We start from the raw sequence: 483,699 nt of genomic DNA, 5'->3' as shown, positions 1-483,699 counted from the left end.
GATTGGAGGATACTGAAAGAGAACAACAAGTAACTGTAGTGTTTGCTCCACATTTGTGGTTTAATAACAAGTATCTCTATTATCCACCTCAGTAGTACATAGGCAATCTGCTTCCGATTGCTGAAAGGCCGAATAACCTTGTCTGTGAATCAAACTTCGCGCCTGTCTATTACCACCAAATCTTTGTGACAGACCACTAGTTATATCATTAATTTTGTTTTTTGCACAGCATGCGGTCTGGAGGCCCGCAGGATGCCCATGACGGTGCCATATGAACTGGAAAAGTTCCAGGGGAAATTGAACAGACAATAAAAGTTCACTCAACAGATATTACGTGTTTGATTGGAGAGGCAGGCTTTAAGTGGTCTATGGAGGCAGTACTGCTTCACAAGGTGCAGCTTCTGGACGCCGAAGTAGAGAGAAAGTGGTCGTGCAGCCAGAGTAGCCGACTTTGAAGCTGGGGAATCAGATTAAAGTCTCTGCGTCGGATTAACATTGTGATTCTGGGCAAATCACTTAACCTCCTTGTGCCTAAAAAAATGAATGTGACGTGTAATGTAACTGGTGATCATGTAAAGCGATCCAATACCTTTGGGTCAAGTATGCGCTATATTTTAAAAAAGTGCTACAAACAAAAGTAGTAAGGTAAAGGGAAGAGAGTTTCAGGGTACTGCACCTCGCCCTTCTTGATAAGCTGGATGTACGGAACAACAAGAAAAATCAAGGTTATAGGAAGAGGGGTATAGTGAAGTTAAATAATGCATGTGGTTGGAGACACTTGTAGTAGGCCTAGTGATTGATGGCTAATTAATTCAAATTAATTATTTTTTAATTTGGAAGCCAGGGAATAGACAGTGGAGACCAATAATATTTGGTGTCCGGATCAGTGCGGGTGAGAAAGCAAGCAGCTGCATTCTGAAATCTGAAATGAGTAACCTGATGGGATGAAAAACCGAGTAGAAGGCTTTACAGGAGTTGAAAAAGGGTTGGTGAGCTTGGCATTGGTGAAGGTAACTTTCTGGGTGGAAGCTAGGAAGAGGAATGAATATCCTCTGAAGTCTTTTTCTATTTAATAGAAACAATTTGGAATAAATGCAATACCTAAAGGGCTATGCGAGGTGTTCGTTCTGTAGGAAACCCAAGTGTAGATCTGCACATGAAAAGAGGGAATTAATTATTAAAGGCCAAGCGGTAATTGCTTTCTTCAGACATTTGTTGACCAGAAGACATAGCTCAAGAAAGTAAAGGAAAGGGTGACACTTTCGCAAGTCCATAGTGTGTGAGTCTTCTATGTACATGTGGAAGGGTAATCCAGATAGTCGGCTGATATGCACCAGGAAGCGGATCTATAGACTTCTTTGAATGTGGGAAAGAACTGTGTCGTCCTTTGAGGGACCATTACTCAAGTTGAAGAGAATGAAACTAGAGATGGTCAGGCTGCTACCAAGCGAAGGAGGGTTTGTGATCAATGCTGCAGGAACTTGCAGAAACGCTTTAGAATCCGCTAACACACTGAACCACCTTCATAACTAGGTACAAGTGCTTGTTGGTGCCATCTAAGGATGGAGAAGCAAGATTAAAATCTGATATTTGCATTCTGCTGTGTTTCAATCAAATTCCCCATTTGTTTGAGGTTAAAGAGGATGCAAAGACTGATCACCCGCCTCAAAGGAACTGGGTGCCTATCTGTGAATAACGGATTTCCTTGATTAAACCTTATGTGCCTGTCACATTCAACAGTCACTTTTTGTCCTGGTAAAGGTCGGCAGTATTCTTCCAAATAAATGAGTACATTGGTCATAATGTTTGTCAAAAAACCAAAGGCATTATCTGGGCTGGGAAGGAAATTACCTCAGTTTAGGTGTCACAAGAATGCTTCCACTAAAGCAGACAATGCTACACTACGAGTTGATGTCCTACAGTGCCACAACTGCTTTTTCTTTTGTGCCCTTTGGAGTCAGACGGTTGCTGCAGCCCGCTGCTGCCCTAGTATTAACTTCCAGATCCTCTACACGTCATTAGTTTCAAGGGAGGTGGAGGAATCAAGTTTTGTTTATTTAGAAGTGGCGGGGTGAGCTTAATGAGGATCAAGAACAAACTACAAGCATAAGTAAAGTCTTTTGAATTTATGCTCAAGGCGACTTCTCGGATTGTGTTACACCTCAAAAAGCAAATGATCTACATATCCTTTTTTATGCTTAAACTCTAGGTGTCTCCAAAGCCTTATTCCAGAACTTGATCTGAGATGTTAACATAACTTGTCCTAACACAACGGTTGTCCCAGAGCTGCCCATGTGGCATACACCAAACTCATACTAAAGCACCCTCACAGGATCTCTGGTCATTCCAGGATCTAACGTGGACATGCAGGCTCTGTTTCTCATCCCATATTTATCCCTTTTCCTGAGCCTTGGGCTGCTTGCCTCCCTAAATACCTAGAAAAGAAGCAACAAGACTAGGAGAGAGTCACGTGACCTCTTATTCACCGATTCCACTACTGTTGGTATGCTCTCTGATTCTTGTTCCTGTGCTTATGCTTTTCACTATAACCTCCTCCTCTGCCTCTTTTCCACCTCAACCCAACCTACCCACTTGCATTCTTCTCTGAGACCTATCTCACAAATTGGAGGCTGTCTACTTTCATGGTAAATGTTTATCCAAGGTCATTCACTCAACACCACATTGAGATCATAGACATGATTACCTTTGTTGATATTCCTTCAATTTCAAACATGGCTGCATGGCTCTTCGCAGAATATAATAGACTTGTCTCTCTCTCCTAATTTTTCCTTTACTTCCTTGATTGTGAAGGTAAAATCTTCAACGCAAACCTATTAAGTATCAACCTTGATGCCACCAAGCTTAACTTCATCTATCTGAAAGAAACACGTAGTGATAGATTCCTTAGCTTAGAATTACCCCCAGGCTTCAGACTGGATCCGGAAAGTTTTTGTCAGCAATACCCCTGCTCGTCGGTAGGCATCGTCGATGCCCAGTTTCAAGAACTGTGGGGACTGTCACCGCATGATGTCTGTGATGGACCCACACCGGGTGTCTCTATTACCGGGGACGCGACCACGACTCTAAGTCGTGCTCCGACTACCGGGCCATGGTGCCGAAAACTTTGTGGGAGCAGTCCCGAAAGTTGCTGGAAGTCCGGCAGTCTGCTCCGCGCCGCTCAAGGTCCCGGTCCCGTGGGAGGTCGAGGGACCGGTCGCAGAGCTATCAACATCGTTCCTCGGGATCTAAGTCTTCGCACTCGGAGTCAGGTAAGTCGAAGCATTCCAAGAAGAAGTTAGAGAAGCGCCATCGCTCTTCGCCTTCCCCTCGCCCGTCGCGACTGAGTGTGTGGGTGGTGCCACCCCCGCGGCTCCGGCAGAGCCTGCGACGTCGCCGCCGGCCTACCCACCTTTTCCGGGTCTGTCGGCGATGCCTGCACAGCTGCAAGAATTTCTTGCTGCCGTGGCCAGACTCTTTGGGCCGTCTGGCCCCCCAGCGTGCCTTCGGGCCCTGTGGGCCACACTGGGAGTCCTGCCCTTCTGATGCCGGTGGTTCCGACCCCGGCGCCCCCATTGGCTCCGGCAGCGGCGCCGCAGGACCTCCCTGGATCCGGGCTTGGATCCCGGGCGACACCGGTTGACCTAACCACACCTCCACTGTTGTCGACCCCACCTCCGACGTCTTCCAGTACCACTGTCTATGTCGTCCGGTACCACCATCTACGTCGTCCCCGGTTTCAGCCCTGAACCGGACGCGGCTCTGGAACGGCGTTGCTCAACGCAGATTCCAACGCCGATGGGGCCATTCTACTATTACGTCCGTCCTCCTTATTTTCAGCCTGTTCCACAGACTTCGGAGGAAGGGGAGGACTGGGAGGGGTCTGAGGACCCTCTTGCACAACAGTGCAGTGATGACCCAGACTGGGCAGGGGGTTTGGGGGATGCCAGTGGTCTAGACACCTCGCCTGACCTTGGCATGTTGTCTCCTCCTTCCGTGGCTACGGAGGAGGGAGCAAGTTACGCAGTAGTGTTGCGTAGGGCGTCCTAGGCTCTCTACCTCGAACTCCCTACAGTGGCCGTCAGGACTAACCTCCTGACAGAAGTGCTTCAACCGGTGGCAACCTCTTTGGAGCCCTTGCTGCCTTTTAATGATGCACTCTCTGAGGTCCAGGCCCAACACGGGCTCCTGTGGACAGGAACGTGGCCTGACGCCATCGCCCAAGTCTCTGCATCCCAGAGCGCATTCCCTTGCGCACCACCGGATAGGGAATCCAAGAAGCTGGAGCAGCTTGGCAAGAAGCTGTTTTCATCAGCCAACTTAGGGCTGCGGTCGGTGAACACCGCATGCCTCTTGGGCCGTTACTCCCACTCTGTGTGGGACACGGTTGCGCAGGTGCTGCCCAACTGTCTAGAGGAGGCCCAGACAGTACTCGCCCAGGCTATTGCAGGTGGGATAGAAGCAGCTAAGTTCACCATCCGTTGTGGGCTTGATACCGCCGACTCGCTGGGCATGGCGATTTCCACGACAGTGGCGCTTCGGCGCCACGCCTGGCTGAGGACAACTGGCTTTTCCGGGGGATGTCCAAAACACCTTGATGGACATGCCCTTTGATGGCATTCGCCTTTTCGGCAACAAAGCAGATAGTGCGTTGGAGCGCTTTAAGGATTCACAGGCCTCTCGGCCTCCTCCGCCTTCTGCTTTTCGCTCCTTTCGTGGCCACGGAAGGGGTGCCCCAACATGTTCATTCCAGAGCCACAGGCCAGGGCAGCAACAACCTCTGCACGGCTGCGGATGTGGGAACCGCCTCTGGGGGCCAGCGGGCGTTTCAGTCCATCTCCGCAGCATCCACTTCAAAGCCTTCCTAGTCCGACCTTTCAGGCCCATCAAACGCCAGTGGGCGGCAGAATACACCATCATCTCCCCCACTGGCGCAACATCACTTCGGACAAGTGGGTGCTGCAGATATTCCGAAGGGGCTACTTCCACCCCTTCGAGACTACTCGTCCAGCCATGCCACCTCGGTACCAGCGCATGTCGGGGGACCATCTCGCGCTTCTTCAACAGGCCAAGAGGGCCATCGAGCGCGTTCCTGGGCCAGAAGTAGGTCTTCGTTGCTATTCCCACTACTTTCTGGTCCCCAAGAAGGACAAGGACCTGCGTCCTATCTTGGACCTCAGGGACGTCAACCGCTTCCTCCGGAAGGAGAAGTTCAAGATGTTGACGCTTGCTCAGGTCTTGTCTGCTCTCGCCCCTGGAGACTGGATGGGAGCATAGGACTTGCAGGACGCTTATTTCCACATCCCCGTCCTGCCGGGCCACTGGCGTTACCTGCGGTTCACGGTAGGCCACGAGCATTTTCATTTTACCGTGCTCCCCTTCGGCCTTACCAGCGCCCCTCGGGTGTTCACGAAAGTGATGGCGGTGGTCACAGCTCATCGCGCAGATCAGGGGTTCCAGTCTTCCCCTATCTCGATGACTAGTTGTTGAAGGTGGTCTCGTCCCAGGCAGTCTTCTCCCACCTCGAGACTACGGCTGACCTCCGGCATTTGCTGGGGTTTTCCATCAACGTGCCGAAGTCGCACCTGATACCCTCTCAGAAGCTCCTTTTCATCAGAGTGGTTCTGGACTCGGCGCATGTGAGAAGTTGGCCTGACATATGATGTTTCCAATTCTAGAACCACCTTGTATCAGTCCAAACAATCCCTTATGGTGTCTGGTTGTAAGTCAACATTATAGACAAGCTATCTTAATGGTAGCATAGACTAAACAGCCTTAAAGGCTAAACTCAAGAGGTCGTGTTAAGCGAGCTGTTTTACCAATCACAGTCCTGTAATATCAAATGAAAGGACACCTCACAAGTATATATTATAAAAATATATGTATTTATTACTTAAAATAATCCCCAGTATTCTTTATGAACAAAGGGGCCCAAGCGTTAAATCAAAAGCACAGTATAACATACAAAGTTGCACAATTTTGGATGAGGGCGAGGGGCCACTCAAACCATATACTAAAAAAATGGTATAAGAGATATCAATCGATCAGTGGTTAGGCCTAGGGCCTAGGGAATCGCTGGGAGCAGTCGGGACAAGCAATGCTGAAGTCGGGAAAAGCCCGCGGGATTCGGGTGCAGTGCTGAAAGCACAAGCATGTACCAATGTTAAGTCAATGGTGCGTAAAAGTTACACAAATAGAGTTTAAGGACACTTCCGCTGAACCTAGAAAGACAAAACTTTAGACACAGACCCTAGAGGTGTGTACCAGTGTGGGAACACCGGCGTTGCAATGTTACCTCACCGACAGGAAGCGGGTGCACAGGGTCGAAGTAGTGTCTGGTTTCGTCACGCAGGCTCTTGGTGCTTGAAGCTGAAGATGCTGCAGGCGAAGGGAAGGAGAAGTGTCCGGTGGGATCCAAGGGTGGACCCAAGTCGAAAAGTACCTGAAAGCAGAGGGGACAGAGTCTGGGTCACTCAGCAGTGACCAGTGTGGAACCAGGACGGAACCGGGCAATGTCGGGCGCAATCAGGTGGTTGTCGAGGAGCTTCTCTCCGCTGTCACGTGGGCTCTGGGGCATCTACGACGTCCAGGAGCGGGTCACGATCTGTCCCACGCAGGCTCTCGCCGTCGGCGCTGTCGGCTTCAAGATTGGAGCAAACAACACTTGGCAAAAGCAATCCACGCGGAACTGGAAGATTGCTTCTCACTCGGTCCAGGAGGGTCAGAGTGGGTGCTCCTTTTCAGGGGAGCGGGTGCAAATCTGGAGCAACCAGATTCACAAGTCGTATTTCGGTTTTCGCCGGCACAGGGGCCACAAGCCAGCTGGCAAGTGACCGGGCCAACGCGTTGAGCCAAAAGAAGCAGAAGGGCCCCACGCAGCACTCGTCGAGTGTGGAGGGCTGAACTTCGGTGCAAGAGTGGCTCAGGGTTGGGGCTTCTCAAACCCCGGTGTACAGCTTCGAGGGTCACTCGTGGGTTGCACGGTCAGCGTCTCGCGGTCTTTTCAAGATGGCGTGCCCCACGCTTCCGGTCGCCTCCACGGGTCTCAGCTCTGCAGGGACTGTGGACCAGGCTGTTGGAAGGCAGGCAAGCTTGATCTCGTCGATCTCTGTTGCTCGAGTTCCGGCGGGAACTGCAACAAAGCAGACGTCGATGGCTGGATGGTGCTTGTTTGCACAGGGTGGTCACTCCTTGACCACAAGGGAGATTCTTCAGTCTTCTACGTCGAGTAGGATGTCGAAGGGTCCAGGGTTTCGTTTCTTAAGTTTCATCAGGATAATCTGAAGTGCATTGGCACTGCTCCCACTCTTATTCGAATCTAGGGGGCTGGATTACCTGCTAGGTCCCCTCCTATGGGTGGGACCCAGGAAGTGGGTGGATACACCCCCTTCCTTTGATCCTGGCCGCGCTGGGACGGGGGCTGGAGTACCCCAGAACCGGTTTTGCCGGATTATGCAAGGGGCAGCCTTGTGCTCCCCATGCAGTGTCTGGTTTCTTTCAAACCTCCCTGCTACAATCCACTATCTCCTGTCTGGGGTGGTGTAACACCTCCCTGCGACAGGAAACCCTTTGTCCAGTCCCCCTTGGCTGACTTTCGGTCAGCTGCAGGGGGTCAGACCTGTGTCTGTGGCAGAAGCATCCATTTTGTGGATCTGAGGCTCTTTTAAAATTAACCGCATTTCAGTAAAGTAACATGTCTTCTCCCTCTAGAGGGGTGGAATGCTATCCCCGTCGCCAGGACTGGCGAGGGGATAGTATTCCAAATCGTATGACACTTTACACGACATGTTTTGATAAAGCCAGACCAAAGTTGCTATATAACCGCGAGGATTATAATGCACTTAATAGTATATGGTATGGCATTATCCTGAAACAGCTTAGGGAGTTGTTCCCGACAGCTGCAGACAGGCTCAGCTCAAGCTAGAGCTCCATCTCACATTAAACCACGCACTCTGCCTCCAGGATTGATAAGGCCTTCCATAGGAGTGGCTCACAGGTTTATATGTGTCCAGATATAGGTTTAGATATAGGTATACTATATCTAAGCAAGGGGTCATTACACCACCTTACCCCAGCTGAGTGATCAGCCAGTTGTGTCAATTTAAGAACCAGCCAGCGGTGTCAAAAGATATGCTGCAGCCCCTGGTAGGCCTTGGTGGCACCTATGCCCTGGGCACCTATAGTGCATGGTACAGGGGCTGACAAGGAGTCCATTTCCAATTGTGGTATGTACCTAGGGTACATGGAATCCATTTTACAGAGAGAGCAGATGGCCTGGGGCCCTGATTGGCAGGGAACCAGGTCAACTAAGTCGAAAACCAGCTAAACACAAGGCAACAAATCTGGGGTAACCATAGTCAGGTAGCCACCTTCCTACAGCGCAGTTTCGCTTTATTCTCCCGAGCAGCGAGTCCGGGATATTCAGGCTAGGATTCCGATTTTTCAGCCTCTATCCTGGGTTTCGGTCAGGATGACTCTTCGGCTACTGGGCCTGATGGCCTCCTGCATCCTGCTGGTGGATCATGCCAGACGGCATATGCTGGCTCAGCAGTGGGACCTGAAGTTCCAGTGGGCACAGCATCAGGGCAACCTGTCCGACCACTTCCAGATCTCGGAGGGCACTGCACAGCAATTGCAGTGGTGGCTCACGGATCGCAATTGGGTCAGTGGCAGATCTCTCTCCCTTCCCCAACCGAAGCACACAGTGGTGACAGATGCATCCCTCCTCGGATGGGGGCGACCACATGGGAGATGCGGAGATCAGAGGCATCTGGTCACTGGCAGAGTCCTTACTCCATATCAACCTTCTGGAGCTTCGGGCGATCTGACTTGCACTGAAGGCATTCCTTCCCTCTGTCATGGGGAGAGTAGTGCAGATGTTCACAGACAAAACCACTGCCATGTGGTACTGCAACAAACAGGACGGGGTGGGGTGTGGACCCTATGTCAGGAGGCCCTGCGCCTCTGGACATGGCTGGAACATCAGGGCATTTCCCTGGTGGTTCAACACCTGGCAGGTTCGCTGAACGCCAGAGCAGACAAACTCAGCCGCCGGTGCATGATGGATCACGAATGGCGTCTGAACTCGGACGTGGCACAAAGTCTCTTTCAGCAGTGGGGAGAGCCTTGGTTAGATCGATTCGCCACCGAAGAGAACGTGCAATGTCATCAGTTCTGGTGGTGGAATTTCCAAGGCGGCACTCGCTAGGCAACGCTTTTCGTCGTGAGTGGAGTTGCGGTCTACTATACGCCTTTCCGCCTATACCACTTCTACCCAGAGTGCTGAAGAAGATCAAGCGCGACCAAGTCATTCTGGTGGCTCTGGATTGGGCTCGAAGAGTATGGTATCCCGAGCTACTCAGTATGGCGATCGATCCCTCGCTCCATCTGCCTCTTCGGGAGGATCTTCTGTCGCAGCAGCAGGGGAGGGTCCTCCACCTGAACCTGTCCAGCCTCCACCTCCTTGCGTGGAGATTGAGCGGCGGCAGTTGAAGTCTTTAGACCTGCCTCCCAAAGTTTGTGATGTCATATTCTCAGCCAGGCGTCTCTCCACTAAAATGGTATACGCCTGCAGGGGGAATACATTTGTGGCAGGCTGCAGAGCAAAGGCTGGGGATCCCCTTTCTGACCCTCTTTCAGAGGTCCTCCTCAATCTACTTTCTTTGGCCCAGCAGGGCTCTGCTCTGGGCCCTATCAAGGGCTATCTCTCGGCCATTTCCGCCTTTTTACGGCTTCCAGATCAGCCTTCCCTTTTCAAGTCCCCGGTTGTAAATAGATTCTTAAAAGGCATTCCTCATCTTTTCCATCCTGTTCCTTTTATAATGCCTCAGTATGACTTGAACCTCATTCTAACTTATCTAATGTGTGCTCCCTTTGAGCCACTTCATAACTGTCCTCTTCATCTTCTCACTTTAAAGACTGCTTTCCTGGTGGCCATCACCTCTGCCAGAAGAGTGAGTGAGCTCCAGGCACTTTCTTCTAAGCCCCCATTTCTCTCAGTCCATCCGGACAAAGTTGTTCTGCGGACTCGTCCATCTTTTCTGCCAAAGGTTGTCACTGCCTTTCACATCGGGCAGACCATCACTTTGCCCACCTTCTTTCCGCCTCCGCATCCCTCAAAAGAGGAAGAGAGACTCCACCGTCTGGACCCAAAACATGCGCTCTCTTTCTATCTGAACCTCACACAACAGTTCCGGGTGGATGACCAGCTCTTTGTTGACTATGTGGGCGCCAAGAAAGGTTGGGCCGTGCACAAGCAGACCATCTCTCGGTGGGTCATTCTGTGCATTAAGGCTGGTTATTCTTTGGCTAAAAAGGAGCCTCCGGTGGGGCTACGCGGCCATTCTACCAGGGCAACGGCAGCCACTACTGCTTTGGGACGGGGAGTTCTCTTGCATGACATCTGTCAGGCAGCTACGTGGGCTTCGCTGCACACGTTTACCAAGCATTACTGCCTGGACACCCAAGTCCGAAGTTGCGGCTTCTTTGGCTGTTCCGTTTTCCAGGACTTTCTGGTGTGATCTTGGCTCGCAGACCCACCACCGGGGTGGGTTTTGCTAGGGTATCTATTCTAAGATAAGGAATCTATCACTTCGTGTTTCTTTCAGATGCTTTAGTTACTTACCTTCGGTAACGATATATCTGTAATAAACATTAGTAGTGATAGATTTCTTACCGCCCCACCCTTCCTGCGAGCTGATTTTTAAAGTTAAGGTCATCCCTTTCAGGGCCCTAGTTTCATGGCACCAGTGGTCAGTTTCTTGAATGGCTCTGCGTTCCTGGCGCGGAGAGTCACGTACAAAACTAACAGCGCGCGTGGGCACATCTAAGTAGCTCCAGCGACGTCATCCCGGCGCCAACAACGCACACGGAGCCGCACGATGACGCCTACCAAAGCGAAGGTGGACTGCTGACAAAAAACGTTCCAGATCTAGTCTGATGCCTGGGGGCAATTCTAAGGTAAGGAATTTATCACTACTAATATTTCTTACAGATATATCGTTACCGAAGGTAAGTAACTAGTGCATCATCCCCATAGAGACAATGTCACCTTTGTTGCACATTATAAATTGACCAATTTAGTTCAACTTGTCCTATCCTCTAACAATATTTTTGCTGGAGCAACAAGTCCCCTTGTGAAGAAAACTCCATGCTCAGTCTCATAATGTTGAAAGAGCGTTTACTACCATTTGCTGACCTCATCCTACTGGATTAGTGGGTGATGCCAAACACTCACCTCACCTACCTATCAGCACATCGTCAATTCTAATCTTTCCAACACCTAATGCCTGCATTAAGTCAGTTTTCTTATCTCATTTTAATTATATATTTTCAGACATCCTCAGGGAAGTTGCTTATTAGAAAGAAAAAAGGATTAAGACATGTCACCCTCTAGCATTCTGGACAACTGAATTCAGAAAATAAATGACTCCTCACTATAATGTGTCAACTCATCTACGTCCACTCTGACTCTTCTTTACCTGTAAACACTATGCGGTAAAACCACACAAGCAACATATTAGGCATTAATCCCATGGGAATGGGGAATAACCATGCAGGCCGGTTTTTTGGGGCGTGTGAATTTATAACTGTGTGGATAAATGTTCCCATTTACCAACTACTCAGAGGTTGGTCAGTGCAGGGTACGGTCATGAGGAAGGTCTCGGGAAGAAAAGCAGGGGGAGGCTGGCAAAATGAAGAAGCATTGAATGCTCCCTAATTCTAGAGTGTCCGCTGGAGGCTGGGTTGTGTGTTTGCCGGGTTTTCCTGGCAGGATTTCTTATTTGTTTAAATGGGCCTGGTGATCTGGGTGCAGGAACTCTGGGCCTTTTGCGGTTGTACAGAACATTTTTCCACCTCTGAATACCGCTCCTCTCGAAACATAATAGTTAAAAAAAAAAAATTAAAAAACATATTTCATTGGTTTTCTTAGTTAACAAACCAATGTGGCAGTGAAACATACATTACCAATAGTATGTAGGTGTATTGTACTGTAATCAAAGGGCGGTCGTTACACCATACGTATATCCTATACCAAGGTGTACACACAGTCGGCGCAATAGTAACAGAATTCTAAAACACAGTAACAGTAAATGCCTTTAGGATATAATACTAAGTTCTATGCCAATAACTTTGCCCTCGCGCCTCCCTAAGAATAATAATTTAGGGTTTCCCAACCCCCTCCCTTCCCCCGACTCACTCCAGGGTTTACATGGGCCAATTAGTGGATGGTTTGGCCTCTGTTTGCGTGTGTATTCTTCAGCAACATACTCGTCTGTAATGTGAGGACTTTGCCCTTTTGTGTTTTTTAAACAGCAAAGTGAAGAAAACAACCTAATTTACATTTCTCTTAATTTATGCTACAGATCAAATTTTTCCTCCACCTCTTGGCAGGGAACATCCAAACAATTTGTCAAATTTCAAAACAGATTTCTCAGAGATATAGTAGTAAGACTAACTCAAAACTAAAATCCTCAAGCCACTTCCCAAGACCCTATCCTGCTGCTGTAGCCCTTGGGCATTAGAACACATCTTGCACCTTACTGGATGAATCTTCACATCTCTCTTGACCAAGGAGAACTCTCTGGCCCTGATTAAGAGTATTTTCAGGAAATAACATGCAGATTGTGGTGCTTAACGAACCAAAATTCACAAAGTAAGGTAAATACCAAACACTTTTCTCGCGTTAAATTTGAAACAAATTGTATTACTACCATATCAAGTTTAAAGAATCTGCCCATCTTTTCTGTAAGCTCTCTCAATGAAAATCTAATCTTGTTTTTCAGTGTTTTTGTTATGGTGTTCTAAGAGTGATTTGCTTTGTGTGTAAGGTTTGATGGGTGGGGTCTTGATAAGGTTGTAATACAAGTTTGTATTTTTTATTAATTCTGTAATAAAATAAAATATTTGGATTTCGTACTTGATCTCTCGTTTTTATATTTTTCATCCTGTTTTCTTTTGGAGCTTTCAACCCTCTAATCCTTTGTTGCAAAAAGGCCCACACAGTACTCTTTTTTTGTGTTGTTGATTTGTAAAACTCTAGCAATCCTGTCAAGCCGGGTTTGACATACAAGAAGGATTTGACACTATTATATCAAAAAGGATGTTCACAGCCCCACCCTGCATATTCAGTGCGATTCAGAGGGATCATCTCTGCACATTCAGGTCAGCCTATTGTTCCCCTCCTAGAAGGCATTTCACTATTTTTCACCTCTTTTCAAATGCTAATTACTGGCAGATAGAAGTTAGAAAGCATATTCTAATGAGCCTCCAGCATCATTAAGCAGTTCAAAGGTAAATTTAACCGCATGCGCGCTAGCGGTTTTCCCGCTGCACGCTGCGTTATTTAAAAAGCCGCGTTACATGACGAGCTGAGCGTGTGAGCGGCACAACCTTAATATTTGTAAAAAATCCAACTTCACCATTGATTTGAATTTTTAATAACTACCTATGTAGTATGTAGTATACTTGTAAAGCGCACAGCTGCCCCAGCAACGGGGCGTCCCGGCGCTGTATAACTCTGGGGAACCCGTCCTGGCTTTCCCTGTGGGATGGTCCCTTGCTGGGAGTCCCCAAGGTGGAGCCAGGCATCCCCGGAATTGGTGGGGCCGTTGTGGAGATTAGGCAAGCTAATGCCCAGAGTTGCCGAGTGGAACCCCTGATTAGAGTAAGCACCGAAGCGAGAATTATCGAGTCCGCTGACCAAGGTCCACGACCCTGCCGCGTCGGGAATTGAACCCTGGTCCCGGGCTGACTTCTGCTCTCGGGCCTGCCGCCTCTAACCAGTGAGCCACACTACTCCACCTATCAATAGTTATTTATTTTTCTAGTGTGTTTTTCAACGAAAATAGCATTATTGAATCAAATGATGTAACCAATTGTTTTCCTATGGAACATCCAGCCTTGCCTCAGTGGAAAAAGCTTTTGGGGCATTTTCATAGTAAGGACAATTTTAACAAATAAATTCTTACATGTCGTACTTTTAAATAGCATGCACTCTGCCTTATGGGCAATAAGGCCTACATAGGGGTGACTTATAAATATTTATATGGAAGGTTTCCACCTGTCAAAAAAATGTTATTTTTACAGGTTGAATTTGCAGTTTAAAACTGCAAAGGCCAGGTTACAAATGGTATGCTTGTAGTCGTGTTTGCACTGTAACGGGTGGCATACTGGGTGTTTCCGTTCACTTATGACATTTAACTTCCAGGTCTTGAGTACACTCTGTGCCATGTAATAGGGACTTACAAATAAGTTAAATATGCTAATTGGGTTTGCCAATTTCACCATTTTGAAAGGGGGAGCACAGGCTCTTTATTACTGGTTAGCATGTGTAAAGTTGCAACTATAGTCAGTAAAATATTTAAACTCCAACAAAAGGCGATAAATCTCAGGTGGCACTGCAGAAAGGGCAAATTTCCTACAACCGGCATATGTGTTTTGTATGACTTTAACTAGGCAATTGAGGTTTAAGTGTTGTGTTGCACGGCACATTGGAGAAAATACTTTTTACTGGTAGGCACTTTTTGTGAGCAACGAGTTTCATTATTCATCTATTTTCAATTAATCATATTTACAGCAGCACTATTTCATTTTGCTTCAGTGGTCTATATTAATTATTCAGTTGGATTTGGTGATTGTTTGGAATCACTACACTGTTCTGCAGATTGTGTGTGTCAGAACTGTAGTAAATGAGAACTGCATCTCATAAGCTAACCTACCAGCAATACAGATTATGCGTGAAAAAACAAAGCCTCTATGTGGCTGGATGAGAAGGGTCTTAGGGAGGGTGCTCCAGTGAAAGAGACCTGCAACACAGAGCAGGAAAAATCTGTTGCTAATGATGTCTTATCAGTGAGGATTCTTCAAAATTCCTTCTGTGTTTTTCTATTTCCTGCATGTTAACTGGGTCCCTCACCAGGTAGTCCTTTGCTCGCCATTGTCTGTGTATTGCTAGGCCCACCTACCAGGAAAGCATCACATGTATGTGGTCAGAAAGTGTTATCTCCACTATTTCTACATCTTCTATCCATCCCAGTATCTTTTTGTCTACTAGCATATAGTCTATCCTTGTATGTGTTCTATGTGTGGCTGAGAAAAATGTATAATCTAGGTCTTCTCTGTGGGGCCCACTGTCTTGAGTCCATCAATCCCATTCCTCCTGTTAAGGTCTTTATTTTCTGTGTTATACACCTAACTATGTGGGTTGAATAGGTCCAGCTCAGTCCCACACAAAGTTAAAATCACCCCCCACAACTACATCACCTTTAATGGGTGATCTGGGTGCAGGAACTCGGTGAGTAGGTAATTGTCTGAATTTACATTTGGGACACATTATAGGAAGCTGGCTCTGTATATACTATACCAAAATGAGGTATAGTGTGCACAGAGACCAGTGGAACCCCAAAGGTAGGTAGAGGTAAAAGTAGATAGCACCTTACTCTCTATATGTGGTAGTATGGGCGAGCAGTAAGGCTTTATCAGAGGGTAGTGTTAAGCATTTGTTGTAACCACTCAATCAGCAAATAATGTCACACACTCAAAGACTGAACTCAGACCAATTTTGTTTGTATAAAAATATTAAGTTATTTTATTTCTAGAACCAAGCCAAGCCTGGCACAGGTAAGTGAAATAAAGGCTTTGCAAAATCTTATGCAATGTTTTACAATTGAATGCAGGTTCAAATGCAATTGATTTAAATACAGGTAAGTTAAAATGTTGAAATTACTTTTCAGATTACTTTTTAAGTTACTATTCCTACTATATTTAATCAGCGGGAGAGTTAGGGTCACGAAGTCACTCTTCTACCCCTATTAATAATAATACAACAACAAAAGAGTGACTATACCTGTGAAACCATACGTGACAATTTATCCCTACCTAGCGATCTACACAGTGTTCAAATTGAGGAAGAAAAAATATCATAAGGAAAAGGAACTGAAAAAGAAACCTTATTTCTTAAAAGAACCCTCACTCACCCTAGTGGTGACATGCTTCATCATGGGGTTTCCACAGGGGAGACCGAATGTCCCCCCTGTGTGCTGCGACGCCTGCAATTGCAGCGGAGCTGGGTTTTTAAAAAAGTTTTTTTTTGTGTGTGTGTGCTCAGTGATGTGAGTGCAGGATTAAAAGATCCCAGCTGCGCCTAAAAAAAGCTTTATTAATGGGCCAGCTGTTCACGTTAAAAACAAGTGCGGACAACGTAGTGGTTTATATTAGAACCACAGTGTCCAGGTCAAAAAGGTCAACATGTTTCTGCTGTTCTATGCAATGTTATGCTCAGCTTTCATCAGGAACAGTGCATGAGATCCCCCGGGGAGTCCGCGCGCGCTAAGGCGCGTCCGCTCCGTGAGGACACAAATGTAAAAAGGTAAAAAACTTATTCCTTTTAACTCACGGTTTTACCCGTAATGTTTACTCCCAGAAATCATCAGGAGACAGAATCTGTAAACAAACAAATTAGACAGGACGAACATAAGTTTTATACACATGTCATTCAGTCACATTGTCAGGTATTGCCGAATCCTTATGACATTTATGTATAACGATATGCTATTTAGTATCGTTAATTCTTACACCCACTAGAAACTTTTGTACACCCCTGCGAGATATCAAAGGGGGGGTTATCTTTCTTCATTGGGCCAGCCTCGGTCCCTCACATGCGCACAAGACAGAACTCAGAAAACAATTTGCCCGAGTGCCTACTATGGCGCCGTGTCTCCAATTGGAGTTATAAAATTTCAATGCGTCACCCCTCGTAAAAAATCAAACGACCCTCAAATGAAGGTCGGTTGACATACAATCTCAGACCAGATGTGATTACGACTAAGATGCGCCGTATAGTCAGACCCGAAAACACTTCACATGTGCCACATGGGCTGTCAGTGGGGCACTATCTTCACGATGCGCTCCATATGAAAAGTTAAAACAAAACAACCGGCATAAATGTAAAAACCTATCGCGAAAACTCTCGTTTCCAAAGCCTCACTGCAAACGAGTCAAGCTAAGTTCACAGACTTACTTTGTGCACACCGACTCGCCGCCGGAGACCTATTCCATAAATCACTGCAGCCCGGATCTTACTCGCCATTGAAACGCCGCGGCGTTATGAAGTGCAAAGCCTTCCGGTCACGTGACAAGCGAGCAGCGACCGTGTCACGTGACTGGGGCTGAGTATCCTGATCCCGTATAGTCACAAGGAACAGCTCCCCAATACGTCAGAGTACTAACAAAACTTTATTGTTCTCCAGTATTTGATTAGCGTTCGGGCATATTGTTTAATGCTACTTCAAGGGATTTAGAGAAGCGCTCTGCCGGTCACGTGTCAGGAGCGCTATGGAAGCATCTGTGTGATGTGTTCAGTATTGTTTTGGCTCAAAATCACCAGACCGCTAACCTCCACTGATGTGAACAGGAAAAACTTTATTGATCAGCAACAACAACAGTGCACATCAAAGGAGGGTTTTAGCAGTCATTTTGCAGCTAAAAGATGTATTCAAAATGATCATAACCCCTTCCACACTAATATTCAGGGGTAATTCAGAAAAGATGCCTGCAATATTGCTTTTCGTGTTTTGTCAATCATTGCATTTCCTCTCACATTCCTACTATGCCTAGATATCACACTGCGACATTTCCTTGAGAAAAGGTAAGTAAAATCCGTTTTGTACAGTTGTAGTTTTTCAGGTTTTCATACAAATCAACTCCACACTTTAAAACATTTTTCAAGGTAAAACAGTCAATGTATTCCTATGGAGAGAAATTAAGTTATTGGTTAACAGGTAAGTACTCGGTCTTTGGGATTGAGTTTCTGGGGTTAGAACAAGGGTTCCCCCAGGATCAAGGATGCACTCTCAAAGCACCCTCGGCGGCACTAGGGCGGCTGGGTGCAGAGTGCTGAGGCCCAATGTTATCCAATGGGGGATAGGGGGCCTCCGGTTGGTGGCTGCTCACGAGCAGGCCACAATGTTGTGGGAGTAAAGCTCCTATTGTTAGGTTCAGTGCAAAGGGGGATCCGGTTTGGCACATACAGTGCACCCGAAGTGGCGCAGGGGCGGCTGGGTACAGGGTACTGTTTTGGCATTGGGTGCCCTGTTGTCTTCAATGGGGATTTTTGGTTTTGGTTTTTAGCAGCAAGCTCGGTCCAGGAAGACTTCTGGGAGGAATCAACAGCTGGGCATGTGATTTGGAGGGCTCAGGGACGTAGGTGCACCTCAGTTTCTTTTATCCAGGCAACTAGATGCAGGGGTGTCTTTTGAGGATGAATTTCATCTTACCGGGCCACTCGCGGTTCGCGGGTCCCCGTGCAAAGGCTGCAGGCGACGCTGGGGAGTCCTGGAGGGGTCAACCCACGATGGACTTGGACTCTGGAGCGCTGGGGGACCTCGCTGGGACACCTCGCTGGGACACCTCGCTGGGACACCTCGCTGGGACCGGTGAGCCACTCGAACTCGGGCCGTAGGTTGGCGAAGAGCGCAGGGGTTTTTCCAGGCGTCTGGTTTCTTTGTCCTCAGCAGGCTCAGAGTCTATCTTCAATCAATCAATTAATTAGAGTACATGTAAAGCGGGCTACTTAACCGTGAGGGTCCCAAGGTGCTGCTGAGGGGAGGGGGGGTGCTGCTACTGCTCAAAGAGCCAGGTCTTGAGGAGTCTTCTGAAGGCGAGTAGGTCTTGGGTCTGCTGTATGCGGGTAGGGAGGGTGTTCCAGGTCTTGGCGGCGAGGTAGGAGAAAGATCTGCCGCCGGAGGTCGTTCGTTGGATGCGGGGGACAGCGGTGAAGGCGAGTGCTGGCGGAGCGGAGCTGGGGCGTGGGGGTGTGGAAGCTGAGTCTGCTGTTCAGGTAGGCTGGTCCGGCGTTGTGGAGTGCTTTGTGTGCGTGGGTGAAGAGCTTGAAGGTGATGCTCTTGTCGACGGGGAGCCAGTGTAGGTCTCTCAGGTGGGGGTTGATGTGGCTGCGGCGGGGGATGTTGACGATCAGTCGGGCGGAGGCGTTTTGGATGCGTTGTAGTCGTTGTAGGTGTTTGGCTGGGATTCCTGCGTATAGTGCGTTGCCGTAGTTTAGTCTGCTGCTGACGAGGGCCTGTGTCACCGTTCTTCTTGTTTCGGTCGGGATCCACTTGTAGATCCTGCAGAACATGCGGAGGGTGTTGTAGCAGGAGGAGGAGAAGGCGTTGACCTGCTTAGACATGGAGAGGGAGGAGTCGAGGATGAATCCTAGATTGCGTGCATTGTCGTTGGGTGTTGGTGCTGTTCCCGGTGTGGTCGGCCACCAGGAGTCGTCCCAGGCTGAGGGGGTGGGTCCGAGGATGAGGACCTCCGTCTTGTCCGAGTTCAGCTTCAGACGGCTGATCTTCATCCAGTCGGCTACGGCCTTCATTCCCTCGTGGAGGTTGGTTTTGGCGGTGTGTGGGGCTTGGTGGGGGAGAGGATGAGCTTGGTGTCGTCGGCGTAGGAGATGATGTTGAGGTCGTGATGGCGGGCCACTTTTACGAGGGCGGCCATGTAGACATTGAATAGCGTCGGGCTGAGGAATGAGCCCAGGGGGATGACGCAGATGTCGGTGGCTTTTGATTGGAAGGGTGGGAGGCGGACACCTTCAGAGTTTCTTTTGAACAGAGCTGCTTTTGGTGCAGGATCTCTGAATACTGCAGACTGGCCGGTAGGGCTGGGGCCAAGTCAGTTGTTCTCTGCAGTCTCCTCTGCTGGGTGTCTTCTTTCATCCTTCTTCATAAGTTGTGGGAATCTGTGTTCTTGGTTCAGGGCTGCCCACTAAATACTGTATTTAGGGGTCTCAAGGTCAGTAGCCAATGGGCTACTGACCGTAGGGTGGCTTCACCCTTGGTGTGCTCAACCCACGTGGGGGAGTGAGCACAATTCCTAATCCTAATCGGGGTGTGTCTGCGATTTGCAAGATGGCGGGCAATGAAGAGTGGGCTTCACCTCGCCTCCCCCACTTGAGAGGGTGGGGTTGGCAGAAGTGGGCACACTTGGGCTGGCTAATTTTTCCCACCTGTTTTTCTGCCGAAAAGGAGGAGAGACAGGAAGGGGGCCTGCTCCTGATAGCAGGAGAGGCTGGGGTCGCATTACAAAGGCTGCAAGGCATTTGAAGCACCCCTGCCACAGATGGCTCTTCCTGGCTTGGGTGTGGTGCAAACACCTACGCCCAGGAAAGGCTCTGTTTCTGGGCTCAGGGAGTGAAGGCTCCCACCCCAGGGGCCCAGAAACATGTCTTGTGGTGCCAGGCTGGTGTGTACCAGTCAGGGAACCCACAAGAGGCTGGTCGTTTTTCAGGAGGCATCTCTAAGATGCCCTTTGAGTGCATCTTTCATTAAATCCCATACTGGCATCAGTGTGGGTTTAATGTGCTGAGAAGGTTGATAACAAACTTCCCAGTTTTCAGTAAAACCATTATAGTGCTGTGGATTTCGTAATGACAAACTCCCAGCACCATATACTCTTAATGGCATTACTGTACTTACAAGGTCTAAGAATTGGCTTATACACTGTAGGGGTACAGGGTTCATGTACCTGTACCCTCACCACTGGTATAGTGCACCCAGCTAGAGGGGTGGCTGACCTATGCCAGGGTAGCGGATTGCAGGCATGGCACACTGGGATGTGTGCCATGTCGACTCTTCACTTTGTTCTGCACCAAAACACGCAGCCTGCAATTGGGTGAGGTGGGGGGTGTATGTGTGTATATATATATATATATATATCTCCTCTAAGGGTGGCACAATAAGTGTTGCAGCCCTCAGAGGCCTTCCCTGGCCACAGTGCCCCTGGTACCCATGGTACCTTTTAAAAGGGACTGACATGTGGACAGAGAGGTGCCAACTGGGGGTAATAGGTACAGTTTTGGGAAATAATACAGGCCCTGGGAACCTGATTGGCAGGGACCCAGGACACATCATGTCAAGGTGCATCAGTAGTCTGGCAAAAAGTGGGGGGCTACTAGAACAGAAACCCAGCTTCCTATACACATACATTGAATATGATGCTCATTGTGGGTTAATATAATCTAATTGGAGCATCAAGGTCCTGCCCTCTCTATTTTTTTTTGGTGAGGACTGGTTGAGCCTCCAATGATTGACTAAGTAGTGTTGCCCCCCCCCCCCCAACACAGATATTTTGGTGGATGCAGATGTTAGTAATTGCATGGGGATATGGTTATGTTTAAATAATTTCTGGTCTACGCCATGGGATGTGTCTTCCGAAGCATTACAATGTCTCATCCAAATTGGTTGCGATCTCAACTGTCTCTGCCTCTTATTGGGGGAACTCAGGACCCTCATATTTAAAGTGAGAAGCGTCACCATTTGCAAAATGTATGGGATATTTCTACCGTCCACCTCACTAAAGGTTCTGCAGATCATACCTGTGTGTGCATACCCCTGTCCACAGTCCCTCCTAAATAACTCGGAATGTTAACCACAGTAAAATGTATTAACCCCCTCCTGCCTCATTCCCTAACTTCGATTCTCCTTAATCATTATCAGTGGGTTGTGGAGTAACTCCTAAATACCATATACTCGCCCTGGTTGCCCCCTGCTTCCAGGAGCTGTGTCTCCGCGTTGCAGGCTGTATGTTTATCTGCTATACTGTATTTTCCCAATGGACCCTTTGCTGACCTCTAAGTCAACAAAGGAGCAGTTCCTAAGTGGTCTCTGGTAGGTTCTCGTTGACTGTTTTCTATTCGCCTCCACCCTGCGCCAGCACAATTGTTAATCTTGTTGCTTTTCCATTTCCCTACATCTCTCAGGCACGTTTTGCTCTCATTGTCTCTGGTTCATCGACCCATGTGGTCATTTCTTGGATTTCAGTGTGTTGAGGTCTCCTCTGTGATCCTGCAGATGATGTTGATATCCTGGTTCCTGCATAGTTTCTTCTTATACAATATGGAGGATCTTCTGTGCTTCTGAAACAGTCTTTGCCACCATTTCCTTATCATTCCACTTGAATATAATTCCCTCCAGAAACAACCATCAGCAGCAGATGCATTTAACATTGAAGAAGACCACTGATTTAAAGGCCATTTATTTCACCAAGGTGATTGGACAAGATCTTGGAACAGGAGTACCTTGCTGTTGCCACATAAGTTACTTTTCTTCTCTTTTCCTGCACTTAATATAATTTCTTTTGCTTTTGTCTGATAGAATACGAACTTTGCCACTATGTCCTTTGGGCGGGCTCTGGGTTCTGCATATCTCTTTCCCACTCTTATGTGCCCTGTCTGTATCTATGGGGATGTTGTGACCCTTGGAAATGAGCTGTCTGAAAAGATCTTGAGGTATTTTTTGTGCTGTCACTTTCTTCTCCTTCTTTCAGATTATGAATCCACAAGTTGTCCCGTTTCGACCTGTTCTTTAGGTCTTCACGTTTATCTGTAAATTGTTTAACTTATTGCTGTAAGGCGGCAATGAATGTTGTGGCCACCTGGCTCATGTCTGACAGGATCTGCAAAGACTGCTCTGTGGATTCAATTCTAGAGTCATTATTCTGAAGATCCTTACATATGTCTGCTCCCAATTCGGCCTGTAGATCAGTCAGTGTTTTACCAAACCCATTTTTTTCCAGTTCTACCAGGCAGCCCTGCAGATCCTCCTTGGACAATGGGGTGCCATTTTATTTTTAATAAGAGGACCCCCTCTTTCCTCACCCTGGGTGCCAGTATCCTTGTTGCCGGGCGGCAGATGAGTGAAATTTGGTTTGTTTGTCTTTTCTTGGTTCAACATGTGTATGGCTCATGCTTTGAAATGACCAGGGCTCCTTTATGTCTGTATCTGCTTCTATAGGACTGTATATATTACATCTTGTAGTCATACCTCTTGTCTCCTCATTGATCAGGTTTGGTGGGGTGCCTCTTTTAGTGTTACTATATCTGTCATCGTACTTGCTGATGCCTGACTGCTGCAGCTCGTTCAGCTATCTCCATGCCCCTTTATTCACCTCCCTGAAGTGACATCCATTCTCTGGTATGGTGTCTAGGGCCAAACCGGCATCCCAGAGAAGCAGTGCTGGCTGTTCCCAGCCCAGCCTTCGATCCGATGCTGCACCATGGCCTCTATATTTGCCGGGGTTTGCCTTCTATTGCCAGGTGATTGTTTTCGCACCAGACCCAGTCTGAGAATCCTTTGGTGGGTCTCACACAATCCCTGGGTGGCTCTACTGCACCTCAGCAAGTTGTGTGATCAAAGGACAGCACACCCTGCAATCTTGTGGCTTGTGGGCGCGGGGTCGCTGTCTTCCACACCCCCGCGGTAAGACTGATTCTGCCTTTTTCCTCGCCTGTGGGTGTCTTAGTGTTCGGTCCTCTGGCTTTTCTCCCTGTTTTAGCCTGTTAAAGATGCAGCACCAGCATGGAGATTTCAGGAGCTCTGTGAATCCCTATTCTTCATAAATAAATAATTTAAGCACAAAAAAGCCCTGAAAAAAACTATAGGACAATGAGAAAAGAAAAGCCATCAGCACACACAGCAATATTTGTGTAAACATTACACAATGTCGTGGCCTTTAAATTGAGTACCAAAATATCTTAAAGGTAAGTCTGTATAGCTAAGTAGAGATTTATTATTCTTAACTCCAATCTACATACCTTGAAGATGTATATATTGTCATGTAGTACTCATTTTGAGAAGGTAGTTGTAGGAGGGGCCCACTAGCACTCTTTTTTTATGGGGGGGGGGGGGGGGGGGGGGAAGACTGTGATTTATTTTTCACCTCTAGCTTTGGCCCCGAACAACAGAGAGAAAATCCGCAATGGGGAAAGGAGGAGGAAGAGAAAGGTGGAAAAACAGTGACAAAGGACGAAGCATTGAAGAAAAAGAACCAACAAAGAATGGGATATAAGTCAGGCAGAGTATGTTAGTGGATGAAAGAGACGTGCTGAAATCAAGACTGGACAGCCTTGGTATTTGGCAACACAGAACAGTGACTCCGACGGGCTTTTAAGAAAAACTTTGGGCACTGGCACTTATTCTTTTACAAATTAAGCACTGTTGGCAGGGTAAATACATGTAAAGCTCCCAGCAAACTTATACTTTAAAATATATATATCTCATCAAGATAGTTAGTTCCTGGATATTTAGGCCTCAATATTTTTCCCCGACGATATTCAATAGACTGTATTCTGGCAGAATACCCTCATCCCTCTGGTGGGGGCTGGTGTCTGGGCCCTCAACGCAGGCTGCTACTCTGACTCCATGGCTATATATGTTGTGGCTGTTATTCTAACAGTTAAACTTACTGCCAGTTGTAGAGGCAAAGACTTGGGATAGCAGAGGGAGAAGAGTAAATAAAATGTTGTATAACTATCATTTTCAGCATCCCCCTCCAAAACTTGGTTCTGATCTTGAGACTTGAAACATCTTTCGCTGTCTTGCCAATGTCATGTGCTCCAAAAACCAAAACAAAAATACTTCTATATAGAGATATATATATATATATATATATACTCACAATTTCGACTGTTTCCGCGTTTGCCTTCTACAGGACAATATATATATATATATATATATATATATATATATATATATAACACACACACTCACAGGGACTCAGTCAGCCCCCTTTAGCTCATCTGTTCAAGTGCCATTCACATTTTGCTTCAGCAACCACAGCATGGAGCAGTAGGTGAACCTACTTCATTAATTGGCTGCCTTGTAGTGTAAGTGGCTTCATTTTGTCTTGTCACGTGTGCTTAGCCAAATGAAAGAGTGAACTTGAGTGCCAGTGCTTGGGTTAGAAAGCTAAGATGGCACCGAATGCTAGCCATTGGCTAACAGACTTGGAAACATGGAGTGTGGCAGAAATTATGGGTCTGAAAACACAGTGACACAGAACAGGTACTACTGCTGATTGGGGCACAGTATTGGTAACCTTAGCAGCAAAATTGGACAATATACCTTGCGGAGTTGAAAGGGAGGAAGAAGTTGCAGTGGTTTGTTGTTTATCCTTTGGAGTGCCTGGTCAATGAACGTTTATCCTTTCATTCAAATTTATGCATGTGTAGATTGTTACTTATGGGTCTGTCAGACGCCGTACTGGTTAAGGTAGGTAGTGTCACCTGTGTGAGGGAGGGGGTTGGCTTGCTGAACTGTTACAGTAAGAGCATGCACTGATTTAAGTTGTGAATCTTCAGTTTCTTTTTGTGTTACACCAAAGCTTGTAATGTTAAATGACTTGTACTGATATTTTCAAAAACGAAATAAAGAGCAACCTTTTAAAAAAAATCTGTGCCAGTGCTGGTGTACTTCAGCTGCTGGGCTGGTCTTTTATTTTTATATTTTTGCATATTTTATAACAAAAAAAATTTCAAATGCATGCTTGAGAGGCCATACATATTGGCTTTGTCAATGCTTGTTAGAAAGTGAGACTGGCCTGAGGGGAGCCATGGCTCCTACAGTACTTACCAATGGGAGGTAAGTGCACACCCTTGCTGTGGTTTTGAAGTTCGACAATTTACTTTGTTTAGCATGCGACCAGGGTATCGCTGTCTGATCAAACAGCGTGACAGTACAATGAATGAGAAGCATTGCCCGGCTGGGTAACGTCCCCCGATGGCACAGCCCGTCTCCAACAAGGAGGTTAATTCACTTCTGTATAATAAATGAACAACAAATCAACATGGAAGTGAAGTTTTATTCCATAGTAATTGGGAATTTGCAATAGGTCCTTCCAAGGAAATACGATTTAACCCAATGGTTAATCAAACCCAATGCATTCCGGGTAAAAACCCTTCATCGAGGGAAATTCATGTCACCATTGCGAGAAAGAGCAGGTCTTCCTGTGAGTGAGGGCCAGTGTTTGACTCATGTTGATTTATCCTACTGAGCTTAAACATCTCCATAAGGTCCCCAACAGAAATCCAAACCGGCAGCTATCTCAAGCTCAGGGTTGGCATTCAACTGCTTAAGAGACTTAGCCTACCCAATACTAAACGTGTCTCGAGGACCTTCTAGCCAATTTTTCCAGAGAAGCTGGGGGAGCTCATGAGCTTTGGGCCCCTGCGTTACCAGTAGGTGTGTGCTCCAAGACCAGCCGAGGGCAAAATCCTCACATGAATTTTAGGAGGAGTAGAACTCAAGCTTCTTGGGTTATAATCCCGATGAGAGGTCTTCGAGGGGGTCAGAGAGCAGTGTTTGGATTGGAGAGGTGAGACACTGCGTGTTTCTCCCTCCTAAAGGTATGAAAAAGGCCTATGGTTTAAACTAGCAACTTAACCTGCTTCTAAAAACTCATCTTAACTGCAGACATGGGACTTTGGATAGTCTTTGAACTCTCGCCAAGCAAACGTTGATAAAGTCTCCTCTTTTTTTAATGCAGGAACCCCATCAATTGGAGAAGACTCCATTGCCCTATCAGAAGTCATATATACTCATAAGAGGTTGTGAGGCCACGTTGTAGCCCTGTGCAAAGTATCTGAAATAAATATATGATGATGACTTTCAGTCTAAGAAATTACCATTTTATGGTCTGACATTTTTAGAATGTTTCGAGGAATTTCATAGATTTGTTTTTCAATGATTCTGAGAAAATTATATGCATGCTCATAGGAAATAGTTTAATTTCAAATGCAGCCTGTTGAACTTTTAATATTTAATTTGGATATATTTCTATCAAAATGGATATGATCGGGCAAAAATGGATTGATTTCCACCAAAAACGATAGAGATTAATTTTTTTGGGATATAATGTTCTTAAATACGTGAATTAAGTGTATCAAAATTAATTTTGCTTTATGGGCCACTGCTGAGGACTATAACTGTCTTTAAAGGTCCTGGTCTACTCTATATGCTGCAGCCTCGGGATGATTAAATAATTGAAATATATAAACATAAATGTTTATTGGTAGCTATATGTGGTCAAAATGAAGAGATGTTACCTTGGACCAACAAAGCTAATCTAGGATGTGATTGGCTAAGAGCTAAGGCTCACTGCTGTTTTTAGCCATTGCCACGTTAGTCTCCAAGAAAAAGTTTCTTCTTTGTAACAGTTAAAACCTGAATCCAAATGCCCCTATATAGATCCACAGTTATGTAGAGCAATTCATTGGCTAGTCATGTCCCTTAACTTTCTCCACAATATTGGACGGTCTGATTTGAGAAATGCTCTGGAATAATTGATAAATCTAATATTTACTGTCTGATTTCTCTTTACCATATAAACTAGTTCAGAAATTCTTAATCTGGGTTCTGCAGATGCATTCTCAAGGGTGCCACGACCATTTAAAACATTAAATAATAATACGAAATTAATAAAGTATATATACATAAACAAGCTTAATTGAAAATTTTAAACCATTCTGAAAATGTAAAGATATTTGAAATTAGAGGCTAAAAATTAAGTTGGTGTCCTTATCTTGATTTGTCGGAGCAGAGCAAGCACAGCAAAAGGAATCTAATATGGGTGGTTGGTGGACTTAGTTGAAGCACTGCTATACGACGAAAAAAGCAGGTATTTGAAGCAAAAAACATAAAATGACATGCGAATGTCTAGCATACTGCTTCTTCTTTTGAAGTAAAAATAAAACTTGAAACACTTTTAATTTTGCATGGATTTCGGTTTGTGAATTAAATAAAATATTCCATAACTATAATTTTCATGTGCACTTTTTTTCTGCATGTTATGCATTGTTTTGAGGTTTAGGTCGTAGAAATTGGTTGGGTGGGGTCCCTGGTTTCCAGTGGTGATTCAGTTGGCTCCTTCACTGGTCACAGAAGACAAAACCTTAATGTTACATTATTGATATGTTTTTCCATGTTACTTTAAATTCCTCTGTTCTTTTAAATTTGCTATGTGAATTTTCAAATGCGCACATGCCATGCTGTTAGTTGTGACTTCACATGGAATCATTCTTAACCTCATTCTGCTTTGGATTCCTTAGCAAGCAGTACTGTGTCCAGTTTATTAAACTGCTTATTTTACTCAGATTTATTGGAGTATTTAAGAAAACTTTACAGTTAAGAACCGCTGTACTAAATTGTTTAAAAAATATAGCTTTGTATAAGTTAAGAAGATGTTGTTGAAATCTTACCTCCTGAAGCAGAATGATTTTATCTGCCACCTAGCTTTGCAAATATAGTAAATCAGCCGTATCTACTGGCAAAAGCACACACTTTGCAGGTTTGCATTTACAGACCTTTTTAAGATGCATTCAATTATACTGCCATTTGTACATGGACGAATCTTAACTCTCAAAATGAAACAGACATACAGGTTGCAACATCTGACCCAATTGGTATAATTTTGATTGATTACTAAAGTAGGAATACCATCCAGGTTGTGGACTTTGGTGTTATTTGTTTTAAGGATAATTTTTTCCATCTTTAAATTTGTTTGCATTCTTAAGACTTCATTAATACTTTTAAGCTTTTGTTCCCAAGGTATCCACTAGCAAGTTCATACACTCAGGGTCCCCATCAGACCCCTGCCCCTATCATCATGCCTTCTCCATGCAAAGCTAACCCTCATTCTGAATGCCTGTACCTGTTGTGCAATCTTCCCAGATACTTGGAAACACCCAACTGTCCTCCCATTGCCAAGGAAACCTGCATCGGACCCTTCAATGCTCACCAACTACATACCAATCTTCCTACTACCATTCCTCATCAAGGTCTTATAGAAAATCAGCCAACACCTCACTGAATACCTCAATGACCACCAACTCCTTGACACTACTCAGTCTGGTTTCAGACTCACCCACAGCACAGAAACTGCCCTCATTGCCCCCATTAATGACAATGCATGACTCTGGACGGAGGAGACACAGCGGCCCTCATTCTTCTGGACCACTGTGTAACATTTGACACTGTTTCCCACCCTATCCTCATCCAATGCCTACACAACATCGGAAACCAAGGACACACGCTGATGGATCTGCTCCTTTCTGACTGGAAGGACCCAGTCATTTAGCCTGGCACTGTACGCCTCAGACGTCCACGATCTTGTCTGCGGAATCCTGCAAGCATCCTTCCGGAGCCCAAACCTCTTTAACACATACATGAGATCGGAAGCCAGCATCATCTGCTCTCACAACCTTAACATCTTCTCCTACGCTGATGACACAGCTCATTCTCTTCCTCACAGACAAGACACCCATACCTGGATCAAGTTCAATGCCTGCATGATTGAAATCTCCCACTGGATGAAGACCAAGTGTCTGAAGCTGAACAGTGACAAGACCAAAATTGTGTACTTCGGGAGCACTTCACAGTGGGATACCACCCAAAAAATATTTACATTCCTCCTGTTTAAAAAACATGATGGAGTTTTAGTTAGTTCCATTTACCGGTAGGATGTTCAAATATGGAGGTCAATAGTGTCAAGGTAGGCAAACATATGGAAGTAGAGATTTACTATTCTTAACTGCGGATCTACTTTAGATCTACTTATTCAGGGCAATTCTAGGTCCTTGCAAGCTGGCTGGTAAAGGCTTCCCCTTAACGCCACCAGTACAAAGTATGACGTTTTACATACTGGCCTGATGAGTCACTCTCGCAGTACTACACATCATCTGTGATAAAAGGTGTATTTATATACTCCTTAGTGGCCGTTTTATGTTGCTTTACTTTCTCTTTCGCCAGGATGCATCATCAATATTTTTACCACTTAAGAAATCTTTGCGTAACACAGAGGATTCAGAGTTCAACTTTGTCCATTGAGTTTCTTTGAGCTTGGAGAGACTAAGAAGGTAATGCTTAGCAACTGAGGTTCATACTTTCTGCCTTTGTATCACCACCAAGCAGTCTTGTCATGCAATGCTTTTTCATCGTTTACCTATTTAGGATCCAGCGTTCCTTTAAAACTTGGCCCCTTCTTGATGAATTCATGAAAGACAATATATCCCATTTAACTGTCTAACGACCAGACATTGGACATTCGATTCACAACTTTAGGTATTTACCCTCATTGTGCTGGACAAATTCTTGCATGATCTTTAGAGCTACATTCTATGTGGTAATTCAGGCACTTTTGACTCCCACAGATACATAACTTTCAATATGTCCAATGAGTTGAACTCTAATATGCATGACCTTAAATATGAATATATATCTATTTTGTAGTTTAGAAAATGCTGCTTTCTTTTTAGCAATCACATATTTGTTTTATCTTTACACATTGAGTGTTATCTTGTCTATTTTGCACTAGATCTTTTTGGTGGCCATAAGAATGTTATCACAAATGGGTCTATTTTGTATCTATTTATTTATAGTTACATATCCGAGGACACATTGGTTTCAACCTACCTACTGTAGTTGGAGAATAATCAGTTAAATTACACTAATTTTCAAAGAATATTTATCAATTGCAGGCAAACATTTCCTGTATCTACATGTTCTTCTCTTTTTTGTGTCCTTTGTAGTGATTAAAGCGACGGCCCCCTGATAAAGGCATTCCCGCTGAAACGCGCGTAGTCTATACACAGACAGTCTTTGTGCCTACATTGATCACATTTTATAGATATTCAAGTCTGTCATATTGTGAACTAAATGGCCATTGTATTAAAACGTAATGAATTGACGTATTGTGCATTGTTAGATGTGCTCAAGATTAGCACGCTAAGCAGAATTAAATGATTGTCAACTGTTTCACAATATAAAAGAACAATTCTTGTATTGACTACTGTTCAGGACATTTAAATTGTGTATTCTGTTTTTAAAGAAGTGAATATTTCTAATAATTGTTATACAAAAGATTAAAAATATATTTGTGATAATATCATAAGCAGTTCTTCAAGTCATTTAAGCTATTGCAATTCAATTATTTGCTGCTTGTATGACTGTACACATTTTTAGGTCTCGCCTGTCGATGCGCATGCGCATCGAGCTTGCGAGACTATTGGGGCTTAACCACTCTTTAACTAACTTGCAAGGAATCGTGGCGATTCCTTGCAGTGCCTGTGACTTTTAAGCTCAATGCGCATGTGCATTGAGCTTAAAAGCGCGTGCACATCAGTTCCCTCAGCCGCACTCCAGGCCCCTGCTGTTTTCACACCCTCTCCCCGCTCCGCCCCCTCCCCTGCCCGCCGTGTCGCATTTCTCCTCCCCCCTCCCCTTATCTGCCTTTCCCTCCGTCTTGTTTTTTTTTTTACCTGCTCCGCCCCCTCCCCTGCCCGCCGTGTCGCATTTCTTTTCTCCTCTTTGCGCCCCCTCCCCCACCAGGCTCTCCCGCCCCCATCCGGCTTCCCTCCGCGCAGCCATCTGCCTGCCACACTTCTCCCCTCGTTCGCATTCCCTCCCCCCCTCCCCCCTCCCCCCCCCTACGGCTTTCCTTGTCCCCTCTGCTTTTTTTTTCTTGCTTTCCCGGTTTTAGCTTGTTTTTGTTGACCCCGTCGATACCCACCCGCACTTCCCGAGGTAGTCGACCCCTACATTGTGTGTGCCTCCCCCCCCCCCCTTTGAGCACATACCTGGGGGCACTCGCGCTCAGACGGCATTACGGAGAACCTCTCGGCAGAGGTCCTGATTGCTGCTATGAGTACGCTCGCTCTATGTGGGAGAGCTTAAAATGACCATACTACTTGTAGTAGGCGCACAGTGCGTCTGCTGCCTACGATTGCTGTATGCATTGTTCTGTCTCTGCCATCACATTCCGGGAGACCCAGGAAGGCTCCGGATGTGCTGAACTTGGAGCACTTGTCCTTAGGTGGCATTGCGCAGTGAGCTCAGGATGGCCCCCCTCCCAGTAGGAACTTGCCGCATTTAACTAAGAGATATTACCATATTCACTGTAGAAGGTGCGCGTGTGTCCTGTAATCCACGCTGGGCGCTCACATAAGTGCCTTTCCATGTTTCCTCCCCAATATCCCCTTCGTTCCTTTATCCCTTACTCTCTCATACCCAAGCCTTCACAACCTTCTTTCTCTCTCTTTCTCCTCCCCTCCCCCACCTCCTCCGTGCCCCTCCTTACCCCCTCTGATTCTCTATGCCTCCCCGGAGCTCAGACCTCCCCGCCTCTGGTTTCACGCTGGCCCCGGGGCCTGCTCCCCAGCCTGTCTCCTGGATGTGTTTTGTTTCCTGCTGTCTGTGTTTGCGGAGTCGGAACGGGACTCCTTTCACAGCAGTTTTTGCCCATGACCATTCAGATGTCACGTCATACAATTTTAGTGCAGTGCAGAGTTCAGGATTTACATTTTGTCAGTGTGCTCGTGAGTGTTGGCTCACAGATTTGTGTCTGGAGGTTGGTAGTTTGCCCTGTGGCAAGAACTGCGCCCCAGTGTGTGATCTTGCACCCTTCCACAATGTACATGAAGGTGCACAGTGCATACTGGAGTGTGAGACAGTAAACGTCCCTTACAAGCGGTGCGCAACTGGGCAAAGCTGAAAAATACCTCCCACTTATCACAGCCTGTCACTTAACGGTTGAGCTTGACCCCAGCAGACAGGCCTCAAGTTGTCCTCCTTGCCTTGCGCCAGTAGCCGAGCCAACGTTTTCCCGCCCTTGGCTCCTGGTCCCTTTAGAAGCTTTTCCTTAAACACCAGGTCCCCGAGGCAGTGCAAAGCAGGATTTAGAAGTCCGAATGCCCTGGAATCAGATGTCCTTACAAGGAATTAAGGAAACGAGAAGAAGTCTATCTGACTGCCAGAAGACACGGCCGTGACTTCAGCAGCACGCCCAAAGATTATCTGCAGATGGGCAAGGGCGAAGGTTCACCTTTCTAAAACAACCTGTTGCAGCATTCATCCTGGGCGCGAGGTCTGGGCCTTGCACACAGCTTGTGACTACAGAGACGATGCCCCAGTCGTGGAAGTCCTGACATTGTCACTCAAACTTTAAGAAAAGTCACTACTTTTTTTCACGACGATAAAAGTGAAATGTGTGACAAGTGAGATAAAATATATATATTAGGTTTAATGTAGGTTTATTGACTTAAAGTGAAACCAAAGAGTACATACTAGTGCATGAAACAGCTCATGTCATCTATATGACGTCAACACTGTTTTATAATTACTGTCCCTCTAGCCATTCATTCATCATTCACCCACGTTTGTATGACAGTCATCCGCAGATATGTTGCTGCAGACCAATCACCCATCCACGTATCCAAACCTTTCCTCCTATTTCTCATGTCTCTGTCCATCCATCCAACCACCTATTGCTTGTCGCATTAAGCCAATAATTCTGCAGACTACATGAAGCCACTTTCTTCGAACCAAAGAGAGACAGAAGGCAGACAGAGAACGCCTATAGGCAGAAACCAGACAACAAGTTAAAAGCTTCTTCAAATAGATATGGATGCTCATATTTTTAGCATTTTTTTAATTAGGTCTGGGTTATTAGTGCAGCCGTGTCAACCTGCTCTTACTCTTTAACAAAATTAACTCAGAGTGCACTTTGGCTCAGTCAGTCTGATGCTATTAGCTGTTTGGTGTATCAGTCCTCCTACGGAGTGCTTCTTGAATGAGGGACTATTTTAAATCTGAAAAAATGCTTTCCATCATCACACTTTTTTTTACAATCAATTCCTTATTACCCATTTTCTATAGAAAATGAAATCCTTTTTTGATGCTTTTTTTGTTTTTCCAGTCTTTGCAAATACATTATGTCTGGCTTATGCATGTGGTGTGAGACCCTGGCTTTGAGTGAAACTCAGTTTCGGTCATGAAAAACAATGCCCTGCAGTGTTGTGGTATGTGTCATATATACAAGACTTCTTTTTAATGCCACTGCACAGAGTACATGAAAAATGCTAAGTTACAATATAGAAATATTTGGTGGGTTGTGAGCACATTTTAGGAGCGTAAAAGTGCAATGATGTCTGTGATGATGTCACGCCCATCACCAATGACAACAAGCATTGGCATAGCCAATAGGCCTCGCCTTTGGGACCTTATACGTGCTTAACCATGCAACAGTTGATGTTGTTGCACCAAGGATATTGTGCTGCATAACTAAATACTTATAAGGTACCAAAAGCGAGACCTATTGGCTATGCCAATAGGTCTCGCAGTAGGAAAGTTGTAGCTATTACAATTGCAAATAACAATGCCTTTTATTTTTGTTTTCATTTTAAAAACATAAAGGGCTTTGTCATTTACAAAACCAATAGCTCCAACTTTCCTACTGCGAGACCTATTGGCAACGCCAGTGCTTGTTGTTTATTGTCTCTTACCCAAGTTTGTTTCCAAACTGTTAGCCTTCTTCCTGCCCTTGGCAAGTCATTTTGCATGTAGAGGCCCCTTCTTTCTAAAGTAATTGTTAAAGGCTTCCCTCCTGTTTTCCCTCCGTCCAGGACTACAACTGCTATTTTTGCTAAATCTTTCTTTATCTTACTGTTAAGACAACCGTCGGAGGCGAGGCGAGAGAGAAGAACTACCAAAAACCGGAACACGCCCGCCCGAACTACGATCCCCAGAAGGCCGTGCAGACAGGCGCGCTGAGAGGAGGCGCCCATTTAAGGAATCAGGACGCCAGCGGTAGGCGTCGAATATTTTGAACCTTTCCCCGCGAGTCAGGAGAAGAGGTCGAGCGGAAGGCGAGCTCCGTGTTCTTCGGCGGCTTGAGATAGGAGTCGGCATTTAACGGTGAGAAGCCTCTGATATCCCGAGTCAGTGACAGCGGGGCTCCGCTTCACGCTCGGTGGAACATTTATTGCATACAGGTCTGCTCCGACGCTTTTGGCAGTCCCCGCTCGAGGGTATCGAGCAACGCCTCTGATTCCCGAGACAGTGACAGCGGGGTTCCGCTTCACGCTCGGTGGAACATATATTGCATACAGTTCTGCTACGACGTTTTGGCTGTCCCCGCTCGAGGGTATCGAGCAAGCACTGCATTTCGTTTCGCTCTAACCCCTGACAGTCCCCGCTCGAGGGTTCTCGAGCTGAAGTTCCTGGAACCTGGAACTTAAACCGTTACCAGTCCCCGCTCGAGGGTATCGAGTGAGGTCTATTGCTGAGACCCTTATCCAGTCCCCGCTCGAGGGTATCGAGTGTGGAACACGCCGCTGGCGTTTGCCCTCCGTTGGAGGCGTGTCAGGATTGACACGCATGCGGAGGACGATTACGTTATATCAAGTACACGGATAGAGACTCGAGTGGCATTTTCGGCCATTATTTAGCACGGGGTCCTCTGTTGGAAGGTGCTAGGACTAGCATCGTTGCAGAGGACGGTAAGACGCTATCCGAACCGTTGAACAATATTGCTTTGCTTATAATTTGGCGTTTAAACAAGTTAGAATAAAGAGATTGTTAACTTCCTCTATCGGACTGGCACCTCATTTGTGGGCTAACAGGTGGGGTGTTTGGGTATTGACTGCGTTACCCGATCCCGAGGGAAAACAGGATTACACTTACATACAAACACTCAAGATTTGGGTTTTAGAATCGCAATTTCTCAGCATAAACTGTGTTATTTTGGCTTCTTGCTACTTAAAACTACCTTCGTTCAAATGCAAGGTAAAGGGGAAACATCCCTCTTTGGTTCCTAAATTTTGCTGTGTATCCATTTAAACAGAACACATAAAAGGTGATGGGATGAATACTTGTCTAACGATTGCCAATTGATTGGGCTGGGGAGCATTCCAACCCATCGTTATTTTGCCGACCATGCGACCTCAGATTAGACCCAACCACATGCAAATCTGCCTTGGTCCTCCTCTATCAAGAACAGTCCAGCCTAAACTGCCAAGTTTGGTCCCCTCTGAACTTTTTAACACAGGTAACCCAAGGCTGGTTTTGGCTCAGTTTGGGCCTCTTCAGCAAGGTGCATATGGGTTCTTGATGCACAGTAAGCAAGGGGGGCATGCCTGGGCATACCCATATTCACATAGGGTGTTATATCAAACAGAAAATGTGATGGGAAGAAAGCTTATAATTTAACCACTGGCAATTGCTTGGGGTATTATTCCAACTCACTGTTCTTTTGCCCACCATGCTGCTTCAGATTACAGCCAGGAAAAGCAATGTGCTGGATAAGTTTGCAACAGCACTTGCTACTACTAGGTACTTACCACGTTGCAGATTTGCTGTACAATAGCAAACATGCCAACATTCCAGAGTGACTGAGGAGATTTTTGGAGCCAAAATATCTCCTGCTTAAAACGTGCTCCTCAACAAGCAAAACAAGGTAATGAAGACATTAACATACCTTGTTTATTGTTTCTAGATCTTCAACCGATACTTTCCAAAATATTGGCATGTTTCCATGGGCACCAGTACCAACCGGAAAACTATATGATAGGACTAAATCCAACCCTCTGGCCTCACCCGCAAAAACCTACCAATGTGTCATCTTCTTTTAAGCCATAATTGCGTAACACAAAAAAGCAAAATATAATAGGTTCACTAAAGTTAAGTTTACATCACTTTGTCAGGGTCATCTCTGTTGGTTTAAATGGGACTTCTCTAAAACATCCGAATTTGCTCTCAATTTAAAGCCGACGGTTTTCAGGAAGCGTTTTATGTTCAAAGTCTATTCCTGCAATATAAAAGGTTGTCTATAAAGCGAGCGGCTGATTCTTGGAGCTAGACTGGCTGTATGTGTAGTCTAAAACTAAAAAAGTGTACAAGAAGCATTTCATTTCATTTCATGAAGCTTTATTCTGTACATGTTTTGACAATGACCATAAAAGCACACAAGCAAAATGCGTAATAAATAACAGATACAATTTAAGAAGAAAGAAACAAATAAATATATTTAAAATATCATGTTATTTCTAAACTGGATTGATTTACATATAAAAGTCGCTGTATAAAAACATTTGTCCGTAGAATTCACATTGTAAATCAATTTCATTGCGTCCTCCACATTTCTGACACCATACTTTACAAAAATTGGCTTCAAGTAGGCCACCCTGACATTCGAGAAGAGAGTACAAATTAGCATAAAGTGCAGGGTGCTTTGCTTCGAACGCCCATCACGTGGGCACGGCCCGACGGGGTGCTTCTTTGGTAGGGGGAAAGCCACCAAAACGTGAGACATACCAAATCTGAGTCTGGTTAAAACAAACCTATGAGCAGGTCTAGTTACCATGTTCAAGTATAACTGGGAACCACCTTATAAAGGTAGACTGTAGTAAGGCGACCGTTAATGACTAGACGTTTCTGGGCTCTATACAACATAAAAGTATTTTCCATATCTGACTTAGAGATGTTTCCTGCAGAACATGGTTCTACCAATAAGTTAAGCCCAAAAATATCCCGGAAGCTGTCTACAACATACTTGAGCCAAGGTATCTTGATATAATTGTCCAGATCTAGACAGTCCTTGATGACGTTTTGATTAAAAGCAGTCTCTTCCTTCCGCCAAATCGCACGCCATATCATCAGAGGTCTCAGCAGGATGAGGTCGCCTAAATAAGCGACACCCAATTCCCTATGGATCAACTCATTTGGGGCTGAGGGTGGTAGGCAAAGAAATCTTTTAAGGAAGATATTTTCTTCCCTTTGCACAGAACCTACATTTGTATAGCCCTGCTCCATATAACGCAATTGAGACACTCCTGGCCTTGTAAATCAACATCATGTCCCTGATCCGCCTATCGCTGATCTTGGAGGCGAATTTAAATATACCATAGGCACTCTTTGCCATCTTAGTCCTGACATTTAAAAGTTCTTGGGACCAGCTACCAGTACTCGTAAATGTAACACCCAAGTAGCAGAATGTTTCCACTTGTTTCACTTTCACCCCTACAATAAAAAAAGGATGTTTTTTATTGTTTTTAGCCCCACAGATCATTATATGTGTTTTACTCTTGTTAATCAACAGCTTTCTTTCTCCGCTGTGTGGAGACAGCGTTTACAGACCTGCCTGACTGCGGGGAGAGTTGCTGGGTCTAGCCGGACATCGGAACACCTGTGGGGGCTTGCTGGCGGTATCGCACGGACTCCGTGGACCAGGAGCCCGTGCATGAGCTCACCTGCGCAGAGCTCCGCCCCTATTAACACCGGCTATTTAAATTGATATTGGGACACGCAGCGCGGGACGAAGCCCGGACAAAGGGCGGACAGTCTGCGACAGTCCGAGACAGAAAGAGACTGGGCTGGGCCAGAAACACTGATATATTTTAGCTGGCACTAAATGCAGTGAGATTTTATTATTTTTCATTTCATTTTAATGAGTGACTATACCAGTTGATGGTTTGTTATAACTGGTTTCATTTCTAAGTTAATCTGAAGAAGCTTATTCTTATTTTTTCGGTTCTTTTAATTGTGAATTGTGTCTAAATTAAAGGCTCCCCAGGTGCCTCATACCCTAGGCAATTACTTAGTGAAGGTTGTGAGCAAGATCAATAATGAGAGGCGCCAGTCGCTGGGCTTAGGCAGTTCCCCCCCGCCATCCATCGCGGAAGCTGTGCTGGTTTCATTGGTATTGGATGAAAGTAGTAGCACTAATAATCTTGATGCCCCTGTTAAAGAAATACCAGGGCAGGACACTTCTAACTTAGTCGACTTAGACGACTCTACTGATACCATAGCACAGCAACCGCGTACTCCAGCCCATAGAGCGGTAAGGGCATGCAGAAAAGCTCAGTCTAAACGTGGAGGGGCGCGCCCTGCAAGGAAAAGAGCAGTTACCCCCCCTAATACTCTGGACAAGGATGTTAACAGTGCGGTCAAAGAAGATGCTGTTACACTGGATGCTGAATTAATTAAGAATTTAGTGGGTATTATTGACTCCAAGATTAAGGGCATTGTTAAACTCCTCATGACTAAAATTGACCAGCTAACTGCTGAAGTTAATAGATTAGGTGGACTACTTAAAAAGTCTGTAGAATTAGCGGGTAGTCAAATGGCATTGCCAATAAGTAAACGTGATTGTCAGGATGTTGCCCCCCAGAGAGATGTAGGTCCTAGTGACAACGGCACATGTAATCCATCAACCGCCACGCCTCCAGTCTGTAATGATAGTCAGGCCGTAATAAAAGCCGACAGCAATAAAGACTGGACTGAGGTAAGACATAGGCGCACTACTAATCTCCCTCCTGATTGTGCCCCGTACGTGGTAGCCCGGGTTCAAGCCCTGTTCGAAGTGCGACCGACTGATGTCGGTCACGGACCCCCATCGCTGGTGCCTGAAGTGCTTAGGCCTCGACCACGATGACCGCACCTGCTCTGACTGCCGGGCCCTGACGTCGAAGGCTAGGCGGGAGCGGTCCCGCAAGCGGCTCGAGCTCCGGCAGTCTGCCCCGCGCCATTCCAGGTCCCGGTCCCACGGGAGGTCGAGGGACCGGTTGCGGGGTCGGAGTCCCCGCAGCTCCGGGAGTGGACATCGGTCGTCGGGATCCAAGTCCTCAGGTAAGAGGCATGAGAGGTCGGAGCGGCATCATCGCTCCTCCGACCCACCCCGACGCTCACACGATGCGGCCGGGGGTTCGGGCGACACCGCCCACGCGGCTCCAAGAGTCACAAGTGTCGCCGCCTGCCCCACACCTTCAGGTCCCTGGGCACGGCGCGACGCCGAAGGAGGTCGAGCGGTACCTCATGGCCATGAGGTCCCTCCCTCCTCAGCCGGGTCCCGCGGCGCCTCTGGGCCCAGCGGTCCCGGCTGGAGGCCCTAGCGGGTCAGGCGCTTCGGCCCCGACGCCGCCGGCGACTTCGGTCCCGGCGCCGCAGGACCTCACCGGATCCGCTTCTGGACCGGGGCGTCGCCGGTCGACCTCATGACCTCACCGGCGCCGGCCCCGAGGGTGTCGCCCCCGGCGCCCATTGTGGACGCCGTGCCCAATCTTCCCTTCATTCCAGCTCTGGCGCCGGAACGGCGCCGTTGGGCGCCGCTTCAGACGGCCTTTGGAGATTTTTATTTCCATGAGGAGGTCCAGTCTGTTGACCCTGAGTTACAGGAGACTGGTGACGGAGGTGATTGGGAGAGGTCTGAGGGCCCTCTGGCACAGGAGTGCCAGTCTCAAGAGGACTGGACATATGAGCTTGGGGAGGCCAGTGGTATTGGCACCTCGCCAGACTCTGGATTTGTCTTCCCTCCCACCGTGGCTACGGAGGAGGGGGCTGCTTATAGCGTAGTGTTGACGAGGGCAGCCAAGGCCTTGGGCCTTGAGCTCCCCGTTGCGGCCGTGAGGACTAACCTCCTCACTGAGGTTCTTAAACCGCAGGCAAGCTCCAGTGAGCCTCTGCTGCCGTTTAATGAAGCCTTATGTGACGTTCTTGTGGGCACTTTGTCCAAGCCCGCCACAGGTCCGCCTGTGGATAGGAACGTGGCCAGACGCTACCGCCCGGCTCCGGGCGACCCTTGCTTTTTGTCCACCCATCCCACCCCCGAGAGCCTGGTTATCCAGGCCTCCACTTCCCAGACCACATTCCCGACGGCCCTGCCCGATTGGGAATCCAAGAGATATGAACAGTTCGGAAAGGTGTTGTCGTCCCTGAGTTTGGGACTGCGGTCTGTCAATACCGCGTGTCTCTTGGGCCGCTACACCCACACCCTGTGGGACACGGTTGCGGACGTGCTGCCACAATGCCCGGAGGAGGTCCGGGCTAAACTCGCCCAAGCCCCTGTGGAGGGTCGAGATGCGGCACGATACTCTATCCAGTGTGGGCTGGATACCACAGACTCACTGGGCAGGGCGATGGCAACGACGGTGGTGGTTAGACGCCACACCTGGTTGAGGTCCGCCAATTTTTCGGCCGATGTCCAGGCCACTCTTCTGGACATGCCGTTCGATGGCCGTCGCCTTTTTGGCGACAAGGCAGACGATGCGCTGGAGCGCTTTAAGGACTCCAGGGCTCCTGCCAAGTCCTTAGGCCTTTCGGCCACGCGCCAGCAATCGGGTGCCTTTCGCTCCTTTCGTGGCCACGGAAGGGGCGTCCCCACACGTCCTGCGAGCCACGCACCGCAGAATGCCCAGCAGCGCGGTGGCGGCCGTAGAAACCGCCGTGGCGGCGGTCGGGGTCAGCGGCGAGGCCAGTCCACACCTCCCTCCAAACCTTCCGAGTTTTCAGGCCCATGTGACTCCTGTGGGAGGCAGGGTTCGCCATCACCACTCCCACTGGCGCACTGTCACGTCGGACAGGTGGGTGCTGCAAATCGTCCGAAGGGGCTACTCCCTCCCCTTCGAGGCGACCCCTCCAGCCATGCCAATTCCACCGCGTGTCGGGGGATCACTTGCAACTTCTGCAAGAGGAAGTTACGGCCCTCTTGGCCAAGGGGGTCATCGAGCGCGTTCCTGGGCCAGACGTAGGGTGTGGATGTTACTCCCACTACTTTCTGGTGCCCAAGAAAGGCAAGGGGGGCCTGCGCCCTATCTTGGACCTACGGAACGTCAACGGCTTCCTCCGACAAGAGAAGTTCAAGATGCTGACTTTGGCTCAGGTCTTAGCTGCCCTGGACCCCGGGGACTGGATGGTAGCGTTGGACTTGCAGGACCCTTATTTTCACATCCCCGTCCTGCCAGCCCACCGGCGTTACCTGCGGTTCACGGTAGGCCACGAGCACTTTCAGTTTACCGTGCTCCCCTTCGGCCTTACCAGCGCCCCACGGGTGTTCACGAAGGTGATGGTGGTGGTCGCAGCTCATCTGCGCAGGTTAGGGGTGTCAGTCTTCCCCTACCTCGACGACTGGTTGTTGAAGGCGGGCTCGCCCCAGACAGTCGTCAGCCACCTCCAGACTACGGCCAACCTCGTGCACTTGCTGGGGTTCTCCATCAATGTGCCGAAGTCGAACCTGTGTCCCTCGCAGAAGCTCCTCTTCATCGGAGCGGTTCTGGACTCAGCGCAGTTTCGGGTTTACCCTCCCGAACAGCGGGTTCGGGATATTCAGGCTCTGGTTCCACTCTTCCAGCCTTTATCCCGAGTCTCGGTCAGGTTGACGCTGCGGCTTCTGGGACTGATGGCCTCCTGCATCCTTCTGGTGCGTCACGCCCGGTGGCGGATGCGGGCTCTGCAGTGGGACCTGAAATTTCAGTGGGCCCAGCATCAGGGCAACTTGTCCGACCATGTCTTGATCTCGGAGGGCACTGCAAGACAGTTGCAGTGCTGGCTCACGAACCGCGATTGGGTCAGTGGCAGATCCCTCTCGCTACCCCACCCGGAGCACGTAGTTGTGACGGACGCGTCCCTCCAGGGCTAGGGTGGCCACATGGGAGAGGCGGAGATCAGGGGACTCTGGTCTCCGGCGGAGGCCCGGTTCCACATCAACCTGTTGGAGTTACGGGCGATTCGTCTAGCACTGAAGGCATTCCTCCCCTCTGACAGGGGGAGTGTAGTGCAGGTGTTCACGGACAACACCACCGCCATGTGGTACTGCAACAAACAGGGCGGGGTGGGGTCGTGGACCCTGTGCCAGGAGGCTCTGCGCCTCTGGCAGTGGCTGGAACGTCAGGGCGTGACCCTGGTGGTTCAACACCTGGCAGGTTCTCTGAATGCCAGGGCGGACGAACTCAGCCGTCGGTGCATGATGGATCACGAATGGTGTCTGAGCTCGGACGTGGTGCAAGGCCTCTTTCAACAATGGGGAGAGCCTTGGTTAGATCTATTCGCCACCGAAGAGAACGCGCAATGTCATCAGTTCTGCGCGTTGGAATTTCCAACGCGGCGCTCGCTCGGAGACACTTTTCGTCGCGAGTGGAGTTGCGGTCTATTGTACGCCTTTCCGCCTATATCACTTCTGCCCAGAGTACTGAAGAAGATCAGGCGCGACCAGGCCCAGGTTATCCTTGTGGCTCCGGACTGGGCACGAAGATACTGGTATCCCGAGCTACTCAGCATGTCAGGCGATCCCCCAATTTGTCTGCCTCTTCGGGAGGACCTTCTGTCGCAGCAGCAGGGGACGGTCCTCCACCCGAACCTGTCCAGCCTCCACTTACAAGCTTGGAGATTGAGCGGCGACAGTTGAGGCCATTTGACTTGCCTCCCGAAGTCTGTAATGTCATTCTGGCAGCCAGGCGTCTCTCCACATAGTTGGTATACGCCTGCACGTGGAACAGATTTGTGGCATGGTGCACAGCAAAGGCTGTGGACCCACTCTCTGCCCCCCTTTCTGAGGTTCTCCTCTTTCTTCTTTCTCTTGCCCAGCAGGGATCTGCTCTGGGCACTATCAAGAGGAGAGGAGTTAGCCTAACGGCTAGGGCGCTCGACCTCGGACCTGGAGGAACTGGGTTCGAGTCTCGGTAACCTCCTGTGATTCTGGGCAAATCACTTAATCTCCCCGTGCCTAAAAAAAAAAATGAAAGTGTGTCCTCATGTAACGTAACTGGAAAATGTGTAAAGCGCTCTGATACCTGATTCGGTTCGGGTCTAGTTCGCGCTATATAAAACTGCGAAAAAAAAAAGGGGTACCTTTCTGCCCTTTCCGCCTTCTTAAGGCTACCTGATCAGCCTTCTCTGTTCAAGTCCCCTATTGTAAATAGATTTCTTAAGGGCATCACACACATGTTCCCTCCTGTTCCCTTCGTGATGCCCCAGTGGGGCTTGAACCTTGTTCTTACTTTCCTGATGTGCGCTCCCTTTGAGCCACTTCACAACTGTCTTCTTCGCCTTCTAACTCTGAAGACTGCTTTCCTGGTTGCCATCATCACCTCTGCCAGGAGAGTGGGTGAGCTCCAGGCACTTTCTTGTACTCCACCTTTCCTTTCTGTCCATCAGGACAAGGTTGTGTTGCGTACCAAGCCATCTTTCCTGCCCAAGGTTGTCTCAGCCTTCCACATCGGGCAGTCCATCACCCTGCCAACCTTCTTTCCGCCTCCGCATCCCTCTAAAGAGGAAGAGCGGCTCCACCGTCTGGACCCAAAACGTGCGCTTTCATTCTACTTGGATTGCACACGCCAGTTCCGGGTGGATGACCAACTCTTTGTTGGTTACGTGGGCGCTAAGAAGGGGAAGGCGGTACACAAGCGGACCATTTCCCGGTGGATCATCTTGTGTATCCAGGCATGTTACTCCATGGCTAAGAAGGAGCCCCCTGTTGGATTGAGGGCTCATTCCACTCGGGTCACGGCGACTACTACTGCCCTGGGCCGGGGGGTGCCCTTGCAGAACATTTGCCAGGCAGCTACGTGGGCCTCGTTGCACACGTTCGCACGACACTACTGCCTGGACAGTCAAGTCCGGAGGGATGGCTTCTTTGGCCGTTCCGTCCTCCAGGACTTTCTGGTGTGATTATTGGTTCGCAGACCCACCACCGGGGTTGGTATTGCTGGGGTATCTATTCTAAGGTAAGGAATCTATCACTAACGTGTCTCTTTCAGATGCACAAGTTACTACTTGTGTAACGATATATCTGTAAGAGACATTAGTTAGTGATAGATTCCTTACCGACCCACCCATCCTCCCCGTTCTGCGAACCGATATCTAGGGTTAAGGTCATCCCCTTTCAGGGCCCTAGTTTCTTGGCACCAGTGTTGGTGCTATCATGGCTTTGCGTATCTGGCGCGGAAAAGCTGTGTATCAGAACTGACGTCAGCGCGCATGGGTGGCGTCTAAGTACTCCGACGTCATTCCGGCGCTAACGACGACGGACGCGGAGCCGCGGACGACGCCTACCGACGCGCAGGGGTATTGCTACGCAAAAATTTCCGGATCCAGTCTGACGCCTGGGGATATTCTAAGGTAAGGAATCTATCACTAACTAATGTCTCTTACAGATATATCGTTACACAAGTAGTAACTTGTGCTTTAAGCACCCACAACATGTTGCCACTGTACTTTTGAGAGCTGCATCCCTGCCGATTACTGATAGTAATGTGTGTGCCCGCTCACTTGGGTTTTTCTATAGTCCTCCTGGTATTTCCCCTTGTGATGGAGAGGAGGTAAACCCTGGCCGGTTATCCAGAGGCCATATTCTGATCTTGAGATGCAAAACCGATACGAGATTTTAAATTCTATAGATGCTAACGATTGACCCGGGCAGATAGGGAAACCCCGACCCCAGGAGTCTATTAGCTCTTTTGTGGCTGTTTGTGAGGGCAATGTTGTGGTTCCTGAGACTACAATTAGTATAGATACTGACCAGGGGATGGGTGAAAGTGCCCTAGCTGAATGTGGGGACCTAAGTAAAATAACCCAGAATGAGAGGGGGGGGAGTAATAACAGCCTGGTGTATGACAGTGATAGTGCCAGGGGTAAAGGCACTACAATCGTATGCTGGAATGTGGCAGGGTTGAAATCAAAGGAGAGGGACCCGGGTTGGACAAGGTTTATCAATGCCCATGATATATTATGCTTTCAGGAAACATGGTGTATGAGTGAAGTTAACTATGATGGTTTTGTTTCCTATAATTTATTGGCGTTGGGTGGGGGACCAGGTAGACCTAAAGGGGGTCTCCTCACACTTGTAACCATTTCACGTCCTATCGTGGTTAATAGGTATATACCCGTAAGTGATCTTGTACAGATCCTTTGGTTAATAGAGGACAAAGGACGCAATATTTTATTGATTAATTATTACAACAATATTTTCGATGGTACTAGGGCTAAATTAGTAATAGATTTGGCTGCCGTTATTGATAACTTGTGCCAGCAAGTGAATGTTGTATTTGATCTCATTTGGGTGGGGGGTTTTAATATTGCATTGTGTGAAATGTCATCACAGAAGGTCTGTGGGGGTCACTAATAATGCGGGGTGGGATATTTTACATTTTGGTCACAGTGGGTATGGCGAAGCATTGCATAAGCTCATGGGTTGTTATGATTTGGAAATAGTGGAGTGCTGTAAAGATGTTGATGGATCGTCCATCCCTACCTTTAAAAATTGGCTTGCCACTTCTGTCATCGACCATGTGATTGTGTCATGAAACATTATTCCTTACTGTGCCCCCCCACGAATTGAAGTTACTACATCAAGTGATCATAATCGAATTATTCTGAATACTAGCCTTTGGGCAGGTAGCTCAATTGATGTAGGTAATATAATTACAAATGTGGAACCGCACAGGACTAATGGGGTAAGGTTAAGATGGGTAGGAGAAAAGGCTAATGAATTATCCAGTTCCATAATTAAGGAGAGCCTGTTGGACATTGTTTATATTTTAGAAAATAGATCTGATTCTGAAAAAGTTTTATTATTTTTTAACGTAATTAATAGTGATTGATGCCAAATGTATGGGACGTAACAGTAGGCAATGCAGGAGTGGACCAGGCTGGTTCAACCACCATTGCACAGCCACATTAACTAAACTCAAGCTGGCATTAGTAGATAAGCCCAGAGACAAAAACGTAATAATTAATCTGAGAATGGAGTATAAACGTGTGCTCAAAAAGAGGAAGTGTGAACTGCAGCAACTGGCCTGGGATTCTCTTAACCAAGCAGCAGAACTTTCAAACTGCACACTATTCTGGGCCACGGTTAATTCCCCCTTCCTAAGAGAAGAAAAAACTCCAGAGTTAACATCTAATGTATCGAGTGAAGGGTGGATTGCCCATTTCCTTATATTTTTGACACAAATAGAATTTTAGAGTCCAGTCCAAACCAGTGGGCTGTTTTGCCGCTTGATATTTCTGTTCAGGAGGTTGAATGTGGAATACATAATAGTAAAGGAGGGAAAGCTCAGGGCCCTGATGGGGTACCTATAGATGTTTATAAGGAAGCACCAGAGGTGTGGGGACCTCTTCTAACAACTGTTTTCAATGCAGCTGTGTGTACTGAGCCCCTTGCAACCTGGGGTGAATCAATTATAGTACCAATTTATAAAAAGGGTAGCAGGTCTGACGCAAAAAATTACAGGCCAATCTCTCTCCTTGACTCATCAGTCAAGGTGATGAGTAGAGTTATGCTTGCGAGATTAGAGGACTGAGCTGAGCAGAATGGTATACTGGCTGATAGTCAGTTTGGTTTTAGAAAAGGCCGGGGTACGCTTGATCAGTGTATTAATCTTGATCTATTGACCTGGTTCAATGTACCTCTGCTTCGCAGACCAGACTAGTGCTTTCGATATGGTAGATCATGCCATTTTGTGACTAACGCTGTTGAAGCTAGGCGCACCCGAAGGTATAATTTTCTTCCTCGCCAGGTTATATGAGAAGTTGAAAACTAGTGTGCGCTTTGGAACTAGAGGAGAATGTACCCCAAAATTCTGTGTCAGAAGAGGAATTAGACAGGGCTGTGTTTTGGCTCCCCTCCTATTTATTTTATTTATTAATGAAATTGATGCCATTTAAAAAAAAAAGTTAACACTGATGCCCATCAGATCAAAGGTGTACCAGTGCCGGTATTATTATATGCCGATGACGTGGTTTTACTTTCTAGGACCCCGGTGGGATTACAGCAACTAATGGATAGTTTTTCCTCCTTTATTAAAGATAGAAAATTGGTAATTAATAAAGGGAAAACTCACACCATGACCTGTGGAGCTAAAGCTAGAGTTTTAAATACTTTTTTTGTAGATAGAGAGAAGGTGCAACAGGTGGATACATTTTGTTATCTAGGTATTACTTTTTCTAATGATAGGAAATGGAAAAATGAATTCATTAATATCCAGAATAAAATGGCAAAAAATGCCCATGCCATTTACAGATTTGCTGCTAAGGTAGGGGATCGTCGTACCAGGGACATGCTCAAGATTTACAAGGCTAGATGTGCTACTATAGCACTGTATGGGGCAGGAGTGTGGGGCCACAGCTGTGTCTCGGAACTTCAGTTGGAGGAAAATGTATTTCTAAAAAGGCTCCTTTATCTGCCCATGTCAGCTTCAATTGAACTAAATCATCGAGCGCTAGCAGTCAATCACTTAGCTGATCTATTATGTCTTAGGCCATTGATGACTTGGCGGTCTATTTGGCTAGAGGATGATAAGCAATTTAATAGATCCATTGTTGAGGATTGTTTATGCTTGGATAAATATCAAGATATTCCCTGGTTAAAATATGTTGTTGTCTGTTTTTCAGTCATTTTTAATCTTAATCTTTTAGATAACCACGGTGCAGCATCTATGATCTCCAAAACTGAAATGAAAAATACTTTTTTGACATATATGGGGAGAAAGCGGGCAATTGCGCCGGATCTTTGTCTACTGTTATTTTTTATAATAGGTATAATATAGTAGAAGGTTTTCCTCCTTATTTAACCATGGTAACTAGGAACTCACACAAATTTGTGTTAATCAGGCTCCGATTCGGAATGGCCCATTATTTGGTAGGAAAATGTAGGAATAACCGCTGCACTCCAAGGTAATACCAAAGCTTGGTGGTAACACAAAGTTAAATATTTCTTAGGTACTCTGAGAGATCACCTTCTGGTTCCATAAGGTGCAAAAGAACTAACAACAAAAGGAAGTCTTACAGGGGTACGAACTATCTCAGAGGACTCTTGGTGCACAAAAAGTGCGTAGAAACAAATTAATTGAAATGGACGTAAACGTGTCTCCAAATCTTTTCAATAAAGTTTAATTGTCAAAGTACTTCAAAAGTATCCCAGAAAACATATTGACTTCATATGTTGTTCATTTCGACTTTACACAGAGGAAAAGACGTAAGGTCCATGTGACATTCTTCTCAAGGTAACTTAACAACCCCAATGCATTTCGTGCTAAAGATAGCACTTCTTCAGGGGGATAGTATATCTAGAGGGAAAACAAAAGTAAATACGATATAGTTCGCCGAAAAACAGGAAGTGATACAAAGTTTCTCACAAAATGCATCCACAAGACGTGTTGTTGAAGTAAAAAAAATGCGTAGCTCGAGGGGTATAGAATGGTGCCGATATATCGAAATGAAATGTGCGAAAACGAAAACAAGAAATTGCCATGCTCAAAAAGAAGAAATATAGAATAAAGATAAAAGGAATGTGATACGGTCACCAGAGTATACTGAGGATAACATGCTGAAAAAATAAGTGCAAGCCAGAAGTATTGCGTGTAAATGAACGTAAAAAGATCGTCCACATAGGTTGAGTGTGGACACAGAAAATGAAAACATGCTCATGCGGAATAAAAAGTCACCACGTTAATCCGTTGTGTAAATAGCTTACCGAGTACAGAGAAGGTAACGGGTGAAGTAGGTAAACCGCATCCAGTGTAGCCGAGCCGTAACCCGGAAGACGCCACGCATACGCAGAGGCGCTCAATAAAAGGAAAAAATCGTAACCAAAGAAATAGGACTATGTACGATGTGAAAATGTAAACAGAAAACGTAATCAAGCTCACCAAGGGGAGAATAATGAAGGGTGGGTAAATAAATACAGGTAAGTAAAAGAATAAAACGTAGAATACAGGAACAGAATAAACCAAAGGTTTGGAAAATGAAAATAGAAACATCTAAACAGTATGTAGAAATTCGTAACCAAAATAGAGTCACACAGTCTGTAATGAATGAGAAAGGGAGAAAGGTGGGTAAAAAAGAACAAGAAGGAAAAGAAAAAGAAAAACAGCGAGAATTAAGTAAATTACAGGCATGAGAGAGAACAAAGTGCTACTGTAAACACATTATTATAGATGACAACTAAGTTCAATTCTGTCATTGAGCCCCTTCGGTTGTAGGGCTTGTAGAAAATAGATCCAATGAAGTTCACGCTGTAGTAGCAATTTGCTGTTTTCTTTGTTGGGTAATTTCTTCACAACTTCCAAAACAAGAAACCGTATTTGACTTGGATTATGGGATTGTGCCACAAAATGCGCCGCAATACATGACTTTAAATTCTTCGTGCAAATATTACTCCGGTGTTCTGTGAGTCGAGTTTTGATCTTTCGTTCAGTTTTACCCACATACGGGAGACCGCACGGGCATTTTAGCATGTATATCAGGTTCGTGGAATCACAAGTTGCATTCACTTGGAGATGAATGGGAGTGCCTTTCGTGGGATGACATAGCGTATTGCCAGGTATGATACTGTTGCAGTGTCCACAGTTCAAACAAGGTATGGTTCCTTTAAAAACAGGCAAAATGAGCGATGTGGGTTGTTTCAGAACAGTTTGTAAATTGTTAGAGCGTTGGTATGCGAAAATAGGAACTTTTTCGAAAATGTTGTTGAAGTCTTTCTCCAATTGAAGCATTGGCCAGTGTTTGCGGATTATTTCTTTGATTTTTTTGGATTATGTCGAGTACTTGGATACAAAGACATGACGATTTTCATCTTCTTGAGTGGTGTTTTTGGGTTTGAGTAGGTCTGTTCTGTTAAGGCTCATGGTTCGTTGTTCTGCAGTTTTTGTAATTCGTGTGGGGTAACCTCGTTGGTGGAATTTAGAAATGATTTTTTCGCTATCTTGGGCGTATAGTTCAGGTGTAGAAGCAATCCGTTCGGCACGTAGCAGTTGTGAGTATGGTAGGTGACGTTTCAGACTGGGTTGGTGAAAGCTTTGATAATGAAGGTGGTAGTTCCGGTCAGTTTCTTTCGTATATAGAGATGTGATGAGTTGGTTGTTGATCAATTTAATTTGAACATCTAGAAAAGAGATTTCGGTTCTGCTGTGAGTGTAGGTGAATTGAATCCGGTCATTGATGCCGTTCAAATTTTCAATGGCATTGTTCAATTGTATTTCATTGCCTTTCCACACCAGGAAAATATCATCAATATATCGATGGTACGCACATAAGAATGGTTCCCAGTTTTTGTGTTTCAAAATGTTTTGTTTTTCGAAGTGGTACATGAACAAATTGGCGTAGGCTGGAGCAGCACAGTTGCCCATGGCTACTCCAGATAATTGCAAATAGTGTTGGTTCTTGGGAGATTGAAAATAACTGTGATGCAGAGTAAACTGCATAAGTTCCAGAATGAAGATTTGTAAGGCCGTGGGTTTGTTGGTTTGTAACAAGGCTGATTCCAAGGCTTCAAGGCCCAAGTCATGTGGAATCGAAGTGTAGAGTGCACTGACATCTATGGTGGTTAGAATGACAGGTTGGTCAGGTGTGATGTGAATTTCATGGAGTTTTCTCAGAAAATCAGTTGTATCTTGAATGTATGTTGACATTGATTTGACACTGGTTTGAAGATGTGTGTCAATATATCGTCCAGTAGGCTCATGGATGGAATCGCAGGTACTGACAATCGGCCTGAATGGAGGTTTAGTTGGTTGTTTGTGGATTTTAGGCAGTAGATAGATATGAGGCGTTTGAGGATGTTCTTTAATGAGGAATCGTTTGTCTCTTTCAGTGATGGTGTTAGCCTGTGTTGCGTTTGTCACTATAATGCTCAAAACTGCTTTGAAATCATTGGTGGGATCCGAGTTCAGTGTCATGTATAGGTCTTGATTGTTCAGATGAGCTTCCAAATTTTCAGAGTAGTAGCTGGAGTCTAGAGCTACTATAGCTCCACCTTTGTCCGCTTTAGTGATTTTCAGGTTCGGGTTGTTGGCAAGTTGTTTTAATGCCTGACGTTCATTCTTTGACAAATTTGTTCTTTGTGGTGTAGACGATGAAAAAATTCCATGTAGTTCTTGTTGAACTACTGTTTCAAAACTGTCCAACACTTTGTGACTTGTAGGCGAAATGAAAGTGCTCTTGGGACGTAGGCCCATAAGTGTACTGTTTGTTTCTTGGTCGGTAGGTTGACATATGTTGGTAAAGAAATGTCTCAGACGTAATGTTCTCATGAACTTGAAGAACGAGATGGTGGTGTTCAATTCGTTGGTATGGTATGTGGGTACAAAATTCATGCCTTTTTGAAGGACTTTCTGTTGAGATGAAGTTAAAGGCGTTTGAGAAATATTAATGATCAAATTCTGTGACTTCTGGTCGACTTGGCAGGTGGTAACAAAGTGGTGTTTCCTTCGGGACCTCCTGGATCTACGGACAACGTAGGGCCGACCCCTAAAAAAGGATCCGCATCTGTGGTGGGTTGACTATCATTTCTTGAGGCGTTGTTGGTTCCAGATGTAGATGGCTGGTCCGATGTTTTTGTTCCTTGTTGAGGACCTTGTTGTCTAGGTTTGCCTCGGAATAAACCTGTTCTTGGTGGTTCTTCAGATGATGTGGAATCTCCTTCTGTTTATCTATTTGTCTGGGTACGAAGTGTTCTCCTTGCTGCATATATCTCTGCCCAGTTGTAAACTTCACCAAGTTTATAGTCAACAGTATCACGCTTAAATTTTCTTAACTTGTGTTCATTAATTTCTTTCACATATTTATCTAACTGAATATTAATTTCATCCAAAGATTTTGTTAATTCTTCAGGTGTTAGTTTTGAACTAAGTTCATGTTTTAATTGTTTCACTTCGTTTTCCAATTCTTCTAGTAATTTAGACAATTCTTCCACAATAAGTAGTATTAAGTCTAAGGAACATTTATTTAGTATTCCATACCACTTCTCTGTAAAACGTGGATTGTTTTTACATAAAGTAGATTTCAAAGGAATTCGCAAACCACGGGGGATGCGTTGGACTCGATGGTTTCTGGGATACTTTTGAAGTACTTTGACAATTAAACTTTATTGAAAAGATTTGGAGACACGATTACGTCCATTTCAATTAATTTGTTTCTACGCACTTTTTGTGCACCAAGAGTCCTCTGAGATAGTTCTTACCCCTGTAAGACTTCCTTTTGTTGTCCATTATTTGGTAGCCCATCCTAACATCAAGAAACACCCGACCGGGCCATGTAGGTGTGATGATGTATCCACTCAGAGCACTGTACACTTTCTGTTATGTAAACTGTACACACACTTTCGAATTGCTTTTCTGAAACCCATGTTTGTTAAATATGGAGTACGTACAGTTACACATGCTATGACTTTAATTTTTAACTTGGAATCGGCAGATATTTGTTTTTATACTGCAACGTTCTTAAATCAGTGCATCAACGCTAGCAAAAGTATGATTTTTAACTGAAATTTGATCAATTGGATAGATAGGTCTATTTTAATGTAAATAACCATATCTGATATGATATGATGTTATGGAATTTTTTATGTGTACATGTTGTATTTTGTTTGTGCTTTTATGGTCATCCATTTGAACCGAATAAAGCTTCATGAAAATGAAAATCAGAGAACCTATCCATCAGGCGCTGTAGACCTATAGGGGTCCTTGATAATAGCACAGCGTCATCTGCATAAAGCAGAACTGGCACGCCTGATCCATTAACCTGTGGGGCATCCGCCTTGACTTTTTTCAAAACGGAGTCCACAGCGTTAACAAAAAGAATGAACAACGGGGGCAAGAACGCAGCCCTGTCTAATTCCCCGCTTTACGTTGAAATTAGGGGTGCACTCTCCATTTACCCCGTCACGCACACAGGCTTGCATCTTTTTGTAGAGTCTAGCTAAGAAAAAGATAATAGCCTCCGGTGCACCCAGTTCTAGCAAGACTGGCCATAGAATAGAATGGTTTACTAGATCGAACGCACTGCTTAAATCGGCAAAACAAAGATACAAGGTACCGGGCTTTGCCTTTGTATACTTGCCAATTAAGAGTTCTAAATTCAGGCACTGATCTAGTGTTCCTCGGCCCTTTCTAAAGCCATACTGGGAGCTCGCAAGGATCCCCTTCTCCTCCGCCCAAACTTCCAATCTAGACAGCAGCACTCTGCTCATGACTTAAACCGAAGAGTCGAGCAGACTTATTGGACGATAGTTACTTGCTGCTGACTTGTCCCCCTTCTTATAGATAGGGACAATAATGGAGTCTCCCCATGTAGGCGGGATAAGGGTCGTCACAGCTGCGTTAAGAACCAGGGTAAGAATAGGTCCCCACAACAGCGGAACTGCCCAATACACGTCAATGGGAACTCCGTCAGGCCCTTGTGCCTTGCCTCCCTTGCTAGCCCGATACTACTTTCAACTTCTCCCCAGGAGATGTCCAACGGGACTATAGGCCAACAATTTTGTTCTCCCTTGTTGGGGCCACCAGCATGAAATATGGCCGAAAAATGAGATACCCACGCCTCACTACTAACATTAGATGCAAGATGTGGGACTTTAAAAAGGGCAAATTGACCATGGACCAAAACAAACAGCTATCAGAGGTTTCTGCTGCCCGAGTTAAACTATCCCATGCTTCTAATTGCAGCTCCCTCTTCCTTTTTGAGAGTGTGTTTTTATAGTCACGTCTCAAAAGTGTAACTTGGTTCTGGTTCCTCGGTCTAAGTGTTAAGGCCTGTTTGAGTTGGGCAAGGATCGCTGTAAAGGCATGGTCAAACCAGCCCTTTTTATGAACAGCATTACCTGACCTACGTCCTGTAAATATGGAGTCAATAATTTTACTGATATTAACAAAATTATTCACAATGGCAGCAGGCGCACGACCTGCTGCCAGAATGCCCTCGATATCTACCAGAGATTTTGATATAATTATAGGCAATACTGTGGTGGATTTTTCCCCTTTCCACCTTCGCCTAGTCCCATTTGGCATGTGTGGCTCGACATTAACTAGAGTTTTTAACACATCCTGACTTCTACAGTGCCAGGACTCCATTCTCAATACAATACAATTGTGGTCACTTAAAGTAGGATCCTCAATTACCAAGGTCCTACAGTGTGGTACAATACTTGATGAAGCCATAACGTGATCTATGTTGGAATTAGTATTCCTTCCAGTGTATGTAGGGATAATTTGACCACTATTATCTTTCACTGGCTCTAATAGATCTAAATCAAATGTTACCATAATATTGTTTATGGCCTCCCCATATGTGTTGTGTGGAAAGTGGGGTGTATTCTCATCACTATTATTTAACATCCCACATGCCCTGGAGGACGAAAGTGGACAAATCGAAGAATTAAAATCACCCAGCCAAATATAGCTAAAAATACATGTTGCTTCTGTTTCAAGCTTCAAGAGGGCATTTCCCAATTCCTCAATAACCTTATACCGTGAGTTATCAAAGATATTGTTATAAAAATTAATTAAAAGCAGCTCTGAGCCTTCCTTCTGATGTACCCATAAAATTTGGGAATGACTTCCTACTGTTATATGTTTAACAACAGTCAACAATAAGTCCACAGATATTAGTATGAGCAAACCACCCTTTGCCCTGCCATGCCGTGACTCAGTAGCTTCTAAACTATAACAAACAAACCCTTCAAAGCTAGGTTTTTCTGGACACCAGGTTTCTGGGAAACATAAAATATCGTATAACCTGATCATGTCCACCCATCCCAGTTTTTCCCCTTTAGATGCCCAACCAGCTATATTCCAGCTAACAATAGATGTGCCCTCCATAGTACAACTTTTATGTTGATCTAAGACATTATCACAGTTAACAACCTCTACACGGGGTACAACCACAACAGGACCACCATTGGTCTCCTCGGTACATGTTAAAATCTGAGTATTCACTCTCTAAAACAGGGGCAGGTTTAAGCCTATTTCCATATTGCAGAGTAGAAATTGCTACCCGAGATTGCTCAGGCTCTATACTAGTCCCATTTAAGTTTCCAACCTGGGCATTTGAGGTTACCCTCAGACAGAGCCTACTAACCTGTGAATGTCAATCATTCAGATCCAGTGTACTCAAGGCTTGGTGTCTATTCTGAGTCGGGATCTCAAGGATTGGGTGCTTGTTGGTATTGGGAAGCCTACTTTGGGTATTAAGATGAGGTACCTTGCTAAGGTGATTATAAAAATACCCCAATGGATGCACACGTACACCATTCTCATCCGGTGTTAGAGAGGCTGCTCTAAGTAGAACAGTTGCAACATGTTGAGGGTGTTTAAAATTAACAATGACGCATTCACCCCTCCAGGTTTTCCTGGCATTACCGATCCAATCTACCCTTCTAGTTGTGAGTATTTGGTCAGAGTAATTTGTTGGGAACCCTCAATGCCTGTTCAGCCAGGAAACAGTTTTATTTTTAAGTGAATCATGTGATTCCTGGAGGGGTTGCGTCAAATTAGAATCCAAAGGCGGGACATTAGAAAGTACAACAACATAGGGTGCACAATCTGGTGGGAGATTAATAAAACGGGTTTTCCTAGTTAATGGGACTGATGTCCCCGCTATACTTGCTTGGACCGCTGTGGCCGGTTCTATCCGGCCCTCCTGTGGACCCAGTTCACCAGGGTTGTTAGTACTAGCTCTTCCCACAGGTAACTTCTGTGCAACGTTGCTGTTTAATACATCCCTAACTTTAGGCCTAGGGTTCTCTTTGTTGACAGTATTGGCACCCAGGAGACTTCCTAGTCTAGACACTTCAGTTGTTAGTAGGTCAATTTTATCCACTAGAGGCTTAACAACAGATTCCAACTTAACCTCTATCAGATTAACTGATAAATAAAATTGCTCAGAGTTCATATTAACTCCATTGTTATTAGTCATAGTCTCCTTGTGTCGAACAGAGTTCTTGGGTATGGTTTCAGTTATTTTCTTGTAAAGTGTTTCCCCCACGCTTAGTCTGAGCTTTTCTACAAGTCCTTACTGCTCTCTTAACTGGAGAGCGCCGTGATGGAGTATCAAGAGGAACATCCGATATGTCCTGGACTGATACATCCTGATCAGAAACTGGTACTACCGGTAGTTCCTCTGGTGAAACATCAATTGTACAAGGAGGATCTATAGACGATACAGAGATACAGAGCTAACAACGGGGGACGTAGACAGTAAGGCTGGAAGAAATTGTCAACTTATGAGTGAGGTAGCTGGGTGATTTCAGGTGTATAGCCTTGTGCGTCATGCAGGCAATTTTCAGCTGTATTCTGGCTTCAAGAGGCAGCCAGTTCAAGGATTTGAAGTCGGGGGAGATATGCGAATGCTTTTTTAATCCAGTGATGAGTCTTGCAGCCGCATTTAGTGACGCTCTGAGGGGTGCAGTTGACGTTAGGGGGAGGCCGCAGAGGGCCACGCTGCCGTAGTCTATGCGAGGGAGGACTAGAGCTTGTACTGCTGTTTGGAAGTCTTTTGCTGGGAGGAAGGGTTTCAGTTTCCTCAAGGTATTTATTTGGAAGTTCGCCCCCTTAGTAGCCTTGCTGATATGCTGCTGCATGTTGAGGTTGGTGTCGAGTGTTATGCCTAGGGATTTTGCTGAGTCCACGATGGTCGGTTGGACATTGAGTGCTGTTAATGCTAGTATTTACCATTAGATGTATTGTTTTGTAATATTTGGCAGCTAAAATAGCTAATAAAAAACGACCGAGATCATAGTATGAGTGCACGTCTATCAGTTAAATACGGAAATGTAGTTTTACAACTTCTTATATATGAAAAACACAAAATAAATATGGATAAATACAGATAAAATGGCCCCAAAAAAAATATGGATAAATACAAACGGAAATGCCCCAAAAATAAATACCATAAAACCGGGAGCCCTAATTATAACTTGAAGACGAATAAAATAATGCCAGCTAAAATATATACTATGGTGATATGGTGTAGAGGGGAACACCAAGAGGGGTCGGGGCGCCATGTTGCTTTATGCACAACGAGCAGCCCTCGGACCCGTCACGGACCTACGGTCTCCGCCTCCCCCGGGGATTCCCAGGCCAGACATTTCACATTGGCTTAATTTCGGTCTCTTAACAGAACCGGCAAAAGGAACAACCCACAGTCTCGCATTCCGGTTGGGTAGCGCGTCTGTCACTCACTTTACCGAGTTCTGCTAGACGTAAACGCCCACTGTCAATCTTCCAATCCATCCTGTACGAAACGAAAACTCCTGCCTTTATTGGTTCACGGAATTATGCCTACACCCGTAATAGTGTCGTGGGAGGTGAGGGCCTACTGACTGAATCGTCCGTTTGACAGGGTACCGCTGCTGTCAGTCATCTAGTGGGCGGTGGTGAGAAAGACCGCTTTCATTACAAATGGATTGACATGACTGTAATCCAATCGATGTGAACAATCGGTTAGAGTAACGTTCTTCGGCACCGCCTGTGATAGTCTGACAATAAGGGTATCAAATCAGGACGTCAGATCAGTCACACAGTCTCTCTTTTGTACCACCCCCTTCAGCCAATGGGGTTCCTGGCCACGGCGCAGGGCGGGACCTGAGACTTTGGCACTTGCCCAATCAGCGTCATTGTTTGTGTGCCGCCGCTGCCGGTGCTGCTGGTTGCCGGCTGCTGTCTGTACCGCAGTGTCTGAGTCCGGTTTCCACACGCCGCTGTTGTGTCCCGTGCAACGCTCCTTCCCACACCCTCCTCCGCGTCCCGGACACGGAGTCAGACCGGGGCCGGTGGATCCTCCCCGGGGACAGCAGCCAGGTGAGGCCGGGGATGAGTTGGGGCCTGGAGAAGGAGGGGCCTGCGGGGGCATTGGGGCGGGCCTGGACCCACCGTCATCACGTCAGTCCTTCATCATCACTACGGCTCACCATCATCTTCCTCGGCTCTTCATCACCACCTCTGCCCATCTTCATCAATGTAGCCTTTCGTCAAAATCACCATGAGCCCTTCATCTCCTTGGCCCTCCTCCCTGACCGCAGTCTAGCCTCTCATTGGCTTTTCATCATCATCATCATCATCATCATCATCATCATCATCATCACTATAACCACAACAACACCCTTACTACAGCTCTTCATCCACTCCTTCACTGCAGCACCAACATCACTGAAGTCTCAATGATCTTTACTGAATCCCCTCACTTCTTATCTTCCTCACGGCAAGCATCATACACACAGGAAGCATCGCCAGCATCATACATACAGCATCAGCATCCGCCTCCACATCACAGCAGCACTTCATCACCCCCCCCCCCCTTCATTACCATCATGCACTTTGAAACTGTAATGAGGGTTGTGCTGTCAAGAGAATCTTGACGCTGCAGTAGGGATTCTTCACTAAAGCATCACCTTCACTAGTGTTACCATTTTACAGGGTCACCCTCATTAAAACATCTTTCCCACCACACTGATATACTCACTGTATTCCTTTGTCGTCGTCCCGTAGCCCCATCATTTTGCTCAACATCATTATTGTCAAAACCATCTAAACGTACAGTCCCCATCACCGTCTCTTTTATCAAGTCTGCTGTATAGAACTATCGTACCCACGCGATCTAATTACATCACCTTTTGATTATCAATTTTTGGCATTTAGTACCATTGTCAAAAGCACTGTTATAGCTTAAATACGTAAACCCTTCAACTCTGCTCAGAGTTCAATTTTGCACCCTTGATGTCCCTCCCAAAACTTTTTTGTACCTGTCTTAGAACTACTATTCAGTTCCCCCAATTAGGTCTCCTGCTCCTTCTCTAGACATTTTAATGCCTTATCTACACTTTCTTGAACCTCATCTGTCTTATCTACAGGTAAACATATCTTTATTCTAGAAGTAACACTTCTATCCATGCTCTCCTTCCTTGTATTTAATTTCTAATACATTTTATCACTATCACATTACTTCATGGACCATGTCTTCAACAAACACTTCCTGTAACTCTCTACCATCCCATGTATTGATATATCACTGTGGGTATCTGCATCATTGCTATATAATTTGAGAAACTTCATATCATCTCCTCGTCCACTTAAATCTAATCTCTCTGGCACCACTACCTTGTTTAAGTGCTCTACTATCCAAAGTTCTGTCATTATTTCATCAGAATGACTTTGAATACTCTGTGCCCCATGATCCTCAGTCTGTCATCCAGTGATGCACCAAACACTTTTCGCTCTCGCAGTTCCCAATTTCATTTTTCTTAGCGCCCATCTTAGTTACACAATTATCAAAAGATGCTTCCATTGTTAGCCTGTTACCTAGGTTATTCATAGGTCCAGTGCAGGCAGCCTCTCTGTTCGTTTTCTCGTTAGCCATCTTCATTAACTTATTGTTTTATCATAACTGTGATCACACATCTCTCATACTGTAACTTCTCGCTGTTGAGTTGTTCCTGTATTTGTTTATCCAACTTGTTTCTCTCTTGAGCACACTTGCACCATCTCTTGACTTCATTGTTCAGGCTCACGAGCCTATGATTTTGTCCCAGTATTGTTTTCATTACGTGCCCCGCTCGACATGCATGTAGCGTCTCATTGCGTGCGTTCTACATACTTTCTTTGCTTTCATCGCTGACCCAAATTCCGACCATTGCCAGCTCATCATCCACCCATGGCTCCATTACGGTGTCTTTCCAACGTCCTCCATGTGCTGCAGATTATCTATCTTGCTCGGCAACCTCTCAGTCTTCATGACATTCTCTCTTGAATGCCAGCTCAAAATGTTCCCATGGCCCCAAAATGCTTATTTGCTATCAGGAGCTCATTGTCACCCTGCACCTAGCTCATTTGGCCATGGCTTCACCTGTTCATCCCAGAATTTCTGCATAATCGTCTCTCTGCCACCAGCCCAACATTTTTGTGTTGTTTTCTCTATCCATCACAGCATTTTCCCACGGCCTATCTCAGCCTAACACAGATTTCCTGTTTTTATTTCCAGACAAGTATGCTAGTCTTCTGTCTACAATATTATTTGGAAACTTATCCTATCTTTATTTTTTACCTTGTTTTTTCCACCATATATTTGTATGAAATGCATTTCTGTGCTACTTTGAAACCTCACATGTAATGGGGTCCACGTGAACCCCTTCTTGGATGGAACGTCACTTCAAAATATTATGCTCACTTGTGTAGTGGCACAAGTCCTACCCCACACTTGCTTCCCTAGGCTCAAAACAATGACCTGTATTTGATGTAGGATGTTGCAAAGTTTACTTCAACAAATGCAGAGTAAAGCCATGTTAAATGTATCATTGTGTGAAGTTTGCAGAGTAAGTGAACACCCATGAACAAGCTTATGCTTCTGTTGCTCCTCAGCCCTGGCACCCCTCTCAACCTCATACCTCACACCACCTCGAAGCCCATTTTGTGTGACTAGGCCCTATGGTTGAAGTGGGCGGTATCTAGTGGGTACAATGTTCCTAATCTTTATTACTTTCACTGAATCAGATCCCTGTTCTTTTTGTTAAAGAAACAACTGTCACTGGATGCTTAATTCTTACCTTCGGGGTGCCTCTGGATGAAAGGGATGAGGGTCTCCTGTACTGTGATGCCATAGGAGAAGCAGACAGTGAAAACAAAAAACAGCCTTGTCATGTTGCCTATTACCTCAAATAAATGTAAATGTGTGCAGTTTGCTCATCAGCAGACTTAAAGGGCGCTTGGGAGCAGTATGTTGCTTTAATTGGTGGGAGGTATTTGAAGCTTTGTGGTGATAAAGCTGTATTTCTAAAGGAAACATATAAAAAGGTTTGCACTGGGTACAGTCTGATTTCAGGCACTTATTTGATCGTAAACGCTAAATCTCTTTACACATTTTTCAGCATCCCATCTTATATTGTAATAGAGTTTTAAAACAACGGTTTGCATAACCACAATGCTTTTTTATGTATCTACCTGAAGTGGAAAGGCCCAAAAAATAGTTGCAGATCACGATGTTCTTTTTTAGCTACTTGCCTGGGACTGCCGCTCCTCAGTCAGTTACCCCAGCACTTTGCACCCAGGATCACATTACCCATACTTTGTTATGCTCTTCAACCGCGGACTTGTCCAAATATCCCCTCATGTCAATCCACACACCTCCTCGCTTCCGGTCTATGTGTAAACCATGTCCTCCTAACATCTGAGACATCCATTGGCTGCAATACCTTCCAGTCACTTGTTTGATGCCCATTAGCTCCTGCACCTCTTCCCTCCTCTCTACTCCTTCTTCGGGACTAGGTCAGACATCCCCTCACTTCAGTCTGCACCACTGGCTCCTCGCACCTCGTTCATCCACTGGCCACAATACCTTCCAGTGACTTTTTTCTATGTCCCTCAGCTCAGGCATCCCTCTCCTCCTGATGTCTGGACCGCTTCTACGTGACTAGGGCAGACTTCCCCTCACTTCAGTCCACACCACTTACACCTGCGCGGCCCTCCCACCTCGCAGTTCAGACACGCAGTTTCTTTCGTCTGGCCACATTACACCCCAGTGCCCTCTTCGTGATGCCCCCTCAGTTCAGGCAACCCTCCCCGACTCACAGCACCTGCAGGCCATCTCCCTCCCAGACTTCAGCTCACACTATCTGGCAATTTCTGGTACCTGCCACCCCCTCCTCCCCCCGTCTATCGCAGACAGACACCCCCTCACTCCTGTCTGGCCCCCGAGCTCAGCCGTCTCCTCTCTCGCCTCCACGCGTGACGCGACCTCACCTTCACACACTGCCCTCCCGTCTGACTGGCATTGCGCCCCCCCTCGCCCTACTGCTTGAATGGGTGACGCCGCCGCTGTCTACCTTAGCGCCTCGCATGCCATGCCCACCCTCGCGGCGCCTCGCATGCCCACCTCACGGCGCCCCGCGAGTGAGAGCCCTGCTGCCCCCATCAACGGCGCAGCCTTTGTTTCCGGCCCAGGGGTGCCTGCCCCTCGGTGCATCCTGTTCGCTTCGGCCCTGATTATTATTGAGCGACGTGTTCGCCTCGCGCTGCCCGGCCCGTGACTCTCGAGCTCTCCGGGGTTCATTCTTGGATTAAACCCCCCCACACCCCCCCCCCCCACAACCCACGAACGTTTAAAATGAGCGCCTCCGCCCGTATGTCATTCGGTCTGAGCACGCACTTTGAAGTTGGGGGGCGGCGGCGTCTGAGTGAGCCGAAGCGCCCCGACTTTGTGGCTGCTCCAGCGGCTGAAGACTGAGCCTCGCTGGCAGTGCCAGGTTGAGTCTGCCTGTTTCGCGTTCGCCTTCGCCTTTCCACATCGTTCTTCGCGGGCTGACCCTCCTGTTCAAGTGTGCAGGGCATTGTGTACTCATCTAGGGAGAGGATGTAGCCTAACGGCTAGAACTACGACTTTGGAGCTGGGGAACCGGGTTCATGTTGGCAGTGATTCTGGGCAAATCACTTAATCTCCCCGTGCCTATCAAACATGATGTTTAGTAGTACAACCAGTATTTGCGAAAGAATGCACTTATAGAACACAGTTTTAATGTTTGGTCATAGCTGAGGGCTATGCCCCCCTAAAAATATATATCTGGCTAAGGGCCTGAGTTGGTCCCTCCAGCTGAATTTTCTCTAGGTTTCAGCGGTGACTAGTGTGGGGCTGTGGGGTAGATGGGCACCCGAGCTTTAGTCGATCTGCCCACGTGCCCAGATTATGGCAGCGCTCTTATTGGATTAACCCTCTGATATCTCTCATTATGCCATAGCTCAAATTATGTCAGAATCATAACTCTGGCATATTGACAGTGGCAGTAAATGCACTGTATGTAGAAGGTGAAATTATTCATAACATGATTCGCTTACGCAAAGCTTGTGAGTATCCCAAGACTTAACATAAATAGAGGTCCGTTATGTTCAGGGGTCTGTTCTACTCAAAAAGGTGGCAGAATCAAAGCCATGCTAAATTGATATTACACCTCAGGGAATTATTCCTTTAGTTGTGCTACACACACACATATATATATATATATATATATATATAATCTCGCATTAGTTTCTGAGGAAGCCTCTTGCAAATGACTCTAATTTCCTTTTAAGCTACGTTATTTGGTGTCCACTGATTAGTTTGCCACCGAGGACCAACATGACCGCTCACAGTTTGATCTACTCCACTTGACCACATTGTGTGTTTTTTGGGCAGAAGGCTTTTTCATCAAACTGACCCTCAGTTCCTTACTTCCCATAAAAGTGAGTGTGTTGCAAGCACTAGATCAATGCATCGTTTATCTTTGACACCTAGATGAACTCTGCAAAGTCATCTAGGAGTGAAAAATGTTATGGACCAGTACTCAACGCTCTTCACATCTGTAAGTTTGCTTTGCAATTGTAAAATTTGGGATTTCACTCGTAAAAGGATTTACTCGCATGAAGATTTTCATGAGAATTTAATCAAATGAGAAAAATGTTTTTACCCACAGGACCTGGAAATAGGTGGGAAGCCGTAGTTATGGGGCTGAAACGCTCCATGAAAATGTGCCCATCCATAAGCTTACATGGTTAACAGTATTTTTTTTCAAGGTCGAAAGAGGCCCCTCCCCCTCCAAATAGAAAGGAGATGGTACAGGGAAAGGAGTTGCTTCATATGAGAATCCCCCCCCCCCCCCCCCCCGGAATAAAAAGTTTGTCATATAAATTTGCAGTTGCCCAGTAAATCCCTCCTCCCCCTTGCACATCTGCACACATATATTTGAGTATGGCTTCCAGACCTACTTCTGTAAACTTTTTTATTATTTACTGAGTCATAAATATGTATCAATGCATTGTTGTAGTGCTGCATGTGCACTTGTGTGATGTTCTTACTATTTGGGCCTCTTATTTTTTATTTACATCTTACCCATGTTGGTTTTACACATTTTCGATTATTTTTTAAATATTGGAATACAACAGACACATTTTATTAAACAATGACTTAGAGAAATAGCATTTAAAGTTGTCATTGAAAGTTGTATTACACTATAGCAAATCTGCGTATATGTTTCAGATTTTTTTTAAATCACTTTATTTTATTTTATTCTGAAAATAATTTAAAGGATATCTTAACAAAACTGTAACCTCCATCTTTTATTTTTTAAGTTCAAGTATTTTTTAGGAGCATTTTATTTTGAAGGCAAACCATGACCAATCTTGCTTTTATTCTTTTAGAAATATTTGCATGTAATCAAGGAGCATTGTGGGAGCATTCTAAATGGCTAAAACTCTTTAAGATTTGCAAACATTTGGATACGTTTTTATATTGTAACCACTGTGAGTAATGCAAACTTAGCTTGCCATTAGGTTTATTTATTTTAGTGCTTATCCTACTAGTATAAAGTTGAAATTGCGTACTTGAATAGGTGATTTTGAACATATTATTGACCTAGATAAAAATCTGGTCATGGATGGAAACAGTCCTTTTCCCCACTGGCAGACAAAGTGTTTCTGCTGAACGGGTCTGGACCTTATCGTCTAGATGACGAAATACACATGAAAACTTGTTCTTGCAGCAGTGTTCGGCTAGCAGTGATGTTGCATGTGTTTACATTCAACTCGAAAGGATCAGATTTCTGTTAATTAGCAATAGCACTAAAGCCGCATACATAATATTGAAAAATATATTTGATTTTCTTCAAATGGAATACTGCTGTGGTGGAAATGTGCAATAGAAAGTTTATGTACGTTTTGTAAATTAGGTAAAAGCTATTAAAATTATTTTTGTGAAATAGTATTATCCATATTATGTCAGTATCAGCATGCATTTATGGCCTGACTTTCTGAAATATGTGCGAGTTACACATTCCACACAGGCATCCAGCAAAATGTCCTTTTGGAAAACAATGCATATTTTCACTTGCTGACTCTATACACTTCAGAGCTGTAGAAATGTCCACGTTTGGTGTGGTGAACAGAATGAGCGGGAAAAGGTTTTACGGCTGTAATCTGTTCAGAGTTTTCCAGGTATTGATAGCAGTTTATCTCACTTTGGAAGATTAGAAGAAAGTGTTGTGCTTTATGTGGAAAACTTTATGGGATGCCTACTGGGGGGAAGATCTTGACCCCGAATTCCACCAAAGTTGATGTGCATGTGGTTGGATGTCCAGTCATAAGGACGGTTCAGTAAAGAAGTATTTGCATTCTGCTATGTTTATCATAGATAAGTACATGAATTGTCCTGGTAACCTGAGGGGTGGTAAGTAAAGGAGATGGAGGGCCTGATGTACTAAACTCTTTTGTGGGTGCAAACCCTGAAATTCACATTTCACAGTTTGGGACCACATAACCCATTCACGATTTGAAAAATCTTTCTGACGCATGTAAGGACTTTTGCAACTCTTTCCACATCACAAATAGATGTGAACGTGGTGTCCCCCTCTTCTGTCGATCAATGGTTTTATGACTGTAGGTTTGGTGGAAAACCGTTTACAATCCCCTGTTGTGGAAGTAACTGATTCACAAAGAGCAAGCACCTTTGTAAATCTTGCCTGCTGCTTTGGGGGGAGCAGTCATTGGAAAATTGTCTGCTCCCCTGATATCTTCACAACCGGTAAGCATTTTAAATCCCTTTAATGAACATGAGCAGCTTAAAAATATATATTTCCCATTTGGGAATGTAAATTCAGGTCAAAGGACAGACGTCACTTGCAAGTCTCAATTCCTACATTCGTAGCCAATCACAGGGGTTGCAAATTGGGGCCTAACTAATTAAAATAGAGTGAGCAGGTCGTTTTGCAACCCAGTGCAAAGTAATTCATAGGTTGCATCACATATTGCATGTGTGTTCACAAAGCAGTCAATGTGCCCATTATGCATCCTGGTTTGTGAATGGACGTTTGCACATCAGGTCCATAATGTGGATAAAATGTGACTCATACTCAGACCTGCATATCCGTTTGTCATTGTGTCGCATTTATGATCAATTGTGGATTGGTTGATGCAAACATAATGTGATTAACTGTATTTCATTTGTGAAAAAATTAGTTCTTTGGTGTTTAGCGTCCAGAATTAGGCTGTTACACTGCAGACGTAAAGAGTTTTGTTCAGTAGTTTTCCTGCTTTGCTTGCACTTACTCCTGCTCCTCTGTTATTCACCTTCATCAATCTAGGTAAAAAACAAAACATTTGGGTCTGAATAGGAGTATTTGATTTTTTTTAGTTGTTGTTGAAAGCTTTTATTCGATATGCAAGATATCTTGAAAGCATACATACACAAGAAACATGTTTGTAAAACAATGCAATGTACGTCAGACATTTAAATGTTAAAACAGATAAAAATAGAAATATTCCATGATAAATTAGCTAAAAAATTAATTCAATTGAAACAAAGTCTCTTGTAACGAATCAGCCATGCATGTTTTAAAAACTTGGAGACACCACAAACTATTAGAGAGGTAGAATCGGTCATTAAGATCCGTAGTGCGACCAGATGCCTACGTGTTCCCAGGCGTTTAAAAAGGGGTTTGAGACAATATCTCCTGGGTTTGATATAATCTGGGCACTCAAAGAGTATATGTGCTACAGATTCTGGCCTAGATGGGCAGAGAGAACAAAAAGATGTTCGGTGTGCTCCCTTCCATTTTGCTACAAAGGTCCCAATCGGAAGGGTACCAACCCTAAATTTATAGTACAGGGACCTGTCAGCTGGCAGGGAGATTAGGTCCAAAAAGGGTTCAAAAACAGCCACATCCTTTAGTTCCAAAAAAGATGTGGTCAGATTGCAATGGTGATGGTTCCTGACAAGATTGCCAGAAACCCACTCCCAATATATCTTTTTGAGGTCAGCCTTTGGTGGAGCAGATTTTGAGATCCAACAGTCCCCCAAGCCCAACTCCCCCAAAAGACTTTTTGTGTCCCTCAGCCACTTGATCTTGGCCCAACCTCCCATGTCCATTATCTCTGCCAGGCCGTCAGCATAAGACTTCAGCTCCGGGACCCTCCAAATGCGGGACCAAAGAAGCAGTGGACGAAGGCGAGCCTGATCTTTAATACTCTTGCAGCCAACGTCCAGGAGCACCGGGACTGTCGGGGTGCTTAAAGGGAGGACTAGGAGATCCTTCAAGAGTTTGTTCTTGGCCTTAGTGAGAGCGTCCATATTGCAATGACCCCATATCTCTGCCCCATACAGTGCTGATGTTACGCCTCTTGCCTTGTAGATCTCGATTGCAGGGCTCACCGCTTGTCTCGGAGATGCTCGGTATTCTCTGAGAAAGGCACCTCCTACCTTTTTATGGTTGAGAACCATCTTATCAATATGGGCGGACCAGTTCATATTGTCAGTAATACGTAGCCCTAGGATTTTTTTAGGTAAGGGTAACTTGGTGGGGTTGTGCCTTTATCTGTGATAGTGGTCTGGGTAGGTTCTCACTTCTTGAGATTTGGACACAGGTGAACTCATTCTGTTTGTGATCAGGAGCTTTGGTGAATCCTTAGCTTCATTGACTTGGCCTTGGATGAGTTATTGTCTTGTGATCATGTTCTCGGTGGATTCTTTCCTGTGATCCATTACTAAATGGTCCTTTACTGTCTCTGATTGATCGGATCCGGGTTTTGTTTGTGTCATTGTCTCTCTTTTTGTATTTTATTGTTATTGGTAATATGTTTTACACCACATAATGAAAGTATTATACCATACTCCTAGAGGTCCGTTCAACTGTCAACATATGTGAAGAAAGTAGTGCTTGCATATCAATCCTCAACACATTCTCCTCAAAGTTTCTCTCTTGTAACCGGTGTTATTTAGTTTGCCAAAGCTTCATCATATTCAGAAAAAGTTCAATTGCGGGTGCAAGGGAGGGGGTGTGATTAAATTAATCTGTGATAGAAAAATAGACCAGAAAGTGTGAGAAGGATCCCTGGGGCTACCAAGGTTGTGTAAGGGAGATCGGGGCCAGGCGGAGAGAGGAATAGGAGGGGAGAGGTTGTTGTATTGTTGGATATATGATGCAAGTAAGGTTCGTTGCGTAGGGGAGAGTGGACAGTGGTGTAGGTTGCAGAATGTCAGGCACAGAAAATAATCTTACACCAAATGCCACCTTGAGCGGCGATCACATTACTAGCCATTCAAATTCTCCAGCCTCATTTATCACAGCTGAACAGGATAACTTCCCTAAGACATAAACCTTCTACTTAACTAACGTTCTTGTTAAAAATGTGGTCCTGTGCTCTGCACATCAACTCCTCCTGGGCCCCTACAGGCCTCCGTCTTTTTAGTAAACGTCATCCTATACGTACTTGTAGTCCTTCCAGTCTTGGTGACTCCTTTGCCAACCAGTCAGCATTTGATAGGGGGCCGTAACACCCCAGTAATCTATAGAGGGTAAAATAAACATCTTCCAGTAAGCTCCATAAGATACTCTGACCAAAGCTGCTCCAACTAGAACTGTAAATGCCTCTATAAGATGCTCCATAGCGTTGCATCAATTGAGAGCTGCCTTAAAATGCTGCTTGCTTCCACAACCTCACAAAGCAGCTGCTCACTTTTATCCGTGGCCACCTTTTACAGCTAAATATTGGTCAGTTCCTTCAAAGGTGTTGGCTGGACCGTCTTTAGACCATTGAACTCTTTCGTTCGTAAACCACTGTCATAACTTGGTAGAACAAAGGAGCAAGCGGGGGTGTTGTCAGCCACCTTTCCCCTTGCCAAATAAACTCATTCATCGTTGTGTCCACCTGGGCAGTAAAACCTCTTGCATCCCTCCAAGTCGTTCCCTTTATTATTTACCTTGGACCTCAAGCTCGTGCCATCGGAGGCCGGGCTGTTTAGTGGGGGGAAATGTCCTCCACATTTTTAGATAACAAGGAAGGTCTTGACTTCTTATGTGTTTCCCATAGCTCCAGTCACTGGTGTGCTTCACAGTTGACATCTGCAGCTCATTTTCTTCAAGCCCATCTTGGGACAAGCAACACCCCTGTCTTCTGTTCAGGCATATGATGTCGAAACGTTAGTCTTTCAATGCAGAGCTCAGAGAGATAGAAATCCTTTGAGCCCATGTGGTTGCATCCCCAGTCGTTTTGCCGTCTTCAGTGATCAAGTACTGTGTGGTTTCTCACTTTTGTTTCTGATCGAGTTAAGATCATGCTTATGTTATCACCCTTCAAGATTTTGACCCTGTCTGAAATCTTGTCCCCTCTAATTTTGAACATTCTCACTTTCGTCTTTAATCAGGCGTTTGTATTTCTAGAATTCCTATTATAATGTGTTCCTGCATGGGTCTCGCCTCTGCTGTCTAAGATTTCCTGTCTTGAAGAACCTTATTGGGTTAATGCTACCTCCTTTTGTAATTTTTTACCTTCTCTTGTGATTGGGATGTTTCTGGATCTATTCACTGCTCATTGATTTGTTCTGGATGGGCCCTCAACCTTCTGTGATCAAGGGCTGGGAGGTAACTAGATCTCAGATTGATTCTATTCTACTCCTGAGACCAGTACTTTATTAGTGAGTTCTTGTTTTACATGATCAGGCTCTTTTGTTGGTTCTGTGATAAAGTCCAGGATGAGGTTTCCCGTCCTCTGATCAGATCGTAGTTTGATCCACTCGGTCTTGGGTGGTTTTTGCATTGTGAAATCAGCAATGTCTTGGAGAAATTAAAGTTTTAAGTTTACAAACATTGCAGTTTGTGAAATGGCAGAGTTTTACAAACACTGTAGCTGTAGGGAAAAAGCAAAAGCCTTCTCATGAGAGAAATCTACCCTGATAAGTCTTTTTTTCACGCGTAAAATGTACTTACCGTTTCATTTTTCAGTTTTTAAAAAAACGTCTTGCAACCTTTGCAAAATGTGTGAAACATGGGCACAATGTCACAACGTTTGCCTGGGAAACCATTGTGCACCGTTTCATTGATCATATCCTGGGTGGATTCTTGGTGCTTCTTCTGACTTAGTCCCCTGGGGATTTTTGCCTTCTGTTTTAGGAACCTTAGATGGCCTTTTGCTTTTTTGACTTAGTTTTAGGCTTTTGCCTATTCTTAATTAGTTTCAAGGATGGTTCTCCCCTCTTAAGATCAGGCGTGCTCTTAATTGCTTCTCAGCGACTGTGATTTATGCTGGAGTCGATTCTTGACTCATTCTGCAAGAGGGCCTAGGCTGGTTCCCAGCGTCCTCCTGTGTAAAGGTAATTTTTGGCTTATCAACACAGTTAATCAAAATTGGGTGGGTGTTCTCCTCCTGTGGCCAGGTCCTGGTTGGCGATTGCCTTCTGTGATTGGGTCTTGGGTGAGTTTTTACCTCCTTCACCTTAGTTTGAATGGGTTCTCCCCTTCTTCTGTGATCGGTCCTTTGAATTGCATCATCCTTCACTGATCCGATACTGGGCATGTTTTTATTTCTTTTTTTCTGATTGTACCTGAATCAGTTCTCATTTCTTTCTGAGATCATATCGGGGATGAGATTCTAACTTCCTCCTTTGATTAGGTCTTGAGAGAGTTGTTTTCTCTAGTGTTTTGGGGTCTTGGATGAGTTATCAACTTCTCCAGTGCTGAGACCATGATGGTGTTTGATTATTGAATGAGGTGATGGGTGGGTTCTCCTCTTCTATGAACCAGCACTGTGAGGGTTAGCATCTCCAGAATCAGTACCCGAGTGTTTTTTATTTTACTATTCTCTTAGGGATACTGTTGTTCACAATTTTACATAGATTTGTAGGCCACTGCCTTAGCACAATATTTATACATTTGACTTGACACAACCACAACATTGCACTACACTAGTGAAACAAGTACAGAGTTAATATATAACAATCTTCTGACAAGTTTAGGAAAAAGGTTTGCGAGGACGCCTTGGAGCACTTTACATGGACACTCAGGCTTGCTGCTTGGACTGGTTTCCCCCCGCCGCCGCCGCTGTTTGTGATCGCGAGCGGCCGCCGAGCGGGGGAAACTACACCTCCCAGACGTCCTGAGGACTACGCCCCCCTACACCACGTGACCAGTGGGCCTCAAAAGAACGCGAGCACTGCCGCGTCGCGGGACGCGCGCGGATCGCCGGGAGAAGCCCGGGACAAGGGCGGGGCCATCTGCGGCCGTCCGAGGCCTGGAGAGGCAGGGCAGGGCCACCCCCCTGACAAGCGTGACTCTGGTTAGTGCACTATTGTGCTATTGACTTTCCATGTTGACTACTGTTATGGCTGTGAACCGTAAAAATGCGCACCCCATGGGGGAAGGAGTGGTAGGCACAATGGATGCTTTTTTGATTAGAGCTGGTTCAGTATTGCAACGCGAGATAAGTCTAGCGGAAAAACGTCTCTCCCAAGGTTTAGCTGAGGCACAGAATAGATCCTCATTGGGAGCTATTAGCAATGCTAAGTCGCCTGCTGTAAACCTCAACCCTGTACCCCTTATCAGGGGGACGGGTCAGGCTTCAGGGTTGGGTAGCACACAAGATAATATAAACATATCCACTGATGACCCAAGTGAAGCCGAGCACGGTGGGCTCCCTCATGCTCCCTTGACACCTTTATCTGATATGGCTATTCTTGCTCCTCCTGGTACTCTACCGGTTACACTAAATTCCTCGCGGTTGTCAAACACACCTAGGACTTCTATGACTACCTCATCTAAAGAAGTTACTCCCAAGTCTACCCCATCTTTGGCAGCAAGACTTCGCTCTCATCGTGGAGTGGTAGAACATAAAGCACAAGGTCAGGGCACAAAGAAAACCTTACCAAATCCTACTATTCAAAACAAACTAAATAGTAAGGAAGTTGGGGGTGCGAGACCAAAAACTACTTATGCTACTGCTAGGGTTAAGCAAGGGATTACACTAAAATCTATGGGTACTCAAACAGACAACTCTATCCCACCACTTGATGTAGGGTTAGAAAGAAGGTTTGCCACCTTAGAAACATCACTGAAGGACTCCCTAGAATTATTGTTTAGGGGGACAATGGCCGAAATTGAAAAGGATCTGGTAGCAAGTCTCTCACAATTTACTGCGAGAATTGAGCACATGTATAAAAATCTGAGGATGGCGGGGAATAGTTCTACACACCAAAAGAGCAACCTCCCACCATTACCCTTGTTAGTAGACAAGGAAGCGGCAAGTTATGGCACAGCAAGGGCTTTGTGATATTTGGAGATTTAAAGCTGCACAGCAGACAGGATTTACCTTTTATAATAAAAAATACAAGCATAGTTCACGGATAGATTTTTTTTTGGTGGACACTAGGTTGAAAGAGCGGGTCACGAACGTAGAACATATAGGGGCACATCTATCAGATCACTCAGCTGTGAGTCTAAACTTAAGATTGGAAATAGATTAAATGAGTTCTGTCTGGAGACTGGATCGAACAATTTTAGCAGATGAAGAATTTCTAGAAGCGTTTAAAGAGGAGATACAAGTCTTTTTAGATGTGAATGTGGGTTCAGCTAAGGAGGATATAGTATGGGAAACTTGCAAAGCGTTTATGAGAGGGAGAATGGGAGCTCAGGGGGCCAAGAAGCGGAGACTGTATCATAGTTTGGTTACTAATCTGGAAAAAGAAATTCGAAATTGTGAATCTAGTCGAACTGCTCAGGGAGGTAACATTTCAGAAGAGGCAGTTAAGAATAAGCATTTAGATTTAAAGATACAACTTACGGCAGTACTTGCTCAAAGAGCTAAAGAAAGATGGGAAGCTAGTCAGTTGGCACACTTTTCATATGGAGAGGGATGTGGCAAGTTATTAGCGTGGAAAGCTAAGAAAGACGTCATACGTAATCAAATTAAAGAGATTAAGAAGTCGGACACAGGGGAAGGCATAACAGAAAGGAAACAAATTGTAGAAGCATTTCATGACCATTTTGTGAATGTGTATACAGAGGATCTTTGTCCAAATAAAGCAGAGATAGAAAGCTGGCTACCCTTAGTGAAACCACTTTCAGTGGATGATATGCGGGAGTTAAATAAGGAAATTACTCAAGAGGAGGTGAGGAAAGTGATTAAGGAGAGTAAAAGAGGGAAAGCCACTGGGCCAGATGGCCTCCCAGGAGAAGTATACAAAGTCTTAGGAGACACAATTGCTCCCACATTATGTCATTTGTACAATAAAATCTTTAGAGGGGAGGTAATAATACCAAGCTCATGGAATGAGGCAACTATTATTCTAATACTTAAACCAGGGAAATCACCAAAGAGTTTGGATGCTTATAGACCTATCTCACTTTTAAATTGTGATTACAAATTCTTCTCTAAAATACTAGCGGATAGACTCGGTAAAATTATGCATAAATTGATCCACGAAGACCAAAGGGGTTTTATCAAGATGAGATACCTAAAAGAGCTTACATACTCATTGATAGGAATGATAGATATAGCTTCCAATTATGAATATCCCTTGGCAGTGATCGCGTTAGACGCTGCCAAGGCTTTTGATCGAGTTAACTTCACATATTTAAAAACACTCCTGCAATTTCTTAACTTAGGAGACAAATTCACGCAATCTATTTTTTCTTTGTATTGCTCACCAACATCGCGTGTATTGGTTAATGGGACTCTCACACACCCTATCAAAGTAATGCGGGGCACCAGACAAGGATGCCCTTTATCACCCTTGCTTTTTAATTTATATATAGAGCCTCTTGCCTGCAAAATTAGAGCTTCAGAAGAGATACCTCCTTTTGTTGTGATGGACTGGTCAAAGAAACTTGGATTATATGCAGATGATATTATTGTTTATTCCTCAAATCTGGTCGGTTCTTTGGAAAATCTAGTTAAAATAACAAAGGATTTTGGAAAGATCTCTGGTTATCAGTTAAACCAAGACAAGACTGAGATAATGACCTGGAATCTTAACACAGGAGGGGTAAAAACGACAGCAGAAATGAGATACCTTGGGGTCAGGATTACACAAAAAATTGAAGATCTGACAAAAACAAATTTTGATAGGGTCAAAAAAGAAGTTGTGGAAACCCTAAATGGATGGAAGAATCTACCTCTTTCAATATATGGACGATCTAATCTTGTAAAAATGGTGATTGTACTGAAAATTACTTTTTTGTTTGAGACTATCCCGTTGGGTTTTAAAAAGGAATGGCTGGTTAAGTTACAGAGCACGATAACATCTTTTATTTGGGCGTCAAAGGCCTCTCGGATTTCATGGAAGAAAATACGGAGGAGAATCAATAAAGGAGGGTTGGCGGCCCCAGATATACAAATTTATGCATGGGCTTTTTGCTTAAAAAATTGCAGGATGTTGTTGGGTACCCTACCGAGTTTTTCGATTGGCGAAATGTTTGGAATTTTGCTGAAAAGGTCTGGATATCATGATTTTGGTTTTCTGTATAAGTTTGCAGACCCTAATTTTTTTAAAAAGGTGAGACTTAAGACTTTGAGAGACTTGGCTGAGATATGGTATAAAATTAGAAGAATATCAAAATTGCCCTACTTTAGCTACATGGCTCCAATATGGGAGTCTCCTGGTGCTCCATCCTGGACAAAAGACGCCCTAGCACTGCATCTGAAAAAGGAACCTGCTCTGCAAAGGTGGAAAGATTTGTTTCAAGATGGCAAACTTATAACATGGGGTTTTTGCCAGCAAATGTGGGGTCCGGTTTTTTCAAAATATAAATATCTACAGATCCAAAGCTGGGCAAATGACTTGGAAACAGAGATCGGAACTGAAAATGAGTTTGAGTTAAAGTTGGAGACAGGGATCTTTAAGAAGGAAGTGGCCTTTTGGTACTGGCAAATACTAGAAATGGAAGATGGATCATTCGTTTTGCCAGAGACCCTGTGGATGGATAGCTTGCCAAGGATCGCGACAGAAAACCAATGGCAAGTAATTATGTTCATGCTCTACAGCATGGGTACTCACAAACTTTCTCTCAGGGGCCAAATTTACAGTTTGGTTTGTGTCCGAGGGCCGCATCGGTGGGGGGCGGGGTCAGTGGGGGAGGGGACGGGGCTAGAGCAACAACATAAAACTGACCATGAGGTTGATCGCCTTCGTCCACTGTGCCGTCCCAGCATACACACATCTCTGTCTTTCTCTCTCAGTCTCCCACCCTCTCTCTAGCTCTCTCCCTCTCTCTAGCTCTCCCTCTCTCCCTCCCTCCTCTGTCTCACTCTGACTGTCTCACTCTGACTGTCTCACTCCTTCTATCTCACTCCCTCTCTCTCACCCCCTCCCTCTCTCTCTCCCTCCCTCTCTGTCTCCCTTCCTTTCCCTCCCTCTCTCTCTCCCTCCCTCTCCGTCTCCCTCCCTTTCCCTCCCTCCCTCACTCCCTCTCCGTCTCCCTCCCTTTCCCTCCATCTCACTCACTCTCCGTCTCACTCCCTTTCACTCCCTTTCCCTCCCTCTCCCTCCATTTCCCTTCCTTTCCCTCCCTTTCCCTCCCTATCAGTCTCCCTCCCTTTCCCTCCCTCTCACTCCCTCTCCGTCTCCTCCCTTTCCCTCCCTCTCAATCCCTCTCACTCCCTCTCTGTCTCCTCCCTTTCCCTCCCTCTCACTCCTTCTCCGTCTCCCTCTCTTTCACTCCCTCTCCGTCTCCCTCCCTCTCACTCCCTCTCCATCTCCCTCCCTTTCCCTCCCTCTCCCTCCCTCTCCCTCCATTTCCCTCCCTTTCCCTCCCTCTCCCTCCATTTCCCTCCCTTACCCTCCATCTCACTCCCCATCAGTCTCCCTCCATTTCCCTCCCTCTCCCTCCATTTCCCTCCCTTTCCCTCCATGTCATTCCCCATCAGCCTCCCTCCCTTTCCCTCCCTTTCCCTCCCTCTCAGTCTCCCTCCCTTTCCCTCCCTCTCCGTCTCCCTCCCTTTCCCTCCCTCTCCGTCTCCCTCCCTTTCCCTCCCTATCAGTCTCCCTCCCTTTCCCTCCCTATCAGTCTCCCTCCATTTCCCTCCCTCTCCTTCCCTCCCTCTCCTTCCCTTTCCCTCCCTCCCTCTCCGTCTCCCTCCCTATCCCTCCCTGTCTCCGTCTCACTCCCTCTCCCTCCCTGTCCGTCTCACTCCCTCTCAGTCTCACTCACTTCCTCCCTCTCCCTCCCTCTCCCACTCACTCCCTCTCCGGCTCACTCACTCCCTCTCACTCACTCCCTCTCACTCTCATGCACTCCCTCTCACTCACTCACTCACTCCCTCTCACTCACTCACTCACTCTCACTCACTCACTCACTCTCACTCACTCATTCCCTCTCACTCACTTACTCCCTCTCACTCACTCCCTCACTCCCTCACTCACTCACTCCCTCTCACTTACTCCCTCTCACTCACTCCCTCACTCCCTCTCACTCACTCACTCACTCACTCCCTCTCACTCACTCACTCCTTCCCCACTCCCACTTACTCACTTACTCACTCCCTCCCTCTCATCCCTCTCCCTCCACTCCTTTCACTCCCTCCTCTCACGCCCTCTCTCTCACTCCCTCCCTCTCTCCCTCTCACTCACTCCCTCTCACTCTCCTCCCTCCTCTCACTCCTCCCACTCACTCACCCTCCCTCTCACTCACTCCCTCTCACTCACTCACTCCCTCTCACTCACTCACTCCCTCTCACCACTCACTCACTCCACTCACTCACTCCTCACTCACTCACTCTCTCTCACTCACTCCCTCACTCCCTCTCACTCACTCACTCCTCTCACTCCCCTCACTCCCTCCTCTCACTCACTCCCTCACTCCCTCTCACTCACTCTCTCACTCCTCTCACTCCCTCACTCCCTCACTCCTCTCACTCACTCACTCCCTCTCTCTCACTCACTCCCTTCTCTCACTCACTCCCTCTCTCACTCACTCCCTCTCTCTCACTCACTCACTCCCTCTCTCTCACTCACTCCCTCTCTCTCACTCACTCCCTCTCTCTCACTCACTCCCTCTCTCTCACTCATTCCCTCTCTCTCACTCATTCCCTCTCTCTCTCTCACTCCCTCTCTCTCACTCCCTTCCTCTCACTCACTCCCTTCCTCTCACTCACTCCCTTCCTCTCACTCACTCCTTCCCTCTCACACTCAATCTCCCTCACTCACACACTCCCTCCCTCCCACTCACTCCCTCCCACTCACTCCCTCCCACTCACTCCCTCCCACTCACTCCCTCCCACTCACTCCCTCCCACTCCCTCCCTCTCACTCACTCCCTCTCACTCACTCCCTCTCACTCACCCCTCCCTCTCACCCCCTCCCCCTCCCTCTCCCTCACTCCCTCTCCCTCACTCACTCCCTCTCACTCACTCCCTCTCACTCACTCCCTCTCACTCACTCCCTCTCTCTCACTCCCTCTCTCTCACTGACTCCCTCTCACTCACTCCCTCCCTCCCACTCCCTCCCTCTCATTCCCGCTCACTCACTCCCTCTCTCTCACTCACTCACTCTCTCTCTCTCACTCATTCCCTCTCTCTCACTCATTCCCTCTCTCTCACTCACTCCCTCTCACTCACTCCCTCTCTCTCACTCCCTCTCTCTCACTGACTCCCTCTCACTCACTCACTCCCTCCCTCCCACTCCCTCCCTCTCATTCCCGCTCACTCACTCCCTCTCTCTCACTCACTCACTCTCTCTCACTCATTCCCTCTCTCTCACTCATTCCCTCTCTCACTCACTCCCTCTCACTCCCTCTCTCTCACTCACTCCCTCTCTCTCACTCATTCCCTCTCTCACTCACTCCCTCTCACTCCCTCTCTCTCACTCACTCCCTCCCTCACACTCACTCCCTCCCTCACACTCACTCCCTCTCACTCTCTCTCACTCCCTCTCACTCCCTTTCCGTCCCCCTCCCCCTCCCTTTCCCTCCCACTCCCTCTGTCACCTCACCCTGCCTGTGTGCCAGCCGGGGCACACACACACTCACAGCCGCACCCGAGCACTTCACACGTCTTCAAAAGACCATTTGCATGTTAATGAGGCCTTTGTATTTCCCCTCTTCTTAGGCCCCTGCAGTTTTACTCTGGCCATTGCCAGGATCGCCCGGCCCGGCAGCCCCCACAGAGCAGCAGAGTCTCTCGCGCTGCTGCAGACACTTAAAAAAAAAAAACGTAAAACACAGGTATAATGTCTCGGAGGTCCGCGGGCCGCCAGGGAAGGCTTGCCGGGCCGCCCCTGGCCCGCGGGCCGTACTATGAGTACCCCTGCTCTACAGTATTGTTAAACCTGCAAACCTAAGGCGAAACCTTTTATTTACCATTCACAGGGCATATTGGTCTCCATATAGACTTTCTAAATTTAAAGATGGAGGAATTGTTGGATGTCCAAAATGTAAAGCTCCAAATGTGGATGATTTGCATATGTTTGTGTCCTGTCCAAAAATCAAGCAATTCTGGATAGATGTAAGTAACTCTCTCTCCAAATCTCTGAACCAACGCATTGAGGTAAGCCCTGAATTAATTATTACGGGGAGATATGATTTAGAAAATAGATTTTTGAATAACAAGGTTAGACTTATTTTTTATGCTATGTTGCTAGCACGTCGAGAGATATGTAAATTATGGGTCTCACCACTTAGTCCTAGTTTAATGGATTGGATTCTAGCTATGAGGTATATGGCTAAGCTTGATATTTTAGACCGTTCTAAGAGAAATAGAGGATTTTGGATACCCTTCCTGTTATGTTTTGGTTGAATTATTCTTATGTTGAAGTCCGATGATTAAGCCCGTGCCTGTCTCGCTGGTATATGGTTTTTTTCAGGACGATAAATAGAGATGGAGGAGGACACACACATTGAGTCAGGTGGCCAAGAGGGATAGTTCAGAGGAAGGCCAGACTCAAGAATATGTGATGTTCATGCCCCATTACTCTAAACCAGCCTATGAGATAAAAAGCCCAGTGGTGGATTAAGATAGAAGTTTTGGGTGGCGAGGTGGCAAATGAGGATAAAAAAAAAAAAGGAAGCGGCAAGTTTGCCGCTACCCACAAAAACCCCAAAAAGGCCTGCAAATTTAATTGGTGGGGACAAAGGCATAAGTAAGGCGGGACAAAACACTGGAAGTATAACTAGCTTACCAACCCAGGGAAGTTCCAGCAAGGTACCAGATAAACCCAAAGTGTATAGCCCGAAAGGTACCGACTTGATGCCAAGTTCCGATGTTTTGCAATTACCACCGGCATCTTCCCCTTATGTAATCATCCTAGCTGGGGTACCCTCATTGAAAAGAAACCAAACTGAATCTTGGTATAGCCAACGAAATAAGGTTGTCGATTGGCTAGTCAGATTTAAAAGATTTCGACCGGAGAACAGAGAAGATATTCTGATGGTTCGCAGAGTGGGGTGTTTGGGTCACTTCTCAAAAAACATCAGCGGAGATTGCGTGGTTATCAACCTTAGACGCCCTCCACAAGTCAGGAGGATTTTGGAAACAATGGAGGAACCCCGGGGTGAAAGTACGCTTATTAGCGTACTTCCCTTGGGATACTTCTATAAACCAAGGCATGCAGGGGCACCAAGACATCAGCTTCCCTTTACCCCTCTAGAAAATAGATTTGAGGGTTTTAACACTCTAGAGGAGGTAGATTGACTAACCACATTATATTCTTCCATCCCTTCCCCCATCAATACTAGTGTGGTGTCTACTCTGGGCAGAATGTCACAATCACTGCTCTCTCCGCAATTGGTGAAAGACAATAGTAGGCCTGTTGAAATCTGTGGGGACTGCACATTGAGATCAAATGCTAGTGACCACAGAAATATGGGGCTAGACCCAACACCGACTAGAACAGGGTTTTCCATTTCCCAAGTTGGCCGACAAGACTTAATTTCCCCTACACTCAGTAACAATCTTAGTAAGAATCTTGTGGTCAAAATGTTGTCTTGGAATATTGCAGGATTATGCAGGAATCTCCGGGACAGTATCTGCTGTAACTACCTGGACGAAAATGATATAATACTCTTACAGGAGACCTGGTCCTTGGATATTCCACATAGGGTGGGATACAAAACTTTTTATTGTGAAGCCACCCCTTCTGTAAGAGGAAGGGCTTCTGGGGGCTTGGTGATCTGGATAAAAATCGACTTGCAAATTGAAGTCACTCCGCTTTCCATCGGATCCCGTGATTTGTTAGGTGTTAAAATAATGACCAGAGAAAAAAAGAATGTCTATTTAATAAATGCATACAATAGGCCCAGCCCTTTAAACAAGGAATCTGGGCTGATTGACCAACTGGACCTCTTTCTTAATACTCTGGGTCCTAATTCACATATAATTATAGGAGGGGACTTTAATTGCAAATACGAGCCAATATTGGGATTAGACGGTCTATTTGATGAACAAGATAAGGCAAACAATATCCCCGCCTTAGATAGCAATGGGGAGGTAAAATGTACTGTTGCGGCAAGCCAAATCCTACAACTAACTGTAGGGCATGATTTAAGGGCTTGTAACAGTCGTTTCCAGTCATATAGACCAGCGGCACCTACATTTTGTAGAGGAAATTCCAAGTCCCATATAGACTTCATAATGGTCTCCATGAGTTCGTGGTACATAATTGCTGATTACAAGGTTGGGTATAGGACCGAGAGTGATCACTTACCATTACAATTAACCCTGGATCCTCAGCCTTTTAAAATTAATATAGCTACAGAAATAGTGCCCAAGGGGTATGATGGTGAACCCCACATAAGTAATAACAGGCGTGCACTAAGATGGCCATATATTTTAGCCAAGGAGACATCTATGACATGTATTTACAATACTTTTGCTGATAAAGTTGCTACATGCCAGGATCTCACCTTAGGCGATCATGGAGTATTAGTTATGCACCTTAATTTGGTTGATGCTTTAACTCCTCTTCTGAGTAAAATCTATGAGAAGGGGGATAGAACTCATAACATCAACTCAGAATATGGTAATCCATGGTACAATAAAGAGTGCCGTGTAGCAAAGTCTCTTCTGATCCAGGCAGTTAAAACTAAGGACTCAAAGGGAATTAGAGATACCAGACAAGCATATAAGAAAATCCTCTCCTATTCAAAGAAAGCTTGGGACGAGGAAATCTGGGCTGATCTACTTATGGCAGCAGAAACGAAGGATCAAGCCACTTTTTGGAGCCTAATATCAAAAGGAAATAAATCGGGCAGATCCTGTAAGGACACCTTCCTTGATGAAAAAACATGGCGAGATCACTTTCTTAAGTTATACTCCCTAAACAAAGAGGGGTCCCCTATAGCTGAACAGGTGGTTGATTTGCCATTACGGACTACTAATCTATACTTCAGCTTAGAGCAAACTGTCCAGGCGATACAGGCCATCAAACCAGGGAAAGCCCCGGAACCTGATAAGATCCCTGGCGATCTACTCAAACACGACATAGAAGTTTGGGGACCGTATATTAATTTTCTATGTAACTCCATAGCAGCAGGTACTCCAATTCCGGAGTCCTGGAAGGGGGCTGAAATCATAACGATTTTTAAAAAAGGAGATCGCTATGATCCAGCAAATTATCGCCCAATCAGTTTGATAGATCTTATTCAAAAAGTGTATGCCAGACACATTTTAAACAGGCTTTTAGAGTGGATGGATGATTTCCAGATACTATCCCAATATCAGGCAGGGTTCAGAGCAAAAGTCAGCACTGTAGACCAGGTCTTTAGGTTTACTTGTATTGTTTGGAAATACAATAAAATCAAGAAGGGCAGTTTGTATGTTGCTTTTATGGACCTAAGGGCTGCATTCGATCTTGTCCCTCGTACACTCTTATGGGAAACATTAGCAAACATAGGGGTACCAGGTGAACTACTCATAGAATTAATTAGACTCCACACAGGGAACTACGCCAAAGTAAGATGGGGGAAGGGAGGGTAGCTAACACAGGCCATACCAGTGAGACAGGGCGTACGCCAAGGCTGCGTGTTGGCACCTACTCTGTTCACACTTTTTGTTAACGATATACCCACGTACTTGGGGAACTGTGTAAATGATTCTCCAAAACTAGGGGGTGAATTGATTCCAGCACTACTTTTTGCTGATGACACCATCCTCATTTCACAGACCCCAAAGGGACTCCAACATTTGGTGAATTGCTTTTATAGTTACTGTGTGGACAAAGGATTGGAAATTAATTCTTCAAAAACAAATTACATGTCTATAAATCCCCAGAAAACCTTTAGGAAAAATTTGGCCCTGAACAACCAAAAACTAGAACATGTGGGGAGTTTTAATTATTTGGGAATCATGTTGGACAGTAAACTATCCTGGAAAGGGCAGCTTGAAAAGAGCAGGATAGCCCTTCGTCAGAACTCAATGCCCGTTCTAAAAATTCACGGAGGAAGCCAATCTAAGGCCATCACCCCAGCGTTGGAAGTATTCAAAGCAAAGGCCCAATCAGCTGGACTTTATGGGGCTGAGATTTGGGGTCCATCCTGCAAAAAGAATTTTGAACGGGATGAAAACATCTTTATACGGAGGTTGTTAAAAATTCCATCTAGAAACCCCCATGTTCATGTGTTTCTGGATGTTGCTATCAAACGTACAGACCACCATGCTACCTTAAGGCCTTTACTGTACTGGATTAAGATATGGACCACCCCTGAGTTGTTCAACTATAGATGTGGCCTGATAGAAATTATGCAATTCGATGGGCATAAAAACATCCCTTGGTTCAAACATATTTCTTTCTGGACAAATAGACTAGGGTTATCCCATTACTGGGATGAGCCCCTGTCATTGACACTCTCTTGTAAAAAGTCTTTAAAGTGTGCATTCTGGTCTTATATCAGTAACCCACTAGTACAGAGCACATCTTTTGGTCCACTCACCCAATAGTTTTTAACTTTTAAAGATACTGGTTCCTTTGAACCCCTCATGGATGAGATTGGACCACCAATAGCAAAAAGTTTATACTTACAGTTTAGATATGGGGTCCTACAGATAAACGCAAATACATCCAGGTGGGGGGGAAATGCGGGTATTTCCCTATGTACCATCTGTACACAGCAGGCGAAGGAAGATGATGTTCATCTATTCTTCTTCTGCCCGTTATACAAGTTGCCCAGGGCTCGCTGGATTAGACCCTTATGCAGGAATATGGGTGTTAGGTCTTGTAAAGATGCTGAACGCATATTGAAGACCAATACCACACAGGTGATTGTGTTTTGCATATCTAGGTTCCTATATAATGTTTTCCTAATCAGGAAGAAGGCTGGGCTCAAACTATAGTGCAATTGAACCGTTTATTTAACTTCTGCTTGTAAATATTAAGTGCTGCTAATATATTTTAAACTGGCTTTTAAACAAATTTTATTATATTTATGAAGTAAAATGTATATTTTTAGGGCATAATTTATACAGCTGATAAATTGTATATCCTCTTTCCCCAAAATTTCTGTAAATGGACTATGGAGTTATTAACTATATGTAATGTTTCTTTTATCTTGTGCTTTTATGGCTAATGTTAGCCGAAATAAAGTTTGAACGAACGATATATAATAATCTGTATAGGTAAGTCTTATAGAAGGGCTATTTAGAGGAAATAACCTTTTCTTGGTCTGCTAAAACCGTTGATCTTATGGAACAACATCAGGATAATTTAGGTATCAACCCAGGACTTAACTCAACAGTTAACTGGCGCTGCTACAGGATAATGAATAATTGGTCAGAGTGAATAAAGGTTGGAGGCAATCTTTTTAGAAATATAACTGAATTTTTGTGTTTATCTGCAAATCTGTGTTGTCAGTACCTTGCATATGAATATGGATGTAGACCCAAGCTGCTGTACATTTTTCTAGTATGAATAACTCCTGCAGAAGGTTATGATGGGTCCACTCTTTGTAGGTATTTTTCTTGGCTGCTACGTAATCTCACAGCTGATTAAATCTTTGCTCCCTAGAACAATGTCTTTTTTTGATTTAAAAAAAATATTATTATTCTGCTTGCTTCTAGTGTGACAGACCACACCTCGGGCCAGATTACTTTAAAGAATTTACATCTATATAACCAGTGGCTTAAAGAAAAATGATTGCACCCCCTGCAGAATGTGATAATGGGTCCCAAGTCTCCAATATCTTGCAAATATTCATAGCCATTGGGCTGAATGGGGTTTCAGATGGGTTGAAGGCCCCCCTGTGCTGCAGGGCCCTGTGTCATATCCCTGTATATAACATGAGAAACATTTGACAGTGTTGAGCCTTACAGTGCCACTAAGACAGCGGATCATATAGTCTCATTTTATGACTAGTCCAATGTGTCTCTTTTAAGATCACAAACCTTGATCGTGCTTTGTTCTCTTTTATCGTGACTTTAAAAGGGAAGCCTCCAGGTACGAGGCTCTTGTGCATCTGTATGGAGTGTACATTTTAGCAGTGAGCGGGCATGTTCCACTCCTCTTTTTCCAGTAGGTTTGATAATCAAGAGTTTATATTTATGTGTATTGTTGAGGCTATATTACCTAATTTGTGTTTTTTTAAGGCAACTTCCTAAATGTCCAGCGAGTTTGTTAACTGCCCTTTTTAGTTACATTGACTTTTAATTAGAAAGGCTATAGAACTTAAGAGTTTTGCAGGCTAACTTTTGCTTGTATTATCACAAAACCAAGATTGCAGGTCATCAAACAGATGTAATACTACATATATTCCTAGCTTTTTCAAACTCCACATGATATGGATTTGCCGACTATTTTAAGAGTTTAATTTCACCATGTTGACCTATATATTGATTCGAAAAATATTATTTGGTAAATATGGTTTTGTTTACATGAAAACTGCCATGCTTTCCATAGTTTGGGAGGTAGGTGTTTGAGGTGCATTTTGTCCAGTCAAATGCCTGAATTCTACTGAGGCCTCTCTGTTGTGAGGCCAGAGTCATGTTGCCATATTTTGCCATCTGGTCCTGGGTGAATCCTTACTGGCAGTGATGGGGACCTGAGTGGTTTCTCTCTGCTTCGTGTAGCTGGTCTGGACAGGTTCTCGTTTCCTGTAATGAGGCTGTGCATGGGTTCTTACCTCTGTGAGTAAACGTGTAGAGACCACGTCCTCCTTTGATCAAGTGTGTTGGTTCTTTCCTCCTTGAGTGATCAGTGCCTTGGTGGATTTTCTTCCATTTTTGATCCGATTTTCAAGAGCCTTCCCTTTAGTTTCTAGTTCAGTTGTGCCGTTATTACCTACTCCACGCCTTCCGACTTTCTCAAATTAGATCATGCCGCCCGGCCGTCATGCTAGCTCTGAACAGCCATCAACTGCAGATAGCCTGCAGGGCTGCCAGATTTTGTCAAAAGGCACTTCAGCTAATAGTGAACATTGAGAACAAGGATTCCATAGGTCTGAATCCGATTGTGTGATAAACCAGTTACATCCGCAAATATACCATGGACACAGACATTATAGAATGTTTTCTTTTTTAATGATCCGTCAGCCTGTACATTTTAGTTTTCAATCATGTGTTTTTTTTTTCTTTTATGCTAATAATGTTGTAAAGGTTTTAATTAACTACATACAATAACAATTTACTTACTTACTAATTCCGTTGTGCCTCCACCTTATTTAATTGTTTTGGTCACTCCCTTCAGTTTGTCAACAGGCACAGACAGGAGGTGTTACTGATATCACTTATGAGGGGGTTGGTATGTTCTTGCCTCCTCCTTTCATTGGTTTCTGAGTGCTCATGTTTTGGAAGCATATTGTTGGTGGGATCTTACCTCCCTTCTTAATCTACTACTGGATAAGTTGTTAGCTCCTTCGTTGATCCCGTCCTGAGGGAGTTCTGCCTCATGTGACCTGGTCTTGGGAAGGTTTATTACTTCCTTTTGTGAGCTTGTACTGCGGGATTCTCTTACAATGCACTTTGGCCTTCTTTTGATAGGATAATTAGCTCAAATGCCAGCATTGCAATTTATTGGAAATCCAAACTCCTGTAGAGAGAGAAACAATGCTGATCTTTTTCCCCGGGTATAGATTGTTCTGCCAGCTCTTAATGGCTGCACTTCACCTGGAATAGCGACTGGAAGCAATTCTGAGTCTTCGCCCCCTAGAAAATGAGGGCTGACTCCTCTCTTACTAGTTTTGATTTTAGACCTCCTTAGTTACCTGGTATGGTTATCGTTGTACTGCCCTCGACCAGTAATGCCTTGAGACCTCCCTTGTTATGGTCCGGCTTGACAACACAGCTGTCGCCACACCATAATATGTCACACAATAATATGAGCATCACGGTAAAGGGGCTTCAGCTTTGCCCACATGTTGGGAGCCAGGAGTACATGTTTTGATTGGGCAGAAGTTTTTTTTCCACAAAAAAGGGGTGCCCTCTCCCAGCAGTGATCATTTTGTTTATCCAGCTGCCTAAGCTTGAATTTTCAGGGGCACACTCATGATAATGGAATGCTAGTAAAGTGTCTTGGATAACTAGATAGTTTGTTGTTTTTCTCTGGCAGCAGCACAGATTGGCAAAGGGCCCTCATTAACCTACATGATTTTTTAGGAATGACTTGACAGTGCAACTGTCACCTGACCTTTTAAGCTGTACCTATATTATTCTACAGTTCTTTGCTTCCAGACAAGTACATATCTATCCCCATGCTATTTACTTGTAATGCTTCAAATTACCAATGCTTGTCCTGAAGTAAACCTTTTATACCAGAAGGCAGTCACTGTGGAGGAGCGGATGAAAGAGCCCTTTTTGGAAGGTACCCCACCTCGCCCCCCCCCCCCACACACACACACATTTTTAGCTCTAGGTGCTGTGGTAATTGATCTGAAAGTGCTCTGGAGTCTGCTAACCAGTCCCAGTGCCTCGTTCCTTCAAAGTAATGTGAATTGGTACACCTAATTGACCTGATGCTTTAACCCCCCCTTATAAGTCCCTAGTATATGGTACCAGTGGTGCCCAGGGCAAGGATGTTAAAGAGGTGACCAGGGCTGCACTATTTGTGCCACCCTGAGTGACCTGAGTAAAAGTAAAGTCAGCAGATCTGCCATAGCAACCTGAACGAGTAGCTTGTGTGCTCGAGATTGACCCTGCATTCACCATGTATGACAGGGTCACCTCGCTGCTTTAATGTAAGTAAGACACCCCTAAGATAGGCCTCCTATAGCCCAGGACACAAGTTGCATTATATTAATAGCGCGGACATGTATGTGCAACCATATATGTCCCAATAGTGAGCCTTCCATTTAAAGATCACTGTAAATGAATGGCTTTCAATAAGTTAATATGGACTGGCTACCGGGCGACCCAGTTAGCCAGCTCCATTATGGAACCACCAAATTTAGCCGTGTTTGGTATGCAACACTATGCTTTTTCATCCCTAACACGATTCTCGTGTCGAGGGTGAGCTTGCATGTACCTGGGTGGCATCCTCAGGGGTTGCCCCGGTGTCACTGTACTTGGCGGGCTTTCTGAGACAGTTTCTGCTGGGAAGTGCTGTCACTCTCAGAGAAAGGAGACAAAAGGCCTGGGCAGGAAGGAGGTCACACCTCCGCCCTCCCAGGTTGTCTAGTGAATGACACATCAGGGCGATGAGCCTCAAAGGCCACAGCGCATCTAATATGCAAGCGACTTATCTCCCAGTGGAAACAAAGACCCCCTCCCATGCTCTCTTGTTTGCAAGCAGGTGGAAAATTAGATATGAGGTGTACAACCCCCAAAGGCTGGCCACACCTGTAGGGTGGGCTATCTGGCCTGTTCAGTCGAGGAGTTCTCCTGCCATCTTGAAAAGTCCCCAAAATAGTGGGTTCTGGTCAGTTTAGTGACCAATAACGTCCCCTTCTCCCCTCTTCCCGGTTGTGGTCACCTCAGGGGTGGATTAGCCATAGGATTAGTAGCCCATTGGCTACTAACCCTCACACGTCTAAACACCCCCTAAATCTAGGATTTAAGGTGTACCTCTGACACCACAACTCCAGATCTGCTCTAAAGAATAAGGATAAAGAAGATACCAATATCTGGAATGCCAGGGCTCCACAAAGATAAGGTGATAAGTTCTGCACCTGTGGTAGCCACCATGCGAGCGCCAGATCATGACTCGTCCATGTCCAGAGACAGGTTCCAAAACGAAGGTGAACCCTTCTGCAATCGAAATACCTCACCAGAACTCCCTGTGGCTAGAGGTACTAGTCCTCTGTAGTTGGAAGGCACAAACTCCCCTTCCAAGATCCAAAGAAGGACTGTCTGCCAGGCTCTGTCAAGGATCCACCTGAAAGTAACTGGACCGGTGCCTTCTGGCAAGCGTAGTCTTGTAACACCTAGTGAGTCTCAGCCCTCTACAGCAATCCCAAGACTTTTGGAAGAAGGTTTGCTTCACTGCTTTATTTGCAGTGGCCAAGGTTTGTTGGTGGTCTTGCTAACTACTTTACTTGACACCCCACAAGGAGGGAAGTATGCTGCAAGTTCTACCTCCCACCTCTGTGGCGCAGTTGTCGAGTATTTTCATCCCCTTTTGGCCTGGGTTGGCATGCCTGGTAAATCAGTCCCTGCAGCTCTCGTTCAGCACCACGGATAGCCAGGAACACCTCTGCACTAGAGACGCCTGAGCTAAGTAAAGCTGTTCTGCCTGGTGATTCCTTGTCCAGGGGCCCCTCCAAGTTTAACCTTCAAGGGGCTGCCCTAAATTTAACCTGCACGTGACCGAGTGTCACAAGTACGGCTTTTACAGCATCTGCGGTTCCCGTTCTTTAGCACCAAGGATAGCCAAGTCACCTCTGCACCTGGACCCCCTGGGCAAGGTAAAATTATCCTGACCATCGAGGCTTGGTATGAGGATCCGAAAGACCTTAACTCCAGATGGTTCTCTCTGCACTCACCCGGAACAGTAGTATCACCTAATTTTTTCTTTATTGGCCGACCGCAATGGAAACGTTTGACAGCTCTGCGAAGTACTGATTTTCTAAACACTCTACAATCGATAACTCCGGTTATCCTGCTTGTACTGATTTCGTTTTGGTGTCTAAACTTATATAAAAATAAGCTCTAATTTTTATAAATTGGTGTCTCATTTAGTTTAATTCATCTCAATTACTTATCGTCCATGTTGGTACTCTGAAATGCTCAACACATGTTCCTTTAAGTATGCCTGACTGCTCTCTGCCACTCTACCAGGATTGAGCGAAGGATTACTAGTGCAAATCTGAGATCCATGTTTGGGTACTGTGTTAATATTACATGGTAAGACCTCCCAGCCACACCACATAATATTTCTACCTTGCTACAAGGAGCCACCAGCTGAAACGGTCCGGCATTTATCCCCAAGGTTACTGTCACCAGGAAAAATCCTCCAGACACCTATCAGCAGGAAACATCGCAGGTGAAGCTTCAGATCCTCAGTTTGCGACTTGATTGTTCTCATTAGAGCATAGATTCAGGAAAAATTGTAACCCACACAATTTCATTCTTAGTCCGTGTTTCCCAAACTGCAGATGTCGCAAGCTGATTTTTGGTGGGTAGCCAAAGTCCAGGCAATAAATAAAGTTGCATTTAAATTCTGAATTTATGGTGAAATATTTCCTGCTCTCCAAAAATAGATGTCAAATGTCTAGCTATATCTTCTGCTGCTTATATATATATATATATATTTTTTTATTTATTTATTTTTTTTGAAAACCTTTATTTCGTATTATTGGCAAACATATACGGGCCCACAACCATCCGGCCGGCCACAACATCTTGCAGGTCAAAGCAGCAATTGAAACGGCGACTCGGAAACAAATGAGAACAAAGCATAATCATTCCATAGTACACCAGGGACATAGGTAAGCCCGAGAAGCAGGATACATAAAGGTTTACATTTTAAATTTATAGTATAGCGTAAAAATTAGGAGTTGAGGAGGATCGAAGTCCATACAAAGTGTCCAAAACAGAAACGGGCGAGCGATACCGACAGAGATCCAGCAAGCCGTAAGATTAATACAAAATGGCGGCCTATCGAAAATACAAAAGGATGTACATTCCCACAGCATGTCACTCGCTAGTCACCACCCACCCCGCAGCGATCCCACCCACCACCCAAAGGGAGGCAGAAAAGAAGAAGAAAGAAAGGAAGAAAAGGCCCATAGAAACCAAAAAGGAATAGGGAAAACGCATACCCCCCACCCTACACGCATGCAGAGGCTACGGCCACCCCCCCCCAGCAGCGTGCCTGTCGCCCCGAAAAGACCCGAAATATAGAAATTAGAAAGAGAAAAGAAAGAGGGAATCGGTGAAGATCGGAGGAGGGCTAAACAGTTGGAAACAAAACCATCGACACATTTAACCCAGCAGCCCCACCCCCCCGGCCCCGGAACCCAAAACAGAACCAACGGCTAACTCCCCAGTCCAGGTAACATTATCCAATCAAAAAACAGGCAGCAGAAGGCAAAAAAGGAGAAAAAACAGCATCAACCTTGTCCCCTTCGGTCGAGCACGACGACGAGGTACCATCGCAGCGTAACCCTCGTGGATGGAAAAAACAGACAAAACGACGGCCACAATAAAGAGCACTGTCCACCAAGGTCTGTCCACTTCAATGTCTCACGGTCGTCGGCTGAACAAAACAGGAACCCTCGAAGAGCGATCAGCCAAGACAAGAGCAATAAAGCCAGGATAAAACAGAGAAATATGTCAGTAGTACACACAGGATTTGTTCGGCATAGCGTCCAAAGATCATCCCCCAGCCAGCGCCCCGGCACAGATAGCGCACTCCATTGTAGCCTAACCATGACAGGCAACATCACAGCTGGGTGCTCCAAGGTAACCACGCAGATCTGGGGAAGCGCAGCCCGGCATTGGAGCACAGGGTGTGGCGAAGCGCACTGCACAGTGAAACCCATTCGGCAAGTCGGGGGCTCCACGGACAGAATGGCGTCAAGGCGGTCCCCCAGGTCCCGAGCAGTGGTAGATAGGGCAGTGCGCAAAGTACTCAAAGCGCTCATAACATCAGCAAACGTTAGAGACGCCACAGATGAGGTAGATGCAGCAGCGTCCCGCACTCGGGGCACAGCCGAACAGGTCTGAGCACAACACCGGTCAGAGACATCCATCGTGCATAGGCAGCCAGCATTCCGCAGAGCCAACAATATCGGGGGCCCGGGGGTCACGCAATCCGGCAGAACACCGCACTCATTTGTGGTGCAGCGCCAGTTGTCACATACACCAGCAAAGCAGCCCCGCGTCGGTAGATGCAAGTATCGAGTGCGCGGTCCAAGATGGCACCCACAGCGTTGCTGGCAAACAAAGAAGCATCAAACGTCGGCTACCGGCTGGGGGAAGGACACATTGCAGCACTGGTCGCAGAAACAGTGTTGCAAGCGTGGAGGGAGCCAGGCGGGATGAAACGTTGCGGCGTGAGGAGCAGTATAGCAGCCGCTCCCCGCCAGTCGACCGTCGGAAGTGAGCACGGGTGTGGCACTCAGGATCAGCCGTCCTCACCGAACAAAGACGGGGACGCCGCCATCACGCCGAGAACGGGACAAGGACGTTTCTCTGCCTCCGCTGCAGTAAACACGCCGGGGAGCGCACCGTTGGCACCAGGACAGTCTCCCGAGTCCGAAACATCTGCGCGGGTACAGGACAACAGGCAGGATCAGCAGCCCTCCGGAGGGAAAGCGAGAGGGTCGGCGGAGCCGAGGGATCAGGCGGCCATCATGGTTGCAGGCTAAGCTCCTCCCCTATATATATTTTTTAAACAGAGGCTGGTGTTTAGGAACTACTCTCGCTTTGCAGTCAGAGAAATTTAAATAAAGTGAATTATGTGACAGTCCTGCTGGTGTACACGAAGTGTAAAAGGAAAGCTGGTGGATGTTATATTTTCCTACACACAAAAAAATGTAAATACCTGTAAATTAACTGTACACATTCAGCAGTTAGGAAAGCAAAATGATGCAGGTTTTTTTGTAATTCTGAAGTGTGATGGAAAACAAGATTTTTTAGGTCTCGCCTACGCAGCGCGCAAGTGCTGCTTTCTTTTGGAATCACTCCGTACTTTCTTGGAAACTCGTGCATGTACTGCACTGTTTCCAATGAGTACTCGTGCATGGACAGCGTTTACCTTGCGGGACCTAGCAGCGGCGTCATCTATTTTCAATTATCGCGTGTGCTTTAGAAACAGATGGCGACCCTGCTCGCTCCCGCAAGGTAAACGCTGTGCGAGTCTTTTGCGGCTGCTTGTTTGTTTCAGGGCAAAACTTGTCCCCGAGCAACAGCACGGGGAACCCGTTCATTGAAATCGATGCCCTCGGAATACCCTTGGACAGCTGCCACTTCCGCACCAAGCCCATCCACCGCAACACGCTGAACCCCATGTGGAACGAGCAGTTCCTCTTTCGGGTATACTTTGAAGACCTTGTTTTCCTCCGGTTTGCTGTTGTGGAGAACAACAGCTCAGCAGTAACTGCTCAGAGAATCATTCCGCGGAGGGCCCTGAAGCGAGGTAAAATCTGTTGTTTTGTGGTCCGCACATTCTTTTTTTTTTTTATTAGTTCAGCAGACCTATCTATTGGCGAACAGCTTTTGAATTGGAGTCATAGAAAGCTTTTTTGTTTGTTGCCCCTTTATCTGCGTTCAATCTAGATCTGATTTACTTGAAAGCGTTTCCTGCGTAACCCAATAACATCTGTGATGCAGTTGTGATTATACGGTCAGTACGATTCACTGCCGGTTTTGTCTGATGTACGCATGATAGGATTTAGTCATGTAGAACACGAGTGGCCTCTTGCTGACCCTGGAAGTGTTTTATGGAGTATATATAGCAATGGTGAGTTCTGTCAGTGCCCTCTCACCTTTCTGCGAGTTGTTGGTGAAGGCTGCTTGGGATGTCTCAGCCTGCAGATTCTGCAGGAGACCCGTGTGCTACCCAGCCCTTGGCACCGTGGATATTTTTTCAGGGGGGGCATAACTAAGCAAAGATTGAAGATTGCGCGATCTTGATTTTTTTAAAGGGCAAGTGAAAAATCATGGGGAGACAAGTGAGATCCCCCTCCCCCGCCTTTTTTAGGGAACACCAGTGAGCCCCACTCCGTTGATTACGACATATCCTACATGCCAGCAGACCCAGTTCACCGAATTTGTAAAGCAAACAATGGCTTAATTTTGGCTGTCTCCCGCCTGGAATTGTCTCTTCATCAATAGTACATTGATGGGTGAAATAATGCTGTTTGGATGCACTCATTTCCTCCTTTCGACAGCCGTTTAACATCACCAGCGTTCAAGGCAAATACATAGTCGTATGTTGTCCTTTATTAACGTGACTGACCTGTTAACTACCTTCCCTTGATCTCCCCCACCACTCCGGTCCTCCCTGGCTCATGCACCCCTGTGCACCTAAAATACGGTGCCTAAAATACATAACCAACTCCTTGCCTTCTGACTTGGGCATACAACCAGGCAGATGTACCTTTTGCCCCAGAATCCCAGGCAAGGGCAGGTAACAGGTCACTATCAAGCAGTGCAGCCTTCATCTCTGAACGAGGTCCATGGGGCTCAGAGCCACTGGCAGGATATAGCTAGGGCTGCAGGGTCATTGTTTGTATCTCCAAAGTGTTCCATCAGCCTTCCGGACACCATGTTGGAGGAGGAAAAGATAGCAAGCATCACCACCTGTTACTCACTTCTCTCTGAGACCCATTTCACCTCACCAAGGGCACAACAGTGGTACAGCGTTGGCCCAAGGCCCATTGAGGTCACAGATGTGCCCCTCTATTCTATGTTGTAAATTTGCGTCAGGGAGGTGCTCTTGTTGCTCTGTGAGCCTATTGAGAGGGTGCTAGGCACAAACTTTCATTGCCCCAAGCTTGCCTTTTCTTCAGGATTGTCATGGGCAGTCCATAGTACCCCTCCAACTAGTCACCGTCGCTATAGGGAGAGGTGTGGCGCCGCGGCCAGGGCGACTGACGCTGGAATCTGGGGACCACGGTTCGATCCCCTGCTCCGGCGGCAGGTTAGCCCAGCACCATGTGACTCTGGGCAATAGCTCGCTTAATCTTCCCGACGGCCCCCAGCGCCTAGAGACCCTTACGGGTGATTGTGCGCTTTACAAATGTGGACTTTACTTTACTATGCTAATAGGGGATAATCTTCTGCATGGCTAAAGGTATAAGGTCCCTAAGGCGAGACCTATTGGCTATGCCAATGCTTGTTTGTAGTAGGATTGTACAATAATATTATTTAAAACCCAATTTGCACACATTTGTGTGAAAAATAGGCTTACCTATAAAACTGTAGGTCTGTGCAAATTTAGAGTTCATTTAAATGGAAAACGTGCTAGGTGCAAATAACAATGTCCTACCACACGCTGCTTTATTACATAAAAGAAATCACCCACCTCATGTCCATTATAGCTAGGTGGGTCACAAAAGTTTGTTATACTATAAACTGGGTTGTGGTTCTAAAACGTTTGGGAAGCACTGCTCTTAGGGTGTCTGCTTCTCCACACAACTCAAAGTATCTGTTATGAATTGCAGGGCATCGCCAAACATGACAAGATAGTTCTGTAGAGGTGCCACCTGATTTTTATGTCGGGCTTTTTCCCATCCACCACTGACATTAGGGCCCAGAGTTTGTCTTGTTTTCAGGGTGATTTCTTTACCTTTATATTTATCTGTGACTTCTGGTAGACTTTTTTTTTTTTTTTTTTGTACAATCTGCCTGATGTTGGTGCCTTAGTCCATCTCCAGACCATACATGAAATGTAGGAACCACATATTGTTGACTAACCACCACAGTAGATGTTTGAATTTTGCACTTTGTTGTGGGTCAGAGCTTGCCTCTATCTGCACTCCATAGCACTGAAGGAAAGGGCATCCAAATTCTGTTGCCATAATCAAAGGTTGTTATGTTACTGGAATTTGTAGGGCACCCATGCACCAAGCGGTTTCTTGGCGCTAAGGTAACACAGTCCAGGTGTTAGCTCAAGAATGAAAAATGTCCTAGCTAACGTAGCGGAAAGTTTCAAATCTTTTAAGGACTTGTAGGTGAGGTTTATGCTATACTTTCGTCACTTTATTTTTCACAGCAGCCGTTTTTTTAAGTATTAACAAACCACTTTCCTCCGACACCACAGGGAAGTTGGTAAAAATGAAGAATGGACAACATCGTCCAGTCAGTCCCATCCACCAGTCAGGATCTTCCATACAGTACGTGTCCTGGAAATAATCTTTAGTCACGCCATTAATCTTTTCCTTCGCACCCTGCTTTTCAGTTGCCAAGCCTGGAACTAAAGAAATTAGATCAATACAAGACGTGGACTCAAAGAAATGAGCAGCAGCCAAATATGCAATGAGACATTCATATGCCAAGAGAAAAAGAACTTGTAACAACTAATATCATATAATTAGGAACGCATTAATGAAACAAAAAAAACATGTTACTTACTAGTTACGGGAAGGATGTCCCGGATCATGTATTCTCTGGTGGGATAATCCTCGCTCCGAGTCCTTAATATAATTAAAACTTTCCGTTACGTTAGCTAGAAACATTTTCATTCTATGTCCAGAACAGAGGTTCAGATTATGCTAGTTTAAAGCTTACTTACCACCAAATGAGCCACATCTATAAAAGGCTTAAAATAGAACCTATTGAAGATAGACTCTAAGGACCAATCAGTGGCATTCATAATATTCGCTAGGCTTGTGCCTAGACTGAAAGCCTTGGAGGCCCTCGCCCCCCTAGCGGAATGGGCCCCAAACTTCTCAAGGTCTATGCCAGCCTCCTCCGTGACCCAGCACACCCAGTGTGCGATAATGGGGGACGAAAGTGCCTTGTGAGGTTTCCGTAGAGCAATAAGGAGCTGTTTCTCTCCTGGAGGCTTAATCTCCGCTGACATTTCCTCATTGACTTTTAAACACTGCACCATACAGAGCATAGGAAACTCAGGAAATGCTGGGTGCTCCGTAACCCTAGTATGGCATTTAGTATGCCTACTAATTTTAAAAGACACCACCTTAGGGTAAAAACTCGTCCCGTGATATCCAGGCCTCTAACATCAGAAACCCTTCTGCCTGATATCAAACAGAGAAGAATTGCCAGGTTTGCTGCAATTCCCTTTATTGACAAAAACCTATTTGGATGGCAAGAATAAGAAAAGGTTAAGCACCTTATTAACATCCCAAAGATCTGCGTACCGTAGCTCTGGAAGAACGGATAACCTGATACCGCAAAGCAATCGGCACACACAAGGGTGTGCCCCATCCCCCCCCACACCCCCACTGGGGAAACATCAATCTGTAAATGTCTTGCCAAAATTGCTGAACGGAAGGTATTGATGGAATGATCGGTCAAACCCTGTTGGGCCAGGCCAGCCAGAAAATTTAGGAAGTAAACTACCTTGGCACCCACGGGATCACAACTCCAATGCACACACCAATGACACTATCTCACCCAAGCAAACCTTTATCGCTTGACCGTACCGTCAAACCAGGCCTTGGACAAGAGTCCTTCAGCGTGCGCCGAAAGTCCTGGGATCGGCCATCTACTTCTGTAAACTCAATGCCATCAGACGCATGGGCCTGTCCAGGACCATCTGATGCAGACTCTGATCCGGCTTGAGAAGAATTACTGGGAGACGTTCTGGAAAATCCCAAGAAAGTTCAAGAAGAACTGTAAACTATACCGTCTACTTCCAAATCGTGATCATGAAAACCACATCCGCTTGCTACCTTCTGATCTGAGCTAAAGCCAACGTGATCATAGCAAATGGCGGGCACGCATATGCCCGCTCCTTCCCCCAATCTTGCAGGAACGCATTTGTAGACGCTGCTAGAGGGTCCAGCCTCCAAATGAAGAAGCGGGGTAACTGGTGATCCAGGCTGGAGGCAAAAAGATCCTGAAAAGGAGGCCCCACTTGGCTTGAAGTGTGGCAAACCTCCGGATGTAGCTTCCATTGGCTGTAATTTCGGAAATGACAAGAGTGCCAATCCGTTACCTGGTTCTCCAGACCAGGCAGATACTCCACCATCACCAATATCTAGAGGTCGAAGCAAAACTGACCAACATTTGTCATCAAATCGGATAGAACCTTGGTCCTAGTCCCGACCAGGTGATTTATGTACCTGACGGCTGACAATATTGTCCGTTTTTGGAAGGACACATGACTGAACCCTGTCCTTGGTCCGAAACAGGACCGCAAACTACCTCGCCAAAAGCTCCGAATAGTTGATGTGCAACGCCTGCTCCTGCGGAGAACATGACCTGAAAAAATCTCCACACCGAGCGCTCCTGCCTGACCTGCTGGCGTCGGATTCTTTAACCAGGTAGAGAACCGATCCAAAAATCGCTCTTCCGTTCCACGACTCCATGTGGGAGACCCACCAACAGATTTCTTCTTCGTTTCGTCGGACAGTAGAACTTACTGAGAATAAGAGAGACCTCTCCTTAAGTGCACAGCCTTCAGTCTTTGCAGCTCATGGTAATTCAGTGGTCCCTGGTAGATGGCCTGGATGGAGGCAGACAACAGTCCTATCAGATGTGCGATCTGCCTTGAAGATTCCATCTGGTTGGATAAAGTTCTGTTCAGCTTATGGCTGATCTTGGATAGCTTCCAAGAAGAAGGGCTCGAGTGGCTTCAGTGGAGTCTATGCCGAAACCCAAGAAAGTGGCCCTTTGAGAAGGCACCAGAAGTGACTTTTTCAGTTAATCACAAACCCGAGACTTTCCAACATGTCGACCGCCTGCTGCAATTGCTGAGTCAATTGCTAGGGATCTTGAGCCAAAAGAAGCATATGGTCTAGGTACACAATAAGGCGCCCCCCCCCCTCTCACAGGTACTCCACAACGGGCCTGAGCACATTCGTGAAGCACCACGGACTGGAGGAAAGGAAGAGTTGTGAAATGGAACATTTGCTGACGCCAGATAAATTGTTGGAACCACCTGTGGGGAGGAAAGATTGGAATGGTTATGCACCTATCCAGTCCGCTGTGCGCAAGACATCTCGATGAGCTTAATCCCCTCCATTTTGAAATGGCGGTAAACCAGCCACTCGTTGAACCCAGGCAGGTTCAACACTGGACGCTGTGGGTGAAGGAAGGGAAGACAAATAGCTCCTTTCTCCAGGAGTGAGGTAACCTCTACGTCCGTCAAGTATGCCTCTTGGCTTGAAAACTGAATAGGCTTGGGACGTGTCTCCTGCGATGGGTGTCAGCAGAACTCTACGTAGAACCCTTGAACAGTTTGTAAGACCCAAGCATCGCTCGTGAGCGTCCCCCAAACATATACAAAATTTGCCAGTCTAACATTCCCCCACTCTTTAGAGGGAAGAGGAGGAGACACTTACCGGAATGTGAGGCAGCGTCGGCTCCTCTGAAAACTCGCCCTCTTGACCACCTGCCTCTGGGTTGAGTAGAAGTTTCCATAGCGGGTTTGATCCTGGAATTCCCTGTGCCTGGAGCCTTCCCCTATAGAATTTTAGAAGGACTGGCTGGTTGAGTGGTCCCTACCTTGACCGGTTCCTCAGAAAACCCGGCAGGAGAACACCCGCTTAATAGACAACTGGGCCTTATTTAATTATGTAAAAGCATTTACAAATTTTCTGAGCTCCTTAATAAGGACTCCCACTTGGGCCACATCCCCATCTACAGAATCTGCCAAATCCTCCAACTTGTGATCAACCTTTATGTGAAATAAGCGTCTCTGCTTGGTGGAGAGCGCGGAGTTGGCATTAACCAGGAAGACCACTGAACGCTGAGCCTAACTAGAAAGAGTCTCCTGGGAAATGAGGGCACCTGAAGCTTTGGCATCTTCTGCTATATCCAGTATCATAGTCATTGGCCCAAGGCACAAACTATTGGATGCGGTGCCACAGGTGAGGGGAAACACTTAAACCCCCAAATTGGGACCAGAAGCTCCGACCAATTACACGTCCTATGCACACGCATATAAGTAAAGAACAGTACAACATAGGTTCTGTTAATCATGAACGAAGACGATGGTGTTCTTATTTGTAATGTTCGGTTTTAATGTTGTATTTCTGAGCAAGGATAGGATTATATGGTGCCCTCTTTAACATCCTTTTCACTGCCCGTTCCCAGTCTGCATGTATGCGTCACCACATACGGGGTCTCGGCCGGCACCCAGCACTCTCCATCAACAACCTGGGGTGCCCCTCAGCAACGGCCTTGTTCACTCACCTAGGTACCAGCTATGGTGGTTCCGGGGAGGGCCCCAGCCTGGAAGCAGAGCGAGGTTTTCTTTTCCAGGTTTGTTAGTCCTCGTACTGTGCAGTTAGGCTCTAAGGATCTACTTGACTAGGTGGAATTATTTTGCCATTGCGGAAATAAACCCTCATCCTCACGTATTTCTCTTGTTTCCGCTTCGTCTTGCCGAAAATATTTCTCGTTCCACTGTAGGCCAAGGCAAGAATTAAAAAAACTAAATTGTAGTGGCGGTCGGGTGCCTCATCCACCCATGGCCGTCGTTCAGATACACTCTCTCCTAAAATGCTGACATGATTGCTGGTGTTGAACTCCAGTGACAACTTTTAGAGTCACCAGGACCAAGCTTCCGTCACTCACCGATAGCAGACAGGTGCTCCAAAGCCGCGGACACAGCCGGGGACTCTGGCAATGAACTCAAGGCAAGCGCTTTCATGATTTCCGCCATCCTCACATCAATTTGTACTAGTATTCTCCCTCACGCACTCCCTCCGCCGACGGTTTGTGTTAGAGAGGGAGATGTTGTCATAGAAACCTGACGCGATCCTCGGCTGCCTGGATATAAAACATGAAAAGGGACAATCCAATTTGACGTAAACAATCATTGTGTCCATTCGAGAAAACACTAATTTCACGAATCTGACTGACTGACTTGAAACGCCGAGGAGCGAGTAATTTAAAATAGAAACACCCGGCGGATAAAGAGATTCGGTATAACGAAATAACTAGTAACTACTGTACGGTTAAAAGTGTTAAAAAAATGTAACTTAATGTGTAATTGGCAGTATGTTTGAAAAAGGACACTTTTGACGGGGAGTGTAAAGTCTGGGAGGCAAGCGCCGCCATTTTCGCATTCGGGGGCGTGTTTTTTGTTGAGTGACGGATGACGTCACAGATAGGAAGAACGCAAAAAACACGCCCCCGAATCCGAAAAAGACGGGGCTTAAAGGGAGTGACGCCCCTCTCCAATGGCTGGCCAGCATTTACGAGGCCAGCCAATGGAGAAGAGGGGCGGGTTCCAAGCCCCCTCTAAGAAACATTAAATCTCGGGCTCCGCCCACACTGCTACGCAGTGCGACGCAGTCCTCGACCTAAAAAAGATCCTAATGAATAGATTCCTGGCATAGTCTTTTGGAGAGACGGGGCACAAGGGACGTCTCCATGCCAGCAACCTCTAGATTGGTAAGAGGCACGTCGCTTACTGGAGAACCCTCGAACTCTTTGATCTTCTGGGTACGTGGTTCTGAATAGTATCAGAGCAGCAGCAAATACCCACAACGAAGTCGCTAGAGCTATGAAGACTAACGGAATTTTAATGGACTGACGGTTTTATAATTATGATTTTGTTGTATCAGCCCAATGTGGCTCTTTACTCTAGAGGTATCTGTGCCTATACCTTCATCTTGTTTTATTAAACCCTATAGATAGCGCTCTGATACCCCTGGGTTATGTGCGCGCTTTATAAAACACTTTAAATTAAATAAAGATAGAAAGAAAGACAAGGTTTTTGAATAGACATTTCAAAGAGAAGATCTGGCTCTATCCCAGGAACTGTTTCAATCATTGCAAAGTTCCGAAATAAAGGTTTTTCTTCTGTCCCCACTGCCAATTCATGTAAAAATATTTTTTGGACCAAGCATCATTTTGTTTTATGATACCTTGAGGATTTAAGTATATCTCTGGTCTCCCTAGAGCTCTGAAATTCTCTTTAAATGTATACCAGCCGGGGGATGTTAAACATATTGTCCAGCTTCATGCAGTCCAATATAACTAATTTGCTAAGCATTAGAGGATCATTTAACCAGACAGCACACATAACAAAAGGCTCACAACTGAATAAAGTCTACAATATAACTCCTACCGAACTCCTCATGTACGATTTCGGATGGGGAAAAGGCCCAAATCCAAAGAGGCCTCCTTAAATATTAGTTCTCTGCCACCACAAGAGTGTCTAGGTTCGCATAACCCCAAATCTCACTACCAAAGGTAGAAATAGGGATGCATTTAACTTTATAAACCTCCAGCATAATTTTGAGTGGCTTCTGACCCAAACAGGTGAAAAAAGTATTTGATTTATTCAGCACATGCTCTCATAACATTTCCAGTGTTCTTTTTTTAAAAGGGGTTTCCAGCGAAGTCTTTAATCTATTAAAATACCTAGATAGATACAATTTTCAACCTTGCTCACAACATGACCCTGTACAGAGAAAGTCGCACTTTTCACCGTTTTCGGTCCCACGACCATCCCAAGTGACTTGTTAAAATTGGTATGCAGGTCCCTAGTAAATATCGTCCGAAAGGGCAGCAGGGCCTCAACATTTAACTACAAAGCTCACATCATATGAATTGGGCACATTAAATCTTAGTTTTTGAAAGGGCTACTGAGGAGTTGGGTGTACTGGCGATATGCCTCTGGAAATAAACTCTACCAGAGTGATGCAGACCTGTTGGGGCCCCCACACCCTGCGGATGCCCTGCGATAATCTTTAAACCGAACACGTCGTTCTTGCTGTTTATCCAGAACTCTCTACGTAAAGAATATTTAATAACTGGTGGATTCAATACTGTTCCCAATATATAACTAGTATTGTCATAGCCATTAGGGCTAGAGTTGGTTGGCAGGCTTTTGGCTTTGTCTGTGCTTGTTTTAGTATGTTTTTTTGCAAAACCTTTTTGTTTCTGGAAGCTGCCGGACCTTCATCAATCTTTAATTAAATGAAAATGAACAACTAAAAGCAAACATGTTTTTAGTCTCTCAAAGCGCTCTTTGCCACTGCAGTCTCTGGCACTGCAGGCAACTACTTTGTGTGTGCTTATATTGTTTGTGAAAGAGCAGAATTCCATCACTCACTGTGAACTTAGCCAATGGCTGAAGTGCGCTGAGCCAATGACCCATGTTGTATGCTATAGTGGGAGGAAGAAAAACGTGAATGTTGCAACAGACCAAAGTATGAAGAAGGCTGGCTGGACGCTCCATAAGTAAGTATACTATACATGTAAATTTACTCAAATCAAAAGATCTTGGCTAATGCAAGGCCTAAAAAGGGTCCTCATCAACTTCCCTCCAACTATTGTTGGATCTCTGTGAGCAGATGGAAAACATGGTAAGATTTTATTGCTGGAATTAGAAAGTTCGGTGAGAAAAATAGGCTATTTACAATCTTTCAGAGTGGGTTCCAACCTCACTGGAACGGAGGACAGTCTTACTGCTCTATCTTGCTTGTATATGGGCTACTCGCACCTTAGAAAACACAGTATTTATAGATTTTTTGACTGTAACTGTGTGGACTGCTGTTTTGTGTTGTCAGAGCTGGCAAATTGAGGGCTCTCTTCTGGGAGCTATTATTGCATTGTAATCAGATGCATGGATCAAGGTAAAGTTAGTGGTGTCCATCATCTTTTCAGATAGCATTTTCACTGACAGAGATCTGAAGCAGGGCTGTTTGTTGGCCGGCTCCCATGCTATTTAATCTGTACATTGCAGACCTTTGCCTTGCCAGTCAAAATTCTTATGTTTATTCTTCTAACCTGAATGACCAAACAATACCTATTTTACGTCCTGCTAGACCTGATCGGGCTACTGAGGGCATCGGGAACTTTGGAGATTTACTGCCATGCACAAAATGTAACCATAAATAGTGAAATGACAAAATGTATCATATTTAGCTTAAGTTATGTAAATCGTGTGATAGGGTATTGAGTGAAACCAAAGTCTAAACCGTATCTGCATATAATTTGCTTTGGAATTCGGTTTTAAGAGAGAGGTGGCCACTATCTACACCTCTGTCCTTTGTCAGAAAGGCTTCTGCACTAAATTTTGAGTTTTAAGAACTAAGTAAACAACTTTCTGGGCCTTCATTAAGTCTATTATTCAGAGTGATAAAGGTAAACGTTTACTAACGCGGACATATGGATGTGTGGCAGTCCCTGATAGGTTGTTTTTTTGGCCAGTTAGAGCACATCACCCATGTATTGTTTGTTTACCGTTCTGATGCTACTGCACAAGATCATATCCGCCTTGAATTTGCTTTGTTGAATGAAGTTTGTTTACTTCGGGACGATTGTTAGCCATTTTGCTGGAATTGGAACACTAAAGAATTTAATGTTAGCAGGTTGTAAACAAAATGGCAACAGAAGCAGTCGTCAGTCAAAGTACTTGAGGAAAGCATTATTGCACTTACAACTTATAGAAATGTGGCTACCAAACTTCCATATATTAGTTTTGAAAAGCCAGAGGGAGCAGGATAAAGTTTAAATTGCACATGGGAGATGGTGCTACGTTTAAACACTGGAAACATTCCTGTCTGGATGAGTATTTTTACGCAAAGGGGGCATTTCATAAATACCTTAAAACATCTGACATTTGCACAAAACTGTACATTGGTTCGTCTACACGTTCATTTGTTCCTTTTGAAATAATTCTGTGGTGAGTGGAGGGAATATGTGAATGCAAGTGTTGGTATTCTGTTACAAAGTACATTTACTTGGTGCACATTGTTCACACCCGGCATCATTTTCAATGGGAAAGCTAGTTTTAGAAGCATGCTTTGTCCTTCCCAGACTCCAGAAGTGCAGAGGTGCCATTAGTGTTTGTCTAGGAGTCTATATGCCTAACTCCCAGCCTAGTTTTTTAGGTCGAGCATTTGAGATCTCTTGTATATACTTTAGTATATACTTATATGTGTATGTACTTTGTGGACTCTGGAGATCAGCCACAGGACTTGCTTGCTTCCGCTTAGGGACTTTTTTCTGTTTACCTGCCTCTATTTAACTGTCTTGATAGAAAACGACCAGTAGAGGTCAGTAAAATACCAGAATTGCTTTCTGATTGTTCAACTGCCTCTATTTAACTGTCTTGATCGAAAACGACCAGGAGAGAAAGGTCAGTAAAATATCAGAATTGCTTTCTGCTGAGGAGCTTTTTTTTTTTTTTTCTTTTTCTGGCAACTGCCTCTATTTAACTGTCTTGATAGAAAACAACCAGCAGAGGTCAGTAAAATACCAGAATCACTTTAGCATTTTCTAGATTCCAGTCCATAGAAATTGTCTTCCACAAGCACCCGTAGACAATATTTTTTTCAAATCTTGTATTTTCAGTGATATGACGACCGAAGGCCCTGATTTTATATTCAAAACAGAGCTTTGGACTATACAATTTCCAGCTGCAAGGCAATATTTCTCTCCATGTGTTCCCATACCTGGCGTGTCACGCAGTTTGGTGCTTACTTTCCCTCCATGTTAAAGAACAGTAGATGTTTCAGCACCCAGACTAATGTGCTGCATAGCTAAGTACATATAAGGTCCCAAAGGCGAGACCGATTGCATTGTAAATGCTTGTTTTAAGTATGCAGAGCTCTTACAGGGTGACCATTAACGTCAGTGCTCCTCTAACTGTTGGATTTTAAACTGAAAGTCCTAATCTGCCAGTGAACATCGACTCACAGTTGAAAAAGTATAGTTCTTGGCCAGGTTGTTTTAAGTGTCAAGCCAACTGGCGAGAAAGCATTTGAATAATAACTCAGACTTTATTGGAATGCCTGATTAATACAATTAAAATTTGTGTATTTAGAAGGCTGTATCCTCTGTCTGAATCTATACTGCAGGATTTATTATTTGGGGATATTTTATACGTTTTTGTAACTGTGCAAGTGGAAATCCATACCATAACATGTTTTCCCATGCATTGTGAAAGAATGGGCACAGAACTTCTGTCGCTTCAGTGACAGCTGGCCTTTCAGTAATGATGGCATGGAAGTGTCCATTCATGCATGGTGCTCATGTTGGACTTTGGGACAATAAGACCAGGTCCAGAGAAGGTGGTGTGTCTGGATGAGATCAGCATTTTTCTTGGGATATACTGACACGCCTTTTGATGGAGTATAACCCTGAAATGGAAGGGCCTCGAGAAGCACAGGTAGATTTTAAGTACTACTGACCAGGCACTTTGCTGTGATTACTACAGCTCAAAAAGTAGGGATTTAATCTGGAGGCGAGATGGCATGGGGGTCTGATGGTTAAGGCATTTATAGGAAAGGAACACCTTGCAGACTACGCATGTGGTCTTCCACTGGTTTTGAGCAAAATGCTCTGCAAGCTGAAAGCGCATATCTTTTTTTCATGTGGCCAGTATTCTCTCTTAATGACCCATTTGTTCTGGCAAAGAGTATTTTAGAAACATATGTCCTTTGCAGTGGTCCAAGTGAGAATTTATCATGACTCAGGCAATAGAGGAGGAATATTTGGAGCGGTTTACTTTTGATCTCTGCTAGGGCACAAGGTTTACCTGTACATCAAAGATAAAACTGAGGTCCTCAACTTTTTCCACTGGTACATTTGCGAGATTGAACATTTGCTTCATTTGCGAGATTGAACATTTGCATCAGGGGTACAACAGAGATAGGGCCGCTCTCACTTGCTGCACAAAAATAATGATCTCAGTTTTCGAGGACTCAGTTACAGATAATTTAGTCGCCATCTAGGACTCACTCTCATGAGTCGTTGAAGTTCTAAGACTATGAGGCCGTCCAAAGAAATGTAATACATACCAGGGTGTCGTCCGCAAGGTATTAAATGGACATTCTGTTTTTGAGCCTGACAACAGTGGCCCTGATCTTTGCCAAAGTCGTGAGAGAAGGGATGCTACATCAGCAAAGGCGTGGGATACTTCCCTGTCCTTACATGAACAATGTGTTTTTTTAAGACCGTGAAATATAGGACCAATTACCTTATACCTTAAAAGAACTGCGCTTTCTTCCTCCCCCAGCGAGGAGGCCATTTAAAATGCTGTCCGTCACTTACAGAACTTTATTCAAACTACAGAACCTAAAGTGGCAAACACTTAAAATGACCAAACATCCCAAAAAGAGTAAAAGTTATACACAGGTCTTGTCTAGGTACAGTACATGACGATGGTATCAACTGCTGACTTCCTTTCTGTCCTGCACCTCATGAAAAAGGTAACTATTTACTGGTCCTTTTACCATTTTACTCGTGAAGTATGACTGCCTGCTTTTCCTACCTTTTACCGCAGGAACTGATATGGCCTATTAATAGATGCAAACATAATTTACTATCCTTGAATGCCAAGCCAAAGGCCCTAAATATGGCCTGCCTTTGCAACTCTGCCACCAGGCAAAAGTATCTGGCGTAGGTCAGGGTTTATTAACCTGCCTCCACATTGTTCGTTACAGCTTGCTCCTCCCTACTGCCTCTTCTTTGCCCATAGAGCCATGGAATTAATCCACTATTAATGAAAAAAAAAAAAAAATTCTGTAATTAGGTATTTGGTAGCCGAACTCTTTAAATTGATAATTGCTGCTATTTCGGCAGTCCTGTAATGTGTGTCTTTTGTTAAACTCTTGGTTGTGTCTTGAAAAAGATCATGTGCTGTAAAATGACATTCGATAAAAAGATAGATTGTGTCTGTGGTGCGCCATGGGATAGCTCCATAGATTTCCTTTTCTGTGATAGCAAGGTTTTTGAAGGTGGCTGGACCGTGAGATTGTGCTGGTGCGACAGTGTGTTATTAATGGGGCTCCCATTTAGAGTTGAGTGACAATATTGCCGCATTTAAATATTTGAAGCGGGGGGGGGGTCCATTTCTGACAATAGTTAATAGCAAAAACCATCGCAAAAGGATGATCAGCACACACTTGTTTCCAAGCAAAAGTAAATTTACTGAAATTACTATTATAATGAAGCAAAGTCCAAGAAATTTCATGGAGATATATTCCAGAATTTATTTGATAATCCTTTATTCTCGTTTTATTTTATTCTTCACAGTGTAGCTACACTTTCTTGGACTTTGCTTCATGATAATAATAATTTCAATAAATTTACTTTTGCTTGGAAACAAGTGTGTGCTTATCATCCTTTTGTGATTGTTTGTGAATTCGTTCACTTTTGGGAAATTAGGAGGTCTTTTTTCTTGTTATTGATGCACCACATATAATAAGTTCCCAATTTTATAACTAGTGCGGTATTGGGTCTAAGGCCTCCTTGTAAATTGTTTAATAGCAAAAGCCACTTTACCTCTGCATATTGGGAAATGGTTTTGGCCAGGTATGATAGGATACATTTTGCACACTTTCAGTAGTAGTGGTTAGATTGTATTCAGTTGTTTGTGTCTCATGTTTTTTTCTCCATATTTTGTATTGGTATTTTGCAGAAGAGATACATGAGAGAGTAAAACATACAAAATATGGTATCACATTTTGACCAATCCAGGCAAAGGACCTACCCTCTAAAGTGTCCTAGCATGTTCGAACAAAGAAGAAAAAAATCATTGCAGTGAACAAACAACAGCCCCACATTCAAAAGCTTCTCTGAGCGCGTAATCCCCCCTACCCAAACTCTCCCACCCAGCTTCCGTACGTATGGTTTAGGAACCAAATCCTGTGGAACCACCACTGTTCAGATCATCAGTTGGTTGTTACTCTAGTCATATGGGATGAGGAGAATTCAATCATAGCGGGTCACGGATCGAGGCTGTGTCCTCAATTAGACCCCTGTCAACCACATGGTCAAGGCCGGGCCTCCTCAGGGGCCTCTAAGCAGTGGTTTGTGTCTCTTGTTACTTCAAGAGTTTTTATGCCTTTTTGAGGATGGAGATTTGATACAGATGAGTTTGTAGATGTGGGTGTTTTTGATTGGGATATAAACAGGAGGGTAACTGTATTACTCATGCTAATGTGTGGAAGGATAGATCTCTTTGAAATAGTCACTGACTGCTCAGCAGCTTAGTGGGGAGTAAGAGGTCTATTCCAGAAGGTAATCGATCACCCTCTTCCTTCCAAATTATAAATATTTATGTACTTTTATCATGCACATTCCCCTGTGGAATGATACTTTATTCTATCCGTGAGGTGGCCTCCATAACAGGATACTGGCATTTACAATCCATCACAGCTATCTTTATTCTCTGGGGTAAACCTGCAAGTGTGAGTACGGTTTGGAATTTAGTTCTGTACCTTTTCAATTTGGAAGTCGAATTTAAAAATAAAAAAACTGTAAGTGGGTATGGTTCTTCCTACCTGCTTATTCTACCATTTGGATTCTTCTGAGAGCGGGTCAGATGACACCACCCAGTCTCCAAGGTCCCTCTCCAGTGCGGTAGCTGCAGTACTCACCTTTACATTGTACTGCTTACTCGAACTACTCTCCCTGAATGCACGGGTGTGACTTGCGATGGCTCTTTGGTAATCATACGTGGAGTGTAGATTAACTGTATTTTGAACTTTGAATCTTTTGCTTTAGAAACATTTTTAGATGCATCACTATGTGTTTGATATGTCAGCTGCCGGATACTCGCCTGGTCTTCATATGTTCATTTTATCCTAAGCCTTTCGCATGGCAATCATTTTCGAATGGCCTGACCGGTGCGATTCGGTAGTCTGGTAGGTTGTGCGATCCATGCGGATGTTAAAGCATGTACATCTATAAATCTAGATTAATTTTCAGTTGCCTAGGTACTGGTGTATAATATGTTTGTAGCAGGAAGCTTTATGCAAATGCAGATGTTCATGAACCTACATTTTTTTGGTTCTTAACATTGAAATACTTCCAATGCCTATTAGGCAGATTGACCAGTACATTACAAGTAGTATAGATATTAAGACTTTTCTATTCTGCTAATTTAGTCTTTCACCAGTTTTTGATTCAATATGTTGTGTACTGTAGCGCGCCAAGAAACTATTTGCTATATGGTATGTTTCAAAAGTAATACCATCATATCATATGTAATCAAATCTGAATCATTCACCTCAACTCATTTTCAGAGGCCTATTTGTGTGTACGATATATACTATTCGCTATAAGCACGTATTGTTAATCCAGATGTTCGTGAAGTTAAGTCTTTCAATTTGAATAACTTTCAGGTGTCTAGACATGTGGGCGTGGTACACTAGTTGGTGGAAGCAGGAGAGCAGCCAGAAAATGAAATTTAAAAGAGAACAAGCGAAAGCCTCAGGCAGTGGATCCATACTCCCTGAATTGAAAATGTGTACAAAAAAGTTGGGATTCATCCCACTTCACCCTGTTCTAGTCCCACATTCTTGACCAAGGAAGATGGTGCTCTACAGAGTACTCGTAGAGCATCTTTGCAACCAACGCTGCTATTTGTCTGGCAGCAAGTCTCCCAGAGGGGAAGGGGCATCACCTTAAGGCCACCCATTTTGTATGAACAGCTGCAGGTTTGCCTAGAAGCTAGTTTGAGTGACTTGTGAGAAAGGGAAAGCGTGTGCCTGGTAATGCAGGAGAAGAGACTGCCCTGGAGAAGAAACATAGCGTGTTCCCAGAATGAGTAGGCCCAGAGAAAGCTGACTTGATCAGAGAGCGGTCCAAGATGTGACCCCTGCTGCAAAGGGATCCAACCAATCTCTTGGTCAGTTTGCGCGCTGTATCAAGATTGTGCCAGTGTGTGTATCCTGGTGAAGTGTGGTAATCCACTGCGGGCCTAAAAGACGCTGGTGCTGCCGACGAGGAGAGAAAAACCACGTTATTGCCGAAGAGGTCAACCCTGATTGGCCAGAAGGCAGCAATGCCCCAAAGAGATCACTGCAAGGTTCTTGAGCGGGAATCCACAACTGCCACTGCAGAATGCACGACTGCAGTCGCCAAGGTGGGCCGCACTGATGGCTTTGAAGTTGCTGTAGACTCACCTATCCAACAAACCTTATTATGAGTGAGACCCACGCTATGGTTTCTCTGCCAAATAAGATTCAAGTTGGAGGGCTGGAGTGCAGCCTGTGTCTTCCGCACAGCCTGGACCGCTGCAAGCAACCAACAGATACAACACCGGGCTTAGGCTGTACTAGGGGAAAATAAACTTGAGGCCCAAGTGGGTCTGACATGCCTGCTTGAGACTGTTTGCAAAAAGAATGATTCAAAACATTGGATTGAGTTGCTCATGGAGCCTGTGAAAACTTTTTGAGCCATCCGCGCTGGAGCCTAATCTTGCCCGGAGTCCCTAGATTTGGAAATTGTAATAGCGGGATCTCCATCATAATGAGAAGGAAAGTACTCATCAGTGAAGCAGGAGGGGGTAGCGCCTCCCTTTTAGAACACAGAATACAACATCCCTGTATAACGTACCCATCACATTATTTAGTATTGCGTACTACGATCATATGAAACTATTCTCTTGTTCCATCTATGAGCACTGCTCTGGACAGTAAGTTATTGTGAGACGCCTGTGACTGCCCGCCCTCACTACCCTGAGAGTTTAGTAGGGTAAGGGAGCTGCTTGGTCCATTTAGCAGCGCCAGAGTGGGACAGACCCACCAACAACCTCAACCATCACAGTTTGGTCCAGAAGACACAGTCTGTGCGTCATTTCCTGCCTGCTTGTCACTTCCTGCCTGGGGTTTGAAGAACCCTAGTCCCGTTTAGTGTGTATGGTACTCGGGTCGCTGGGAGCTTGTATGGGCAGAGCAGATGTGCGTGACCCCCCCGGGCGCTAGGGAAGGCGTTGGGGAGAAATTGAACTTGCCTGGTAGACTCGAGCTGTTCATTTCAGTAATTGACTTTGACACAGAAGCTTACACGCGCTAACGAGTGTCAATAATCTGGTGTAAAAACAGGCGAGGAGCAGCCGTGATTTCCGCATCATGTTCCCCGTTATCACCTCTGCTCGGCTGCCACCCGTTCCTTGATCACAGATGAGAAAGTTGATGCGTGGCCTTTTCTCTGCTGGCCCTGGAAGCCGGCTCGGCTCGCCACCTTTGTGAAGGCGAGAGCCCTTTGTGAGAAGGAGAGCTTCACAAAGAGAACGATCTGCCCCTTTTCATCCTCCCGAAGAAGGAAAATTCGAGCCCTCTGGGACATGGAGGTAAGAATGGCGACTTGTGATTTGCTTACGTGTAGGCCTTCCAGCCAGGAAACGCCCGCCTGAATAAGCAAACGAGGAGTCGCCATGACAACCTCGCATTTTAGCAACCTTCTTAAGCTGTGATTTTTACATGCAAAATGGTGTTTTGTTTGAATTATTTAGCCCCCACCGGAGGGGCGCAAAAGACTTTAGAAAGTGTCAAATCTAACACGGATTCACCGAGGTAACTGCGATGGCAAGTCTAAAACGGGAGTTGGAAGTGCCGCAGGAGGAAGGGGGACAGCAAAGTTTCCGATCCGTCCTCATACTGGATTCGAGGCTGCCCTCAGATAGAGGTAAAACCCTTGGGGGGGGGGGGGTCATCACCTCACAGCTTCACTGGTTGAATGAAAGGGAGGGTCGTGTCACGTGCAGGAGGATGTTCGTGCTTCAGTACCCAGCATCTGTGCCAGCCACTTCCATGGGGCTAGGCCTTTACTTAGGTTAGGGTGACCAGCATTTTAAAGCCAAGAACCGGGACATTTCACAAAAATAGAAGAAGGACTACAATTTTACTTAAAGCGATGAGAGCGTTCCTCAGCAGAAAATTACAGAACAGGCAGTAAGAACATACACAAAATGCAATTTTTAAGCCCAGTAGCTTGCCTGTTAATTAAATAGCTTTCTTGAAACAACTGCTAACTATCCCTGCTTTGTAAAACATAAAAAACACCTCCCATCGTTTTCAGTCGACCCTCTCTAAAAAACGGGGACATGAGCTAAATTTCTTGAAATTTGCTGGGACAGCTGGTTAAAAACAGGGACCGTCCTGGCAAAACGTGGACGCCTGGTCACCCTACCTTTACTCCTTGTGGAAGAAGCAGCCATTTAACAGACAAAAATAGGCTCAACTTTGGGGGAAAAAATGCTGTATTGAGTGATAGTTTCTTACGTCTTTCATGCAACCCTGACCTCATCTAAAAGCATTTAGGTAACCAGCATTGGCTAAGCCTATAAATCTCTCCTACGCAAGAGCTGTTGGCTTTGTGAATATATTTTAGCAATTTTATACAACACCCTGGCCGCTGTTCAGCATGGCTAACATTTAGTGGCACACAGAAGAGTGGCGTGAAGTCGAGTAGAGTGGCGCACAGTGCTGTGCAGTGGCGTAGAGTGAAGAACAATGTCATGGAGTAAAGTGGAGTGGTGTAGAGTGGCACAGATTGGAGAATCATAGAGTGTCGTAGGGTGGAGGATCGTAGAGCGCGTTGGAGTGGAGTAGGGTGGGCTAGAGTGGCGTGGATTGGAGGGTCGGAGAGCGGAGGGTCGGAGAGAAGTGGGTAGGAGAGTTTAGGGCCGTGGAGTGCCATAGAGTAGTTTGAGTGGCATCGAGGGTTGTAGATGGGCGTGGAGTGGAGTAAAGTGTTGTACAGTGGAGGGGCGTAAAGTATACTAGAGTGGAGTGGTGTAGAGTGGAATAACATGGATTAGATTGAAGTGCATAGAGGGTTATGTGGAGTGGTGTAGAGTTTAGTGATGTAAAATGGAATAGAGTGTCAGAGTGGAGCAACGTAGAGTGGAGATGCATAGAATGGCGCAGTGTAAAGTGTCTGAGAGTTGAGTAAAGTGTCTTGGAGTGGAGAGGACTAGAGTGGGATAGAGTAGTAATAATAATAATATCCACATTTGTATAGCGCACAATCACCCGTTAGGGTCTCTAGGCGCTGGGGGCCGTCGGGAAGATTAAGCGAGCTATTGCCCAGAGTCACATGGTGCTGGGATAACCTGCCGCCGGAGCCGGGGATCGAACCCTGATCCCCAGATTCCAGCGTCAGTCGCCCTGGCCGCGGCGCCACACCTCTTGTTGTATAGTGGAGTGGAGTGTCATGGAGTAGAGCGCCGCAGAGTGGAGGGGCATAGAGTGACACAGAGTGGAGTAAAGAGGAGTGGCATAGAGTGGAGTATGCATGGTGTGGTAATATACTGCCATTACAGAAAACACATTTTTAATTGTAATCGTCATTCCATTTGCACAGACATACAGTTTTACTGAATAAACTATGCAGTGCACAAATGATGTGTTGAAAGGGCATCACATAGTGCACTGATTTGTTTTGATCCTATTAAAATATTTGTTTTCAGCATACTTCAGATTTACAACAAATGTGCTTCATTTAGGATTTCCTCATTTTGCTAAATTCCTAAACATTTGCACAGTCCCTTTACAGCCATTTAACTTTTGTTGTGTGCTAAAAAAATATATTTCCCTTTCACACACCTCAGATTGTCAGATAAAGCCTTTCACTTTGAAGTCCGAGAAAGAAAAGTATCACCAAGCTCCGTTGAAAGGCAGAGACTGACATTTGACCTCTGGCTTTAAATGCACAGCAAGTACAAAATGTAAAAGCCTACTTGCAGAAAGTGAGCTCTTATGGAAGCACCAAAATGTATTTAGCAAACCAGACTGCTGCGCCGTCTGGGAGGCTTTGATCTAAAAAGGAGTGTCTGAAAAGGACACCAGCAAGGAGTGGACTAGATGGGAGGAAATGACGAAGAACAATGTCCTCTTTTCACTACTACTCTCACCTACTCCGCTTGAACCCTAAGGCAGTGCATGGCAATGGTCCTGGGTAGCTTTCAAAATCGTTTATTGCATACCTCCCAACCAGATGGCTGATGTTGGCTTCCTAGCCGTCCTCCCCGGAGAAGAGTTTCTAATGGATTCGGAGGCGGTCTTTACACTCTCAATTCTTCCTCTTTTGAACTACCTTCCTTTGCGGCTTCGTCCAAGGCGGGCTTTCTTAACATTTAGAAACACGTGAAGACCCCTCTCTGGCCTCCTTTTAGGCTAAGCTTTTTGTGTAAATTAACTATATTGACTGTAATGTTCTATATTTGCTGTTAAGACTTGTTTGCCAATTTTCTTTTCACCCTGACTCCCAATCATCCAGCATGGTGAACCATCTTCTGGTTGCACTAACTTTACAGATCGTACTGAAGAGCAGTTGGCAATACTACCATCATTTCAACATTTTATGTTTCTTCTACCAGAAATACCTTTTTTTTTCTTTTTTTAAAAGACCTTTATTACACAAATATGTAAATACACATCGTAGAGCCTACAACCCCAAGGGCCGGCCACGTCACGGACAATTTCTGTCAAATAATTTTCAAATTAACACAGCCTTTCAGCCGACAACCTTGAAGCCCGGCGGCGTGGTTTGATAAAATGTACACCGTTCAGTCAGTGAGTGTCTTGGATAAATCCCAGGTCTAAAGTTTTTGTTTTAGTCTTAGAACTTGATAACCGTGTACATCAACTATATTAAATAATATATATATATGGTAGGCATTTCTTTAGGCAGCCACAGCAGCGTGAACTAAGCAACGTTTCAGTTATGTAGGCAGTGTAAATCCAGTAGAAATACCTTTTTTAATCCAAATCTGACACCCGGTGAGAGGGAAGTAAAGTTATTGAATATTTATGAGTGGTCCCACCCGGTTTCCCTAAGAAAGCTAGAAGTATCTGTGCAGATGTAATCCGGACTTGTCTGCCAATAAGAAAGTGGGACAGGGACCCAGTGTTTGGCTAGGCTGTGGTCATGTACCCAGGCCATTAAGACTGCTTACTGCCCATTAAGGTAACCTATGAACTTGACGAGTATGCGTCCTGCCGTACTAGAGAAGGAACGCCACATAGATTTTCCCAAGATTAATTAATCAATGCTCAGGATCGATGAAGAGTGCTCCGAATGGAGAATGTTGCACAAAAATGGTTCTTCTTTTGGCAAGAGCCAGTGGTGAAATCAAAGAGCTCGGTGTAGAAATGGTAGTTATTGATTCAAACAGTGGAGTGCTGTGAAGAAACATTTATCTGTATCTCAAAAAAAGGCAATTGGACATACTGACTGTCAGGGGGAAGGAAGCTTGAGAAATAGTGGAAGATCTGTAGGTGCTTCAGTAGGTTGGGAGGTGTGGTGACTAGGTCGGTGATGTTCCTGGGCAACATTTAACCACCCTTTCTAGCTCAGTGTGTGTCCCACTTATTTCAGAGATTTGTTTGCAGCCTCTAAATTATTGGTTCAGATCCTAGTAAGGCTATTTCAGCCTTTTATGCTTTTAAGATAAATAAATTAACCACCATTCCTTTCAGAGATTAGCATTTACAGTGCTGCAGTATCAGGAAAATATAGCTGCAGGTGCTATATAATATGTTATTAAAATTAAGCTAGAACTCCTTGATGCAGGCCCTCATTTATAAGCCTTTTTGTATCCCTTGACATAAATGCTGTGTGTTCTGAATTCTACACATGTATTTCCTTACATACCAACGTAACCTCCGGTCTTTAGCATAACACTTGGCTAGGTACCTGCTCCAAAAATCCTAAAGTGGAAGGGGTGAATTGTGTCGTGCCACATTTCAGATTATGGATGACTCCACCAACTTTCATCCTCTGAATTCAGGCTTTCATACTGATCTTTAAAAATTCCTAAAAAGCAGCCTATTTGCAGAACAATAACTCCATACTGTAACAATATCTTAGTGCAGTGGTTCTTAACCTTTAAACTTCTGTGTGCCTTCGCATAATCATTACTGAAACACAAGCCCCCCCCCCACCCAAACTATTATTGGAATCCATAGACCTCCCACTGAGTCATTACTGGAAGACTGGAACCCCAGCATATGCCTTTTTGATGATTTGGCCTACAAAACAATACACACAAAAAGTACAGAAACCAGCATTCATCAAACAAATGGATAAATGATTAAATATTTTAATTACAAATATAAAACAATCTGAATTTTAATGGGAAGGTTGGAGTTTTTCTAAATTCAATTGATGCAACTTATCGCCCATACTCTATTTTGTTTAATGCACTTGCACTATGCCCACAAATGAATCTGAAGATACTAAGTTAATTTTAGCCTCCAATTTCAAATCCCTATACATTTACAGGATGTTTTGAAAGTTATGCTTTTTAAATTTTGCGTCTTCATTTATTACGCTTTAATATAGCCTTAGAACCCGACCTAGCGGGCTCTACCAGCCATTAAAGGCCCGCTCTTGCATTATAGGCCCGAGCCGAAGGGCCAATAGTTTTTGCAGTTAGTCGCTTCTTATTTTTCTTCTGGATTAATCGTCAGAAGTTTTTAACCTAGGTTGCAATGGCTGTTACCATCAGAATTGAATATTCGTGATTGTGGAAATGTTGGCTACTGGAACAAATGAACTGTGTTTTGTCCATAAGATTATATTTTAATATATTTCTAAGTGGCGTTGCTTCTGATTGGAATGTTATTTAATTAGAAGCTCGTCTGTTTTATTCCTGGTTTTTTCTTACAGTTCATTTTTATGTGTAATCTAAGAACTCTATTCTTTTGTTTTAGACTAAAATGATGGATTTTTTTGTAAACTTTGATGGTTTAAAGCAAAACGACTGAATAAAGTTATTTTACTATTAATAGAGGCTTGAACAAATTATTAGACTACATTATCTTTAAACAGTTTTCAAACCAGGGTTGTATGACTATTGCAAACAGGCCTCTTCTGTTTTTTTTCCAGATGGGCAAAGTTTACTTGGGCTAAAAGCAGAATAAAGAGCAAAAGAATGGAAAATTAAATAAATGCAGATTTTCAGTAGCTAAGTCTTCGGAAAGTGTATCAGACCCATATATAGGCCATTAAACTTGTGATCTGGCCAATACCCTTGTGGAGCAGTCCTCTAATCTTTGGACTAGTCACTAGACCATTTTCTCTAGCAAATATTTGTAAGTCTTTCGATTTAAAGTACCAAACTCACAAAGACAGGCAAAAAGGAAATAGGAAGGGTCTGACTCAACCTCCATCTTCTATTCCAGCAAGTGACAAAACAATGGGCGTTCCAGGGAAAGAAAGCTTACCAGAAATATTGTCTTTTATGGATTGTCAGAGCCTCAGAGTGCATGTTTTTAACCTGAAAAAATGGTGAAAGTTATTACAGAGTTATAGTCTTTCTACCCCTAGATGTGACTAGGAGTTTTTTTTTATCTTGTCATAAGGAAAGCCGGCTACCTTTAAAACCAGCTACAGTTTATTAAGGATCTGGTGTAGATGACAACTGAGCCATAAATTGAATTGTCTGTGTACATATGTACACCTGGGTGCACAACCCCCCCCCCCACTCATCAGGATATTCTGGTGTAAGTGTTGGATTGGCCTTTTGATAGGGCATCTTTATCTTCCCCTTATGAAGGCCTGGAGAGGCGTACAGCTCTTGTGACGAAGGTCAAGTCTTTGAATGTGATTTGTGTGCCAGCAGACAGGCCTTCTTTTGTTCTTCATAAGCTGTGAAAGCATTCAGGTTAGATATCTATGTGTGCATTTATCTCAAATGAAAGATTATACATCACTCAAGAAGTCTATGTACCAAGCAGAAGCTTTTAGAGTCAAGACTGATGTCATGGTACTGTCAATGGATGGTAATTACTTGGATCTAATGGGTTCTCAGCTTAGGCAAGGATGGGTACACCTTGAACCCATTTTCAGTTGTTCCTTCATGCCTTAAGAATGCAGAAGTGAGCCCCAGAATACTTGAAGATTTAAGACTTTTTGGAAGCAATCTAAGCAGTTTCAGAGAACAAAGAAAATGTGGGGTATTGCTTCACATCCTTTATTGTCCCCAAGAGGACTAGTGAAATGTTACAACCGCACAACCCAAACAGTTTTCTCCAGGTAGACCCCTTTCACGTGGTCACTTTTGCTCAGATCTTGGAGGGCCCTGTGAATGAGTAACTAGATGACATCTCTGGGTCTTTAAGCCTTTGCCTTCCCTCTCATCTCCTTCAAGGTAGAGTACCCACCAATCTACTTCTATCCATTGAACTGTTGAGACCTTCTAAAGTCCCATTCTTCTCTCAACACATACATAATTCTGTTTACATCATTTCTTATCCTCTGAGATTACTCAGCAAATGCTTTCAACCATAAACATAGCACGCCTTAAGAATCCATTGGGTGAGATTGACAATATCAATAGTCCCCTCACATAGACATTCAGTGTAATATTAGAAACATCCTATATTGGGTGGATCAGTGTCAGAAATAACTTTATGAAGAGCTGCAAAACGCTATCAGGAGAACTCTCTCTAACTGCAAAATAGCGCAATATGTGCAGTTGAGTTTGATACAGTCGGAGAACAATGTTAACTTTTTATCTCAAGCAGGCTAAAGCATTATCAATAGAATCTTCTAGCAAAGCAAGACCTAGCAGTATCAGAAAATACTTTACTGCAGTTCCTAAATTGAAAGCGATTCAAAGTAAATTTGTTTTAATTTCTTTAACTATATAAATAGAGGTAAGGCAGTTTTCTTTCATTTTATACGTCCTTTGAGGTGCCTGCCAAGGGGTGCCGTGATGAACTTCTCATCTGCTCTTTGCAATGAGAGAATGCATTCCATTCGGAATGCATGCTCTCATTGTAAAGAATAGGTATGCAACCAAACAGGGTTCGGTCGCATCCTACTTCTTGGGCTGGAACCGACCACAGGAGTTTGTTCGGTTCCAGTTCCAAACCGATGTCTGACGGACTCCGGTCCGCCCGATATCGGAATCAGTCCCCAAGTGTGTGACTTTATCTGAATGCTAATAACACTAAACAGAACAGAATGTTTGTTGATGTAGTGTTGATTTAATAATCTGATAATGAAAGCATGAATGTATGTGGTTTGAAAGTTTTAATCCATCTCTGTGACAGGATCAAGTCCCATGCCTGATTATATAGTTGGCCATCTGTTCTTACCCTGGAGTAGCACAGTAGAGATTAACAGCGCCCTTACGTTTTTGAGTAGGAAAGTATTGTTAATCGCTGCTTTCCTACTCCTCCTCTCTGCAGCCTTCAATACCATTGACCATCAAGCCTTGCTTGGCGCAGCAGATTTTCAAATTTGTCCTGACAGTGATTGCAGACTGAAATAAATGAATGCGTTCCACAAACTTCCAGGGTATCCTGGTTCTAGAAGCTAGAATTCGAACCGAACTGCAGATTTAAAAGGAGTTAAATTAAGTGAACAGCCTGGTCTTCGGGTGTTTAAGGAATTCGAGATTTGATTGGCACCTGAGTAAGGGGAAGTCTGATCTTTAGAGTTTGATAGAAATGATATGATCACTGCACCAGGCATGCGAAATAACCCATACAGTTAAGACGTAAGCAGAGGCTTCTCAAAGATGACGCATGGTCAATAGGTCAATAACCCTAGACCAGAGTTCTCCGAAGTCAGTCTTGGAGGACCGGATCCATGCCTGATTTTTAAGATAACTACATTTATATGTGGATATGCTGAAAATCTGGCATGGATTTGGCTGTCCAGGACCGACTTTGGAGAACCCTGACCTAGACTGTTGAAAGACGCAGCCAGAGCAATTAATAGCTTTGTAGCAGATGCAAGATATTTGGATATTCTATGGGCAACTCGAGAAAGTGGTTGAAAATGTGGTCCCAATCATTTAAACCAAGAATCGGACATGCAGCCGAATTTTGCATTAGCTGGAGTTTAAATATCTTGTGCTTGCAGAGACCCAAGTACCGAGAATTGCTATAATCGAGATGGGATAAGTCCTCATCTGTATCACATTTTTGTGGCAGCTTAAAAGAAAAAGAGGGTGCAGTTTCCTGTATGTTTTGTAATAAAGAAAGCACCTAGAGCCAATAGGTCTCACTGATGCAAGAGCTGTTCACTCACAAGCGAGAAGGGGCCACCATCCCGAAACCCGCAACCACCCTGGAGGTGCCGGGGCGCCACAGGGATTGGCTGCTCTAGGTTTGGAAGAGATGTAGGGCCCTCAGTCTAGGACCACAGACACAAAGTGGCAGACCCTCCAAGAGATACCCCAGGAATGGACTCCAAATATAGTCAAACCCTTTACAGGAATTCGTCGTGATGTCAGACATCCGTTCCAGGGCCAGCACCTGCCACAGCTGCGCATGCCATTGAGTCAAGGAGGGGGCCTCTGGTTTCTTCCAGACAGCAGTCACTGCCATTTTGACTGCCCCCAAACATTGCCACATAATGGAACGATCTCCCATGGTTTGGTGCTTCAAGTTGGGGACCCGTAGCCCACGTAGGACGTGCTACAGAGTCCGAGAATGGATAGCCTAAATTCTGTCTGATTTGGGAGAGGAGCTCCTTCCAAAAAGGCTGGATTGCAGGGCAGTCCTTCCAGATGTGACGGAAGTCCCCCAGCAGCCTACAACCCTGCCAATACTGGTCTGACGTGTTAGAGAAAACGGAATGTAGCTTTTGAGGGTAGAGATACCAGTCATACATGATCTTGTAATGGGATTCCCTTAGAAACTTAGAGCGATTGTATTTAGCGATGTATATGGGGTCTGTAGGATGCCCTCCCAAAAAGCTATATGGGGCGGGGGTTGAGAGGGGCCCGCCGACAGTAGGAGAGAATTGAAAATTGAGATGCATCCTATAGCCGTACCACTTGCCTGTACAAATCTCTCTATAGGACACAGGTTCCTGGTCGCATCCAATCGCATCCTAGGCTGTTTCACCCCGTGGTCCAACTGGAAGTAATGGAATTCCTCTGTGGGAGGGAGACGAAACGCGGAACACCGTTCGCAAAAGAGCGCAGTTGGCCATGAGCAAACATATCTGACCGCATTAGGCAGCCACCCTCCCTCCATTTATCAAAGGGGGCCTCCAGTAACATAGGGGGGACGCAGGATTAAAATGAAGAGGGGTGTAGGGGGATGGGAAGTCATCAAAGGCAAAGATTTGGTGACAATATTCCAGTCTTTAGGAGTAGTAGCTGTAGGTATGCTAAGATCGACATTCCTTGGTCGGTCCTGTTTCGGTTTCCAAGGAAGGTCCCATATGGTTCTCCACGCCACCAGCCTATCCATATGGAGCCAGTGTTTATCTGAGGCCCTGAGGGACCATAGTAAAGGAGGAAGTCTGGAAGAGCCAGCCGTGCTTTTATTTCTTATGGCAGGTGCAGTGAGGGCAACACACTTTATGGTGGGAGGGAACAAGGAACACGGACATCATCAAGGTGTAAAGGAAGAAGCAACATGGTCAACTGGAGGGTTAAAAAAAGTGCTACGATGCAGCCATCGCTGGGTGCCTCGTATTGCTTTTATTTTATTAATGCTAGGGCTCAGTGACGAAACCTTGATGCTCCCTGCAAGAAAAAGGATCCTGAAGGTGGAGCAGACATGTGCATGGAAACGGTTTGACCAGAACCTTGTGGAATGATGCAAACTATGCTTGTCACGCCCACTGTGAAAAGATTCTATGTCAGAACCGGAGGCTCCGATTATGCTTTTCTCTCTTCACTTTATCAAACCAATCTTTTCAGCAGCCAGAAAAGCATCAAACTTCAATCATTTCCCAAAAAAAGGGGAAAGAAACCACAATTTTACAGAAAAACTAGAACGAGACTACAAATCCCATAGTTCCAATAGGTATTGTCCCATAAGTCCATCTACAGTGTTCATGCTATCTACATAGACCCTCCATCTTGACAGTCCTTCCTCTTTCTTTGCTGCTTTGCAGCCAGTTAAGTGCTCTTTTCCTGTTCTTGCATGCTTGTTGCTCTGGGCGCTTGTCTGGAATCGAGAAGCACCAAGGGGCTGTGCTGCACATTTCGTGATATTTTATTGGTGTTTGTTGGCTTTATTTGCTTTGCCAGATTCCCTATCGGCCACGGGAGCTTGAGCGCTCCGTACACGGCCGCTGCCTAGTGACTTGCGGTGCTCGCTTGGACTGCTGGGGTGCTCTTGTGTCTTGTTGCTCCTGCGGCAGGGTCCCCTCAGTTGAGGAGACGCACGGTGATAGTCGGACGCCGGATCCTTGTCCCCTCACTGCCTCACGTTACGCTCCAAGCGGGGTCTGTATTGCCCGCATTTAGCACCATGATCTCACGCCCCGGCGGGGTTCCGTATTGCGGTGATACCACGTCTAATCGCCTGTGGGCAGGTTCGTGTGCACTCTGGTGCGGGCGCGCTAGGAGGCGGTTTCTTCGGCCTGGTCAGGTAACTGAGGGCCTGCACGCGCCTGGGGCCAGTGCAAACCTCAAGGCAGTACTTTGAGCTGCATGTTTAAAAGCTTTGCATTCCTTTGGTTTGCCCACATCACCTCTGGGTTCCCCAGGACCATACATCGAGATTTTGCCTCTGTGACACTTAGGCTCATTTCCAGCTTGGTTGTTTGTTACCCCTGTCAGTTGGTGCAAATGGAGCAAGATGATGTGTATGTGGAGTAGGAGGTCCAAGAGGAGTACCTCCCCTATGATGATGCTTTCTTTAACGCGGTAGACTCCTCTATTTACCACTGTGTGAATGAGGTTGTGGGGCCAATGGAACAGCGCCTCTCTGAGTGGATTGTACAGGAGTGCGCCAAGTTGGCGCAATGCCGTTTACAAGCCCCAGCCCCGGACTCTGCTAGTACTCCCACCCCTGGGGAGGGGCCCCCACCCCCCAGGAAGAGTTGTCTAGAGGGTGGCCCTGTGGAAGCGCAGGGGGTGGACAAGGGTGCGTTTGAGCACTTGAAGAGCGTCTTTTTAGCCAAGGTTCCCCCCACCCCTGCCCCATCTCCTGTCCCATAACCTGTCCTGCCCTCAGGTTTCCCCAAACATGGATGGGGATTCCCCGGGGGATTCGGACGATGATGCAGGGTCCTCCTGGTTTTGGCGCCCGGCTGACTCTTCCGCCTCTCTGCCACAGGATGATTTGGGTATGCTGGACCCGGGTGAAATAATATATCTTCGGTCAGCGCCTGGACCCCTGGGGATAAGGTGGGTAAGTTCGTGGTTGGCCGCAAACAAGAGAAGGAGGGTAGGGGCTGTTTGAGGTCTGAGTGCCCAAGGCCCACTTTAGAAAGGAAGGTCGCCTGCACGCCAGAGCTCGACTCCAAGATGGCCACCATCTTGGCCAAGTATATTAAGGACCCTTGAAAAGGTATTGATCGGTCTTGGCGTTCCTGCCAAGACAAGCTGTTGGACACTATAGGGCCTTTGACCAAGATATTGGACATGGCGAAGGAGGCTAAGGTGTCAGGCTCTGCCTTCTCCCCTGACATCCTTATCAATTGGGCGCAGCGTGCTATAATATTCCTGGGCAACGCTAACTGTGCCCTTTCAACAGAACGCGTAGTTCCTTGTTAATAAAGTTGGACCTATCTTAGGGGACTTGGCCTCTCCAGAGGCCGAAGCAGTGGCGCAAGGGGGTCTCTTTGGAGATCCCTTTGTAAAGGAATTAGGCAAATTTGTGGCCACGTTTACTTCGCTGGACAAGGCCCAGTCCAGTCTGAAGAGATTGTTCCAGCCCCGGGTCTCTCAAGGGGCCGGACTCGGCAGGGGCCGCCCGATCAGCCGTAGTGTGCAACACGCTCCCAATAGGGGACAAGACTTCGGGCGGGGACAATATAGTTCCAACACCAATTACTCTAACTTTCATCCCACAAGAGGGCAACGGTTCCGAGGCCGTGAAAACTTTACGAACAACGCCGGCGGCAGAGGTTCAAATGGTAAGTTCCTTGTCGGCGGCGCACGCCTATTTCGGAGGTGGTTTGGCGCTCTTTCAAGGGGCTTGGGCAAATATCACAACGGATGCTTGGGTCTTGCAGACCATCCGAGGGTTTCATATAGAGTTATACGAAACCCTGAGCCAGCAGTGCCGCCCTCGCCCCATCTCTTTTTCCGTTGTGGATGCACAGCTGGTCGACGAAGAGGTCTCTGCGTTGCTTCGCAAAGGGGCTGTCTGTTTTTCCACTCGGCACCCCAACAGGTTTTTAAGCAACATCTTCTTAGTGGACAAGCCCGATGGGGGGCGCCATCCGGTCATCAACCTCAAAAAGTTCAATGGGTGGTTGGTGTACCGGTATTTCAAGATGAAGGGGATTCACCTTCTCCGGATTGTTCTTCTTCCGCCCGATTGGATGGTGCGGTTGGACCTCAAGGACGCGTACTTGATGGTATCCATTCACCCACCGCATCAGTGGTTTCTGCAATTTTGCTGAACGGATCAGATTTACAAGTTCACCGTCCTTCCGTTCGGTCTTTCTTCGGCACCCTGGTGCTTCACAAAGGCGCTCCCTCCGGTGGAGGATTTCCTCAGGGCTTAGGGTGTCTGTATGATTGTTTACCTGGACGCCATCTGGATTATGGCTTTGTGTCTCAGAAAGTTGCCGGTGCAGCTGCATCAGACTCTGTCACTTTTGCAGGACCTGGGCTTCGTGATCAACATAGACAAGTGCGTCCTAAGTCCGGCTCAGAGCGTGGCTTTTCTCTGGTTCGTCGTGGATTCGGTCAGCGCTTCCATGAGCCTGCCATCCTGGAAGATGGCCAAAATTCGGCACGAGCTCCGGCAGACCATCTGCAGGACTCGCACCTCGCTCAGGCAGATTGCCCGGGTGGTGGGCCTTCTTTCCTCTTCCATCCTGGCAATCTTCCAGGGTCCCTTACACTATCGGGCCATGCAATGCCTAAAGGCGTATCACTTTCGGAGAGGGTTGTCCTACGACCAATCTGTTTGCCTTTCAGCGGAAGTGAAGGACGAGATGTTGTGGTGGCTTACCCACATGGAAGCGTGGAATGGCCGAGCGATTTTAGGGTTGGCTCCGTACCTCGTCATAGAGTTCGACGCCAGCAGTTCAGGGTGGGGCAACCGCTGTGGGGAGTTTTCCACAGGAAAAGCTTGGTCTTTAGAAGAACAGGTGTTACACATCAATTGTCTGGAGCTCCTGACGGGGTCCTTCGACGTTCAGTGCTGGACCAGGGACCGAGTGCAGTATTGTGTCCTGTTAAAAATGGACAATGTCTCCGCGGTCCGGTATGTCAATCACCTGGGGGGTCCTCGATCTCGGGTTTTTGTGAATCTAGCAAAGGATTTTTGGGAATACTACCTAGCTCATCATATCTCCGTGATGGCGGAGTATCTCCCGGGTCAGGCCAATCGGGTGGCGGATTGGCATTCGAGACATCTAGTCTATTCCAGTTAATGGAAATTGGATGTTCCGGTCTTCTGTTGGCTGGTCTTTGGGGACCGTTTACAGTAGACCTTTTTGCGTTCCTCCTGGACCATCAGCTCCGGCGATTCTTCAGCTGGAGGCCGGACTCTCTCGCAGTAGCCACAAATACGTTCCTTCAAGATTGGAGTCCGGAGAAGAGTTAGCGTTTCCCCCCTTCTCGATGATCGTACGATCGGCCGCCCAGATCCGCCGTCGGAGAGCGGAGGTGGTGATGGTGATGCCGTATTGGAGGTCCCAAGTTTGGTTTCCGGTTCTTCAGAAACTTTCTTGGGATTTTCCAATCCTACTCCCCCTGTTTCCTCGGTTCCTTCCTCGGTTAAGCCCATCTTAAATTTTCTGGCAGAGTTGGCAACAGCCGGTTTAGCGTATCGCTCTATTAATACTATTCGTTCCGCAATTTCGGTGGCTTATTGCCCGGTGAAAGGGGCACTGGTAGGGGAGCATCCTTTAGTTTGTAACCTCCTGCGGGGCATCAGTCTTTCGATGCCCCCAGAACCGCGTTACTCCGTCCTGTGGGACGCAATTTGGTTTTGAATCTCTTCCTGTCTTGACAGCACAATAAATATTTTTCTTTGAAGGAACTCTCGGCCAAGTTGTCCATGCTCCTGTGCCTGGTCTCCTGTTGGAGGGTTTCGGATGTCCGCGCATTGGACATTTCAGCGATAGTTTTCTCTCCTGACGGGGTGACGTTTACGGTGGGCCGTCGTACTAAATCGTTGTCGCGGACAATTTCATACCCAGCTTTTTCAGATACACCTAAATTGTGTGTTGTGAATTGTCTCAAGGCATATGAGGATTTAACTCCAGAATTCCGGGCGAGCGGCAATTTCTTATTGCCTTGAGGAAACCGCACAAAGCAGTCTCCTCACCCACTATAGCTCGGTGGGTGCGGTGGGTCATGCAAGAGGCGGTTATCGACACAAAACTGTTCAGTGCTCATTCAGCCAGAGGTGCAATGGCTTCTATGGCATTTTCTCTAGGAGCCCGTTTGGAGGACCTAATGCGTGCCGCGGATTGGTCCACGTATTCCATCATCAAGAGGTTTTATTTCAAGCCAGTCTTGGAGGTCGCTCAGTTGGTGTGGTAAGTAAACTTTGAACTAGCATAATCGGAGTCTCTGGTACTGACATAGAATTGAAATTTGCCTAGCATAGTAACAGTAAGTTTCAATTCTATTAAGGACACAGAGGCGAGGATTATCCCACCTGTAGCACGATCTCGTGTGAGCCCGCCCGTAAGTAAAAAAAAAAATCTGCAATATTCACAGTAGTTCCTGATACTATTGCTAGTGTTGCAGACTTGTGGTTTGGTTGTGCTTTAAGTGCTGGCACGGAAAGGTTGTCCATGGTGAACCTTACGTTGTCTTTGTCTCTTTTAGGAAATGATGGCGCAAAACAGGGCCAATAACGATGTTGCGTGCTTCGCGCGAAGAAAGAGGAAGGACAGCCAAGATGAAGGGTCTTTGTAGATGGCATGAACACTGTTGATAGACTTATGGAACAATACCTCTTGGAACTATGGGATTTGTAGTCCTGTTCGAGTTTTTCTGTTGGTTTTTCTGTAAAATTTGTGTTTCTTTCCCTTTTTTGGGGGGAAATGATGGAAGTTTGATGCTTTTCTGGCTGCTGAAAAAATTGGTTTGATAATAAAGCGAAGAGAGAAAAGCATAATCCTCGCCTCCGTGTCTTCAATAGAATCAAAACTTACCGTTACTATGCTAGGCAAATTTCGATTCTGCTGAGGAATGGGTGTAACATTGTATCACAGAGGTGGAGAGTTAGAATGAGGGCCACTTTGCAGCCATTATTCAGAAACATATGACATTCATCAAGTGAGGCCTCCATAAAGGGTTCACTGCCATATACAGGTCTGAAAACCGCTTAGATTGAGTCTGGAGCATTCTGTTCTCCATGAACACTGAGTGAAAATGTTGGGCGTAGCTTTCTATGAACGGGTGGAAAGGGAAAACACAGGAGTGGGTACTTTGCATGTGTAGTGGAGACAGCAGCTTTGTTTACTGGTTGTAGAACCACTATTGCTTATTTCGAAGTTGTAGGGACAGTCACAAAGCTTAGCAATAGATTGAAAATTTCCTTGAGGTCAGGGTTCTAAGGCATTGAAGGCAGCCAGAACATCTTCGAGGAGGGACGTATGGTAGCACCAAAGTTAATAGACATCATTTTTCTATTGGTGAAGGGCAGAGTGAGTAAGAAGGCATGGCGAGTTGGGTCACAAATTCCTTGATGGTATAATATTAAAGTTGTAAATAAAGTCAAGAAACTTCTTTTGCTCTCCATTTTTACAGTCCTAAATGAGCGCTAGGTTGAGAGAGTTTGAGGACTGGCGGTTTTTGTAAACCGATTTTTATTACATTTTCAAAATGATCTACACAGCCATATACCTATCTTATTACGTTACATTTCCGAGTTCTTATGTTCATGATCATGGTTAGCATACACATATTATTGACATGTGAGCGTACACATCACACATATCTACTAATAAAGAAACAGTCATAATGGACCTGTGATATCATAGGGACAGCGCCGCCCTCAATGGCTGGTGATCGTAAACATCCCCCAACTCAAACGTTTCTTCTCCCCTCCGGTCCCCAAGATATCCCACCCACCTCCCTATGAGGTGCCTCATTTAAGCATGTAATCGTATGTGCTATATCATTCCTGTGCTTGTATCTTAGGAGCTGTCCGTGTGTTATCTCGAGCCTCGAGATGGCTAGTTACCGAATCCCCTCCTCAGGTATCCGAGTGTAGGAGCATGGCCCAGCTGCAGAATTATGCTTGTTCGGGGGGTGCTCGGCATCTTGTCTGGTGACGAAGGGTCGGGGTGCTGTAACTCTTCGACTAAGGACTCCCAGGCTCTGGCTATGTCTAGTGATCCCTGTCCTCTCCTGGCCCCCTGGAGGCGCACCGCTCCTTCATACCCATTGAGAACAGGCGTTTTGAGTGGAGCTATGTCACAAAACCAACAGAATCAAATATTTAGGATGGACAGATTTTGGGAGTAATACTTGAAGCACTGAAGCAGGGTAAATGAAATCTCCCAGGTCAGAACCTATTCTCGTAACAGATATGGCCCCCAATGTTCCATCGTATCTCCAGTGTTTTTTAAATCAGAAACACTACGATTCCTATTAGCTGATAAAGGCCTCAACATCCACCAATATGTACCTACACTTGCCTTTACCACAAAGCCAGGTCAAGTTGTTAAATTGTCTCTGAAGACTTTCCTTGCTACAATCTAAAAGTGGCTATTCAAGTTCATCTCAAAAGTAACTTGACCAAGACTGAGCTTGTTCTCTTCAACACCAGCAAGCCAGACTAGGTGCAGGAAGAGCTTGATGAGTTAAACTTGGACAACTTCACAGCTTCCCAGCAGTGCCAAATCAATGGGGTTTCACATAGACATTAACCTCAGTTTTAAGACTTGCATTGCAAAGTAGACCAAGAATGTCTTGCACCACTGTTGCTGCTTTAATAGACGATATTCCTTCCAAACAATATTCTCAATTGTTGTTGAAGCCCTGGTCAAATTTCATCTCAATGGAGACCGCATACTATTTGCGGGCATATCAGACACCCGTCTGACTCCCTGGAAAACAGGTATTCTCCATTTTGAAGGACCACAGAAGTGTGACCGCATCACTCCAGCATTTGGAGGCCTACGTCATCTGCATCACTCCAGCATTTGGAGACCTAGATCTTCTGCATCACCTACAAATATGTCAGAAATAGCACAGCCCTGAATTCAAGACCAAGACCTTTTGCAAGCTAACTGAGACACCCAGCAGCATCTGCTATACCCCAAGGGTGTGGAACCTCAATCTATTTGGAAGTGTCAAGCATCCTTCATCCTGTACTACTGAAAAAACTTGACCCGTCATTACTGCTTCCTCCCCTCTTCTCAAGCTCCTGCGCCTTGCTCACTCCTGCTCTCCCGCCTCTTGCTCCCAACTACTGATTCCATGCTGTCTCCATGCCCTACTTATTTATATTTATTTATTTATTTCGTGTTTTATATAGCAAACAAGACTCAGAAATGGGTATCAGAGTGCTTCACTTATATATAGCATTGTAGTTTTAAACAGTACAATTGAAACCTATAATTAGTTGTATTGTAGTTATGAAACAACAGATACCATTGCCCTCCTGACAATACTCTATAATTAGTTATTGCAAATTTTACTATATTCATTGCGCCAAAAATTCAAAAATACGAAGTCAAATGTTTTTCCCTGATGTTTGTATTTTTCAGTTAATTCAGATAACAGCTAGTCCGGAAAGTACAGCCGACCAGTGTTTCGTCGCACCAGTGACTTTTTCAAGGCTGTAATATATATATATATATATATATATACACACACACACACAAACATATCAGAGGACACATATTGATTTAATAGATTATTTTCTTCAACAATGATTGCAGTTTAACTGCAGTATCTTCAGTAATGTGCTCCCTGTGAATAGTGAAATCCAGCAAGGAAGGAAAATACTTTCCATTTCAAGTAGTATGCCAGTATAAAAAGCTGATTTTCCGTAGTGCACATCATGCACGAAGTGATATGGTTAGTGAAATAATTAATATCATGCAGCTTATTCTTTGCGCATTTGCTATCACCATCAAAAAATAATATATCAAAAACCATTGAGAGGGTGAACAAAGAATGAAACAGAGGGAGAGAACCCACGTAAAAGATGTGGAACTTCAATGATGGTCATCATGAGGCCCTATAAGGAAATCATGATGTTTGTAAGCAAACTTCCCAACCCTTGTATAGAGGTGATGAGTTAACATGAATCCATAACCTACGTGGTAACTCACCAAGTATAGCAAATGCCGTCAGTAATGTCCTGTAGTGGTTATGTACTGTGAAGAAATATCCAACGTAAAGTGCGTCCTCCTGCAGGTCTGTCCAGGGGACATTGTGCACACTTGAAAGAGCCTTGATATGCCCCCTATACGGTAGAAACAGATTCTATCACTCAATGCCATGTGTATGTCCCGAGAAATAGCCGTATACACGACCACAAACAACGCACGCAGGTAAGGAGTGCCCCACGTAGGCTAAAATACTGGAAAAAGGAGTACTAGTGAGCCTGGTGTAAGAAATGGAGGAAAATGTGAATCCTCCCTCTAGTTACGGCCATACGATTGTAATTAAATGGTAAATACTTGTGTCGTGTGCACAAGTAGTGTGGTGCAGTATCCAACCGAGATGTTATCCAAAAGAATGAACACCCCACATATTGTAGTAGACTGAATAAGGCAAGCGTCTACAAAACTCTGTAGACACGTCTAACCTAGCAAGGAAGTAACTCACCAAAAGAGTATCTATATGGGTTACTTTACGAGGTCAATATAAGTAAAATACCTAAATATTTCGAGGGAGAGTGGTGGTTGAACGCTTTACATTTCAAATTATGGTTAAAAAACAAGTAAGTAAGGGGAGAAGTGCTTGAACACAGCAATGTATGGCATGTGATATCCTCACGTGTCTGTTAATCCGTGACCAACGTAGCTGATTCTTACCTGCGAAGATGCAGTGTATCGTCTCGCAGTATACCACGTATCGAAGAGAAGTGACTTCCTGGTCTATGGTGGACTGCATTAAACGCTGTGCTGTATTTGTGAATGGAGATTGAAAGAGGACTGGTGCGGCTAAGGAAGCCCGTATTCTCAAGTTAAAACGGCAGTCCTCTTGAAAGTAGTAAGATGCGCGTCTAAATTGATGTAGATACACAAGAAGTAAATCTCGGGGAAGCAATTATAATCTGCCCCTTCGTTAGTGCTGTGTAACAATCGCATATTGTGTAGATGTGCATATACCATGTCACGATTTAGACATGTTACAGAGTAAATACATTATCTCACCATTAGTCACAGTGAAGTATTGGTGAATGGAGATCGAAAAAGTTCTGGTGAAGATGAGGAAGCCCGTATTTTAAAAATGGCCGCCATCTTGAAGGTGGTAAGATGTGCCGTCTAAATTGATGTAGATACCCGAGAAGTAAATCTCGGGGAAGCAATTGTAAACTGCCCCTTCGTTAAGGCTTTGTAGATACACCAGAAGTGAATCTCGGGGAAGCAATTCAAATCTGCCACTTCAGTAATGACTTGTAACAATCGCATATTGTGTAGATATGAATACACCATGTCACGATTAGACATGGTGCAGAGTAAATAAATAATAATCTCACCGTTAGTCACAGTGAAGCAGGCAAATAGAATAAACACTAAGTCTTCATATGAGGGACATATCAGTTGATAAGATTTACAAACCAAACCATGACGGATAAAGGAAAATGTATGGTATCCGACATACGGAAATTTCAGCATCATAACAAAGATGGTAATTAAGGTCAGTGTGCGTATTCGGTAATAACAATTCTAGACGGGCTAGGTAGGTGGAAGTGAGAACAGGACACAAGGAATCTGAGCTACATTAGTAGCCCATGGCATTGAGTACCAGACATCTGTCATCTGATAACTATGTCAGAATATGTGTATTAGGATGTAAGGACGCAATGGTATAGAAGAGGGTTAATTATTATAGTCAGCTTCTCGGTGCCAGTAAGCAATAGGCGCCCTCAAAAGTTGGTGATCGAACCACTGGTAGTCTATATAAGATATATTAGATGTGTGTAAACGCCACTATGTAAACAGCATGGTGGATAAAGCCACATTGGTCATTGAACACAAGTGAATATAAAACAAGGAAGATATTAGGTGTGGTGTATGGGCTAGAGGAGATCCAGATAGAAGTGTGGTAAGGGTGTTGGATCCCAGATGATCGTTACAGCTACAGTCCTGAACGATCGTATCTCGGTGTAAGTAGACCTGTTGCTAACATTGAATGTTATAATCTTCCATAAAATTCACCACAAGCAATCCTCCTATATTTGGTAGTTTGTTGACCGGTGTTATACATTCTTATAACATGGGTCCCTGTCACCAATCCTGTATATCCCACATATAGTTCAAATTCAAACAGCAACACAGAAAAGGTGCTTGTTATATACACAATATGCAGCTATGCAACATGGAATCCCAATACATTTGCAGGTGGACAATACAGTATTTGATAGTTAATCCCTCATAAATACATGTAGCTCTTTATCTGTGTTGAGCCCCAATTCTACTGCCCGTAACCTGGTTATCCACTTGGTTTCCTCCCTCCTTAGAGTCGGTGTCCTGTTACCCCCCATTGGGTAATCACCCACATGTGCCAGTCCATGAAATTTGATGTCTATCAGTTCAGATCCAAAATGTGCAGTGTTTTAGTGTGTTGCTAGCGGATAGTTGCAGTTGTTGTTTCTGATTGCCCTGATGTGCTCCTGCATACGTTCTTTCAGAGGTCTTATCGTGCTCCCTGTAAATATCAGTTTGCACTTACAGATTATACAGTATATCTCAAACTTAGTATTGCAGTTCATTACATTTTGTATATGGTAAGGTATTTTTGTGTTGTATTGTAAGCATTTGGTCTTATCTAATGCAAATTGACAAACATTGCGTCTTGTGCAATGGAAAAAGCCCTTGGGTGTTTTCGGAAGCCAAGAGCCCTCAGTAGTACCGGTCAATGGTGTTATGTAGCTAGGGAAAAGGAGGTTTCTTAGTGTCTTGCCCCTGCTGTATGTTATCAACGGTTTGTTTGATGTGTTTGTTTAACGAGCTTCCAGGCCCAAGATATGCCAGTGTTTTTTCATGATGTTGTAAATGTTCTGGCTTTGGTCACAGTATCTGGTTTTAAGTGCTAAACGTTGTTTAGTTTTGTGTTTCTTCGAATGCGTTTCGAGCAGTGTCTCCCTCTTGGTGTTTAAGATCTTTTTACATGCCCTTGTCAATGTATGGTCAGAATAACCCCTGTCTTTAAATCTGTCCTCCACACTGTCCAATTCTGTCAAGAAGACCCTATCATCTCTGCAATTTCTAGGAATGTGTGTCATTTCTCCCATTGGTATGGCATAGTTCTGTGATGATGGGTGCGCACTTTCAGCATGCAAGCCCAAATTACAGGCCGTTGGTTTTCTATAGACTTTGCTTGCTATTTTTTAGCCTTCTGCATACAGAATAACGTCTAGAAACTCTTATCTGTCTTGTGTTCACATTGTTTGTGAAAGAGAGGTTGTATGTATTGTCATTCAGACGGTTGAACAGTGTATCTAGATGTTCCATGTTTCCTATCAAGATGACAAATATGTCATCTATATACCTACCCCAGTAAAAAATGTGATCTGTAATCGATACCGGGCATTTAGACCAAAGAAGTTCCTTTTCGAAGTGTCCCATATACAAATTTGCATAAGGAGGCGAAAATGTAGATCCCATGGCCACTCCCTGTGCTTCTTTGTACCAGTCTTTGCCATGCAGAAAAAAGTTGTTTTCAAGAGCAAGTCTAGTCAAGTCCAGAATCATCATAGTATGTTCGTACAGTGTGGTATCTCTTGTTGCAAGAGTAGACACTAGTGCCATGAGACCCTGCTCTAGTGGAATGCTAGTGTTTAGGGAGTTTACATCAAGTATTACAAAGTGAAAGGTCTCTAGCCATTCAATGTCCTCCAATTTACTCAATAGATCACCTCTGCCACAGATATATGATGGTAGTCTATGTACAAGAGGCTGTAGAAAAAAAGTCTATGAATTCTGAGATCCTTTCTGTAGTAGATCCACTCCCTGAAATTATAGGTCTACCTGGTGGGGTATTTTTGTCTTTATGAATTTTAGGTAGAGTATAGCTACAATGTGAACGAGGGTGTAAGTTATACATATATTTATACTCTAGATCAGTGGTTCCCAAACTTTTGACTCCTGAGGACCCCCACTGAATCACTACTGGAAGCCGGGGACCCCCAAGCAATTTGTACAGTTTCAATTAAAAAAAGTTAAAACAGTAATTTGCAAAAAATACACAAACAAGAACACGCCTAACAAATACTTGCATTACTAAAGCTTTTATTATTTTATATTGAAAAATATGCAAAAATCAAAACATTTTAATGGGAAGGATGGTGCTGCATCTCGGCTACTAACTTTTCAATGTTTGGTTTTATTTCAGTAAGTTGAATCCTTAGGTCAGATTCAACATTTTGCAAGCGATTTCTGCACTTATTTTTAAGGTACATAAGATTTGAGAAAGCCTTCTCACATAAATATGTGGTGGGGAAAGGACGTAAAACCTTAAGCGCCTTGTGCGATAATTCAGGGTAATCTGTTCGTACATGCAGCCAAAAATTTGTCAGACTCAGAGACTTTTCCTTGAATTGAAGTTTAAGTGCACTATCTGTAGAGATTTCAATCAAACCGTTTTCTTCAGATACGGTCAGCCCCATTAAATTGTCAATATCTACATTAAAAGGATCTTTAATCCAGTTTTTGCTTTCATCTGGAAGTGGAAAGTACTGGCAAAAACTACACCGCATATCTTGGATATGCTGGATAAAAAGTTCTAAGACTTTGTTCGATAATTCGTCATCCGCAGATTCAAAGAATGTCTTCAGGTTCTGAAAAGAATCAAAATTTCTTTTTGATAAGCGACGAGCCCATAAGTCTAATTTTTTTTATCATTGCCTCAATCTTGTCTTCAACATTAAACATTGTGATACCTACTACTTGCATACTCAAATTGAGTGCATTTAAATGAGTGAAGATGTCTGCTATATATGCCAGCATAGCTAGCCAAGTATAGTCTTGTAAACGCTTGTGAAGTGGAAATGGAGATTCCAGTTCAGTGAAGAAAACTCTGATTTCATCTCTTAATTCAAAAAGCCGAGACAAAACTCTACCACGAGACAGCCATTGGACATCTGTATGCAGCAAAAGCTGATGATGATCTCCATGGACTGACAAAGCTGTTCAAAAATCCTTGAATTTAGTGACCTAGCTTTAATAAAATTTACAATTTTGACTGACTAATTCAAGACCTTTTTTAATTCCTCTGGTATCTTCTTAGTGGCTAATGATTCTCGATGAATGCAACAATGATGCCATACAACTGAAGGGTTAATTTCCCTTATTCGTGCTACAAGTCCAGTTAGTCTCCCAGACATGGCATGTGCCCCATCTGTGCTGATTCCTATGCATTTGGACCACTGAATTCCATTTGATGTCAGAAAATCAACGAAACAGTTGAAGACCTCTTCAGTCCCACCAATAGTTACATTTCAATTCTATCTTCCTCATGGTTTCCTTTGTTGGATTTGTAGTCCGTTTCAAATAGGCTGTGGTGTCAGAAGGTTGTCTATTGTTCTCTGTACTGTATTCTATGTTGTTTATTATCACCACATTGCCCCCTTTGTCGGCTTCTTTTATCACAATAGTGGATATTTTTCTGAGCACTTCTAGCGCAAAGCATTCTGGTCTGTCCAGATTTCCCTTGTTAGGTCTGAGTTTTTTTATGCATATTGTCCTCTAATTTGTGTAAGTCACAAATGACTGCCTTGTGAAACGTATCTATCAGGTTATCTGAAGATAGTATTGGTAGAAAAGTTTTAGGTTTGAGCCCACCGTCCACATTGAGGTTGGACGATATCTCTAGTTTAGATAGAATGTTTAACATTGTTGTAGGATTTTGTTTATCTAGTGAGACGATCAGATGGGCATCTTATATGTCCTGGATAGTCATGTTACACTCTGGTAAGTTTGGACTCATCGGAGGAACATAGTTAAATTGCTCTTCAAAATATTTTTTTAATTGTAATAGTCTCGCAGATTTGTAAACGTCTACATGTACTTCTGCAAAATCAATCTGTGACGTTGGGCAAAAATTCATACCTTTATATAGGACATCCGCCTGTTCTTGTGACAATTCATAGTCAGACAGCTTAATAACTGATACATTGGTGTAACATGTAATCTGTTGTGACAAATTGGATGGAGCATTTTGTAAAAGTGTCAGTTCTTTTGATTGCAGGACACAGACCTTGTTGTTACCCTTTCTCTTATGTTTGTTGCACCCCTCACCCTCTTGTTTTTTTTTGTACCTGTTTGTTTTGTAAACTTCAGTCTTTTTCCCTCTCTGAAGCTCTCCAGTTCTTCTAAAAAAGAGCAGGTGGATGCCGAGTTTGTGGTAGGCCTGGAGTTTGACATGTCCGATGGTTCGTTTGTCTTGCATTTGGGTAGTAGGATGCATATATACCAAACAGCACCCTCAAATTGAAAGAAGTTTCAGACAATATTTATGTAATTGCACACAACGAAAGAAGGCAATCAAATCCCCATCACTACCCACTTCTATTTTTTGTAAATAGTTGTAGTTGTCTCAATAAAAATGTGAAATGAGGAGAAACATTTATACAATCACTAATACAGTTAGAAAGAGCCTATGTTTGTACTTGTTCTGGGTATTCACAGTTGGGACAGTAGATGCAGCAGTCCTCAAGAAGAAATCTCAATGCGAGTAAGGACATGCGGGATGCGCCTAGTAATAGAGTGAAGGGCTTCATCTAGAATCTGGTAACGGATGAGCTTGCAGAGAGTTACTCAGCAGGCTTGAGTAGGTAGAGTGATTGTTTGAATGGGGCTTCTAGAGCATGGAGTGAACGGGCTGCTGCGGATTAAGGGAGGAATTTGCTCATTAGGAAGGACTTCGCTTCTTTTTTAATATAGAAGTAGGTGAGATATTTCTGATGCTTGGTGGGAGCGTGTCCATATTCTTGGTGCAGCTCCAGAGAAGGCTCTGTCGTATTTTTGTTTTCATACGGAAGAGTGGAGGTTTTAGAAGAAGAGTACCAGCGCTGCGTGAGAGGCTGCTTCCTTCAGAAATCGAAATTTTCTGTGCTAGGTACAGTTGAGTTTTGTGAAAGATCGCTTTATGAGTGATGCAGGTCATCTTTAGTTGGATTCTTGCTTCATAAGGCAGCTAGTTGAGAGCTTTCAGATGTGGGGGAATGTGGTCACGTTTTTTTAATCCGTTTTTTAGAGTCTTGCGGTTGCATTAAGACAGGCTTTAAGCAGGATTGTTGAGACTTTGGGTAGTCCTGATAAAGTAGTATATCCCTATTCAAGCCTTGAGATGACTAATGACTGAACTGCAGTTTTGCGCTCTGGTGGTTCGATGAAAGGTTTCATTTTTCTAAGATAGCTGAGGTGAAAACAGTAATTTTTATCCATCAAGTTGGTGTGCGATTGCATATTAAGGTTCTTGTCTAGAGTGATTCCTAGCAACTTGGTAGTCAACCAGGATTGGAGTGCAGTTTAGTGCAGTGATCAGCTTGGTTCAATCCTTCCACACTGTGGAGTTTTTTTGGGGGGAGATTAGAAGGAATTCAGTTTTTTGAGAGTTTAGTTTAGGGTGATTGTCTGTTAGCCATTGGACAGTCTTTTTTAATGCTTAGTTCATCTCTTCTGGGGAAGTGATCTTAATATATAGCTGAGTGCCGTTCACATACATGTGGAAGGAGATGTTAGCCTGCTGTAATATTTTGGTTAAGGGTTCGATATAGAGATTAATTTCATTTCATTTCAAAAATCTTTATTTCGATCACTGATCATAAAAGATACATATCAATATATACAGTTAAAAACTTATTAAACCAGAGTGATCCAACAGTTAAAAATGATTGAATTAAAATACATATGAGACAGTAGATACAAATCAAGTGATAGGGAGCATTATACCAGTCTTTTCATAGCTCGGCTGCGGATAAACCAGAGTGATGTTAAAAATTTTGAAATTGCAAAAACCACAGCAGCAGAAAGATCTGTTTTTAAAACTCTATAGGCGGTTTGGTGTGATCTAAATCCCATGTTCCTGAGCAATGGTACTAGCCAGTATTTCCTGCTCCGCTCGTAACCCTTACAGAAGAAAACAGCATGCATATCATCCTCCATTGGATGTGCACACATTGGGCAGGATACTACAGTGGAGCACGATTTCCAGGATGCTGTAAATGAAGCTAGTGGGAGGCATCCATAACGCCACTGTAGGAACAGTTTCCTCGTTAATGGAGGAGCTATCTCGTCTAAAGTTTTTTCAAGGGAATATGAGTCTTTCACTTTCAAAAATAAGTTTGTCAAGGACCCTTCTCGAGTGTCATTAATTGTTCTAGTCAACATCAAAGCATAATAAGCATTCGCAATGACCTTTTTTGGAATCCTGGTACATGAGTTTAAGGGGTCTGTCCACAATTCCGGGATATAGAGATTAAATAGTGATGGGGATAGTGCTGAGCCTTGTAGTACTCTTAATAGGTTAGGGGATGGTGAGGATAGATTTTGATTCACCAGAAATCTTTGCGTTCTGTTATCTAAGAAGGATTTAAACTATTTTAGGACCATTCCTGATATACCCATCCTGTTCCCAAGTCTAGAGTATTTTGCCATGGTTAACAGTTTCGAAAGCAGACGAGAGGTCAAGCAGCACAAGCAGGCATGTTTCATTTCGGTCTAATGCGAGCAGGGTGTCATCTAGTATATGTAGAATTGCTGTTTCGGTGCTGTACCCAGGTCTGAAACCTGATTGGCAGATGTCAAGTAGCTTGAATTCCATAATGTGTTGGTTAAGCTGTTGTTGAACATATTTTTCTATTACTTTGGCTAGCATGAGAATCTTGGTTATCCAGTATTATGGGTGTCTTTCATAGATTCACATGCCTGAATCATTCCCCGTCGTCGAGACGGGAGTCTCCGGTACATAGAAAAGTAATGTCCTATAGACATACATAGAGAATAGTAGCCCTAAAGGCCTCACCTTAGTAACATATCCATGTCCTTTTGTAAAAAGGACCAAACTCTAGACAAGAGCCAATCGGCTATCAACTCCCTCTAGAACCTTCCTGGCAGGAGCTTCAGTCCCTCAGATTTTCTACCGCACGTTGTGCTAAGGGAGTCTCCACCTGAGTTCTGCTCAGGTTTGCTTCTAAAGCTTTATTTCTTCAAACATTTGGATTCTTTCTAGATAAAAGCTGTTTATTATGGCTGATACTCATAAGAAGGGTCTTTTTAGAGCCTGTAGCTCTTGTGGTTAAAAAAAAGGCTCCACATAGATGACCAAAGCGATACAAAAGGGGATGATGGACGGAGCGTTTGAGCAAATCAAACACTCACCCCCAGTCAACTGATCTGGGTTTAATCCATCACCATTCTTTAGCCCACTCAGCCACCCCAGTTCAGACATGGCCATATGCAAATCAGTCTGACCCTGTGCCTCATGGGAACAGTCCAGCCCGAACTGCCAAGCCATGTCTTCCCTGGACCAGAAACAAGCATCCTGGGACCGGTTTCGGATTCATAATCCTCATCAGCCAGGCTATCTTGAATCCAGTGGCCAAGTGAGCAAGGGACTCGCGTCTGAGCATACCCTGCCAACTTAGGGCGAACAAAGCGATACAACAGGGGATGATGGACGGAGCGTTTGAGCAAATCAAACACTCACCCCCAGTCAACTGATCTGGGTTTAATCCATCACCATTCTTTAGCCCACTCAGCCACCCCAGTTCAGACATGGCCATATGCAAATCAGTCTGACCCTGTGCCTCATGGGAACAGTCCAGCCCGAACTGCCAAGCCATGTCTTCCCTGGACCGGAAACAAGCATCCTGGGACCGGTGTCTGATTCATAATCCTCATCAGCCAGGCTATCCTGAATCCAGTGGCCAAGTGAGCAAGGGACTCACGTCTCACTCACATAGATGACCAGCACAAGAAATGCTTATATTGCCTGTACCCGGATCATTCATCTAAGGACTGCAAAATATGTAGAACATTTTCCACAAAGACACACAAGGACCGGGAAGGACGCCTTCTACTATGGCTCCAAAGGCTCAAGGACAGAGACAATCTGGAATCCTCTGAAGAAGGTGAGAGCTCTTCAGTCTCCTCTAAACTATCTCTCAAAAGGACATGGGTAGCTTCCCCTAGCCCTCAAGACGCTCCTCCAAAGAAGACAGCTAGAAAGTCTTCAGAGGTCCTGTCATCATCAGCGTCTGACAAGGAGGTTCACACCTTCTGAAAACATGCACCGTCGTCGACGACGACCTCATTGACATCATCGTCGGCGCTCAGGAAGGCTGTGTCTCCCGTCTACGTCTCGACGTTGACGACGACAGTCTCGACGGCATCGTCCATGTTAACTTCTTCAACGACGACTACCCCATCGTCGACGGCAGGTAAGACCTTGTCGGCGACCATTGTTATTAAAAGGTCATCGTCGACGCCCAAAACACCGTCGACGACTGCAACGCCAACGAAAGTATCGACGACGAAGTCAGTTCCGTCGACACCTATACCGTCGATGAAGGCCATGTCGACGAAGACATCATCGTCGACGAAAACATCATCGTCGACGGGCACACCGTCGACGAAGGCGTCGACGACGTTGAAGGCACTGTCGGCAGCGGCACCGTCGACGAAGACGTCGACAACACGACGATGTAGACGCCGTCGACAGCAGCACCGTCGACGAAACCATAGTCGGCGTCCTTGTTGGAGCAGTCGACGACGATAATCCCGTCAACGGCAAATGTCCAGAATGAACAGACTGTCGGCAATACATCGTCGACGATCACTCCGTCGACGAGCCAGGTGTTGATGACTGATTCTGGTTTCCATTCCACTTCTCACGTCAAAATCTCGAAAAGGGCAATCACGCCGGACTTAACATCTCCAAGCCGGGTGCAAAGTCTACCGCCAGCTTGTCTCCTACAAGATGAAGAATCTGATAAGGAGGATATGCTCCAAGCAAACAGCCCCTCCGAGCTCGTGGTGAAATGTCACAGCTCGGACAAGAAAGAAGTCCAGCAACATACAGTAAAGACGCACATTACACCCATGGTGTGTCTGCCAGCATCTCTAGTGACTGATTTAAGCTTTCTTATTGAGGACTATAAACAAAGATTTCCAGAATCACTAGCTCCTCCACCAGCGGCGACAGTCCCATCGCCACGGCCTCGACCGCCGCCCTTAGTTCTCCAGCAGGAGAGGGTGCACGTGTCTTGTCCTCCATCATCTGATGAAGAAGGAGAGGAAGATCAACAAGAGGAGGGCGAGGTGCAGGATGACCAGTCCATTCATGAAGTCTGGGACGAATATGTCATCCCTTCTCCAGCATCTCCTGTGGCGGCTACTTCAGACTCTCCACCTGTGGACATCGGTGGTTTCCACAATTTGGTTGAGAGCAGCAACACGCTTCCACATGTCAATGGAATCTCAGGAACATGACTGTTTCCTATACGACTTTAAAGAACCGCTTAAAAAAGCAGCGAGATCAATTACAATAATTGATTATGTATGGGAACAGGGTCTGCAATTGATGCAAACTCCAGCCTCAGTCTCGCCAGTAGTTCCAAGACTGGATAAGAAATACAAGGCCCCACCATCAGCAGCGGCCTGCCTCACAGGTCACCCTAAACCTGATTCGGTGGTCACACAGGCGGCTCAAAAAAATTCAAGAAATCCCTCATCTCCCTTGACAGCGCCACCAGACAAGGAGGGGAGGAAGTTAGACAATATAGGAAAGCGTTTTTCTTCAATTTCAGCAATGACGGTGAAGGCATCAAATACACTAGCGCTCCTAGGACGCTATAATAGACCGCTATGGGCAGATATTGCACCGTATTTATCTGAGTTACCAGACGCCTCAAAAGAGGAAGTACAATCTATCCTTTTGGAGGGTCAGACGTCAGCATCTGAAATAATAGACTGTGCTATGGATGTAGCGATGACTGGATTCCGACAGCTGGCCGGGGCAGCCGTTTTACGGAGGCAAGGATGGCTCAAGGCAACCTCATTTAGACCTGAGGTACAGTCTAAAGTCCTAGATATGCCATATGATGGCCAACATCTGTTTGGAGCTAAGATTGACGAAGCTCTACAAGCTATTAAAAAAGACACGGACACTGCAAGGGCGCTGGGTACGCTCTAATTTAAGAACCAGTCCTTTCGAGGGAGCAGAGGACGAGGACAACCCTCATACAGAGGTGGTTTTCAGAGCAGATCATCATATTCTTCCAACCAGGGTAGAACCCAATATCAGAATCGCCAACAACAGCAGGGCCGACAATCCTCATACGGGAAGTCAACCGTTAGGGGCAAAATCAAACGAGGAACAATGGCGGACGCCAATGACCTATTCATCCAGCCAATCCAACCCCCATCTCCTTCTTTAAAGATTGGAGGAAAATTAACACATTTTCTCAAGAATTGGAAAAGAATTACCACGGACCGGTTGGTCCTTCAATTGATTCGATTTGGCCATTCCATGGAATTCGAAAGTATCCCTCCGACAACTCCCCCTCGCCCAATGCAACACAAGAACCTACGATTGCTTCTACAAGAACTCTCAATTATGCTCAGGAAAGGTGCGATAGAGAGAGTACCATCGTCTCAGAAGGGGACGGGATTTTACTTCCGCATCTTTCTCATTCCGAAAAAGGAAAAGAAATGGAGGCCCATTCTAGACCTCAGAGCGTTAAACAAGTTCTTGAAGAAACAGTTGTTTCGCATGGTCACCATACAGGAGATCTTGAACCTCCTGGAGGAAGGGGATTTCATGACGTCTCTGGACTTACAGGACGCATACTTTCATGTTCCAGTCCACAAAAATCACAAAAAATACCTGAGGTTTGCAGTTGCGGGCAAGCACTTCCAGTTCTGTGTCCTACCTTTTGGCCTCAAATCTGCGCCCCGCATCTTCACCAAGTGTCTCTCCCCGGTGGCAGCTTTCCTCAGGCAGCACGGTCACCAAGTCTTCCCATATTTGGACGACTGGCTGGTGAAGGCACCATCCTTTGCAGGCGCCTCCAGATCCTCCCAACGCCTGTCTCAATCTCTTCAGTCACTTGGGTCTTACACTCAACCAAGAAAAGTCCACTTTACAACCTTCTCGCATCATCACCTTTCTCAGAGCAACTCTGAACACAGGTTCTGCAAAGGCGTTTCCATCCCAGGAACGAAAACGCAAGCTCCTTTCTCTAGCCTCAACAGTAGCCTCGAAGAAAACGTTGCCAGTTCGCATCTTCAAATCCCTTTTGGGAATGATATCATCATGCATCCTACTGATACCACATTGCCGTCTATGGATGCGTCACCTACAAGAGGCTTTGTCCAGACAATGGACGCAATGCACTGGGTCGTTTGACGACCGCATAACTATTACAGTGCGAATCATCAAGGCATTGCAATGGTGGATGTCATCAAAAAACCTCTTGCAGGGATTAACATTCCTACTTCCCGCAGCTCCTCATGTCATCACGACGGACGCCTCCTTGGAGGGTTGGGGAGCTGTCCTGCAAGAACTACAGATCAGTGGCAAATGGTCAGAGCTGGAAAAACATCTCCACATCAACCTACTCGAACTGAGGGCAGTCTTCCTGGCCCTACAGTCATTCTTGCCAAGGATCAAGAACTCCCTAGTGCTCGTCAGGACCGACAACACTACGACGATACACTATCTAAACAAACAGGGAGGGACGCGTTCGCAGACACTCTCTCACGAATCGCAAAAGATGTGGAATTGGCTCATTCTCCACAATGTAACGCTAAGCGCGGAGTATGTCCCAGGCAAGGACAATGTGATCGCAGACGCATTAAGCAGGCAGAGGACATTGTCGCACGAATGGGAACTGGACCAGGCAATCATCGACCAGATCTTTTCCAAGTGGGGATCGCCGCGAATCGATCTATTTGTGACCAGAAAGAACGCCAAATGCCCAAACTTCGCAAGCTGGCATCCCCAGTCAGGGTCCCTAGGGAATGCATTTTCCATTGCATGGCGCATTTCCGCCATTCCCGATGCTTCCCAGGGTCCTCAGAAAGATGAAAGCGGAGCCTTGCACTCTAATTCTGATAGCCCCATTCTGGCCAAGACAACACTGGTTCACGGAGCTCCATCGACTATCTCTAGAGACACCGATTCATCTACGCCAATATCCATCCCTGCTCACAATGAACAACAAGCAGGTTCAACATCCGGATCTGAAGTCTCTCAGGTTAGCCGCCTGGCTCCTGAGTTCCGAGAATTCAGCAGTCTAAACATACCACAAGACTGTAGGGATATTCTAGCCAAGGCAAGAGCGGATAGCACTAACAAGACATATTCCCTGAAGTGGAAGCGCTTTTGTGTATGGTGTGCGGACCGAGGAATTCGGCCTTTTTTCCTCCTCTCCAGAACAAATCTTGCCTTATCTACTACATCTGGCACAGTCGGGCTTAGCCCACTCCTCCATTAAGGTACATTTGGCAGCAATATCACGTTTTAAAAGGACTCCAAAGGGTCCCTCTCTCTGGTCTAGCAGACTAATTAAACAATTCCTGAAAGGACTATACAGATCTTTCCCACCAGTACGGATGGTTCCACCAACATGGCATCTAAATGTGGTTCTTAACCAACTTATGAAGCATCCGTTCGAACCCATACACAAGGCTGACCTAAAGTACATCTTGTGGAAGACAGCTCTCCTCCTAGCGCTTACATCTGCAAGGAGGGTCAGTGAAATGCAGTTATTTTCCATCCAGGATCCCATTCTACAGTTCAAAGACGACAGGTTGATATTGAGGACCAATCCTAAATGTATCCCTAAAGTCCCATCGGACTTCCACTTGAACGAGCCTGTAATCCTAAGATCATTCTTTCCAAACCCCAGCACTGCAGCTGAGAGGTCGCTGCATTCGTTGGACCTCAAAAGGTGCTTGAAATTTTACATTGATAAGACCAAAGCATTCAGGAAGTCTAATCAACTCTTCATAGCTTTCAGTAGACCTAGGAAGGGTCTACCGCTTACCAAACAGAGTATCTCCAGATGGATCTCTTCAGCGATTACTTTCTGTCATGACCGAGCGGGACAGCCATTACAATCTAAAGTCAGAGCTCACTCTACAAGAGCTATGTCTACATCTATGGCGCTCTTTGCAGGGGTGCCAGTCGTTGACATTTGCAGGGCGGCAACATGGAAGTCGCCGCATACCTTCACTAGGCATTACTGCCTGGACACAGAGCTGATGAGGGATGCGGCACTGGGACAAGCAGTTTTACGCCATCTATTTCAGTAAGGTGAGCCTTCCTCCGTCCCTCCATCCTTCTCTGATATGCACATTTCTATGCTGATGCTTATTGTTGACGTTTATTGGTGGTTGATAGTCGCATGATATGTATTATCTACTGACTTGAATATGCTGTACCATCAGAAATGTGCACTCTGCATTGCTTGCTACTCTGATACAGGCATGTGAATCTATGAAAGACACCCATAATACTGGATAAGAAATGCGTTACTTACCTGTAACTGCAGTTATCCAGTATTGGTGTCTTTCATAGATTCACATGCAACCCCTCCCGCCTTCCCTGGAAGGACTCGCCTAACTCTCTCAGTATCACCCCTTCTTAGCTTAGTGCGTACGAAAATCTGAGGGACTGAGGCTCCTGCCAGGAAGGTTCTAGAGGGAGGTGATAGCTGATTGGCTCTTGTCTAGAGTTTGGTCCTTTTTACAAAAGGACGTGGATATGTTACTAAGGTGAGGCCTTTAGGCCTACTATTCTCTATGTATGTCTATAGGACATTACTTTTCTATGTACCGGAGACTCCCGTCTCGACGACGGGGAATGATTCAGGCATGTGAATCTATAAAAGACACCAATACTGGATAACTGCAGTTACAGGTAAGTAACGCATTTCTTATCGGTCGGAAATTGTTTGGGTCCGAAGGGTTCTCTGTTGGTTTTATTTAGGATGAGGATGACTTGGCCGATTTTAGGTAATCCGGGATGGATCCTTGCAAAAGCGATTTATTGATTATCTTGGTCCAAATGGGTTTAACAGTATGGTTGATAGATGAAAATCAATTCAACAGGAGCGGGGTCGTTGTAGTGGTCTTTAGGTTTAATAGTCAATAAGGTTTTGGTGATGTCTCTGTGGTCATAAAGTTTAAAGGAAGACCACTTGGTTTTATTGCCCGGCTGCATCCCTGTGCTATCCCAGGTACTTGTATCGCACCCCACCCCCCAATTTTCCTGCCCAGTTTGCCCACCGCACTGCAGCCATCTGCAACTATACAGAACACGTTTGCTTTTTTAGCTTTGTTCACACCTTGTAAATCTCGCACTGAATATTCTTTGAATAATTTGATGCTGATTTTTTTTTTACCTTTGTGCAACCTGAGGGGGATCAGCATGTTACAAGCAGAGCTACTGGAAGTATTTTGCACCGGGAGACCAAATTATGCAGCAGGGTTGACTGCATTATGCAGAAGGGAAAGCCAGTTTAATACAGAATTTGTGCTGCAAACTTCCTATTAAATACAACTCAGCGGATAAGTGTGGCATGTGTCCTATTTGTATGTCATGCACTTTAGGACTCAAGATAGGAGACTTTAAAGCTGCAAAATATTTGTGATTCTTCTAAAGTACGAGTGCCTTGTTGAAATAAATACAGCCCTGAGAATGACGTTTATATGATGTCAGCATGACTCTGCCTTGATAGTGAAACAAAAAATCATAATAAAGGGATCATTTTAGCCATCAGTTTTAAATTTATTATAAATACCCAAGACCTTTATTTCCTGCTTCCGACAAAAGCCATTACCTCAGTTCATTAAATGGGGATTGTTACACTATCAGGGCAATATGTTCACCTCTTTAAAAGCCTGATTAAAGCAATCTACAGCTGAGGGTACCCAGTTAACTTCGCAGTAGTGAAAACGGTTTGCTTGTTCTGAGTCAGACATATTTTTGGTAAAAGATATGTAAAGTATGCCTCAGATGAATGATTATGTTGTGAAGGCAGCAATTCCGATTTAATGCAAAAATGTTGTTACTGCACAGGTATATATTTTTTTAGTGGCCCATTCTATAGGTTTCGAAAACCTGTGGTGGAAATCGATGAAGACTGTGTCGTTTTTAGGTCTCGCCTGTCGATGCGCATGCGCATCGAGCAAGCGAGACTATAGGGGCTCATCCAGACTTTATCTAACTTGCAAGGAATCGTGGCGATTCCTTGCAGTGCCCGTGACTTTTAAGCTCAATGCGCATGTGCATTGAGCTTAAAAGCGCGTGCACATGCCCCCAGCCGCCTGCCTTGCCTACTCTCTCTCACAGCCTCCCCCAGCTCCGCCCCCTCACTACTTGATTGCACGGCCGCTAGGCCGTGCCTCCCCTACTCTCCTCCCCCCTCCTCCTCTCCTCCCCTGCCTGCCTGCCGCTAGGCCGTGCCTCCCCTACTCTCCTCCCCCCTCCTCCTCTCCTCCCCTGCCTGCCTGCCGCTAGGCCGTGCCTCCCCTACTCTCCTCCCCCCTCCTCCTCCTACTGCCGTGTCCTGTCTCTCCTCCTCTCCCTCTCTATACCCTCCCCCTCCCCCCCACCACTCCCATCAAGTCCCTCTGGCCCTTCCCTCCTCCCCGGACCCCTCCTCCCCTGCCCCCTCCTCCCCTGCCCCCTCCACCCTTTCTTGTTATACTAAAGTATTTAGCTCAAAGATGCACTGTATACAGAAAACAACCGGTTTATTTACTTGTTTTTTTCACTACAGAAAAGCTTTGTTATGTTTTGGGCAGGAATAAAAATGCAAGCCAGACTTATTAGCTTTGCCCGGAATATTATTCTAAATTGCTAGCTACGCTTTTCCACAGCCGCTTGTTTACTTTTTCGCCCTCCCATCTGCTAAATCCTTGGAGTCTACTTTGCAAACAACGGATGCGGACGTAGCAAAATTTCTCTGGTTGCTGTTACGCGCGCACCGTGTTTTCTAGCTCGGTTTCCTGTTCCCTTACCATCTGAGCCCAGCCCAGGATGTTACGTCCAGCCTCGGTCTCGAGCTGCCTGACTCGGCCCCGCCCACCTCATTTCCTCCTGTGGCAGGCAGGGAGGAAGCATCTCTGCCAGGACCAGGGCGAGGCCACCAGCTTAGAAGAGGCGCCAGCGGTGATCAAGGGGGCAAGCGGAGCATGGACAGCCAGGGAAGGAAAGTGATTGTCTGCGACAATGGCACCGGGGTAAGTGTCCGGAGAGGCCTGTCGGGTCACAACGCCTAGCCTGGTGAAGCTTGGCAACTTTACTTGGAAAAATAAGCAGAAGCTCCCCAGAAGCAGGAAGTGCAGAGGCTGTGCCTGTTTCTGCATTTATAATCAGAGTGCCACCACCCGGTTTCCTCCCTATTACATTTCTCAAATATTCAGAACCTGTTCTCTTCAAAGTATATAGTAGGTGATTTAAAAAAAGCATTGCAATGCACAACTACCGGAAATAAATGTTTTCTTCTCATGTTATCCGTGTTAGCTCCTCCTTTCTCTCAATTTCTTTCGCACCTTTCTTCCTCTCGTCTCCCGCTTTAGCCTCCCTGTATCTTCTTGCTCTCTTCATATACTGTTGATTTCCAGTTTTTTAAGCGCTTTATGTTGCATTTTTGCTTTCCCCAATCTTTACCGATGTAGGCAGATAACGTTATGTAAAGAACCACGGCTGAGCGTAAAATGAGTTACCAAGACCATACATGTAGCAGGGTTATGTGCTCTTTATTGAGAAAGAATGGTATATTGTTACAGTACTTTATGTCGCGTGTAAGCTTTTTTAGATTCGCAAATAAAAGGTGCAACTATGTTCCCACTCACCTTAGTTGCTCCTCGTATTTACCCCACCGTGGACGTTGAAAGGGATACTCTGTTGGGGTTATAACTTGTGATGCACAGGCTGCTAGATATATTGTTGTCACCTTCCCATTGTGCAACATGTTGTTATGCTTTTGTAGTCAGCCTCTTGACTGTGCTGTCGAAAAGGAGAATCTGCTCTTCAAGGTATGGAACCGGTGACTTGCAGACTGCTCACTGAGCTGACATTTTTTACCACCTGTTTATGTGCAAAATACTGTTCGGGTTGCGAAGTGAGTCTTTCGACTGTGGTGTGAAGGTGTGAAAGGGTGAATCAGTACTGCTATCATTCCAACCTATAACACGCAGACTGCTCACGGTCTGAAATTGTGTAGGACTTGTGCATTTAACACTAAAGAGAGAGTCTGTGTGTTAAACTTTGATGACTTAACTTACTCAACTTTAACTCTTACAACCTGAGCCAGCTTGTGGGTTGCCCCTTATTTCGACTCGATGTTTTATTAAAATCATTTCGACTCGGTTTTATTAAAATCATTTCGACTCGATGTTATATTAAAATCTTATTTAGCTTAATTTAAAGACTATATGTGGTTTCACTCGCTGATGCACACAGCAACTCCGCGGCGCTGACGCGCACAGTTGGATTTTAAATTGCGTGCCTACTTTACAGTTTACTCACTGATGCGCACAGCAGCTCCATGCTTTCTTGCAGACTCGCACAGCAGCGCTGATACGCACATCTTGATTTTAAAACTGCGTGTCTAGTTTACAGTTCACTCGCTGATGCGCACAGCAACTCTGCTGACGCGTTTAGCTGGATTTTAAATTGCGTGCCTACAGTACAATCGCACAACACTTTAGTACAAGTATTGCGTGTCTACTCTGCAATCTTTTCGCTGATGCGCACAGCAACTCTGAGTGCAGTCTCTTTCAATCGCTGACACACACAGCACGTTCCCATCTAATTGTGTGTATACAGTACAACATATTATATCCTATGTCTTCATTAACAATATAGTGTATCTGTACTGAATATATATCCAGCATTTCAGACTGCATTTCAGAGCTTTTAGAAATGTTTATGGCTTTTTTTTTTTGAAATTCTTTAGCATTGGCTACAGGAAACAAAAATGCTAAAGATTTACAAAAAAAACCCATAAACAATTCTAAAAGCACTAACTCTAATGCTGCGAGACCTATTGCATTTTCAATGCTTGTTAAACTCTGGTATAGTACGTTTTAGTGGCAGTGGTGAGTCTTGAAGTTGATGCATAGTTTTGATTGTTACCTTTGGTGCTTGCGATGTCATGAGACCCTGACTTTTGATGCTTTTAATGGCTTGGCTTGCCAGGTTTTGAGAAGCACACCAACCCAATTATACGATTGTTTTTGGTCAATTGGGCCATGAATATCTGTGGAGGGGGTTAGGTCATGGTTGACCTGGTTAATTTGTTGATGGGTGCTAAAGGAATGGCGTGAGGTTGGATCATTTTTTCTTTAGGTTATGACAGTGTTGGTAGCCTGAAATGGTCTTCAAGCTTTGAAAGATTTTGTTTGTGACTTGTGTCAAGTTGGGTATGTTTTTGAACTCACGTGATTCATGCGAACATGCCTCATTCCTGGGTTAAATCATGTTAAGATAGTTGAACGTTAAGTGGTAGGTACTGGCGTATTCTTTTAAACTCCCTCCGTCCAGTGTCCAGTTCCCAGCCCTGTGACATTGCAACATTGGATTTGTTTGGCTGCTTTTGTGAAACCATCAGTGGAGTTTACAGTGGTCGAATACCGTACCACCACTGCAGAAAGGTATACTATTTTTATTGAGTCCTCTCTTACTGACACGTCACGGCTAGAGTGAATGAGGAGTACTGAGGGACTTTGTTTCACACTATGTTCTATCGTGGACCTTCGACTTGCACAGGTTTGGTGGTCTTATAGGAGTCGCATGCATGAAAGTTCTCAACTCAAGCAGGAGTGCTTATAGGTGTTCTTAATCATTTCCATTCGGGTAACTGTTAAATATTTTAGGTGGGTCCTCGGCTGTGGTCCATTGGCTAATAATTTCATGATGTCATCATTTTCAGTGCAAATTTAGCTGGTGTATGAGGTGATAGTGGTGTATGAGGTATTAGTTTTGCAGACGAGAACAGGTTGATTGGGCCCACATAAGACCTGATCCTTGTTGAGTCTGTGTTCAGAGGCCCCATCCTCTCAGACACATGGTCTGCTTCGACGTGTGCCTTTACCCTGGCAGTTCAGGAGTTAATAGGTTTTGCGATTACATTAGTCCCTTTTGGTGTAAAATCCAGTGTTTTCATGATTCTTGAGTGACCTATGTCCAAGTGGGGTGATCTCCTGCAAGGGCTGGTCGAGCGAGCAGCGGTAAATTGTCTTTGAAATCACAAATAACTTAAAAGAAAATTAAGAGATAATTCCATGTCCTGAGGTTACAAACCGGCTGCAACTGGTTTCTTATGTGTGTTTTTTTTCTTCTGCCCTTGCTATGCATGCTGGGTAAAAGTAATGATCCCCCCCTCCCTGTTTTCCCTTTTGTTTCATGTAAAGTGTACAGTGATTGGCAGGGAAGTGCCCGTCGTGAGACGGAGTTTGTGCAGGTCCCCGGAGGAGGGGAGGGGGGAGTGGATGGCGGGGCCGCCCAAAGCGTCCTCTATCCGTCACCGTCGTTCTGTCTTCCCTCGCATTCTTCCTGTTTTTGTTGTCCTCTCGCCCTGTCATCCCCTCTTTCATTTTCTTGTCAGCCCGAGCAGACAGGCGCGGATGCCTGTGCCAGTGAGTATTCGACGGAATAGCTCCTCGAAGGGCACAGCGAGCTGCCCCCCCACGGGAATCAGCAAGCACTAGTACGTGAATAAAAGACGGTGCATTTAGGTGCGATTATTGGGAATGGGAGGGAGGTGGGGAGAGATCGTCGCCCTGGTGTCTCCTGGCATGCTGCGACCTCTTTCCCCATCCTCCAGGCTTGCCTCCCAAGCCGGGTCCGTGTAAATGCCCCTTCTTGCTTTTTGCCTCGTTAAAATGGCTTATTTAGGGTAAGCCACTCTTTTGTCTGTGGCGCTGATGGCTTGATGTAAGAGCTCGATCGCCCGCCCCCCGCCTCCTTCCTCACCCCTCCTCTTTCATGTCAGCTCCAAGCATGCTCTGTGAATGGACCGAGCAGCTGACGAGGGTGAGCGCTGGCACGGTGCCAGCAGCGCCGAGTGGCTGTGTGTGTGTGTGGAGGAACGACGCAGGGAGCACAAAGACAAGGCCCAGAGTCTGGGGCCGCGCCGACTCTTACATAAGGGAGCACGCGTCACGGGGAGGGCGGGAAGAGGGCTGCTGCGGCCTGCCTCATGGCGCTTTCAAGCATCTGATCTGAGGCTGCCAACCCCTTTGGGGTGTGGAATGATGAACCACTGAGCCAAATGTGCCAACATGATGGGGTTGACCAGTGTGTGACGAAAACTCACCCCCTCCCCAAGAGGGCATTGTGGCCAGCCATATAAGTTTTCTTTACATACCTGAAATGTTTTTTTTTAATGTTTTGTATTACCTGGCCTCACCTTTATATTTTGCAAAATATGGCCACTGTTGTTATTGAACTGTACATCGTAGCTTGCTGTCAAACATGATTGTTGCCTGTGATGGAGGCTTGGAAAAGAGGCACCCAGACCCACCACACCCACAGGCCGACTCTGGTAGAATACCTGGCTGGAAACATGTTCCGTCCCTTGGCCCGGCGTAGCCTTAGCCCTGCGTCTGCGACGCTGACACACGGGCGCACTCTGTCGAAGGCGAACAACACGTGGCAGCAACATCATACCGCCCTGTGCATTCCCCGTCAGCTGGAGCAGAGCAGCGTGTCTGCCTGGGTGTAGTATTTCATGAGCTGCGAAGTTCAAGACAGCCTACGCTTTGCATCACGGTTGGGGCCATTTTGTTCCAGCGCCATGTCATCCACTTCTTGGAGTTCTAATTGCTATGGGGGTTTCGATGCTAAGTCTGGTCCATTGTGCATGTAAATGTGAACTTGTGACAATGAGGCTGCAGTGTGCCATTTGACTGGTGTATGGCAATGATGCAAGCTTCCCACGTGAGTATCTCTTGCCCCTCTCTTCTCTAGGACTGTGTTCTAGAAGCCTTTTGAATATTTCCACGTATTTAGAGTATGACTAAGTACTGTTGAGAGGGCTCCTTTTTTCTTGCACTGACACGAACAGTGTTGAATTTGGGGTGGGTGAATTATCGCTCACTTTGTATACTGAAGTGCATGAATGTTCTATCTGGAAAATGCTTCATGGCCTCTGGGGTGGGTACCCTTCCAAAGTCAGCGCTAATGCTCACCCTGGGTCCATTGCTCGCGGTAGACTCCATTTTCAGTTGTTTCCTTTTTCTTTGACATCTGAGCAGATTGGGGGTTTGCAGAGGAGCGGAGAGAGATGCGTGTTCAGCACGATAAGACGTGGGTGACTAGCCCGCCTCCACACTTGTTCCCGTTGCACAGGAAACTGTATGCCTCTGGTCTTCTTGATTTGATTTTGGCTGGATATGTTGTTTGCTAGCACCTTTTGGCAGAAAACAAAGCTGTGCCCAGCAAAAGATTTTTTTTGTAATTAGTGGTTGTCATCTTGTGGAGCATGGCATGTAGGCGACCCATTTTGGCACATGTTTAATCATATCATGGCAAGTGAGCCGCAAAATATTAGCTTTTATGTTCAGAAATGATGTGTGAATTGCAGAGTCTTTAGGTCTGCAAGATTGATTCGTGGCATGTAGGACATCATATCTTAGCTTGTAGGCCACAGAAATTTGGTATTTTCTTGTCTGTATCAACGTGATTCTGTACAAGATTTTACGTAACTTACAGTCTTCGTTACGGTTCAGTGTATATATTTTAAATGAGTTAGTCCTTTGCGGCATAGATATTTGGAGGTGGGCAGATCCTGTAGTCACACATTCTTCAAAGTTGTCTTGCCCGCATACTAGGTAGGGTATCCTCCAAGTTCTGCATGCGTAACGAAGACTGTAAGTTACATAAAATCTTGTACAGAATCACAAGTTAGAGTCTGCATGTGTACATCGAAATAGGACAAGCACGTGATACTAAGGATCTTATGGTCCTGAAGAAAGCCATTTCGCCCTGAGTGGCTGTTAGGATGATGGCAGAAACATGTGGACCCTGGGATGCAGGAGACCGTAACAGTCTTATTTCACATCCAATTTTGTTCTTAACCTTACCTAAGGTTCCTATTGTTAAATATGCCTTTGTTGGTGGGAAACCTTGAGGTAATTTCACGTTCTTGAGCCCTGAAAAACCAAAAAAAACACCCTGCTGTAACTTGGGTGTCAAAGAACACCCAGGTGCATTAGGCATCTCTGGAGGGAACCCTATGATGAAACATGCCACTAATTTAGTGGGTGAGAGTTCTTTTAAAAACCTAGTAGGATTCCCCATTCACCTGAGCTAGGGGTATAACAGAATTTAGGTAGCAGGGCCTCTCCGAATGTTTGCCTAATTCTGATGGGGAAGTGGCATACGCCTTCACTATTCTCTCTCTCTTTGATGTTAATGAGAAATAGTGTAGCCTTCACCTCTTTGGTTAGAAAGTGTGCTTTCCATTAGATTGGGTCAGAGCAACTCTGTGTGAAGCACTGGCCAGGTAGCAGTCTTCAGGTTTTAAAAAGGCGTCATCTTAAGAAATCCCTTCCAGTCGCATCTTGATCAGTGATGCTGGTGATACAACTTTGAATATAATACATCAGTATCTTAAACAGACATCTCTCTTCTACAGAATATGGTTACAAAGTGCTAATTCTGCTGCATCAGGTCTTTCGTAGATTGAATGACTGCAATATTCTTGGGCATCATCTAGAGAACCAAAATACATGTGTTTTGTTCATCATAATTAAACCACAAACATTTATTACTGTAGTGTTGTAGTCCATCGCTTCATTCTTCTTTGGTTTGGATTGTTGCCAATGAGTTTGGATGAGATGAAACACTGCTTACCCTTTGGACACAGTACCTCGGGTGTTCTCCTGCACAGTGTGCTAAAGAAATCCTTTATGTGAAGTCTTGTTCTATCTGCATTTTTTTCCAGTTCCGTAGTCCATTTGAAGACTCCCTCATCCAAGACCATCACGTAAAGATAGAGAAGACTGCTTTTTCCCCTCCGAGAAACACCCTTCTATGGAGAGAAATCCCACCAGGAGGGTTGATCCTATTAATGAAAGACCAAAAAATGGAAAAGTGTGAACAGTTCCTCTGGGGATGAAAGGGGGAAAGGTATCCAATTAACCTTGGCCCTTGATGAAATCAGTCCCGCTTGCTCCGCTCAGTGAAGAAAATGGCAACTAAAGTGTTTTGCCACCGAACTCTGGTCCTTATCGATGACTTCCTCAATGATGACAGTCGACATGAAGAGTAAATCTTTTCCCATCGACTCCTGCCACAATCCTTTCCCATCGACTCCTGCCACAATCCTTTCCCATCGACTCCTGCCACTTTGTTATTGACACCCTTTTTCATGGTGGCCTTGGCAACCATATCGCCATAATTCACAAGAGCCTTGTCAGTCTTGTTAGTCCATAAAGTAAACTGTAAACTCCTTGTCAGTGAAAACTCCGTTTAACTTCTCCTGAATGAACAAACTTAATCTAGAACAATAGGAAAGCACTCATCCCCATATGATTTCTTGACATCTAAGTACTTAGACCAGCTAGATGTCCTCTTGTCAAGAATGACGTTGATATCTTTGAGTCATATCCTTGCATTCAATGCCATCAATGTTCCTCTTAGTTTTCATGACTTCCTCAATTAAAAGTGCCTGAACAACTTTTGAACATATGTTGAAGGTTGAATAGAGAAGAAAGGTGAGGGAAATTTTATATGCGAAAGATCAAGAAACCATTCCATTTCTGAGACACTTTCTCACCTCTGCCATCGGTACATGTACTTTAAAGCCTGCTGAGAGGCAAAAGGAGCTTGAAGATCATTACAGTGATCTTACCTTCCCCTTGAACTCTTACCACTATCAAGATCAACACGTATAACCTCATAGGCTAGTGATTCCCAGACAAGTGATCATCCAGCAGAGTTTTTGCTAGCTTGCAAGGGATGTTGGACAACTTTCTGGGCCAGAGTTTCTAGCCAGATCCAGAATTTTCTTTGGCAACCACCACTCCTTATGCCAACAAGCTTGACTCAACTTGTGGTCATTGCAATCTCCAGCTGCCTAGCCCAAAGAAGCTTGCTGAAAGGCATAAGGATTGGCTGCCTCTTGCATCCATTGCTCAGTCTCCCAAAAAAGTAACAAGAACGGACCGTGGACCAAGATGCCAAGGATGAAGAGGATAAGGAACATGGCTATAATAGCAAAGGTTATGAAGAGTAGTTGGAGGCTGATGATCGTGCTGGACATAAATGGAAAGACTATGGTGCGTGAAAAGGAGTGTTCAGAAACATATGTATCTCCTTCAGCCACCTGCTTTCCCTGTCGTTCTTTCATGGAAAGGGCCCCATCAAAATTTGCCATCCCCAAACCTGAAAATGGAAAGAAACTATTCCTGTAGATTTTAATGAAAGTCCTGCGATACGGTCAGAATCGTCCCATATTAGAATGCATATGTGAAGAAAGGACTTAATGCGAAAAAACATCATCATCCTAAACACTAGCACTGAGAATTCAAAAGTAGTATAAAGTACCTCTGGATACGTTATCACCCTGTCGAACCGGAAAGACCAAGCCGGACTCTGTCATATCAGCTGTCCCCAGAAAAGGTCAAAATGTTATTCGCCATCAGTCAATGATTTTATTTTGTATAATCACTCAGGAACGCAATTTTTACTAACTGTGTCCTTTCTACCACCCTTAGGAAAATAATTTGTGTGAAAACATGTCCAGTGATGCATTCAGCAAAAAACAAGCCCACATGTCCACAGTTTTTACAGAAAACGGTGTGCCTCTTTTTTTTTAAATTTATTTTTTACATTTTGTATATATGTTTTAAAGCTTGCCTTTAGTTTCGGGTTTACTCTACGTTTATGCTACTGGGTGTCTAGAAGCACCTCTTTCGATCAATAACTCTCCATTAAAGAATTGTGCATTATATATTTGTCTCCGAAGGCATTATATGATTCAAAGCTTTAGTCCTTAAAATAAGAAGTCTTTTAGTTTCGTCCTAATTCGGAGTGCCCTCTTGAGCTGACTCCTGCTTTTGAAACCCTGACATAAGTATGGAATTACATGAACGGTGAAACATTTTTACAACCAACTGGGAATCATTTGCCACACTTTTTGAATTACATTATGGTATGTAGGGCTTTGGTTTTGTACTGTGGCAAGGGTATTTTCCCCAGTCTCAGCTGGTGGTATTATCAGCTTTTGGGCAACATCCTTATCTATTTACTATCAGAAATGAGCGAGTGGAAGGTGGACTTTGCAGCGTGTTGGGAGCTGTATTTCTCTCCATGCCCCAGTCTTGTAATAACTTTTTATCTGATTGAGCTAGAAACTGACATTTTTTAAATGTACAAATTATCTGGTAGTTGTATGACTTTTTGAAAAGCCAAAATTACACAGAAAATTCTACAACCATGGAATCAAGTGTTTCCATTCGTCCTTTGCTTGCAATGAAGCTTTGAATTCCTCAGCCATTGTTAGCAGATGCAACAGGCAAATGTGGCAAGATATTGAACTTGTACTAGTCACCTCACCAGAAGACAAAAGCTATGCATGAAAGTCATCTTGCATAATGGCCATATAGCTTTGCGTTCATTCTCGAAATAGCCATTGACATCACCTACTATGTTTCCAAGCAGGTATCCAATGCTGCTGAACTGCAGAGACAACGGTGGGTGTCCACTAAAGCTTTCATGTATGAAGTGCTAATCCTGCATCCCGAACATACCTTTTTAGTTGGCATACTTTTTACTGTAATGGACAGCTTCTTTGGGGATTTTGCACACCAGAAGAAATTATTCCATTTGAGAGGCAAAAGTTAGAGCACATGCAGCACCTAGTAGATCATGCCAAGCCAAACTGACCAAACTTCCAGTAAATCATACTTTCCGTAAAGTTTCTCTTGCCAAAGATACTAGCAAAGTGGCCAGATCGACAGATCAATAAGTAGGCGTAGGGGACACAGGCAAGACCAGATGCCAGGGTTCCTCCAAGAGACACTTAATAATTCTGTTAATAATTCTTTTGTTCATCAAGCTTGTAAGTCCGACGTCTAGATGCATGGAGAAAATCAACATTTGGCCATTCACTCTAGCTCAGTCGAATGCCTCTGCCAAATTGACTAAAAGGGTTGACCAACCTACCAAAAAGGACAAGATCCTCAAGTCCCTGGAAGGAGAGATTCTACACCGGCTCCCGAAAATGTAAACAGGAAAGATATCAACCAATCGGGGAAATAAATGTTTTACTCCCGTTACTTTCAGCTGAAGTAAAATCTGAGAACGTGAGGCCATTTAAGATCTGCTGCCCCATAGTAAGTTCCTGAAAAGGCAGTTATTCTGGATGCATCGAAAGTACACATGCGATGAATGAACACACATTTTGAATCCCTCCCTTTGGCCTCAGATTGACGCCAGGACTAGATATGATGTGTGAAGCCCCAATTGCAGCACACCCATGGCACTAAAAGCACTTTGGTTTCCTTTATTTGGATGACTGGCTGCTGAAAGCATTATACATCTTTACAGGGAGCATGAAAAGCAAAAAAGAATGGGCACGATTTCTATCACTATGAGGCTTGCTATCAAAACGAAAAGATGTCCTTCTATGATGTGGTATTTTGAGGAACACGCTACAGCAGAATTGAGGCGAAGGGGTCCGATTCCGACAATCTAAATATGAAATATAAGTTTATACTGGCAATGATTTAAGTGTTAATGGATATGGCTTTACTGATCCGTTGTTGGGGCTTTAGTCGATTAATCCAACAGTGCCACTCACCTACGTAGCTAGTCCGTTTGCCACATTCAATAGTGGCAGGTAGCAGGTAATTAGATTATAAAGTAGAAGGAACTAAGACTGACATCTCCCTTTATTAGTAGCTTTTTGATCCTAATCTTAGCATCAGTCTTTTCTTCTTTTTCTCAGAGCCACGGTTTCTGTTCACAACAGACTCCTCTCTTAAATATGTAGGCATTCACCTTCAGGTTTTATCCATGCTATATAAAACTTTATAAATAAATAAATAAAAAGAATATGAGTCACCTCAAGAGTAGACAATTCACTTAAATTGACTGGATTTGAGATTGAAATGTTTGGCTCTGCTCTACCTCACATTCTCCTCTGTTTACTAAGGCCCCTGTGTTCTGTGCAAAGACAAAAATGGCACAAAAGCATGTTAGTACTGCATGCTAGCACAGAATCTTCGAATTAAATTTCTTAGAACACTTACTTGGCTTATCAAAATTTTTATCGCACTCGCTCAGCAGGGGCGAGAATTTATCCCACAAGTGGAAACCTGAAAGCATTTTTACCAAGCATTAACTGGATGAGATATGCCTTACTTGACCCCCTCTAGTTCCAGTGGGTATTCATATTATTTGAAGGATTCATCTACATAGGCAGAAAGATTACTGAATTTAATAGATCTAATTTCAGTCTCGAACTAGTACTGCATCTCTGTAGAAGATCTGACAAGCTCTGTTTTCATCAGTCAGCAACCAAAGCCAAGCAGTTTTCTATGCAATGCTTTGCTTGTTGGATTGCAACCTGCTGTACACATTGTCACATCAAGGTGGACACATCATTTAACACTAGATGCAGGAAGCAACTACAGTATTCTTTGCTGGGGTGGCGCGTGAGCTAAAGAATGATAATGGGTTCAACCAAGATCTGTGAATGGGGGAGAGTGTCTGAAAAGTTTCAGCGCTCCGTCCATCATCTCTTTGTGTTTGCTTTGTTTGCGCGAAGTTGTCGGGGTATGCCCAGACGTGGGTCCCTTGCTCACTTTGCCACTGGATTCAAGTTAGCCTGGCTGATAAGGGGTGTTACCGTGAAACCAGTCCCTGGATGCTTTTTTCTGGTCCAGGGAAGACCTGGATCAGCAGTTAGCGCTGAACTGCTCCCATGAGGAACAGGGTCAAGACTGATTTGCATATGGCTGGGTCTGAACTGGGGTGGCGAAGTGAGCTAAAGAACGATGACGGATTGAGCCCAGATCTGTGACTGGAGGTGAGTGTCTGAAAAGTTTCAGCGCTTCGGCCATCATCTCTTTGTGTTTGCTGGGTTCCTCGGTTGGACATGTGCTGAGCAGTATGGCAGATGTACCACAAATGTACAAAGTATGACTCTGTGAACATCCAGTACCGAGTGGCGTTTAAAGGTTGACGGGAAGTACCTCTGAAAATTGCATATGCAACAACCCCTCTTTCTCCACAATTGATGTCATGTTGACATTCCTCACATGTGTGGTTCGAAAATCTGAGGTAAGCTGAAAGTAGAGTTCTAAGCTCATTCATATCATTGGCTGGATTGCAGACCAAACGAAGAGAGGGATAGGTTACAACCAACACTATTGCATGCACTGTGTGTTTTATTGCTGCTATGTATAGTGTTTTATTAGGGCCGCCAGTCTTGAGCCGTAATAATATACACGCCAATCTGTGAAAGATCCCATTGCTGGAAACTGTTGTTTGGGGGGCGGGGGGCGGGGGAGTTAAAGATGGGTACTCTCTAATGAGGTAAATGGGACAAAGCAACATCTAGTTTTGTATACATACTTTACTTCCCCTGGTGCAGGTAGCACGACCGGAATAATCTGAATGTGTCCACCGGATCCTTTAGCTTATTGCACCATCTCCCTTTGAAAAAACTGCATAAAAACTGAAAAGGTGAAAGACAAGCACCATAGTACTCATTACAACAATCTGCATAAAGTGTTTCCACTTTTTCTTTACTAATTTGTACATTCAATAATTTGAGGACTGGAGCCAAGCGTTGTTTTTCATAGAAACTTGTATTTTTAATTGTTGGAAAACAGCCTGTCAGGAAAGTACAGCTGACAAGTGTTTCGTCACGCCAGTGACTTTTTCAGGGCTAAAGCAACGGTGCAAAGCCGCTGATCCTATATGGTGATCAGGTTGGGTAATCTAGATGAAGAGATGGCTGAAATGATCAAGATTCCTGAAGTAAAGGGAAGAGACTTATAGGCGTAGTCTCGTGCACTTGCCACGTATGGTCCCTGAAAGTGGAGGACGTCTGTACCGTCCTTCTGTAATTAGTCTCCTCTGAAAGTGGACGTTTCGAACGTTCAAAACTTTCAATAGGGAAGCGGCAATCTCATACTGGGGCTTATCATGGCTCGCTTGTAACCTCACCGTTTTATAAGGACGGGCAACAGGAGGATGTTAAAGGCATCAGGGCTCGTCTCTACTATCAGCGCCCTTCATTCCTCCTATGGTTACCTGCCTGCACCATGAGAAGCAGCAGGAGAGTGCCCTGTACTCTTCCTGTGGCTACTTCCTGCCAGGAGAGCGCCCTGTACTCTTCCTGTGGCTACCTGCCTGCACCGTGAGAAGCAGCAGGAGAAAGCCCTTGTACTCTTCCTGTGGCTACTACCGGCCAAAGGAGCGCCTTGTTCTCTTTCTGTGGTTATCTGCTAGGAGAGAGCCCTGTACTCTTCCTGTGGTTATCTGCAAGGAGAGCGCCCTGTACTCTTTCTGTGGTTATCTGCTAGGAGAGCACCCTGTAGTCTTCCTGTGGCTACTACCGGCCAGAAGAGCGCCTTGTACTCTTTCTGTGGTTATCTACCAGGAGAGGGCCCTGTACTCTTCCTGTGGTTACCTGCTAAGAGAGTGCCCTGTACTACTCCGGTGGTTATCGGCTAGGAGAGCGCCCTGTACTCCTCCTGTAGTTATCTGCTAGGAGAGCACCCTGTACTCTTCCTGTTGATACTACTGGCCAGGAAAGCACTCTACTCCTCCTGTGGCTACCTGCCAGGAGAGGGTCTTTGTACTCCTGTGACTACTACCTGCTAGGAGAGCATCCTGTACTCTTCCTTTGGCTACTACCGGCCAGAAGAGCGCCCTGTACTATTCCTGTGGTTATCTGCTAGGAGAGCGCCCTGTACTCTTCCTGTTGATACTACTGGCCAGGAAAGCCCTCTACTCCTCCTGTGGCTACCTGCCAGGAGAGGGTCTTTGTACTCCTGTGACTACTACCTGCTAGGAGAGCATCCTGTACTCTTCCTTTGGCTACTACCGGCCAGGAGAGCGCCTTGTACTCTTTCTGTGGTTATCTGCTAGGAGAGCGCCCTGTACTCTTCCTGTGATTACTACCTGCTAGGAGAGCGCCCTGTACTCTTCCTGTGATAACTACCTGCTAGGAGAGCGCCCTGTACTCTTACTCTGCCAGAGGAGTACCATGTACCCTTTCTGTGGTTATCTGCTAGGAGAGCGGCCTGTAGTCTTCCTATGACTTCTACCTGCCAGGAGGGCGCCCTGTACTACTCCTGTGTCTACCTGGTAGGAGAGCGCCCTGTATTCTTTCTGTGGCTATCTGCTAGGAGAGCCCCCTGTAGTCTTACTGTGACTACTACCTGCTAGGAGAGCGCCCTGTACTCTTCCTGTGGCTACCTGCCAGGAGAGTGCCCTGTACTCTTTCTTTGGCTACCTGCCAGGAGAGTGCGCTGTACTCTTTCTGTGGCTACCTGCCAGGAGAGCGCCCTGTAGTCTTCCTGTGTCTACCTGCCAGGAGTGCGCCTTGGACTCTTCCTGTGGCTACCTGCCAGGGGAGCGCCCTGTAGTCTTCCTGTGACTATTATATGCTAGGAGAGCACCCTGTACTCTTTCTGTGTCTACCTGCAAGGAGAGCGCCTTGTAATCTTTCTGTGGCTACCTGCCAGGAGAGCGCTCTGTGGTCTTTCTGTGGCTACCTGCCATGAGAGTGCCTTGTAGTCTTCCTGTGACTACTACCTGCCAGGAGAGCACCCTGTAGCCTTCCTGTGACTACTACCTGCTAGGAGAACGCCCTGTACTCTTCCTGTGGCTACCTGCCAGGAGAGCACCCTGTACTCTTCCTGTGGCTACCTGCCAGGAGAGCGCCCCGTAGTCTTCCTTTGGTTATCTGCTAGGAGAGTGCCTTGTTCTCTTCCTGCAGCTACCTGCCAGGAGAGCGCCCTGTACTCTTCCTGTTACTACTACCTGCCTGGAGAGCACCCTGTAGTCTTTCTGTGACTATTACCTGCTGGGACAGTGCCCTGTACTCTTCCTGTTGCTACCTGCCAGGAGAGCGCCCTGTAGTCTTCCTGTGGTTATCTGCTAGGAGAGTGCCCTGTACTCTTGTGGTTATCTGCTAGGAGAACGCCCTGTACTCCTCCTGTGGTTATCTGCTAGGAGAGCGCCCTGTACTCTTCCTGTTGATACTACTGGCCAGGAAAGCCCTCTACTCCTCCTGTGGCTACCTGCCAGGAGAGGGTCTTTGTACTCCTGTGACTACTACCTGCTAGGAGAGCATCCTGTACTCTTCCTTTGGCTACTACCGGCCAGAAGAGCGCCCTGTACTCTTCCTGTGGTTATCTGCTAGGAGAGCGCCCTGTACTCTTCCTGTTGATACTACTGGCCAGGAAAGCACTCTACTCTTCCTTTGGCTACTACCGGCCAGGAAAGCGCCTTGTGCTCTTTCTGTGGTTATCTGCTAGGAGAGCGCCCTGTACTCTTCCTGTGATAACTACCTGCTAGGAGAGCGCCCTGTACTCTTACTCTGCCAGAAGAGTGCCATGTACCCTTTCTGTGGTTATCTGCTAGGAGAGCGCCCTGTACTCTTCCTGTGATTACTACCTGCTAGGAGAGCGCCCTGTACTCTTCCTGTGATTACTACCTGCTAGGAGAGCGCCCTGTACTCTTACTCTGCCAGAAGAGTGCCATGTACCCTTTCTGTGGTTATCTGCTAGGAGAGCGGCCTGTACTCTTCCTGTGATTACTACCTGCTAGGAGAGCGCCCTGTACTCTTACTCTGCCAGAAGAGTGCCATGTACCCTTTCTGTGGTTATCTGCTAGGAGAGCGGCCTGTACTCTTCCTGTGATTACTACCTGCTAGGAGAGCGCCCTGTACTCTTTCTGTGGTTATCTGCTAGGAGAGCGCCCTGTACTCTTCCTGTGATTACTACCTGCTAGGAGAGCGCCCTATACTCTTACTCTGCCAGAAGACCATGTACCCTTTCTGTGGTTATCTGCTAGGAGAGCGGCCTGTAGTCTTCCTATGACTACTACCTGCCAGGAGAGCGCCCTGTACTACTCCTGTGTCTACCTGGTAGGAGAGCGCCCTGTACTCCTCCTGTGTCTACTACCTGCTAGGAGAGCGCCCTGTATTCTTTCTGTGGCTATCTGCTAGGAGAGCCCCCTGTAGTCTTACTGTGACTACTACCTGCCAGGAGAGTGCCCTGTATTCTTTCTGTGGCTACCTGCCAGGAGAGTGCCCTGTACTCTTTCTTTGGCTACCTGCCATGAGGGTGCCCTGTACTCTTTCTGGGGCTACCTGCCAGGAGAGTGCCCTGTACTCTTCCTGTGGCTACCTGCCAGGAGAGCGCCCCGTAGTCTTCCTTTGGTTATCTGCTAGGAGAGTGCCTTGTTCTCTTCCTGCAGCTACCTGCCAGGAGAGCGCCCTGTACTCTTTCTGTTACTACTACCTGCCTGGAGAGCACCCTGTAGTCTTCCTGTGACTATTACCTGCTAGGACAGTGCCCTGTACTCTTCCTGTTGCTACCTGCCAGGAGAGCGCCCTGTAGTCTTCCTGTTGTTATCTGCCAGGAGAGCACCCTGTAGTCTTCCTGTGACTATTATCTGCTAGGAGAGCACCCTGTACTCTCTGTGGCTACCTGCAAGGAGAGCGCCTTGTAATCTTTCTGTGTCTACCTGGTAGGAGAGCGCCCTGGACTCCTCCTTTGTCTACTACCTGCTAGGAGAGCGCCCTGTATTCTTTCTGTGGCTATCTGCCAGGAGAGTGCCCTGTACTCTTTCTTTGGCTACCTGCCATGAGGGTGCCCTGTACTCTTTCTGGGGCTACCTGCCAGGAGAGTGCGCTGTACTCTTCCTGGGGCTACCTGCCAGGAGAGCACCCTGTAGCCTTCCTGTGACTACTACCTGCTAGGAGAACGCCCTGTACTCTTCCTGTGGCTACCTGCCAGGAGAGTGCCTTGTTCTCTTCCTGCAGCTACCTGCCAGGAGAGCGCCCTGTACTCTTCCTGTTACTACTACCTGCCTGGAGAGCAGCCTGTAGTCTTCCTGTGACTATTACCTGCTAGTGCCCTGTACTCTTCCTGTTGCTACCTGCCAGGAGAGCGCCCTGTAGTCTTCCTGTGGTTATCTGCTAGGAGAGTGCCCTGTACTCCTGTGGTTATCTGCTAGGAGAACGCCCTCTACTCCTCCTGTGGTTATCTGCTAGGAGAGCGCCCTGTACTCTTCCTGTCACTTCCTGCCAGGAGAGCGCCCTATACTCTTCCTGTAGTTATCTGCTAGAAGAGCGCCCTGTACTCTTTCTGTGGCCACCTGCCAGGAGACCGCTCTGTACTCTTCCTGTGGTTATCTGCTTGGAGAGCGCCCTGTACTCCTCCTGTGGTTATCTGCTAGGAGAGCAACATGTACCCTTCCTGTGACTACCTGCTAGGAGAGCGTCCTGTACCCTTCCTGTGACTGCCTGCCAGGAGAGTGCCGTGTACTCTTCCTGTGGCTATCGGCTAGGAAAGCACCCTCTACTCTCCCTTTGATGCCTGCCAGGACTCAGAGAGTGCCGTGTACTCTTCCTGTGACTACCTGCCTGCTTAACGGTTTGCAATCAGCCAGGTATGCGGTTTGCTGTCGCTGGTTGTGAAGTTTGCTGATAATAGGATAATTTTTAAATGCATAATTTACGCTCTTGCTAAGTACATACTCGGCGATTCCTAGCCGGAATGTAAACTCTCATTACCACCCCGGCGGCCGCCAGCTCCGTCCTCGCCCATCTTTCTTGTGTCGGGGCTCAGACATCACGTCTGGAGCCTGGTGTCTGTCGCGGCGCACCTGGAGCGGCGTGCAGACTTGGCAGGGGCAGCGTTGGTGCAGGACAGGCCTAGATGTGCATTGAAGATCGCTGTGCACGGAGCTTGCCCAATGGGAAGCGGGGACCTCTTGCTCTTCTTACCTCCATAGTTGCGGAGGTCTGAACTGCACGCAGAGTATTCCCACTGCATGTCTGATGCGGCCTCGAGTATGCCCACCACATCTGCTCTTGCTGGGAAGCGAGACAGCCCAGCCGATGCACCTCCGTCCACAGTCGTAGAGCTTTTATCCTGCCTTTCGGTGCCATCTGCAGGGGCCACTCGCCCTATAAGTACCTGTGCCAGGCTAACCCTAAGAATTCAGTGCATGGTCCCACTTAAACACCTGTGATTGCGTTTCTACCCTGCTTTAAAAAACCTGCCCATACTCTGCAAAGAATGTACCTGGCATTGGAAGCTCTGCCGAGGCACCTCAATTATACCGACTTGCACTGGCGACCAGAACTCCTCCACAGCCACGTGCCACTCTTTTAAGGTAACTCTAGTCTCGTAGGAAGCACCCCGTGCACATCCATTGCAAGGATCACTCCGCACAGATAGCTCTGCTAGGGCACCTCCTGTAAGGGGCCAAGTCCGTGCATCTAGCGCCTTCAGTACCACATCTGACTGAGAGCATCTTCTACCAATCAGTTGCCAAGTCAGCATTGTGGAGGTAGCTCTAGAAATATAAGCTAAATTGCCACATCCCCACCATTTAATTACAGGCCGCTTTAATATTTGCCAGGATTCTCCACCTATAAAGCAGGTCAGAAATTCAAAGGGTGGTCAGCTCTCCGGGTTTCCGACTCATAAAGCAGGTAAAATGCGTCTGTCATTGCTGAACATCTTCACCATTTCTGTTTAGTGACACAGGTGGATATCTTGCCCAGATACCGACTCACTGGAATTTTTTTACGGGTTTCCGTGGTTGCAGTGATGGCCTAACTTATTTTAGTTGATTAGGGGATTTCACAGGACGTTTTGGTGAATGAACTTTCTTGAAAGTGGTTTCCTTGTCCTTAAAATGCACTCCTATTCTGCGTTTCGTTTGGAATTTCCCCAGTCTGATATAAATAATGTCTCTTAGCGGTATCTGTTGTCTGGGGTGTCGTGCAGTTCAAGATCCTGTACTTTTGGGTCGGAATGCGTAGATGCGTTGAAGATAATCCAACAGGTGTGACTTTTCAATCACACAACCATCTTTGCCGGCTCCTACTGTTTTTCAGGTCAGGCGGCAATACTACTTTTAGATGTTCTGCATGCCTGTAGCCCTGCTAGAGAGTAAACCAGATATAAAAGTATTACCACATAGCTTTCATTCGTGTACTGTCCTCATAAGGATAAAATGCTCAGTTGGGCCTAGCGGATGCCTGATCCTGTGAATTAGGTTGCATCAGCGGATGCTTTAACCAATCCACCAGGCCATGTGAATTACTTTAAGATGTGTGTTTCTACGTCTGATTTTTCATGCTGACCTTCGAGTTATGTTTTTGTGCCATGTAATGATTAATGGCGCTGACCTGTCCACTCTGAAAAAAAATAACCATTTCCCCACAAGAAACCGCGCCAGTTAGGGAACTGAAATCTGAATCTTAATACCAGTAACACCCTGGGACCTTTCTGTGAGGCCTCAGCGAGGTTCCTGCTGCGCAGGAGGGCTCTCACTTTCGGTGGGCAGGCCTGGCGCGTGACTTTTATACTATCACCCAGAAGGCCAGGCTGAGTAAAACGTGCACTAATTGTGCGTGGGGTCACGGTCGTACTGGGACAAACAATAGGGCGGTATACCAAACTAAAGTGGCGCACATTAGCGAAGCGTATACCTAGGCAAATTGGCAATATTGGGGAAAACAATAGTTAAAAAAAACAGCCCCCCTGGACCTAAAACCGGCCCAAAACTACTAAAAGAGAAAGTCGGTCCGTCAATGGTCTGTCCGTGGGGCACTGCCCCTATAGAGCCGGCCGCCTGTGCCCGGGGTCCGCTCCTGCCTGACGCCGCAGCTGCGCCTCCCTCGTGGCGGCCGCCGGGGTCGCGCGGGATCCAGTTCTGGTTTCCCCCGTGCCAGCCCGCGTGCATTGTGGCAGCGTTTGTCTGGCTGCCAGGTCACGTGAGGCGACGGATTCCTGTGCACACAGGCAGGCGCTGGGAAGGTTGGGAGCGAGGATCGCCCAAGGTGCCGTCCGTCCGCTCGCTGTCATGGGCCGCCGCCGTCGTAAGATGGTGGCTCGCGCCTTCCAGGGGGCACCGGAGCGGCCGGCCGCGAGCCGCCTCGCGCGGACGCCCTGAGGAGAGCGGCGCGCGCGCAGCCGGCGCCCGGGAAGAGCGGATTAGCGCGCGCCGTGCATTTGTAAGTATGTCTGCGCTCATAATGCTCCTTCTGTTGATCGTCTCCGGCTCTCCTCCCACCTGACTTCTTGCACACTCCATCTTAAAGCACTTCCTCCGCCGGGCGGGGACGCTGGAAGTCGCTCATGGAATCGGGCGCTCGTCTGCGGCCTCCAACCCTTCCACCACCAAAGCAACATTTCTATTCAAAATGCACGCTTTTGTCCAGTTCAGAGCGCGTCCGTTCCCTAGTCGTCATGTTTTTTAAGATCACAACAGGAGGTGGCCCCTCCCCCTCCTTTCACATCTTAGTCATTTTCGATGGTACCTCTTTTTAATCGCACATGCTACACCTTTTCTACTAACAGAGAGTACAGAAGTGCCCAATGGAAACGTTTATAAAGTCATACCATGGATTTATAATTTTAGATTTTGGGCTTTGAAACTGGCAGTTAATATCCATTTTCTCTGAACGACGTAGGTCTACTTCATCCTGTCTTTTGTTCCTCTTTCTTTGGCGTTCCACCCATGGACTTTCTTGTCTGCATAATGCATGTCCCAGCATCCATCTTCTTGTGTACAGTGCGTTGTCACACTTTGGCACAGAGGTGGATCTGCAATTATACTAGCTAGAGCCTTCCAGAGAGGTGGTTTAAACTGAGATGCTAGTGTGCTTTAGGGGCATGCTCAGTTGTGAGGCTCGGATTGCTCCTATTGAAGCAGGACGAATGCCAACTTGCAAATGGCTGGTTCCTGTCTGAGGTGAGGTGGCATGGTGAGCAAACAATGTTAGAATGGGGTGCAGTCAGTTAATTACCAGTGGCTTAGATTCATTTGAGCTTCAACCCATTACTTTTTTGTTTCCTTGATGTACATGAGGGTGACGCCATAGTGGTACAGATCTTTTGCCTTGATCCCTTGCACGCTCCTATAAATACCTTCATGTAGGTTGGGTCATAGTGAAAGACCCAGGCCACCCTCCTCCCTGGCTCTGTTGAAGCTGCTGCACTCGCACAGTGTAACAGGAGATTGCGGTGCAGTGGTACTTTGTAGGGTCTTCTCCCCAGGGGCTTTCAAAGCTATGTTCACCATGCAATGGGTCGCAGTGTAATGGTACAGTCCAGTTGAAGCATGTCTCACAGGGCCTGTTGAAGCTATTTTGCGCACACTCTGCTTAACGTGGTGGTACTCTGCTGTTGCTGGTCTGGGATGTGCAGTGAGATGCTGTTGAAGGTACCAGGCTCACACATCTTCTTTCACAGGAGTGGTACCCACCCAACACTTCTCCAGGGAAGCTCCTTTGACCTCAAAGCTCCAGACTAGGGGGTGCACTTCAATGGTTAAGGTCACGGACCCTTATCCTGGCGGCTGAAAGTGTTGCAGGGGGACTGCATTGGTAAACGTCAGTTCTCTTCTAGGGTCTGTTGGAACTGTTTTGTATGCACCCACATTTGTAATATTTCAGTTCATGTCCCCTGTGATTATAATCATTACACCTCTGCTGCTCATTATTTCCATTGAAGGCATGATGTCCTGTTTTTTGAGGTTACACACAAAATGGATATCTTTCTATAAAGATGTTGTTTCTCCACCCCTAATAGCATTGCCTTGCCCTTGTACGGAAGTAGCACCTCAACATCAGCAGTGAAGCTGCCACCTTTACAGCAGTGTATCACGCCTCTATGGAGGTGGGAATTAGGGCTGTGCAGGGGTGGCCCCGCAGCGTCTGTGGAGGTGAGGCTTTTGGCGGTACAGCAGTGACATCACAGCCTCCGGGGGTGGGATTCAAGCTGTACTGAGATGACACCTAAGACTTTGTAGAGGTGGGGGCTTTTTCTGCAGTGTAGTAACATCTTAGACTCTCCAGGGATAGAGCCTTGACATGCATCTCTGGAGTGTCTCAGCCCATAGAGAGTTGGTATCGAGGCCTCTAAAAAGGTAGCTTTTCAGTTTATGTAAAGGTAGTATGTTGACCTTTCCATGAATGGAGCATTGGCCTGTCATGAAATGTAGGTTCAACCTGTACTGAAGTGGCATCTTAACGTTTGGAAAGGTGACCTGGAATGGTGATAATGTGAAGCATTACAAGTAAATAGCATGCAGGTTGATATGTATTTGTGTGAAAGAAAATATAATAATATTGAGGTAGGTTAAAAGATCAGGCGACAGTTGCAGTGTCAAGCCAGATCTAAATATCCATGTTGGTAAATGACAGTCCTCCTCCCATTTGTGCTGTTGCAAAGAGAAATACTCCAAAATTATTTGACATTTCGCTAGCCTCTTCAGCCATAGGATGACTTTACCGTGAGTGACTGCATTCTGTCCAGGTACGCACAAGGTAGTTCTTGCGGGAATGCACAATTAACAAACCGCCAGGGCTTTTGTGCGCTCTTTACATCCAGGGTAAACCTACAGATCACAGCAGGCTTATCAGGGTCCTGCAAACGAAACCTATCACAGGCCATACCATTGAAACTCTGTTTGTGAGAGAAGGAACAATGGTTGCCCCTGGGGGATATTAACGATATACAAGCATCCCAAAAAAAGGAGTTTGCATCGGGAGGCCCTTTTTTGACTATTACGATTACCGGTTTGACAGTTTTGGGAATTGAAAATCGTGAATTTGACATGGTGTACTGGACTCATGAGCAACTTCAAACTAATATAGCCTTGAAAAAGTCCAGGAGGACGAAACACGTGTCGGCTGCTTCTTGTTGAAAAACAATATACTCTGAATCATCTACGAATTAAAAAGAGAACATCATACCATTCACGCTGAAACTGGATTTTCTTATCAAGGATTGGGGATTTAAAAAAACTACAATGTGTGTGCTTCAGTGCCATTGTTGATGTACCACAGTTGAGTACATGCCTGACGGCAAACAGGAAGCATATTTACATATAAAAGCTAATATAGCAATAACTATTATCACCTTTAATACAGTCCAACCCCAGGTTCCAAATAGTGAATAAATACTAGTCCTGTGGCCAAATTACAGAACTCTTGAGCAGAGGTATCCATCCACTCTACCTCTGTTCTTCCTTTAGCTATACTGTTTGCTTGCAGTTATTCATTAATATGCTCCTTCGAATGGTGTCAAATACGGGTAAGGACTAGGCCCAGGTAACACGATCTTCCTCAACCCTTGGGTAGCCAAGGGTATGTCTTTTGTCTACAGACAAAGTAAATGCACTACCTTGCTGCTACTGATAACAAGGGCCAAGAGGCATTGGGCAGACTGAATAGATGGGTGTAGTTACTCCGTCCCATCTGTCGTGATCCATTTGGTGAAAGGCATACCTGCTGTGTCCTCTTGTTACCCATAAAGTTGGAAGATTGTTAAATAAAAGGGAGGTGTTGTTAATCAAATTAGTCATCCAGAGGATGAATTGTTTATATATTTTACTCATGAAACTATCCTTGAAGTGTCCCTTTATAGTGAGGATTTGCCTCTGACGGAACAATCCTATGGTACCAGTATTTCATCTGCGTATTTGCATCTGACATTGGTACTCTTCGGCCAGAAAACTAGGTGATATTCCTTTAAATAGAATATAACAAGAATCATTGAACGCCAAACTCAAAGGCATCTGATGATGTGTTACAGAAGGATGTTTTTAGACAAATCCAACAATCTGAGACATTTAATTCCTTCTGATAGACGTTCATCATTTGTATGGCAACGTTTTGGTGGTACTCTTTGTAATGGCAGCGTGTAGTGTTTGAACCCAATAATTTTGGGAAGTATAGATCGTACATGTAGATGACCACACCTGTTAGGGTAATAACTGTCAGGGCAATGATCTGCTGCCTATGATAAGCGACCAAGACTTTCTCAGACAGGGGAAATGCCACCCCCTGCCCGGGCTTATTTGGCACCAGGACAGGCAGGGAAATGAGCTAGTCAGGGCGCATGTTCCCCTCTCAGGCTAGTGCCACCCCTAAGGTGGGCTACCTGAAGTGAACATGACTTTTGGAATTGCACCATCTTAGTTTTGGCGGAATTAAGCTCTCTGGGTAAGCGTTATGCCCACTTCCCACAGGAAGTGGTCATATAGAGTGTGTATTCACCCTACAAGTAAGTAGCCCATTGGCAATTACCTATCACTTCCCATAATGCCCCAAAATTGAGTATTTACGTGGTACCCCAGACACCAGGAATTTAGATTCGATGGATCAAGAAGCTAGGGCAAAGAGCTGCGAGAAAACCCAGAACTGAAGACTGCTGTGAATGTTTGGCTCCAAACTCTGCCTGCACCAAGTCTCGACAGTTGTGACCGGTGACTCCCCCAGGAGACTGGCCAGCCCTTCGAAATTTCCAAGCAATCTCTCTTGGAGTGGAGGAGCTACTCCCCCTGCAGCCTGCAGGCACTGAAACACAAAGTCTGGTATACAGAGTTGCCACTCCCCAACCAGCCTGATGCAGCAGCACGCAGTAAGAGTATCCTCTGCTGCTGACAGATCTGTCCCCCACCAAGTGAGAGGACACCAGGTCCAACCAGAGCCGACACAGAACCAATACCCAGGGTACTAGACCTCTTGCAGTAAACAGCTCCTGTGAGAGTCCAATCAGGACTCCTCCTGAGGCCAAGCAGCCATAGAGGGACGTCCGCATTGCAGAGGCTCACTTCCAGAGTGGCCCAGCTGTCCTAATTTTGCACCCTCAACCGGCGAAGAGCGACAACGGCGAGGCCCTATGACGCACAGAGCCCAGCTAACCTGTTCACTGCGCCGAACACCCCAGCCCAGGGACCAACTGACCGGATTTGCTCCCTTGTGTCCAGGACCCTTGTGACCCGAGCCCTCGGGAGCCCCGACTTGTCCTCAAGTCCCCTTTGCAGCCTTTTTTTAGGCAGGCCCCCGTTCCTTCAATCAGCATGGCACGCACAGCTACCAAGCTGACCTGCACCTCTGCACCCAATTGCCCCAGGGCAGGTAACAAGCAACTGCAGTGGTTCTTTGAACTTTAGCCCCTACGACCCTAAGTCCCAAAGTAGACCCTTAGAAACCAATCGCATATAGCTGTATGCAACAAGTGTATTTTCTCCCATAGGGAAGCATTGCTGAGTAAAGACGCATGATATCGAACGCTTTTACTTACCTATAAAAATTCTAAAGTACTTAATTGATAACAAAGTTCTTGGTATCAACATTTCTGTGACAATTACAATTTATTTCTCTAAATAGGTCTCAGATTTATTCTTGAGTGTGTGTCTCATTTATTACATCTGGAAAGAGCAAATGCATAGCACTGCCCTCTTATACACGTAACTGCTCACCCACACTACCTCAAAAGAGAGCATATGGGTGATCAGTTGTGCCTTGTAAACCAGTTGGGGTTTGCCTGGATTTGTTACACAATGTACCTCGCTTTTAGTCCACTATATAAGGAGCCACCTTCGTACAGTCAGTTGTTGGGCCGATGGTATATGTCAGTGGGGCGAGGGCAGGACCGTGCACAGGTAGATTTCGAAATCTCGTTTTCCCGAGAGGTTATAACTTTTTGAGAAATGGAGGAATTAGTGGCCCTGGTGTTCAGGAGGAATTTAACCTTCTGTCCTTGTACTATTGCTTCAATATATGGCCCTATTGGATCCACTGGAATTTCCACCCCTTCCTCTCTCTCGCTGGCAGCACCATTGGACAATATCATAATCAGGCGAGGGGGTAGTTACCATTTGAAATCCATTTGCCTGTCTGTCAAAGTAGCTTTGTTGCTGTCTTCTGTAAGTGGTGTTATTAGCATAATATCCGACATAGGGGCCTTTATTGGACATATCACTATGTTGTTGTGACTCTGTTAAATGAATTTCTGTATCTCCCTCAGGCATATCCTCGTGACATGGAGCTCACGTTGTTAGTTTTCTGTAATAACGGGCACTCTCTAATTCAGTGATTCGGGTGCTTGCGATTGCGGCACCCACAATCTATTTGGGCATTCCTCCATCGTTGTCTATCACAATGCATCAGTCTCCCTTTCCTCTTTCCTTTCTCAAACATAAATTCCCTTAAATAATTCCATTTATTATAATCAAAAGTATCATTCAGTGGCGACTGTACCAAGGGATCCTTTCACTATATTCCTGCAATAAATACAAAAACAGGGCAGTCTCCATCCCTTGTTTAGTCATCATTTCCCATGTTAGAGGACATGGCTGTAGTTCATCTACATAATGTTTATTTACACCATACAATTTACTATACCAACTCCCCATTCTTTCAATACATTTATAAGATAATTATTTTAGTGCGATAATGGTGAATTGTCTTTGTAACAGTACAAATGCTTCCTCTCACAGTACTAGCCACTAAAAATCACCATGTGGGACTTTCACATAACAAAGTACAACACAATGTGCTGTTCCTGTGGCCATATTTATCATTCGCTGTCTCTCTTTTCATTACAAATCTGGTAGAGACATCTAGCCGCAGATTTCTACCTTAGAACTTCCAGGCGTCAGGCTGGATCTGTAAGATTTTTGATAGCAGTACCCCTGTGCACCGATAGGTGGCATTGATTGTTCCATGTGACATCGTATGTGTCTGGTACGTAGTCGTTGTGACGTCCGCAACTTCAATATAGGTGCCTACTCGCTGCGCTGACGTCCGTTTTTTACTTTCCGCACCAGTCAGCGCAGATATGTCAAAGAGGGCTACCCCCTGTCATTTTTATACAGACTTTTTCGATTTTTTCGGTGTGTAGATATGTCCAGTAAGGGGTTCAAACAATGCGGTGCCTGTCACTGCGCCTTGTTGGCTACGGACCCCAGTCTGGTATGTCTGTGGTGCCTAGAGCACAACCACAACTCGTGCTTTGACTGCCAGCCATGGCGCTGAAAGTTTTGAGGGAGTGGTCCCTGAAGCTGCTTGCAGCCCGGCGTCAGGCACCTCGGAGATCGCCTCCCCCCAAAGATCTCGATCCTGTTCACCGTCTCAATCGAAAGGAATGTCCGAGCACAGCTCCGGAAGATCCAAGTCTTCCTCCTCTCACTCTAAGTCGTTGAGGTCAGTTAAGAAGCATCATAAAAACCATAAGAAGTCGAAGCATGCTTTGATTTCAACCTGTCAGTCACCTGACAAGATGGAGGAGTCTTGGCGTTCGAGGGACCGCTCCGCGGAGTGGGTGCCTAGGCTGGCTTCGCTTTTTTCCCTTTCTTCCCAGGGCCGAGAGCAACCCACTCCTAGTTGAAATCTTTTTATGATGCCATGTGTTCCATTTTTGGGCTTCCTGACCCTGAAGGTGTACCTTCGGGCCCGCAGGCTCGGCAGAAGGAGCAGTTCCGTGGGGTTCTGCACTGTCAGCTCAGGCCCCCAGGCTTCCTCTTGGATCTGGTCCTGGATCCGGACTGGCACCGGTCTTATTCACTCGACCTTCCCCAACGCCAAAACCTACACCGGCGGCCCTTCCCCCTTCCTTATTCCAGATGATACGGAGCTGGTTGGGCATCCACCGATGTCAAGAACAGTGCAGATGGAGCCTTTGGGCTCAATGCCTTATCATGTGCTCTATTCTGAAAGGCTAAGGTTCCTTTAGAAATCCCGCTTTTCATGGTGGAAATATACTGGTACGAGGACTTGTGTTATGCCAGTGGCTTGGACACCCCCCCAGAACCTGGCATGCTGTTTCTCCCTAACCTGGCTACCGAGGAGGGGGCTTCATTGCAATAGTGGTATGAAGGGCTACAAAGGTCTTGGACCTGCAGCTTCCTGCTGTGGCAGTCAAGACCAACGTCTTAATGGAGGTCCTGCAGCCTGATGTCTCCACCTTTGAACCCTTGCTGCCATTTAATGAGGCCTTGACAGTTGTTCTACTGGGCACCTGGTCGAAGCTCAGCACAGGGGCTACTGTGAACAGAACTATCAACTGCTACCATCTCCCTGTGCCTGGGCAACTCAAGATTTCTTCTCTAGACACCCAACCCCAAGAGTTTGATGGTCCAAGCCTCTACTTCACGTGGCACGGTCCCCTTCCGCACCCTCTGATAAGAATCCAAAAAGGCTGGACAGTTTTGGTGAGAAGATCTTCTCTTCCACCAGCCTTGCATTGTGGTCAGTAAACACTGCATGCCTCTTGGGCAGTTATTTCCATTTGCTCTGGGAAACGGTTGCGCAGATGCTGTCACAAGACCAGTAGGAGGCTCTGGCTGCCCTGTCCCAAACTGTTGCAAATGGGAGAGATGCAGCAAAGTTTGCCTTGCTCTGTGGCCTAGACATGACAGACTTGCTGAGCATGACAATATACTCGACAGTGGCCATAAGGCGCAACACCTTGCTGAGAACTTCGGGCTTTTCGGGGGATGTCCAAGCCAATCTGATGGACATGCCCTTTGATGGCTCCCTTTTCTTTGGAGACAGGGCGGACATGGCGCTTGAAGGAGTCGCGGGCTACGGCCAAGTCCTTTGTCCTCTCAGTGTCATCCCGGCCTGCGTCCGCCTTTCGCTCCTACGGATGAGGCTTCCAACGGCGCCGGCCCTACCCAAGCCAGAGGACTACGCAAGTTCTTCAAACTCTGCGTGGCCGTGGGTGCGAAGTTACACCTTACTTCCTCTTAGACGCTCCCTTTTATTGGAACCATTTTGGATATGGTGCAGTTTGTGCCTATCCTCCAGAGCGACAAGTCCAGGATATTCAGGCTATGATACTGATGTTTCAGCCTCTATCCTGGATCTCGGTGAGACTGACACTGAGGCGGCTGGGCCTCATGGCCTTCTGCATCCTGCTGGTAGATCATGCCAGGTGGCACATGCAGGCTCTGCAGTGGGACCTGAAGTTCCAATGGGCACAGCATCGGGGAATCTCACGGACCTAGTCCAGATCTCGGAGGGCACTGCGAAAGATCTGCAGTGGTGGATGCCAAACTGCGATTGGGTCAGAGGCAGACCCCTCTCCCTTCCCCAAACAGATCATGCGGTGGTGACAGATGATTCCCTTCTGGGATACTGGAGCTTTGAGCAATTCGTTTGGCACTGAAAGCCTTCTTACCATCTCTCAAGGGAAGCTTCGTTAAGGTGTTCACAGACCACACCAACGTCATGTGGTACTGCGTCAAACAAGGTAGGGTGGGGTTGTGGCCCCACAGTCGGGAGGCTCTACGGCTCTGGATTTGGCTGGAACAGCAGGGCATATACGTGGTCGGGGACCTGAACGCCATAACAGACAAACTCAACTGTTGATGCCTAACGGCTCACGAATGGCATCTCCATCCGGAGGTAGTGCAAGGTCTCTTTCAGCAGTGGCGAGAGACTTGATTAGACGTGTTCGCCTCCGAAGAGATTGCGCAATGCCAGCAGTTTTGCGCATTGGAGTTTCCAAGACGGCTCTCGCTTGGCTACGCTTTTCTTCTTGAGTGGAGCACAGGCCACCGTACATCTTTCCACCTTTGCCACTTCTGCCCAGAGTGTTCAAGAAGATCAAGAGCGACCGGGCCCAAGTCATCCTTGTGGCTCCGTACTGGGCACGGAGCGTTTGGTATCTCAAGCTTCTGCTGATGAGCATCGACCCTTCGATGAGGCTGGCCCTTTCTGGAGGATCTTATGTCACAGCAGCAAGGGGAGGTTTCTCCACCCGAACCTGTCTACCCTCCGCCTTCTTATGTGGGGATTGAGGGGCGACAGTTAACAACAGCTTTTTACCTTTCTCCTGAAGTCTGCAGGGTTATTCTGGCAGCCAGGTGCTCTTCCGCAACTCCTATATGCCTGCCGATGGCAAAACGTTTGTTAACATTGTACAGAACGATCTGTTGACCCCGTGTCTGCCTCCCTCTCTGACATTCTTCTTTTCATTCTTTCTTTGTCCCAGGATGGATCTGATCTGGGCACACTGAAGGGCTACCTTCCGGCTCTCTGCTTATCTACAGTTACCACATCAACGGTCACTTTTTAAATTCCCTGTCGCACATAGATTCTTGAAGGGGCATACACATTCCCCCCCCCCGCCCATTATCGTGCCCCAGTTTAACTTGGTTCTCCCCTATTTGATGTGTGCACCATTGCACAATTGCCCCCTCCGGCTACTTACTATCAAAGCAGCCTTCTTAGTGGCAATCACTTCTGCCAAGAGGATGAGCCAATTGAGGCTCCATCTTCTCAGCCTCCTTATCTGTCCGTCTTTCAGAACAAGGTAGTGCTCCGCACTAGGGCTTCTTTTTTGCCCAAGGTGGCGACACCTTATCATCTAGGGTATTCTGTCAACTTGCCCACCTTCTTTGCGCCACTGCATCCTTCCAAGGAAGAAGATCGTCTCCACCATCTGGACCCAAAAAAGAGCATTACCGTTCTACCTTGATTGCACTAAAGAGTTCCGGGAGGATGACCAACTCTTTGTCGGGTACATTGGAGTGAAGAGGGCTCACGTGTGCAGAAGAGAACCAGCTCTTGTTGGGTTATCCTCTGCACAAAAATCTGTTACGCCTTGTCAAAGAAACAGCCTCCTGAACGCCTTGGAGCTCATTCAGCCCGAGCTAAGGCACCCACCACAGCTCTTCAGCGTGGTGGGTGCAGATACAAGTTTTTTCGCAGGAAACAACAACCTGGCGAAACAATTGATGTGTATGTTTCTGAACTTAAAAAAATGGCAGAAGATTGCAAGTTTGACCATCTTCAAGAACAGTTTATAAGGGATCAAGTGGTCATGCATGCCTCAGACCCATCAATACAACACAGACTTGGGATCAATGGCGATTCAGATCTTAAAGATGTTTTAGCCATTGTCAGAAAGGCTGAACTTTCAGGACGGAGTGCCAAAGCCATTAAAATTGAAGAAAAAAATGTTTCTGAGCAAAAAACAGTATCAGAACAAACCATCTCCAAAGTTCAAAGCAAATCTAATTATAAACAAAAGTATCAATTCAAGACGAAACCTAGTGAAACCAGAAATAGTGATAATCTTTTTCGGTGTGGAAGTAATTCACATTTGGCTAATTATAAATCGTGTCCAGCTATTAAGGAAAAATTTTCTAACTGTGGGTTGATTGGGCATTATTCCAGAGCTTGCCACAGAGTTAAAAGTAAAAAAGTAAAAGTTATTTGTGACTCATCTTCCAGTGATGATGAGAGCGTTGTCAATAAAGTCATGCATTGTTCGGTCGAGGATGATTGTGTTAAAAAGGTAACACATTGTTCAGTTCAAAATGAATGCGTTCAAAGATCTCTTGAGAAAGTTTACATATTTAATATTAATGATTCTTATCGGAAAGACATTCTCAAAAAACCTTTGTGCGACATGCTTATTGGTGGAGTTCCTATAAATATTTATGCTGATTCAGGTTCTCCATACACCATAGTTAATGAGAATGTCTGGAATTCTGATTTTGTACGTTGTCTTGGAAATAATCTCTATACATCAGACATTGCTCCTGAAGGATTTTCAGGTGAAAAGATTGATATGTTAGGTATTAAACCTTTGAAGTTTAGATTCAAGGGAAGGGAATCTTTTGGAAAACTTTATGTTGCCAAACACGGACCCTCTGTCCTCGGATGGAGGGATCAAAGGGATTTGGATATTATATTGAATCCCAATAGTCCCGAACCTGTTTTAGTTGTCAATGATGGTATAGAAATTGGCGATTCCATGCTTAAAAAATTTCCAAAAGTCTTTAGCTGTAAAATTGGTAGTTTTCAAGGGTTTTCTCATCACATTGTTTTGAAGAGTAATGCCAACCCCAAAACTTTTAAGGCTAGAAATATTCCTATTTTGATACGTGGTGATGTTGAAAAAGAGTTGGAAGAATTAGTTAGAGAGGATATAATTGAACCCATAGAATCCTCAGAATGGATTTCACCAGTTGTAATCGCTAGACGTTCCAATGGCAAGATTCGCCTATGTGTTAACCTTCGTCATTTGAATAATAATATAGTAATAGACAAGTTCCCGTTACCAAAAATTACTGGGATGTTGTCCTCAGTTAATGGTGCCTCTATTTTTTCTACATTGGATCTTTCTGCTGCTTACCATCAGATTTCACTTGACAATGATAGTAAACATCTTACGGTGTTCATTACCCCCATGGGTTGTTTCCAATTTAAAAGAATGCCATTTGGATTAGCCTCCGCAGCAGCCATTTTTCAACGCATTATGCACCAGCTTTTTGGTAGACCCCCTAAAGTTAAATTTTTTCAAGATGACATCCTAGTATATGGGAAAGATAAAAGGGAACACAATTCTATTCTTGAGGAAGTTTTAGGTACACTTGAAGAAAAAGGGTTAACCATTGAATTTTCTAAGTGTCATTTTGGAGTTAAATCTGTGACTTATCTGGGACATGTGTTATGTTCCGATGGAGTATCTACCAAGCCTAAATTGGTGGATGCTATAAAAGAGGCTCCTCCTCCTTCTAATAAGGATGATGTTCGATCATTTCTAGGTATTGTGGAGTTTTACTCCAAATTCATTAAGGGTTTTTCTAGCAGTCTTTAATATCAGGCAACTTATGAAAAGTAAAACCAAATTTGAGTGGTCTGCCTTATGTGAGGATGAATTTAATAGTATCAAAATGGACATTATTAATGCTCCTGTATTATCTCATTTTGATTTAGATCTTAATTCTGTGATCACTGTAGATGCCAGCAACAAAGGTTTAGGTGCCACGCTTTCTCAAATTGATGGATTAGGTAAAGAATGCATTGTTGCGTTCTCTTCCAGAGCTCTTTCCGTTCCAGAAAATAAATTTTCTGTGATCGAGAAAGAAACACTGGCAGTAGTTTGGGCTCTAGAACATTTCCGTAGTTTTGTATGGGTTAAGAAATGCGTAGTTAGATCAGACCATAAACCCCTTACCAAATTACTTTCCACTGAGGGTCTCTATAATGCAACGGCCAGGATAGCTAGAATGTCTATGCGTCTGCAGGATTTTATAATTAATAATGAATATTTTCCAGGTAAAAGCAATGTAATTGCTGATTTCCTTTCCCGTATGCCTTCTGATTTACTGGAGTGTGAATTGAATGAATGGGATTCTTTACAGGTTGCTCTCATTTATGATAAGAATCCTTTCTGTGTTGATAAGAAGGTATGAAATGAAGAATCCTTAAAAGACAATTATTCAATGTCAGCAATTTCATTCATTCGCAGAGGTTGGATAGAAAAAAGAAAATTTTCATCTGATCTAAAACCATTTTGGGAAGTAAGAAATGAACTTAATATTTTAGATTATATCATTTTTAGAGGAGAAAAGGCCGTTCCTCCTTCATCTTTAAGGGATTCCATTCTTCAGTTGTGTCACAAAGACCATTGCGGCATAGTTAAAACTAAGCAAAATGTTAAACTATGGTATTGGTGGCCGGGAATTGATATGTTTGCAGAAAGAATTGTCTGTGAATGTGTCATTTGCTCAAATTCGGATAAGGTACTTAATACTCTAAAACCTGACATGTGTGAACCTATTATTCGTGAAGGTCCTTGGCACACTGTTGCCATGGACATTATGGGACCTGTGGGTGATATTCACAAATTTGTAATTTCCATTATTGACATTTTTTCTAGATGGCCTTGTATCACCATTGTAGATAAAGTTGATTCAGCTACAGTTTTGGATTTTATTGACAAAGTGTTTATTGAAGAAGGTCTTCCTACTCAGATCATTAGTGATAATGGGGTACAGTTGATGTCAAAATCAGCTAAAGCTTATTTTGATAGAACTGGAATTATCCATAGGACCACTTCGTTATATAATCCTAGTGGAAACGGATTATGTGAGAGATTTAATAAAGTTTTAAAGAATGCTATTCAAATTGCTAATTTAAAAAAAGAAGACTGGGAGTCTCACATTTACAAAGCTGTTTGGTCATATAGAACCAATATTCATGACGCTTTGAAAATGTCACTTTTTGAAATTATGAGAGGCCGTATTGCTAGAACCAAATGTAATCCTAATTGGTTACATAAAAACTCTTGCTTAGACATATGTATGAATAAAGTTAGAAATGATATTCTTGAAAATCACCTGCAATATAAAAGGAGTTTTGACAATAAATGTGGTGCAGGTACAGTGAATGTTGAAGCTGGTATGTGGGTCAAGGTTAAAAAACCATGGAAGGTTCGTAAAGGTGAATCTTAGTTTTCAGAACCTTTGTTGATCAAAAAAGTTTTAAGGAATGCAGTTCTTTTAAGTGATGGAAAGGTGTGGAATCTTAAAAGGATTGCTATTTACAAAGGAAGAAAAGATTCAAAGATTGATCCCAGTTATCCTTCTCAATCTTCCAATGTCACTTCTGATTTCCATTCTGTTCTGAATGAGGAACATGGTGGTTTGGTTGTATCAGAAAGAATTACCATTCCAGAAAATGTCTTAATTCCCAATTCGGACACCAGTGATGTTGTTGTTGATTCATCTTCCACCACACCCAACAAAAGTGTTGATGAATCTTCCAGTCCATGACATCTGATAGGCGGCCACGTGGGCATCCCTGCACACGTTCGCCAAACATTATTGCCTGGATAATTGGGTCCGTAGGGAAGACCTCTTCAGCCGTTGGGTCCAACAGACTTTCTGGTCTAACACTTCTCAGTCCCTCCTCCTGGGATGGTATTACTTGGGTATCTGTTCTAAGGTAAGGAATCTGCAGCTAGATGTCTCTATCAGATGGACAAGTTACTTACCTTCGGTAATGCCTTATCTGGTAGAGACATGATCTAGCCCCGGATTCTTTATCGCCCCACCCATCCTCTCTGCACTGTAGATCAGTTTTTAGTGTCACGGCTGTTTCCCGTCAGGGCCCTAGTTGTTTTTTTAAACACACAATGGTCAGTCACTTCATGGCTCTGCAGTTGTGGCGTGGAAAGTCATCAAAAGTACTCAAGTCCACGCACCAAGGTGGAGCCTGTATAGATGACACGGACGTCACAACTATGACAAACCAGACATCAATGTCATGCAGAGTCGACCCACGCCACCTATTTGTGCGCAGGGGCACTGCTATCAAAAAATGTCCGATCTAATCTGACGCCTGGAAGTTTCTAAGGTAAGGAATCTGTGGCTAGATCATGTCTCTACCAGATAAGGCGTTACTGAAGATAAGTAACTTAGCCATCAGTACACACATCCATTGTTCACCTTCCAGATCTCCATGACTGTGTCGCCTTTAAGTTCTTTTGATCCAGTCCAGTCAACCTCATGTCTCTGGTATCAGTGATCCCCTCAGACTGCAGCTGCGGGAAACGCAATGCCCTTCGTGGGTACGTAGTTCCAAGTCAGTTGCTTCACCAACCGGCACCTGGACCATGGCTCCTTCTGGTCCATCTGGATTGACCTGATGGATCCGGAACGAACCCCCAGTTTATGAATGCAAAAATTAGTTACACTTGTCTGTTAATTAGCATTAAAACACAGTCGTCGAGGTATATTTATTTAAGCTTAGCCTGAGAGATACAAACCATTCAGCTTCCAAGAATACTCGGCTAAACAAATCTAACGTAATCCTTTTTACCATTAAAACATCATTGACATATATGGAATAGCTGAGTAAGACATGTGTGCACAAACTAGATATGTACGTTAAGCTGAAAAAAACATTAACACAAATCTTATCAAAGTACATTCTTATAGTACTGAGGACAGGTGCGGTTTCGACATCTGCGGTTTGTCATCCTTTCTTATTTACCAAAACAAAAGAGAAGCTACAAGAATAAACAGTTCATGAACTTTTACCCTACTTGTCCTAACTGCAAAAGTCAGGGTTTGTGCAGCTGCGTGGCTCATTAAGTCAAGGTGACAACACAACATGAAAGAACAGTTAGTTGTTCAATATCACATTTATGCTCCTACATTTGGTTTTAGTTCTGTTCCAGGAACTCTAGCATAAAGAGCCATACTTGTGATTAGTTCGACCAGTTAAAGCCTGTCCCGCAGAGTCCCTCCCACATCAAGGGGCCTACATCATTTATGTGACTGGGCTGCATATAGATCTGTAATTTTCCTTACATCAAAGGATTATATCTTTGATCTGTGCTTTTCTCTGATCTGCTTCGTCTCATCAAAATTGGTTTTCAGGATCGGTTGTACACTCCCTCCATCATGCCAAATGTAAAATCTGTCATTGGTAATGTATTTTGATTTGCATCAGTCCTAGCAACCTTCCTTACTCATACCTGCAATTATTTCAGGCTTCCAGTCAAGGATCATTGCTGTAATGATTTGTAGCACTGATTGGTTTAACATTGAGATCCGTTACATCCCCTCTAAAGTGACTCCAGTAGTTTTATATTAATGTGTTGAAGCCCCTCATTCATGAAGCTTGCTACATAAGATTTGTCTTATTTAGATACGCAATAGTTACTCATATATCAAGTCAAATATGTAATTTGTTCTTTATTTAGATACTGGCTTACCCGTCGCGCGTTGCTGCGATCTCCGAAGAAAGGAAATTTAAGGAAACTCGTTATGATAACATTCAATTTACATTGTGTCATTGTTATTGAAACTTATTCATTTTAATATGGAAAACATTTCAAAGTGTCGTTTTAATTCTATTTATTTATTTGAGTGCGTGTGGATACACGATTTTTTGTTTTTCCGTCTGGTGCGTACATCAGTATTCGAAAGATTATGAGGGCCCTTGGGGACCGATATTTAAAAAATGTTTATGCCAGAAACCTTCACGGGAGTGTACTCAACAACTTCCCAAAGTTTCCTGGCGTTCGGATGAATGGTGTTTTAATTCTATTTATTTATTCGAGTGCTTGTGGATACACGATTTGTTGTTTTTCCGTCTTGTGCGTACATCAGTATTCTAAAGATTGTGAGGGCCCTGGGGGGCCGATATTTAAAAAGATTTTATGCCAGAAACCTTCGCGGGAGTGTACTCAACAACTTCCCAAAGTTTCATGGCGATCGGATGAATGGTGTTTTAATTCTATTTATTTATTAGAGTGCTTGTGTATACACAAATATTTTTTTTCCGTCTGGTGCGTACAATTCAAAAGATTATGAGGGCCCTGAGGGGCCGATATTACAAAAAATGTTTAAGCCAGAAACCTTCGCGGGAGTGTACTCCACAACTTCCCAAAGTTTCATGGCGATCGGATGAATGGTGTTTTAATTGTATTTATTTATTCGAGTGCTTGTGGATACACGATTTGTTGTTTTTCCATCTTGTGCGTACATCAGTATTCTAAAGATTATGAGGGCCCTGGGGGGCCGATATTTAAAAAGATTTTATGCCAGAAACCTTCGCGGGAGTGTACTCAACAACTTACCAAAGTTTCATGGCGATCGGATGAATGGTGTAGTAATGCATAAAGGACAAACAGACAGACATACATTCGTTTTTATATATATAGATTATTGCCCCTCTGCTATCCACAATCATGCAAGAGCTTTAAAAAATATTTTTGCTGAATTCTAGGAAGCAGTTTTCTTTATGAAGATTGGATGGTAAATCATTCCAAAGTTTGGGGAGTAAGCATAGTTGATAGAGCGCGCGAGGCCACCCGGCCAATAGTTTCGCCGTTTTCCGGCTTCAGGGCCCATATACTTTCCAAATCACCATATACATCGATCGGGTGACTTCACGAGCTCTACCAGGTTGAGGTGTGTGTGTTCCCTGCTACCAATTTTCGGTGCACCCGACTTACCATCCACCGATGCGGGTGCCTAATGACCACAATGAATCAGGGAGCTAGCTGTAAAGGAAAGGCAGCAAAATACAAACCCAACCAATAACATTCAAATACTGTTTAAATGACCACGGACAACTGGAAGTTTTAAAATGTTTATCTAAAGTTCAATATTTTCTTGCATGAGGTACAGTAAAATAAGGCAATCAATAACCAAGATAACGTAAATCACATAAGCATGAAGAAATAACGACAGAGTAATCATCAAGGTACTAAATAAATGTAGCGAGAAAATACTATGTAAGTCAGTATTATCTAGACAGGGATAGACTAAGTGTGGGTGACTATAGGAGAGCTTATAATGAATAACACGCTTCACTTAAGGTGAAGGGGCCTTTGAACAATCTAGGCAACGAAGTTCTAGACCATATCAGGAAATGACACACTGCTATGCAAAATATAATTTCTAACAAATGAGAAGGCATAGGAATAACTTTGCAAAAATTATAAATGACTTTCAATAGTTGCAGAAAGGCATGGAAAATATCACATATGCAATGTTGAACTTTATTAAAGCAAAAGTTAGAAATTCAGAAGGTGCAAGAATTTCAAGAGGTTCAGAGCAATATTTACCTAGAAAGGTGTGGAAACCAAACCCTGGCCACGGGTCAGTTAAGGACAGGAAACCCTCAAGGAAGGATACCCCTCAAAGGACAGCAGGTGCAGAATGGACACCCAGGACAGGACAGGATACCCTCGGAAAACGAATCAGGACAGGACCCTCAGGACAGGACAGCAAACCCTCAGGACAGGACAGCAAACCCTCAGGACAGGACCGGAACCCACAGTTCGGAAGCAACGCCTGCGCTCCACCCGCTCTGCAGCTATCGATCAAGACCCCGATTGGGTCAGCGAACTCCCAGCTAAGTGCCTTGCCAGCACTTTAAGGTTCAGTAGAACCTTAGTCTATGGTCAAATTTGGACAGAGTGCTCCGCAGCGCTCTGTATCTTCAGTCACCTATTGAGTGCGTTGGGTCAGTGACAGGTCAGCTAAACCAGACAAGTCGGACGGTTCACTAGGTGAACCCAGGGTAGATATACAGTTTGGGGACAGTGTACCACCCCCCAATGTTGCAAAGTGTCAGAATCCCTCAATTTCGATTGGTCCTAAGGTAGGGTTTGGGTAACACACCAATCACAATACACGAATTGAAGCCTTCATTAACATATTTGGGTACCGCCTAGCAGGTTTGGGGTTCCCATGAGAAGTTACACGGCAAACAGTAGCGCAACATTACAATGTATCATATAAGGAGCCACATTCGCTGTTCTTGCAGGGCAGAGGTGACTTTCTCAGGAGCATCTCGCCCATCACTGCCAACTGGCGGTGTTCCATCTGTCAAGGTCCCTCGTGCTGCCGAATGTCGCACAGGCGCAGAAGGGACCTCCAATATGGCTCTCCTCTCACTCAGACCCCCATTTCCCGCGGTACATGAAAAGTAAGCGAAAACAAATTAATACATAATAATGTCATTATGAAAACACATCACAGGGTTTGTACTTTTAAATCATCATCAAGAAATAAACTTATTGCATAAAATGTTAGCTACATTGACACGGACACAAGAGCAGTGGCACGAGCAGTACCACATGATAAGCACAGCTATGAATTACGCATGCGCATAACTTTCCCTCCACTTCTGCAGACGCGTCAGGACACGTGAGTGTGGCTGACGCATGCGCAGTAACTAAAATACAAGCGGCGGCCATTTTTAGGGACATGGATTAATTCATTAGAAATACACATAGGCAAGCTTCGGGAACTTTACTTAAACTAAATATAAACGTTAGTAAAACATACACGGGTTACTTTATTACACATAAACGAGGTTCTTGATTTCGGCAAGCCGCAAAATATGCGAAGCTTTGCTTCATCAATCCCCTCTTTGATGATATCTACTATCATCACAAATTATAATGGAACCAGATGCCAACTTTCTTTCACACTTTATAAAGTTCTATTTCTTCCAGCAACCGTTCTAACTTTTCTCTTTCAGTTTTAGCAGGGTGAGAAGTCTTCACCTTTTTGTATATCTGATCATTCACTTCCTCTAATTCAATCTCATCCACACTTCGTTTCACTCCTCTTGCATTTATCTCGTGCTTTTTGGTGCGCTTGCGGTATTTACAGCATAAGAAAATGGAAAGTATAATAAGACCTATAATACCAATTGGCATCAGAATTTTGAATAATAAGCTTTTACCTATGCTAGCAAGCCAATGACCTACATTTGAGAGACCATCTACCAGTCTCTTCCAGGCACTATCAACCTCGAGTGGTTTGAGTTCCTTTGCCAAATTAGTAATGTTTTTCACATATCTTTTGATCTGCACACTTTTATCCGGAATATAAGTGCAACAATGTTGCGCCTTCAACATCCGGCAGACTCCGCCCTCTTTCGCTAATAAGGTGTCAAGAGCAAGTCGATTTTGTAAAACCATTGATCTGATCGCAACCATTTCAGTATTGACCAGCAGAAATCCATGAGCTGTTTCAGTAGACAGCACATCTACTATAGTAGACAATTTGCAAATTTTGTGAGTATTCAGAACCACTCCCACTCCAGGTATCAGTGCACTGAAAATACTACCCATAATTTCACCTATACTTTCTCTTTTACTACGCACTAAGCCATTAGTATCTTCATTGCTTCCAGCTTTTCCATTCACATGGTATATTTTCGGGAAAACAATGCCAAAGTAGCAGCTTCCATACCAGTGATCCGGCAATTTGAAATAAGCCTTGTCCCCACAAATGTAATAAATTCCAGGAAACACAGGCTCTGACCCATTTTTGAAACCCCAACCTCCAATTACCTTGTAATTATGTTCGCATTCACTGGAACCAATGAAAACATTATTATAATAGCTAGTCTTCTCGCGGTGAAGACATAGCTTGCCTTTCTTTTCAAAATCCAGCAACAGAGCAGGACCCGCTCCACCAGATGAGGTGCCTTCCATGTTTTCTGCCCACTTTGGCTTTTTCTGACTTTCGTCATTAGCCTTCTTCTGAATTTTAATTCTCCTTTTCTCTGCCATGTTCAGGAACATCTTTTCCTGCTCACGCAAAGAACAAGTCAAGTTATCTCTGTGTGCGTCTGCTATGTCAATGTTCCCTATAGTCAGAAAGTAGTCTCCCATATATCTTATGGTGTCAGTTATGGTATGTACAGGATTCAAGTTCCCACGTATAGGAAGTTCAGAAAAAATCACGTCATTGTTAGAGTAATAATACTGTAACGGTCCCCTTTTGTAAAATAAACTAGCTAAAATGCTACAGGAAATTCCATATGTCAATGGCAGATGATGGTATGTCACGCCTTCAGCCACAGAAGTAGGTAGCTTCATGCAGACATAGCAATCTTCAATTTCCATAGTCTCTACATAGTGTATTAACAAGTTTGCGAAAACATTTAAGTGTGTCCTGTTCTTCATTCCATGATAATGTAGTCCTCCCTCATCCGATGCTTCTAAGTTCTGTTTTGTTTGTCTCAAAGCTCTTTCATGTCGTGCTACACTCTGTGTTGTTAGCTCCTCATTGTCAGTATTTACAACTTCAGTAGGGACAATGTTAGTATCTTTACTTACAGCAAAGGGAATGAAAATTGTTAATCCTATCCAGATAACTATCAGTACTACTACACTACATATACACACCTTGCAACACGTCTTAAAACGGCTGCAACTAGGTCTACCATTCACTGTTGAATCAGACATTTTGGCTCAGAAGGAGTCTCTCGAACCCCTCTTTTTGGCTTTACACAATTAGCTTACTTTGTGCAAATTCACGGTGGTTCGTCTTCCTCTTCAGCTGAGTACTCTGGGACGGGTTCTCCGTCGCTCACGTCAGTTATATCAAGATCTTCAAGCTCCTCCAAAACCAATGTCCATTCAGGAGACTTGTACTTTTTGTTTTGTCTTTTTATTCGTTCACTCCTTCTTTTGGAAGAGTCTTCTTCTTGCTCTGCTATCCGAGCACTTCTTCTTGCTTCTGCACGTTTTTCTTCCACTGTCTTTATCCTAAGTCTCAATCTTTTTACAAACCTAGGCTCAAGGTTGTTTCTTTTCTTTAGTCTCTTAGTCGGTACTTGGACTTCACTTTCTTTTCTTATTCTCTTGTTCTCTTTATCTTGTGGTAATTCTTCTCCACTTTCTTCTCCTACTTCCCTTATCTGGCTAGTTCCAGGGCTAGCATCAAATTCTTCTGCCTGGTTGCTAATCTGGCCTTGTTCAGGAATATTTTGTTTTTGGCTTTCGATTGTCTCTGTTTCTGTTTCTGTTTCCTGAACCCGTTCTTTTAACCCTCTCTGATCCTGTTCAAGCACTTCGATCTCTTGATTTTCTTCTGCTCGAACTATCACTCTATTTCTAGTCTCTCCCTTATCTGCATCAGGTGTTAGCGGTGGTGTATCGAATACCTGCTCTGTCCCTGTCTGACCTTCTCCTTCCTCAGTTTTGATGTGAATCTCAAGCGGCTGAGGTTCTTCGCCTGTGCCTTGCTTTTCCTGACTAGTCCATTCTCTACCTTCACTAAGTCGTTCTCTTGTTCTGATAGGATCTTCAGTCAGATCAATCATCGGTATCCATTCTTCTGGCCATATGCTTGGCAGCTCGTCTTCAGCTACTCCTGGCTCAGTTTCCTGGACCTCTTCAGCAGGCTGGATTCTTGGCAGTTCGTAGTCAACTACTCCTGGGCCAACGTCTGCTGTTCCTGCAACCTGACTGGTGCTGGGCTGCTCGTTGTCAGTTGCTTGTGGTCTGGCTCCTTCAGGGTCCTCTGCTGGTTGCCCTTCTTCTTCAAATCCTCTGTCTGGCAATACCTTCTGGGTGTGTCCAGCGTGGATCCACTGAGGAACACCTGCGACCTTCACTGCAGTGGTTGTCACCAGGATTACTTGGCGTTTCTTTCCCCACCTTGGTGCCAGACAGCTTGATCGAGTGTGCTTCTTTATTTTGACCCAGTCTCCTGGAACCAAGCTGTGGAGAGGAGTCGTTGGATTGAGGATGCCGTCGTCTCCAATCTGGCGAGAGATAGAACGCACTTGGTCACCCAATCTTCTGCAGTATTCAAGCACCAAATCATCAGTAATACTCAACAGTTTGCTTCCTGGCACCCATGCTTGTCTCATCACTCTTCCCATAATGATTTCATGGGGACTTAGGCCTGTCTTGCGGTCTGGAACACTTCTCAGTCCCATCAGGACCAGGGGCAGGGCCTTCACCCAGGTCATGCCAGTAGCATCTGTCAGCTTTGCTAGTCTGTTTTTGATAGTTCCATTTACTTGTTCCACTATTCCAGAAGCCTCTGGGTGGTATGCACAATGAAGTTTCTGCCTTATTCCGAAGGCCTTACAGAGTTCAGCCAGTATGTCATTCTGGAAATGTCCACCCTTATCTGATTCAATAATGCATGGTATTCCGAACCTAGGTATCAGTTCTTTTAGTAAACACTTCGCTACTGTCAGTGCGTCACTTTGAGGAGTAGGGTAAGCTTCTACCCATTTTGAAAATACGCAAACAATGACAAGGACATATCGTTTCCCTTCACAACGGGGCATGGTGATGAAATCAACCTGTATCTTTATAAAGGGACCCCCTGATCTCCCAATCTTGCTCAGTTCAACCATTGTCCTCTTGCCTGGGTTCATCTGTTGACATGACAGGCACCTCTGGCAGAGGGACTCTGCTACCTTCCTGAACTTTTTACTGTACCAAGTCTGTTGAAATACCAGAATCATGGCATCCCTACCAATGTGTGATCCTTCATGTATTAATCTAGCCATTGTGCCAAGCAAGTGTCGGGGTAACACAGGCATACCAGTTGGGCCCAAGATGACACCATCCACACGTCTCGGTCTACATCCATCCTCCTTCCATTTCTCTCTTTCTTGCCAAGGAGCCGACTCCTGCCACTCTCTCACCTCATCCCATGTAGGCACTTCCTCAAACACCTGAAGCTGGCAGCTGGTTCCTGGCCCCCCTCGTTTTGGATTTACAATATACCGATCTTTGGCACACCATTGAGCCACTCGATCAGCATAATCGTTTCCCAGTGATACTCTGTCCATGCTCCTTTGATGAGCGGTACATTTTACCACTGCCAGTTCTTTGGGCAGCTGGATGGCCTCTAAAAGGTCATGAACAACTTTTGCATTCCGAATGGGAGTACCTGAGGAAGTCATGAATTCCCTCTGTAGCCATAATTGGCCAAAGTCATGCACAACGCCATAACAGTACTGACTGTCAGTATACACTGTTATGCGTAAGTCCTTCCCAATTTTGCAAGCCATTATCATGGCTATCAATTCGGCTACTTGTGCAGACTTGATGTTATATAGGTAACCTGCTTGTTCAATTTTTGTGAAAGACACTACTGCATAAGCAGCACTCAAGCCTCCTAATTCATGTCTTAGACAGGAACCATCCACAAATAGTTCTTTATCATGCTCAGGCAATGGTACTTCTTTTATGTCTGGGCGTGGCTTAGTACTGAACTCTGTCAGGTCAATACAATCATGTTCATCATCATCCCCACCTTCCATTTCCAAGGGGTCGGGGAGTAAGGTGGCAGGGTTCAGAATACCGCACCTAACAATGCTTACATTTGCTGCACCCACAAGAATCCTCTCGTATTTAGTCAGCCGACTAGGGGTGAGGTACTGTGTTTTAGTTCTGGTCAATAGAATTACCACTCCATGTGAAACATACACGGTCACAGGATGTCCCATGACAATGGACTCACTCTGTTCCAAACTTGCACAGGTAGCAGCTACTGCTTTCAGACAGCCTGGTAACCCAGCAGCTACTGGGTCCAGTGTGGCAGAGAAATAAGCCACAGGCCTTCTGGTCGTGCCATGTTCTTGAGTCAGGACAGACAATGCGCAATTATCGCGAGTGTCACAGAAAAGGGCAAACTCTTTGGAATAATCTGGCATTCCCAACGCAGGGGCTGTACACAGACAGTTTTTCAGTCTTGTGAAAGCCATTAGACTTTCATCGTCCCACTGTACAACATCTGGCATTCCTCTCGTGGTCATTTTTATCAAGGGCCTGGCTAAGGCTGCAAATCCCAGAATCCACTGCCTGCAGTACCCTAATACACCCAGGAACATTCTGACATCTTTTTGAGTACGGGGCAACTGCATCTTTTGAATTATTCTCACTCTTTCTGATGTGACTTTTCTGACACCCTTTTCTATTTGGTGTCCCAGATATTTTACAGATTTCGCACAGAACTGTAGTTTGTCAGGGGCTACTTTATGCCCTTTCTCACACAGATGATTTAGGAGGGCAATGGTGTCAACTACACAGTCCCGGTGACTTTTAGACGCCAGTAGAAGGTCGTCTATGTACTGCACTAACACAGAGTTCCCAGGTAAGATCAAAGTCTCTAGACATTTCTTCAAGATCTGATTAAAGATAGAGGGGCTCTCTGTATACCCCTGAGGGACCCTGTTCCAACAATACACGTGACCCTCGAAAGCAAATGAGAAAAGAAATTTGCTGTCGGGGTGCAAGGGTATCGAAAAGAATGCATGACACAAATCAATCACAGTGAACCATTCAGCATCCCAAGGAATCTGGTACAATATCACTGCAGGGTTTGGGACAATAGGGCAGCAAGGAACCACAATTTTGTTAACCTTTCTTAGGTCCTGCACTACCCTATACTTGCCACTAGGCTTTTTGATGCCCATAATCGGTGAGTTGCATGGGCTGCTCATCACTTCCTGTATGATGTTTCCTTCCAATAATTTTTGTATTTCCAGAGTGACACCTGCTTTCACTTCAGCATTCATTCGGTAGGGCCTAGTGTTAGGATATACTGCATTGTCTTTGATGGCTATTTGTATGGGGTCCACATCTTTCATCAACCCCACATCCTTTCCAGTGAAATCCCACACCTCTGGCTTTACAGCTTCCTGTAGTTCTTGGGGCAAGTCCTGCAGGGTCAATCTTTTAATTTCTGAGTCAGGTCTAAGCAACAATAATTTATAAATGCCGTCTTCATCTGGGGTCTGTATTTCAACACCTTTTGGTGTGCAAAAGATGGTACAGTTCATTTTGCACAGCAAATCACGTCCCAGTAGATTCACTGGACTGGTGTCACAGACGACAAATCTATGCATCTGTTTAAAATTTCCAATTGAAATCTCCATTGGTTCGGTAACAGGAGTACTAATCAATTGATTAGATACACCTACTACTTGGATATTTTCTCCCGAGAGGGGTAGGTTTGGAACGTCCACTGTTCTTACAGTAGAACGGGTAGCGCCAGTGTCCAACAGGAAGGTGACATCATTTCCGTCAACCTTTCCTTCAATATATGGTCCAGACTGGTCTACCGGCAAGGAAGCGCCAAGTACGCACTCCTCGTCCTCCCCTCTCAGGCCCCGTCAGTCCTGATCGTTACAAAGGAAGGTATCATTTAGCAGATACTGCGAAGTTGCTGTATTTCTGTTCTCCCCGCTTTCCCAAACCTCTATCTCTTCATTTTCTGCCTGTCTTCCCCTGTATACCTGCTTGGGTGCTCGAGGCACCTGAACTGTTTTTACCTGGGGTTGAGTCTTTCTTTCTGCGTCTGTGGAGTTAAATCAGGAGTTTTCTCGTTAACATCGACTAATTGGGGACACTCGTTTCGCCAGTGTCCAATTTCGCCGCACTGATGGCAGGGAAATTTTTTCATAGCCTCTTCCCTGCTAAATTTGGGCCGGGGCTTTCCTCCACCCCCTCCCTCAGGACCTTTGTTCTCAGCATTTTTAACCATGTTACTCAATTGTTTTTCCTGTTGTTCTGCGAGCTTCACCTGAGCCCACATAACCTTCTCCTTAAGGGCCTTTTTCTTTTCTGCCATCTCGTCCTCGCAGTACTTAGCGTACCGCAGGACCTCATCCATTTTCTTAGTATGCCAACAGATTTTATTGTCTTTTATCCACTGACAAATTTCAGGTCTTAAACCATTTACAAACCTGTAAATAAAGTGCGTCATGTCCTTCAAATCGATGTTGTCAATACCACTGTATGTTTTAAATACCTGCAATAACCTCTCATAGAAGGAGTGCACTGTCTCGTCCCTTTCCTGTGTTGTTCTATCTATTTTTGTCCAATCAGTTTCCTTTGCGGGCACCTTTTCTTTCAAATGCTGAATTACCTGCTCATATTTTCGCATGACATCCTTTGATGGCTCTCCAGTTTCCTTGTTTCTGGGGTACTCCTCACTTGGCCAGTCTATGTTTATTTTACACTGGGTCCATAAATCTACTGGAACCACAATGTCGAAAAACCCATCCAGGTCTTTCCACAGACATTTCTGTACCTTCACGAACCTCTCCACCTGCCTGTACCAGTCAACTGGTTTCTCTCGTAATTTTGGAAAATCGTTCGTGAAGGACACAATATCCTGCCTAGACCAGGGGACATGCACATATTTACCTCCTGGAACTTCGCGCATGGGGCATAACTGCTCAGGTTTTTCTACCTCTCTTAAAGCAAACTCGGGAGTCACTTGTCGGGAGCGAACCTCTTCCCTCTTTTTCGCCCACCTGCTTCTCCATCTTTCCACATCTCCCCATTTCTGCAGTACCCCCATTAATTCTTTAATCTGCAACTTCTTCCCTGCCACATTCAGGTGTTCTATATCTTTGTCTGAGAAGTCTGCTCTGTACGGTTTCTGTAAGGGCTTGGATTTTGAGATATCTACCCCCATACTAACTGCTGTTTCGGTCAGTTTTTCATGGAGCACTCTGGTGTTCCTAGTAAAGCTTTTACATATGAACGACAATTCTTCCTCAGAGTAGGTATTCAATCGATCCAACCCCACATTTCCTGCCATTAATTCTTCTATTTCGACCCTCAGCTTGTAGAGGTCTAAAGGTTTTGTTTGCGGAGTCTGCTTCTCTAATTCACGACTCCAACTCTCAATTTCATCCGGAGTTACCAGAGAGACATTCCTAGTACCTGTTGCTGTCTCTAACTTAATTTCTTTTGTATTAAAGGGGTTATACCTCTGCTGTATTCCCTTTCCAGTCTGTTTGTTTGGCAATTCCAAAAACGCAACTTCAGACTCGCACTCACTGGACTGATCATCTATGATGATCGGTTCCTGTCTCGGGGTTGCCATGACTGGGGTCATAACTGGAGTAATCGGATTTCCCTGACCATTTCCGTATAACGGGACCACCGGTCCAATAGTTACTGGAATAGTCAATGCCTCAGGACTGGTATTTAACTGAGAAATTTTCTGAATTATTTCTGTTCTTTGTCTAGCTAGAGCCTCTTGCTCCTTTTCCACTAGTACCCTTCTTAAAGTTGTGTCATGTAATATCTGGGGAGTCAATGGAGGAGTAAAACTCGGGGCAGTAGGATGCGTTTCACTTGGTCCTCCCCCATAATTTGGTTTCGGGAATAAAGTTCCAGTATTAAAGGACCTGCGCTCTTCCCCATATGGAGGTTGAACAAAAGGCAGTCCTGAATTCGATGGTTTCTCTTCGCTTTCATACAAGGGTCGGGGAAAAAAGGTTTTCGTACGTGAATATTTTTCTTCCTGGCTTGCGGGCACTTTGGGATATATATCCCTTGTTTCCGTCGGTTCGGGTTTTTCAGGATAGGGCAATACTTGACCACCCCCTCCCAGTCCCAGGGACCTGTCTTCTTCTTTTAGGAAGTGGCGTCGGGGAACATCTCCTACACTGGAAGGTCGTGTTCCCTCATTGTAAGGTGGCGGACTTCTGGTACAGATGTCATCTATTAATTCATCATCTGAATCCCCCAGGGCCCCCCAATGCTTACATTTTTCAGTACTTTTCTCACCCGCTCCAACGTTATGACATGCCGGCATCATGGGAAACAGACCCTCAACAATCATGCTCTGCCTCCACTGTTTCATCCTTTTATCCCTGGATTCCTGTTTCTGCCTGGGGTACCACTTGGTCAAACCCTTGTCCATTCGGGGTCTCTCTCTTTCAAAAGCCTCAATCTCCCATTCCTCTAATGCCTCATACTGCGTTAGTCTTGGTCTGGGATGCAGTTCATTCATTCGGGTTCTTAAATTAAATAAGATCCTACCATTGAAAGTACCATCTAACGGAAAAGCCAATACTCCGTCATCTTTTGTGTATTTCACCCAATTCTCCAACCACACACAGGTATTGTACCCTCGGTCAAACATCATGAATGAGGCGGGAGTATTGGGTGCTGGGACAAGAACACCTTCTCTAGATTTAATCGGTTTGTCCGTTTTAAAATAATTTTTCACCTTACTTACAAGGGACATTTTTCTCTTGGTTCCGTACATAATATCGTATCTGTTAGCCTTCCACTGATCCCTTTCAAACCCTAAATGCCTTGGATCAGGTCGAGTCTCTGTAGTCCGCGAGTGCCACATACGACTTCTGCGCTAACTTTGTTTACAAACTACCTCCAATCAAAACGCGCTTCAGAAAATTCGTGCAACCAATGGGTGCGCGACACAAAATAAGCTCCGCCAATGGGTGCGCGGCCCCTTCGTGAGACAGTTCCCACGCTCCGGCGCTCACCCCTCCTTTACAATTTCAGCTCCGCTACCCGCCCGCTGCTTCTACCAATCCCAGCGCGGCACAGAGTGACGTCAGAGGCGCTTCGCGGCTGACTCCCTCCCTTCACAAGGTAACGGAAACTTTCTTTCTTTTAAAGTGCTCAGTGCTTGGTTATTTTACAACAAATACACATTCGCCACAGTGCTCAAGTGTCTAGACAGAGAAAGAATTCTTTTACTGCAAGTAAACTACTTCCATTTACTTTTCACTCGCTGCGGGCAGATCTCTTCCGCCTACCCTTCACTCTAGCATCGGTGAACCTGTTATTCCCCTAAACTCATCCACTTCTTTCCGGGATATATTCCGAGTTTAAGGTTTCTCAGCGGACCCCTCTGCTTTCACGCTAGCTCCGAGGAACCTGCTACTCTTCCGATGTGACCCTTTACTAGGTTACGCCACTATGGGAATTTTGCCAATGAACCCCGTTACTGTCATTTATTCACACATGTATTCAGAAAACCCTAGTTAGTGCTTCCCGGTTATCCTAACCTGCACCTAACTTTCCTCGAACCTGTGACCTCAGGACAATGGATTCTATTCACCACTTGCCCTTTCAATTCCCCGGGGAGTTCGGACAACACTTAACGAATCGATTTACAAATGCATGGATTAGTACATATAACAATATAAGAACAAGAATAATAGCAATACAGTAATTCATGAATTTCAGCAGCGTATTCACAAGAGAGTGATCAGTTCCCTCAGAACAGCCGCTCTTATAGCAGCATTAATATAATAGCAGCTTCCGACTTAACTAGTCCAACTAATCCTGCCTAACCTTTAGCTAGTCCCTAACCATCCTCTAGCTACCAGAAAACTGATAGAGCGCGCGAGGCCACCCGGCCAATAGTTTCGCCGTTTTCCGGCTTCAGGGCCCATATACTTTCCAAATCACCATATACATCGATCGGGTGACTTCACGAGCTCTACCAGGTTGAGGTGTGTGTGTTCCCTGCTACCAATTTTCGGTGCACCCGACTTACCATCCACCGATGCGGGTGCCTAATGACCACAATGAATCAGGGAGCTAGCTGTAAAGGAAAGGCAGCAAAATACAAACCCAACCAATAACATTCAAATACTGTTTAAATGACCACGGACAACTGGAAGTTTTAAAATGTTTATCTAAAGTTCAATATTTTCTTGCATGAGGTACAGTAAAATAAGGCAATCAATAACCAAGATAACGTAAATCACATAAGCATGAAGAAATAACGACAGAGTAATCATCAAGGTACTAAATAAATGTAGCGAGAAAATACTATGTAAGTCAGTATTATCTAGACAGGGATAGACTAAGTGTGGGTGACTATAGGAGAGCTTATAATGAATAACACGCTTCACTTAAGGTGAAGGGGCCTTTGAACAATCTAGGCAACGAAGTTCTAGACCATATCAGGAAATGACACACTGCTATGCAAAATATAATTTCTAACAAATGAGAAGGCATAGGAATAACTTTGCAAAAATTATAAATGACTTTCAATAGTTGCAGAAAGGCATGGAAAATATCACATATGCAATGTTGAACTTTATTAAAGCAAAAGTTAGAAATTCAGAAGGTGCAAGAATTTCAAGAGGTTCAGAGCAATATTTACCTAGAAAGGTGTGGAAACCAAACCCTGGCCACGGGTCAGTTAAGGACAGGAAACCCTCAAGGAAGGATACCCCTCAAAGGACAGCAGGTGCAGAATGGACACCCAGGACAGGACAGGATACCCTCGGAAAACGAATCAGGACAGGACCCTCAGGACAGGACAGCAAACCCTCAGGACAGGACAGCAAACCCTCAGGACAGGACCGGAACCCACAGTTCGGAAGCAACGCCTGCGCTCCACCCGCTCTGCAGCTATCGATCAAGACCCCGATTGGGTCAGCGAACTCCCAGCTAAGTGCCTTGCCAGCACTTTAAGGTTCAGTAGAACCTTAGTCTATGGTCAAATTTGGACAGAGTGCTCCGCAGCGCTCTGTATCTTCAGTCACCTATTGAGTGCGTTGGGTCAGTGACAGGTCAGCTAAACCAGACAAGTCGGACGGTTCACTAGGTGAACCCAGGGTAGATATACAGTTTGGGGACAGTGTACCACCCCCCAATGTTGCAAAGTGTCAGAATCCCTCAATTTCGATTGGTCCTAAGGTGGGTTTGGGTAACACACCAATCACAATACACGAATTGAAGCCTTCATTAACATATTTGGGTACCGCCTAGCAGGTTTGGGGTTCCCATGAGAAGTTACACGGCAAACAGTAGCGCAACATTACAATGTATCATATAAGGAGCCACATTCGCTGTTCTTGCAGGGCAGAGGTGACTTTCTCAGGAGCATCTCGCCCATCACTGCCAACTGGCGGTGTTCCATCTGTCAAGGTCCCTCGTGCTGCCGAATGTCGCACAGGCGCAGAAGGGACCTCCAATATGGCTCTCCTCTCACTCAGACCCCCATTTCCCGCGGTACATGAAAAGTAAGCGAAAACAAATTAATACATAATAATGTCATTATGAAAACACATCACAGGGTTTGTACTTTTAAATCATCATCAAGAAATAAACTTATTGCATAAAATGTTAGCTACATTGACACGGACACAAGAGCAGTGGCACGAGCAGTACCACATGATAAGCACAGCTATGAATTACGCATGCGCATAACTTTCCCTCCACTTCTGCAGACGCGTCAGGACACGTGAGTGTGGCTGACGCATGCGCAGTAACTAAAATACAAGCGGCGGCCATTTTTAGGGACATGGATTAATTCATTAGAAATACACATAGGCAAGCTTCGGGAACTTTACTTAAACTAAATATAAACGTTAGTAAAACATACACGGGTTACTTTATTACACATAAACGAGGTTCTTGATTTCGGCAAGCCGCAAAATATGCGAAGCTTTGCTTCATCATAGTCTCCTACTAGGGACTTACTGATCTATGGGGCTGGAAAGAGTCTCACAGAAGAGGAGTGCAGGGAGGTGAATGCTATATAGGTTCTGAGTTTGTCTTGAATATAAGGACCTGTACCTAGAAGGCTTCAAGGCTACTTTACCACCACGCTTGTAAAATGATGCACCTTTCAACAGAGAGACAGTGAAACTCGGACATTGAAGTTGATGAAAATCGTGGGAGCTGTAAGAGCACACAGGCTGCAGTTTTTTTCTATAATTTGAAGTTGTTTGATAAGGTGTAGATAGAGACCTAGATTTCCCATAGTCTGGGCATGAAAGAATGAAGGCCTGGACCATAGTCAAAAGTAAAGAAATGCAAAATGTTGTAGCCCGGCTGCATTTAATGATAACTGCTAGAAGCATTTTTAAAATATATGAATAAATAATGCCCTAGCAGAATCATGGAAGACACCAAGGGTCAGATGTACGACCATTGGCATTAGCTAGTCGCAAATTGGGAAAAATTGTGAGTCGCAATTTGCAAGTCGCTAATGTCAATGTACAACAGTGTCAGAGAAACTGTTTGCGATTCCCAGTGGGCTCGCAAATTGCATGCCTCATGAATATTCATGAGGCACTCGCAATTTGCAACCCCATTGGGAATGGCTGGTTTGAGAAGTTGGCCTGGTATATGCTGTCCACTAATTAAAGTGGGCACCTTGCAACCGTCTCTAATGTTGTATGAGGTCAAAGATAACATTTAGAAAGATATCCTAGTGGAAGCTGTGGAGAGCAGCCTTCAGGCTTAATCTTGAAAGAATGTAAAGCAGCTTGTTTTACCAGAATATCACCTCCTGTATTAATTAAATGAAAGGAGAACCACACAGTAGTTATATAAAAATATGTATTCATTAATATAACACTCTGTAGTATCCTCTACCCGAGATTAGAACCCAAAGCACACAATACGAGATCAATAGAACAGTTGTAAGTAGCACAATACACAGTGGGCTCCAGAGGGAGACCAAACCATATACTGAAATAGTTGTATAACAACCACTACTCGGGTCAAGACAAGGTCTGGAACACATAGAATCGTTGGGACCCCAAGGAACCCCCCAAAGTGAGTAAATAGGGACCCCACGGAGGATGGGAGCAGTGTGCTAACACGACCACAGGCTCTGTACAATTCTATGGGGAAGTTGCGGTTACAATTTTACAGTTTGAGGACCCTTTTAAGAGGACTTAGAGGACACCTTTTGGAACTTAAGAGGTTGGAGAGCCACCCCACCTGTGGATACCATAGTACCTGAGTTACCTATCACAGAGGAGCCGGGTGCATAGGTCTGGAGTGATGTTGGAAACATCCGTCATTCTCAATGGAGGGCTGCGAAGAAGTGCTGCTGCCGTGAAGGTGAAAAGGGTCCAGTGGAATCCCAGCCGGAATTCTGAAAGAAAGGAACCTGAAAGCAGACGGGACAGAGTAAGGATCACTTCAGAGTGACCAGAGGCTCGGGAGACGAACATCCACTGATGTTGGGTGCTTCAGGTGCGAAGAAGGAATGCTTGACTCTGCAGCCACGAGGACCAAGAGACGTCGACGACGACCAGGAGCCGGATGCGAGCTGTCCCAGGAAGGATGTTGATTGCTAAGGGGTCGGTGTCCGGCTGCAGCACCAACAAGCCTTGGCAAAAGCATCCCACGTAGGAAGGTCAAGCAGGTTACGTTGTGGACCAGGAAGGTCCATGGGACTCACCAAGCAATGGGGAGTCAGGGCACGTCTGGAGCAACCAGAAAAGCCCAACAGAATTCAGGATGACACTCAGGAGGATCCACAGGCCGAATGACCAGGATTCGCGAGGGGACCTCGAGAAAGATTACAAAGCACCAGCCCACCGAGCACTCGGTGCGAGGAGGCCGGAGTTCTTTATTGGAAATACTGCTCAGGATCAGGACCACAGGGAGTCCAATGCACAAGCTCGGGAATCGCCAAGAAGCATATGCACTTCCAAATAGAGGCGGTGCATAGGAGTTTAGGTTATGCAGTCCCCACGAGGGATGCTTGCCTCAAACTTGCTGAAAGGGCTGATCAACTGCAGGGACTTTCGAAACCCACCTTCTGTGTTGCTGGAGTCTTCAGAGTCCGCAGGAGCAGCAGACCGGTCAGTTGTGTTGAGGTGCCTGCGAATGCAGGAGAGTGACTCCTTTACCCCAAGGGAGATTCTTCAGTTGTCCTTAGTGCACCACAGGTCCTGCACTGAGCCTCTATGGAGCAAGGGCACATACAAAGCTTTGAACAGAGAGGGAGACAAAGTCGGGCCCAGTCGAAGTCCAGCGAAGCCGAGAGTGTCCAGACTGTCGAAGGTCAGTGGTTTCTTCTTGTAGAATCTTGTCCACGTAAAATCTAAGGAGCTACAGTCAGGTAAGCCCTATGTACCCACAGGAGGGGGCTGAACAGATTTGGGGGACCCTCCTAGGGGAGCATCAGGACAAGAGGGGTGGTTACACCCATGTCCTTTGTCCAGTTTTGCACCAGAGCAGGAGCCAATGGCTCCCAGAACTGGTTTGAGCTGGACTATGCACAGGGACACCAGATGTGCCCCAGGTGCAGACTTCCAGGCACTCTGGGAGTACACCCTGCCAGCCCCAATACACTAAATCCTGTCTGGGAGGTGGTCACACCTCCCTGTGACAGGATGTCTATTGTGCTACCTTCCTCTGCTTGAGCTTGGCTCAGCAGCAGAAGGGCAGAAATGTGTCTCTGGTCGGCAGCATCCATTTTGTGCTGTCCGAGTAGAGAAGGCTGGCACCAGATAGACCAGTTACCAGACCAGTTACCCCACAAAGCTGGCTTCAGAAGGGTAGAATAATACCTCCCACACCGGTTACCGGTGTGAAGGTATGATTCCAAGGTGTTTGATACCAAACACGATATGTTTCTATGCAGCCGTTTTCGAGATAGCATTTAGTGTGAGGTTATAATGCACCTCAACCTATATGTCCGGCTGAGTCACAGACAACCCAGAGGCACCCTCTCACGTAAAACCCAGCACCCTGCCTTCAGGATTGAAAAGGCTTGCTATAGGGGGGACTTATACGTTTTAAGTGTAGTGACCTATAGATATAGTGAACCTATATCTAAAGTGAGTGGTGCAAGCACCAGGTTACACAGGTTGCAATAGCAGACCTGTAGTTCAATTTTGCATTGCTTCTCATGGGTGGCACAATACTTGCTTCAGCCCAAGGGAGGCCTCTGGAGTACCTATGCCCAGGGTACATGGGTACCATATACTAGGGACTTATAAGGGTACCCCAGTATCCAATCTGGAGTGTACCAAAGTACATGCATAACAATTTAAAGGAGAAAGCAGATAGACTGGGGTCTTGATTAGCTGGATATCAGTCAGACTAGTCAAAACAGTGCAACATCAAGCAAAAAGTGGGGGTAACTATAAGAAGCAGATCCTATTTTGGCCCATCCAGGTATGGTGGCCTGCTGGGCAGTTTTTTTAAATGCATCGCGTTTTCCTTAAAGGAAAACGGGATGCATTTTAAAAAATGAAAAATTTAATGTTTTTGTTTCATTTTTTAAGGGCAGGTAGTGGTCCCTGGGACCACTGTCTGCCCCCCAAAAATATTTTCCCCTGCATTCACAAAGGGAAAGGGGTCCCTGGGACCCCTTCCTTTTTGCGAGTGCTTTACCACCCACTTGAAAAGGGCAGTAAATTGCGAGTGTTCTGCTGTCGCAAAACATTCTTACATAGGGTAGTGCGTCGCTATTAGGAAGGGACGCCCTTGGAACGCCCCTTCCTAATAGCGAGTCGCAAATCCTATTTAGCGATAGAGATTGTACATGACCCATTGGTATTTTTGCATGCGCAAACGGGTCGCAAACCGGTTGGTGCATGCAAAAATGGGTCTTAAATCTGGCCCCAAAGATTTTTAGCAGATTCTTGAGGGATGTTTGTGAGGCCTAGATCATAAATCAAACTGGTACAGAAGTACATGGATAAAGTGCCCCTCAGTATCAGAACCTCGTCTTGTCTCAAACTGAACGGGGAAAAGACTGAGCTGATGGTCCTTGGGAACACCCTGCAGCCCTCCGTTGATTCCTTATGGCCATCCTGTCTTGGACCTGCCCCCATATCCAAGGACTCAATCAAGAGCCTGGGTATATGGCTGGACAAGGCACTGAACTTTAACCATCAAGCTGCCAAACTTTCAGCCATTTGCTTCGGCATACTCAGGTTCATTCGGAAAATCCTCCCCCTACTACCCTTCAAGGTGAGGCAGATTATGATTCAGGGGGTCATCTTATCCCGCTTGGATTGTGGCAATGCCCTCTATCTTGGGTCCCCCCAGGCGACCCTAAAACAAGCTCCAAGTTACTCAAAACTGTGCCGCCCGAACCCTTCTTCAGATCCCCCGGCGCCTCTCCGTCGCAACTGAACTTAAAACCCTCCACTGGCTCCCTATCAGGAGCAGAATTGAATTTAAGAGCCTGTGTATCGCCCACCGAGCCTTCTGGAAAAAGGGTGCAACCATTAACCACACTCTTATCACCCCATACTGCCCAAACAGACAGCTCAGATCTGCCTCCTCCTTCCAGGCCACCGTTCCCAAGATCCGGAGAGCTAGATGTGGCGGCCCCTCGTTCTCCTACAGCGCAGCACGACTTTGGAACTCCCTCCCCATCCATCTGCAATCAGAGCCCAATTTACTGCCCTTTCGCAAAAAGTTAAAAACCCTGCTGTTCAATAAATCAGACTAAGCTCCCACTGTTCCTTTGCATCCGCTGTCCAAAGCGCTAGGACGCCTCAGGGTAGCTACCGCGCTATATAAAAACTCTTTAAAAAAAATACTCTACATTATAGCACTTAAAACCACACCACTGTATTCTACTCTGCACCAATGTACTCTATGCCACTCTGCGCCACACCACTCTATTATACACCGCTGCACTCCAACAGTTTACTCTACAACACTGCACTCTTCATCATTCCACTTTACCCTGCACCACTCCAGTCTACCATATTCTACTTTACGTCATTGTACTTTGCAACACTGCACTTTGTCACTGCATTCTACTCTGCGCTACGCTACTCTACGCCACTCTACTCCAATGCACTGTACGTCACTGAACTACGCCGTTCTGCTCTGCATCACTCCACTGCACTCTGCGCTGCATGCCAATCTACTCTAAGCCACTCTAAATTACTCCACTGCACGCTACACCACTCTATCCACTCTGTGACATTCCACTCTACGACATTCCACTTCAATCTACCCTGCGCCACTCCACTCTACGTCGCAGCACGCTATACCACTGTAGTCTACACCACTTTACTCAAAACCAATGCACTCTTCTGCAATCTATTCTGCACTACGCCACTCTACTCTACACCATTTTCTCTATATGGAGCTTTACTCTGCAGCGCTCTTAGCTACTTCCCTCTACACCAGTGCACTCTACATCACTCTACACCATTACAGTCTACTCTGCATCTCTGCATCCGCCACCACTCTACTCCCCACCACTGCACCCTACTTTGCACCACTCCATGCTACTCTACTGCACTTTAAGCCACTCAAATATACTGTGCACCACTGCACTCTATACCACGTCACATGTACTACTGCACTCTTTGCCACTGTACTCTACACCACTCCAGTGTAAGCCACTCCACTCTACTCTGCAACACTGCATTCTGTACCACTGCACTCTGTCAATTCCCTCTATGCAACTGCAATGTACCCTGCCCCACTATACTCTACCCTGCACAACTCTAGTGTAAGCCACTTCACTCTACTCTGAAACAATCTACTCTACACAACTGCACTCAACCCCACCCTGCACCACTCCACTGTACACCACTGTTCTACTCCACTATATTTTACTACGGACCACTATGCTGTACCCCACTGTTCTTTGCCTACTCTGCTGTGTCACCCCACTCTGAAAGTCTGCACTCTGCGCCACTGCACTCAACACCACTTTACTCTGCACCAGTACTCTCTACGCAACTGCACGTTACGCCACTCTACACCATTGTGCTTTACGTCACTGCACTCTATTCAGCTCTGCACCACTGCTCTTTGCGCCACCGCACTCTGCACCACTACACTTTATTCTGCACCTCTCAACTCCGTGCCACTCTAAGCCAATGCACTGTAAGCCTCTACACTCTTTATCACTCCACACCACTCTAATCTATTATGCTTCACAGCATTCTAGACCACTGCTCTCTACACCACTGCTCTCCACACCACTCTACTCAACAGCACTCTATGCCACTCTACTCTACACTCTACCCTGAACCAATGCACTCTACCCTGAACCACTCTCTCTACTCTGAAACAATCTTCTCTGCCACTGCACTCCACTCTACTGCACTCTACCTCACTTTATTCAAAACCAGTGCACTCTACGCCAGTCTACTCTGAACCACTGTTCTTTATGCCACTTCACTCTTTGCTACTTTTCTCTGGGACACTTCATTCTGTGATGCTCCACCTTGACGCTCTACTTCATTAGACTATATTCCTCTCTGACACTCTGTTCCATTCTATGCTACTCCACAGCCCTCTGCGCCACTCTACAACTACTCAACTCTACAATGTGCTCCATACATCTTTATTGCCACTTCATGGCACTTTACTCCACTTTGTTCTACAACAGACTACTCCACTCCAAGCCACTCCTTTCTGACACTATTCCACTCCACTCTAGGCCACTTGACTCCACTTTTGCTATTCTACTGTCCTACACTACTCCACTCTGACAGTCTGCTCCGTTCTAGGCCCCTCTACATAACACACTTCGTCACTCCACTTTGCTCTACACCACTCTACCACATTACCACTCCACAACACTCAATTCCACTCTTCACCCTTCGACTCTACGCCGCTTTACTCCCTCCGCTACACTCCACACCACTTCACTCCACTTCACTCAACTCTACTCCACTCAACTCTACTCCATGCCACACCACTTTACGACACTCCATTCCACGATACTCTCCTTTACCCCACTAACGTTTAGCCATGCTGAACAGCAGCCACGCTGGTGTACCACATAACAAAAAAATATTGGAAAAGTCAATAGTGCTTGCATAGGGAAGACCTATTGGCTTTGCCAATGCTTGTTTATTTTTGGCCCCTTTAATACATTGGCATAAACTGCCAATAGAAAACGAATCCATCCAAGGTTCTCATGAATTTTGATCTGATTATCACACAGGCCAAACGTCTCAATAACTGAACACTTTTTGCCCGCCTGATGGATCTGCATGAATTTGAAAATGCCACAAATGATGTCAACATACCAAGTGTCTGCCATGATTTACGCATATTTGTCAAATGGTTTAAAAGTTATAAGCAAATCAACAAATTTATTTTTACTAACAATTTATAAATAAGTGTTGGCCCTTTCAGCCCTCCTGCTAGTTTTTCAAACGCTAGTGTCTTCGAAACCACTGAACAGACCCCGGAAAGTGCACTTCTGAGTAAAGTTCTACTTTCATGCCAAGTTTTGTGGAAATTGGTTTAGCAAACTTGTTATCGCTAAAACAAGATTTCCCCTGGGAGTTAAAATAACTGAACACATCTTTTTTGACACCCCTGCCCAAACGTTTTTCATCTGCATGCAAGTGCACCAAAATTGATCTGTTTAACTTTAAGTGAGTCCCAGATTTGTCGCAAATCTGTTCACAGTAGCCAAAGATACAGGTAAATTATAAATACCTTTTCAATGGAAAGTGTGACTGAACCATAAATACACAGTGGGGTCTACCACTGTGTGGTAAATATATAGGTATAATGCGAAGTGAGCGTATTTCTGATATGATATATTTTTGCCGTCTGAGAGCTTTATCCACCAACAAGACTCATTCTTTCATTGTACCATGATTGGAATACTTTTATTGCAGTGGAATTTACTTTTTGTAGATTTTCCAAACTTGGTTGCTTCTAAAACAAGCAATGCAATATGTCTCGCATTTCCAAGAGTTCAAGCTATTGGCATTGTAAATGACAATGTCTTTTATTGATCTCTTTTGATAATTAATACATGAATACAAGGCATTGTCATTTACAATGCCAATAGCTCAAACTCTTGTAAATGCAAGATCAATTTCATTTTAAAGAAGGGACCGCCATTGTCCTGGACCGTTTGGTGTACTGAATCTTGCAGGAAAGCATGTCGTACCTGCTGTAGGAAAAACTCTTTAACCCCTTCGCTAGGGGGGTGGGGCGGCAGCGCGGCGCTCCCATGCTCGTGACGGAACCGCTCCGTCACGAGCCTCGGGTGCGCTGTGCTTATGACGGAGCGGTTCCGTCACGGCCCCGCCCGCTCAATGGAACGTCCAGCGCAGGCGCGCGAGCGGGCCGTGACGGAAACGCTCCGTCATCAGCACAGCGGGTCAGTGGCTGGTGCGGAGCGGTTCTGTCACCAGCATGGGAGGGGTTAAAGAAAATAGCGCTTACAGACTAAATAAAGCATACCATGTAACAACGGAAGTAAAAGGGCCAGTCCTCATGGAAGGTTATAAATGAAGACAAAGCGGTACTAAGGAGCGACTATCAAGCCTATTATTGAATCGGAAGCCAGCATTTACAAAGTATAATGACACAGGCCAATGAAACATTTGGGCGGTCTTCAAGTCCATACTCCAATACAGCATGCCCAGGCTCGACCTAAGACCAATCCTTGGAGTTCTTCACATTAATGGAAAAGTAGTGTGTTGTGATTTGAGCTCTTTGAGACTCAACATGTAAATAGACACAATGTTATTTCTGTGTTCTAAAAATGTTCCTCTAGTTGACTGATGAGTTAGAACCATTTTTGTTGTGGGGCAGTTGAGCACTTCACAGATGCATTAGAAAGCCGGTCATTCCTTTTAGATTTAGAATTATTGATCCAGTTTGTAAATTCTGGTCTTCATTACATTTTGGACAGTTACCTTCAATTACACCGTGTGTGAGAATGCTTGCTCCCCAGTCAACTTGATTATGAATGATCATCCTATTCTGCATTGGTAGATCTAACTGACTTTCTTTCGATTTGTAATCTATGTGCCTAACATTTATCCCTTTCCTTATACCTTTCCAGAATGGACCGAATGACAGAGGATGCGCTGCGCCTGAATTTGCTTAAGAGGACCCTGGATCAGACTGATGATCGAGAGGATGTTCTGGCCAAACGGTTAAAGATGGAAGGACATGAGGCTATGGAGCGCCTCAAAATGCTAGCACTGCTCAAGAGGAAAGACCTGGCCACCATTGAGGTGCAGCATGAGCTCCCTGTCAAAACCCATGAGGAGAAACTGAATGGCAGTCTCAGGCCGCACACAGACTGTAGGACTGCAGGCCGGCCGTTGGGAAAGGAAAACATCAATGATGAGCCTGTGGATATGAGTGCGAGGAGGAGGTAGAGACCTTGCCCAGCTGCAGTTTTGTCTTGGCGCACACTCACCTTTCTGTTTAATGTTCTGTAGTAATCATTGGAACCTGGAATTGAATCTTGATGGCTTTCTTAGCGGGCCTGTTAGTCGCCAGGGCATGCTGTGTCTTGGGAGGCGGGGCAGTTTATGCTGATCTGTTTTTCTTAATGACGGTGGTCTGTAGCAAAAAGACCTATACGCATATATAACTTGAAGTCAAGGTAGGCTGAGTTATGACCCAATTTGCCACATATGAGTGAAGTTCTAGTTTGAACTGGTGGATGGATTTCTGGTTTTTGCCTTACACATTCTATCAGTGATACTGTTGTTTGAATGTGTATTTGGGACACACAGCAGTGGTTAGGTTGGAATTTGACTGCAACCATCGTTGCTATTGATAGGGTGTCATGTTTGGTGTTGAATTAGTCCAGTAAGGAAGACAAGTATTTTTTATTATAGATAACATTTGTATATGTTTATAAATTCAGGAATGTGTTTTTAAAACTAAGGCTATCACCTTCTTTCTGAAGATGGCTTGCTATAATTGCCAAATGACTCTTGGAAGATACTAGAAATAAAAACACCCAAATCGATGTTTTATGTGCGCAGGAGCCAATTAGCAGGTGGACTCAGAAGTATACTTTATATGGTGAGAAGGCCGTGTGAAAGCACAGCCACAAACGTAGGGTACATGATCTGAGATATAACATATTTGTAGGTGTTTTAATCAAAGGAGTAAGCTTGGGGTGGAACTGTGCTGCCCAACCGGAGGTGAGGGCGCTTTATAAATCAACACTTCTTGTTAGGCTTCTCAGTAGAAAGTGGCTGTGGAGGCCACTGATGAGTAGAAAGAGTAAATGGGCAATGAATGCTAGCACATTTCCAGAATGATGGCTAGCATACACCTATAGAATTCACTGCGCTTCTCTACGTGGATGTTTGTGGTTACATGTTCCAGCAAGCCTTCTAAAAGTATTTTCTAAATATTCTTATGATTGCTGACCAGTTTTTATGATTCATCTCCCATGTGGTGTATATCGCTGTGGTACTGGAGAATTATTAATACAGATGCCTCGCTGCTGGCTAGCCTTTTCCATTTGCAGTAGTCAAAGTGTGCTGCCTAGCATCCTCCTTGCTTTCAAGGCCTTTACAGGGAACACTGCCAGAGATTGCAGCTGACATGGCTCCTCTGAAAGGAAGATGGGTTCGAATTTTCACCTCGAATGGAAGGTAAAAGCAATCAGTCTGAGAGGCAGATGAGCTATATAGGGTAAAATGATCAGGATCCCAAGGGCAAGTATGTGGATTCACTGAGCAGGGCCCCAGCATACCTTGAGAGAGCCTTCTTGTAGTGAGCCCTGTCAGAATGTAATAGGCCACTCTACTAAACAGTAGACCAGTTAGACAGCTGGTGTCGAAACATTTGTGGAAGGTCTCGAGCAGTGCAACTTCTTGTCAGACAACATTCTTTTCCTAAGCCTAGATAGGCACCACCACGACACAAGTCTGTCAGTCTCTTTGTCCGGTAGTTCAAACCTCAGTGGGTGGCCATCTGTAGGCAACTTGGCTCAAAAGACTAAATGCTTCCCTTCCCTAGCTTCAGGGGGTAGCTGGCCTCTAGGGCAAATAGGCCTGTAAAGACATTCCTGGTGTCAGATACCTTGGACATCAAAAGCTAAAGACCCCAGTGAAAAGACAAAAAGTCTTCAGGGAAGCTGGAGTGATTCAAGAAGAGTTGCGCATAATGATCATAGCAGCTATCTGGCACCTGGATGGACATCACTTGCAGAGGCAAGCAGATATAAATGCAGTGTTTACTACATATTTGAAACAGTTGTTCTGACAGACAGACATAATTGACAATGTCTGCTTAGACTACTTTTTGGTGTCTGCCTGGTTGCAGAATGTTATGTGAGATCAGGATCTTGAACTGGAAAAGCCAATCACCGAATCCAAAGTTCCGTCTGCGATCAGGCAGCTTGCGACAGGCAAGGCTCCAGGCGGAAATGGACTTCCGCTTGAACATTTTAAAAAACATATCAAACTGAACTGACAAAGCACCTCCTGGAGGTTTATGAAACATTCAGGGATGAAGGTAGGATGCCGCTGCTGTCTTGGAAGGGCTCATTGTTATGCTGCCCAAATGTAACGGCGACACGTTCGATTGCTTTTCATACCTCGCACTGTCCTGTCTTGAACTGCAAACTTTTGAGAAAACCTTTTCCGAACTGGATCCAGCATGCACTCGTGCATCTGGTTCATCTGGATCAAAATGGATTTGTTCCAGACAGGAGTACATCCTCCAATATCCGCAGGCTAGTTCAAGTTCTTAATCGGTTGTCAGTGGCCAGGCCCACAAGTTAGCACAGTACACATTTGCGGTTATGCTGAAATGGGTTTCCTATCTTGTGTTAGGGTTTTATATACCGAATCCAGGGCCTGGACCAAGACTGGAAAGGAGGTTTCTGTTTTCTGCGTATCCAATGAGTCACCATGGAAGGTTGTCTCTTATCTTTGGTTCTCTTCGCCCCTAGGCTGGAGGCTCTAGCTAGTTGTATTTGTCAAATAGTGAAGAGGCACAGCCTAGATGTCAAAGGTCTGAGACAATCCATGTCACCAAATGCCTAGGATGTTTGATATAATTAACTGATATGAAATCGGTCCATAGGCCGACCTTGGAGACTCTTGAAACTTTAGCAAAGTGTTTAGTCTAGTAGTCAACCAAACCAAGTCCTGTATGTTCACCTTAATGGATATTAGCGCTCATACACTTGTGAAAGGAGCACTGCCAATTTACCTGTTAAATTACACATGCTGAAATATCTTGGAGTGACTGAACAGACATCGCCTGATGTCAGGGCCAGAAACATGGACAGGTCACTGGCATCCCTCAGGTCTTCTTCAGTGTTCTGGAGGAAATGTCCTTTGCTGCCACCAGATGGGTATTTCATTGTCTAAGATGGTGGCTTTAGCACTCCTCCTGTAATTATTTTCCAACTACCACTATATGAACCTTTTCCCTGGATCTCAGTAGCTGGCTAACAGAGCTGGTGCTGAGTGCAGGCAGGCACAGAGTGGTCCTTGACAAGTTATTCCTTCTAAGAGGTAGTGGAGATTCTGGGGCACCAAATGTTGAGACCTACTATCTAGCAGCGTAGCCCCAAAGGGTCTTGACTGTGATCGCTCAAGTGCTTCTTCAGGGGTGGGATATCTTGACCAAAATCTGCGTGACATAACTACTTTTGAACACCTGCTAAGCGACTGCCCCTATTCCACGTCCAATCCTCTTCTTCTCTGAGTGGCACGTATCTGCTGTCTTGGTACCTTCAGAGGTCCTCTCGAGGACAGTACACTTGCCAGACTTATCGCTGTGGTGCCTAGTCAGGCTTAGGAAAGCAGGGCTGCTGCAAATAAGTTGCACTTTTCGAGAGCGACCCGTACACACGTGGGGCAGTTGTTTGATTCTGGGTCCCTCATGACGTTTGCTAAAAAAGGAGCTACTTATGCTCAGCCAGTCTGTAAATTCCTGGCACAGATGGCTGTCCGTAGTGGAGTTAGCACCATGTGGGGTAGAACTGATGAAGAACCGGATATATATTACACATTAAACATATATTCAACATGGGCTATTTATTGCCATAGAATTACAAACATATAAAGGGCAATGAGAGGCAGGCAGACAACAGATTTATAAGCCCCTAGTGCCTTAACCCAAAAATTGACAGGGCCCATAATACTTTCATCAACTTCACATTGGCCTTTGCAAAGTCAACTATAGCAGTTTGTTGTAAACCCTGATACTCTCATCTGGCGAGCTCTGGAAGGCAGGGCTCTGGAAATTGATCTGAGATATAGGGTCAGGAAGGCCTAGGACAAAGGCAGGTTAGGACAACATTTTCCTGGCACTGGCCCCAGGTCGGATGACAAGCTACCATAGACTTCACAGTGATAGCGTCATCAATACTGGCACCTGGTTTGATGATGCACATCATCTCTGATACAGCCAGTAATGGTTAATTTCACCTACCATATGTACCCGCTCCCAGATACATATATACATGCTTCAGCATACTATCTCTCCTACAGGAGAGCGCGTGCCTAACTCTACTCCCAACAGTGACCCAGCCTGGACTATTGTAGTCATGTTTTTTGATCTCCTATTGTTTTAAATGACAGCATTTTTTTCTCTTCATATTAGTCTCCCCCACCCCACATGAGGAGCACTGTCAATAAATGCAAATGTATTGTTCTATGTGTTTATGCAATGAATAATACCAATCGAGAGCAATTAAAAAAAAAAGCCTCCAGGGATGGACATCTCTGAAGTCTGGTGAAATGGTCAGAACTCCGATCTGGCCAAACTCCAGTGATAGACCTTATGGGAGGTTTCGGGTTGCAAGCCTAGGTAGAAAAGACCTGAAAGCTGCCTGAAGACCACAGTACTGGGCACTTGGGTCTCCTCGGGTACACCAGCCTCTAAAAGGAAGTTGTGAAGTGCCATATACCTATGCAAAATGAGCACAGCAGAAATCAAAATGGTGAATAATAACAAAAGGAACCTCAGGATCTGAATGCTTACCTGTTAGAGAGGTCAATTGGGGATCTGGATTCCTGAATTTTATTATATTTTGTGCTAGATTTTCACTGTCCACAGCATGGTACCTCGGTATCTCATGGGTCTGGGGGGGGGGGGAAACGATCAGAACTATGAGTACCAGAGACTCCAAAGTCAGCAACCTTGTACCAACTCAAGCTTCTTACCCTGTGACAACTCCCTCATCCCACAAACGTATCCACATTTCCACCAAAACGTATGATGGATGACTCAACCACCAAGTTTGAACTGAAAGAGCCACAAGTTAAGTTGTTTTTAGATGCCATTACCTCATCAATCCGGTCAATATCCTCAGCAATCTGTTGTAAGGACCCCGCGATCTTGTCTGCAACAATCTTCTGTGTGTCTCACAGAAGTTGCTATATCTGTTCTACCTCTGAAATACTAAAAACAAAACATTCGACCGGGTTGAGGTTTCTCTAAGCTCAAAAAGCTCTGTCACAGACTTGAGACTAAATGTTTAAAAAAAAAAATAAAACAACTGAAACAGACCACCATGAAGCACATTGGATTGCAAAAATACCTAGCTCGGGTTCAAATGGACATGCATTAGGATATTAAAGATAATTAGGAATTGGGAGACTTCATAACTAACAACCATTGTGGATGACTCTGAGGCTGGAGGTTCAAGAGGACTGGAAAAGGTGACTGTAGCTTTCTCTACTACAGTGGTCAGTAGGCAGTATGTAAATTGCTGTACACAATCATCATGTCGTAAGTGGTGGGAAAATCATAAAATACTAAATAAAGGAAAACGTAGTTGTCAATTTGCATCATAGTTATTTAACCATTGAAAGGGTGGTTGCTATGAGTATGCCATTTATTAAGGCAGTGTCTTTAGTATTGTGTCCTTCGTGTTTTGGCCGTCGCTTCGCCTGAAAGGTGCTGAAAGTTTGGAGAGTAGTAACTTGTTCAAACCATCAATCCTGTATGGGGTGGTTCGAATCGAAATGTGTTTATTAAAGCACAGGTGAGAAAGGGAGTATCATAGGGAGATTTGAGTTCTGGATGGAAAGCATTCTTCAGTGGGAGTGTACTACTGTACCTAGAGGTAATTAGAAGGATTTGCAACATCACTTTTAAGAGTATTTTATAAAGCGTACTATCACCCCCGATGATTTCCTGGTGTTGAGCAGGTATGAGTGCCAAGCCCTGCCCAGGGTAATGATTGTATTAAGGAAGTGTTTTCACAGAACAGGTTGTGAATGCATAAAACCGCTTCCCAGCAAATGTGTTGGTAAATACTGAATACATCTGGAATTAGGTGGAATGGAGTATGAAGTGTGGTTCTGATAAACTAAGCTAAATGGCGGAGACCGGGTAGCTACAGCCTTTGAGTTATTCGGAGCAAGTTGAATGAACAGAATAGACTTGTGGTTATGTACTCATCTCTGACCCATTACAGCTTCTATTGCATTATATTATAAGAAGGAAACCTTATGATTACTTACAAATCAATAATGATGCAGCTGTTATTGTAGGTTACTGACAGGCCAATGCCAGCCATATGATTAAGAACATAAGTCTTATTATATTACAGTTTCTACCTCATCATTTTAGAAGGGGGAAGCCCTGCACCTTATGATGATACACGTTTCAGGTGTTATTTTATGCTGTTATAAACAGAGCGTGCAGCAAGGTGATCCCATGTCAAGCTCTCGATATGTTACAGCACTTTCACTTGCTAGTTGGATTCCTAGGTTTTGTGATTCTTTGGAGCCATGTGCATATGGTAAAGCTGCAGTCTCATAATATACTCATGGAGCCATCACCTGCAATTGTATGTAGGTCTCCAAATATGTTGCAGCTCTTAATCCCTATATAATAAAGGGCCTATACGTAATGGGTATATCCAGGGACAGTTCGAGTCTCATTGATTGAATCAGTTAAGATTTAGGAAGAAGTAAAGTAGATTTCCGTATTGTCTAATCCACTATGGAGCAGTAGTTGGCTCCCAAACAATATCGCTGGTAATATTTTAGCCTCAGCCATTTTCAGTAAAGGTAGAATACGGTAGCCACCATACTGATTTCAGTATGATCGTATTGATAGAAGAATTGTTCTAGTATTTTCAATGTGCCTATCACATTTCGATGCTTTTGATGACTGTACCCCTAAATAATGATGCTATCCCAACTGCTTAATTTTGGTACCATTTACCTGCCAAGTAAATTAAGATTTATTTCTTCATTTTTTGTATTTCACTCCAAAAGCCAGAGCCTTCGTTTTAGCAATATTATAAGTATGTATGTCATGTGTCCAGTTTACTCTGTAAGCCCATGACAATAACATCCATTTCCTCTTATGGGCTGTCTCTGTGTGTACCCGGTTTTCATAATGTAAAGCATGCATAAAAGATAGTAATCCAACCGGCATATTCCATTTCAGAAGGCGTTCCTTTCCACTGAATTGAATTGTGAAGCCCATGAAGCAGCTGTATAAACTCGCTAGCTGCATTGATCCCAGGGTGACAACCCATAATACAAAGCAGTGGCCCATACAGGAACATGTATCTTAGAAACTCCTGTTTTTTGGGGTCTCAGGTTATTTTAAAGTCCAAGGACTGGAGGCATATCACGATCAATGTTGCAAAAAGCTTAAAAATCACATTCATCAGAGAGGATAATCTCTAGAAGCAGGGAGATGAGTTCACCATAGCCTTGCAATACATATTGGCCCAATTCTTCCTTAGGGGTTCTAGGATAGCCACTAGTATCCCCATTATTCGCCAGCTCCCAAAAATTGCTTCCATTACTATTTATAGTTTGTTAAAGGTGTTCTGTCAAGTGTTTTGGCACAAAGACCTTTTACAGTCTCTAATTGCTCTTGTATACATTATTAAGTACACTTTAAATTTCAACTGTGAATCCATGTGATATCCCTGAATATTAGTACACCTAAACCTACAACCTTCTCTCTGAATTATTATTATATATAATATATTATGAGTCAAACCATCTTGAAAAACTCAATACATAATCTATTTTCTGATAAACACTTTTTTTACCAATTCTTTTCATCAATAGTTTGAATATAACATCCAGATCGTAGCGTAACACTGTCCTATATATTGCAACAGTCCCAATCACCATCCCTATCCCCCTCAGCTCCCTCCCCAGAATTGAATATTTTGATATTTGCCTTGGGATGTGGCCCCATGGCACTCAGCTGATTTAAGTCACTGTAGAGGTGGCCTCTGTAGGTATTCCAGTCCGTCCAAATCTTACCCCACTTCTGGGGACACCCCCTTCCTTCATATGTTTCCTTTTCTGCCAGCATGCACCGGACCATGTCATGTTTCCAGACTTCCAGCTCTGGGGCCTGCTGGGCTCCCCATGCCATCGCTATGTCGTTGTCCAAGTTCATTGCGGTCTGTCAGCATCTGCCTCTTCCCATATATTCAGCACACACTATTTGGCGGAGACACTCTTGTCCCCCTCACATCTCTCATACAATTAACCATGCCGGACCAAAAATCTTCTAATGCCAGGCATTCCCATAGGACGTGGAAAAAGGTACCTGTAAGTCCACACCCACTTAGACAGCGGACATCCCTGGCCCTCCCGTGTTTACCATTGTTGTAAGGGCATAGTATGAGCGATGTAGGATTTTCAGTTGGACTAACCTGAACCCCATGCTTATGGCTACCTCTCAGGCGGACGCCAATCCCTCTAGCTCTCATTCCCATTGTTCTCCGACTCATTTAAATACGTCTGGCGTGTGGTTGAGTAATCTTTATAGGTCAGTGACGTGGCCTTTCACGCATGACTTCGTCTAGAAGCCTTTCCTCCAACAGGGAGGATTCTGGCAGGTCAGTTCCATTTGGTAACACTGCCCTAAGCGCACATCGGAGTTGCATGTATCTGCACAATTCTGTGGGTGCCAGTTGATAATCCTACTGCAGGTCAGGCCAGGGGGATAATATCACCACACAACCAAACATCTTGCACACCAGAGATTCCTGGGAGATCCCATTTATAAAACCCTGACAGGTTTCATAGGATGCAGAGAATATCCATGTCCCATAGTGTGGTTGCCTGCACAATCACGTTCCTCCACCCCAAGGCGGACAGGGCAGTCTGCCACAGGTGCACTACAGTACAGATGGGGCCCTGCTCGTCTCCTTGTTTCCCCCCTTACATATAAGATGGGTAGGTATCCCTGAGGGCATCACATAAATTAGTCCATGCGGAATGCGGGATAGTCTGCGGGAGGAAAACCCAGTTGTTAACTATAGTCAGTTAAGCCACCCAGTAGTATTTCTGGACATCTGGCAATGCAATGCCCCATCGTACCATCCCCCTATTAACATATGCAATGTGCTCCGGGTCTCCGCCCCACAGCAGCATTCGTACCTCCACCTCAGTTGCCCTGAAGTAGGAGACCGGCACCACAGGTGGAATGTTTTGGAGGGCATCTATAAAGCAAGGGAACTACATAATTTTAATGAACGCCTCCCTCCCTAGTAGCGAGAGTGGAAGAGACCTTTAGTGCTGCATGTCACGTCTAAGCCTCTCTAACAACTGGGCTAGGTTCTCTGGAAGAATGGGTCGGCATATGATAGATACCCAATTGTTGGAAGCCCGTGGTCACCACTGGGCAGTCTGATGGTAGATGTGGCAATGAGCCCTTAAGGAGATACAGTATGGACTTGTGCCAATTAGTGTTATATTCAGAATATTTGTCAAAGAACGTGATAATCTGCATTATTCTATTTAGGGTGAGCACTGAGCGGCTACATAGAGCAGCAAGTCGTCTGCATGGAGACACTTCCCACTGGTCCTTCCATTGCAGATACCTGTTCAACGGGTTTTGTCGGACCCAAACTGCTTGGGCTCCAACGCCAGGACAAAAATAAGCAGGGACAGACGGCAACGCTGCCTGGTACCTCTCCGGGGGTTTAAGTTCAGTTTATTTGCATAGTTTCTAAAAAACATCGCAATAATAGCATCACACAATAAAAAGATAAATCCATACTTTAAAACATGTTACTTGCTTTTAAAATTTGAAATGGTTCTCGTGGGCAAGAGCCCGCTAAAGTTACTAAAGCCGTTGCAGTATCAACACTAGACAATAAAATCATAAATACATACATTAAAACATGTTTCACATGTGTAAACGTTGTTCTCACTAGCAGGTGTCAGCTAAAGGTCAGGTTTGGCTCAAAGCAGATTATTAAAACCTTGGGTATAGTCAAACTAGTGGCTTTGTCCAAACCTCCATGCTTACTCAGGACTAGTTAACTTATTTTGCAGGTTTCCCTTTCTGTTGTCATGAATATACTCTGATATTTGAACCTAAGGGTGATGAGTGTCAAGCGACGTGGAAGTGGAGGCACTTCTAGCCCACACTGTGGGAGGGAAAGTCATGACTTGTGTCAATTAATACTATAGCCAGAGTAGCTCCCATATCCCTCAAATAGTTGAAAGGTCGAGAGGAGGGACGATGAGGGGCCAGTCAGGTATAGCAGGATATCATTCACATAGAGCGAAATATTTTCTTTTATGTCAGACATTCCTGCAATCTTGAAACCACAGATTCCAGGGTGGTCATGCAAGTCACAGGCTAGGGACTCTGTAGTAAGGTCAAAGAGGAATGGGGACGGGGGGGGCATCCCTGCCTTGTACCTCTACTGATGGGAAATCCTGCTGACACTACTCCATTGACCTGGACCGTTGCCATTGGGGCCTGATACAGCAAGCTACTATATCTCCTGTAGCGGGGACCAAACCCAAATGTAATCAGTGTACAATCAGGAAAAGGCCAGTGTACAGCATTAAACACATTCTCAGCATTGAGTGCAAGAAAGACGTGAGGAGCTGGCAGATCCTTTATTTTGTTCAGCCAATTGTTCAGCCAATTGTGTGTTCTTCAGGGAGTGTATCGGGTCGATCCACCAGGCATGAAACCTGATTGATCCCTGTGTATCAGAGGTGTGATAATCTACAGTAGTCTGGAAGGCAATATAGTAGCCAGGATTTTCACATCTATATTAAGCAGAGATATCAGACGATATGAATAACAACACTCTTTGAGCCCACCTATTACCGCCTGCTTAAGGTCTGGAGGGAGAGCGCCTTGTTTATCTGCTTCTATGAACATGTTCTAAAGGTGGGGGTCCCTGTAAGCCTGAATATCATTTGTAGAATTTCGCAGGAATCTCTTTAGGTCCGTGGGTCTTATTAGATTTAATTTGGCTATGGCGGCTTGGATTTCCGCCAACGTGATGTCGGCGTTGAGCGCAGCTCTAGCCTCGTCTTCTAGAACTGGGGTGGTGATAGACTCCAGGTAGCGTTCAATGTGGGGCCATGTGAAGCTATAGCTTAATCCATCTCTGCACAATCTCCCCCAGGACCTACTGTCTGATGCACCCATCCGCTTCCCTCCTACCCAACCACGCAAGGAGCTTTTCAGTCTTGTTCCTGGTGTCATACAAGCTGTGCAAGGTAGCCCCTTCTTGTGCTAAAGTTTGGTCCTGATCTCTTGTGAGATTTAACTTTGAGGACAGGGGGGGTTAGGATCCGGGCCTAGGGTCCCCTCTATATGGGTGTGGAGTTTCATAAAATATCTACGGTTCTTGTCTTTGGTACAGGATGCTTCTTAATTCTACTTGTCCTGTAACAAAATCCACTTGTCCCTTAGATGCCATGTAGTGCAGTGACAACTTATGGCGGCAATCTCATTGTATACAAGCTCTGATAATAGTCTCTCTGATTATGCCAGGGCTCATACTACAGTAAGGTCTGAATACTAGCATTCCTTTATTTTGCCACCTTTGCGCAGATCTGCATATTGGGGTAAGCAGTAGTTCCAGGGTAGGAATGTCCTTTTGAGTCTGTACAAACCTACTAACTTGCATGTTTTAGCGATTTTTACCAGCTCTTCTTTAATCCTCTCACATACTAAGAAAGGTTGGAAATTTACTCCTTAACAAGGGCAACAGTAAAACTTCTTCCAGACTTGTAAAAAAGTAGTGGTTGGAGGGAATGTTAACTTGTAAACACTCAACAGATGTTTTCTTGAGCAAATCTACACTTGCATATTTGCTCGTGCTAAAATGGAGTTCTCAAATGGTTTCTAGGAATATAATTTCTAACCTACTTCCGTAAATTCATGTGAATTGATGAAAGCTGGAAATCTGCACTAAAGCAAGTGCATATACCATGAATGCACCTTTGCGACTTTAATTAAGAATGGGTCTCGTGAAAAGCAAGATTGTTTTTTTATTGAAAGTGTATCTCTTTCTCTATAGGCTGGCTTCACTGTGAGAGCCTTCTGCTCTTTCACAAGAAGCATATCCGCACACAAAGTTTTGTTCACTGCCTGGAACTGCTATCACAGCGTGTGCTTTTTGAGGCCCAAAAATATTTTTGTATTTTGCCAATGCTTGTTATAATGGCGAGGGTCCGACAGCTCCTACATAGCTGTTGAACCAGGCTTTAAGTGGAACGAGAGCTGCTGAATTGCGCTTGCCACGCTGTCCTCCTTTGCCAACTGCAGGTTTCGTTGTGCACCCCCTACTTGTGGGCTGCTTTTGGCCATCCCGGCCCCCTGCTTGTACCAAGTCGGGGTTCCTAATTCCTGGTAGCTTAAGAGAACCTACTTGTGCACTTGTACACTTTTGTACACTTTGTATAATGCTGGTGCTAAAGCAGCTTATGCAGCCGGGGCCTGCTGCATTCTGGGCCGAGTCGTAGGGGACCGCTGGGGTTGGCGGCAGCAATTGCAGTGCTTGCGGCTGTGGTTGGGGAAGGTAGGCCTGTGGTGCGGAGGGCACATAGGCCGGGGAGAAGCAGGGGAGCAGCAGGGAGAGGAGAGAAAGGCAGGCAGACAGGTGGAGGTGAACAGCCCCCCTATGGCCCCTGTTATGCTTCTGCAGCTGGAGTTGTGCCTATCTGCAATTACCTCCTTTCTGGTGCTCGCCTCTCCCCTCCTACTATACCGCGTTTGTCAGACCTCCGTTCTCATCTCTGCTCTGCCCTCGCCGATGCGCTGCTGGCTATCGAAGTGCCACGCCCTGTATGTGCACTCTACAAGGAAACGCATGCTGATTCGCCTACGCACTCACTCGTCGAGCTGTGAATAGAGGGAAAACTCCAGAGGTGGAATTGTCTGGATTGTTCACCATTAACTCGAACCTGCGCCAGTGGTCCAGACTATAGGAGTCTTATCCATTGTGTGCACTGTGGTCTGATGGACAATTTTAACAGCAGATTCCTCAGCTTCAGAATATTCCCAGGCGCCAGACTATGTCTGGAAGATTTAAATAGCATTGCTACTGTGTGCATGTAGACTGCAGTGTGCAGCTCTGTGTTTGCTTTGTTCCTCCCTCGAAGTGACGATGGAGCAGAGCAAAAGCGCCACCCCTACGCATTGATGTCAGGTAATTTCTTTCCGCAGATCCGGGTCTCCCTCCAAACTTTTCCTCGTGAGTTGTCAAGGTTTTGTGTTAAAATTCTCCTTTTTCCCCAGTGTCCCCTCCAAAAACAACAATATTTAAGCCTTGGCGGGACTGTCGCAAACAAATGTCTATGACGGACCACAACAAGGCGTTCCTCTGATGTTTGGAGCAGGTCTCTCAAGTCCTGCGAGGAGTGTGCTACTATGAATGCAATAGTAATACGCGAACACAAGGCAAACCTGTATGAAGCTGAACACGAAAGAAGTCCCAAAAGTTCCCCGCCTACTTGAAGTTGAGGACGTGGACCCATTTTTGCCCTCAATGTTCCAGTGACATGTCCTTGTTGTTGCCCAACTCTTCCAGTAAGTCAAAGCAAAAGAAGGCCAGGCAGGATTATGAAGCATATATTTTGCAGTCTTCTGACTCCCTCTAGCGCTACTTCAGGGCCCAAAGATCTGCCTAGCCCTCTGGTCATCTTATTGCCAGCGTGTCCACCCTGGGGGCCATCTGTTCCTCCTTAACCTAGCTTGTGTTCCGTTCCGATTCTGGAACTGACATTCCAATCTGGCACCAAAATCCATACTAGTCACTTTGACTTCGATGCCAGCTCTCTGCCGCCTGAAGATGCCCCAGCCTCAATAGTGCTTTCTGACTCCAAGCAGAGTGTATCTCGTCGCCAAGCGAGGTCGCGTCCCTAAATTGTACTGAGGCAGCTGGTTTCAGTCAAAACTGATTGTGGCAGAACCATGCCTTTGCCTTGGACCTGCACCCAGCACTTCAACATCTTTTTGGGTCATACTCTAGTCAAAGCCTATCCACCTTTGAAACTAACAGTGGAGATGAAGGGGATTACTAACATCACACCATGATGATAACCATTTCTATTTAGACTTGTAGAAGGCCAGTTATTTTAAAACTTTCCTGGACACTTGGCTGTTCTCCCTTCTGACCATCAATGGAAGGGTGTCTCCTTTGCCGTGATAAAGGCATGAGCAGTGGCCGCATTGATTTAAAACTGCCAAATTTAGGAGTCAATACTAATGTACAGACAGAAATGTTAAAGTCTGAACAAACTTCCATTTATTGAAGCCTTGACTGATTCCCATATTCGCACCTAATCTAAGCACTGTTCCTGTCCTTTAGTTAACAGGCAGGTTCCTAGGTGACACAGGCTAGCGCCAGGCGACCCTAATATTTTGAGGCAGGACCCTACTCTAGAACGTTTGGTAGTTCAGGCATCAACCAACAGGTTGAACCCCAGTTCCTTCTCGGTGATTCCTCCAGACTGAGTCAAACAAATGGAGGCATTCAGAAAGCGAATGTGTTCCTCTGCCATTCTAGCCCTCCAGTTAGTCAGTGCTAGCTGTTTAGTTGGGAGACTTAGCCATCCTTCATAGGACATCGTTATCGTCATCTTGCCCGTATTCCATGAGGAGGCTTGGGCTAACCTGCCTTAAACCATCAAGGATGGTCATGATATGGTAAAATTTATTGGCCGCTCTGGACTTCACACTGCGGTATGCTTGGGCAAAGCAGTTGTACTAGTGTGGTATATCAGCGGGACACTTGGGTAAGATGCACAGGCTTCTCCAAGGATGTACATGGCACTCAGTTAGACATGCTGTTAAATTCATTTGTGTTTTTGGGAAGAAGGCTGATTCAGCATTAAAGAGCTTTAAAGAAATCCAGGCTGCTGCACGTGCCTTTGGCCCTTGAACCCCTGCAAGACAGTATCCTGAATAGTTTTGCCACTTTCAAGGCTACTGCAGTGGGCTGGCATACATCCAAGGCCCGCTTCCATGTAACCGGCACCACAGTCCTTTTGTGGGCAGTAATCAAGTAGACAACACCCTTCCCACCAGTGGCAGCTCACTTCTCAGTCCCCTGCGGCCTAAGCCTCCAAGCCGCTTTAGATAGTGCTTAGTGGCACACAATCACCCTGTGGGCAGAATCAGTAATTTCCTCCAGGGGTGGCAGCAGACAGCATCCGACAAGTGGGACCTTCAGATCATTAAATTGGGGAATGCCCCGCCTTTCCATTTAGATTTGATGTACGCTAGCACACATATGAGCGTCTTTCAGAGGACCACCGGTCAATCTTGGTCCAAGAAGGAGAGGCCTTTTTTTGATACAGTAGTATTAGGAGGAGATTAGGTACATGAAATAGGGACTGGCTGTAATAATGCTATTTCTTTGTGCCGAAAAAGGGCAGGATCTTTATCCTATTTAAGATCTCTGTCCTTTGTATACCTTCTTGAGGAAGAACAAATTCAAGAGGCTCAGTTAGCCCAGGGTCTCTCTGCCTTAGATCCAAGATACTGGATGGTGGTTTTGGACCTGCAGGACACCTTCTTTCATTTACTGTCCTGCATCCCACAAAAGCTACTTGCTGTTTAAAGTGGACCGGGATCATTTTTAATTTGTTGCGCTCCCCTTAGGCTTCACCAGTGCCCTTGGGTGTTCGCAAAAGTGATTATGGTGGCCACAGCCCGCCTTCAGAGATTTGGGATTCCATTTTCCCTTATCTCGACGACTGACTGTCAGAGGTGGGCTCCCCACCCATCAGTCTGAGGACACCTCCAGACAGGGGCTCACTGTTTACATATCAAAATTGCACTTAACTCCTTTGCAGAGGCTCCCTTATCTGGTTCCATGTTTCTAACCACAAATTCCTTACCATAGAATTATCCCCAGGTGTCACTGTATCTAGAGATTTTCCTGAGCAGTACCCCCGCCCACCGGTAGGTGACGTCGTTTGGCTACGTGTGGTGCTCTCCACGCTGAAGTGCAGTTTACGTACCTATATAGGCTCCACTCCGGCGTGCTGATGTTGGTTCTATTCTTTCCGCACCAGCCCGCACAGATCCAGGAAGAGCTACTCCTAAGTCACTTTTTGACTAGGCTGTTAGACGTTTTGTTAAAGTCTTTATTGAGTTTACCTCTTTGTGTGGCAGGGATGTCATTTAAGCAGGCCAGCTTCAAGTCCTGTGGCGCCTGTCACCGACAGATGTGATGATGGAACTGCGCCTTGTACGCCTCTTGTTCCTCGAGCGGGATCACAAACATGGCAGCGCCATGCACCTGATGGCCTTGAGGGAGCACTCCCTCTAGCTTACAGTGGCTCGATGTGCAACTCCACAACGATCACAGTCCCGGTTGAGAGGAAGAGAGCGATTGCGCAGTCAGACGCCGTCGTCACACCACTCGGGTAAGTCCAAGTCCAAAAGAAGAAGACGTCGAAGCGTGCTTCGACTTCACCTCGTCCATCGTCCGACGAGGGAGTGTTGCCAGTCGAGGCCTGGATGCGCAGTTAAGCGAGTGCCGGGGTCAGCACCGCACCTACCTGAGTTTCCGTGAGCTGGAGAAACGACCTGGCCCAATTAACAGAGTTTTGAGGCCATGCACCTCATCTTTGGGTGGCCAGTTTCCTCTGGCGCGCCTTCAGGCCCTGTGGGTTTGAGAGGGAACTCTATTCATCCCATGCAGGTGGCTCCAGTACCAGTTGGGCCCCAAGGAGCCACAGATGGATCCGTATCAGCACTGGTCGTACCCCCTCAACCTTCCCCGTTGCTGAACCAGAGGTTGACACTCCCAAAGCCATTGCCATTCTCATCTCTGACACACAGCCGGAAGAGCGGCGTCCAACATTGGCTCTGGTGCCGATTGGAGCCATGCATTCCAGGCCAGAGCCTGGGCTCTGTTCTTACGGGCTAGGACTTGGGGAGATGGACTGGTGTGAGGACATGGGTGAAGCCAGTGGACTGGATATTTCTACAGATTCTGGCATGCTTTCTCACCCTACCATGACTATGGAGGAGGGAGCGTCTTTCACAGTGGTACTGGGGAGTATGACTAAGGTCCTGGACTGTAGTTTGCCCTCTGTGGCAGTCAAGGCTAATATCTTGATGGAAGTGCTTCATCCAGGAGCGTCCCCATCAGAATAGCATCTTCCTTTCACTGAGGCACTTTCTGATGTCCTGTTTGGGACTTGATCCAAACCCAGCCCAGGTGCTCCGGTGACCAGGGCAAGTGCCTGCCGACACTTCCCTACTCCAGGGGACCCAAATTTCCACACCCAGCACTCTACCATGGAGACCTTGGTTGGTTGTTCCAAGCCTCCACGGCCTACGTAAATCCTGGCATCTTCCCTACCGCACCCCCAGACAGGGAGTCCAAGAGGCTTGACTATTTTGGGTAGAAGATGTTTTCTTCCGCCAGCCTGGTACTGCGGTCTGTGAACACAGCATGCCTTTTGGGTATTCCCACTCTGTTTGGGATACAGTTGCACAAGTGCTGCCAACTATCCTAGAAGACGTCTGGGCCGTGCTCTCCCAGGCTGTTGCTAATGGGAGCGATGCAGCAAAGTTGACCATCCGATGTGGACTTGACAGCACGACTCACTAGGCAGAGCGGTTTTGTCGACAGTGGCCCGACCGACTTTTCTGGTGACGCCTAGTCCTCACTCATGAACATGCCCTTTGATGGATCTTGTCTCTTCGGACTCAATGCGGATTTGCCCTGGAGCGTGTTAAAGACAGCAGGGTTACAACTATGCCCTTGGGCCTTTCTATGACCCCTCGTTACCCTCAATCCACCTTTCGCAGCCACAGAACGAGCGTGCCAACTCGTATTTACACACCCATCCACAGCAGAGCGCAAGCTTTCCAGTCTTTGCTTGGCTGTGGGCGTGAGTCGGGTGGCTAGCACTTGGGCCAGTCCACCAGCCCATGTGCAGTCACAGACTCCAAACCCTCCTAGTCTGCCTGCTTATCATCCTGGGCACCCGGCAGGCAGCAGGATTTGCCATCACCTACCCTGCTGGAAGTCCATAAAATTGGACAGGTGACTTTTGCGGATTGTCTGTAGGGGCTACTGCCTCCCATTCGAGCCTACTTCTCCCTCCATGCCACCTTCTTACTACAGGCTGACGAAGGACCCCTATCTCTTCTCTGCCAGAAAGTGACCGCTCTTTTGGCCAAAGGAGCCATAGAGAGAGTTCGTGCTAGAAGTAGGCTGTGGTTGCTATTCCTGCTAGTTCCAAGAAGGATGTCCTATCCTCGAAGGACGGAGACTTTTGTCTTATCCTCGACCTGTGCTCTTTCAATTTCTTCCTCAAGAAAGAGAAAAGGAGAGATTAAAGATGCCTACTCTGACTCAGGTCCTGTCTCCTCTGGACCCTGGAAACTAGATGGTAGCGTTGGACTTGCAGGATGCATACTTCCTGTCCAGCCCGACGACAGGTGTTACCTGCAGTTCAAGGTGGGGCTTGAGCATTTTCAGTTTGCTAGGCTTCCTTTTGGCCTCACCACTGCCCCTCAGGTGTTCACCAAGGTGATGGTGGTTGCAACTCATCTGCAGAACTCAGGGGTGCCAGTCTACTTCTATCTCGACGACTAGCCTGGGGCAAGCCCGCCTTCATCAGCCATTGTCTCACACATCCAGTCTATGGCGGACCTTCTGCATTTAATGGAGTTCACGATCTGTGTGCCGAAGTCACACCTGACTCCCTCTCAGAAGCTCTATTTTATCGAAGCTGTTCTGAACATGGTACAGTTTAGGGCCTATCCTCCTGAACTGTGAGCTCAGGATCTTCAGACTATGATACCAATGTTTCAGGTCTGTTGGCATGTGTGGGACCTGAAGTTCTAGTGGTCCAGATCTCGAAGGGAACTGCAAAGGACCTGCAGTGGTGGCCTACAAGCCGTGATTGGATCAGTGGCAGACCCCTCTACCTTCCCCAACCGAATCTGACAGTAGTGACAGATGCGTCACTACTGGGATGTGGTGGCCATCTGGGAGCGGTGGAGATCAGAGTACTATGTGCTTTCTGGCAGAAACTGGACTCCACATCAACCTGTTAGAGCTTCGAGCAATCCGATAGGCATTGAAAGCCTTTCTACTCTCCATCCAGGGAAAGAGAATGCAAGGGTTCATGGACAACACCACCGTCATGTGGTACTAAAACAAACATGGCGTGGTGCAGTCGTGGATCCATTGTCAAGAGGCCCTGCCTCTCTTGTCACAGCTGGACGTCAGTGCATTTCTCCATGATCTCTGAACGCCAGATTGGACAAACTCAGCCGCAGATACCTACCTGATCATGAATGGTATCTCTATCTGGAGGTGGTGCAAGGTCTTTTTCAGAAGTGGGGAGAGCCTTGGTTAGATTTGTTCGCTACCGACGAGAACGAGTAATGTCAGCAGTTCTGCAATCTGAAGTTTCCAAGGCGGCTGTCGCGCGGAGACCCTTTTCGTCCTGAGTGGAACTCAGGCTTCCTGTACATCTTTCCACTCATACTACTCCCGCCCGAGTTCTCAAGAGGATCAGGAACAACTGGGCCCAAGTCCTCCATGTGGCTCCGGATTGGGCACTGAGTCTGGTATCCCAGGCTGTTGAGCATGGCCATCAGTCCTCCGATCAGGCTGCTCCTTCAGAAGGATTTTCTGTTTCCACCTGGATCTTACAACGCTCTGCCTTCTTGTGTGGAGATCGATCGGCAACCGTTTTTTTTGTTGAAAATTTTGTTTATTTGCATAGTAAGTAAAGCATAGCATGATATTGCTAACATACAGGGAACATTACAGTAATAATTTTTTGCAGTGTAATGCTGACATATGGTGTATAAATTTTCTGCTTTGTTGCATCTGTAGGTAATTAAACAAGAACCCTTTAAAACACCCACCACCCCCACCCCTCGTAACCCCACCCTAGGCACTCATTATGTATAGTCGTGTATGTACATTGGTATTTGGCTACTCCCAAGAACAGCTTCAGATAAATACAGTAGTCATCGCAATCAGCTAGAGGTGTAAGCGATAGTATGGTGGGTTACCCCGGTTCAGTGTGTCGTGGTGCACCATGGACGTTCGTGACAATTGGCTATATATGTTGAACAGTTTATAATTCAAACCGCGGAGGATGAGACATTAGTTTCATCGTCTCCCTCTGCCTCGAAAGCCCCTAACATTGTGAACCAGTCCAGTGATATCAATATCTTCCTATGGCCCCTGCGTTCTTCGCGTTGTAGCGCCTCCCCCTCTGCCCTCCCCCAGCGTACAACTTCAGACCTCCACATGTCATGATCAGGTGGTTTGGGCGATTTCCATCGCATGGTTATTGCACGTTTCGCAAGCAGCATAGCCAAGTCAGTGAAGCGTGTCGACACACTCCTTGTACGCGCCGCCGGACCCAGCCCCAACAGTGGATCGGCAACAGTTGATAGCCTTCAACCTTCCTCCTGAAGTCTGTAGCGTTATCTTGGCAGTCAGGTGTCCCTCTGCCAAGACAGTTTACGCCCGCCGATGGGCTAAATTTGTTGCATTGTGTTCAGAAAGCGACATTGACCCCCCCCTCCTTCCTCAGGTGGTTCAGTTTGTTTTACTTCTGGGCACTGTTAAGGGACCAATCTTTAATCTCTTCTTTTCTTTGGTTGCCTAGTCAACCTTTCCATTTCTAATTCCCTATTGTACATATGTTTTTGAAAGGTTTGCAACATATGTTCCCTCCCACTCCCTTCATTTGGCCCCAGTGGGATCTCAATCTTGTCCTCACCTTCCTTATGTGCGCTCCTTTGAGCCTCAATTGTCCCCTCAGACTCCTTACCATCAAGACGCCCTTTCTTGTGTCGACATCTGCTCGGAGGGTTAGTGAGCTTGAGGCCTTGTCATCCAAGCCTCCTTATCTAAACATCTACCCTGACAAATTGGTGCTTCGTACAAAGGCTTCCTTCCTTACGAAAGTGGTCACTCCTTTTCATGTAGGCCAAACAGATTTACGCTCTGCCTCATCCCTCCACGGAAGAGGAGTGACTCCACCGCCTGGACCCAAAAAGAGCTTTGTCGTTCTACCATGACCGCACACCAATTCCCGGGTGGATGCCCAACTTTTTGTGGGTTATGTCAGATCGAAGAAGGACCAGGCTCTTCAGAAGCGGAGCATCTCCATATGGACCATGGTCTGCATTAAAATCTGCTATGCATTGGCTACGAAGCAACACCCTGAGGGTTTACGTGCTCATCTCACCAGAGATACGGCTGTGACCGCTGCATTAGCTTGCGGTGTTCCGGTACTGGATATCTGCCAGGCAGGAACGTGGGCCTCATTGCACACATTCACAAAACATTACTGTATGGACAGTCCGGTCTGTAGAGATGTGCATTTTGCCCATTCGGTCCAGCAGGACTTCCTCGTGTGAACTTGGTCCTCTGGGGAGGTTATTTCTTGGGTGTCTATACCAAGGTAAGGAATCTGGAGCTAAAAGTCTCTATCAGATGATCAAGTTTCTTGCCTTCAGTAACGCCTTATCTGGGAGAGACTCCATATAGCTGCAGATTCCTTCCCTCTCTGCAAATGGATTTCTAGGGACATGGTTTTCCCCCTTTCAGGGCCCTAGTTTTCCACATCAGTGGTCCATGTACTTCATGGCTCCGCGCTTCTGGTGGGGAAAGTTGTGAAAAGTAACCAACATCAGTGTGCCTGGGTGACTCCTATATAGGTACTGCGAACGTCACTTCCGGTGCGGACAATGCCATTCTGAGCCTAACAATGCCACCTACTGGCGCTCAGGGATACTGCTCACAAAAACGTTCTGTATCCAGTCTGATGCCTGGGGCTAATTCTAAGGTAAAGAATCTGTGGCTAGTTTGTCTCCTCCGAAGGTAAGAAAATGTTATTCATTGCAATCATCCTATATATGGTGCTGTTTCGTATACCTCCCGCCATCACGATCCCATGATATTTGGGCTATGATCCTGATGTTTCAGCCTCAGTTTTGGATCTTGGCGAAAGTGGCTCTGAGGCATCTGAGACTCTTGGCCTACTGCATTCTGCAAGTCTTCTATGCTTGATGGCATATGGAGGCTCTGCAGTGGATCCTGAATTCTCAGTGGGCACAGCACCGGAGTAGCCCATTGGATTTCATCCACGTTTCAGAGGAGACTACAAAAGATCTGCACTGGTGGCTGCTCATTGGCAATTTGACCAGTGCCTGAATCCAATCCCAGCACTACTGACCGCTGACTCATTGTTACTGAGATGGGAAGGGCAACTGTGAGAGGTGGAGATCAGAAGTCTGTGGTCTCTGTCCCAAGCCTGCATCCACATCAACCTTCTGGAGTTACAGGCCCTTCATCTGGCCCTGAAAGCCTTTCTACCGCCCATGAAAGGGAGGCTGGTTTAGGTTCTCACGAACACCACTACCACTACATGGTACTATAACAAGCAGGGCAAGGTGGGGTTGGGTCCTGTGACGGACAGCACTTTGTTTCTGGAGCGTCCTGGCATTTCCCTGGTTGTGAGCCACCTGGCAAATATCTTTGATCTCTAGGGCGACAAAGTCCGCAAACAGCGCTTGGCATATCATGAATGGCACTTATATCCAGAGATGGCACTGGAAATTTTCCAGCAATTGGGAGAACGCTTGGTATATCTTTTTGCAACTATCGAGAATGCATAGTGTCAAATCTTTTGCGCATTAGAGTTTCCCATTTAGGTTTGAAATGAGAAACCTTTGTATCCACTCTGTCGGGTAATACTATTTTATTGAGGATACTACTGTGTCCCTATTATCAATGGAGAGGACCTAAGGGATATTAATAAAAATATACGGGATGACCTCACACACTCTCTTGGTGTCATGCTTCGTCATCGGCCATCCCCGCTCAGCAAAGAATCCTCTAATGGTGGGTGGGAGGGCCCTCAGTTGCGTCAAGGGTACTTAACCAGGAAAAAAGGCAAAGTATCCAGATAAAGTGTAACAATCCCGATCACCTCCTCTGTGGATATTGCACTTTATTAGGTGTGTGGTGAAGAGACGATTTAAAAACAGATATGGGATGTGAAAGACACCATTGAGTCTTACATCCATTCCGGTCGACATGTTTCAGCCCTCTTGGTGGCCTGAAGAAGGGGGTCCAGGCTTTTCTTTAGGACCGGAATCCTATTTTCCCTAAGATGCGTCCGTCCCTGTCTATGCATACACACACATCTGCAGCACACATACATGAAGTACCAATGATAATTCTTTTCTGGGAGTGAAAATTTGCTTATCAATTGAAATTCATGAAGTCATGTAATATAAGACATAGAACATAGAAATAGAAAGTCAGTAGCAGACAATAAAAAAATAAAAGTAATGCTGCTTGACAATGCGAGATATGCACAAATACTCAACAATTAGGACCAACTGGGTTGGTTTCCCCTGGTAAACTGTTGTGAGAATCCTGGGTGCACTGCAATTACATGTGAGCATGCAAACATTAAAACAAAGTGAGTTCTCACTCCAACTCACTAATAATGGTGAACACTGGTGGGTGTGTGGAGAAACACCATGCAGTTTAATCAATACACTCCCTTACCCCAACTATGGGATATTCAGACTCTAAGGAGGAGTCAAAGAGGGAAGTCTTGTAGTCAAACACTGCAGTAAAGCAAGTACAAGTAGCGCGAGGTTAAGCAAGGATCTATAGTATGCAAACATAAACTTGAGGGAATCCCATCACGGCCACTTACTTCGTCAAAGGTCTCACCCTGTATTTGCACCTATTCAGTATTTCTGCTCCTCTCGGCGATAATGGTAACTGATTTGTGGTCCTTATTTATATGCTTTGGCAGCACCTGAGTGACGTCATTGCGCACCACGCGTGGGCATCTGGGAAATGAAATTCTACGGGCAGGTTTGCCAGCACGTGTAACGCTAGTAACTGGCCGTCGGAACACTTTCATAATCTGTAAAAAACATGAATGTAATTGTTTTAGAGGCTTAACCCTTATGGAGCGACTTTTGCGTCTGGTGTGCGCAGTACCATTATTGTGCTGCATCCGTAGGGGAAATCTTCAATGGGACTCTGTGCAGAACCCTGGGAAATGTAGTTCTGCTGCGAAAACGTGTTGGGGCCAGAATGGATTTTCTGAAAACTGAGCCACAGCACAGGGGTTTCATAATGTGAAATGTAAAATACTGGTCTTCAGCTATTTTTGAATGAAAATTGTTCTTAGTATAGACTTTGTGATGGTCCCTCATCCATCCAGGGTATAAATCATAATGTGCCCAGTGCAGGAGGCTGGGACACATAATCCTGCACATGGAGATTATTATGGATGGTGTGTTCTTGTCTGAAATATGGAAACACAATGGGAGGCAAGGGGATATAATCATGGCTCGTGTTGTGAGAAGAAAGGTTCTGCTATTAAACTCCTTGGATGAAAAGTGTCCACACTCAATTCTTGTGTTAGGCACCATTAACCAAGGTCCTAATTCCCATTGCACTCATAATGTTGGTGTATAAAATATGAATGTCAGGGGTGATGTCATACAAAATGTATTTGTTCTGTTATTCTATTTGGTAAGCTTTAAACATGGTATGTCGTCATTTAAATCATGTGTATGTGTTTTGATACTGTATACCCAATGTTGCTTCCTCTCAAGGAGTATCTGTGCCATATTAAAGGTCTTGGGGTTATCTTTTCTAGTATTACCCACATGATATCCCTGTCGGTGTGTTTATGCTCTACTGATTTTTTTGGTCATACGTGTAACACTCTTCTTACACCAAAAGGTACTTTGGTGTTCACTAAACCTCAACCCGGTTTTACGTGAAGTCATTCCAATATACCTTAATGAGCAGGGGCATGTAATCATGTAAATGACATTCTCAGTGATGCAGTTAAAGTGGTATTTATTGACCCATGGGTGGTCAGTGCCAATGTCTATCTCCTTACATTGTTTTGTGAAGGAGCATGCATCACATGTTCCACACAAGAAGTGGCCACTCACATGTGGTAGGCCCCACAAGGCATCTGTACCTCTTTGTGTTGAATCTGGGGTTCTAGTGCAGGTGTGTACCAGTTTGTCCCTTAGGTTAGTGCACCTCTTAAATGAGAATAATGGGAGAGACCAGTCATTGCCAGTCTTATGAGGGATGTTCCAATTTTTTGTAATGATTTTTTTCTGTGTTAGAAATTGGTCTCAACGTGGTCACACACGTGATCCTCTCTGACTGTTACTTTGGATGTGTTTCCAAGAGCGCTTCCCTATTGTTATTCAGTGCTTGTTTCTTGGCCTCTTGATTCTTGAAGGGTACTCGTGGGCTCTCAGCTTGTCAGAAAGTCTAAATGCCTGTTCTTTGAATGTATCAATGTCTGAGAAATTGTGTTGAATGCGTAGAAATTATCCATATGGTAGGTTTTTCCTAAGTGCTCATGGATGATGGCTATCAAATCTGAGTAGACTACTTTTATCAGTATGTTTCTCTGAAACTTTTGTTACAAACTTGTTATTTTTAATCTGTGTGTTTAAAATCTGAGTAGACTATTTTTATCAGTACGTTTCTCTGAAACTTTTGTTACAAAATTGTTATTTTTAATCTGTATGTTTAAGTCTGAAAAAGTTATAGTCTCCTTACTGATGTTGTGTGAATTTGAGGAAAAGGTCCCTGGTATTAACCAAATTGGCAAAATTCTGAGTAGACTCCATATCCCCAAGCCAAATTATGAGTACATCGTCAATATATCTACGCCATATGATGATGTTAATGTTGTATGGTTTGTATGAGGTGTAGATGCAATCACACTCAAATTGATGTATATACAGAGACACCAGCACTGTTATCACTTTTATTATAGCATTGTTTGATATTGCTCATTGAGTTTAAATATGGTTTTATAAATAATACTTGACTTGTCTTAAGTTTCTGCCTCACCTCCATTTTTGGCATTTTCTGTGCCCGTGTGTCCCCTTCAAAGCAGTTGTTTAATTTTAGCTGGTGGGTCCTCTATTGGGAATACAGAAGTATGGTTGCCATTGTGTCAGAGGTACATCTTGGCTATGGTAACACACTATAATTTTTACCCTTTATAAGCCATTGATTTGAGCTTATAACAGTAACTTTAAAAGCAGAGGCATGTCTATGTTTAAGATGGAGGGGGTGTGTCAACCTGACACTGAATGCCAGGCTTTTCTTTCTATTTCTGCAACAGTTGCTGACACATTTTTCTGTTGGATTTCTATTCTCACAAATGGTCTGTTAAAACAAACAATCCTCTCTGCCATTGTTTGGAATGCTTACGTTGCACACTAAAAATTCTTTAGAAAAATACATGTTGCAGCGATTTACTTTATCTTTGTGCTTTTTGTGTAGCTTGCCATAGAAACTAGTGTTGAACACAAAGGAAGCTTCTTTTGAAGTGCTTCTGTTGTTCACAAGTGTTAAGATTTTTTTTGTTTTGTTTAGAGATGGAGTTAGGACAAAACTGCACATTGGGGCTTTGATCTTTCTCTACAGAATAATTAAAAGAAAGAGTGAAATAGCATGATGGCATGAAGGGTGATAAGTTGGAAAAGATTGATGTGTGAATGTGAAGTAAGTTGACTTGATGCTGGCAAAGTGTAAAAGACTATTGATTTTGAAAGCTAGTAGGTGTGATTCAAGTAAGTAAAGGAGAAAATGAGTATAGGTTAAGAAAAAATAACTTATTTTCCTAGGCTTGAGAGAGAGTTTTGTATCAGTAGAAAACAATTGAAGCTTAGTATAAGGAAGAGTATTACGTCTGATGAGTAAGGGGTGTTTCATGGTGAAGGAAATGAATAATTGGGGTTTGGTGACAAGCAAAGGGATCTTCAGTGTTATAGAAGAGAATACTTTGGTTTTTGCAGGGAAGTTATAAGGGGTGTTTCATGGTCAAGGAGAAACTAATAGGCATTTGGTATCTATGGCAATGGGACTGAGGCTGTATGACACAAGATGAAGACGGTAATAAGGGACTTTTATGTAGGCAGTACCGTCCGTGTTTTAATGGAGACTGCCAGCACAAAGTGTTTTTTTGGTATTGTTTTGTTAATGGTAAAGGAAAAAGTAAGAAGGCTTTGCTTACTTATGGTCAGTATAAAATATCTTTGATTATTAATGGTGTTTTAGGAGAGCTTTGACGATGTAAAATTTCAGGTGCAAGGGGTGTCTTGATGATTGGGACTGGGACATGATGTTGACCATTTTAAGGAGGCTTGAATTTGAAGGAGACATTGACATTTGGATGCAGCTATACAAGGAAGTAGAGGGAGGGGGCTGTAGTATTGGAGGAGAGAATAAAGACTTTGATGGGAATTTAATGTTTATCCTCAAGTCTTTGGGGTGAAACAGTGTACTTGGTGAGTTCAACCCAGGTACAATAGCTAGAATACTGGCGGTTCCATTGGTTTTCGGCCCAATATGATACTGCTTACCACCGTTTTAGTATCTTTCAGTAGTTTTATTTAACTCCATTTTTCAACAAGCTGTATTTATACACTTAAAATTGTTCAAACCCATTTGATAAGTATTGTCGAGTTTGTAGAGCATAGTTAGGACCCATATCTTATAAGTGTTCCGTTTTGATTGTTCAATTATGGTGTGGTGGTGATTTATTGTTGAGGGGCTCGGATTCGGGAAGAGAAAAAGGAGGCTGCGTCTGGCAAGGTTCTCAGGTAGAGGCATTGGTTGGAACCTTCTCTAAAGGGCATAGAGGGTAAAGATTTTCAAAAATTTGAAGATACTCACTTTTCTCCAGCAAGCTCTCATTTAGGTGAAAGTTACTAGGTTATTTACTGCTAGAGTCTAACGTCTATCACTGAGGTGAGGTTTGGTGTCCTAACACAGAGTTTGTTGGTCAACCTTGTGTGCTGTTGGTTAGTTACTCAAATATTGCGTGGGACTAAATGAGTAGCTAGTGATAAAAATGAAATGCTAAAGAGATGGTCCCATTCCAGTATTCTGGAGATTGTTTTCTATTTGTTATGGGGTATTGATTGTGGTTAGTGGATCTGTACATTGAGACTGTTATAAACAAGCATTTACAATGCAATGGTCTCGGCAGCATTAAAGGTAGAGCTATTGGCATTGCTCATGATTTTTTTATTTAATTTTTTTTTTTAAATCATAAATAAATGGCATTGTCATTTAGCTTAATTGCACTGACCTGTTACACCTGCCAATCGGGCCGTGCCTGATGACTCTATTAGCCTCAAAATAAGAATTTAGGGTGTAGTCTGCAAATACCCTGAAGATGCAGAATTCGGGGCCATCACCTGTTAGCATCTTTAAAGATACCCTGCAGAGACAATGTGGGGAAATGCCTACCTGGTGGCCAGAACTACCAAAGTGTTCGACAACCCTTCCCTCCCAGCGGGGCTCAAATACTAGCAGTGATTAAGCACCATCAGGAGAGTGTCACTGCAGATGGTAGCTCGATGTCCCCCCACGCCGCACCTCCAGCACCAGGTTTAATTTTACAACAAACCTGTGCACACTGGGAGACTGACGGAGCGACAAGGCGGCACTGATCATGCAGAGACTAAACATTTAGTAACTTGTTGCGAAGGAGCAAACAAAGACCAGGTGCCTTATGTGTAAAAGCCATTATACAAAACCTTCTTTAGTATACCCTTGTATGTCACACAACCCCGTTTGGTTTAGGACTCACTTCATGTGTAATCTGTTACCACACTATCTCCTTCCTCCTCGGCATATATGCCTGCATATTTTGTTATTGTGGTTGTGAACGAAGACAAATTTGAGGATCTGCGTCTCTTTTTTTTTTTCTTGGAGTAGCGCCACCTAGCGCCCAACAGGAAAGGAATTCAGAAACGTTGCTATTGAAATATGTCAGCGAGGAATGCTATAAAAAGCTGAAATAAATGTGGATTTAACAACTAAACGCTATACTTTCGGTAAGAATTATATTCCTCGTCTCCTTCGCAGTGTGAGGAAGTAAATAAGTCATTGCAATGCACAATTATTTCTGGTTCACATTAAAACATTACTTTGTTTTATTGATTTATTTCATTGATTGTATGGCGCCAGCTTGTCTCCAAGGGCATTTCGCAGCATAGGTAACAGGCGATGGTTTCAGTAATCGATTACACAAGCGGGAGAAGAGGATGAAGACCGATAAGGAACTTTCTAAACCCGATGAATTGGGTGTTTAGCGTTTGTTTTAAAATCTACCACTGATCAAGTCTGAAGCTTCACTTAAAACAGTAAGCTACATTGGCGCTCTGTTTTGTTGTTTTATTGGTGGCGCTTTTAGTGACGGCACACGCACTGGCGTTGATGGTCATATTGACATTGCCTCAAGTGGCGCATCTACGCATCATTGCGTTCTACAATTTGCTGTAGCAAGACCCGAAAACAAATCCACAAAGCTCTTTCAACGTTAAAAGCCAAAAGAAACATCTGCTTATGTCATGAACAGCTTGTTACTAAAATTTAGCAGCGAGGAAACCTGTCAACGCTTTTTTGCCACTGTAGATGGTAGCAATTGTACTGCTAGTATGAGATTATAAAATATGCTGTCAATTAAAGAGAATTGTATTATTTCACCTCATAGTCAATTTTGGTAGAATAGTTTCATTTAGGTAGCTGAACACTAGATTCTGGTTACTGAAACCGGTGGCGTGGCGGAAGCGGAAAAGCTTCTGAAGACCAGCAGTGCTGATAGGAGGAGTGTCCGGGGGTAAGACACACAAACTCACAAAGCCGCCTGTTAGATGGAATCATGTTAAATAAAACAATATTATCAGTAGAATAAAAGCCCTTTCAGTTAGAAGCGCACTTAACCATAACGCGGTAGCTGCTCTCACAGCCTATATAAAGACAAGGAAGTGACTGTTACTCACGAGCCCAGCAGCCTCACCGGAAGTCAGGCAAAGTCGCCTGTGACGGGGGCGGGGCTGCGTCCGGACCGGAAGAGAAGGCGATGTGAAAGCGTCTCGCGACGCCAGAAGGAGAGCGGAGTCCCTCAGAATTCACCTGGTAAGTTGAAAAGGGCTGGGGGGGGGCTTGGTTCCCTCGTTGTGTGTATGTGTGTATGCATGTGTGTATGCATGTGTGCGACGGCGGGGGTGAGGGGGGGTGCACTCGTGTGTGTGTGCGCGCGTGTGTGTATGTGAGCGGGGGGGTGGGTGTCTGTATGTATGTGCGTGGGCGCTTGTGTGTGTGTATGCGCATGCGTGTGTGCTTCCCAGGAGACAGCGCCAGGCTGCAGCGCTCGTTCGCGTGCGCGTGTCAGTTTGAAATCGCCTCCAAGGCGATGCGCGCGGCCAGGATTGTCTCCTGGGAAGCACACATGCCGACAAAAGAGCCTCGGCGGAGACGCGCTTCCGCGCGTTCAGCCGAGCCCATAAAATTAAGCCAGGAGATGATGATTACCAGAGCTGCATTTGTAATATTTTTTGAAGAGTAGTGCTTTTTAACTGCAGTGGCATCTGGGCAGGCCAAACTCTGAGCTTTTAATTTTTAGGTCTGTACTTGAGTGACTTTGTAGCTGCCAATGATTTGAGTGCCAAGTTAGGTGGGAATTTATTGTAGTCCACTTCAGAACCAATAAAATGCCTGCTGCAATTGAAAGGTTTCTTTTTGAGAAGACATCGATAGTATAGCATCCACTTCAGTTAAAACATTAAAACATGTTTATTGCAGTCACTCTGTGACCGTGTTTAGGCGCACCACATTTTATTTTTTCCTTTTTTATGTTTGTGGCATTAGCTTGTAAAAATGAAATTAAAAGGCATTGCGTCATTTTGTCAAGGTCAGACCTGTTGGCTTTGCCAGTGCTTGTTTTGTACAACCTTAAATGATGCACATGTTTTGTGTGTGACCATAAGAATGATACTGAGTCAATGATTCGAACAAATAGGTAGGTAGTTGAATCGGTTTATGTGGCTAAGGGGTTTGTGGTTGGCTAAGTTGAGATTTGATCTAAAATTTTGATTGTGGGTATCTTCGGGTACGTGTGCATGTAGATAAATCTGTGTTTATGGAAGTCCTGTAACTGAAATGAGTCTGTGAAGTTTGTGTTTCATTTAAGTGTAGTTAAGAGGTCTGCATCTTTAAAAGTGAGCAGTGGTCCAAGAAGGGCTGGAAGCTCTCATTGAGGCCATGATGGCAATATAGTCTGGCAATAGGTGAAGAAGTACCATTAGGGGGATCAACAGACAGAACCTCTACCAAAGAAATAGTCGAAGGACAACAATGATGGATGAGGATTTAATGATGCATTTGCATGAAGTGTGGTTGATGAAAGCAGCTCTTTTGCAATGTTGTAAGGTCATCCAGTCTTGTGCCTTTGGAAATATTTTCAGTGTGGGGTTGATCATGGCAATGCCCAGAAGCAGGTGATTTTCATAGAAGAGAAGAATATTGGGTGGGCTTCTGTTACGTGGAAGCAGAGCAAGAAATATGCTAAATACTATAAAAGACAATTCACAAAATTACTTTTTTAGTGTGACATCTGGTGTGCGGATGACTTTTGTGACTTTTTATTCGCACAAGCAGACACTTAGGGTAGGAAACTCTCACTAGATACCACAAGAGACTAGTTTAAGCAAACAAAATGTCTCTTGGCGACCTATTTTCTGTGCGAATAGGTCTGTTGCGTGCAAAAATTGCAAAAAATTATATAATGTGATAATTCCAATAATTTCAGGAATTTTGCATTAACGTAAAAGTTAGAAATTGTGAAAATTTCACCAGAATAGTTCAAACTTTTCCTAGGCCTAACAAGAATGATTTGATTGTGACGGAGAGAATGTGAGATGCTAAGGGTGTACAACAGAGAGCAAAAGGCATAGTTCAGGGCTCTCCAACCTTTTCTGTAATAAGAGCTACTTTGATTCAATGAAAATCATCCTGAGCTACTGATGTTAGTGATGTGATAGTGACCACCCCATGCAAGATCGGCAACAGTGAAAACATCGATGCATTCAGCGGAGTCGCCAGCAGTAAAGATATAAAAGCACTATCAATGTTCAATGCAGCTACATGTGTAATACATAACGATCAAAGCTGCAAGATCATTAGGTGCTTTTAAAGTTAAATTTATCAGATTTTTAAAAAGCAAAATGGGGGGAAGCAATTTTGTGATGGGAGCATCCAGAGCTTGGAACCTCCTTCCGCTACCCCTAAGGGCAGCCCCATCCCTTCTTCAATTCAGAAAAAATCTAAAGACATGGCTTTTTAATCAGAAGGCTCTTGTATCAAAGTGGCTTACTGTTGTTCGCAGGGTTAGCGCAAAGACACCCCCGGGTAAACACTGCGCTCTATACATTGGCTAACATAACAGTAATACATCACTCCAATTCAAATAATAGCTTTAAATTCATACAGACATCAGCTTATGAGTTCTAAAAATATACACATTTTGATCTTGAGTACATGGTTTTTTATTCTGATATACAAATAATAATTTAGCCAAGCAAAAGCTTCTACATTAGTAGGCTGCACACAGGAGATCTACTCACAGGTGGCTGGAGAGCCTGGCTTAGTTTTTGAAGGAGTTTTAGTGTAAGGGGCCGTGCTTTAATTCAGAGCCACGCCTAAGCGGGTGGTGGATCAAGTAGATAGATAGTAACAGCTGATTGACATAACACGTTTTCATGTTAAGTTTTAAAATTTGAGCTAATAATTCTATTATTGTTGTAAGTGAGTATTAGGTCCAAATAATAAAGTGTATGGGGGAAACGGTATTTAAGTTTTTTTGGTATGTATTTCTTTTTTGCTTTTGCATGACTAGTGCAGTCTACGAACTGAATAATGGTAAAGCATATTTAATACTTATATCATCATTGACCATTAGCTGAAATCAGAACTGTAAGTGACATTGTACGAATGTCTTAACGAGAAGCTAGTGCATATTTACGTGGGGCAACGAGACTGCACTGCAATTCTCCTTGTGGTGATGCTCAATAGTAAGGTAATGGGTTACAATATCATTTCATGTGTACGCATAAGCATAACATTCTGTCTAGTTTGCCCAGTTTAGTCACTCTCGATCGGATACATGTTCTGTGTTGTGATCATCCACATGTTTGACAATTTACACCCACATTTCTGACATGTTCCCAAAAGGTATCCGTATGAATTTGCCTCAAGTCCACTAAAAAAGGAACTTTTATTTATTGATTAGAATAAAATACACAGATAGTGTATTTCTAAATATGCTTGGTTTACTTTAGGCACTGCCAGAAGAATGTTAAGAATCAACATTTGTCTAGTGTTATCTCTCGCTTTATGGACCACTTTGAGCAGCCTGTGCTTTCACAAGGGTGTTGCTGCCAATCCTACTTTGTAGAATTCTGTAGTTGTCCACGGTATCCCATGCATTACTAATTTGTTTTTGAGCTAATCTCTTTGATGATTATTGTTCCATAGATTTCCTTGACAGCCCTGTCATCTGTATCAATGGTTAGCACTCTTAGTCAGTTGATTTGCTTTTCCTCCTTTCCATCTGGTTGGCAATTACCCACGCAGGAGGTAGGAATCAACTAAACCTCTTTAAAACTACAGATTCTGTCCCTTAGACCTCTCAGCGCATGAACATCCCTCTGTGCACGTGAGCTTAATGTTTTAGCCAACCCACCACAATGCCCACTGTTTTGGGAGAGTTAAGGTTGTGCTTGTTTTAAACTATGACTCAAAGGCATGAGAACATTGAGATTAGAACGCCTCTCAAAATTGTTGCTCAACTCCTACACTTGCTTATGCAGTGGTTTTTATTGCAGTTTATAAGCCACAAACCTGGAAACAACTTGGCAAGTTTGTAGTTGTAGAGTTTCTTTATTTGGTTGCTACTAAAGAGTTTTAATTCTGGTAGTCAGAAGGCACTGATGCCGCTTCACAGCAGTTACAGATAAATGAAAATCTAGTAGTTAAGGCAGTGAGAGCTATTCATTGGTTTGTCCTTATGTGCATCCTTCGTTTTTACTGATCCAAAGCAAAGCTATGGTTCTCCCCTATTTTGGTAAATCTATTTCTAATGGCTACTCCTGCTACCCATGTCTTCATTGTGAAACTTTCTGTAAGTTATAGACTGACTTCAGAATTGTATAACTAGCCAAACTGGATCATATACAAGCCCATTTTCACAGCTTCTCAGGTACTGTAAGGATGCGCTCAAGCAATCTATGACCACAGGCCTGGGCATAGTGGATGCAGTAGCGAGGTTTGTGAGATCCTTTGTGGTCATTAGGTGGCTGTCTGGATGCACGCCACTGTTGTTTCTGGAGATCTCATGCCAGGCTATATGTTAAGCAGCAGCCATCTATGTAAAAAACAGTAACCTACCTAGGTCGAGACTACAGTACAGGCTCTTTGTTTAACTTTTTTTATTTATTTATTTATTTATTTATTCAAAGTTTTATATAGCGCGAATAAGATCCTTACAGATATCAGAGCGCTTCACAGAGACAGGGGTAGGGGCAGCAGGAATGAACAAAGATAATGGGAGCAGTATAATAATCACTAACATAGTAGGATAACAGTAATGTACAGAAACATATCAATATACAATCAGGTAAACAAGTAATATAAGACGGCACAAGTCATTGATCCCACTACAGAAGGGTTCAGGTAAACCTTGGGTGTGTGGATGGCTTATACCAATTTCTTAGGATAGAGAGAGCACTGGGTGGGGGCATCGGGAGGGTGATTCAATAAACCAAAGTGTATCATATATTGATCGGTAGTAAGAGAGTAGCGTAGTAGTGTCACCATCAAGTAGGAGTATAGTGCCAAAGGACAAGGTGATCAGTGATACAAAGCGATGCAGAGTCTCAGATCCAGCACCTATAAAGTTCAGGACATCTTGGCCAGAAGGATTGTTTTCACCTCTTTCTTAAAGAGTGCAGTGGAGGAGATAAGCCTGGTTTCAGGAGGGAGCGCATTCCAGATCCTGGGTGCCATACCTGAGAAGGAGCGCTTGTATGTTTTTTCTTTCCGGAATCTACGAGGTTTCAGGAGTAGATTTTTTGTACTTCTATTGGATCTCGACCCTCCTGATATAGACAACTTTTGAGCGAGGTAGTTGGGTGCATTGTGGTGCACGGCCGAGTGTGTCATAACTGCAATTTTTAGCTGTATTCTGGCTTCAAAAGGCAGCCATTTTAGAGACTTTAAGTCTGGGGATATATGCAAATGTTTTCTTGAGCCAGTAATGAGTCTCGCGGCAGCGTTCAGGGAGGCTCTCAGGGGTGATGTTGTGGATAGCGGGAGTCCGCTGAGTGCCACAATTCCGTAGTCTATGCGAGGGATGACTAAAGCTTGTACAGCAGTTTGGAAGTCTTTGGCAGGGAGGAAGGGTTTAAGTTTCCCCAGTGTGTTGATTTGGAAATTAGCTCCTTTTGTAGCTTTGCTAACGTGCTGTTGCATGTTGAGCTTGGCGTCGAGTGTGATGCCTAGGGATTTCGCAGAATCCACGATGGTAGGTTGGACATTGAGTGCTGTTAGGTTATTGAGCCAGGTTTGGGTGGTGGAAATTTTTGCCAGGGGTGAGATGAGTAGGAACTCAGTTTTCAGCGCATTTAGTTTGAGGTGATTATCGGCCAACCAAGATTGAGTGTTACTAAGTGTGGAATTCAGAAGTTTGATATCTTCCGGGGATTGTAGCTTTAGGTAAAGTTGTGTGTCATCGGCGTACATATGGAATTGAACATTGGATGCTTGGAGCAAGGTGGCGAGCGGTTCCATGACGAGGTTGAACAGTGTGGGGGAGAGGGAGGATCCTTGTGGAACACCTAGATCTGCAGGCACAGGTGTAGATAGCACATTGTCGATCTTGAACTTCTGAGACCGGTTATGAAGGAAGGAAGAAAACCATTTGAGAACAGTTCCCGATAGACCCATTCTAGTGCTTAGCAGCTCCAGTAAGTTCTCATGTTTGACCGTGTCAAATGCTGAAGAGAGGTCAAGAAGTATGAGGAGGCAGGACTCATTGCGATCAAGGATTTGGAGGGCGTCATCAATTGTGTGTCATAGCTGTTTCCGTGCTATGTTTCGCTCGGAAGCCTGATTGATGAGGGTTGACAAGGTCAAATTGGTCAATGTGTTTTGTTAGTTGGAGTTGGACACATTTCTCCAGCAGTTTGGCCAGGGTGGGGATATTGGTGATAGGACGGTAGTTGTTCAGGTCAGACGGGTCAGCTGTAGGTTTCTTGAGTATAGGCGGGACTTGCCCCACCTTGAGGGAGTCTGGAATGAGACCTTGTTGAAGGGAGCTGTTGATGATTTTGGTCCAAAGAGGGAGGAGCAAGGGGATGAAGTCTTTTACAGCATTAGCAGGTAGGGGGTCTGTGAGGTGATTAGAGGGCTTCAAGGTGCAGAGCAGTTTGTGTATTGCTTCTTCCGAGTAGGTGTCGAAGTACAGCCATGATGCCTTGTTTTTAGGTTGAATGTTAGACATTCTGGTGTGGTTGGGGAATCGGCTTACATCCATGATGAGGTCATTTCTTATGTTGTCGGTCTTTAGCTTAAAGAAAGCAGAGAAGGCTTCACAGTGTGGGGTGTCGCTTGTTGTTTCTTCCTCAAAGTTTTATATAGCGCAAACTTGACCCAAAATCAGGCACCAGAGCGCTTTACATGAGCACCCTTGCGTTACACGAGGACACATTCATTTTTGTTAGGCACTGGGAGATAAAGTGATTTGCCCAGAATCACAGGATGTTGAGCGTCTGCCGAGACTCGAACTCGGTTCCCCAGATTTGAAGTCCACCGCCCTAACCATTAGGCTACATCCTCTCCCCTGAACGCAGAAGTTCCACCAACAGTACTAGAAGTTCCACGGGCTAGAGCAGATAATTCTGCAAATAAAAGCGCAACTTCCCAGTAACAGATTAATTGTCCCTAAGGAGGCAGACGTGTGCCCAAGTGAGCAATGGTCTGCAGAAAAACCTTTGTTCCTTATTCACCATTTTGCACAAAAAACAATTTAAGGGATTTAACCTGTACTGTTACATGCCAGTGGAGTGGACAAATGGCTGACTACTCAATGAGAAGGAGGAAGACCACATTGAACCTGTGGTGCTGACCGATAATTTATTTGGAGTGTTCCCTTCTAATTTACATAGGGCTACCATCTTCCCACACACATTGCCCAAGAACTGTAGTTTAAAGGGCTGAAACCAGTCTGCCGTCCTCCATTATTTGGGTAGCCATTAGCACGGAGTGTGTGTGTTCACCGAGGTTACGGCTGATCAAGATGCTACTATCTACAGATGTTTTGGTCTCTCTAGTGCAAGCTCACAGTGGTAACTGACGTCTTCACTTTAGGGTGGGGAGCTCATCTAGATGACAAGACACTCTCTATTGAGAAGGTACCTCACATTTTGGATATAAGAGCCTGTAAGCCAAGCCCTAAATATCTTTCTACCTCCCTAGCAGGGACTGTTTGTGAAGTAAAGCCATGCAGCTTTAACACTTCCCCATACACTGGTGAATTGGAGTTTCATCAGCGGTTTGCCTGAATCCATATTTGCTGATGTGATACCTTACATTGTGTATCTCTGTATTCTTATTGTTTTCCCACCACCATGATTGAGGGATGAGCTTATAAGTCTGGTCTAATTTTTGTTAACGGCAAGGAACATCCCTTGATTGAGGAGAACATGCTTGTAATCCTAGTTTTCTGTCATGTATACTCACCATTCTAACCCCCTAAACCAGAAGAACCTGCTTAAATGTATACTTACCCAGAATCTTTAGTCAAAATGAACTTGCTAACAGAAACTCTTAAACAGTGGAGCTTACAGATTTCTTAAAGGAGTATTTTCAGAATTATCCTGGGTAAAGGCTAATTTCTGTATATATGTTCTTACATTAGTTTTTTATTTTATTTTAAAGTGGGCTGCCCAACTAAGTGTTTTATAGTGAATATTTTGGTATTATAATTGGCTAAATAAAATAATGTCACCTATTAGGATTATTTTCTTTACAATGTAATTTTCAAGAAAATAAGGTTGTGTCATTGCAGACATTCCCTCAGAGTGGTTTAAGTGGGTTTCGGCTTTACCTGATCTGAGATTTGGCAGCTAATTGCCAATTCTGCTTCTCATCACTCTCAGTTAACTGTTTCACTGGTAATTATCATATGTCACAGAGAGTATGCCTCCGAAAAACTCTACAAATTATCATTTGTCACAGAGAGTATGCCTCCAAAAAACTCTACATGTGCTCTAAGAACACTAAAGGAACCAGTAGCTTTTACCTGTTGAAGATCACTTTTGTTGCCCTCACTGATCCACTTTCAGACGTACTGGCCTGCCACATTTTCCACCACTTAGATCCTGCTGTGCATTACTAGTGAATGGTCACATGTCCCACAATCCAATGTTCTGGCCGTTCGCTGAAGTGTCTAATGTGACATCACAATAAACCTTGCATAGCGTGAGGTCACAATCTGTGGGGCATGGTGTGCTTACAGCTGTCGATGGATGTTCAGTAGCAGGGATGGAGACTGATGTGATCTTTTCTACAGAACAATCAAATTCATGTCTAAAGGTAGATTTTCAAAATGTTGCCGCCCGGAGACTTTGGGAAGGCCATTCACAACATGTGACTAAACATGTCTAGATGACTCTTATTTGAATAATTGCGTGGAAAATTGTTGCGTTTCACCGGGCGTGGTGTGCAACAGCTCTTTCTTTGCTATACACCTATCTGAATGCTTCCTGTTCCCCAGGTGTGAGATTCTGGCTCTTGCTGAGGACCACAGTCTCCTTAAATGAGGCAACTTCAGACATTGCTCAGTCTTTAGTGATGCAGCAGTAGAGCTTTGTCCTTGTGTTACTCAGTTGTCCTTCATCTGAAAAGGACCAAAATTATTATTCTTTGTCAATGAGATACACAAATTTTAGTTATTAATTTCTGATTATTCTTTGTCAGTGAGCTACAAGAATGTTAGTTATTAATTTTTGATTATTGTATCACTACAGCCATGACTAGTGCGTATTTTGTTGTATACAGCTGTCTTCTCAGTTGGAGATATCGGAGAGGAATAAGAACATTGGTTCTCATTTCATAAGTTGAAGTCGTCTGTATTTGTTTTTCACCAGGCCTGTGTTTCATAGGGACATAACAATATAAAGTCGCGATGAGAAGGCTTGCTGAAGTCCAAATGGCAGCAAAGAGACTGAATGGACCTGGATAAAGTATATTAGGCAAATGGGCAAGCATTTTTGTCACAAAGTTTAGATTTCCGTTAGAACCTTAAATGTGTATGGGGGTTCCGGCACAACATTATCACCCATGTCTTTCAGTATATACATCATTCTGCCCAGTGAGATGTTAAGAGTCTCTAAATCATTATCATCACCTACATTTTCATTGCACGAAGAAAACTCCTCTCCCGCCCAAGGGGACATCAGCATACTTCACTCTGTTGAAAAGCTAAATGAAGTAATGATATATGGTGGAAAGTAAGTGATTTACCTTTGGCATTGCACTTTAGAATGCTTGTCCTGCAAATCTGTGGCATAATAAGCTTAGTCTAAGTAGATATCCTTGATTTTGTGGCTATAAAGTAGAGGCAGTGCTGCAGGTGGGCCAACTAAGACAGTAAACACATAGTACCGTGCAAGGCTCTAGAAGCCTTTGTGACCAACCATAATTAAATAAGTATTGCAAGTAACCTGTGCAGACCTCCCTGAATTGTGGTAATTTTCGCGAAGAGAGACTGTCTCATAATTTGAGTTGCAGTACTCTAGTTGGAGTGTCATCGTCAAACATGATGGAATCAATGTATGTCATTTTTTCAGTGATCCTCACTGACCAACATTTAAAAAAGTAACTTAAATAACTTTATTGCTAGTTGGTATCCATACTAGGATGATTATTGATAAGCTGTCTGATAAAAAAAACAGCTTTTTTAATGAAACTTCAGCAGCATAATCTACAGAATCCATACACACTGATTCTGAACTGCATCATTCAGTAAGATTATTAAAGACCCCTGGAGTCCATTTAGATAGATCAATTGAACAATAAAATTCATCAGTCTAACACTCTCCTATTCTGATCAGTCACATGCAGGATTTCGGAGAATGGAGGTGTGCTTACCTGCCCGTGGTCTTTTTTTGTGTAATTTGGGTGCTTTCTTTTACCAACCACATTTCTCCAAGCCCCTGGTTCAGCACCTCAGTGGAAGTTGGCAGAAAGACTGTATGAGGGCCACACCTGTGTCTAACATAAGTCCTCAAGGGAAGACTAGGGTGATTACCTCTCTCCGTGTCATTATAGGCACAGTTTAAATTCCTGGACCTTTGTGTGGTAGCCTAGTGCATTTTGAGTGTTATAGTCTTGGTTTCCTCTCATTGAAGTAATTAGACTCACACAACTGAAATCAGTATTTTATAGATGAAAAGTTAAGGATTAGGAAAAGTACTGGTAATGGTGGTTACCCTAGGGCAGAGTCTTGTCAACGTTTCAGGATATCAACTCTTAGTTACTTTGTTTTTTTGAGATTCATTGAATGTAAATGTGCCTTTTATTAATATTTTGAGATTTGTATCTTGAACATGCTTAAAATAGTTCACATTATGGCTCCAAAAGTGTAACATCTTTCTATGAAAACATTACATTGACACTTGACAAATACCTGACTTACTGCTAAAAAAGACTATTGATTCTGTTGTTAAGCATATTCCTTTTACCTTACAAACAAAGAAGATTGTGAATTGAAGATTCAGAATTTGCTCTAGAAATTATTTTCTGGAGGAGTCTTTAAGTGTTTATCCCGTTAATCTCAAATAGGAGGCTGCATACAAACATTATCACCTATCTAATTGTGCTTTGTTTAAAATATTGCTTTGCAGAGAACAGACCTAGATTCATTAGACCTTGGCACAAAAGTGTTTTATAAATAGTAAAAATAAAATGTATACGTTTTCTAATCTTCATTAGAGGGATTAGCTCTAAGGAAATACGGTGAGTTCACTCTCAATGCTCACGGAATCATGAGCTTTTCACTTAAGGCATCCATTTCAGAGAAGGATAGCCTTCAAGATTAATCATTCACAGAGCCCTAAATCATTGTCACAGTAGCCAGTATCTTTCTAAGCTGAAATTTGAAGGCGTGAATCAAGAGTTTGGAAGCTACTAAGTACTGATGTATCGAAATTGAAAAAAATAACTGAGCAAGTGCAAATTTGTTGTATGTAGCAAAACAAAAACAGGTTGGTTCTCATTTTTGTTCCATTCTGTTTCTTCCCTTATCCTTACTTTACTTTGGCATCCACCCACATATGTTCATTCACCCAGCATTTTAATCTACTCCTTTCCCTCGTTTTCGCATAACCCTCATTTGCACTTATTGCTTCCTCTGACATGCCATGTCAAAACTAACATCCCAGGTTCACTTTCTAGAATCAGCTGACACGTTTGGTAATTTCTAGTTGTCTGAAACTGTGTTTTTTTTGTGCTCCATTGAGTTGAGTAGATATAGCGATGGTTGGCGGGTTCACTGGTGGATTCTCCTTTTGTCTTTGTTTTATGTAATTATAGAAAACTTGCATCTAGTTTTCATCTGAGAGGCAGTCCATTATATAGGGACAAGCAGCCTTTGTGCATATAAAAATATTATTTTAGTATTCTGAATCAAGAATTTAGAAAATTTGGACTACCATACTATAGCTTTTTAATAACATTCACTGTTGGCTTTAAGTTGGCATTGCAGAGGATGATGAAAATACTCGCTGTACTAGAGAAACTCCCACTCAGTGGAACCCTCATAGCTTACATTGCTGTATCTTCATGGGAAGAAAATAATTATTGCACACAGAGGATCTATCTACCTTGGCATGTGGTCAAAAAAGGCAATTTCTTGTGGGTTGTGGGGATAGTGGCATAATTGCAAATTACGTGTCATAAAAATGCAATTTAATTATTGGCACAATTATTACAGTGCCTTGAAGTAGAGCAGAATATTGCAGTGCACCTAATCTGGTCTCACAGAAAATCAAATATGCTATGCACTTACTTCTTAGTCTTCTGTTTGAAGGTAGGATTACATTTAAAATTATTGACTGTGGTTAGGATTACATTTGGAAAATGCTGATTGTGGCTAGGAATCGATTTGCAATCACTTGATTCACACTGAAGTCAGTTTATTGATGCACCCTCGTAACATACTGATCACTCTGGTGGTCTTGGGTAGTCTTGCTTTTTAAACTGTCTTACCTCTGTAAACATGGCTTTCATGTTCATGGAGCACAGGAAGTTTCCAGTGAGTTTTAGACTGAATGGAGACATATTTAGTACAGGACATGTCCATGTGCTGATGTTATAGTGTATGTCTTGGTGGCTAGTCTTTAGCACGCAAACAATGTATATCCTTAGAGTCATGTGCTACCAAAATGTATTTGCCCACTCACATAAGTCACTGACAGGGAGCTGGTGACAGGTCCAGTTGTGGTACGACACTGTAGTGCCCTTATGAACATGCGCTTCAAATTTTCCTGTTTTTTAAACACTACCATAGATATTTAATCGTATTAAGTATCCTAACTGGGTGTTCTGCAGCAGTGGATTATCCTTTGCTCATTTTGCATGGTTGCCATTATTTTTTACTATTTTCGAGAGTAAGAGGATACATTTGGTCAGCTTGTTAACTTCTCACCACCGAATTTGTTTGAGCATTGAGGTGCCAATGCCTGGTTAAGTTTCACAGCTATGGTTCTTAACTAAACAAAGCTTTGATAATGTCTAATGGTGGACCGCAGATCATGGATCCAGTCTTTAAGCAGAAATACTTTGTACATATAATATATTGTGGATTTAAACGATTACCTGCTGAGTTTAAGGAAAGATTAAGACCATTGGTTCTTAACCTGTGGTCCATGGACACCTGGATGACTGTGAGGCCTCCTCAGGGGGTCTGTGACTGTGTTGCTATACCAAATAATATTAACATTAATAGATTAAAGTATATACAAATAAATTGGCAAATTGGAAAAAGGGGAAAAACGTTTCTATATTTGATTCTGAATTATACTAAATATTTCAGTATCTGTACATTTGTTTGGTTTATACTTCTTTTCGTATTGTTTTGAGATTCAAATCATAGAAATGTCTTAGGCTGCGGGTCCCAATCTTACCATGATGACTCAGTGAGGATCCTAAGATTCCAGTAATATTTCAGTGGGGGTCCACAGAAGTCGAAAGGTTCAGAACAGCTGATTTAGAGTGTTGCTAAAAGTAGCTTGTTGCCCATCCACCAGGTTTCTGGTAATGGATGAGTTTATAATCAGTCTGTTTCAGGGATATTGATTCGAAAAAACTTTATTGTTAAATGCAAAAGGTCTGTGTGATGTGAGACATACTAAGTTAACCTCCGCATGCTAGTTCAGATGAGTTTCGGTTGACTTATTGATTTAGTTTGGCAACTCTTTGTAAAATGCTTTTGACGCTCTGACAGTTGTCATTTGGTCTCCCTTTTATGGATTTTGGATGCTCAGTTGTCCGTTGTCTTTTTGTGTGCTTAAAATTGTTTTTCTCAGGCTTTACCTCTTCACCTTGAGCTGATAAGGCTATTATTGCCAGGGATTTCTAACAGTCAGATATACGCTTGGTAAAGATTCTCTCCTGGTTTCTTGAGTGGAAGACTACTTCACTTATATGAAAGTGAAATTAGTGAACCATAGGGTTTCTCTGTCTGGTGTTGGGGGAGTTCTTAGTGTTGATGTTTAGGTTGCGCGAGTTGGAGGTCAAGGTTGTTTGTTCCAATGTGTGAAGTGATTTTTCACTTGCTGTTAAGCATTCCCAACACTGTTATTGAATTGCACTGAGTTTGGTTTATGTCCACACAGCCTCAAACCCCAGCTCTCTCCACCGTGCAATAACCACTTCCAGGATACCTATAGAGCTACCAGATAAAAGTGGAATATCCCTGACATCACTTGGCTCATCGTACACTGATGGACCTGCAAAAAATAGAAAAAGAGCAATTTTCATGTAGTTAACCTTATGCTCCTGCATCACATCTGTGTCAGAATTGATAAACATATTCAGTTACGAGTACACATAAAAATACATTCAGACTACTTTGATACATAAAGAGAAGCAATGAATTGGGTAAGAATTATCATAAAAAACATAATTATATGTGAATTAGTCGAAGCAGGTGTTTTTGTAATTGTTTCCGGAACGAAAGAAGAATGTGTTAAGTTCTGGGGATCCATTGTAAGTAAGTTCTAAAGACTGTTTCTGCTGCTGTGAAAGGGTTTTATGCTTGGGAGTTTTTGCAGTGATATTCTGTAGTACTGATGTTGCCACAATGCATCAGTTTGTAAGCAGTTGTTCCTTTGTCCAGCTGAAGCCTTGATGCTTGAGTATTTAGATCCCTATGTTTAAAATTGTGTAGTAAAACTATGTGTTAGGGAAGTTAAAAGATAATTATTGTTTTAACCCTGGATATTAATTGTATGTTGCCCGTGATTTATATGTAGCTGGAAATTCACATCAATAAAAAGAGGATTTTTTTAGGATTTGGGGAGTCTTAAGTGAGGAAAATAAGTGATCGGTGGATAGCTTGGATAATTTTCACTGGTAATTGGTGATCGAAACAGTCTAGCTCAAACTGCCAAGTCAGCTTTGTTCTGAATTGAAACAAAAGCAACCAGTGACTGGTTGCAGCCTTATTAATCTTATTAGTGAGGTGCAGTTTAAGAACCTATGACGTCGGCTTAGCAGATTCAGCTTTCTAAGATATATTTTCATCTGGAGTAACTCGCAAGCTTAGTTTTCTTTGAGGAAACATTTAAAATAGGTTTCTTCATCCCAATGTGTTTTGTTTGATTGTAATTGAACTAAACGGGAACACCCCGCATTTCCCCCATCAGCCATCACTGTTCTGTACCACCAGCACATGCTGTGACTTTTCGTAGTCTATGCCACATCAGAGTTAGACAGTCGCTGCAGGGCGGTGAAGATTTTTCAAAGCTCAATATGCATCAGCTCAAAAAGTCAATCCCCAGTCTTGGATAGGGGGAAGATCATGACTAATCAAAAGAAAAGGTCATTGCACTGAAAAAAAGATAAGGTGCAAAACATAGTATATATATTTTGGGAGCTTTATCAATGGGTTCTGTAGTGTTGTGCTTGCCCTGTTTTTGCTGATTCTTGGAAGAGGATCTCAGTACAAATGTATCAATGAATTTGGAACAAGGATTTTAAACTCCTTGGGAAACCACTGTGGCCGGCAGTCTGTAATTGATTAACGTTTTGGTGAGTTTATTTTTGAAAATTGTAGAAATATTATGAATCTGTGTGATGGCATACCTCAGGTAATCCTAGTATTTTTGGATTAAATGGCATCAACAGTAGACATTCTTCAACAATAAACTTGCTGAACATTTTCACCTTTATTTATAAATTTGGTTGGTTGTTGAATCTTTCTTTGGTGAATGTACTTTTTCATTTTGTCAGCAATCTGGTGTATGAATTTCTTTTGGCTAATTTGTCTTGTCCCATACTGCAATCCATTTCGTAAGTGTGTTTTATTTCTGTTTAAGGACTGATAGGTTCCTCTAAATAGTAAGCATTCGTAGTCATACTTTGTGCTTGTTTGGTCTGTGCAGTTTAACCAGTTTCCACCTTCGTAGCACCTTTCTGGTCAGGAGATGTCAACTACACCTTCTCCCGTTTCGTTGATTTTAAATCTCTTTGTGGTACATAGTACTTGCACACTACATAGATTTCTGAGTGTGTGCCTGGCCTCCTGTCTATTCTTGGTTCCTTACACTTCTGGTTAGTATTTCTTTTATTTATTTATTTATGCAATTTGTATACCGCACAAATACCCGAAGGTGTCTCGGCGCTAAAGACAGTAATACAGATCAGTTAGAATGATTAATTACTGGTTAAAGAGCCACGTTTTTACTGACTTCCTGAAGGTGAGGAGAGAGGGGCTAGCCCTGACATAAGGGGGTAGGGTGTTCCACAATTTTGCTGTGGCAACTGAGAAACATCTGTCTCCCCATGATGATTTCTTTGTACGAGGGACAGTTAAAAGGCGGGCTGAGGAGGAAATCAGTAATCTATTGGGGGTGTAGCCGTATAGAGATCTTCTTAGGGGAGGGGGGCGTGGCTAAGCTGGCCAAGATGGCGGACGGGCTTCCTTAGAGCTCCGGTCGGCTGCCCGCCACACCGACGATGAAAACTACCACCACGTACCTATGTCTTCTCCAGCTGCTCTGAGAGACTCCCGAGACCACCCAGGGAGCTTCGGAGCGTGACGGTGTGTCCGCGACACGTCCGCACTGGCCTATGATGATCTCAGCCGAACCTCCCCCAAAATGGCGGCGCCCAGGGACTAACACGGGAGGTCCAGAGTGGCTGGCGCAATCCCTCTAATTGCCGAGATCCGGAGCGCCCCACACGCCTCGTCGGCCATCCGCCACATTCGGAGTGCGCTGCCAAACACCGGGCGCAGCGGTGTCCTCGGGGGAACCGTGGTCCCCGGACCCGCCGAGGAGACCCATCGGACTGGAACCACGCGTGACCTCACCGCCACCGGGGGCCCAAGCGGGAGTGGCCCCCTGCGACCTATCGAGGCAGGAACACGCGTATGCCGGTGCGGACCCGGACATCCAGCACTGGACACCGGAGAGGCAGGGCGCAGATGACCCCAGGAATTCCCCAACCTAAAATGGCGCCGCCTGAGTGATTCTGCGAGGAAGAAGTGCAGGACGGCACTTGTGACCTGCAGCGACCCTTGAGACTGGCGCCCAGAGCCAACAACATAGAGTGCCACCGAGGAGCCCCGCGGCGGAGGGCGCCAGGGAGCAACAGCCCATGCGCCCTGAGTTCGGGGTAGCCCCCGGCGCCCTGTCTGAGGCCCACTGGGGATCACTGACCTGACGTAACTGCCCTCATGGGCAGCGGTGGGACCGGGAGTGACGAGCGACAGTGAAGGAACACCCCGGCCACCCCAGCAGCGCAACAGAGAAGCAGAAAGTGTGAGGTACGTCCACACAGAGAGCCTCCCAGCTCCCCTGACGAGGGCACACCACAGACCCCCCCACGATCGGGTGAAGATAGGCCCGCCTGGTAGAGCAAAACTACACGGAGGAGACCTCAGAAGCCCTGTCTACCCAGCATCACCACAGGCGGGGGTTTGAATCGTTTCTGGCAGGCCGTGTCGGACCGATAGGTCACCCACGCCACCCATGGGGCGATCACAGCGGACGAAGCCCGCGGCGCCGGCGCCAGCCCAGAGACGGTCACCCTCCCCAGGCCCCTCACGCGGCTCGAAGTCCGGAGGACCTCCGCAGGAATCGGACATGTCCACAAAGCTGGACAAAGTCCTAGCGGCCATCGAGCACTCCCGAGTGTCCATGGAAACCAAATTCGGGGAACTGGCCTCGGATATCACCCTACTACGCGACGACCATAGGAAGCTGGCAGATAAGGTGAAGCAAGAGAGTCACACGCTCCATGAACTGAAACCTCAGGTCCAGCTCAATCAAAAAGCCATCAAGGACCTACAGGAGAGGGTCAATTTCCTGGAACGCAAGCCGGACGATTTGGAGGGACGCTCCCGCCGGAGCAACATACGTCTGATCAACCTGCCGGAGGGAGTGGAGAAGGAAGACCCTATTCAATACATAGAGACTTGGATAAAAACGTTCACCCGGGCCCAAGACCTCACGCCGTTCTTCTCCGTAGAAAGAGCGCACAGGGTCCCGACTGGACGACCTCAGGCTGGCCTCCCGCCCAGACCATTCCTGCTGAAGCTTCTGCACTATCAGGACAGAGACACGATCCTACGGGCGGCCAGGCAAGCGAAAGTCCTCAGGGTGGAAGACAAAAATGTGATGGTGTTCCCGGACTATTCTCAGGCAGTACAGCGCCAACGCGCCACATTCCTGGCAGTAAAGCAAACCCTGCGCCAACATAAGATACAATATGCCCTCCTGTTCCCGGCCCGCCTCAAAATCATCTATGAAGATTCGACACACTTCTTCACGGACCCCGCGGAGGCGAGACACTGGTTGGATCATCGCAATCAGCCCCGATTGGACCGCGAAGATACACCGTCGAGCTCTGCGTCCAACAAACGGCGGCGACTCCGATCCAGAAAGGTCACTCTCACACAGATGATTCGACCACCGTCGCCCAGCATCAAACGCGTCCCGGACTTGGAACAAATCATAGCAGACCGACGGAGAGCCATCCAGGCAGCGGCGGAGGTCAGGCAACCGGACACCGAACAGGAGATGGATCGAGGCCCTCACATCTTTACATCCGAAGACGAGGGTCAGAGTGACGTCCGCACATCCAGAGACGGTTCCGCCTCCCCGCCACTGGTGACCCCACAGACGGCGGATACACTCATCTGATGGCGGCTGACACAACCAGCGGTAAGATTGAGATGACGGAGCACGCTGGCCGACGAGGGACGTCGGGAAGACACGCCTAAGGTATGGGTGGTAGCATACACACACGCCAGAGACACAATACGGCGGGTGGCCTTGACCCGAGATCAGGGCTCCACCGCTACACCACCCCCTCACACCAAATGAACTAGAGACAGTACGAGATGTACAGTTTGGGCTTATTGTGCCTTGCAATGGGCCCCTTCAGTTGGGACAGTTTCCCATATGTTGTTTCCATGTTACGCCCCTTCCCTTTTAAACCTGATACTTACACGGGAGATGGTCATTTGGTCACAGTGGAACCATGTATGGAGGGAAGTAATGCGGGCGAGAGTGACTCTGGGTATAGACGAAGGGTGGCGGATGCACCGACCAACACAACTGACACTCTCACATGACAAAACCCCCTAACACGGACGTTACCTTTATCACACTAAATGTCAGGGGGCTGCACACGGCGAGCCAACGTTATGCAGTCTATGCCTATCTAAAGAGACAGCAGGCCCATATAGCCCTCTTACAAGAGACACACTTGACGACAGCGGAAGCCGGCAAGTTACAGAGGAAGTGGAGGGGCATAATCTGTGCCATGGGGTACTCCGCATTTGCCAGGGGCACACTGATCTGGGTCAGACCGGGAGTTCCCTTCCGTGAACAGTCCAGGGTGGTGGATAGGGAGGGACGCTATGTACTACTGGAAGGACAACTGGATGGACAGTCTATCCTGATAGGCAGCATCTATGCCCCCAACGTGGAGCAGGGCGCCTTTTGGTCTCGCCTCACGAACACGCTGGCACACCACACCCACACCCCTTGGCTACTGGGAGGGGATTATAACAGTGTTTTAGACACGACCCTTGACCGATCCCGCCCCCCGCCACCACGGTCACCAATTTACAGACAGTCGGAACTCTTCAATGCGTGGGTTCGACACTGGACACTGACGGACACGTGGAGAGCGCTGAACCCCACGACGAAACTATACTCATTTCACTCCATTCCACACGACCTTCGTGTGAGACTTGATAGATTTCTATGCTCACCTGCAATACACGCCAAAGCTAGACACACAGACTACCTAGGCAGAGTACTATCGGATCACGACGCCCATGCCCTGACCCTCCGATGGAAACCGCCCCACCCCCCAGTACCGACCTGGAAGCTCCCTCGGGAGTGCCTCACAGACCTGGCATTCACACATGATCACGGGGAACACCTGCAGGAACACTTCAGACTCAATGCGGGCTCGGCGTCCTCCAGTCTCGTGGAGTGGGATGCACACAAAGCGACGGCGAGGGGACACTGCATACAGCAAGTGCTGGGGGTACGAATGGTACTAGAACGCGCATTACACACTACAGAACAGGAGCTGGCAACCATGCTGCAAGCGGATGACCGCGGCGAGGTGACCCAGCTGCAAATAGCAGAGGCTAAGACAAAATACGCTGAGACACTGCGGGACCTGCGTACATATAACTTCAGAAAATACGCCAGTAGGGTACATAGGGAGGGCAACAGGGGTGGCACACTCTTAGCATGGTTAGCTAGACAGGACCCTGACTTGAAACCTATCACGGAAATCACGGACCGGTCCGGTCACCTCCAAAAATCCCAGATAGCGATTATGCAAGTTTTTTACACATATTACTCACACATATACCAGACTCCCAGCCAAGGCGACCCTCTTGCGGTGTCCAACTTCCTCCTCCCATTGCCTATCCCCCAAGTCTCGCCAGCGATCCGGAAGGACCTAGACAGGAAAATAACACAGACTGAGATTAAGGCAGGGATAGGGGCGCTTGCCAGAAACAAGGCCCCAGGCATGGACGGCTTCCCCCTCGAATATTACCAGACTTTCTCAGCTCACCTTGCCCCACGTTTAACGACTATGTTCGAAGACGCACTCAAAGCGGGAGTCCTCCCACGTTCCCTCAGGGAATCATTAATAGTGTCGTTCCTAAAACCACATAGGGACCCCCAGCTCCCGTCCTCCTACAGGCCGATCACATTACTCAACTCAGACTGTAAAATCCTAGGTAAACTGTTAGCTATGTGGTATGCCCAGGTCGTGCCCCAATTGGTCCATCCTGACCAAAACGGATTTGTGCCAAACCGCAACACATCCCAAAATCTCCGAAGGCTCTTCCACGTCCAGGACATAACTCGAGCCCAGTTCCCGAATGCAGCTTGCCTCATATTAGACCTCGAGAAGGCATTTGACACCCTCCTATGGCCATATTTGTTTGAAGTCATCGCCAAGAACGACTTCGGCTCCCGCCTAATCGCTTACACCAGGCTCCTTTACACACAACTCAAGTCCAGGGTCCGGATCGGTACCTATATCTCCTCGGAATTCACCGTGGACAGAGGGACTAGACAAGGATGCCCGTTGTCACCCCTCTTGTTCGCCTTGGTGGTCGAACCCCTGGCGATACGCCTAAGACGAGAGGGTGAAGACTGGGGTATCCCCCTAGCACACTCATGGCACTGCGTATCTCTGTACGCAGATGACCTCCTGATTTACGTTAGGGACGCCACGAGCGACCTGACGGGCATTTGGAGGACGCTGGAGGAGTTCGCGAAAGTGTCGGGCCTTAGGGTCAACTGGGGGAAATCCTCCATATACCCGTTGAGCCCCCATATGGCCCCCTTCAAAATTCGAATGGGTACCCAATCACTCGCCTGGAATGCCGACGCCCCCCGATACCTGGGATTATGGTTGTACCATACCCCGGAGGACTTATACACAGGGAATCATCGTAGGACGCTGGCTGGTCTTTGGTCAGCGGTCAATTTCTGGAAGACACTCCCACTGGCGCCTATAGGCTGAGTGGCCCTGGCAAAAATGATTATGGTCCCCCGCCTGTTGTATAGCTTCGCGAATCTCCCAGTGATCCCACCTCGATCATTCTTCGGAGAACTGAACACTCTCCTGATAGACCTGATATGGGGAGGGGGTCGAAGACGGGTGGCGCTTTCCACGCTATACCTGCCTACCACGGAGGGAGGCCTGGGAGCACCGGCCTTTGAGGCATACTTCCTAGCGGCCCAGCTCCAGTGGCTGTCCTACTGGACGCCACACAGGGGAAACCATCACAGCTACTGGCCCTCTCTCGCAAGCCGCGATCGTCAGACTTTTATTGCCAGGCACTAAACCCTTACGGACCCGACCCCTACAAGTGTCCGTTGCCCGAACGTGCATGATGCGTATCCACCGCATGTCCAAAACACAGCCACCGTATTCACCTTTGTTGCCATTGGTGGGTTTCCCTCGCAGGGATTCATATTATTCCCCGGGCACGCTTCGGGTCTGGACAGAGCTGGCGGTCACGGAGGTCGGATCTCTGTTCGAAGACAGACAGTTACAGACGTTTGTGCAGATGATGGACCAATACGACCTACCCCCGGGACAGTTTTTACTCCATATGCAATTATTAGATAGCAGCAGTACGCACTGGAACCCAGAAGCCGGTGAACCCGCGACACATCCAGTCATTCACGCGATCATGCACATGGGGGCGGGGAGACACTTAGTAACATGGCTCTACAGAGCGGTGCGCTCTTTACTCCTCCCATCCCTCCAGTCTCTACGCCAGAAGTGGGAGACAGACATCGGCAGAGTGGTCCATGACGGGGAATGGAGGACAGCCCTGGAATTTCCCAAAAAAGTCTCCGGAAACGCAAGGTTCCGCAACATACAATTCAACGTCCTCCATAGGGCCTATCTCACACCGGGCCGCCTCCAACGATTCTTCCCGGACACCCACTTCGAATGTCCCAGATGTCGAACCCCGGGGGCAGACTTCAGACACATGTTCTGGGATTGCCCCACCCTCCGCCGGTACTGGGACATGATCCACCGAACCCTGGAAGATGTCACGACCATCGCCACCATGAACACATGGGAGGCGTGCGCGCTTGGAATTTTCCGCAAACGGAAAACCGAGAAAACGCAATGCCGATTCCTATCACTAGCAATCCTCCTGGCAAAGCGCGGTATCGCCATGCACTGGAGGGCCCCCACGGGACCACCGGAGGCAGCATGGATCGGCGCGGTAAATAAATGGGGTAAGGCGGAGGAGGAGATACTGCGGGAGGAGGAGGTACGGGGACATCGCAAACATCCCATATCCCTGGAGTGGGCTCAACTACTATATAACTTCACACAGGCGACACGCCCTCAGGAGTCACCTACTACCTCGCAATCCCAGGTACGACCGACAACACCGACCCCCACGCATACATAAACATATCACGGATTCTACATACCTGTCGTGAGTGACCACACTCAGCGACCCTCCGACACCCGGACACAAATCAACGACGCCCGCTATGTGCTTACACCAAACGACCTGAGAACGCGCACTCTGTGCTTGGACACGGTGACCTAGAGCCCCCCCCCTCCCGCCTTTCCCTTACTTCCACCCCTCTCCCAAGTTAATCAGTTCACCCCCATAGTTCCTGGGTTAGAAGGCAAGCTCAATTTAGACAGAGTGCTACCCGTATATATTATTCACTGATCGACCTCACGGATAGTGATACCACGATGTCACATGTTATTGCGAATCACGCCCACATAGTCTGTACCCCTAGCACCGCCCCCACAGTGCCTGACACAACACGAGTTCACCCCCCCACGGGCGCAGCTGACAGACTAACATGATCAAGACGGTCCCACCCCTGGGGGGCGCATACGCTATGGTTGGGACGTCACGTGATACAAGCTACCAAGCACATAGATAGGGGCGATCGACAGACAACGACCCCGAACTGAGCAGTGCCAAACAGAGTCTACGCCTACAATTGTCTCTCTATGACCTTATTTTGTAATGCTCGTTTACCTTGATTGCTCATTGTCATATTGTTCATGTAAATGCAATCTAAAACCCAAAAAACAAATTCAAACAAAAAAATAGAGATCTTCTTAGGAACTCAGGTCCAGAGTTGTTAACCGCTGTGTATGCTATACAGAGTGCCTTGAATTTAATTCGGTTCCTAACCGGCAACCAATGAAGCTGGCGTATTATCGGGTAAATAGATTTGAACTTAGGCGTGCCTGACAGAATTCTGGCAGCTGAGTTTTGAATTAACTGCAACTTATTCAAAACTTTTTCCTGAGCGTTTAAGAAAAGGGCGTTGCAATAATCGATCTTAGATAAGACCAGTGTGCACATAAGGGTTTTTCCTGCGCTCAAAGGAAGGAAAAGGAGAAGTTTTCTGATCATTTTGAGAGTGAAAAATTATGAAGACAATAATGCATTTGCATGATGTGTAAATGAAAGCTTATCATCAAACATCACTCCCAAGTTCCTAACCTTGGTGACAGGAAGCGGGGGGGATCCCATCTCAGTTGGCCACCAAGTTGGGGTCCCGCTAGGGACTAAACTGCTGAAGGTCATTTCCTCCGTTTTATCGGAGTTCAACTTCAGGCAGTTGCGAGACATCCAGAAGCTGATGTCTCGCATCCCTTCTTGAAAATTTGCTGCCACTTTTACTCCATCATTATGGACTACGAGTACAAGTTGGGTGTCATCAGCATAAGAGGTCAGCCCCATCCCATCGGTTTTAATGATCCTGGCCAAGTCCGACACATAGATATTGAATAAGGTCGGACTTAGGAAGGATCCCTGAGGCACACCACATGGGAGGGAGAAGACCGGAGATTGGAATTCACCCAGCTTGACAGACTGTAAGGTTTGCAAGTAATGAGGTCAGTAAGGCCCTGGCCTTTTGGTTGATGCCAATGGCAGAGACACGGTCGATCAAGATGGTGTGATCGACCGTGTCAAAAGCTGCGGACAGATCCAATAGGATGAGGACAGCTGCTCCACCCTTATCCAGAATCATCCTGATGTCGTCTGAAGCCTTGATAAGGACTGTCTCTGTCCCGTGCACCTTCCTAACCCCAAATTTAGTATCATCGAGCAGGTTGTTATTGTCGACGAATTGGGCTAATTGATTATTCATTATTTTTTTTGATGATTTTTGATCGAAAAGGGAGACATGCTATAGGTCTATAATTTTTTGGTTCTAGCGGATTGAGATTGGGTTTCTTGAGTAAGGGTTTAATAATAGCCTTTTTCCAGACTGATGGATTGACACCAGTGTTGAACATAGAGTTAAAAATGTCACCGAGAGTAATGGCAATAGGATCCGGAATGAGTTTAAGGATAGAAGGTGGAGAAGGGTCTAAAGGGGAACCGGATTTAGTTGAGTGAACAAGCTTGCATACCTGCTCAGGAAAGACCTGAGTATATTTTGAGAATACGGAGGTGGAGGAGGCATTAGAAGAATTTTTGAGTGTTTGCGGATCTAAGTTAGCCTGTATGGTGAGGTCAGAGTAAATGTGAGTAACCTTATCTTTAAAGAAATTAGCAAGCGAATTGCATAAATCTTGGGAAGCTTGAAAAGAGGTGCCTATTGGGGGTGTGGACAGTTTAGTTACTACTTGAAACAGTTCCTTCGGAGAATTTTGGGCCAATTCCATTTGAGTACAGTAGTATTTACTCTTGTGCACGACAAACAGATGTTTGTATTTTATCCTTGCCTCTTTGTATAATGTTTTGGCATTGTTATTATAATCTTTACGCCAGTGTTTCTCTAAATTCCTACTTACATTAAACCATGTTTTCTTTCCACTTAACTTTCCTGATAGGTACTTGCCAATTCAAATGTCACAAACAAGTGCCCTCATTGCCCCAATTGCATAGAAATGACCAAACATGTTCTACTTTGCTGTCTCCTGTATTCTTGTCAGAGCGAAATAGCGAAAACACAATTGCCGGAATTTGGGGTTCCGGCATCATCTTCCAGCCTTTTGCATTTTGAAAACAGTCACTAGCCGCTATTCGGATTTCTGCTTTAGCAGGTTCCTATTAGCTCGAGGTGTGACTAGATAACGGCTAGGCCTACCTTTCTAGTATAAATTAATATTGTACTTTAGACCAAGGTAAATGTTGCAAGTGATGACTATTTTGTGCATATATTCTGTGGTCATTCTCCTGTACAGATGTAATAACACGTGGTGCTATCTAGACATGAGCTATTGTAGGTGGTTCATAAAATCGGCCTGGGCTCTTTACTATGATTGATTCATTTTACAGAATGTCGCGATATGTCGTGGGAAGTCCCATCTACTTTGGCTGATGTGATCTTGTTACTATTTTATTGTATACTTAAATTAATTTATTGAAAAATTCTTGCTCTGTATATGTTTATTCTTCATGTGGACAGTTATGTTAAGCTCGTCCTGTGGATCACACGTCTCATTTTTTAGATTACTGTATTTTTAACTTAATCTCTTTTAACTTGTGTCTTGCCTGATGGTCTGTGACCAAAATGAAGCATTATCCTAATACAACTACTACTAGGCAGCACATGCTTTCACTCATCCTTATTCTTCTAGTATTCCCCATTACAAACCTTTCTCGGATTTATCTTTGATTTTTTTTCCTTGTAATACATCCTTTACTACCTTCACTCTTGATTTTTGGCAGGAAAGCAAATTTCTTTTGAAACCTTAATATTCAAGCCAGTCTGCTGATTTGTCTTTTCCTGCCTACGTTAGTCTGCTGATTGGTCCTTCTATTAGTTCATCTTCTTTTTGCCTTCTCACTTTTCTGGTCATTCTCCAGTCTTGTTGTTCAGCTTTGAATCTATCTTTCTTAATTCTACTTCTTTTGTTGCTCTTATGGTCTGGCCTTCTGTTAAGCAGTCGTCTCATGTCTCTCTGTTCTCATTCCCTCCTGTGCCTGGCAACCCTTCTGCTCTATCCTCTACCAGTGGATCCTTGGGAACATCTCCTCCTGACTTCTATTTGGATTTGTCTTTAACATCTCCTCATGATTTCTATTTGGATTTGTCTTTAACATCTCCTCATGATTTCTAGTTGGGTTGGGCTTTACTAACTGATCTTCTTTATTTGCCTGATCACTTGCCTGAGCAGGCACTAGTAATGACTCTTCTTTCTACTTTGTTCTTCTACCGATCGGCCCGTGCTAAAGCACCTCTTTGTCTTTGTTGGTACCAGGAAACTAATCCAGACTGTCTTAATTGTTTTTCAGTTAGAGACCCCATGTTTTCTTTTCTTGTTGGACATTTGGACAGTCCTTGTACCCAGTCTTCTCTTCTGTCCTTAGTCAATAGGTCTGAACTTGGTATACATTGTACCTTTTCATTATCTTCTGGGTGCCACTATAATTCCATTACTTTTAACCTTATAGGTAATCTGACCTTGATCATGAACCCCATTGTCTAGGTCTCGGCTAGACAGCCCATGCACTATTTCGAAGCAACATATTGTTTTCTGTCTGTAGGCTTACAGGTCGCCCATCTCCTACTCTTGGTAAACTTCAGTGTCGCTCTCATTTTCGTTGATTCCATTCATCATGGCATGCATGCGTCATGCCCTCTTCTTGTGTTTCGCCCTCCTGTGGCACATGGCCCATGTAACTGGTCACTTACACTGCTCCCGGTTTGCAGAGCTATTTTCTTCTTTGTTCTCAAGCACTGCATAGAAGTACTTGTGTTTTCAGGCCGTCTCCCTTGTACACATACACACATACCACAAAAATATGTGCACGTGTACATAAACAAATGCATTTCTTAAAAAGTTGTTAAAACGAACAGCGTTTATTTTTTTGCGCGATCCGATGGTATTGGAGTGATCACTTCATCGTCCATCTTTGGAGTGCTCGCTCCCCATCTTGCCATAGCGCGAACATAAGCCAATGGTATTGCAGCGCTTTATGTTCTCACCAGTTATATTACACAATAATATGTTCATTTTTGTAGCTGATCCTGCTTCAGGTACGTTTTTTTTATGTTCCTGTCGTTTCCACCTGTCTCTTCACCCCCTCCTGCATCCCTGCTTGACTCATCCCCCTACCTCCCCGTCGTTGCTGCCTTTTGTTTTTGCACAATCCGATGCTATTGAAGCGCTTGTTTCATCTCCATCTGATGGTTTTGAAGCGTTTTCAGTGCTCAACAGTTATATTACACAGTGACACGTTCAAGTTGTAGGTAGGGGGAGGCATAAGTGAGTTACCCAGAATGACAAATTGTTCAGCCGACCCCGAGATTCAAACCTGGTTCCCCAGTTCCCCGTCGGCAGCTCTGACTGTTACACCGCATCCTTGCTTCACTTCAAAGATCCTCAAATGTTTTTCCTCTATCACTTCCACATTTATTCAACAAGACCCCGTCAACACTAAAAAAGCATTAGCAAAGCCAATAGATCTCAGCAATGCCCGAGCTATTGGCCTTGTCAATGTGAATGTATTTTAGCCATGTTACCTGGCAGCATGGCTGAAAGTCACTGAAAAAATTTGCTATGATGCAGCCAACGCAGGCCACACCATAGCGCTTTTTTTGTTAGGAGGGGCATGACAATAAGCTCAGCATTGGGAGGTGGGGGGGGAAGAGAGACTTGGTGTCGGCTCAACATCCTGTGATTATGGGCTTTCAGTAACTTTGAGCCATACTGAACAGCAGATGTGCTGTTAGACTACATGTCTAAAAGACATTTATATTGTGAAGTCCAATTATTAGCTCAGGCATTGCTAAAACATCTTGGCTTTGCCACTGCTTGTTTCTGTTTGTTCCTTATTTGACTACTTTTTAACTATATTTGTCCAGTAGCCCCACTGGCTTTTGCTCTGCTGATGTATTAACCTTCCGTTGTCTCCTTTCCCACATGATCCATCTTTTAGTACCCTCTTTCATTTTTCTCTTGCACACCATGCTTTGTCATCTAGGTTCTGCTCTGGCTTTGCCATATAACATTTTTCTATCTCCTAATGTGTTCTCTGACTAGTTTGCTTATAATCCATATGCTTTTTATGCTCTCTGATTGTCATCTCCTTCTTCTCCCTCTCCTGTCTTTCCTTGCTTTGTTTTTCATATAATCCATGCTCTATTTATCTTCTATGATTTTAATCTTAATAAACAATTTTCCATGGCTGGATAACTTTTTTTTGTGTAAAGCTTAATCATTAGCCAGATTTTGTAGTCTTCGGTATTCCCCATTTTTAGTTGCATCACATATTCTGTCACTTTAAAGCTGCTTTAGTTTTAATAATCCAGCTTCTATTAACTTGAATCTCCCCTAATTTTACTCTATTATTCATTTGTATCATGCTATAGCTTATCTTACCTTTGCCTTATGACCCCTTCTCTGTAGACCTGTTGCTCTTCTGGTCGTTCTCCGCTAACCAGTCTCTGGGCAATTACTCTCCTCGAGGGTTCCTCAGATGATTGTCCTGCACCCATCCATATTCACCTTGTAGCACTTTTGATTTCACTCTCATTTAACTAATCGTCTGTCACCTCACTATTTCTCTAGCTATCTCCTCCTCGCCTATTAACTCAAAGCCAATCTTCTTTAAACTCATAGCATCTTTCCTTTACCCAATTTTAGGTCACCTTGTTGTTAAATTTGTTGAACGCAGGTAATTAATCTTCTGCCTTACCATAAATCCTTTGACATTTCAGATCACTCTGGTGGTTTGTAACGTCTATGATAACTCATGATGATGATTCTTTTTTGATTTTCTGATTGGTGTTTGTTCTTCTTTTTTCAGTGACCAGGACAGAGGACGACTGACCCCCTCTCCAGACATCATTGTCCTCTCAGATAATGAGGCATCCAGTCCACGTGGCTACTCTCGCATTGAAGACCGACTCAAGTTGGCCAATCTTGAGATGTTCAAGGTAAGATGTTGTTTCAATTAAATTTGAGAATAGGAAAGCAATTTGTAGGCCCAACAGTAACATCCATGACCCGAGATAAAAGTTTCAAGTTTGAAACATCCTAAAGCCACTCAAGCATGTCACAAGATTAGCTATAGTAATCTTCTGTCGCAACCAATCTATGTGGGTAACATTACTATACTGTATATGACCCTAATACTGGCAAACTATAGGCCTATATCGCTTCGTCTGGGAGTCTCCAAAATGCAGGAGAAAGTGATAAACAAGCAGCTCTCTAACTACCGTGAACAACATGACCAACTTTTCAGTACTCAGTCTCACTTTTGACACAGTTGTGGCACCGAATCAGCACTTCCTGAGGTGTTCGAATTCATTAAGGTGAGCTTAGATAAAAGTCAATCATCCTCCTTGGTGGTGATAGAGCTCTTACTTGCCTTTGACACCATATCTTGCTCCATTATTTTGGAACAATGGGCAATATAGGAGTTTGTGATGTAGCACTGAGCTGGCTCTAAACCTTCCTGTCGGATAGATACCACATGGTCCACTTTCCTCCTTTCTCATCTTCTGCAAAGCCACTGAAACATAGGGTTCCACAGGGTGCATCTTTGAGCCCCATATTATTTAACGTAAATATGGCCTTGCTTGCTACACTAATTCAGTCATATGGCTTCATGGTGGTCTCCTATGCAGATGATTTTCTACTCACATTTTCCTTCCCAAAAGTGAACAATGAGTTTCAAGAAGCTTTTAAAAATTGCCTTATTAGAGTGGTGGAAAAGATGAATAAAAGCTCTTTGAAGATAAATTCAGGGGAAAAAATTAAATGTCATTTTGTGGCAATTTCCCAGTACCTATGGTCTAGCTTGTGGATGACAAATATTAGAGACTATGAACTTAGGTAGCAAATTGGATAATAACCTCTCTTTTAGTCTGAAAGTCGTGCCGGTGACCGCCTCTTCTTTTGGACTTCTACGATCTTTAAGAAAAGTTCTGAAAATTGTCCATGACAATACTTTGAAGATTATTCATCAGCACATTCATTAATCACCTCCAGGGTGGATTAGTCATAGGTGGTCTTATAGCAGGATCTTCCTAACTACCTACTGCATCAGTTTCTGGTGGTGCAAATTGCTATAGCCAGGTTATTAATTAACATCCCTCGCCATCAGTCTATCACACATCATCTGAAGAGGTTGCATTTGCTGCTACTACTAAAGCAAGTTCACTTCAAATGGATGTATGACGTTACAACGCATACTTTTACCACGCATACTTTTACAACGCGGTTTTTATCACGTATACCTTTACAACGCATAGCGCTTAGAGGTGCTGGATAGTGGTAAGTATAATTTTCTATTCCAACTCCAGTCCCCGTTGACACTAGGGAAGGTGTTGGATAGAAAATTAAACTTATTCCCTATCCTAGAGCGCCCCCCAGCGCAATTCGTTGTAATGGTTTGCGTTGTAATGCCAGCGTTGTAATGGTATTGCGTGGTAAAAAATGCGTGGTAAAGGTTGTATACCCTTCAAATGCTTGAAGCTATAGAGCTTTATACAAGAAAGGCCAGACTACATTATTATAATCCAAATAGAGTGCTCAGGTCTTCTAACAAGCTGTTAATAAAAATTTCAAAGGTCAGCCGTTGGCTATTTCATCCTGCCTAATACTGTGTGAATGTGCCCTACATTCTCAGTGCCCGGACACCCTTGATGTTCAGCTGACTCACTGTACACATTTCATTCATCCATTTTCTTTTAGTTTAAGCACTTCTCGGTATGAAACTCCACCCGCAACAGCAGAAGTGCCCTTCCCATCTTTGAAAGAGACTTCTATGTAGAGATAGAAAACAGCCATGCACTCCTGCAGGGAATCCTCCTGAAAGCGGAAATCAGTAATTTCTTTTCCTCCGCTGGATTGAAGGCATCTTCAGTCACAGAGATGAACATAGTACTAGAAGTCAGTCTTTGCTAATTCTTATGGAAAATGAACATGCCTTGTGGTTATAGCCTTCTCCTTTTTCACCATAAATACATTTAATTCCTCCAGTGTCAGCTAGAAGAAGTTATACACCTCTTACAGTAGATGCTGGAAATACTGTTATTTAATTTCAGAATTTATTTTGGGTTCTTTGTGGTACAAATAATGATGAGAGCATGAAGATGTTAAGGATTTTAGGCCACTTGGTTTCCCCAGCTATATCAGGAGAACTGATGTGTGCAGTCTACGTACAGGATGCTTTTTGAAATTTTGATGCAAATCGAAACAGAACATTTCTGGTTCTTTACCAGCAGTTACCATTATCAATACCAGGCTCTAATTTTCGTCCTGAAATCTGCTCCAAGCACTCACCACAATTGCACAGAGGTGGTGGCAGTCATCTAAGTATGTAAGGAATATTCATCTGTCAGATCCTGAAAAATTGTCTGAAAGCATTCTCTTTTTAAAAGGCACAACTAGATTTCCAGACTTCCCCTTGAAAGTCCTAACTACCCCCAAATCAGCCATATTTCCAGTCAAGTCATCAATACTTGACACTTGATAGGTAAAAGAGTTTCTTTGGATGTCAGTGTCTTTAGTCTGCATCAGGGTCTCATGTATGCTTGAAAGACACATTTACCCATGTTTCAGGTAACTGGAAATCTCCGAGCACCATCGCCTCTGCAGGCTTATCCTTTGTCATGTCATTTGAAAAATCTCGGAGTCCCATTTCGTCAGGTACTGCCCTCCTCTGCGTGACTCTAATCCAAGAAATGTTCAGGTGTCATCTAGATCTTATTGCCACAAACTAAAATGTTTTCTCGATCAAGTTTGGGGGTTGTATGTTGTTCATTAGATTTTTCTACAGTATGAGCATCCAGATGAATACATTGTTATCAAAGATAAGTAACATGTCCCCCCCCATGGGCCACATGCTTCCCTTTTTGTTCTAGCCCATCTTCTGCCTTCTGTTTCTGCTGGACGGATTGCATGTTACTCTTTGTTTGTCATAGCCGTTTTCTCTTTTCCCTATCGGATGTATTTGTTCTTTCCTATCTCACTGTGCTTCCTCTCCCCACTCTTTGGGTCCATCCTTGCATTTTTGTCTGATCCGTCGATCCAAATTGTCTCTCTTGCTGAGCTGCATCTTTCCCTGTATTTCTCCTCCTCCTGCTTGCTCGCTGCCTTCTTGGCGGACTGCGTCATTCCCTGCCTATTTCCTCTTTTGTTCTCTTTCTTCCCTGTAGATGTGCTGCATCGTTCTATTTCACAGCTTCCCTCTTCTCTCTGTGTGTCCATCTGTTGTGTCTTGTCTTTGCACTGAATCCCTGCAAGGCCTTTGACTCTTCTTCTTGTCTGAATTCTATTTCCAGGTTCTTAATTGCACCACTTATTTTCCCATAGGGTAAAGACTTAGAAGAGAGGCAACAGCTTATCAAACAGCTCCGAGACGAGCTGCGGCTTGAAGAGGCTAGGCTTGTTTTGTTAAAGAAACTACGACAGAGTCAGCTACAAAAAGAGAATGTCGTGCAGAAGGTGAGGCCTGGTGGTTCCAGTGAGGCCCTGGCCTCTGCTTGCTACTTGGATCCTCCATGTATATCATTGCTGCTTTCCTTAAGTGAATTACACTCAGGCAGAATGCTCACAATTCTTATCCATGGTTTATTTACATGTTCTCCTTGCAGGCCCCAGTTGTCCAGAATGCAGCATCCATAGTCCAGCCGTCTCCTGCACACATTGGACAGCAGGGTCTGTCCAAGCTTCCCTCGCGGCCTGGTGCCCAAGGGGGCGATCCTCAGAATTTAAGAACTATGCAGGTGAGTACATTGTAATGCGTGTTTCACTGTTTCCAGAAACCCTGCTCCAAGGACTAGTGCTGTCTTTTTCGTTTAGTCTGTTGCTTTGCAGCAACCCCCTACCCAAGAAATCATTGTGTACTGATCTCTTACAGGCATGACCATAAAAGTAACTGTGCAATTCCCTTTTTATGTACTGCTTTCTTGAAAGCTAAAAACGGATTGTCGCAAAACATACGATCCCCCTTGGATGATGGTGGAGAGTTCTGGCCTGTTCTGTAGCTAACTTTCTGTTTACAGTGAGCAGGTAAGTACTGAATTTGATAACACGCCACTCACTAGGATGTCCTGTCTTCTTCATATTGCTGGGATAATTTATTCTACCAACAAACTGGCTATGAGATCCTATACCAAAAATATTTTAAAAAATTCAAAAGTAGCTTAATCAGCACTAATTACACAAGTGCTCGGTTTTAAAAGGGCGGAGGGGATCTCAGTGGCTCGATTGATGAAAGGAAGTAGTTTTATAATTGCCACCTGGACAAAGAATGTAAGGCCTTTCAGTCTGATCTTCCTAAAGTGAGGAATCTGAGGGTCTTGACCATTGGCATAAAATCCATTACCTCTTGGAAGGCAATGTAAAGTGGATAAAACCAAAGGGCTATTACCTCACTACTGGCATCCAGTGCCAGGTTTTCCTTTAAATTTATGTTTGGTTGTGCATGAAGATGCCAGTATGCAAACAATCCTAGAGAAACCCTGCTGCCTTTATCCTACAAGACCCCTAGATCAGTTAAGTGGGGACTCCTACTTAGTTTTTAGGTCGAGTCTAGAGTCCGCGCTCATTCGCTGCTCTGCTAGACATGTAGTATCTCCTCTATTGAACATGCCCCTCACTCTCCATTGGTTCCTTTATGTCTTTGTCTAAATTCCTTCCCTTTGTGTGGCTAATTTTCACATTTGACCCTCCTTTCAGTGGGTGGTTCCTGTGCCTCGCAACTGGCCCTGTTACTTGGCTCAGTTGCCTTCTGACCTTTTAAGTATGTTTGGCGCACTACTTTTTGTTTTCCCTCGACTTGCGGTGCCGTGCCCCACCACCTTGCGCCCGTCGCTGCTCCTGTTCAGATCAAACTACTGAATCAACTATTCATCCTCAACAACACGAGAAACGGACTCATAAGAAATATCAATACTGCACCCTTAAACACGTATTTGTGTGTCATAAAACCGAAATAATTAATTGATAAACATACTTTATGGAACGTTGGGTTGGAGGTATTATAAGTAGAAACACTCTGAAACTGACCAAGCAGAAGTCTATCTTAAATTGATACTATCGGATCTTTCACGTCTGCCAATTTCAATAGTGATGGAATCAAAAGGATTTTAGGAAAGGAGAGGAAGGTGTGTATATATATATATATATATATATATATATATATATATATATATATAGAGAGAGAGAGAGATAGAGATATAGATAGTATTTGTTCTCATTTGCCGTTAATGCTGTGGATTATTAGAACTATCGCATCCCACCACACAGAGCCTTGTCAATTCACATCACAGGCTGCTGTAACAGCTGGCCTTTGCCACAAAGGCCTAAGGCTGATCTTCAAAGTACTGATAAACATTTATCACTGCAAACCAAGTGTAGAGATAACATGATTGATGAAAAACTATCAAATTGCACTTCACATTATACAGTTCTTGTATGCCGTCTTACGTCGTCAGGTGAGGGTGGGCGTGGCTCTGAAAGCTATTTAACTTGTTGTGTGTGATTTGGAGGTTTTTAGTGGCTGGTGTGGGTGGGCCAAATTTTACATACTTAAATCACAAACGCTGTAAATGTGATACGCTCTTGATGTTGAGCTGCTGAGTGGGAAAGACATTGAGGAAAGAAGGTCATGGATTTCAGGCCATGCCCAATAATTGGAGGGATTTACTGGCATCATAACAGAGACGGGGGAAAGTCTGATGAAGTAGATTGAGAAGTAACATCTTAAGAAGTAAGGCTATACCGAGACTGTCTGCCACCATTAATGAATGAATGAATGAATGAGATAGCATTTGTAAAGCGCCTGGTTACCCGAGGGTATCTCAGCGCTAAAGGTTATGCAAATACCAAGTCTAAAAGACAGATCAGGGGAAAAGGAGACTTTTTAGCTGCTTACGAAAGTTCATATGGTTTGATTGTGACCGCGTGTGGGGAGGGAGGTGGTTCCAGGTCTTAGCGACATTATATGAAAAAAGGCATCCTCCACTTCTCGTTCGTTTAATTTTTGGGACTGTCGCCAGATGTTTACTTTCGGATCTTAAAGCTCTTTTGGGATGGTAGGGGTGAATCATAACACGAATCATCGTGGATCCTTCTTCAGAAAGTGCTCTATGTGCAATGCACATAGCCTTAAACTGAATTCTCTCCTGGATTGGAAGCCAATGCAGGGAGGCAAGAGCAGATTTGGCTGAGAGACCTTTAGGGATATTTAGGAGCAGCTGAGCTGCCCAGTTCTCTACTGTCTGTAATATTTTGGTTGTAGAAAGTGGAGCTCCTAAATATAGAGCGATGGCATAATCAATCCCTGACAAAATCAGTGCTTGAACTAGCGGCCCTCTGGCCACGAAATGCAGTAAGGGGAGGATCTTCCTAGTCATCCTCAAAAGGCCATAGCAGGTGGCTGCTACTTTCCGAGCTTGTTCCTTGAAATCAAGGTTGCAGTCAAGCCAAACCCCCAGGCTCTTGATGTGCTTTTTCGGGACAGAGGGAGAGCCCAGACAGTTAAGGCAGAAGGAATCTATATGGGGGGCATAGTTGCCAAGGAGCATAAGCTAAGCCTTTGCCCCATTGAGCTTTAGACACAAGGTATCCATCCATCTGGCAACTTTTTCTAGGCAGGAAGTTATGCCCGGTCCAGAATTGTCCTTTTTGTTAAGGGAAACTACCAACTGAGTGTCGTCCGCATAAGTGACAATCTGAACCCCAAACTGAATGACTATTTGTGCCAGGGAGCTCATGTAGATATTAAATAAAGTGGGACTCAGTGCTGTTCCCTGAGGAACTCCACATGTAAGGGGCAGTTGTTTAGAAGAGATTTCGTCCTCAAAGACTGAAAAGAATCTGTTTTCCAAGAATGACTGCAGCCGTTTCAGTGCTATTTCTGTCAGTTCTGCATCCCTGAGTCTACTAATCAACAGCGGGTGGTTAACCGTGTCGAAGGCTGTGCTCAGGTCTAACAAAATAATTGCTGCACAGCCTCCGCCATCAAGGATTTTTCAGGTTTCCTCCACTACCGACAGGAGTGCGGTCTCCGTATCCTGCTGTGATCTGAAACCAGTCTGCGAGGGATGTATCTGTTTGTTTTTTCCAGGAATGAGGAGCGGGCTGAGTTCACATGCTTCTCAGCTATTTTACTTATACCCGGCAACAAGGATATGGGTCGATAATTTGCCCATTCTTCCGGGTCCAAACTGGTTTTTTTACAGAGCTTTGACCATCGCCTGTTTCCGAAGCAGGGCCACGATTCTAGTAAGAAGAGAGGCATTGATCAAGTCTAATATAATCGGAGAAATAGTCTCAACGATCTTAATGTTGCCTTTACCGTCGTCCATGCCCCTGACAACTGAATACACTGTCCTAGATGGGCTGTACTGTCCGATGCCTAACATAAGTTAGACCAAGCCAGGTAAACCTTCAGTCTTAGTTGGGCACCATCATGCCTACAGCAGCAAACTGCCTTGCTAGTGGATAAACCAGAAGTGTAATAACATACAATGACCTGTAAGTGCCCGTTACTTCAGTTCCTATATCCTACGCTCTTGTGTAGCCAAAGATTATGTGCTATAAAGTAAGTACGCAGGGTTCAATGTCTCCTTGGACATTACTCCTACTTCACTGACTACTTGAAAGTCAGCGTCAAAAAGGGCCCTTGTGCGTCTCAAGATGTATACATCTCAGCTTATACCAATAGCAGTATAACAAACCTACGGGCAGAACACAGGGTGTATAAGAGTTGATAAAATGTGCGAAATGGGTTTCTGAGCCCCGAAGGTGAGGTGACACCTTTCCTCATCCTGAGTAATTTAATGTACTGAAACTGAATAAGTCGCCCGCTCACACTGAAACGTGTGACTTGCTAATTAGACTCTTGTCTTTCAGCCCACTGTTCTGGGATGGGAAGCCAGTTTTATTACCATTGTAATTATTTTATCAAAAATAAATTATCTTAAAGATTGTTTTTGTGTCCTTTGTCGTGTTATGGACTTCAATGTTTCTTCCAACGCGATGCTCAGATTCAGTAGCACAGTACATACGTGTGCAGCGGATCATGCAAGTGCAGAGGACAACAGCACTGCTGGCTGATCCATTGTAGTGATTGCATGCCATTCCGGCCTCTCCAGCCCATTAACTATTAAGCCTGTAGCCTGGTATTCATTCCATATGATTTGTGATATTTTCTGAGTATTATATGAATGATTTTGGAAGTGGTTTCTAGGTTGGGATTTTGTGGTCAGGTATTTTTTTGATCTTTGTATACATCATTTTCTGGATTTTTTTTATTTCTAGAGTCACAGTGTCATCAGGTCTGTCACAAACACCGCCCTCCCCCACATGCTCATGTCTCAGCGAGTCATCGCACCAAATCCGGCACAGCTGCAAAGTCAGCGGGTAACTCCCAAACCTGGACTGATTCGGACCTCCACCCCAAGCATGAACCCTGCCATCAACTATCAGCAGGTATGAGGTGGTTTTCAATTAAAAGGTTTTCTTTGTAAGAAAAATCATGTATGGAGATTTTCCCCTTCTTTGCTGGGTGGTGGTGGCCCAATTTTTGCTGTACCACAGACACAGGTCAGAAGACGCATGGTGTGCCAGAGCCATGGAGGCTTAGTTTGAATAGCAACTCCTGTTCCATGAAGGACCGTGTCAGGGAAGAATTAATCATTGGGGTTATTTGGATTTGGATTTTAGGGTCATTTCAATTTTATGTACTTTTAATCGTTGAGAAGAATGCTGAATTTATATGATTCTCTCTATTCCAGCCCTAGTGTAGCTAGAAGGGAACACTTACCTCCAGATAGAGGAGTGTGCTTGGGGTTTTGCTTTAAGTACATTTCATGAAGGATGCGGTATTATTAGAGGCAGTATACCCTGTTTAGAGACCCCCGCCTGCCTGTCAGGAATCTTTGTGGTATGAAGGGAGTCTCCGCTGCAGTGGCTCCCCTCCCTGCTTGAAAGGTTTGCGAAGCAAACACCATATTTAAAGTGCCCGCTCAGCCAACATTTTTGGTTGCAGAAAACAGATTCCCAAAGTAAGAGTTTCTCTTCTCTAAGCAAAAAAATAAATGCCCCTGATACACAGGGAGTCTTCTTTTTACCTATTGGGACCATTCTGGACTTTCGATACGCATGTCTGCCATGCATTGATCGCATGGCGGATTAGGGCAGGAAAAACAAGTGACGGTTGCCCACTAGGTCATGAGATCACCATCAGCGAGCTAGAAAACGTTTTGCCATGGTTCCACCTTTTTGTAAGCCCACGATTAAATATGCCAGGGAACCCGCAGTTTTGCCTAGGCAGGAGGCACGCTGGTTTATGGCATTCTTCTCATTTTGCAAAATAGTAAATGAGGCACAACATTTTAATGAAGTCTCCGGCATCTTAAATGGTCCATATCCTAAAATGTTTTTGTAGTGCAGGCTGTTTACAGGGGTACCTTCTGATATCTTTTTATTGCATTCCGAGCTTGTGATTGCTGTGCCTGGTAACTCACCGTGCCATTGTTATTCATATCTATCTTCTTGATTTATTTCTGAGACTATAGGGATGCTGAACTGAACAGGGCCATTGTGTTTAGGTTTTAACCACATTTTTCATGTTTATATTTCTTATTTTACGTTGTCTCTGGCTGGTTATCCTTCCATTTGCTTTCTCAGCAGACCAGTTCCTCAGTACCCTGCCAGCGAACCTCCTCATCAGCCATCTATATGAACCTCGCTTCTCACATCCAGGCTGGAGCTGTAAGCAGGGTGTCTTCTCCACTGCCAAGCCCCAGCTCGATCAATGATGCAGCCAGCTCACAGGCAGCTGCCAAGCTTGCCTTGCGCAAGCAGCTGGAGAAGACCCTGCTGGAGATCCCACCCCCCAAACCTCCTGCACCGCTGCTTCACTTCCTTCCGAGTGCCGCCAACAGCGAATTCATCTACATGGTGGGGCTGGAAGAGGTGGTGCAAAGTGTCATTGACAGCCAAGGTAGGAAAAAAAAGGCACTACATAAAAAAACATTGGCCTGTAATGTACCATGAAAATAACGATTGTCTAGTCAGAGAACAGAACAGGATTGCAGAAAGGTTGTTGGTCACAGAGTCTATGTCATTTACAAGCAGACATGTGGGTGGCGTGACAGTATTGTCTCCTTTGCTACTAGATTTTTCGGATTCACAGTTTATAAACATGCAGAGAAATGCTGTTGATAGCTGTTAACATTAGTTGGTCCTGTTTGTGGTTTGGGAACTGAGAAGAGAGCCTACGGTAATTATACATAGGAGTATTTGTCTGTTCTAAACCTGTATCCAGAAATATTCATGAAAGACTTTCCAGGTGTGTCCTGTGAGTTGAATGACCATGTGACCATAAGTGCTGTAATACAGCCTTGAATGGTAGCGGCAGTTGCTAATTTTACTTAAACATAGAACTGTAATCCCTCTAATTTAGACCCACTCACCCATCTCTTTAAAACTTGCCATCTCTCTTTGTGTTCTTTGACTCTTACGGGATGTAAGTTGCTTTGCAGGTCACTTCCTATGTTACAGTATTTCACAAGCGTGTGACTTACAAGCACTGGCCATTGCAGCTCACATAATGCTTGTGGCTCACTTGACAGGCGATGTGTTGATCGGAAAAAAAAAACATTGGAAAGATTAGAAAATAGCAAGATTGACGTGATTGACTCTAGAACTTTCAATTTTTCACAGCTTGGGTACCCTTTTAAGCACAGTCCTTGTTTTGGTAATCACAAGAAATAGAGCAAATTTGAACCGTAAACCTAAATTTCTTCATTTTTAACAATTAGAATGGGAACTTAAGTATTGAGGCTATATGTTCTAGGTATTTGTTTAGATTTGAAATGCAAAATATTCCTTCGGACAAGTGGCTACAAAAATCTATAGCAATCTGTAGCAAAAACGTGTTTCACGGTTGCCTTGTCACTTCCTGTATTTCACAAGTGTGTTACTTAAATGAGGTGGTCATTCTTGTGGCTCACGTGGTAGTTTGTAAGGTTGCAAACAAAGAATATAAACACATTGAAGTAATGGAGGCAGTCTTTTTCTTTTTATAGAAAATGTACAGCACAGCTTTGGTATCATTTTAAGAAGTAACTAAAACCTTTGTTTATGCCCCACTGCAATTAGAAAGACCAATCTAAAACCTTAAACTTAAATTCTTCAGCCACCTTTAAAGCACAAAAGCTATAGATGGTCGTCATGCCTCATTTAACATGAAGATTAGGGCTAGCGCAGATGGTTCTAGGGCATTCTGTCTATCTTGCACCTGAAGCACTACCCTGTGTGCCATATGTCCCCATCCAAACACCCTTTTTTGTAATCACATCTAACAAAATTTGCTTTCTTCATGCAGGGAAGGTCTGTTCCTCTCTACTGCGAATGGACCCCTTTATGTGCGCTCAATGCCGCACTGACTTCACCCCACATTGGAAGCAGGAGAAGAGTGGGAAGATTCTTTGTGAGCAGTGCATGACATCCAATCAGAAGAAAGCCCTGAAGGCTGAGCACACTAACAGGCTGAAGAATGCTTTTGTGAAAGCTTTGCAACAGGAGCAGGTTTGTCCACTCAACAGATCTCCTTTTAAGTCTGTCCAATGACATATAAATGATAAATGAATGTAATAGAAGTCTATGTCCATTAGGAATCATTATCGCTCTAGCCAACATTCTCACAGTATGTGTGTTGGGACATGCTCAGGAATTGTACATTTATGATGGCCTGTCATACAACTGAAAGTATTATATGTACTTTGGGACATGCCATTTAGAAATTTCATTCAGCAAGGAAATGCCTCAGAGGAATGCAATATTCCTGATTGATACTTCTGATCGCAGATTCCTCACCTTGTGAATATTCCCCTGGGATTCAAACTGGATCCCAAAACTGAAAAGCATTGCGCCACTCCTCAAAAACATTCTATTCTGAAAGTGATGAGTTGGGCTGCATACATTCGTTCCTGCCTCTCTGAAACTCCAGAAAGGGCATGTGTCCGCCTCGCTGCCAAACTCCTGAAGAGCCAGTTGCAAATTTAGTCCTGATGCAACTCAAAGTTCCGTGTCCATTGGTGACCTTGCAGCATTGTGCATATATCTGATATGCTTCCGGCTCCAGCAGTGCACCTTTGGGCCCCAAGGATCCACAAAGGCCTTCTGTCGTGGTCTTGCCGATGGGTTTGCCCACTGCAGCATCGGTGGGTCTTAAACCCGCTTTAGATTCCACACCGGCTTCATACAGACTCCGGTTCTGGCTCCACTTCCTGTGTGGGTTCCTTTAACATAGATGCCTATGCTGCCGGCGCCAGGAGAGAAGCTGTTAACCTGTAGTAGTCTCCGACTCCAAGGAGGCTTCATCTCAACTTTGACCCAAGGTGTGCTCCAGTCCCACTGTAGTGCAGCCGATAGCCAATCCTTCTGACTCTGTCACCTTACCTTTCCATGTTGCAGGGCTCATACATTACTTCAGCTATTTGGCTCAGATTCTGACAATAACGACAATGATGAGAGTGACAAATTAGCCCCACAATATGGTAAGGGGAATTGGTATGCTGAATTACAGGATGCTAGTGGTTTGAACACCTCCGTAGACACTAAACCTCTCTCTCCCACTGGTCCCTCTACAGAGGAGAGAACTTCTTTTACTCTGATCATGCAACGGGCTGCAGAGTTCCTTGGCCTGCAGCTCCAAACAATATAGGTCAAAACAAACATTTTGATGAAGGTTCTTCAGCCTGGCAAGCACCTGCTGGAGCTTTTTTTACCATTTAACAAGGCCTTAACGGCTAACCTCTTGGGCACTTCGGCAAAGCAAAGTTCCGGGCCTCCAGTGAACAAGTAGTAACACCTTTCCATGTCAGGTAGGATATCACCATTTCAACTCTCTTTGCCCAATGCCACTCCTCTAATGAGGTGGAGAAACTCCATCTTTTGGACCCTATGACAGCCCTCAGTTTTTTCATTGCTCGTTCTAGTGTCCATCAGCTGGACAATCAACACTCTGGGTTTCGTAGAAGCAAAGTAGAGCAAAGCAGTGGAGCTAAGAACCATCTCTAGGTGGTTAGGCTTCTGCATAAAAATATGCTGTGCTCTCCGAAACAGCCACCTGAAGGATTTGGCGCTCATTACACTTTAACGAAGGTGGTTACTAGTGCGTTAGCACGCGGAGTGCCTGTCCTAGATATCTCTAAGGCTGCTACATGGATATCAGTGCACATGTTCATGAAACATCGTTGCCTTGCTAGTTGTGTCCGCCAAGAGGGGTATTTTGCCCATTTGGTACACAGAACTTTTAGATCTAAGCCATTCCATATCCCGTCCACCTGGCGAGGCTCTGCTTTAGTATCTGTTCACAAGGTGTGGTAATCGTGGTTAAAAGTATCTATCAGAAGAACAATTTGCTTACCTTCGGTAATGCTCTTTGTGGTGCATACTCTGTCTAACCGCAGATTCCTCAATGACCCTCTCACATGCCCATTCTTTGGAGTTTACTGTTTTTCCATCTAAAAAGGTCCCAAACTAGAAATCTACACACTGGTCAAACAAGTTTGCAAGGGGCCTCTGCCTCTGAATGTTCTGATAAGCCTTTGAAAGCAACTGACATCAGCGCACTTGGGCGGTGCTTATATGCTACCCGTTCTTTACTTTTGGAGTGGAATTGTGTTGGTGCGGAGCCGCATCATGCTGCCTACAGGTGCGCAGGAGTAATGCTCTTAAGGTTCGAGGCATGTGGGCTGCTAAATTCATATCTTAGCATTAGATCGCCGCCTAGTGTTGGGTCCGGATGATCCCACATTGTTGTCCTGGAAGAGTCTTCGAAGTATCCTGAGATAGGTGGCTCCTCCCCTGGACTACAGTGCGCATGGGCATCGGCTCCATCCCCAGATTGTTTTTTTCCGCCATTGGGTTCGGATGTGGTCTCGACGTCTTTCTGTCGAAACGAGAAAAACTAACTCTTAGCGGCCAAAAGGCCTCGCTTTTTTTGCGTCGGTATTGTCTGCGCACGGTCTCGAGTCTTCCGTCTCTTGGAGCCGGAATAGGCGGAGTTTTCTTTCGCTCTTCGGACTTTGAGGCCTTCTCATCGCGACACGACTGCAAAACTTTGCTGAACATGGAGCGGAGCCCATTTAAGTACTGCCCGCTCTGTGGGTCCAAGTACCCACACATCGATCTACACCCCGTCTGTAACAAATGCCTTTCGCCTGACCACGACGACGGCAAGTGCAAGGCCTGTGCACAGTTCCGGTCTAAGAAGACTCTCAAGCTTCGGCGCGCGGTGCGCATGGAAGCTAGACAAGCGGCCCCGGATCCGGAAAACATCTTCGGCGACCAAGATGAAGAGGACCAGGGTCATCATCTTCAAATCTCCCCACCCGAGACGGAGGTCGAGGCGGATCCGGTAGATGACGACGGAGTCGTGGGTCAAGGCCTTGAATACGTCGACGAGGTAGGAGACGACGAAGAGATTTATGGGGCCGCGGCAGATAGCTCAGGGGACGAGCTCTGCCCCGAAGGTTTCGAGGATACCGACCGGGTCACGGGATCGCCTGTAAGCCTTACCCAAGACCCAATGCCGCAAGCCACAGCCCCGCCTTCTGGCCCGGCCACGGACTTACTTGCTGAGCAGACTGTATCGAAACCGAAACCGAAACCGAAAGCATCGGGATCGACTACATCTAAAATGGCCGACCCGAAAACGAAACCGAAACTTAAGGACTCGAGTGTCCCTAAGATGGCTGCCGTGCCGGCGAAAACGACTGTACCCGCTACTCCATCGACTCCGTCGACCTCCGGTCCGCAGAAGTCGAAGAAGTCCGTCGATTCCGCTGCTGCACATTCAAAATCGACGCCAGAGGAGGGGTCCTCTAAGAAAGATGGTCGGCACGGGTCATCCTCGGCGCCGCCGTCCAAGCACGCCAAAGCCGGCTCCACGGAGTCTACGCAGGCGCACGGATCGAAGACTGGCACGTCTACGCACCGGTCCCAGGACTCGGGGTCGGTGACAGCGGGATCCGCGTCGAAAGCCCAAGCGGCCCACAAAGACGTCGGATCCGAGGGAAAGGTCAAAACATCCTCGTCGGCGCCAAAACCAACTGAGAGTGAGACGTCCCTCATCGCCGCCTCACTACAGAGAATCAGGGAGAAGGCCTCTGCTCCGTCGGCTCCGATATCATCGCCGCAGGCGCAAAAGGACACTCCAGCAAAGCCTTCTGGCAAACTTCTCTTTGTTTTGCCGCCAAAGGAGGCGCCGAAAGCCTTTTCCACCAAATCGGCACCGAAGAAGACGGTTTCTTCAACGGCTGGCCCACTTCCACGTCGGGTACTCGAATCAGAGGATGATTCAGAGCATTTCATCGACGCTGACACAGGCAAATTGACCCTCTATAAGAGAAAAATATCTTCAGAGTCAGTGGACTCATATGTCATCCCACTGAAAAAGAAAAGGGTGCCCCTTGACGCTTCAGGCCTCATGGAACCAATCCAGCCTCCTCCGAGACGGAGCCCTACTCCCTCACCAGAACACTCTGCGGGTGAGGGGTATGATGAGGATGAGCAATACAATTTCCCTATCAATGAACCAGATGCACAACCGGATTCATATGATGACACTGGTGACCAGGGCACCCAAAGTGTGGGGCAGGACCCGCAGCTTTTTAATGCACGTGCATCCCCAACTGAGGATTCAGCAGGTTTTCATGCGCTAATTGAGAGGGCAGCGGCCAATCATGATGTGGACATGCATGCTGACCCGATAGAGGAAGACTTCCTTTTCGACACATTTTCAGTCTCTGAAAGGACAGTAAAGACGCTGCCTATGCTTAAAGGAGTCCTCAAGCATGCTGGGGATATCTTTAAGGAGCCTACCAGAGCACGAGTGGTCAATCCACGCATTGAAAAAAAGTACAGACCTGCACCTGCGGACCCCGCATACATTCGGGGACAGTTGCCACTGGACTCTCTTGTGGTCGCCAATGCCAGGAAACGTGCCAACTCCCAGACGACGGGTGAAGCTCCTCCCCCGGATAAGGAGTCCAAAGTGCTAGAGGCAGGGGGCAAAAGAGTAGCTGCGCAGGCCGCAAACTTTTGGCGCATTGCCAATACACAAGCACTCTTAGCACGTTACGATAGGGCGCATTACGACACCCTAGAACAGGTTATACAACACCTGCCTCCAAAGTTCCAAGAAGGCACCAAACTGCTTATTGAGGAAGGGAAGCTAATCTCAAACGCAGCCATCAAGTGTGCACTTGACGCCGCAGACACAGCTGCTAGAGCTATCAACACTAGCGTTATGCTGAGACGACAGGCGTGGCTCCGCATCTCGGGGTTTAAACCAGATATTCAGACAACCATTCTTAATCAGCCAGTCAATCCTGATAGTCTGTTTGGTCCAGATGTTGACACCACCCTAGAAAAAATAAAAAAAGACACGGAAACTGCTAAGTCCATGGGGGCCCTACAGTCACAACAGTTTCGTGGCAGCAATTTTCGTCGCTCAGGTGTACGTGGAGTCACCAGAGGACAAATGGGTCAACAATCTCAGTTCTCAAAAGGTGGAGCACAATCCTCGTTCACAAAACAGAACAAGGGAGGTTACAGGAATAACAGCAACAGAGGTCGCGGCAGAGGAAACAACAGCTCCCGCTCCTCTACCCCAAGCAAACAGTGACTCTCTGTCGCTGCCCCCCGACCACTTAACACCTGTCGGGGGGAGACTGCAGCACTTCCTGCCCGTCTGGAGAAACATCACCACGGACAGGTGGGTGCGACAACTAGTCCAGTATGGTTATTGCCTAGAGTTGAAATCCACTCCACCCAACATCCCGCCAAGGCAAAGGCCTATGTCCGCAGAGCACTTGCTCTTATTGCAGCAGGAAGTAGTGGTGATGCTGCAAAAAGGCGCAATCGAGCTCGTGCCGGTGGGAGAGGAAGGCACAGGGGTGTATTCCCTGTACTTCCTTATTCCAAAGAAGGACACATCTCTCAGACCCATTCTGGATCTACGTCCCCTCAACCTGTACATACTATCAGAACACTTCCATATGCTTACACTGCAACAAATTCTTCCCTTGTTAAACCAAGGGGACTTCTTAGCAACCTTAGATCTCAAGGATGCTTATTTCCACATTCCACTACACCCGTCCCACAGAAAATACCTCAGATTCACTATCCAAGGCAAGCATTATCAGTTCAAGGTCCTACCCTTCGGAGTGACCACAGCACCAAGAGTGTTTACCAAGTGTCTGGCGACAGTAGCAGCGCACCTCCGGAGGCAGAACATTCATGTCTACCCCTACCTAGACGACTGGCTCGTTCAGGCCAAGTCGGAACAACAGTGCGCCGCAGACATGTCAACTACCATTCACCTCCTTCACGATCTGGGCTTCTCGTTGAACTACCCAAAGTCGCATCTTCAGCCGGCACATGTCCGGCAGTTTCTAGGTGCGACGATCAATACCCTGACGGCCATGGCTCAGCCAAACCAAGTCAGGATAGACAGCATGCAGTCTCTGATCCAAAGGTTCAGACCACAACACTCACTCCCAGCGAGAGTGTTCATGCAGTTGATTGGCATGATGGCCTCCTGCATCTTCATAGTCCCGCACGCACGGTTGCATATGCGTCCGCTCCAGGAATGCTTAGCAAATCAGTGGACACAGGCTCAGGGACAATTGACAGACCTAGTGTTGGTTACCAGTCGGGCATACGACTCTCTGCATTGGTGGACTCCACACAACCTTTGCAAGGGCCGACTGTTCCAGGAGCCAGTGCCACAAATTATCCTGACAACGGACGCATCTCTCCAGGGATGGGGAGCTCATCTGCTCACTTACACAGTGCAGGGACTATGGACGACGCAGCAACAGAAGATGCACATCAACTATCTGGAACTGATGGCAATCTTCATGGCGCTCAAGTCCTTCATTGTACATCTGTGCAACAAGGTAGTGTTAGTCCGGACGGACAACATGACCGCGATGTACTACATTCAAAAACAGGGGGGCACCCACTCGCCACAACTGTCTCATCTGGCTCAGGGCATGTGGAAGTGGGCCATTCAGAGGAACATTTTCCTCATGGCGGAACACCTCCCGGGCAAGGACAATCAGATGGCGGATCTGCTCAGCAGATACAGCCATCAAATGCACGAGTGGGAGTTACACCCATCTGTACTCCACCCGTACTTCCAGCAGTGGGGTCATCCAGAGATAGACCTGTTTGCCACAAAAGAAAACGCAAAATGCCAACACTTTGCCGCCAGGTTCCCTCACCCACAGTCGCAGGGCAATGCGATATGGATGAACTGGTCAGGCAATTTGCGTACGCTTTTCCACCAGCCCCTCTGATACCGCTGGTCGCGAGAAAGCTAAGGCAGCACGCGATGACTCTCATCCTAGTTGCTCCAACGTGGGCGCGCCAAGCATGGTACACCACGTTCCTCGAACTCTCAGTGGTGCCGCATCAAAGACTATGCCTCACGCCCAGTCTTTTGACGCAGAACCATGGAGAAATTCAGCATCCAGATCCGCAACAGCTCAACCTGGCAATCTGGCTCCTGAAGTCCTAGAGTTTGGATACCTTAACCTGCCTCCAGAATGCATGGACATCATCAAGGAGGCTAGGAAGCCGACTACCAGAGCATGCTATGCTGCGAAATGGAAGCGTTTTGTCATTTACTGTACAGCCAATGACATCAACCCGCTTGATGCATCTATCCCTAACATCATTTGCTATCTGTTGCATCTTTACAAGTGCAATCTAGCGTACACTTCCATTCGGATACATCTATCCGCCATAGCGGCTTATCTTCAGAACAGGCAGCATCTCTCTGTCTTCAGAGTGCCTGCCATTAAGGCTTTCCTTGAAGGTCTGAAGCGAGTCATTCCCCCAAGAACACCACCAGCTCCGGTGTGGAACCTCAATGTGGTCCTCACCAGACTAATGGGACCACCTTTTGAGCCACTGCACTCGTGTGAACTCCAGTTCCTAACGTGGAAAGTAGCTTTCCTAATCGCTATCACGTCGCTACGGCGTGTTAGTGAGCTGCAAGCGCTCACAATCCAAGAGCCATTCATTCAGATTCATCCAAATAGGGTAGTGCTACGTACTAACCCCAAATGCCTTCCGAAGGTGGTGTCACAGTTTCATCTCAACCAAACTATTGACTTACCGGCATTCTTCCAAAACCCACAAACGGTGGCGGAAAGAATGCTCCATACGTTAGACCTACGGAGGGCGTTTATGTACTACATGGACAGGACACAACCCTTTAGAAAGACAAAACAACTTTTTGTTGCCTTCGCACCACAACACAAAGGCAACCCTATTTCCAAAGCAGGAATAGCCAGGTGGATTGTTAAGTGCATCCAAATATGTTATCAAAAGGCCAAGCGCACTTTAACGATACCCCCAAGGGCGCACTCCACACGCAAACTGGGGGCATCCATGGCTTTCCTGGGAAACATTCCTTTAGAAGATATTTGCAGAGCAGCCACGTGGGTTACACCACATACCTTTACAAAACACTACTGTGTTGACGTACATTCCAAGCAGCAAGCTGCTGTAGGACAGGCTGTTCTCAAGACACTCTTTCAGGTTTCTGCAGCTGGCACGGGCAACCGCCGCTAATGGAGGGACTGCTATGTATTCTATGCTAAGATATGAATTTAGCAGCCCACATGCCTCGAACTGAATATGCTACTTACCAGTATGCATCTGTTCTTGGCATGTAGGGCTGCTAACATTCATATCGCCCACCCTCCTCCCCGGTGCCTGTCGCAGCTGCAGATATACTATTGTATTCACTTATTAGCATGGACATCCTTTACACTTTTCACTCCATCTTCTGCCACAATGGCGAAAAACAATCTGGGGATGGAGCCGATGCCCATGCGCACTGTAGTCCAGGGGAGGAGCCACCTATCTCAGGATACTTCGAAGACTCTTCCAGGACAACAATGTGCGATCATCCGGACCCAACACTAGGCGGCGATCTAATGCTAAGATATGAATGTTAGCAGCCCTACATGCCAAGAACAGATGCATACTGGTAAGTAGCATATTCATTCCCGGATCCAGTCTGACGCCTGGGGGAATATTCACCAGGTGATGAATCTGCAGTTGGATAGAATATCCACCAGGAAGAGCTTCACAGAAGGTAAATAGCTTTTTCATCCTGTCAGTGCCCTGGAGGAATTGCATGTGACTAGATGGCTAAACCTTCAAAGAATAATTGCACTAGACATTTTGGTGTGTGTGATTCTTTTTGGAGTGTAGAAAACAGTGGTCATTTCTTTAAACAACATAAGAAGGCAGACACATTACCTTTTCTTTCAAACATTGGTGGTGTAAATTGCACACATAAGAGGCATGATCATGAGGAATTATTGTTCTAAGGATGGAAGTGATCAGTAGTACCTGAGCTCGATATATCAATGAAGAATTTTTAATTAGGCAGGAGTAAGACTGAGCGAGATTGAGCACCTAGAGGCTTTCCCTTCGAGGAGTTTCGTAGGCAGAGGTTATCCATTAGAGGACTTGTACACAAGGACTTATTGTTTAGATTTTATGAGGAGTACAGGTTTGGTACCTTTTTATAGGGTGTCATTTAGGTGACCTGTATATATGTATGAGGCTACTCTACTGAGGATGATGGCCTTTGCAGTTTTGCCTGCTATCTTGAGGAGGAATTGCCTGTTAATTACTGGTGGAAATAGGGCACCTATTATCGGTAATCACAAAAAGTAAAACATTTCACCTCTTGGCTACAGATCACTATGTTTCTTTTAACTTGAAACCAACACATGGATTTGCATTCTGCGTCTGCTGTGTTTATCTTGTGTGTTTAACTGTTCCTCAAAAACACATCTTACTAACACTTAAGCTAATACACATATTTTACATATATGAAGGCATGATCATTTTTAGGTCGATCCTAGAGGCAGTGTGCATGCGCTGTTCTGTGAGGCATGCTGTATTCCCTTAGACCACCCCCACCGATTTCAATTTGTTGCTTTGTGTTCCTCTCTAAATTGTTATTTTTTTTATCTGTGAAATGCTGCGCTTTGTCCCGTCTTTGGGTATGTTTTTGCATATGGGGCGACTGCCCCGTTACATGTGCCCTTACTCTTGAATTTATTTTTTCTTTGTTTGGCGCACTCTTTTTTTTTTTTTTTTTTTTTTTGCAATCAATGGTCCCACAACGTTTCTCGCTTGCCCTTAGCCACTCTCGTTTCCTTTACATATATCTATCTTGCTACTCTTAGTCAAGGCGCTACCCATTGTCTGTGTCGCCTTTGCTCCCGCCCTCTCCTGTTGTCCATGTTGCCTATGTTGCTGACAGACAAGCGGAGGCGGTAGGGATTGTGGAAGGAAGCAGCAGCTATTCTTCTCTCCTAAGATGGCGGCTCCCACAGTCTCCATATCTGGCCTGTAAACCAGCCCCCTCCGGTGCTCTCGTGAAGCCCCCGACCCCAGTGAAGAGCAGCCCTCTGTCTGAACACGGTTCTGTATGTGTCCTGTTGCAGCGGATTACATCACATTTGCGGTTTATTCTTGACTGCAATGGCTACCACTAACCCCCTTATGCCCACCGGCGCTCCCACTATCCAGTCCCCTTCAAGTGCACTGTAGCCACACTGAAAGCGGGTGGTGGACTGGTTGGGCACGGTGCAGAGGAACATTAAATGACCCGGACGGTGGTTTATAGAGGTTGTTGCAGAAAGATGGGCTTTGAGGCGCTACAAAGTCTGCCTTTGTCCCCTCTCCAAGACCTACCCCAACAGTCCCTATATTGCATTCCAAAGCTTTCCACATGAGAGAACTTCAATACACTGAAAAACAATGGAAGAAATGGCATTCAATAGAATACATAGGCTCCTTGTCTTATTCACCTCAGTCAATGCATAAATCGTCATAGAAAAATATTGTCAGGCCTAACAGTCTTGAAATGTGGTTATTTTCACAAAGCAGATGTGACCAAAAAGTCAATTTATGGTATCATTAATTATATCTGCGCTGTCGGTGAACTACTTCTGGCTGGTGTCTGTAGGAAAGAAAATTCCTGTTTTGGGACGATCAAGGACTCACTCTACTGTTGAAACCTTTCTCTGTCAACGTACATGCTGTTAGTGTAACATTGATGAAAACAGAAACAAATATTCTGTTGACAGCCATATCACCTATTTGGACATTGATGACACCTTTGCTAATGAAACATTGTCTATTGACAATGGTCCTGTTGTCGTCACCCAGTAACCAACAACAAGCAAAAACAAGCATTTACAATGCAATAGGTCTCCCAGTATTAAAGTTTGAGCTATTGGCATTGTATATTACAATGTGTTACATTAATTTGTTATCAAACTCTGAATTGTTGTATAAAGATGATTTGTGTCACGTGACTTCCCTACCATCTCCTGCATGGCCTGCTGCCTGCAATGTCGTAATGCAAGAGGATGTTCCTGAAAGAACTTTACAATCTACTTCAGCAAATGTGACTTTGCCTATTCACTGGATCAACAGGTGTGAATGAAAAACTCCGACTCATAGCTTCACAATAAAGTTAACAGTAACGCCAGGGCTGTAGCAAGCACCCCCACCTGCAGAGACACGCTTTGAAGTGGTGGGCGGCGGGCAGCTGGCTCTCAGTCACTCACGCCTTCTCTATGAAACTGGCTGACAAGTGACCCAGACTTTGTTATTTCTCACGAGACGTCTTATTTCCTTTTTGCACAAATTACACAGAGTGCCGAGGAGTAATGGTATTAAAGAAAACAGGAAGCGGAACATCTGAGCAGCTGCTTACACCAAGAGAGTTCCTCTACAGATGTTCCAAATGTTTTCAACGTAATCCCTTCTAAACAGTTCCCTTGGGAATTGTTTTATGCAGCTCATGCAAAATGTGTACTCTGCCAGCGGCAGAAAAAGTGAAAAATACATGCATGGGCGCTGTTAAATGTCATCTCATCTGGGGCCGAGTCTTGAAGGTGTGCGCTAGGGACGGACGCAGCTGGGCGCCTCATTTAAGCCCTTTCACTGTCATGTGTACCTTTAACTCGGAATTTCTCAAAGATTGTGGATAAGCTGCATTGCCCACAGTTCGGAAACAGTGAGCATTATTGCTTCTCTGTTTCCCAGCGTTGCTGCCTGCAGCTTGTGTACTGTGAGAAACTCATAGTTAAATGCATGTACCTTGGAGAACGGAACAGCAGCCCTCGCCGTGCTCTGCTCCATCGCTGCTGTTCATGCTACCTGCCTATCTTGAATACCACTTTTCTTTCAATTGTGTTCACCCCTTGCGTCTCTCTCTGCACCAGTCACACATACAGTAGTGTCGGTGTCACACATACAGTAGTGTCAGCCCCGTCTCTCAGTATACTGTCATAAATTTTTTCAGGCTGTCTCCATAAGCATTGCCTCGCTTACTGTCTCTGTCTATTTTAGCCTCGCTCAGCATTCTCCCTTCTCTGTCCATCCCCCCCGTTGTCTAGCTGCCTCTCTTCTCTCTTTGTGTCTCTTTGTATGTCTGCCCATCTTCCTCTAGCCTTTCCTGCCTCCCGTTCTCTCCACTACACCCTTGTTGTCTCTATGGTCACAGCTGTATGACGTTATGTTTTATATGTCCCTGTCAGCTTGCGTGCCTCACCCTGTCCTTGCCACTGCCCAGGTAAATCAAACCTTCCAAAATAAACGAAACCGTGTGTTTCCTGTCCCCCCTGCAATGGGACATATTCTATGTGTCTCCGTCCGAGCCCTAAGTCCTCCCCCGTTTTTGGGCGCTGCCTCTCCTGTGTGGTAGATTTTCCTGGGTAATTTGTGCTGGCATGGTTTGAATGAGTCTGGGTGAGCGGAAACACAAGCTGCGTTTTCTTTGCAGTGCATAAAATTATGAAACGTACCACATTTATTAACAACAGAGCGGTGCCATGCAGTGCAGCCCTGGTGAAAAGCAAAACATGCTAGAGGGTACTTTAAATCAATCATAGCCCTTTCATTCCTAGTCGGCACAAGTGTGCACATTTGCAATACGCTGGAGAGCAGACCGTTCCAACTTTTGAATGTAAGAATTGGGGCATAGCACATTAGTTGCACTTGTTTTCCCCACATTCCAACTCGAGCAAACTCGGTTTTTACACCGTCTGCCCACGTAATTTGCGCCAGGTTTACCAGTGAGAATCATGGCGGCAAAGCCTGCAGGCACGCAGAGTTGGTTTCTTGATCTGGGTACACATGACTTGTTGCACTGAATCAGCAATTGTGCCGGACTAGGAATGACGGCCTCTTCACGGAGTAAAACGATGATAATACGGAAAATGGATGGGCACATTATCTGACTTCTGTTTTAGCGCAGTTCGAGAAAGGCTGCATGGATTACATTACCTAACGTGGAGGTGAAGAACACTGGTTCTGATCCATTCCCAACATATGACCTACCACCAGCAGATATTGGCAGTGGCGTAACGAAACCTGAGGGGGCCCCCCTGCAAAGCACATGGAGGGGGCCCCCCCATGGCATGGCCCACCATTGCCCCCCCCCCCCCCCGGCGTGGCCCACCATGTACCACTTTGCCCTACCACCCAGAAATCTAGCATATTTTGCTTTGAAACCTCCAACATTTAAATGCTAAGTCACGCATAAGAGGCACAGCGCCTGCCTTGCTGTCAAGCTTCAGTAGTGCTGGTAATGCTCACTAGAATATAAGGATGGCAGCGCGCTGCTCCAGACAGCCTTGGAGGCTGGGTAGTTGCTGCTAATTCACTGGTTGCCACATTGAAGAAGATATCCGGAGCGGTGGCACAGCATTCTTTCTGAAGTCAGGAGGCAGTGTCCAATCGGCACATGCTGCAGGACGTCACTTTTGTGGGAAGCCTGCTTGGCTAAGAATGCTGCAAATCATAATAATGAGCCCTTGACCGCCGCGCTCAACCCAACGAGCCCCAGCGGCCACTGGAGCAAACACAGTGCAGCTTAGCTGTTCCTGCTGCTGAGGCGCTTAAGTGAGGGAGTCTAAGCTCGGGCTGGGGTGTCCGACGCACTTTTGCAGAGGGAGTGAATGGTCAGGACCTTAAGGATGTAGGTGGCTGGCCTGTAAAACCAAATTGCCAAGGCTCACATGCAAGTGCCATTTAGACAGTGTGTGCCAGAGTTTTTAAATGATAATCTGCAAAAAAATCTATTTTTTTAAGTGCGTAGGCTAACACGAGATAATCAGTGCCTGGCAGTCGGTGTAATTCTGCGCCGGCCACTGAGGCTTTTGTCAGGGGGTCAGGCTGGGACTTTTAAGTGTGTGCTTCAGCTGTCTGTCAGGTTGTCTTGGCCAAATTCAGTGCTGGGTACGTGCCGTCTGCAGCCTTTAAGTTGCATCATGGACGATCGGGAGCTCACACTGAGCGCATTGCTGCCCTTTCACTTCAAGGTAAACTCATGTCCACCTATTTATTTTGCATTGTAGTTCTACTAGTGGGAGACACCATTTAAAAATGGAAATATCAGTAGTTTACGAATTGCAACCTAACATTACCTTTTAACAAAAAAAGTGCAAAATATCGAATTGTGAAAGATCTAACACAGATCGATCTTGTCACTGGAAATGGCCACAAAACCTCCGTAGTTTGCCAGCCAGCCCTCTTTTTCTCATTCCCTACACCCAATGCTATCGGGGGTTACAACTTGTGATTTACAAGGATCCAAGCTTTCCCACCACACCCACAGTCTTTACTTCCCACTCCACGAAATGGATGTTCTGCAGTGATCTCGAGTCGGGGTTCTGGTAAATCAGAAGGATGACAGCACTCTCATTATTCCTATAACTCTGCTCTCCCCTTCTTAGACTACGATCTTTCTTTTATGTCTGGTGCTTAGTTTCTCGTTGGGTGTAATTTCTTATTAATTGCATGATTTCGCTCACAAGAAAATGTCACTCATAGTCATTCAAATGTCACTCGTAATTATACTGAAAATATGAAAATGTCACACATCGCAATTTGAAACCTTGGCAGCTAGGTTATCTATTTACTGATCCAAGATGTGGCGTGCTGTAAATTAAAAGGAACCAAAATCAACTGCGCAGGGCTTTTCTGCAAGCGGAGACTAGTGACCCCTTGCCCTCTTACCTTAACAGTCCGACGACGGTCACGGTCCTCCTCGCCTCCTCCCCACCCCGGCCCGAACCGAACCACCCCCTGGCTGCTGCAGTGCTGCGTATTCGGAGTCAACTTTACTCAGACCGTGTGTGAACTGAAGCAGAGGAGACTCACTCACCTGAGGGCCTGGGCTGGGGGCCTGCTGCTGGACTTGGCCTGAGGAGGCTGCAGCTCAGACTCTAGGGCGGGGCGAGGCGAGCGCTGGTGATGGGCAGAAGGCGGGCACCGCCACCGGGCAGAACTTGAAGGCAGGCAGGGGCTGGGGGGGGGGGGGGGGGGGGCAGTGCAAGGCTAGCCAGGAAGGGGCCGGGCAATTTAAATTATGGAAAAAGCCCCTGCCGGGCGGTGACGGACTTTGGACGGACAGTCCTAAGTGTGGGTGGGCCTGGCTCTGTCTTCTCTTGACTATGGCTATGCGCGCCCCTGATACCACACATTTGCGTGTGAGCTCATTGCGCCGCCAGCGATTGCGCATGTGTTGTACCCCTGTGCAGACAAATGTAATGAGGGCACGCGCATACGCGGCGGAAAGTGAAAGTCCGGACACAGGACTCTTGGGGAGTAAACAAGTGTGTGCGCGCCCGCGCGCATCCACCCTGTCTGCCGCCATTTTCATCGACGGACAATAATAACTGCTCAGGCCAGGGCGGCCCCGGCACAATTTATAATTGCATCAGAGCGCCGGCTGGGGCACGCTGCAGAGCACAGTTCTCCAGAGAATCGCGACGACGAGAGACAGTTGTCACCAGTCGGGTGCCCCGCAGTCAGTGTCAGTCAGTCACAGTGTGCACTATTAAGAAAGCCACTAGGCTCAGTAGTCTATACTTAATATATGATCTCCATGCATGAATTTAACCCTTTGTATCCATGCCTTTGTATGTAAAAATTGTACACGTCAGGAAGAACCAGCATGGTATAAGCACTGTAGGCAGATAGATACACCAAATAAAACGCTATTTTTCCCTACTCTTGTCTTTTGGAGGGGCAGGGAATTGTATGAGGAAAAGTTTAGCGGGTGGGGGAGTTATCGGCTGCTCCTTTAACAGTGTGCAGGTGTTGATATGTTATGTTTATATAACTTTTTTATAACGCATAACTAAACATCCACGGGGCTACCTAATACTCATATGGGATTGGGATAATGCACGTCACACCCGGGCCCCTGCCCCATCCATGACGAGGCCCGCCTACTATTTTGTATAATTTCAGGGGCCCGGCCGGGCCGTACCTGTCCTGACCCATTCCTGCCTGCATGCATGATGCATCAAGAGGCCAGCCGCCAGAGTGAGACTGGCGTCAGTTTAAATTACTGTCACCATCACAGGCCCGGCCGGGGCCCGCCCCGCAATTTGACCGCACCAACACAGTCCTCGAGCCGCAGGGCCCCGTCGTCCGGGGCCCAGAGTCTGACTCTGACAACAACATAGGTGCCTCAGGCTCACGGCTGACGGGCCCCGGCCGGGGCCTCCCACCACCACCATTTCGAATTTCACAATTCAACTGACTTGACTCTCGGGGCCCCGGCCGGGGGCCCCCGCACCATTTCGAAGACTTGCAGGGGCCCCAGCCGGGGGCCCCCTGCCCGCACCATTACGAAGACTCACGCAGGGGCCCCAGCCGGGGCCCCGCACTATTTCGAAGACTCCCAGGGGCCCCGGCTGGCCACTTCAAAGACTCACAGGGGCCCCGACCGGCCACTTCAAAGACTCACAGGGGCCCCGGGCGGGACCCCCGTGCCGCACCATTTCAAATGCTCGCTGGGGCCCCGGCCGGGGCCCGCGCTGCGCACCATTTGTCAGAGCCTACTAGTCTGTGAGGCAGTGCGGCACATGTGTTAAGTCAGGGGGCCGGCGGGGCCCCCTGGAGCGCGGGGCCAAGCGTGGCCCCCCCGCAACGCGGGGGCTGCGGGGGCGTTTGTTACGCCCCTGGATATTGGCCGCCCAGCCAGCACTTCATCTCAGCGAACCTGCTCCTGTACTCCCCAGCTGGTCGTGTGCGCGTGAGGAAAACTACCGTGGGGCGGGACTTCCGTTTCCTGCTGGAAGCCGCGCCCACGGAGTGCCTGCCCAGGAGAGGAGCGGTGGCGGCTGAAGTCCGGAGTGGCGGTAAGTGGGGGCGGGGGGGTGCTCGGTGCACTTGTGGGTGTGTGTGTGCACGCGTGTGTGTATGCGACAGCGGGGGTAGGTTCTCTGTATGTGTGGGTGCGTGCGTGCATGGGCGCTTGTGTGTGTGTGTGTGTGTCTGTGTATGCGTCTGTGTATGCGCATGCGTGTTTGGTGAAAGAGCTTCCCGGGAGACAGCAGCTGAGCGCGTTCGCGAGCGCGTGCCCCGCTCAAATAGCCTCCTTGAAGAGGCAATGCGCGCGGCCAGCCCTGTCTCCTGGGAAGCATAGTCACTGACAAAAGATCTCCTGGCGGACACAGCGCTGACGCGCTGTTAAACGCCAGGAGACCTAAAAAACTTTTAAGGATTCATATCAGAACATGGGGTTCCTACAAAGGTCTTCCGGGAAAACACATCACCTCATGCTAAATTTTACCACAGCCATCACCAAACAGTCTTGCCACTGAAATGGCATAAAAATAGTCTATTTTTGTTTTTTTGCTGAGAGATCTACAGCAAGTGATATTAGAGTTCCTCCAAGATTAGCTCGAGCCATTGCCTGCACATCTGCCAATACCACAGACAATGCCTGCGGACCCCTTACAATGTGGTTACCTCAGCAGTTCATCAGTCCTCTGAGCATTCTCCAGGGCCAGCAGAAGTGATGTAACAGATAAAGTGTGTGACAAAGGCACAGAAGGAAAGTGCTAAAACGCTTTGAACTTTTGATTGTGTTTTACAAAACAGACTACTTTCTATGTGACTTCAAAGAATGGTGGTTAGATCAGTCTTAAATATTGATCATATTTGGCAAAAAAGATTTCAATTGATACAGATGCTTATTACATTAACCTTTGGCGCCATGAATGGATAAGAAGTACAAGGCTTCAGAAGATGCTTCAGCATGCATTACGAGTCACCGCAGTGTGGACTCAATGGTGACACGAGTAGCCCAAAGAATTACAAGAAACTCTACAACACTCTGTACTGCCCCACCTGAAGTACATCGTTGAATTGTGGACATGGCTGACAATGGTAAATCTCTGTACAGTTAGTTCTTTGATTTAAGCTCTTCAAACTGACAGATTGAGCTATCTAAGATATTTAGAGTTCAGACACCAAATAATTTTAGTGGGGTGAGTGACTTCCTTTTGGCTGCCATATTCCTGTTTTGAATGTTTAGAAACTTAGCCATAGTTTTTTACTGTGTGAGATTGTGGAAGGGTACCGGGATTGGAAGCAGCTAAGAACTTTTATTCCTTTTTAAATCTTTGGCTTGTGTAATTTTGGAGGCGTGTATTGTACTTTTATTTTGATTACACTACAGAGGCGCCTTATTGGTAGATTGTGCTCTAGTGGTTGGAATCGTAGGATCCGTAACAGATAAGAAGTGAGATATGCCACAGATGCACGCAGTGGGCGCACCAATGGCAAGCCCATCTGTGCCTGTCCACTCCCAGAGCATGTCCAACGCCAGCAACTCTGCCGGTGAGTTGAGCAAGCCGCCTTTCTCGTTAATTACTCTTAAGATAAGTTACTGACTATTAAAAATCAGCCAACATTGACCTGTTGTAGTCACAAATTTGACTTAAGCATTCTACTGAGCACTGCTGCCAAAAATATCTGTCCATCCTGTGGCTTTGTTTTCAATTACTTAACTGAGTCGCATGTGCCTGTTTTTATATCATCTCTTGCTGAGGTTACCTGTTCCAACATTGATCAGGAGAGAACCTCACTTTCAGCCGTCCTAAATTATTGCTGGTCCCTCCCCAAATATTCTTTTGAAATTAGCTAACTACTTTCAGTAAATAAATGTGATCTTCTTTTCCAGACGGAATCATGGCTCCCATACTCCTGCCCCAGATATCGCCTTCTCCATCCCAGCTGGTTTTCCAATTGTGTATAGAGACTCCTACTAGTGGTCTATGTCTAAACCTCTTAATATGGGCGCCATTGAGGGTCTCTCTTTTGTAGTCACCCTAACCCCTCCTTCACGGTCACAGGGCCACTAGTTTATAGACCCCCACCTGTTCGTCTGAATCACTTAACCTACTTACGGACTTGATCGGTCAACTTTTCATTCTCCGCTCAAACTTCATGCAGCTAGGTGACTTTAACCTACACACAGACAATCCTAACTACTCTTTGGCTAATCACTTCCTCTCTACTCTAGAGGAATTTAATCTGACCCAACATGTGGTGGGCCAACCTATAAGACCAGTCAGACACTTGACCTTATTTTTTCTCATTCCTTGAATATTCAGATGGATCCGATCATTAAACTAGCATGGTCAGGTCACTTCCTGGTTCCTTTTAAAATTGACAGAGTCTGCCGTAAGAAACAGCATCCCTATTTTGAAAAAGTCAGGTCTTTGAGGCAAGGCTCTGAACCGCTGTTCTCAGAGGCATTACAGGCTACCCCGCTTGAACTTTATGGGGTAGTAGGCTCTGACCAGGCCAGAGTGAATAACAGGCTGTCCTCGGCTCTTGACCGCATTGCTGCTTTAAAAGCAGTATCTCAGGGGAGATGAACTCCTTCAGTACTTAGGTTTACTACCGCTTTAAAAAAAAAGATAGGTCACACTGCAAATACCTTGAAAACTAGTGGAGGAAATCTTATGACCGAGATGCTAAAGCAACTTATAAAAAGCGCTAAATAACTTTCCTAGTGCAGTACACAATGAGCATAAAGAGTTCATTTGATCCTCTTTCACCGCTGCCACCAATAAACCCGCAAACGTTTTAGGGTGGTGAACTTTTTTTTGGCACCCTGTGCCTCTCAAAATAACCTGATTCCTTCTGCCATGATGTGTGAGTAACTTTTTCTAGAATAAAATCCAAGTGATTTACGAGAAATTTCCCTCACAAGAGACTCCAATCCCCATCTAGTATAGGAATACCTAGCCTAGACCATTGCTTTCCACTTTTGATCACCACCACACTTCAGAACTCGTCCACTCACTGGCCAGCTGCAAATCTGGATCTCCACTTGATCCTTGCCCCATGGATAGCCTCAAACTGACTGCACCAAGGATCAACCCCTTCTTTCATAAACTGATGAATGCATCACTTGAGGCAGCTATAGTGCCACAGAGTTGGAAGCAGGCCATGCTTCTACCTCTACTAAAGGTAGCTAATGCAGACCCTAAAGTTCATAGCAACTTCAAGCCTATCTCCCTGCTGCCGGGTGTTGTCAAAATGTTGGAGAAGTGGGTCAAGCAACAACTCTCCAGCTTTTTGGAAAACAACAATCTACTCTATGACACTCATTCTGGCTTTCGTGCTGGCTACAGCACTGAATCCGCTCTCCTAGAGGTTGCTGAATTCATCATTGATATTCTTGATCAGGGTGTGGTAACCATGGTTGTCCTTTTTGACTTGTAAGTGGCCTTCGATACAGTTTCCAATTCCATTCTCCTGGATAGATTATGGGGCATGAGTATCCAAGTCCCAGCCCGGCTCAAGCCTTTCCTGGAGGGCAGATCACAAATCGTCCCCCACCCCTTATCTTCACGTCCTCAGCCAAAGTACTTGAGTGCAAGGTACCTCAGAGATTTGCCCAGAGTCCGACTCTTTTTAATATCTAATTGGCCCCCTTGGCTAATTTGGTGGATGCATGGGGCATAAGGGTCGTCTCTTACACAGACGACAGTCAGTTTATGCCCTCATTCCAGGAGAAGGAGGTGGGTCCATTGATGCGTTCAAGGGATGGATGAAGGTGAACTGCCTAAAATTGAACTCTGACAAAACAGAGATACTCTTGTTTGGCACTGACAGTCACCCAGACGCCTACAACTGCTGGTCTTTTGAGCGAGGTCCCCCCACCCTCGCCCTTTCATCTGTGCTAAGAAATCTTGGGGTCAAATATGTCTCTAACTTACCCGTTGAACCTCAGGTTAAAGGTGTGTCAGCCAGCTGTTTCCTCACGCTGAAATCGGTCTGGAATATGATCCACTTGATTCCTGAGGAAAACCATCAATTCGTAATTTACGCTCTGCTAACTTCAAAACTCGATTATGGTAATAGCCTCTACTTAAGTCTACCATCGTATTTGCTTCACTGCCTCTGCAGCCCAGCTGGTTCTGAAGATTCCGGTTCGCTTCTCTGTTGCGTCCCTTTGCGCAGTCTTCATTGACTGCAAGTTGCTAGCCACATCAAATTTAAAGCCCGTACCTTTGTCTACAGAGAGCGTGAGCGGAAAGGACCCTGCCATCTAAGAAAAAGATTGTATCCCTGCCATCATGAGGGAGCACTTCACTCCAATGGACAAAAACTTCTACATGTTCCGAGGGTCAGCAAGGCAGGAAGAGGTGGTCATTCCTTTTCCTTCTTAACTGGCAAACTCTGGAAATCTTTGCCTTCAACTCTCCGCTTCGTGCCTTCCGAATCGGTCTTCCGTAAACTTCGAAAGACCTATCTAATTGATATATAGGCCTCCTGGGTTTTGATCAATCTCCTTGTTTTACTTTAAAGCCGCTAATACCGGGATGCCTCTTCGAATGCAGCTGTATGCTTTACAAATTTTATTGTAATGTATATTAACCTCAGCAGCACTCAAGCAGTCATATCAAAATATTCTTTATCGATAATTTACAAAGCTGAAAAAAAAGATTACACATATATAAAGACAAATTACAGTTAAAACCAACAAGTGTAGCTCATTAATTTTTTTCTAGCTGCCATTAAAGTAGTACGAAAAAGAACTATTAGCAATAGTTAATACATAAAAAAAACCTTGAGTCAAAGAGTTAAAATCAATGAAAAAGAGCACATATAATAACGTGCAACTCCTATGATCTATCCAATATATAAAACCATATAAAGAAATAAGGGATTTACGAAAAATGTGCACTAGATTGTAGAAATAAACCTACAACTGAACATGCCTCAGGGCAGTAACGTTGTTGAAACTATATCAAGGCCGGTCTGCACCTAAGAATTAATTAATTTATTTATTTTTATTTATCAAACTTTTATTGAGCATACAATAGTCGTACAGTATATGCATAGTTGATCAATGAATAGCAGCAGAGTACTGCTCAGTGATAGCAAACATAACAACGCAAAAGGTCGCTATAACCAATGTATATATATAAGCACCGTACATAAAACCGAGTAAAATTGATTGCTGCATAGTGCACATACCCCCCACCTCCCACATGTCAGGGTGAAAATTGCGATGTCCGGGCAATTCAAGGAGTCCTGATATCATTGTCCGTAGTAGCCGTGTTCATTCAGAGTCCAAATCAATACGAGTCATTAAGTACTCCCGCAGAGGGACCCATACATCTTTTGGCCTTGATGCAGATGGAAGTTCTTCTGCATAAGTCTCCAACTGATCCCTACAATATACCATGTCCTTTAACCAGCTGTCCACCTTAGGGTACATCCGACTCTCCCACGTGAACAAAGTGCGCCTTTTCGCCAATAACAAGGCCAGCTGTACAAATCTTCCATCATACCTCGGAGTTGGGGATCATGCCCCAGCAAACACAGCGACGGGTTATTTAGTAGGTGTAAGCCTGTCATGTCAGTGATAAGTTCTAGTACTTTATCCCAGTAAGTGGAGACATGCTTGCACTGCCATGCTAGATGTATAAAGCCAGCATCCCCCATCCCACATCGCTTACACTCATCAGTCACCCTGAGGTCAATCCTCCATAGTCTACGCGGGGTATGGTATGTTCGATGTAGGAATTTAAGGTGAATTATGCGGAGGTTGCTGTTGGACGTTAAGCGCCCCGTAATTGAGCATATTTTCATCCATTCCTCCTCTGTGAGGGGGGGATCTAGGTCCGTATTCCAGCGAGTGAGACTGGCGGCAGTGTTGTGCGGAGTGTCTTTCTGTATGGCCCTGTATAACTTTGAGACTAGCTTCTTTCTCGCTGGGGTCGTGAGTATCAATTGTAGGGCTGACAGTGTCTCTGGTTCATCCGGGAAACAAGGGTAATGATCTTTAATCGCTCGCCGTAGTCGATAGCACGTGAACTGAAACAGAAGTGTAGGATTGTGTATGTAGGATAAATCATCCCCTGTGATGTATGTGCCTTCTGGGAACAAGTCACTCATGTGTGTAATGCCTGCCTTGCGAAGTGCCAGGACAGAACCCCTATCTTGGGCAACCGCCAAGGCGGCATGCCCTTCTATGGGCATAGCTGGCGCATATAAAGGAAGCTGCTGCGTTCGACGTCCAATTGCCTGCCAGGCCTCCACTGTGATATCTAGTGTGTTAATCTCTGCCCTCGGGGTGTGCCTATTCATATGTGTGATGATGCCTCGCAATGGGACAGGGTGTGCGTCACCCTCCTCCACCGCAACGTGTGGAATAAAGTCATGCGGCCTATACCAACAGTATGCGTATTGGGCCTGGCAACATAAATAGTATAGGTAAAAATCTGGTGCTTTAAACCCTCTCCTCTCCCACGTTAGTGAAAGTGTACGCCAGCTGATTCTCTGTTGTTTGGTGCCCCATACAAGTCGCAATATTTGAGTTTGAAGAGTCTTAAAAAAATGTTTAGTCAACGTAACTGGTACATTGCAGAACAAGTATAAAAATGTGGGCAATCTTTATGATGGAAATCGGGTCCGCTAGTGAGAGTGGGAGACAGAGCCATTTGTCGACTTGTGCTACCAATGCTGTATATGCTGCGCCATAATTTGTGGTAATAACCGTTTCGGGGTCTCAATGGATCCATATTCCGAGATATTTAACAGGGTCCGCCGACCATATCTACAGATACTCGACCGGGGGGGGGGGGGGTTGCGTCCAACCGTCTGAGGAATAATGACGGATTTGTCCCAATTTATACAGAGACCTGAGAATAGGCCAATCTTCACATATTCGCGGAGGACAGGGGACAGGTATTGTTGCGGTTCGCGGACATAAAGAATCATGTCGTCCACGTACATTGAGATCCCTACCGGCCTGTTGTTAAAGTTGAGAGCTGCTGCTCTATGGACTTGCCGTATTTTGCATGCTAATGGTTCTAGCACGATGGCGAAAATGAGCGGGGATAGTGGGCACCCCTGGCGTGTGCCTCGCCCATCATCAAATGGTTCAGACGTGTCCCCTCCCACCTTCACCCTTGCGGAGGGCTCAGTATATAGTAGCTGTATCCAGCGTAAAAAGATTGGGGGGAAACCCATTCTGCGCAATATGTGCATCATATACCGCCATTCTATTGAATCGAATGCCTTGGCGGCATCTAGTAGGACTGCAACGGCTGGTAGGTCGGGATTCAGGACATGTAGCATGGCGAATATGGTGCGCAGGTTAAGGGATGTTGATCGGTCAGGGATAAATCCAGCTTGATCTGGGAGCACCAGCAGTGGCATAAGAGGTTGTAGTTTTGTAGCGAGAATTTTCGCCAAGTATCTTTGCGTCCAGATTGATCAGAGATAATGGACGGTATGATTCACAGTATTCGGGTGGTTTGTCTTTTTTCAAAAGAGTGATGATCAGAGCCTGGCGTAAAGAGGGGGAGAGGCGGCCAGACTCGTATGCTTCTGCATACATCCCTAAAAGATGAGGCGCCAAGATGTCGGCATGTGCCTTATAGAATTCCGCGGTAAGCCCGTCAGGTCCGGGAGCTTTTCCGTTCGGAAGCGAGCTGATGGCATCTGTCACGTCCTCCACATCCAGCGGTAGGCTAAGGTATTTCTGATGAACATCGGACAACCACGCACAGGCGATATCGTCTAAGTAGTGATTCATGGCCTGTTCGTCCATCCCTCCCATAGATGTGTAAAGCGCTGCATAGAATTGATGAAATTGCTCCACTATGTCAATTGAGGAGGAGTGTGCCTGCTCACTTGCATCTACAATTCGCTCAATCGGGAGGTGACAAGCTCTACTCTGCAATCTACCTGCTAGTGACCTGCTCGGCCATCCCCCTTCACCATACCGCCTTGCGACGTGTCTTTTCGAGAGGTATTTGATCTCCGTCTCAGCAAGAGCATTGTATTCATCAATGTATATATGTATCTTGACAAGTGTGTCTGTCGAGGGCGCGTGGTCATACTGAGCTTCCAACTCGCTTAATTGCCTCTCTAGTGTAGCTAGTCTGCCCCGTATGTCCTTTAAGATCCCCGCTGATGTGCTGATACGTGTGCCCCTTATTGTGGCCTTAAACACCTCCCACAGTGTCTCTTGGCTCTCTACTGACCACACTTTTATCTCAAAATATTGGACAATAGCAGTGTGTATGGCCTCAGCGTATGTCGGATCGAGTAGCGATTCTGCTCGGAATCGCCACATGAACGGCTTATGGGGATTTTGAGGGATTGGTAAGGTGAGGAACACTGGATTATGGTCAGATAATGTTCTCGGGAGTGTGTGGACATCAGTGACCCAGACGTTCGCTCCCTCGCTTAGTAGCCAGTAATCTAGCCTTGACCAGCCATTGTTCGCTGGTGTAATGTGCGTGCCTGCTAGTACCCCCACATGCCTCTGCCGCCAGATGTCCACCATCTCAAACTCCAGCATACCATCCTTTATACAATTAGCGACTTTTACCATCCTGGCACCCTGCAAATTAGATTTGTCTACCATGGGATCTAGATGTGTGTTGAGGTCACCACCCCAGATGATTTCCGTCTCGGGCCATGTGCGCAACACTCTGAACATATTCAAATAGGTTACCGTGTCATCCAACACTGGACCGTATAGGTTGATGATGGTCAGTAAAACGTTGCCCAGCTTTCCCAGTACCATTGCCCAACGGCCCTCCTGATCTGTGCTAGATTGGATAGCCGTAAAAGCCACCCCTCTCTTAATTAAAATGAGGACTCCCCTCGCATATGAGGAATAGGAAGACGCTAGTCTATAAGATTTTTTTTTTTGAAATATATTTTTATTGCAGAATCAGGAAGAAACATAGCCAGCAAACCAACCTAGACACCAAAGGCACCCAGCATACAGTGTGATAGTAATACAATACACAGCCGATTAGCCCACATCCCGGAGGCTGGGCGGCGCTTGACTGAGTCAGTTTACTGTAGGTACCTCGGTGCGTGCCCCATCCGGGGCACAGGTCAAATGTAGCACCTCTTTTCTGCTTTTATCCCAACACAACCAACCCACCCTCTCCATCAAATCCTTGGCCACTCCACTGTCATGTCACTTAAGCATCACGATTACCTTCCTGGGCCATCCGGTACCGGGAGTTTGCCGCTAGCCAGCAAACCACCCCCTTCCACTACTCCCTCCCATTGCCCCCCCCCCCCCCTCGACAGCTGCTAGTGCGGGTTCCACCATCCCCTTCCTGCTCTAGGGCGACAACTATCAGGAAGTGTCGACAAGCTAGTAGTCACATGGAGTTCCGTCTTATAATTGATCAGTGTCCTCGCCCTCAGTTAGGGAGTCCCTTAACGCTTGCACCACCAGCTCCCAGGACCGTGCCAGTTCCAAACTCTTTTCGTTACCCGTTCTAGTCGCCTGGCGCATTCGTAACACACTCTCACAGCCCGACCATTTCACCAGTTCATTCCTCCACCTCCGTGCAGACGGCCCCTCTTTGGACTTCCAATGCCAGGTGATTTCACGCTGTGCCAATATCAATCCCAACCCAATGAATTTGCTCGTTACCTTGGTCTTTTTGGTGTGCGGGAACCAAAGAAGCAGGCAAGCGGCCATGTCAAAGTCTACCTCCCGATCCGTGACAGCATTCAAGAGGTCCCCTACCTCGGACCAGTAGTTCCCCAGCTTCAGACAACCCCACAGCATGTGGTCAAAATCCACCGCCGGTTCCAGACATCGTGGGCACCCGGCATCAAGCACCTGGAAATGTCGGCGCAACCTCTCTGGGGTCAGATATGCCCTATGGAGCACGAAGAAATGCACCTGTTGGAATCTCGCATTCCTCGTCCCTTTCCAGGTCCTGTGTAGCACCTGGCTCCATACGGAGTCCGGGATTAGCTTACCTACGCTGGCCTCCCAACGCGACTTCAACTCAACTAACGGGGCCAGACCTTCATTTAACATCCTATTGTGGAGGCAGGTCACCGCCTTGACGGTGCCCGCCGCCATCACCACATATTGGCACACCATTGTCACTTCCGGTTCAGCCAATCCACCCCCCCAATGCCTCTGCATAGCCGCGACAACCGCCGCATGCAACAGGAAGGTACCACTCGGCAGGCCGAATTGCTCTTGTAAGGACTGGAACGGGGCCAGCGTCCCGTCCACATAGAGGTCTCCTACCATCTGCAAGCCCAGGTCCTCCCACGCTAACAATTGAGACCAATCACCTCCGTGCGGTAAGGCAGTGAGCATTCCCAGCGGAATCTCCGGTGCGTATGGCCGGCGCTTCCCAGCCCTCTTCAGGTTCCTGTTCCAACACATTCTAAGTGTCTTTTCCTCCATCGCGAGGTCCCTACTAGCCAGTCCCTGTTGCATCACAATAGACGACAAGACATGCCTCTGAATGCCGACTCCCCGGTGATCTTCAGGCCCCCTGAATACTCTGGCCACGTTCTGCGTCAGGACCTGGAGCTGCGCCGCCAGATAGTATAACTCATAGTCGGGGACAGCCATCCCTCCCTCACACTTGGGTCGCAGCAAGGTGGTCAATGCCACCCGTCGGCGACCGTGGCCCCAAAGAAAGCCCGTCACCAACGTCCTCAGCTCCCGAAAGATACTCTGCGGGATCCACACCGGCAATGTTCTAAAATAATAAAGGAGCCTCGGGAGTGCCACCATTTTTAACAGGGCCACACGGCCCAGTACAGAGAGCGGGAGAGAGGCCCAGAAGGCCATACTGCCTCTCAGTGCTCAAATACAGCGCCCCACATTCCCCTCAAGGAGGTCCGCCGTGTCATGGTAAATGCGCACTCCTAGGTAAACAAAACAAGAGGGTTCCCACACTCCCTGCACAATCCCGTCGTAAACAACTCCTGTTCTTGCCTGCGCTGCTAGCGGTTCCATGGCGAGGGCGAAGAGCAGAGGGGATAGCGAGCAGCCTTGCCTCGTGCCCCGACAGACCGGATAAACCGAGGAGACCAAGTTCCCCAGCCGCACCCGCGCCTTAGCCGAAGAATAGAGCACTCTCGTCCAGCCCCGAAACCCTTCCCCAACCCCGAACTTCAGCAGCACGCCATCTAGAAAATCCCATTCTAAACTATCAAACGCCTTTTCAATATCAACCGTCAGCACCACCGGGCCTGGTTCCGCCGTGGCAGCACTGTCAATGACCCCAATCAGCCGACGGATGTTCATCGAAGTACTCCTAGAGGGGATGAATCCCGCCTGATCTCTATGTACTAAAGAGGACATCAACGGAAGGAGCCTGGTGGCTAGGATTCGGCTCAAAATCTTGTAGTCTACAGTTAGCATAGACAACGGGCGAAAAGAAGAGACATCTAAAGCATCTCTGCCTGGCTTCAGCAGGGGCACAACAAGCGCCTCCGTCATAGTCAGGCAACCGCCCCAATTGTATCGCCTCCGCGAACACAACCTGCAGCCTGGGCGCCAACACTTCCATAAATTTGGCGTAGAACTCAATCGGCAATCCATCCACCCCAGGGGTTTTGTTCCACGCCATATGACTAATCGCCCCTCTTATTTCCGCTAGGGTGATGGGGCCCCCCAGATTCCGGGCGTCCTCCTCATCCAGCACCGGCAAAGGGACCTGATCCAAATAATTACCAATGTCCGTGGCCTCTACTTCGAGGTGGCTGGCGTACAGACCCGTATAGTAGGACTGGAAGCGCCCCAAGACCGCCGACTGCGAATACACCACCTCCCCATCCTCCTGGCGCACACTCATAACCGGGCATCCCCTTGGGTTCGGATCAGCCAACTTCGCAAGGAGAGTGCCCACTTTATCCCGCTCTTCATGCACTTTCACCGCATACAGCTTATAGTCATAGCACCGTAATCTCTCCGTCTCAGTTGCTACCGCCTCCTTAGCATGCAACAGGCTGTCTTGCAGCTCCGGCCTCTCGGGCCGTCGCTGTTCCACCCCTCTCAGCACTTCCTCCGCCTTCGCGAGGTCATTCAGCACTGTCCCTCTCACAGTCAGAAACCGCCCCATACATACCCCCCTCACCACCACTTTCATCGCGTCCCATTCATTCGCTCTAGTCGCCGTCGACCCAGCATTGACCGTAAAGTAGTCGTCTATGCCCTGTCGGACCGTGTCACAGAACGCCGGGTCATCCAGCTTCTCCGGGCGAAGTCTCCACGTAGGGACCGCCGATCTTGCCCGCTGCCATTGCACAGAAATCAACAGGGGGTTATGGTCCGAAATGGTCCTAGACAAGTACTCAGAGTGAATCACCACATTCGCCAGAGACTCGCAACACAGCACCGAATCCAGTCTAACATGCAGATCATGCAGTGCCGAGAAGTAGGAGTAATCTCGTGTTTCGGGGTGCTGTGCGCTCCATACATCCACCAAGCCCCACCTCTCTTGCCAGTCCCGCCGATGGGCCGCAAGTCTGCGCACCGGGGAGTCCACCAAAGGCGGGTGCGACCTGTCCAACAGCACGTCTGAAATGGAGTTAAAATCCCCCGCCAACAATATAGGGCCCGCCAAATAATACGCCAGTGAGCGCGACAAACCCTCAAAGAAAAGCGCCTGATCAGCGTTGGGGGCATAAACGTTACACAGCACCACTTCCCTACCACACAGCCGTCCTTCCACCACCACATAACGACCCTCCGGATCAATTTTCTGACTCGTGACTTGGAATGGCGTGCCCGCTCTGATCCATATTAACACCCCTCTGGCAAATGCTGAGTAAGTCGTGCCAAACACCTGACCCCGCCACCTCCTCTGTAATGCCCCGCATTCCTGCTGTGTCAAGTGAGTTTCCTGAAGCATCGCAATTTGGATACCCCGCCTCACCAAGTAGGCATGTACCTTGTGGCGCTTAACCATAGTACGAATACCCCGGACATTCCATGTGACACATTTCAAATTAGGTAACGTCCCCATAGAGCACCAATTCCAACAGTAGCGCACGCCAATAAGCGTGATCTGCATCACAGCAATTATACAGCCCCTTCAAACAGTCAATGTTACCCGCATTGCAGCAATCGAACAGTCCCCAAAAAACAAGACCCCTAACACTCAACAACCCCCTCCCCAGGACAGGGCCTAATAACCCAGCTTCAGCCCCGTTCCAAACCTTAAACACCCGACACATCACGCTAACCTGTGGTCGACACCACAGAAGACCTTAAGGGTCAAAAGAAGGCTATGGAGCCCCAAACCAGGACGTCAGAGCTATCACCCCGCACCCGTAGCCCCATACTGCTAGTGCAGCCCCATACCTGGCAGTCCAGTAGAAGTCAGGAGTGTCCGCCCCTATAGGCATCCCAAGATTGTTCATCGGCCCCGAGCTTCACTCATTAAACAAGTTATCAGCAGTCTGTGGGGTGACCTCCGGGCCCGGCACCCCTCCCGTCTCCGAGTCATCGTCACCAGTCTTCTCTCCTTCTCCGTCCGAAGCCGAGTCCCTAGAAACGTCATCCCGCTGCGATCCCGTGATGCTCGCCGTGGCCTCCAGAGCACTCCGCCTGTCAGCCAGCATTCGCGCCTCCTGTTCAGCCCGTTGGCGCCTATTCCGGGAGCGGATGCGTTGCGATTTCCTTATCTTGGCTGGTTTTTGCCGATCCCTGGCGGGCCTGTGCGCACGATCCGTCCCTGCCCGGTACAGTTCCAGCCAGGACCATGCCTCATCAGGTGTTTGGAAAAAGTGAGTTCTGTCGTCAAGGATGACCCGCAGCTTGGCCGGGAAAAGCAAGGAATATTGGATCCCCTCTTCTCTCAGCTCTTTCTTCACCGACAGAAAAGAAGCCCTGGACCGCTGCACCTCCTGTGTATAATCCGGGAATAACGTCACCTTGCTGTTGTCCACCTGGAAGGGCCCATGGTCTCTCGCCCGTTGGATCAGCAGATCTCGGTCTTTAAAGTGCAGCAGTCTGACCACCATCGGCCGGGGCGGTCGGCCCTCCAGGGGAGGCTTTGCGGGCACCCTGTGCGCTCTTTCCAGGGAGAAGAAGGGGGATAGGCCCTCCGGCGCTACCACCGTCCGGAACCAGTCCTCCAAGTAGGCCACCGCATCACCCTTCTCAATTTTCTCTGGAAGCCCAACCACCCTCACGTTGTTCCGCCGGTTGCGTCCTTCCGCGTCTTCCGCTCGACGCTCCAGAATCGCCAGTCGATGGATAACGTCGTCAAGTTTATGCTCCGCCGTGACCACCGCTGGTTTCAGCTCCTGGAGCAGCTGTTCATTGGACTTCACTCGGTCAGCGAGCTTGGCGTGGTCCGCTCTCAGTAGGCCAAGCCCCGTCGCCACCTGCGCAATATCCTGGTGCAGCTCCTCCTTGGTGGTAGTGATCGCGGCCAGTATTGCATCAAGGCGGAGGTTCAGCCTCAACTCCTGCGGCGAGGGCTCCGTTGGAAAAGCGCCATCCACTGCCTCGGACTTCTCGTCTCCCTGCTCAGGATGCGCGGCGAGGCCAGCCCCCATCCCAGCCATCCTGACAATGGGGAACGCGCCACCTGAGCCGCCCTCTCCAACGACGGCCGGCGGCTGCAGTCCTCTCGCTCCGTCCTTCTTTCGGGCCACCCGGTATCGTCCAGTGGCAGGCCCAGGGTGCACAGCTCTCCGATCTGCAGACGGCGTTGGTCGTCCCTCCCCAACACTCCGTCACCTTCCACCAGAATGCACTCCGTGCAGCTCCAACGACACACTCAGTGCCCCACCAAAGTCAGCAAAGGCTCGGGGTGCAAGCCCTCCTCAAGAGCCAGACAGTCAAGGGTCCGCCCACCGCAGATCGAGCTCACCGTCCCCGGTGGCACAGTCCCCCGCAAGTCTCAGCGCACAGCGGGGTCCACCCGGCTCCCCACCGGCCAGGCGCACTCCTGCTTCAAACTGGGTACCCAATCGCCCCGGGCGGCCGCCCCCTCAATACTCGGCTAACTAGCCTCACTGGACTGTGTCCCCGTGGTCCCACTGCAGTGCTCCCAAGTGTGGGTCGGCCTCACACGCCAGCCGCGCCGCCACCGCTGCAGCGCGAGTGAAGGGCTCGCTCTCCTGCCTTCAGGGAATCAGGTGGGGGAGGGGCGCCGCTCGCGCCGGGTCTTCACCGCCGTCCACCTCCTCCGCTATACCGGTCCCGCTCTCCTGGGCCGCTCTCCTGCGCACCGCAGCGCGACAGCCCCTCCGGCCCCATAGCCGGTCCAGCCCTCCACACCACTCCGCTCTCAGAGCTCCTGTCCTCGCGGCTCCGCCATCTTGCCTTTGTCCTCCGGCCGCGCTGGTCGGGTCACCAGAGCCGTCCGCAGGCAGCGCCCAGGGTCCCGATGAGGATCAGAGGCTCCCCGCTGGGTCAGCGACCCTATAGAAGCTCGATTACCGCTGCCAGGCAGTGCGGGGACAAGTACTGCAGGATAAAAACGGGACTTGGTGCGGAGCAACTCGCTCACGCAGCCATCCCGGTCGGCGCCGAAACCACGCCCCGACGCTAGTCTATAAGATGCCCATCGTCCGGCCACTTTACTCTCCGTCACTTTAGTCAGGTGGGTTTATTGCAGGAGCGCAATTTTTACATTATGCCTATCGAGTTGTGCCAAGACTTGCCTAATTTTCTGCGGTGTATTCAGTCCCCGGACATTTCATGTGATATAATTATATGTGTCCCCCCTCATGTGTAGTGCGGAAGTACAGTGCAACAATCCCAAACCAAATATACATGTAGGTGCTGTAAGTTGGCTCGAATGCACAATGTTGTGACCTTGTGATTATGTACCTTTTGCATACAAAAACCAAAACAATTCCCCCTCCCACCTCCCACTTCAGCATCCCCAACCTGCCAAAGACATGACCCGCATCTAACTCCCATAGTAACCCCAACTTGAGTAACCAAAATTCCCATCAGGGGTCGTGGTGGCTGCGTCCACTCCCAGGTAGTAGAGGGCGAGGTGCCATCGATAAGCCGTCGTAACCACCAACCCTGCGTATCGCGGTATCTTATAAAAGCATATATAACAACTGTCAGTGAGGCGTCCATCTTCCCCCAGGCGGTCCGCCCTCAAAATCCTGCCATCCTGCTTTGCCCTCCTTATAACATTACAACCTGTCTTATTTGAAACCCCATATTCACCCTCTTACTGTTCATTCATCAATGTCCGATGTGGAGGAGGCTGATGATCTCTGTTTGTTTTGGCGCCTCAGAGTACGTGCGTGCTCCATAGCATGTTTAGGGTTTGTGAAGATCTTTCCATCTTCCATGGTGCCAACCCTCAGTCGCGCGGGATATAACATTGTATAGGGGATCTGATCTTTTTGCAATATCTTCTTGACATTTTGGAATTCATTGCGAGCCGCCTGCACATTCGCTGTGAAGTCCGGATAAAAGGATAGTGTATTTCCTTGGTAAGTAATGGAGCCCTTCAATCTGGTTACACGTAAAACAGTATCTCGGTCCCTGTAATTTAACAGACGGGCTATGATGGGCCTCGGAGGTGTCCCCGGAGGGGGTCTTGCTGCTAGCAACCTGTGTACACGTTCAATAGCGAAGAGCGGGGAAAGTTCATCTTTACCGCAAATTTCTTGTAGCATCACCTCGACATAGTCCTCCAGCCTCCCAACATTCGTCGATTCGGTAGTCCCCAAATGCGTATATTATTGCGGCGAGAGCGCGCTTCTATGTCCTCGTTTTTAGCCTGGATTACTGCCAGCAGTTTAGTGATGTCTGATGTCTTCTCTGCTACTTGTTGGAGCCCGTATTCCGTGTCAGTAATGCGTTGTTCTGCTTCTCCAATTCGCACTGCATGCTTGTCTAGTTTTGTCGAGAATCGATCCATTCTTCAACTCAGTGCCTCGATCTTCCCATCGATGGCCTGTAGACTTGTCTGGATGGCAGCAAGCGCTTTCTCTATCGCCGTGGGAGTCGGTGTGGGTGCATCTGGCTCCGAGGCCGCGTGGTTTCCTGGTTTGTTACCCTTACGCAATTCAAAAGTCAGTCGGGGTTGGTTCTTGTCCGGCTTCCGCATGACTCGGGTAGAAAATGGCGCAGTTCCTGTATCGCTGCTGTCTGTGCCCCGCGTCTTGGTCCACTTTAAAATCGCGACTGTTCCCAGTTCCCTGCGCGGTCAAGTGGGCTCAGTGGTAGTACCTCTCTCCAGACTCTGCAATAGTGCCCACCAATGCTGCGGTCAATATGTCCTGCGGGTGCCGTGTAGCATGTGGGTTGTCTGCGCAGCAACTGGCTCCGGGCTCCCAGGCGAGAAGAAGCTTAGGCCTGCGTCCCGCGCACCCGGGTGGCTCTACCCGTGCAGCGGGCCCCAGGCGGGAAGGGGGCAGTGAACGGGAGAGGGCCTCCGCAGCTCGCACAGATAGGGTGTACTTCCTGCGTTTCACCCGCGCTCGAACACTCACCGGTTGGTCGTCGGCACCAATCTAGGTGTCCCTCGGCTGTTATCTCCGGCAAGTAATGGGGCGTTTAATTCGTCCTCCGCAGCAGTAAGTTCAACGGGGGGGGGGGCACGAGTCTGCTTCCAGTGTTCCCCAAGTCGGCACTCCCGTACTGAGCGTGTACATATATTGTCCAGTTAGTGGGCTCACCAGACTGAAGCGTGGGAACTGTAGGATGCAGGGAGGGAGGGTGAGGGGGAGCAGCTATATCTCGCTGCACGGCGCTCAGCCGCGATGCGGCCTGTACTCCACCTCCGCACCAGGCACTTGCGTGGTCGCTTTTCCCCGGGCCGTTCTTGCAGATGTCTCGTCTTTCTCTCCTCCCTCGCGGCAGTCTATTAGGGCGATAGCCGTGCCTCGGGTGCAAGCTCCCTCCGTCCGATTCTCACCTCGGAAGCCCCGTGGCAGTTTTCAAGCTCCGGTCGAGCACCAACTGCTCCTTTTTTACCTCAGCAGATTACTGGCGGGCCGCCATTAGCCAGAGACCTTAGGCGGCCATGTGGTGTCCAGAAGTCCGTAGTCCCCAGGCAGATCAGCCCACAAGTGGCATCACCGGAGAGCGCGTGGACAGGGTAGTTCAGTCCCGGGGGTGATTTATCGCGAACACAGGGCTGGGGCAGGATTAGTGAAGGATGGTAGTCGATGGCTGGCAGAGCTGCACTACAGTGCGGCCATCTTGCCGAGCTCCAAGCCACGCCCCCCACCTACCTAAGAAATTTTAGCTTGAGAATTAGAAGCACTAAAAAATCTTTTTGTGTAGGGCTGGTAAAATTTGCAAAAAAAGGTGAAGTGCAATAAAGACTGAGAGGAAATCTCATCACACAGACCGGTACAGATTCTGGATTCCTCATATTGACCCAGTGGGAAACAGAGCATCCACCTGTTGGAGCCCAACCTGAACCAGCTCAGCAACATCTGTTCCCATGTGTTGGTCATCAAATCCAGATGAGGTGCCACCCCCACCAGTGTTTGAATCACACAATATTCTCTCACAAATGGCTTCCTTAGTTCCTTTACTTCCCTCCAAGCCTTCCTCTCGGACATAACACGTTCTCTGAGCCACCCTTTATCCATCTTTCTTAGATCAATAAGGCTCTCAAAGATAGATGTATAACCAAAGGCAATGGTCAAGTCCTTAATATAATGGCGACAAAGTATTCTTTTGCCATAGTCACATGAGAGACAATATTATATTATCTATTTATTTAAAGAGACCTGCTTGTTGCTCCAAATCAAGCACCATAATTATAAAAGGGCTAGTTTTATCAGGTCCTCGTCATATTCTAGTCCCAGCTCTTGATGGGTAGCAAAATGTGAACTATTCAGTGGAACACCCCGGCTAAATCTATATACCCTATTCTCTTCTATTTGGATGCAACCCACTTTCTGCATCCCAAAATTCCTACACTGTATGTTAAAACTGGGAAACATTTTCTCTTATAAATTTCCAAAAGTGTATTAATTAGATTTTTCCCTAAGGTGGAAATAAAGGGGAAAAAATGTGCTAGCCGATTGCTAAAAGTGAATTTTCCTGTTCATAATACAAGGAGCCCAAGTACAGCACGATCGTACATTAACCCCCAAATAGGGGAACTGCTTCCCTTTCTCAGTTGATCTATCCTTGATGCTCATACAAGGAGCCTTCACATATTTAGGGCTGCAGACCGTGACAACGGTTTTTGATTAATTTGTCTACAGTTTTTTTTACATTTTATATATTTATTTTTATTTTGTTACATGTCAAAACATTGCACTAATAACAAGTACCAACCCCATGCAGCTAGTATGGCATCTAACACCAGTGGGCGCTTAATATTGACACCAACCCCCTCCCCCAAGACATCCATCGGCTCGAACCAATGTAGCTTCTGAAGTGAGCACCACATTATAGAGAACCTTCTATTTGAACACATTGCAATCACGTTTTTCAAGACACACCCTGGCTTTGGCTCCCACTGTCTTCCAATATGTCTAAAGAATAGTAGTGCATCCATTTGCTCCACACCTCATGGACTTTGTGGGAGCAGCCCTTACTAGTGAATGTTGTACGTTACGTACAGCAGATTTTGATAATGACCGTTAGCAACATTCGCTAGTAAGGGCTGCTCCTCAAAAAGTCCATAAGGTGTGGAGCAAACGGATGCAATACTATTCTTTAGGCATATCTGATAGGGGTTTGGGCGCCTCCGGTTGGTGGCTGCTTACGAGCAGACCACTGGGTTGTGGGAGCAAAGCTCCTGATGTGAGGTTTAGGGCAAAGGGGGGATCCTGTTTAGCACACAAGGTGCACCCGCAGCGGCGCAGAAGTGGTTGGGCGCAGGGTGCTGGTTTGGCGTCAGTGTCATGTTGCTTGCAATGGGGATTCTCCGGTTTCAACAAAGACTGCAGGCTCAGGGACAAAGATCTTTTGGAGGTGACCACCGGTTGGAGAGTTAAGTTGGAATACCTGGGGATGCTAGGACACCGTCGGTTGGGCCACCCAAGGCCGTGGGACGTCGGGTGCAGGGGTGTCTTTAGGTGTCTGGTTTCTCTTACCCGCTCCGGTTGCGGTCGGGGGGAGTCTCCAGAAAGAGGCTGCAGGCTTCGCTGGGAGATTCAAAGCAGGTCAGAGATCACCAGATCTCGGGTCAGAATCGAAAGTGATACCTCCTCGTAGTGTTGGGCCACTCGAACTCTGGCCATGGGCGACGGGTGCAGAGTGTTGGTGAACAAATCCAGTGTTCACGGGAGACAAAGTCTTTTCTTTGGAAGACAGGGCAGGTCCTCACGGTTTTTGAGGTTGCTGACTGCAGGACACACTGGAGTTTCACTTCTGCAGGTTGGAGGTGGGGACAGGCCAAGTCAGTGGGCATCGTCCTCTTCTTAGCGTCGGCACGGCTGTTTGGTCCTTCTTCTTTTCTTCTTGGTCGTTGCTTGTCTGAGGAGGCAAGTTTCGGGGTCCCCCTAAATACTAGATTATGGGGCTTTACAAGTAAGTAAAGGTTGGGACCAATGGGTCCCTTCCTTGGGGTGGGTACACCCCTATTATGCCACCCTCCAGTGGGAGGGGGGCATATGCTTCACTCTGGTTGGCTGGGTCCCCCATCTGCAAGATGGCGGGGACTGAAAGTTGTACTTCACCTCGCCTCCCACACCTGAGGGGTGGGGTTGGCAAAGGTGGGCAACCCTTACTGGGTTTTCCTACTGGTTCTCTTGCCCAAAGTGGGGGTCAGAACCGGTCGGGACCAGTTGCTGGAAGCAGCCAAAGGCCTGGGGAAGCTCACAAAGGCGGCAAGCCTTTGAAGCTTCCCTTTCGTGGACCCTGCCCATCCTGGGGGAGGCTTTGCACATCGTCACAGGATGTGCATTCTTTCAGAACCCCAAGAGCAGTAGGCTCTCGACCCAGGGGCCCAGAAACATGTCTGGTGGTGGCAGCTGGGAAACAGCCACTCAGCCTGGACACTAGTGTCTCTAAGATGCCATCTGTGTGCATTTTTCATTAAATCCCACACTGGCATCAGTGTGGGTTTAATGTGCTGAGAAGGTTGATACCAAACTTCTCAGTTTTCAGTAAAGCCATTATGGTACTGTGAAGTTCGTAATGACAAACTCCCAACACCATATACCCTTAATGGCATTACTGCACTTACAATGTCTAAGGATTGGCTTAGACTCTGTAGGGGTTCAGGGCTCATGCACCTGTATCATCAGCACTGGTATAGTGCACCCAGCTAGAGGGGTGGCTGATCTATGCCAGGGCAGTGGGTTGTAGGCATAGCACACAGGGAAGTCAATCAATCAATCAAGGCATTTGTATAGCGCGCTACTCACCCGGGAGGGTCTCAAGGCCCTGGGGGAGAGGGGTACGTTACTGCTCGAACAGCCAGGTCTTGAGCTGCTTCCTGAAGGAGAGGTGGTCCTGGGTCAGCCGAAGGTGGATGGGGAGGGAGTTCCAAGTCTTGGATGCCAGGTAGAAGAAGGATCTTCCTCCGGCGGTGGCTCGGCGGATGCGTGGTACGGAGGCGAGGGCGTGGCTGGTCGATCGTAGCTGGCGGGTGGGCGTGTGGAAGGTCAGGAGGTCGTTGAGGTACTTTGGGCCCAGGTCGTGGAGAGCCTTGTGTGCGTGGGTGAGGAGCCTGAACATGATTCTCTTGCTGATGGGGAGCCAGTGCAGGTCTCTCAGGTGGCCGGAGATGTGGTTGTGTCGTGGGATGTCCAGGATGAGTCGTGCGGAGGCGTTCTGGATGCGTTGGAGTCTTTTTTGAAGTTTGGCTGTGGTTCCGGCATAGAGGGTGTTCCCGTAGTCCAGTCGGCTGTTGACGAGTGCCTGGGTGACGGTTTTCCTGGTTTCGGTGGGGATCCATCAGAAGATCTTGCGGAGCATGCGCAGGGTGTTGAAGCATGATGAGGAGACGGCGTTGACTTGTCTGGTCATCGAGAGGGAGGAGTCCAGGATGAAGCCGAGGTTGCGTGCATGGTCCGTTGGTTTGGGAGTGGTGCCCAGGGCAGGGGGCCACCAGGAATCGTCCCAGGCGGGGGCAATGATCCCAGGATGAGGACTACCGTTTTGTCTGAGTTCAGTTTCAGGCGGCTGTTCTTCATCCCCTCTGCGACGTCTTTCATCCCCTCGTGTAGGCTAGCTCTGGCGGTGGCGGGGTCGTTGGTGAGGGAGAGGATCAGCTGGGTATCGTCGGCGTAGGAGATGATGTTGAGGTTGTGTTGGCGTGCGATGGCTGCGAGGGGGCTCATGTAGACGTTGAAGAGGGTTGGGCTGAGTGATGATCCTTGTGTGCCATGTCGACTCTTCACTTTGTTCTGCACCAAAACACGCTGCCTTCAAAGGCAGTGTGTGATTGTGAAGGTACAGGGCCTCTAAGGGTGGCTCAAGAAGTGTTGCAGCCCTCAGAGGCCTTCCCTGGTCATATTTCTCTAGGTACTTGTTATACCATTTACCAGGGTCTGACCTATGGCCAGAGATGCCAATTGGGTTTTTTGTTCAATGCAGTTAAAGAACATAGGCCCTGGGTACCTGATTGGCAGGAGCCCAGGGCACACTTAGTCAGAGTACATCAGTTCAACAAAAAGTGGGGGCAACCATGCAAAAAGAGGGCACTTTCTTACACTTGTCGACTGTGATGTGGCAGATTGAGGAGAAAATCCGGTCCAATATGTGTCTGGCAGTGTGGGTGGATTCAGTAACTTGCTGGGTGAAGCCAAGGTTTCCTAGAAGGGCTGTGAAGTTTGGGTCAGTGTAGTGTTCTAGGTTTGAGTTAAGGTCTCTGAGGAGACTGAAGGTGCTGGCATTGATGATGATGGATGCAACAAAGTCTGTGATGCTGCTGGCGAAATTGATGAGAGAGTCCTAGTGTTTTTTTAAACAAGGTTTCTGCCGGGGAGAAGTTGGCTGTGATGAGTCTCTTCTACATGAGGTGTTTCATGTAGGTGGTGGGGGTGTCCGTGTATGTGGTTCCGCTGATGGTACCTTTGAATACGATGGCGACTCCACCTCCGGGCTTATGCTGACTGTCTTGCTTAGTTAACTTGTAGCTGTCCTCCAGAATCTGGAACGTGGACTGGGCTGCCGGGAAGGAAGCAAAACTAGCGCGCAATGCAGCATGAGGCTGACAGTAAGTCATTCTGTCAAGCACTCCTAACTCCTCCCCCGCCAGCACCTTGCATCGCTCTATGAAGGTTTCTTCTGGGAACTCATCTCCCATTGTATGAAGTCAGAGTTTCCTCAGTCTGTTGCAGGACCCCACGTCTGCCGAGAACAGCAGTGCAGGCTGTCTGAGCAAAGTTACAGAAAGGGCATACAGCACCGCCACCCGCGCCCTGCGTCTCAAACCATGCCATGCCCACAAAGTGCAGCCAACCGTGTCCACCCTAGATCGCAATCTAAGCTGTGGTCTGTAAAGGACAGAATTCAGCTGTATTGGGGCAGATTGGTTGTGTTCCAGCGATGTTACCACCTAGCGCTGTGAAGTGGCCCAAGAGGAAAAGCAGAGCACGTTACGGCATTAAACTCCACAGAACTAAGTCATTTAGCTTCTCTCGTGCTCTGTGGCTTGTGTTTGGCGTCCATCAAAGGGAACTACAAACTGATCTGAAAGGAACTGGATTACCAATCACGACCCTCTGCCTTGAAAAAGCCCACGGCCGCTGGGCCAAACGGGCGAAACACATGTCGGCTGTCTTTTTTTCTATGCGTGAAAAATGAATAAACACATCGTGTTTGAAACCAACCAATTAACTTTGGAAATCATTCCACCTACGAGACTCTCACTAAGAAGGCACAGTCCTCCGCCCAGTACCTAATGCTGCAGGACCGCGCGTCTGCCGAGAACAGCAGTGCAGACTGTCTGAGCAGCGGTACAGAGGGGGCATACAGCACCGCACCCTGCGTCTCAAACCATGCCATGCCCACACCGTGCAACCAACCGTGTCCACCCTAGATCGCAATCTAAGCTGTGGTCTGTAAAGGACCAAATTCAATTGTATTGGGGCCGATTGGTCGTGTTCCGGCGCTTTATGTGCCGTAATATTAGTTGGATATATCCAGTGAAAACCGAATAGAGATTGAGCTCAGCTATAGTAAAGATCCATGTCTGGGGCGCCCAATCCACCCTGTTCAAAGGGTAGGGTTAAGGTTTCCCAAGAGACCCTGGGTTGTTTTCTGTCCCAGGAAAGGGATATCAAGTTCGATCGCTATCTGCGTCTGAGGTTACTGCTGAGTGGGATCGGAAGTTTAATGAATACGTAGAAAAATTTGGGGAGAATGACCATTTTGGCTATTGCCAATCGCCCTGCCAGGGACAGCAGCAATCTCACCCACTGCTTCAGTCGACTCTCCATCCACTCCCTGAGTCTTCCATAATTGAAGCACCAAAGTTCCTCAACATTGCGACTCAACCAGAAGATAAATCACTTTGATTGTATTTGAATTTCTTCAAAAGAGAGTGAGTCGTTACCAATATTTATTTTTAAAATTAAATCATTTGAATGCAGTTGAAAATCCTGTGTACAGTTGGGAGTCTGAAGAACACTCTCAATAGTTATATTCATCGGGTGATAATATGTCTAAAGATTCAGCAGATGGCCATTGCTTTTATACAGTCAAGAAAGGGGCAGGTGGTTGAATTAAGCAGCTATTAACAGATTGATTGTCAGTTTTAACAATTTGTGTGTAGCACTAACTGGTCAGCAGTTTCCAGGCTGACCGTGATTCAGTTGAATGCAAAGTCAAAGCAAGGGCTTTTATGTTATGTTATGTTATGTTATGTTATAGTTTTTTATTGGGCGCACAGCTGCTCCAGCGAAGGAGCGTCCTGGCGCCTGACAAGGTTAAACACAACATTACTAAAAAACACAACCAGAAGAGAATAGCTAAAGGGCGCTTTTAGTCTAATACTTCGAATAGAAATCTGCTAAGCAGTGAAGCAGATGTCTAAAGGTGTTGTGTCAACATTACTGCCTGGACAGTGATGCAAGCGTGGATACAAAATTTTAGCAGATTGTGTTGAAGAACCTGCTTAGGTATAAATGACTTCGGCTCACCTGCCTGGTATTCATGCAAACTGTATCCAAAAGACGCTGTGAATGGAGAAAAGATCCAGGGCCGGAAAAAAAGAAATTACTTGCAACTGTAGTTCCAGCATTGGGATCTTTTATTTATTCACATGTGACGCTTCCCTTCTAAGCATCAGAGCTGGGTAGCTTGTGGACCATGCTTTAAATCTGATCAAAACAGTATTTGGGGATGGAATTGCTAGGAATGAGGTAGCTGGCTGAAAGCAACCTTCACTCTGTGTTTTTGTGGCACAAAGTTTGAGCAGCACAAAGTTATTTTTTTATGTGTGAACATGATTATTTTATTCAGAATTCCTAGCCTGTTAGTCAAAAGAGTATGTGCATTAATACTAGAGATGCTGGTGAACTACACGTACATGTAGCTAACCAGATTTACTCACAGTATCAACTATGTGTTCTAACAGCTTCAGTACTTAAGTGATTCATCTGACTCATCAACCCCTCGACTCCACTCACACAATGAACATAAAAATGTACGAGTGGAATGGAGAATAGGCAATCACCCACATCCGCAGGCTTAGACTTTTAAGCTCTCTGAAACTGTAGGACTATCTTTGGTACCACACAATGGAAGCATGCCCAGTATCTGTGACTTAAGGGACTGTAAAATATAATTGATCTTACTTTTAGTCAGTGTATCTGCACTTTGTAGTTCCCTATCTATGCTGTGAAGATGTGTAGCTGGGTCTTCTAAGCCTGGTACTTTGTGCCTATTGTTTGCCTACATCTCTCAGGGTTCTGTGTTACTGTACCTAAATGTAGTCTGTTTTTCTATAGCTATAGGTTATGTTTATAGATGTATTTTCGTTGTATTATGTAATTAATCCATTCTCTCCATCTGCCCTCTCAGGAAATTGAACAACGGTTACAGCAGCAATCTGCCTTATCCCCAACGACATCTCCTACTGTGTCGAGTGTGAGTAAACAGGAGAATATCATGAGACACCACACATTGCGACAGGTAAGCAAAGCTTCTCTAATGGAGATGGTAGACAATGGAGAACCCACTATTTGAAATAAGCCAAGGCCTCTTCTCTCCAGTCTCAGAATGGCAGCTTGCTCGCTCCTGGTGGTATTGGTATGTTAGCTCTGTTATTCGTAGTAGGCAGAAGATTGAACCTTGCTAGCACTTATGAAGCTTAGTGCCTCTGGTAACCCTCATCTGAGTGCTCATTTGTTAACCTGTGGGTTAGTGAAACTCAAGGATTTCTCTAACTTGTTGGTAATCACTTGTTGGCTGTATTCACTGGCTTTGTTCACTTGGTATTATACCTTGTAGGCGCTAGTCTTTAGTGCGAGAAAGCTTGTGAAATTATCATGATTACAGTCTCCCTCATTTGGGGTGAGTGGAATCATGATGAATTGGGATTTTTTGGGGAATGAAAGCTTGTGAATGTATCATTTTAGCAAACGGTACTCAATTGTTTTGGGTTGTAGTATATTACTTTTGCCAGTTCGCATGATGGTATTAGGCGAATGGCAGTCTAAGATCTGAACTCATCGGAGGCAAGGACTTACCCTATAATGTTTTTCTGTGATCGGATTCGGGCCTTTAGAAGCTCCAGGAACATTGCGCTACCTAAGTACCATTTCCACATCAGATTACCAGAATTCCTGCCCATAACACTTGAAAATGTTGTGCACCTGGCAACCAGTTTTGAAACCAAATCAGACTAAAGATATGGAGGCGTGATCCTATGATAATCACTCCTAAGGAGGGTGGGTTATGGAGACCAAAACTTTCCAGTGGTGTCCTAAGTGTAATGCGTACTTGTGGTCGGATCTTCATCATTGAGTGGAGGGACCACAAGGAATCGATAAGCAGGCCAGGAGCTCCCCCATGACAGGGGGAATACATCAAATTGGGTGTGCCATGGATAAATCTGATACTGCCCCCTTGAAGTGAACACCAGTGTTCTCCTCCATGGGCATGCTTAGCTAGAAGCGTCTCTGGGTCCACGCAGCAACACCTCCTCAGTGTGTTCTTTAAGGGAGAGCACCTTTTTAGCTTTCAGATGGATAAAGTGTTGCAATAAAAAATACTGACACAGATAAAACTATTGGCGGGGGCACTCTGGACACAGCCTACCAATTCAGGTTTTAAGAGTCAACAGGAACGAGCTAGAGCAAAGTTAGTGGCGATTTCACAGCGCCCTCAAAACCAACCACAGCAATTCAAATGTTATTACAGTGTAACTTCTGGGACAACAGCTGCGGTACCCCTAAAGCGGCTAAAAGCAAGGGCATCTCCGCTGCAAAGCAGTGACTTTCCACACATTCCTCCCCAGTCATATAACACCTGTTCGCGGATCAATAAGGTTATATCTTCTCCAGTGGGAAAAGATCACCCCAGACAAGTGAGTACTCTCTGAGTCTTCACCCTTGGCTCCTGCCTGGAGTTTCACCCACCTTATGTTACACTGCTGACACAGCATCAGCCAGGATGACCAAAGACTGCTGCAAGGGCAGGCATTGCTTCAAACTGGAGCAATAGAAGCATTGCCAGCGCACACCTTTTTAGCCCAAAGAAAGATGGAATTTAGTGGCTTATTCTAGACTGTGGATCTCTGAATAGCTATGTCATAATGTAAATAAACCGTCCATACAGACGGTGGCACAAGACATTATCTGCTACTTGTTGCACCTTCAAAAAGTAAGGTTAGGGAGGAGCCTAGCTCGCGACCGAGATGGCCGCGCTTTAGCTCGGCTCCGTTCGCCCGCCTGTGTTTTTCACATTTATCCTGCATTTATCCTGCCCCGGGAAGCCCTCCTTGCTGTGTGGTACTACTACGACGCACTGCAGGCACTTACCACTTGTTCCGGTTGTCCTGGCTGCGGTGGGTCCGGTGCATTGTCCCCGGTCGTTCCCGGGACTCGAGAGCGGACTGGCCTGGTTCTTCGTCCCGGCTCCTGGGCCGGATGCAGCCTACGGGCTTGCCCTTCGGGGCACGCTGGAGGTGATTGGAGGGCCGCTGTTCGTGTGAGCCGGAGGTTCCTGGCTGAGAGACTCCTGTGTGGCGGCAGCCTTGGATGGTGACGCTGCCCTTCATTATTGGGGTTCCTCGTGTGTTCGGCTTCCTCCCCCTTTGTTCTCCGGTCCGGCCATTTTGTTCTTTGCCGCCCGGACTCGGAGAACGGGACTGGCGACATTGGGGAGCCGGCGACTCCCCTTCTTCTGGTGGCCCCCCTTCCTGTCCGGGGTGTTCTTCTGCCTGTCGGCGGGACTTCGTCTCCTTTACTGCCGCCCCGACGGAGGTTGTTGGCCGCGCGGCCTGTTCGGGCTCTCAAGATGGCGACCAGCCCCGTTTGTTTGGGCCGGGCCCAGACGAGCACTGGGGGCCCGCCACAAGGCCCGGGTGTCGGATACTGTGAATGTTTTCCTGCACTTAAGGAGATCCTGACCATCCTGCTATCCTGGCGGCTATCGGTGGCCGCGCCACTCCTGGCTCTCGAGACGGTTCCTCACTACGGGCCTCCCGGGCCCCCGCGACCGGATGAGGCATTGATATCGCGGGGTGTGGCTGGTACTCTCCTGGCAGACTCGGCCCCGGCTGCCACCCCGGAGGCGCGCAACCTGATGGCGCCTTCTCCTCCTGTGCTGCCTCCTCTGCCCTTGGCCCGGGAGCCGGATTTTGTTTTGCCGGACTTTCATAATTCTCCTGGTCCCTCTCAATCACCACTGCCCGACGACGTCTCCTGTACCGGCCCGGAGGGGTCGGCTTTTATGGATATATCCTTGGAACTGTGCCTGCATCGTTTGCTACATTCTGTGACTTTCCTGGATCTTCCATGCTTTTCTTCCTGTGATTTTTTTGGACTGCCGTTTGACTTTCCTGCTGCCTGCCTTCTGTTCTTTCTGGCAGAGTCCTCGTTGGACCGGACCCTTACTGCTTTGGATAAAAAGGGTCAGGGCTGATGAAAACTGGCTCCTATATGCGGTGGTTCATGAACGGTTTGGATGATCTCTGTGTCCTAATATGGTTCTGTGTAACTGGTTAGTGCTCCTGGACTTTGGCCTGATATTCTTTGGCTTCCCGAGGACTTGGACCCCTATCCCGGGCGGGTGGATGGGTGCATTTACTCCTGTCTTTGGCCCTCCCCCGTGTGTATGTTTGTATGTCTTTACTCCCTTCTTTCCTTCCCTCCCTTTCCCCCCCCCCCCCCCTTTTTTGTCTTTTAATTCCAACTTTTCTTGCTCCACTAAATTTCGGGTTCAACTTAGGGCGACAGGCACGCTGCGGGGGGGTGGGCCGTAGCCTTCTGCAGGGGTGCAGGGTGGGCTTTGGGGTGGGTGGGGGGGGTCTGTTTGTGTCGGGGGGTCTTTTTCCCCCCTTATTTTCCTTTTTTTGTTCTATGGCTCTTGTGTATTCACTTTTTCGGGACTCTGTCACCTTGTATCTCCCCCGGGGGTATTCTGTCCTTCTTCCGGTGTGTGGCTGATTGTGGTTTGCTGCCTCTTCTGGTATTATGTTTTTGTCACATCGCACGCCGGTTTTATTGTCCTGTTTTTCCCCCTGAGGATGCATGGTCTGGCGAATGTTCCTTCTGTTGTCTTTTTTCCCTCTTTCCCTTCCTCCTTTATGGAGGTGCCCTTTTTCCGTTGGGGTGCGTATTGCATAGTTTTTGTGATGGGGCTTTTTGACCACGTCTTCTTTGTTTGGGTGGGGGCGGGAATGAGTGAGCGCGATTGATTGTTGCCACTGTCGCTATTTGATGGTCTGATTCTGTTTTGGTCCTTTGCTCGATTTGATTATATGGCTTCATTTTCTTACGTTGTGTTTGTAAAATGGCGGCTTACCGCGGTCCCTCCCTTGTATTCTCGTATACGGCCCGTTATTCTTTTGGTCCCCTCCCCGTGCTAGAAAACTTAACCTTTATTATCCTGCTCTTACTGAACGCTCGGTGGTTTTTCTTGTTTCACCAGTGCTCCTGATGTTATATCCTGTGCAGATCTTCTTTTTGTGTGCTGGTTATTTGACCATTCTGTTTCTGGCCAGCCCGTGGGGTTGTAGGCCAGTATTTGTGAGCTTCATTGTCAATAAAGGTTTTCAAAAAAAAAAAAAAAAGTAAGGTTAGCTTATACTTCTATCAGGTGCGTTTAGCTGTTGTGGCACCTTTACGTAAATCAATAACAGTTGTTGTTATCCAAAATTCTGGGTGTCATTGCCTTTTTAAAATGTTAAAAGGGTGATTCCTCCCATTCTGGGAGTCCCAGAGTGCCACCAGTGCACACATAGGACCTTAAAATGGTCCTTACCACGCCCATGAGCCCTTACACACTTTCCCACTTCAGTTTCAGTCATGGAAGGCGGCTTTCCTCATTCCAGTCACTTTCCTTCCAAGAGTTTGCAAACTACCAACTTGTGTTGGAGCTCTTTATTCAAGGCAATGATAGGGTCATCCTTAGAATAAACCTTTATTTTTGCCTAAGCTCACCTCCCCTTTCCATGTCTATCAAACCATTGGTTACCTCCTTTCGCCCAACCACAATCAGTTGTGGAAAGGTGCTTACGCATTCTAGATGTCGAAAGAACACTCCTTGATTGATATTGCCCATACTAAATCCTTTTTGAAAGATAAAGCAACTCTCTGGAGCCTTTTGCAAACCGTACTGAGGGTAAGTCAAACAGAACCTTGTTAAACAGATTTTTACGTGTATGCAAGTTTGCTATGCCATAGCCGAGTGCACACTACATTCTGTGCCTAGAGCGTACTCCACTCATAACGAGGGAGCCATTGAGGCATTTTATAGGCAATATCAAACTTGAAAACATATGCAGTGGAACTACATGCTCTAGTATTCACACTTTCAGAAAGCACTATTGTGTAGAAATTCACAGCCTCCAAAAAGCAAAAGGCAAACATTCCTCAAAGCTTTGCTTCAAACATCTTCCATTGAAGCTCACAAACCACCACTTTGGAGAGGAAGGCACTTCTTTCAGTCTGTGCAAAGCATGTAATCTATATCAGTACGTGCTGCAAATGGACAATGTTACTCTCCTGTAACAATCCGTTTGCCGCTTGTATTGCTGTAGGTTTACACACCCTGCCACCTCTGCCATCTTCGTGAGTATGCAGCCTCACGGGATGACGTTTGAATGATTCTTTTACTGTTAAATAAATCTCTGTGTTGTGCTTGTATAGATAGTTTGTCTTGCATCGTGTCTAAGGTGGAGTCTATGTCTATGTCTTGGGCCACCCTGAGTTTCGTAGAAAGGATCACAGGTCACTTTAAAACCTCGACTTCGAAGGAAAAGTCTGTTCACTGTAGGAGGTTGGTAATTTGTGGCCATCTCTACTCTTGGGGTTGAAACTTTTAAGTCCTGCTAATCTCTGGTGAGCGAAAGTCTGTGAAATCTGTTGAAAGAATCAAACTACAGTTCAGCTGGGCAGCTTATTTATTTACTTACCGGTGATTTCTTGCAATCCTGTTCAAATGCAAGAGTCGAAGATTAGATTAGACCCTGGGAAAATACTTCCCTAACATATCTGAATGGTTTCTCCTATCCTTACAGCTAATTTACCAAAGAACAAATCAACACGCGATTCATCCCTGTATATAACAGCAGTTAGCAAAAAGTAATTTAATGAAAAGTACTCGGGGTTGTTAATAGTGTTTAAGATTTATTCAACCATTTCCATCCACCTTTTTTCTCATTTAGTTGTCCTTAATTGGCATGGCTATGCACCTACATGGATCCGGTTGCTCATGGAGACCCAAACTAAACCTTGCTGATGAGGCCTACCTAAAATTATTTGGGCTTCTTATGTCCCATATTAGAAGGGCTTTTCTTTAGTCGTTCAGGCTAGACTGATGTTTTAGAAACCACAACAAAGTCTCATTTACATGTGTTTGGTCACTGTAATGGTACAATGATCAAAGCCACAAAGTAAATGAATACACGTGAAGGAATTGCCACAGTCTGAGAATATTTCAAGCCATTCCCTCATCCCATTTTTCTAGAGTTGTTTCTTAATAGTAATAGTCAAGTTCATATTTTTATGTAGGGTGGGTTGCTGGGCAGACAGAGTGTTCTTCAATCCTTTGTGTCTGGTCGTCCGCTGTAGGCAGGGAGTCCACCCCAGAGGTTTGCTGTTAGCCAGCATTGAATCTTTCAGAGATTCTCGTGCCGGATTCATTTCCCGTTATTGAGCTAGTAATCCTATATGATAAACGTTCAAACATGAGCGGTAACAAACACAGGTTTATTTAACATTGTACTGTGTGCTTCTGCCCACTCTAGTTACTGCCCCAAGAAAACTTTTCAAAATCGAGTTGCTTTCAGTTCCCTCTTGAATATGGTGGTGCTGACCCGGGTATCTGTGTCTCTCAAGTATCATCATCAAACACTCGAAAAATAAGGGGAGAATGAATCTAGCATACACTCTGCACCAAAGGGTCCTCCTGTCACTGCAGGGCGTTTGCCTTAGGCATTACAGATATTTTGCAACTCACTTCCTTAGTCCATATGTGACATCACCTGCCAAGATACACTAGACCCAGTTCTTTTGTTGCCAGCCAGTTTGTGTGATTCAGAGGCTGAGTTGTGGTTTTCCCAACTGTCTAGAGTTTTTAGGTCTCGCCTGAGCCAGCGCATGCATTGTTCTGGCGAGACATTTAGTAACTAGGTTTTAAAAGTGCTACCCAGAGGCTTTTTTCAGCCACCAGCTTGCTGTTACGTGCACAACCGTGTGCGACGTGCACAGCTGCCATCTGGCTTTCTGTAATGGCTCATTAAGCCTTACAGCGTGCGCTGAATCCCTCCCTCGTCCCACTCCCTCCTCGTCCGCTTCATTGCTTTCATTTTCACGCCGCGCGGCCCTGTCACTTTCACGGCCACGCGGCCATTGCTTGTTAGTTTACCTACTTTAGTGATTTAATATACTTCAGTGATTTAACATAAAGATTAGAACTATCGGGTAACATTTTCCTATCACGTACATGCACAGATCCTACAAGCACTCATAACGACTACATTGGATTTCTCATTAAACCTCTAGGACAGTTCACTGGTGAACCACAACTGCCCTGTCGCTTCGCGGATTTATGTTCTGTGTTACACCGTGGCACATGATGTTTCGGGGGCCCATGTGCCAGACTTTTCTGCCAGCGGTCTGTTAAAGGGGCGCATATCCCCCATGCATTTCGCCTTGTGACCACCATAGAGAGGCTCCTAAAGCGCACTCACACCGGAAGGCTTCTTTGTGCATTAGTTTAGGTCATGGCGGTAAAAAAGCTTGTTCGGTGAACGCACATGCCAAGAGCCATTAGCTCCATTTATAATTCGAAACAAAGACATTGAATGCTACAGTGAAATGTGACACTACACATATGTTTCCCTCCCACTCGCGCCCCATCTGCCACGCGGAGCGTGCCTTGATCTAAAACCTGCCTCTCCAGTGGCGGCCACGTAAAACAACGTACAGTGTTAAAAACGCAAACGACTCCGTGTACCACACTATGTGGAACGTCACTACGCACTATCGAAACGTAACATTATATTGGTACTTCTCCGGGGCTATGTTAACAGGTACCCTCCGTCCTCTTTCAAGCAGTCGTGCTCCCTTCACCGGTCTTGCACAGCACTGCTAGGCTCACTCTTTAATAATACAATTTGACAAGCATACTACAGCATTCGTGCTGTCCAGCTCCCTTATAAATGGGTCACAATCAGAACAACGCCGCACAAGTTCCTGAAAGGCAGCCAGGTATCTGGTTTTCTGCAGCCAGATCAGGTTTCTACTCAAACAGTAAAAGGAGCATCTTTGAAGTGATTATATCACCACTAAAGTTTGAGTGCACAGGAATGATGGGTGCATGTGTTGTACTGCTGTCTACCACCCCACTGTGGAACATCTTAGAACTGCAGACGGAATCCTTAAAGCCCTATGAAGCATAAAGACCGGTCGCGGGACACCAACTTTGTTAATGCAACATTACATTTTTTTTTTAATTAATTGATATTTGAGTAAGATAAAAACATACACCTGTGGGCACTTTTTGTTAAACATCTATGCTATTATTTTGACCTGCAACAGTACCAGCTTTAAGTCCATAGTGAAGGGAGGTGAAATGTGGGATTGCATTCGAAAAACATAGCATTGGCATAGCCCAGTGGTTCCCAAACTTTTTAGACCCGCGGCTCCCTTGACATAATTGGGCGTTGGCCTCGGCTCCCCATCATGTCCATTTTTGAGTGGGTGGGGTGATGAAAAACCGACCACAGGTGCTGGAATGTACAGTGATTAAGAAGGAGATGTAATAAATGAGAACATGTTATGTCACATGGCTACTTTTGGTATGGAGGCTTACTGGTGTTGTGGGCAAACACATACCATAACGTTGACTCAAATTGTAAGGTAAACTAAGGTGTAATCAGGGATAGAAAAGATAAGCAGGTAGCTCAGTGGGTAAATTGGACTGCAGTGGGAGATGTCTGCATTCTCACTTAATAATAATCCACATTTGTAAAGCGCACAATCACCCGTAAGGGTCTCTAGGCGCTGGGGGCCGTCGGGAAGATTAAGCAAGCTATTGCCCAGAGTCACATGGTGCTGGGCTAATCTGCCGCCGGTGCCGGGGATCGAACCGTTATCCCCAGATTCCGGAGTCAGTCGCCCTAGCCGCGGCGCCACACCTCTTCCCTCTTAACTTAACATGCAGCCAGTTGCATGCAACGCTCAAGACGTCACTGCATCACCTGGCGTTCGATTAAAATAAAGCACTGTTTGTGTTTAACAGTGGCACCGGGCTGTAATAAACAAGATTCGAGTTTTAAAGCGGCAGCCCAGCATTCAATAGTTTTTCAACTACTCTGAAATTTCATTAAAAAATCATGTGCTTAGATAAGCCCTTTTCAGTAAATGTGTGGGTATTTTCAAACATGCGTGTGCCACTGCATTTCAGTGCTTTGTTTTACACTACCTACAGAGTGGGGAACATTTTGAAAGCATGGAGCGTGAGCAGTTTGTATTCTTAACTTTGGAAAATATGGCAAGCAAGCTGAGAATATTGTATTGTCAGTGGCAGGAAAGAACCCCCCCAAAACTCCAGAAACACTTCACCTGATCGTAACTTGATCCCTTCGCCTCACATGATCCTGTTTACCCGATTTTTCTATTATAAGAGGGCAGATGGCAGCAAAAACACTCGCTCTGCATCACTGTCCTGATGATGCCTGTCCCAGCCTAAGCGCACACGCTCTTTATTTGTCACACGTCATGCGCTGGTTCAAACCATTCCAGACGCTGACTGGTGTGGCTTCCGTAACTCCCCCGCATGGCATTCCCACATGGGTTACAGGGGGCCTGCAAATGCACCTTACAAAAAAGATAAGTGCATGTCTTTATAACGACGCCGTAGAATAAAAAGCAAAGAATCACAGAGTGCACAATCGGCATCACTAATTAAGAAAGCATCGGGTTAAAGTTTCAGTACAGAACCTTTCCCACGTTCCCAAGAAGTGTGCGGCGCCCCTGGTGACATCTGATAGCGCACCGGGCGGCGCACAGTTTGGGAACTACTGGCATAGCCAATAGGTCTCACCTTTAGGACCGTATAAGTATTTAGTTATACAGTACAATATCCTTGGTGCAACAACATCAACTGTTGTATTGCTAAACACTTATAAGGTCCCAAAGGCGAGACCTATTGGCTATGCCAATGCTTTTTCTAGTTGATAGTAGGATAAAATGCATTATTCTTGAACCCATTTTTTATCCGTATGGGGAATACCATTCCGGACTCGCAGCTCCTGGCGCCATCTAGTGGAATTAGAGCTGTTCGGTACCTCGTCATTAATAAATGGCGCAGGTGTCCTTAGAAGCCTATAAATAAATATATGTTGCAGTCAGAGCGCAGGCCACTGGAAAAGCTGGGGCCTGGAAAATAATGACTACCGTGCACCCCTTTGACGGGCCTCTTTTGTGCTGTCCTCTGGACCAAATGGATATTGTGCCACAAAAGGGCATTTGAGGTTTTTGTCTCCGAATTTGAGCCTCGGGCGCTTACGAGCGCTGCAGCCGCTAAGGAGCAGCTTTCCCGACATACACCCTGAGCTGGCCAGAGAGTGGCGCAAGTCTTAGTTAGTGTCGACTTTGCAGTTTCTGCTCTGTGGCACCACCCATGACCCCCTCGAGGGGGCGCTGCTCTATACCTGCACTCGCTCACGCTCTCCAGGACATCAAGGCCGGGCGCTCTAACCTACAAACTGATCATGGTTTGTAAGTTATTTATCTTTGCCATTTCAAGCATCTGCCACCTATCACAACTGCTGCCGTTTGTTTTTATGCCACTAGAGGGTAGCATGGCATCACAGAAGCGGCTAACGCCAGTAATTGTTAAATGTGCTTTAGAGCTGGAAGGCTCAGCATGGACGATTCCGATCTTGGCGCAGCTTGGAAGCAGAGGGAAGAGCAGTTAATGGAGATACCCCGGAGAAAGAACTAGTCTTGGCTGTATGCACGAAGAAACATAAATTCATATCTTTAAAAGGATCAAACTACACCCAATAAGATAATAAATTGTGTGCAAATTATCCTATGCAATTTCTTTACTAGCCGATTTCAACTTCCTATTTTACTATAGTCAAATCGCAAGCTTCTTTTTTGTTTTTTAATTTCAGCAGAAAGTTATGGCAGTACAAAAAAAAACAATTATACAGATAGCTCGCCGTAATTAATACACAATATAATAATTCATGATAAAGAAGAAAAAAAGAGAATAATGAACACAAGCATACCAGATGGCTTCATCCTACCATTCTGTTACAGGAGCCCAAATTTTGCGACCCAATTCCTGCCTTCTCCGACCTTTTAATCTATACACCGCTGATTCCATATTATATGTAGCCAGCAGTCGGGCCCTCCAATTAACAAAAGTGGGGGAATCAGGGCCAATCCATTGCATTGTTATACAACCCCTGAAGATCGACTTAGTAATAAACAAAAAACCTCGCTCAGGTTTGCTGCGTAAGGCATCACTTTGTGATTGGTCTAGCCCCAAAATAACTAAAGCAGGAGTGAGAGTCAAGGTCTTGCCGGTGATCTGGACATGAAACCGCTCCACATCTTCAATATATTTAACTAACTTGGGACAAGGAAAAAACATATGTATTGAATCTGCTACTAGGGTTCCACGTCTACTACACGAGTTCCCTCGATGATTAAACCATTTGGCAATTTTGCCAGGAGTATAATATAGATCTAAGGCGGGCATATAATGCTGGGACTTCAAACTACCTGTAATGAGCATCTGGCCTGCCAACTCAAAAGAAGTGACCAGATCGGTCCCTTCTTGACCACATTTCCTGTCCCACTTGTCATTTTGAACAGTTAGGTCATCAGGCAGACCAGAGATGAGTATTTGATATATAGACCCTAGTCTAGATCTCTTCTCAATATATACAACCACAGGGATGCTCACAAACGTATCTGCCCTAGCGGTTACAAGCTTTAAAAGGTAATTCTTAATTTGTAAAAACTTAAAGAAATGTCTGGTGGGAAGGCCGTACTTATCTTGTAGGTCAGAAAAAGACACCATTTGACCCTCCGAAAAAAAGTCCCCCAGCACCTTAATCCCGCGAGTAACCCAATCAAAAGTAATTGAATCCTGAAAAATCGAGGGCAGGAGGCCATGTGAGATCAGAGGAGTGTATACATTAACAGTTGGAATACCAAATCATCTGCAAACCTTTTTCCAGACCGAAAAAGCAGATTGCATAATCTTAAATTTGACTTTCTTGTAATAGCTTGGTTCGATGTTACTAACCAAGCAATTACAAGCCTCTCCCTCAAGGAGTACCTCAAAAATTGAAGGTCTGACACACTCTGGCACCACAGTCTTTCTTTCAGATACTAAAACCCCTATATGCTGTAGCAGCGCAGCCCAATGGTATAACAACATGGAGGGCACCCCCAACCACCCCTTAATCTAGGTAGTATTAGCCACTTCGAAGCTCTTCTTGCTTTATGATAGCCCCATAAAAATCTTGAACAAGCCCGCTCAACATTCGAAATACAATGCATTCAAAATTCAATGTTTATAGGAAGAACAGGAGGGAACCCATAAACCACGTTGGGATGGGTATGTTATGTAAACAAAAAACAATTCCCAACAGGTATTATTGAGAGACAATTTCAATTATGTATGCTTAAAGACATTACTGAGAACAGAGACAAGGAGTCAAATTGGATTTTGAAGAAAGGTGGTATTATTCACCAAGGACAAGGGGTATTAGATGTACATTTACAGTTAGGAACAGCACTGTAAAGATTAGATCTTGTGACAACCCAGTGGCACTTGGTGCAAGGTGCTATATACAGTTTAAAGTGAAATAAAAAAGTGCAAGTGCTTAAAAAACAGCATTTGGTGGCGCATAGAGTATATTGTATACATCAATTACAGCTTCAATTACAGTACAAGTTACAGTCACTTGGAAAGGGTTAGTTTCTTGTAAGAGCTGAATGTGTCATATGCGTCTTTTAATTCAAGCTGTGTGGTCGACGGCGTTTCGATCCCCTTTGGTCGGGATCGTCATCAGGACGGGGTTGTCGATAAGTACAGTGAGGAAGCCAAGCAGGGATGCGTGGCTTGTGGCATTCGGGGGAACTGTGCGCCGGTAGCTGGTCGCGGTGAGGTCCTGGGTCTGCTCACGAAGTTGGGCAGCGTCTGAAGATTAAAGGGCACAGAAGGCGGAGGCTCATCTGGCGGGGTCAGTCAGCAGTGAATGCGATAACAGACCAATCTGTTATCCCTGCTTGGCTTCCTCACTGTACTTATCGACAACCCCGTCCTGATGACGATCCCGACCAAAGGGGATCGAAACGCCGTCGACCACACAGCTTGAATTAAAAGACGCATATGACACATTCAGCTCTTACAAGAAACTAACCCTTTCCAAGTGACTGTAACTTGTACTGTAATTGAAGCTGTAATTGATGTATACAATATACTCTATGCGCCACCAAATGCTGTTTTTTAAGCACTTGCACTTTTTTATTTCACTTTAAACTGTATATAGCACCTTGCACCAAGTGCCACTGGGTTGTCACAAGATCTAATCTTTACAGTGCTGTTCCTAACTGTAAATGTACATCTAATACCCCTTGTCCTTGGTGAATAATACCACCTTTCTTCAAAATCCAATTTGACTCCTTGTCTCTGTTCTCAGTAATGTCTTTAAGCATACATAATTGAAATTGTCTCTCAATAATACCTCTTCAAAATTCAATGGGCGCGACTAGCGCGACGGGATGGACGGATCGTTTGACTCGGGCGACCCCGCTTTTTGGTTCTGATAAACTTGGCAAACTGTGGAATACCAAGGGGTTCGATAAATGGGACATCATTGGTATTAGTAAGGTGGGGGACCTCTGGGTTAAGGGTCAGGTTAAATCGTTTGAGTCGTTGCAGGAGGAGTTGGAATTAAGTAGCTCTGAATACTTCCGTTATATCCAGGTTCGTCGTGCTTTGCGGTCGGTTTTCCCGGTTGGGGAGGTAATTCCCGAGTCGTCTCCACTCGAGGACAGATTGTTGGATGGCTATGTGCCTGATAGCCAATATTGAAAAGTCTTACGGAGGGTAAGAGCTGTCCCAGAGCACTCTTGGTGCACAACAGTGCGTGACTACGTAGATGAAGGGGTAAATATCAGATATTCCAAACATTTCTGAAATGATATCTTTAATGGTATACTTCAGGTAAATCCGAAAATTATCATTTCAACATATTAACTTCATATGTTGGTAACACTTGGATGTAAACGAATTCCTTTCAATCAAGTATATCATTCTTCTTGTAACAACATGGTTAATTACAGCCCCGATGCATTTCGTGCTAAACAGCACTTCTTCAGGGGGAATGATTTCTACAAGAAATAGATAACAGAAGAACGATGTAGAACACCGGTATGTGGGAGCACAGAACACATTACAGGTTATGAGAATAAAGAGTAGTGAAAATGGATACCAAGTCGAATGTGGAAATAAAGGTGCACCCGTAGTTAAGAAGTGTGCAATACTCCGTTGTGATTGTGATAAGGTATAGATCACCAGAGGTTCCCGTTTTTAGAAGAACACAGTGAAAATACGACGGCACGTAATTAAAAACGAGCAATGTGAAAAAACGAAGTGAATCTTGATAGGTGAAAATCGGAAGAAACATACTTAAGTAAGTGTGTGCACGGTGACTTTAAACCATAAAATCATACAAATGAACGAAAAAGAAAAGCTTACCCGTCACCGAAGTGAATTAGGTATAGTGCAGAGTGTAATCGGTCCGGTGTGACCAGACGGCAACCCGGAAGACGCCGGGTATGCGCAAAAGCGTTGATAATGAAACACAATCATGGTCATAGAAATGGGATCTAAGAGTGTGAAAATACAAGGGAAAAATGGCGGCGGACCCCGGAGTGAAAAATGTGAAAAATATGAAAACGCAAAAACGTGCGGCTCGGGAAGGACAGGGTGAAACAGAATGTAAAATAGAATACGAAGCAATAATAATGAAATGTATAAAAAGATGATATAAATTCAAAGATTTCATAAATAATACATCATAAATACAGTGTTATAACAACGAAAATTCGAGAAAAACTATTTTCGGGGAAAAAAACATAATAATAAATCATAATAATAAATCACAGGCCAGAGTGAGATCAAGTCCAATATATGTAGTGAAGGGAAATAGTTATAAGTGACAGCTGAGTTCTATTCTGTCATTTAATCCCTTCGGTTGAAGGGCTTGTAAAAGGTATATCCAATGAAGTTCACGTTGCAATAGGTGTTTACTGTTGTCTTTGTGAGGTAATTTGTTGACCACTTCTAGAATGAGAAAACGAATTTGGCTCGGATTGTGCAACAAAGTGTGCAGCGATGCATGACTTCAAGTTTTTGGTGCGAATGTTGCTGCGATGTTCCGTGAGTCTTGTTTTAATTTTTCGTTCCGTTTTTCCCACCTATGGGAGTCCACAAGGACATTTGAGCATGTATACAACGTTTGTTGAATCACAAGTAGCATTGACTTGGAGGCGAATGGGAGTGCCTTTAGTAGGGTGACATAGAATATTTCCAGGTATGATGCTGCTGCAATGTCCGCAATTATGACATGGTATAGTTCCTTTAAAAACTGCCTGGGTAGACAATGTGGGTTGCTTTAAAAGAGTTTGTATGTTTTTGGAACGCTGATATGCGAAAATCGGCAGATTGTCAAAAATGTTGTTGAAGTCTTTTTCCAATTGTAGCATAGGCCAGTGCTTGCGAATTACCTCCTTGATTTTTTTAGATTGAGTAGAAAATTTAGATACAAAGACTAGACGATTGTCATCTTCTTGACGAATTTCTTTCGGTTTTAGTAAGTCTTCTCTTTTATGAGTCAATGCTCGTTGTTCTGCAATTTTCGTGAGTGTTGTAGGGTAACCCCGGTTGTGAAACTTGGTGATAATTTTTTGACTGTCTTGGGTGTATATTTCAGTGGTAGATGCAATTCTTTTGGCACGTAGGAGTTGTGAATAAGGTAGGTGACGTTTCAGACTCGGTTGATGAAAGCTTTGGTGATGTAGGTAATTGTTGCGATCTGTTTCCTTGGTGTAAATGGATGTGACAAGTTGATTATTGATAAGTTTGATTTGAACATCTAAAAAAGATATTTCAGTTCTGCTGAAAGTATGAGTAAATTGAATGCGGTCATTGATGGAGTTAAGAGTTTCAATGGCATTGTTCAATTGTGTTTCGTTGCCCTTCCAAACTAGGAAGATGTCATCGATGTACCGATGGTACGAACAAAGGAATGGTTCCCAATTTTGGTTTTTCAAGATGTGTTGGTTTTCAAAATGATACATGAACAAATTAGCGTAAGCTGGAGCAGCACAATTGCCCATGGCTACTCCAGACAACTGTAGGAAATGATGGTTATTTGAAGACTTGAAGGAACTGTGATGAAGAGTAAACTGCATAAGTTCCAGGATGAAAATCTGTAGATCGGTGGGTTTGTTCGTTTGTACCAAAGTAGATTCTAACGCTTCAAGACCCAGGTTGTGTGGGATCGAAGTGTATAGTGAGGTGACATCTATGGTAGTTAGAATGATGGATTGGTCTGTTGGAATATCGATCTTTTGAAGTTTTGTCAAAAAGTCAGTGGTGTCTTGAATGTATGTAGACATGGCTTTGAAGATGTTTATCGATGTATTGTCCAGTGGGTTCGTGGATGGAGTCACAAGTACTCACAATCGGTCTGAATGGGGGTTTTGTGCGATGCTTGTGAATTTTGGGCAGTAGGTATATGTGAGGGGTCTGTGGATATTCCTTGATTAGAAATCTTTTGTCTCTTTCTGTGATGGTATTGGCCAGAACTGCATTATTCACTATGGTAACCAAAATGGCTTTGAAATCATTGGTAGGATCCGCATTTAGTAACATGTATAAATCTTTGTTGTTGAGATGAACCTCCAAATTTTCAACATAGTAGCTGGTGTCTAAAGCTACTATGGCACCACCTTTATCCGCTTTGATGATTTTTAGATCCGTGTTATTAGCAAGCTGTCTCAGAGCCTGGCGTTCATTGTTGGACAAATTCGAACGATGTGATGTGGTAGATGAAAAGATCCCATGTAGTTCTTGTTGGACAACTGTTTCAAAGCTGTCCAACACTTTATGGCTTGTAGGCGGCGTGAAAGTGCTCTTTGGGCGTAAGCCCATGAGTGTACTCGTGTACTCTCTTCTTGTTTGTTGGAAGGTACGCATAGATTGGTAAAGAAATGTCTTAGTCGTAGTGTTCTCATAAATTTGAAGAACGATATGGTGGTATTCAATTCGTTGGTACAGTATGTTGGTACAAAGTTCATCCCCTTTTGAAGAACTTTCTGTTGAGACATGGTCAAAGAAGTTTGAGAAATATTTATAATCAGATTCTGTGACTCCTTGTCGATTTGGCTGGGGGTAATGAGGTGGTGTTTCCTTCGGGACCTCCTGGGTCTACGGTGGGTGTAAGGCCTACCCCTAAAAAAGAATTAACAGTTGGAATACCAAATCATCTGCAAACCTTTTTCCAGACCGAAAAAGCAGATTGCATAATCTTAAATTTGACTTTCTTGTAATACCTTGGTTCGATGTTACTAACCAAGCAATTACAAGCCTCTCCCTCAAGGAGTACCTCAAAAATTGAAGGTCTGACACACTCTGGCACCACAGTCTTTCTTTCAGATAATAAAACCCCAATATGCTGTAGCAGCGCAGCCCAATGGTATAACAACATGGAGGGCACCCCCAACCACCCCTTAATCTAGGTAGTATTAGCCACTTCAAAGCTCTTCTTGCTTTATGATAGCCCCATAAAAATCTTGAACAAGCCCGCTCAACATTCGAAATACAATGCATTCAAAATTCAATGGGCGCGACTAGCGCGACGGGATGGTCGGATCGTTTGACTCGGGCGACCCCGCTTTTTGGTTCTGATAAACTTGGCAAACTGTGGAATACCAAGGGGTTCGATAAATGGGACATCATTGGTATTAGTAAGGTGGGGGACCTCTGGGTTAAGGGTCAGGTTAAATCGTTTGAGTCATTGCAGGAGGAGTTTGAATTAAGTAGCTCTGAATACTTCCGTTATATCCAGGTTCGTCGTGCTTTGCGGTCGGTTTTCCCGGTTGGGGAGGTAATTCCCGAGTCGTCTCCACTCGAGGACAGATTGTTGGATGGCTATGTGCCTGATAGCACCATCTCCCTTGTCTATAAAAAACTAATCAATGATAGATCAGACCTCCTATTGCATCTTCGAGATTTGTGGACCCGTGACGGCCTTGAACTGGATGACGAGGACTGGCAATCTGTGATCTCCTCTCCTAAGGAGGTCGCAATCCCAGCTCGACTCCGGTTGGTTCAACTTAAGATTCTACATAGGATTTATGTCACGGGCCCTCGTTTGGTCCACATGGGTTTTTCTGAAGATGGTCTGTGTAAGCGAGGATGTGGGTAGGTGGGGACATTCCTCCATATTATCTGGGAATGTCGTGAGATCGCGACCTACTGGAGCGAGGTACATGATGTAATGAATGAGGTGACGGGGGTTGCCCTCTTACCGGAGGCTAGACGCTGTTTACTGAATGTTTGGGAACCTACGGATTACAGTGTAGCTCAGACACAGCAGGAGACCCTGGGGGCCATGATTGCTAAGAGAGATATTGCTCAATTGTGGGGGTCCCCGAGGCCGCCTACGGTTGTGGCATGGAAGGAAAACATGGACTGGTGCATGTTCAGGGAAAAACAGTGTACCTGGCCCGGGGCCGACCCCGGAAGTGGTGTAGAGTGTGGGGACCCTGGAATGGCTACAGTGGAAATATATGTACACCACCTGTAGTAGATATCCCGGATGTCCCACTTTCCCCCTAAACCTGCATTCCACTACTGTACTATATATGCTTTAACTCTGCCCTGTCCCTCCTCCCCCCCCTCCCCCTCTACTACATTGATTGCTGAATTTGTTGTATTGCTTTTCCTTCCCCGTCTTGGACTCGGTACTGTATGTAATATATTTCTTTGCCTTGCTGTTTATATACATTTTTCAATAAAAAGAAATATATTAAAAAAAATTCAATGGGAATGGAGCAAAATAAATAAAGGAATTTTGGTAGTATTAGCATGTTGATTACATTGGATCGACCATGGAGTGAGAGATGGAGATGGTCCAATCTCTCCAATAATTGATTGACCTCTTTAACAATTGGTGACATATTGATTTCTTGTATATCCTCCAGTGATGGTGTAATCTTCACTCCCAGATAGGTGGCCACTGGGGTTGTTGGGATCCCTACAGGTTTGAAAACCTGTGTTTTATCAACATTAAGCCGATAGCCAGAAACTGCACCAAATTGTTTCGCTAAATCATAGACTGACGGCAGAGCATACATCCTTCGTAAAAATAGCCACGTCGTCAGCATATGCAAGTGTTTTGTGGGCTACGCCGTTAACTAGGACTGGCTGGATACTTAAACTATTTTCCAAATTCTTAAAAAAGGGATCTATATACATTGAAAATAAAAGCGGAGAACAGGGGCACCCCTGTCGGGTTCCTCTGCTGATCAAGAGAGGAAGTGATTCTTGACCAAAGATCCGAACAGAGGCTCTAGGGGAGATATATAGGGCCTTTATGGACTTGATGAAGTCTGGTGCAAATCCCTTAATTTTTAGTAACTGCCATAGATAGCCCCATGAGACCCTGTCGAACGCCTTATCGGCGTCCAACAGGATCATTGCTAGAGGCTGTTTGCTGACCTGGGCCCAGTCAAATAAAGCAATTGCCCGCCTGATATGATCAGTGGTGTCCGGGCCAGGTATAAAGCCATGTTGGGGGTTGGAGACTAAAGGGTTGATCACCTTAGCAAGTCTAAGTGCAATAATTTTGGCATAGATCTTACTATCCACGCATATCAATGAGATCGGGCGGTAGGAAGAAGGGAGGAGCTCTGTTTTGCCCTTCTTTCTAAAGACCTTATGCCAGGACTCAGGGGTCTGGCCATGCTGGGCGAGTCTAAATAACGATTCCAGCTCACTTAGTAAAATATTCCTAAATATGCGATAGAATTCAAGAGGCAGTAAATCGTGGCCAGCCGCCTTACCCAATGCCAGTGATCCTAAAGCTGTTTCTAACTCCTCCCTGGAGATCGTAACAGAAAGGACATCTGACTGTTCTGATGTCGCCTTCGAGTTACATAACCACCCAGATATTCCTCTCCTGAATCCCCTATGTCCTCCTCCTCAGAGGAATAAAGGGCCTTGTTGAATTCCTGAAATACCTCAAGGATTTTATCGGGTTGGTCTTGAATCTGACCTGTACTGTCTTGAATACGACATATCCGATTCAAACCCCACTTGTGCTGTTGTCTTTTAGCCAGCAATCTGCCAGAGTTCTCGCCAAACTCGCAGATATCAGTTTTATACTGAATAAAATCCCCAAAGTGCTGGTAAATTCTATTTGTACAGATAGCAATCTGCCTAAGACATTCCTCTTTCTTTGACTGATCAGTGATTACTCTGATTGTTACCTCGGCCTCTCGCAGCTGGACATTCCAACATTTAATCCTCTCTTTAATCACCTTTTGGCGGTGTAGCGAGAAACTGACAGTCTCCCCCCTCACTGCTGCCTTAAAGGTATCCCAAACGATTCCTGCAGGGGCTGAGCCATTATTAAACTGAAAAAAGTCCTTGATCCAAACAGATAAATGACTGCAATGCTCCTGGTCAAGCAATAATTTCCGCTCAAAAGTCCAAGCAGAACGCAATGATTCTATCCCTCTAGACGTAATTTGCAAGATCAGTGGGTTGTGGTCGGAGATTACTCTAGGATGCAATTCACATGTTCCCCCTTCAAGAATCGAATCTGACACCAGAAAATAATCTAAACGAACAAATTTACTATGGGGGGCTGAAAAAAAAGTATTGGATCAGTCGAGTACCACTTCTGTAAAAAAATAAAAATGTAAATGTAGTGCTTATATAGCGCACGTATCACCCCCGAAGGGTTCTCAAGGCGCTGTACACATACCGATGTGGAACCCTTCCTGGCCTTTCCCTGTGAAGTGCCCACTCCTGGGCACCCCCAAGGTGAAGCCAGGCATCCTAGCGCTGTTGGGGCCGGTGTGGAGATTAAGCAAGCTATTGCCCAGAGTAGCAGAGTGGGACCCATGCTTAGAATAGGCACCGAGGCGAGAATTATCATGTCCGGGGAAATTGAGCCCAAGACCCGCCGAGGCGGGAATTGAACCCTGGTCCGGGCCAGACCTCTGCATCAGTGTCTGCCGCTCTAACTATTGAGCCACACTTCTCCACTTCTGCCAGACGTCAACCAAGGCGTGTTCCAGGCAAACCTCCTGAAGAGCCTTAAATGTCTTGCTTTTCCTCCCGGAGTATAAGTCATTGCTATATAAATCAAAGTCTGAACTCAGATGAATATTAAGGTCGCCGCACAATATTTTTGGGGAGGACCATTGGGCAAGTTCAATACTCAGAAAATGCAGGACAGAGGTGTCATCCAAGTTAGAGCCATACAATGAGCAAACAGTGTATGGAGATCCCCTAATCATGATATCAGCAAGAGCCCATCGTCCAAAATTATCTACCTTCACTTGTTTAATAACACTAATACCACGCCTGGCCATTATAGCTACACCCCTTGTAGTTGTGGTTTGCCGTGAGCAAGCAATCGAGTCAAGACCCACTTCCCTCAGCCAAGCACGATTATTCCAAGGGATGTGTGTCTCTTGCAGACACAGTAAATCTATATCCCAATGTGCAATAAGTTTAGCTAACACACCCCCCTTTCTCCTTTCGTTTAACCCACAGCAGTTTAGAGAGCTGATTCGAATAACGTTGTGCCTACCCAGCATCTCCAAAAAAAACAATCTTGGTCACCCCGGCTTTACCCGGGCCCAATATTCCTATGCCTCTGCTTGAAGAAAACTTTAAAGTAAAATTATCAAAAAAAGACTTGGAAAATCCTTTATGCACACTGCCATAACCTTCTTGAATACAAGTAAATTGAACCCCCCTCCACCACACACCCCAATCCCCACCCTCCCTGTCCCCCCCCCTCCTTGACCCTTTCCCACCCCTTGACCCCACCCTACCTCCCACTACCTTCAAAGGCATGGGGACCTGCTGTCCCTGGTGATGAAGAGCTGCAACCCCCCCGCACAGACCACCGCTGCACCCCCAGATATGCTAAAAAAACAATCTACAGAAAGAATGAAGAGCCTGTCTGTATAAAGAGAGAGACAAATAAACCAATCAGGTAAAGACTGGCTGACCCTAAGAAGCAGCCATATCTAAAACCAGCCAAATATAAGGGGCAAAGAACTGGAATGTAATTACAAGTGCAAGAAACAAAATCAGTCTAGTTCCACAAAGTATATGCAGTAATCATCGGAAAAGGAAAGCTGCCAGAACCAACTATGGCCCTCTATCCTGTGTTCAGAGTGAGTAGATAATCCTTGGCCTGGACCTCCGAATGGAAGAATTGAGTTTGACCCTTGCAGATCACCTTTAGCTTGGCCGGATTCAGGAGAAAAACCCGAGCCCCTTTTGCCTGGAATTCCGGGATCAATTGCCTAAGGTGCCAGCGCAGTTCAACTGTCTTCTGACAAAAGTCAGGGCGTACAAAAAAACTATGACGTTTCCCAGATCTTTTGCGATCAGGCCTTGCTTACAGTGTAATCTCTAATGGCCTATATGCTTTCCACCTTAGACTGCTGAACAGCGAGATCATCCTTGAGTTGGAAGATCCTTTTTTCTGCCTCTGTAATTCTAGAGGAAAAGTCTGAGCAAGTTTTCGCAATCCTGCGGATGGCATTCTGCAGCTTCCCACAGGCCCCTTGCGTCCGGGAACTTTCGACCCTCGCCTCCTCTCTATGCGCCATCATGACCTGATAAATAGTAGAGCGCTTGATTTCTTGAGGGGGGAAGAGCTGCGCCACTGCTACCAGTCAGTGCACAGTCCACAATGACATATTTGTCCACCAGGCCCGGTGAATAGGAATAGTCCCAAGTCATATGGCCCGTGGTCCCCCTATTCTGAATAGGACACTCAGAGATTGTGCTAGCTTTTTTAACCTTATCTCCCCTCAAATGAGATTGATCACCTTCACCATCCCACTGAAAACTACTGGTGTCACTATCATCCCCGGCCCAGTCCTTATCCTGGGCATCTTTTCCCGAGGAATTAGTTCCATCTGACAGAGACATTTTTTTATCTGATGGGTCTTCTTCTTTATTGAGCTCTAAATCTTGCATTTGATCGATTTGGTCAACTGACAGCACAGTTTCACCTAGCCCTGAGCCTCTAGAATCCTGTTTCTTTGCTAAAAGGACTCCATTACCCAGTATACAGCTGGGTTGCTGAACACCGCCGGAATCGGTTGCAAAACTCTCAGGTAACGCTTGAGCAGGTTTCCCAGACATGGAGGAAACAATCACTGTATCCCGAGGGGCTGGCACACCTGCAGTTAAAGGCACAGAAGTAGAGGGAGCAGAAGAACCCCCCCCCCCCCCCGTTTTTGCCTATTGCCAGTGCCACAGTAGGGGATGGGGATTTTGTGGAGCCAGTTCTCCTTGTGGCTGTAGGAACTCTGACCGATGCTTTAGTCTTGGCAGACTGCGCCTTAAACAATGCCGGTACAGTTTGTTTATTCCGGACCACACTGCCGCCCTTGCCAGCAGAAACCGCACTCATCGGCTGAAGACTGTCTGCTTCCCGATCATCAGAGCCAGTAACAGTGACGGAAGTCTTCCCGATGACCCCCGCAGCCAGCGTCGTTGTACCACGGCCCCTGCTTGTAGAACCCTTTGGCGGTATAGCTGTATGAAGACGCCACGCAGGCTGAGTCGATGCTGCAGAGATTACGGGATTCAGCCAGGACCGGGACGAGAGATGGCAGGGGAGCGGAGCACGCCACAGAGCAAGCCAAAGGAGCCAACTCATCCGGGTCAGTTTCAGTTGTTTTGACTTTACTTTGCTTGATTACGCTTAGTTTTACTTCTCTCAGTCAAGCCGGTCCGACGACCGCCTCCTTCATTGTCGAAGCAGTTGGGTCAGCGGTGGTGAGCAGGGTGAGAAGCTCACTCGACCGTCCGTGCGGCCACCATCTTGCCTCCGCCCATAACCAAATTTCAAGCTTCTAGGTTCGAGGCATGTGGGCTGCTGAATTCATATCTAGTGCATAGATCGCCGCCTAGTGTTCGGTCCGGATGATTGCACATTGTTGTCCTGGAAGAGTCTTCGAAGTATCACGAGATAGGTGGCTCCTCCCCTGGACTACAGTGCGCATGGGCATCGACTCCATCCCCAGATTGTTTTTTTCCCCCATTGGGTTCGGATGCATATTTGATCACTCAAGTTCGGAATCAATAGAAACGTTCTTTTTGGCCAAAAGGCCTTTCCTATCGTCGGTATTGTCTTCCGATCGGTGCCCAGTTCTGTTCCTGCTCAGTTCCCGAGTCGGACATCCAGAGGAGTCGCGTGGCTCTTCAGTGCTCGAGGCCCGGTCGACGCTACAGGCCTTATTCGATGAACCATCATGGAACGGAGCCCGTTCAAAAGGTGCCCCGTGTGCAACTCGAAGTATCCTCACATCGACGTCCACCTGGTGTGTAACAAGTGCCTGTCGCCGGATCACGATGAAGCCAACTGTATGTCTTGTTCTCGTTTCCGCTCCAAGAAGACGAATCGACTTTGGCTCGTAGCGCGCCAGGAGGCCCAGCAGACGGCACCTGACCCGGTGAACATTATCGATACCGAGGGAGAAGAGGCAGACTAGCCGGAAGATCAAGAGCCGATTTCCAATCCAGCGGCAGAGATCGACTCCAACTACGACGCAGACGTAGAAATGCTCGATGCAGAAGATATCGTCGACGAGGTAGGAGACGACGATCAGGCCTATGGGGCCACGGAAGATAGCTCAAGCGAGGAGCTATGCCCCGTTCAAACTTTATATACGGCTCAGGTCGAGGGATCGCCACATGGGCTTACCCAAGATCTTGCACAGAGTTCCACAGTCTCACCTCAGGGCCCGGCTACGGACACTTCTAAAGAGCCACCATTGGTGAAATCGAAACCGAAAGAGAAAGCTTCGGTGTCTACAAAACCGACAGTGCTAGAGGCGCCGTCGAAACCGAAAGCGCGTGTCACCTTGGTCGGCTCCAAGTCTTCAGACCTGTCGGTGCAGACAAAGCCAAAAAAGGTTGTCAACCCGGTGAGGTCGCTCAAGGGCGTCGAGCCGAAGACTGGGACACCAAAAGCACTTGTCAAGGTCGTCGATCCGAAGACTTTGGCGACGAGGGCCGTCGACACAGACAAAGGACTCGGAGCTACAAAAGTTGTCGATCCTGCGCGTCGGCCGGACAAGGCCAAAAGTACTACAACCCTCGAGTCCGCACCTGGTGGTGGCTCGAAGGCACCTGTCGAGTCGACGCAGCCGTCCGCCTCCTTCACGAAGCAGGTGTCGGAATCGTTTAAACGCATTAAGGACAAAGCTTCCGCTGTCGATCCGAAGGATACTTCCACGCCGAAGCCTGCCACAAAACCGCAAAAGTCGACAGCGCCTATTCAATTTACGCTGCCGCCGAAAGTGGCGCCGAAGGCGTTTGCGCCGAAAAAGGTCGTCGAGGCGTCCATGAAGGTGTCCACGGGGCCGAAGCCTACCCCTGCGGTTGGGGGCACAAAGCATCGACAACCCCTGCTGGAGGAGCAGTCGGAACAATTCATCGACGCCGACACCGGTAAACTTTCGATTTACAAACGAAAGATCACACCAGCACAGCCTATGGAGTCCTACACAATTCCTTTAAAGAAAAAGAAGGATTCCACGGATTCACCCGTTCTTGTTGAACTAATAGCTCCACGTGGACAGGACACTGCTCCAATCTCGCCCACTTACTCAGAGGTGGAGGCTGGGGAAGGTGCCTATGATGAGTACAACTACCCTGCCGACACTGATCCTGAAGATCAACATGACACATGGGCAGATGCTGCGGACCCAGGGGATCCACAAACTGCCCCAGACACTCAAGTGTATAATGTCAAAACATCACCTACTGAGGACTCAGCGGCATTTAATGCGCTTATTGAAAGGGCAGCCAAAAATCATGACGTCCAGCTCCATGCTGACCCTATTGAGGTGGATTTTTTGTTTGATACCTTTTCCACCTCTGAGAAGACCGTAAAAACTCTGCCTATGCTAAAGGGTGTATTAAAACATGCTGCAGACATTTTTAAAGAACCCACAAGGGCCAGGGTTATAAATCCCAGAATTGAAAAAAAGTACAAGCCGGCGCCTGGGGACCCTACCTACATCAAGGGCCAGTTGCCGTTGGACTCTTTAGTAGTTTCCAATGCCCGGAAGAGGACAAACTACTGGTGATGCTCCTCCCCCTGACAAGGAATCTAAAGTGCTAGAAGCATCAGGGAAAAGGGTGGCCGCTCAAGCAGCCAATATCTGGCGCATTTCAAACACTCAGGCAATCTTGGCCAGATATGACAGGGCACATTACGATACACTTGAGACCCTGTTACAACACTTGCCAGATGAATATAAAGAGGCAGCAGAGATGCTCATACAAGAAGGAAAACTCATCTCAAATGCTTCTATTAAGTGTGCACTGGACGCAGCAGACACCGCGGCCAGGGCCATTAACACCAGTGTGATGTTGCGGCGTCAGGCCTGTGTTAGGAATTAGAAGCCTTGACATGTGGGATTGCATGAAAACCGGTATTTAGCCCATAACCTTAACCCTAATTTCATAGCAATTTATTCACGCTCCCTAGCGCAAGTAAAGAGGCGCGGCAGAACGTAGCCGTTGCTTGGCTTACTGTTCCGGTACCACGCCCCCCTCTCCACTTCCTGGTTCCTGATCGCGTCCTCCGTGGCGTGCTACAGATCTCTCCGGGCGTTCTTGGAGAAAATCCTGCCTGCTTTGAGCTGTCGCCTCTACCTGCAGTATCCCACTAACCGTGTGCTCTGTGAGAAAGTTCGTGCCGGTCTTCGGCATTTCTCTCTCTTCGCTCAAGCAAGCTCTTGCGACTCCCCTACCTTTCCTCACGCATTTTGCGGGCGTCCTGCTCGCCTCGTTTCCTTTCCCTCCAACCTTGTGGCACTAAGCAACCTTTACTTTTTCCCTGTTGTATTTTACCTTCTGAGAGAGAGCGCTCCGCCCTGGTCTTCCTTCGGGGCCGGGTGTCTCTCCTCCTGAGTGTGTAACTGCTCCGCTGTTCATTCCCCTACACAGCCGGTCGGTACACCTCACTCCTTTTATTGTTTGTTCTTTATGTGTCTGGTGTGTGAGTCCTTCGTGAGTTCTTTACTACCTGGCCTGTTTTTGGGTCTCCTGAATTCCCTCTTCACTGAACTCATCGATAAGGCGAGCCTGACCTTCAGTTGGGGTAAGAATACCTGGTACAACCATGCATGTCAATGTTTCATTAGATGCTGTACTATCTGATAGAGTGTACATTACATAGTGCAACTTGGTTTTGTTTCCTAGCCTGGACCACCACCTGAGACTCCTCCTGTTGCAAGCTGACCCCCCTCGTATGAGGAGAGTGGTGGACACTCCTTGGGTTATTCCCTCATACTTTTAGGGGACAGTAGACAGGAGTGTGTTTTATATCGCATTCTTGCTTCTGTGTCCTGGAGGTGGAGGGATTCTTCTTCGTTCCCGCGGAAATTGGTCATTCTGCTAACAGACTGGCTCAGAATCTCCGGGTTCAAGCCGGAGATGCAAACCACCATCCTAAATCAGCCTGTAAACCCTGATCACTTATTTGGACCTGAGGTGGACACCACCCTGGAAAAAATCAAAACGGACACCGAGACTGCAAAGTCTATGGGGGCTCTCCAGTCCCAGAAGTTCAGGGGTGGTTCTTTTCGTCGCTCAAGCAATAGAGGTGTTCCCAGAGGCCAGCTGTCCCAGCACACACAGTACACTAAGAGTGGCGCACAAACCTCATACAACAAACAAAGTAGAGGTGGCTATCTCTGAAACAGCGCCAAAGGCAGAGGTCGTGGAAACAACAGCTCCCGATCCTCCGCCGCCAACAAACAGTGACGCCTTGTCACTGCCCCCGACCATACAACACCAGTCGGGGGGAGACTCCAACAGTTCCTGCCAGTCTGGAAATCCATCACCACAGACAGGTGGGTCAGAAAGCTTATCCAGTACGGTTATTGTCTGGAGTTGACATCCACTCCACCCAACATACCCCCAAAACACCGTCCCATGTCCACAGAGCATTTGCACTTATTGCAGCAAGAAGTACTCGTCATGCTGCAAAAAGGGGCAATCGAGCTGGTACCAGTGGAACAAAGAGGCACAGGAGTGTACTCCCTGTACTTCTTAATCCCAAAGAAAGACGGGTCCCTCAGACCCATACTGGACCTCAGACCCCTAAACCAATACATTCTATCAGAACACTTTCATATGCTCACACTGCAGCATGTTCTTCCGTTGCTCAATCAGGGGGATTTCCTCGCAACATTAGATCTAAAGGATGCATATTTTCACATTCTGCTACATCCGTCACACAGAAAATACCTCAGATTCACCATTCAGAATCAGCATTACCAATTCAGAGTCCTCCCTTTCGGAGTGACTACAGCGCCCAGGGTGTTCACAAAGTGCCTAGCGACAGTGGCTGCGCACCTCAGGAGACAAAACGTTCACGTCTACCCTTATTTGGACGACTGGCTTGTCCAAGCAAAGTCGGCCCAGCAGTGCACTGCCAACATGTCCCACACCATTCACCTTCTTCACGATCTGGGATTCTCACTGAATTACCCAAAGTCACACCTTCAACCCGCCCATGTGCGGCAGTATCTAAGCGTGACAATAAACACTCTGGCAGCCACAGCACAGCAAAATTCAGTGAGGATCAACAGCATTCAATTGCTGATACAGAAATTCAGACTGCAACACTTTTTCCCAGCAGGAGTGTTCATGCAGTTGATAGGCATGATGGCCTCCTGCATCTTCATAGTCCCGCACGCAAGACTACATATGCGTCCGCTGCAAGAGTGCTTAGCACGTCAGTGGAATCAGGCTCACGGACAGTTAAAAGACCTAGTGTTGGTGACCGGTCGTGCATACAACTCTCTGCATTGGTGGAATCCACACAACCTTTGCAAGGGCCGACCGTTCCAGAAGCCTGTGCCACAGATCATCCTAACGACAGACTCATCTCTCCAGGGTTGGGGAGCTCATGTACTCCACTACACGGTGCAGGGACTATGGACAACGCAGCAAAAGAAGATGCACATCAACCACCTAGAGCTGATGGTGATCTTCATGGCAAGGAAGGCATTCAAGGTACATCTGTGCAACAAGGTCGTGTTGATCCGGACGGACAACATGACGGCCATGTACTACATTCAGAAGCAGGGAGGTACACACTCTCCACAGTTGTCTCATCTGGCTCAGAGCATGTGGAAGTGGGCCATTCAAAGGAACATCTTCCTCATGGCGGAACACCTCCCCGGCAAGGACAATCAGATGGCGGATCTGCTCAGCAGGTACAGCCACCAAATGCACGAGTGGGAGATACATCCATCAGTACTCCACCCGTACTTCCAGCAGTGGGGTCATCCAGAGATAGACCTGTTCGCCACAAGGGAAAACGCCAAATGCCAAAGCTTTGCCGCCAGGTTCCCGCACCCACAGTCGCAGGGCAATGCGATATGGATGAACTGGTCAGGCAAATTTGCGTACGCTTTTCCCCCAGCACCTCTAATACCGCTGGTGGCACGAAAGCTAAAGCAACACTCGATGACGCTCATCCTGGTTGCTCCAACGTGGGCACGCCAACCATGGTACACCACGTTTCTAGAACTTTCCGTGGTACCGCATCAAAGGCTGCATCTCACACCCAGACTTTTGACGCAGAACCATGGCGACATTCAGCACCCAGATCCCGCAACAGCTCAACCTGGCGATCTGGCTCCTGGGGTCTTAGAGTTTGGCTACCTCAACTTGCCTCCGGACTGCATGGATATCATACGGGAGGCAAGAAAGCCCACCACCAGAGCATGCTATGCGGCAAAATGGAAGCGGTTTGTCATTTATTGCGTGGACCACAACATAGACCCGTTTGCCGCGTCTACGCACAACATCATTTGTTATCTGTTACATCTTTACAAATGCAATCTAGCATATGCTTCCATTCGAATACATTTATCCGCCATAGCGGTTTATCTCCAAAACAGGCAGCATCTCTCCCTTTTCAGAGTGCCTGCCATTAAAGCCTTTCTGGAGGGACTCAAACGAGTCATTCCTCCCAGGACCCCACCAGCTCCTGAATGGAATCTTAATGTGGTCCTCACCCGACTAATGGGTCCACCTTTTGAGCCTCTACATTCATGCGAGATTCAGTTCTTAACATGGAAAGTGGCTTTCCTAATAGCCATTACGTCACTGCGACGTGTTAGTGAACTCCAGGCACTAACTGTCCAAGAGCCATTCATACAAATTCACTCCAACCGGGTGGTGCTGCGCACTAACCCTACATTTCTTCCAAAGGTGGTTTCACAGTTCCATATCAATCAGACTATTGAACTGCCTGTGTTCTTCCAAAATCCTGAGACAGTGGCAGAAAGAATGCTCCACACTCTCGACGTCAAAAGAGCTTTGATGTATTACATTGATAGGACCAAAGATTTTAGGAAGACCAAACAACTCTTTGTTGCCTTTTCCGCACATCACAAAGGCAACCCCATTTCCAAAGCAGGTATAGCCAGGTGGATCGTTAAGTGTATTCAAATTTGCTATCAAAAAGCTAAGCGCACTTTAACAATCCCCCCAAGGGCCCGCTCCACCCGCAAGTTGGGGGCCTCCATGGCTTTCCTTGGAAATATCCCTTTAGAAGACATTTGTAGAGCAGCAACATGGTCTACCCCACACACATTTACAAAACACTACTGTGTAGATGTGCACTCCAAGCAGCTGTAGGGCAAGCTGTTCTACAAACACTTTTTCAAACTGCTTCAGCTGGCACAGGCGGCCGCCACTAATGGAGGGACTGCTATATATTCTATGCACTAGATATGAATTCAGCAGCCCACATGCCTCGAACCGAATATGCTACTTACCAGTATGCATCTGTTCTTGGCATGTAGGGCTGCTGACATTCATATCGCCCGCCCTCCTCCCCGGCGCCTTTAGCGGCTGCAGCGCTTACACTTAGCATGGTCATCACTCACACTGTTACACTCCATCTTTGCCACAATGGCTAAAAACAATCTGGGGATGGAGTCGATGCCCATGCGCACTGTAGTCCAGGGGAGGAGCCACCTATCTCGTGATACTTCGAAGACTCTTCCAGGACAACAATGTGCAATCATCCGGACCCAACACTAGGCGGCGATCTATGCACTAGATATGAATGTCAGCAGCCCTACATGCCAAGAACAGATGCATACTGGTAAGTAGCATATTTGTTTCTTTATTGTTAAAATCAAAAATTTTGTAATATTTGCATTCATGATTATATCACTTGGTTTAAAACAAACTACCGGAGCTTGTCTACAAGATCGTACTCCTGGATTATTAAAATCATTTTTTAAATATCTCCTTCTTTCTTCCTGCATTTCTGGGCATTTACAAACTAAGTGGATCATATTTTCTTGAAAAACAAGTAGTGGGGGAGGGTCAAAAAGGGCAATTATTTAACGACCAAGGCTACTCATGCCCCTATAATAGCAAAAACAAACAGAAGAAAACCTGGTCAGAAAAACTGTGAGTATGTCATGCTGAGTCTGAGACCATGAGTCCATTGATGACACTAAAGTGATATCACAGGGCTAGAAAAATTCCCATCAGCCCACCCTTCTGGTGGAGTATCGTCACGTGGGAGATGTATCATAAATCCAATTCTTACAGCACCTGGAATTGATGCATAGAAGGATTTTGAAGTTTTTTTGACCACAGTGATTCACTCGTGATGCCAATGGAGTGCAGTGCGCGTGAAAAAAGTGAAAAGTGTGAGATAAAATTGACTCAAAGAACCAAAAATCGGTTTAATTGGTATGGTGCTATGGTCAAAACTAAAAACAGTACCTCAATAGTTTTAAATAATAACTATACAAAGGCATGGTGTTTTATGGTCGACATGTTTCAGCTAGATGGACAACTGGTCCTAGCTTTCTTCAGGACCCGGTGAAATACTGCGACTGCAAATTAACACAAATGAGAATCTAATTATAGTGCTGAATTTGTACACCAATAATGGATAAATCCTACCAGTTGTTCTGAGCCCAGATAGCTACTGGTGATAATCCAATCTTAACGTCTATCCTGAAACAAGATAGAAAAAATGTACAACTCAGATAGTGCAAAAAACGGTCTCAAGAGTACAACAAACAAACAACAAACATACTCGCAATACGGTAGAGAAGTTCTCACCGTTACTCTGTAGCTTAAAAATGCTACTGGATGAGTGTATACAAATCACACTAAGTTAACAAAATAACTGAACTTACCCAGCGTTATGTGGGATAATGCCTCACCTCACCCGGTCACCCACTCGGGAAAAAGGAGGCCCCGCTCTGTCAGAAAGAAATAAGTAAAAGGACCTCAGAGAAATATCAGAGGTACCTAGGTGCTATAGTCACTACTTAGCACTGTTCTGCTGACAAAAACCTAGTTATAATAGAGGAGATTCAACCTCAAAAACAACCATGGCAGGGACCATGCAAGACAGCCCACTTTAGACTAGTGATCAAGAGGAATCTTGTAATATGGGCCAAGAGCATCCCAAACAAGTAACCAACATGTCAAACATAGGAAGTTGTGAAGACATACAAAGAAACAAAGCCCAGATGCCTTAACCAGAAAACAGACAACAAGCGTCCTACCTGTCCGTCGGTACCTCTAGGTGTACATCCGAGAGGGAGTGGAGGTAAAGGACGGACAGGCGCGCCCGTCTTTATATATCCCAGTTAATGGGCCAATTGGTTACAGCGGTGAAATGCGCTAAAGATCGCGGGGCAAAGGTACGCTATACGCCTCGCACATGCGCGATACAATCAGTCTTTCAGAAATGTCTTAAGTAACGCGCATGCGCATTACGGAACGGGCAGGAACACTAAATGAACCGCGCCAGCGTAGTTCAGTTGTCTCAGCCTACTCGCGCCAAACAGTGTGTTCAGTGCAGGGCACATGCGCGGTGAAACGCGGGTGTTAGACGCGTGCGTGCTGATATTCGCGAATGCTGTCTAAAGCCTGCACAATAATCCCAAGTGCATCCACGCTATGTCTGAAGAGTGAATGCATGCGTCCTCAGCTAAATATGAGCGCTGACGATAAGGGAGTTTAATTTCTCTAAGTATAAGTGCACATCCCATAATAATAAGACGGGGCTCACACAGAAAGATGCTGTGCATGGAAGAGTACCTGTCTGATGTAATACAATTAGTATATCATCTATATCATGCAACAAGTATGTATAAAGTTGCCTGATAGAGAACCAGATGAGCATACAGTATAAATAGTTAGTGGTAATCAGTATAAGGAATATGGTACTCTTAAAGGTACTCTAAGCTGATTTTTACTCACATTAAATGATGTTAGAGATGTGAACATGAATACCTGGACAGAGCTCATTACAGTGATGTCCACGGTATATCATCGTTAAGTCCCTGAATATGGCTTTTAAGAAGAAAAATCCATTTCTGTTCTTTCCTAAATAGGAAGTTGGATATATCATTGATGTGAGGAGGGATAAATGGCTGCTCAAGGATTAGCCATTTCATTTCTTCAGCTGAGTGTTTTGCATCTAGGAAGTGGTTCGTAAGTTTGGTGGCCTGTTTTCGACATCTGATTGTGCTCTTACGTTCCCCAATTCTCAATTTAATCTTGCGAGTGGTATAGCCAATGTATTTAAGGGAGCATGGACATGTGATCATGTAAATGACATTGTCAGTATTACAATTCGTATGCCTTTTGAGGATCCATGTTTTGCCTGTACCAATATCAACTGTTTTGGTTTTGACCGTCTGAGGACAGGCGCTACATGATCCACACGGATAATGACCGGAAACCGGTGGGAGATCCCACAAGTTGGCCGTTTTATCACAAATGGAAGTCAAAGGCCTAGTATGGACAAGAATGTCCCTCAGGCTGGGTGCTCTTTTAAAATGAAAAGAGGGGTTTAGGAATGTTAGCATCAGTGATATTAAGAATATCCCAATGTCTGCGAACTGTGCGTTGTCTGTTGTTCAACAGTGCATTAAAGGTACTGACAAACGTGAGTCGTTCCATGGGTGGTTTAGGAGGCCGTCTCTCGATTAATGCCTCACGATTGTTATTCTTTGCACGTTTCCAAGCTCTCTTGACAAGATTACGAGGATATTGTCTATCCTGTAGTTGATTGGCTAGTACATTGGCGTGTTTGTTGAACAAGTCTTGTGAGGAGCAGTTCCTCCTGAGACGGAGAAACTGCCCCACCGGAAGATTGTCCACTAGGGAACGTGGATGATGGCTATCGAAGAGCAAAAGTGAGTTCCTCGCCATTGGTTTCGTGAAGAGCTCACTCTGAAGTGCACCGCCTTCTGGAAAGATGGATAAGTCCAGGAAGGAGAGTTTCTCATGACTGTACTCTAGTGTAAAGTTTAGATGTTCATTTCTTTCATTAAGCCAGAGATGGAAAGCCTGGATCTCTGTGACCGAACCCCGCCAGACCACCAAGACATCATCAATATACCTCTTCCATAGCACCAGATGGTCAAAGAATGGGTTGCTATGGTTGAGGATATGATGTTGCTCAAATTGATGCATGTAGAGGTTGGCGAGGCTCGGGGCAAAGACACTGCCCATTGAAGTCCCAGAAATTTGGAGGAACAATTGGTCCTCAAATTTGAAAAAGTTTTTCATCATAGCCAATTCTGCACATGCTAAGATGAAATTGACAGGAGTGATGCTATCAAGATCTTCTGTTGACAAGAGACATCTGATGGTATCGAGTGTATCCTGCTGCGGTATACAAGTGTAGAGTGATTCTACATCAAAACTCACAAGTAGATCAGTCTCCACATTATAATTAACCGTCGGTAGAAGTCTAAGGACATCAGCTGTATCTTCGAGGTATGTTGGCATTTTCTTGACCAACGGTCTAAGAAAAAAATCAACAAAAGTGGAGAGTGGTTCCAGAAGGGAACCAATCCCTGAAATTATGGGGCGTCCTGGAGGGGGTCTGGTGGCCTTATGAATTTTAGGTAAACAATAAAAACCCGGGGTGATGGGTTTCTCTGTTACCAAAAATCTGGCTTCCTGTGGTGTAATCCAGCCCTCAGTGTTCCCTTCATCCACTAAAGTTTTAATGTCAGCAAGTAGACGCGGAGTAGGGTCCTCAGTGAGACGTTGATAGAATTTGTCATTATTTAATTGTCGCAAACACTCTTGTCGATATTGGGTAAGGTCCATGATTACAGTAGCTCCCCCTTTATCCGCAGGTTTTATAATGATCGACGGATCCTGGGATAGACTATTTAGGGCCTGTTGTTCAAGTTTGGAGAAATTATGAAAAATGCGTCGATCAATATCCTGCATTTGTGCGACGTCATGCCTGACTGCCTGTTCGAAAGTAATAACATGAGAAGGAACTTGATGACTCATAGGAGTGAAAGTTGATTTCGGACGTAATCCTGTATTAGTTGGCATGGCGTCATCTGGTTGAGAGTTCTCAGTCCTGTTTTTAAAAAAGAAAAAAAGCCGTACTTTACGGAAGAACTTCTCAAGTTCAGTTCTCATGAGGAAAGGATCTCCTAGATTGGTCGGCACAAAGCCTAGACCCTTTCTAAGGACTGTCTGCTCAACAGGTGTCAAAACTCGCGAGCTCAAATTGACTATTAAGTCCCGCTCGACTCCCCGCTGGTGCTCTGTTGAGCAGCTTTCCTGCTCCGAGTGTTGGGGAATGTCTGATCGGACTCCCACTGTACAGTCTGTGGACCTCTTCTCCTGCCTCGGTTCTGGCCTCGGCCACGCCCTAAAAAAGACTGGTCAGGGAAGAACTGAGGATATTGATAAGAATTCGGCTGCTGTGCAAATGGTGGTGGTGGTTGAAAACCCCATGGGCCTGGTGGCCACCAAGGGCCTGGATTTTGATAATTGCCCGGATGTTGATTATACATGCCACCTCTCTGGCGGCCGCCTTGTTTAAATGGTCGTTGTGGTTGACCACCCCTTGGACCGCCACCAGTACGGCTGGATGACCCTGAATCGCTAGAGTCAGAACCGGACGATGAATAATTGGAGCCATATTGTCTACCTCTGCTGTTAAAGCTGGGAGCTACATAATCATCGCTGGTATATGGATAAATCTTCACCAGGGAAAAACGATCCAGATCTTTCTTAAATTTATCCATTTTACTGGTTAAGATGTTATCCTTATAGTCTTTATTAGCTTTGTTCGTTTCATCAAGGTGTTTCTTAAATAAAGTACTACACGTGGCTTTAATCTGGCCCTCAAGTATTTGGATATCTATGAGGATGGCATCAGCTATCCTCTTGGCCGTGCTAATAATCAATATTAGCCAGTCTCGTGTACAACGCCACGCTATAAGGGACCAGTCACGCAAAAAGATTTTATCAGTTAAGAACAGCCTAGGGGTATTTGTAACAATCAGGCCCATAGGGGCACACTTACCTCTAAGGTATTGTGCCATGATAGTACCATGAATCGAGGTGCGTGTATGTGATTTTTTCAAGTTGAGCAACGTAACCCAGTCATCTTTGGCTATACTGGGGGTCTCTGTTGGTAAGTCTAATAGATAAGGGTTCTCATCTAAAACCTTTTGAAGCATGTCATCGTCAAATGATACATCTCCCACGTGACGATACTCCACCAGAAGGGTGGGCTGATGGGAATTTTTCTAGCCCTGTGATATCACTTTAGTGTCATCAATGGACTCATGGTCTCAGACTCAGCATGACATACTCACAGTTTTTCTGACCAGGTTTTCTTCTGTTTGTTTTTGCGATCATATTTTCTTCCCATTGGTTGCATTGTCTGCAAGGGGTCGATTTAGATGATCGCAACCATGGCATTTCATGCGTTGATCCTGGAATATAGCCAAATCTCGCTTTAATAAATATATGTTCGAGGCATGTGGGCTGCTGAATTCATATCTATAGCATAGATCGCCGCCTAGGGTTGGGTCCGGATGATTGCACATTGTTGTCCTGGAAGAGTCTTCGAAGTATCACGAGATAGGTGGCTCCTCCCCTGGACTACAGTGCGCATGGGCATCGACTCCATCCCCAGATTGTTTTTTTCCGCCATTGGGTTCGGATGTACTTTCGTTCTCTCAGTTCGGAATCGACATAATTCTCGAGGCCAAAAGGCCTTTTTCTCTCCTTATCGTCGGTATTGTTTGCGTTCGGTGCCCGGTTCTGTTCGGACTCGCCTTCCGAGTTCAACATCCAGGGAGTCGCGTAACTCTTTGGAGCTCGAGGCCCAGTCGACGCAGCAAGACCCTCGACGACGCGACATGGAACGGAGCCCGTTCAAGAAGTGTCCCGTGTGCGGATCGAAGTACCCACACATCGACGTCCACCCGGTGTGCAACAAGTGCCTGTCGCCGGACCACGATGAAGCCAACTGTATGGCTTGTTCCAGGTTTCGTTCGAAGAAAACGATTCGGTTTCGGCGCGTGGCGCGCATGGACGCCCGGCAGTCGGCCCCAGCACCAGTGGACATCTTCGACAGCAAAGAAGCAGACGAACACGACGTTCAGCTGCAGATTTCACCTCCAGCGGAAGAAGTCGACGACGACCCTCAAGTGGATGTCGAAGGCCTACCCGTAGAAGAAGTCGTCGACGAAGTAGGAGACGACGATGAGGCCTATGGGGCCATGGAAGATAGCTCAGAGGACGAGCTATGCCCCGTTCGAACACTAACAAAGGCTCAGGTCGAGGGATCGCCTATCGGCCTTACCCAAGACCTTCTACCAAAATCCACGGCCCGCCTCCCTGCCCGGCTACGGACACTTCGACGGAGCCGCCATTAAAGAAATCGAAACCGAAAGTGAAACCTTCGGTGTCCGCACACCCTAAAGGGGTTCTGGCACAATCGAAACCGAAACGTTCTGAACCACCGTCGACACCCTCGTCCTCCGAGGTGTCGGGACAGCCCAAGCCAAAGAAGCCTGTCGACCCGGCAAAGTCGGTGAAACCCGTCCAGCCGAAGCAGACTGAAGGCGTCGGGCTAAAGCCCAAAAAGGCCGTCCAGACTCCGTCAAGCAAGGGCGTCGAGCCGAAGTCCGGATCGGGCGTCGAGCCGAAGACTAGCAATGGCGTCGAGCCAAAGGTTGGTGCCCCTAAAGCGGTTGCCCAGGACACCAACACAGGCAAGCTTCGGACCGACCTGCCAAAGTCACCGACTATCGAGTCTTCCCACGTTGCGGGACCGAGGTCGTCTGTCGTATCGGCGAAACCGTCCGCTTCCTTCACGAAGCAGGTCTCGGAAAAGACTGTGAAAACCCTCCCAATGCTGAAAGGGGTCCTCAAACGTGCTGCGGACATTTTCAAAGAGCCCACACGGGCAATGGTGGTCAACCCTAGAATTGAAAAGAAATACCGACGGGCACCTGGCGATCCCACTTACATCAAGGGCCAGTTGCCATTGGACTCTCTGGTCGTTTCTAATGCCCGCAAGAGGGCGAATTCGCAAACAACTGGTGAAGCTCCTCCCCCGGACAAAGAGTCCAAAGTGCTAGAAGCATCGGGAAAGAGTAGCAGCTCAGGCGGCCAATACATGGCGTATCTCTAACACGCAGGCACTCTTGGCACGCTACGACAGGGCACACTACGACACACTAAAGACCCTGTTGCAACATCTCCCAGACCAATATAAGGAGGCTGCGGAGATGCTTATCCAGGAAGTGAAGCTCATCTCCAACGCTTCAATAAAGTGGGCACTGGACGTTGCCGATACTGCAGCCAGGGCAATTAACACCAGTGTGATGTTAAGACGACAGGCATGGCTCAGAATCTCTGGATTTAAGCCTGAGATCCAAACAACCATCCTCAACCAGCCAGTTAACCCTGACAGATTGTTTGGTCCAGAGGTGGATACCACCTTGGAAAAAATAAAAAAGGATACCGAGACTGCCAAGTCCATGGGAGCTCTCCAATCCCAACAGTTTCGGGGGAGCACTTTTCGTAGCTCAGCAATAGGGGTGTTTCCAGAAGCCAGATGTCCCAGCAAACACAATTCAATAAAGGTGGGGCGCAATCCTCTTACCCCAAACAGAATAGAGGAGGTTATCGAGGCAACAACGCCAAGGGCAGAGGCAAGGGCAACAACAACTCCCGTTCCTCTGCCTCCAACAAACAGTGACGCCCTGTCACTGCCCCCCGACCATTCCACGCCTGTCGGGGGGTGACTCCAGCGGTTCCTGCCAGTCTGGAAAAACATCACCACAGACAGGTGGGTCAGGAAACTTATCCAGTACGGCTATTGTTTGGAGTTCACATCCACTCCACCCAACATACCACCAAAACACCGTCCTCTGTCCACAGAGCATTTGCACTTATTGCAGCAGGAGGTTCTTGTCATGCTGCAAAAGGGCGCTATAGAGCTCGTGCCAGTGGAGGAGGAAGGCACAGGGGTGTACTCCCTGTACTTCTTAATCCAGAAGAAGGACGGGTCCCTCAGGCCTATTCTAGACCTCAGGCCCCTAAACCAGTACATTCTCTCAGAACACTTCCACATGCTGACGCTGCAACAGGTTCTTCCACTCCTCAATCAGGGAGACTTCCTCGCAACCTTAGACCTCAAGGATGCTTACTTCCACATTCCACTCCATCCATCACACAAAAAATACCTCAGATTCACCATTCAAAATCGGCATTATCAATTCAAGGTCCTTCCTTTCGGAGTGACCACGGCCCCCAGAGTGTTCACCAAATGTCTAGCAACAGTAGCGGCGCACCTCAGGAGACAACACATCCATGTCTACCCTTATCTGGACGACTGGCTGGTTCAGGCAAAGTCGGCCCAGCAGAGCGCCGCCGACATGTCCCACACCATTCACCTTCTTCACAGTCTGGGGTTCTCCCTGAACTATCCAAAGTCGCACCTTCAGCCAGCCCATGTGCGGCAATATCTAGGTGCAACGATCAATACTCTGGCAGCCACGGCTCAGCCAACTTCAGTGCGGATCAACAACATCCAGTCGCTAATCCAACAGTTCCAACCGCAACACTCGCTTCCTGCGAGAGTGTTCATGCAGTTGATAGGCATGATGGCCTCCTGCATTTTCATAGTCCCGCACGCGCGGTTACATATGCGTCCGCTCCAGGAATGCTTAGCGCATCAGTGTTGGTCACCGGTCGGGCATACAGCTCTCTGCATTGGTGGAATCCACGCAACCTTTGCAAGGGCCGACCGTTCCAAGAGCCTGTCCCACAGATCATCCTGACGGCGGACGCATCTCTCCAGGGATGGGGAGCTCATGTACTCCACTACACAGTGCAGGGACTATGGACAATGCAACAAAAGAAGATGCACATCAACTACCTAGAACTGATGGCAATCTTCATGGCACTAAAATCATTCAAAGTACATCTGTGCAACAAGGTTGTGTTGATCCGGACGGACAACATGACAGCCATGTACTACATCCAAAAGCAGGGAGGTACACACTCTCCACAGTTGTCTCATCTGGCTCAGAGCATGTGGAAGTGGGCCATTCAAAGGAACATCTTCCTCATGGCGGAACACCTCCCGGGCACGGACAATCAGATGGCGGACCTGCTCAGCAGGTACAGCCACCAGATGCACGAGTGGGAGATACATCCATCAGTACTCCGCCCGTACTTCCAGAAGTGGGGTCATCCACAGATAGACCTGTTCGCCACAAGGGAAAACGCAAAATGCCAAAGCTTTGCCACCAGGTTCCCTCACCCACAGTCGCAAGGCAATGCGATATGGATGAACTGGTCAGGCAGATTTGCGTACGCTTTTCCCCCAGCACCTCTCATACCGCTGGTGGCAAGAAAGCTAAAGCAACACTCGATGACTCTCATCCTGGTTGCTCCAACGTGGGCACGCCAGCCATGGTACACCACGTTTCTGGAACTCTCCGTGGTACCGCATCAAAGGCTACACCTCACGCCCAAGCTTTTGACGCAGAGCCATGGCGACATTCAGCATCCAGATCCGCAACAGCTCAACCTGGCGATCTGGCTCCTGAAGTCTTAGAGTTTGGCTACCTTGACTTGCCTCCTGAATGCATGGATATCTTACGGGAGGCAAGAAAGCCCACCACCAGAGCCTGCTATGCAGCAAAATGGAAGCGGTTTGTCATTTACTGTGCTACACACAACATCAACCCGCTAGACGCATCCACTCCCAACATCATCTGCTATTTGTTACATCTTTACAAATGCAATCTAGCATACGCTTCCATCAGGATACACTTATCCGCCATAGCGGCTTATCTCCAGAACAGGCAGCATCTCTCCGTCTTCAGAGTGCCTGCCATTAAAGCCTTCCTAGAAGGGCTGCAGCGGGTCATCCCTCCCAGGACCCCGCCAGCTCCTGTATGGAACCTCAATGTGGTCCTCACCAGGTTGATGGGCCCACCTTTTGAGCCTCTACATTCATGTGAGATTCAGTTCTTGACATGGAAAGTGGCTTTTCTCATTGCCATTACGTCTCTACGACGTGTTAGTGAGCTACAGGCGCTCACTGTACAAGAGCCATTCATTCAAATTCACTCCAACCGGGTGGTGCTGCTCACTAACCCTAAATTTCTTCCTAAAGTGGTTTCGCAGTTCCATGTCAATCAGACCATTGAACTGCCCGCATTCTTTCAAAACCCAGAAACAGTTGCCGAAAGAATGCTGCACACTCTTGATGTCAAACGAGCCTTGATGTACTACATCGATAGGACCAAAGACTTTAGGAAAACACAACAACTCTTTGTTGCCTTCTCAGCCCAGCACAAAGGCAACCCCATTTCCAAGGCAGGTATAGCCAGGTGGATCGTTATGTGCATTCAGATTTGCTATCACAAGGCTAAGCGCACTTTAACGGTCCCGCCAAGAGCCCACTCCACCCGAAAAGTGGGGGCCTCTATGGCTTTCCTTGGTAATATCCCTTTGGAAGATATTTGTAGAGCAGCCACATGGTCTACACCACACACATTTACTAAACACTACTGTGTAGATGTGCACTCCAAGCAGCTGTAGGGCAGGCTGTTCTTAAAACGCTTTTTCAGACTTCTGCAGCTGGCACAGGCGGCCGCCGGTAATGGAGGGACTGCTATGTATTCTATGCTATAGATATGAATTCAGCAGCCCACATGCCTCGAACTGAATATGCTACTTACCAGTATGCATCTGTTCTTGGCATGTAGGGCTGCTGACATTCATATCGCCCGCCCTCCTCCCCGGCGCCTGTAGCGGCTGCAGACTTTTTAACACGTACTCTTAGCATGGCCATCGCTTACACTATTACACTCCATCTTTGCCACAATGGCTAAAAACAATCTGGGGATGGAGTCGATGCCCATGCGCACTGTAGTCCAGGGGAGGAGCCACCTATCTCGTGATACTTCGAAGACTCTTCCAGGACAACAATGTGCAATCATCCGGACCCAACACTAGGCGGCGATCTATGCTATAGATATGAATGTCAGCAGCCCCACATGCCAAGAACAGATGCATACTGGTAAGTAGCATATTCATTTTTAATTTTACAGACCAAGGTATTTCTAAATAGGGCTGCGATTTGGGGATCTTGTACTCCTTTAGAACCATCCATGCATGTGCTCTTTTATTAAACAGCTCTTTGTCTTTCAGCAGTCACATTCATTTTGTTATTCCCTTAATTGTCTTTTTGAAGGTTGTTGATGTTATAGCCATTTCCCAAACCTCATGTGCCGATAACTCATTCAATGCAATTTGAAAATATTTCCAAAATTGTGAACTTTGATCTCGCTGTATTTCTTGCCAGAGTAAGCCACACATTGGATTAGAGGTATTAGTTCTTATCAGTTCCCATACCTTTATATATTGACCCATCTTTGCAATTTCTGGTTGGATATACCAAATTCCAATCTAATTTGTGCAGGTGATGCATTAGTGGGAAGCCGAAACTAAAATATAAAAACCAAACTATAGTAATAGCATTATTTAAAAGGACATTGTCCTTACCGCTAAGTGCTTTGCTACTATAGGTGAGGCTGGCAGCAATTTTGCATTTATTACCTTTAACAGTGGGAGATAACTAGCCCACCCCCCTAGGAACTCTGCAATGTACGAAATGCCACAATTAGGGAGTTACTTCTCTTTATCAGCTCTGTTTTATGTTGACAAAATGAGCTCTCATCATCAAGCAAAACACCCAGGTATTTATAAGTTTTCACTTGTTCTAAATGTCGATTTTGCAAATACCATTTATATTTACTTTGTTTCAGTGCCTTGTTATTACCTTCCATTACTTTCGTTTTAGCTTAATTTATTACCATCCTGTTCTCCATTGAGTATGTTGATATTTTATTTATAAGACATTGTAGTCCTATTTTTGTTTGACTTAGCAAAATAATGTCATCGGCATATAATAGATTTGAAATATGTCTTTCTGCTAAATTAGGTGGATGAGCAATCTCGTTATCTTAAACTTCTGTTAAATCAGATAAAAATAGATTAAAAAGGTAGGGTGCAAGAACGCACCCTTGTTTTAAACCCTGGGATGTTTACATTTTCCTAGATAGTTGCGTGCCTTTACCTAGTCGAACCCTAGTCCAGGTCTCGGTATATAATAATTGAATTGCTTTTAAAAGGCCAGGGCCGATACCTTGTTTCTCCAATTTTCCCCAGAGAATTTGCCAATTTACACAGTCAAAAGCTGGTTTAAAATCCACGAACCATAAGTATAGCGGTTGTTTCCACAGTTAATATTTTTCAATTAAGATTGCAAGTATTAATATATTGGTTGCCGTACCTTGTCCTTGCATAAAGCCTGATTGATTTGGCGGAATTATCTGCATTCTTGTTGCTCAATCTGATAGTTCTGACAGGAGGATTGCTGCAAAGAGGTTTGCTTCTGTATCTTGCAACATAATTAATCAATAGTTTGTTAGTGGTTCCCACTCTCCGCTTTTATAAATAGGTGATCCTATTGAGCCTTTCTAAGACTCTGGTATAATGGATTCTTGCAATGGTTGATTAAAAACTCTTGTTAGGTAACCTGCCCAGATTGGAGCATTCTCTTTGTAGAGGGCAGCTGGGATACCCATGGGGACCAGGGGCTCCATCAAGTCTCTGTTTATGAATAAGCTTACATACTTGATCTTCAGTTATATGTAATTCATTTTCCTTACTATCCTTTGATCGTCTCGTATTATCTGGACCTGGATTAAACTCCCCATCTGGTTTGTGATTCAAATGAAGTTCTAAAAACGTAACCCAACTAGATTCAGTTACTATGAAGGATGTTGTTTTCTACTAACTCTATTCAAGTTATTAATCAATTTCCAGAATTCTCTTGTGTTAATCTTTTTGCTAGTGTATAGGGCTTTTGCCCACAGGGCCTGTTTTGCTTGTGATTTCTCTTCCAATCATTTTACTGAACGCTACTGCTTTCACTGGGATAGTTTCCCGTCATTGTAGTGGGCTGCACTTAGTATACCGGTCGGTGTGTTATAGCTGTCTGTGGCCTTTACACCCTGTGCTAGTGATCTGTGCTGGGAATAGCCCTCCCTGTACTCTCACCCAATCCCTATTAGGCCTTTATTTCTTGCTAGGATCGTCTGCCTAATGTGATCACCGCATGCCCTTTGGTGACACAATGTGCCCCTTGTACCATGCTTTTTCTTGGGCATTAGCAACCAACCTGCCTGCCCTGAGGGCTTTTGTTATGCCTCGTGAGTGTTGGCCAGGGCTGTCACATTGCTGAAACTCTCCCCCTCCGTAGAGCCATCTACATCTGTAGCTGTTGTCCACTTCTGCCTTATTCTTCCAGATGCTGCCAGATTCTTGATTGTGGGCTTTCCACCGCCCATGAACAGCCCTAATGTTAGCCGAAGTGCCATCTTCACTCTAGTCTTTGCCCACCGAGAGCCTGACAGTTTGAAGGGGCATTACTGGTTTACCTGGTTCGATTACCATGGCATTTCAGAGAAAAGAGGAGGGATTCTGTCTGATTCCAAAGAAAAAATTGTTAGCCGTGAACCCTATGGAATACCTCTTCCTGTCTATTAGATTGCACTTACCATACAATAAAGGCGACGAGGAAATGCTGTTCTCACATCCTGTAACCAATAACTTCCTGAGAGACTTGCTTCAAAGATTTACTCCTGTTAAACCCCCTGCTCCTTCAGGGGAAAATCAATGAGGTACTTTCTGGAGTAGGCGCATCTCCATTCAAACTCAATCATTTTGCCTAACATCCCTGGCTTAAAGAAATGGCTTTCCTTGTGGCGATTATCCCAACTTGGAAAATAAGCAAGAGCCTGGCATTCTTGGATATGACACTGTAAAATCTACAGCTCATCTGATAGAACCCTGAAATGGTCTACAGGTTTCATATCAGCCTGGGCTCTCTCCTTATTTTTCTTCGAATTTCTGGCCGACTTGGGTGTAGCGTTTTCTGTGTGTTCGAGAATAGCAAAACGTGCTTTAAGAGCAAGCCAAAATGGGCTAAGCTTTATTTGGGGCAAATGGCAAAGCCTGTTGCTAAATGGTTCGATGGCATTCATTTTGCATGTTAACACACTCTAACTTGTAAATCTCTATGCTATGTTAAAACACTCCATGTGAGAAAAAACTAATACAGCAGCACTCTTGGAAACCAATACTTTGTTGAATTGTGAAATATAAAAAATGCTGAAAGTCTTTTGCTGCCACTACTGCCTGGACTGAGATGGCTTGATGGGCACTCCTGCGGGCGAGTGTACCACCACACTGTGTCCAAATGAAGACTGCATCTTAGCAGATCTTCTATTTACTCCTTGCTACTGTATGTCAGAAAGCGTGAATCTATACCTGATCCAATGCTAAACAAAGTTAAGCCACCGCAAAGCTATTTACTCGTTGCTACTGTATGTCAGAAAGCATGAATCTATAACTGATCTAATGCTAAACAAAGTTAAACCACTGCAAATACAATTCTCCTCCAACAGTGGGATGTTTTATGTATTAAAAGCACTCTCATAAGAATTTGGTGATAATTGCATGTACATTTTCGTAATATATTTTAGATTGTTGTTTGGTGGGGTGGAGTTTCTCTGCAACATATTTTCTTGCCTAACCATCCAGTGTGCCTCTGCTGGGTTTGTGGATTGACTATCTGGGATTTGGATGACAGGGGCTGGGGAGCAGGAGTGGCTCAGGATAGTCTAGGTGAGTCAGGAAAGGGCTGAATAGACCTGGGGTGCATTTAGAGTAGGGGGAGGAGATTTCCTTGCACCTGAATTGGCCTGGTCTGCCTCTGGCAATACCGTCTCCACCTCCTGCCAGGAAGCCACACCAGAGAAGGCACAACTGGTTTTGGCTGGGCACAGACACTTTCTGCCTAAGAGATCAAAGGATTTTGGGATATAAATATTGGGGCCCAGACGCCTGAACTTTAGAACTCTTTTGGACCAAGAAGACTGCCTAGAAGAATAGCCGGAGAAGCTGTGAAGAGGCACTGCCACTTTGCTGTGTGCTTTGCTGTGTTGGCCTGCAGTGCCTGCTTCTGTCTTGGGCAGTGAAAGGACTGGGCTGGACATTCTGCAATCTACTTTTGTGAGTTTCTCCAAGGTCTTGAGGTAGAGCTTTCACCCTGTTCAAGAAGTCTCAGGAACAGCAAAGACTTCAAGCTCTTCTGCCCTCAGCACTGGGGACTGTGTGATTTGTGCTGTAACAGAAGAAAAAGTAACTCGATGACGCCGCTGCCGACTCTGTGTACTGAAGGCACCGCAGAGAGCAACGCGCACCGCGACCCTGTCTCACCAACGATGCCTGCTGATGCCGCCACTGAGCTGCTGCTCGCTCCACGACCTGTGAACCCCGCACTCCGCCCCGCTTCATGACGATGCCTAGGTTTCCCCGACGACGACGCTCCACGGCGAAATTGATACAGCTGCTTGCACCGTCGTTCGAGGGCACCGCTCGTAAAGTTACACGACACACCGCTCTCATCCCGCACCGCAGCCTTGACCTACCGACGCCAGCGCCATCGACCCCAGTTCGTCCGCCGATGACAGCGCTTCAGCAACACTACCACTGCTTGGACCGCGACCTGTCAGCACCGCGACGAGCACCGCATTCACTTCACTCCACGACCCTAGTCTCACCAACGCCATCTGACGCCGCCACCGAGCCGCTGCTCGCACCGCGACCTGTGTGTACCACAGCGCTGCACTTCGCACCGCAGCACCCGAAGCCTGCCGACGCCAGCGCTCATGACTTCAAAAGAGAGGAGTTTGATCTCAACGCGTGTGACTTCGACTCCTGCACCGACTTCTGGAACCGATGCCTTCGGACGCCGTGCTTCCGGAAGCTCAACAAGAGGTCGCCGACGCCCTGCATTTCTAAAAGGTACTATTTGCGAGTCTTCCCGACACCGTAGCTGGCCTGCGACGCAGCTGTCAGCCAGAAGTGTTTGGATTTCTTTGCTCACGATGCCGTGATAGCCTCGTACGGAGCTATCGACATCAAGGACCGATTTTATTTTTTTCTCAAGCATATTTTGATAACGGAAGATTTCTAAGTACTGTATTGTGGATTTTTATCGTGTTTGGTCTTGTCTTAAGTATATAAAAATATTGGATATTTTTCTAAACTGGTGTGGTGTCCTTTTGTAGTGCTTACACTGCATTACTGTTGGCTGTGTGAAAATGCTTTACACACTGCCTCCACGATAAACCTGACTGCTCGTGCCAAGCTACCAAGGGGGTGAGCAAGGTTATTTTAGGAGTGTAACTCTCCTCATTCTGACTAGAGTGGTGATTTCTGCCTGGATTTGACGCATGCCCTAGCCTACCAAAAACCCATTTCTAACTGTAAATGTCATTAGTCTGGAGAAAAGGGGCATATGGACTACTGGTTGTAAGGGTTAGTCAAAGGAGTGGAGCTACTGCTGGAGGCCAGTAACTATGCCGTAGTGAGCTTGCTTGTATAACATGTCTGTGGCTCAGAAGGAGTTTGGCTCATTATTTGCATTGTCTCCCTAGACTCAACAGCCCCAGAATACCCTACAGCGTGGCATCCCCACAGCCCGCTCCATGCTGTCCAGCTTTGCTCAGGGCCCACAGCTGTCTGTGGCGGGAGGCCTCCTTGGCATGCCAGGTAAGGAATCAAGCAGAAGAGCGGGGCAAGACATATGGAGGCCAGGGCCTCCTTGGAAGGGCCCATCATTCCCCTACATTTCTCTAACTTTCCTTTCTTCTCCCTGCGCAGGTGTGAACATTGCATATCTTAACGCTGGTATTGGAGGCCACAAAGCTGTCAGCTTGGCGGATCGGCAGCGGGAGTACCTCCTGGACATGATCCCACCTCGGTCTATATCGCAGTCCATCAGCGGACAGAAATAACGCCTGTGCAAGCCCCTCCCACCTCCTCTTTCTGTCGCATGCAGTGCCTGTGCTGGAGCCTACCATACCAAGGGAAAGAAACTGTGTCCAATTTGGGCTTGAATGCCCCTTGCCAGTCTGTGGCCGTGAGCTGCTTCCGGTCGCAAGGCTTGCCCCACCCGCTCCCAGTCAGGAGGACCCATGTGCAGTACTATAAAGCATATATATATCTTTACGCTTCTTTTATGCTGGTGGTTTGTTTTTATGATACTTTCATTTTTTTGCTAGCAATTGAAAATTTAAAGATTCCTTTCTGGTTAACAATTTTCCAGAGAAACATGGACTTGTGGGTTCAAGCTGCAACTGTTTGCAGGGAAGGTGGATGGGTGGAGGCGAGATGCCAATGATACTGTTACGCACTTAGTGGTATAGCGGTGGAGAAGCTGTGAATGCAATACTGTTTCTCTGCTGCCTTCGCTACGAAAATCAAGCAACATTTCTTCTCTGTTCCCTGGTGTGATTAGGGGACACCTAATATCTTATTGAGGCTGGGTATTGCCTTTTGTTGGTGGCTCTGAGGACAGGCTGGACTCATACACTCATCTCTCTTGTTTCAGCCCCACTCATCCTATTCAACCACATTTCTATTGTATTGTTCGGGATTCTTCAGGTCTATCTCGGGCCTTTTGCTTGGGCTTTATGGCACAGTGACATAAACATCTCCTTGGGAACTGTGTTAGCCTGATATTATCCTCCATGTTTTAGGTCAAGTCATCTTTACCTCTTTCCAGATGCAGACAGCAGTTGCGTGATAAGGCAGCGACTTTGAATATATTTGCCGCTCTTACAGAAAAGATGGGACCTTGAAGGAGTGGTGGAACGTACAAGGAATTCTAGTATTGAAGGTAACGGCTTGTGAAGTAACCCCTACCTAAAAAAAGATGAATGTCCTCTTTCACACTGAAAAGAGTGAGGACCAGACACTAGAGAGTGGCCTACCTTTTGACAGTAGTGTGGCGGCTGTTGTCTAATCAACCGTGCTTTCGCTTCTGTCTTTGCTGTGTCCTTAGCATTGGTTTGTTTGTTTAATTTCCTTGAGCCCTCTTGACCGATCGGTTTCTGTGTTCATCAGTTAGTTTGTGTTGTATGTAGGTTAATGAAAATTCTCTTTCTACTTCTCAGCACTATCCATTTGAGAGCCAATTTTGTAGCTTTTAAATGTTGGTTTTTGGTCTTAGTGTAGGTCACAACATCCCTTATATTCTGGCACTAGTGGTGTCGACACTGAGAAAGTACAGCTGTTGCTCTGTGTATTTATTAGGTTCTGTGACAGTTTGGCAAAACCAGGTGGATAAGCTAATGCTGTGATTTCTGAGAATACAATAGGACAAGAGTAACAACGAAAGACTGACAATTCAATGTTTCTGGTGCAAGAGGGACGCAATATGTAGAATGGAAAGCACAGAATCCTATTAAAATGATGAGGATTAGGAGCGAGTCCATGCTCAAGATGGTGGGCTATAACGATACAGGGCCTACTGGTGACATAGATTATTGGGCCTGCAGAGTGTGCCTACCTGACATGGACGCGGCAAACCCAGAGAATAGGGGCACCCATAGACGAGGTCATGGAGCCTCAGAGCTTAGGTCTTCTGTCGACCTGGGGTCACAGAGTACTTGGAATGGAGCCATCCTGAGATTATGGTACTTGAAGTACATTGGGAGGGATGCTCCTTGAGTATGGAGAGCAAAGAGGACGGGGCTTCCAAAAGAACTGCACGCACAGAAAGTAAATGATAATAGACTACCCAGAGACTAAAGTAAGAGACAATCTCCTGAGACAGCAGTAGATTGTAAATGGAGCTGGGTGGGTGTAGGAGCTCCCATAAGTGGTTTTCACAGAGATGATATCTAAGACAATGCACAATTGCCATAATTTGCTTTTGTGTAATTACGCAAAATTTCAGAAAAATTAAGCAGAATTACTCCTACTTACATGAAATGCAAAACCAGCATTTGGTGCCATATTTTCTTGCGAAGTGCGTACTCCTCTCCATTTTGGACACAATGGATGCAAAAAATGTTCCTGTGTACTCACGCTAAATGTTTGTTACGAACGGCACGTGGCATGTATACATACATCATTTCTGCAATTTTGCATAAAAGTACAACGTGAGATTACACTGGCATAATGGAAGTTTCACTCAGGCCTAAAGCTAATGTCTGGCTTTGAGAGTTGGGATACAGAGAGTACATTCATACTCAGGCTAGGGTCAGAATATGCGTGGTGCGGTTGTAGCTAGCATCCAGAGTGCAAGGAAAGGAGTGCCCGTGGGATGGACACTTAAGGAGAATGTTAAGTAATAAGCCACTTAGAGACAAGAAGCATAGATGATGAAGGGCACAGAGAGAACATGAGTGTGGAGAATTTGCCAGCCTCAGACTTGGCTGCAGAAAGACCACATTTATGCAGCCCACTGGCTCGTTAAATTTTCTGCTACCTTATTCACCTCCACTGGAAACTTGCTTCATGCTTGTGGGTAATGTTATTAGATGTTCTCAAAAAGACTGAAGCTTGTACGCTGTTGTCTGTTTGAAGACTTGTTTGCACAGATATTGTTCTGCCGCTTTGGTCTTTTCCCTACTTGATCGTGCCAGCAGAGTGTGCCAGGGTATTCCCAAATAGGTCCTTTTTCATCCGCAGTGAGGGCAGAATGGAGTGGGTATGTTTTCGGACTGCTCTTTGTCACAGGGACTGTGCCCCATCCACACTTTCTTTCTTTAATTCATTGTAGCACAGCAGGTCAACTTTAGTATGCTCTTCGTGACACGTCTGCCTTCTTTTGGGCGAACTCCATCTTTCCTGCACCGCAAAACCATCCATTATCTTCCTGTGAGGTCCTTGAAATCTTTCAACTCTGTGCTTTGGTGGAACTTAAGACTTTCATGATAAGTACACATATTTTCTTGTGTTATGCCTCACTTGTTGAATGCTCTGCCATTTATTTGAGCCGCACAAGAGAAAAGAGCATTTATTGTAAATAGGAACACCAAGAGTCTCCCATGAGTCCGGTCAACATAGGAATCTGCTTCTCTGAAAACATGGCCCCAGGTTACATAGGAAGTGACTTTCCAGAGTCTGTAGGCCTTTGGTATAGGGTATGAAGCAGGCATCGCCTTTGATGCAGGAGAGTGCCACTGTAACAAATTGTGACTTAAACCAAAAATCTTGGGCCATAGGGTGCTTATGGTGCCCTTCTCTTCCAGGAGTTTTCCCAACACTGTATGAATTTAGTAGGAGTAGCAGAACATAGGACTGGGCCTTCTGAGTCTGATAGTGTGGTAAATGGAGTCACTAGCTACTTTATAGTTGGACTTCTGGCCTAAGTGCATTGGGGTGTTCCTGCTAATCCACTTCTGTTGTTGATAGGGGGGCATCTTTCTACAGCTGCCCAGATCTGAAATGTGGAGAGGCTGTGCAAGGAAAGCTCCAGTTTCTCATTGATTGTGTGCCCAGTCTGAGCTGCCAGACTCCTGTAGGGTCGCTGGCAGAATGTGTGAAGAGTTTAGCATCTTATACGGCTGTTTAATGATGAGTATGCAGTTATGCACCAGAACTCCCAATCCATGCTTCTTTTGCTCCTCACTCTACAAAGCTCTTACACTGATTCCTAAAAGAGGTGCAAGGTGGTAGGAGTTGGGCACGCTGGGCATGCCAGTCTCTGGTATGTGGATTGGAAGGTTATTGCCTGTTGAATCACTATTTCGTCTGGCTTTAAACGTCGACTTGTGCAGTGTATTCTGCCTCCATTTCGTAGGGCTTGCAAGGGGCACCAGTTGTCTCCTGCATGACAGGAGGCAAGGTCTATTACCCAGGCTTCGCATGCAGTACTTGAGAAGAATAACTCCTCTGGGATGGGTGGGGTGGCAGGTAGACTAGCAGCTACATGCCGAAAGATATTTGTAAAATCTCATTTTTGATTGTTACAGTGATACTATGATCTAAAACGGCTCGAGGAGCGGCCCTTTGGTAGAGATCCTCGGAAAGGAAATGGAGGGCCAGAGAAATCTTGACCAAGAGGTGTAGTTACGTAGCTTCCTTAGTTTCCACACCGGGGTCTTTGGGAAATGCCTCGCAATGCGAGAGCATGAGTCTGGAATGCACATCAACGGCGAGTGTTGTGCTATTGAAGAGGCTGCATCAGGACCTTCTGAGTGAAAAGAGTCGATATTCAACTTGCCGTTGTTTGCTGGAATGTGTTTGCTGTGATGATAAAAGATTAAATTAAAGCTGCATTATCCAATGCAAGGACTGAATGTTGGTTTGGGGTGGAGGTTACACTTGTGTTTTTTTCCATTTGAGTGAGATGTCTTAAGATGATTAGTGTGTTGCGTTGAGACCCCCCTTCCTTTTAGCCCCCAAGTCATTTTACTCCAATTTTTAGTTCCAACAGTAAAGAATGATAGTTTGATGATGGTGTTGGAGCCTAGTCTTTTTTGGTTTCAGTTTCACCCCTGGGTGTGGTAAGTACAAAACTGACAGCAGGTCTGATGACTTTATCTGTGGATCCCACGTCAGCAGTCCCTTGAAAGTTAGTTAGCGCTCAGAAGCCAGGGCCTTCTGTTAACAAGGCCTGCTGCAGTTCAACAAAAGGTCTGAAACAGTGAACCTTGGCCTTGCAGGTCTACTGTGTTAGAGGGCAAGATTGCCCCATTATCAGGCAGAAAACTCACCAGCCATTTGAAGGCCAACATCTTTATAGGGCTAGATGGACTAGGTAGCCCTCAGCCCATTCAACTCTGAAGGATAGCCACACTATTTGCTGGTAATGTGAAATTTTGCTCATGGGTACAGCTGCAGATCCTGAAGTGTTGGAATATATTTTTTCTCCTGTGTCTGATGCTGTATAGGACCGCTTTTAGATTGTGTATGGATGGAGTCATAATACTGATTGCAAAGTGTAACCCCCATCAGGGACTGTTTCATGTTCCAAGCAGATGCTACCATCTCTGATGGAAGGGCTCGGAATACAGTCTGCAGTTGCTTTCTTCCATTGAATAAGCCTCGGCTGAAGACTGGATGGGTCTCCGACCATCTCACATCCATCCTCGGATTTGAATTTACAGTGTCTCAGACCGACAGAATCCCAGTCATCCCATCCCAGGCCTTTTCTCCTATAAATGTCTAAATATTTGTCGACGTTAAGGGAGACTTTGAGTGGTTCTGAGGGAGTTCAGTTTTTGTTTGGCATTACAAAAAAGTCACAGAAAAACAGGCCATCTTTCGATAAGTAGTATTGGTGACCCTCCTGGTTAGCAGGTCAGGCCGCATAGCCACGGCTTCTTTTAATAGTGGATTTCAAATGACGAGGAAGGCAAGGGTGTACATTTCTCATTTTATTCTATTTCTGTCTATCTGTATGCGCATAAAACTCGCCTCCTGCTGCCCCCTTGAGTGCCTCATGAGTCCAGGCTTCTCCATCACATGCCCATTGTACCCTGTTTTCTGGGTTACAATAGTCCATGCCCATTCTACCATTCCGCCACCATTTCTATCAGTTCAAACTGGTGGATCCTGTAGCTGTCACTCATGCGTTGATCCTCTTGTCACCTTATGTTCTCATCCCTCCCTTTTGACGCTTTGGTGCATGCTTTTACGAAGAGGGTCTGTGTTTCTTTTTGCTGCCGCAGGTGAGCCGAGGTGTCCAGGGGCTGACCAGCTGTTACTTCTTCCTCTTTAATCAAAGAGCTGCCAGGGGGCATCCCAATGACTCCTCTGGTGTGTATGTATATAAGCTACTTATCCACATGTGAAAATGAAATGGGCAAAGCATTGTACATTGTGTAGAATCCAGGATCTCTTGCCATGAATATTGTGAAACTTGTTGTCAGTTTGGATTGTGACCTTTATGTATTTACATGATGTGCAAAAGGGTGGTTTTCAGGGGATTGGGAGGGTAAAGACGGGAATACATTGCTTTTAACCTGGTTCAAAAGGGACAGGTGACTCTCATCCCATTTTTTTCACAGTTCAGAGTGGCCAACGGCCATGTTAGTTGTTGTTGGTGATTTCTTTGCCCTTAAACCCACAGTTACCATTTTCCTCTCTGCTGTTCACCACGCAGATCCTTCCCGCCTCACTACCACCATCTTCCCCATGTCACAGGCATTGAGTGCTCCTTTTCTGCGCTTTTCACATTGGATTACTGCTCTGGATTAGGCCAACGGAGCCTCCTGCTATGCATTTGCCGTTCTTCGCCATTCTTTCGCAAAAGCTGGACGCGGGAAGTACATGGCGTGGAAGCAAAGCGGGTGGCAGCCCACGTTTTCACGAGCAAACTAGCACCTACAAGGCTTTAAACTCACATTGCCGGGACTGCGTAGAGAAAACGCTTATGTAGGTTGGCAGGGGACAAAATGAGAATTTTTCCTGTCGGACTTCATATGTGCCGTGGAGATGCTGGTGCTCTGCCTGCTGGAAATGTTTCTTGTGCAACTGCAGCAAAGGGAACCCTGGAGAAAACAGTATTAAGTGTAAACTGTATTTGCACTGTATATTATTGTGTTTGTATATATAATACATACGTCAGTATGTACTATATATACTCTCTGTATATATCCATATATCATATAATGTTTGTGTATGTAAAATACTGTCTTATAAATCTGAGTAGAAGAATTGCAGCTTTCTTATTGACTGAGGGAAATCATGTGATCATGTACTAAGAATTGGCTTGCACACTTTTTAGTCAGAAGCTGAATTCTCACTCAGACCCATCTTGCACCATAGGAGGTACATTCTATATTTACTAGTAGCTGGGTGAATATTTTTACTAAGTGCCAAGCCCAGGCTAGAGTATGTGGTTAGGCAATCAGAGCAGGGAAGAGGGGTGCACACGCAGGGCCTTTGTTGGCTTCCAGCAGTAAAAGTAGAATAGCCAGCTATTTGCCTCCGTAAGTGGTTCGCTTTAGAATCCGACTGCTCATTGACCTGTGTATGTTTCGGCCCTAGATATCTCCATGTCATTTAGTGAGACCAGATTGGCTCTCCTCTGCAACGTGAAAAAAAAAGATTTTATCCATGTTTTCTCCTCACAGATTAATCCTGCATATAGTTTTGAGTCCAAGTTGGATCATTTGTCTTTCTGTTGGGGTCCATGTAGGAGTTAAAAAAAAATGTTTTTGGATCTGTAACCATGGGGAATGAAAGTACACATAAGATTATCTGTTAGTCCCTTCTTTTCATACTGACAAGTCTTGTCCTCCTCTCTAACAACTCCACTGTCTCAGTATACCATAATCCTAGATTGTTAGAACAGTGCACTTGCCAGCTTGGCCTCACTTCCTAAATTGCTTTTTCTCCATTCTGCTGATTAGGTGCATGATTCTGGCTTTCCCCAATTACATTCTTTGTATTTTTACAAGGATCTCATTGCAGCCAGCCTCCACATGGCACTGCAGAAGAATGGACTGCAAGACCTGCTTTACACTTGAATACCACATTCACTCCTTTGTTTCTGCATGTAATCTATGTTCTTCTTATCTACTGGCTGGGGCACTCTGATTTTATTTGAAACGCACTGATCTGTGGCTTCAGAATCTTTGGGAATTAATAGGTCTTTGCTCTAAAGCACAAGAAAAGTAGAGAGAAAATATTTGCCATGAAGGGTTTTAGTCCCTAGCAATGTGTTTTTCTATATATTTTAGTTGCCGCAAAACTTGAGGTAGTTTCAGCCTATTACTGGCTGATCGCGAGGAACATTTCAGCCTGTGGTGTGCTGCAGCCTAACGCGGGTACAGCCTCAAAGTGCCTACTAGCTCTTATACAGCTTTTCACTCTGCCATATACCCACAGTGCTATGCATGATGGTGCCAGCATTGTCTACAGAATGTGCACAGGCGGTCACCTGACCTGCACTGGAGACAGGGTTATGCTACCTAAGAAGGTAGATAACGAGTTTAGTGTCACCATTAAGGTACTGATATCAGACCTTAAAATGGATGCAGAATGCCTGTATCCCAGAAGATGCGTTTGTGGTGGACAGAATGGACTCTTAGCCTGACACAATACATATCCCCTGCTATACATGTCCTTGGGGTAAGATATTCAGTGAACTCTAGCACACCGCGGTTGTATGGGGTAATTTCTGGGTGTACAGGTCCCTAATGGTGGATAACCACTCATGCATACTCTGTGTTAATAACAGCAAGAGGAGGCCATGGGAAAGACCATTTTTTTAATTTCCAGCCATAGGTCTATAGATTCAGGAATAATCCTACTTGATTAACTGGTTGGCCAGGCTTTCTCTCTCGCCCACCGACCTAAATCAAGTACTTGGCAAGCTATTTAATCTGGGCCTCACAGTAAATCAGGTAAATTATCCGACACCAAACCTTTCCAACCTACCGACCATATTTCAGCTTTGAGAAATAGTCACTTCTGCATTCAAGCCCACCCTACTGCTTAGTGCTTTCAGGGAGTTCTAGGGTTCACAATCTCATGAGCTCAAGTAGCTTTGTTACATAGATAGCAGAAGATCTGAGCAAAAATACAGCCGTTCGACTCCTGGGACGAGGAAAGGAACAATGAAAAACCTTGTGTGAAAATAATCTAATACAGGCATCTCTCTTCTGTTGTTTTTGTATTCAGAGATCATCAAACCACTGCCTTTTCCAAGTGTAGATTATGCCTGTCCTTGAAACTTGGGAGGACTCAACATGCTCTTAGCTGAGAATAGATAACTTATCAGTATCCTAGGTCTTCAAGCTGGACCTCAAGACCTCAAAACTCTACTTTTAAAGCATACCCTCATCCTTGCAAGAAGATAAAGTTCTGACCAACACTGACAGTCATGTTTTACATGTGTGTGCACCACCATCCTGTGCCAAAAGACATTGACTTTTTGCATTAGGCCTGCGAGAGTCTTCGGTCTTTCTATATTGAATTTGTTTAGCATTGAAGATGCAGAATAGAATCCACTAGGAAACATATGAACGGAAGGCTCAGTGTTCACAGTTGGGCTTAGAAAGGACATCTATGGAGCTTTTTCTGTGTGTAGGCTTGTACTGCTGCCCCAAGTTGGAGGGCGAGCATGTTCAGTAAGTATGAAGGAAGTGAGGTTGAAGAGCCAAGAGTACTAAATGTGTTGTACCAGTCTAGGCATGTGGAAAGGTCTAGGAGCAGAAGACTACTTTACATCCAGCCCACTCGCTCTTCATCGGTGATGCGCTGCATGTGTTTTACATCCCTACACATTTCTTCCCTGCTGTACTTCATGCCCCTCTTCGAACTGGGTGATGTTCAAGCTTATTTTTAAACGTACTAAAAAGCCCCTTTTCTGATGAAGTCTTTACAAGTATAAAACGTAGGTGCAGGTTGGATGTAAAAGGAAGATTGCGTTATGTTGTACCAAGTCTGCGTTTGAGGGCCATAACTGAGGAAGCCTGTAAAACAAATAAATATATAGTGAACGGCAGAGCTTATGTTGTTCATTAGTGATAGACTATGCTCCCTCGTATGGGGCTGCAGAAGGATCTTGTTGTTGAATACCTTATTTTTTTGTATCCTTTGGTAGAAACTGCTTGAAGCGTTACTTATGAATTCTTACTCCAGCTTCATGTTTCCAGCTGAAGCAGTACCATTTTTTAATTTGGATCCTCAGTAAATGTTATTTTGTATCACATGATAATACTTGATAATCAATTAAATTAATACCTCTTCCAAAGTGTGTGCATTATGAAGGCTCTAATTTCCAATTCTCTTTGGTTTGCAATTTAAGTGATCCGAAAGCCGGTCATTAGAATAGCCTGATACTATTAAATGAGAAGCTTTCCTTAAGCTTCCTTAATTTCTTCAGTCTGTTGAAGGTTTGCCACTTAGAGCCTAGGTTTCTCAGTCATCGTTTGAAGAAGCCAGTTGTTTCTATGAAAAACATTTGGCTCATTGTAATGTTAGCGCTTGCTTAACCAGCAATTACACTGCTGTTGTTGGATGCTGGCTATTGCTTTTTCTCCAAACCAGTCATTGCTGTGTCTGTTTGACTTTCATTCCAAGAAATTAGGAAATTCACTTACCTTTCTACTTTCCTGTTTGTTCTTTGCTGCTGTTCTTGTTTGTTCAACATTTGTAAGAAAAATTCTCTCATTACTGACTGTATGCTTCGTTGTAGCCGGTTTCATATAACTGGCAATATATATCAGAGGGAACAGCCCAAGGAAGTTGGGAGTAGATTCTGGACATAAAGCTTTGGTCTGGCCTCTAGGAAATATCTCCCAGTCCATTGTATTGAGGTCTCCATTAAGAGATTTTTAAATATAAAGTGCCCTCACTAGTATTTCTTTATAAATATTTCCATATACTGTATTAATAACAATTGGCATTTGTTCATCATGGCTAGCCTAATAATGTCAGTGCATGAAATGATGTTTGCATTTGCAGATGTAACTGCTAAAGCAAGCTCTAATATCTTCAGAGTAAGATGAGAAAAAGATGAACTTTTGTGGCAGCCTTGTCTTCTAATAACTGACCTAAAACCAATATCCTGCAATGTAGCGTTTAATCAACAGCATATTTTACTATATTGAAATCAAATAACGTTGACAGGCTTGGATTAGGATAACGTGGGATAGCTAGAACCATTCTACAATTATCTTAAATGAGAACAGTCTTATGGATCCTTGTGTCCTCAACTGATGTTCTTTAATAGCTGTTTCCCCCTCTGGTGACGAGTACATAATTAATTGCCATGCCTCTGATTTTGCTTCAATACCAGATCCCGCCTTGGGTACCTGTACTGACAATTATTTTAAAGATAACTTGTTTCCTTTGGCTTTGTTTTGCAGTGTTCAAGGAAACCATTGACAATGGTTAGAAGAAATGATGAAGGCTAAAGATTTTATAACTTAAAGTCCATTTATGGTATATGTTCTTTGATTATTCCCACTGGGTTTTATCCCACATCATTAGGGTGTTATGCTGATATAGTCCCGCTCTTCACCACCTCAGCCTTGTGTTTGATCTTAAAGGGTTATCTGTTATCTTAAGTTGCATTAACTTTCAGGGAATGTGTAACTTTTCTGTTCTACTTCTGATAGAAGTACCCATGTCATAGGTGCCACCTACAACACAACTTAGTCTGCTCTTTTTTTCATCCTTTGAGGTTTTAAGTATCTATATTTTTACCTTCAGGCAGGCAGATACATTAATACCAGAAAAAACATCTGGTGTGATCTGTGTAGGGACAGAAGGGTCATGCACATAAATGATGCATTGTTAGCTCTGGTGCACTTATCCTACAATCTGTTCCTTATCTTCATCCGTCAGCACCTCTGAATGGATAGTCTGTTGCACTCTGGCCAATTCCTAAATACATATTCGTCCGTGAGAGTAGAGATGATATGTACCTAAAAGCATGTCCTCAAGCAGTGCATAGATGATGTACCATCTGTTTTAATGACTTGCAAAGTCTGATATTCCCTCAAACAAGATCAGCTCACCATTGCATGCCTGTGAATCTCTGCACCACGGCGCTTTCCTAGCCATTGGGGTTCTGGCACACAGCTATACTCCACAGAAGTACCCCAGCCTGCATTCCTCTCTGCGCTAGACATAAAGCGAGTAGTGGTCTGACTCCAACTGGTGAATCACAGATGTTGCCTGTCTTGGAGCTTTGCAGCGAAGGCTGCACTGTGGTGCTCAACCTTGCTACATCCCTTTGTTTGGCATTAACTTATTTTCCCTCCTTTTGTTTAAATGTACATTTACAGCCTGTTCCCTCTGACATTTCTGTTTAGGCCATAATATCCAGACACAATCATTTGGTTGGTGTATGTGCAGCTCACCTGCTAATCCTTTACACCGCTGTTACAGAAAGCATCACAAGCGCCTATACTTGGCTTTGCCCTTCCTGCCCACCTCTTACTGGCAGGCTTGGAGAAAGGGGAATCTGAGTGGCTGAGCCTGCCTGTTTGAGGGACAGATAGGGTGCTCTGCATGCAGCCTATACTTACAGGGGGAACTGAGCCTTTTGCACAATTTTAAGGGTTTTCCTTTTGGTTTTGTTTTGCATTGTGTTGAAATCTGGTTAAAAAAGGAAAAAAAATGTATAAAAACTGTTTCAATACTGCCAACTGATTATGCAGTGACTGATTAAAAAAAACAAAAATAAGCTAATTTTTGGAGAAAGGATAAAACAATTTGTAATATTTATCACTTGCAAGCTGTGTTTAATAAAGAAAGGAATGATTTATAACTTTTTATGCGACTGGTGGCTTCCTTTGGGAAAAGAAGGGATTTTTTTCAGGAAATGAACAAGAGGGCAACTCCATCATCATCTCACTCTAACTCCCTAATGTAAAATTAAATGATTCGTGGTGGCCAATGCCGTAAGAAGACACATCTCCCACCATGGTCATCCAAACAAAAAAAGGGAGAAGTATTGCTTCAAAAGAGTACTCTTTTTGCAAGTACTTTTATTTGGAAACAAAATGTATGAATTAATTTACTTGATCTCCAATATAATTCCATCACCTCATTGATTGTGTGTAAATAGAGGGAGTACAATGGTGAGGAGAGGAGTTTCGTTCTGAATGCTGCTATGTAGAGGGACATATGTGTTTAGAGGACAATTCTCACGGTCGTGAGGCCTAGACAGAAAAGAAAATTAACTGGTTCTATGTTTCAGTTGTTGGTAATTTAAATTACAGTAACTACAAGAAACAATGCCTGCTCTTTAACCCCTCCCCTGCTGGTGACGGAACCACTCCGTCATCAGCTGCGGTCGCGCTGTGCTGATGACGGAGCGGTTCCGTCACGGCACGCCTGCGCGGCGCTGATTCCGCGCCTGCGCTGAGCGTTCCATTGAGCGGGCGGGGCCGTGACGGAACCGCTCCGTCATGAGCACAGCGCAACCGCGGCTGGTGACGGAGCGGTTCCGTCACCAGCATGCTCCCGCCGCGCGGCTGCCCCGCCCCCTTAGCACTGCGGCGGAATAGTCGCCGCAGTGAAGGGGTTAACTTTACATTGCCTGCATTCTTCAATACTTGTTAGCCACTCAGACTGATACATGGATCATTGACCTGGACCTGGAGATTTTCGCGAATTCACTGCATGGAAGGAGTTAACTGGAAATTCTCCAATATTAACTCTTTCATAGATTTACATGCTTGAGTTAGCCCACTACATCGTTTACATCTTTGTTCTCTTATCAGATTGGGAAGTATCTATAAAAAATATGTTCGAGACTTCTAGCTGCAGATTCCTTACCTTAGAATTATACCCAAGCGTCAGACTGTATCCGGAAATTCTTAGGGTGCAGTACCCCTGCGTGCCGTTAGGTGGCGTCGTTCAGTTCTGCGTGGTGTCGTCAGCGCCAAAAGTGGTATGCGCGTTGCCTATATAGGCGCCAACCAGGCAGGCTGATGTCAGCTCTTGTCACTCCGCACCAGTCAGCGCAGATTCAGAGAGCTACCCCATGTCACCTTTTGTCATTCCGCACCAGTCAGCACAGATTCAGAGAGCTACCCCATGTCACAGTTTGCCTAGCCTTTTTTTCGAATATTGTCCAAGCATTTGGAGAAGTGTTACTCCTGGTGTGGCACAAATGTCCTCTGGAAAGGCTGCCTTCAAGCCCTGCAGCGCCAGTCACCGATTGATGTCGGTGACAGAACCTCATCTTGCTTGCCTCAAGCACAACCACGACGTAGAAACCTGCATTGACTGTTGTGCAATGAATCGGAAGGCCTGGAGGGAGCAGTCCCTCAAGCTCATGGTGGGTTGACATGCGATGCCGTGATGGTCTTTGTCAAGCAGAAGGTTCCGGGATCGGTCGCAGAGCCCAAGATTTTCGTCACACTCGAAGTCGTCGAGTCACTTGGGTAAGTCCTACCACAAGAAGAAGACTAGGAAGTCAAAGAGGTCTTCTACAAGACAAGGGAGTTTCTGGGAGCTGAAGCGACCCTTGCTCAACTCCAAGGGTTTTTGAGGCCATGTGCCTCATATTTGAGCGGCCCATTCCCAGTCTGGCCCCTTGGATCCATGGATAAATCCGGACTAGTGCCGGATGTACCACCTCGACTTTCTACGACGCCGGTCCCTATGCTGACTCTCCCGACTGCGCCATCCCCATTCTGCTCCTCTGACACGGAGCTGGTATGGGCATTGTCTGGTGCCAACTGGAGTCATGCCTTCCAGGCCAGAGCCTGAGCCCTATTCCTTTGGGTTAGGACTCTGGGAGGATAGGGAGGGGTCGCTGGACCCTAAAGAATACCAGCCTTTAAATCCACACATAGACCTGTAAAAGGACTTGGCAGAGGCACTTCTCCAGATACTGGCATGCTTTCTCCCCCTACTGTGGCTGTGGAGGAGGGAGCATCCTTTGCAACGGTGGTGAGAAGGGCATCCGTGGTCCTGCCCTCAGGGGCTGTCAAGATTAATGTTTTGACACAGGTGCTTCAGCTGGGTGTGACCCCCTCAGAACGGCTTCTCCTATTTAATAAAACCCTTAAAGATGCCAGGATATTCAGGCTATGATCCTGTTTTGACCTTTGACCTGGATCTTAGTGAGAGCATCTGTAAGACTTCTTTGGCTCCTACATACTGATTGTGGACCACACCAGGTGCCACAGAGGGCTCTGCAGTGGCATCGGAAGTCTCAGCACCAAGGAAACCTGTTGTATTTCATTCAGGTGTCGAAGGAGACTGCAAAGAATCATCTACTGTGGTGGATGTTTCACGGCAGTTGGACCAGTGGCAAACCCCCCTCTCACCTCACCGAAATCTAGTGATCAGGCTGGATACATGGTTGTTGGGATAGACACCAGTTGGGAGAGGAGGAGATCAAAGGACTTTGGTCTCTGGCAAAGACCCGCCTTATCAGTCTTTTGGAGTTGTAGATGATTCGCTCGGTACTAAAAGCCTTTCTCCTGTCCATCAAGGAGGAATGTATGTAGGTCCTCACAGACAACACCTCCCCCATGTGGTACTGCAACAAGCAGGGCACATGAGGCATTGCATCTCTGGGACTGGGCTAGTCGTCAAAGCATTTCCCTGGTTGTACAGCACCTAGCAGAATCTTTAAAAGCCAGGGCGGATCATGATTGGCAATTAAACTCAGAGGTGGCCAGGTAAACCTTGGCTCCCTCCTTTTTTGCCAGCGCCAAGAACACGCTGTGTCCAAATGTTTGCGCACTGAAGTTTATAAAGCAATTCTCTTTTAGAGGTGACTTTTGCCTGGAATGGAGCTCGGACTCCTGTACGCCTTCCCGCTGCTACCTCTCCTGTCCAAAGTTGTGAAGATCAGGATCAACTGGGCCCAAGTCATCTTAGTTGCCCCAAATTGGTGCAAGGAGAGTGTGATAGCCAGAATTTCGGGCCAAGAGCATCTATCCTCCTGATCAGGCAGCTGTTTATGGAGGATCTTCTGTTGCAGCCTCAGGGCATTGTTCTGTATCATGCCCTGCACACCCACTCCTCCATGCTTGGAGATTGAGTGGACACAGTTAACTGCTTTTGACCTTTCTCCTGAAGTAGTAGTTGTCATAGTGGTATCCATTCCCCAAAACCTTCTATGTTGGAGGCAGGGGAAAGTTAATTGCTTGGTGTGTCTCTCTGCAGTCACAACCTTTACAAATCCAGTTAACTTATGTTTTACTATTTCCTTTCTCTCTAGCCCAACAAGGACTTGCTGTAGTAACTGTAAGAGGTTTCTTGTTGACCTTATTGGCTTTCTTACGTGTGCCTAATCAGCCATCCTGGATTAAGTCACTATTGTAATATGTTTTATAAAAAAAGTACTGATCCACATGTTCCCTCCAAAACCTTTTGGGATACCACATTGGGACCTTAATTTGGTACTTGCGCTCTTGATGTACTCCCACGTTGTACTAATGCACAGCTGCCCTTTACTTACCCTACAAACTGTGCCTGTTACTCACATATGTAATGAGCTGATGGGATTGCATGTGCGATTGTATGTTGAGGTACTGTCTGCGCAAGACGCGTGTTCTAGCACGCGTTGGCCGACACAGAGACACCTAACGAGGAGAGCGAGTTCGTATGCGAGGCAGGCCTCAGAATATCCCGATCCCACATTGGATAATCGCTTAATTAGCGTTCACGATCCTAATTAGCAGCGCTATAAAAGAGACACCACCTTGCCGACAGCTCACACTATTCCCGGGGCGCATGCGCATCACCCGAGACACTACCGAATGCGCATGCGGGATTGTATGCTGAGGTAATGTCTTCGCAGGACGCGTGTTCTAACACGCGCTGGCCTATACAGAGACACTTAAAGAGGAGAGCGAGTCCGTATGCGAGGCGGGCCTCAGAATATCCCGATCCCGCATTGGATAATCACTTAATTAGTGCTCACGGTCCCAATTAGCAGCGCTATAAAAGAGACACCACCCTGCTGTCGGGTACCTCCCCTTCGGCTCGGAGCTCAACTGGGGGTACTGACAGACAGGTAAGGAGTCGCATGAGGAGCGTCCTGCGCTATTACTCTGTTATTTTGTTGCTCTGCCACTCTGTTCTCTCTTCTGTTCGTTTAAATCGAAACTGTCCTAACACCAGCAGGGAGTTTGTATGATCTTACCTTTCTGCTAGGTATTTTCATCTGAATGACACGTTGGACTCATTCTAGGAGTTCTAGCCAACTGCATTATATCTTTTAAAGTGGCACATGCACAGATATTCTAATCATGTCCTGACTTGGGTATAATTGTGTATACTCTAGAGACATGGCAATTCATGGCAATTTTAAGCAGCTGTATGTTGCCATTACCTCTCATATTTAATGACAGAATATCCTCATAATCATCCCCTAAGAAACACATGGAATTAGTATTTTCTTTGTACAGGGGTTTACCTGCACCTCAGCGTAGTGTCTGAATGTTGTAGAGCTTATATTTGATTTGCGTTTTATGTATTTGATAAAATGGTAAAAACTAAGGGACCATGTTCTAGATTGCATCTCTTATGTTCCCTTGTTTTACTTACAAATAGAGCGGGCCTCAACCACCGAGCAGTTGCCGGGTGAGGTGAGGCATACTCCCACAGAAAGTTGGGTGAGTAATTTAAAAATTATGAATACTAAAGGAAGTTTACCCACGTATGGAGTCACTTATTGGGCCAATACTGTCGATCAAATTTCAGACAGACACCAGACTATTCCTTATTGCTCAGAAGGCTTTTTGTTTTTCTTCCATCAGTTTAATTTTCCCCCTTTTTTTGCTCTAGGAAAGAGGAGTACATACTTACCTACCACCTAATACAGACACGATCCAGTTCTGGTAGGGTGGTCCATGACCACTGATGCACTCATTCCTTTGATATATCTGTATATATTAATTTTTCTGTTGAATTTTTTTCACATAGTGTTTATTATTGCAGTAGCATATTACATCTACTAGGTCCTGAAGAAAGCCGGTCAGTATCACCATAGCAGCTGAAACATGTCGACCTCACCTATTGCCATGAGATAGTTAATATTTTTTCCATACTATCAGGCTGTTTTTAATCATGACATTTGGACGATTCTGAATAAACATATTTTTCGCCCTTATAGTCATTTTTAACTTTCACGTTCACATAGCACTGCACAAAATCAGTACTCACATATTTTGAAAGCACTTTTGGCCGAGTTGATTAGGAGTAAGAGGTCAAGTACCAACGGTGTTAGCCTATGAGCGACATTGGCTGCATAGACTCTACTCCATTGTTTTCCAGATGACGAGGCTCCGCCAAAGTGGTGGGATGATGGAATTCATACTCATGCCAAATGCTAGGCAAGTTATCTGAGTTTGATGAACATTCCTTGTGAGTTTATAGTGTTTTAGTTTGACCAAACAGACTAACTATCTCCTTTTTGTTATGTATGTATTGAATTAGGGGTATGGAGATTAGTTGGTCGGTAAATATTATCCCTTAGACCCCCGTTCACATGCTAATCTTTCATTGCTTGGAGTAACACTTTCGCTCTGATACCGGCACCAGTTCTGCCGATGCCACAGAAAGAACAGATTGTCCTCTTGAGCTCTGAAGTAAATCTGCCGTGACCTCAGCCTAAGTTGCACCCAGCTTCCGAGACAAATTAGTGCTCTGGACTAGTAGTAGGTACACACAGCGAGCAACCCAGTATACCCTTTGGGGCTTGGGTAAAAGTATGAAATGGGTAAGAGGTGCCTCCAAGGGAGTTTATTCACAAAGTCTTTCAATGTATTTTAAGAATATTTCAATGAAGGACAATTTAATGGTCCTAGTAGAGTTTAGTTCAGTCAATCATATGTATTCAATTCATCAATAACTATTCACACATAAATACATTAAAACATAAGTCAATAAACAAGGAAAACAATAACAAGGTGTATATGCAAAATATTCAATTTTATCAAAAAGTAAGTCACAAGGGATTTAAAAATACAAATATATATAAACAGGAATACAGGAAGAGCAAAGAGAGTCACAGTTCACTTCTCTGTAGAACCTGAGCACACCTATCCAATATGTAAATGTTATTAATTATTATAGGATAAGGGTGAAGGTAGACGTTTCGGTCTCCTATGAATGTTTCTCTGAGACCATCTTCAGGACTGATCAATTAATATATGTAAGACCCTTGATATGTTAGCCCTCGGAGTGGCAGAAGGATTACTGGTACAAAGAGGTAAATTCAGGCACATGAAGCTTAATTATCGTTCTCTGTCATGAAAATCAGAAGCTTGAAAAAATGAGGACAGGCAACGTCAAATAGATCTCATATGAATACAAAATATTGTGTGGTGTAAGCATCCGCAATGCCTCAAATGGCCAAAGTAAGCCAGGAACTTGCAATTGGTGGGCTTTCAAGTCATGAAATCTTGGGGTAGTACGATGCGATCACAGTGAATCAGATGATCGTCTTAAATCGATCTGAAATGGTGCCTTAATCGTCCCGCGAAGTAAAACACGCAAAGACTCTTCTCCTTTGCGTGTTTTACTTCGCGGGACGATTAAGGCACCATTTCAGATCGATTTAAGACGATCATCTCATGATATTTTGGATTCATATGAGATCTATTTGACGTTGCCTGTCCTCATTTTTTCAAGCTTCTGATTTTCGTGACAGAGAACGATAATTAAGCTTCTTGTGCCTGAATTTACCTCTTTGTACCAGTAATCCTTCTGCCACTCCGAGGGCTAACATATCAAGGGTCTTACATATATTAATTGATCAGTCCTGAAGATGGTCTCAGAGAAACATTCATAGGAGACCGAAACGTCGACCTTCACCCTTATCCTATGAGAATTAATAACATTTACATATTGGATAGGTGTGCTCTGGTTCTACAGAGAAGTGAACTGTGACTCTCTTTGCTCTTCCTGTATTCCTGTTTATATATATTTGTTTTTTAAATCCCTTGTGACTTACTTTTTGATAAAATCGAATATTTTGCATATACACCTTCTTGTTATTGTTTTCCTTGTTTATTGTTTTATGTTTAATGTCTTTATGTGTGAATAGTTATTGATGAATTGAATACATATGATTGACTGAACTAAACTCCACTAGGACCATTAAATTGTCCTTCATTGAAATATTCTTAAAATACATTGAAAGACTTTGTGAATAAACTCCCTTGGAGGCACCTCTTACCCATTTCTGGACTAGTAGTGGCATTTCTGCCAACATTTGTGACTCCTTTCAACATCAGTTTATCATCCTTCTGTGCTCTTTGCTTCACCTCAGACATTCAAATTCGAAGAAAGAGTCAATCACTTAGACCCCAGTAGAGTCCTGAGCTTCTAAATCACTCATACTACAGAACATCGGGTGGATAACCAACTCTTTGTGGGGTTCACAAGATATCAGAAGAGAAAGCAGTTCAGAAGAGAACAATTTCGAAGTGGATAGTCTCCTTCAAAGAGATTGTGAGAAGCTGGTTTGGTATATGGTGCACACTTATGTAAGTGGGCACCTTGCACCAATCCAAACAACCCTTATGGTGATTTTAGTGGTCTTAGACAACCTTAGAAAGCTCGATAAGTGGCAGCTGTGAAGAGCTGCATTCAGGCTTAGTCCAGAAGGAGTGTAAAGCAGCTTGTTTTACCAGAACATAATCTTATAGGTATGGATTAAAAGAAAAAGAACCACACATAATATTTATAAAAATATGTACTTATTATAAGACACTCACTAACCCATTCAGATATCTCCTAGCCTGAGATATACACAGCGCACACAATACTTTTCAATAGAAAACTGTAAGTAGCATGTAATACACTGTTCAGTAGGGTGAGACCAAACCATATACTAAAATAGTAAATAAATAAAATAAATAGTGGTGTGAGAACTACAACTCGAGTCAAGACTACACCCAGAAGACGTCAACCAGAGATATGTAACCAGGAACCCCACGGAGCCGTGTGCAGAGTGGGAACACGACAGCGGGCTCAATACAAGTCAATAGGTAAGTCGCGGTTGCAATTTTAAAGAAGGACCATTCCCAGTGGACACTGAAGAAACCCCGTGGAAGACAAAAGGTTGGAGAACCACCCCAACTGTGGATACCCTAGGAACCAGGCTACCTATTCCAGGGAAGCCGAGTCCAATGGTGTGAAGTGGCGTTGGAAAGATGCTGCTGCTGGGGAAGGTGAAAGTATCCGGTGGAACCCAAAGGTGGATTCAAGTTGAGAAGTATCTGCAAGCAGAGGGGACAGAGTCTATGTCACTCAGGAGTGACCAGGAGGCACGGAAGACAAATGCCCACCGATGTTGAGGGTTGCAGGAGAGATGACAGTGACCTTGGAGCTGCAGCTGTGAGGACCAGGCGACGCTGTGGAAGACCAGGAGTCATTCACGAGCTGTCCCATGTCGGATGTTGAGAGTTGAGGAGTTTGTGTCCGTCGAGAGCACCAACAAGCCTTTGGAACTGCAAACAACGTGGAAAGCGAAGAAGGTGCAGTGTCGGGACTAGCAAGGTCTAGGTGGCTCACCACAAGCAGGGGAGTCAGGGCAGGCCCTGAGCAACCAGGGAAGGCCACAGATTTCAAAGATGACCCTCAAGAGGACCCACAGGCCGGAGGCACTGGAGTCGCAAGGGGACCTCCAGCAGCTCACCAAAGATGCAGGTCCATGGTGCAAGTGATGCGGTGAGGACGAAGCTGTTGGTCACTGGAGATGGTTGGGGCTACTTGGAGCCTGAAAATCTTGGTGGAAGGAAGCCAACAAGCCTTTGCAACTGTAAGTCGACACAGTGCACAGGGGTTCGGTTCCTGCAGCCCGACAAGGGATACTGGCCTCAAACTTGGTGAGAGGACAGGGCAGGCCTCGAGGGATGTGAAGGACCAACACCTGTGTTGCTGAGCCTTTCGGAGTCCCTAAGTACTTACCATACCAATTTAGAGGAGAAAGCACAGTGACGGGGGTCCGGATTAGCAGGATCCCAGTCAGATTAGTCAGAAACAGCATACCACCAAGCAAAAAGTAGAATGCACATGGCAGGCTTCGGGTCATCAAATGCCTTTTGGCAGCTTACTGTCCACTGAACTTTCTTGGGCATTTTCTTTGATGTCCTGTCATTTAGGTGAGTCACAATAGACCCATATCCCTTTAGAAATCTTCTGTTGTACCCAGTCAGGCCCAAGAGAGCTCTGAACTTGAGTCTGGGTAGTGAGAGCAACTCAGTCCACAATGGTCTGAATTTTGCTCTCCAATCGTTGAATTTGCCCTCCACCTACCAGGTGGCCCAATTATACAAACTTGCTCTGCCCTATCTGGCACTTGGAGGCCTTGATAGTGAGGCCTGCCTTTTGCAGGACCTCCAGAACATTTCTGAGGTGGACCAGGCGATCCTCCCAGGTGGAGCTAAAGACGGCAATATCATCTAGATATGCTGTCCTATAGGCTTCCTGACCTATTAAGACTTTATGTACCAACCTCTGAAATGTGGCAGGTACATTCTTCCAACCGAAGGGCATCACAATAAATTGATAATGCCGACTAGGGGTTGAAAATGCTGTTTTTGGCTTGGCGTTGTCAGCTAGTCTGATTTGCCAGTAGCCAGCAGTTAGGTCAAATGTATCCAGAAACTTGGCTGAGGCCAAAGTATCAATGAGTTCATCTGCCCTGGGAATTGGATGGGCATCAGTCCTAGTGACTGCATTGAGGCATTTGTAGTCCACACAAAACCTCCGCTCTCTTTTTCCACCCTTGGTGTGAGGTTTTGGCACAAGGACTACTGGACTAGCCCAGGGGCTATCTGAAGGCTCAATGACCCCCAATTCCAGCATCGTTTTGACCTCTGTCCTGATGCAGTCCCAGACCTACTCAGGCTGTCTGTAGATTTTACTCTTCACATGCAGCCTGCCACCTGTGTCTACTTCATGGGGAGAACATGTGTCTGAATTGATTGAGGACTTGCCTGCAATCAGCTCGCTGCTACTTAGTGAGGCTGCCTGTCAAGGCTAATCCAGGGTTCTGGGAGAGGAGATCAGGGAGAGGGTCACTCTCTTCCTCCTGTCTCTCATCAGTTGCCATGAACAAACCCATGTCAGCCCTGTCTACAAAAGGATTTAAGCAGTTCACATGAAGTCCCCTATGGGGACTTCTGGGAGTACCTAGGTCCACCAAGTAGGTGACCTCACCATTTTGCTCAAGTATAGTGTGGGTCCCACTCCACTTGTCTTGGAGAGCTGCTGGGGCCACAGGCTCCAACACCCCCACTTTCTGGCCTGGCTGGTAAACGGTCAAGACAGCCTTTTGATCATGCCAAGCTTTTTGAAATTACTAGCTGGCCTCCAGGTTTTTGCTGGCCTGCTTGATGTACTCAGCCATACGTGAACGCAGGCCAAGGAAATAGTCCACAATGTCCTATCTGAAAGAGACTATTAGTTGTAGATTCCTTTCCTTAGAATTACCTCCAGGCGTCAGACTGGATGCAAAGAATTTTTTTTCTTAGCAGTACCCCTGCGCATCGATAGGTGGCGTCTGTCGACTCTGCGTCCGTCGTTGGCGTTGTAGTCGCTGGGATGACGTCGCGGTGCCTACTTAGACGCCGCCACTGCGCGCTCACGTCAATTCTTTCTTTTTCCTCGCCAGCCAGCGCAGATCCGGCGAGAGCTTGCCCCTTAGTTGCTTTTTGACGAACTTTTTTTGACTTTTTGTCAGCGTCTTTTGAGTCTTCGACTCCTGGTGCACGAGGGATGTCCAGCCGTCAGCCCTGGTTCAAGACCTCTGACTCCTGTCACAAGTTAATGTCGGTTACCGATCCGCACCTCGTGTGCCTTTGGTGCCTGAAGTGCGACCACGACCCAAAGTCGTGCTCTGACTGCCAGGCCCTGAACCTGAAGTCTTTGCGGGAGCTGTCCCGAAAGCTTGTGGAGGCCCAGCAGTCGAGGGTCAGGTCGTGGAACCGGCCGCGGAGCCATCACCACTCGCCATCAAAATCGTCGCACTCCTCAGGTAGGTCAAAGGCTAAAACCATAGTCGCTCTTCGCCTTCTTCCCGTCCGTCGGCTAATGCGACGTGGGACCCGTAGCGTCGTTGCTCTCCGGCTCCTTCCTCGGAGCCCACTGGGACAGCTCTGTGCTTCCCTCCCTTTCCCCTGAGCCGCAGCGTCCCCTGCCCAACTTTGTCAATTTTACGAAGTGCTGCACAGCATCTTTGGGCAGCCCACTCTGCAGGCGCCGCTTGGGCACCACGGACTCGACTAGGGGCCCTAGGCCTTCGATGCTGGCAACTCCGGCCCCAGCGCCACAGGGTTCCCAAGGATCCAACCCTGGATCCGGATTATTGCCAGTCGACCTCACGGTACCTTCCCCGGTGAAGATTCCAGTGGCAATGTCCCAGACGCCGGTTGTGCCTCTAACCTGTGTCGACCCCAGTCTCACCCCCGACGCAGCCCCTTTGCCGGACCGACGTTAGTACCGGGGCCAGAGGGTACTTTTATTCCACTGTTCATTCCTGGCGTTCCCTTCAACTCTGAGGGGCAGCCAGAGGAGGGTGAGGAGGACTGGGAGGGAGTCTATTGACCCTCTAGCAGACCAACTTGAGGAGCCGTACTGGCGAGAGGAGTTGGGTGATGCCAGTAGTCTGGATACCTCCAGAGAACTTGGTATGCTTTCTCCCCCTACTGTGACTATGGAGGAGGGAGCCTCCTATGCTGTGGTATTGCGTAGGGCGGCTGAGCCCTTGGGTCTCGAGCGTCCTGCGGTGGCTGTCAGAACTAACCTCCTGACTGCGGTGCTTTAGCCGGCAGCAGTCTCTTTGGAGCACCTGCTGCATTTTAACGAGGCCCTCACTGACACCCTTCTGAGCACGTGGTCCAAGCCCAGCACATGGGCTCCTGGGGACAGGATGATTGCCTGACGCCACCGCTCGGCCCCAGGTGACCCACTTTTCCTCACCCAACACCCTACCCCTGACAGCTTGGTGGTCCAAGCCTCATCCTCGAAGGGCACATTCCCTACTGCTCCCCCAGATAGGGAATCCAAGAAGCTGGACCATCTTGGGATGAAGATGTTTTCTTCCTCCAGCTTAGGACCGCTGTCGGTGAACACTGCTTTTCTTTTGGGCCGTTACACACACACACACACACACACGGTGTGGAATACTGTTGCGCAAGTGCTGCCGCAGTGCTCGGAGGAGGCCCGGGCCGTGCTCACCCGCGCTGTTGCTGAGGGTCGAGACGCAGCAAAGTTTACCATCCGGTGTGGGCTAGATACCGCCGACTCGCTGGGTAGAACGGTTTCCACGTCGGTAGCCCTGAGGCGCCACGCTTGGCTGAGAAGGTCTGACTTCTCTGGGGATATCCAGTCTGCCCTTTTGGACATGCCAATTTATGGCCGTCGCCTCTTTGGTGACAAGGCGCTAGAGGGTTTCAAGGACTCTAGGGCTACGGCCAAATCCTTGGGCCTCGCGACAACTTCTCGCCCCATGCAGTCTGCCTTTCACCCCTTTCGTGGCTACAGAAGGGGTGCCCCGCCAGGTTTCACCCAGAACCACGGGGCTGCGCAAGCTACCCAGCCTCTGTGAAGATGTGGGACCCAGCATCGTGGGTCTGGGGGCCAACGGGAGGTCCAGTCCACCAAATCCACCCCTGCAGCAGAATCCAAACCTTCATAGTCTGACCTTTCAGGGCCACCAGAGGCCAGTGGGCGGCAGGATTCGCCATCACCTCCCCCACTGGCACAGCATCACGTTGGACAGGTGGGTTTTGCAGATAGTCCAAAGGGGCTACTCCCTCCTCTTCGAGACTACTCATCCCTCCATGCCACCAACACTCCATCGCATGTCGGAGAATCATTTGGCCCTTCTCCACCAGGAAGTTACAGCTCTCTTGGCCAAGGGAGCTATAGAACGCGTCCCTGTGCCAGAAGTAGGTTGTGATTGCTACTCCCACTACTTCTTGGTACCCAAGAAGGACTAAAGCCTGCGTCCTATCTTAGACCTCAGGGACTTCAACCGCTTCCTCCGGGAGGAGAAGTTCAAGATGTTAACCTTGGCTCAGGTCTTGTCTGCCCTCAACCTTGGAGACTGGATGGTAGCGTTGCACTTGTAGGACGCATACTTTTGCATTCCCGTCTTGCCTACCCACCGGCGTTACCTACGGTTCACGGTAGGCCACAAGCATTTTCAGTTTACTGTGCTCCCCTTTGGCCATACCAGCGCTCCTCGGGTGTTCACCAAAGTGATGGCAGTGGTCGCAGCTCATCTGCGCAGATCAGGGGTTCCAGTCTTCCCCTATCTCGATGACTGTGTGTTGAAGGCGGACTCGCCCCAGGCTGTCTCCCACCTCCAGACTACGGCGGACCTCCTGCATTTGCTGGGGTTCACAGTCAATGTCCTGAAGTCGAACCTGATTCCTTCCCAGAAGCTCCTTTTCATTGGAGCGGTTCTGGACACAGTGCAGTTTCAGGTCTTTCCTCCCGAGCAGCGAGTCCGGGATATTGTGCTATGATATCGATGTTTCAGCCTCTATCCCGGATTTCGGTGAGAATGAGGCTGCTGGGCCTCATAGCCACCTGCATCTTTCTGGTGAATCATGCCAGATGGCACATGCGGGCTCTGCAGTGGGTCCTGAAGTTCCAGTGGGCGCAGCACCAGGGGAATCTTTCCGATGCCATCCAGACCTCGGAGGGGACTGCAAGTCCGTTGCAGTGGTGGCTCACGAACCAGGATTGGGTCAATGGCAGATCCCTCTCCCTTCCCCAACCAGGCTTCACAGTAGTGACGGATGCATCACTCCTGGGATGGGGCGGCCATATGGGGGAGGCGGAAATCAGAGGCCTCTGGTGTCCGGCGGAGTCTGTGCTCCACATCAACCTTCTGGAACTCCGGGCGATTCGTCTTGCACTGAAGATTCCTTCCTTCCTTCTGTCAAAGGAAGAGTAATGCAGGTGTTCACGGACAACACCACCGCCATGTGGTACTGCAACAAACAGGGTGGGCTGGACCCTATGTCACAAGGCTCTTCGCCTTTGGACATGGCTGGAACATCAGGGCATATCTCTGGTGGTTCTACACCTGGCAGGTTCCCTGAATGCCAGGGTGGACGCACTCAGCCACCGGTGCATGATGGATCATGAATGGCATCTTCACCCGGAGGTGGAACAAGGTCTCTTTCAGCACTTGGTTAGATCTGTTCGCCACCGGAGATAAAGCGCAATGTCCGAAGTTCTGCATGTTGGAGTTTCCAAGACGGCACTTGCTAGGCAACGCTTTTCCTCGCGAGTGGAATTGCGGCCTCCTGGACCCCTTTCCACCTGTACTACATCTGCCCAGAGTGCTGAAGAAGATCAAGCGGGACCGGGCCCAAGTCATTCTTGTGGCTCTGGACTGCGCACGAAGAGTCTGGTACCGCGAGCTCTTGAGCATGGCCATCGATCGTCCGATCAGACTGCCTCTTCGGGAGGATCTTCTATCGCAGCAGTACGGGACGGTCCTCCACCTAAACCTGTCCAGTCTCCATCTCCTTGCTCGATCTTCCTCCCGAAGTCTGTAATGTTATCTTGGCAGCCAGGTGTCCCTCCACCAAAACGGTATATGCCTGTTGATGGAACGCATATGTGGCATGGTGCACAGCAAAGGCTGTAGATCCCCTTTCTGCCCTTCTTTCAGAGGTTCTCCTCTTCATTCTTTCTTTGGCCCAGCAGGGCTTCTCTGGGCACTCTTAAAGGCTATCTTTCGGCATTTTCAGTCTTTCTTCGCCTTCCTGATCAGCCTTCTCTTTTCAAGTCCCCTATTGTTAACAGATTTCTGAAGGGCATTACTCATCTCTTTCCTCCTCCTCCTTCCGTAATGCCCCAGTGGAACTTGAATCTTGTTGTCACTTATCTAAAGTGTGCTCCCTTTGAGCCACTACAATCATAATTGTCCTCTTTGCCTTCTTACTTTGAAGACTGCTTTCTTGCTTGCCTTCACCTCTGCTCGCAGGTGAGTGAGATTCAAGCCTTATCTTCCAGACCTCCCTTTCTTTCTGTCCAAAGTAGTCCTCTGGACTAGGCCCTCTTTTCTGACCAGTTACCTCTTTCCACATAGGTGAGACCATCACATTGCCCATCTTCTTCCTGCTTCCGCATCCTTCCAAAGAGGAGGAGAGACTCCACCATCTGAACCCTAAACGTGCACTGTTTTTCTACCTTGACCCCACTAAAGACTTCTGGATGAACGATCAACTCTTAGTGTGTTATGTGAGTGCCAAGAAAGGTCGGGCAGTGCACAAACATACCATCTCTCGATGGGTCGTCCTATGCATTAATCCCTTGGCCGCGGGGGTAATTTGCCGCGGTGCTAGGGGGGAGAGGGGCCCGTGCGGCGCCGACATGCTGGTGACGGAACCACTCCGTCACCAGCCACGGGTGGGATGTGCTAATGACGGAGTGGTTCCGTCATGGCCCCGCCCGCCTAATAGAACGCACCGCACAGGCGCAAAATCAACACCGCGCAGGCGTGGCGGCCGGGCCGTGACGGAACCACTCCGTCATTAGCACAGCCCACCCGGGGCTGGTGACTGAGTGGTTCCGGCACCAGCATAGAAGGGGTTAAGATCGGTTATTCTTTGGCTAAAAAGGAACCTCCTGTAGGACTGTGCACCCACTCTACTAGGGCAATGGCAGCTACTACTGCTTTGGGACTTGGGGTTCCGCTGGTTGACATCTGCCAGGCAGACACGTGGGCATCTCTGCGCATGTTTATTAAGTATTACTGACGTGCTGCTTCGCCCATCGGTGAGTGGCGGTGAGGGCGATCGCCTCTCCTGCTGGCCTGGTGTTTGGGCTGTGTGTGGGCCTTGTCTTCCGGACGAGAGAGCTGCGAGGAGAGGCCGGCCGAGTGAGCACCTTTGTCCCCATCCGTGAATGGCCTGAGCAGAGGAGAAGGCGGTCGGTCCCCCTGGGGGCCTGCGAGCCGGCGCTGAGGCTTCCCTGTCCTCTGCTCCCCCATCCTGCCTGGCGGGGGGACCACACTGAAAGACTTGGCTCCGTCTCTGCGACTGGAGATTTCCGCGCGCACCGCCATCTTGTGTGCGCGGGCTGGAAGGCGTGCGGCGGCCGGCCTGCGGGAGGCCTGACACACGAGACCACTGACCATCCCGATTCCTCTAGAAGCACATCTGAGGCCGCCTTGTCCATCGCCCGGCCGCAGGTGACAACGCACGTCAGCCTCCAGGACTGGACCCCCGATCAGCGGTGTGCCTGGATTGCCATAGTGACCGGGCGGCGGTCCACGGAGCTACGAGCGTGCCCCCCTGCGCTGAGGTGTTCCTTGGCCCTCGACCGAGGGACTGCGGGCAGCTCTATTCGTGTGGCCGACTGGCGACCCAGTGCGGGCGAGGGTGCTCTGATCCCCGATAGAGCGACACCTTTGCCGCCCGCGGGACCCTGGTACGGGTGAGCCGGGGGCCTGAAGAAGGTCCGCTCAGCATACCGGGTGGCTGGGGCCACCTGTCCTGCGACCGTTCTCCTCACCTCGGGTCGAGTGACTCCCAGCACCCATGGGCAAACCCGCGCACTCCCAGCCCCGGCCATACATCTCAAACGACAATAGACCAGTTCACTAAAGCGGACCGAGGACCTTGTGGAGGACTGGTGCCCGGCTCTGGCCCAGCCGGGGGAGACCTAGCGACCATTCTACAAGCGATCTCTGCATCCCAAATGTCTGTCGAGAGCAAGATAGGGGAGGTACGCATCGACGTGGCTGTCATCTGCCAAGACCTTCGCAAGGCCACGGACCTCTGAGCTCCATCGCAGGGCCGAGGACGCCGAAAACAGAGCGCGCCGGAATAATCTACACCTCCTGGGCTTCCCGGAGGGAGTGGAAAAGACTGACGTGGTCACCTTTTTGGAGAACTGGATCTGCTCCTGGATGCTCAAAGATAAGCTCCCTCCCTGCTTTGCGGTGGAGCGAGCCCACCGCTCCTTGCCCCCCAAGCCACCACCGGGAGCCCCAGCCCGTCCCCTCATCCTCCGCGTCCTTAACTTCCGCAACAGGGATGCCATCTTGGGGGCAGCCAGGGAGTTGGGGTCGCTGCACCACCAAGACTCCAGGATAATGGTGTTCCCGGACTACTTGAGGGAAGTTCAGTCCCAGCGTCGCTCTTACAACGAAGTTAAGCAGAAGCTAAGGGCAATGGGCCTTCGTTATGGGCTCCTCTTCCCGGCCCGGCTCAAAGTGATCTTCCAGGGCAAGACCCTCTTCTTCGACTCCCCACAGGCAGCGTGGACCTGGCTCACGGAGGAGAGGCCCCTCTGGCTACAGACGACCCGCTCCCCATCCCAGAGGGCACCCGAGCGGGCGGACGGCACCGCGCCGAAGCCCAGGCGCCGCAGGACTAGATCCCGGAGGAGGGCCGCCCGCCGAGGGGGGGGGGGTTCTCCCTCACCGGGGGCACGGATCCGGCGACCCTCGCCCGGGACTCAAGAGCGCAGCCCTGATCCCCTACCGCCGGCCTCCTCTCTGATTGACCTGGGCAGCGCCCCCGGACCTGCTGAAACCTTACGACGCGCCATGTCAGACTCCGACCTGTCCGGTAGTCTGATGATACGTGGCTCAGATGGAGATTCCGGACCATGACCAATGTTACCATTGAGCTGAGTGCTCCGGCCCAAGGCCCGCCGCCCATGGCCACGTTTCTGGCTCTGTGATTAGGCTCAATCGGAGCTTACCGACCTGAACTGTTGGGGTCATCACATTACTGTAACTCTGGGTTATGATCCTGTGTGTATTTTTTCCTTTACCCTGCAACACCTGTCTTTGACACTCTATTGTTTAACACTGTTGGTACTTATCCTATAATATGGAGGGGGGGGTCCTCCTTAGCAAACTCTTGACGTGCTATTGCTCCCTGCTAACCGTTTTAGTTTAGCACCCTTCCCCTAGTGTTTTTTTTGTTGGATTGGAATTTGGGGTGACAGATGCTTCCTGTTTTGAAGTGTAGGGTGGGGGGAGTTGTGGGGTACAGGTGGGTAGAGAGTCCGTTGACTCCCATTAGTCTGTTGATCTCGGCCGCCTTCTGATTTAGCTCTGTTCGGCCGCTCCTCGGCTATTGTTGGTGCTACCTACGGGTGGCTGGTTGCAGCTCTCCTTCTTGGCGTAATGCAGTGGGTGGGTCCACGCCTGACACGCAGTTCCTATGATCCGACACTTTGTTATTTTCGGCCGGCTATGGGGGGGCGGCTGCGGGCGGTTGCCCCCCTTCCCCTTCTTCCTCCTTGGGCCTCCAATGCTCCTGCTCCGCTACCTGCCCCTAAGGCTCCCCCTAACCCCGTGCGGCGCTACTGGCCCTCTTTCCCGGGGAGTGCTCCCTGGCGATCCTCCGTCCCCCCACATCTTCTCCTCCCCTGATGGCGTACACGCTGATTAGACCCCTCCACATTCTTTCCTGAAACGTCAATGGTCTCCTGGACCGTATTAAACGCACGGCCATCCTCTGGGCGGCCCACCGCCACGCGGAAGATGTCCTTCTTTTCCAAGAGACCCATCTGTTAGGTACGCAATGCAACTTCCTGGCCCGCTATGGTTTTGCGATGGTTTGGCACTCTGGGTTTACACGTGGGTCCCGAGGAGTGGCAATCCTGCTCAGAAAAGGCCTTCCTTTTACGCTCACCAGGGCAGACACTGACCCACAGGGGCGAAATGTGGCGATCTCGGGCATGGTGGAGGGTTGCCCTCTAAATATCCTGAGTCTCTACATTCCGCCCGCCTGTCCCCGACATTTCGATGTCTTACACGGGTCCTCTCCTCCCTTCCTCGGGGCCTCACGGTGGTTGGGGGTGACTTTAACGCCGTCATGCAGCCTCCACTCGACACGACCGGCACTCCGTCTGCGGTCCGGATTTCCTCCGCTGCTGCCATGTCGGGATAGGCCTCCACTCTGAGGCTCTGCGATACGTGGCGGGTCTGGAATCCCCCCCAAGGCGCAATATACCCACACATCAGCCTCCCATCACACCCATTCCTGTATTGACCTTCTCCTGCTTCCGGCCACTGACTGCCACCTGATCTCTGGAGTGGCTATTCTGCCCCGGGGACTGTCCGAGCACTCCCCCGTTTCCCTCCGACTTGGTTCTTACACGTTGGGCCCGCGGGTGGTATGGCGTCTTAACGCTTGGTTCCTGCAGGACCCCACACTGGTGGACTCGCTGGAGCAGGAACTAGGCCATTATTTCTCCACCAACGAAGGCTCAGTTCCCTCGCGTGGGACCCTATGGGAGGCTGGCAAAGCCGTGATTCGCGGGGTGGCAAGGGGGCTTGTACATGCCAAACGGGCGAACCAACTGGCCCGACTCGCGGAGCTGGAGTCCCGAGGTGCGCGGTTGGAGACAGAGCAATCTCTTGCTGGGCACGCGGACCCCACCCGGCAGTTGACATTGATTCGGGAGGAAATCTGCCAGATTTCGTTGGACTCGGCCCAAATGCTGTGGCGATCGTCGGTGGCGCGGGTGTACGGCTGGGGGGATAAAAATGGCAAACTTCTTCATAATTTGGTCTCTTATCCCAAAGTTCATTGCATTATTCCAGAGGTCCGTGCACAGGACGGTACCCTCCAGGTGACCTCCGCGGCCATTGCCGGAAATTTTGCACACTTTTATGCGAGCCTTTATGCTGCGCGACCGGCAGATGCGCCACTGACCGCCCTGTTGGATGGGACGAGTGCCCGGCTCCCCTCTCTTACGCGCGACACCGCGGAAGCCCTGGACCGCCCCTTTACCTTGAACGAAGTTCTAGAGGCCATTCCCCTCCTGCACCCTGGCAAGACGCCCGGCCCCAACGGGTTTCCGCAAGAATACTACGCTGCCTTCCGAGATACCCTGGCTCCCCGACTATTGGTCCTCTTCCAGCACGTGGTGGAAACCAGCTCCTTTTCCCCTGAGTCTGATCTGACTACGATTGTGGTCATCCCCAAGACCCAGCCACCCTCCATGAGCTGTGCGGACTACCGCCCAATCTTGCTTATTAACACTGAGATCAAGCTCTTTGCCACAATACTGGCCCAGAAACTTAAGCCCCTCCTACAGGATCTGGTCCATCCCGACCAGTGCGGGTTCATACCGGCTAGGGGCACCCGTCATTGCATTTGTCGCCTCCACCTGGCCTTGGCCCACCGTGCCCGCCTATCCCCATACCTGGCCCTTCTCTTCCTCGACTTTGAGAAGGCCTTCGACACTGTGAACTGGGACTACCTGCAGGACGTGCTGGAGGCGATGGGCTTTGGCCCCCTGTTTCGCCGCCTCATCAATGTCCTCTATGCCAACCCTAGAGCACGGGTGCTTGTTAATGGGGAGCTCTCTGAGGCCTTTCCGATCCGTAGAGGTACGCGCCAGGGATGTCCTCTCTCACCACTCTTTGCGCTAGCAATGGAGCCCCTAGCGACGCTTATCCGGCGAGACCCCCTTGTCCAAGGGTGGGCCTGGAACGAGAGCCACGTAGATAAAATAGCCCTCTATGCTGATGACGTGCTTTTATATCTGGCGGACCCAGCAAACTGGGGCCCCAGGTGCTTACCGATCCTTGCGGCCTTCGAAAGGGTCTCCGTACTTCGACTCAACGCGGCCAAATCCACATTAGTCCCGCTGCATCCCTCCAGGGAGTGTTATGACTGGCAGTTGACCATCCCTCTCAGACACCACTCGGTCAAGTACCTTGGGATATGGGTGGCCCTCCTGCCGGAACTCGAGTGGGCGTTGAATATCACGCCCCTGGTTGTCCGAATGAAGGCTGATCTTAAAAAGTGGCAAACCCTTCCCCTCAACCCCCTAGGGAGAAGCGCCCTTTTTAAAATGATGGTCCTCTCCCGCTTCCTCTACATCTTACAGAACACCTCTATCCCTCTCTCCCCACTTGGTTCCGCGAACTTGATGGGTTCCTGTCCCGATTCCTCTGGGGAGGCGGACGCCCGCATATATCCCTTCCGCGCACACCCGCATCCCCCCCTACGATGGCGGCTTAGGGGTGACCCACCTCTACCGCTACTACCTTGACACTAAGTTAATTGTCATCCACGACTGGTATGCGGGCGCCTGGTCCGACCCAGCATACCGTGTGGAGCTTGAGGCTACGGACTTTCCACAGATCCAAGCGTTCCTATATGGTAGCCCGGTGCCACAGACCATAGCGCCAATCACTAGAACGGTCCTCCTAGCCTGGCGTGCCGCTCTGCGCCACGTGGGGTGGAACCATAAACTCCTCGTCAAACACCGCTCTGGCACGGCACCTGGCTCCGGGAGGTTTCGTCCCTGAATGGATTCCGCCGCTGGGATCTGATTGGCATCTCGGTCCTCTGGGATGTCTGGGTTGGGGACCATATCCGTGCCGTTGCAGTCCTACAGCAGCGCCATGCCCTTCCCCACAGCAGTCCTACAGCAGCGCCATGCCCTTCCCCACGCCCAACACTTTAGATAGCTGCAGCTGCGCCACGCCATTCACGCGCATCTCCCCTCGCCGGTCCCCCTCCCGGAGTTCAGCCCACTGGAAGCCCAGGTGATGATGGGGAACCTGGGCAGATGAGGAGTGTCCCGCATCTACCGCTCCCTAGTGAACAATGGCCCTGCGTCCTTAGATACATTACGCGCTCGATGGGAGGACTGGGTGGGCCCCCTGGAGGAGGCGGACTGGAGAGATGCCCTCATGGCACCCAGAACCCTGACCGCGTCCTTAAGGCTGCGCCTGGTGCAGATATACTTCCTACACGCGGTCTACCTCACCCCAGAGCGACTCTTCAGTGCCCGCCTGCGACCCTCCCCAGACTGCCCGAAATGCGCTTCAGCCCCTGCTGATTTTTATCACATGGTGTGGCTTTACCCGGAGGTAATGAGGTTCTGGAGGGGGGTGGAGCGGGAACTCACACAAGCCCTGGGTTGGGTGATCCCCCATTTATTTATTTATTTTATTTGCACACTTGTACCGCGCTAGGAATCGACTCCCTGAGGAGTATCTCTGCGCCTTTGGCAACATCTCAGAGCATTATCCCATCATATGATTTCAAAAAGGTCCAACAGGGACTAATAATTAAACAGAAAAGTTTTTAGTTTTTTCCTAAAGGGGAGGAGTTCCCTGCATGATCTCAGTTCATAAGGAAGTTCATTCCAGAGCTTAGGACCGGCTACTGATAGTGCCCTTCCCCCTTGTCTTGTCTTCCAGAACCTGGGGACGGTCAGCAGTTCACGATCTCCAGATCTCAAAGATCTTGAGGGAATGTAAGGATGAAATTTTTGTGACAAATACTGGGGACCATTACCCGAAACACACTTGTGAATGATGCACCCAGTTTTGAACAACACTCTCTGTTTCACCGTGAGCCAGTGGAGTTTGTTTAGCAGTGGTTTAGAGGGAGCACGGGCCGGAGCATTGAGAACAAGGCGAGCAGCCGTGTTCTGCACCACTTGCAGTCTGGCAGTAACCCCCTCATTCGCAGCTAACAGCAAACCATTGCAATAGTCAAGTCTGCTCAAAACGAGCGACTGAACTAGGGTCTTCCTGGTGGTATCTGGAAGCAGTGGGAATACTCGTCGGAGAAGCCCAATTACATGGAAACAGGAACTCACCACTTGATTGGCATGATGTTTCAGATTGAGTTCCTGGTCCAGTTTAACACCCAGGTCTTTCACAACCCCCTTGGGTTCAGGGACTGGGCCTAGGTCTTGAGGCCACCAGTCGGGTCCACAAACGTTTGGCTTCCCCAAAGAGCATCACCTCTGTCTTGGAAACATTGCACTGGAGGAAGTTTGCTGACATCCAATGTGCCACCTCCTTCATCCCTAGGGCAAAGGAGCTACGTACTTGTGGAGTCATAACTTTAAAGGGGAAGAGGAGTTGGGTATCGTCTGCATACGATACAGGGATAAACCCATGGGATCTCATGATGTTAGCTAGGGGTGCCACATAGATGTTAAATAACGTTGGGCTCAAGCAGGAGCCCTGTGGCACCCCCTTAGAGATCTCCATCTCCTCAGACTGGTAAGGGCCCAGTATGACTCTTTGGGTACGTCCTGTAAGGAAACTCCTTAGCCAGGCCAGTGCCTTGCCTCCCACGCCGATGTCAACTAGTCTGGTGGTTATGATCTCGTGTGACACCGTGTCAAACGCCGCTGACAGATCTAAAAGCACCAGGATAACGGAGTACCCCCTATCCTGTAGCAAATGAAGATCGTCAGCGACGGACAGCAAGGCAGTCTCAGTACTGTGCCTTGGCCTAAAGCCTGACTGAGATGGATCTAGTCCCCCCGCACTTTCAATATATTTAGATAGGTGTTGGTCTATAAACTTCTCAGTGAGCTTCCCCAAGAAAGGAAGAAGAGAGATGGGCCTTAGGTTAGTCAGGTCAGTCCATGGAATGGAGTTGTTTTTCCGTAAAGGCCGCACCAGAGCATGCTTCCAGTCAGGGGGAACTTCCCCTGTACTCAAGGATAGGTTGACCAACTGCTGAATTCCCACACCCAGATCGTCGCTTAAAAGCGACATGACCCGTGCTGGAATAACATCTGAGGGGCACCCACTTTTTATTTGAGTGGTTAGGATGGTAATCTCCTTCAAAGATATTGGTGGGAATTCAGTGAGACTATTATCCTTGTTCCCTGCAATACTAATGTATGATGGACTATCACCAGTTTCAGTGTTATAAAAGGTGGATTTTGAGGTCAAGATCTCAGTGTAAATACCTTCGATTTTCCTAACAAATAACTGTGAAATGCTATTGCAGAGTTCCTGGGACTCGATCCCCTCAGTTTCACATGCTATGGGCTTAACAAATGTTTGTAAAATTTGATAGAGAATCTTAGCATTTTTCCCCGCTGCTGTTAATTGGGCCGCTATGTGATGTTTCCGAGCAGACCGGATGGCTTTGTGATAGTTTTTTTGGGAAATCCTGTGGCTTTCTCTATCCTCAGGCCTTCGTGTGGCTCTCCATCGTTTTTCTAACCTTCTAGCAGTTAGCTTTAGTTGTCTGAGATTCTCCGTAAACCAAACCTCTTGTTTAGGGGCAGGCCGTGGTTTATATTTCCTAAGAGGGACAACATTATTTATAGTTGTAGTTATGGCTTCATTAAACCTGGCCAAGGCAGTGGTGACATTATCGCCACATTCTTCCCACTTGGGTTCTATGTATTTACCCCTAAAATTCTCTGGTGTAAGTTTGTTCCAGGGTCTTCTGACATCCGCCATAGTCTTCTGCATGTTATTAGCCCTCTGAATGGAACGAGTGTGGAATTCTATGATGGAATGATCAGTCCACTCCACTTGAATAGGAGGCATACATTTAATCATTGTAGAGGTATAAAACACAAGATCCTACGTATGGCCGGCTATGTGTGTGGGACCCTGATTCATTTGATCAAGACCAAGAGTGGCCAGATCCGCCCGTAATGTCTGGGCCTCCACACAGGTATCTATTTCACTGTGAACATTGAAATCCCCTACCAGAATAAAATCTGAATTTGCCTGTATATAGGGAGCTAAAGCTTCAACAAGGTTAAGGGAAAAGTTCCCGAAAGAACCAGGGGGTCGGTAGACCAAGGCTCCCTTCCTGGCTTCCCTAGAACTTGGATTAATGGTGAAGATTATAAGCTCCATTTGAGGATTACACAGCGTCTCAGTAACCACCACCTCCATATCCTGCCTGAAAACGATGGCTAGCCCACCTCCAGTTTTAATAGGGCGGTCCATTCTCACCATTTTATACCCCAACGGTACCCCTAAAGTAATAGCCGGAACCGTATGGGGCTTAAGCCAGGTCTCAGTCAGAAAACAAAGATGTGGTTTTTCTGATGTTAGGAGATCGCAGACTTGAGTACAATTCGTAACCAAGGAACGGACATTACATAGTAAATTCTTGCAATCTAAAAGGGGGTCATTAAAAGGGATGGGGATAGATATAATGGGGTCTTGAACATTGTCAGGAGGAATAGATCTTAGCTGACACGGGGTAAATACCGCATTTGTAGTGAATTGTGTTGAACATCCCCTACAAGAAAACGGTCCCTCCAAATAGCTCCCTACCTTGTGGGAACATAACGCAGTAATATCCCTGCCCATATCGAAAAGGGCCTGACTGGAATATGGAAGAAGTCGACACCGGGCTAAGTCCGAGCAGATGATGGAATCCGCCATAGCCCCCTGCCCCTGGCCCCGTCCTGTCGCGGACGGGCGCAGACGGGCTGGTCTTTGGCAGGATTAGGCGCCACACTGCGCGTCAACACTGCGCGTTGAACCAACGAGTTGCTTTATAGCCCTTGAGTTTGGGAGAGCTAGAGCGCTAACCGCTCGCCTCCCTAGATGTTCCTGGCTCTGCCCCGCCTTCCGCACCCGTGATTGGCTGGAGGGTCGGACTGGGCGTGCAGGCACAGATCGAATAACAACAAGAGCTGGTCCCTCAGTGCGTGTGGGTAAGCGGTATTTTTAGCAATGTGTAACTAGTATTCAGTTCTCACACAGACAGGCAATACTTTCCCAAAAAGCAGTGCTTCAACAAAGTAAAATTAATCACAGGCTCACGGAGCTGGTTTTCTACAGTTCAACAATTTTAAAATAATGACAAGCGGTAATGCTCTAAAATTGGCGCCAAGCGGGTTCAAGGAAAGCTGCCACCGTCCCCCTTACCGCGCTGGCGAGTGCCTCCTCGCTACCTTTATAGCCCTTGAGTTTGGGAGAGCTAGAGCGCTAACCGCTCGCCTCCCTAGATGTTCCTGGCTCTGCCCCGCCTACCGCACCCGTGATTGGCTGGAGGGTCGGACTGGGCGTGCAGGCACAGATCGAATAACAACAAGAGCTGGTCCCTCAGTGCGTGTGGGTAAGCGGTATTTTTAGCAATGTGTAACTAGTATTCAGTTCTCACACAGACAGGCAATACTTTCCCAAAAAGCAGTGCTTCAACAAAGTAAAATTAATCACAGGCTCCCATGAACAACTGCGGATGTTGTTGGGGGTCTTTGATGGCCTAGATGGTTCCAGGATGGACAAACACCTGTTGGGGACGGTGGTGGCAGTGGCCAAAAGAGACATAGCGAGGTACTGGTCATGTACTGCAGCACCCACTGTGAGGGGGTGGAGGAGGGGAGTTGATTGGTGCGGCACCCAGGAGGAGGCCCTGTTTGAAGCCCGAGACGCTCCAGAAATGTTCCAGAAGATATGGGGTAAATGGTTCAACATGATCCTGCCATGATTCTCGATGTACCGACTGTTTTATGCTCCGCTGGTATTGTAATACAGGATGAACTGCTGGACTGGAACGGACTGACCTGATCTATATGTCTTATTGATTCAGAACCGCTGTATGTGTTGATTCATGAGCTGCAACCAATGAATTTCTTTTGCTGTTTCATATACTCAATAAAGTTGATTATAAAAAAAAAATTATGCGACACCGAAAAAATGTGAAACACGAACTCGAAAAAAGTTGCGATGCCCCAAATTGCGATACAAAAATCAGCGACAGGCCTGCAATTCCCACGCGTCATGCGGGAAAATGCACTATAAAAGCAACAAAAAAAAAAAAACACCAAAGCAAACTGCGTACCACCATGGATGCACCCGGACTGAGTGCAAAGGGCAATTCGAACCCCACAAGCGCCACCGAGGACCAGCCAGGAACCCCGTGGTCGGGAAGGGCAAGGAGAAGAGGAAGACTGGGTTCAGTCCGCAGGAAGACCGGATCATCGTTGCGGAGGTGATAGAACACTACTAACAACTGTTTGCCACCTCCACTGTGTCATTGGCAACACAAACGGAAATATGGCAGTCCATTGTGAACAATGTGAATGCAGTCGGAGTAATAAGGAGGTCAATGTAGGAGGCATGGCATGATGTGAAAAGCCAAACCAAACAGAAACTCGCTGCCAACAGGAAGGCAGCTACGGTGACTGGAGGTGGGAGTTCTGCGCCACAGGGGGAGCTGGATGAGCTGAAGGAAATGGTGGCCACAGTCATCAGTGTGGAGACGGTGCAAGGAGTTGGTAGTCCAGACACAGCTCGATATGGCCTGACCCAACCGCAGCAGGGTGATTGAGACCAGGGACTGGGAAGATGGGCACAATGGCACACATGCACAATTATCTGTAGCACACTGCACACACACAATCATTGTGGACCATGTCCCTGATATCCTTGGTACACTGCAGCACACATAGAAACACCAAGTAGGCCCCGTCCACTGTGCACAAAGCCTACCCATGCACATGTGCTGAATCCAGCAAAGCAGCGGCTCTGTGAGCCACACGTACAATGCAAGTGATACTGCATGACCGATAGCATGGCTGCAGTCAAAATACATGACATGGTGCACGACACTGAGGTGGCCCAGTGAGGATCACATCCTCAAAGTAGCAAGTCACACTCTGACACATCCACATGTACATACAATCCCTGACGTCAACAACACATCTGCAGACAAACAATGCACAAGAGTACTAAAACCGTCCAAGAGCACAAATGACCCAAGTCGCCAACATCTCTGCACCCGAAAAGCACACAAGTCAAAGGCACACCGCCTCAAAGGGATAAGGGGCTGCAGGGGCGACTCTCCCACAATGCTGCACACACACATAGCAATCTAAGCACATCAACATTGACGCCAATGTGGTACAAACTGCAACACATTCACTACAGGACAGAGGACACAACTGGTGCCGCTTGTGCATAGAAACTGGCCAATCCCATCTGGCATTGCAGGAAACTGTGAGATGATAATGTACGAGTACAACCTCACATCCGTCATGTAATCAAAATGTCCACTGTCTCCCATCAAATAGCCAGCCCCTCCAAAACTGTCACAATGTACAGTGTCGTGCTGTCTGACTGGAAACATGTCTTGGGGGTGGTGGCGGTGGGTGTTGTGGCCCTCTTGGGTGTCCGAGCTGCATGATCAGTAGCTCCATGGCATCTGTTGTTCTTCAGGTGTGGGTCTGGGTTGGGCTCCCTTTTATGGTGCAGGTTGTCGTACGACTTTACACCAGGTAAGAGCAGGTGTTAAATCCCTGCTGCTAACGCATCTTATCGCTGAACTGGCTGGTCGTTGTGAATGTTGCGGAGTGGTGTTGTCGCTGCTTTTTGCATGTGAACGCCTACTCTTTATCTCATTAGCGTTAGTTGCCGGAGTCATCTGGGCCGCTGTTTTTTGCGGCTGCTATCACAGGAAAACTGGTGGGCGATAAGTTTGTCACCACTTTGGCTGAGATAAAGTGCAGATAACTCGGCGATAAGTCTGAGAGAATATGCCCCTAAGTACGGAGGGACTGCTTTTACAGCCATTTTGTTCTCCAGGACTTCCTGGTGTGAACTTACTTTGCAGACCCACCTCCGGGGTTGGTATTGCTGGAATATCTATTCTAGGGTAAGGATTCTATAACTAATAGTCTCTTTCAGATAAACAAGTTACTTACCTTTGGTAACGATGTATCTGTAAGAGACATATATTATAGATTCCTTACCGCCCAAATCATCCTCCCTGTTCTTCGAACTGACTTCTAGGGATAGGGATTGCCTTGCAGGGCCCTAGTTTTATGCACCTGTGTTCGGTGTCTTCCATGGCTCTGCGCTTCTGGTGTGGAGTCGTGTCAGACCTGACGTCAGCGCACAGGGGCGGCGTCTAAGTAGACACCGCAACGTCATCCCGGCAACTACGACGGCGACGACGGACGTGGGGTCGACCGACACGCAGGGGTACTGCTAAGAAAAAACGGACTCCTGAGGGTAATTCTAAGGTAAGGAAACTATAACTAATATAAGTCTCTTACAGATACATCGTTACCGTAGGTAAAGAACGTGTTCGTTTAGGAGGTTTGAGAGTTTGCTCCCACCCTTCCTTGACTAGACACAATGGACCACTAACTGGATGTCAAAACAGAAGCTCAAATGAGCTGTAACCAATCCCCTCCTGAGGAACCTCTCTGTAGGCAAAGAGAAGTCAGGGTAGTAAGACATCCCATTTTCGCCTAAGCTTTTCTGGTAGTCCCATGATCATACCCCCTATGGTCTTATTGAATCATTCAACAAGCCCATTGCACTGTGGATGGTAGGGTGTGGCAAACTTGTAGTTTACTTCACACTCTTTCCACATGGCAGTGATATGACTAGACATGACATTTGTACCTCTGTTTGTTAAAGCCTCCTTAGGGAAGCCCACTCTGGAAAAAATTCCCAGGAGGGCCCTGGCCACTACAGGAGCTGTACTGGTTGTAAGGGGAATAGCTACTGGGTACCAAGTGGTATGGCCCACTAGTATATAACTGTGCCCAAAGGCAGTTGGGGGGTTCAAGGGATCAACAATGTCAATCCCGACCCTTTCAAAGGGGACCTCAACCACTGGAAGTGGAATTAATGGGGCCTTTGTGGTGCCACCTGACTTACCACTGGCTCGGCAAGTGGCACAGGAGCAACAAAACTTCTTAGTGTCTTCAGACATGTGGGGCCAGTTAAGGTGAGAGACAAGCCTGTCTCAAGTCTTGCTTTGCTCTAGGTGTCCTGCAAGAGTTATATCATGTGCCAGGCAGAGGAGGAAACCTCTGAAAGTCTGGGGTATCACCAACCTCCTAGTGGCACCAGGCTTGGGGTCTCTACCCTCTGAGTACAATAGCCTATCGTCCCAATAGATCCTATGGGACCCACTGATATTCCCTGCTTCCTCATCAGCAGCTTGCTGTCTGAGGGGTTCACACCCAGGACTGCTGTTCCAAACTCAAGTCTGCCCTGGAATGGCCTTCTGCCCCCAAGAACTCTCCCTGGTCAAGCCCAAGTTCTTCTGCGACATAACCTTCAGAGGGGCTGAGATCATCTCCCCCAGGAGACTGATCCTCACTGGGGGGAGTTTGTGAGGAGGATAAAGCCTTACCCGTCCTGCTCCTTCTCTTGGAAGGCACCTGGTCCATTGTTCCAGGATCCAGTGCCTTGTCAGTGCCGAGCTGTTTAGCCTGAGCCCTGGTGACAGCAACTACACTGGCAGAGATGCCCATCATGAGTCCTGAACTCCACCTCAGCTGAAATTTCTAGATCATTGCCCAACAATCTACAGGTAGGTGTGGAGATACCACAACCTTTTTAGGTCCTGTTACCCCTCCTCAGCTGAGGGTCATAACTGCCAAGGAATGGTCAGTCTTGACGTTGCTAGCATTGGTGACTTGGTACATTTGTCCATGTATGACCTGATCAGGGGGACTCAAGTTTCTCTGTCACCATAGTGACACTGGGTCCTGTAATCTTGTATGCCATTGCTTTTTTTTCATTAATCAAAGGTTGTTGTCTGTACAGTCCAGGTTAGTGGGACTTACCAGTAAGGTGTCAAGATCTATGCCACTATCACAGACTAGAACAGCCTGAGCTGGTGTTCTGACTAGGCCAGAACCCAACGTTAACCCCACTAATCCCTTGGTTGCTGTACTACCACTTGTGCTAGGGGGAGCAGGTACCTTAGGGTCAGTTGTAGTAGTAATTTCCTTGGCCTTTGGACAATCTGCATCCCTTGTCCAATGGGTCTTCACCTTACAAAGGTAGCACCAAGGTTTATTTTTGCCTTTCTTTGAATTCTGGGACTCACCCCCAAATGCAGGTTTTTGGGGCTCTTGTGAATACTTTTTTTTATCTTTACCCTTGTCCCCACCTTTACCCTAGGATTTAGAAGAACCTTCCTTCTACTGGTCACCTCCATTACCATGGTTTTTCTGCTTAACCCTGGTGCGAACCCATTTGTCTGCCTTCTTTCCAAATTCTTGGGCAGAGGTCAGATCGGAGTCCACCAGGTATTTATGTAAAAGCTGGTTCTGACGGTTAAGGATGTGCACCCTCATAATCAAATTGTATAATCCTTCAAAGTCTTGTACCTTGCTTCCACGAAGCCAGCTTTCCAGAGCCTTAATAGCACTGTCTACAAAATCAACCCATTACTGGGTGTGTGCCTTTTGGGTGTCTCTGAACTTAATCCTATACTGTTCAGTGGTTAAGCCAAACCCATCTGTGAGAGCACTTTTCAGTACTGAGTAATTGTCATCATCCTCTTCTCTAACAGCGAGGAGCTTATCTCGACCTTTGTTAGCAAAGGAGAGCCACAGGATAGCTGCCCACTGCTCTTGAGGTTCTCAGCTACAATCACTTTCTGGTACTGGGATTCCTCAACATCCTGTTTGGACAAACCCTTGGAGCCCAAGGCCATTTCATTGACCAAGTCCCTTGCCATCTTTAATGTGTCCCCTATGTCCTCCATGCCACTCATAATAAAGGCCACACTCTTGACCAGATCTTTTCTAATTCTGAACTCATGATGGATTTGCCCTTGCCTCTAGTGTGGTCAGACCACTACCTTATTGGTTTTAAGGTTCGTAGGGCGTCAAGAAGTCCTCAATTCCTTGGTAAGCAAAGGGCAAGTACCTCAAGACTGTTCCACCAAATAACTCCAGCAGCTCTGAGTAAAGCATTGGAACACCACCGCTTTCATTAAGTGGCAACCAGGAGAGCGATGTTCTCTGCTTTGAGAACTGGCTGCTACAACGCACCCATGCGCTTGCCCCCATGTCCACCCACTCTTCCAAGGCAAACAGAATTTCCGCCCCCTGGTTTAATGAAGTCCTCAGGCAGGGTAAATGCTCCTGCAAGCGCCTGGAAAGGGTATGGCGCAACACATTTAATCTAGAGGATAAAGCTATATACAAACAGGCCATGAAAGTCCACCATATTAAAATTTATGAGGCCAAAAAAATATATTTTAGCAGCCAAAATTGAGACATCTGGAAATAAGTGCAAGGACATTTTTTAAATTGTCAAAGCCTTCTCCTCCCCGCTTTCGGTTGCAAGGCCTTTTACATTCTCTATGGAATGGACAAGCCAACTTGCTGCCTTTTTCCATGATAAGATTAGAGTCATCCAAGACTTGTTCGCTGAGAACCTCCCGGTGGAGGGAATATACTCCAAATTTCTAACAACTGGAGCACCTGCTGAGGGTCCATCGCTAATACAGTTTCCCCCTCTCCAACTGGAGATTTCCTTGGAGATCATGAAAAGCCTTAAGTTTGGCTCTCCTTCAGACCCCTGCCCAGCAAATTCGGTGGACGAGGCCATTAATCCAGCGGCCTACCAAGTCCTTAATTTCTCGTTGAGGACTGGCCATGTGCCTGGCAGATGGAAAAGCGCCAAAATGCTGCCATTGCTTAAAAAAAAAAACCTTAGCCGATTCCTTGGTAGCTCCAATTACAGACCTATTTCATTGCTCCTGTTTTTCTCTAAAACTTTAGAGAAATATGTTAATTCAGTCCTTTCTGGATATGTGGAAAAGAATAATCTCCTCCATCAGAGCCAGTCGGGATTTAGATCCAATTTTAGCACGGAGACGGCTCTTCTCGAAATCTCAGAGTCCATCAAGGAGAAGCTTGATAAGGGGGGGTAAAGCTATGTTAATTCTGCTGGACCTCTTCGCGGCTTTTGATACCGTGCCACATTACCGCCTCCTGCACAGGTTGCAGGATTGCGGTCTGAGTGGCATAGTTCTGAAGTGGTTCTCCTCCTTTCTGGAGGATAGATACCAAGAGGACTGGTCTCCCCCTTTTGCCGCTCCTGTCCCTTCCATGAAGGTGGGAGTCCCTCAGGGCTCTATTTTGAGCCCCACACTCTTCAACCTTTATATGTCTCCCTTTGATCCTTTGGTAGAAGCATGCGGCGTTAAACTAATCTCGTATGCTGATGACACGCTGCTTCTGTTAACCTGCGACAAGGGTGCAGACTTTGTAGGTGAAAAGATCAACCAGTGTCTCACTAGGGTTTTTGCATGGTTAAGGGAGAACCAGCTCAAATGCAACTCAGAGAAATCAGAGTTTATTTTCTTTGGCTCCCCACCCATGGATGAGTGGAAACAATGGGGGCCATCGGATATGTCGCCACTCCTCTCTTCCGTCAGCAGGGTCAAGAACCTGGGTGTCAAGATGGATGACACTTTGTCTGTGAAAGCTCAGATCCAGTCAGTCGCAGGATCCTGTTTTGGTCTCCTGCGGATGCTCAGAAAATGTCTTCCCCTCCTGCCTATTGACCACAGGAAGACCGTTGCCTAAGCCCTTGTTGTTTCCAGACTGGACTATGTCAATGTCCTATAACTTAGGCCTCCCTGAATACCTATTAAATAGATTGCAGGTGCTCCAGAATGCGGCCGCCCGGGCGGTTCTCTTGCTTAAACTCAGATCTCACCTCACCTGAAAGCCTTACACTGGCTACCCGTGAGGAAAAGAATTTGCTTCAAGGCCTTGGTTCTGGCCTTTAAGGCACTGCAGGGCACCTGCGCTCATTACCTCAGAAGGAGAGTCACACACTATGCCCCCCGCAGAACCCTGAGGTCATCTTCTTAGCATCTGGCTGTTGTCCCCAAGATATGCTGCACCTGCACAGGAGGTTGCTCTTTTCAAGTGCAGGTTGCTCGCACCTGGAACCTCCTGCCGCTGGCACTAAAACAGTTGGCGGATTTACTCACCTATAGGAAGATGCTTAAAATCAGGCTCTTCCGACACTTACCCTAAGTTTCCCCTGCTTATTAGGGACAGCAGCAGACTAGTTTTGAGGTTCTCTAGCGCTCGGACACCCTTTCTGAGTAGCTGTGCGCTTTATAAATACTCCTCATTCGTTCATTCAGTGAGGGACTGACTGACCTTTTCAGGCCCTCTCCAAAACAGTGATCCATTTATGGATATCATCCCCCTACTGGTAAGGAGGGACTATCCTGCTAAGGTTCCTATTGTCAAAAGAAGTGTCTCTGATTCTAGGGACACTGTTGCTGGCACCATGGGACTCTAGTCCCAATTTCTTCCTAGCCTTCTGGACTTCTAGGGGCTCTCTGTCAAGGGCCAACTGATCTCTCCTGAACATAACTAAGTCTTGCTTTCTCAAGTTTGAGCATTTGGTATTCCCTGTCCAAAGAGCTGTCCCTCTTACTAGATATGGAGGTCCCTATGGAATGTCTTGAAGCATTGGATTTTCTAGAGGAGGATCTAGACCTCTTTAGTCTACTCTGGACACTACCAGGAGGAACAAAGGGTGTCTCCTCTGTTCCATCTGCACTATGCCAAGAGGGGTCAGAGTTTGTCCTGCCCATACTCAGAATTGAGATCATCAGGAAGAGCTTCTGATGCTCCCTCTTCTGGAGTATCCGCACCAACATGTTCCTGTTCTTCTGCCCTTACATGACAGATATCATCCTGATGCAGCAGCTCTAAGAGCAGCTTAATGGTGGGGTTGCCATCTGTCTTTATCTTTCTAATACTACTACAGAGGGTCCTTAGTTCCTGGAACTTTGGACAGCTGTACTTAGCAAACTGGCGTACACTCGTATCCCCAACCAAAGACATGGTTCTACATGAAGTGAGGTGTTGCACCTACCTAACCTAGTGGAAACTAAACTCTCTGAGGTTGGAGAAAGGGTTGTGCTAGGCCCTTAAATACCCAACCCTACGTTCAGTAGAACTTACTTATTCTAAGCTGTATTCCTCTCACCTTGAATCCAAGCTTGGATTCCATCGGACACTCTTCACCTTCCTTGCAGAAGTACTTCTTTGCAGCTCTCCAGTGAAAACGGTGAAGGTTTCCGACACCACTTGACACCTATGCACCCGGCTCCTTTGGGATAGGTAACACGGGTACCTCGGTACTCACTGGTGGATTGGCCTTAGAACCTCCCATGTTCCAAAGGGTTTGCTCGAAGTCCTCGTAGAAATGTCCTTAAACTTTATATTTGCAACCGCGACTTTCCAATAGAGTTGTACGGAGCACGCGCCTGTGTTTCCTCACTGCACCCGTCCTCTGTGGTCTCCCTGTGTCACTCCTGTGGGTGGTTTCTTAGGGTCCCAGCGATTCTACGTGCTCTAGGCTCTGTGTCTGGTCAAGTCGTTGTTATACCATTTTTTTAGTATATGGTTCGATCTCTCCTGGAGCCCGCTGTGTATTGTGCTATTTACGAAGTTTGAAGTTTATTTTATTATGCTTGATTAATTAAAACCATTGCATACAAAGGATAACATTTCTTGTGTTAAAAATTGTTATATAAAAAAAGGTTTTACGTCATAAATAATAAAATAACACAAATTGTTAAGACATTCTGTACATTAGCCTTGCGCATTACTAATATTATTTTGAATTTGGCTATTCTTGTTGCATTCCCGTCAGTTCATGTAAAGATTAGTCTTTTTGCGGCTCTTTCCCGTGTTTTATTCTTTTTGCGGTTATATCAAGGAATTTAATTAGCCGGCAATTTAGCTGAACCAGATCGGGGTTGAAGCACAGCATTAGCGCTTGTCTGCATGTTCTGGCTCCGTACTGTTTGAATGTTGGCTTTAGCAAAGTAACCTTTATATCTTTTAACGTGTTGCAGATGCATATAACATGAATTGCGTCCTCAACACTGCTGCCGCATAAACGACACTGCTGAGCTCCTTCCTTTTTCTCCCAAGGCGGCAGGAATTGTTTAAAGGGGCCCGACCCCCAGTCGAAGTCTTAGGAATTTTTCCTTGATATTCATTTTTAATCCCATGTTCAGGTAAAACTGGGGTTTTAATTTGTTGTATGTATGCAGGACCATCCAGCCATGTGATCGTTTTGCTAATGTTTTCTTGTCCTCAAATGCGGATAATGAACAGGTTACCTTTGTCACTGTTTTTTTTTAATGTTGGATGGTTTACCTGAAAGTCCCACAGCTCTCTTATACCTAGGTGTTTAATAGATTCCTCAAGGTAAGCGCTTGTTGGTGATTTTTCTGGGCGGCAAAGCTCCTTCCAAAGTTGGTCGTTCAGGGTTCCCTTTTCATCGCCTTTAATTTGGTGCCAACATTTTCTCAAAGGCTCCCATGCGTTCAAGGGACTGTTTTTGGAGCACAAATTCCAGTCGAATTTGATCCGGGGAGACCATTTTCGGGAGTTGGAAAATTGCGCGGTATGAATTAGATATTATATTGTCGAGAGTTGTTGCATCTTTTCTCTTCAGCACTTCGCTCCCGTAAGTAATCGTTGGCTGGAGTTTTGCTTGCAAGATCCTTAGTAGTGGGTCGAAATCAGGTCCGGTAAAAGCTTCTTTAAGGGCTTTATAGCTAGGTAGGTCGTTACCCCCTTTCTCCGCAGGGTTTCTAATTGTGGTTTTGATTAATTGTTTTGGTCCAGCATTACCCCTAGATATTGATAGCTTACTCCCTGTTCCAAGCGATGACCATCAGGGAACCAGCTCAGATGTTTCTTCTTGCGGTAATTAACTGTCATAGTTTTTGTTTTGTTATAGTTTATTTTTAATGCATTGTCTTGTGAATATGTCTGAGTGGTGTTCAGTAAGTGCTGGAGACCTATTGGGGTCCTGCTTATCAGAACTAAATCGTCCGCATAAAGCAGGTTTGACAAAATACAGTTCCCTAGTTTTGGTGCGTGAGCTGCACAGCTGTTCAGCTTCGCTGGTAGGTCCGCTAGAAAGAGGTTGAATAGCGTAGGGGCTAAAACGCACCCTTGTTTAAGTCCTTTAGAGGTGGGATATTTTTTTTGCTTTTTGTCGACCGTCTCCGAGCTTTATTCCGACCCATGTGTTGGTGTGTAAGTTCCTTAATTGAAGTAGGAGGTTTGAAGGAATCCCCCAGCCATCTAGTTTTTGCCAGAGTTTAATTCGATCTACATGGTCGAATGCTGCCACAAAGTCTATAAAACAGAGGAAGAGCGGATATTTCCCCTGCTTAGCTGCGTCCATGAGGTGGGTCAGGGCCATTATGTTGGTTATAGATCCTTGCCCTTTCCGAAAACCAGTTTGTGTTGATGGTATTTGATTCTTTTCAGCCCAGATGGTTATATCGTTTAGGAGGAGTCCTGCTAAATATTTAGCCTTGATGTCAATCAGAGCTATTAGACGATAGTTTTTCGGGTCAGCCTTTGTTCCTTCTTTATAAATTGGGCTAATAATAGAACCTCTCCATGATTCTGGAATTGTGGATTTTCTAATTGGGTACTTGAAGACAGGTTCAAGAGCGTTACTCCAGTAGTCCGGATCATTTTTAAACAGCATAGGTGGAATTCCGTATTTGTTTCTTTATCTGTTTAATTGATTGGGTAGTGTGCCCCTCCTTTAATCTCCGATTGGCATTTTGTGCTTGGGATTCTGTTAGTACTCGTTGTTCTTGGATTAGTACACATCTGTTGTTATCTTCAGTAGGGGATTTACAGAGTGGTTCTGGCTCTTTTGCATCGCTATTGCAGCTCACAGGCTCTAGACTTTTGGGGTGTGAGACTGTTTCTTCTTTATTATTAAAATGATTAAAGAGGAACACTGTCCAAACCTCTTCGGAGATGTTAGAGTTGATTCCGTGATGGTTGGGCCAGTGTAGCCTATTTATTGTTTGCCAACTCTTAGCGCTATTTTTCTGTTTGGCATCTTGATACAGTTTAGCCCAAAATTCGTTGTTCACTGTCATTCTCCAGGCTCATCTTCTTCTCTTAAGAAGGGCCTTTGAGGCACGTAGAGACTGCTGCAAATTTTGATTTCCAGGTGACCTCCGGAGTTGCCGTAATAATTGGTTTGCTGATGTTTTCAGTTTCTTGGAGGTTGGGCTCATTGCTATCAAATTTGGAGGCTCATTTGCGCTCTTTCGTTTTGGACTTTTGTTGATGGGAAATTGCCAAATGCAACAGTGAATTTTTCCCAGGTTTCCAGCGGGTGACCCAAGTGGTTATGTACTTCCTTAAGCACTTCTTTTGCTGTTACTGCTACTGTTTCTATGTTTGTTGAATTGCACCTAATACGATGAAGGTTGGTTGTTTCTAATGTAACAATGGATTTTTCGGCCTCCTGAAATAATGTTGCTGTAGTATAAAGTGTCATTTCTTGTGGCATGTGGTCGCTAAGTGTACTGTTCCCTATTTGAAATGAGGTTATTTTGTCGAACATAGACAGTGTTGTAAAGGTGTAATCAAGGTAGGAGGATACTTCAGATGAATGAAATGTAGGTGCCGGGGGGTTATCTTCCTTTAAGCGGCCGTTAACTGCACTACAATTCAGATGTTCTAGTTCTGAGAGTAAGTAATTTGAGATCTTTGATGGTTTCGTTACCGTTGTGCGGCGCTGGGACGGGATGTCCCATATTACATTTAGATCCTGCGTGAGGTCGTCTTCTGGGTTATTCCCTAAAAGATGCATATTAAAGTCTCCTGCCAAGATGACTTTGTCTGTGTCAGCCTCTTCTATAATTCTCGTTACTTCTTTAATTGCTTCTTTTATGCTTGTAGTTTGTGTTTTGGATGGAGGTAGATGTTTATCAAAATTACCTTTTGTGCTGTCTGATTGAAGAACAGCGTGATCGTTGAAACCTGAATACAGCTTGGTGCGGTGATTTGAGTTTGTATAGGATGCGTCTCACCAATTTTTGCTATAGAGGAGAGAAGGAGTAAACCCCGATCGGCGTCCGAATATGGAGTCTTTAATAGCAGAGGTAAAGCTAGTGGTGTATCCCTGTAAGTCGAAGGGTTTATCTTCCCAGGTCTCCTGGAGTAGTATAATGTCAAAAGTTTTGAGGTAATTCAAGAAGTCGTGATCGCTCAACTTCGAATTTAAGCCGTTGATGTTCCAGATGCAGATTTTGACGTTGTTGAGGCCCAACTGGAGTGTTGGTGTTAGTAGCTTCCTGTATCAATTTGAGTGCGTTAAAAGGACAGTGCGTTGAAGCCCTTGCCTTCCATTCGTAACCAGGAATTCCTTTGGGTAGGAATGACTTGCTGTTGGAGTCTGACCCCTTGCTCCCCTTAGGACTGAAGTTGCTGGTCGGAGGGGGCTATCTGTAGTTAGAAATGGAGCTGGATATTGTGGTTTGGGGACTGATTTTAATGTGAACCCCCAGGTTTGAAATTGTATGTTTTCTTGGGTGATTCTTCTGGCTATCTCCGGAGTTTTCCATCTAGATTTGGAGGCGTCTGAGTTTGGCACACCATTGTTGGAGGGGGCTACCTGTAGTTAGAAATGGAGCTGGATATTGTGGTTTGTGGACTGATTTTAATGTGAACCCCCAGGTTTGAAATTGTATGTTTTCTTGGGTGATTCTTCTGGCTATCTCCGGAGTTTTCCATCTAGTTTTGGAGGCGTCTGAGTTTGGCAGACCATTGTTCGGTAAGAACTTGACACTCAGTAGATCGGAGCTTTGAATGTTAGCTAGCTTGGGGATGGCTTGCAAGAGCCGTAATATGCTCCCTCTGTTTATGGTATCTATTCAGCCTCGCGACTTGTGTAAAGGAATGAAAATGATCATGTAAGGCTCCTCCTCTTGGGCGAGGTCCTGAGTCGGAAGCGCAGGGTTGTGGTTTACCGCGCCTCCAACTTGATGTAAACTGGAGGTGACTGGGACAAGGGAAATCCTTCCGATAGTTTTGTTACTTGGTGTTAGTTTGATTTGGCGATCCCAAGCATTTGCTTCCGAGGCTCTACTTAGGGGTGTGTTTTTTCGTGGGTCTTGGCATAATTCTCTAATCGTGAGATCTGATGTAACTAGACTCCCATGTTCCATTTCTAGATTTTGAGCCGGGGACAGCTTAACTGAGGCTTTTATCTCGTGTGGAAACACCTGGGGTTTGGGTGTTGGTGATATTTCTAATTGGCTACTTGAATTAATTTTTTCCTTTCCAACCCTGTTTGCCTCCATTTTGCTTTTCTTTTGATAAGGAGTGTGAATCGCCTTGTGGTCGTTTATGCAGTTGCATAAGGTCGCCTGCGGTGCCTTCTTTTGATGCTAATGATGGAGAATATTGATTACTTATGACTTTGGGATTCGTATCAGTTGGTTGCCGTGATAACCAATTGGACAGATGTTGGACCTGGGCTGTAGTTCTCCCCTTTCTTTTGTTTCGGCGGCTGATTTTCGTTGGCGTTCGTTTTTTGCTTCATTCGGATAGTTCTGTTACTTCTTTATCTGGAGTGGCAACCTCTCGATATAGCGGAGACCTATGCTCTCCTATTTCTTTGGACCCCTTTAGAGGTGGCTTCTCTTTATGACCGAGTTCTAATTCTGTTCCCCCCATTGCTGGTTGATCCGTGCTTCCTGCTGTTCGAGTTGCGTTTGATGCAATAGATAGTAAGTCGCCGAGTAATGATGGTAGCAGGGAGAGTTTGTCTATAATAGGGGCACAGGTACAATTTTGCTGAAGTAGTTGGTCTTGGAAGGCTGCTTCCTATCCTCTTTTTATCAGTCCATTTAAGTCAGCCAGCTTCCTGTCTATTGCAGAAGTAAACTCTGCCAGGGTTTGAAGCACTGAGTTGTAAATCCATTTTGCGTGATTGGTATTGAAGCGCTGCTGAGGACTGTTTCCCAAAAAACGTCTTTAGTCTGTTTATCTTTTTCACTAGTTTCTGCTTTTATGCTTTTTGTTTTGTTTTGAGAGTCTTTGTTATATGTGGCCGCTAGCTCCTCCCATTCGTGGGATGCTAGAAACAACAAATCGCAGTTGGAGTTATAGTGGGTCGCCTGATTGTGTCCCGGCGCGATGTTATCTGTAAGTGCTTGAGCTTTACTCTCTATAGCATTTTGCTGGGGGTAAAGAGAGCTGCTGATGGTTAGCTCCTGGTTGTGCCCTGGCCTGATGTATTCATCATTTATACAAAAAACCAAAGCACACAGCAGCAGACCAAGGTTTAGCACATCAACTTCTTCTGTTTCCAAATTTCTAATGGTGCAAACACTCTCACCATCCGCCGCCAAGGATGTCCGTCAAAACTAGTTTTACAAGAGAATTGAGAGGTGCACTCAGTGAAGTCAATGATTCAAAGAGTTCATAGGTTTTGTCAGTCTTCTGTTCTTTCTTTATTGGGTTCTTTATTTTCTCTTTTTAAAATACACAGGCACAGCCAACGCGTTTCTTTCCCTTTAGTGCCTTGGGAATTTCGTCAGGGCTGCAAGAGATTTTGACATGCATAAGCATTTTTCGCCTTGTGTTTAAATGGACATAACAAAAAGCTACATAACATACAAAATTAAATTAAAATTGACTAGAGGATACACCAATAGACAAAGTCATACTAAAAATCCAAGCCAAATGGCATGTTTGTTCATTTAAAAAGCAAGTACACCCTCACCAGTACATTGCTTTCACATTACCAATCCAAATGGTGTAATTCGACATAAACTAATTCTACCGACATGTGCCGATTAGGGGAAAAAGGGCACCCGAAACAAGAAATTGTGCAACCATGCAATGTATAGTACTAGGTAAAAGCCAGAGATAAGATGTAAAGTGGAACCCTCTGGTAGCATTTAGACCGAAATAAGTCTATGGTCAGCCTTAAGATCTCTTATGGCTTACGGCTGAACCGCTACTTATAAAACTATACTATTTTCTCTCACTATCAGGAATATCTGGGTCAACCTACAGACTATATTCTTACAGCATCGACCTTGAAGGTGCGACTACATCTTGGACCATCAGATTTGAATGATCCATTTCTATGGTGAGCTCACTTTTGGACTTATATTGTGGTGAATATAGGTGACAACTAGGACAACATCTTATCCCCTATATCCATTTAGGCAATAAGGGTGGAACAATCGGTACTCCGACGCTCCATTCATATTTCGATTTCGGTCAACCTGACCTCACATTCTGCGATCTTCTATATCTCTCACTTTGGACAATTTATGTTCCACTTTACATCTTACCTCTGGCTTTTACCTAGTACTATGCGTTGCATGGTTACACAATTTCTTGTTTCGGTGCCCTTTTTCCCCTAATCGGCACATGTCGGTAGAATTAGTTTATGTCGAACTACACCATTTGGATTGGTAATGTGAAAGTAATGTACTGGTGAGGGTGTACTTGCTTTTTAAATGAACAAACATGCCATTTGGCTTGGATTTTTAGTATGACTTTGTCTATTGGTGTATCCTCTGGTCAATTTTAATTTAATTTTGTATGTTATGTAGCTTTTTGTTATGTCCATTTAATCACAAGGCGAAAAATGCTTATGCATGTCAAAATCTCTTGTAGCCCTGACGAAATTCCCATGGCACTAAAGGGAATGAAACGCGTTGGCTGTGCCTGTGTATTTTAAAAAGAGAAAATAAAGAACCCATTAAAGAAAGAACAGAAGACTGACAAAATCTATGAACTCTTTGTATCATTGACTTCACTGAGTGCACCTCTCAATTCTCTTGTAAAACTGTATTCATCATTTATGCCTGATTCAATTATTTGAGTATACGGCCAACATTGAGACAGACCATTAGTAATTTGCGCCTGGCTAGATCCAGGCGTACTGTTTACATCAATTGTTCGTGCTTTATTTTCTTTGATGGTTGGCCAGTGTTGGGAAGGGCCACTAGTAGTTTGCACGCTAGGGGATTGATCTCTTGTTTGTGCTGCTTTCTTTACGCTCTCCTGAATCGTGCTTGCATGGACAATTGAAGTTGGTCCTAGTAGTTCTAGAGTAGAGGTATTGGTTGTGAGGTGTGGGTCCTCTAGTTTTGCAGAGTACTGTTGAGGTATAGTTGTTGTAGCCATTTGCCGTGATGGTGGTTGTGTGGCTAGCTCAATTTTGTTGCTTGCCGGGGGGCGTGGCTAGCAGCATGGCCGGCTGAGACGTGTCCCGCCGGAGCTCCGGCCGGGCTGCCCACTGATCCGTCATTTATACCCCACTCTGGAAGACTTACTTCACAGCAGGTGAAGCCTAGGAACACGCTTCATCGGGGGCATCCTCTCTGGCGTTGAACACAGCGTGAATCGCCTGCAAATCCGCCGGCACCGGATCGGGTGCACCCGCTCCAATCAAGATGGCGCCGCCGGCATAGGAGGCAACAGCGGACAGGTGAACTAGCCCACGGAGTTCCAACCAGGTGCGGAGCAAGACCCGGCGGCAGCGCGGACAGACTGGATCCCGACCGGCGCCCCGGGGCGGACGAGTGTAGCCCGCCTAACGCGAGGAATCCCGAGTCAGGCCCCGGCACCCTTTACCAAGATGGCGGCCGCCTGCTGCAAGAGCTGGTGAGCGGCGGCGGGGATTAAGACAACCTTGCCCGCAACCGGGGGCGTTGTGCGGCGACCGGGCACAGGAGCGGGAGGAATACGGGGCTGTCTCCCCCCCCCAAACCCCCCCCCCCCGTACCCCCCCCCCCTCCCCCCCCCCCCCCCAGGCGACAGGGACCAGGATCATCGGGAGCGGCAGAGATCCCCCGCCCCCCGCGAGGTGAACGGGGGCGGGAGCGGAGGAGGGGGTGAGCTCAGGGGGAGTGTCCCGGGGGTGAGGACGACCGGAGAAAGGATCTACAGGGGGAACCAGACATTCCACTCTGGGCGCAAGACTGTGGCATTGGCACTGAGGGGGGCGCGCCTCCTGCCCCCCCCCTCCCCCCCCCCCCCCTGGCACCCGCTCCGCTTGGTGAGTGGCGCGACGGCACCGTGTGGCCCCCAGGTGGCGGGCCCGACAGCAGGCGGCGGCAACAGGAGGCAGGCAACGGCAGATAGTGACTGCTAGCATACACCGCGCCTGGGGAGGCACGGCCCAATACCGAACCATACGGTAGAAGAGACGGCGGGGGAGCCAGGCCTGGAGATACGCTCTGGTCCCAGAGAGCTGCTCCCTCCCCGTGGACTGGATCCTGGGCCCTGCGCTGGGGGTGGTGCAGTGGGGAAGCACCGTGATTGAGTGGAAGACAGGAGGAGAGACACCCCGCTGTGGTCCTACACAGGCAAGAAAATACGTCTTGGACACTCTGGTGGACACGGAGAGAGCGGCAACCTGTGGCGCTTGGGTTCTGACCCGGACATAGCAACTTTCCGGCGGGCTCGGAGGGGGCGGAACGAGGTACCCCAGTGGGGGCGTGGAGTGCACGAACCAGCAGCCACACGAGGCTCGCCCCCCTCCCCCCCCCCCCCCTGGGGGCGACCCACGCACCGACGGCGGCAACCCAAGATAAAAGGTCTTCACGTGCGGGGGACGGCTGCTGGTGCTCATCTCCACCAAGCTGAAGGCGCCAGCAGAGATCGCGCCGTCATCACAGCCGGATACGCGGCGAGGGCAGCCATGGGGAAACGGGATCCGATCCCCAAGCCAACGAAGCAAGGCCCCATGGACAACTTTGCGACATCTAGGCCGAACACGGAACAAAAGATGGACACGCCGGGACCGCTCACAGAAACGGCAATGCTCCTGGCAGCCATCCAGGCATCAAGAAGTGATATCCAGGAATCGCGAGCGGCGTTGGAGGTAAAAATCGGAGAAGTGGGCTCAGAGATAACGCTGTTACGACAGGACTTTCGCAATTTAACTGAGAGAGTAACGCTGGCTGAGAGCAGAGTCACAGACAATGAGACATCGATTACAGCGTTAAAAAAGGATATGGCAGAGTTACAGGCCTCCCATCGGCACCTACAATGGAAGGTGGATGATGCCGAAAATAGATCCCGCCGCAACAACCTCCGCTTCGTGGGCTTTAGGGAGGGACTTGAGGAAAGGGATGTGGCCTCCTTCCTCCACGCGTGGCTCAAGACTACTTTCCCTGCAGCTAAGTTCTCAGAATGTTTCATCATCGAGAGGGCCCACAGGGCGCTGCTGGCCAAACCGCCGGAGGGCGCAAGACCGAGACCGATCATCGCGAGATTCCTAAATTATGCTGACAGAGACTTAATCCTTAGGGAAGCCAGGAAGCTGGGGGAGATCAGATTCGAAAATACCACTATTATGATCTTTCCGGACTATAGCCAAGAAGTGTCAAAACAACGCCGCTCCTTCGACTCAGTGAAGATGAAATTACGTGCCTTGCAACTAGACTATATGCTTCTCTTCCCGGCAAAACTCAAAGTCATATACAAAGACAAGACCATCTTCTTCACGTGTCCGGAGGACGCCTGGCTATGGCTTGAGGAACGCCCGATCTTGAACAGTAGAGAATCTGTGGGTAGAGACGCCCTGGACAGATCACTGAGGGGAAGGGCGCGATGGGAACAGCCGAAGCCGCAAAGACGAAGAACCGGAAGGAACAGAGGACGTAAACCAGCGACGCCCTATCAGTCCCGAGGTGCCGGCGGGAGGAGAGGGGGTAGATCGACATCCCCGAATGACAACTCTGTGGAGGGCTCCAGGTTCAGCAGCCTACGAAATGGTATCCGCTCGGAGTGAGACGAGGAGGAGGACTCGGAGGGGCGGGAATCCGGAGAAGATGGAGAGAACAGCCGTGCAGAATCAGTCCACCCCTTGGTCACCGAGATACAGCGGCTGGAACAGGACTCCTCGGGCCTAGGTCCTGCGGCGGACACTCAGGACTCGCACTCATGAATATGGACTTCCGGGGGACACTGAGATAGCAGCCCGGTACCGGGGTCACGCAAGTTGACAAGCCTTCCTATGTTGTTTTTCTTGTTTTTACAGTTGTTTGGTAGGTGATGGGGGGGAAATGTGGGAGGGCGACAGGCCTTCTCCCGCGGATGGTTAGGTCCCTGGAAGGGCCGCGACTGGAAGGGGAGGGAGGTGGGGTGGGGGAGGCAGGGGGGACATGGTTTTTTTGCAATTGGGAGTTGGGGGTTCAAGGGGCTTGGGGAGGGAGAGGGACACAAGTTGAGAAACAGCGACTGCATGCCATAACGCACCTTACACTACACCACTTCAAGTGCCATTCCTGGAAGTACGAAAGGAATACACAATGGCAGACCCACTAGATCACAATCTCACTGGTGACACAGGCGTCACGATACTCTCTTGGAATGTGAATGGTCTTGGGTCAAAGATCAAAAGGGGCCTGGTGAATGCATATCTTAAGAGGCTAGCGCCAGACATTATATTACTCCAGGAGACTCACCTAAGAGGCACTCAATGCGCCTTTATAGCACGGGGTAGGCACGTGGTACTAGCGCACGCAGGATACACTGCAGACTCTAGAGGGGCGGCTGTCCTCGTTAAAAAATCCACGCCGTTTGCGGTCACTCGTACTTGGTTGGACCCGCAGGGGACATATGCAGGAGTACAGGGTACATGGAGGAGGCGCAGGTACACAATCGTCTCAGTATATGCCCCACCAAAACTACAGGCACGCTCCCTTAATGCAGTCTCTGCTATCCTTCTAGACACGGCAGATACGATTCAGATTGTGGGGGGGGACTTTAACGACGTAATGTGTGCCGTGGGGGACAGGTCGGGGGCCTCACACGCAGCGGGGCGTGGTACGGCGCTGGCAAGACAAATGCACACTTTGGGCCTCACAGACGTCTGGAGATGGCTCCACCCGACTCAGGAGGCCTACTCCTTCTACTCTGGGGCTCACCGGGTCTTCTCCAGGTTGGATTATATATTTACTTCTAGGCAAGAAATCACGGTCAATGACTTGGCGGACTATAAAACACGAGGAATTTCGGACCACTCCCCCCTATATGTACATTTGGGACGTGGGAGGAGGGTAAAAACCATGGAATGGCGCCTCGGGACATGGGACCTGCAGTCGCCAGATCTATTGAAGGGAATTAGAGCAGACATAAAAGTATACGTGGCGGAGAATGAGGGCTCAGTGGACTCAGGGATCACGCTCTGGGAAGCATTAAAGCCAACCCTTAGGGATCGTATAAATAGCAGATTGGGAGCGGCGAGGAGGGAGTTACATCATGAGGTGGCGAACGAGGAGGCCACGATCTTAGCCCTCGAAACAGAATATCACCAGCGGAAAGAGGAAAGATTACTTAGGAAACTACTAGACACACAGAGGCACTATAGAGAACTGGTCACTGGGGAAGCACGCACACAGGCATTGGCGACACTCCACCGCCTATATGACGTGGGTGACAAATCGGGCAAACTTCTAGCATGGCTGAGCAGGAGAGAAAGGGCGGAGCGCTGGGTTGATAGGATTGAAGTGCTAGGGGGCAGATCAGCCTGTACGAACGAGGCTATAGCGGAGGCCTTTGCGGCATATTACGAGGACTTTTATAGAGCTAGGGATTTGGGTGGCGAGGCGGAAGCCAGCCAATATCTGTGCGACATGGAGGTCCCGACGCTGTCCCAGGTGGACGCCACGGACCTGGAAGCAGAGATCACACTAGAAGAAATAGAAGAGGCAATAGCGTCCCTTAAGCCGGGGAAGACACCGGGACCCAACGGCTTCCCGGCGGAATTTTTCAAACTTATGACGGACCTGCTGCAACGCCATCTTAAAAAGCTATTTGTCGAGGCATTCCAAAAGGCGAGCCTGCCGCCTGATCTAACCACAGCCACAATTGTCCCTATTCACAAGGAGAGTAAACCCAGAGACAAGTGTGCCTCCTACCGCCCGATCTCCCTCCTTAATATGGAGACGAAGATCCTGGCTACGGTACTTGCCCGGCGCCTGCGGGGGGTAATTTCTGATTTGGTCCATGCAGATCAGTCCGGGTTCCTTCCAGACAGGGCGACCAAATTAAACCTCCGCCGCACCCATAACTGGCTGCAGGAAGTCAGAGGGAGGAGCGAGCCCCACTGGTTCCTCTCGTTAGATGCCGAGAAGGCCTTTGACGCAGTCCGCTGGCCCTTCTTGTTTGAGACGTTACGGAGGTTCGGCTTTGGCCCTAAGTTTTTACAATGGATTAGACTCCTATACTCAGCCCCGAAGGCACGAGTGTGCGTGAATGGACGATTGTCACGCGAATTCCGCATTAACAGGGGAACACGGCAGGGGTGCCCACTGTCCCCCCTCCTGTTCACATTGACGATTGAAATACTAGCAATCCGGATCCGACAGAATCAAGGGATTAGGGGGTTCACCTGGGGAGGCTCGGAAGCTGCCCAGGAAAAAATCTCATTATATGCGGACGACGTTCTGCTGTTTGTGACGGACCCGGATGACACGATCCCGGTCCTGTTCAAAGAATTAGATGATTTTGGGGCGAGAGCTGGTCATACTATCAACTGGCATAAATCGATTCTGTATGACCCACAGGGCCGAGAGCGGAGGGAGTGCCTACCTGAACTCCTTATTCACACCACAGAGGGATTCCAGTACTTGGGGGTATTCATAACGATAGACGAAACACTCTCCCTTAACAACAATGTGACGCGCATCGTGGCAAGTGCGAAGCTAGAAATGGACCGGTGGAGACAGCTTCCGCTCACCCTACTGGGGCGCGCAGCTCTGTACAAAATGGTCCTGCTACCAAAGTTCCTCTATGCACTGCAAAATGAGTACTACCCACTCCCTCCCACAACCTTGCCCAAAATTCACAGTGATTTGCGGACTTTCTTATGGTTGGGGAAACACCCGAGAATAGCCTTGGCCACACTACAACGCCACCAATACAGTGGTGGGATCTCCCTTCCCAACCTGGAGGCATACTACTGGGCAGAGCACCTTGCCCCGATAAATGAATGGTTGCATGCAGCGATAGATCACCCTACTTATGCCCTAGAAAGATCACAATGGTCTCACACGAACGTTCTATACTACTTATACGGTGGTTCAGCGGGGAGACACCTTCTGCCGGCTACTAAGATCACGCTGGCCGCGTGGAACAGGGCGACCAAACGCATGGGATGGGACAAACGACCCACCCGACAGACCCCGCTATGGCACTGCAAGTGGCTGGGTGAACTCAACAAACTGACAGGCTTTAGACAGTGGGATACCATCGGCATCTCCACCGTAGGAGACGTGATTGCCAGGGGAGAACTCAAAACATTCCACGCTTTACAGGAGGACTTTGGCCTACACAACACTCAGTACTACAGATACTCACAGCTCAGACACGCTTGGAGGGCACAGAACATCGATCTGACAGACATCCCAGAATACGCCCCATTGGAGGGTAGATTACTACAGGAGCAGATTGGGAGAGGGGCGGTGTCCCTTACATACAGAACACTGACCAACACCACATTAGGAACCCTACAAGACTTGCGTCATAGATGGGAGGCGGACACGGGGGAAATGGAAGATCTGGACTGGGAGCTGATTCTCATGCACCCTCGTGAAGTCGCGATTAAGTCCAGACTCCGTCTCATACAGTTGAAAGTGCTGCATAGAGTGTACTACGATAGGGTGAGATTGTACAAAATGGGGAAGGCCATGGATACGACATGCCTTAGGTGCCACCAGCCGGAGGGAAATTTCTACCACACACTTTGGGGATGTAGAATCATACAGTCATACTGGGAGGACATATTCGGGGAATTAGAGGAGGTCCTGGAAACTACTCTACCACGTGACCCAAAGCTAGCGTTGCTGGGGTTGACGACCGAAGTCGACTTGGCCCGCCCTCTGACCATATTTCTAGTGCTGGCCCTAGTGGTGGCCAAGAGAGACATTGCTCGCCGCTTGGGAGCGGCCGAGCCACCAGAAGTGGAGGAGGGGGCTCGACCTCTATATGGCGGCGGAGAGAGTGACATATAAGGCCAGGGGTTGCCCAAAGAAGTTCCGGAGAGTATGGACAAAGTGGAGGCAATACCACGGACTAGAGTGAACCTACAGGAGCTCTAAAAGAGGGCGCTCCTTTACATGATGATCAATCCATGCATGGTAATGGGGGCTGAGGTTAGGCCTCTTAAACTGTGACACGGTGGTACCCTGTGTTAGTTCGACGGTGGTAATTTCATCAGGAAAGGGAGGACGGACTCTGGGGTGGGGGTGGGGGGCGGGCAGGGCAGGAGCTGTTTGTTAGGGGTTGTTATTTCTTCATCACCTGCATTTGTAACATGCTTTGGTTTGAATTGCAATGTTGCGGTTGATTGGTGGGCAATCCTCATGGGCAAAAGAAAAGTTGCGGATCCGACGGATACTGGCTGAATGTTGAAGCCAGCCCGTGTCCTCATGTATTCTCCTGTGATGCGCCTTGTGCAACAATAACAATTTATTGGGAAAAAAATTTGTTGTTGCTTGCCGTGAACAGTGACTTAATTGACCCTCTTGCTGCCTGTGGTTATGGAAAGGCAGGATGTTGTGTTTGTCTATGTCGAAATGCTTTGCGGGGTCCCCAGGTTCCATTTTTTGTTTTACGGAGCTGGGTTCCGCTATATTTTCTGGTTCCAGCTCTAAGACCTTTAGCCTTTCTGGGTTGCCATTCGATTCGTGCTCTTTAATGGACATGATGTTAATTGAGTGCCTGTTGTTCGACCCACTCAGGTCCAGTTGTTGCATTTGATGTATTTTTTGTGGCTCTATTGTGTGGATTTGTACCACTGTTTGTTTTAGGTTTGGTTTTGTATCGATCTCAGAGGAGAAGGTAAAATTGCTCGGTTGCAATGGAGTTTGCAGTCCTTTAATATCGCTGGTTTTTGAGAATATTATAGTGCCTGGATCTTTCAAGAACGCAAATTTAGTATAGATCTTGGGTTGGAAGGAATGCGGGCTCTTTCCTTTGGAAGAGCCCTCTATTGTAATTAGGTTTATGGCTCCTGGACTCGGCCGTAGAGTGGCCTTTGTATTTGACTTAGTTGCTTTAAGCTTTGCTTTTGATGGTGTCCGGACCTGCGCTGGGGAGACTTTGTTAGTAATTCGACGTGGGCTGTAGTTTGCTGGGCTCTCAGCTGGAGCAATTGTTGCTGTCATGTGGAGCTCTTCAGGCAGGGAAGTGTCGTTATTTTCCTCGAGCCTTCCACATTTAACTTTCTGAGTGTCTAGGTCGGAGCCAAGGGGATCCTCGACCCTGAACCCGTAGCTCCCATTGTCTGACATTTTTTTCCTTTTTATTGGTTTCGTTGCTTTCTGCACAAGTTTAGGAATAGGTGGATTTTTTCTCACTCTGCCGGGCCTCATGTTTCCCCAATGGGTGTACTGTAGCTGGGGAGATGAAGCGGGGACTGTCGACTCCCACCGCACCGCTCCACCCCAACAATCTGAGAGCTATGGTGGAGCAAGCGCCGAACCCATATGAAGCTTTGATCCTCCTCTGCCAAAAAAGTGGGGAGTCGCAGCAGACGCAACAGCCGTCCAAGGCACCCCCTTTAATGGGCCTTCAGCTGCCTCCTTCAACAACCACCCCGAGCCGCTTCTGGGCAGTGTGTCTGCTCCCTGAAGTGGCGACAACAAAGGAGCGGAGGGAAGGACTGCTGCCTGTTCAGGTACTCTCTGGGTTTGTTGCACAGACACAGTCAGACAGAGGTTAGCACATTTTAGAGTTTTCTTACGTTTTTTGTTGTTGTTTTTTTTGGCTCAGCGTCCTCTATTTGACTATCTGTAGGCTTACCAATGCCGCTTCTGCTGCAAAAAACCCGTTCCCAAGGTTCCGGCCCAAGGTTCCCAGGCGGTGATCAAAGCGGCAGTCTCTGCTTCACTCTGCTTCACTCAGCATTCGCCTGCTTCTGCCGCCTGCTCCACTGCTGTGCTCTGCTTTTCTGCCCCCGGCGTCTGAAAAAGGCAGGCTGGGGACCGTGCTTTGGACCAGAGAAGCCCTGCAGCCTCTGCAACCCTGCACCCCCTGCACCCGCTGCTCCTGGCTGCCTTCAGACTTTTTGTGTTAGTTTTCCACGGTGGGCAAACCAGGGACGGGCTAGAGCGGCGAGATCGGCCCAGACCTGCGACTCGGGTCCGCGGTTCCCTGACAGCCCCTGCGGAGCTGATTTTCGGTAAGGGAGATGCAGGGGGGCGGACTACGGGTAGCAGGTACCAGTGAGCGCGGTGAAAGTTTCGGTGTTCCGGGTCCGCGGTCTGCCACGGGCTCTCCTGTCGGCGTGTGACGTCACGAAAGGCAATCAAAGAGCTCGGGTGCTATTTACGAATGTTCTATTGATTCAGTATTGTGTACTTTATGCCCTAGTCTTACATAGAGACTAGTAGAGAATGTTATATTAATAAATACATATTTTTATATAAACACTGTGTGGTTCTCCTTTCATTGAGTCATTTAGGAGGTGATATTCTGATAAAACAAGCTGCTTTACATTCCTTCAAGACCAACCCACCTTCTCACATAGGTGTGCAGCGGTTGGGATTCAAGCTTGCTATTGTTTTACCAGATAAATCTCATTGAATGATTAACTGAAAACCACTAAGTATTAGGTACATATAATACAATCAAGATTAGAATAAAGTAAGTTCTACTGAACTTGGAGTTGGGTATGCCAAGTGTAACGGGGTCGGGGCGGGAGGCCGGGAAGACTGGTGGACCCCTGATTATACCTCCCCTTCTACTCTACAGACCGGAACATCGAGGGATGAATGGGAACCACAGCAGGAACCGACCGAGGGAACGTTCACTGGTTCCTTTAAGTGGGCGTATGACGAATGCGGTGAGGCCCCGCCTCCTACTGACGTGGACAGTCCTGGATGGGTGAAAACGGAGGAAGCCCTATACGCGATGTGTGACGTCACCGAAGGATCGAGAGACAGAACGCGAGGAGAACCAGACGGAGGAGCAAGGAGACGACGGAGAAAACGGAAGACCCTAGAGCGAAGGAGAGCCAGGAGGCCAACGATCCTGTGTTCCGCCGTGCCACACTCCCGAGGGAGGAGTGTGGATTAGCCAGGTACGGCGGCGTTGGGCGGCCTGGGTGGGGAGAAAGAGTGCCCCTTGTAAATAGTGTAGATATCCCCGTGTGTGACTTGCCTCTGTGTTTACCGACACCCGCTTTCCGTTACCCGCTTCCCCCACCTACCCCATACCTCTATCCATCACTTCATTCCTCCCTCCCTGAGCACCGAACACGAGTGTGCCTGGAAACAACACAGGTGTTCCCTCACAATCACTGGGTCCCATTGGGTGTAGAGTGTCAGATAAGCGACTAACGGCCTCCCTCTGTCCGTCTTCTTTCCCCTTGGGTACCTGCGACGCTGCACCTGGGAAGGCGACCCCTGAGGACGTCCCGCGCATAGCGCCACCCGCGCACAGAAGACCACCACCATGGATAACCTCGATTTTGCCAGGGAGAGACTAACTTACCGGACAAGACGTACTATCAAAATAAAGCCAAGTTTAAAGAAGTATACTGGTCAGATTGTTACTGCTGCGACACCAGTTACCAGTCTAGAGAGTGTACCCAGCCCCCCTCCCACGCCTACACCAAGGGTCTAGCACACCCTTTCTCCAACTCAAGAGAGTTTAGTCTCCACTAGGTTATGTAAGTGCCAACACCACATAACACTAGTATGTCTTCTAGAGGAGAACCAAGTGGTTCTTTGCCAACTAGGTACAATGACTATTCCTATTCCTTTCAAGAATTGAAAGTCATGTGTGTATCCAGGAAGTTGAGGACAGAGAGAACAGCAAACACCCAACGTCTCATTGAGATGTTGCTATTAGATGACCTTAGAAAGACCCCAGGGTCTCATGAGGTAAATGGAGTGGGTGGAACAGGGAATGAGGAAAGGCCAGAAAGTGAAAACTTTTTTGATCTAGACTCAAACCCTGACCAGGAGAATCAAAATAATTCTAACCTGGGCAACTTAGATCTTCCTTTAGGAGGGAGAGAAGGCCCCAGTGGCCCTCTCTTTACTCCACCAGGAAGAGTACTGAGTTTACCTAGAAGATCCAGAACTCCCTCTGTGGAGTCTAATCACCCATGTACTTCTGTAGGGATTTCCATATCAAACAAGAGGGAATCCTCTTATGATAAGTGGTGCCAATTTCTGGAGCTTGCTAGAGTCCAGCTCAGGCTCAAGAAAGAGCAAGTGGTCCTAGCCAGGGAATCCCTAGAGCTCCAAAAAGCAACAAGAAGATTGGGATTAGAATCCCATGGTGGCAGCAACCGTGTCCCTAGAACTAGAGAGTATTCTCATGATAATAGGAACCTGAACAAGATAGTCCCTCCCTATCAAAGTGGGGATGATATCCACAAATGGATAACTGCACTAGAGAGTGCCTGTAAGATACAGAAGGTCCCTCAAGAGCAGTGGGCAGCTATCTTGTGGCTCTCCTTTGCTGACAAGGGTAGAGATTTTATTTATGTTTTATTTATTTTATTTGCAAAGTTATATATAGCGCTGGCTAGACCCGGAGGTATCAGAGCGCTTTACATGAAGATCAGTGAGTTACAGGCTACATAGTTATATCAATTGGATCAGCGAGTTACCGGTTACAAAGTTACAACAGTTTGAATCAAAGAAACAAAGGGAGGAGGTGGGGGAGGGAAGGAGACACAAACGGGAAGATGAGAAAGACCATGCCAGATGACCGGCTGGGTAGGTGATGGCCAAGGGGCCAGACTCCTCTATAGCTGCATAGGACTCCTCACTGTTAGAGAAGAGGATGCTGATAATTATTCAGTCTTGAAGAGTGTTCTCAATAATGGGTTTGGCTTAACCACTGAACAGTATAGGATTAAGGGGCATATTACCAAGACTGCAATATGAAATTATCGCCGCTTTTGCGGCCGTTTTCGGCCAAAAAGCGGCGATAATTTTATCGCCTTATCAGCAAAGACACGCCATCGCGTGTTTTGCTGATTTAGCGCCCCTTTCAACAACACCCAGCTTTGCATCTCTAATGAGATGCAAAGTGGGCGTTCTGTGCCAAAATAACGAGAAATTTTGCTAACCGACATTTCTCCAATTATCAAGCTGCACGCTAGCAAGCAGAGCGTTAAGAAAAGAAGCGCTAACCACAGTTAATGCTACTTTCCTAACGTCTGCTTGGGACCTGACTTAGCCGTGCAATCCAATGGGAGGTGGATTACTTGGCTAAGATCACCCTGCCCTATCAGCAAGGTTTTGCTGGTAGTAGTGTGATTATCACTGAATTTCCAGCGATAATCACACTGTTTTCAAGCTAACGCATGGATTCCTATCACATTGGAGATGTGCGTTGCTGATAGCACGCTTTCTCCACGATAGAATCCAGTGTTAGCCTGTGAAAATTATCCTCGCGCTAAAAGGGCTGAGCGATAATTATCGCAGGAGATTGCTGATATGCCCCCAAGTTCAGACACTCAGAAGGCACAGGCTCAGGACTGTTTATAGATTGTGCTACTAAGGCTCTGGAAGTATGGTTACTTGGCAGTAAGGCAAGTAGAGGATTGTACAATTTAATTATAAGGGAGCAGATCCTTAATTGCCAAAATCAGTTGTTGCATCAGTACTTGGTTGATTCTGATCTGACCTCTCCCCAAGAATTGGGAAAGAAGACAGTTAAATGGGTCAGAACCAGGGTGAAGCAGAAAACTCAGAATCAAGGTGGTGACCAAAAGAAGCAAGAGGCTAAAATCTCAAATAAGGGTGGGGAGAAGGGTAAAGACCAGAAGTCTTCACCAGGGCCCCAAAAACCTGCATCTGGGGGGGGGGGGTCACAGTCTAACAAGGGAAAAGGCAAAAATAAACCTTGTTGTCATATCTGTAGACAAAAGATGCCAGTTGTCCAAGGGCCAAGGAATCTGCTCCAGCCACCACTGCCCCAAGGCAACTGTCCCCCCTAGCTCAGTTCCAAGTGGTGGTGTACAGAACAAGGGTATAGTATGGTTAACCTTGGGATCTGAGATGGATTCTGGCCTAGTCATAATTCCAACTCAGGCTGTTTTAGTCTGTGATGGAGGCATGGATATTGCCTCCTTATTTGTCAGTCCCAGTAACCTGGGCAAGTACAGACAACAGCCTTTGATCAATGGTAAGGAGGCAATGACATACAGGGACACAAGTGCAAGTGTCACAATTGTGATAAAAGACCTTGTGGACCCTGAACAGATTATACTTAGGGGGCTGTACCAAGTGACCAATGCAAGCAATGTCAGGACAGATCATTCCTTGGCAGTTGTGAATTTCACCTGGGGATGGGTAACTGGCCCTAAGAAAGTGTGGTTAGCTCAGACCTCCCCGTAGAATGCTTACTGGGCAATGATTTGGAAACTTCAGCTTGGGCTGAAGTGGAACTCAGGACACATCTGCAGAGATGCTGGGCATCCCTGCAGATGTGTTTGCCATGACTAGGTCACAGGAAAAAATGTCTTCCACTGGATCCTAAAAAGATAGACCAGGTGCCTTCCAAGAGAAGTAGAACAAGATTTGCGCTTGACAGTGATTTCCAAAACCAGATCCGCGAGGAGGTGATTTGGAAAGAAGATTGATACAAAGAGAGGCATTACTGATACAAAGAGAAGCATTACTAATCGTGAAATTCGATACTGCTATTGATGGCCTCAATGAATTATCAGAAATCTATAATCTCTAGAACTAATCTTTCCATTGATGCACTTAGGGGTACAATAGAAGTTTGACTTAAGAGTTCCACACTGGGATTGTGACCCCAATCACAACTGGACCGAGGACCCTGAGCGGAGAGCTGCAATGCGTAAAAAAATCAAAATTTCATGAAGCTATATGTGACTTCACAAACCGGAATAGTCCTTCCAACAAAATACTCCGTTAAATATTTTACGTAAGGATTTGCCATCATCAATGACAGTTTCTAGGAGATTGGCATAACGATAAACGAGCGGGAACTACATTTCCCACAATTCCAGGCATGCACGCGATAAACAGGAAGTTCGGAACAGGTAAAATGATCCCAACCAGCTTGAAACTCACTCGTCCGAATGAGCGAGGCAATTAGCCATCCGCCGCGTAACAAACGAAAACAACATGTAAATGCTTAGCTGCAGGACTAACAAGCATACTGTTTGTTGAATTTTGCTATTTTGAAAGGTAAAAGCAAGTGGTTGATCCGCCATGTTTACAAGTTGGCTCCCGGTTGCTGAACAATAAACAAACAAGCGCAACGATTCTTAAATATCACCCGGTTAAGTCTGGGGCGGCTCACAAAGAGTGTAGCGGTGTAGAATTGTTAAGCCCAAGTCAGCGTAAACGGTTTAGATGTGGCGTTTTTGAATAAGCCTCAATTGAACATCTCTCGTTTCTTTAAAAAAAATCCCAAGAAACTTTATTAAGCTGAAAGGCGGTGAACTTTGCAAAACAATTACGTGGAAGCATTACAATCATTTGAGATAAATTTGCGCTCGTCTGTACACAGTCTCATCAAACTTTTGGTTTCTTTTTAGGTTTCGCCTGGCCGTAGCACTGCGCAGCAGTGCTCGCGCAGACGAAATCTTATGATCCTGCAGTGTGGGGCTTTGTCCCGCCTTCTCTTCCATTGGCTGGCTCCATAATGGAGGCTAGCCATTGGAAGAGATGGTTGTCAATCACTCTTTCCCCCGTCACAACGCGATTCGGGGGCGTTTCCGTGTCTTTTTTTAAGTCCCGCCCCTTGTTGCCGTGTGAAAATCACCGCCGGTCGGCCCGGGACACCCCTTGACGTCCTTCCCCGGGCCGCACTGTGATTGGCTGCCGGCCCGGGACACCCCCGTGACGTCATTCCCGGGGCCGCGCTGTGATTGGCTGCCGGCCCGGGACCTGGCTTGTTTTCTCTTTGTTTCTAGTCTCGCTAATGTAATGTGTAGTGCGTCCAGTTACTATAAATGTTCGTTCATCTTGCTTACCCTACCAAACATGAACAATCCCTAAAACGCCATTCCCACCGAGAGGACTTTTTAAGGGCCCTTCCGAGGTAAAACCAGAGGGACTGAAGCTCCCTCAGCGGTGAGAACGCAGTAGAGCGAGTGCTGGCGCGAACCCTCTACCACATCCCGGCGCTGCACGTAGCTTGGCTTTATCTGCAAACAGTCCTTTGGCACGACTGCCCGCCGCTCCATCAGCCTGCTGCTGTGTGCTGTTTATGCCTGCAGCGTTTCCACGCAGCCTCTGCGCTCCATGGGCTAGTAAGCACATCGTTGGACTCCACCCAACAAACTTAATTTTCAGGGGACTTTTTTTTTCTCTGCACAAAGTCGCTGTACATTCCTCCATTCCGAGCAGTTGTTCATTTGGTGTTGTACATTTTCCTTTCCGTGTCTGAAACGAATCTTCAGTTCTCACGTCTGCCCCCTGTTTCTCGCTTGCTGCTATCCTGTCTAAAGCTGGTGCCCTGAACAGAGTCTCATGTAATTTCCTAAATATAAGAGGTTGTCTCATTGTCTCTGTATCCTGTCGGTACATTCCAGCCTCTCCGCCTCCTGACTCATGCCCTCAGGTGTGGTACTCATTCCCAGATAGATTTTTCTCATTCGTTACTCTTTTCTGTGCTAATGATGTGGTGAAATGCGACTATCTTTTCCCCCAGCTGTGAAGGGCTTATCCTAATGACGACGTTGAACGGTTTAAGATGGGTTTTTAGTAATAAGGGGTTATTTGTTATTATCATCTCTTAGCAGATACACAATTATTGCAGTTTCCAGTTTTGCAAACCATCTTTGGGAGGGTGAAACGAGAAGTAGGACACTTAGGCAAAGGTAGAAATCACACCGGACAGAAGATTAACATTTTTAGTGGAAGTAGCTTGTTTTTGATAGTGCACTTTATACAACACTAATACCACTCAAAGGTGCTTCAAGTTGAAAGTATAATGGTATTTAGCCGGGTCTGGTAGCTCAGTAGACTAATGCAGGCTCTGTGTGTGTGGGTGGGGGGGGGGGGCTCTGTGTGTGTGTGGGGGGGCTGTGTGTGTGTGTGTGTGTGTGTGTGTGTGTGTGTGTGTAGGTGTCGGTCTGTGTGTGTGTAGGTGTGGGTCTGTGTGTGGCATTTGCGAGAGATTAAGCTATTGGCATTGTAAATGACAATGCCATTTATTTATCCGTTTTCATAACCAACACATAAATGACAATTTTGTCATTTACAATGCCAATAGCTCTAACTTTTGCAAAGGCGAAACCATTGCATTGTAAATGCTTGTTTTCTTAGGTCACTAAAATACCTCGTCTTGTTGCATAAGGCAGAATACAAAGACTAAAAAGGTATGTAAAAAGCATGAATACACTTGTGTGTAATTCACAGAGATAAAGGGTGAAATACATTCCTCTTTTTTGTCTTCTTAATTTTTAATAGAAGCAGTAAATACGGCAAGGATGGCTGCTGGTGCCCCCCCATAAAAATATATAAGTAAGTGCACAATAGTACACTTTGGTTAGGGGAGGTTTTAAGTTTTTGAAAAGACTTTGACGGTTCTTTCCGTTTCTTTTTTTTTTTTTTTTCCTTGTGCACCCTCTCTCTTTGTTGTGGAAACCAGTTTTGGAGACATTAAGTATTTGGAGAAAAGGAGATCGGCTGATCTTGTCATAGAAAGGTAACTAAGGTGAACATTGAGGTGTTAACAAGGATAGTACTGGATAGTTGATAATATAGTGTTATATTCTGTTTTGTCAGCTATTGGTCCTGATGAGAACCCTGTGTACTAACTCTTGGGTTTGAAACGTGTCAACTACACATTTTTTTACAGCAAGTGCAGCAAAAAGGAAAGTCCCCTGTGTCTCCTTATAGTGTTTGACAAACATATTAAGTAAAGAGACTAAATAGTTCGAGCAGAGGGTTGATTGACAACAGGCACTGTTGATTGCAAGATTATTTAGTGAATTTGAAATAAGTAATTTTTCTATGTAAATTTTTCTGTGTATGTGTTTGATTGTACAAAAATGTTCTTGTCATTATGTTGTACCTAGGTAATGTCTAAAAATTTATTTTTGTTTGTGTTTTGTAAAAATGTAAAAGGTGGGTGTGGTTTGTATATATAATATGTGTATATTACATGACCAAAGTTTGATACAAAGAAAAAATATAACTAGCTCATGAAAAATTGAAAAATAAAAAGATTTGAAGTGAAATTTTTGGTGTCACATTGAGTCAGGGATGTTTCCCAATTGGTAAGTAAGGGAATAAATAGTGAACAGTATTGGCAATTCTAGTGATGTTTTGTTTAATGAGCCTAGTGTCAGGTTTAGGGCGGCAGCATGCGGTCTAGGGCCCGCCCCACTTACCCTGCGTGCATGTATGCCATTATGTTCTAAACATTTATGTGGCAAAGCTCATGCATCAGCTTCTTGGGGGCGTTGGTGGCTACATTGCTCTCATGTATTGTGAAAGTGTACTGTAGATGTAAATGTGCAATAATGCTTAACCATCCTACGTCAATGCACCATTATTCTTGTATGCAGAACTTCTATTCATAGTATTACTGAAGGCTTTGTAACACTTGTCCTTGCTTTTTAGGCAGTATCTCTCCTTTGAACTATAGCTCCCAGCATTCTTAGAGTGAGCACTTCTGAACGCGTGGCCACGTTAATGTCCGTGACCACGCCCTTCTTCCTGTGCTCACTATTCTTTGGCTGTTGTTGTGAAAGGAGCTTCCCGTTGGGATTCCGGTCTTTCCTGCCTCTTCTTAGGGCTTTTTGGCAGATCGGTGAGCGTTTCCTTAGCCCTTGGGCTTGGTTAGATCTTATAGTCGGGATCCTGGGCGTTTTACTTCTCCGGAGGTCATAATTGCCAAGTCCGGCTCCCGCAAGACATCCAAGGCGCCCCGCTGAACTTAGGAGACTCGCGCCGGCTCCCGCAGGAAAGACACCTTTTCCCACATTATAAGTAGAGTAGGTTGTACTCTACAGGTAGGAAACAAACTATTTTTTAGAAGCTTTGTATGCAGAATGAACATTCAGTAGCTTACAACTCATTAGCATATTGCCGAGTGAAACGAACGATTTAAATACAGCGTTTCAGCTAATTAGCATATTCTTCAAGAACCAACTCAAACAAAGTTCTGTAGAGACACAAAAGAACCCAGTATTTTATGATTCTTATGATTTACCAAGTTAAAAGGTTATCTGACAATCTGAAGTGTTTTATGCAAGATTTAAGCGTATAACCAACGTGTTTTGTTTTGGAAATGTTTTAGACAAGCCATTCAAGGTAAAAGGAGTGGGTAGCAAAAGACTTTGTGAAAAGCCATTCAGGTAGCGAAATGTGCCAACAAAGTTCTAGTATTATGTAGTAACAATCTATTCTGATGAATATTGGCTTAAAATATATATCTCATAGAGTTCTTTAATAATCAAAGAGAAAACTCATACAATTTATTTTGCGTTACAACACAAAATCTGTGTTTACTAACTTTTCCTTTACAGATCTCCTTCCCTGCTGTTCCCTTCCCCCCCGCTTGATCACTTCAAACCTCTGTGAATTGAAAACCAGAGTTGAAGGTATCAAGAGGTGGGCCATTGTGTTATCGCATCAGACTCTGAGGAAGATACATCTGACAGAGTAGTGAGCCCACAAGTTTTATTCCTCCCTATCAGTTTACGTTTATACAATGGCTACCTTAGACGATTTAATGAAAGTAGTTATGCAAATGCAGAGAGATTTAGTGGAAGCTAGGAAGGCAACTGCAGTCCTCTCTGATAAGGTGGACCGCATACAACAACATGGGACTCCCCTTCCTCCGGATTCACAGTCACCATCTAAGTCTGGAACGCAGTCTACCACCAATATAGCTGTAACTGTTCCTCCACAAATCCCATTAACTCCTCCTGAACACTTCTCAGGTGACCCTTCTAAGGTCCAAATATTTCTGACACAAATTGAATTACATTTTACATGTAGGCCAGCTGCCTTTTCTGATCCTCAATCTAGAATCGCTTTTCTGATTTCTTATCTTTCGGGAGACGCAGCAAATTGGGCAGTCTCTCTTGTGCGACAGGATAGTTTGTTATTATACAATTGGCGAAGATTTGTAAAAGAGTTCGAAAAACAATTTGATAGATGAGCTGTAACCTTATCTGCGGATCGAGAACTGTTACAGTTACGACAAGGGAACAGAGATTTAATTATATACCTATCGCACTTTAATAGGTTAATTGCTGAAACCTCTTGGCCAGAAGAAAAAAGTGCAGCTCTTTTTTATCAAGGATTGAGAGACGATTTAAAGGACGTTCTTGCTCAAATTGATCCACAACCAACTACGTGTCCAGAATTAATTAATCTTACTTTGCGACTTGATCATAAGACTCTCTGAAAGGAAAACGGATAAGAAAAAGTTTGATAAATTTAATTGGAGATTTAGTACTACATCAAAAATACAGCCCAACAGTTCGAATTCTTCAGCAGAACCAATGGAAATAGGAACTCTTCGACAACCATTGTCTAAAGACGAAAAAGAGACAAGACGAAAGAATGGACAGTGTTTGAATTGTGGTCGAAAGGGACTTTTTGTTAAAGACTGTCCGATTAAACCAAAGGGAAGACCGTGAGTAATAACAAATCGGTGGCAGTAACATCAGATAAAGTGTCGGAAAACTAACGTGCCCAAGATGTTTAGAAGGGGATCTCTTGGGAAACATCGCTTTCCATTCAATACATTTCTGTGTATCCAATTACAAAGCTCACTTTCGCTTGGCATTACAAATCAAACTAACCACAGAAGTTTACCAAATGGAAATTTTAGTTGATTCTGGAGCTACTGGAAACTTTGTTGATCTTGAAACAGCCCAGAGATTACACATAGTATGTGTGAAAAAAGAAACACCTGAGATAGTATAAGCCGTAGATGGAACGATATATGTATATAAATGATATCTGGTGGGCCAGTTACCATGCAAACATCCAAGATCCACATGTCTTGCACAGATGCGAAAGACCAGAAACATTCTGAAGAAGTCCATTTTGATGTCATCAAAGCTCCTCAGTATGGTTTCATTTTGGGTATGCCTTGGCTTTGTTTACACAATCCCATGATAGACTGGCAAAAGAGAGAACTAGTTTTCCTTTCCAGTCATTGTCATTCCAAATGTCTGACATTTGCTAAACCAGCGTTGGGACAAATAGGTACTGCAGAGGAAAAAGAAACTATTCTTCCAATCCCATAGAAACAATTTCAAGAAGTGTTCAGTGAAACCAAAGCAGCTATCCTTCCACCTCATCGGTCATACGACTGTCAAATTGATCTCGTGCCTGGTTCTTGTATACCAAATTGCTGAATATATGCATTATCTGAAAAGGAGAACCAACATCTGCGTCAATACCTTGATCAGTACTTACAAAACGGCTTTATTCGTCCATCCCGATCACCAGCAGCCTCTCCTCTGTTTTTCATACCGAAGGCTAATGGCGGGCTAAGAATATGTATAGATTATAGAGCCTTGAATAAGATCACAATAAAGAACAAATATCCTCTACCCTTAATACCCGTTCTTTTGGATCAGGTAAAAACAGCAGTATACTATACCAAATTAGATCTTCGGGGTGCGTACTATTTGGTACGCATTCGACAAGGAGATGAGTGGAAAACCGCCTTTTAAAACACGATATGGACTCTTTGAATAGTTGGTCATGCCATTTGGACTCGAACGCCCCAGCCACATTTCAGTTTTTTCTAAACGACGTGTTACGAGAATATCTAGATCTATTCGTCATAGTATACATAGATGACATTTTGATCTATTCTGACACTATCGACATTCATGAAAGTCATGTAAAGATGGTTTTAGCCACACTTCAAAAACATCCTCTTTATTCCAAACTATCAAAGTGTGATTTTCACGTTTTTGAAGTTGAATTTTTGGGAATAATCCTCACACCAAATGGAATGAAAATGACTGAAAGAAAAATACAAGCAGTTTCAGAGTGGCCAGTTCCAAAGACTGTTAGAGACGTGCAATGCTTTTTAGGTTTTGCAAACTTCTATAGTCGTTTTATTGATCACTTTTCTTTTGTTGTAGCCCCAATTACACGGCTATTAAGGAAAAAGGTTACGTTTGATTGGACTCCTGAAGCAGATCTCGCTTTTCGAACTCTGTAAAAAGCTTTTACAGCAGCTCCAATTCTGATGCACCCAGATGTTAAAGAACCCTTTATCATTGTAGCAGATGCTTCAGATGTTGCCATAGGTGCCATACTGTCTCAAAGGAATCAAAACTCAGGCCAATTACATCCGGTGGCATATATGTCAAGAAAGCTAAATCCAGCTGAACAGAACTATACAATAGCAGAAAAAGAATTGCTTACCAACCATGACGCTTTCAGAGAATGGTGACAATACCTTCTAGGAGCAAGATTCACCGTGACTGTATATATAGACCATAGAAATTTACAGTTTGAGTTCAGCAAGAGTTTTGACTCCACGTCAATTAGGATGGATGATGTTCTTCGCAGAGTACGATTTCATCGTGACCTATCGTCCAGGCCTGGACAATTAAAAGGCTGATGCGTTATCAAGAAAGGAATCCTCCTTACAAAAATTTGAAGGAGCACCTCAATCCATAATTAACCCTACCAAGGTAATATGTGTTTTAACAGCTGACCAATTTCTAGATGACATTCATACAAGTTTTCCACCTTCTTCATGGTCACAGTGGATTAAACAAGGTAAAAATCAATCAGTCAAGGAAGGGATACCTTTTCATGGCAAACAAATATATCTACCCACTAAGAAGTTACAAGAAACAGCGTTTGCTTGGTTTCATTCACTTCCATTGGCAGGTCATCCAGGACCAAAGAAAACTGTTGACAAACTGTTGACAAAATGCAAAAACATTTTTAGTGGCCAACCATGAACAAAGACATTGTAAGGATGGCTCATGAGTGTGAGGTCTGTGCACGATGTAAAACCGATCATAGTAAACTGAAAGGTTTGTTGCGGGTTCTCCCTACGCCTACCAAACCCTGGGAACACGTTTCCTTAGATTGTATCTCTGGGTTGCCTCCTGTAAACCAACATTCAGTTGTGCTGGTGGTGATTGACAGTTTAACAAAATATGCTCATTTTATTGCATGTAAAATAGTACCAACATCAAGTCAATTGGCACGAATATTCTTGCAACAAATAGTACGTTTGCATGGTTTGCCATCAGTACTTTTGTCCGACCGTGGATCTCAGTTTTCTTCCAAATTTTGGCAACAGTGGTGTCGAAGTTTACAGATTACATCAAACATGTCAACGAGTTACCATCCACAAACAGACGGTCAAACCGAGCATCTAACCAGACATTAAAACAGTATCTACGATGTTATGCCTCTGAAGCAAAAGACTCTTGGTTGGATTTACTATGGATGGCAGAGTTAGACTATAATTCATCACCTCACTCATCTATTGGTACATCACCCTTTGAAGGTTTATGTGGTTGTCTGCCTAATACCATTCCTTTGGCTTTACCAAAAATAAATTCAGAAGCACCAGCAGTACAAGACACAGTTTGTCATATGCAGTCTGTTCATCATCAGATTTGTAAGTATCTAATTCAAGCCAAGAAAAAATACAAAGAACAGTACGATAAACATCATAGACCAGGCCCACTTTACAACCCTGGAGACAAGGTATGGCGGTCTACAAAGAACTTTGTCTTTAAACAGAAAAACATGTTTCATCCAAAATTTATCGGATCTTACAAAATTATTAGTCAAGTCAATCCAGTAACTTTTAGACTACTTATTCCAAAGTCTTTACAAATCCACCCTGTGTTCCATACCTCTCTGTTGAAACCTGCTGGAAATACAGCCTCTGACCATCCAGCTCCACTTCTGGTCCAGGGACATTGGGAATATGAAGTGCGAGATATTTTAGATTCAAAACGTAGAGGTTCAAAGTTATGGTATTTGGTCTCTTGGAAAGGGTATGGACCCGAAAACGATTCTTAGGAACCTGCTAACAACATTCATGCTCCTTCTTTGTTACGGCGCTTCCACCTCCAAAATCCTCAAAAGTTGGGCCCTAGACCGCGTAAGGGAGGGGGTAAAAATCAATCAGTCAAGGAAGGGATACCTTTTCATGGCAAACAAATATATCTACCCACTAAGAAGTTACAAGAAACAGCGTTTGCTTGGTTTCATTCACTTCCATTGGCAGGTCATCCAGGACCAAAGAAAACTGTTGACAAACTGTTGACAAAATGCAAAAACATTTTTAGTGGCCAACCATGAACAAAGACATTGTAAGGATGGCTCATGAGTGTGAGGTCTGTGCACGATGTAAAACCGATCATAGTAAACTGAAAGGTTTGTTGCGGGTTCTCCCTACGCCTACCAAACCCTGGGAACACGTTTCCTTAGATTGTATCTCTGGGTTGCCTCCTGTAAACCAACATTCAGTTGTGCTGGTGGTGATTGACAGTTTAACAAAATATGCTCATTTTATTGCATGTAAAATAGTACCAACATCAAGTCAATTGGCACGAATATTCTTGCAACAAATAGTACGTTTGCATGGTTTGCCATCAGTACTTTTGTCCGACCGTGGATCTCAGTTTTCTTCCAAATTTTGGCAACAGTGGTGTCGAAGTTTACAGATTACATCAAACATGTCAACGAGTTACCATCCACAAACAGACGGTCAAACCGAGCATCTAACCAGACATTAAAACAGTATCTACGATGTTATGCCTCTGAAGCAAAAGACTCTTGGTTGGATTTACTATGGATGGCAGAGTTAGACTATAATTCATCACCTCACTCATCTATTGGTACATCACCCTTTGAAGGTTTATGTGGTTGTCTGCCTAATACCATTCCTTTGGCTTTACCAAAAATAAATTCAGAAGCACCAGCAGTACAAGACACAGTTTGTCATATGCAGTCTGTTCATCATCAGATTTGTAAGTATCTAATTCAAGCCAAGAAAAAATACAAAGAACAGTACGATAAACATCATAGACCAGGCCCACTTTACAACCCTGGAGACAAGGTATGGCGGTCTACAAAGAACTTTGTCTTTAAACAGAAAAACATGTTTCATCCAAAATTTATCGGATCTTACAAAATTATTAGTCAAGTCAATCCAGTAACTTTTAGACTACTTATTCCAAAGTCTTTACAAATCCACCCTGTGTTCCATACCTCTCTGTTGAAACCTGCTGGAAATACAGCCTCTGACCATCCAGCTCCACTTCTGGTCCAGGGACATTGGGAATATGAAGTGCGAGATATTTTAGATTCAAAACGTAGAGGTTCAAAGTTATGGTATTTGGTCTCTTGGAAAGGGTATGGACCCGAAAACGATTCTTAGGAACCTGCTAACAACATTCATGCTCCTTCTTTGTTACGGCGCTTCCACCTCCAAAATCCTCAAAAGTTGGGCCCTAGACCGCGTAAGGGAGGGGGAAGTACTGTCAGGTTTAGAGTGGCAGCATGCGGTCTAGGGTCCGCCCCACTTACCATGTGCGCATGTATGCCCCCACTTGATCACTTCAATCGTCTGTGAATTTAAAACCAGAGTTGAAGGTATCGAGAGGTGGGCCATTGTGTCATCGCATCAGACTCTCAGGAAGATACATCTGACACCTAGCCTTACTGTTGAGAGGCAGTACCTTCTGTTGTTAGCTGGTTCCAAGAGAAGGAGCAGAAGGGGTAAGGCAGTGTATTCTCCCCTGCCTAAGAGTGAGGATCAGTCTCTTGAGGGAGATGATCCCAGTCCCTGTGAAGGTACTTTCTCAGAGGAACTTGAACCTGATCAGGTTGAGTACTTGGGGAGAGGGGGCCCTTCCAGAGCAGATCTGAGCCAGGAGCAGCTGAGCTGCCCCTCTCTTGAACCCCTCAGACAGCAAGCTGCTGCTGAAGCTGCTGGGAGTGCCAGTGGATCCCATAGGATCTACTGGGAGGATGGACATCTGTATTCAGAGGGTAGAGACCGCAAGCCTGGTGCTACCAGGAGGTTGATTATACCGCTGAAGTTTAGAGGCTTCCTATTATCACCGGTACTTGACATCCCATTAGCAGGACACTTAGGCCAAAGCAAGACCTGGGACAGGCTTGTCCCTCACTTTCACTGGCCTCACATGTCAGAAGACACAAAGGAGTTTTGTCGCTCCTGTATCACTTGCCAAGCCAGTGGAAAGGCAGGTGGTACTACAAAGGCCCCCCCGATACCATTACCTGTGGTGGGGGTTCCCTTTGAGAGGGTTGGGATTGACATTGTTGGTCCCATGTATCCTCCAACGGCATCTGGGCACAGATTCATACTAGTAGTGGTGGACCATGCCACTAGGTATCCAGAGGCAATCCCCTTAGGACTACCACAGCTCCTGCTGTGGCTAGAGCTCTCCTGGGAATCTTTTCCAGCGTGTGTTTCCCTAAGGAAGTGGTATCAGACTGAGGTACACACTTTATGTCTGGTTATCTGATTGCTATGTGAAAGGAGTGTGGAGTGTATTACAAACTCACCACACCCTATCGCCCATACTGCAATGGTTTAGTTAAGAGATTCAACAAAACCCTCAAGGGCATGATAAAAGGACTCCCTGAAAAGCTTAGGCGCAGATGGGACATCCTGTTGCCCTGCCTTCTCTTTGCCTACAGAGAGGTTCCTCAGATCGGGTTGGCTACAGCCCTTTTGAACTTCTGTTTGGACATCCAGTTATGGTTCCTTATGTGTGGTTAAGGAGGGATGGGAGTTACCTCTCAAACCACCTCAATAAGACATAGCGGACTATTTACTTGGTCTCCGCTCCAGGATGGCTGAGTACATGAAGAAGGTAACCAAAAACCTTGAGGCTAGACAGGAATTGCAAAAGGCCTGGCATGACCAAAAGGCTGTTTTTACTGTGTATCAGCCGGGACAGAAGGTATGGGTGTTTGAGCCTGTGGCCCCAGCAGCTCTCCAAGACAAGTGGAGTGGTCCCCATACCAAACTTGAGCAAAAGGGAGAGGTTACCTACTTGGTGGACCTTGGAACTCCCAGGAGCCCCCACAGGGTGCTCCATGTGAACAGACTCAAGCCATATGTGGACAGGACAGACATGGGCTTGCTCATGGCTACTGATGAGGGACAGGAGGAAGAGAGTGATCCACTCCCTGATCTTCGCTCACAGAACCCTGATGATGGTTCAGTTGATGGTGTAGCCTTAGCAGGCAGCCTCACTAAACAGCAACAGACTGATTGTAGGAAAGTCCTCAATCAGTACAGACACACGTTTTCACTGACTCCAAGTCAGACTACCTGGTGTACACATGAGGTAGACACAGGTGACAGTCTGCCTGTTAAAAATAAGATTTAAAGGCAACCTGATCATGTCAGGGACTGTATCAGGTCTGAAGTCCAGAAAAATGTTGGAACTGGGAGTAATTGATGCCTCAGATAGCCCTTGGCCTAGTCCAGTAGTCATAGTACCAAAACCTCACACCCAGGGTAGTAAGAGAGAGATGGGATTCTGTGTTGACTACAGTGGACTCAATGCAGTCACTAGGACTGATGCTTATCCAATTCCAAGGGCAGATGAACTAATTGATACTTTGGCCTCAGCCAAGTTCTTAAGTACATTTGACCTGACAGCTGGTTACTGGCAAATCAGATTAGCCGAGGATGCAAAACCAAAAACAAAATTTTCAACCCCTAGTGGGCACTACCAATGTGTGGTGGTGCTCTTTGGCTTGAACAATGCACCTGTCACATTTCAAAATCTGCGAATTAAGTTCTCACAGGTCTGGAATCCTATTGTGCAGCGTATCTAGATGATATTGCGGTCTTTAGCTCCACCTGGGAGGATCACCTGGTCCACCTGAGAAATGTTTTGGAGGACCTGCAGAAGTCAGGCCTCACTATCAAGGCCACCAAGTGCCAGATAGGGCAGAGCATGGTTGTATACCTAGGCCACCTTGTAGGTGTAGGACAGGTAAAACCATTGCAGAGCAAAAGCCAAGCCATCATGGATTGGGTTGCTCCAACTACCCAGACTCAAGCCAGAGCTTTCTTGGGCCTGCCTGGGTACTACAGGAGGTTTGTCAAAGGTTATGGCTCCATAGTGACCCCTTTCAATGATCAAACTTCCAAAGGAATGCCTAAGAAAGTTCAGTGGACAGTAAGCTGTCAAAAGGCATTTGATGACCTGAAGCAGGCCATGTGCTCTGCTTCCATTCTGCAAAGTCCTGACTATTCCAAACAATTAGTTGTTCAAACTGATGCATCTGAGTTGGGGGTACGAGTTGTGTTATCACAACTGAATGAAGAGGGTCAGGATCAGCCAGTACCTTTTATTAGCCGAAGGCTGACCCCCAGAGAGAAATGTTGGTCAGATATTGAGAGGGAAGCCTTTGCGGTGGTTTGGACTTTGAAGACATTGATGCCATACTTGTTTGGAACTCACTTCATTGTTCAGACAGACCATTAGCCCCTCTTATGGCTAAAACAGATGAAGGGTGAAAGCCAAAAGCTTTTGAGGTGGCCCATTTCCCTACAGGGGGTGGACTATACAGTGGAACATAGACCTGGAAGTAACCATGCCAATGCAGATGGACTCTGTAGATATTTCCACTTTGAACATGAAGACTCAACTGGTCAAGGTTAGTTTTTTGCCCTTACGTTTGGGAGGGGGGTGGTGGTGTAGGAAAGTAGTACCTGCTTCTTATGGTTACCCCCACTTTTTGCTGATGTCACACTGTTTTGGGCCTAGTCTGACTGGGATCCTGCTATCCTGGACCCCAGTCTATCTGCTTTCTCCCTTAAAATTGCAATGCATGTACTTTAGGTACACTCCAGATTGGATTCTGGGGTACCCTTATCAGTCCCTAGTATATAGTACCCCATGTACCCAGGGCATAGGTACCCCAGAGGTCTCCCATGGGCTGAATCATGTATTATGCCACCCATGAGAGGCCATCCAAATTGACACGACAAGCCTGCTACTGCAGACTGTGTAAGATGGTGCTTGCACCACCTTCTGAGATATAGGTTCACTATACCTATCTAAATCACTACACTTAAACACCTATCAGTCACCCCTATGGCAGGCCTTAACAGTCCTGAAGGCAGGGTGCTGGGTTTTACGTGGGAGGGTGCCCCTGCATGAGCAGAGCCCCTCTGCAGCCTTCGGAGACCATTCTCCGGGGTTGTCTGTGACGCAGCCAGACATATATGTTTAAGTGCATTATAACATCGCGGTAAATGTTGACTTTAAAACAGCTGCTAAGAAACATGTTGTGTTTGGTGTCAAACACCTTGGAATTATACCTCCACACCAGTAACTGGTGTGGGAGGTATGATTCCACCCTTCTAAAGGGACATATGTGGATCACCGGTCTACCCGGTACCAGTTTCCTCGACCTGGGCACCACAAAATGGATGCTGCTAGGCACAGACACGGTTCTGCCCTCCTGCTGCTGAGCCAAGCTTGCGCAGAGGAAGGCATGACAATAGGCATCCTGTCACAGGGAGGTGTAACCAGCTCCCAGACATGATTTAGTGTATTGGGGCTGGGGTGGGTACACTCTCTGAGTGCCAGAAAGTCTGCACTGGGGGGCACATGCATAGTCCAGCTCATACCAGTTTTGGGAGCCATTGGCTCCTGCTCTGGTGTGAAACTGGACAAAGGGCATTGGTGTAGCCACCCCTCTGTCCTGCCCCTCCCCTAGGAGGGTCCACAGAATCTTTCCAACCTTTTCCCATGGGTTTAAAGTGGGTTACCTGACTACAGAACTTTAGATTTTACCTGGACAAGATTCTGCTAAGAAGAAACCAAGTACTTCGACTGCCTGCACGATGCTAGACGACTGAAGAATCTCCCTTGGAGTAAAGGAGTTACTACCATGCAAAAGCAGGCACCTAAACACATCTGACCAGTTTGCTTCTCCCAAGCTCTTGAGGACTCCGAAGATTTCAGCAACACAGGAGGTGGTTACTGGAGGTCCCTAAGGTCGATCTGCCCTCTCAGCGATTCTGAGACCAGTATCCCTCATGGGAACCGTGCAACCCAAACCCCTGTGCACTGCGTACATTTGCAGTTGCATATGCTTAGTGACGATTCCTGAGCCTGTGCATTGGACTCCATGTAGTTCCGACCCGAACAGTATTTGCACCGAAGATTTCCTGCCTCCACTCTCCGAGAGTCTTTTGGGCTGGCGCTTTGCAGACTTGCTTGAGGTCTCCTCGCGATCCCTGGTCCGTTGGCCTGTGGGTCACCTTGTTAATTCTTGGGCTTACCTGGTTGCTCCAGACGTGCCCTGACTCTCCATTGCTTGGAGAGTCCTCTGGACCTTGCTGGTCCACTCCGTAACCGGTTTCCTCTGACCTGACCGTGTGGGTTGTATTTACCAAGGCCTGTTGGTGCTCCAGCCAGACTTAGACCCCTCAGCACTCGACATCCTTTGTAGGACAGCTCACCTCCGGATCCTGGTCATCCTCGGCATCTCCTGATCCCTGTGGCTGCAGAGTCAAGCAACCCTTCTTACCTGAAGCACCCGACATCGGTGGGCCTTCGACTACCGAGCCCCTGGTCACCTGAAGTGACCCAGACTCTGTCCCCTCTGCTTTCAGATTCCTCTCACCTTGAATCCAGGCTTGGATTCCACTGGACACTCTTCGCCTTCCTGGCAGCAGTACTTCTTTGCAGCTCTCCATAGAAAACGATGAAGGTTTCCGACACCACTTGACACCTATGCAACCGGCTCCTCTGGGTTAGGTAACACGGGTACCTCGGTACCCACTGGTGGGTTGGCCTTAGAACCTCCTGTGTTCCAAAGGGTTTGCTCGAAGTCCTCGTAGAAGTGTCCTTAAACTTTAAATTTGCAACCGCAACTTTCCCATAGAGTTGTACGGAGCACACGTCAAGAGCCAAAGGGACAGAGGGTGGGAGAAAGGAGGGCAAAGGCATACAGACAGATGGAGGAAGAAAGGGCAACACAAAGGAATGCATTGCCGACAATACAACTAAAACAACAACATTTGGGAAGATTTAAGTGACTCGCACTCCAAAAATATACTTTCAGAACTATGTGAATGTTTGAATCGATAATATTTGGAGAGAGGGGTCAAAAGCCACAAGGATGGATTGGCAAAAGCAACATGGATGAAGGGTGGGAGTCTGAGTGCAGAGGCAACACGTAAAGACATGTTGGCATTCAACAAAATAAAATAAAAAACTGAACATGCGCAGACTGAATATAAACTTTCTCTGTCACGGTGAAGCATGTCTGAAGCTTTAGAGGGAGCAGGACAAAAAAAAGACTTCCTGCAAACTGATGTAGTGGTATGGGGTGCTTCCTCACAGATAGAATATTATGGAGTGCTTCCTCCAAAACAACAAGCATTGGCATAGCCAATAGGTCTCGCCTTTGGGATCTTACAAGAGAGCAATAGCACTTGACAGCCCCATGAGGAGTGTGTGAGACAGCCTGTGGTTTTGGGGAGAGTCAAGCCTATCATATCAGAAAATGGATGTGGAGTGTAGCTGAAAGCACAAAGACCAAGCGCTATATGCTGGAAAGTGAAAGAGACAGCCTGTTTAAGTGTGGCAGGAGGCTTGTTTTTTATTTAATAAATAGGCCGAATAACAGCGCACAGGTGAAAGCGATTAGTTTAGGCGAGCACCCGACAACTGTTCTTTCAAAGTCAATCTGAGTGATAAAGAGCAGCTGCCACATAGGTGTAGTTTGATATCGTGTGTTGGGGCGGAGGCACAGCGCAAAGACAAAAGTTACTGTGAATGCACAAAGCTTGGCAGAGTATGAGAAAAAGGACCTGAGACCGTTTTGGGCTGATAGATCTTAATGCAATCATATGCCTGCGAACGCTCATGACTCACTTATGAGCGTAGTGTAGGAGTAACTGTCACTGGCGCAGTTAGAATTTCAAGGAACTGCAGCCGCACAGTGAACGATGTGTGGAAGTGAAGAGAAAGACGAAAGCGTTTTGAATTAGTGAAACAATCAGCACTGCCAGGCGCAAGGTAAAACGTTTTGGTCACATTTTACGCTGCAGCTGCACAGCAAATGGCAATGTGAGGTGTGCAACGAAGCGTGAACGTCTTCGGCAGTTTAACACACAGGGCTAAGCAAACGAAAGGAGGAAAAAGAGTAAAGTTAATATTCTAAAACTAACGAGTTCACCTTCAGAGGGGATCGAGAGCCTGCAAGCAGCGGCGAAAAAAAAAAAAGAATATGCAAAAGCCCCCATATTGCAAGCGAAAGCCCGGCGCATTGTGAGTAAATAGTAACCTGACCCAAGAGGAATGCAGCTGCCACCCTGCGTGCCGCTGCTTGCTCCCGAGAGCAAAACGCTGTGGGAGTGAACATTACAAAAGAGGTGGGACATGCACCTACCTTTAGCCATTTGTGTGCTTTCATTATTGAAAGACACACACAAAAGCCAATCCAATGTGTGGGAGGAGTCAGACCCACACTGAGTAGACACAAAAAGCCTCGCAGAGCAGCGCATGCGCGCTGCTAGGCTCAACCTAAAAAAGTAGGGAAGACGTCAATGCTTGCAGTGGAAGGACACTCCAAGGGAACAAAAGCAGCAATTTGGCCATGCGCCACAGGAGAGATAAACACACACAGAAGTAATAAAACCTGCATGCGCTAACCAGGCAAAAGTGCGTAAATAAGAGTGTTGATGATGTACGCTGACAGAATGTCTCATAAGCAAAAGCGCATGCACTTTCTCAGCGGAGATCTATAAAATGGGGAATCTTATTTTAAGTGTCTGAAAGCTAAAATTAATATTTGTGCACTTTTCTATTGGCTTTGCCTGTAAGAAAATGAGCTAATTTTTGCATTCTCCCTCTTCACATCAATACAAGCTAATGGATATTTTCCTCAATTTCAATCTTACCTGTTGCTAAAAGTTGCAGTGTATGCACAGCCCAAGAGCACCAACAGTGAAGATTCAACGCATTCCACAACAATGGCATGCAAGCAGTACGACTCAACCCATTCCACATGCTGCCGAACAACGGGATAGTGCAGTTTGTCACCGAAAGTTCCCATGATCTAGTTCATCACTTCCGGTGCTCTCTACTTGAAACGCTTACACCAATGCATTGCACATCCCCAGTACTGCCAACATGCCATTACACACCCAATAGGGTGACCAGACAATCCCAGATTTGCCCGACAGTCCCGGTTTTTCGATGACTGTCCCGGTGTTGAGAGATGGCCAGTTGAGCGTACAAATTTACCACTGTGCTGTGAAGGCTCACCTTCACACCGTCCCTCTCATGACAATAGGGACAGAGTTTTGTTTGAAAGAGTCTCCTGCTGTGCTACCTGATTTAATTCAGGCAGCAAAGCAGGATTTAATGGGGATTAATCAATCCCTGCAGAGCACATCACTGGAGGCCAGAATAACAAAGCTCCCCTTGCAACGCCTTTAATTTTCATGCTATATATATGTGTATATATTTATATACATGTCAAACAAAGCCTCCCCGGTTTAAGGAGCACACTAAAACGGACCCAGTGTTGGCTTGAACCAGCATTCTTTTGCTCAAAGCATTTCATAAGCCTTACGCGTATATATTTATTTTTTCTCTCTCTCTCTCTCGCTCTCTCTCTCTCATATATATATATATATATATATATATATCCTCAAAACTTTCTCTCCATCGCAAAGCAACATCCACTAATGCCACGCTAGAAGCAACCAGTTTCCACCAAAAGTCATTATTAAACAGCATTCCTTACGGTGAATTCTTGCGAGTCCGGAGGATATGCAGTGAAGAAGATGAATGGAAAAGGCACAGTAAACGTACAATGGAAAGATTCATTCAAAGGAAATACCCATTACAAACAGTAAAAGATTGCCTCGCAAAAAGCTGTACAAAAACACGCGAGGATTGTTTGAAGAGAACAAACAAAGGAAAAGATCCCGAGGAAAACAAGATTCGCTTAATAACAGACTACTCACAAGAGAGTGAAAAAATAGGCAAAATTCTCCGCAGAAATTGGAAATTGTTACAATTAGATAACACGGTCAAAGAGATTGTGGGAACACATCCAACAATAACCTATAGGCGTGCTAAAAATCTAAAGGACCATCTGATACACAGCCACTTCCAGAAAAAGAGACAGGATGATTGGCTGAAAACCAAAGGATTCATGAAATGCCATGGTTGCAAAATGTGCCAGATAGCCAAGCCAACAAAAGAAATAACTTTGGCAAACAAAAAGAAATGGAAAATCAGTCAGTGTATCACGTGCAAAACACCGTTTACTGTTTATGTGGTGGAGTGCCCCTGCCCAATGCAATATGTTGGAAGTACAACTGTTGAATTGAAGAACCGAATCTTACAACATATGAGGGCCACAATTCACAAGGACCGCTCCAATGCCATAGCCAAACACATGGAAATTGCACACCAGGGTGATTGGCAAAAACTGAGATTTTATGGCATCCAAACTATTTTCAAAAGTGAGCGGGGGGGTGATCGAGAGAAAAAACTGCGACAAGTGGAATCTAAATTCATCATTAACCTGAGGACCCTGCACCCGAATGGGTTGAATCAATCGGAGGAATTATATGTGCACCTTTGAACTGTTATAAAAACTATTTGTGCAAGAACAATAAGTATGAGTAGACAGCCTATTGGAAGGCATTACAAATAATGGTAGTTGGCCTATTGGAAGCCAATTGACTAAAATGCATTTGATTGTGGATATTTCTATTATTTATTAATTGAGATGCACCCTTTCAGAAATAGTCTTTTTGTCAAAAACTAGAAAAAACTACAAGAACCACAATTCTTAGCATACCATGTGACAGGAAACACGGTTTTTTGAAAAAAATGTTTGTGGTTAAATGTTTGTGGGTGGGGCAAACCCGGTGATCGTGAGCAAGGTGGAGTGACACCGAAACGCGTAGATCTCTGTGCCTGTTGCCCTTGAAAATGATAATAAAAAGGATTGCTGTTTAAATCCCAAAGTTGGCTGTGCGACCCGTTTTTCCCAGTTGGGAGAAAGTTTTGAGGATAATAGCGGCTTGGTTCTGCCGCAGGATACCGCACATGAGTGAGCGCTGCATCATCTCCCGCAAAGGAACTGATTTGGAGGAACATATATATATATATATATATATATATATATATATATTTCTATGTCAATGGTTGTTCTTTTTTTTGTTGTTCTTAAATTCTGGTCACCCTAACAGCAAAGCATGAGAACTGGAGACGTTACAGTAAATTTCATTGTTTATTGTAGGCCTTTGGTACAAAGAAGAGTTTCAGTTTGTTCAATACAGAGTAAGGGCACGAGTAAAAAATAAATAAGGATTTTGGTTGGATTTTTGGGGAGCTGCGCGTTTTTCCAGCGCTCATCAGAGATGTGCCTGACCAGAAATACACAAGAATAGTTAGAAGCATTCTAATATAAATTGACATAAGATTCCTTAATTAAAGGAAGAAAAAAGTAAAATTAATATTAATCACAAAAAAATAGGTCCTACCTTTACAATAATGTTTCAGACAAGACTTGGATGGTTGGTTGAGTCTACATTCCTCTCCAAACTCTTTGTATTTGATCTCTCTCTTTCTAGAGAAGCACATCCATTCAGCAACAATGTACACGTACACAACCTGTACACACACACACTTTACACTCTTACTTTCTTGTATATGATATTTTCTGGATTGAGTCACTGCCTCCTCTTTACATCTGGCAGTGCTTACAGGTTGATACCAATATTGGATATTGGTGTGTAATATTGATGAAAATTCCATATGTTATTTAGCCACTCGCATGAGTCCTCCATTTTTTAGTATTGGCTGCAACTCTTTAGCATAAACAATATCACTAATATTAATTAGGATCAAATATGCGGAGACATAATTGCATATTAATATATATGTAAAGGATGTCAGATACAGCACAGTTCTAAACAGCTAATAAGCATTAATACCCAAACAATAGCCCTGTCTAAGCACATACCAGTTAACTCAAGAAGCAAGATTAAACTCGTTAATCAAATAAATAACCTCTTTAACCACACTAATTAGCTCAACAAACTAATTTCACCCAATGAATTTATCAGGCAAGCTACATCCAATCAAATCGCCCAGTAAGCCAATTCTGGTAAATAAAAAAACTATCACTCAGCAAATTTAACAAGTGTGAAAATCAATTTACTGGGTATGCAAGTATGGCTTGTGATAAATATACTACTCACTTCACAACCCTATCAACCAAACTTTAGTCAGTCAATCAATCAACTGTATTATTAGGCAAGAGCTTACCAACCAACATTTTCAGTTATTCAAGCAGCAGTCCTGACCACCAAGCTGACCAGTAGTAAAAACACACTAAAATCCACTTGTCACATTATAAATGTCTGCCATGCAAGTAAATCAGTCTACCTTAAAAACCAACCAACAATCCATACAAGGCAGCCTGATTCTAAGTTTCCACATAACTGCATGGCATATTTCCACATAACAGCGTGATCTACCCTAGAAAAATCAACAAACTCAACAAGCATTTCAATAATCCCATACATCATCTCACCAAACTACTCTGCTTTACTTAAAGCTCTTACATTCGAAACTGTCAACCAACCAATCATCCTACTCAAACAGACTTGCCAACCTATCAAATAAAATATTGACCCACCCCATCATCGAAGAGGTATGTGGAAATAAATAACCAACCAACCAACCAACCAAGTAGTCCAACAACCTAAACCAACCAATGTGATTGGCATCGGAAACAACTTTTTGTTCAGAAATTACTTTCATGCGGAATCAAACATAACAAACATAGGAATTTACTAATAAGTAGCAGAGTTCTTTCTTGGATTAGTGGGAGAGGCACACCTAGAAAGAGACGTTAGTGAACGGAACCAGAAAAAAAACAGGTTTTGCATTGTCATGGAAAATTTGTCACTTTGAACATCTGTTATGAAAGTATCTCTAAAACGTACTGCAATAATCTTACATTAAGATCAAATAACTATTCCAAAAATACACAGGAACATAACCCGGGTCCCTACATTTTGGGAGAAAAAGAAAATCTGGTTCGCTAAAAATACGTCAAAAAATTAGGAACACAAATTTTAATTAAATGTTTTGCAGGCTGAATATCATCTGCTGCTACTCTAGAGTCTTACATGCTCCATAAATGCACAAACTGTGCCTCTTCCTTGCACAGGACATTGGTTTCTCTGACAGCATTTCTTCCGTCTCCACATAATAAGAAGAAAAGTGTCTCATGAGAGATTAAAGCTTTTTATATAGGTGGAGAAACACTGCAGTATTGTGTTCTTAGCAGTTCTTCATTGGTGCTAGCAGTCACTTATTAACAAGACATGATCTACTCAGTGGTTCCAGAAACGGTTGTGAGTCTAAGCTTGTGCTTTGGGAAAGAGACCAGTGCATGATCTCCTTGAGTTGGTGAATATAGCATATACCTCTAATATGAGAGTAGAATGGCGGAAACCTCTTTTGGTATTTTGTTGGGAAAGCAGGGCTCTAGTGATGTTAATATTATGATATTGGTCTAATCTCTTCTGGCTTTTTCTGTTTGAGGAACTGATCTCAGAACAAGTCACCATTAGAAGATGGGTATGATTTCTTTTTGGATATTTTAGGACAAAATCTGAAGGCAACTCCTCAGTACTAGATTTGTGTGATCTTTTCTGCAAATGCGTCCAGTAGGGATAGGTTCTCATGACAAGTGCCTGGTACGAGAACAGTGTGACATTGTTTGGAAATTTGCTGAGTATGCAGCTCAAGCGTTTCCCCCATAAGAGGCCAGTATGACTTAAGGCTTTCAGGAAAAATGCATCATATGAGACAGCGTGAGCTAGTTTAGAAACTGTTTCAGTAGAGCTCTCAGGATGGGTACACAGTGTGAGACTGGTGCACTCTTATGTGTAAATATGTTGACTTGGTCACTTAAGACCTCTTTAGAAAGGTGTTGAGTGTATGGACTTCAAAAAAGATCTACAGTATGAGACCGCAGTGACCTCTTTTAGAAATGTGAACAGTAAGCAGGTTTTTTGACAGGGCCTGGTAGGAGACTGGTTTACCATAGTTGAGAATTCTGGCGATTGAATGACCCAATGTAAGAGTGCATGGGTTGAGGCTGGTGTGACTTCTTTTGGAAATGTACAGTTTCTTTCTCCGGATTTTTCCTGAAAATATTTACGAATGTGTTGCTCTTGTTACAGAACCACACCGAAATGAGATTTGTGAAACTGCAATTGCCAGTTTGTAGAGAAAGCGACACTCACAATAGGTCCTGTATACAAGAATGATTTGCCCTCGCTGACATTTCATAGGAAGGTAGCTCTCAGAAGAAATATCCAACAAAAAAATGAGGCTAATGTGACTTCTTCTGAAGATGGAGGACATTTCCCACTGGTCTTTTCCTGAATAGTACACTAATGGACTCTCTTTTGGTAAATTGTTGAGAAAGCAGAGTTCCTGCCTTATCAATGTAAACCTAAGGCAGCCTTTTTGGTGCTTTCTTGTAAAAACATCTCTCTCTGAAGTTTCTTCATATAGTAATGAATCTTATGGCATTGTTTACAGTTACTCGCTTTAGAGTGTATCATCTTCTTCATTTGTTCTTTGGGATTACAAATATCAAGTCAGACCACAAGCGTGGCCACCCAAGTGAGCCATTTTGTCACTGGGGTTCACAGAGCCAAGCTTCTTTGGGCTGGTAGAGTTTCAGACTAGTGGGCTCTGTCTCTGTATATTTCTTGGGAAAACACGGTTATTGCGATCCCCCTATGCGATGCCTGTGTAATCTGTTTTGGTAATTCTTTAGACAAGTGGAGATCAGGTTAGGAACCCGGGCCATACTATCAAGAAAGGGCGATACATTATCGCCACTTTTATCGGAAGGAAACTGCTGCTAAAGCGGCGATAATGGGCTTGATAATATGCCCTTGTGAATTCCCATAGAAGCCCATGTTAACACCAGAACCTTGGCTTCTATGGGAATTCACAAGGGCATATTATCAAGCCCATTATCGCCGCTTTAGCGGCAGTTTCCTGCCGATAAAAGCGGCGATAATTTATCGCCCTTTCTTGAAAATATGGCCCCCAGTGTGAGATTAGAGTAAGTTCTTTTGGTCATTTACTTGCAAACGGGAGGTACTCAGCTTCAGGGCTTTACATGGATTGCTAATGATCATGGAAATCTAGCACACTAAGGGGCATATTATCAAGAAACAGCGTTATAATTATATCCGCGATAGTGGCAGAAAACTGCCGCTAAAGCGGCGATAATGGTCTTGATAATAGGCCCTTGAGAATTCCAATCGAAGCCCATGTTCTGGTGTCAACATGTGCTTGTATTGGAATTCTTAAGGGCATATTATCAAGCCCATTATCGCCGCTTTAGCTGCAGTTTTCTGCCTCTAAAGCTGCGATAATTATAACGCCATTCCTTGATAATATGCCCCTAAAGGACTGAGAGTATCGTATGTTACTGGCAGCTCTTGGGCAAAACAGATCCCTAGTTTGGTATTTTTTAAGGGAACATTCTTTCAGGTTAAATATTTAGATTGTTTTTCTATTCTAATGATTAATGTGGGAAGTCTAGCTTGGAGCAGAACCTTAGTTTCCGACTGGTGGTGTATATTTTGGTAATTGAGCAGGAACCTCCTTATCGGACTGGTGGTGAATGTTTTGGAAATTCACGCAGAAAGCTCCACTTAGTGAAGGTTATCAGTGCGAAACTGGTTTTATCTGCTCTTATAGTTTATATGGAAAGCTAAGCTCTAGGCACTTTTCTAGTTTAAGGCTGGGGTTTGATGATAATGTAGTTTATAAATTAATATTACTTTCAGACAGATGCCCAATTTGAGACTGGTGTTTATCTTTCGATAGAACAGTTTGAGACTGCGCTTGTGATAGTTTCTCTGGACAGCCCCTGGTTTGTCATTAATATTCTGGAGAGGCATACCTTAATACAAGGCTTCGGTTTAAGACCACTGTTTGGTACTTAATAAGTGAGCCCCCAGTTCATGATTGGAGAATTGTACAGATACGAATATTCGTACATACTGAGAGGCTGTGAAATTTGGGCCAAGTCTCTAACATATTTTAGTTCCTCTACAGTGAGCTAAATTGCTTTGGAGTTGATTTTGAAGCCTAGCACTCCTTTGCCCATGTTTTGGGGAGCTGAAATAAAAGCAAATCCAGTCAGTTGGAGGGAGACAAGCTGTGGTCGAGTGGGAGAACTAGGCGAAGAGAGATGCACTGATGAGCACAACCTCTAGTGTGTGAACAGACTTGACCAGTAAAAAGACAACAATAGAAGGAAAGGATTCTCCCTGCTTCACTGCTTCATAGCAGTCCCACTAGAATGCAGGTATATAATAAACTTTAAGATCTCGTGGGTAAATATTGTTTAAACTTTGTCATTTGGTTTAAAGAGCCCAGGCTACACAGCACCGTCCAGTGAACCACTGTCATGTCCTACATAACATACATATTAATATAAAAAGAGAAATACACATAATACACTATTGAAAATCTGCCTATAAAAACTACATATTTCTAAAATTATTTTAAAGGAGGTATAAAGAAAACATCTTTTTTCTTTTGGCACAATGTCATGAATAGAAAGTTAAGACTCTGCCTACAAAAGGGTTTCTAGGCCAAACTCTAAAGTATCTAAAATTCTTTTTTCCCACACAAAACATTTCTTTTGGTTGTTTGGTTTTGCTTGACATACAAAGAATACACACGCACTCTCAGACCTAGAAGGGAACGATGCTCTGGAAGAAATAGATGGAAATGCTGCATATCCACCATTGTTTGCTTATTCAGCAGTTACCGTAAAAAGTATGGACATAAGGACATATGGGAATAAAAGGATAAACCAGAAAGGCTTTTTAAAGAGAGAAAGAATAGAAGACACATGAAAGATAGAAGTTACAGAGTGTGAGAGGGACAAGAAAGAAAATGAGGTAAGAAATCCCAAGGAGATAAAAACAGAACAGTAGGCAAGAGAAAACCAGTGACAGTTCCATCATGACCATAGGGCGAGTCATGCCCAACACAGACATCAGAAGCATGTAAAATAGCATAGTATGCACAGCAAAAAGCTAATTTAAATGTTCTGAAGAGTGGCCACAAATTCCTGCTGGTGCAAACCGCACACCTACAACCTTGGGCACTAACCACGTTGGCTGATCCGGTACAGCCTGTCTAGTACATGAAGGCCAGGGGCATGTTAAAGCTGAGACAGGGCATTATAGGGTTTTTCTTCGGTCAGTTGGGATATGCTAGTATCCCAAATCTATGAAGCTTCCTATCCAGAGTCCATCGCTGCAGGAGGCATGCTCAATTCAGCCAACATTGGCAAGCTGTTTTGAAGGTAAGGGCGGAGCAGAAAATATTGCTTTGAAAAGTACAAAGAGCAAGATGCCATCATGCAGGTCTTCCAAATGCAGGCATAGCGTGGCTTTTATTGTAGGGCAGGTGTTTCAGTCCTTGACTCTCAATAAGTCCTGGCTACATTACAAGTCCCTTGGCAGTCATGTTGAGGTGAGATCGCACACCCCCTTAAATTTTGCTCTCCCGAGAAACAATGGGTTCCTCCAGGTAAGAGAGATTCTTTAGTGCTCCAAAATCCAGACTTCTGCTGCTTTCACCCATGGAACTCTGTGAAGGTACCATCTATTGAGCTGTTCCAATCAAGCACTTTGTAGGGTTGACCGTCACCTACAACCATTTGATATCAACTCCCTATTTCCAGTCCCCTTTCTCATGTACCGAAACAGGCACATAGCTGGAGTTCTTACTTTTTTACATCTTGGTTATGGAACTGTTCACTAGATATGAAACCTTCACCTACATAAACAATAAAAACTGTACATAAAATATTAAATTGATCTGTAACTTAATTCTCAGACCCTCTTATCCAACACAACACGTTTTCCTGTTGTAATGTATAGAGTAGTTGTGCTTACATTTTTGCTGTAAATCCCATGCAGGCTAATGTTGACATATTTGTCCTGTCACTATGGTTGTGAAGGCACAAGCTTTATGCATTAGAAATTATAGAGACCTATGGAGTTTACTTTGGTACATAATACCAAAATATTATGCGTCTTGTGCCCTCCCACAGTGACTTTAGAAGGAAGAGTAGACAGGAGTAAGGAGGTAAAGCTTATGGTGCTCGGAGCACTGTTTGACTCCGCTGGCTTTAGGAAATCTGCGGTGAAAATAGTATGGCGGTAACATGCAGTCGGCAGACAGTGGTGTACAAAGCAGCACTGAAGAATAGTGCTATACAGTGAGGGGCTAGAGACGCGCCAGAAGAGCGACATACTTTTTCTCAAGTGAGAAGAACCCATGCTCGAACATCAGTAGTAGCGATGGCTCCCTCAGGTCATCTCTGTAACTACGACCCCAGGAGAAATCCACTGAAAGACTAAACGGCTGTTCGCAGACACGGGAATCTTCTTGTCTTGAGGACAGAAGAGGACTTTGGCGTTATGTCTACATCGTAACATACTAGAGGTTTTATGGCAAGGGAGGATGCTTCCCTCCAACACCAATTGATGGGCAGACCCAAGCATTGCAGAAGTAGTTAGAGGGTGGATCTGTGTTGACGTAGAGTAGGAGTCAAATACGATGTCCATTGGGGCTGTCTCTAGCACGGTGTAACCCTCAGATATCATCTATGAATTAGCTACTAGGTTTGGTTAATTGTTCAGTAAGAAAGGTGTAAATTGTGTTAGAATCTTAAAGCTCTACATCTTTGGAAGTATTTTAGCTCCTTTTCTTAAAAATATTTAGTGAGAGACATGTAAAACGTGGTACCGGACACAGCAGCACGGAAAGGAGGAGGCTTTGATGGGAGGTATGGTGTCCTGGAAGGATTCCTCAAGCAAGGCGGGCACAACTGCATTCACAAGCATGTGTACATATTTGGCTTTTGTATATTTGGTATATTGCTCATTGTAGCAGAAGCCCACCCCATTTGGAGAATCCCCATGGCAAGTAAGACATGGCTGCCCATGTAGCACAACACGTGAGGCTGAGAGATGGCATGAAAATTCTGGCAGCAAATTCTAGCCTTGCCTCTGATGATGGTAAGTCGAAGGGGAAACAGGGCATGCTTTTTACCTTCAATTTGTAACTTCTTTATAATCCTGGCGTAAATGGCTGATTCTTAAAATTGTCCGAACCAGGCCGCTGCACCAGTGATTTGAAACCCAATGTTGTGTGGGGGTTTATTTTTGGTTATTTGCTTAACAATTATCCCTTTTAATCCAGTGGCTTTTTGTGTCACTGAAAAATGTGTTTCCCCTTCCTACCCATCCTCCCTTTAGTAAAAGCACAGACATGAAAGTACCCACGCTAGGCGGGTGAGGCATCAGAAGCTGCCCTGTAAAGGGAAGCATTCCGAGGTAGTTTTGGTTTTTCTGCTTATTTTAAAAATATATATAATTATTTCTTGGATGCTTCAAAAGAGACGGTAGTGTCACTCCAAGCTGGCGTCCAAGCGGTGCTTTGAACAATCTTCTTAGGTGAGGTAGATTCTTTGGAGGTTTGTTGGTTTTTTTTTAGGAGTCCAGCTCGGTAACCCGAAGCCCAGAGGCAAGGCAAAACAACAGAAAAATGCCCAGCCCAGGGCCAAGGTCACCGTATTAGAGATGGTTGTATGTTTGTCACCGCTTAGCCACTTGGATGGCCGGAGGGGTGGTGTTCCACCGTGATCTGGATTTGTGGCGAGCCCTGGTCAGACCGCCCCTCTCTGGAAAATTGAGGCTCCTGAAAGAAAGAGAAGGACCACTCATCAGATACCAAAGCACTTATGGAGAATAAAGCAGCAATAATAGGGGAGCAGGTGGCTAAGAGCTACAATTAAGACTCATTTATACTGGTGATGGCAATGCTATCAGGATTGCAAGAGCAGCGCATATCCTCTCTTTCAAACATTGCTTGGTGTGCTCAATATTCCGGACAACTGAGGGATTGATTTCAGTTTGGGAGGTAATGAAACATCCTCCTATTTCTGGTGGAAATTATGCTTCTGGAGGAGAATCGACAAGTAGGTTCTATGTAGTATACTAACCTTGGGAGGAGAAAATTCCTCTGGATTTATCACTTTATTCAGAAATCCCAGGAATACCAATAACCGCCCAACTTTAAGTCAGTCCCAGACTTGAGAGGAGACAGAAGACCCATCAACTTGACGAGGACGTTGTAAATCTACCATTGGAGAATTATTTGCCGGTGGATAATCCTCCAGCAAAATTAGCTCCACCATATTATCCCTATGGCGCTGTTAATCTTACCACAGGACTGTCAGCTGGGGAGAATTCTCCAACACCGAATATGTACCATACTTTCCACAAAACTGAGAATTTCTGAAAACACAGTCCCATATGCAGGTGCTGGATTATAATCAGATATATCGGATAACTAACTAGGTGTAGTGTACAAAATGTGTGCATGTACATGCACGTTTGCCCAGGCATGCACTGGGACCTCACATGTTTTAGGCCATTTGTGTATGTGTGGGTCCCTGCACAGAGATTTATAAACAATTTGCGTTGGGTTTGCGTTACTTATTTAATGTAAACTTGAGGCAAAGTTTTGTGGTGGGATTTACAATTCAATTGTGTTGTAACTTAAAAATAACCCAAAGCTGTGCAATGCGTTACTTTGCGTCAAGGTGGGTTTTGCCGCAAATCTCTTTGAACAAATATTTGTAGGAAGGGATTTGCGGAAAACTCTTGCTCCTCCTCGAGGCAGACACAATGATAAAAAAATGTTTGCGTTTCTTCTAGTTTTTCCCATATTGCATGTGTGCTGCATTGTACAGCACACATGCACCGTTTTTGTACTGGAACGGACACCTATGCATTGAACAACAGAGACACGCATAGACTATGGGGCAAGGATGAATGAGTTGGCGCAGTGGTAGCTCAGGGAGAGAAAAGAACAGCTCTATATCTCAGTAGATAGGGCACAGTTCTGCTCTCTCCTGTTCACGCAACGCAGTGCCGCACCTTCAGTTTCTGCTCTGCGTTGCATGACTTGTATGTAAATCTGGGCTGCTGCTGCGGTGCTGGCCCCAGCAGGGATCAATTGATCGCAGAGCCTGGCGCCTATTCTGCGGCAGCTAGGCCTGGCAAGCCCCCTTAGGCAGGAGCGGAGCTGTGATGATGCGGGTAAAGATGCTGCGTTCCTCCCAAAGTAAAAGAGGAGCAGCGTCTTGGGATGCAAGATCCCAGCACCAGATTAGGATCGGCTAGATGTTGGTGAGCGAATAGGGGGTGCATGATCGGATCTCCTGCGCTTATTGACCTTCTGGAGAAGATACACGACTATAGAACTTATAGTGATATGCAATTGAGATAATGCTCTCAGAAACATTCTGGTATAAACTATGAGTGTTGGAATCCACCATTTTCCGTTTCTTCTATCTTGGTATCGGTTACGGCCCAGAGCTCTGGACCTTACCGCCCAAACATGCCATTACCTGAGTGACCAGTTCTATCATTTCAGATGGGGTCGCTCCGGTTTCTTTCCTCCCCACCTGGGATCGTGCACTCGGCTGGGACTCCTGCAGGGTACTCGGGGCGGCTTCGGATCCCTGTGGCACGGTCCAGCTGTCTTGGGTTCCCTTCTTGCAGAAGAGGCTGTAAAAGGAACAGAGGTTTCTGTTACTTCCAAGACAGATAATAAAATAACACATTCTGGCAAAGGAAACCTCACACTTAACATATCAGTGACAAAGGATACACATGCCTACAGCACTAAAATGTCTTTATACCAGACTTACCCAGAGGCAGGGTTTTGCCCAGCTAAAGCAGTACAAATAAGGCCAAGAAACAACTAAAGGGATGTTCACCAAACACAGAACTACATCAAGCAGAGTGTTGTGCGTTGAAAACATACAAGCTTCTTCAAAGTGGAGTTTGTCTACAGAACATGCTGAGCTCTGACAAGACAAAGGAACATCCAGAATCAAGCCCGGCTCTACTTAGGTGAACCTGTGCCCAAATCGACACTGCTCATACCAAAGCTGCATTTAGCTAATACGAAGTAACTGAAAAGAGAAACAAGACAAAACCTGTATACCGCCTGTGGAATTGTGTGGCACAACCAAGCACGGGTTTACCCAAAAGACAACTAAAAAACATCCCGTGCGGACTCGGACACAAGCACGGTGAAATGTGAACTCAGACATGGTAGAGCCCTTTGCTGACAAGTAAGACCCATGACACAAATATATACACGATCTCACATGGCCAAAGCACAAAGTTCAGCTAAGACCAGGTTACAACTAAAGGTAAGTAAGCTCATTCAAGCCACAATCAAGGTGTAAACCCATATTGAGGTGTAGCAGAACAATAACAAAACCCTTTACGACAGACAAAGTAAGGCACTTCCAAAAACAAGCTCAAACACAGCAAGTTGCCTTCTGCTCTCAGAGAAACAAAGACATAGCCACAGAGAAGATAATTCAATGCCAAACCAGGATAACGTCTTGACTAAGTTTAATCAAGAAAGGACATTGCTGAGTCAGTAAATGTTGAAGTACTGTACAGACAATAAATAAATAGGGAAACAACCAAAAGACCCTAAAAGTCGCCCAATCAAGAAACATAAAACTGAGTAAACCTTGAAGCAATCAAAAGTAAACCAAACTACTAGAGGCAGTAAACACAGAGTTAAAGCAGGTTCATGGTAGACAATACATATACCGTTCAAGGCAGACCCAATAGAAATTCATGACTTGCCTCAAACAATGCACCAATGGTAGAACCAAAATTACAATTAACGAAGATGGAACAATAAAACAATCAAAATGAGGTCAACTGAGAAGTAGTAACAGCACCAAGCAACACCAAGCGTGTGGCACTACGGCCAGAGCTGCCATTGCCTCAAACAATGCACCCATGGTAGAACCAAAATTACCATAAACGAAGATGGAACTATAAAACAATCAAAATGAGGTCAACTGAGAAGTAATAACAGCACCAAGCAACACCAAGCGTGTGGCACTACGGCCAGGGCTGCCAACTCTGGAAGTGGTGAACCAGGTTAAAGTCTTTGTCGGCTCAACATCCTGTGATTCTGCACAGGTCATTTCATCTCCCCGTGCCTAAAAAAATGAATGTCATCTTGTATAATGTATCTATCGGGTGTTCATGACGAGCACTCCAAAACCTTTGGGTTGAGTTTGTGTTATATAAAATTTTAAAAAATAAAAATAATAACACTTTTGACAATTGACAATCTATACAGTGGTCACCCAAAGCAGAAGTCATCCAAAATTGACCTCAACTAAGGTAGAGTGATACCATAACTGAATGTATCAGTCATCGTCTTATTAAAATCTAAATTGGGACGTTGATGGCACGTTGAAACTACACTAACGACGACCTATCCTAGTATGACCAAAACTCAGCTAACCAAGTTAATCACACTTCACACAGAGCTATTCTAAGGCACTGAAATGGCTTAGCTAAACAGCTTGTGTAAAAGAGAGCCAGAAGACCAAGTCAATCCAGGATGCTCCCAAGGCATCACCAAAGCAGCGGTCAACCTGAAGACTATCATGGTACAGTTAATGCTCAATTAAGGCAACATGGTGTAACCACACAGCCAGAACACAGATCTGACCCGCAGTGTAGACAAACTGTAATATGAGCACGGCAGTGCCAGAGAGATGATTAAAGACTCAGGGAGGACAGCCAACACAGCAACATGGTGCTTCACTGAACCACAGAGCTACTTAACAAGACAGAAGAAAAATGCAGCCAAATCTTAGATCCCCAAGAATGGAGTAAAAAACAACATATCGGTAACAAAAATTTCAGGCAACAAACTGCGACAGTTGAAACGTGAAGCTTTTTGGCTATAACTGGTTGAGAATGGCAGCTCTGGTGGCTTCGTGGACTAATGTGTCCACTGTAGGAACCTGTGTCTGACCTCATGGTCACAGGTTCAAAGCCCGGTGGGCCCACTCAGCCTTTCATCCTTCTGAGGTCGATGAAGCGAGTACCATTGAGTTGGGTAACAATAAACATTTATTATTTAGCGCCAAGATGCCCAAGGGTGAACGTGCGCTTTACAAATACACGTTATATTATTTCAAATGATTTCGGAGTCCTTTGAATAGGTGTGGAAATGCAAGGATATTTGCAGGTGGGGAATGTCCAGTGTAAGTAGAGTTTGCTGAATCGTGTTGGGACCCACTGTATCCTCCTATCCATCATAATCATCTGGATAGTAATGGTACAAGAAACTGCTTCGGTCTCATGGGGATCCGTGAGGGGTTCTATCGAAGCTTCAACAATAAATGCATTAAACACCTGTTGCAGCTGATGTTTGAGGTTTTTTTGTTAACGTAAACCCATAGAAGTTTGCTTGGTACCCACCAATGGCATCTATGATTGAGTAAGATGTTCTACTGGGACAAGGTTGGCTTCTTTTTATTGAAGCTTGATGCCACTCTGGACGGGCCACCGCGTCTGTTTTATGAAAGAGGTGGCATTGAGATGACGCACATTATATTTTAACTTCTGTTCTGAAGATGGAGGTGAGGTGCAGTTCAAGTCCACCTTTCCGGTGAAACAACAAAACGGGCTTTCTTGAGGTGTTTTGGTCTTTGAGGCTTTAACGATATTGCACCAAAAAAACTGTGACCAGATAATATACTGTGGACAAAGCAGCAACCTTTGAATAAACACCCGGGGAAGATTTATCAAAACTTTGCATTACCACAAAGTTATGTAAAGTCTTGAAAGGGTATTACCTTTCCTCAAGATGCAAAGGTGTGTGTGTGTGTGTGTGGCACTAGGCAGCCTGTTTGTCTGTCAGTGCACTTTAGTAAATATGGCTGTGTGCTGCTTTCACGTGCAACCCAACCACTTTGATATCTGTTCTGTGTTTCATCATGTTTGAGTAAATCTGCCCCCAACATCCAACCAGAGACTGGAAGGTACCACAAAAGACCAATAGAGTGCTCCACCGGTGTTAACACTATGGCATATATCCTCCCCTGTCCAATGGATGTGTGAAAAGGACACAAACAAAATGTCCACAAGAAATGGAGACAAAGAACCAGTGGTAGGCTCACCTGTGTAAATGTGAAACTTCATAAAATATGTGTATGCAAGTGAACCAGAGAACGCTTTCGAACACCTCAACTCTAAATCTTGTTGGGCTCGACAGTACAGACCTTACACAGAGTTAGGACAGAGGTAGATTCATCGCTACAGTCACACAACTAAACATACATGACATCTGGTTTTACCTCTTGCGATACCCGAACATGAGGAAGAGGACACAGAAGATGATGCAGGCCATCCCAATATGGATTCCCACCACAATGCCGGCCAGAGACGTCTCTCCTTCCTGGCTGCAGTGGCACACCGGATCTTCACCTGCTGGAAGAGGACATTTGTAATCACAATCACATTTGGAGATCTCCTTTGGTTTGTACAGCAGAATGTTTTTGGGTTATTCACTACTTGGTGACTAATATTCATACCCTATTTGTGCTGGCCACCTTTAACATGTGAATGCTGTGTGGATGACCAATCAAATCAAGGCTTTGATCAATCCAAGCCTATGCTGGTGTTATTCTTTAACGTATTCGTTCATAGGTGGCTTGTTTATTGGCACGTGCTGCCCTCAGGCTGCTACTGTGCACCAAGGTTAGGGATCAAGGCGGAAGGACATGAGTAAGAAGAAGTGGAGATAACTGAGACAGCACGAGACGTGTCCTCTCATGCCCCATCAACCATGGATTGAGCAATAATGGTGGTAGAAGGAAACTTAATAGCAATATTGAAAGGTCTTCATATTAAACAGATTTTGAGTAGCAAGTTTGTATCAAATTATTCATTTTAAAATAATTTGTTTTCTAGGGTGCCGTATAAACAAAATCGAAATAGTCACCTTGAGATTACATTTCTGCCCAATCTGAATCTCTCTCCAGTGGCTCCTCATGAAAAGCCTGAATCTGCTACAGAAATCAGTGCATTTCTCAATCAAGTACAACTTATTTACACGCGTTTGTATAGCTGACTGTGTCAAGAGTTGTCTACAGCAGAATCCATGGATTTTATCTGACAAATCTGTGACCAACTCCCCCCAAATGAGGTGGTTTTAAATAATATGGCCCAGGTATACACCTTCGAGAGCCCACCATGGCCAGAGCAGCAGCTATGTTTGTTTCCAACTCCCCACGAGAGCCTCCTTCGTCTGTGACCCGTGTGGGGACATGGCTGCGCTCCTGAAGGTCTGCACCGACTCATGAAACGTGCCTTGGACTTGGTAAGGGAGCTTGGAGAGAGCAGGGAGAAAGGAGGTCTGTAGTGAAACAAGGCCTCTGGGCCTCATAAATCTGCAGGTGGCAACTGGGGGTGCCCAAGCAACTGAGACAGCAGTTAAGTTTCATGGACAAAAGGCGCATTTTCGATCCCTGGGTCTCGCGGGGCCGTGAGCTTGCATTCGTACTGCGTAAATAGTCAAATAAAAGCTGCCTTACTAAAAGGTGCTGGACGGATAATTCTTAGATGGCACTGCTGTGCTAATACAACCATCTTTTTTTTGTTGCGGGGTAGGCAGGATAATTCCACCCCAGAGTTTATAGTATCCAAGGTTTGCCTTAGGATACCTTCAATGGCACTGCCACTGGCAAATGCCATATGAAAAGCCCACCCAGTTTGGGTTCACCTATTGGCTCTTTCTTCCAACATCAACACCTCCTGTTTCTTTACCTCACTCTTGCAAGTTATTTTTATTTCTCTCTTTGTCACTATTTTCCTACTTTCTCTCTGTTCTGCCTTTTTTCTCTCGCGTGCTTTGGGTTAGTCAGATAACGAAAAATAAGTCCCATCCCCAAAGATGAATGCCAGTGCCCACCACCTGCAATCGCCGGCACAAACTAAGCCCTGTCCTCCTACAGAAGTCCCATGCTTAAAATCACTGTTCCCCGTTAACGACGCCCTGGTGACCCTTACTCACCCAGCTTTTCCGCGCCCTCCTTCAGGGATACAAATCGCATGGTGCAGTTTCCCACGCCATTGCCATTAAAAGCCTCCAGTTTGATTTCATACAAGGCAGAGGCTTCTGCAAACAAAGAACAGAAACAAAATGGAGGATCAGAAAGACAGACACTGACACGGTTCTATGGACATTTGGTAATTCGTTCAACGTCGTACTGCAGAGTAATTATACAAGCAAAAAGCAAGAAAATTGCCTCTCTGATGCAATGGAAGTGACTTTGATGATAAAACATTCCAGTATAGGAAATGTGTTGTGACTAGAAGACAGAATGTTTAGAAAATTATGACGTTGTGATTACACAGCAAACACATAGACCAACTATTGAAACAACAGATGCTAACAAATCTAATTTTGGGCTACATTTACTAAGAATTGCACAGGGGTTTGCACGGTGCTGCACAATCTAGATTGTGTGCTGCACTTGCAGGCCTTATTAACAGCACGTCAATCAACACAATGCATTGCGTCGCTTTGAGCAATGCGAACATCCATACAAGTAGTTAGTCCACAACCCCCTTAGTGTGAATGGAGAAAACCACAAATAAGGATACACTCATAGCGGCATCAGCTGTCACTCAGCCATTTGTAGGCAGAAAGAAAAGAGCCTAAAATCCGAGAAATGTAGCAGTAGACAAGCACCATGAGAAATGTAACAACTAAAATTGTGTTCATTATATCGAGCGTACCTGTGCCGATGTCACTGGATGACCTCAGAAAACAGGCCCTCTATGACCCTGCAGGGACCAAAAGGGGTGCCTGCAGACAACGTCACAGTTATGTACCAGGGTCTATAAACCCAGAATGCGGTGACACAAGACAAGCTCTCCTACGCCGTGGTCCCCTGCACCAGAAAGACCAGATCGGGAAGCTGCTCCTTTTCCTTCCGTGCTGCCAGAGCCTGGAACGACCTTCCGCTCCACCTCAGACAGACAAAATTGCTCCCCAACTTTGCAAGAAACCTCAAAACCTGGCTCTTCGACAGACCCCCTCCTTGATGGAATGGAACCTGCGACCCCCCCCACCAGCAACCCCCAGCGCCTTGAGACCCTTACGGGTGAGTAGTAGCGCTTAACAAACACCTGATTGATTGATGGAAGGTTCATTATAGTCATGGCATGTATGGCATAAACATGCTCGACATAGAGACCCCAGGAGCATTAGCATGAAGGAAGCACGCCGACTAACAGAAACTAAGCAGAGACCGCTGATCCTTATGCACAGATGGCTAGAGATGGAAAGAATGTACATGTTGTTACTGGGAGGTTGTGATGAAGGAGCCAGTGGATGCTAGGATACATGGCAGTGAGAAGGACCATCTGGAGGATGGCGGTGGTAAGGACCAAGAAAGGCTTAGAGTAAGTAGAGCATTAAACGTGGGCATGGAGTGGGTTATAGGGTGCTGGGCAAATAAAAAAAGGTTGGGAAGAAGACTCGTGGCAGATTTGATGAGAACAATGGGTAGAAACATCCAGGAGTGAGATGGATGTGTGGAGTGATTAAACGAGAGGCTGCAGAATGAATGGAGGATCAGGAGAACCTACCAATAAACAGGAACCAAAGGATGGTTAGGTGAACACAATGTGAAAAAATGGCGGCGAAAGAAATGTAAAACAATGAACATGTAGTTCGAAAGACTGATACAGAGAAGTTGGTGCACAGTGAGAACAAGAAAGATGGTCCCAGAAATGGACCAATAGACTATCCCAGGGAGGCAAGAATGGGCAGATAGATCGTTCCATAGAGGCGGGAACAGGCTAATAGACAGTTCTGGTAAGGTGCAAATGGGCTCACCGACGATCTCAGGGAGGTGGGAACTGGCCGGTAGATGGTCACATGAAGGAAAAAACCAGCCAGTAGATGGCCACAGGAAATTGAGAGCAAGTTGACAGACGGTCTCAGGGAGGTCGAGAATGAGTTGGTATGCATGGCCACCGTGAGGTGTGAACAGTCCAATAGGGAGAACCAGTTGGTACGCTGCCTTGGGCAGGTGTGAATGGTCAAATAGAGTCCAACGGAGGTGAGAACAGGGCCACAAATGGTCCTAGGGAAGTAATATTGGTCCCATAGATGGTCAGAAGACGTCAGAATGGGCTGGTAGTTAGACACCAAAGATTGGTTTTAACAGTGGCACAGTTGATTGCAGATGACTGGAAAGATACATTTAGCGAAAACACAGATAGAGGTGTAGAATGTTGTGACAAGGAGATAGAAGCGGAGATTGGTCCACAGAAAAGATGAAAAAAGGAATGGATGAAGGAATACTCATTTGGGAGTGAAGATGAAGAGAAAAAGAAGTGGGAGAAGATCAAACATCAATTGGTGAAGAAATAGTCTACCAGCAATGAACAGTTGGTCGGATAGAGTAGAGATAGGCAAACTGTGATGCAGCTAACCAGAGAGGAAAATAGTCACGTGGAGTGAGCATGGAGCAATAGTGAGCAGAGAGGATGAAGTATGGCAATGGTACCCAGGATGAGAGATGGGAGGATGGATGATAATGACAAGACTTTAGGGGTTGCAAAATAGATGAGAAGGTTGAACAACAGTGAGCATGGGAAGAGAGGCATGAATAAATGAATGGCCATCTGCGCATAAAGGTAAAATTCAAATGAAAGATTGATGCGTGTCAGACACCTGAATGCAAAATCAAGATATACATCCATGATCAGATAGGCAAGTGGCAGAGACTGCGAGGAAGGTGTACAGAGGAGGCGATGGAACAGTGAATAAAGAGATTGGGAGGCAGATGACTGGAGACAACATATGATAGATACCAGAGAGAAGTGAGGCGGATTCAATGCACAGGTGGAAGCCAGGTCAATAGTGGGTTGGAGGCTTCAATGGAGTGAGGTTTAGCTTGCAACCAGGTTGCTCTTACCAAGGTTTGTGTAGATGAATGAATTTGAAGAGCTGGAGAGAAGCAATGGTCCTTCGAAAACACTGGAGGGGATTTTACGGTGGTAAAGCCTAAAGCCTTCGATCTTGCCGGGTTTCGTGGGCAGCTCCCAGAACACTTGCACTGCAGTGGAGTTGATCACCTTCGTGAAAAAGTTGAGAGCTGCAGGAACTGAAGAAAGTGGGTGTGTAAGAGTATGCCTTCAGGTTACAGCAATTTCAATGAAGAAAAGCACTTCGACCAAGCACATTGACGTACGAGAACAGAAGCAAACATTGATCTTACCACTTCCCATAGTTGTAGCCAGGATGGCTTCGGAGTCCTTACTGGCGCCAAGCGGGGAGTAGGCCTTCAGGTAGATGGAGTAGGTGGTAGAAGAATCCAGGTTATTAAAGACATGCTTGAAGGTAGTCTTACTGACTGCTTCCTGCAACTCACGACTGTCGGGTTCTGAAAAGGATACAGACATCATGGTAAAAATTCAGAATTTATGACCTGGTGATCTGGGGTTGGCAATTAAATGCTTTGGTTCAAAGTCCTTAGTAGGAGACTGTCCACTGGTATTATCAGGACCATACCCAGTTATTATTTGTTTTGTTAGCGGCTATAACATTTTAAAGAGGTGTTGTACAAAAGAAACAACAGTGGTACATTGAGCGGCGAGTTGAGTTGGTTGACATTGAACCAAGTGATCAGATGTAGCATGGATTATTAGTGCCTACCATAAGGATGACATTTTTGAAGACATACACACATAAAGGTGCACACCTCTAACTCATGAGACATAAAGCAAAGATATACATATCACCATTTGGCAAATTTGCCCGATTATCTATGCTAATTTTCCCACTACGTGAGTCTCGCTGTTTTGGAAAGCTCCAGATTCAGGTACAGCACCTCCGCTTCTTTTCTGAAACTCACTCATAATTCTATAGACAAAAATTTGGCACTAAAGGAGAGGCTGATAAAAAGGTTATATTCTCTGAGTAAGGAGATCGGATGACCTAGGCCCCTTCTGGATGTGAAAACCTAGACTCTTCGACTAGCAGTTCCAATGGAGATTGGCATGCTTAGTCACCATGGGAAAGCAGAAAGGTATGGAACTAACCTGGGACACACATCTAAAGTATTCTTCCAGAGTGACATTCCCCGAGAGTCTAAATAAGCATTGTCCAGTCAACACAATCGGAATATTCCCAAACGAATCCAGCATAGGATCTCACAAAGCGGTTTGGCAACTGTATCCAAAACATGCGCCACAAAAGACTTTCATGTCCCCGGCGAGTTATCAGTAGGGCTATACATTCTTTGGAAGTGAAAGCGAAACAGCAATGTCCACCACCCAAATTCTTGGCTACACTGTTGTGCTTCTAATGAAGGATCCTACAGAGTAGTGCATGGGCATGGGTTATTGGTTGTTAGATCGAATAAAGACAACCATTTTGACAGTCGCAGAACAGGTTCTAGGTCCAATCTGCTTATTAGACAGAGGGTGATTTTCAGTGCATAATGTTCTCCCACGGTTCTTGGGTTCCAAAAGGTTTACCCGTCTCCATCACAGGGTTCCCCACTAGATGTTTAGCAGTATCTCCATGCACTCAGAGGCAGAATTTGCCACATGTTGCTCTTCCAACCCCTTATATCTGCCTCTCTATTCCTCATGAGCCGGGAACCCCAATATGAGCATGCCATTGACTCTCACACACCTCCAGCCTTGCGGATGTGGAGAACGTATCCGATGATCCCGTCTGTCACCTCCATTGGTGGAACAGCCCAGGTCACTTGGATCTCAGTGGTGGACACAGGGGTGGCTTTGATGCCCTCCGGCGAACTGGGCAGTTCCTTAGATATTGTGACTGCAAGTCTGGCACTGGCCTGGTTGGTGCCGGCAGTGTTCTCGGCGATGCACTGGTAGATGGCTTCGTCACTGGAGGTGATGCGCTGGATCATGAGTGTGCTAGAGAGAGGAAAGAGAGAGTAAGAGCTTAGCAAACACAGTACAAATATGGGGGCCCTGTAGTCAAAAGTCCCACAGCCTCCTTAGGCCTCTAAAATGAGAGATGGCATATATATGTCAACAGTGCATTTCTCTGCAGGAGGCACAAGCCTCCAAATAAGGGACAAACGTTTAATTTCAGACACAAACTGTATATTTAAGATGAAGTCTAAGTCTAAAATCCTATCGTCTTGCTCTGTTATGATGGATATTTCCCCTTGAAACAGGGATGTGTCATTTACATATCTTTTGGCTACATATAAGGCCTATCATAAAGAGAGAGAATGAATGAGACTGAGCACAAAGAGAAACCGAAAGCGGTCAACGGATGGGTCGTGTATAGGAAGAAGATAGTATGTATAAGAGGAACGAGGGATGCTGGGGGGGAAGCGGGTAGGTGGGGGTTGCCTTTTTATCTTGTGATGTGTCGAGCACCAATAACCAATTGTGGAATAAAAAGCGCCTCAAGAGCCGGAACGGAAATGAAAAGGGAAGAAAGACCCTTGACATGGGGCATGGAAGCACAGTGGTAGGAAGTGAGAGTAAAAGAAAGCTAGGGACTGAGGAAGCGAGGGAGCGGGAAACGTAGGAAGTAATGAAGAAAGAGCAAGCAAGCAGTAAGAAAGGAAGAAGTTAAGAAACCGTGTCGGAAGACAGTTTTGAGTGTGGGAGGGATGCGAGTATGGGAGGGCGTAAGGCTCTGAGGGTGGGGGAGAGGGTGAGGAAAGATGGGGGGAAAAGAGAATGTCAAAAGAAGGAAGTAATGAATAAAGGAATGGAGAAAGTTAGCTAAGTCTAGGAAGAGAGTTACAGTGAGGGAGGGACGAATGAGGGGGAGGAGAGGGTAAGGAAAGATGAATTCAAGAATGTCGGAAGAAGGACATAAACTAGAAATAAGGGAAGAGAGCGAGTGAGGAGTAAAGAGGGAAAGACTAAAGAATTACATTCTTAGAAAAGAGAGTTTGAGCGGTGGGGAGACGAGATGGAGGGAGGATGAGTGGGAGCAAGGAGGAAGTGAGAACGGTGGGAAGGGAGAGAGGACAGACAGACTGGCAAGTCCAATGTACTTAATAAGACAGGCTATTTTTTTCATCATCTCAGAGCTGCACCAGAGGTACAGCTCAATGGCAGACACTGCACTGTCTGAGTTAAAAAGCAATACTTTTTGGTAAAACGCGCAAATGTATGTACAGTTCTTTGGGGCCACATCGCTTAATTAGTCCCTACGTAAAGTCTTGACATTGGGCGCAAGAAGTTTGCTTCAAAATGATAGAGTCAAAGTTTGACAAAAATTATTAAATTCAGCATAATAGTTTTACATTTACCGACTTACTGCTGAATGGCTAACTGAGACATTATGAAAATTCTGATCCTGGCTAGTCAAAAATTGCTTCAGCTTCGAAACTAATATTTTGTACATTGAAATCAAAATATTGTCTGTGGACAATTTTACATTTGCTGGTTCGAAGGCCTCAATTGCATAGGGTGAGGTGATGATCAAGACAAGACGCGGTATTGTCGGTAGTTGAAACTATACTAATTAATTTATTAGAGGATTTAAATAACCGAGGATGCACACACTTCTAAAAGAGTTTTCATTGGTTTTATAAAGGGAGTTTATCCAGGTTGTATTTAAGTCATTAATAAACGAATTGTCTTGTATTCGGCTTAAGCCAAATGTTGACCTACTCCTCAGCCAACTATTAACTTAATTCTGAAATAAATCTTTAATTAATGGAAATATGTTAAAAGAAATGATATTTGAAAGTTAAATAAAAATAAATCCCACATAAACAACAACATTTTTTTAACTGACAAAGGATAAAAAATTAATGTCGTTATATTTTACTAATGAAGTAATAAATATGTGCTGGTGGTATTTATTCATATTAAATTATATTTATATATATTCTTAACCATTTGAAATTATTAAATGTAATATTAGTTCCTATGAGATTTTATTATAATGGCCATGTATGGTGCTGGACTTCCTACTGTTTGTTTTTTTAAAGCAGCAACCTATACTCAGATTTTGCCAATAAACAAAGTTGTAAACCTACTCAAAAGTGTATATTCCTCAGATGTGTATGTTACCCTGGTGAATCACCGGCCTTCATTTTTTAGACAAAAACTACAATTTGCTCTTCGGGGCTGCTACTCTGGGCAAAGGTGAGCACATCTGCATGCTGATTGGAGCCCCTTACCTGTTGTTGTTGCTGAGTTTGACGTTCTCCCCTGGCGTTAGGATCTTGCCGTTCTTCAGCCAGAGCAGATGTGGCTCGGGCACACCTTGTGCCACACATGTGAAGATGGCACTGCTGCCCGGCGGCTTGCTCACCGACTGCGGCCACTGGATGAACTCCGGAGGTGCTGGAAGAGATTAGGCGAAGGTTAGAGGATATTCCAGGTATGCCCACCAGGCACAGTGCCTGACAACAGCCACAAACACAGCTCCACTGTATGCCAGGAAAGGGCACACTCACCCAACATCTGGTGCTACGGGGGCACAGTCATGTTCAAGAAACCCTAACATCATTACTTGTGGAACATGAGTTAAAGATCCAACAACTTATGTTTCTGGTGGAAGATGTTCTTGAGTAGTTGGCTGTGGGACCAGTGGATTTGATTCATTAACTCAACTTCTCCACTCTACGAACATATTTGATCCAAGACACATGAACATATCACTTGTGACACAGAAAAAGGTTGCCCGACAGTATCAAGTACAGAAAAAACACTGACCACTTACTTTTTAATATTGGCGCCAAATTCTGAGGAGAGATGGTGTAGGCAGAACCATAGCTCAGTTGTCTAATGTCTGAACAAGCAGCTTTTATGTAACCTGAGGGATAACTCTGCTGCACCGGGGATCTAGAAGGATGTGCATCTATCCTGAGCAATATAGGTTACTTATATGCAATTCTAAGGGCAAGATTCATGAATATATTTTGTCTGTCCAAAGCTACCAAAGTTAATGCAAAACAGTGCAAAGTGTTGATCTGTTACGTACTTTCCAGCACAAAACTTGCTTTGCATTGGAAAGTTGCCGATAAGTAGTAGGAAGCTGCTGCTTTGCATCCCCTGCATGGTACATGTGGATTCCCACACCACCACCAATGATCTTTGATGCAGAGGCCCAGCTACTAAAAATGGCAGGGATTAGTGTCAAAAATATCAGTGACGCCTTATTGAGGCAGTTGCAAGGTAGGAGAAATATTTTAATTTCGTCAAACTTTTCTAACCTTTGGTGTGTATTTGACTTTACAGCACACACTCACAAAGTGGGAAAAGTTTAAAGTTAGCCTAGTATGTTGTACTGGAAGGGTACCCTTCCCATACAAAACAAACACACACACCGCTATTGCCAAGAGAGCAGCAGCGCCACATCTCTGTTGATTTGGCCCTGTCTTGCTCTCTCCCTTTCAGGCAAAGCAATGCGGCAAATTTGGTTGCTGCATTGCATGAAAAAATAGTACAT

The 483,699-nt window shown here is 46.0% G+C and overlaps 2 protein-coding genes across 11 annotated transcripts in view; one reads left to right on the top strand and one right to left on the bottom strand.

Moving 5' to 3' along the window:
* Positions 1-57,758: 57,758 nt before the first annotated feature.
* Positions 57,759-370,769, top strand: GATAD2B (GATA zinc finger domain containing 2B). 10 transcript variants are annotated; one of them, XM_078669093.1, is made up of 11 exons: positions 57,759-57,946; positions 208,979-209,296; positions 268,077-268,206; positions 271,592-271,723; positions 271,873-272,004; positions 276,548-276,718; positions 277,919-278,234; positions 279,621-279,823; positions 322,353-322,463; positions 370,196-370,310; positions 370,422-370,769. In XM_078669093.1, exons 2-11 carry the CDS (start codon positions 208,980-208,982, stop codon positions 370,553-370,555), a joined length of 1,761 nt encoding a protein of 586 aa, XP_078525219.1. In that variant the 5' UTR covers positions 57,759-57,946; position 208,979; the 3' UTR covers positions 370,556-370,769. The 10 variants fall into 10 exon arrangements, 9 of the variants coding, with proteins under 9 accessions (XP_078525219.1, XP_078525220.1, XP_078525214.1 ...); XM_078669094.1 differs by having other exon boundaries at positions 57,762-57,946; positions 277,922-278,234; XM_078669095.1 differs by lacking the exon at positions 57,759-57,946 and adding an exon at positions 167,576-167,822.
* Positions 370,770-463,628: 92,859 nt separating this feature from the next.
* LOC144798772 (immunoglobulin superfamily DCC subclass member 3-like) overlaps positions 463,629-483,699 on the bottom strand; it is a 49,406-nt gene continuing 29,335 nt past the window's right edge. Inside the window, exons 5-12 of the mRNA XM_078669812.1 lie at positions 482,426-482,591; positions 479,932-480,182; positions 478,511-478,675; positions 478,208-478,396; positions 475,288-475,392; positions 473,570-473,702; positions 469,784-469,943; positions 463,629-468,066 (exon numbers count right to left, since the gene is read on the bottom strand). Of these exons, the coding sequence (XP_078525938.1) occupies positions 467,971-468,066; positions 469,784-469,943; positions 473,570-473,702; positions 475,288-475,392; positions 478,208-478,396; positions 478,511-478,675; positions 479,932-480,182; positions 482,426-482,591 (1,265 nt within the window). The 3' untranslated portion in view covers positions 463,629-467,970. The remainder of the gene's footprint in view (positions 468,067-469,783; positions 469,944-473,569; positions 473,703-475,287; positions 475,393-478,207; positions 478,397-478,510; positions 478,676-479,931; positions 480,183-482,425; positions 482,592-483,699) is intronic.

Source organism: Lissotriton helveticus, chromosome 12 (assembly GCF_964261635.1).
Source record: "Lissotriton helveticus chromosome 12, aLisHel1.1, whole genome shotgun sequence".
Lineage (NCBI taxonomy): Eukaryota > Metazoa > Chordata > Amphibia > Caudata > Salamandridae > Lissotriton > Lissotriton helveticus.
Note: the sequence above shows the minus strand (reverse complement) of the source record. Positions and strands in the feature narration are given on the sequence as shown.

Bases quoted from the DNA above. Each gene is read 5' to 3' on its own strand.
- GATAD2B (XM_078669088.1), top strand. From the start codon at position 208,980: ATGGACCGAATGACAGAGGATGCGCTGCGCCTGAATTTGCTTAAGAGG. The intron at 272,005-276,547 runs GTGAGTACATTG...TTTTATTTCTAG, and splicing joins AGAATTTAAGAACTATGCAG to AGTCACAGTGTCATCAGGTC. The intron at 276,719-277,918 runs GTATGAGGTGGT...TTGCTTTCTCAG, and splicing joins CTGCCATCAACTATCAGCAG to CAGACCAGTTCCTCAGTACC.